We start from the raw sequence: 576,716 nt of genomic DNA, 5'->3' as shown, positions 1-576,716 counted from the left end.
AGGGGGCATTCTTTGCGTCTGGAGGAGAGAAGGTTTTTCCACCAACATAGAAGAGGATTCTTTACTGTTAGGGCAGTGAGAATCTGGAATTGCTTGCCTGAGGAGGTGGTGATGGCGAACTCAGTCGAGGGGTTCAAGAGAGGCCTGGATGTCTTCCTGGAGCAGAACAATATTGTATCATACAATTATTAGGTTCTGTAGAAGGACGTAGGACTGGGGATTTATTATGATGGAATATAGGCTGAACTGGATGGACAAATGTCTTTTTTCGGCCTTACTAACTATGTTACTATGTTACTATGTTACCAGGAATCAAATTGATAGCACAATCACAATCTCTATGCGGAGGTAGGGCATCGGACTTGGGCTCATCAAATACATCCCGGTAATCAGACAAGAACTCTGGAACCTCAGAAGGGGTGGATGACGAAATTGACAGAAATGGAACATCACCATGTACCCCCTGACAACCCCAGCTGGACACCGACATGGATTTCCAATCTAATACTGGATTATGGACTTGTAGCCATGGCAACCCCAACACGACCACATCATGCAGATTATGCAACACCAGAAAGCGAATAACCTCCTGATGTGCAGGAGCCATGCACATGGTCAGCTGGGTCCAGTACTGAGGCTTATTCTTGGCCAAAGGCGTAGCATCAATTCCTCTCAATGGAATAGGACACTGCAAGGGCTCCAAGAAAAACCCACAATGCTTAGCATACTCCAAGTCCATCAAATTCAGGGCAGCGCCTGAATCCACAAATGCCATGACAGAATACGATGACAAAGAGCAGATCAAGGTAACGGACAGAAGAAATTTTGACTGTACTGTACCAATGGTGGCAGACCTAGCGAACCGCTTAGTGCGCTTAGGACAATCAGAGATAGCATGAGTGGAATCACCACAGTAGAAACACAGCCCATTCAGACGTCTGTGTTCTTGCTGTTCAGCTCTGGTCAAAGTCCTATCGCACTGCATAGGCTCAGGTTTAAGCTCAGGTAATACCGCCAAATGGTGCACAGATTTACGCTCACGCAAGCGTCGACCAATCTGAATGGCCAAAGACATAGACTCATTCAAACCAGCAGGCATAGGAAATCCCACCATGACATCCTTAAGGGCTTCAGAGAGACCCTTTCTGAACATAGCTGCCAGCGCAGATTCATTCCATTGAGTGAGCACGGACCACTTTCTAAATTTCTGACAATATAACTCTATCTCATCCTGACCCTGACAAAGAGCCAGCAAATTTTTTTCTGCCTGATCCACAGAATTAGGCTCATCGTACAGCAATCCGAGCGCCAGAAAAAACGCATCGATATTACTTAATGCAGGATCCCCTGGCGCAAGAGAAAATTCCCAGTCCTGAGGGTCGCCACGCAAAAAAGAAATAATGATCAAAACCTGTTGAACTGGATCACCAGAGGAGCGAGGTTTCAAGGCCAGAAATAGTTTACAATTATTTTTGAAACTCAGAAACTTAGTTCTATCACCAAAAAACAAATCAGGAATAGGAATTCTTGGTTCTAACATAGATTTCTGATCAATAGTGTCTTGAATCTTTTGTACTCTTGCCGAGAGCTGATCCACACATGAAAACAGACTTCTAATGTCCATTGCTACACCTGTGTACTGAACCACCCAAATGTCTAGGGGAAAAAAAGGCAAAACACAGTGCAGAGAAAAAAAAATGGTCTCAGAACTTCTTTTTTCCCTCTATTGAGAATCATTAGTACTTTGGCTTCCTGTACTGTTATGATTAGGCAACTCAGTACCACAGTGAACATAGAGGTCAGAGCACATACAGTGATCTGACAATAATCCAAAAACATAGAACGAGCTCTGAGACGTGGGAACTCTGTTGACCGCAATCCCTAATCCTATCCAACAACACTAGAGGCAGCCGTGGATTGCGCCTAACGCTACCTATGCAACTCGGCACAGCCTGAGAAACTAGCTAGCCTGAAGATAGAAAATAAGCCTACCTTGCCTCAGAGAAATACCCCAAATGACTGTGAGTAAGATGAAAATACAAACGTAGAGATGAAATAGATTTAGCAAAGTGAGGCCCGACTTTCTGAACAGAGCGAGGATAGGAAAGGTAACTTTGCGGTCAACACAAAACCCTAAAAACCACGCAAAGGGGGCAAAAAGACCCTCCGTACCAAACTAACAGCACGGAGGTACACCCTCTGCGTCCCAGAGCTTCCAGCAAACAAATAGATAAGCTGGACAGAAGAAAAGCAAACAAAATAGCAAAGGAAAACTTAGCTATGCAGAGCAGCAGGCCACAGGAACGATCCTGGAGGAAAACAAGTCCAATACTGGAACATTGACAGGAAGCCAGGAACAAAGCACTAGGTGGAGTTAAGTAGAGCAGCACCTAACGACCTCACCACATCACCTGAGGGAGGAAACTCAGAAGTCGCAGTACCACTTCCCTCCACCAACGGAAGCTTACAGAGAGAATCAGCCGAAGTACCACTTGTGACCACAGGAGGGAGCTCTGCCACAGAACTCACAACAGATGTCATAATGGTTGCCATGGCAATGATGATGTCATAAAGGTTGCCTCGACCAATCAGCGACGGGCACAGTCTGCCGCGAATTCTGGAATCATCATTGTCCATATACTACGGGGACATGCATATTCTAGAATACCCGATGCGTTAGAATCGGGCCACAATCTAGTAGTAGTTATATTCTTGTACATAGGGGCAGTATTATAGTAGTTATATTTTTGTAGATAGGGGCAGTATTATAGTAGTTATATTCTTGTACATAGAAGCAGTATTATAGTAGTTATATTCTTGTACATAGGAGCAGTATTATAGTAAAGCAAAAAAGAGGGAAGAAGCCAGCACTGCTTATGGTCAGAACGCAATAACTGAAGTGCAATTGCACATAAATTCTAACTGTATTTCAAATATGAGACATTTAGCAAACAATTGATCAATTCTTTGAGCTACCCCGCCACTTCACGGCAATCTCATAATGGGGCAGTCCTAATCTTCGTATTTTATTTACGTTGTGCCATTATGGCCTCCTGAATGTATAAAGAGTATAAAAAAAAAAAAAAGGGACCACATTAAATGCAAACTGTACCTGGAGCATTTTCAGAATCACTCCCTTGGTGCCAGGAAAGGCAAGCGCAGGTAAAGGCCGATCAGGTCCAGTGCGGACATTTCAGATCTGGCTTCCACACTGCCAAACCCGCACCAAAGATGAAGGGTGAGACAGGCTGAGACACAGGTGCACAATTAACTTGAGCCTGAGGCGGGGCAGGGCTGCTGTGTGTGTGTGCACAGCAGCCTATCAATCACAGTGAACACAGAAAGAATGGCGCACATAACCCAGCGTGCGCGGCAACAGTGGTGGTCAGCCACATACCAATGCAAAGCAAAAAAGAGGGAAGAAGCCAGCACTGCTTATGGTCAGAACGCAATAACTGAAGTGCAATTGCACATAAATTCTAACTGTATTTCAAATATGAGACATTTAGCAAACAATTGATCAATTATTTGAGCTACCCCGCCACTTCACGGCAATCTCATAATGGGGCAGTCCTAATCTTCGTATTTTATTTACGTTGTGCCATTATGGCCTCCTGAATGTATAAAGAGTATAAAAAAAAAAAAGGGACCACATTAAATGCTAACTGTACCTGGAGCATTTTCAGAATCACTCCCTTGGTGCCAGGAAAGGCAAGCGCAGGTAAAGGCCGATCAGGTCCAGTGCGGACATTTCAGATCTGGCTTCCACACTGCCAAACCCGCACCAAAGATGAAGGGTGAGACAGGCTGAGACACAGGTGCACAATTAACTTGAGCCTGAGGCGGGGCAGGGCTGCTGTGTGTGTGTGCACAGCAGCCTATCAATCACAGTGAACACAGAAAGAATGGCGCACATAACCCAGCGTGCGCGGCAACAGTGGTGGTCAGCCACACAGCAGCCCTGCCCTGCCTCAGGCTCAAGTTAATTGTGCACCTGTGTCTCAGCCTGTCTCACCCTTCATCTTTGGTGCGGGTTTGGCAGTGTGGAAGCCAGATCTGAAATGTCCGCACTGGACCTGATCGGCCTTTACCTGCGCTTGCCTTTCCTGGCACCAAGGGAGTGACTCTGAAAATGCTCCAGGTACAGTTTGCATTTAATGTGGTCCTTTTTTTTCTTTTATACATTCAGGAGGCCATAATGGCACAACGTAAATAAAATACGTAGATTAGGACTACCCCATTGTGAGAATGCCGTGAAGGGGCGGGGTAGCTCAAAGAATTGATCAATTGTTTGCTAAATGTCTCATATTTGAAATACAGTTAGAATTTATGTGCAATTGCACTTCAGTTATTGCGTTCTGACCATGAGCAGTGCTGGCTTCTTCCCTTTTTTTTTGCTTTGCATCAGTATTATAGTAGTTATATTCTTGTAGATAGGGGCAGTATTATAGTAGTTATATTCTTGTACATAGGAGCAGAATTATAGTAGTTATATTCTTGTACATAGGAGCAGTATTATAGTAGTCATATTCTTGTACATAGGAGCAGTATTATAGTAATTATATTCTTGTACATAGGAGCAATATTATAGTAGTTATATTCTTGTACATAGGAGCAGTATTATAGTAGATATATTCTTGTACATAGGAGCAGTAATATAGTAGTTATATTCTTGTACATAGGGGCAGTATTATAGTAATTATATTCTTGTACATAGGAGCAGTATTATAGTAGTTATATTCTTGTACATAGGGGCAGTATTATAGTAGTTATATTCTTGTACATAGGGGCAGTATTATAGTAGTTATATTCTTGTACATAGGGGGCAGTATTATACTAGTTATATTCTTGCACATAGGAGCAGTATTATAGTAGTCATATTCTTGTACATAGGGGGCAGTATTATAGTAGTTATATTCTTGTACATAGGGGCAGTATTATAGTAGTTATATTCTTGTACATAGGGGGCAGTATTATACTAGTTATATTCTTGCACATAGGAGCAGTATTATAGTAGTCATATTCTTGTACATAGGGGGCAGTATTATAGTAGTTATATTCTTGTACATAGGGGCAGTATTATACTAGTTATATTCTTGCACATAGGAGCAGTATTATAGTAGTCATATTCTTGTACATAGGGGGCAGTATTATAGTAGTTATATTCTTGTACATAGGGGCAGTATTATAGTAGTTATATTCTTGTACATAGGAGCAGTACTATAGTAGTTATATTCTTGTACATAGGGGCAGTATTATAGTAGATATATTCTTGTACATAGGAGCAGTATTATAGTAGTTATATTCTTGTATATAGGGGCAGTATTATAGTAGTTATATTCTTGTTCATATATAGCATTATATCATTGTAGCTCTTTTTATACAGCCTTTACTTATGAAACACTCACATGTATTATACCTATATAATGAGGTCTATAAATGTGACAACTTGTGTATATATTGTAAAGTAACACCAAAAATGTAGCTGAAAATGTGCTTTATTTTATGTTTTGATAAAAAATTAAATATAAAAGATTTGTACAGTGATAAATTATACATTTACAAGACATATCCATTAAAGACATATGCAAAATGCAACACCCATAAAAGCAGTGTCTATTTTCCACAAAAGTTCACAAATTCATGTCTAACATGAGTATAATACTTGTACCTGGAAGTTTTGTCGATATATATCATAATCTATTTGATCGACAGGTATAGAATGGGCACATATCTTTATGAGATTAGTAAAAAAAAATAAATAAAATGAAATAGTCTGTCTTCTAGAAATATCAGAAATGGCCTCTGATCAAGACTGTTTCTTGAAAAAAAAAATCCTTTTTTTTTTACTAGCCTCATTGTCAAGGCATTATTCTATATTTCTTCCCCAAAACTGGCTTCTACGGCACAAGGACGTTGGCTTTTTCATTTCACACTGATAAGTTCCCACATCAAAAATACAACTCCTAGATAGAAATAGATTGGCGGTGCAACTTATCGCAACCATTGGGATTGAAAATAATTTTTTGTCTGCTAGATTTTCTTCAATAGTTTTCAACCCCGGAACTAGTTGAGGCAACTGATGACATTTTTTAACTTTCATTTAAAGTTGCTGGAGAACGTTCAAAGTTGACTTTTCTACCGATATAAATATGGCTTGTGGTACCTAACACGTTCAATAATTTTTAATTCCCCGATTGTTTTCTTAAACTGCATAAACTCCAAAAAGAAAAACTAATTAATTATCCTCTTCTGTCAATCTGTTGATTATTGGGGTGGGCTTGATGTCAACCAATATGGCCGCCAATAAAACACCCATTGGAATTGGCAACTAGCTTTCCTTGTTTTAAAACTACCATAAAGTTGGATGAAACTGCCAATATTCATAGAATCATAGAATGTTAGAGTTGGAAGGGACCTCCAGGGTGTCCAACCCCCCAAAATAGGTGGGATCTGCCCATAATCTAATGTGTATGGAGGACTCCTGACTTTCTTCCTACAGATGATATCTGGGAAGAAGAGAAACCATTGGAATTCCAATCTTTTTGTTCTTCCTGGAGATAAGGAGACTGGTAGAGTTTTTCTTAAAGAGGACACAGGAGCGCTTGATTGACCGATTCGGCCAACAGCCATTTAATGTTTATAGGGTCCTTTACAGAGTCATAATCCCGACCTCCTACCTTGCTTACTATATTTGCCATTGAGGACCCAAAAAAGTAGAGATTGAACTGTAATTTTTTGAACAACTTGACACAGGGAAGAGTCAAGAACTTCCATTATCGTGATCATGAAAACATCCATTTGGCTGGATTTCAAAAATACACCTATAGTGAGCAAGGTGACCAAGTCGTGAGATGCCAAATTTAGCAAAATTTGTCAAATTGGTCAAAAAATGGGAAACGTATTATGTTACATATAAGAATGTGATCTAAAAAGTTTTTCTGGGCACCAACAACATCTCTGCACATTGGCATCCTTTCCGCTGCCCCCATAACAACCATGGCTTCTACTACAAAGGTTAGCACACTACAACATATTGTCAACAGAGGGGTCTACATGCTTCAAGCCATCAGTAATAACCACTGTAGGGGTCAGCAAACTGCAATATCGGTTTCCCCCTCCATTAACTACTTAGGGCAAGATTTATTATTGCATTTGCATCTTTTGTTGTCTAGTTTTTGTTGTTTTTCACCTATTTTCCATTTTCGCCCTATTCTTCTTTTACTTTGCACCTTTTCTTTGTCTAGTTTATCTATTTTTCATTTGTGCCTCGTGCTTCTTTTAATTCGCATCTTTCTTTGCCTTGTTTTTCTTATTCCTCACCTCTTTTTTATGTGCACCTTATTCTTCTTATAATTCGCACCATTTTGTCTCTAGCTTTTCTTATTCTTTTTTTTTTCATTTGCGCTTTTTTTTTTTTAAATTTGCACCTTTTTTTTCTCTTGGAAAGAAAAACAGATCCTCCAGTTTATAAATGAAGCTAAAATAGTAGCGGTTCCTCCAGTAGCATAAGACCAACGCGTTTCGGCTAACACTCCTTACTCGTTTTTTTTTCTCTAGTGTTTGGTGTTTTTTGCCTTTTTTTCACCTATGCATTATTTTTCTTTTAATTTGCATCTTTTTTAAAGTCTGACTTATATATGATCACCTGTATTTTTGTTAATTTTTGCCACTGTGAGGAGGGTTTAGGGTTTCCAGATGCTTATTGGCTGATTCATCATTTACGACTTTTTAAAAAGTCGTAACAATTTTTCGCAAATCTTTTCCAGTCCCTCCATTCCTCACCTGAGTGATTTTATCTCTGTCTGAAATATTTGTGACATTTTAGCTGAACGTTTGACTTTAAGAAAAATAGTTGCGAAAGAAAGGATAAAGACAGAAATCAAGAGCAATTTTGATGTTCCACAAAAGTTATGAACCATGTGCTCTTCGTCGATGAATTTTGTGCAAAAAAGAGAATGAATGCCGCAAGACAAAAAAAGAAAAGTGGATTTTAAAAAAAATGCAAAGAATGAGTCCGGCCCATAGTGTATAGGTTAGCACCTTCTAATATGGTGGCTTGCCCCTCCATTGACAACATTGATACCTACCTACTGTAGAAACCAAAACATTGCATGCCAAAATAAAAGAAAACTCACAATGTTCAATATGAAGCAATAATATAAATAAAATGATTCCGAAAAAAATTCTGCAATATTCAGGTATCGAGGAAGTAGGAAAAGGCGGATCAGATCTAAAAAATTTTTTATATACTTAACGATGTAACCTGTAAATTAAGCTTTATGACAGACATCGTATCGCATAGCTATGAAAAGGGTGTCAACTTTTTGTAACAGGTGAAGTTAAAGTATGTGAGACATTGCATAGTCGTTCTTTGCCGAAGGTTCTCTAAGAGCACCTGTTCACAAAGTAGACGACATAATATGAGCCGACAACTGGTAAGCCTATTAAATCAATAGTAACTAGTGACATCAGCAAGGCATACCCTACGTAAAACTCTACATGTGCCTTAGGCCTCAATGACATCACTAGCTACTGGTGCCATCACTGGCTGCTACTATTTTTTTACCATTTTTTGCCTGACATCAATTCAGCAGCAGATCGGTAGAATACTATCTATGCAGGAGTTGTAATGTATTTTCCACATGCTAATACTTTTTTTTTTTTTCAATAGTTCACTATATAATTCACAAAGGCACCACGCATATACTAATCCTATATACAGTGAGCAAATAGTGCATTGTTTCTCATTCCTTTTTCAATCCATGAGCCTATTCGGTTTCTATATATTTCCACTTTTAGTGCATAATGAACTCAAAACACTAAAAAAAAATTCTTGGACTTTCTGTTAATACATCTATCGTTTAGACCCGTCAAGTACAATGCAAAAAGTATATGATGAAAAAACAAGAAGTACGACGAGTTTGGACCTGAACAAATCCATAATAAAAGTGCCTAAAGGTTTGAAGTCGGTGTCTAACTTTTTCATTTAATTTTCTGCTAAAGTCTACAAGCTGTTAACTTTTTGGAATATCCTCTATCGATATCTATGACCGGTTACATTTTTGGATTTTCTTCTATCGATGTCTATGACCGGTTAACTTTTTGGATTATCTTCTATTGATGTCAATGATTGGTTAACTTTTTGGATTATCTTCCATCGATGTCAATGATTGGTTAACTTTTTGCATTATCTTCTATCGATGTCTATGACTGGTTAAGTTATTGGATTAACTTCTTTCGATGTCAATGATTGGTTAACTTTTTGGATTATCTTCTATCAATGTCTATGACTGGTTAAGTTTTTGGATTAACTTCTTTCGATGTCTATGATTGGTTAACTTTTTGGATTAACTTCTATCGATGTATATGACCAATTAACTTTTTGGATTATCCTCTATCGATGTCTATGACCGGTTAACTTTTTGGATTTATCTTCTATTGATGTCCAATTGGTTAACTTTTTGGATTATCTACTATAGGATTGTTCTACCTTAAAATAGTTAAACTGGCTTCAAGAGATCTACAGCGGTTCGCCCATCCTTGCCCATAATGTATGACCAGCCAAGATTGAGTCTTCTCGTGTTTGAGAATTGGCTAGATTTGCCAATAACGCATGAAAAAATGAAAATATTTTAGTTAGTAAGGCACCACAAAAATCAAAGGCAAAATAGAGTTTCCAGTGTTCAGTGGCTTTGCTCTTTCTGTCAGGTGCATTAGAATATATTTTACCAGTGTTTTCTCAGTGGGGCAGTGGGGTAAAACACTGGCAAAGCATTGGGATGAAATGTGCCTTTCCCTGGGGTCTCCTTGATAGTCCCATCCCTTAACCTTAGTCTTGGAAGCAGCCTTCCAGTCGTGTACAAGTTATAAGACTTTACCACAATATAGCTATAAAATTTGATATTTTCTTTTGAAATATAAGAAAGCCATAAAATGGCCAATGAGTGACGAATTCATTGACGCTAGCAAGCAAGGCCTATCTAGCTCTCTGTTTCCTGAGGTCATTTGCTTTTTACCACTTGGGACAACCTTCAGTTCTGTAACTAAGCGCAGAAGTAATTCAGACTTTGCCAACTTTGGGGCAACCATTAGTTAGAGGAATTAATGTCCCATAATATTATTCTTGAAGGCTGTAAAACCTATGGATCCATAGGAGACTTCAGTTTACGGTGATAATCACCTTGAGCATTTAAGGAGACCTCAAGCTATACCACAGTCTCATTCCCTTTTCCCGGCTTAACCCACGCGTCTGCCCTTTTCTTCCTTTTTACTTTTCCTGAGTTTACTAATCTGTTAGAACACTTTTGCCACGTATGCAGAGTCTTGGCCGACCAGATCCACATTCCAGATGTAATTCCCACCAGCAGAGACATAAATATCTTGAGCATCTCCACTGCCATGTTGGAATCGTCAGCTGTGTACCGGAAAACCGACCAATTGGAGATTTCATAAAAATAACAAGCGATGACACATGTGGCTGGCACCGTGTACAAAACTGAAAAGACGCCAATTTTTACCATCAGCCTTTCCAATTTGTCAGTTTTTGTCCCATCTTTTTGAAGATTTGATCTAATCTTAAACAAGGCCACGAGGCCAGCAGCTATAAAGAGAGTCCCAATCACCAAATAGGTAAAAAGTGGGGCAACAACAAAGCCGGTAAGAGCATCAATGTTTTGATTGCCAACGTAACATAGCCCGGTCAACTCATCGGCATCTACGAGTCTCATGATCAATATAACGATGGTTTTCACAGCTGGAATAGCCCAGGCGGCAATGTGGAAATAGGAACTGTGCATTTCGATAGCTTCATGACCCCATTTGAGACCAGCAGCAAGAAACCAGGTCAATGTCAGAATAACCCACCAGATGGAGCTAGCCATCCCAAAAAAGTACATCAGCAAAAAAATAATGGCGCATCCTGTGTTCTTCAGCCCTTCCTGAATCAAGACAGGTTCTGCCGCCTCTTCAAAATCACAGGATATTCTTTCTCGACCCACTGTTAACCTCACAATGTAAGCAATGCTATAAATATTATAACACATGCTCAGGAAGATGATGGGTCTCTCGGGGTAGGAAAACCTGGATGAGTCAATCAAAAATGTAAGAACGGTAAAAGCAGTAGATATGAAGCACAAGCTGGCCCATACGGTCATCCATATATCGGTGAACTCCTTAGACAGGCGACTGTAGAGCCCGGCATCATAGCCGCACTTCAAGACGCAAGACATGCTCCTTTTCACCCATGTATACTGCTCTGCATTTTGTCCGAATGTGGTGCAGTCTTCTCCTGGCTGTAGGGACGTCTTGCTGTGCATCGGGACCTCTTCATCTCCAGAACCCTCCATGCACATATGATTGTGGTCATTCTGGGGGGGAAATTTGCTGCAATTTAAACCGTCTGGCCAAGTAAATCCAAATTCCTTAAGCACAGGCTCACACCTTTTTTTGACTGAAAGGCACATGCCGCCACAGGGACCAATCGGGATGTTAATCTTCTCAGTGCACATGGGGACATACACCGAACAGAGGAAAAACTGGAAGCAGAAAGAAAAAAAAAGTTAGCAATCAAAAACATTCTTAAAAAAGCTCTTAAAAATGTACACTATTTGGCACCATGTCTTTGGGACGGTGACACATTTCGTTTGGTAAACTAAAATACTATTCTCTAATTGTTTAGGAACACAGGGAAGAAAAATAAATCTCAGCCGCCCCTTTGGTTTAGAATTGTAATACAAGGACTAATGTAAACTAAATGCTTTACTAATCAAGTTAGAGGTAAACACTGCTAAGAGCTCCTCAGTCCTCTGTAACAATGATTTATTTTATATTCCTGCCTGACCTTTCAACTCAAACCATTTTCCTCCTGAACCATCCACAGGCCTGTGTTCTTGTGTAATCCCCGGTATCACAAACTGTTTGCTTTTGTTTGATTAAGTGCTGTGAATTATCATGTTCTTATCAACAATCTTCCCACCTGGGATCAGTAAGCAGTCTCCATCTGGTACCTTTTCAACTGTCTCGGTCCCATCAAGTCTCAATACTTGCTTTATTTCCCTTTCTTTAGTCAAATATCACAGCTGTCTCCCCAAGACTAGGGCTAGACAATTATGCAAGAAGCCTCTCCAGAAAGGAAGAGGACAGGAACTCTGGTGCTACCTATTGTAGGGAGCAATCCTAAAAGTCAATATCGACCATTTAAGGGGCATTACCACATAACTTAAGGTACCGTCACACTCAGCGACGCTGCAGCGATATAGACAACGAGCCGATCGCTGGAGCGTCGCTGTTTAGGTCGCTGTAGAGACGTCAAACACAGCAACTCCAGAACGATGCAGGAGCGATCCAGTGACGTAACGGCGACTCACTTATTGTTGTCGCTGGTTGTTAGCTCCATGTAAAACGTTGCTGGCATCGTTGCTTTTGATGTCAAACCTGACGACGAAATAAAGTTCTGGACTTCTAGCTCCGACCAGCGATGGCACAGCGGGATCCAGATCGCTGCTGCGTGTCAAACACCACAAGATCGCTATCCAGGACGCTGCAACGTCACGGATCGTTGTCGTTCTCGTTGCAAACTTGCTGAGTGTGAAGGTATTTTTAGGACTGAAAGCCAAACCAGAAGCTCTATGGAGCTAAAAGTCAATATCGACCTATCCAGCACTTCTGGTTTGGCTATACATCCTACGCCATGGCCCAATGTGACTTTTAGGAATTCTACCTCTAAGGGTATGTGTCTACGTTCAGGATTACATCCGGATTAGCTGCGGATTGAACACTGCGTACAGCCGCAGCTTTCAACCCGCAGCGTCCAGATGTTACAGCATAATGGAGCGGATTTTATGAAATCCCGTCTCCACTATGCGTGCGAACACGCATCCAGCGGCCCTGCGTTTACGGACATGCGGCGCGTTTTTTTAGAACGCAGCATGTCTGATTACCTTGCGGCCCTATGTATGGGGTGCGGAGATTCCAGATGTGTGCAATGAACACACACAGAAGGGGGCGGCGCTTTGGGCGGAGTGGGTTTTCTGCTCCGTCCAAAGCACCGTCATTACGGACCGTGGATACGCACCCTAATAGGTATCACAAGGGTTTCTCTCCCTCTCTAAAGACTCTACATGCATATCTTAGTTTCCAGGGAGCATTGCATGGTCTATAAAGCCCCTCATACACATTAGATAGTTTCCGTCCACACAATAGTTCAGCCCGATGATTCGGCTGGCTGCTATCTCATGACTCCACCATATAAACGCCTGCTTGGCCAAGCACTACTGTATTCTCTATGAGAGAGCCACTACCAGATATCTCTGGCAGCAGCTTTTCTCTTGAAAAACAAAAGGATCAGCAGTCTGAAATCATACATGCCGGAAACTTAGTTCCCGCGACAATCATTTGTTGAAGGCCACCATACACATTGGACTGTTAGGGTTTGGCCAACTTTAGGCAAATGTGTATGGGAAGGCTGTCAATTTGGCACTCTCCACAAGGAGAAACGTTACCCTAACCTCCCAATATCTTTCCACACGTAATCTCCGGTCCTCCCAAAACCTCCTTTCTCTTCTCCACACTCGTATGTTTATCACCAAATCGCCTCCAAGATTCTCCTGTGTATCCTGTGTGTCACAACACGTCCAATTATCCAGCACATTCAAAACTTTCAGATGGAAATTGAAAGCCCATCTATTCAAGAAAGCATGGCTATCTCACCACCATCGGAGCTGCCACAAACCCCCAACCTACTGTCTCCTTCCCCATTATCTTATAGACTGTAAACCTGGAAGAGCAATGCCCTCTCCCCTCTGTACCAGTCTGTCATTGTTAGTTTGTTCACTACAATCTATACTTGTATTTTTTTAAGCAAACCCTTTTGACATGTACAAAATCGTGGGACAATGGTGCTCTAAAAATAAATAATACCCCTTAGACGCCCTAGGACTAGACAATATGTTGGATGGGAGTTCAATTGTGGCATATTAAATTGGAGAACTGCTATGTACCAATAAAGTTGTGTGCTACATGGATAAAATTTAGCGACCAACTTCCTGATCACTTATTTTCTCACAACCCTTGTAAAAGAAAAACCTTAGCTTGAAATTGCCCCACTTTTTTGTTAGTTTTTGTAAATGAAACGTGTTAGTGGCCAACCAGGGGGTGTGAAGACTACAATGTTTTCACCAAAACTATTCATGTTGACTCAAGTTGTCCAACTATAATATGGCAATATACTTGGGAGTCACTGGGCAAAAGAACTGTGTGACTTGAAAAATAGGCAAAAATAGGGAACGCAAGTTACGTAGTAGAGTCCTTAAAGTGTCATTTACATGTCTGTTTTTAGCTATGTGGAAGTACTCTAAAGTTGACATCGAGAAACTATTAAAGCCATAAAGAAGTGGTCAAACTGATAAGGGGAGATTTGCATCATCATCACCGGTCTAAAGATTTGCTCAAAAATGTATTTGACCATTGTGTAGGTATCGAAAGAAAATTTTAAAAAATACCATTTTGAAATTAGAAATATATTTGCATAGATGTTCTTTATAGAAAAAATAACAAAAATAAAAATTATATCTACACAGATAAACTGTTTTAGACAAATTATTTTGAAAATAAAGAAAAATATCACAGCATTTCCTGGTCTTGGCCAAGATTTTTTTTGTAATCAGGATCTTTTTTCAGACATTTCTATCTTTGATCCTTTCAGCTGTGTCTCTGTTTTTAATGCACTTCTCTTCTTCAAGTCTCAATACTCACTTTCTTTCTTTCCCTTTTCTTTAGGTAATTATCACAGAGATCTCACTAATGGGGAATTCAATATGCCCGGGTTTTCTCTAACAGGCTCAAATTAGCAGGGATTCTAATCTGACTCCCACAAGAAGAAAAAAATGACAAGTAAATGGATCAGCCCTCACATTCCAGCCATGCAGCTTGTCACTCTCACAAAGACCTAAAATCCTTATATCAACAATGTGTGTGCAAAGTGTCAAAGAGAAGATCTGCTCGCAGGGAGCATTCCACCAACTCTGTGCCAACAAGCATCTCAAAAACCGCCAAAGACACTGGCTGTGGCAGCCAAAAAGAAAATATAAAGGGTTCTTCACAGCTCTCACAAAGTTTTATGCAGAATTATCAAACTTTCGAAAACTTTTTTTGATGGCGGAATCTTCAAATATTCTCTGTTCTTCTAAACTTTAAACCTAGAGTGTATCTTCCTACGAGTACCGTGTAGTCCTAATTTTTTAATTGACTTTTTCCTATGATTTTATCATTTTCATCCACTCCTGGAAAAAAAAATAGCTGCAAAAATTGTACCCAAATTACCCTATCTGAACTTGGCATCAATTCAGCACCGTACATATCTTAGGTGGCAACAACCAGTTTTCTTGCACACAGTCTCCAAGCTTCCTACCTATATTGTTGGCCTTGTTCACACCTGGAAGGTTTCTATTCCAAAAAGGTGAACTGGAATTAAGTTAGGGACATAGCTTTAGTGGGAACAGAAGTAGCCACCACACCTGGGACCTGCAGCTAGTTGGGGTTCTAAGGGTCCATTTGCCACTTGTGAAGACGTAAAGGCCATAAATGGCAGATAGGGGCATATAGGTTACTAATTAAGGATCTTAATGGTTGGTCAACACCTATGGACTCTCTAATGGATGACCTGATGAACCTCAATGGTGCTTGTCATCTACACACCACCAAATAAGAGATTTAATCTATAAATTATATTTAGACACTCAAGTGGACCACGCATATATTGATATTTTGTTTTTTTTTGGAGGGATTTTAAACTAAAGCGGAAATTTTAAAAGGAGCAATTTGGATAGCGTTTGCAGAAATAGTAAATTCCCCATCACTGTTGTCCTTTTTCTCTGAATCAAGGGGGCTCTTGTGATGCCCTAGATGCCCCTTTGGACACTTTTATAATTGAGTTTATGGAACGTGGAAGGACAAGTGTTTGGAGTTTTGAGCATCTTGAATTTGCTCATACTTATTACCCAAGTTGTTCCCTTCCGTAGGTATCATTTTGACCCTTCTAGGATTTTTATGGCCGTGCTTTAGGAAGACATAGGACATGTAATGATTCTCCATTCACCTTGTGGAACCATATTTAGCAATCACTAATGATGGTGGTGATAACAATGCCATTATCAAACACAGCTTGACCCTTTACCATTTTAATGGGCACCCAACAAGACCAAGGCCATCCCATGAGTCGAAGCAATAGTCATGTAAATTTAGCTGAAACTGGAAATTCATCGGCTACTTACACAAATCAATTCTCCCATTGCTTTTGTAGATTTACTGTAAACATCATCTAATAAAGAAATTCATGCAATCATTTACAGGCTATATATGAAGCTGGGTTGGTGTGTATCTCCATTACTAAGGTACAGTATGTTGATGCATTTTTACCAGGGTGTTGCCCTGGCTGTCATTCTCTCAGGTAGTGAGTAGAGGCAATTAAAAACTTGCATCACCCTTGAGGGAAGCATGATCCACCCATGATAAGATCAGCAATGTCTTCCTATTCATTTTTTTTATATAGAACCTTCCAACTTTTTGAAAAAAAAGTAAGCAAAAAGTTAACTTTTCAAACTTTATATGTTTTGGGAAAAAAAAAAAATAATCCAAAGCGTGGGTCTACGACATTAGGTCAAAGGCTATAAAAAGCAGTTAAATTCCAAGAAGGGAAGTTAATTATTAACAAAAAATACATTCTACCTTCACGAGCTAATGGTATTTTTGTAAAATGAGTCACAGAAAAAAAAAAGAAGAAAAAGCTTCCAAGAAAGTTGGGTTTTCTATAAGAGTAAGCAATCTGAAATCGTACTGACAAAGCAAAGACGAGACGAACTTGTATCATTTCATTCGAGTCCACGAGGTGAGATAATGTAGTAGATTTACTGGCAGTCCTATGTAAAACAGATAACAATGCAATGGGGTGAGGTGTGTAGAATGATAAACTTAGCTCTTCAAGTGGGCATGACAACAAACTTTTGCAATAAAAATGCAAAATACCGGGAAGGAGATATTTTTAGGTTTTTTACAAGACCAAGCTGTTGGCAACTTCTTAAGGTATGATGGGACTTCCAATTACTCATCAACTAGACAATTATATAGCGGGAATAAGTAGAAATCTAATGTTTTGGCAAATATGTTGGGTTCCAAAGTAGCTTGAAGGTCTACACCACCCATAGTTATGCCCTTGGATGAACCTACCCACCTGTAGCTGGCTGGAGCACCCATACTGGATGAGAGGGGTGAAGGTGGTCAGCTGAAGTTCTGCATCCGACTGCAATTCATGCCCAACCAGATTGGGCATTTTGGTAACATTGTAACCAAGGTTCTGACACATGGAAATCCTGATAGGGTCACATCGCCTTTCCTCTTCGTCACCAAAGGAGTAGACTTCTCCTGCCAAGCAGTAGAGGATAGGTAGATACAGTATAACTGACCAAAACTTGGATTTTACTCCCATCTTTTCCTTCGAATCTTAAGAAGTTAGATCCTCATATGAAGAAAGAGAAGACTCAGTCTGGTGGGTAAAAAAAAGTGAAGATCAATTGCAGAGGAAAGAAGAAAAAAAAAAGTTTGCTGTAACTTTTCCAAAACTTTTCTTTGTATTTTCCTTTTTAACAGTTTCCAAGGAATTGTTGAAATCCAGCAATGCGTTCGTGAGCTGCGGAAACGATATTGTAAAAAAAGAGAAAACGAAAAGTAAAGGAGGACAAAAATTTAGAAAAATAGCATTCCCAGAAAGATGTGTGGCCAGAGGCGGCTTCCTGCACTCAGTCCTTGGCTTGATCACTGGCTAATCTAACCAGCTCTGGGCTCTGCTCTGTGTTTCTAACTGTACTGGGAGGGGAGGAGGAGGCAAAAGAGAGGGAGGGATGATGATGATGAGGAGGCTACAACTTTCATGGAGGCTCAGTACAGGCAGGTTCTCATGTTTCCTCCACTCTATTCAGTTCACCCTGCACTGTTTTATTAACCCCGTCTATGCTGGGCTGACCCAAACTGCAGCAAATGGAGGAGGAAACCCTCCCAAGGCTTTTGTCTCCAGTCTGACCTCAAGGGTTAACGAGTCTTCCTCTGGTGTTTGGGGACTTTCTCTCTAGACATTTTCACACTGGTATCAGATAAACTATACAGACTATAATTTAGGGATTCCTAAGGATTTCTTTTTTTTGGTTCTCCCTGCACTCATGTTACACCACTATGTGAAAAACTCTGACAAAAGACCCTCAGTGTCAAAAGGTGGACAGGGACAACACCAATAAGTCACATGGATCTTCAGGGTTCTTGATGGTTTTTTTTAGGGATGTTGGATTCATTTTGAAGGGACGTAAGTATATAAATATTATGAAGTGTTCAAATTAAAGCTTGGACCGTATAAAAAAAAACCATATATTTGCATTGTGTTGAGGAGTTAAGGAGCAGATAAGTGCTGGTTCTGGTGGACCTCGAGGGGGGGGAATTAAGTGCCAACAAGCAACGTCTCCGCTCGATGCAGATGACCGGGCTTGTCGGTGGACTTCATTATCTTGCATTTTTTAGGATGCAACATGTGGGTCCCAAATGGCCCTGAATGGCATCACATACATGGCATTTATAGGAGGTGGTGGCAGCAAAGTGAGCTGCAGACATTACGTTCCATGCCTCATCAGGTGCCATATGTATAGATATTTCTACCCTAGAAGTAGATCTTTTAAGGGAGAAAGGTTACAACACCTGTCTTATTTTGTGTCATACTACACTACTCTACAAGATGGAGACATAATATGTCCATATACATGGAATTAATGGTGCTATATAAATAATAATAATATATAGGAGGCCTTAAAGGAGTTTTATGGTTTCATAATACTGCATGCCCCAAACTGTTAAAAAACCAAACTGTACACACCCTCCCCAGGTCCAGTGCTAAGTCTCCTCTGTTGGTCCCAGTGTCTGTTGTCGGCAGCACTCATGTCACGTTGACAGTGCAGTAAGCACGGTACCTCTGCCAAGTTGGCACAAGTTGCTCAGAATTTCTGAAGACAGTGACAGGAAACCGAGTGCAATGGCAGAAATCCAATCCTGGACCCGAGGAGGGTGAGTAAAGTAAATAATATTTCAAGGTTTCTTTAAAACAAACTGAATTCTGGGAGGAGAATTTTCTGAAACTAAAAATGCCCTTTAAGGCAAAAGGAACTCTCAACGTTGAGGAACGTTGTTCAATTTCAATGCTCGATCCTTTTGTTCTTCCAGGAGTCTGGAAGAGATTTAAGCTGGCCTTACACATTAGGCTTATGTCGGCTGAACCTACTGATATCAATGGGTTTGGATCACGATCTAATGTGAATAGGGGAACCTGTCAAATGAGGGGCGGGAGAGATGTTGATCGGACATGTCCGGTTTCGGACTGCCAATCGCATTGTTCCCTCTGACGTAAATCGCCAATCGACGTTTCTCATAGAGAATACAGGAGCAGTCGGCCGAGCGAGCGCTACTGTGTATGGGAGATCTATCGGCCAATGGCTATCTAATGTGTATGGCCAGGAAATCTGGCAGCTGATTTTTGTACCATAAACCAAACATGTCTGTAATTCACATTAACCCTACACCTTCTTTTTTTGTGATCCTTATTTCCATTCCAAAGCTTAAACAATTGTTATGGAAATGAGGCGCAAGTGCAGGGGACCCGTCCTCTTTCCATTTTCCCTGTCTGCCACCATCAGAAGCTCTCCGACTGACAGGTCACTTTTGTCTGAAAGACCTGTCTCACCCCTTCTGAAATCTCACCAGGATAACGCCCACTCTGAGAAAACAATTGAAGCCAGGAGTGACAGCACCTGCGCGATGTCTGAAATCTCCCCAGGATGACACCCCCTCTGAGAAGACAACCACTTCCGGGAATGACAGCGCCTGCATGATGTCTGAAATCTCACAAGGATGACGCCCCTTTGAGAAGATGACCAGTGCTGGGAATGACAGTGCCTGCGTGATGTCTGAAATCTCACCAGGATGACGGCTCCTTCGAGAAGAAGACCGATGATGGGAGTGACAGTGCGGCGCCCCAGGGTCCTGGTCATCACAGTGGTGCTTTCCTCTCGGGGAGAGTGATGCTACGTTTGGAGGCAATGAAGGATAACTGCATCCAGGTATCACAAACATGCAACACATTTCACTCTCCAGGCCACCAGGGGGAGCTTCTGCTCCTATTTATTAGGTCACTCCCCACATAGGCAAAACTGGTCGCCTGCAGGGAAAGTTAGTTAGTTGCTGGCTGAGCTCAGCTCAGTTAGTTGGTCCCTGGCAGGGGTGGGATCCTGTCAGAGAACGAAGGAGAAGGACACAGAGCTGTGCATGCCCTCAGAGCTGCAGCTCCTAGGAAGAGACACACAGAAGCCAGAACTGTATTGCAGCGAGCGTGAAAGAAGTCGTAGCAAAGGAGTGGATATCAGAAGGGGACCAGCCCTACACAGGCTGCCTCCTTCTGAGGCGCAGAAGCCCTGTAGCCAGAACACCGAGGGAGCAACGACCTTTATGCCTTGCTCCAGAGACCGGCAGGACAGCTAATTTCACGTTACCTGTCCTCCCTACACCCAGGAGGCATGATAGCAACCTTTGGAGGCTGGGGCGTGCGAGAGTCCCTATAAACAGCCTCAAGCCACCAGTCATACGGGTTTGTCCTATCCTATATGGAGGACAGAGAGAAAGACATTACATCTGTGAGGACCGTATGTGAAGCCTTAGGCAGTAAGGAACTACAACACTGCAGTGCAAGAGAAGGCTACTGATTTCCATCTGGACAAGGGGACTCTGGACTTGCCTCCAAACCGGCCGGACTCTGCCTGCCCTGTGATCTGGTGCCCTGGACTGTGGATGCTGAAGTCTTCAGTAAAGGTAAAGAGACTGCAACCTTGTGTCCTCGGTCTTCACTGCGCCTCTCAGCATCCACCATCCACACACTGGGAAGCCCTGGGGATATACTTCACCTGTGGGAAGGTATACCATCTAGCTGCCATAACATCACCCCAGCGGACCCCTTAAAGCAGCGTCGGTCACCCTGACCGAATACCACAGGTGGCGTCACGAACACAAACTTTATCCCTTTAAAGACCTTTCCCTTTTACACGGATGTCCCAGGGCCACGGATCGAGGCAGCCACCGTGACATCCCCCTGTGAACCGCAGGACAGGACCCGGTACCGAGTACCCCACGGCCCCATGGGGGCGATCCAACAGCACCTGAGTGATATCTGAAATCTCGCCAGGATGACGTCCCCTCTGAGAAGATGACCGGTTCCGGGAACGACAGCGCCTGCACGATGTCTAAAATCTCACCAGGATGACGCCCCCTCTGAGAAGACCATTGATGGGAGTGACAGCACCTGCGTGATGTCAGAAATCTCACCAGGATGACGCCCCCCCCCCCCCCCCCCGAGAAGACGACCGGTGTCGGGAATGACAGCACCTGCTCAATGGCTGAAATCTCACCAGGATGACGCCTCCTCTGAGAAGAAGACCAATAATGTGAGTGACAGCACCTGCGCGATGTCTGAAATATCACCAGGATGACACCACCTCTGAGACGATGACCAGTGGCGGGAATGACAGTGCCTGTGCAATGTCTGAAATCTCACCAGGATGACGCCCCCTCTGAGAAGCAGACCGATGATGGGAGTGACGAAACCTGCGTGATGTCTGAAATCTCACCAGGATGACGCCCCCTCCGAGAAGCAGACCGATGATGGGAGTGACGAAACCTGCGTGATGTCTGACATCTCGCCAGGATGATGCCCCCTCTGAGAAGACGACTGGTTCAGGGAATGACAGTGCCTTCACAATGTCTGAAATCTCGCCAGGAAGATGACCGATGATGGGAGTGACAGCACCTGTGCGAGTTTTCAGAAGGGGAGGCAGGTGACTCTGACAAGAGGAGGAGGAGGTTTCAGGTGGGGAAAGATGGAAAGGGGACAGAGAGCTGTAAGTACAGTGCCAAGTCCCTGCACTTGCTCCTCATTTCCATAACAATTGGATAAGGAATAACTTTGGAACGGAAATAAGGATCACAAAAAAGAAAGTGTAGATTTAATTTGAATTACAGCAATGGGATAAGTTTGTGGTATAAAAACCTGCTGACAAGTTCCCTTTTAAAAAAAACCCACATGTATGCTGATCCTAGCTGAGCATGCACATGTATCAGGAGGATCGAAAGGAATAGCTGTCGTTCAAATGAGCATTAGGTTGATGTTAGAGGTATATAAGCATTTTGGTTCTTCGGCAACTAAGCTGAACCACTCGAGGTCCAGGTATTACGGCTATAATACAAATACTAAGCTGGACCTATATTATGGCCATGCAAAAGTAACATTAATGTTTTCTATTGTTTTTCTGTATTTTTTTTTACAAATGCAGAGTTGGATACAAGAGAAATGAGAACTATTATCCCTTACTTTACACTTTTTCTCACTCCATGACCCACTCGTGGCTTTGCATCCAAACTGTAACAAAAACTGCATGTGTAAATCCGGCCTTAAAAGTGTTGTCTATTTAGGATTGTGAGTTCCCCGAAGTGAAGCTCCTGGTCGCCCTTCCACCACCTCCCCTCCCCTCCCGGTAATCGGCTGATTTTTGCCAGTAGAACCATATAGTAAATAAAGTATCACATATTGCCTACTGAGAAGAATACATTGTAAAAATCAGTTTGCAATGTGGGGACCATGTTAGACCTTACTTATTTTGTTTCCTGATTCAGGGTCCCTTTTCTTTTATCTTAATATGTCTTAAAGGCTACTTTTAAAATTGTCATTAATCTTTAGCTCTTTCGATAATTTCTAGCATCATCATTTTGCCTGATTTACTAGCTGATCGAGAAAAAATCGAGGGTAACATTGACACCATCAACAAATTCAAGTGCCTTATGCTGTAGATGTGTTTTCTATGACCAAAAAAAAAGTAAAAGATTACCCCGTTTTCTCAATGATTTTAGATACAACTAGTTTATAAGGAACACGAGTATCTTCCATTGCTTTCTATGATACCTGTCCATCTATGGGCAATTTTATATTTAAATAGAACCTGCTCGATTAATCCGCCTCTCTCCTCACTACTCCTTAGCTTCCTTCTCTAAAAATCCCTTCATTGGCTCCCAATTCCCCAACAAATCCTGTTCAGCTGCTAACATTGACCTACAAAGTCGTCCATGATCTGTCTCCTACGTATATCTCCGACCTAATCTTTTGATACAAGCAACTCCCGGTCCTCCCAAGACCTCCTTCTCTCCTCCACACTTGTACATTCCTCACTCAATCGCCTCCAAGACTTCTCCTGAGTATTCCCCATCCTCCAAATTTCTGTGCTCCAAAACGTCCGATTATCCACTACACTCAAAACCTTCAGACGGAACTTAAAAACGCAATTCTTCAAGAAAACTTAACAGTCTGCAATGACTTTGCTACAACTCACCACCACCAGAGCTGCCAACTCACCATCATCGAAGCTGCCACTGGAGACGCCACCTCACCACCACCGGAGCAGCCACCTCACTGCCACCAGAGCTGCCACCTCACCACCATCGGAACTGCCACTCCACCAACTTTGGAGCTGCCACCTAACCTCCACCGGAGTCATCAACTCAACACCACCAGAGTTGCCACCTCACCGCCACTGGAGCTGCCACCGCCTCACCTCTGGAGCTGCCTCATCACCACTGGAGCTGCCAACTCAAAACCACCAGAGCTGACACCTCACCGCCACTGGAGCTGCCACGGCACTGCCACTCGAGCTGCCTCCTCACCACCACCGGAGCTGCCACCTCACCACCATCGGAGCTGCCATCTCACCACCACTGGAGCTGCAACCGCACCGCAACTCGAGATGCTACCTCACCACAATCGGAGCTGCCACCTCACTTCAACCGGAGCTGCCACCTCACCTCCACCAGAGCTGCCACCGCACCACCACTGGAGCTGCCACTGCACCACCCCCGCAGCTGCCGCAACACCACAACATACTCTCTCTGCCCCATTATCTTGCAAACTGTAAGCCCGTAAGGGCAAGGTTCTCTCCCTTTTGTTCCAGTGTCATTGTTAGTCTATTTTTTGTCATTTATATTTGTATTTTGTTCGGAACCCCTTCTCATGTAGAGCACCATGGAATCAACCTCCTGGTATGGCTGTGTAGGTCATGGAACAACAATAAAAATGATACAATTTTTGTAGGAATCCGATGTGCCAGTGCTGAGAAATTGGTTTTTAAAACTACATGCAAATAAGCCCTCTGAGTAAATTGACACGCCTCAATGCACTTCCAGGCTAATTTGCATTTGTCTTTAAAGCTTGATTTCTCAGCACTGGTACATCAGATTACTGCAAGAAAGGTAACAATTTTATTGTTGTTCTGCGATCTTTACAGTCACACCACTAGTTTGATTAGTAAAACCGTCCTGATTAGTCCCCTTTAAGGGCAAAAAAAATAAACAGTTGAGCCAGTTTGTGCATTGGGAACAATGTCTTCTTGAAACAGGAAAGGTCCTTCCTCAAACTGTTGACATAAAGCTGGAAACGTCATTGTATGGTAGAGCATTATGATTTCCCTAAGGAGGAACTTAGGAACCCAAACCATAAAAAATAACCCCTAGAGCAATATTCCTTTTCCATCAAACCACTCATGTTGACGTTGCCTCCAGGGGTATTTTCGGGCTCGGTTGTGAATGGTACTCATCTCTGAGCCATCCTGTACCATACACGTTCTAGTTCATGTTTGTCTATAGAAATGTAATGGCTGTGTGCTTGATGTTATCTACTCTTTAGCACTTGGTGCCAGGAGAACAACAAGTAACCACGTGGACTAATAGCGAAACGTGTAATGAGTTCCCTATCCACCATGACCACCCTCAGCAGCAAGTTCAGAACGTAAAAACTCACGATTGGCCTCCAACATCTCACAGGGAAAATGCCCAATATAATGTCAAAAAACATAGATAAAGTACATAGCAATGGCGTATTAAGATGAAAATGCACACAGTGATGTTGCTATAGTGGGGTAGTACGCACAGTGAGGTCACAGTACTGGGATAACTCACACTGTGACTTCACAAAATAGCGGGAAGATGGGCTAATTGATAGTGCAAGGACAATAAGCAATGATGTCACAGTGCAGAGATATTAAACATAGCGATGTCCCAAGTACAGGGTTAATAATAAACAAAGTGATGTCACATGTGGTACAGAGATAATAGAGTGATGTCACAGTGCAGAGATAATACACACAGTGATGTCACAGTACAGAGGTAATACATAGAGTGATGTCACAGTGCAGAGATAATACATAGAGTGATGTCACAGTGCAGAGATAATACATAGAGTGATGTCACAGTGCAGAGATAATACATAGAGTGATGTCACAGTGCAGAGATAATACACACAGTGATGTCATAGTACAGAGGTAATACATAGAGTGATGTCACAGTGCAGAGATAATACATAGAGTGATGTCACAGTGCAGAGATAATACATAGAGTGATGTCACAGTACAGAGGTAATACATAGAGTGATGTCACAGTGCAGAGATAATACATAGAGTGATGTCACAGTACAGAGGTAATACACACAGTGATGTCACAGTACAGAGATAATACATAGAGTGATGTCACAGTGCAGAGATAATACATAGAGTGATGTCACAGTGCAGAGATAATACATAGAGTGATGTCACAGTACAGAGGTAATACATAGAGTGATGTCACAGTGCAGAGATAATACATAGAGTGATGTCACAGTACAGAGGTAATACATAGAGTGATGTCACAGTGCAGAGATAATACATAGAGTGATGTCACAGTACAGAGGTAATACATAGAGTGATGTTATAGTACAGAGATAATACATAGAGTGATGTCACAGTACAGAGGTAATACATAGAGTGATGTCACAGTACAGAGGTAATACATAGAGTGATGTCACAGTGCAGAGATAATACATAGAGTGATGTCACAGTGCAGAGATAATACATAGAGTGATGTTATAGTACAGAGATAATACATAGAGTGATGTCACAGTACAGAGGTAATACATAGAGTGATGTCACAGTACAGAGGTAATACATAGAGTGATGTCACAGTGCAGAGATAATACATAGAGTGATGTCACAGTGCAGAGATAATACATAGAGTGATGTTATAGTACAGAGATAATACATAGAGTGATGTCACAGTACAGAGGTAATACATAGAGTGATGTCACAGTACAGAGGTAATACATAGAGTGATGTCACAGTACAGAGGTAATACATAGAGTGATGTCACAGTACAGAGGTAATACATAGAGTGATGTCACAGTGCAGAGGTAATACATAGAGTGATGTCACAGTGCAGAGATAATACATAGAGTGATGTCACAGTGCAGAGGTAATACATAGAGTGATGTCATAGTACAGAGGTAATACATAGAGTGATGTCACAGTACAGAGGTAATACATAGAGTGATGTCACAGTACAGAGGTAATACATAGAGTGATGTCACAGTGCAGAGATAATACATAGAGTGATGTCACAGTGCAGAGGTAATACATAGAGTGATGTCACAGTACAGAGGTAATACATAGAGTGATGTCACAGTACAGAGGTAATACATAGAGTGATGTCACAGTACAGAGATAATACATAGAGTGATGTCATAGTACAGAGATAATAAATAGAGTGATGTCACAGTGCAGAGATAATACATAGAGTGATGTCACAGTACAGAGGTAATACATAGAGTGATGTCACAGTGCAGAGATAATACATAGAGTGATGTCACAGTACAGAGGTAATACACACAGTGATGTCACAGTACAGAGGTAATACATAGAGTGATGTCACAGTGCAGAGATAATACATAGAGTGATGTTATAGTACAGAGATAATACATAGAGTGATGTCACAGTGCAGAGATAATACATAGAGTGATGTCACAGTGCAGAGATAATACATAGAGTGATGTTATAGTACAGAGATAATACATAGAGTGATGTCACAGTACAGAGGTAATACATAGAGTGATGTCACAGTGCAGAGATAATACATAGAGTGATGTCACAGTGCAGAGATAATACATAGAGTGATGTTATAGTACAGAGATAATACATAGAGTGATGTCACAGTACAGAGGTAATACATAGAGTGATGTCACAGTACAGAGGTAATACATAGAGTGATGTCATAGTACAGAGATAATACATAGAGTGATGTTATAGTACAGAGATAATACAGAGTGATGTTATAGTACAGAGGTAATACATAGAGTGATGTCACAGTACAGAGGTAATACATAGAGTGATGTCATAGTACAGAGGTAATACATAGAGTGATGTCACAGTACAGAGGTAATACATAGAGTGATGTCACAGTGCAGAGATAATACATAGAGTGATGTCACAGTGCAGAGATAATACATAGAGTGATGTCACAGTACAGAGGTAATACATAGAGTGATGTCATAGTACAGAGGTAATACATAGAGTGATGTCAGAGTACAGAGATAATACATAGAGTGATGTCACAGTACAGAGGTAATACATAGAGTGATGTTATAGTACAGAGATAATACATAGAGTGATGTCAGAGTACAGAGATAATAGAGTGATGTCACAGTGCAGAGATAATAAATAGAATGATGTCACAGTGCAGAGATAATACATAGAGTGATGTCACAGTGCAGAGATAATACATAGAGTGATGTTATAGTACAGAGATAATACATAGAGTGATGTCACAGTACAGAGGTAATACATAGAGTGATGTCACAGTACAGAGGTAATACATAGAGTGATGTCACAGTACAGAGGTAATACATAGAGTGATGTCACAGTACAGAGGTAATACATAGAGTGATGTCACAGTGCAGAGATAATACATAGAGTGATGTTACAGTGCAGAGATAATACATAGAGTGATGTCACAGTGCAGAGATAATACATAGAGTGATGTCACAGTGCAGAGATAATACATAGAGTGATGTCACAGTACAGAGGTAATACATAGAGTGATGTCACAGTGCAGAGATAATGCATAGAGTGATGTCACAGTGCAGAGATAATACATAGAGTGATGTCACAGTGCAGAGATAATACATAGAGTGATGTCACAGTGCAGAGATAATACATAGAGTGATGTCACAGTGCAGAGATAATACATAGAGTGATGTCACAGTACAGAGGTAATACATAGAGTCATGTCACAGTGCAGAGATAATATATAGAGTGATGTCACAGTACAGAGGTAATACACACAGTCATGTCACAGTGCAGAGATAATACATAGAGTGATGTCACAGTACAGAGGTAATACACAGTGATGTCACAGTACAGAGATAATACATAGAGTGATGTCACAGTGCAGAGATAATATATAGAGTGATGTCACAGTACAGAGGTAATACACACAGTCATGTCACAGTGCAGAGATAATACATAGAGTGATGTCACAGTACAGAGGTAATACACACAGTCATGTCACAGTGCAGAGATAATACATAGAGTGATGTCACAGTACAAAGATAATACATAGAGTGATGTCAGAGTACAGAGATAATAGAGTGATGTCACAGTACAGGGATAATAAATAGAATGATGTAAAGGTACAGAGATAATAAATAGAGTGATCTCACAGTACAGGGATAATACACACAGTGATGTCACAGTACAGGTATAATACACACAGTGATGTCACAGTACAGGGATAATACACACAGTGATGTCACAGTACAGAGATAATAAACACAGTGATGTCACAGTACAGAGATAATAAACACAGTGATGTCACAGTACAGGGATAATAAACACAGTGATGTCACAGTACAGGGATAATAAACACAATGATGTCACAGTACAGAGATAATAAACACAGTGATGTCACAGTACAGAGATAATAAACACAGTGATGTCACAGTACAGAGATAATAAACACAGTGATGTCACAGTACAGAGATAATAAACACAGTGATGTCACAGTACAGGGATAATAAACACAGTGATGTCACAGTACAGGGATAATAAACACAGTGAAGTCACAGTACAGGGATAATACACACAGTGATGTCACAGTACAGGGATAATAAACACAATGATGTCACAGTACAGGGATAATAAACACAGTGATGTCACAGTACAGGGATAATACACACAGTGATGTCACAGTACAGAGATAATAAACACAGTGATGTCACAGTACAGAGATAATAAACACAGTGATGTCACAGTACAGAGATAATAAACACAGTGATGTCACAGTACAGAGATAATAAACACAGTGATGTCACAGTACAGAGATAATAAACACAGTGATATCACAGTACAGGGATAATAAACACAGTGATGTCACAGTACAGGGATAATAAACACAGTGATGTCACAGTACAGAGATAATGAACATAGTGATGTCACAGTACAGGGATAATACACACAGTGATGTCACAGTACAGAGATAATAAACACAGTGATGTCACAGTACAGGGATAATAAACACAGTGATGTCACAGTACAGAGATAATGAACATAGTGATGTCACAGTACAGGGATAATACACACAGTGATGTCACAGTACAGGGATAATAAACACAGTGACATCACAGTACAGGGATAATAAACACAGTGATGTCACAGTACAGGGATAATACACACAGTGATGTCACAGTACAGAGATAATACACACAGTGATGTCACAGTACAGAGATAATAAACACAGTGATGTCACAGTACAGGGATAATACACACAGTGATGTCACAGTACAGGGATAATACACACAGTGATGTCACAGTACAGGGATAATACACAGTGATGTCACAGTACAGGGATAATACACAGTGATGTCACAGTACAGGGATAATACACACAGTGATGTCACAGTACAGGGATAATAAACACAGTGATGTCACAGTGCAGGGAAAATACACACAGTGATGTCACAGTACAGGGATAATAAACACAGTGATGTCACAGTACAGGGATAATAAACACAGTGATGTCACAGTGCAGGGAAAATACACACAGTGATGTCACAATACAGGGATAATACACACAGTGATGTCACAGTACAGGGATAATACACACAGTGATGTCACAGTACAGATAATAAACACAGTGATGTCACAGTATAAGGATAATACACACAGGGATGTCTGGGTAATAAAAACAGTGATGTCATAGTAGAGGGATAAGAACTATAGTGATGTCACAGTAATGGAATAATAAGCATAGTTTCATCATTTTTAAAGTTGAAAACTCATGCCAAAACAATGCAATAGTGCATTACACTACGGAGAAAGGATACTGCAGTGTGCAGAGGTAACCACGGGGCCACATTCATAGTCATCAGTCACCGCACTTTACGTCTGAGTGGTAATGGCCCCATAAGGCCTCGGTCAGACGTCAGTGATTTTCTCATGCGATAAAATCGGTCCGACTTTCATAAGTGATTTCGATCAATGTTTCCTCAGAGTTTGGTCACAATTTTATCAGGTTTTTTACTGGTGAGGAGAACAAAAAGTTTTTCCACCGTCTCCATTCTGTCAGTCCGTGCAAAATGGACAGCAGACGGATGACAACCGAGTGCGGTCCGATTCTTTAACGGACCCATAGACTTTAATTTCCAAGTTTGATCCAATATAAATCGGATCAATATCGGACAGCTCTCCGCAATTGTGCACCGACCACTCGGTCTGCAAAACAATCACGGACATGTAAACAGCTCCATAGACTATTGCACACGTACCTGAAAACCTGACGTGTGAATGAGCCCTTATTTAGTGGTCTTCATCGCCGTAGCTGCTAGCTTTGTCCATACTTGGTAACTTAAAATTGGCTAACTTGCCTGATTACATCAGTGTTCACTTTTGACAAATTAATGTGTATTTTTAAATGTAAATTATATCTAAGTGCATTTTTTTATATTTTAAAAAATAAATGGGTCAAGTGAAAAATATTTAAGGCTTTGTTCTCGTAATGTTATGTTCTTTTCTTTAAGATGGAAAACTTTCGCCAAATGCATCTGCTAATAGTTCCAATGAATAAAAATTAAAAAGTTAATAATAAGTACCACGGAGTCCCTACTTCACAGGCAGAGGGAATCTCCGTCCTGAAGAGCTTGCAATCTAGTGTTCAAGGGTCTTGTTGTATCTTCTCGTTAGAGGGGCCCATTACTTGTCACCATGGCACCCACTGCCCACGGCATTTTCGCCTCATTTAGCTTCAACCGTGTGAACTTAGTGTTAAGGGAGGTCTGGTAACCCCCCACCAAAAAGGGTCAAAACAGGCTAATTACCAAACATCTGTAGCATCTTTTGTACATATCAAATGGGGGAGGAGATGCCAAGACACATTGGGGCAAGAGAATAAAAAGCGCATTGGAATAAAAGTTGTCCGAAAATTTCGCTGACATTGAAAACATCAAATAAATCCCCGAGCCTGAAAGAAATTTTCCCGCGGAACATGACTAAATCGTATGTTCCTTCTTAGTACTAAAAACAATTGAAACTAACAAGAAAAGCTTAGATTGAAAAGAAATATATATATTTTGAGGATTTTGATATCAACCAATCAGATCCAGACTTTAATTTTGGGGTACCGTACGTAAGAAAATTAGGAAAGAGGAAGGAAACAATGATCTTCTGTGACCGCGGTGTACTTCTTCTTCCCACATATTGGATAAATCTTCTCCAAGTCCTCTCTTTTCCCCCCTCTCAAGTGTTAAAACAAAAAATACTAAACGTACCAATAGCCCCAAGAACTGTACAGCGAAAGGGGCTGACGAAAATTTGTACAAAAAGGGACATTTCGAGGCAGTTCTTAGGGGATCTCGAATGCATTTGAGACAGCGTTTTTCTTTTGGAATAGTCCCACACATGTCAATAGGTTGAGTCTGGTATTGGAGCTCAACCATGGACAGGTGTGGCACTGTTTTTAGAAGAAAGCAGCCAAAGTCCTTTCTAGTCATCTCCAGTAATGACAAAATTGTATAGTATTAAGTAGCATTGAGTACAAAAGGTTCCTCAGAACAATCTGGTGTCCAAGATGATGCAACGTGGCAGCTGGACCAGAGCAGTGCTGAATTCCTCAGCCAGCACTCAAATGACGGTAACCTGGGCACTTCTGATTATTTGACCTCTGCAATGACATGATGTCACATAAGGCACCCAGAATGCCATGAAGCATCAGGGAAGACACCAGACCAGGGTCATGCACATTTTTTTGCTCAACTCTAGTTTTAAGAGTAGAGATGATGGAGAGGACCTCTATCAGCACAGTAAGAGGAGCATCCTAGAAATGTGAAAAATATGAAATACCAGGAGTATAATCATTGGCTGGACATACAAAATAGATGGGTAACTAACCGCTAAACCCACCGTCAGGACCTCCTCTTGTCAGGTGTCAAACTGTTGGACTTCAATTGACTAATCAACTTGATCTTGCAGAGATAATTCGTCAGTCACCAATTATTCTCCTTTTCCCGATGGAGAAATTTGAAAGGAGGTCTAATTAGGGAGCAAAAAAAAATCTTGGACTTCATATGGTGCCCATACAGAACTCATATGGTCGTAGAATGGTACGCAAAAGGAAAACCATAAGGAAGCACGTGGTCTTAAATACAGCCGTTTGGGAATCAAAACAGGGCCACTTGGTAGAGATTTCTCACACAGCTATTGGTGAAATTTTTTCTTCTTCGGGGATGGGGAGATTTTAATACTTCCATAGTATAGCCAATAGTTCTCCATTGCCATCTGTGACAAACAAGTCATGGTGCAAGTCACTACAATGACACCATATAAGAGATAATTGCCCCCTGCTGTTCTAACCAACCTGCCTGACATGCATTGTGAATGGGCACCATGGTGTGATCACTACTGATCCAGCTAGTGAGGGAATTATCTTCTCCATTGTGTGGGTTTCCCAGTTATGATGCAAATTTCACTGATTGTAATTGCAGAGCAATGGAACAAATTTGTACTAAATGTCTGATCCAAGGCCACTAATGTAAGATGTTAGAGAGCATCATGTGGGTCACCTTCTTGGAACTTTTGCTGTGGTCAGATATCGCGCAGAGATTGAGCACACATAATATTGAAAGGGGCCTTCAATTTCATTGACCTCGCCTGCCCATTAAATTCATTAAAAATGCTGGCATTACGTACTTCAGAAATACCATTCCAGTACCCGGCTGGAGAAGCATTTTTGTCGCAATGAATGGAGGTCCCACTTTGTTTATTTTCTATGGGGTCTATAATTAAGTAAGTGGACAACCCTTCTACGAATTACCACTTCCACTGATTTTGTGGCATCCGGTTGACCATCTTATGTGTATGGTGGTGTTTAAACTTTTTTCAGATGGGAAGAAGAAGGCTCAGACAGTTGCCAGATGGTTGAAGAAGGAACAGACTATTGGGTTTCAACATGCCCGAACCTTTTTCTGACAGGGGAAATAAGTCACTACCAGAGTTGTCTGACAGAAGTTAATTTCCATTTCAGATGACCAGAGGGAGATTGGGATGAATCACCATGGGCCAACAACTTTAGAAGTTTTATCTTCTTCTATGTTTCACCTGCTGAGAAACATAGACATTAGGTTGTCAATAAATGCCATCAAAACTGGCCTATCACACAACCTCATCAAAAATCTCATGTCTACTATGGTCAGCTCCATTACCTTGTAGGATGTCTGCTCCTCTTTACCCGGCCAGTTCATGTGACCTGTGAGAGTGAGGTCATGGAATTAAATGCCCCAGGAGGTCCATTGTGTACTGATAACATTTTGTGAAAATAGCTGAACTGATTAATGAATACTTTATCCCATTCATCATTGGCTTGAAGTGAAGCAGACTTTGGTGTTTGAGTAGATGACACATTATTTACACTCAGTAGACAAAAGCTGCCCATACACGTTAGATAGCTGTCGCCCAAGAGCTGTCCCTTAAGGTACCTTCACATTAAGCGACGCTGCAGCGATACCGACAACGATCCGGATCGCTGCAGCGTCGCTGTTTGGTCGCTGGAGGGCTGTCACACAGACCGCTCTCCAGCGACCAACGATGTCGGTAACCAGGGTAAACATCGGGTAACTAAGCGCAGGGCCGCGCTTAGTAACCCGATGTTTACCCTGGTTACCATCCTAAAAGTAAAAAAAAACAAACAGTACATACTTACCTACAGCCGTCTGTCCTCCAGCGCTGTGCTCTGCACTCCGCCTGTACTGTCTGTGTGAGCACAGCGGCCGGAAAGCAGAGCGGTGACGTCACCGCTCTGCTTTCCGGCTGACCGACGCTCACAGCCAGTACAGGAGGAGTGCAGAGCACAGCGCTGGAGGACAGACGGCTGTAGGTAAGTATGTAGTGTTTTTTTTTTTTTTACTTTTAGGATGGTAACCAGGGTAAACATCGGGTTACTAAGCGCGGCCCTGCGCTTAGTAACCCGATGTTTACCCTGGTTACCAGTGAAGACATCGCTGGATCGGTGTCACACACGCCGATCCAGCGATGTCAGCAGGAGTCCAGCGACGAAATAAAGTTCTGGACTTTATTCAGCGACCAACGATCTCCCAGTAGGGGCCTGATCGTTGGTCGCTGTCACACATAACGATTTCATTAACGATATCGTTGCTACGTCACAAAAAGCAACGATATCGTTAACAATATCGTTATGTGTGAAGGTACCTTTAGGTCCGGCCAAGTGTATATGAGTTTTCCTGTACCTAGAGGAGAATATATTCCATGTGAACTAGTGATTTGGCATGTTAAAATTCAACATACACAGACCTTCTTTCCCCTAACATCTAAAGGCCCCTTCACACTAAGCGACGCTGCAGCGATACCGACAACGATTCGGATCGCTGCAGCGTCGCTGTTTGGTCGCTGGAGAGCTGTCACACAGACCGCTCTCCAGCGACCAACGATGCCGGTAACCAGGGTAAACATCGGGTAACTAAGCGCAGGGCCGCGCTTAGTAACCCAATGTTTACCCTGGATACCATGCTAAAAGTAAAAAAAAACAAACACTAGATACTTACCTACCGCTGTCTGTCCCCGGCGCTGTGCTCTGCTTCTCTGCTCTCCTCCTGTACTGGCTGTGAGCCGGAAAGCAGAGTGGTGACGTCACCGCTCTGCTTTCCGGCTCACAGCCAGTACAGGAGGAGTGCAGAGCACAGCGCTGGAGGACAGACAGCGGTAGGTAAGTATCTAGTGTTTGTTTTTTTTTACTTTTAGCATGGTAACCAGGGTAAACATCGGGTTACTAAGCGCGGCCCTGCGCTTAGTTACCCGATGTTTACCCTGGTTACCAGTGAAGACATCGCTGGATCGGTGTCACACACGCCGATCCAGCGATGTCTCCAGGGAGTCCAGCGACCAAATAAAGTTCTGGACTTTGTTCAGCGACCAACGATCTCCCAGCAGGGGCCTGATCGTTGGTCGCTGTCACACAGAACGATTTCATTAACGATATCGTTGCTACGTCACAAATAGCAACGATATCGTTAACAATATCGTTATGTGTGAAGGTACCTTAAGGGGCTCCATAAACAATAGATAGCTGTTGGCCAAACGATGGATGATCGTTCGGTCGAAAGCTATCCGCTATAACAAGGAGTGGATATCTCAGCTGTGCTCCTGTGTTCTGCACAAGAAAGCCTCTGCCAGTGTCCTCTAGCGGTGGCTTATCTTGTTAAGAACAAAAAGGTTGGCAATCCAAAATTTAACACGCAGATCATTTTCTCCTCCAATAACTCTGTGGGAGAGTTGGGAGGTCCCTTACACATGAGATTGTTGGCAAAAGAAGCCAATATCAGCAGGTTTGGCCGACATTAGTCTAATGTTGTCCATTCTTGGGGTACAAGCCTGCAGTCACTCTATGTGACTGCAGACTTCTGAATTCTCACAGCGCCATGTGCCCGCTTTCAAGACTCTCCTGTGCCGGCAGCAAACAGGCACATGACCGCAAGTATAGTGTAACCACCGATCGACCAAACCGCTGCATGACCAGCTCTATCCTCGCCTACTATATTCTCACCCATCCCTTGTAGATTGTGAGCCTTCGCGGGCAGGGTCCTCTCTCCTCCTGTACCAGTTATGACTTGTATTGTTCAAGATTATTGTACTTGTTTTTATTATGTATACCCCTCTTTACATGTAAGCGCCATGGAACAAATGGCGCTATAACAATAAATAATAATAATAATAAGTATGATATTTGCATACATGTGGTCAGGTGCCAACTAGACTTGCGCGGCCTCTCTCAATACAAGTGAATTGAGAGAGGCCGGACACACTTAGTCAGAATGTATGCAAAATCACGTACGGTCACATGACCGACCACTTCTAGTGCCCGTGTGAAATGTCCGAGATAGTTAGTCGTGACTGAGCTGCTGTCTGCTTGCACTCTAGTAGTTCAACAGTCTTTTACTAAACAGTCCAAGTTCATCAGGTGGGTACAGCTGGGATGGGGCACAGCAATTTGCACTCCCTTCCTCCTCCAGGTATTCGTCTTATAACACACACTGACAGTGCGCTCTGTTGCCAGCTCATTACTGCTCATTTGAACCAGGGAGAGAGTGCACTGCCATTGTGCACATCAAGCAAGGAATAACCCAGCCCCTGAAACAAGTATCAGTGATGACTCCTCATTTCAAGGTGGGGCAGAGGCTGCAGCAATGACCACCGCCTCTGCCCCCTGATGGTGCTTCATTTGAGTATCCCAGCATACACTGGTATTCTTAAATGAAGCATCATCATAAAGGAACTAGGGATAACTGAAAGAAAAGCAGTGAGATAGTGTAGTTAGGGAAGATTATGGAATTTTTAATTCAAGTGTATTAGAAAATAGTTTAGATTATGGAATTGAATAGATAGGGATTTAGGATGAAAATTAACTTGGATTTCGGACCATCCCTTTACCTATATGGTGATTATGATTCATGTTACTATATTGTAACTTTAGATTACTTCTGGCATATCCCTTTGGAAAGTTACAGCAGGTGACTCCTGGTTTGATCCTACAATTTTCCATGGTGGTGGTTTAAAAAAATTGTGTGCAGATCTGCTGGATATTTTTTAAGAGAAATCAAATATGTGTATGAGAACATATTTTTTCACGCAATACAATCTCCATTTTGTTACATTACTTGACTCCTTACAATATGTATCTCAACTGTCACTGTTCATTTGATTTGTCTTTATTCTCACTTCCACTATTAAATATCATAACCTTTGCTCTAATTCAGCCGTTCGAAACAATTAATTAAAGCATTATACACGTAGATGTGCTGATGGAGAACCAAGACTAGCCAACTATTATTAAAAATATATTATAGGGAAGCTTCTTGGCATCAATGATAAATCAAATGCTTTTCCTGATAAGTTATGTAAAAATTCACTAAATATGTATATGACATGGAATATGAGCTAGAGGAACACAGACATTCTGCTGCGAGTTCATAAAAAATGACAATTACACTGAAAATGAACTCTTGTTTCGGAAGAAATTGTAATAGAATGTCTGTGTTCCTGCAGCTCCTCTCTTCTCCACAGTATCTGCTCTAGCTCCTCCCCTCTCCATAGTGTCCACTCTAACTCCTCCCCTCTCCATAGTGTCCACTATAGCCCCTCCCCTTTCCATAGTGTCCACTCTAGTTCCTCACCTCTCTACATAGTGTCCACTCTAGTTGCTCCCTGCTCCATAGTGTCCACTCTAGCTCCTTCCCTCTCCATAGTGTCAACTCTAGTTCCTCTCCTCTCCATAGAGTGTCAACTATAGCTCCTCTCCATAAAGTGTCCACTCTAGCTCCTCCTCTCTACATAGTGTCCACTCTAGTTCCTCACTATCCATAGTGTCCACTCTAGCTCCTCCCCTCCCCATAGTGTCAACCTTAGTTCCTCCCCTCTCCATAGAGTGTCAACTATAGCTCCTCTCCATAAAGTGTCCACTCTAGCTCCTCCTCTCTACATAGTGTCCACTCTAGTTCCTCCTCTCTCCATAGTGCCCACTTTAGCTCCTCACCTCTCCATAGTGTCCACTCTAGTTCTTCCCCTCTCCATAGTGTCAACTCTAGCTCCTCCCCTCTCTAGAGTGTTGATTCTAGTTCCTCCCCTCTCCATAGAGTGTCAACTATAGCTCCTCTCCATAAAGTGTCCACTCTAGCTCCTCCTGTCTACATAGTGTCCACTCTAGTTCCTCCTCTCTCCATAGTGCCCACTTTAGCTCCTCACCTCTCTAGAGTGTCCACTCTAGTTCTTCCCCTCTCCATAGTGTCAACTCTAGCTCCTCCCCTCTCTAGAGTGTCCACTCTAGTTCCTCCCCTCTCCATAGAGTGTCAACTATAGCTCCTCTCCATAAAGTGTCCACTCTAGCTCCTCCTGTCTACATAGTGTCCACTCTAGTTCCTCCTCTCTCCATAGTGCCCACTTTAGCTCCTCACCTCTCCATAGTGTCCACTCTAGTTCTTCCCCTCTCCATAGTGTCAACTCTAGCTCCTCCCCTCTCTAGAGTGTCCACTCTAGTTCCTCCCCTCTCCATAGAGTGTCAACTATAGCTCCTCTCCATAAAGTGTCCACTCTAGCTCCTCCTGTCTACATAGTGTCCACTCTAGTTCCTCCTCTCTCCATAGTGCCCACTTTAGCTCCTCTCCTCTCCATAGTGTCCACTCTAGTTCCTCCCCTCTCCATAGAGTGTCCACTTTAGCTTCTTCCCTCTTCTTACAGTGTCTGCCTCTAGCTCCTCCCTCCTCCTCCTCTCTCCATAGAATCTTATAAGCACCAACTCTCATCTCCTATTTTAGTAATGGGAAAAAGTAACTTCATGAATACAGAGTGTACAGAATTTAACCATGAATTGAAAGTGAAATATCAGCCCTGGGGAAGAAAAAAGTAGATTTCTCTCATAAGATATTTTACAAAATTGCTTATTTTCTTGCGTATTCTTGATTTATTAAATAAAACCTGAAACAACAATTATACTTTAAATGAAAGTCAACAAAACTCACTTAATTTGGTGGAATTGGCTGACCATCTGATATGTGGGGGGGGGCCTCCTGACTTTGATAACTCTGTGATCTTCCCGGATGATGCCAGGCAAGGTAAATATCGGGCAGGTGTAATTTCAACACCAGATTCATTTGTTTATAGGGGAGATAAGTTATCAGCAGCTTTCTCCTCTCTTCCTGCCTGATCCTTATCTCTGCCAATGATTTGGGGTGTATGTGGTCCTCCTGACTGTTTCTTGATGCCTGATATCAGGTGAGAGTAATGTTAGAGTTTGGGACAAAACACCTTTGGCGCCTATGGCCTTCTTTAGCCAATAGACAAGTCGCTATGTTGTTGCAACTATTCTAGTGTACAAACTTATTTTACTGACTGAGGTTATTAGGAGTGCTGGTCTGGAAAAGGGCACTGACTTACCGTAGGTCCCCATACACATCAGATGGCTGTTGGCTGAATGATGCTGTAGCTGACTGTCTCTATCATGCACCAGCGCAGCCATTTGGCCAAGCCCTCCTCTGTTGTCAGTGAAAAAGCTGCTGGAAGACATTTCTGGCAGCGGCTTATGTCTAGAAAACAAGTGATCGGCAGTCCATAATCGGATTGTCATCTCCCCTGACAATCAATTGGCCAGCATGCCCATATACAGTGCCTTGCGAAAGTATTCGGCTCCCTGGAACTTTTCAACCTTTTCCCACATATCATGTTTCAAACATAAAGATACCAAATGCAAATTTTTGGTGAAGAATCAACAACAAGCGGAGCACAATTGTGAAGTTAAAGGAAATTTATTGGTTATTTTAAATTTTTATGGAAATTCAAAAACTGAAAAGTGGGGCGTGAAATATTATTCGGTCCCTTTACTTTCAGTGCAGCAGAAGTTCATTGTGGATCTCTGAATGATCCAATGTTGTCCTAAATGTCTAATGATGATAAATAGAATCCACCTGTGTGTGATCAAGTCTCCGTATAAATGCACCTGCTCTGTGATAGTCTCAGGGTTCTGCTTGAAGCACAGAGAGCATCATGAAGACCAAGGAACACAACAGGCAGGTCCGTGATACTGTTGTGGAGAAGTTTAAAGCCGAATTTGGATACAAAATGATTTCCAAAACTTTAAACATCCCAAGGAGCACTGTGCAAGCGATCATATTGAAATGGAAGGAGTATCATACCACCGCAAATCTACCAAGACCCGGCCGTCCCTCTAAACTTTCATCTCAAACAAGGAGAAGACTGATCAGAGATGCAGCCAAGAGGCCCATGATCACTCTGGATGAACTGCAGAGATCTACAGCTGAGGTGGGACAGTCTGTCCATAGGACAACAATCAGTCATACACTGCACAAATCTGGCCTTTATGGAAAAGTGGCAATAAGAAAGACATTTGTCAAAGATATCCATAAAAAGTGTTGTTTAAAGTTTCCAACAAGCCACCTGGGAGACACAGAGCTGAAAACTGCTGTTCACAAACGATCTCCATCAAACCTCACTGAGCTCAAGCTGTTTGCCCAGGAAGAATGGGCGAGAATTTCAGTCTCTCGATGTACAAAACTGATAGAGACATACCCCAAGCGACTTGCAGCTGTAATCGCAGCAAAAGGTGGCGCAACAAAGTATTAAGATAAAGGGGCCGAATAATATTGCACGCCCCACTTTTCAGTTTTTGAATTTTCACAAAAATTTAAAATAAGCAATAAATTTCGTTCTACTTCACAATTGTGTTCCACTTGTTGTTGATTCTTCACCAAAAATTTACATTTGCTATCTTTATGTTTGAAGCATGATATGCGGGAAAAGGTTGAAAAGCTCAAGGGGGCCGAATACTTTCTCAAGGCACTGCACATAGAGTTGTACCCCAAACCCATCGATATCGGCGGGTGCTGCTGATAGTTGTCTAATGTGTATGGGGGCTTTAGGATATCTGTAATCCAAATCCAGTGGATGTTCAGATGTTCTCTATGGGAAGAGTAGAGTAAGGGCGTAAGGATGCCTTTACACTGGACAATTCATGGTCGATAAACAATTGCCGATCAATAACTTAGAAGCCAAATAGCACTCGTTTAATTGTCCATTTAGACAGTCCGATCGCATGTCCATGTGCACAGAATGACCAGTAATCAGCACATAGACCGTCACTGTTTTCGGCATCACAAGTCCTGGTTACAGTGAACGATGTGTTGCCAAGAACGTTATTTTTTAAGAAAGCATAAAAATCGTTTCACCCGACAAAAGAGCGATTTGCTAATTCGTCAAGTGATTGGCCATCCTGTTTAGACAAGCAGATAATCAGGAAACGAGCTTTCCTGGGGGAGCTCGTACCTAATAATTGGCCAGTAGAAATGCACCAGGAGGAAGTTCAGATCACTGTATTATATCACGCTGGGGAACTAATTGATTGAGAGCTCAGGCTGCCCAATCCTATATGAAATAGCTGGTCGTCCAGTCCTGCCAAAATGTAATATGATCAGGGGCCTTTTCCACTGGACATCTCACGTGTTGACATTCCAAACAAACTAAATAACAAAAGGTTTTTTTTAGCAAAATGGTAGAGAAACTTTTAAAGATCTGTTCTTACATGTACTCAGCTAAAGCTCTGTATTAATAGACATTATAAATAAGTTATCATAAGTTATCAGAAGTTGAAAGGAACCTCCAACAACCCAATCTTTGGATGTCCTTCAACCTTAAGCTCATCATACATATGAGATAGCTATCAGCCAAACATTCATTCAGCATACAGCTGACAGGGAGAGAGGAGACAAATCTTATCTTCCTTGAAAACAAGAGGAAGAACAGAAACCCGATGACATGATATTATCAAGATAATGGCAGAGAAGACCCTGGTGGACCTACCTAGGCTTGAACAAGATAGATCTTCCTACAGAGCGTTCATACATCACATCGCCATGACTTGAGATCGAGCCGAAGGCTGTCAAATAGTTGTTGAAATTCCAATTGCTGGTCCTTCTCTCTACTGATGTCACCTGGCAGGGGTGAGTCAGAAGGTCTGCATACATTTTGGATGGTGGTTATCTAGTCAGGCCAAAAGCCAAGGATTTGGACAACTTGTATTTAATGTGTATGGGGGCCTTTAGTGTCCGGAGAGACAAGGTTCTGATAGTCTGGATTTTTACATCCAATCCTTTTCTTGCACCTAAAATAAGTGGCATCAAATGTGTCTGGAAGTCACTTAAGTACATAACAAACCCATTAATGAGTCACATGATGTCGATATCAATTGGCTTAATAATTTTACAGCGAAAAAGGTACTTAATTTGTTTTGAAATGTTAATTGGAAAGAAGGCAGTGACTACAGAGTTGCATGTACAATGGTGAGTGTCCAGTCAAAATGTGAGCTGTAGCTGAGAGACAGACATGCCAGAATCTCTCTCCGAATGGAGAGTGCACATGTCAGCTAGGAAAGCTGAGCAGTCTGTGTGTTGGAGCTGCAGAATAATGTGTGGAGGCTCAGACTGTTCAGTGTGAACTGAGCGCGGAGTTGAATACAGCAGGAAACTGCTGGAGCTCAGGCAGAAGAGGATACTGAGACCGGTGGATCAGGCCTTCTCTGTGTATGACGTTTGCTACAGGAGAAAGGACTGTAATCTGTTCGGGTGAGTCCGCACTGACATATTTGTGCCTGCTGAATCAACTGTTTATTTGCTGTGATACCTTCGTGCTCAGAAGAGGCAGTTTTGGTTTTGTATACCATGGAGTTTTGTGAAAGCAAGAAAACTGCATCTGGTTGGACAAAACCACATTGCCTCTGTGAATGCTGCCTAATGCCTACCTGAGACTTTGGATCCCTACAATATATATATATTTAGAAATCTTGCAATTTTCTCACTTGCCACTGCAGCAATTTTAGACTCTAATTTTCTGTTGTTTCCAGAAATCCACACGTGTACATTTGCAGCAATGATCAGATTCTGACCCTATCATTTGTATTTAAGCATCTAATGAGCACGTGCAAAGTACATTATAAGGGAGGAGGAGGAGCAATGACATCACCTATTGTGAATGGTGGATCCTGTGTTATCTATTGTATATAGAGGTGTTATCAGTCATTGTACAGGAGGAGGAGGTGAGCTGTGATATCATCTATTGTGGATGGTGGATCCTGTGTTATCTACTGTATATAGAGGTGTTATCAGTCATTGTACAGGAGGAGGAGGTGAGCTGTGACATCACCTATTGTGAATGGTGGATCCTGTGTTATCTATTGTATATAGAGGTGTTATCAGTCATTGTACAGGAGGAGGAGGTGAGCTGTGATATCATCTATTGTGGATGGTGGATCCTGTGTTATCTACTGTATATAGAGGTGTTATCAGTCATTGTACAGGAGGAGGAGGTGAGCTGTGACATCACCTATTGTGAATGGTGGATCCTGTGTTATCTATTGTATATAGAGGTGTTATCAGTCATTGTACAGGAGGAGGAGGTGAGCTGTGATATCATCTATTGTGGATGGTGGATCCTGTGTTATCTACTGTATATAGAGGTGTTATCAGTCATTGTACAGGAGGAGGAGGTGAGCTGTGACATCACCTATTGTGGATGGTGGATCCTGTGTTATCTATTGTATATAGAGGTGTTATCAGTCATTGTACAGGAGGAGGAGGTGAGCTGTGACATCACCTATTGTGGATGGTGGATCCTGTGTTATCTATTGTATATAGAGGTGTTATCAGTCATTGTACAGGAGGAGGACGTGAGCTGTGACATCACCTATTGTGAATGGTGGATCCTGTGTTATCTACTGTATATAGAGGTGATATCAGTCATTGTACAGGAGGAGGAGGGGAGCTGTGACATCACCTATTGTGAATGGTGGATCCTGTGTTATCTACTGTATATAGAGGTGTTATCAGTCATTGTACAGGAGGAGGAGGTGAGCTGTGACATCCCCTATTGTGAATGTTGGATCCTGTGTTATCTATTCTATATAGAGGTGTTATCAGTCATTGTACAGGAGGAGGAGGTGAGCTGTGACATCACCTATTGTGAATGGTGGATCCTGTGTTATCTACTGTATATAGAGGTGATATCAGTCATTGTACAGGAGGAGGAGGAGAGCTGTGACATCACCTATTGTGAATGGTGGATCCTGTGTTATCTACTCTATATAGAGGTGTTATCAGTCATTGTACAGGAGGAGAAGGTGAGCTGTGACATCACCTATTGTGAATGGTGGATCCTGTGCTATCTACTGTATATAGAGGTGTCATCAGTCATTGTACAGGAGGAGGAGGTGAGCTGTGACATCACCTATTGTGAATGGTGGATCCTGTGTTATCTACTGTATATAGAGGTGTCATCAGTCATTGTACAGGAGGAGGAGGTGAGCTGTGACATCACCTATTGTGAATGGTGGATCCTGTGTTATCTATTGTATATAGAAGTGTTATCAGTCATTGTATAGGAGGAGGAGGTGAGCTGTGACATCACCTATTGTGAATGATGGATCTTGTGCTATCTACTGTATATAGAGGTGTTATCAGTCATTGTACAGGAGGAGGAGGAGGTGAGCTGTGATATCACCTATTGTGAATGGTGGATCCTGTGTTATCTACTGTATAGAGGTGTTATCAGTCATTGTACTGGAGGAGGAGGTGAGCTGTGACATCACCTATTGTGAATGGTGGATCCTGTGTTATTTACTGTATATAGAAGTGTTACCAGTCATTGTACAGAAGGAGAAGGAGGTGAGCTGTGACATCACCTATTGTGAATGGTGGATCCTGTGTTATCTACTGTATATAGAGTTATCAGTCATTGTACAGGGGGGGAGGAGGTGAGCTGTGATATCATCTATTGTGAATAGTGGATCCTGTGTTATCTACTATATATAGAGGTGTTATCAGTCATTGCACAGAAGGGGATGAGGTGAGTTGTGACATCACCTATTGTGAATGGTGGATCCTGTGTTATCTACTGTATATAGAGGTGTTATCAGTCATTATACAGGGGGGGATGAGGTGAGTTGTGACATCACCTATTGTGAATGGTGGATCCTGTGCTATCTACTGTATATAGAGGTGTTATCAGTCATTGTACAGGAGGGGGGAGGAGGTGAGCTGTGACATCATCTATTGTGGATGGTGGATCCTGTGTTATCTACTGTATATAGAAGTGTTACCAGTCATTGCACAGAAGGAGAAGGAGGTGAGCTGTGACATCATCTATTGTGAATGGTGGATCCTGTGTTATCTACTGTATATAGAGGTGTTATCAGTCATTGTACAGGAGGAGGAGGTGAGCTGTGACATCACCTATTGTGATTGGTGGATCCTGTGTTATCTACTGTATATAGAAGTGTTACCAGTCATTGCACAGAAGGAGAAGGAGGTGAGCTGTGACGTCATCTATTGTGAATGGTGGATCCTGTGTTATCTACTGTATATGGAGGTGTTATCAGTCATTGTACAGGAGGAGGAGGTGAGCTGTGACATCACCTATTGTGATTGGTGGATCCTGTGTTATCAACTGTGCATGAGGTGGTTATCCTAGTTTGCAATCCTGCCTCTGATGATAATGAGACTAGTGAAAACTCTTCCTGAAAGAAGTAAAATAATTATTTCTATTTTATCTTAATATAGATTATGATGAGAAACTTAATTGCCTTTTTTAAATATATTGAACACAAAAACCTATTTCAAACAGTAAGTCATTTTCTGATTACATTTCCAATTCACGCAGACCATACACATACAATACAAAGATGTTTCTACCCCCCACCACATGCAAGCTTGGATTTTGTACAGTAAGTGATATGTTTATTTCAATATGGAGATAAGTCATTGCTCAACATCACTAATATCACAGGGTGCTGCGCAAAAGATTAGGCATGTAGAACTTTAGCATGTCTGATCCAGCAATTGAAAACTATAAAGGATGCATAAGTGTGGTCAAACTGAATATCGGTTTGCTGAGAATAGAGAAGAGAAGGCGTCTGCCCACACTGTGTACGCACTGTCGCTGATTGTGTGTGGTCAGGCTCAGGCAGTGTCAGTGTGCATGAGTTCACGCAGTTGTCGCTCTTGGCGTTATAAATCAGAAGTCTCAAAAACATAAATTGAGGGGGGTAATGGTGCACCAAAATAGAACTTTCAAAACTTTTCAGAACATGCATATAAAAAAGTTTCGTCCCGACTTCCGAAGAATTCACAGGTCTTGTATTGGTCAGAAAAAAATAATCTAGCGCAATCGTTGAACTCCGTAGCTGACCTAGAATGAAAGGTTTCACTGATATGCTTGTTTTGGAAACAAGATACAAGTTAAAGTCAGGAGTTCCCTGGAGTGCCTGTCAATCAGGAGGTTTCTTGACCTCTTGCCCATCTGTCCTTATCAGGGAAACAGATAAGCACTAGGAGAACAATCACAGCCACACACAAAATGAGAGACAAACTTCTCAAAATCTCTAATAGAATCATCTACAAAAAAAAGATCTACAGACTTTCAGTCGTGCACATTATTGGCATTGTCAGATTAGTGATTTTTGGAAATTTTTTATCCAAGAATAGAGTTTTATATATATGAATATGTCTTAATTCTCCGGGCTCTGGAGCCGCACTTTTTAAAAATAAGATTATGGCGGCAGGGTGACAGCTTTTACACAAGACAGTGCACACCAAGGTGACCTTTAATACCCCTATTATCTTCAGTACACGATAATCTCTTTTTAGCAGCACAATCTTTTGCTAATAAAGAAAAGCAATAAGATTACCGAGCTAGGGTTACACAAAGACTTTTGTTGTAGGGCAGTGGTGATAGGGTTTGTTGCATAATGGTCGCAGACTGTAGGAATATATTGGTGAACATATTGATTCGAACAGTGCAACGTTCAAGAGGACCTTTTGTGTTGAACTGGACACGATGTAATAGTGGCTGCAGTGCGGAATAATTTTGCCTTTAAATTAGCATCCAGCATTAAATTAGCATTAGTATTTGGCACCAAACTAGTTAATTTTAGCTGGGTCTAAGTATGTGTTATTAGATACTTTTCACTGGGGAGGGTGTGTTTTTCTGCCTCCTGTATGATGCTGACCAATCATAAGCAAGCAGTATCATAGAAGTGCAGAAAATCATTCTGGTTTCAGGAAATCCACACGTACATTAGCAGCAATGAACAGACTCTGACTGTGAGGCCTGGGTCACACTTGCGAGTTTAATTCGAGAAACTCGCGTGAGTCTCTCGTATCCAGTCCCGGCACTGCCGCCGGCACTCGGGATCGGAGCGTGGGGCTGCATGTATTTCTATGCCGGTGGCAGTGGCGGGACTTGATGTGAGAGACTCACGTGAGATTCTCACATTGATCTCGCATGTGTGACCCCAGTCTGACACTGAGTCACTTCCCACGACAAGCCGTGAGTCAGAGAAGTAAAGGAGTCTGAGGTTAAAAGCGAGGAGGGTACGTCGTGAACAGAGGGAAGAAAGAAAGGCAGGTCACAGTCCGAGGTCAGAATTTCAAGGTCAGAATGCGTCAAGGCAAAAGGGGTAAAACAAACGGGTAGTCAAAATGAAAATCCAAGGTTCGGCAATAAAAGATCAGACTGTCTGAGATCAGCGCACAGAGAAAACACACCACTGAGCTAAAAGCTATGACTGGCAGAGGTTTTGGGCTGCCAGCTTAGCTACATAGCTGGGAAAACACTAAAACAGAGAACATTTGAAGCTCAGCACCACCCAGTCTGAGATTGGACGACTGAGCTGTCTATCAAAATACCAACAGCTCAGCATGCCCCTGTACTAGATTGGACAACTGAGCTAATAATCACCAAACTGACAGCTCAGCATGACCCTGGTTCCATAGGGCAGAAAAACTGTCTCTCACTGCGTCTAAGACAGTGTTTTTCAACTAGTGTGCCGCGACACATGGTCGGGTGTGCCGCGGGGAACGGGAGTCAGCTGTTCTCTGTGCCGACTGTCAAGCTGACAGCCGGCACAGAGAAGCTGCAGCGCGCCGGCTCCCGGAGATCAATTGTACTCGCAGACATCTACCAGCTGCGAGTACAATTGAGGCTCTGACCGCTGGGTCAGAGCGACGCCAGCAGCGTGATCAAGTCATGTGATCACGCTGCTGGCGTCACTATCCGGCGCGCAGGAGACAGAAGAGACCTGGTGGTAAGTGCTCCTGTGCTGTGGAGCTGAAGACACCGAAGATTCAGCGTGGGGTGGGTTTATGGGGAGTATGTGGGGGGATTTATTAAGTGTGTGGGGGGATTTATTCAGTGTGTGGGGGGATTTATTCAGTGTGTGGGGGGGATTTATTCAGTGTGTGTGGGGGGGATTTATTCAGTGTGTGGGGGGATTTATTCAGTGTGTGTGGGGGGGATTTATTCAGTGTGTGGGGGGATTTATTCAGTGTGTGTGGGGGGGATTTATTCAGTGTGTGGGGGGATTTATTCAGTGTGTGGGGGGGATTTATTCAGTGTGTGGGGGGGATTTATTCAGTGTGTGGGGGGATTTATTCAGTGTGTGTGGGGGGATTTATTCAGTGTGTGGGGGGATTTATTCAGTGTGTGGGGGGGATTTATTCAGTGTGTGGGGGGGATTTATTCAGTGTGTGGGGGGGATTTATTCAGTGTGTGGGGGGGATTTATTCAGTGTGTGTGGGGGATTTATTCTGTGGGGGGGATTTATTCAGTGTGTGGGGGGGATTTATTCAGTGAGTGGGGGGATTTATTCAGTGTGTGGGGGGGATTTATTCAGTGTGTGGGGGGGATTTATTCAGTGTGTACGTGGGGGGGGGCTGGAATTTATTTAGCATGTGTGGGGCAGGGTGCATTTATTCTGTGTGGAAGGGGATGGATTTATTCTATCGGAAGGGCAGTGGATATATTCTGTGGGGGTGAGTGGGGAGATGGGGGTGGACACAGTAGTGAGGGGAAAAATGTGTGCTGACAGTACTGGGAGCAACGGTGATGGGATGTGTGAGGACAGTATGGGGAGTCGGGGGAATGTGTGAGGGGGGAATGTGTGAGGAGGAAATATGGAGAGAGCAAAGGGATATGTTAGCAGGGGGGATGTACATGAGGAGGCTATTAGAAATGTGTGCAGACAGTATGGGGGGATGAAAGTGTGAGTGGACACATAATAGATACTGAGTAGTGTGAGGGTAACAGCCAGGAGGAGACAGTATGCCAAGTAGGAGGAGTGTAATGAAGGGGCACAGTAGAGAGACTGGGCTCTCTATGAGGGACACCGTATGAGAAGGCAGTGTGAAGTATAGAAAAGAGAGAGAGGGTAGTGTGGATGGCATGTACCATAAGAGGGACAGTGAGGGTCATATTATGTGCTGGGAATAAAGTGAGGGGCAATTATTTACTCAGGGGCTCAGCCTAGGGCAGATATTTTTATTCCGGAGCATTATAATAACACTGCTATCTTTAAGGGTGTTGTGTCGGGATGTGCTGCAGAAGACAGGAGAAGATGGAAGTCTGCAGAAACGAGCTCTGCCGGTGGATGAGAAGAGTCATCATGGCATCTGGACAAGGTGAAGATGAAAAGAAAGAGGCGACTCCACAAACAACGTCATCTATCAGGTACCTGGATGTAAATGTGTTTGTTTTGTGATACTAATTCTCATTTTTATTTGTTAGGAACATTAAAGGGGATGTCCAAGGTTGTGATGAGTCTGCAGTCATACTATGTGACTGCAGACTTCTGAATTCTCACAGTGCACACTGCTATCATAATTCTCTGATGTTGGTGATTTACATACATGTGGTCACGTGCTGACTAGACATGTGTGGCCTCATTCAATGAAAATGAATTGACTGAGGCCGGACACGTCTAGTTAGAATGTGGCCAGAAGTATCCAAATCACATACTTGTGCTGTCATGACCGTCCACTCTGGCCACCGGCAAGGGAGAATCCTGAAAGTGTGCAGTGCTTGCGCTGTGAGAATTCAGAAGCCTGCAGTCACATAGAATGACTGCAGACTTTCATCTCAAACCTGGACGCACCATTTTGTGCCATTTTGGTTGGTGGTGTGCCTCGGGATTTTTTAAGTATAAAAAGTGTGCCGCGGCTCAAAAATGGTTGAAAATCACTGGTCTAAGACACTCTGAGCGGAACATTCATGACACTGAGTGGAGGAATCATGACACTTTGCAAATCTTTTGTCTATTGAAGCATCTACTGAGCATGTGCAAAGGTCATTGTGAAGGAAGAAGCAGTTGAGCAGTGACAACGCCTAGTGTGATTGATGGATCCTGTGTATGGATGTGTTAAGGCCCCTTTCACACATCAGTTTTTTGCCATCAGTTGCAATCTGCCGAATTTTGAAAAACACGGATTCGGCGCATCAGTTTTTCACAATCTGTGACGGATCTGTCAAGCCAACGGATTGTGACTGATGTAAAAAAAACTGATGTGTGAAAGGGGCCTTATCCAGCATTGAAATCCTGCCTCTGATGATAAGAAGTCTGCTGAAAATTCTTCCTATAAAAGGAAAGGATGTATGAGTCTTAACCCTTTAAAGGGAACCTGCCACCCCCAAAATCGGAGATGAGCTAAGCCCATCGGCATCAGGGGCTTATCTACAGCATTCTGTAACGCATTCTGTAATGCTGTAGATAAGCCCCCGATGTATCCTGAAAGATGAGAAAAAGAGGTTAGATTATACTCACACAGGGGCGGTCCTGCTGCGGTCCGGTCCGAAAGGCGTCGCTGTCCGGGGCCTCCCATCTTCTGACGATCACGTCCTCTTGTCTTCCTGCTGCGGCTCTGGCGCAGGCGTACTTTGTCTGCCCTGTTGAGGGCAGAGCAAAGTACTGCAGTGCACAGGCGCTGGGCCTCTCTGACCTTTCCTGGCACCTGCGCACTGCAGTACTTTGCTCTGCCCTCAACAGGACAGACAAAGTACGCCTGGGCCGGAGCCGCAGCGTGAAGACAAGAAGAGGACGTCATCGTAAGAAGATGGGAGGCGCCGGACCAGACCGCGACACCCATCGGTCCGGGACCGCCCCTGGGTGAGTATAATCTAACCTATATTTCTCCTCTTTCAGGATACATCGGGGGCTTATCTACAGCATTACAGAATGCTGTAGATAAGCCCCTGATGCCGGTGGGCTTAGCTCACCTTAGATTTTGGGGATGACAGGTTCCTTTTAAGAACCGGGGAATTTTTAATTCTTGCGCTTTAAGGTACCGTCACACTAAGGCTACGTTCACATTTGCGTTGTGCGGGGCTGCGTCGGCGACGCAACGCACAACGCAAACAAAGACGCATGAAAAACGCATTGTTTTGTGACACATGCGTCCTTTTTTGGCATGATTTTGGACGCAAAAAAATGCAACTTGCTGAGTCCTCTGCGCCCTGACGCTTGCGCCAAAAAACACGCATGCGTCACAAAACGCAAGACAACGCATGTCCATGCGCCCCCATGTTAAATATAGGGGTGCATGACGCATGCGTCGCCGTGGCTGCGCCCGACGCAGCCCCGCAAAACGCTAATGTGAACGTACCCTAAGCGATGCTGCAGCGATACCGACAACGATGTCGATCGCTCCAGCGTTGCTGTTTGGTCGCTGGAGAGCTGTCACACAGACAGCTCTCCAGCGACCAACGATCCCGAAGTCCCCAGGTAACCAGGGTAAACATCGGGTTACTAAGCGCAGGGCCGCGCTTAGTAACCCGATGTTTACCCTGGTTACCGTTGTAAATGTAAAAAAACAAACACTACATACTTACATTCCCGGTGTCTGGTCAGGTCCCTCGCCTTCAGCTTCCAGCACTGACTGAGCGCCGGCCGTAAAGTACAGCGGTGACGTCACCGCTGTGCTGTGCTTTACGGCTGGCCGGCGCTCACCAGTCAGTGCGGGAAGCTGACTGCGAGGGGCATGACCAGACACCGGGAATGTAAGTATGTAGTGTTTGTTTTTTTACATTTACAACGGTAACCAGGGTAAACATCGGGTTACTAAGCGCGACCCTGCGCTTAGTAACCTGATGTTTACCCTGGTTACCAGTGAAGACATTGCTGGATCGGTGTCACACACGCCGATTCAGCGATGTCAGCGGGAGATCCAGCGACAAAATAAAGTTCTGGACTTTCCCCAGCGACCAACGATCTCCCAGCAGGGGCCTGATCGTTGGTCGCTGTCACACATAACGATTTCGTTAACGATATCGTTGCTACGTCACAAAAAGCAACGATATCGTTAACGATATCGTTATGTGTGATGGTACCTTTAGTTTTTTCATTGTTTTGTTTTCAAGAACCATAACTTTTTTTTTTGCTGCTGGCATAGCCATATGAGGGCTTATTTTTTGCAAGATAAGTTTTAGTTTTTTACAATGCAATGTACTGAAAAACAGCAGAAAAAAATTCCAAGTGTGTTGAAATGGTGAAAAAAATTCAATTCCCCTATTTTTTATTTTTACGGAGTTCATTGTTTGGTAGAAATGGCCTGGAACATGATTGTCAATATCGATCCGATGATGCCGATAGCATCTGCATTGGAATTTTATACTTAGGTAATGAAAAAAAAATTCTGAATATTTAACAAAAAATGTTTTTTTGCTCTGTATTATCAATTTCCAAGAAACGCAACATTTTTATTTTTCTGTTGATGGGTCTGAGTGAGGGCTTGTTTTTTGCGCATTGAGCTGATGTTTTTATTGATACCATGTTTTTGTACACACGATGCTTTGATTGCTTATTAATTATTACACCTTTCTAAGGGAGGTGAACTGAATTCTGGCATTGTGATTTTTTTTTTCTCTTTTCGTTGCTTTTTCTGGTTGGTTTAATTAATTTCAAATTTTAATAGATTTCATGCAGCAACACCATATGTCTATTTTTTTAACTTTCTTTTTTTAATGGGGGTGATTGGAACTCTTCTATTTAAAAAATAAGTAATACTTAAAAAAAAAGTTTCCATTATTTTTTACGTTACTTGTATGTCTACTTAGGCTACTTGAACCTGTGATCGTTCAAGTGAATTGCAGCATATACCGAAAATGTCGCTCTCGTATGGAGCTCAGTCTACAGCTGAGCTTCACAGGAGGACCAAGATGACTGCAATTGGGGTCATCAGCAGACCCCCGGCTGTTATAGTAACCCATCGGTCTGGAGGCCCACAATTCGATCTGCTCATCACTAGTGGACCACCTTCATAGTAACATAGTAACATAGTTAGTAAGGCCGAAAAAAGACATTTGTCCATCCAGTTCAGCCTATATTCCATCATAATAAATCCCCAGATCTACGTCCTTCTACAGAACCTAATTGTATGATACAATATTGTTCTGCTCCAGGAAGACATCCAGGCCTCTCTTGAACCCCTCGACTGAGTTCGCCATCACCACCTCCTCAGGCAAGCAATTCCAGATTCTCACTGCCCTAACAGTAAAGAATCCTCTTCTATGTTGGTGGAAAAACCTTCTCTCCTCCAGACGCAAAGAATGCCCCCTTGTGCCCGTCACCTTCCTTGGTATAAACAGAACCTCAGCGAGATATTTGTATTGTCCCCTTATATACTTATACATGGTTATTAGATCGCCCCTCAGTCGTCTTTTTTCTAGACTAAATTATCCTAATTTTGCTAATCTATCTGGGTATTGTAGTTCTCCCATCCCCTTTATTAATTTTGTTGCCCTCCTTTGTACTCTCTCTAGTTCCATTATATCCTTCCTGAGCACCGGTGCCCAAAACTGGACACAGTACTCCATGTGCGGTCTAACTAGGGATTTGTACAGAGGCAGTATAATGCTCTCATCATGTGTATCCAGACCTCTTTTAATGCACCCCATGATCCTGTTTGCCTTGGCAGCTGCTGCCTGGCACTGGCTGCTCCAGGTAAGTTTATCATTAACTAGGATCCCCAAGTCCTTCTCCCTGTCAGATTTACCCAGTGGTTTCCCGTTCAGTGTGTAATGGTGATATTGATTCCTTCTTCCCATGTGTATAACCTTACATTTATCATTGCTAAACCTCATCTGCCACCTTTCAGCCCAAGTTTCCAACTTATCCAGATCCATCTGTAGCAGAATACTATCTTCTCTTGTATTAACTGCTTTACATAGTTTTGTATCATCTGCAAATATCGATATTTTACTGTGTAAACCTTCTACCAAATCATTAATGAATATGTTGAAGAGAACAGGTCCCAATACTGACCCCTGCGGTACCCCACTGGTCACAGCGACCCAGTTAGAGACTATACCATTTATAACCACCCTCTGCTTTCTATCACTAAGCCAGTTACTAACCCATTTACACACATTTTCCCCCAGACCAAGCATTCTCATTTTGTGTATCAACCTCTTGTGCGGCACGGTATCAAACGCTTTGGAAAAATCGAGATATACCACGTCCAATGACTCACCGTGGTCCAGCCTATAGCTTACCTCTTCATAAAAACTGATTAGATTGGTTTGACAGGAGCGATTTCTCATAAACCCATGCTGATATGGAGTTAAACAGTTATTCTCATTGAGATAATCCAGAATAACATCCCTCAGAAACCCTTCAAATATTTTACCAACAATAGAGGTTAGACTTACTGGCCTATAATTTCCAGGGTCACTTTTAGAGCCCTTTTTGAATATTGGCACCACATTTGCTATGCGCCAATCCTGCGGAACAGACCCTGTCGCTATAGAGTCACTAAAAATAAGAAATAATGGTTTATCTATTACATTACTTAGGTCTCTTAGTACTCGTGGGTGTATGCCATCCGGACCCGGAGATTTATCTATTTTAATCTTATTTAGCCGGTTTCGCACCTCTTCTTGGGTTAGATTGGTGACCCTTAATATAGAGTTTTCATTGTTTCTTGGGATTTCACCTAGCATTTCATTTTCCACCGTGAATACCGTGGAGAAGAAGGTGTTTAATATGTTAGCTTTTTCCTCGTCATCTACAACCATTCTTCCCTCGCTATTTTTTAAGGGGCCTACATTTTCAGTTTTTATTCTTTTACTATTGATATAGTTGAAGAACAGTTTGGGATTAGTTTTACTCTCCTTAGCAATGTGCTTCTCTGTTTCCTTTTTGGCAGCTTTAATTAGTTTTTTAGATAAAGTATTTTTCTCCCTATAGTTTTTTAGAGCTTCAATGGTGCCATCCTGCTTTAGTAGTGCAAATGTTTTCTTTTTACTGTTAATTGCCTGTCTTACTTCTTTGTTTAGCCACATTGGGTTTTTCCTATTTCTAGTCCTTTTATTCCCACAAGGTATAAACCGCTTACACTGCCTATTTAGGATGTTCTTAAACATTTCCCATTTATTATCTGTATTCTTATTTCTGAGGATATTGTCCCAGTCTACCAGATTAAGGGCATCTCTAAGCTGGTCAAACTTTGCCTTCCTAAAGTTCAGTGTTTTTGTGACTCCCTGACAAGTGCCCCTAGTGAAAGACAGGTGAAACTGTACAATATTGTGGTCGCTATTTCCTAGATGCCCAACCACCTGCAGATTTGTTATTCTGTCAGGTCTATTAGATAGTATTAGGTTTAAAAGTGCTGCTCCTCTGGTTGGATTCTGCACCAATTGTGAAAGATAATTTTTCTTGGTTATTAGCAGAAACCTGTTGCCTTTATGGGTTTCACAGGTTTCTGTTTCCCAGTTAATATCCGGGTAGTTAATGTCCCCCATAACCAGGACCTCATTATGGGTTGCAGCTTCATCTATCTACTTTAGAAGTAGACTTTCCATGGTTTCTGTTATATTTGGGGGTTTGTAACAGACCCCAATGAGAATTTTGTTACCATTTTTCCCTCCATGAATTTCGACCCATATGGACTCGACATCCTCATTTCCTTCGCTAATATCCTCCCTTAAAGTGGACTTTAGACAAGACTTTACATAGAGACAAACCCCTCCTCCTCTCCGATTTTTACGATCCTTTCTAAACAGACTGTAACCCTCTAAGTTAACTGCCCAGTCATAGCTTTCATCTAACCATGTCTCGGTTATTCCCACTATGTCAAAGTTACCTGTAGATATTTCTGCTTCTAGTTCTTCCATCTTGTTTGTCAGGCTTCTGGCGTTTGCGAGCATGCAGTTTAGAGGATTTTGTTTTGTTCCAATCTCCTCGCTGTGGATTGTTTTAGAAATGTTCTTACCTCCCTTCTGAGTATGTTTTCCTGGGTCTTCTTTGTTCGCGTCTAATGTTTTTCTTCCCGTCCCCTCTTCTTCTAGTTTAACGCCCTCCTGATGAGTGTAGCGAGTCTTCTGGCGAATGTGTGTTCCCCAGGTTTGTTGAGGTGTAGTCCGTCTCTGGCGAGGAGTCCATCGTACAAATAATTCACACCGTGGTCCAGGAATCCGAATCCTTGTTGTCTGCACCATCGTCTTAGCCAGTTGTTTGCATCAAGGATCCTGTTCCATCTCCTGGTGCCATGCCCGTCTACTGGAAGGATAGAAGAAAAAACTACCTGTGCATCCAGTTCCTTTACTTTCTTCCCCAACTCTTCAAAGTCTTTGCAGATTGTCGGTAGGTCCTTCCTTGCAGTGTCATTGGTGCCAATATGTATCAGAAGAAATGGGTGGACGTCCTTGGAGCTGAAGAGCTTTGGTATCCTATCGGTCACATCCTTGATCATCGCACCTGGAAGGCAGCATACTTCTCTTGCAGTTATGTCCGGTCTGCAGATGGCTGCTTCTGTGCCTCTCAGTAGTGAGTCTCCCACCACCACCACTCTTCGTTGCTTCTTGGCTGTACTTTTTGCTGTCACTTGTTGCTGTGTGCCCTTTTCTTTTTTGCTTGCTGGTATTGCTTCATCCTTAGGTGTGCCATCTTCATCCTCTACAAAGATTTGATATCGGTTCTTCAGTTGTGTGGTTGGTGTTTTCTCCATGGTCTTCTTGCTTCTTTTGGTCACATGCTTCCACTCATCTGCTTTTGGAGGTTCTCTGACACTTTTTTCACCTTCTGTGACCAGTAGAGATGCTTCTGTTCTGTCTTGAAAGTCTTCATTCTCTTTGATGAGTTTCAAAGTTGCTATTCTTTCTTCCAGACCCCGCACCTTTTCTTCTAAAAGGGCCACTAGTCTACACTTCTGACAGGTGAAATTTGATTCTTCTTCTGGTCGATCTGTGAACATGTAGCACATGCTGCAGCTCACCATGTAGGTTGTCACATCTGCCATGTTGCTCCTAGATCCTGCTGAGTTGCTGTGTGTTATCCTTCTTGTGTAATCTACTCAGCCAACCTCTCTTGCAATAATGTCCTACAGGCAAAAATTTGCGCGCCTTACGGCGCGCGGTTTGGTGATGCTTTCCTAGCAGCTGGTCCCGGCTGTACCCAACGATCTTCTAGCTTAGGGAGACTCTTCGCTCTTCCCAGAAGGCACCTGGAATATGCAAATTAGCCTCTTCAAGCTTGAATCCCTGGTTTGGTGATGCTTTCCAAGCAGCTGGTCCCGGCTGTACCCAACGATCTTCTAGCTTAGGGAGACTCTTCGCTCTTCCCAGAAGGCACCTGGAATATGCAAATTAGCCTCTTCAAGCTTGAATCCCTGGTTTGGTGATGCTTTCCAAGCAGCTGGTCCCGGCTGTACCCAACGATCTTCTAGCTTAGGGAGACTCTTCGCTCTTCCCAGAAGGCACCTGGAATATGCAAATTAGCCTCTTCAAGCTTGAATCCCTGGTTTGGTGATGCTTACCAAGCAGCTGGTCCCGGCTGTACCCAACGATCTTCTAGCTTAGGGAGACTCTTCGCTCTTCCCAGAAGGCACCTGGAATATGCAAATTAGCCTCTTCAAGCTTGAATCCCTGGTTTGGTGATGCTTTCCAAGCAGCTGGTCCCGGCTTTACCCAACGATCTTCTAGCTTAGGGAGACTCTTCGCTCTTCCCAGAAGGCACCTGGAATATGCAAATTAGCCTCTTCAAGCTTGAATCCCTGGTTTGGTGATGCTTTCCAAGCAGCTGGTCCCGGCTGTACCCAACGATCTTCTAGCTTAGGGAGACTCTTCGCTCTTCCCAGAAGGCACCTGGAATATGCAAATTAGCCCCTTCAAGCTTGAATCCCTGGTTTGGTGATGCTTTCCAGCCGATGAGTCCCATTTTTTAACTTTAATAATGCAACTGTTCAGGTAAGCATAGGTCACTTTTGGACCCTTTGCCACCTGTCCTTCCTTGATGGCAGTACATTCTGTATGACCACCACGGAGCCCTAGGGACTTTAGTGCACCTCCATACAGGTTCTGCCATGTAAGCATGGGTCACTTTTGGACTTTTTGTCTGGACTCTTTGCTACTAGCGATGAGCGAATATACTCGTTGCTCGGGTGATCTCCGAGTATTTGTTAGTGTTCGGAGATTAAGTTTTCATCGCCTCAGCTGAATGATCTACAGCTACTAGACAGCTTGATTACATGTGGGGATTCCCTAGCAACCAGGTAACCCCCACATGTACTCAGCCTGGCGAATAGCTGTAAATCATTCAGCTGAGGTGATGAAAACTAAATCTCCGAGCACTAACAAATACTCGGAGATCACCCGAGCGTGCTCTGGAAAACCCGAGCAACGAGTATATTCGCCCATTACTATTTGCCACCTGTCCTTCCTTGACGGCAGTACTTTCCGTATGACCACAACGGAGGGCTATGGACTTTAGTGCACCTCCATACAGGTTCTGCCATGTAAGCATGGGTCACTTTTGGACTTTTTGTCTGGACCCTTTGCCACTTGTCCTTCCTTGACAGCAGTACTTTCCGTATGACCACCACGGAGCGCTATGGACTTTAGTGCACCTCCATACAGGTTCTGCCATGTAAGCATGGGTCACTTTTGGACTTTTTGTCTGGACCCTTTGCCACTTGTCCTTCCTTGACAGCAGTACTTTCTGTATGACCACAACGGAGCGCTATGGACTTTAGTGCACCTCCATACAGGTTCTGCCATGTAAGCAAGGGTCACTTTTTGATTTTTTGTCTGGACCCTTTGCCACTTGTCCTTCCTTGACAGCAGTACTTTCCGTATGACCACAACGGAGGGCTATGGACTTTAGTGCACCTCCATACAGGTTCTGCCATGTAAGCATGGGTCACTTTTGGACTTTTTGTCTGGACCCTTTGCCACTTGTCCTTCCTAGACAGCAGTACTTTCCGTATGACCACCACGGAGCGCTATGGACTTTAGTGCACCTCCATACAGGTTCTGCCATGTAACCATGGGTCACTTTTGGACTTTTTGTCTGGACCCTTTGCCACCTGTCCTTCCTAGACATCAGTACTTTCCGTATGACCACCACGGAGCCCTAGGGACTTTAGTGCACCTCCATACAGGTTCTGCCATGTAAGCATGGGTCACTTTTGGACTTTTTGTATGAACCCTTTGCCACCTGTACTTCCTAGACGTCAGTACTTTCCGTATGACCACCACGGAGCCCTAGGGACTTTAGTGCACCTCCATACAGGTTCTGCCATGTAAGCAAGGGTCTCTTTTTCATTTTTTTGTCTGGACCCTTTGTCACCTGTCCTTCCTTGACAGCAGTACTTTCTGTATGACCACCACGGAGCCCTAGGGACTTTAGTGCACCTCCACACAAGTTCTGCCATGTGCATAAAGCCTTACGACCCACTAAAAGAACATCCTAACCATTTCCTTAATGAACAGTCTCCAGACCACTGGCTGTGGACTCAATAAGCGTTTGGAGAGTGGTCCCAATTAAGAGCCATAAAGTCATTGAATGTGGACACCTTTGTACAACAAGAAGTTGTCCGCAGGTAATTTACACAGGGCTCCTAATTAGTAGCCCACTGTAATGGTCATATATTCTTATTTTATTAGCAGTGGGTTTGAGGCATGGGACTCTGACTTCTGTCTTTACTTCCATAGTTTTGTTAATCTGCTTCTTAAAGGTGATGGATGAGAATGCCCTTGAGACGTTTGGACAAAGCACATGGCGGCCTCTGTTATGTTGATGAAATATCTCTTTGAAATCGGAATCCGAGAAGGCCGAGCTCCTTTGTGAATGGATGAGCGCATTAAAGGTAAAACACAATCTAAGTAATACAGGGGTACGGACGGAGACTTTAATTTTAGATGAATGGGGTCGTTTTAAAAAGGTAAAGTAATCTGTATAATTAGGAGACAAAGCCCGAGCATCTGATATCATCGCACGGGATAATGACCTCTGACTAACAAGGTGGAGATCACAGTAAAATTTTCTGTAATGGATATTGATAGTAATCAGTCACCTGAGAGCTGTCAATCAAAAAAAGGTTAAAGATGGCCGCAGGTGGACAGATGAGTCACCACCTAGAAGATGTCTACCTGAAGAACCAGTCATGGCACGGATACAATGCGGTCTGATCTTGCCCCTCATTGTGAGAAATTTCAAGTTTGAAGGTCCTTGATTGCCAGAAGCAACGGTTAGGAACCCCCAAATGTCAGGATGGTGAAAACTCAAAGGTTTTTTTCTTATCATGGATGGGTAAAATTGCAAAGTGCTTGTAAAACGGAGGGATTTTTACGTTTCTTGTTTACTGCTCGTGGCCAAGGAGTGCAACGCTTACAAGCTCTCTTGTAAAGAGCTCGTAAAGGCTGCTCCAGCCAGCTTCAGTACCCCTGTGCTTCTCCAATTACTTGAAGGATCAAAGAGTGCAGTTTGATCTAGTGCTACAATTTGCCTCCGGCCCAACCTGTCAATCATCAGGAGCACTAGCCGTCAGCTCTGTCCGAATGCACCATAGAGCAAGCTGTCAGTCAGTGCCGGGCGTGCTTATGGCCGCCGCTATCACTGTGGTGACAGTAATCGCTCTGGCCACATCTGTGACACTGCGGCTAGAAAGCATTGCAAGGGCTCACTCAGATGTTCGTGGAAGGATAAGAAACCAATCCAGAAAAAAACTACCCAAGGTAGCACATCTTACTGCCTTACTAGCAAAGTATAGCAATGAGGACAAGATAACCGATGTCAGGAGCACGTGGCCGATTATATGCGGAATGATGGGATTTTCAGTCCATGTTGATGAGGACGCCTTACATGCCGCACACCAGCTGTGTCTGACGGATCCTATGGACTGTAATAGGGTCCGTCAGTTTTCCATCCATTTTTTTTGGCCAGATCTGCACCTGAGTCTCCAACCTGATCCTCGAGATTGGATTTCGTACATTACATGGAATTTAAAGGGGTATTACCATCTCCAAAATCCTATCCCAATATTTAGTAGTTATAATAATAATATTAGCAAATACCTCCAATTAAAAATGTAGTATAGTTTTTCTGATTTGCTGCATCTCTTTCCTCATGTGCAGGCGTTGCAGGACCTTAGGTATCCATGGTCACGACCACTAGCAACCAGCTAACTAACTGTCACTTCATCAGTGGTAAAACCACAGAACAAATAGTGTACAAGTCCGAAAAATCATATAGGAAATATATATCTTTATTTGAAAAAACGATAAACCAATGGACAGAGACAGCAAGGTAGGGGACGTAAACAAAACCTCATGACACCTAGGAGGTGGATAGTGGTCCCCAGGTAACAATATCACACACACCCCACAAACATATGGGATGTTGTGGCAGGCACACATAAATTATTGTTCAACACTGTCACAGGGTATAAATAATACAGTACTATGTGATAACAATCAATAATACCCGTAGGCAGATGCAGGTAAAGATAGTAAGGGTGTACAAACCACAGGAGTACAGGGGACCACGCCAGCTCCAACCCACCCCAATGCGCGTTTCGGTAAAGTCCTTCCTCAGGGGGCGTGCCAGGTACTGAGGCCGGTGGATTATACAGAGACCGAGCCCTAAAGCCGCACCAATGAGCGGACGCATCATCATAAACCGGCCGCACCTGTCTACACCTCTCACACACGGGCCCGTGTGTGTCAGCGCAGAATCGCGGACCGGAAGTAGAATGACGCGTACCGCGCATGACCGGAAATACACCGGCGGCCATTTTAATAGAGGGCAGGTAAGAACACCACAACAGTATGTAAAGGGAACACAGGGACGTAGTGCGAACTGCGCATACACTACAAGAAAACCAATGGCGCCCCATACATGGTATAACAATAATAACGACGAACTGTGCATTCACTGCAAGAAAACCCATGGCGCCACAGACCTAGTACAAATAATAACAAGAAATAACAATAGTAACATCTAGAGCCATGTGAAATATAAGGTGCATAGATACATGGGGCTCTGCAAGGAAGAGGCAAACAGTATCAAATATACAGTACATACGCAGGAGGCTCACATAGGCACACAACAAACTGTCATGGCATATAGGGAAATCACTGTACACACTATGGACATCAGTACAGAAACCAGGAAATAGACACATATACATACAAAAATTATAACAAAACAATATTAAATATACATAATGATAAACAAATACAAAGATGTATATATAATCCCGTCGACGATGTATAGTCCACAATATGAAGACAGCAAGCATACGTCCATATAGCCCAGACGCTACTAAGTCCCAGTGTCCCCACACACCGCGATGATGCATAAAAATAACGGCCACAATAACCATCAAATAACAAAAAATAGGTCAAAAACATATACTGCAAACAACATACATACATAAAACATTAATGACTATAACAATTTTATTACTTAAAATATATGACAAAAAGTCATATAATTGGCAGTAGTCGACCAAAGCAGCTAGATGAAAATCCAAAGTCCATCCAGCAACACGGAACATCCACCGCAGCCAAAATCCTGACAAACGGAAATCACTATAAATAAAATAAAGAGTTAAAATCAAATAAAAGGAACATGAGGTAGAAAAAAATCCAGTGTACTCAGCAGCCGGAATGACGGAGGAAAGGGACAAACGAAATACATTCATTCAAACCCGAAGGGTGGACCGTATTAAGCTGCCATATCCACCTCGTCTTGAGTCTACCCAGTCTCCTGGACAGATCACCACCCCTGATATTAATCTTCAAGGCATCGATCGCCCGCACCCTAAAAAGGGTGCCATCACAATTATGGAATTCCTTGAAGTGACGGGGTATAGTTTTGAGGGTGGATGCCTCCACATGGGTGGCCGCCGCCTGAATACCCAAGACATGCTCTCTGATGCGAACCTTGAGCTGGCGCGTGGTAAGCCCCACATAAATCAACCCGCAGGGACAGGTGGCATAGTAAACCACGTACCTAGTGGTACAGGTAATAAAAGATCGAATCTTATAGCTCTTGGTTGCATCAGAGTTGATAAAGGTATCACATCGATCGACATTGGGACAGGCAACGCACCCCCCACATGGAGAACAACCCACCCGCCTCGGGAATCCGTCCAGGAAAGTAGGTTTAGAATGATGAACATAATGACTCGAGACGAGGTGGTCCCTCAGATTTCTGGCGCATCGTAACGCCAAAGAGGGATGTATCGGAATGAATTTAGACATAACAGGATCCACCCTTAAAATAGGCCAGGCATTATCTAGAATGGAACGCACCCTGTCGGACTGAGAGCTAAAATTAGTTACAAACCGCAATACCTGCTTGTCACCATGTCCATCCCTAGTCCGAGTGCCGTATAATAGGTCATTGCGGGAAGCATGTTTTGCCCTAAAGTAGGCCCGCTTAATTGACCTACGGCTATAACCACGGGATCTGAACCGTTCCCTCAGCTCCTCCGCACGTTGCTCAAACACAATATCTGATGAACAGATTCTCCTAATGCGGAGGAACTGACCAATCGGGACAGATCTGATCATGTGCCGTGGATGGCCGGATGATGCATGCAGTAGGGCGTTCGTAGCTGTCTCCTTCCTAAAGATGTCCGTCTGTAACATCCCAGACGGATCTCTCCTGATGGAAACATCAAGAAAGTCTAAGGATATAGCATCAGATGTAAAAGTAAGATGGATATTATAGTCGTTGCTATTCAGAGTGTCGACCAACTGCGCAAGGTCAGATGGAGTGCCCTGCCAGATGAAGAAGATATCGTCTATGTAGCGTGTCCATAATGGGACACACTCCATAGACCCCAATTCATCAGACAGGAAGAGGTCCCTCTCCCACAGCCCCAGGAAGAGACCAGCATAGGCCGGCGCAAAGGCCGCCCCCATGGCGGTCCCCTGGAGCTGCAGGTAGAAGGACCCCTTAAACACAAAAAAATTGTGAGTGAGGGTGAACTCCAACAGCTCCAGCAGGAGGTCCCGTATACCAATCGGAAGTGTGGAATTACTAAGGAAGAATCGGACAGCTGCCAAGCCGTCAGTATGTCTAATATTGGTATCCAGTGGTAGTAACCATGGATACCTAAGGTCCTGCCATGACAGCATATGAAGAAAGAGACGACCAATAGCAAACAGCTAACTAACTGTCACTTCATCAGTGGTCGTAATTAGTGATGAACGAATATACTCGGTACTCGAGATTTCCCGAGCACGCTCGTGTGACCTCCGGGTATTTATTAGTGCTCGGAGATTTAGTTTTCCTCACCTCAGCTGAATGATTTACAGCTATTAGCCAGCTTGATTACATGTGAGGATTCCCTAGCAACCAGGCAACTTCTACATGTACTTATGCTGGCTAAGAGATGTAAATTATTCAGCTGCGGCGCTGAAAACTAACTCTTCGAGCACTAAAAAAATACTCGGAGGACACCCGAGCGTGCTCGGGAAATCTCGAGTACCGAGTGTATTCGCTCATCACTAGTCGTAACCATGGATTCCTAAGGTCCTGCAATGCCTGCACATGAGGAAGGAGACGACAAATAGCAAACAGGTAACTGTCACTTCATCAGTGGTCGTAACCATGGATACCTAAGGTCCTGCAATGCCTGCACATGAGGAAGGAGATGACCAATAGCAAACAGCTAACTGTCACTTCATCAGTGGTCGTAACCATGGATACCTAAAGTCCTGCAATGCCTGCACATGAGGAAGGAGACGACAAATAGCAAACAGCTAACTAACTGTCACTTCATCAGTGGTCGTAATTAGTGATGAACGAATATACTCGGTACTCGAGATTTCCCGAGCACGCTCGTGTGACCTCCGGGTATTTATTAGTGCTCGGAGATTTAGTTTTCCTCACCTCAGCTGAATGATTTACAGCTATTAGCCAGCTTGATTACATGTGAGGATTCCCTAGCAACCAGGCAACTTCTACATGTACTTATGCTGGCTAAGAGATGTAAATTATTCAGCTGCGGCGCTGAAAACTAACTCTTCGAGCACTAAAAAAATACTCGGAGGACACCCGAGCGTGCTCGGGAAATCTCGAGTACCGAGTGTATTCGCTCATCACTAGTCGTAACCATGGATTCCTAAGGTCCTGCAATGCCTGCACATGAGGAAGGAGACGACAAATAGCAAACAGGTAACTGTCACTTCATCAGTGGTCGTAACCATGGATACCTAAGGTCCTGCAATGCCTGCACATGAGGAAGGAGATGACCAATAGCAAACAGCTAACTGTCACTTCATCAGTGGTCGTAACCATGGATACCTAAAGTCCTGCAATGCCTGCACATGAGGAAGGAGACGACAAATAGCAAACAGCTAACTAACTGTCACTTCATCAGTGGTCGTAACCATGGATGCCTAAAGTCCTGCAATGCCTGCACATGAGGAAGGAGATGACCAATAGCAAACAGCTAACTGTCACTTCATCAGTGGTCGTAACCATGGATACCTAAAGTCCTGCAATGCCTGCACATGAGGAAGGAGACGACAAATAGCAAACAGCTAACTAACTGTCACTTCATCAGTGGTCGTAACCATGGATACCTAAAGTCCTGCAATGCCTGCACATGAGGAAGGAGACGACAAATAGCAAACAGCTAACTGTCACTTCATCAGTGGTCGTAACCATGGATGCCTAAGCTCTTGCAATGCCTGCACATGAGGAAGGAGACGACCAATAGCAAACAGCTAACTAACTGTCACTTCATCAGTGGTCGTAACCATGGATACCCAAGGTCCTGCAATGCCTGCACATGAGGAAGGAGATGACCAATAGCAAACAGCTAACTGTCACTTCATCAGTCGTCATAACCATGGATACCTAAAGTCCTGCAATGCCTGCACATGAGGAAGGAGACGACAAATAGCAAACAGCTAACTAACTGTCACTTCATCAGTGGTCGTAACCATGGATGCCTAAGCTCTTGCAATGCCTGCACATGAGGAAGGAGACGACCAATAGCAAACAGCTAACTAACTGTCGCTTCATCAGTGGTCGTAACCATGGATACCTAAGGTCCTGCAATGCCTGCACATGAGGAAGGAGACGACCAATAGCAAACAGCTAACTAACTGTCACTTCATCAGTGGTCGTAACCATGGATACCTAAAGTCCTGCAATGCCTGCACATGAGGAAGGAGACGACAAATAGCAAACAGCTAACTAACTGTCACTTCATCAGTGGTCGTAACTAGGGTTGAGCGACTTTTACTTTTTTAGGGTCGAGTCGGGTTTCGCGAAACCCGACTATCTCTAAAGTCAAGTCGAGTGAAATCGGCCGATTATGGCGAAAAGTCAGGGATCGACCGAAACACAAAACCCAATGCAAAGTCAATGGGAATTTTTTTTTGTTTGTTTTATTTTTTTTTTTTTTTTTCCCTCTACCTCTCTCTCTCCCTCTCCCTCTCTTTCTCTCTCTCCCCTCCGTCCCTGAACAGAAAAGCTGGTGTTACACATTGCAAATCGCTACTGCGCACAATCGACAAGTTGACGATAGGCGTCCACACCCCTAAGACCTATGTCATCACTCTGCGCACGCTCCTTCATTGGCTGAAAAAATGGCGCCAAGCGCGTCATACGAAACGCGACTTTGGCGCGAAAGTCGCGTACCGCATGGCCAACCCCACACAGGGATCGGGTCGGGTTTCATGAAACCCGACTTTGCCAAAAGTCGGCGACTTTTGAAAATGAACGATCCGTTTCGCTCAACCCTAGTCATAACCATGGATGCCTAAGCTCTTGCAATGCCTGCACATGAGGAAGGAGACGACCAATAGCAAACAGCTAACTAACTGTCGCTTCATCAGTGGTCGTAACCATGGATACCTAAGGTCCTGCAATGCCTGCACATGAAAAAATAACAGAATCAGAAGAACTATACTACATTTCTAATTGCAAGTATTTGCTAATATTATTATTATTACACCTACTACGATCTTGGAGATGGGAATACCTCTTTTAGGTTCCCTTTCCCAAAATTTTGACCCACAATCCTTGGTAACTTTTAATTCTTTTCATTACAGTTTTTGTTTAATTGCTTTTTTTTTGTAGAATTCCCAGTTTCATCCATCTCTCACGGATCCCCATAGACTTTTATGACCTAGACTGATCCACCAAATGGATGATAAAGGATCCTGCTCGGAGCCTCACGCGCCTGAGGCAAGGATCAGTTTTTATTATAGTTTTTTCTTTATAGGTCCGTGTGACGTCCAAAAAACAAACGGGCTGCACACATACGAGAAAAACACTCCTAGTTTCAACACTGATTTTTTTTTGCATTTTTTTTATCAGTGTCAGGTTTTTTTTTCGGATGAGAAAAAAATGGTTTCTACAATTTCTCCTACTTAGCAGCCCGTGAAAATCTTTTTTCACAGACAAAATTTTTTACATGGACCCACAGATTTGCATTGGACATGTCGCTGTGATTTTGTGTGGGATGCTCGTTCTGTGAAAACTTAACGACATGTGAACAGCCTCATTATTCTGCTATCATAGACTGAAAACGGATGTGCGAATGAGGCCCAAGAACAGGCGCAGACGAGCGTCAAAAACATCGGATTGCACTCCGACCAATGTTGTTCTATATGGCCTAGTGATGAGAGAACATGCTCTGATAATGCGTTCCCCAAGCATGCTCCTGTGCTAACCAATTGACTTCGGCGTACTCGAAAAATATGTTCTAGTCCCCGCGGCTGCGTGTCTTGTGGCTGTTTGACAGTCGCAGCACATGCAGGGATTGCCTAACAGGTATTTCCTGTCGAAAAGCCGCAAGACATGAAGCCGCTGGGACTCGAACATATTTCTCGAGCACGCCGAAGACATTGGGTTAGCAGCCAAGCATGCTCGGATAACACTTTTAGTGCATTTGCTCATCACTAATGAGATCATACACATGTCCAATATATTCCTCAGACAGAGCCAGTCTGGGGTAAAAATAGCAGCATTCCCCAGCCCTCGGAAGTCAATGAGTCCGTTGAAAACATTGGACTGCACTCGGATAACATCTGAGTGCAGTGCGATTTCAGACTGGAGAAGATGGAGACTGCGGCGTGCTCGAATATTAAGTTCGAGTCCTCGCGGCTGCATGTCCGCACATGCAGGGATTGCCACTAATTGAGGCATATGTTTTTCCCATATTTTTTTGCATGGATTTTCAGATTTTTTTCAAAATTATCTCATTTAATCATTGTCCAAATTTGGTGCTATTTTCAGGCTGAAAAGCCTGGGTTTTTCTCACCAAATACATGAACAAATTATAGGTGTCTTAAAAAATAGGAATTTTTTTCAGAATATTTGATGTGGTTTTTGGAGCAGATCACGCTGTAAAAAAATATATATATTGTGTGTGTATATATATACATACAGTACAGACCAAAAGTTTGGACACACCTTCTCATTTAAAGATTTTTCTGTATTTTCATGACTATGAAAATTATAAATTCACCCCGAAGGCATCAAAACTATGAATTAACACATGTGGAATTATCTACTTAACAAAAAAGTGTGAAACAACTGAAAATATGTTTTATATTCTAGGTTCTTCAAAGTAGCCACCTTTTGTTTTGATGACTGCTTTGCACACTCTTGGCATTCTCTTGATGAGCTTCAAGAGGTAGTCACCGGGAATGGTTTTCACTTCACAGGTGAGCCCTGTCAGGTTTAATTAGTGGGATTTCTTGCCTTATAAATGGGGTTGGGACCATCAGTTGTGTTGTGCAGAAGTCTGGTGGATACACAGCTGATAGTCCTACTGAATAGACTGTTAGAATTTGTATTATGGCAAGAAAAAAGCAACTAAGTAAAGAAAAACGACTGGCCATCATTACTTTAAGAAATGAAGGTCAGTCATTCTGAAAAATTGGGAAAACAAAAAACAAAAAAACTGGCTCACATGAGGACCGCCCTAGGAAAGGAAGACCAAGAGTCACCTCTGCTTCTGAGGATAAGTTTATCTGAGTCACCAGCCTCAGAAATCGCAGGTTAACAGCAGCTCAGATTAGAGACCAGGTCAATGCCACACAGAGTTCTAGCAGCAGACGCATCTCTACAACAACTGTTAAGAGAAGACTTTGTGCAGCAGGCCTTCATGGTAAAATAGCTGCTAGGAAACCACTGCTAAGGACAGGCAACAAGCAGAAGAGACTTGTTTGGGCTAAAGAGCACAAGGAATGGACATTAGACCAGCGGAAATCTGTGCTTTGGTCTCAGGAGTCCAAATTTGAGATCTTTGGTTCCAACCACCGTGTCTTTGTGCGACGCAGAAAAGGTGAACGGATGGACTCTACTTGCCTGGTTCCCACCGTGAAGCATAGAGAAGGAGGTGTGATGGCATGGGGGTGCTTTGCTGGTGACACTGTTGGGGATTTATTCAAAATTGAAGGCATACTGAACCAGCATGGCTACCACAGCATCTTGCAGCGGCATGCTATTCCATCAGGATTACGTTTAGTTGGACCATCATTTATTTCTCAACAGGACAATGACCCCAAACACACCTCCAGGCTGTGTAAGGGCTATTTGACCAAGAAGGAGAGTGATGGGGTGCTACCAGGGCCGGCTCCAGGATTTCATGGGCCCTGGGCGAAAGAGTCCCGATGGGCCCCTTTAACACATATCACAATTCATAATGTAAGGATATGGCAGAGAAATATAGGTATAGTACAATGCCAAAGATTTCACTTACTTCTTACATTACATGAGTGATATCTATTGTGCATTGTACATTAGCTCTGAAACCGGACAGTACAGTCCTCTATACAGAATAATGAGCCCCATATATTGCTCCAAACAGAATAATGAGCCCAATATTATGCTCTATACAGAATAATGAGCCTCATATAATGCTCCATACAGTATAATGGGCACCACAGATTGCTTCATACAGAATGAGCCGCATATATTGCTCCATACGGAATTGACCCATATAATGCTCCATACAGTATAGTGAGCCACATATAATTCTCCATACAGTATATGATGGGCCCCCTCTATTGCTCCATATATAATGGGCCTCATATAATGTTCCATACAGTATATGATCGGCCCCATACAGTATACTGAGTCCCATATATTGCTCCATACAGAATGGGCCCCATATAATACTCCTTACAGAATGGGTCCCATATAATGCTCCAAAAATAATTGGCCCTATAAGATGCTCCATGTATAATGGGCCAATGTAAAATGCTCCATATATAATTAGTCCCATAAGATGCTTCATATATTATTGGCCCATATACTGCTCCATATGTAATTGGCCCCATATACTGCTCCATATTGAATTGGCCACATGTAATGCTCCCTATGGAATTGGCTTCATAAGATACTCCATATAGAATTAGCCCCATATATTGCTCCAAATATAAAAAAAAAAAATGAAATACTCACCTCTCGTTGCTTGACGCTGCTCTGCTCTGGACTCCTCAGCGTCGGCGTCTTCCTGCTCTCTGTGCTGCGACTGCTCAGGCAGGGGGCGCGCACTGGTGACGTCATTGCGCCCTCTGACCTGAACGTCTCAGTCAGAGGATGGAAGACGCTGCAGCGCTGGAACCGGGAGAGGTAAGTATCGCAAGTGCCGGGGCCTGGAGCAGGAGGGGGTCCACTCGCAGGGGCCGGCACTATAGCGCGCCAGTGTCCCCGATGGCGAATGGGCCCCCTGCCTGCTCAGGGCTCAGGCACTTGTCCGGGTACGCCGGGTGCTGACGCCGGCCCTGGGTGCTACGCCAGATGACCTGGCCTCCACAGTCACCAGACCGGAACCCAATCGAGATGGTTTGGGGTGAGCTTGACCGCAGAGTGAAGGCAAAAGGGCCAACAAGTGCTAGGCATCTCTGGGAACTCCTTCAAGATTGTTGGAAGACCATTTCCGGTGACTACCTCTTGAAGCTCATCAAGAGAATGCCAAGAGTGTGCAAAGCAGTCATCAAAGCAAAAGGTGGCTACTTTGAAGAACCTAGAATATAAGACATAATTTCAGTTGTTTCACACTTTTTTGTGACGTATATAATTCCATATGTGTTAATTCATAGTTTTGATGCCTTCAATGTGAATGTACAATTTTCATAGTCATGAAAATACAGAAAAATCTTTAAATGAGAAGGTGTGTCCAAACTTTTGGTCTGTACTGTATATATATATATACAGTGGGGCAAAAAAGTATTTAGTCAGTCAGCAATAGTGCAAGTTCCACCACTTAAAAAGATGAGAGGCGTCTGTAATTTACATCATAGGTAGACCTCAACTATGGGAGACAAACTGAGAAAAAAAAATCCAGAAAATCACATTGTCTGTTTTTTAACAATTTATTTGCATATTATGGTGGAAAATAAGTATTTGGTCAGAAACAAAATTTCATCTCAATACTTTGTAATATATCCTTTGTTGGCAATGACAGAGGTCAAACGTTTTCTGTAAGTCTTCACAAGGTTGCCACACACTGTTGTTGGTATGTTGGCCCATTCCTCCATGCAGATCTCCTCTAGAGCAGTGATGTTTTTGGCTTTTCGCTTGGCAACACGGACTTTCAACTCCCTCCAAAGGTTTTCTATAGGGTTGAGATCTGGAGACTGGCTAGGCCACTCCAGGACCTTGAAATGCTTCTAACGAAGCCACTCCTTCGTTGCCCTGGCGGTGTGCTTTGGATCATTGTCATGTTGAAAGACCCAGCCACGTTTCATCTTCAATGCCCTTGCTGATGGAAGGAGGTTTGCACTCAAAATCTCACGATACATGGCCCCATTCATTCTTTCATGTACCCGGATCAGTTGTCCTGGCCCCTTTGCAGAGAAACAGCCCCAAAGCATGATGTTTCCACCACCATGCTTTACAGTAGGTATGGTGTTTGATGGATGCAACTCAGTATTCTTCTTCCTCCAAACACGACAAGTTGTGTTTCTACCAAACAGTTCCAGTTTGGTTTCATCAGACCATAGGACATTCTCCCAAAACTCCTCTGGATCATCCAAATGCTCTCTAGCAAACTTCAGACGGGCCCGGACATGTACTGGCTTAAGCAGTGGGACACGTCTGGCACTGCAGGATCTGAGTCCATGGTGGCGTAGTGTGTTACTTATGGTAGGCCTTGTTACATTGGTCCCAGCTCTCTGCAGTTCATTCACTAGGTCCCCCCGCGTGGTTCTGGGATTTTTGCTCACCAATCTTGTGATCATTCTGACCCCACGGGGTGGGATTTTGCGTGGAGCCCCAGATCGAGGGAGATTATCAGTGGTCTTGTATGTCTTCCATTTTCTAATTATTGCTCCCACTGTTGATTTCTTCACTCCAAGCTGGTTGGCTATTGCAGATTCAGTCTTCCCAGCCTGGTGCAGGGCTACAATTTTGTTTCTGGTGTCCTTTGACAGCTCTTTGGTCTTCACCATAGTGGAGTTTGGAGTCAGACTGTTTGAGGGTGTGCACAGGTGTCTTTTTATACTGATAACAAGTTTAAACAAGTACCATTACTACAGGTAATGAGTGGAGGAAAGAGGAGACTCTTAAAGAAGAAGTTACAGGTCTGTGAGAGCCAGAAATCTTGATTGTTTGTTTCTGACCAAATACTTATTTTCCACCATAATATGCAAATAAATTGTTAAAAAAACAGACAATGTGATTGTCTGGATTTTTTTTTCTCAGTTTGTCTCCCATAGTTGAGGTCTACCTATGATGTAAATTACAGACGCCTCTCATCTTTTTAAGTGGTGGAACTTGCACTATTGCTGACTGACTAAATACTTTTTTGCCCCACTGTATATATATATATGTATATATATACATATATATATATATATATATACTAGATGGTGGCCCGATTCTAATGCATCGGGTATTCTAGAATATGTATAGTAGTATATAGCACAGCCCACGCAGTATATACTGTAACACAGCCCACGCAGTATATAACACAGCCCACGCAGTATATAACACAGCCCACGCAGTATATAACACAGACAACGCAGTATATAACACAGCCCATGCAGTATATAACACAGCCCACGCAGTATATAACACAGCCACGTAGTATATAGCACAGCACACGTAGTATATAGCACAGCCACGTAGTATATAGCACAGCCACGTAGTATATAACACAGCCTACGCAGTATATAACACAGCCCACGCAGTATATAACACAGCCCACGCAGTATATAACACAGCCTACGCAGTATATAACACAGCCCACGCAGTATATAACACAGCTCACGCAGTATATGACACAGCCCACGTAGCATATAACACAGCCCACGTAGTATATAATACAGCCCACGTATTATATAGCACAATAATAATAATCTTTATTTTTTTATATAGCGCTAACATATTCCGCAGCGCTTTACAATTTGCACACATTATCATCACTGTCCCCGATGGGGCTCACAATCTAAATTCCCTATCAGTATGTCTTTGGAACCATGTAGTATATAACACAGCCCACGTAGTATATAACACAGCCCACGTAGTATATAACACAGCCCACGTAGTATGTAACACAGCCCACGCAGGATATAACACAGGGCACCCAGTATATAGCATAGCCCATGCAGTATACAGCACAGGCCACATAGTATACAGCACAACCCACGTAGTGTATAACACAGGTCACGTAGCATATAGCACAGCCCACATAGTATATAACACAGCCCACATAGTATATAGCACAGGCCATGTAGTATATAACACAGCCCACATAGTATATAACAGCCCACATAGTATATAGCACTGGCCACGTAGTATATAGCACTGCCATGTAGTATATAACACAGCCCACATAGTATATAGCACAGCTCATGGAGTATATAGCACAGCCCACGCAGTATATACCACAGGCCATGCAGTATATAGCACAGCCCACGTAGTAGATAACACAGCCCACGTAGTAGATAACACAGCCCACGTAGATAACACAGCCCACGTAGTATATAGCACAGCCCACATAGTATATAGCACAGCCCACGTAGTATATAGCACAGCCCACGTAGTATATAGCACAGGCCACATAGTATATAGCACTGCCACGTAGTATATAACAGCCCACGTAGTATATAACAGCCCACGTAGTATATAGCACAGCCCACGTAGTAGATAACACAGCCCACGTAGTAGATAACACAGCCCACAAAGTATATAGCACAAAGACGTATATAACACTGGAGGGGAGTGTGGAAGGGGGCGGTGGCGGCAGCTTTCTGGAGACCGTCCTCGGCCGTCCGTCCATGAGAGGAGCAGATTTACGGGCGGTGGTGAGAGCGGAGGAGGTGCCATCTTCGGCAGTGCAGGAACAGCACACGGCATAACAGTAACAGGACACGTGTGTAGATGACGGAGAAGCTGAGGGCCCGGCCGGGAGTGTGGCTCACACGGAGCGCCCTGCGGGACTTCACAGTGTCGGCACATGGGCTGGCTCCAAAGAGCTGTTCACGTGCGGGGTGATAGTCCTCCCTTCCTGTAGTGCGGCACGGAGGCCGCTGCTGGTGGAGGACATCGTGGCTGCTCCTGGGAGTGTGCAGAGCCCTGGGCACAGGTCAGATGATGGCGGCTGAGGTGATCTCCCAGTTATATTTCCGTGGCCCGCATTGTGAGCGCTCGCTGCTTCCTCCCCATTATAACCTCGTGCACCGTGTGCGGGTCATGTGTCAGCAGTGACGCACGCAGGGGGCACTGACTGGAGGGGAGTAGGGAGGGGGCATTGTGCCTGCCGGCCACGACCAATCAGCGACCCGGGATTTCCGTTACAGAGAGACAGACGGAAGTACCCCTTAGAAGATTATATAGATATATATATATCTATATATCTTTATATCTCAATATTGTTTTCAACAACATTGGTGATTTGGGACTGAAACCTGAGCATAAATAGCGGAGTTTGTGATAAAATTGGTTTTGTGACGTCACCCGCCAACATTTTAGCCTCTTTTTCCTCCTCCAGCATCTTTAGGCCTAACCCCCCGGCCGCTCTTTGTGTTCTCCTGGGTAAATCTGATGTATATAACAAATACGACTTAAGGCTTAGAGGGAACCTGCAAGGAATTCCTTTCCGAAGACGACAACACTTACTTAGCTGGGGCACTGCCAAATCATACCAGTGATCTCAGCTGGAAAAGATGGTAATTACACTGACCTGAGCCCAGTGCATACTAAGGGGTTTAGCAGAGTACAAGAGACGCACATGTATAATGGCTTTTTCTGAATAGATCAAAGCACGGAAAATGCAGCAATAGCCGGAGCCCAGAGCTTCCTAATTAAAGGAAATTTTATCTGCTTAATTGTTCACCACTGGAATATTCAACGCACACTTGAATGTCATCATGGGCTTAAATCTGCATATTAAAAGAGCTATTCTACTACTTAGCTGAACAGTTAAATGAAATAATTGGAATTTGTCTAAAACGGATTCCAATTCAGGCGACATGGAACAAAAGTGCTTTATGGTTCACTTTGCTGGGTGGCTGGCGCTACACTTTCCCAAGTCGCTTCCTTTACGACACTTTAGGCCAATATTATTGTATCGTTTATTAGGGTTTCTTAAATAGATTTCTGACCATGTGGCTCATGTGTAAAGTATGCCAAAAAATAGGGGCGTAACGGCTGGGGTCGTGCGGTGAGCGGTCCACTGATGACAGGAGAAACGTCAACTGGATGTGCGTCCTCTGACACACATCCAGTTGAAGTGTATTGCGGAGCAGTGACCCGTTGGCTCCATGTGAGGCAACATAAGCTGCTGTCCAATCAGAGGCCAGCAGCTGACGCCGGTGTGCACATGACTGGGGGAGATTGGCAGTGACATCATACACTCCCGTTGTTTGCACGCTGAAGTCAGCCAGGATGGGGCCCAAGATAAGGGACATATACCAGTATAAGGGACATATTACCAGGATAAGAAACATTACCAGGATAGGGCCTAGGATAAGGGACATATACCAGGATTGGGGATATACAACCCCTGGCGAAAATTATGGAATCACCAGCCTTTGAGGATGTTCATTCAGTTGTTTAATTTTGTAGAAAAAAAGCAGATCACAGACATGGCACAAAACTACAGTCATTTCAAATGGCAACTTTCTGGCTTTAAGAAACACTAAAAGAAATCAAGAACAAAAAATGTGGTAGTCAGTAATGGTTACTTTTTTTAACCAAGCAGAGGGAAAAAATTATGGAGTCACTCAATTATGAGGGAAAAAATTATGGAATCATAAAAGCAAACAAACAAAAAAACACTCCAAAACATCACTGCGAAAGGAGAAGGCTCCCCACTTAAGCTTTCTTTGTGTTTCCGGACCAGATGGACAAAGCGAGGGTTGTGGAATGGTGGCACTGGCCACCCCATCGCCAAAGCTTGGAGAGAGAGCTTCTTGCTTTTATCCACTTGGGTTACCATCACATTACAACGGAGAGCTCCGTCCAGTCCTTCAGGAGGAAAACCAGCGTTTCGAAGGGCAGAGCAGAAACTGATGGCTGCACAGTACCCCAGGCCAAATGAATGAAGTAAAACAACAGCAACCCTAAAAGGGCTTGTTATGAGGACGCATAGTGACCACCACCAAAGTTTTCCTAGGAGAAGCCACTTCAGGAAAAAGCTCTCAATCTTTTTTTCCTGAAGCAACTCTGCTGGTATGCTACACCACTGGCATCAATTTTCGATTATTAAAGCTATATCTAGGGGGCAGCTTTTCCTATGAAGAATGACCAAGTCACTTCTTTTGACCGCTTTACGGTTTCTGAACCCTAAAAAGTTTAAAAAAAAGTAGCAAAAGACTGTCGATTTTACTCTGCTGTGCACACTTTTATCTTTCAGTGGTTTCACAGTGCTTTTTTCAGGTGGAATCATCCTGAAAAAGATGTGAAAATGTTCTCAATGTACGGCCGGCACGCTCAGCGTAGGGAAATACGGTCCGTATTTTACAGGTGTAATACCAGAAATGATCCCAAAACAATAAATCGTATGTCATCCGTAGGCAGGGTGTGGCAGCGTATTTTATGCACGTCATCCTCCGTATGTAATCCGTATGGCATCCGTACAGCGAGATTTTCTCGCTGGCTTGCAAAATGGACATAGAATGGATCCATGGGCTCAAATATTCGTGAAACCATATATACAGTATATATATATATATATATATCAGTGAGACACATATATATATATATTTATATTTCATACAGCGATAGATAGCAGATTAGCCGGTAATTCAATTGTTGGCTTTTGCGACCTCCTTCCCAAACCCGACAGGATATGAGACATGATTACATACAGTAAACCATTTCATATCCCTTATTTTTTTGCATATTCCTCACTACTAATGTTAGTAGTGTGTGTGTGCAAAATTTGGGGGCTCTAGCTATTAAAATAAAAGGTTAAATCGTGGAAAAAATTGGCGTCGGCTCCCGCGCAATTTTCTCTGCCAGAGTAGTAAAGCCAGTGACTGAGGGCAGATAATAATAGCCGAGAGAGGGACCATGGTTATTGGCCCCCCCTGGCTAAAAACATCTGCCCCCAGCCACCCCAGAAAAGGCATATCTGGAAGATGCGCCTATTCTGGCACTTGGCCACTCTCTTCCCATTCCCGTGTAGCGGTGGGATATGGGGTAATGAAGGGTTAATGCCACCTTGCTATTGTAATGTGACATTAAGCCAAATTAATAATGGAGAGGCGTCAATTATGACACCTATCCATTATTAATCCAATAGTAGGAAATGGTTAATAATACACACACACATTAGGAAAAAAGTATTTTAATGAAATAAATACAAATGGTGTTGTAACAGTTTATTATATGTATATATATCCCTATACTATGTGTAGACATTTATTTTAGCTATTCTATTCTAACCTGTCAGTGTGATTTTACTGTACACCGCACTGAATTGCCGGCTTTTCTCTAGAACACCGGTGCGTATTTCTTGCAAGTGACACTGTTGGTCCGTGTGTAATCCGTATTTTTCTCGCCCCCATAGACTTTCATTGGCAGATTTTTTGCGCAATACACTGACAAACGCAGCATGCGGAACAAGGCGAAGAGGAAGACGAGCAATGCGATGGCTTGTTACTATCAAGAAAATAGTGGAGAAGACCCTGGTGGACCTATCTAGGCTCGAACAAAATCGATCTTCCAACAGATCGTTCATCCATCATGTCGCCATGGCCCAAGTTCAAGCTGAAAGCCATTAAATAATAATAATAAATATTAAAATAAGTAAAATCAAAAAGTTTAAACTACCACATGTGCAAAACTACTAAACGGCTTCCTGTTATTTGGGCATGTTAAAGAGGCCCTGTCACGAGGTGAAAAGTGGGCGTTTTTCTTATTTTATTCCCGAGGCTCTCGTGAGTTATCAATTTTTTTTAATCTTTTTAAAATCCGACATAGAGTTCCAGAGATATGGACCTTTTTTCATTGAGTCCTAATCTTGATGGTCTTTATCAAGGGGTGTGTGACTCAGAGGATCCTCGGGGGCGTGTCTATAGGCTGATTTACGCTATTGCTCTGTTGTAAGCCACGCCTCCTTGGTACAGAAATTAAAAATTAGCTCGAAAATTATAGGACTATATCTCTGGAAGCCTATGGTGGATTCTAAAAACAAAAACCTTAGGGGAACAGTAGGTAAAAAAAAGAGAACAAAAACAATTTATGCGGATCTCTGATGCTATCAATTATGATAATTAAATCAAGGTGTTTTTTTTTTACAGAACAACAACCCCTCTCCTGTCTATGGGCTGTGACTAGGACTGAGTTGCATTACTTGGACAAGAGTGGTGTTAGTTTTGGAAACCTTTTCGAATCTCAATAAACGTCTTTCCTTAATTGCCTTGTATTAGATGTGTATATTACACGTTCGCGTCTGAAAAGCATCACAAGCCCGAGGAGGATGTGGAGGTTCCAGTCACTTTAACACCCAGGAGCTGTCGCCTCTAAACATATTGGAGTCTGGCCTGGAGATGTTTCATACCCAACTTTTTGTTCAACTCTATTAAACTCAGCGTTCCTCTAAATCAAGGGCAGGAATCACAGTAATCTGCAGCAGCGGGTCGGGAGAAGCAAATTCATGCTCATAAAAAAAAAAAAGCTTTGGGTTTTCACATCTGTGAACGTTTTTTTTGAAGTCGCATTAGTGCAAATGTGAAACAGCGTGCCCTTAATTGAGGATATATGTCATTTACCCGCAACAATGTTCTATAAACAGACAAACTGCGGCAAAGAAAGCCCAGCTGGAGTCATAGTCTGAGGCCGAGGGATCCATCATAATCCTTCCTTATAATTACATATCTATTGCACGTTGTAGAAACGACCTGTCACCGGGTCAAAAGTGTCCAGTTTCTGCTCTTATTTTCTTCCCGCTGTTCCTCTGATTAGTCCATGTTTGTTTGTTTTTAAATGCGCCGTATGGTTCCAGAGCTATGGGCCTTTTCATATATTTTTTGTTAATGGCCTTCCCCTAGGGGGCGTGGCAATAATGCAGAGGAGCTAAAGACACGCCCCCGAGGATCCGATAAGACATGCCCTCCTTAATAAAGACCATAAAAATTCTCACTAAGTAAAAAAACGGCTAATATCTCTGAAACCATATGGTTGATTTAATAATGGCGTACTCAGGGGAGCAGTAGGAATGAAATAAGAACAAACACTGGAAACTTTTCTTTTTATAAAGAAGTCGGCCCCAGTGATCAGCACTCGTTTGACATCTGTAATCCCAGGTGATCGTCTCTGAAGATGGAGCCTTTAACTATACAACATTCCTGCAGGGGCCACTAGAGGACAAAGGTAGTATTACATTCCAGCTATTGAGATAATTAGTGGGTAATAGATAGAAAGGCTGGGGTCTTACTTTATGAGTAGTGGAGAGGGGTTTCGAGTGTTTGGCCCCTAATATCATCTACATGTGTCCTATATATTGAAAAAGGGCTGACGAAGGCCACTTTAACTCATCTGACCTGGATTGGCTATGGGTCTCCTCATCAGCCCCATATATCCACATGAGACTGTTGAGTATGGGTCAGGAGACCAGTGATCACGAATGTAGGATTTATGAAAAAGGTCATCTTTGTGGTCCATGGAACCCATCACAGTTGTAATTCTTTCCACACAACCTTAAAGGGATTGTCTAAGATAAGAAAAACGAGATTGCCTTCTTCCAAGGACAGCGCCACCCCAGACCGCAAGTTAGTACGTGGAATTACACCTCGGTCTCGGTCACTTCAATGGAGCAGAGCTGCAATAACGAGACACAACTCTATGATTGGAATGTGGGTGAAGAAAAGGTTTCCACAAGTTCTATAAGTAACTCTTTACTTGCCAGAAATGTAAAGGACACAGAGCATTGGGGAATGATGACACGTGTGGGCTGTGGTTGTGGTAGAAAGCAGAAATACATGTGGTTTTGCTCGGCTTTTTTTCTTAATAAGGTCAATAGGAAAAGTTCCTAGCAGTACTTCTCTATAAAAACGATGGCATGTCTTGTTTTTTTTTTTTTCTGGATGTTGCTGGAGGAAAACCACATTTTTTTTACCATGCCCCATTTTTCACACTTCTTTAACCCTTTCACTATGTATGGCATAATAGTACAACATGTGTCGGCTCCCTGTCTATCTTGTGGGCTCAAGAGCTGAACCCATGATATTGTCGGCAGATATTGGCTGTTATTTATTTATTTTACTTTGTTATTTAGCGCCATTAATTTTCACACAACTTTACAGACATCATCTCTGTCCCCATTGGGGCTCACAATCTACAGTACATTACCTATCAGTATGTCTATGGAGTGTGGGACAAGACCGGAGAACCCGGAGGAAACCCAGGAAACAAAACCCCAAGATCTATTGCGGAACTGCACTTTTTCAGGATCAGTAATGTAATGTATGTACACAGTGACTGCACCAGCAGAATAGTGAGTGCAGCTCTGGAATATAATACAAGATGTAACTCAGGATCAGTAATGTAATGTATGTACACAGTGACTGCACCAGCAGAATAGTGAGTGCAGCTCTGGGGTATAAAACAGGATGTAACTCAGGATCAGTAATGTAATGTATGTACACAGTGACTGCACCAGCAGAATACTGAGTGCAGCTCTGGGGTATAATACAGGGTGTAACTCAGGATCAGAAATGTAATGTATGTACACAGTGACTGCACCAGCAGAATAGTGAGTGCAGCTCTAGAGTATAATACAGGAGGTAACTCAGGATCAGTAATGTAATGTATGTACACAGTGACTGCACCAGCAGAATAGTGAGTGCAGCTCTAGAGTATAATACAGGAGGTAACTCAGGATCAATAATGTAATGTATATACACAGTGACTGCACCAGCAGAATAGTGAGTGCAGCTCTGGGGTATAATACAGGATGTAACTCAGGATCAGTAATGTAATGTATGTACACAGTGACTGCACCAGCAGAATAATGAGTGCAGCACTGGGGTATAATACAGGAGGTAACTCAGGGTCAGTAATGTAATGTATGTACACAGTGACGGCACCAGCAGAATAGTGAGTGCAGCTCTGGAGTATAATTCAGGATGTAACTCAGGATCAGTAATGTAATGTATGTACACAGTGACTGCACCAGCAGAATAGTGAGTGCAGCTCTGGGGTATAATACAGGATGTAACTCAGGATCAGTAATGTAATGTATGTACACAGTGACTGCACCAGCAGAATAGTGAGTGCAGCTCTAGAGTATAATACAGGAGGTAACTCAGGATCAATAATGTAATGTATGTACACAGTGACTGCACCAGCAGAATAGTGAGTGCAGCTCTGGGGTATAATACAGGATGTAACTCAGGATCAGTAATGTAATGTATGTACACAGTGACTGCACCAGCAGAATAATGAGTGCAGCTCTGGGGTATAATACAGGATGTAACTCAGGATCAGTAATGTAATGTATGTACACAGTGACGGCACCAGCAGAATAGTAAGTGCAGCTCTGGAGTGTCATACAGGAAGAGGCGGAGCCTGCTTGCTGTGTGCTTCGTGTGCTGCCTAGAGAGAGCTCCTGGGAAGGGAGGTAAAGTTTTTCATCCAGGACTTTTTGTCTGCCCCCTTTCCAGGAAAGAAGGCTCATTTTGGGTCTGGCCTCCGGGGCTTGGCCCCCACCTCCCGGTCCAAGTTGGGGGGTGGGAGGACTCCAACTCCTGCTGGGGTCACAAGATCTGGCCAAGGATCAGGCAAGGGATCCAGCATGAAGACCTGTAGGACCCCTGAGGCCGCGGCGGCTCCTTCCCCCGGAGGTAGGCCTAGTACGAGTAGGGGTGCTGCAGCGGTGCCTCTTGGTTGGGGCACCAAGGCGGCTACAGAATCCTCCGTGGACTATGGTTCCCGCATCCATGCGCACCTCTGCGAGTATGAAGACGCCTCAAGGAAGCTAAAATCCCTCTGGGGAGTTGAGGGTAGCTAAGGAGAGGTCTGACAGGGCCTCCGGCAATAAGAAGGCCGAGCTATCTGCCGCGGTCAAGATCAAAAAATCCATACAAGACCTGGAAAACCGGAGATGTGAGATCCTGGATGGCAGCGGGCACTTCCGTGAAAAGCTGGAGAACGATGACCAGTTCAGAGCCATGACCGGTAGGGCTCTGGAGGGGTCACGGAGCTCCGGCCAGGTGGTGGAGGAGGTGGTGGAGGAGGATGATGAGGAAGGAGAATGCGAGGTCGCACCCTAACCACCGCCTGGTTGCCTGGTAAGAGATCTTCAGTCGTCGCATAGCAGGATAGCCCCCGAGCAAGTGGCTCTCCCATCAGATTCTGGCCCTTCAGAGGACAGCGGGAGCGAGGGGGAGGATGAGGATGGTGGTAGTAGCAGTGAGGGGGGCTGCCTTGTCATGCAGCAGAGCCGGCAGATCGAGTCCCCGGTCCGTTTTAACCAGCTGAGGTTCGGGGATGAGATCTGCGAGGACGAGGCAACCAGGAGGGGGATGAAGAGAAAGGCTAAGAGGAATAAGAAGAAAACATCTACTGTGCAGAAATTTGTGTATGTCCCCCTCTCTGGGGCCCCCCGGTCCAGCTGTGCGGCACCCGCTACCCACCCCGGCTCGGGCTCTGTTGTGGGTCCGCAGCGAGGGAGCGGGGAGATTACAGGCCATGACACGCAGGGCGCTGCCTCTGTTTGTGGTATCAGAGGGGGTAGTGATGTGTCTGATATGGAGCATGATGTGGAGGGTGGCCCAGTGGTGGGCAGGAGAGTGACAGCCGGGACCGCATCTCCGGCGGTGAGCGCTGGGGTGTCCGGGTCCCCCACTTACAGATCCGTGAAAACTGGATCGCTTCTGGAGACCCAGGCATCTAGTAAAGGGGGAGGGGCCTGTGGCTCCGGCAGAACAGGCTCATCAAAAGAAAATGGTGGAGGCTCCCCTGGCGGGGTCTGCGGTGAAGTCGGGTCTCCTGCATTGGGGGCACCGCCGCTGGTGGATGCTGAGGGGGAGTGGCCTAGCCTGGGGCTGGCTTCTGGAGTTGCTTTGGCCAGGCTGTTTGTGGCCCAGGGTGTGGTTTTGGGGGGTGCTGTGCCTCAGGGAACTGGTACTGCCGGGGGGATTCCTGGGGGTGGATCCAGCTCTGGGTCGGCTCATGGGGTCCCGTTTCGGCCGGTCTCAGGGGGCTTGGCCTCCTCAGCACCTGCTGCTCATGTATGTGGAGCTTTGGATAGCTGTGCTGTGCGGCTGGAGGCTGGGGGCATGGCTTCCCAAGCAATAGAAAAAAAATGGTCTTCGCTACTGTCAGCAATGGAGCAGGGACTGCAGCAGACAGGGCGCCTGCCTGGCGGGGTCCCGAGTCTGGGGGCTTACCTGCGGTGGGGGCTACGGTGACGAGGCAGGATGGAGCTGGAGGCGGGCCTGCACCTGGCTTCCTACCTGCCAGTGAGGGAGGAAGCTCTGTGCCTGCTGTGGTGGCAAGTCAGACAGTTCTACTTAAACCCTATGGCAGGTTTTACATCATTGCTGGCAGTTTTCTAGCAGAGCTCAACTCCCCTGCACAGCATACAGCTTAACTCTGCACTGCCTAGTATTAAAAGCTGTGTTAACCCCTTCCCGACCTTTGACGCATACGCTGCGTCATGAAAGTCGGTGCCATTCCGACCCATGACGCAGCATATGCGTCATGGAAAGATCGCGTCCCTGCAGGCCGGGTGAAAGGGTTAACTCCCATTTCACCCGATCTGCAGGGACAGGGGGAGTGGTAGTTTAGCCCAGGGGGGGTGGCTTCACCCCCTCGTGGCTACGATCGCTCTGATTGGCTGTTGAAAGTGAAACTGCCAATCAGAGCGATTTGTAATATTTCACCTAAAAAACTGGTGAAATATTACAATCCAGCCATGGCCGATGCTGCAATATCATCGGCCATGGCTGGAAACACTTATGTGCACCCACCCCACCCCTCCGATCGCCCCCCCAGCCCCCCGATCTGTGGTCCGCTCCCCTCCGTCCTGTGCTCCGCTCCCCCGTCCTCCTGTCCGCTTCCCCGTGCACCAATCACACCCCCTGTGCTGCAATCAAACCCCCCCGCACTCCGATCCCCCCCCGCACACAGCGACCCCCCCCCCGTGCTCCGATCCACCCCCCCCCCGCACAGCGATCCCTCACCCCGTGCTCCAATCCTTCCCCGTGCTCCAATCCTCCCTCCCGTGTTCCGATCCACCCCCCCCCATGATCCGATCCACCCCCCCGTGCTCCGACGCCCCCCCCGTGCCCTGATCTCCCCCCCCTTATACTTACCTGGCCGCCCGAGGTCCGTCCGTCTTCTTTCCTGGGCGCCGCCATCTTCCAAAATGGCGGGCGCATGTGCAGTGCGCCCGCCGAATCTGCCGGCCGGCAGATTCGTTCCAGAGTGAATTTTGATCACTGAGATATATCCTATCTCAGTGATCAAAATAAAAAAAATAGTAAATGACCCCCCCCCTTTGTCACCCCCATAGATAGGGACAATAAAAAAAATAAAGAATTTTTTTTTTTTTCACTAAGGTTGGGGTAAGAACTAGGGTTAGGGTTAGGGGTAGGGTTAGGGGTAGGGGTAGGGGTAGGGTTAGGGGTAGGGTTAGGGTTAGGGTTAGGGGTAGGGGTAGGGTTAGGGCTAGGGTTAGGGGTAGGGGTAGGGTTAGGGCTAGGGTTAGGGTTAGGGTTAGGGGTAGGGTTAGGGTTTCGGTATGTGCACACGTATTCTGGTCCTATGCGGATTTTTCCGCAGCGGATTTGAAAAATCCACAGTGCTAAACCGCTGCCGATTTATCGTGGATTTACCGCGGTTTTTCTGCGCATTTCACTGCGGTTTTACAACTGCGATTTTCTATTGGAGCAGTTCTAAAACCGCTGCGGAATCCGCAGAAAGAAGTGACATGCTGCGGAATGTAAACCGCTGCGTTTCCGTGCAGTTTTTCCGCAGCATGTGTACAGCGATTTTTGGTTCCCGTAGGTTTACATTGAACTGTACACTCATGGGAAACTGCTGCGGATCCGCAGCGTTTTCCGCAGCGTGTGCACATACCTTTAGAATTAGGCTATGTGCACACGGTGCGGATTGGCCGCTGCGGATTCGCAGCAGTGTTCCATCGGGTTTACAGTACCATGTAAACATATGGAAAACCAAATCCGCTGTGCCCATGGTGCAGAAAATACCGCGCGGGAACGCTGCGTTGTATTTTCCGCAGCATGCCAATTCTTTGTGCGGATTCCGCAGCGTTTTACACCTGTTCCTCAATAGGAATCCACAGGTGAAATCCGCACAAAAAACACTGGAAATCCACGGTAAATCCACAGGTAAAACGCAGTGCCTTTTACCCGCGGATTTTTCAAAAATGATGCTGAAAAATCTCATACGAATCCGCAACGTTGGCACATAGCCTTAGAGTTGGGTTGGAATTAGGGTTGTGGTTAGGGTTAGGGGTGTGTTGGGGTTAGGGTTGTGGTTAGGGGTGTGTTGGGGTTAGGGTTGTGATTAGGGTTACGGCTACAGTTGGGATAAGGGTTAGGGGTGTGTTGGAGGTAGAATTGAGGGGTTTCCACTGTTTAGGCACTTCAGGGGGTCTCCAAACGCAACATGGCGCCACCATTGATTCCAGCCAATCTTGTATTCAAAAATTCAAATGGTGCTCCCTCACTTCCGAACCCCGACGTGTGCCCAAACAGTGGTTTACCCCCACATATGGGGTACCAGCATACTCAGGACAAACTGCGCAACAATTACTGGGGTCCAATTTCTCCTGTTACCCTTGAGAAAATAAAAAATTGCTTGCTAAAACATCATTTTTGAGGAAAGAAAAATGATTTTTTATTTTCACGGCTCTGCGTTGTAAACGTCTGTGAAGCACTTGGGGGTTCAAAGTGCTCACCACATATCTAGATAAGTTCCTTGGGGGGTCTAGTTTCCAAAATGGGGTCACTTGTGGGGGGTTTCTACTGTTTAGGCACACCAGGGGCTCTGCAAACGCAACGTGACGCCCGCAGACCATTCCATCAAAGTCTGCATTTCAAAAGTCACTACTTCCCTTCTGAGCCCCCACGTGTGCCCAAACAGTGGTTTACCCCCACACATGGGGCATCAGCGTACTCAGGAGAAACTGGACAACAACTTTTGTGGTCCAATTTCTCCTGTAACCCTTGGGAAAATAAAAAATTCTGGGCTAAAAAATTATTTTTGAGGAAAGAAAACGTATTTATTATTTTCACGGCTCTGCGTTATAAACTTCTGTAAAGCACTTGGGGGTTGAAAGTGCTCACCACACATCTAGATAAGTTCCTTTGGGGGTCTAGTTTCCAAAATGGGGTCACTTGTGGGGGGTTTCTACTGTTTAGGCACACCAGGGGCTCTGCAAACGCAATGTGACGCCCGCAGACCATTCCATCAAAGTCTGCATTTCAAAAGTCACTACTTCCCTTCTGAGCCCCCACGTGTGCCCAAACAGTGGTTTACCCCCACACATGGGGTATCAGCGTACTCAGGAGAAACTGGACAACAACTTTTGTGGTCCAATTTCTCCTGTAACCCTTGGGAAAATAAAAAATTCTGGGCTAAAAAATTATTTTTGAGGAAAGAAAACGTATTTATTATTTTCACTGCTCTGTGTTATGAACTTCTGTGAAGCACTTGGGGGTTCAAAGTGCTCACCTCACATCTAGATAAGTTCCTTTCGGGGTCTAGTTTCCAAAATGGGGTCACTTGTGGGGGGTTTCTACTGTTTAGCCACATCAGGGGCTCTGCAAACGCAACGTGACGCCCGCAGAGCATTCCATCAAAGTCTGCATTTCAAAACGTCACTACTTCACTTCCGAGCCCCAGCATGTGCCTAAACAGTGGTTTACCCCCACATATGGGGTATCAGCGTACTCAGGAGAAACTGGACAACAACTTTTGGGGTCAAATTTCTCCTGTTACCCTTGGGAAAATAAAAAATTGCGGGCTAAAATTCATTTTTGAGAAAATAATTTTTTTTTTTTATTTTCATGGCTCTGCGTTATAAACTTCTGTGAAGCACTTGAGGGTTCAAAGTGCTCACTACACATCTAGATTAGTTCCTTTGGGGGTCTAGTTTCCAAAATGGGGTAATTTGTGGGGGATCTCCAATGTTTAGGCACACAGGGGCTCTCCAAACGCGACATGGTGTCCGCTAATGATTGGAGATAATTTTCCATTTAAAAAGCCAAATGGCGTGCCTTCCCTTCTGAGCCCTGCCGTGCGCCCAAACAGTGGTTTACCCCCACATATGGGGTATCTGCATACTCAGGACAAACTGGACAACAACATTTGTGGTCCAATTTCTCCTATTACCATTGGCAAAATAGGAAATTCCAGGCTAAAAAATCATTTTTGAGAAAAGAAAAATTATTTTTTATTTTCATGGCCCTGCATTATAAACTTCTGTGAAGCACCTGGGGGTTTAAAGTGCTCAGTATGCATCTAGATAAGTTCCTTGGGGGGTCTAGTTTCCAAAATGGGGTCATTTGTGGGGGAGCTCCATTGCATAGGCACACAGGGGCTCTCCAAATGCGACATGGTGTCCGCTAACAATTGGAGCTAATTTTCCATTCAAAAAGTTAAAAGGCGCGCCTTCCCTTCCGAGCCCTGCCGTGTGCCCAAACAGTGGTTTACCCCCACATATGAGGTATCGGCGTACTCGGGAGAAATTGCTCAACAAATTTTAGGATCCATTTTATCCTATTGCCCATGTGAAAATGAAAAAATTGAGGCGAAAATAAATTTTTTGTGAAAAAAAAGTACTTTTTCATTTTTACGGATCAATTTGTGAAGCACCTGAGGGTTTAAAGTGCTCACTAGGCATCTAGATAAGTTCCTTGGGGGGTCCAGTTTCCAAAATGGGGTCACTTGTGGGGGAGCTCCAATGTTTAAGCACACAGGGTCTCTCCAAACGCGACATGGTGTCCGCTATCGATGGAGATAATTTTTCATTCAAAAAGTCAAATGGCGCTCCTTCCCTTCCGAGCCTTACCATGTGCCCAAACAGTGGTTTACCCTCACATGTGAAGTATCGGTGTACTCAGGAGAAATTGCCAAACAAATTTTAGGATCCATTTTATCCTGTTGTCCATGTGAAAATGAAAAAATTGAGGCTAAAAGAATTTTTTTGTGAAAAAAAAGTACTTTTTCATTTTTACGGATCAATTTGTGAAGCACCTGGGGGTTTAAAGGGCTCACTATGCATCTAGATAAGTTCCTTGGGGCGTCTAGTTTCCAAAATGGGGTCACTTGTGGGGGAGCTCCAATTTTTAGGCACACGGGGGCTCTCCAAATGTGACATGGTGTCCGCTAAAGAGTGCAGCCAATTTTTCATTCAAAAAGTCAAATGGCGCTCCTTCCCTTCCAAGCCCTGCCGTGCGCCCAAACAGTGGTTTACCCCCACATATGAGGTATCAGCGTACTCAGGACAAATTGGACAACAACGTACGTGGTTCAGTTTCTCCTTTTACCATTGGGAAAATAAAAAAATTGTTGCTGAAAAATCATTTTTGTGACTAAAAAGTTAAATGTTCATTTTTTCCTTCCATGTTGCTTCTGCTGCTGTGAAGCACCTGAAGGGTTAATAAACTTCTTGAATGTGGTTTTGTGCACCTTGAGGGGTGCAGTTTTTAGAATGGTGTCACTTTTGGGTATTTTCAGCCATATAGACCCCTCAAACTGACTTCAAATGTGAGGTGGTCCCTAAAAAAAATGGTTTTGTAAATTTCGTTGTAAAAATGAGAAATCGCTGGTCAAATTTTAACCCTTATAACTTCCTAGCAAAAAAAAATTTTGTTTCCAAAATTGTGCTGATGTAAAGTAGACGTGTGGGAAATGTTATTTATTAACTATTTTGTGTCACATAACTCTCTGGTTTAACAGAATAAAAATTCAAAATGTGAAAATTGCGAAATTTTCAAAATTTTCGCCAAATTTCCGTTTTTATCACAAATAAACACAGAATTTATTGACCTAAATTTACCACTAACATGAAGCCCAATATGTCACGAAAAAACAATCTCAGAACCGCTAGGATCCATTGAAGCGTTCCTGAGTTATTACCTCATGAAGGGACACTGGTCAGAATTGCAAAAAACGGCAAGGTCTTTAAGGTCAAAATAGGCTGGGTCATGAAGGGGTTAAGGAGGAGCACAGGAGAATTAAGCTCCGCTAGAAACCTGCTAAGGATTATGTAAAACCACATAGACAGCTACACTGAAGGTAGAAGATAAAATTGGCCAGGAAGGGTACTGTACAGAACCAAAAAGTTCATGGGAGGGTCCACGGTCTATGTCAGCGATGGAGGCAGAAAAGAGTCGTGCCGCCAAGAAGTCGGGCTGAGAGACACTGCACTGTGCAGTGGAACTACAACAGGACGGATGCAATAATAGCTGGAATGCAAATACAGCCCAGAGGGGCATCCTTGGGGGTGATATATGCCGAAACGGGCAGATTTAAAAATGAGTTATATTGGCGCAAATAGATAAATGTGTACATTATTATAAGACTGCATTGTGATTTGGGAATAACTTTTTACCTTAGCATTTAAGAAGCAAATTCACAATAAAAAAAAAATCAGAGTGATGTTGTACAGAGCCTTTAAGTCTGCAAAGTGACTCCTGAATACGGCAGCATCATCTATAGAAAGCTTCACGAAATCACGACCGGTATCCGCTTTCGTAAACAAGAAGAAACATTCCAGGTCTGTACCAGAAGGAGCTGAAGGGTGGAGGAGATTCAAGGACGTTTCCTGAAATAGTTGTACAATTAAGACATGAGAACGTAATCCAACAATGCGGCTGATTGTATCTGAAATTTTACAAGGCATGGGTCTATAAATGTTTCATCCTGCACTCCCACAAAGCACGGCTTACTCACTGAGGGACACAGTACATGAAGTATACAGGAGGCTAATGCGCTTCCTGTGCCGCACAATACAGTGCTAAAGGCTCAAATCTCAAATTAAAAAGTTATTTCTCATAAAGCACTGTGCAAAGGAGTTTATTTTTTATCAAGTGACAAAACGCAAAGTGAATGAACAAAAGAGAAACCTAAATTAGATCAGTATTTGGTGACTGCCCGTCGCCTTCATCACTTCTAGATACTTGCATAGTTTTTGAAGGAACTCGGCAGGAAGTTGTTCATAACATCTTGAAGACCTGACCCCAGATCTTCTGTGTATGAGGCTTGTGCGGATCCTTCTGTCTCTTCATCTGATCCCAGACAGACTGGATGATGTGAGATCCGTAATCTGTGGGTCTGTATCATCACTTCTAGGACTCGTTGTTCTTCTTTACCCTGAGGATTTTTCTTAATGACTTTAGCTGTACGTTTAGGGACGTTGTGGTGCTGCAGAATAACTTTGGAGCATCTCTGATAGTATTGCATGATGGATAGGTTTGGTTCTGTTGGCAGAACTGAGCTTAGTTCTGTTAATCTATCTTAGTACTGAGCTTAGTTCTGTTAGCACATCTTAATTAAAAGCTTGTTTCCGTTAGCACATCTTGACACTAAATGTAGAGGGTACGGAAAGTATTCAGACCCCTTTAAATTTTTCACTCTTTGTTTCATTGCAGCCATTTGGTAAATTCAAAAAAGTTAATTTTTTTCTCCTTAATAAACTCTGCACCCCATCTTCACTGAAAAAAAAAGAAATGCAGAAATTTTTGCAAAGCTAATAAAAAAGAAAAACTGAAATATCCCTTAGTCGTAAGTATTTAGACCCTTTGCTCAAACCCTCATATTTAAGTCACATGCTGTCCATTTCCTTGTGATCCTCCTTGAGATGGTTCTACTCCTTCATTGGAGTCCAGCTGTGTGTAATTAAACTGATAGGACTTGATTTGGGAAGGCGCACACCTGTCTATATAAGACCTCACAGCTCACAGTGCATGTCAGACCAAATGAGAATCATGAGGTCAAAGGACCTGGCCAAGGAGCTCAGAGACAGAATTGGCCAAGGTTACAACAGAATTTCTGCAGTACTCAAGGTTCCTAAGAGCACAGTGGCCTCCATAATCCTTAAATGGAAGAAGTTTGAGACCACCAGAAGTCTTCCTAGACCTGGCCATCCAGCCAAACTGAGCAATCGTGGGAGATGAGCCTTGGTGAGAGAGGTAAAGAAAAAAACCAAGATCACTGTGGCTGAGCTCCAGAGATGCAGTAGGGAGATGGGAGAAAGTTCCACAAAGTCAGCTATCACTGCAGCCCTCCTCCAGTCGGGGCTTTATGGCAGAGTGGCCCGACGGAAGCCTCTCCTCAGTGCAAGACATGAAAGCCGCATACAGTTTGCTAAAAAACACATGAAGGACTCCCAGACTATGAGAAATAAGATTCTCTGGTCTGATGAGATGAAGATAGACCTTTTTGGTGATAATTCTAAGCGGTATGTGTGAAGAAAACCAGGCACTGCTCATCACCTGCCCAATACAATCCCAACAGTGAAACATGGTGGTGGCAGCATCATGCTATGGGGGTGTTTTTCAGCTGCAGGGACAGGACAACTGGTTGTCATTGAAGGAAACATGAATGCGGCCAAGTACAGAGATATCCTGGATGAAAACCTCTTCCAGAGTGCTTGGGACCTCAGACTTGGCAGAAGGTTCACCTTCCAACAAGACAATGACCCTAAGCACACAGCTAAAATAACAAAGGAGTGGCATCAGAATAACTCTGTGACCATTCTTGACTGGCCCAGCCAGAGCCCTGACCAAAACCCAATTGAGCCTCTCTGGAGAGACCTGAAAATGGCGTCCACCAACGTTCACCATCCAATCTGACGGAACTGGAGAGGATCTGCAAGGAAGAATGGCCGAGAATCCCCAAATCCAGGGGTGAAAAACTTGTTGCATTATTCCCAAGAAGACTCATGGCTGTACGAGCTCAAAAGGTGCTTCTACTCAATACTGAGCAAAGGGTCTGAATATTTATGACCATGTAATATTTCAGTTTGTCTTTTTTAATACATTTGCAAAAATTTCTACATTTCTGTTTTTTTCAGTTAAGATGGGTTGCAGAGTGTACATTAATGGGAAAAAAATGATTTTGTTTTAATTTACCAAATGGCTGCAATGACACACAGAGTGAAAAATTTAAAGGGGTCTGAATAATTTCCGTACCCACTGTAGTTCTGTTGGTGTACTTACACACTGAGCTATTTTCTGTTAAAGAATCTAGTATGTTACTTGGTTATGCTAGTACATCTTCGTACTAAGCCTAGTTCTGTAGGTGCATTTTAGTTTTGAACTTGGATCTGTTAGTCTATCTTAGCACTGAGCTTGTTCTATAAGTGCATCTTAGTACAGAGTTTTGTTCTGTTAGCGAATCTTGGTTCTGAGCTTGGTTTAGTTGATACATCTTAGTTTTTAGCTTGGTTAGCACACCAGCTTAGTTCATTTAGTGAATTTGAGTTCTGGGCTTGGTTTTGTTAGCGCATCTTAGTTCTGGGCTTGCATTTGTTAGCGCATCTTAGTTCTGGGCTTGGTTTTGATAGCGCATCTTAGTTCTGGGCTTGCATTTGTTAGCGCATCTTAGTTCTGGGCTTGGTTTTGTTAGCGCATCTTAGTTCTGGGCTTGCATTTGTTAGCGCATCTTAGTTCTGGGCTTGGATTTGTAGAGCATCTTAGTTCTGGGCTTGGTTTTGTAGAGCATCTTAGTTCTGGGCTTGGTTTTGTTAGCGCATCTTAGTTCGGGGCTTGCATTTGTTAGCGCATCTTAGTTCTGGGCTTGGTTTTTTAGTGCATCATAGTTCTGGGCTTGGTTTTGTTAGTGCATCATCGCTCGGGGCTTGCATTTGTTAGCGCATCTTAGTTCTGGGCTTGCATTTATTAGCGCATCTTAGTTCTGGGCTTGGTTTTGTTAGCGCATGTTAGTTCTGGGCTTGGATGTTAGATCATCTTAGTTCTGGGCTTGGTTTTGTTAGCCCATCTTAGTTCTGGGCTTGGATTTGTTAGCGCATCATCGCTCTGGGCTTGCATTTGTTAGCGCATCTTAATTCTGGGCTTGGATTTGTTAGAGCATCTTAGTTCTGGGTTTGGATTTGTAGAGCATCTTAGTTCTGGGATTGGATTTGTTTGTGCATCTTAGTTCTGGGCTTGGATTTGTTAGAGCATCTTAGTTCTGGGCTTGGATTTGTTAGAGCATCTTAGTTCTGGGCTTGGATTTGTTAGAGCATCTTAGTTCTGGGCTTGAGTTTGTTCACGCATCTTAGTTCTGGGCTTGGATTTGTTAGAGCATCTTAGTCCTGGGCTTGTAGAGCATCTTAGTTCTGGGCTTGGATTTGTAGAGCATCTTAGTTCTGGGCTTGGATTTGTTTGTGCATCTTAGTTCTGGGCTTGGATTTGTTAGAGCATCTTAATTCTGGGCTTGGATTTGTTAGAGCATCTTAGTTCTGGGCTTGGAATTGTTTGCGCATCTTAGTTCTGGGCTTAGATTTGTTAGAGCATGTTAGTTCTGGGTTTGGATTTGTAGAGTTCTGGGCTTGGATTTGTTTGCGCATCTTAGTTCTGGGCTTGTTTTATCTTGGTTCCAAAATGGCCCTCATATAAACTACAAACACTCACATTACTATGCCAGTGAGGAAAATTGTGTTTCAGATATTTCCAAGCCTTGAAGGCCAAAGTTAACCTTTCAACATCTTGCTGCATATGGCCGAAACTCTGCCCATTGTAGTGCCCCATAGTTTTAAAATCGTGCAGTCATTGAGCAAGGTGATTGCGCAGGCCTCATTTAGTCATCTGTTTTTCATATGCATACTCTATCCTTGCTTTTTTAGATAGAACATGTAATGAGTGCCGGCGCCCCTGCATATTCCTCCTCCAAGCTTGGATGTCAACATGTACTCACCTCTCTGTTCCGGTCCCCACTGCATCTGCTTCCGCCCAGGACCTGCGCACAGCATGCAGGTCTCCTGGGAAAATGCTTAGGGTGAGCGCGATCTCTGCTTCTTAAAGGGACCTAGCGCACACTTCTGAAAATGTCCACAGCCAATGGCTGAGACATCAGCTATTTACGGCACCCTCCACAATACAGAGGTGTATTATTATTATTATACATTTTTATAGCGCCATTTATTCCATGGCGCTTTACATGTGAATACGGGGCAAATATAGACAAATACATTAAACATGAGCAGATAATAAGGCACACGAGTACATAAGGAGGGAGGACCCTGCCCGCGAGGGCTCACAGTCTGCAGGGGGTGGGTGAGGATACACTAGGAGAGGGAAGAGCTGGCTGTGCGGCTGTTCAGTAGGTTGAGGATCGCTGCAGGCTGTAGGCTTGTCGGAAGAGGTGAGTTTTCAGGTTCTTTTTGAAGGTTTCTATGGTAGGCGCGAGTCTGATGTGTTGGGGTAGAGAGTTCCAGAGTATGGGGGAAGCACGGGAGAAGTCTTGGATGCGGTTATGGGAAGAAGAGATGAGAGGGGAGTAGAGAAGGTGTATTAGCGACTTTAGTCATTGGCATGTTACACATCCATCTTATCTGTAAGGTCGCTGTACCCGTGCTTCCTGTTCCTGTGCACCCGTTCTGTACCTGATCCTGTCATCTTGTATCCGAGTCTGTCCTCTGTTCCTGGACCTATCTTCTTCGTGCCTGATCCTACATTCATTCTGTCTACCAGCCGTGCAGTCCTATTCTGGGCCCATTCCGTTAAACCCATCCGCACCTTCTCCTGTAATCAGCTCCTGGCCGTTCCTGCCCTTTAGGGTCAGCAACCGCTAGTTCAGGGTCTGTCCTGGAGTAGCACCCGGCATCTAACTATACCATTCGGCGCTCTAGTGAAGAACTAGGTGGTCGCTTAGTTATGCCCGTCCAGGCTCTTCCTGAACCATTGCTAGTGGTCCCACAACCACGTACGTATCAGAACACATACCTATTATAATCTATGGGGGCCATGTTCTCATGAGGACCAAGCGTCAGCAAAAAGATATATGTATTTTTGATTTGAGTCACCAATCTAAATTGCCACTTTAAATTAATAAGACTGTGGGAAAAAAATTAACAGCACAAGGAAGTCATCCATATGTCATCAAAGTGCTTTCGATTTTTTGAAGCTTGTAAATCCTATTTTTTTGATTGAGAAAAATGTAAAAATGGACACAGATCAAAAATGGATGAAAACCTGATCCATTTCTCTGATGATAAAAAGGTCAGTTTTTTTTCTTTTATGCAAAAAACAAAACAAGAAAACAAAACAAAAAAGACATCTAAATAAGAATTAAAGGTAATCTGTCAATAGGATGAGCCCTCCTATATCTGGGCATGTAGAGCATAGGATGTAGTATACATTTATATATTGATATCTGTGATCCGATGTTTTATTCCTAATATGTAAATGAGCTGTTAAGATCTATGGGCCGGACATAGATCTCCCCGAGATTCTGCCTTTGTGCTTATTGTAAATGAAAGGGCGAGTTACCCGTGCGAGACCTGTAGATCAGGAAAGCGGACTGTCGCGCATCGGGGGTGAGAATGCAAGACTTCATAAACTTGTTTTTCCAGCACAGCCCAGAGATCAATCGGATTGAGAGCTGGAAAACTTAGAGAAAAGTCATCAACTTGTTCTCTTTGTCATGTTTCTCAAACCATTTCCAACCTTGTGCAGGGGCATAATCCTGCTTAAAGAATACACTGCCATAAGGGTACGTGCCCAGAATTTTCTGACTTCGGAGTGGATCCGTCCGCTTAAAAAAAAAAATGCCAGAAAAATCAATTCAAAGACGCTTGAAAGACTTTTCCTTTTTTCCTGCTATTCATATGACCAGTCTCTTGAGCTTTTTCCCATTTCTGGCTTTTAAAAACACATGGTGGTAAATAAGAAAGTGCATGGCATGTTCTTTGAAGTGGACAGAGATGAAATTTCCTTGAAACTAGGTACTGAAATGAAAAACACCCCCAAAAAGTCCCCAACGAGGGGGCATTTCCTGAAGCAGTTTCTAGTAGAAAAATCGTCATTTTTGACAATCTTAAAAAACCCCTCATGTGCACATACCCTTAGGGAATATGGAGGTGGAACTGATGGTATTTCACAGTCATCTACATTATTCATCAGGCCAGGTCTGTACTTCCAGTGCTCCAAGGTCCACTTCTGATGCTCACATGGCCATTGTAGATACTTATAGTGGTGGATAGGTGTCAACATGGACACTCTGACCAGTCTGTGGATACCAGCTACATACGCAGCAAGCCGTGATGATCTGTGTATTTTCTATCATAGCTACATGGCTGAGTTCTGACACCTTCCTACTATCATAACTGCGATGAACTACGAGTTCAGACATCTTTCCATTGTAGCTCCAATGCTCGTCTTCATCCTGTAGCTGCTGACACACTTTGGCCACATGATCCTGGACATTATCCTGCTCTAGGTGGAACCAAGGGCCAATTGCACCAGCCCAAGGTCTGACAATGGCCCCAAGCATTTTATTCTGGTAACAGCAGTCAGAGGACCCCTATCCCTCACGTGGTTTGTGTAACCCTCCAAAGACCCCCCCAGACCATCACTACACTAGTCATGCCAAATAATGGTACAGGCAGCGTCTCCAGAATTGTTCTCGTCTGTCACATGTGCACCTGCTCTCATCGGTGAAGAGAATGGGACACAATAGTGGACCTGACAATTCTGGTGTTTTCTGTTGAATGCCAATTGATCTACACTATGCTGGGCTCTGAGCACAGGTCCCATTACAGGACATTGGACCATCATGGAGTCTACTTCTGACAGTTGGTCAGTAACATGCACAATGGTCACCGATGGAGGTCTTTTTTTTAGGGTGCTTGAAGTGCTCCTTCTGTTCCTCAACACCCAAAGCTGCAGACACCGGTCCTGCTGTTGAGTTGATGCCATTCTATGGCCCTGTCCTCTCCTCATGTAACGGTCGTGTCCTGGTATCTGCTCCATGATGTTGAGACTATGCTGAAAAACACAATAAACCTTCTTGCAGCAGCACCTAGAGATGTGCGCTACCTGAATGTGGTACAGGCACCACCTCGTGCTACCTGTAATGATAAGGACTTGAGCAAAATGCAAAACTAGAGAAGAATAAATCAGGAAGGATAAGGAGACAGGAATTGTTGATGGCCGCCTATTGCACCATTCCCTTTTTAGGAGTTCTTTCACAGTTCCTCTCCTGTGATCCTGCTGCCACTTTAACCTCTGCTCCTATCTGCGCAGGATGGTATCCCTGAAGTGTACATGACAGAGTTCAAATGCTCCCTTCATTAACAGTGTATAATTAGTGATGAGCGAATATACTCATTACTCGAGATTTCCCGAGCACGCTCGGGTGTCCTACGAGTATTTTTTTAGTGCTCGGAAATTTAATTTTCATCTCCTCAGTTGAATGATTTACAGCTTTTAGCCAGCATAAGTACATGTGGGGGTTGCCTGGTTGCTAGGGAATCCCCACATGTAATCAAGCTGGCTAGTAGCTGTAAATCATCCAGCTGCGGCGAATAAAAGTAAATCTTCGAGCACTATAAAATACTCGGAGGACACCCGAGGGTGCTTGGGAAATCTCGAGTAACGAGTATATTTGCTCATCACTATGTATCATGAATTCAGCTCCTTTTTACTAAGGTGCATAAAGCCAATCTTATCAATCACACTTAATGGAACAACCATTAACCATTACAGCAGAAATCAGATTGAATCGGTGGCTTTGTTTGCTCTGGAGCACCGCCATTTCTCCAGTATTATGTTCTCAGGCTTCTGTTATGTAAAGAGGATAAGGAATATGTAGAGAGCGAGAGATACACAAATAGTTTAATGATTGACTTAACGAGGACTGACTTATTGCTGTTTATATTGGTCTCGCTATACTGGAATTCTTGCCACTGGAATCTCCGGGAAAAAAAGATAAATAGTCTTCATTAACATGTTTAGTCTGGAGAGCCAGTTTAGAAAAATGAGATTAAGAAAAATGCAAAAAGACTTTGCAAGAAGACAAGCAAATGGCCGGGGAACATTTATCCGTAGGACTTCTTTAATATCACAAAAAATAAAACATATACAGTGCATTCTTTATATTATGTGGTTAAACTTCTTACCAAAACCCACCCTAAACTGTAGTGAAAAATTGGTCTTCTAGAGGGATGTTCACCTGGAAGACTAACATAATATTTCTACATTTATTTATGTCCAGCCGTTACACCAATGCCTCCACTTTGTGCCAGCAATTACACTGGTTGCCTATCCATTACAGAATTCAATATACACTTATCTTTCTTACCCACAAATCTTTCCACAGTTCTGAACTGCCCTACATCTATCTCCTCATTCATCTCTATGACCCTACCTATGAGACTAAAGGTACCGTCACACTAAGCGACGCTGCAGCGATACCGACAATGATGTCGATCGCTGCAGTATCGCTGTTTGGTCGCTGGAGAGCTGTCACACAGACAGCTCTCCAGCGACCAATGATCCTGAAGTCCCCGGGTAACCAGGGTAAACATCGGGTTACTAAGCGCAGGGCCGCGCTTAGTAACCCGATGTTTACCCTGGTTACCGTTGTAAATGTAGAAAAACAAACACTACATACTTACATTCCGGTGTCTGGTCATGTCCCTCGCCTTCAGCTTCCCGTACTGACTGAGCGCCGGTCGTAAAGTACAGCGGTGACGTCACCGCTCTGCTGTGCTTTACGGCTGGCCGGCGCTCACCAGTCAGTGCGGGAAGCTGACGGCGAGGGACATGACCAGACACCGGGAATGTAAGTATGTAGTGTTTGTTTTTTTACATTTACAACGGTAACCAGGGTAAACATCGGGTTACTAAGCGTGGCCGTGTGCTTAGTAACCCGATGTTTACCCTGGTTACCAGTGAAGACATCGCTGAATCGGCGTCACACACGCCGATTCAGCGATGTCAGCGGGAGATCCAGCAACAAAATAAAGTGCTGGACTTTCCCCAGCGACCAACGATCTCCCAGCAGGGGCCTGATCGTTGGTCGCTGTCACACAGAACGATTTCGTTAACGATATCGTTGCTACGTCACAAAAAGCAACGATATCGTTATGTGTGACGGTAACTTAACAACCACTATAATCCTCACACACCTATCCCAAGACTTCTCTCCAATCACACCAGTTTTCTGGAATGGAATACCCCAGACCATTCAGTTACTTTCCAGTACCCACAGGTTTAAGCGTCCTCTAAAAACACATTTCTTTAGACTGGCCCATTACCTCACCTCACTAATATAACCGTTCACAGTTCTCCCTTCCTAACTTTTCCTCAGAATCTGGTCCCTTCTATAATCGGTTCCTACATTTTCAAAAAATATGCTTTACACTTTTCCTCTTGGTAGAGATCAGAGTAACAATTCGAAGGATATATATAGAATCATGTAAACCCGAAAGAAATCTTTAATGTTATCAAGTTTAAAATGCCACCAACCTGTGGCTGCACCAAGAAAAAATCAAAAAACAAAAACACACAAAAAAAACACCGTGGAAAAACTGGGATAGGGGTGAAGGCAATCCCTACAAGGTACCTAGATTGCACCTGCCTGCCAGCGGGGGTTGGCACCCTATGGGAAACGTTGTGGCGCCCCCGCTCCACGTCGGCTAGCCCTAGGGTCCCTGATAAACCCTAATAGTCCCCAAGGGGTCCCTCTACCCACACAATGGTGTACTGAAGGTACCCCTCAACGTTAAACAAATATCAACTCAATCTAGGGAAGCCTAAAACCCCACACCTGTGTATTAAAAACAATGTGAGAACATGCAGAGGGCTTTTTTACGGCTGCCTATTTGCCATTGTCACGTATAGTGACGTTCCTTAAACAGGGCCCCTGTTTAAAACTGAGGTAACTTTCACCGCAATCCTTATATATCTTGCACCATCGAGACACATGAGCTTTAAATCGGGCCTCCTGATGAGCCAGCGAGGCGAAACGCGTTGAGGCTACTAAGGAACAGTGGGCAGACGGCGCACCACTTAATGATGAGTATCGACCTCTATATATATGCCTGTATCTGTGAATAATGTCCTGATGGGCGTAGGGGTATAAGGCACAGATCAATTACCTGCATCATTGATGGTAGGGTGTCAGTTGGCAGGCATATGCCTCCCACGTTGGTCGATAGAAGCATATGCAGTATTATCTGCTTAAGTGAGGTATTGCCCTAAAGGTCACGTACTATACGTGACAATGGCAAATAGGCAGCCGTAAAAAAAGCCCTCTGCATGTTCTCACATTGTTTTTAATACACAGGTGTGGGGTTTTAGGCTTCCCTAGATTGAGTTGATATTTGATTAGCGTTGGGGGGTACCTTCAGTACACCATTGTGTGGGTAGAGGGACCCCTTGGGGACTATTAGGGTTTATCAGGGACCCTAGGGCTAGCCGACGTGGAGCGGGGGCGCCACAACGTTTCCCATAGGGTGCCAACCCCCGCTGGCAGGCAGGTGCAATCTAGGTACCATGTAGGGATTGCCTTCACCCCCATCCCAGTTTTTCCACGGTGTATTTTTGTGTGTTTTTGTTTTTTGATTTTTTTCTTGGTGCAGCCACAGGTTGGTGGCATTTTAAACTTGATAACATTAAAGATTTCTTTCGGGTTTACATGATTCTATACTTAATAAGAGCCCCTTTTTTATATTATATTTTGAGAGATAACAATTCGAAGGACCCTGGTATTCCATGCCCACTTTATTGGAGCCCTGATGACCGACTCCTACGTACCGGCATCCATGGCTCGTCTTTTGATTAGCTAGCCTGGCCATGTCATCATTGAGTCATGATGCACACACGGCATCGTGCCAGGCCTGCAAATCAGAAGAGGAGCCGGTAGGTAGGTGGCGGTTCATGGAGGTCCTATCCTGCTGCAAGGAATCACTGACACCACTGTACCAGGGTCCTGCAAATTTATTAGCTCATCTCTATTAATGGAAAACAGTTATGTAGGTGAAAAAATTATTGATTTTATTAACACTTCCCACACATCATGCTTCAAGTTTGTTTACATACATTTTCATCCGCAAAAATCCATGTTAAAAAAAGGAAAAATGGATTATTTTTTGGGCACAATTTGGCTATTTGGGGCACTTTTTCTGCTTCTAATTCATTCAGTGGTAAAAAATTGGAGATTTTTTTCAGTGCAAGAATGCATGAAAGGGAACCTGCCAGGTCGGAAAATGCTATTAACCTTCAACTAGCACTAAGAAGGTGCCAGGCTGCTGTACTGAATGTGTGGCACCGGGAAAAAAAATGAACTTTATTTCTCCCTGGAGCCACCAGCTTTCAGTCATGGAGGTGTGCCCGGAGAAATTAGTCACTGCTCACAGTCCTGAAAGTGGTGGCTGTAAGGATGCCCCGGAACTGACTGACAGCCGGCTTTGCAGTGCATCAGTACAGAGCTGGCTCCCGGCAGAGATAAAGTTCATTTTCTCCCACGTGTCGCGCTTTCAGTTCTGCGGCCGGGCACTTTTGTAATGGTATTATCCTGCAGATTAACCCCATATCAGCAGGAAAATAGCATTATCAGACAGGACGGGTTTCCTTTAAGAATTTACTTAGAAATTATGCATGATCAAATCCAAAGGTCCCCATACACGTTAGATAGCTGTCGTCCAATCGACTGTTTCTCGAACAGCGATCTCTCACAAAAGCATCAGGAGGCCCCTGTGTACATTAGGCAGTCAGCTGATCCTGTGACTATCGCTGTGTTAAGCTGACTTTATTCTTACACGGGGACCTTTATTTTTACATTGGGACCTTTATTCTTACAGGGGGACCTTTAATTCTTACATTGGAAACTTTATTCTTACATTGGAAACTTTATTCTTACATTGGGACCTTTATTCTTACACATGGGCCTTTATTCTTACACAGGGACCTTTATTCTTACACAGGGAACTTTATTCTTACACAGGGACCTTTATTCTTACACAGGGACCTTTATTCTTACACAGGGACCTTTATTCTTACACAGGGAACTTTATTCTTACACAGGGAACTTTATTCTTACACAGGGACCTTTATTCTTACACAGGGAACTTTATTCTTACACAGGGACCTTTATTCTTACACAGGGAACTTTATTCTTAGGCCGGCGTCACACTCAGCATAAGACAATACGGTCCGTATATTACAGCCGTAATACGCTGAAAAGTCCCCAAAATAGTGGTCCGTAGCTCCTCCGTAGGCAGGGTGTATCAGCGTATTTTGCGCATGGCATCCTCCGTATGTAATCTGTATGGCATCCGTACTGCGTGTTTTTCTCGCAGGCTTGCAAAACCGACATACGGCTATACAAGGGATCCATGTGTAAAAAAAAACATATATACTGTCTATATATATATATATATATATATATATGTCAGTAGACACATATATGTATATATATTATTACTTCATACAGCGCTAGATAGCTTTAAAGCCGGTAATTCAATTACCGGCTTTTGCTCTCTCCTTCCTAAACCCGACTTGATATGAGACCTGGTTTACATACAGTAAACCATCTCATATCACCATTTTTTTTGCATATTCCACACTACTAATGTTAGTAGTGTGTATATGCAAAATTTGGCCGTTCTAGCTATTAAAGGGTTAAATGGCGGAAAAAATTGTCGTGGGCTCCCGCGCAATTTTCTCCGCCAGAGTAGTAAAGTCAGTGACTGAGGGCAGATATTAATAGCCTGGAGAAGGTCCACGGTTATTGGCCCCCCCTGGCTAAAAACATCTGCCCCCAGCCACCCCAGAAAAGGCACATCTGGAAGATGCGCCTATTCTGGCACTTGGCCACTCTCTTCCCAATCCCGTGTAGCGGTGGGATATGGGGTAATGAAGGGTTAATGCCACCTTGCTATTGTAAGGTGACATTAAGCCAAATTAACCCCTCTGTGACCTTAGACGTACTATCCCGTCGAGGTGCCCTGGGCTTATCTGACCCTGGACGGGATAGTACGTCATAGCGATCGGCAGCGCTCACGGGGGGAGCGCCGCCGATCGCGGCCGGGTGTCAGCTGCTTATCGCAGCTGACATCCGGCACTATGTGCCAGGAGCGGTCACGGACCGCCCCCGGCACATTAACCCCTGGCACACCGCGATCAAAGATGATCGCGATGTGCCGGCGGTGCAGGGAAGCACCGCGCAGGGAGGGGGCTCCCTGCGGGCTTCCCTGAGCCCCCCGCAGCAACGCGATGTGATCGCGTTGCTGCGAGGGTCTCCTCACCTCCCTCCCTGCTCGAGCCCCGGATCCAAGATGGCCGCGGATCCGGGTCCTGCAGGGAGGGAGGTGTCTTCACAGAAGCCTGCTCAGAGCAGGCACTGTGAAGCAGCCTGCACTCCTATCAGATCAGTGATCTGACAGAGTGCTGTGCAAACTGTCAGATCACTGATCTGTGATGTCCCCCCCTGGGACAAAGTAAAAAAGTAAAAAAAAAAATTTCCAAATGTGTAAAAAAAATAAAAAAAAATATTCCAAAATAATGAAAAAAAAAAAAAAAATATTATTCCCATAAATACATTTCTTCATCTAAATAAAAAAAACAAAACAATAAAAGTACACATATTTAGTATCGCCGCGTCCGTAACGACCCGACCTATAAAACTGTCCCACTAGTTAACCCCTTCAGTAAACACCGTAAGAAAAAAAAAAAAAAAACGAGGCAAAAAACAACGCTTTATTATCATACCGCCGAACAAAAAGTGGAATAGCACGCGATCAAAAGGACAGATATAAATAACCATGGTACCGCTGAAAGCGTCATATTGTCCCGCAAAAAAAGAGCCGCCATACAGCATCATCAGCAAAAAAATAAAAAAGTTATAGTCCTGAGAATAAAGCGATGCAAAAATAATTATTTTTTCTGTAAAATAGTTTTTATCGTATAAAAGCACCAAACCATAAAAAAATGATATAAATGAGGTATCGCTGTAATCGTACTGACCCGAAGAATAAAACTGCTTTATCAATTTTACCAAACGCGGAACGGTATAAACGCCTCCCCCAATAGAAATTCATGAATAGCTGGCTTTTGGTCATTCTTCCTCACAAAAATCGGAATAAAAAGCGATAAAAAAATGTCACGTGCCCAAAAATGTTTTCAATAAAAACGTCAACTCGTCCCGCAAAAAACAAGACCTCACATGACTCTGTGGACCAAAATATGGAAAAATTATAGCTCTCAAAATGTGGTATTGCAAAAAATATTTTTTGCAATAAAAAGGGTCTTTCAGTGTGTGACGGCTGCCAATCATAAAAATCCGCTAAAAAACCCGCTATAAAAGTAAATCAAACCCCCCTTCATCACCCCCTTAGTTAGGGAAAAATAAAAAAAAATGTATTTATTTCCATTTTCCCATTAGGGCTAGGGTTAGGGCTAGGATTAGGGTTAGGGCTAGGGTTAGGGCTAGGGTTAGGGCTAGGGTTAGGGCTAGGGTTAGGGTTAGGGCTAGGGTTAGGGCTAGGGCTAGGGTTAGGGTTAGGGTTGGGGCTACAGTTAGGGTTGGGGCTAAAGTTAGGGTTAGGGTTTAGATTACATTTACAGTTGGGAATAGGGTTGGGATTAGGGTTAGTGGTGTGTCAGGGTTAGAAGTGTGGTTAGGGTTACCGTTGGAATTAGGGTTAGGGGTGTGTTTAGATTAGGGTTTCAGTTATAATTGGGGGGTTTCCACTGTTTCGGCACATCAGGGGCTCTCCAAACACGACATGGCGTCCGATCTCAATTCCAGCCAATTCTGCGTTGAAAAAGTAAAACAGTGCTCCTTCCCTTCCGAGCTCTCCTGTGTGCCCAAACAGGGGTTTACCCCAACATATGGGGTATCAGCGTACTCAGGACAAATTGGACAACAACATTTAGGGTCCAATTTCTCCTGCTAACCTTGGAAAAATACAAAACTGGGGGCTAAAATATAATTTTTGTGGAAAAAAAATATTTTTTATTTGCATGGCTCTGCGTTATAAACTGTAGTGAAATACTTGGGGGTTCAAAGCTCTCACAACACATCAAGATGAGTTCCTTAGGGGGTCTACTTTCCAAAATGGTGTCACTTGTGGGGGGTTTCTACTGTTTAGGTACATTAGGGGCTCTGCAAACGCAATGTGACGCCTGCAGACCATTCCATCTAAGTCTGCATTCCAAATGATGCTCCTTCCCTTCCGAGCCCTCCCATGCGCCCAAACGGTGGTTCCCCCCCACATATCGGGTATCAGCGTACTCAGGACAAATTGGACAACAACATTTAGGGTCCAATTTCTCCTGCTAACCTTGGAAAAATACAAAACTGGGGGCTAAAATATAATTTTTGTGGGAAAACAAAAATATTTTTTATTTGCATGGCTCTGCGTTATAAACTGTAGTGAAATACTTGGGGGTTCAAAGCTCTCACAACACATCAAGATGAGTTCCTTAGGGGGTCTACTTTCCAAAATGGTGTCACTTGTGGGGGGTTTCTACTGTTTAGGTACATTAGGGGCTCTGCAAACGCAATGTGACGCCTGCAGACCATTCCATCTAAGTCTGCATTCCAAATGGCGCTCCTTCCCTTCCGAACCCTCCCATGCGCCCAAACGGTGGTTCCCCCCCACATATGGGGTATCAGCGTACTCAGGACAAATTGGACAACAACTTTTGGGGTCCAATTTCTCCTGTTACCCTAGGGAAAATACAAAACTGGGGGCTAAAAAATAATTTTTGTGGGAAAAAAATTTTGTTTTATTTTTATGGCTCTGCATTATAAACTTCTGTGAAGCCCTTGGTGGGTCAAAGTGCTCACCACACATCCAGATAAGTTCCTTAGGGGGTCTACTTTCCAAAATGGTGTCACTTGTGGGGGGTTTCAATGTTTAGGCACATCAGTGGCTCTCCAAACGCAACATGGCGTCCCATCTCAATTCCTGTCAATTTTGCATTGAAAAGTCAAACGGCGCTCCTTCCCTTCCGAGCTCTCCCATGCGCCCAAACAGTGGTTTACTGCCACATATGGGGTATCAGCGTACTCGGGACAAATTGGACAACAACTTTTGAGGTCCAATTTCTTCTCTTACCCTTGGAAAAATAAAAAATTGGGGGCAAAAATATTATTTTTGTGAAAAAATATGATTTTTTATTTTTACGGTTCTGCATTATAAACTTCTGTGAAGCACTTGGTGGGTCAAAGTGCTCACCACACCTCTAGATAAGTTCCTTAGGGGGTCTACTTTCCAAAATGGTGTCACTTGTGGGGGGTTTCAATGTTTAGGCACATCAGTGGCTCTCCAAACGCAACATGGCGTCCCATCTCAATTCCTGTCAATTTTGCATTGAAAAGTCAAATAGCGCTCCTTCCCTTCCGAGCTCTCCCATGCGCCCAAACAGTGGTTTACTGCCACATATGGGGTATCAGCGTACTCAGGACAAATTGGACAACAACTTTTTGGGTCCAATTTCTCCTGTTACCCTTGGTAAAATAAAACAAATTGGAGCTGAAGTAAATTTTTTGTGTAAAAAAGTTAAATGTTCATTTTTATTTAAACATTCCAAAAATTCCTATTAAACACCTGAAGGGTTAATAAACTTCTTGAATGTGTTTTTGAGCACCTTGAGGGGTGCAGTTTTTAGAATGGTGTCACACTTGGGCATTTTCTATCATATAGACCCCTCAAAATGACTTCAAATGAGACGTGGTCCCTAAAAAAAAATGGTGTTGTAAAAATGAGAAATTGCTGGTCAACTTTTAACCCTTATAACTCCCTAACAAAAAAAAAAATTGGTTCCAAAATTATGCTGATGTAAAGGAGACATGTGGGAAATGTTACTTATTAAGTATTTTGTGTGACATATCTCTGTGATTTAATTGCATAAAAATTCAAAGTTTGAAAATTGCGAAATTTTCAAAATTTTCGCCAAATTTCCGTTTTTTTCACAAATAAACGCAGGTACTATCAAAGAAATTTTACCACTATCATGAAGTACAATATGTCACGAGAAAACAATGTCAGAATCACCAGGATCCGTTGAAGCGTTTCGGAGTTATAACCTCATAAAGGGACAGTGGTCAGAATTGTAAAAATTGGCCTGGTCATTAACGTGCAAACCACCCTTGGGGGTAAAGGGGTTAATAATGGAGAGGCGTCAATTATGACACCTATCCAATATTAATCCATTACTAGTAAAGGGTTAAAAAAAAAACACAAACACATTATTAAAAATTATTTTAATGAAATAAAAACAAAGGTTGTTGTAATAATTTATTCTACGCTCAATCCATCTGAAGACCCTCGCTCTGTAACAAACAAAAAATAATAAACCAACAATATACATACCTTCCGAAGATCTATAACGTCCCACGATGTAAATCCATCTGAAGGGGTTAAAATATTTTGCAGCCAGGAGCTGTTAATGCAGCGGTGCTCGTGGCTGCAAAACCCCGGGGAATGAAGGTAAAGTAGGTCAATGACCTATATTTACCTTCATTCGCGGTGATGCGCCCCCTGCTGGTTGTCCTCATATGAACTCGAGCCTGGGAGCTTTCTAGGAAAGTTCCCACGCTCGAGGAACAACCAGCAGAGGGCGCCTCACCGCAAATGAAGGTAAATATAGGTCATTGACCTACTTTACCTTCATTCCCCGGGTTTTGCAGCCACGAGCACCGCTGCATTAACAGAGCTCCTGGCTGCAAAATATTTTAACCCCTTCAGATGGATTTACATCGTGGGACCTTTCAGATCTTCGGAAGGTATGTATACTGTTGGTTTATTATTTTGTTTGAAGAGCAAGGGTCTTCAGATGGATTGAGCGTTGAATAAATTATTACAACAACCTTTGTTTTTATTTCATTAAAATAATTTTTAATAATGTGTTTGTTTTTTTAACCCTTTACTAGTATTGGATTAATAATGGATAGGTGTCATAATTGACGCCTCTCCATTATTAATTTGGCTTAATGTCACCTTACAATAGCAAGGTGGCATTAACCCTTCATTACCCCATATCCCACCGCTGCACGGGAATGGGAAGAGAGTGGCCAAGTGCCAGAATGGGCGCATCTTCCAGATCCTCTTCATTCCTTCAACAGAGTGGAATAATCCACCAATATATTCCTTCTCAACCGAGACATATAGAGACTAGTGATGAGCGCTCGTGCTCAGATAAGGTGTTATCTGAGCATGCTCGGGTGCTAACCGAATGACTTTGGCGCACTCGAAAAATTTGTTCGAGCGCCTGCAGCTGCATGTCTCGCGGTTGTTTGTTTGGCAATCCCTGCATGCGTTGCGGGGACTCAAACATATTATTCGAGCACGCCGAAGACACTCGGTCAGCACCTGAGCATTCTCACATAACACCTTATCTGAGCACTTTAGCTCATCACTAATAGAGACGTCATTAGCGCTTGTGGACGATCAGATCTGGTGCCCGGAAGATTCCTGACATTCTTTCCTATTACAGTGTGTTTACACAATCCTCCCTTTTCCTTACGGTGTAATATTCCGGAGGTGACTGTATCAGGGACTACAGAAAACAGGGCTTTCCCGTGATGCAAGAAAATGAGAATGGCCTCTAATATCAGCTGCCGCTACTTTATCGATAGCTGTTCTGTGCTAGGATCCGAATACAATGATCCCCATCCTTAAAAAAGCAGCACCTGATAATCTGGCACGTGTCGAATTCAGATATTTCTGCATTGAAAAGTCCTGGATGAACGATGCCTTCTAGAAATAAAGCCTCAGTGATCACAGCCAGAAGATAAGACAGATTTAAGTCACTTCAGCAGTTGATGCAGCAGGCTCAGGAACTGCGGGTGTTTATGCAGCAGGCTCGGGAACTGCGGGTGTTTATGCAGCAGGCTCGGGAACTGCGGGTGCCGGCTGTGCTTGTACTGCCAGCGGCAACCTCTAACAGCAGAAACAGGAGTTTGGTCCGGTCACTGCTGTCAATCTCTGATGGCGGCATTTGAAATGGTTTGAAACGGCCACGAGCGATGGTTTACCATATCTAACTGGAGACCTTTGAAGACCATCTTGGTGGTCCTTTGAAGCTTTTTCGGTGGCCACACTTCCCCAAAGAATGCAATACAAAGCAAAATGTCATATTTAGACCAAAATTATATTAAAAAAAAAAAAATACTCTCATCCGGTTCCATCGAAGGAAAAATAAATTAAAAATAAGTTAAAGGTTTTTGTTATAAAACAATTTATTTTTCAAAAATAACTTAAAAAAATAAAAAAATTGTACAAATATAATGGCAGGATGGTGGTTAATTTTTACCACTTGGAATCTTTTTTTCGCGTTTTTTGGTACATTTTATGCTAAAGTGAGTGGTGTCGTTCAAAATTACATCGCTGCCAGCCGGGCAGTGATCTCTACCTCTTCATGACTGATTTGTCCAAAGGTGAGAATACTGATGCCAACTCTGATTGGACGCCGGTGTCACAGCACCGCATCACAGGCCCAGGGAGAGAGTGCCGACACCGCGGGAATGGGCTGGCACAGGAGGGGAGTATAGGCTTTTTTATTTTATGGGACCAAGCATGCAGAATGACAAGGAGTGGGAATCTTCTTTACAGTGATGCAATTAAAATCATTGTTAAATATATTCCATTTTCTGTATATGGTTCATCCGGTGGACAATCTGCTGAGCCGCTGAGAACAACATCTATACCAGGACAAGAAACAATAGTCTGGAGATGTGTGCACAGATGTCTACTGTATATAGAGGTGCTATCAGTCATTGTACAGGAGGAGGAGGTGAGCTGTGACATCACCTATTGTGAATGGTGGATCCTGTGTTATCTACTGTATATACAGGTGTTATTAGTGATTTATTGGGGGTGGTGTTATGATCTGGTGGCCTAGGAGCAGCATGAGATGGACTCTGGAGAAGGTGGTCCCTGTACTGACCGCAAACCCTGAACCTAGCAGCGCAACTAGAAGTAGCCGTGGGGGGTACCCAACACTCCCTAGACCCCTCGACACAGCCTAAGATCTAACTACTCCTAAAGACAGAAACAGGAAACCTATCTTGCCTCAGAGAAAATCCCCAAAGAATAGATAGCCCCCCACAAATATTGACTGTGAGAGGAGAGGGAAATAACATACGCAGATATGAAATCAGATTTTAGCATAGGAGGCCATACTAGCTAAAAAGAAAGAATAGAACAGAGTACTATGCGGTCAGTATAAAAACACTAGAAAATATCCACCACAGAAAATACAAATCACCACATCTGACTAAAGACATGGGGGGTATATCTGCATCTCCAGAGACACAGCTTGGCTGCAAAAAATCCTTCACAGACAAAGCTGGACAAGACAAAAACATAAATATGCACAGAACTATAAAGGTCCACTGCAGGTGGACAGCAAAAACAAAGCCAGGACTTATCTTTGTAGAAAAGCACAGCAAACTGGAGAGACCAGAAGGGATGTGAATCCTCCAAAAACAATGGCCAGCTGGCAGGGACTAAAGGGTCCTGCAAAGCTATATACCCCAGTCAGTTTTGCAATTAGTAGATACACCTGTCCAATCCTGCAGTCCAGACACAACTGCATTACCCTCTACAACCACCGGAGGGAGCCCAAAAGCTGAATTCACAACAGGGTGGCTGCACTCATTTCAATATTTGCAGATGACACTAAACTCTGCAGGGTAATCAAAACAGAGACAATTTTATATTACAGGATGATTTATGTAAACTAGAAGCTTGGGCTGATAAATGGCAAATGAGCTTTAATGGGGATAAATGTAAGGTCATGCACTTGGGTAGAAGTAATAAGATATATAACCATGTGCTTAATTCTAAATCTCTGGGAAAAACCGTCAATGAAAAAGACCTGGGTGTATGGGTGGATGACAAACTCATATTCAGTGGCCAGTGTCAGGCAGCTGCTACAAAGGCAAATAAAATAATGGGATGCATTAAAAGAGGCATAGATGCTCATGAGGAGAACATAATGTTACCTCTATACAAGTCACTAGTTCGACCACACTTAGAATACTGTGCACAGTTCTGGTCTCCGGTGTATAAGAAAGACATAGCTGAACTGGAGCGGGTGCAGAGAAGAGCGACCGAGGTTATTAGAGGACTGGGGGGTCTGCAATACCAAGATGGGTTATTACACTTGGGGCTATTTAGTTTGGAAAAACGAAGACTAAGGGGTGATCTTATGTTAATGTATAAATATATGAGGGGACAGTACAAAAACCTTTCTGATGATCTTTTTAATCATAGACCTGAGACAGGGACAAGGGGGCATCCTCTACGTCTGGAGGAAAAAAGGTTTAAGCATAATAACAGACGCGGATTCTTTACTGTAAGAGCAGTGAGACTATGGAACTCTCTGCCGTATGATGTTGTAATGAGTGATTCATTACTTAAATTTAAGAGGGGACTGGATACATTTCTGGAAAAGTATAATGTTACAGGGTATATACACTAGATTACTCGATAGGGCGTTGATCCAGGGAACTAGTCTGATTGCCGTATGTGGAGTCGGGAAGGAATTTCCCCCCTTCCCCAGCTTACTATTTGCCACATGGGTTTTTTTGCCTTCCTCTGGATCAACATGTTAGGTTATGGGTTGAACTAGATGGTCTTCCTTCAACCTTAATAACTATGTTACTATGTTATTGTACAGGAGGAGGAGGAGGAGAGCTGTGATATCACCTATTGTGAATGGTGGATCCTGTGTTATCTGTTGTATATAGAGGTGTTATCAGTCATTATACAGGAGGAGGTGAGCTGTGACATCATCTATTGTGAATGGTTGATCCTGTGTTACCTACTGTATATAGATGTGTTATCAGTCATTGTACAGGAGGAGGAGGTGAGCTGTGATATCACCTATTGTGAATGGTGGATCCTGTGTTATCTACTGTATATAGAGGTGTTATCAGTAATTGTACAGGAGGAGGAGGTGAGCTGTGACATCACCTATTGTGAATGGTGGATCCTGTGTTACCTACTGTATATAGAGGTGTTATTAGTGATTTATTGGGGGTGGCTGCACTCATTATTGTGGGGGTGTCTGCACTGATTATTGGGGGGTGACTGCACTGAGTATTGGGGGTGGTGGCTGCACTGATTATTGGGGGTGGCTGCACTGATTATTCGGGGGTCGCTGCACTCATTGCGGGTGGTGGCTGCACTGATTATTGGGGGGGGGGTGGCTGCACTGATTATTGGAGGGTGGCAACACTGATTATTGAGGGGGTGGCTGCCCTGATTATTGGGGGGGTGGCTGCCCTGATTATTGGGGGGGTGGCTGCCCTGATTATTGGGGGGGGTGGCTGCACTGATTATTGGGGGGGGTGGCTGCCCTGATTATTGGGGGGGTGGCTGCCCTGATTATTGGGGGGGTGGCTGCCCTGATTATTGGGGGGGTGGCTGCCCTGATTATTGGGGGGGTGGCTGCCCTGATTATTGGGGGTGGCTGGCAGTGATTATTGGGGGGGTTGCTGCACTGAGTATTGGGGGTGGCTGCACTCATTATTGGGGGTGGCAGGCAGTGATTATTGGGGGGTGGCTGCTCTGATTATTGGGAGGTGGATGCACTGAGTATTGGGGGGTGGCTGCACTGAGTATTGGGGGGTGGCTGCACTGATTACTGAGGGTGGCAACACTGATTATTGGGGGGGTGGCTGAACTGATTATTGGGGGTAGCTGCACTGATTATTGGGGGTGGCAGGCAGTGATTATTGGGGGGTGGCTGCGCTGATTGTTGGGGGGTGGCTGCACTCATTATTGGGGGTGGCTGCACTCATTATTGGGGGTGGCTGCACTCATTATTGGGGGTGGCTGCACTCATTATTGGGGGTGGCTGCACTCATTATTGGGGGTGGCTGCACTCATTATTGGGGGTGGCTGCACTCATTATTGGGGGTGGCTGCACTCATTATTGGGGGTGGCTGCACTCATTATTGGGGGTGGCTGCACTCATTATTGGGGGTGGCTGCACTCATTATTGGGGGTGGCTGCACTCATTATTGGGGGTGGCTGCACTCATTATTGGGGGTGGCTGCACTCATTATTGGGGGTGGCTGCACTCATTATTGGGGGTGGCTGCACTCATTATTGGGGGTGGCTGCACTCATTATTGGGGGTGGCTGCACTCATTATTGGGGGTGGCTGCACTCATTATTGGGGGTGGCTGCACTCATTATTGGGGGTGGCTGCACTCATTATTGGGGGTGGCTGCACTCATTATTGGGGGTGGCTGCACTCATTATTGGGGGTGGCTGCACTCATTATTGGGGGTGGCTGCACTCATTATTGGGGGTGGCTGCACTCATTATTGGGGGTGGCTGCACTCATTATTGGGGGTGGCTGCACTCATTATTGGGGGTGGCTGCACTCATTATTGGGGGTGGCTGCACTCATTATTGGGGGTGGCTGCACTCATTACTGGGGGGGGCTGCACTCATTACTGGGGGGGGGCTGCACTCATTACTGGGGGGGCTGCACTCATTACTGGGGGGCTGCACTGAGCACTCATTACTGGGGGGGCTGCACTCATTGCTGGGGGGCTGCACTCATTATTGGGGGTGGCTGCACTCATTATTAGGGGGTTGCACTCATTACTGGGGGGTGGCTGCACTCATTATTGGGGGGGGGCTGCACTCATTACTGGGGGGGCTGCACTCATTACTGGGGGGCTGCACTGAGCACTCATTACTGGGGGGGCTGCACTCATTACTGGGGGGCTGCACTGAGCACTCATTACTGGGGGTGGCTGCACTCATTACTGGGGGGCTGCACTCATTATTGGGGGTGGCTGCACTCATTATTGGGGGGTTGCACTCATTACTGGGGGGTGGCTGCACTCATTATTGGGGGTGGCTGCACTCATTATTGGGGGTGGCTGCACTCATTATTGGGGGTGGCTGCACTCATTATTGGGGGTGGCTGCACTCATTATTGGGGGTGGCTGCACTCATTATTGGGGGTGGCTGCACTCATTATTGGGGGTGGCTGCACTCATTATTGGGGGTGGCTGCACTCATTATTGGGGGTGGCTGCACTCATTATTGGGGGTGGCTGCACTCATTATTGGGGGTGGCTGCACTCATTATTGGGGGTGGCTGCACTCATTATTGGGGGTGGCTGCACTCATTATTGGGGGTGGCTGCACTCATTATTGGGGGGGCTGCACTCATTACTGGGGGGCTGCACTGAGCACTCATTACTGGGGGGGCTGCACTCATTACTGGGGTGGCTGCACTCATTACTGGGGGGCTGCACTCATTATTGGGGGTGGCTGCACTCATTATTGGGGGGTTGCACTCATTACTGGGGGGTGGCTGCACTCATTATTGGGGGTGGCTGCACTCATTATTGGGGGTGGCTGCACTCATTATTGGGGGTGGCTGCACTCATTATTGGGGGTGGCTGCACTCATTATTGGGGGTGGCTGCACTCATTATTGGGGGTGGCTGCACTCATTATTGGGGGTGGCTGCACTCATTATTGGGGGTGGCTGCACTCATTATTGGGGGTGGCTGCACTCATTATTGGGGGTGGCTGCACTCATTATTGGGGGTGGCTGCACTCATTATTGGGGGTGGCTGCACTCATTATTGGGGGTGGCTGCACTCATTATTGGGGGTGGCTGCACTCATTATTGGGGGTGGCTGCACTCATTATTGGGGGTGGCTGCACTCATTATTGGGGGTGGCTGCACTCATTATTGGGGGTGGCTGCACTCATTATTGGGGGTGGCTGCACTCATTATTGGGGGTGGCTGCACTCATTATTGGGGGTGGCTGCACTCATTATTGGGGGTGGCTGCACTCATTATTGGGGGGGGCTGCAGTCATTACTGGGGGGGGCTGCACTCATTACTGGGGGGGGGCTGCACTCATTACTGGGGGGGCTGCACTCATTACTGGGGGGCTGCACTGAGCACTCATTACTGGGGGGGCTGCACTCATTACTGGGGGGGCTGCACTCATTACTGGGGGGCTGCACTGAGCACTCATTACTGGGGGTGGCTGCACTCATTACTGGGGGGCTGCACTCATTATTGGGGGTGGCTGCACTCATTATTGGGGGGTTGCACTCATTACTGGGGGGTGGATGCACTCATTACTGGGGGGTGGCTGCACTCATTACGGGGGTGGCTGCACTCATTACTGGGGGTGGCTGCACTCATTACTGGGGGTGGCTGCACTCATTACTGGGGGTGGCTGCACTCATTACTGGGGGGGGCTGCACTCATTATTGGGGGGGCTGCACTCATTATTGGGGGGGCTGCACTCATTACTGGGGGGGGCTGCACTCATTACTGGGGGGGGCTGCACTGAGCACTCATTACTGGGGGGGCTGCACTGAGCACTCATTACTGGGGGGGCTGCACTCATTACTGGGGGGCTGCACTGAGCACTCATTACTGGGGGTGGCTGCACTCATTACTGGGGGGCTGCACTCATTATTGGGGGTGGCTGCACTCATTATTGGGGGGCTGCACTCATTACTGGGTGGGGGGCTGCACTCATTATTGGGGGTGGCTGCACTCATTATTGGGGGGGCTGCACTCATTATTGGGGGTAGCTGCACTGATTATTGGGGGGGCTGCACTGATTACTGGGGGGTGGCTGCACTCATTATTGGGGGGGCTGCACTCATTACTGGGGGGCTGCACTGAGCACTCATTATTGGGGGTGGCTGCACTCATTATTAGGGGGGGGCTGCACTGAGCACTCATTATTGGGGGTGGCTGCACTGATTATTGGGGGTGGCTGCACTGATTATTAGGGGGGGCTGCACTCATTATTGGGGGTGGCTGCACTCATTATTGGGGGTGGCTGCACTCATTACTGGGGGGGCTGCACTCATTACTGGGGGTAGCTGCACTGATTATTGGGTGGGGCTGCACTGATTATTGGGGTGGCTGCACTCATTACTGGGGGGTGGCTGCACTCATTATTGGGGGGGGCTGCACTCATTACTGGGGGTGGCTGCACTCATTACTGGGGGGCTGCACTCATTACTGGGGGTGGCTGCACTCATTATTGGGGGGCTGCACTCATTACTGGGTGGGGGGCTGCACTCATTATTGGGGGTAGCTGCACTGATTATTGGGGGGGGCTGCACTGATTATTGGGGTGGCTGCACTCATTACTGGGGGGCTGCACTGAGCACTCATTATTGGGGGTGGCTGCACTCATTATTAGGGGGGGCTGCACTGAGCACTCATTATTGGGGGTGGCTGCACTGATTATTGGGGGTGGCTGCACTCATTAGGGGGGCTGCACTGATTACTGGGGGGTGGCTGCACTCATTATTGGGGGGCTGCACTCATTACTGGGTGGGGGGCTGCACTCATTATTGGGGTAGCTGCACTCATTATTGGGGGGGCTGCACTGAGCACTCATTATTGGGGGTGGCTGCACTCATTATTGGGGGGGGCTGCACTCATTACTGGGGGGCTGCACTGAGCACTCATTATTAGGGGGGGCTGCACTGATTACTGGGTGGGGGGCTGCACTGAGCACTCATTATTGGGGGGGGGCTGCACTGATTACTGGGGGGGGGCTGCACTCATTACTGGGGGGCTGCACTGAGCACTCATTATTGGGGGGGCTGCACTGATTACTGGGTGGGGGGCTGCACTCATTATTGGGGGGTGGCTGCACTCATTACTGGGGGGCTGCACTGAGCACTCATTATTGGGGGGGGCTGCACTGATTACTGGGTGGGGGGCTGCACTCATTACTGGGGGGCTGCACTGAGCACTCATTATTGGGGGGCTGCACTCATTACTGGGTGGGGGGCTGCACTCATTACTGGGGGGCTGCACTGAGCACTCATTATTGGGGGGCTGCACTCATTACTGGGTGGGGGGCTGCACTCATTACTGGGGGGCTGCACTGAGCACTCATTATTGGGGTGGCTGCACTCATTACTGGGTGGGGGGCTGCACTGAGCACTCATTATTGGGGGTGGCTGCACTTATTATTGGGGGGCTGCACTGATTACTGGGTGGGGGGCTGCACTGAGCACTCATTATTGGGGGTGGCTGCACTGATTACTGGGGGGGGGGCTGCACTCATTACTGAGGGGCTGCACTGAGCACTCATTATTAGGGGTGGCTGCACTGATTACTGGGGGGTGGCTGCACTCATTACTGGGGGGGCTGCACCCATTATTAGGGGGGGGGCTGCACTGATTACTGGGTGAGGGGCTGCACTCATTACTGGGGGGGCTGCACTCATTATTAGGGGGGGGCTGCACTGATTACTGGGCCGCAGTCCCCTCTCCAGGAGCCGCGCGCAGTGTGCAGTCTCCGGCTCTTGTGTGCTCCTCACAGCCTCGTGCACCTCCGCGCGCCCCCGGCGTCCTTGTCCCGCAGGGCTTTGCACGGCAGTAACCTCGGCGGCGGCGGCGGCGGCGGCGGCGGGGGAGACCTTTCCTCTCCTTCCAGCGGGGACTAGGACGACGACGCCGCCTCCCCTCCTCCACACTCCTCCTTCTCCACCACCAGGGAAACATGGCGGCGCACAGCAAGTCCATCCCGCACAGCTGCTATGAGATCGGGCACACCTGGAACCCGTCCTGCCTCGTCTCCTACCTGCAGATCACACAGGGCGCCATGGAGGAGTCCCTGAAGATCTACGCGCCCCTGTATCTGGTGAGAGCTGGGAGGGGATGCAGCTGACAGCCAGGAGGAGGAGGAGGGAGCCGGGTGTAAGGAAGCCGAGGAGGGCCAAACGCGGCGGCTGCAGCTCCAGCGGTCACTTACTGTGCACTGGGCCTCGTATGTCAAAAACTGCTACATAGCGGTAATAGCATCCAATCATCTGCATGCTTTCATATTCACACTGCCAATCAGAACGTTCCTTTCACTATTTTTCCTGCCTTGGGAAAAAAATAAAAGCTGCATGTTGATTGGTTGCTAAGGAAGGTCTGTTTGTAATGACATGGCAACTATTACACTGAGAAACTATAAGTCCCAGAATGCTCTGGTTCAAATGAAGACGCATCACTGCATAGACATTTAGCAACCTGTCCATACCTCACCTATAGTAAATGTAAGCAACAACCCTAATGGTTGCCATGGAGAACCCACTATAGAATGCATTGGTTGTCCATAGCATCCAATAGGATTGTAGTTTACATTTATCATAGGGCCTCAGAAAAATGGGAGCTGGAATCTGATTGGTTGCTGTGGGCAAGTGCTGCGTTACTGTCAGCGCTTTTGGTCAGGCGTAATTAGTACATATACCCTAACGTCATGTTCAGACATATGTCACAGTCATATACGGTAGATACTGCAGTGCCCGGACTGACTGCCGGCCTCCTGACCTGACGTTAGAGCCTAAAGCGCGGCTAGTTCAGGTTAATAGACCCATAGTCAGTCCAAATATGGCCGTCTGGTCCCACCCTAAGGCCATGTTCACACATTCAGTATTTGGTCAGTATTTTATGGAAGAGCGCACGTTCGCTCTGCCAGCACCATTATGTCTATGGCCCCGTTGGTGCATACGTCTGAATCCCATTTTGCCCCGTACGCCCTGACGGGGCCACTGAACGGGTGCCAGAATGCAATGTGACGGTATACTTATCCTCTCACTGTTCCACTCCCGGTTATTGCTTACAAATACTGAAGTAAGGCTACTTTCACACTAGCGTCGGAATCTCCCCGTCACAATGCGTCGGGCAGAAATTCCGACGCTAGCGTTTAACGCACTGCACAACGGAGGCAGCGGATGCATTTCTCCGGCGCATCCGCTGCCCCATGGGGAGGTGGGGGCGGAGTTCCGGCCACGCATGCGCGGCCGGAAAAAGCGGTCCGTCAGGAGCAAAAAACGTTACATGTAGCGTTTTTTGCTCCCGACAGTCCGCCAAAGCACGACGCATCCGTCGTACGACGGATGCGGCGTGTGGCAATCCGTCGCAATGCGTCGTTAATACAAGTCTATGGAGAAAAAACACATCCTGCAAGCACTTTTGCAGGATACGTTTTTTCTGCAAAACGACGCATTGTGACGGATTGCAGTTAACGCTAGTGTGAAAGTAGCCTAAAATGCTGACCAAACACTGCACGTGTGAACGTGGCCTAAGGCTGAGACGACACAAAGCAAGCGAGGCCGCCGTATGACCCGCAACGTACCGCGCTCAGGACAGGCAAATTGCAATGAGTTCAGCATTTTTGGGATTCTCTGTGAATAGTGGGACGCGCAACCACATTGAGTTGTTGGGATACTGGGCCACCGGGCCAGCACGCACAGACAAGTGCTACCGGGTCTCGGGTCGTCCGTGAGGGGGCCCACTTTTGCCCGGTTTTAATTCACGATATCCGCTGTACATATATGGTGCTGGCTCAGGGGCCGACCCCCACGCCATACAGCGCAGATCCCGGCTGTGCTGCACAGCTGGCACCTTAGTCTGATATTGAGGCCGGAGGTCGTTCTGATTGCAGCAGTTTAACTTCTCACATGCCGCTGTCAATTCGTGACTATGGCGTTAAAGAGGTTGGAAATAGTGGAAAAGGGCAGTCGGGGGGACGTCTGAAGACCCCTTGTCTGTGATGCTTGTACCCAGTGCAGTATTGTATTATTGCTGTATTTGGCGGACCATGCGATCTGTTTAGAAAACTGAGTAGCAATGAAGTTATGGGTGCTGCGATCAGTGCGATCATCTTCCTGCATTTTATTTTATGTATTTATGGTGAATATGATCACGGTTATCCCTTAATTGTATAAATATTCTAATATTCACATATGGGAATCTCTGGTGACTCTGTACATTGATCTCCCATGGGTTACGTTTATTGCTGGGTTGTCAATGTTTCCAGTTGACTGGTCACAGTCCACAGGTCACAGATAACGACGGAAGAAAGGTATTGGTTTACCCCGGTCAAGGTTTCGAAAGTTCACTGTCTAGTTAAATCAGTCGAGTTCACATAGGTTTATAAATGCTCGTTCCCCTTATTAATTTCCACAAAGAGTTTGTCTATTCTTGTACATTTATGGCACATCCATGTGGGACCCCCATATACTGTATACATATGGCATATATATATAATGTATGACAAACATATACATTATATGGGGAAAAATATGTGACTCCTCCACATTCCCCCTACAGAACCTTTTCTGACCTCTCATTCTATATCCATAAACATTAATATGGGACTCGGCCCCTCTGCAGATATAACGGCTCCAGCTCTTCTGGGAAGGATTTTTTCAAGATTTTGGAGGCGTTTGTGGTAATTTTCCCCCCCTTGATCCAGAAGAGCATTTGCCAGATCAGATTCTGATGTTGGGGAGAATCTCCATTCTAGGTCATCTCAAAGGTTTTGTATGGGGTTGGGGTCCAGGCTCTGTGCGTCCGCTCATGTCGTTCCACCAAACTCCCCGATCCTTGTCTGTATGGACCTAGTGCTCTGGGCACAGTCATGGGGAACAGAAAAGAGTCTTCCCCAAACTGTTCCCACATAGCTGAAGCTACAATTGTCCACAATGTCTTGTGCTGAAGATTAAGATTTCCCTTCACTGGAACTAAGGGGCCGAGGCCGACACCTGATAACAGCTCATAGTATTATCCTCCTCCACCATCTGTACAGTGGCACAATGCAGTCAGGGGGTAATGTCCTCCAGGAATCACCAAACCCAGACTCCTCCATCAGACACAGAGAAGTGTGATCCGTCACCAATAGTGATGAGCGAGTTTACTCTTTGCTCGGGTTTTCCCGAGCACGAGCGGGTGGTCTCCGAGCATTTTTGACTACTCTGAGATCAAGTTTTCATCGCCTCAGCAGCATGGTTTACAGCTATTAGCCAGCCTGAGTACATGTGGGGATTACCTAGCAACTAGGCAACCCCCACATGTACTCAGCCTGGCTAATAGCTGTAAATCATTCAGCTGCCGTGATGAAAACTAAATCTCCAAACACAAACAAATACTCAGAGGTCACCCGAGTGTGCTCGGGAAAACCCGAGTAACGAGTACACTCGCTCATCACTAGTCACCAACCATTCTGTGACATGTTAGTAAAGTGAGAATGAGGGGCCGTAGGTTATACACTGGGCAGGGCAAGGGGCCGGAGGTTATACACTGGGGAGAGCGAGAGGCCGGAGGTTATACACTAGACAGGGCAAGGGGCCGGAGGTTATACACTGGGGAGGGCGAGAGGCCAAAGGTTATACACTGGACAGGGCAAGGGGCCGTAGGTTATACACTGGGGAGGGCGTTAATATTTGGTGGTGGGCTTCTGTGACCACTTATGACCTGTTATGTCAAACACGTATGGGAGGTGACCCCCTCCAGTGAAGTCTATTGGAGTTATGGAGACAGTGACTCTCTTAGACATCCATGGTGATAGTCACATGAATGCCTTTCCACTTCTTCTGGGCTGGATCAGGCTCACTGCCATCAGGGGTTCATTGTACTGTATTATGAGAAGTCTGAGTCCCAAAGAACGTTGTACTGTATATATAACACACAACAATAGTGGCGAGAGGACACCTGGTAGGCCAAAAACCAGGATTACCATTTTGTCATCGAAGGTGAATTGAGGGACTAATTCTTCCAATCCACCTGTGGCTTTAAAAGAGTTGTCAGGAGAAGAAAATGTATCACGTATCTGATGCGTTACTGATTGGTGGGGGTCCGACTGCTGGCATTCACACCAATCGGAAAAACAGGGAATTTTTATCCACAACGGAACACGTTTATCCCCGTTTGAAAATGGAGCAACAGGTCAGATGCTCAACCGCCACCCCATTTATTCTCTATGGGACTGTCATAAAGAGCCTAGTGCAACACTTTGGCCCCATAGGGAATTAATAGGGCAGTAGAGACACTCCATTCTAATGGTTTAAAAGTGCCTCTTTCTGCCAATTGTTGCTGGTCCCAGTTATCGACCCTCACCAATCAATAAGTTATTTCCTAACTCGCGGATAGGTGATGGTTTGTTTTCACTGGAAAACCTTTTTAATGACATAATTAGAAATGGTGGCCTGAGACCGGAGGTTGAGTGTGTAATAGGGCTCTTGGCATGAGCTATCTCTAAAATCCAACCTTGTTGGGAAGGAAAGCATGGATCAGTCACTGCCCTGGTCTGGTTGAAGCAGAGGTTTGAACTAAACGCCGAACCAGTGTTGTTGGAATCCTTTTGGTCATTGCTAGTTGCCTGCCTTGTAGTTTGCTAACATACTTATTACTTTTCGAGCAAGTATGGGATTGACAAGGCTACGATTAGGTCGGTTCATGACTGGCTCAGTTATCGTACTCAAAGAGTGATAATAAATGGTTGCACATCCAACTGGAAGAGCTTTTCAAGTGGGGACTACAAGGCTCTGTCCTGACCCCAGTGTTGTTCAACATTTTTATAAATCTTTTATAAAATCACAAATCTATCAGGTCTACATGGTCCAGCCTGCTATCCTCACGGAAGGCGGAAATAGAAATGATGGGCACCGTTGGATATAGATGTCGGGGTGGTCAAGGATCCTGATCGAGAATCACTTCTGTGACATCCAAGGTATTGCCTACATGGGACTACCATAACGATTTACTGTGTGCTCGTTCTACAGTCTTCTAAGACATCATTTAGGAGCGATGGCTGCCTATCAGATGATTTCGGCACTGTGATAAGCCCACGTTGGGTTATCCAGCGCCATGTGCTCAGCACTGATTTTTTTATTTGTTTTTGCAACTCATAGATAAAATTGGTAAAAATCCTACCCATTTTACTTTTTCGCACCCCCAGGTTCGAACAGAACTATTTCAGCCTATGCTCTTGGTGTGACGATAACCGTAAAACTGATCTGCCACCAGTAGAGTCGGTGTCAAATGATTTGCAGGATCCCCTGCTTTTGCCACGTTTGTAACCTGTGGATGCTAGACAGGATCCCTAAAAAAACTCAAAACACGCATCTTACCTCCTGACATCCCGGGCTGTTCTTTTGATTAGCCAGGCCTGGTACGACGTCTCTTGTTGGCCGCGACCATGATATGGCGCCAGGCTGACAAATCGGAAGAGGAGCCGGGTGAGAGGCGATTCAAAGGGCTTCCAATCCAGTGGCCACAAATTACTGACGTGGTCCTGCAAATGGATTTGCACTAAGTTTAGACTCACACGGAAAAAAAAATTGTGTACATTATGGAACAAGTATGGATTTTTCAGAAATGGCGTCCCAATATTCAATTAAAAATGACAATGACACGATTTCCTATTTTGAAAACATTCATTTTACAAACACAACACAAAAAAATTGGACCTAATTATAAAAATGATAAAATCTTAGTTGCTAGAAGCTAAAGATTAGGCATCCCAAAAAAAGGACATTGCTAGATAATGGGTTAAACAGATTTTAGACCTCAAGACTGGTATATTTACTTTTCTGATCTATGTAGCAAAATATTGTAAAAATTTAAAATAAAAAAAAAAATTAATATATGTTAGTTTTTTTTTAAGGTAATTTCTTCAGGCTAGATCCAAAATTTGGGCAAACTTGCCAGGCTTTACGAGACGAGTGTGTAATAAGCTTACTGTCAGGATTCAATTGTATTTCCAAGATTGGACAGTCGCTACATGAACGTAAGTATGACGTGTGCCGACTACCTTCTCTTCCATGGAACACTGGAATGTTGACAGAAGACGGAAAATAAACCAGTGTCCACGTGGAAAATTTGCGGTCACGAAATGATTGCTCAAACCGGCACGCAGAGCCAATTCCTAACAGTGTATATAGAAAACCTGGGAAACCCCTTTAAATGCTTGTGTATGGGGCTAGAAATAATTTTGGGTTTGATTAGAAATTGGCACTGTTTCGCTGAAAATTGCGGTCTGCAGAATGAGTTATCGAAGAGTCCGTCAGTGGTTTCTTAGGTTGGGCTATTAGTAGTCAATTTTTGAAGCCCATTTAAAGGTCAAATAAGCTTGGTCCTTTAAAGAGTGAACATTTTTTGGTATTTGCATTTTAACTTTTATTTCCTGTCCTGTATTTTTGGAAATTGCTTTATAGAAAAAAAAAAACCCACAAGACATTTTATAACCCGGCTTTATTGCTTTCCGTGGGTTTTGGATTTAACGAGGGTGCTCGTCTCGTACGTCGATGGGTGTGTAATCCTAGCACTTCTCGGTCACACAGATCATCATGATGGGCTCTAGTAATGGAGATTTGATACTTTAGCTGGAGCAGACAGGGTCGTAGAAGCCAGGAACAACAGGATGGTGGTCACCACCACCCAATTAATGGTCCTTACTTCGAAAAATTGGACTCATTTATTGAGAACCCAATTATTAGTTATCCGTAGGATCCGGTAGAGGCAAATATACCTTCTGCCAGAGGGAATTATATGTTGTGAACTGTAATTTTCTATGAAGCTGTACTATTTTATTTTATTTTTTTTTTTAGAAAAGATCAGCACTAGGTAGAAAAGGATTGTTCTGTGTTATGAGAACTTTTTGCAAACTACAGAGAAAAAAATCCTTTTTTTTACTTACACACGTTTTTTCACTCCTTCGTCGCCAAATTTACTGTTATAAAGTGGTTGAATCACTATTTTTTTTTAAAATAAATCTAGGCCTTAAATTGATAGAACATGAAATATATTTTTATTATTAACATTTCTAAACTTTTCTAAATTCCTATTCTGATATCGCGGGTCTGGAGCCCAATCCTGAAGGTGAGCATGTTCTGTCTCCGTTCCATTTGTTGACTTTGTTCCAGTCAACTGCTTCACCTAGCAGTCCCATAGACAATGAATTGAGCCAAGTCTACCTCTATAGGATAAAGGATAACTTTATGCTATAGACAATGAATTGTGCAAAGTCTACCTCTATAGGATAAAGGATAACTTTATGCTATAGACAATGAATTGAGCCAATTCTACCTCTATAGGATAAAGGATAACTTTATGCTATAGACAATGAATTGAGCAAAGTCTACCTCTATAGGATAAAGGATAACTTTATGCTATAGACAATGAATTGAGCAAAGTCTACCTCTATAGGATAAAGGATAACTTTATGCTATAGACAATGAATTGAGCAAAGTCTACCTCTATAGGATAAAGGATAACTTTATGCTATAGACAATGAATTGAGCAAAGTCTACCTCTATAGCATAAAGGATAACTTTATGCTATAGACAATGAATTGAGCAAAGTCTACCTCTATAGGATAAAGGATAACTTTATGCTATAGACAATGAATTGTGCAAAGTCTACCCCTATAGGATAAATGATAACTTTATGCTATAGACAATGAATTGTGCAAAGTCTACCCCTATAGGATAAAGGATAACTTTATGCTATAGACAATGAATTGAGCAAAGTCTACCTCTATAGGATAAAGGATAACTTTATGCTATAGACAATGAATTGAGCAAAGTCTACCTCTATAGGATAAAGGATAACTTTATGCTATAGACAATGAATTGAGCAAAGTCTACCTCTATAGGATAAAGGATAACTTTGATTTTTTTTTTTTTTTTTTTGGGGGGGGGAGAATAACCCTTTAATTAACTTACCCAATAAAAAGTCTCATTGTCTGTCTTTATGAGCTCATCGCTCCCCTACTTGTGCTTCGTGTTTACCAGTGATTGTGCCTGGATGGTTTACATTTTGGGCCAGCGGCATAGTTATACCGCTGGTCTGAGAGGTTCGCTCTCTGATGTTGCTGGCAGAGGTAACTTTGCCTCTGCAGCATCGGAGGAGCATAGGGGGACTGAAGTTACTTGGATTTTTACTATTGGAAAGATCTCGTAAGCGCTGCACTCTTTGCCCAGGAGACCAGCGATGTGCCATAACATGGGCATAACGGGGTAAATTTGAAACTAAAAATCCCCCCCCCCCATTCTTGAGAACGGACTTTGAAACTGGAGTCAAAACATTTCTACCCTTTCCAACTCCAACCTTAGCTAGCTCCAACTCCACAGCCCTGGTTTATTGAGACCCGCCTAGGTCAAAATGTTCCTCTAAATTTATGCTGAAATGGATAACATCCCCATTTAGAATCTGCGAAAGCCAATCTAATGGATATATTTATAAAAAAATATTGTTTCCCAAGAAAAGTTTCCTTGGATGAATCATAAATACTTGATTGGTGGAGGTCTGACCCCTACAGGGGTGAATCCAGGGTCATAAGAAGGGGTCGGTACGAAACAAAAGTCACCCTGCTGCTGGTATTGTATCTGTGTTGACTCATTTCTCCCTTATAACCGGTCCTGCTCGGCCATCTTGATTCCATTTTCATCCATTTCAGTCATATTTTGCTTTTTTTTTGTTGTTGTTGTTTTCCAAGTCTATGGGTGCGTAATCCTAGCGCTGGGCTTCTTGGTCACACAGATCATCAACACATCCCTATTGCCTCTCCCCTCTCCCCATCTGCTTCTCACCTTTTGGCTCTAACCTCCTCTTTCGGCCTCTCGCAGCATACTAACTCGCCAACACATGAAGATGGAAACTCCCTTGACTTGGTCTTCTCCCGGCTTTGCTCAGTGGATGATTTCACAAACTCCCCTCTCCCACTCTCTGACCACCACCTTCTTTCATTCTCTATCAAGAACTGCCATCCCGCTCAGGTCACCCCCACTTTCCACACTTATAGAAACATACAGGCCATTAACACCCAGGAACTTATGAAGAACTTGCAGTCCTCATTGGCCCCAATCTCCTCCATCTCATGTCCTGATTCTGCTCTGAAGCATTACAATGAAACCCTGCAAAGTGCCCTGGATGAAGCTGCTCCTCCTATACATAAAACAACTCGGCACAGACGGCAACAACCGTGGCACACGCTGCAAACACGTTTCCTGCAGCGGTGCTCCAGGTGCGCAGAACGTCTGTGGAGAAAATCTAATCTACCCGAAGATTTCATCCATTATAAGTTCATGCTAAAGACATACAATTCTGCCCTTCACCTCTCCAAACAAACCTACTTCAACACCCTCATCACCTCCCTGTCCAATAACCCTAAACGTCTCTTTGACACGTTCCAGTCCCTACTCAACCCAAGAGCGCAGGCCCCAACCACGGATCTCCGTGCTGACAATCTGGCCAATTACTTCAAAGAAAAAATTGACCATATTCGACAGGAAATCATCTCCCAATCTCTTCATACCATGCACTGTCCTCCCTCCCCCACTGCATCTAGTTCACTCTCTGACTTTGAACCAGTTACAGAAGAAGAAGTAAGCAGGCTCCTTGCATCTTCTCGCCCGACCACTTGCACCAGTGACCCCATTCCGTCACATTTCCTCCAGTCCCTTTCCCCGGCTGTCACCTCTCACCTAACAAAAATATTCAACCTTTCCCTCACTTCCGGTATTTTTCCCTCCTCATTTAAGCATGCCATCATACATCCATTACTTAAAAAACCATCCCTCGACCAAAACTGTGCCGCTAATTATAGACCTGTCTCTAATCTTCCCTTCATCTCTAAACTCCTCGAACGCCTGGTCCACTCCCGTCTTACCCGCTATCTCTCAGATAACTCTCTTCTCGACCCTCTTCAATCTGGCTTCCGCTCTTTACACTCTACTGAAACTGCCCTCACTAAAGTCTCTAATGACCTACTAACAGCTAAATCTAATGGTCACTACTCCATGCTAATTCTCTTGGATCTCTCTGCAGCATTCGATACTGTGGATCATCAGCTCCTCCTCACTATGCTCCACTCCATCGGCCTCAAGGACACCGTTCTCTCTTGGTTCTCCTCCTATCTCTCTGACCGATCCTTCACTGTATGTTTTGCTGGTTCCTCCTCCTCTCACCTTCCCCTTACTGTTGGGGTTCCTCAAGGATCAGTCCTAGGCCCCCTCCTCTTCTCTTTGTATACTGCCCCTATTGGACAAACAATCAGTAGATTTGGCTTCCAGTACCATCTCTATGCTGACGACACCCAACTATACACTTCTTCTCCTGATCTCACGCCTGCCTTATTAGAAAACACCAGTGATTGTCTTACCGCTGTCTCTAGCATCATGTCCTCCCTCTATCTGAAACTAAACCTGTCAAAAACTGAACTCCTCGTGTTTTCTCCCTCTACTAACCTACCTTTGCCTGACATTGCCATCTCCGTGTGCGGTTCCACCATTACTCCAAAGCAACATGCCCGCTGCCTTGGGGTCATCCTTGATTCTGACCTTTCATTCACCCCCCACATCCGATCACTGGCTCGCTCTTCTTACCTGCATCTCAAAAACATTTCTAGAATTCGCCCTTTTCTTACTTTCGACTCTGCAAAAACTCTTACTGTTTCACTTATTCATTCTCGTCTGGACTATTGTAACTCTCTACTAATCGGCCTCCCTCTTACCAAACTCTCCCCGCTCCAATCTGTCCTGAATGCTGCTGCCAGGATCATATTCCTCACCAACCGTTACACCGATGCCTCTACCTTGTGCCAGTCATTACACTGGTTACCCATCCACTCAAGAATCCAGTACAAAACTACTACCCTCATCCACAAAGCACTCCATGGCTCAGCACCACCCTACATCTCCTCTCTGGTCTCAGTCTACCACCCTACCCGTGCCCTCCGCTCCGCTGATGACCTCAGGTTAGCATCCTCAATAATCAGAACCTCCCACTCCCGTCTCCAAGACTTTACACGTGCTGCGCCGATTCTTTGGAATGCACTACCTAGGATAATACGATTAATCCCCAATCCCCACAGTTTTAAGCGTGCCCTAAAAACTCATTTGTTCAGACTGGCCTACCGCCTCAATGCATTAACCTAACGATCCCTGTGTGGCCTATATTAAAAAAAAAAAAAAAAAATTAATTAACTGGTTCATGCAGCTTTACATGAACACCCAAGCCTTACACTATGGCTGGTCCGAATAACTATAGCAATTGTTACCATCCACCTCTCGTGTCTCCCCTTTTCCTCATAGTTTGTAAGCTTACGAGCAGGGCCCTCACTCCTCTTGATATCTGTTTTGAACTGTATTTCTGTTATGCTGTAATGTCTATTGTATGTACAAGTCCCCTCTATAATTTGTAAAGCGCTGCGGAATATGTTGGCGCTATATAAATAAAAATTATTATTATTATTATTAACACTGGCCTTAGTAATGGAGATTTGATATTTTAGCCAGAGCAGAACGGGTTGTGGAAGCCAGGAACAACAGGATGGTGGTCATCACCACCCAATTAATGGTCCTTACTTCCAAAATTGGACTCGTTCATTTAGAACCCAACCATAAGTTATCGATATGATCTGGTGGATGGAAATAAACATCTGCCAGAGGGAAATGTGTCTCCTGGACTGAAATTGAGCTCCATGAAGCTTTACTGGAAGTTGGATTTTTTTTGTTGTTGAGGGGAATGGAATTGTTCTGCAGTTTGAGAACTTTTTTTTTGCAAAATTCACTAAAAAAAAAAACTATTTAAAACAAAAAACAAAATCTGTCAGTGATTGTGCCACCAAGTTCTATTTATGCATATTCTTATATGTTCAAATTTACATTAAATATACATTAACGGGGTCCTCTAGTAGATTTTTATGCTATGTTTGAAAATTTTTTAATTTTATTTTTTGTGGCCACTGATTTGAAAAAAGTGGTTTTGAGAAAAACGCACTGATTACACAGACGCGATTACTTGTGAATCGATCAATCAGATATTCGAGAGCCATAGAGCGATCCTCCCTCATGCTCATACAATTCCTGCAGAGCTGCTCTCTCTTTTATGTGATGAGATCTGTCTTCACGAGCGGAGTCAGACGAACGCCACTCCGAGGGACGCCCCGAGTGTGCGCATGCATCCCCGCTCGCTGCCCAATAGTCGTTTCCATCACATCCATTACTTTAAGAATTGCTCTAAATCTCTCGTTAAAGATAATTCTTGCCGAAAACGTAGCTATGTTCACAATCTTTGCACCCGAATGAAGATGTTTCAAGCAAAAGTCCAAATGAGTGAGTTGAGCAAATCGTTGTTACTTTGCGATTCTGTTCCAGAAAATCGTCATCCTATTAGATCTCTGCTCATTGTGAGCCGATTACTAAAGGTCATAATACTAAGAACAGTTTTTTAAAATGCCGCCCAAAAATGACCAGCTATTAGGTTAGTTAATGCAAAAGCTAAGAAAGCATACTCGCAAAGCCGATGGAATGCTCCATAGTGCGCTCTGCCTTCTGAGCACCGAGCGCGTGCCGGAGATCACTCCATAGTGCGCTGTGCGGGCTGAGCACTGAGCGCACGCCAGAGATCACTCCATAGTGCTCTTTGCCTTCCTTCCGAGCACCGAGCTGGCGCCAGAGACCACTCCATAGTGCGCTGTGTGGACCGAGCACTGAGCGCGCGCCGAAGATCACTGCATAGTGCGCTGTGTTGTCTGAGCAATTAGCAGGCTCCGAAGATCACTGCATAGTGTGCTGTGCGGTCTGAGCAATTAGCAGGCTCCGAAGATCACTGCATAGTGCGCTGTGTGGTCTGAGCAATGAGCGGACGCTGGAGATCATTCCATAGTGCGCTGTGCGGTCTGAGCACCAAGCGCGCCGGAGATCACTCCATAGTGCGCTGTGCGGTCCAAGCACGATGCGCGCACCGGAGATCACTCCATAGTGCACTGTGCAGTCTGAGCGCACGCCAGAGATCACTCCATAGTGCTCTTTGCCTTCCTTCCGAGCATCGAGCTGGCACCAGAGACCACTCCATAGTGCGCTGCAATGAGCGGACGCTGGTGATCACTCCATAGTGCGCTGTGTGGTCCAAGCACGAAGTGCGCGCCGGAGAGCACTCCCTATAAGGTGCTATAACATTTTTAATATTGTGAATTGAGCTAAAATCGTTTTGCAGGTATATTCTCCACACTAAATGAAAAATCTGAAAAGAAAAAAAACGATTTTTCCGCTAGATTAGAAGACCCTCTTAATAAAAAGTTTTCTTGTATTGTGACACACCAATGCATTTTTTTTCATAACTTCCCTCTAACCTTCTATACCCATTTTTTCTCTTTTTCTCCTTTATGATAAACATGCCCTCCCAGAAACCATACCTTTTTTTTCCCACATGGGTTTGGAGACCAGTTGTAACTAATTTCTCACGTTTCTAAAATATTTATGGGTTTGGTGGATTTATTGAACGTCCTCGGCTCCTACGTCAATGGGTGTGTAATCCTAGTGCCGAGCTTTTTGGTCACACACATCATCAACACTGGCCCTAGTGATGGAGATTTGATACTTCATCCAGGACAGAACTCGTAGTGGAAGCCAGGAACAACAGGATTTTAGTCATCACCACCCAATTAATGGTCCTTACTTCCAAAATTGGTCTCATTTATTGAGAAGCCAATCATTAGTTATCGATATGATCCCTTCGATATGAATTCACATCTGCCAGAGGGAAATGTATCTTCTGAACCATAATTGATTCTTAGAAACCTCTTAAAGGTTTTTTTGGGGGACTTATTTTTTTTAATTGCGCTTGATCCAAATTTTCTAATATGGTTTCTCCTCCAATTCAGTCCAGTTTTGAAGCTGGCGACATGACCACCTCACTATTTTTGCGGTCCAAGGTGGAATAAATGTCATACTATTCGCATGTGATTGTTTTTTTGCTCGGGTGGCAGCCTTCCCCGATGAACCCGTCATCAGAGTAAATAGTATGATCCCACTCTGTTGGCAGAACAGAACTCGTGATCGTAACTTCGCCCGGAGGGAATGTGCATGATGCTCATGTGGCGGGCAATACTGTTATCACCAGCTTGTGGGCAGGATGGGAGCTCAGCTAGGTGTTACAGCAAAAGTAGATTTTTGGTTTCTGCTCTATTTAGAAAGCACACACTCCCCAAATTGGAAGCATTGTACCTCGGAAGCAATGGGGGAAAAAATAAAGGAAAACGCTAAAAACTTTTGAAAATTTACTTAATTTTGGTATTTTATAAAGGCGTATTCCAGATATGAAAAATGATAACAGATTTTCATCCATCCCCTGGATAGGCGATATCTGGTAGACCGATGACAAATTGATTCACGAAACTGGTCCATTGGGTAGGTCAATAGTTTCTGGTGGCTGGATTGGAAGCTCGCAAATTTTTTCCGTCTGGTATCTCCAGAACAGATTTTGATTAGAGAGTTTGGCGTGACGTCATCATTGAATTGAGGCATGATCATCTAATCAAAAGTCGAGGATGCCGGAAGACATTTGCAAGCCTCGTGTCCAGAGACTACTCACCTGGCAGACGGACTTTAGTCCAGTAAATTGATCTGCCCATCTTTAGTTTTTATACAACCTAGGGAACTGCCACTGATCACCAGAACATTGGGTCTGATATCTGGATCGGTGGTCAAGCATGCCCTCTACCATTATTTGTGGTGTCAGTGGTACTGCTGAAGAGAGCCAAGTATAGTGTGGTACTACTAAACTTCATGATTGACCACCACTCCATCAGACAGGGAATTCAGTACTCCCAGTTCTGGTGATGGTCCCAATGGTCGTAACCCAATTGTTCTTCTCCGTACCAGATAATAATTTTTCAAAATCGGAATACTGAAGGCTGCAGCTAATCAGCGGTTGCTGATTGTCTGCAGCGGTCTTGTGACTTAACCATGTCAACTGACTGGGAGACACAGCACCGATATCGGGGGATCGACACCAGTCCTGGAGGTAAGTACAGTACATACTTTGGATTTTTTTATTTAATGTTGGACACATTAGAAGTTTAGGTGTTGTCCAGTAATACTCCTATAAATTATTAACAATTTTGTAGCATCAATTACAGCTTGAGGACAAGGATGGCGCTCTTTCTGGAATCTTTTTTTTTTTTTTTTTTTCTACTAATGGTGGACATCCCAGATAAATTATCCAGTGAAGTTACCTAAAAAAAGAGCATCTTCCATTAGGCTGTAGGCTTTTATGGGGGATCGGTTGACCTTACTCTGGGGGACCAGTTGACCTTACTCTGGGGGACCGGTAGACCTTACCCTGGGGGACTGGTTGACTTTACCCTGGGGGGCCGGTTGACCTTACCTTGGTGGACCGGTTGACCTTACCCTGGTGGACCGGTTGAACTTACCCTGGGGGACAGGTTGACTTTTACCCTGGGGGACCGGTTGACCTTACGCTGGTGGACCGGTAGACCTTACCCTGGGAGACCGGTTGACCTTACCCTGGTGGACCGGTTGACCTTACCCTGGTGGACTGGTTGACCTTACCCTGGTGGACCGGTAGACCTTACCCTGGTGGACCGGTAGACCTTACCCTGGTGGACCGGTAGACCTTACCCTGGTGGACCGGTTGACCTTACCCTGGTGGACCGGTTGACCTTACCCTGGTGGACCGGTTGACCTTACCCTGGTGGACCGGTTGACCTTACCCTGGTGGACCGGTTGACCTTACCCTGGTGGACCGGTTGACCTTACCCTGGTGGACCGGTTGACCTTACGCTGGTGGACCGGTAGACCTTACCCTGGGGGACCGGTTGACCTTACCCTGGTGGACCGGTTGACCTTACCCTGGTGGACCGGTTGACCTTACCCTGGTGGACCGGTTGACCTTACCCTGGTGGACCGGTAGACCTTACCCTGGTGGACCGGTAGACCATACCCTGGTGGACCGGTAGACCTTACCCTGGTGGACCGGTAGACCTTACCCTGGGGGACCGGTTGACTTTACCCTGGGGGACCGGTTGACCTTACCCTGGTGGACCGGTTGAACTTACCTTGGGGGACAGGTTGACCTTACCCTGGGGGATCAGTTAACTTTGACCTGGGGGACCGGTTGACCTTACCCTGGGGGACAGGGTTGACCTTACCCTGGGGGACCTCTCTGTGTGCATATTTTACTCCTGATGCCACAGCTGTCACATTGGTATTTATACAGTTTATACAGTTGTGGGTGTAAAATGCCCATTAAGCTAGGCTAGATGTTGACCTTGACCTATATGCATTCTGATACAAACTAATGAGGTCCTTTCTCTTTTGGCCAAATTGTAGAGAGCAGTAATGTATACCCATGTATAAAGGAGTCTTGTACAGTCATGGCTGAAAATGGTGGCACCCTTGAAATTATCCCAGAAAATGATTGCAGTTACACATATTTTATTATAACCAGGTTTATTTCCTCTGTGTGTATTGGAACAACACAAAAAAAAACAGAGAAAAAAAGTCAAATTGGATATAATTTAACACAAACCCCCAAAGTGGTCCATATAAGATTACTGGCCCCCTCAACTTAATATTTGGTTGCACACCCTTTGAAATCAATAACTGCAATCAATCGCTTCCTATAACCATCCACAAGCTTCTTACACCTCTCAGCTGGAGTTTGGAGGACTCTTCTTCTTTTGTAAACTGCTCCAGGTCTCTCATATGTGAAGTCGTCTTCTCCCAACAGCAATTTTCAGATCTCTCCACAGGTGATCAATGGGATTTAGATCTGGATCAGACAGTTGCCTCAGCCGATGTGTCTCCAGCATTCACCAGCGCCTCTCCATGTTTATTATCAGATTGTGCGAGAGGGTATGCGAGAATAACCCATTTTAATATAGGCCATCATTTGGGCGATCAACACTGATCAGGATAATGAATGTGCATTAATACCGGAGAAGAAGGATGAAATAGTGGACAGACATTGAGGGATTCTGGTTAGTAGGGAGGTGATATCTGGTCCAGAGATGTAGATCTGTGTGTCATCAGCAGAGAGATGATACTGAAAACCGTGAGATTCTATGAGCTGTCCCAGGCCAAAAGTGTAAATGGAGAAGAGCAGGGGCCCTAGGACTGAACCTTGCTGGACTCCGACAGATATGGGGCGAGGTGAGGAGGTGGTGTGTGAGTGGGAGACGCTGAATGTTCGGTCAGTTAGGTATGACGAGATCCAGGATAGGACCAAGTCTGTGATGCCAAGGGGTGAGAGGGTCCGCAGCAACAGGGAATGGTCTACTGTGTCAAAGGCAGAGGACAGGTCCAGGAGGAGGAGGACAGAGTAGTGTCGCTTGCTCTTGGCGGTTAATAGGTCATTGGTGACCTTAGTTAGAGCAGTTTCAGTGGAATGGTGTGACCGGAAGCCAGATTGTAAGCGGTCGAAGAAGGAGCAGGAAGATAGATGGCAGGACAGTTCAAGATGGACATGTTGTAGTTTTGAGGCATAGGGGAGAAGTGATATAGGGCGATAGCTAGATACAGAGGATGGGTCAAGAGAGGGCTTTTTGAGGATGGGTGTGATTGAGGCATGTTTAAAGCTTGAGGGGAAAGCACCAGTTGTTAGTGATAGCTTGAAGAGATGGGCTAGGGTTGGGATGAAGATTGTGGTGAGGTTTGGGATGAAGTGGGATGGGATCGGGTCAAGTCCCCAGGTGGTGAGATGCCATCTTGAGAGTAGAGTGGAGAGTCGATCTTCTGTAATGGTGGAGAAGTTGGTTTTGGAAGAGGAGGGCTGGGTAGTTAGGAGGAAGGGCTTTGGGGGTTGTTGACCAAAACTGTCTCTGATGTTCTCAAACTTCTGCTTGAAAAATGAGGCAAAGTGTTCAGCTGAGATGAGTGGGGACGGAGGAGAGAATTGAAGGTGCTGAGTAACTGTTTAGGGTATCACAGCTCACCTCCTCTTCTTGTACAATGATTGATAACACCTCTATACAGTAGATAACACAGGATCCACCATTCACAATAGATGATATCACAGCTCACCTCCTCCTCCTGTACAATGACTGATAACACCTCTATATACAGTAAATAACACAGGATCCACCATTCACAATAGATGATATCACAGCTCACCACCTCCTCCTGTACAATGACTGATAACACCTCTATATACAGTAGATAACACAGGATCCACCATTCACAGTAGGTGATATCACAGCTCACCTCCTCCTGTACAATGACTGATAACACCTCTATATACAGTAGATAACACAGGATCCACCATTCACAATATGATATCACAGCTCACCTCCTCCTTCCTTCACAATGACGTTTGCACATGCACACTAGATGCTTCAAATCAATAGATAGATTCTGAATCTGATTATTGCTGCTAATGTACCTCTGCATTTCCTGAATCAGGAAGTTAGAGTCTAAAGCCCCAGTGGCCGGTGTGAGTACTGCAAGATTTCTATTTTTTTTTTATTTTTTTAATAAAGACTGTGATGTTTAAAAAAAAAAAAAAAATCCAAAAATTGAAAAAAATACATTTAACACAAAAACCTGATTTAAACAATAAATTTGGCAACACATTCATAGCTAAAAAACGGGTCTACTGAACTAAAGGGTCCATGATTGTCCTGGTGCAATGTTTTCCATTGGCTTTGGGGTGGGCAGGGGTCTATCATGACTCCGACACATACTGATCCCGTTGGAGATGTCCCACCCTTTGGGCATCTTTCTCATGGTGGGCAGACAAGGTTGTGGGAGAAGAAGTGAGATACAATTGTAGCTCCTGGGAGAATATTAACATTTCGTCTTGTTCATAACCTCTTTCCCTGAAGGCCTCGGTATAGCAGAACCTTTCCTGTACATGTGTAATTGATTTGCTCTGGTTATAACCCCCCTTATATCGTTTGCATTAATCTCTGGCATCTTAAGAAATAAGAAGTCTGGAAGCCGAAGCCTCTGCGAGAGGCAGAACGCTCTTCTACCATATGAGTCACTTTAGAACCCAACCTTCCTGATTGGTCTTTAGAAGTTTTGTATGGTCTCCTTAAAGTCACGGTAATGAGCTAGGAATGTCCTAGGCGGCTCCTTAGCTGCCAAAAGTTGGCAAAAGTTATCAACACTGCAAGAAAAAAAATAAGGCAGAATCCTATATCTCGAAATCTACTGGAGAAACTTCTTTAACTTTTTCTAGAAATGAGCGCAGATTGCCAAGATTTTTTTGCATCCTTTTAAGATGTAATCCAGTGAAAGACTGGATTTCCAAAGCGAATTCTTTGCTTGAACTTAAATGTCTAAAGCTGTCATAGTAGACAAAATAACAACTAATGCATTGTGCTTATACAAGGACTTTAAATTCCAGCGGGCTTTAACGTTCTGCTTCCAAGGATTGTGTTCTTGACAGAAGATTTCGGTGGGCTCAGCAGCGCTTTTGTTTCATCGGTATTTTTCACTGTCTCCCCGAGACGGGGTACAAATTTCAAGCACTTGAGAAAGTCTTGTTCTGGTGTGTGTACAGTATAGCACTGCAGGGTATGTAACATGGGAAAAAAATAAATATCAAAACTCGAGAAAGTCTTGTTCCTTTATATATACAGTATAGCACTGCAGGGTATGTAAAAAAAAAAAAAAGAACAACAAAAAACTAAATATCAAAACTCGAGAAAGTCTTGTTCCTTTATGTGTACAGTATAGCACTGCGAGGAATGTAACATAGGAAAAAAAAACCACGGTAAATATCAAAACTCGAGAAAGTCTTGTTCTGCTGTGTGTACGGTAGAGCACTGCTGGGTATGCAGCATAGGAAAAAAAAACTAAATATCAAAACTGGAGAAAGTCTTGTTCCTTTATGTATAGAGTATAGCACTGCAGGGTATGTAAAAAACAAAACAAAACAAAAAACCCTAAATATCAAAACTCGACAAAGTCTTGTTTTGGTGTGTGTACGGTGTAGCTCTGCAGGGTATGCAAAATAGGGAAAAAACTATCAAAACTGGAGAAAGTCTTGTTCCTTTATGTATAGAGTATAGCACTGCAGGGTATGTAAAAAAAAAAAAGTAGAAAAAACCTACATGTTATAACTTTAGAAAGTCTTGTTCCTTTATGTATACAGTGTAGCACTGCAGGGTAGGTAAAAAAAGAATTTTTAAAAAGTAGAAAACAACGTAATATTAAAACTTGAGAAAATCCATCCAGTTCATGGATGATAAATACTTCAGGCTAGAATACTGTTTTAAGAATTAATAATATAATTGTGAATGAATATTAAATTTGAATGTTGCGGTGACCCCCCCCACCCCCCCCTGTACGTTGTTGCGCCATCCGTTGTCTGAGGGACGACTAGAGAAAGTGATATAGTTGGCTATCTTCAGCAGTCCTTTAAATACTAATTGGAACAAAGGTGGTCATGTGCGGCTACCATACCATTCTGATGGGACAATTAAAAACCTCATAATTTCAATCGGTGGGTATCGGCCACGCTCTGATGGTCTTAGGTGAGAAAGGGGGGCCTTAAACTGTCCCAGGAACTGGGACACTAACTATCACTTTCCCAGGGGTACTCTTGGTGGTAGAGAGGCCTGAGTCTCCTACCTTACTGTGCTCCTGTTAAACCCTGATCTGTCCCCTCCCTCAACTCATGAGGCCTGGGACTGAAATGTAATGTAAACAAGATACAAAGACAAAACAGGGATAACAAAAAGCAACAAACATACAAACACTCACCAAAGGTAGAGAGGTATATAGTGAAGGATAGGAATGTTCCAACCAAATGGGATCAGGACAATGAGGAAAGCATACACCCCAAAACAGCACGCAACAATCTCCTGTAGCAACAACAATCTCCAATTCAGCATAGCATCTCCAAAGGAGTGAGGAAGCAAAACTTTCACTGGCAAGACAGAGAAGGTTTGGCCAGGTTTCAGAGCGAGGTAATGATCAGATCAGTAGCAGCTGAAATGGTGTTGCAAGTTTCTGACCAGCATAGAAATGGTCGTTAACCTCTTCAGCATCAAAGGAAACCAAATCCATTTAACATGGGACATAAACACACAGGCTAAATAGAAGCTCTGCGATTCCCAATACGTAGTGATCTTCTAACCCCAGATCTCCCAGGAGGATCTCACCCACTCGTGACATTATCTCAGCAGTCAGACCTTCCCCTGATTAGGAAGTTATCACTTATACTGTGGAGGAGTTGGTCACCTGAAATGATAGGAATGACCCTTTATAGGGTCGGACATTGCCTTATGGGGTAGCCACCCTCACCAAGTAGGATATTAAAAGCCAGCTTCCTTCCTCCGTATCCTTTTCCCAGGGAACATTGCTTAATCGTTAAGTCTCCTTTTGCCATTTGACTGTCTCCACAAATAAAAACTTCAATCTGTGATAGGTTTTCCTTTCCCAATATCACTTTTGTCAATTTGTAGAATAATTTCTATATGTAATAACATTTTTAAAATTGCAGAACTCATGTTGCGGGTAGCTCAGTTTTTACTAAATCTTACTTGTCTAATCATGGCGGCCGACAATGGGGTATGACGCCTATCTTCATTGTAGATTTAGTTTAAAAGGGGTTGTCTTGTGAAAGCAAGTTATCGCCTATGTGCGGGATAGGTGATAACTTTTTGATCGATGGAAGTCATAGTAACATAGTAACATAGTAACATAGTTAGTAAGGCCGAAAAAAGACATTTGTCCATCCAGTTCAGCCTATATTCCATCATAATAAATACCCAGATCTACGTCCTTCTACAGAACCTAATAATTGTATGATACAATATTGTTCTGCTCCAGGAAGACATCCAGGCCTCTCTTGAACCCCCCGACTGAGTTCGCCATCACCACCTCCTCAGGCAAGCAATTCCAGATTCTCACTGCCCTAACAGTAAAGAATCCTCTTCTATGTTGGTGGAAAAACCTTCTCTCCTCCAGACGCAAAGAATGCCCCCTTGTGCCCGTCACCTTCCTTGGTATAAACAGATCCTCAGCGAGATATTTGTATTGTCCCCTTATATACTTATACATGGTTATTAGATCGCCCCTCAGTCGTCTTTTTTCTAGACTAAATAATCCTAATTTCGCTAATCTATCTGGGTATTGTAGTTCTCCCATCCCCTTTATTAATTTTGTTGCCCTCCTTTGTACTCTCTCTAGTTCCATTATATCCTTCCTGAGCACCGGTGCCCAAAACTGGACACAGTACTCCATGTGCGGTCTAACTAGGGATTTGTACAGAGGCAGTATAATGCTCTCATCATGTGTATCCAGACCTCTTTTAATGCACCCCATGATCCTGTTTGCCTTGGCAGCTGCTGCCTGGCACTGGCTGCTCCAGGTAAGTTTATCATTAACTAGGATCCCCAAGTCCTTCTCCCTGTCAGATTTACCCAGTGGTTTCCCGTTCAGTGTGTAATGGTGATATTGATTCCCTCTTCCCATGTGTATAACCTTACATTTATCATTGTTAAACCTCATCTGCCACCTTTCAGCCCAAGTTTCCAACTTATCCAGATCCATCTGTAGCAGAATACTATCTTCTCTTGTATTAACTGCTTTACATAGTTTTGTATCATCTGCAAATATCGATATTTTACTGTGTAAACCTTCTACCAGATCATTAATGAATATGTTGAAGAGAACAGGTCCCAATACTGACCCCTGCGGTATCCCACTGGTCACAGCGACCCAGTTAGAGACTATACCATTTATAACCACCCTCTGCTTTCTATCACTAAGCCAGTTACTAACCCATTTACACACATTTTCCCCCAGACCAAGCATTCTCATTTTGTGTACCAACCTCTTGTGCGGCACGGTATCAAACGCTTTGGAAAAATCGAAATATACCACGTCCAATGACTCACCGTGGTCCAGTCTATAGCTTACCTCTTCATAAAAACTGATTAGATTGGTTTGACAGGAGCGATTTCTCATAAACCCATGCTGATATGGAGTTAAACAGTTATTCTCATTGAGATAATCCAGAATAACATCCCTCAGAAACCCTTCAAATATTTTACCAACAATAGAGGTTAGACTTACTGGCCTATAATTTCCAGGTTCACTTTTAGAGCCCTTTTTGAATATTGGCACCACATTTGCTATGCGCCAGTCCTGCGGAACAGACCCTGTCACTATAGAGTCACTAAAAATAAGAAATAATGGTTTATCTATTACATTACTTAGTTCTCTTAGTACTCGTGGGTGTATGCCATCCGGACCCGGAGATTTATCTATTTTAATCTTATTTAGCCGGTTTCGCACCTCTTCTTGGGTTAGATTGGTGACCCTTAATATAGGGTTTTCATTGTTTCTTGGGATTTCACCTAGCATTTCATTTTCCACCGTGAATACCGTGGAGAAGAAGGTGTTTAATATGTTAGCTTTTTCCTCGTCATCTACAACCATTCTTTCCTCACTATTTTTTAAGGGGCCTACATTTTCAGTTTTTATTCTTTTACTATTGATATAGTTGAAGAACAGTTTGGGATTAGTTTTACTCTCCTTAGCAATGTGCTTCTCTGTTTCCTTTTTGGCAGCTTTAATTAGTTTTTTAGATAAAGTATTTTTCTCCCTATAGTTTTTTAGAGCTTCAATGGTGCCATCCTGCTTTAGTAGTGCAAATGCTTTCTTTTTACTGTTAATTGCCTGTCTTACTTCTTTGTTTAGCCACATTGGGTTTTTCCTATTTCTAGTCCTTTTATTCCCACAAGGTATAAACCGCTTACACTGCCTATTTAGGATGTTCTTAAACATTTCCCATTTATTATCTGTATTCTTATTTCTGAGGATATTGTCCCAGTCTACCAGATTAAGGGCATCTCTAAGCTGGTCAAACTTTGCCTTCCTAAAGTTCAATGTTTTTGTGACTCCCTGACAAGTCCCCCTAGTGAAAGACAGGTGAAACTGCACAATATTGTGGTCGCTATTTCCTAGATGCCCAACCACCTGCAGATTTGTTATTCTGTCAGGTCTATTAGATAGTATTAGGTCTAAAAGTGCTGCTCCTCTGGTTGGATTCTGCACCAATTGTGAAAGATAATTTTTCTTGGTTATTAGCAGAAACCTGTTGCCTTTATGGGTTTCACAGGTTTCTGTTTCCCAGTTCTGTTGGGAACACCATCAAGTCTGTCCACTGCGAGAGAGGGGAACCTTTATCCGGCAAAAGACAGGCGAAATGTGGGGACATCCGGCGCTAATACAAGTCTATGAGAAGAAAACGGATCCGGCGGCATCATTCGTCGGATCCGTTTTTTCATTATTTGCCGGATTGCGCCTGATGGCAAAAACCTGATGTTTGAAAGCAGCCTTAGGGTGGAACTGCAGTTCTCATTCTCTTACACCACTTTAATCATTTGCTATGGGGCTGGGCTCGGCTTTTTCCAGCAACCCCATAAAAAATGATTTCTGCGGCAATCGAGAATGGGCATTGCCGTTCCATTCCGACAGATATAAAAGTACCCATTCTACCGATTTATATTTGTCCCTGTGGTCGGACCCTCCCTGGTCAGCAAGTTATCACCTACTACATGGTGGCCCGATTCTAACGCATCTGGTATTCTAGAATATGCATGTCCACGTGGTATATTGCCTAGCGCCGTAGTATATTGCCCAGCGATGTAGTATATTGCCCAGCGATGTAGTATATTGCCCAGCGACGTAGTATATTGCCTAGCGACGTAGTATATTGCCCAGTGACGTAGTATATTGCCCAGCCACGTAGAATATTGCCCAGCTACGTAGTATATTGTCCAGCCACGTAGTATATTGCCCAGCCACATAGTATATAGCACAGCCCACGTAGTATGGTATATTGCCCAGTCACGTAGTATATTGGCCAGCCACATAGTATATAGCAGAGCCACGTAGTATATTGCCCAGTCACGTAGTATATTGCCCAGCAGTGAGCCACATAGTATAGAGAGTTAAAAAACAAAACAAACATATACTCACCTATAGCCCATTGAAGTCCTGCTATACTCACCATCCGCCACCTTTCCTGCTCCTCGCCACGCTCCTGGGATCGCTCCATTGCAAGCGGCAGCTTGCGGTCCCAGGGCTGGTGTGAGCAGGACCTATGATGACGTTGCGGTCACATGACCGTGACGTCACGGCAGGTCCTTGTCGTACACCAGCCCTGGGACCGGAAGCTGCCGCTTGCACTGGAGGGGTCCCAGGAGCGTGGCGAGGAGCGAGAAAGGCGGTGGAGGGTGAGTATAGCAGGTTTTTTGTTTTTTTATTATTTTTAACATGACATATTTTTACTATTGATGCTGCATAGGCAGCATCAATAGTAAATAGTTGGGGACACACAGGGTTAATAGCAGCTGTAACGGAGTGCGTTACACCGCATGCCGTTACCGCTGCCATTAACCCTGTGTGAGCGGAGGGGATTACGGAGCGGGCGCCGGGCAGTGAGTGCAGGGGAGTAGGGTTGGAACTAATCGGACTGTGGCTGTCGCTGATTGGTCTCGGCAGCCATGACAGGCAGCTGCCGAGACCACTCAGCGAATGAATAACCGTGACAGAAGGACAGACAGACGAAAGTGACCCTTAGACAATTATGTATATAGATACTGCGGTTAGGTGACAACTTGTTTTTGCCGTACAACCTCCTGTTACTACAGGCCATGTACTGGCAAACTACCTGCCTGTTGTATCCGGCACCATTCTCTGCTGGCACAGAGTGGTCTCTTACCCCTCCTGCCGCCGATACAGCACCTTCTGCTGATGTCCCCTCAACACAACATTGGCTTCTCTTCCACTATGCTCTGCTGACTGGGTGTAGCAAAAGACTCGGCACTCAACTTACCGTATATACTCGAGTATTGGCTGAGATTTTCAGCTCAATTATTTGGGCTGAAAGTGCCCCTCTCGGCTTATATTTGAGTCATGGTCGGCGGCTGGGTCAGCGGGTGAGGGGGAGAGATGACTGTAGCATACTCACCTGCTCCTGGTGCTGTCCCTGCACGTCCCATGGTCTCCAGCGCCCGCCGCTTCTTCCTATGTTCAGTGGTTACATGGTACCGCTCATTAAAGTAATGAATATGGACACGACTCCACTCCCATAGGGGTGGAGCCGCATATTCATTACTGTAATGAGCGGTACCAGTGACCGCTAAACAGAGGAAGAAGCGGCGGGCGCTGGAGACCATCTGTCCGGCAGAAGCTGCCAGGGACCGTGCCGGGAGCAGGTGAGTATTTCATATTCACCTGTCCGTGTTCCACCCGCCGGGCGCCGCTCCGTCTTCCCGTCCTCTTGCTGTGACTGTTCAGGTCAGAGGGCGCGATGATGTATTAGTGTGCGCGCCGCCCTCTGCCTGAACAGTCAGCATCTTATGGGGCCATCATTAGCCTTTTACGTAGCATTATATGGGGCATATTTTAATATGGAGCATCTTATGGGGCCCATCATGAACTGTATGTAGCATTATATGGGGCTCCTGATTCAATATGGATATTCAAAAACACTTAACCTACTGATGTCTCAATTAATTTTACTTTTATTGGTATCTATTTTTATTTTTGACATTTACCAGTAGCTGCTGCATTTCCCACCCTAGGCTTATACTCGAGTCATTAAGTTTTCCCATTTTTTTTTTTTGTGGCAAAATTAGGGGTCTCGGCTTATACTTGGGTCGGCTTTGTACTCCAGTATATACGGTAACTTCATCAGATAAGTGGTTTAATTGTATCCACGCTAGTAACAGAAAAACGTTTCGGTCCTATAACCGGACCTTCCTCAGTCACAGTGGTTTATTGCGAGTGAAAGCGGGTGGGCCCACACGGTTGTGGGTTCTAATTTTGAGTCATAGTAATAGGTGGACACAGCCCGTGTCTCAGGAGTATAGCCAGATCAGGCGGTTTTCCTTTGGAGATCTAGAGACTGTGTATCTGGTCTGTGGAGGACTCGGAATCCATCGCAAGTCCGGGCGGCGGAGGACTGCCAACGTCATGCTGATTGACAGCCGGCTCCCCATTGCCGAACTGCAGACAGCCTGCTTTCAATCAGCATGATGGCAGTCAAGAGACAGCAGAGTAGAAGAAGGGCTGAATTGGTGGCAGGAGCGGTCAGTGACAGCTCTGAGCTGGCGCCAGGTAGATCAGGCAGACAATTGTCTTTGTTAGCAACTACCTGCCTGTTGGTTATTAAGTCTTTAAGAACATAATAAAGTTCTCCAATATTCCAGACTCTGTATTATTACATAGCTAGCCCTAATGCCAAGACCTATTTAGAAGTTTAACTGCCACGGTCTTTAACTGATTTAGTTGGCACAGAACTTATAACAAGTATTTTGCAAAAACAATTCCAGAAGGACATTTTTTTTCTTTTCCTAAAAAATAATAAAACAACATCAGATAATAAACAACACAAGCACCTTTATAACTGGCAGAACATTCCAGAATCATCTCATATTTGAGAAACCTTTTTTTCATTTTGACTTTGGCAGCTCTTTCCGTAATTTTCAGCCAAGTCAGACCCCTGTCCAAAACCGGTCGGTTCTTACTTTGCATTGTAAAAGTTTCCTTGTTTTTTTTTTTTTTTTTAAGAAAAGGGAAAAAAATAAAATGCATTGTGTAATTTATTTTAGAAGAATTCTATTGGTCCCCTCCCGAATTACTTCCAGCAAGTATTTTATGGAAGGGTATTTAAGGGGAACAAATTTAACCTTGGTTTTATTATAAGAAGTTTTAGGTATGCAAGAGGAAAATTGTAGTTCTTCTATAAATGTATGTTTTTTTTTGTTGTTTTTTTAAAATGTATTTTCTTACTTTTCCCGGAATGACCATATGGGGGATCCTCACTTTAGCTTCCGTCCTGTGTTGTTTGTATAGATAGTGGTATGGTATGTTATGGTAGATGATGAGCGCCGATCGCCCATATACAACTCAATCAGCGCACAACAATAACTGACGGGGACAGGATGATCGTTCTGTCTCATAACAGCATCATGATGTCGGCAGCACGTTCCTTGTTGTTTATATGAAGTCATGTGCTGCCGATAATGCCATTCCCCCCCCCAGAATAATAATTCGTTAGTTGGGTGATCGCCGGCTAATTAGGAACAAGGACTCTTAAGAATGCTCGTTCTTTGACTCTCTGTTCATCTGAGTGTGCCACCCCTTTAGTCTAATTTAACGATCCTATAATCGCGAATATGCAATGAGCATTAATTAGAAGGCTTGTACGTCGATTATCAGCTCATGTAAACATGCCGACAGTCACTCAACGAACGGGCAAAATTCTTTTTGGTTTGGTTATTGCATCGTTCATATCCCACCATAAAATCATCATTCTCAGCAGCACATCCCTCTTCATTTTGTGAGCAAAGAATGCTATCAATATCGGCAGGTGATGTGCTGCTGTTAATAATAGTATTCTGTGCTCATAAAGCAATCACAGTAACAATCGTTCTGAGCGCGTAGAATTCACCCTTTTTATATTTTTGAAGGTAGACTTAAAGGGGTTTTCCCCACGAACAAAAGTTCATTTTATTCAATAGATCTTGCAATAATAATAATTTCCTCAATTGGACGTGTTTAAATAAAATGTTCCTGTGCCGAGATAATCTTAGAAATGTGCCCCTGCTGTGTACTGTGTAATGGCTGTGTCTGACCTGGCAGGAACATGGTCTGATCATACCACAGCTGCTGGGCAGGGGGGGGGACACACAAGAGGATACAGATATTACAGCATGGGGATCACAGCTGACTCTTTCTTTGAAGTAAAACATTGTTTAAAAATAGGCAGGGAAATGTTTTACCTCTCAAAAAAGCATTAGCTGCGATCCCATGCTGTAATATCTGTAAATTCTTTTGCTTCCCCCCCGTCCCCCAGGAGATTTGGTTTGATCAGACCATGTTCCTGCATGCATGGTCAGACACAGCCATTACAAAGGACACAGCCGGGCCACATTTATAAGATTATCTGAGCACAGGAACATTTTATTTAGACACATCCAATTGTGGAAATTATTATTATTCCAAGATTTATTGATTAAAATTAACTTTTGTTTTGGAGAAATAAAACCTTTAAGTCCATTGAATTCAACCTAACCAGAGGAAGGCGATAACCCCATGGAGCAGACATTAATAGCGCCATATTAGGGGGAAAAATCCTTCCCGACTCCTCATACGGCAATCAGACTAGTTCCTTAGATCAACGCCCCATCATAGAATCAGTCGGTGTTCCTCAAGGCTCTGTTCTAGGACCCCTACTCTTCTCCATCTACACTTTCGGCCTGGGACAGCTCATAGAATCCCACGGTATGCAGTACCATCTCTACGCTGATGACACACAGATCTACCTCTCCGGACCTGACCTCTCCTCCTTGCTTACCAAGATCCCGCACTGTCTGTCTGCCATTTCAGCCTTCTTTTCTGCTCGCTTTCTACAACTGAACATGGACAAAACAGAATTCATCATCTTTCCCCCATCTCACTCTACCCCTCCACCAGACCTATCCATCAATGTCAATGGCTGCTCACTCTCCCCAGTCCCACACGCCCGGTGCCTCGGGGTGATCCTCGACTCTGCCCTATCTTTCAAGCCACATATCCAAGCCCTTGCCTCCTCCTGTCGTCTCAAACTCAAAAATATTTCCCGGATCCGTGCTTTCCTTGACCGCAACACTGCAAAAACGCTAGTGCATGCCCTTATCATCTCCCGCCTCGACTACTGCAACCTCCTACTCTCTGGACTCCCCTCTAGCACTCTAGCACCACTCCAATCCATCCTACACTCTGCTGCCCGACTAATCCACCTGTCTCCCCGTTATTCCCCAGCCTCTCCCCTGTGTCAAGCCCTTCACTGGCTTCCTATCGCCCAGAGACTCCAGTTCAAAACCCTCACACTGACATACAAAGCCATCCACAACCTGTCTCCTCCATACATCTGTGACATGGTCTCCCGGTACCTACCTACACGCAACCTCCGATCCTCCCAAGACCTCCTTCTCTACTCCCCTCTCATCTCTTCTTCCCATAACCGCATCCAAGACTTCTCCCGTGCTTCCCCCATACTCTGGAACTCTCTACCCCAACACATTAGACTCGCGCCTACCATAGAAACCTTCAAAAAGAACCTGAAGACTCATCTCTTCCGACAAGCCTACAGCCTGCAGTGATCCTCAACCTGCTGAACAGCCGCACAGCCAGCTCTTCCCTCTCCTAGTGTATCCTCACCCACCTCCTGCAGACTGTGAGCCCTCGCGGGCAGGGTCCTCCCTCCTTATGTACTCGTGTGCCTTGTTATCTGCTCATGTTTAATGTATTTGTCTATATTTGCCCCGTATTCACATGTAAAGTGCCATGGAATATATGGCGCTATAAAAATGTATAATAATAATAATAATAGAATCTATTGCCCATAGCCTGTAATATTTCATTTTTCAAGAAAGTTATCCAGACCCTCTTTGAACTTTATTTTGAACCAAATATTACAAAATCATGTGGCAGAGAGTTCCATAGTCTCACTGCTCTAACAGTAAAGAATCAGGTCAGGCTGTTTAGCAACCATGGATCGGCTTGTAGGTAGTGGTCATTTAACAGTCACGTTCGAGGCTGGTGTAAATAGGCTCTTAATATCTCACCTCTTCTAGTCCTCTAGAAAGTACAATAGATCTGTTATTAACTCCCCTTTTTTTTTATTGAGAATGAAATGGCTCTCTTGACTCTGTCCTGGTCTATACGACAAAGCAAGATGAGTGAGCTACAGAAATTTGTGACTGCACTAGTGACAAATATGAAAATTGCAATATATATATATATATATATATATATATATATATATTTTTTTTTTAGGGTATTCAACCTTCGATAGGATGCTACACCTTCGTGGGCACCCCTTTGTTGAAATGGAAACGGCAGTGGTGACAAGGCACAGGCTCCTCGCTGCTGTATCATGCCCACTCTGCCGTGACGCACCTCTTGTCTTGCACACCCGCCGCTGATGATACAGGCTGTCAATCAGGACACAGTGGGCGGCTAACAGGGGGGTGTTTGCGGGATCTTATCTTATTTTTTCCTTTATAATTCCTTTTTTTATATCCATTTGATGATCAGTGTTTGGTGATCAGTTGGCACTGATCGGCAATGCCAATAGCAGGTCTGTGGGGTTGGTAGACCAACCCTCCGACTCCGACTCCTCAATTTCCATGACTCCGACTCCACCAAAATGGGCTCCGAGTCCACAGCCCTGGCCGATAGTTATGTTATTAATATATTACCGCCCTCTTTATCCCTCATCATTTACGCGGGCGCGCATTTCCTATCAAAATAACTTTCGTAGCCAATTTCTTTAGAAACTAATTTGCCGGTATCTAAAGTCTCTCCATCATGGAACTGCCGGGGTATTAGTTACTATGAAAACAACTTGTCATCTTTTTCTCACATTCCTCTTGAGCCATTGCAGTCGCCGCTGTGGAAAACGTTATTTTTTTTTAGTTTCTTTTGGATTTAGTAAGCTCCATTCCTCGGATTCACTTGGGAGTGGATGGAACTTTCCTATGGAGTGTGTGTGAAGGTCACCGCGTTCACAAAAATTAATTTATGTGCCATTGCTGTTGTGACTATTTCTTGAGTAATCGGCCTGTTATGTGCCCTTGTTAGTCACCGGACAGGCAGGAGAGCGGGAGGCACTTTCCTATTAAAGAGATGGAATAAAAAGAAAACACGTCTACGTTACGTCCCTCTTCCTCCTTCCTAATTACATGGGTGGAGGATCTTTTTCCACCATCTTAAAAAAAAAAAAATAAATAAAAAATATCTAAAAATTTATTTGAAGGGGTAGTCCAAAATTCTAATTTATTTTCATCCTAAATCCATATCTATTTAATGCCATAATACTATTCTTTTTTCTGACATAATTTAATTAAAAATGCCCTAATGCCTTGTTATTTTTTTTTCTACAACTTCCTTTTTGATGACGTTTTATTTGAGAAAACCAGTGCATGCTGGGATACTGAAAAGACATGTCATCAGGGGGCAGAGGCTGTGGTCACTGCTCCCTCCCTGAAACAAAGAGCCATCAGTGACCTTCGTTTCAGGATCTGGGCTATTCCCAATGCAGTGTGCACAATGACAGTGCGCTCTCTAGTCGGCTCTTATCAGTATTAATGAGCCAGCAACAGAGCACACTGTCAGAGTATGTTGTAAGAATGCCCAGCATGCAGTGACCAGCTCCGACCTCACAATTGACATAATTTGCAGGGACGGCATTGGTGTCTGAAATCAAGTTATTCGCCTGACAACGCATACTGACAGTGCGCTCTGTTGCCAGTTTGTTACTACTGATTTGAGCCAGTGAGAGAGAGCGTGCTGTCATTGTGCACATTGCACAGTAACTAGCCCAGCTCCTGAAACGAAGGTCACTGACAATGGGAGGGGGCAGGGGTTGCAGCAGTAACCAAAGCCTCTGTACCCGGATGATGCTTCCTTCTAGTATTGCAGCATGCACTGAGATTCTCAAAACAAAGAGTTATAAAAAAGGAAGTTGTAAAAAAAAACAAAAAACAGCAGTTATATAGTGTAGTTTGGGAATGATGGGAAATGTTTAATTAAAGTGTATTGGAAAATAGATTAGATTATTGCATTAAATAGATAGAGAACAGGATGAAAATTAATTTGTATATCTGATCACCACTTTAATCTTTTTTTTATTCTTATTTAGTCTCTTAAATCTGAGAATTGTATAAAAAACAAATCTTCTCTGTTTCAGGAGCTCAGCTATGAACCCCGTTGTTCTTCTTACTATTCTGGGTGTGGTTTTAAGACATCTGGCTGCAGCAGGAGCCTCCCCCCTCTGTCCTGTGACTTGAATGTCATGTGACAAAATGGCTTTTTTTTTTCTGAAGTGGTCATCTCAAATATGCTCAATGGCTGGCCGTTGCAAAGAATGACCTATGTTGTTAGTCTGGTATTTGTAGCTTGCAGCCTGGGAGAAAAGGTTAAAGGGGTTGTACAATACCTAGACAAACCCGGTGCCAACATTGCTAAGATAGGCCAACAAAATCAGCTCGGTAGGAGTCCAACGTGATCATGATGGGTAGGTCCCGCAGCCTTAGAGGTCCACAGGGTATGAAGAACAACAGAGCTCTGTACATTCTGTAGCGGTCGTTCTCGAGTACAGAAGCTCAGCTCCTATTGACTTCAGTGGGAGCTGAGCCAAGAACGGCTACTACACAGTGTAAAAAGTTGTGGTGTTTTGGCTTCTTAAAATATGGACCTGCATCGAGCTTGCTGGGTCAGACCTATCCTAAGGAATGGTCATCAGTTTCATAGTTCTGGACAATCCCTGTAACACACCACTATATAGTACAGTAGTTTGTAGGGTGGAGAAGATACCCGGCTGTGACGGTTGACGTGTCGGAGTTCCTGTATCGATGAGAAAAACAGGTGGTTTGCTACCATTACTTTGCTCCATGATTTTTATCTAGCAGTTGCCATTCAGAATGTCACTAACGCGACAGCTAACAAAACATATTAAATGTCCCAAAATTAACGAGGTATGAAGTTGTAGAAGCTGAAGAAAGTGTGGCATTCGTCAGGCATGAGCTGGTGAGTTATGGAAACCCTATCACGAGTGGCCATTCATATTTCTTGTTACTCACCTCGAATAGAGCCCTCTCCTCTCCACCACATGTGATGGCCAAGTCAGCTTGTCCTTGGAATCGTGACAAGAAGATGGGAAGGTGGAGGCTCTTTTTTTATTTTGATGGGATCATCCACCATTCTACCTTTCCATATGAAACCTAGAAGAACCCTGGAGGAAGACGCGGAAGTAACCAAAAATATGGATTTTTCCATGAGACTTCCCTGCCAAACGGCACCAGAGGCCACTTTGCTTCTTGGCTTCTCCATTCCTCCATTACTGAGAAATCAGCGTTTCGATTCATATCCATATAAAGCTGAAGAGCTATGGTAGATCTAAAGCCTCTGTCACTCAAGCTCTATTCCCCAAAAGGGTCTGTCCCGTCATCTGTAGCTGGGTTATAGGATTTGTTGACTGACTTTTCTCCGGTTGAAGGCAATAATGGACTCTCAGTTCAGTGGTTCTCGGCCGCTTACGCTTCTGCGTGAAAGTTTCTGATAAGTGGAACCAAACCCTAAAGCAGTAGATTACAAAGGTCATAGGATGAGTAAATAAACTAAACCTGATAAGTAAATTACATGGAGATATATGGAGGCAAGTTGGATTGTAAAACTGGGAATTCGAAAAGTATCCGACAGATTAGAAGAATCAGCTGCGGAATGTGAGTAGTTAGAGATTAATGGGAAAAAAAACGTATATGGGGCCACTTATCTCTAGGAAAACAAAGAATTCAGCAAATTTGGTGGACTCTTGTGTGTGATGGTAGACTTTAAGGGCATCTACACTGTCGTAGTTAAAGGGGTTAGGCTAGTTTCACACTAGCGTTTATCTGAGCTGCGGAGGGATGCGGACTTCCTCCGTGAAGCCCCGCCCACTGCCGCGCCTCTTCGTTCAGCTCCGCCTATGGCTGCATGCGGTGTGCGCATCCTATCTTTAACATTGGGTACGCAGGCCATGCTGCTGTATGCGGATGCCGCCGCATGCATCGTTTTGATGAACTGTGCCGAACGCAACATGTTGTTTTCGTGCAGATGCCGCAGCGTCAAAACGATGCATGTGGTGGCATCCGCATACAGCGGCATGGCCTGCGTACCCACTGTTAAAGATAGGGTGCGCAATCCGCATGCAGCCAAAGGCGGAGCTGAACGAAGAGGCGTGGCAGTGGGCGGGGCTTCACGGAGGAAGTTCACATCCCTCCACAGCCCGTATAAATGCTAGTGGGAAACTAGCCTTATCCGGTCTAAAATGAAAACTCTGCAGCCACTCTGTTGAGTCTCCCCAATGCAGTCAACGTGCGCTGCGGAGATTCACCAGTTTCTGAGCCGAGAATGGTGGTTCTCTATACACTGTATTGAGTGGGGTCATGCCCACTAGATAGAGGGCAGTAGATGGTCACTCCCACTGGTTGGCCACGCCCACTGGACAACGGCACCCACTGGATGACCACGACTACTAGACAGTTGTGGCCACGCCCACTAAATGGCCACACCTACTAGCCGGTTGTGCCCACTGGATGGCCACGCCCTCTAGACGGCCGCACCCTTGCTCCATACACTTGGAGTGAGGTTGCACCCACTAGTCGAGTTCTTGCTGGGAGTATGCATATCTCATACATCACTGCTGTTCCTGGCTCAGAATTCTCACAGCGCATACTCTTGGGGGGATTCAAATGACTGAAAACCCATAATCTGCTCAACCAAGTAGTGAATTTATATGGGGAGTGGGGAGAGAAGAGCGCCAGCTGGCTACATTAATGCAGCTTATATAGAATGTGCAATCAGATAATGTCTTACGGTTTGGTTCAGGATTTTATTTTGAATGCATTTTTTTTTTTAACCCCTTACGCCCCGAGGGTGGTTTGCACGTTAATGACCGGGCCAATTTTTACAATTCTGACCACTGTCCCTTTATGAGGTTATAACTCTGGAACGCTTCAACGGATCTTGGCGATTCTGACATTGTTTTCTCGTGACATATTGTACTTCATTTTAGTAGTAACATTTATTCGATATAACTTGCGTTTATTTGTGAAAAAAACGGAAATTTGGCGAAAATTTTGAAAATTTCGCAATTTTCCAACTTTAAATTTTTATGCCCTTAAATCACAGAGATATGTCACGCAAAATACTTAATAAGTAACATTTCCCACATGTCTCCTTTACATCAGCACAATTTTGGAACCAAAATTTTTTTTTGTTAGGGAGTTATAAGGGTTCAAAGTTGACCAGCAATTTCTCATTTTTACAACACCATTTTTTTTTAGGGACCACATCTCATTTGATGTCATTTTGAGGGGTCTATATGATAGAAAATACCCAAGTGTGACACCATTCTAAAAACTGCACCCCTCAAGGTGCTCAAAACCACATTCAAGAAGTTTATTAACCCTTCAGGGGTTTCACAGGAATTTTTGGAATGTTTAAATAAAAATGAATATTTAACTTTTTTTCACACAAAATTTATTTCAGCTCCAATTTGTTTTATTTTACCAAGGGTAACAGGATAAAATGGATGCCAAACATTGTTGTACAATCTGTACTGAGTACGCTGATACCCCATATGTGGGGGTAAACCACTGTTTGGGCGCATGGCAGAGCTCGGAAGGGAAGGAGCGCCATTTGACTTTTAAATGCAAAATTGACAGGAATTGAGATGGGACACCATGTTGCGTTTGGAGAGCCACTGATGTGCCTAAACATTGAAACCCCCCACAAGTGACACCATTTTGGAAAGTAGACACCCTAAGGAACTTATCTAGATGTGTGGTGACCACTTTGACCCACCAATTGCTTCACAGAAGTTTATAGTGCAGAGCCGTAAAAATAAAAAATCATATTTTTTCACAAAAATGATCTTTTCGCCCCCAATTTTTTATTTTCCCAAGAGTAAGAGAAGAAATTGAACCTCAAAAATTGTTGGCTAATTTGTCCTGAGTACGCTGATACCCCGTATATGGGTGTAAACCATTGTTTGGGCGTATGGCAGAGCTCGGAAGGGAAGGAGCGCCATTTTACTTTTCAATGCAAAATTGACTGGAATTGAGATGGGATGCCATGTTGCGTTTGGAGAGCCCCTGATGTGCCTAAACATTGAAATCCCCACAAGTGACACCATTTTGGAAAGTAGACCCCTTAAGGAACTTATCTAGATGTGTGGTGAGCACTTTGACCCAACAAGTGCTTCACAGAAGTTTATAATGCAGAGCCGTAAAAATAAAAAATCTTATTTTTTCACAAAAATGATCTTTTCGCCCCCAATTTTTTATTTTCCCAAGGGTAAGAGAAGAAATTAGACCACAAAAGTTGTTGTGCAATTTGTCCTGAGTGCGACGATACCCCATATGTGGGGGTAAACCACTTTTTGGGTGCATAGCAGAGCTCGGAAGGGAAGGAGCGCCATTTGACTTTTCAATGCAAAATTGACTGGAATTAAGATGGGACGCCATGTTGGTTTGGAGAGCCCCTGATGTGCCTAAACATTAAAAACCCCCACAAGTGACACCATTTTGGAAACTAGACCCTCTAAGGAACTTATCTAGATGTGTTTTGAGAGCTTTGAACCCCCAAGTGTTTCACTACAGTTTATAACGCAGAGCCGTTAAAATAAATTTATTTTTTTTTCGCAAAAATTTTTTAGCCCCCAGTTTTGTATTTTCACAAGGGTAACATAATAAATTGGACCCCAAAAGTTGTTGTCCAATTTGTCCTGAGTACGCTGATACCCCATATGTGGGGGGGAACCACTGTTTGGGCGCATGGCAGAGCTCGGAAGGGAAGGAGCGCCATTTGGAATGCAGACTTAGATGGATTGGTCTGCAGGAGTCACGTTGCATTTGCAGAGCCCCTGATGTACCCAAACAGTACAAACCCCCCACAAGTGACCCCATATTAGAAACTAGACCTCCCATGGAACTTATCTAGATGTGTTGTGAGAACTTTGAACCCCTAAGTGTTTCACTACAGTTTATAACGCAGACCCGTGAAAATAAAAATTCTTTTTTTTTTCACAAAAATGATTTTTTAGCCCCCAGCTTTGTATTTTTACAAGGGTAACAGAATAAATTGGACCCCAAAAGTTGTTGTTCAATTTGTCCTGAGTACGCTGATACCCCATATGTGGGGGGGAACCACTGTTTGGGCTCATGGCAGAGCTCGGAAGGGAAGGAGCGCCATTTGGAATGCAGACTTAGATGGATTGGTCTGCAGGCGTCACGTTGCATTTGCAGAGCCCCTGATGTACCCAAACAGTAGAAACCACCCACAAGTGACCCCATATTGGAAACTAGACCTCCCATGAAACTTATCTAGATGTGTTGTGAAAACTTTGAACCCCCAAGTGTTTCACTACAGTTTACAACGCAGAGCCGTGAAAATAAAAATCCTTTTTTTTCCCACAAAAATGATTTTTAGCCCCCCAAATTTTTATTTTCCCAAGGATAACAAGAGAACTTGGACCCAAAAAGTTGTTGTCCAATTTGTCTCGAGTACGCTGATACCCCATATGTTGGGGTAAACCCCTGTTTGGGCGCACGGGAGAGCTCGGAAGTGAAGGAGCACTGTTTTACTTTTTCAATGCAGAATTGGCTGGAATTGAGATCGGACGCCATGTCGCGTTTGGAGAGCCCCTGATGTGTCTAAACAGTGGAAACCCCCCAATTATAACTGAAACCCTAATCCAAACGCACCACTAACCCTAATCCCAACTGTAACCCTAACCACACACCTAACCCAGACACACCCCTAATTCTAATCCCAACCCTAATCCCAACCGTAAATGTAATCCAAACCCTAACCCTAGCCCCAACCCTAGCCCTAACCCTAACCCTAACCGGAAAATGGAAATAAATAAATTTTTTTTAATTTTATTATTTTTCCCTAAGGCTAGGTTCACATTGCGTTAGGGAAATCCGTTTAGCACTAGCGGATTGCGCTAACACAATGTCTTTTTAGGTGTCGTGTTTAGTGGTCGCGTTAACGTCTCCGCTCTGGAAGATCGGGGATCGGACCTCGGGCGCGCCGCGGACGCTGCAATCAGCGTCTGAGGCGCGCCACAAAAGAATGGCACCTTGCTAGCGCGAGCCGAAAATGGCACGCTCTAGCGATGCGCTACACCTGAAAATCACATTGCTGTCAATGGTTGTGCTAACGGACCCGTTGCACGGCGTTAATTGTGACATTTTCGCCGTGCAACGCTGTCCGTTAGCGTTAACCCATTAACGCAATGTGAACCTAGCCTAACTAAGGGGGTGATGAAGGGGGGTTTGATTTACTTTTATAGCGAGTTTTTTAGCGGATTTTTATGATTGGCAGCCGTCACACACTAAAAGACGCTTTTTATAGCAAAAAAGTTTTTGCGTCTCCACATTTTGAGAGCTATAATTTTTCCATATTTTGGTCCACAGAGTCATGTGAGGTCTTGTTTTTTGCGGGACGAGTTGACGTTTTTATCGGTTACATTTTCGGACACGTGACAGTTTTTGATCGCTTTTTATTCCGATTTTTTTGTGAGGCAGAATGACCAAAAACCAGCTATTCATGAATTTCTTTTGGGGGAGGCGTTTATACCGTTCCGCGTTTGGTAAAATTGATGAAGCAGTTTTATTCTTCGGGTCAGTACGATTACAGCGACACCTCATTTATATCATTTTTTTTATGTTTTGGCGCTTTTATACGATAAAAGCTATTTTATAGAAAAAATAATTATTTTGGCATCGCTTTATTCAGAGGACTATAACTTTTTTATTTTTTTGGTTATGATGCTATATGGCGGCTCGTTTTTTGCGGGACAAGATGACGTTTTCAGAGGTAACATGGTTATTTATATCCGTCTTTTTGATCGCGTGTTATTCCACTCTTTGTTCAGCGTTATGATAATAAAGCGTTGTTTTTTGGCTCGTTTTTTTTTTTTTTTTCTTACGGTGTTCACTGAAGGGGTTAACTAGTGGGCCAGTTTTATAGGTCGGGTCGTTACGGACGCGGCGATACTAAATATGTGTACTTTTATTGTTTTTTTGTTTTTTTTTTATGTAAAGAAATGTATTTATGGGAATAATATTTTTTTTTTCTGCTTTATTTAGGAATTTTTTTTTTATTTTTTTTTTTACAAGTGTGGAAATTTTTTTTTTTACTTTTTCACTTTGTCCCAGGGGGGGACATCACAGATCACCGATCTGACAGTGTGCACAGCACTCTATCAGATCGGTGATCTGACATACAGCCGGGCAGGATTAGAGCTGCAGCTGCAGCCTGATCCTGACCCGGAAGTGCTCCCTGCAGGACCCGGATGCAGCCCGGCGGCCATTTTGGATCCGGGGACTGCAGGGAGAAGACGCTCGGTACACGGTGAGCACATCACCGTGTACCGATCGTCTCAGGGAAGCCCGCAGGGAGCCCCCTCCCTGCGCGATGCTTCCCTGCACCGCCGGCACACCGCGATCATCTTTGATCGCGGTGTGCCGGGGGTTAATGTGCCGGGAGCGGTCCGTGACCGCTCCTGGCACATAGTGCCGGATGTCAGCTGCGATAGGCAGCTGACACCCGGCCGCGATCGGCCGCGCTCCCCCCGTGAGCGCGGCCGATCGCATATGACGTACTATCCCGTCCATGGGAATTAAGTCCCAGGTCACCTGGACGGGATAGTACGTCATATGGGATTAAGGGGTTAAATACAATTTTTTTTGTTTTATTTTTTATATTCATATATTACCACAAAAATGAATTTTGCAATTTGCATAGTGACCTCTAGAACTAATAGTAGAATCTTGCTTCCTGTTCTCATGGACATTTGTTGTAATATACATTGTGAAGGAAGGAGGAGGAGGTGAGCTGTGACATCACCTATTGTGAATGGTGGATCCTGTGATAACACCTCTATATACAGTAGATAACACAGGATCCACCATTCACAATAGGTGATGTCACAGCTCACCTCCTCCTCCTGTACAATGACTGATAACACCTCTATATACAGTAGATAACAGTCATTGTACAGGAGGAGGAGGTGAGCTGTGACATCACCTATTATGAATGGTGGATCCAGTGTTATCTACTGTATATAGAGGTGTTATCAGTCATTGTACAGGAGGAGGAGGTGAGCTGTGACATAACCTATTATGAATGGTGGATCCTGTGTTCTCTACTGTATATAGAGATGTTATCAGTCATTGTACAGGAGGAGGAGGTGAGCTGTGACATCATCTATTGTGAATGGCGGATCCTGTGTTATCTACTGTATATAGAGGTGTTATCAGTCATTGTACAGGAGTAGGAGGTGAGCTGTGACATCACCTATTGTGAATGGTGGATCCTGCATTATCTACGGTATATAGAAGTGTTATCAGTCATTGTACAGGAGGAGGAGGTGAGCTGTGACATCACCTGTTGTGACTGGTGGATCTTGTGCTATCTACTGTATATAGAGGTGTTGTCAGTCATTGTACAGGAGGAGGAGGTGAGCTGTGACATCACCTATTGTGAATGGTGGATCCTGCATTATCTACGGTATATAGAAGTGTTATCAGTCATTGTAGAGGGGGGAGGAGGAGGTGAGCTGTGACATCACCTGTTGTGACTGGTGGATCTTGTGCTATCTACTGTATATAGAGGTGTTGTCAGTCATTGTACAGGAGGAGGCGGTGAGCTGTGATATCAGGGGCTTATCTACAGCATTCTGTAATGCATTCTGTAATGCTGTAGACAAGCCCCCTATGTAACCTGAAAGATAAGAAAAACAAGTTAGTTTAAACTCACCCAGGGGTGGTCCCGATGCGGTCTGGTCCGATGGGCGTCGTGGTCCGATCATGCGCCTCCCATCTTCATACGATGACGTCCTCTTCTTTGCTTCCTGTCGCGGCTCTTGTGCAGGCGTACTTTGTCTGCTCTGTTGAGGGCAGAGCAAAGTACTGCAGTGCGTACGCGCCAGGAAAGGTCAGACAGGCCCAGCGCCTGCGCACTGAAGTACTTTGCCCTCAACAGGGCAGACAAAGTACGCGTGCACAGGAGCCGCGACAGGAAGCAAGGAGGAGGACGTCATTGCATGAAGATGGGAGGCCCCAGACCGGACCGCGACGCCCATCGGACCGGACCACCCCTGGGTGAGTATAATCTAACTTGCTTTTCTCATCTTTAAAGGGAACCTGTCACCCCCCCCAGGCGTTTTTAACTAAAAGAGCCACTTTGAAGTCATCAAGCAGCAGTCGCCCGTGTGTTCTGCTGCGGCAGTCTGCACTGCAAGTTCGAAGGGCAGCGCAAACTGCGCATGCACGAAATAAACTTACCGTGCAGGCGCCGGAGCCGCAGCAGAACACACAGGTGACTGCTGCTTGTTGACTTCCTCAAAGTGGTCGCTGTTGCGGCTGCTGCTCCGACCGCAGAAGGTCGTCTGGGAAGCGAGGGATGCACCGCGGTGGTCACTGACAAGGCTGTAAATCCGGGAGCCCCACTGAGACGTTAATGAAGGCAGAGGAGGCGGAGCCCGGAGCGCAGAGTATTGAGTGACAGCAGGGAGGCGTTTGTGTTCGGGGGATAAGACATGCCCCCAGGACTAATTCGAGGTATCGGGGACAAATTATGAAAATTATTATTTTAACATTGAAAGGGACCACAACTAAAAGAGCCACCTTGACAGAATGCAGCATTAGTGCTGCACAAGGTGGCTCTTTTAGTTAAAAAAGCCTGGGGGTGACAGGTTCCCTTTAAGGTAAAATACCCTAAGTAATATAGGTCATTTTCTGAAACTGTTTCTATTAAACTATTTAAATCAGATTGCATGATGCTAAGTTTGCTGTGTTATAGATATAGGTATACTAATAGATCACAGACTGCACATTAGTCAACAGTGTGATGCAGCAGCAAAAAAGGCAAATGCAATTCTGGGATGTATTAAAAGAAGCTTACAGTCTAGATCACATGAAGTCATTATTGCGCTCTACTCCTCTTTGGTCAGACCTCATCTGGAATACTGTGTCCAGTTTTGGGCACCACATTTGAAAAAACATCAACAAACTGGAGCACGTTCAGAGAAGAGCAACCAGAATGGTGACCAGTCTGCATACCATGTCCTTCGAGGAACGTTTACAGAATTTCGGAATGTTTAGCTTGCAAAAAAGGAGACTGAGAGGAGACTTAATAGCTGTCTACCAATATCTCAAGGGCTGTCACATTGTAGAAGGATCATCTTTATTGTCATTTGCACAAGGAAAGACTAGAAGCAATGGGATGAAACTGAATGGGAGGAGACACAGATTAGAAATTAGAAAAAACTTTTTGATAGGGTGATCAATGAGTGGAACAGGCTGCCACGAGAGGTGGTGAGTTCTCCTTCAATAGAATTCTTCAAACAGAGGCTGGACAGACATCTGGGCTGATTTAGTGAATCCTGCTTTTAGCAGGTGGATGGACCAGATGACCCAGGAGGTTCCTTCCAACTCTACCATTCTATGATTCTATGATAGTTCTGGTGATTTTTTTTTTCATGGCGGATACTTTTCTTTTTCTCACCAACTTTTCGTAGTCTTATATTAGACTGGTTTTTTTTTGTGCTTCTTTCTCTAAGGACACAATGAGACGGGCGTATAAATCGGTGCGAGGTCAGAATGCAGCACATGGGCTGGCCGTGGCTCTCCGACCCGAGCGTGACAACTGTGTAGAAGTAGATGAAGCAGCCATGCTCGGGTCAGGAGAGCCGCCGGCCAGTCCATGCGCTGCGTTCTGGCCTCGTACTGTCTGACTGCTTCCTAAGCCACGACCTTTTGTGAAAGTGCTTTAAAACTCTGTAGTAAGGCAAAAAATCATCTATTACATATAAACACGCCTGGTTGACATCATGGACGCCACGTTTGGTTCCAAAATGAGCCAGAATTTTGGGACATTCATTTTTGTAAATCTTACATTTTTGTCTTTTTATTTCGGCTCTTCCCTGTATCTTTCAGACTGATTTTTGCAAACCGCACGTGCATTGTGCACTGTCTATATTTTATCTCTGGAAGTGTCTTTGTGGGGTTGGACATCTGGCAGAAGTTGACATTTGCTCTCCGCTGAGTGGTGTTGATGAGCATTAGCCACATTCTTCAGTATCTGGGATATTTTATGGGACAAGCCTCATTTCATTGTAGGTATGGAGGGCTTCACTGTACAACCACAAGCTCAACCTAAAGAGAAGCAATTTTAAGAGTAACCTCCATTTTTAACTTTTATTTCATGAACTAATAGCACACGTGACCATAATAATCAGAAAAATCTGATGCGTTCTCCTTCTCTACTGATAGTTCACTCTCACTTCTCAGGTAAATCTATTCAGTGAAGACAGAATGTTCCATCACTGAGAAGATGACAGTTGGTGCTTTTACAATTCTATGGAGAGGGAGGAGCTAGAGGAACACACAGACATTCTAGGGAGGAGCTAGAGGAACACACAAACATTCTAGGGAGGAGCTAGAGGAACACACAGACATTCTAGGGAGGAGCTAGAGGAACACACAGACATTCTAGGGAGGAGCTAGAGGAACACAGACATTCTAGGGAGGAGCTAGAGGATCACACAGACTTTCTAGGCAGAAGCTAGAGGAACACACAGACAATCTAGGCAGGAGCTAGAAAAACACAGAAATTCTAGGGAGGAGCTAGAGGAACACACAGACATTCTAGGGAGGAGCTAGAGGAACACAGACATTCTAGGGAGGAGCTAGAGGAACACAGACATTCTAGGGAGGAGCTAGAGGAACACACAGACATTCTAGGGAGGAGCTAGAGGAACACACAAACATTCTAGGGAGGAGCTAGAGGAACACACGGACATTCTAGGGAGGAGCTAGAGGAACACAGACATTCTAGGGAGGAGCTAGAGGATCACACAGACATTCTAGGCAGAAGCTAGAGGAACACACAGACAATCTAGGTAGGAGCTAGAAAAACACAGAAATTCTAGGGAGGAGCTAGAGGAACACACAGACATTCTAGGGAGGAGCTAGAGGAACACACAGACATTCTAGGGAGGAGCTAGAGGAACACACAGACATTCTAGGGAGGAGCTAGAGGAACACAGACATTCTAGGGAGGAGCTAGAGGAACACAGACATTCTAGGGAGGAGCTAGAGGAACACAGACATTCTAGGGAGGAGCTAGAGGAACACAGATATTCTAGGGAGGAGCTAGAGGAACACACGGACATTGTAGGGAGGAGCTAGAGGAACACACGGACATTGTAGGGAGTAGCTAGAGGAACACACGGACATTCTAGGGAGTAGCTAGAGGAACACACAGACATTGTAGGGAGTAGCTAGAGGAACATACGGACATTCTAGGGAGGAGCTAGAGGGACACACAGACATTCTAGGGAGTAGCTAGAGGAACACACAGACATTGTAGGGAGTAGCTAGAGGAACACAGACATTCTAGAGAGGAGCTAGAGGAACACACAGACATTCTAGGGAGGAGCTAGAGGAACACACAGAAATTCTAGGGAGGAACTAGAGGAACACACACAGACATTCTAGGGAGGAGCTAGAGGAACACACAGACATTCTAGGGAGGAGCTAGAGGAACACACAGACATTCTAGGGAGGAGCTAGAGGAACACAGACATTCTAGGGAGGAGCTAGAGGAACACAGACATTCTAGGGAGGAGCTAGAGGAACACAGACATTCTAGGGAGGAGCTAGAGGAACACAGATATTCTAGAGAGGAGCTAGAGGAAGACAGATATTCTAGGGAGGAGCTAGAGGAACACACAGACATTCTAGGGAGGAGCTAGAGGAACACAGACATTCTAGGGAGGAGCTAGAGGAACACACGGACATTCTAGGGAGGAGCTAGAGGAACACACGGACATTGTAGGGAGGAGCTAGAGGAACACACGGACATTGTAGGGAGTAGCTAGAGGAACACACGGACATTCTAGGGAGTAGCTAGAGGAACACACAGACATTGTAGGGAGTAGCTAGAGGAACATACGGACATTCTAGGGAGGAGCTAGAGGGACACACAGACATTCTAGGGAGTAGCTAGAGGAACACACAGACATTGTAGGGAGTAGCTAGAGGAACACAGACATTCTAGAGAGGAGCTAGAGGAACACACAGACATTCTAGGGAGGAGCTAGAGGAACACACAGAAATTCTAGGGAGGAACTAGAGGAACACACACAGACATTCTAGGGAGGAGCTAGAGGAACACACAGACATTCTAGGGAGGAGCTAGAGGAACACAAAGACATTCTAGGTAGGAGCTAGAGGAACACACAGATATTCTAGGGAGGAGCTAGAGGAACACACAGACATTCTAGAGATGAGCTAGAGGAACACACGGACATTCTAGGGAGGAGCTAGAGGAACACACAGACATTCTAGGGAGGAGCTAGAGGAACACACAGAAATTCTAGGGAGGAACTAGAGGAACACACACAGACATTCTAGGGAGGAGCTAGAGGAACACACAGACATTCTAGGGAGGAGCTAGAGGAACACACAGACATTCTAGGTAGGAGCTAGAGGAACACACAGATATTCTAGGGAGGAGCTAGAGGAACACAGACATTCTAGGGAGGAGCTAGAGGAACACACAGACATTCTAGGGAGGAGCTAGAGGAGCACACAGACATTCTAGGGAGGAGCTAGAGGAACACACAGACATTCTAGGGAGGAACTAGCGGAACACACAGACATTCTAGGGAGGAACTAGAGGAACACACAGATATTCTAGGGAGGATGTAGAGGAGCACACTGGCATTCTAAGGAGGAGCTGGAAGATCACACAAACATTCTAGGGAGGAGCTAGAAGATCATACACATCCTAAGGAGGAGCTAGAGGAACACAGACATTTTAGGGAAGAGCTAAAAGAACATACATTCTAGTGAGGAGCTAGAGGAACACACAGACATTCTAGGGAGGAGCTAGAAGATCATACACATCCTAAGGAGGAGCTAGAGGAACACAGACATTTTAGGGAAGAGCTAAAGAACATACATTCTAGTGAGGAGCTAGAGGAACACACAGACATTCTAGGGAGGAGCTAGAGGAACACACACACATTCTAGGGAGGAGCTAGAGAAACACACATTCTAAGGAGGAGCTAGAGGAACACAGACATTTTAAGGAAGAGCTAAAATAACACACAGACTTTCTAGGGAAGAGGTAAAAGAACACACATTCTAACGAGGAGCTAGAGGAAAACACAGACATTCTAGGGAAGAGCTAGAGGAACACACAGACATTCTAGGGAGGAGCTAGAGGAACACAGACATTCTAGGGAGGAGCTAGAGGAACACACATTCTAAGGAGGAGCTAGAGGAACACACAGACATTCTAGGTAGGAACTAGAGGAACACCTAGAAATTCTAGAGAAGAGCTAGAAGAACACAGACATTCTAGGGAGGAGTTAGAGAAACAGATATTCTAGGGAGGAGCTAGAGAAACAGACATTCTAGGGAGGAGTTAGAGGTACACAGTGTTGTGAGTTCTGTTCTGGAGCTCCCTCCTGTGGTTGCTAATGGTATTTTTGCGAGTTCTGCCCTTGGGCTCCCTCTGGTGGTTTCGAGTGGAACTGCTGCTCCGTTAGGTAGCTGTAGCAGCTGCCTTCACTAATCGCCTTGCCTGTGTTTGTTATTTAAACCTGCTCTGGGCTTTAGTCCTTGCCTGCTGTCAATGTTCTTGGTTGGATTTGATTCTTCCCTTGGATTTCTCATATGGCCAGTCCTTGTCTGCAAAAGATAAGTTTTGCTAGTTTTGTTTGTCCATTTGTTTGGACTCTATTGCTTTGCATTTTGTCTCTTTTTGTCCAGCTTGTCACTATGTCTTATTCAGGCTAGCTGGAAGCTCTGGGAAGCAGATTTGCCCCTCCACACCGTTAGTCGGTGTGGAGTTCATTTTTGTAAACTCTGCGTGGATTTTGTAGTTTTTAATACTGACCGCACAGTATCCTTTGCTCTCTGTCTATCTAGTTTAGTTTTGGCCTCCCTTTGCTGAATTCTAATTTCATTTCTGAGTTCGTCATTTCCCTCTCCTTTCACAGTCAATATTTGTGGGGGGCTGTCTTTCCTTTTGGGGGTTTTCTCTGAGGCAAGATAGCTTTCTATTTCCTTCTTTAGGGGTAGCTATTTCTTAGGCTGTGAAGAGGTGTCTAGGGAGTGTCAGGAACATCCCACGGCTATTTCTAGTTGTGTTGTTAGGATTAGGGACTGCGGTCAGTAGAGATACCACCTTCTCAGAGCTCGTTCCATGTTGCGTTTTAGCCACCAGGTCATTTCAGTGTGGCCTCTTAACCACCAGGTCATAACACACAGACATTCTAGGCAGGAGCTAGAGGAACACACAGACATTCTAGGGAGGAACTAGAGGAACACACGGACATTCTAGGGAGGAACTAGAGGAACACACGGACATTCTAGGGAGGAACTAGAGGAACACACAGACATTCTACTGCAAGTTCTCCTAAAACAGTTACAGTTCTCCATAGAACTTTGAGTACCAACTGTCATCTCCTGTCTCAGTAATGGGAAAATCTGGATTAACTGAAGACAGATTGTACCATTGATTTGAGAATGTTGTGACTGAAATATCATTCCAGGAGGTGAAAGAAGCAGATTTCTCTAAGATACTGTATATAATGAAATTTCTTATTTTCACATTTACTCTTTATTTATGGAAAAAAAAATTATAGTTACTCTTTGAAGGAATTTTTTCATCTTGTAAAGCTTTGGAATATTGCTAGGATATGATCAGTTGGATTCAGACCTCTGAGGCCTCCATTTATTGTGAGAGTGAAAGGTTTGCATTATAGATATAGAACTGCAGCCCTATCACTTTCAGAAACGGGGTGGGTACCAGAGGTCCTCCCCAGCCTTCTTCTCAAGAAACTTAAAGCGATGATGTGTCCTAATATAGGAAAAGCCTTTAAAAGGTTTTCCCATTTTCATAAATGGCTATTATCAGATAGTTCTCGTAAATACAATCAATTTTGCAATTTGCTGCTGCTTAACATTTTTAGGCTGTGTGCACACGATGCAGATTTGGTGCAGAATTTTCTGCATAAAATCTGCACTAAATCTGCATCTCCTGGCAGAATCCGCAGGTGCGTTTTTTGTGCGTTTTTTGTGCGTTTTTGGTGCGTTTTTTATGCGTTTTTATGCGTTTTTTTATGCGTTTTTTGTGCAGATTTTACCAATGGATTTCTATTATGGAGGGGTGCAGAAACGCTGCAGAACTGCACAAAAGAAGTGACATGTACTTCTTTGAAATCTGCAGCGTTTCTGCGCAGATTTTTCTGCACCATGTGCACAGCTTTTTTTTTCACATTGATTTACATTGTACTGTAAATCACAGTGCAGTTCTGCAGCGTTTCTGCTGCAGAAAAATCTGCTGCAGTTCTGCACTAAATCTGCATCGTGCGCACATACCCTTAGCCTTTCTTGAGATAGTCACACTTTTCTTTTGTTTACAGCTCGTTACCTTGTACTTAGGTCTCCAAGGCAACAAGCTGCAAACAAACAAAAAAAGCGTTATCTCCAAAACTGCTGCAAATTTTAATAAGCAATAAATTGCAGGAGTGTTTGTATGTATAAGCTCTATCCAACATTATCTATCTAGGAAAATGAGATAACACTTTAAAAAGAATCTATCACTTGCTAAAAAAAAATTAAATACCTTGTAAAAATCCCTCAGCACTCCTGATTCTGACTCTTCTTTCCATTTTGGACTGCGTCGCTCCATTGCAGAGATATGCGCCTGGAGAGCAGCATGTGAAATCTCTGCATGTAGTTCAACAGGGTGTTTCTTCAGAGTCTTCTCTGTGGGCGTGCACTTACACCCTTCCCTCCCACCCGCTGCCAATCACAGCTCCGTAGCATCTGAGACTGATCAATTAGCTGCCGAGCTGTGGTTGACAGCTTTTGGGAGGGAAGGGTGAAGGCTCACACCCCCAGAGAAGACTGTGAAGAAATGCCCAGTTGGACTACATGCAGAGATTTCACATCCTGTGCTCCAGAAGAAACAAAAGTGAATATTTCTGCAATGGAGCGATGCAGCACAAAGCGGAAAAAAGAATCCAAACCAGGGGAGCTCAGGGATTTTTACAATATATGCAACTCTATTTTTTTAAGCAAGTAGCAAATCTTTAAGTAAAGTCATTGATTGTCTGCCTTGGCTAAACTGGTTTCAAAATGTACGGTAATTCCCCAAAAGATTGATCCTGTTTTTTTTTTTTTAAATAGCCAAACAGTCAATACTTTTCCCCTTTGCTCCTGCACCGCCCCGACACATGACCACCGTAGTCATTGACTTGGCTCAGTGATAGACAGAACTTGACTACTGAGTCTAGTGATTGGCTGCAGCGGTCATGCTGCACTGGGGACATCACTACAGTCATATCAATAACAATGGTCATGGGGTAAATAATGATCCATTTTTTTAACTTCAAAAGGGGCATTTTATTTCTAATCCAGAAAAGCCTTTTCGGGTGGTTGTTATGGATTTTTTATGGGGATTTTTCTGGCTGAAAAAAATCCTCATCTAAAGGCCTCTTATAAAAAGACACACTTTTTTTTTGGGCGCTGTTTTGATATTTTTTTTAATGTGAATTTTAACATTTTATTATGTTATGTTCTGGATGTGATTTCTTAATTTTTATATTCATTTTTTTTCTTTTCTATGTGAAGGTAGCTGCCATCCTCCGACGGAGAAAATTAGATTACTACCTGTACAGACTGCTGCCCGAGCTCCTGAGGTCGACGTCCTTCTTAACTGCAAATGGAAGCCTGTATATTGCCTTTTTCTGTATTCTAAGGTCAGTACTTATTGCTCGTTCTCGGACGCGGCCGTCCATATTCATCCGCTGTGGAGCTAAGATTTTGTCACAGACTCACCAAAGTCTAGTGCGTCCGATCGGCTCCCTCTCTCCCATCCCTGCCCGCTATAAGTCAGCAGGACCACCGAGATCCGGCAATGTACTGTGCTTTCCTTTATTATTGAAAAATATTTGAAAAATATTTTGCCGCACTTATCTCTGCCGGTCCGCTCTTCCGTCTGACGCCATGTTTCTCATCGCCACCATCTTGGTCCTCCTGTGATGTCCAGTCTGTGGCTTTATTATTATTATTATTATTTATTATCAGGAAATCGCCGTTTTCTCCATACGCAGCAACACCGTGGCATTGCAGTATATACAGCAAGCAGTCAAATGATCCAAGGTTCAAGTCCCACGAAGGGAATAAAAGATAAAACAAAAATGTTTTTGTACAAATATTTATTTATATTGTATTTTATTATTGTTCTTAATATAAATATATATATATATTTAGTCATATTATATATAATTATATATAATATATTTGTTGTGTTTATGCAGTTTGTACGGAAAGTATTCAGACCCCTTTAAATTTTTCACTCTTTGTTTCATTGCAGCCATTGGGTAAATTCAAAAAAGTTAATTTTTTCTCATTAATGTACACTCTGCACCCCATCTTGACTGAAAAAAACCCAGAAATGTAGAAAGTTTTGCAAATTTATTAAAAAAGAAAAACTGAAATATCACATGGTCATAAGGATTCAGACCCTTTGCTCAGACCCTCATATGTAAGTCACATGCTGTCCATTTCCTTGTGATCCTCCTTGAGATGGTTCTACTCCTTCATTGGAGTCCAGCTGTGTGTAATTAAACTGATAGGACTTGATTTGGAGCGGCGCACACCTGTCTATATAAGACCTCACAGCTCACAGTGCATGTCAGACCAAATGAGAATCATGAGGTCAAAGGAACTGGCCAAGGAGCTCAGAGACAGAATTGTGGCAAGGCACAGATCTGGCCAAGGCTACAACAGAATTTCTGCAGTACTCAAGGTTCCTAAAGGCCCCTTCACATTAAGCGACGCTGCAGCGATACCGACAACGATCCGGATCGCTGCAGCGTCGCTGTGTGGTCGCTGGAGAGCTGTCCCACAGACAGCTCTCCAGCAACCAACGATCCCGAAGTCCCCGGGTAACCAGGGTAAACATCGGGTTACTAAGCGCAGGGCCGCGCTTAGTAACCCGATGTTTACCCTGGTTACCAGCGTAAAAGTAAAAAAAAACAAACACTACATACTTACCTACCGCTGTCTGTCCCCGGCGCTCAGCTTCTCTGCACTCCTCCTGTACTGGCTGTGAGCACAGCGGCCGGAAAGCAGAGCGGTGACGTCACCGCTCTGCTTTCCGGCTGACCGACGCTCACAGCCAGTGCAGGAGGAGTGCAGAGAAGCTGAGCGCCGGGGACAGACAGCGGTAGGTAAGTATGTACTGTTTGTTTTTTTTTACTTTTACGCTGGTAACCAGGGTAAACATCGGGTTACTAAGCGCGGCCCTGCGCTTAGTTACCCGATGTTTACCCTGGTTACCAGTGAAGACATCGCTGGATCGGTGTCACACACGCCGATCCAGCGATGTCCACGGGAGATCCAGCGACGAAATCAAGTTCTGGACTTTGTTCAGCGACCAACGATCTCCCAGCAGGGGCCTGATCGTTGGTCGCTGTCACACAGAACGATTTCCTTAACGATATCGTTGCTACGTCACAAAAAGCAACGATATCGTTAACGATATCGTTATGTGTGAAGGTACCTTAAGAGCACAGTGGCCTCCATAATCCTTAAATGGAAGAAGTTTGGGACCACCAGAAGTTTTGCTAGACCTGGCAATCCAGCCAAACTGAGCAATCGTGGGAGAAGAGTCTTGGTGAGAGAAGTAAAGAAGAACCCCAAGATCACTGTGGCTGAGCTCCAGAGATGCAGTAGGGAGATGGGAGAAAGTTCCACAAAGTCAACTATCACTGCAGCCCTCCACCAGTCGGGCCTTTATGGCAGAGTGGCCTGACGGAAGCCTCTCCTCAGTGCAAGACATATGAAAGCCCGCATAGAGTTTGCTAAAAAACACATGAAGGACTCCCAGACTATGAGAAATAAGATTCTCTGGTCTGATGAGATGAAGATAGACCTTTGGTGATAATTCTAAGCGATATGTGTGGAGAAAACCGGCACTGCTCATCACCTGCCCAATACAATCCCCACAGTGAAACATGGTGGTGTCAGCATCATGCTATGGGGGTGTTTTTCAGCTGCAGGGACAGGACGACTGGTTGTCATTGAAGGAAACATGAATGCGGCCAAGTACAGCGATACCCTGGATTTAAACCTCTTCTAGAGTGCTCTGGACCTCAGACTTAGCCGATGGTTCACCTTCCAACAAGACAATGACCCTAAGCACACAGCTAAAATAACAAAGGAGCGGCTTCAGAACATCTCTGTGACCATTTTTGACCGGCCCAGCCAGAGCCCTGACCTAAACACAATGGAGCATAACTGGAGAGACCTGAAAATGGCGTCCACCAACGTTCACCATCCACCTGACGGAACTGGAGAGGATCTGCAGGGAAGAATGGCCGAGGAGCCCCAAATCCAGGGGTGAAAAACTTGTTGCATCATTCCCAAGAAGACTCATGGCTGTACGAGCTCCAAAGGTGCTTCTACTCCATACTGAGCAAAGGGGCTGAAGACTTATGGCCATGGGATATTTCAGTTTTTCTTTTTAAATAAATTTGCAAAAATTACTACATTTCTGGGTTTTTTGTTCAGTGAAGATGGGGTGCGGAGTGTACATTTATGAGGAAAAAATTAGAAAAAATGAACTTTTTTAATTTACCAAATGGCTGCAATGAAGCAGTGTGAAAAATTTAAAGGGGTCTGAATACTTTCCATACACACTGAATATATAATTATATATAATATATATACACACAGCTCTGGCAAAAAGTAAGAGACCACTGCAAAATTTTTGGTTTGTCTGATTTTTCTCTTTATAGGTATATTTCTGAGTAAAATGTAAATTGTTCTTTTATTCTATGAACTACTGACAACATGTCTCCGAAGTTCCAAGCAATAAATTTTGTATTTATTTTGAGAAATGGTCAAAATAACAAAAATTACATTGCTTTCAGACCTCAAATAATGCAAAAAAAACCCAAGAAGTTCATAATCGATAAGAAACAACAATAGTAATGTTTTAACTCGGGAAGAGTTCAGAAATCAATATTTTGTGGAATAACCATGATTTTTATTCACAGCTTTCCTGCGTCTTGTCATGTTTTCCACCAGTCTTTCACACTACTTTTGGGTGACCTTATGACACTCCTGGTACAATAATGTAAGCAGTTTTTCTTTGTTTGATGGCTTGTGACTGTCCATCTTCCACTTGATTATATTCCAGAGGTTTTCAATGGGGTTCAGGTCTGGAGATTGGGCTGGCCATGACAGGGATTTGATGTGGTGGTCCTTGATCCATACCTTGATTCACCTAGCTGTGTGGAATGGCGCATTGTCCTGCTGGAAAAACCAGTCCTCAGAGTTGGGGAACATTGTCCGAGCAGAAGGAATCAACTGTTTTTCCAGTATAACCTTGTATGCGGCTTGATTTATACGTTCTTCGCAAATATTAACCTGCCCAATTCCAGCCTTGCTGAAGCAGCCTTCTCTTAATTTTTGCCAGAGCTGTATATATGTGTATCTATCACTACTATTTTAATTATAAAAATATTACATGTACTAGATGGTAGCCCGATTCTAACGCATCGGGTATTCTAGAATATGTATATAGCAGCCTGATAGTATATAGCAGAGGGCCACATAGTATATTGCAAATACTACGTGGCCTGTGCTATATACTATGTGGCTGCTATATACATACATACATATTGTAGAATACCCCATGCGTTAATACAGGCCACGCAGTATATAACACAGCCCAAACAGGACATACACAGCTCACATACCACATAACACAACCCACGCAGTATATAGCAGCCACGCAGTATATAACACAGGCGACATAGTATATAACACAGGCCACGCAGTATATAACACAGGGCACGTAGTATATAGCACAGCCCACGTAGTATAGAACACAGGACATGTACTATATAACACAGCCCACGCAGTATATAGCAGCCACGCAGTATATAACACAGGCGACGCAGTATATAGCACAGCCCACGGAGCATATAACACTGCCCATGTAGCATATAGCAGCCATGCGGTATATAACGCTGCCCACACAGTATTTAGCAATGTGAGCACCATATCCCTGTTAAAAAAAAAATAATTAAATAAAAAATAGTTATGTACTCACCCCCTGGGATCCAGCGACACTCTGGCGATGCACGCGCGGCTGCCGCCATCTTCCGTTCCCAGGATGCATTGCAAAATTACTCAGATGACATAGTGGTCTCGCGAGACTGCTAAGTCTTCTGGGTAATTTCACAATGCATCTCTGGTAACGGAAGATGGCGGCTGGCACGAGCGCATCGTCGGACGACGGAAGGTGAGAATTGCAGGTTTTTTGTGTTTTTTTATTATTTTTAACATTACATCTTTTTACTATTGATGCTGCATAGGCAGCATCAATAGTAAAAAAGTTGGGGACACACAGGGTTAATAGCAACGGTAACGGAGTGCGGTACCCGCGGCCCTTTACCGCTGGCATTAACCCTGTGTGAGCGGTGACTGGAGGGGATTACGGAGCAGGCGCCGGGCACTGACTGCGGGGGAGTAGGGAGGGACTAATCGGACTGTGCCCGTCGCTGATTGGTCGCGGCAGCCATGACAGGCAGCTGGTGAGACCAATCAGCGACGCGGGATTTCCGTTACGGAAGTTGCCGACAGAAAGACGGAAGTACCCCTTAGACAATTCTATATATATATATATATATATATATATATATATATATATATATATATATATATATATATATATATATATATATATATATATATATATATACATATATATGTATATATATATATACTAGATTGTGGCCCGATTCTAACGCATCGGGTATTCTAGAATATGCATGTCCCCGTAGTATATGGACAATGATGATTCCAGAATTCGCGGCACACTGTGCCCGTCCCTGATTGGTCGAGGCAACCTTTATGACATCATCGTCGCCATGGCAACCATTATGACATCTATGTCGATACTGTGCCCGTCGCTGAATCAGAAACGTGAGATGTCTACGTCCTTTATGACATCATCGTCGCTGTGCCCGTTGCTGATTGGTCGAGGCCTCGCGGCCTCGACCAATCAGAGACGCGGGATTTCTACGTCGATGCTGTGCCGGTCTCTGATTGGTCGAGGCCTGGCGGCCTCGACCAATCAGAGAGCCGGGATTTCCAGGACAGACAGACAGACAGACAGACAGACAGACAGACGGAAAAACCCTTAGGCAATTATATATATATATATATTTATGGACTTAGGTCTTTTTTCAACCCATGTAGCTATGTAAAAAGGGGAGGGGTGATGTACATACATGTATATGGTATCGTTATGTCCAAACTATTACAATTTAAAATGATCCCATATGGTAAAAGAGAAAAACGAAAAGTTGAAATGTCTGAATTGCTGTTCTTGGTCTCCGCATGTCGTATGTACACCAATATGGTACCAATAAAAATGTTTGTTTGTCTCCCAAAAAGAAACAAGCCCCCACCCAGTTCTATCGATGAAAAATAAAAATGTTACGAGTCTCAGAAAATAGGGACACAAAGCAAAATTAAAAAAACAAAAAAACAAAACCCCTTAAAAATACACTGGCAGGATTGCCTTCTTTTTTCATTTCACACTTGGAATTTTTTTTCCTCCATTATCCAGTACATAATACGATAAAATTAATGGTGTCATTAAAAACTAAAACTCTTCCAGCATAAATCAAGCCCTCACACAGAATATCTCTGTATACTGCATTGATTTTCCATGGTATGCACTGACTTTACCCAGCTCTCCCTGGCTCCAGAATATCTCTGTATACTGCATTGATTTTCCATGGTATGCACTGACTTTACCCAGCTCTCCCTGGCTTCTGAATGTCTCTGTATATTGCACTGGCTTTTCTATGCTTCCCCTGGATCTGAGTGTCTTGGTGCAGCACATATAATCCTTTTAGTATGCTTTCTCACCTATGAGCTTGTTTCCATGACCTCTTTCATGTATCTCATTGTGTGATCCTGGCATCTCTTTGAGTGGTCAGTCTTACCCCTCCCTCACTTTATGACCTTTGCTTAACTCTCTACATCTGGTCTCCCATACCCAGCCACCCCCTCATTCACACCTGATTGCCCTTAACTGGGGATATATTCACATGCAGGAGTCTGCTATAGACTCAGTCTGCTGCAAATCATCTTTTAACTTCCATCTTTTCAATTACATCTTTTTAATTATGATTCTGAATTAGACTGAATTGGACTGGAATTGACTGGAAGGTAACAGAACACCAACCACTACAATGTTTCGGTTTCTTTTCTCTTTCACCCCCATACTACTTTCCTTCTTACAATCTCCTGCAATCCCTCCACCTAGTAAGGAACTAGTCATTTCTTCCTCCATACTCCCCAGCCATCTCACCTTCTCCTCAGAACTGTTCCTCCACATACAATCCTTTTTATCCAGACACACACGGCCACATCATGTCCTATCCTGCTCCCACCTTCTAATGATCTGTCTGTTACTCCTCATTGCTGGTGACATATCCCCAAATCCCGGCCCTCCCCAATTCATCCCCACACTCGTTTCTAACCCCCTGCCACGATCCTCCGCACGTTTTCCCAACCACGACAACCTCATACCCATTCATCCAGCCCCCACTCCCCAGCTCCCCCTACTTGGAGCACTATGGAACGCACGCTCCATCTGCAACAAACTGCCATTTATCCATGACCTCTTCATCACCAACAAACTCTCCTTCCTCGGCCTCACTGAAACCTGGCTCACCCCCTCTGACTCGGCCTCTCCAGCTGCGCTCTCCTATGGCGGATTCCACCTCTCTCACACCCCTCGCCCCAGCAACAAACACGGTGGAGGAGTTGGCTTGCTCCTGTCCGACACCTGCTCCTTTACTCCAACCCCGCTACCACCCTCCGCTACTCTTCCCTCGTTTGAGGTGCACTCTGTCCGCATCTATACCCCCTCCAACCTCCAGCTGGCTGTCATCTACCGCCCCCCAGAACTAGCCATCTCCACCTTTCTCGACCACTTCACCACCTGGCTACTTCATTTCCTCTCTGTTGACATCCCCACTATCATCATGGGTGATTTCAATGTCCCCATTGACACTTTCACCTCAGCTACCTCTAAACTTTTATCACTGACTGCCTCCTTTGGCCTCACTCAATGGTCCTCTGAGGCCACTCACAAAGATGGCCACACGCTGGACCTCATCTTCACCCGCCTCTGCTCCCTTACTAACCTCACTAACACACCCCTCCCCCTGTCTGACCACAACCTACTGACATTCTCGTCCCTCTCCTCTCCTAGTGTGCAATCCCCACTCCACAAACTCACTCACCCTCGCCGAAATCTCAAACATCTCAACTTACAATCACTCTCTGAGTCCCTTCTCCCTCTCACAGACATAGCTTCCCTTCATGACACAGATGCTGCTGCCACTTTTTATAACACCACAATAACAACAACACTCGATTCGGCCGCCCCACTCATGCATAGTAAAACTCGTACAATTAACAGGCAGCCCTGGCTGACCAGCCTGACCAAAGAATTGAGACGGGCTTCCAGGATTGCTGAGCGGAGATGGAAGCGATCCCACTCTGCCGACCACTTCACTGCATACAAGCAGTCCCTCGCCAGCTTCAAGTCTGCGCTCACTGCCGCAAAACAAACTTACTTCTCATCCCTCATATCCTCCCTGTCCCACAACCCTAAACAGCTTTTCAACACTTTCAATTCTCTACTCCGTCCCCCCGCACCTCCTCCTTCCCCCCTCATTTCTGCTGATGACTTCGCCTCTTTCTTTAAACAGAAGATCGATACGATCAGAGAAAGCTTTGGCCCACAGCGCCCACTGCCCCTCTTAGCTGCTCAACCCTGCTCCTCCAAAACCAGCTTCTCCACCATGACAGAAGATCAGCTCTCCACCCTCCTGTCAAGATCACACCTCACCACCTGCACGCTTGACCCGCTCCCATCCCACCTCATCCCTAACCTTTCCACGGTCTTCATCCCAACCCTAACGCACCTCTTCAACCTCTCACTCACAACAGGTGTCTTTCCCTCATCCTTCAAGCATGCCAAGATCACACCCATCCTCAAAAAGCCCTCCCTCGACCCATCCTCTGTGTCTAGCTATCGCCCGATATCTCTTCTCCCTTATGCCTCCAAATTGCTGGAGCAACACGTCCATCTTGAACTGTCCTCCCACTTCTCCTCCTGCTCCCTCTTTGATCGGTTACAATCAGGCTTCCGTTCCCATCACTCAACTGAAACTGCCCTAACTAAAGTCACCAATGACCTACTAACTGCCAGGAGCAAGCGACACTACTCTGTCCTCCTTCTCCTGGACTTGTCTTCTGCCTTTGACACTGTAGACCACTCCCTTTTGCTACAAATCCTCTCATCCCTTGGCATCACAGACTTGGCCCTTTCCTGGATCTCGTCATATCTGACAGACCGAACATTCAGTGTCTCCCTCCCCCACACCACCTCCTCACTTCGCCCCTTGTCAGTCGGTGTTCCTCAAGGCTCTGTTCTAGGACCCCTACTCTTCTCCATCTACACTTTCGGCCTGGGACAGCTCATAGAATCCCACGGTATGCAGTACCATCTCTACGCTGACGACACGCAGATCTACCTCTCCGGACCTGACCTCTCCTCCTTGCTTACCAAAATCCCGCACTGTCTGTCTGCCATTTCAGCCTTCTTTTCTGCTCGCTTTCTACAACTGAACATGGACAAAACAGAATTCATCATCTTTCCCCCATCTCACTCTACCCCTCCACCAGACCTATCCATCAATGTCAATGGCTGCTCACTATCCCCAGTCCCACACGCCCGGTGCCTCGGGGTGATCCTCGACTCTGCCCTCTCTTTCAAGCCACATATCCAAGCCCTTGCCTCCTCCTGTCGTCTCAAACTCAAAAATATTTCCCGGATCCGTGCTTTCCTTGACCGCAACACTGCAAAAACGCTAGTGCATGCCCTTATCATCTCCCGCCTCGACTACTGCAACCTCCTACTCTCTGGACTCCCCTCTAGCACTCTGGCACCACTCCAATCCATCCTACACTCTGCTGCCCGACTAATCCACCTGTCCCCCCGCTATTCCCCAGCCTCTCCCCTGTGTCAAGCCCTTCACTGGCTTCCTATCGCCCAGAGACTCCAGTTCAAAACCCTCACACTGACATACAAAGCCATCCACAACCTGTCTCCTCCATACATCTGTGACATGGTCTCCCGGTACCTACCTACACGTGACCTCCGGTCCTCCCAAGACCTCCTTCTCTACTCCCCTCTCATCTCTTCTTCCCATAACCGCATCCAAGACTTCTCCCGTGCTTCCCCCATACTCTGGAACTCTCTACCCCAACACATCAGACTTGCGCCTACCATAGAAACCTTCAAAAAGAACCTGAAGACTCATCTCTTCCGACAAGCCTACAGCCTGCAGTGATCCTCAACCTACTGAACAGCCGCACAGCCAGCTCTTCCCTCTCCTAGTGTATCCTCACCCACCCCCTGCAGACTGTGAGCCCTCGCGGGCAGGGTCCTCCCTCCTTATGTACTCGTGTGCCTTGTTATCTGCTCATGTTTAATGTATTTGTCTATATTTGCCCCGTATTCACATGTAAAGCGCCATGGAATAAATGGCGCTATAAAAATGTATAATAATAATAATAATAATAATGTAGACTGGGCAGATTGAGACCGGGCACCGCACTGGCACTGAGCACTCGGCCCTTCTTTAGTTACACGCTCTTAATAATTATAATAATAATAGTAAATAATAATCTTTATTTATATAGTGCCAACATATTCCGCAGCGCTTTACAGTTTAACAGTTTCAAACACAACAGACATAAGAAACAATACTAACAATACAATAATTAAAGCGAAATAAGCCGCCCCTGCTCGTGAGAGCTTACAATCTACAATGAGGTGGGGAGATACAAAGCACAGGTGTGTATTTACAATGATGTATTTACAATGATGATCCAGCCATCTTCGGGGGTGGAGGATAGATGGAGATAGTGAATGGGCAACACCCACACAAACAAAATAACTGATTAGTGAACGTGATAGGCCGCTCTGAACAAATGTGTTTTGAGCGAGTGCCTAAAACTATGCAAATTGTGGATGGTCCTAATATCTTTGGGGTAGAGCATTCCAGAGGATTGGCGCAGCACGGGAGAAGTCTTGGAGTCGGGAGTGGGAGGTACGGATTAGTGCAGAGGTTAGCCGAAAGTCATTTGCAGAGCGCAGTGGTCTGTTAGGCTGATAGACAGAAATGAGGGAGGAGATGTAAGGGGGTGCCGCACTGTGGAGAGCTTTGTGGGTGAGAACAAGTACTTTGAATTGTATCCTGTAATGAATGGGCAGCCAGTGTAACGACTGGCGAAGAGCGGACGCGTCCGAGTAACGATTAGCCAGATGGATGACCCTGGCTGCTGCATTAAGGATGGACTGGAGAGGGGAAAGTCGCGTGAGGGGGAGGCCAATTAATAGAGCATTGCAGTAGTCCAGGTGGGAGTGGATCAGGGCGACAGTGAGGGTTTTAGCTGTCTCCATGGTGAGAAAAGGGCGGATTCTAGAGATGTTCTTTAGGTGTAAGCGGCACGAGCGGGCAAGAGATTGTATATGGGAGGTGAAGGAGAGATCGGAGTCAAACATAACACCCAGACAGCGCGCCTGCTGCCGGGGTGTTATTATGGTGCCACCCACAGAGAGGGAAATGTCAGATTTAGGGAGGTTAGTAGATGGTGGGAGCAGAAGAAGTTCAGTTTTGGAGAGGTTGAGTTTCAGATAGAGAGCGGACATGATGTTGGAGACTGCGGACAGCCAGTCAGTGGCGTTCTGTAGTACAGTGGGGGTAAGGTCAGGGGATGACGTATATAGTTGTGTGTCATCGGCATAAAGATGGTACTGAAAGCCAAATCTGCTGGTGGTCTGTCCAATTGAAGCCGTGTAGAGAGAGAGGAGAAGGGGGCCAAGGACTGAGCCTTGAGGTACCTCAACAGTGAGAGGAAGAGGAGATGAAGTGGAGCCAGAGAACAGAACACTGAAGGAGCGGTCAGAAAGGTAGGAGGAGAATCAGGAGAGAGCAGTGTCCTTAATGCCAAGTGACTGGAGCCTAGAGAGCAGGAGAGGGTGGTCAACAGTGTTGAAAGCTGCAAAGAGGTCGAGGAGAAAGAGCAGAGAGTGGTCACCGTTACATTTTGCCGTCAGAAGGTCATTGGTCACTTTGATGAGTGCAGTTTCTGTCGAATGTAGGGGGCGGAAACCGGACTGTGAAGGGTCTAGGAGGAAATGAGTGGAGAGGTAACGGGTAAAGCTGTAGTAGACTAGGCGCTCCTTGAGTTTAGAGATGAAGCTCTTCTTTTTTTGTGTTATTTTACCCCCTAAATATCACAAGAATCATTATGTTTTTTTACATGCAAGAAAGCAGCAAGTTTTTGTTTTCTTCCTTTCTGGAAATAAACCACATTATGTAACTGCAATTGTGTCCACCGGCGTTAGTGGGCGCCCTGCGATCCTCCAGGGCCACAGATAACCCTTTTAACCCTTCCTTACTTACTGTGTATCTGTAATTAATACGATTTTTTTTTTTTTTAGGCAACTAAATTAAACATAAAGAAATGTAATTAAAATCACCGTGTCTGGGGTCTTCCCCCGAGGGGCTCATTCATACAGATGCCGTATCTGGTCCTGGCACTGTGTAATGCAAGCGTGGGCTGCGCTGGTGGATATACAGGTCCTTCTCAAAAAATTAGCATATAGTGTTAAATTTCATTATTTACCATAATGTAATGATTACAATTAAACTTTCATATATTATAGATTCATTATCCACCAACTGAAATTTGTCAGGTCTTTTATTGTTTTAATACTGATGATTTTGGCATACAACTCCTGATAACCCAAAAAACCTGTCTCAATAAATTAGCATATTTCACCCATCCAATCAAATAAAAGTGTTTTTTAATAACAAACAAAAAAAACATCAAATAATAATGTTCAGTTATGCACTCAATACTTGGTCGGGAATCCTTTGGCAGAAATGACTGCTTCAATGCGGCGTGGCATGGAGGCAATCAGCCTGTGACACTGCTGAGATGTTATGGAGGCCCAGGATGCTTCAATAGCGGCCTTAAGGTCATCCAGAGTGTTGGGTCTTGCGTCTCTCAACTTTCTCTTCACAATATCCCACAGATTCTCTATGGGGTTCAGGTCAGGAGAGTTGGCAGGCCAATTGAGCACAGTAATACCATGGTCAGTAAACCATTTACCAGTGGTTTTGGCACTGTGAGCAGGTGCCAGGTCGTGCTGAAAAATGAAATCTTCATCTCCATAAAGCATTTCAGCCGATGGAAGCATGAAGTGCTCCAAAATCTCCTGATAGCTAGCTGCATTGACCCTGCCCTTGATGAAACACAGTGGACCAACACCAGCAGCTGACATGGCACCCCACACCATCACTGACTGTGGGTACTTGACACTGGACTTCAGGCATTTTGGCATTTCCTTCTCCCCAGTCTTCCTCCAGACTCTGGCACCTTGATTTCCGAATGACATGCAAAATTTGCTTTCATCAGAAAAAAGTACTTGGGACCACTTAGCAACAGTCCAGTGCTGCTTCTCTGTAGCCCAGGTCAGGCGCCTCTGCCGCTGTTTATGGTTCAAAAGTGGCTTTACCTGGGGAATGCGGCACCTGTAGCCCATTTCCTGCACACGCCTGTGCACGGTGGCTCTGGATGTTTCCACACCAGACTCAGTCCACTGCTTCCTCAGGTTCCCCAAGGTCTGGAATCGGTCCTTCTCCACAATCTTCCTCATGGTCCGGTCTCCTCTTCTCGTTGTACAGCGTTTTCTGCCACATTGTTTCCTTCCAACAGACTTATCATTGAGGTGCCTTGATACAGCACTCTGGGAACAGCCTATTTGTTGAGAAATTTCTTTCTGGGTCTTACCCTCTTGCTTGAGGGTGTCAATGATGGCCTTCTTGACATCTGTCAGGTCGCTAGTCTTACCCATGATGGGGGTTTTGAGTAATGAACCAGGCAGGGAGTTTATAAAAGCCTCAGGTATCTTTTGCATGTGTTTAGAGTTAATTAGTTGATTCAGAAGATTAGGGTAATAGGTCGTTTAGAGAACCTTTTCTTGATATGCTAATTTATTGAGACAGGTTTTTTGGGTTATCAGGAGTTGTATGCCAAAATCATCAGTATTAAAACAATAAAAGACCTGACAAATTTCAGTTGGTGGATAATGAATCTATAATATATGAAAGTTTAATTGTAATCATTACATTATGGTAAATAATGAAATTTAACACTATATGCTAATTTTTTGAGAAGGACCTGTAGATGTCTGACCTGCGGAGGTTTTCTTTTCCAGAGTTTGCTAGTAATAACTATAAAAAAATGCAATTTAAACAAGGTAATAGGCAATTTCCCATCGGCCTCCTGAAATCCCGCTCTGAAGGACGGGTTTGGTTACACCTGGAATCAATTATCCCAAAATTCAAATGAGGGGATTTAAATTGGAGACGTGACTGACCTCCGGTTTTCCGGCAAACCTTCTGGATATTTATACGGTACACTCCAGGTTTAGGGCTTATCTCAATAGAGATCACTTATTTAATAATTCAGCTGCCAGGGCAATCAACCTCTTGCACCTGAGACCTCCAATTCCATCCCCCAGCAGATGATTCTGGTGGGTGAAGCTTTAACCAGTCGGGCAAAAGACTAGCCATCCGTGTAATACAAGGCACTGTATGGAGTGGTTCGCCATTCTGCCTCCAGTAAGGCATGGTGGACTCCCCTCTTGTCCAAATTTCCTAATGTGGCATAGGAAAAGAGGTTGGAGAAAAGACCGGGCAAGAGCGATTAATGCCAAAAGCCATTGGCCTTCCTAGTGATGGAGTCAACTGGAGCATGTGCCTTTGGTGCGGAGTACCAGGTGGACTGCCATCTAGCTACCTAGGAAACTCTACCTAAACCCAAAGGGAAAGCCTGGCATTCACATTTTGAAGACTGGTTTGGAGGACTGTCCTCCAGCCCTAATTTTATTGTCAGTTGTGCAAAGTTTACAAACATGGCGGCTATCTGTTCTCATGGCCATGTGACAATACTCTCGGGATGCCTATGGCTTACCATACAAGACGGGTTTACTGAAGACTTCCTCCATGTGTGCCATCTATGAAACCCAATTATACAACTGGCTGCAATAATACAGTATTGCAGAGTATCGTAGAGGTGATAAGAGGTTCAAGTCCACTAAGGGCACTAATTAAAAAATATTAAAAAAAAACATGAAAAATTAAAAGAAAAACAAAACATGAAACTAATAAAATGTCATAATAATTATATGACATGTGGTATCACCATTACTGCACTACCTCGAAGAACAAAATTACCAGATCACTTTAACCATAAAGTCAACATTGTAAGAGTTTTAATTTTTTTTCCTTCCCACTTGTATTTTTTTGTCTGTGTCTTTTTTTTTTTTTTACAGTATATAAGCCTGGTGCTTTCCTGCCCAGGTATGGGAGCTCACTACACATGGTAGTACAAGAGCATCACACAACATTAGCGGTATAATGATCTTTGTATAACTATAACTGTGGGGTGTCTATTATGTCTACAGGAAAGAAGGTTTCATCGTCCTCATTCTAAAAGGATTCTTTAGGCTATGTGCACACGTTGCTGATTTTGATGCGTTTCCGTAGCGTTTTTGGATGCGCGGAATTACATCAAATCCGCATTGTAGTGCACCACCAATGTTAGTCAATGGGAAATTGAGAATTGTTGTGCACATGCTGCGGAAAAAAACGTGGGGATTTGCAGTGTCAATTTTTTTGAGGATCTGCAGCATTTCTGCACCCATTGACTTCCATTATGTCATGCCAATCTGCAGCAAAACCGCAGGTTTAAAAAAGATCTGCGGATTTGCTGCGGAGTTGCCTGCGAGAAACACTGCAGATCGGGAGGAGGAAGAGTGTGTGGGCGGAGACTGTGTGTGTGCGGAGAAGATATGCATGTCTGTGTGCGGGTGTTTGTGTGTGTCTGCGAGGGTGTGCGGGGCTGTGTGTGTGTGTGTGTGCGTGCGTGCGTGCGGGGCTGTGTGTGTGTGTGCGTGTGCGGGGCTGTGTGTAGGCAGGCATTATCCAATGGGACTACTAGTCCCATCCGGCTATGCCTGCTATAGTGATAGCTAGCCGGATGATGGGACAGTAGAAGTCCCATCATCCGGCTACTGTGTTCGAGTGTATAAAAAAAAAAAACACATACACACACATAGACATACATATACATACAGTACATACAACACACAGTACATACTCACCAATCACCTAATCCCCGAAGCCCTCGATCACCTGTAAAAAAAAAAAAAAAAAATAATAAACCAGAGAGTATACTCCCTGTTCTGATGTAATCCATTTAATAACGAGTGTCCCACGACGATCTCCCGTGGAGAGCTGTCACATCGTCAGAACTATAAAGATGGCAAAACTGTGTTGTTTTATTTCATTAAAATACTTTATTCTGGCTGTATCTTTATTTAACCCTTTCAGAAATATAGGATTAGTAATGGATAGGTATCTTATTGACGCCTCTCCATTACTAAGCCGGCTTGATGTCACCTTACAATTCAAAGGTGGCATCAACCCCCAACTATTACCCCATATGCCACGGCTACATGACAGTGGGAAGAGAGAGGCAAAGTGTTGGAATTAGCACATCTGCTGGTGTTTGTAGCCGGGGGGGCTAATATCCATGTCCTAGTCTATGAATATCAGCCCACAGCTGTCTGCGTAGCCTTTTCTGGCTGAAAATTATAGGGGGACCCCACGTCGTTTTGTTTTGGGGGGTCCCCCTATTTTAATAGCCAGTATATGCATCTGCGGGCTGATATTCATAGCCTGGGAAGTTCCATGGATATAAACCCCTTCCAAGGCTATGAACATCGGCCCCCAGTTGCTGACTTTCCCTCTCTGGCGCAGAAAATAGCGCAGGAGCGAATCCTGCATACAAATCTGCATGAAAAAAAACGCATGAAAATCCGTATCAAAAAGACGTGGATTTTTACCTGCGTTTTCTGCCAAGAGATGCAGAATCTGCGCAGAAAATTCCCCAGGCAAATCTGCGACGTGTGCACATACGCTTACTGTAAGAGCAGTGAGACTATCATACTCCTTGTTACATGGTGTTGTGGTGTCCAAATAATTGAAAAATCTGGATAATTGCCTTTTTTTGCTCATACCAATAACCGTGACAAGGGACGTATCTACTAGGTCTAGAGCAAAGAAGATTTGCCCTCGTAGGCAAGATTGTGAGACCTCGCCGGCAGGGTCCTCTCTCGTCCTGTTCCAGTTGTGACTTGTATTGTTTAAGATTATTGTACTTGTTTTTATTATGTATACCCCTCCTCACATGTAAAGCGCCATGGAAGAAATGGCGCTATAATAATAAATAATAATAATCGTTCTAAAAGGATTCTTTACTCTAAGAGCAATGAGACTATCCTACTCCTTGCCACATGGTGTTGTGATGTTCACATAATTGAAAGATCTGTATTTTGGACTTTCTATACTTATACCTACAACCGTGACAACGGAGAAAAAGGTTTCACCATCGCCCCAGACAGGATTCTTCACTGTAAGAGCAGCGGGTCTCTCTGCCATATGGTGTTGGGATGCTTAAATCGCTGAAAGAGTTCTGTAGGGGTCCGGATGTTTTTCTTGAAAGTGATATTGATTGCTATGTTTGGCGTCTGTAGGGAAGTATCCCACTGAATATACAGTAATTGGTAACTACATCTTAGGGCTTTTGAGCCATTGTCTATTTTCAGTCTTACGCTAGGTGTTCAGGGACAGATGTCTGCCCATAATCATGGCTGATTGATATTGATTGTGCCGATCATTACAAGGACTTTGACACAAGGCGATACAAACCGTACGAAGATGAATGATTGGTAAAATGATCCTTTGGTCCCTATACAGTTTCCTTGTTGGGGCAGCTCATCTGGTTACATTGGGAGATGTGCTGCCAATAACAAAGACTTTTAAGTTCTCACAGTCCACTTAGCGCAAGAAATGGCGTTTTGCTCATCCGTTGGTTGATCTGTTCCGTTTTTACAGGCCATTGATCATGATCTACTGGAGTCCTTCTGTGCATGTTGTGTTTTTTGCAACGTGAGTTCGTGCACTCACTTCCGAGTGGACTCCATTCCGAATCTTGCCATGGGGCTTCACAATTACTTCGCTTCCTTCACTGTATCTGTGCACGCAGCAATTTCATCCTGCTACATACTCACCAATACATGTAATCCTGTACATATGTCCAAATAACAAATTAAACCATAAATGTAGCTAATTGCAACCATCTTTGTGTAACTTAGCAGTAGCAGAGGAGGAGATCATTCCGTGAAGAGTCAGCGTGTGTGCCGGTCAGAGCTCCGATACTCAACTGGATTGTTTCCCAATCCAGCTACAAATAAACAGATCTGAGTACTATACAGAACAGGCTCCCGGAGCCATAACAATCAATTAACGGACTCCAAAGTATATCTCACGCAGAGCGAGGATTAGGATGAAGAAGCTCTTACTGACACACAAGGCTTACTGAATATGTTACTAGCTATTTCAGCTTCTACAGAGTCTCCATCATGGTACTAAAGTGAGAGCTAACCTATAGGGACGGAGTAATGAATAGATACGTAGGTAAGGCCACATTCAAATTTATATTTGACCTTATGGTTTAAAGGAAATCTCAGGTGAGCCTAAGGTTCAGAGGACATTCTTGCTGTCCTTGGTGGTTTGGTGGAATCTCTGGTGGATCTTAAGACATCTTAAGACATCTTAAGACATCTTATCTGGATCTTAAGACATTTGCTGATCTATTCTTTCAGAGGACATCTCTAGTGACCTTATGGTTTGGAGGACATCACTGGTGACTAGGTGGTTTAGTTATAGAACATTTCTGGTGATCCGGTGATTTGAAAGACCTCTCTGGTGACCCAACGGTTTGGAGGATTATCTGACGACCTGGTGGTTTGGAGGATATTTCTTTGGACTTGATGGTTTGGAGTATATCTCTGGTGACCCAGTGGTTTGGAGAATATCCCTTGTGACCCGGTTCGGTGGTTTGGAGGATATACCTGGTGGATCGAGATCTGTGGGTCACCACATCCTTGGTGACACATTGGTTCAGGGAACATCCTGGTGCCCTGACACTTTGGAGGATATACCTGATGATTATTTATAGGACACTCCATGTGACCTGGTGGTGTGAAAGACATCCCTAGTGATCCAATGGTGCGGAAGACATCCCTGGTGACCCAGTGGTTTGGAAGAATCCCTGATGACCTGGTGTTTTGAAAAGCATCCCTGGTGACCCATTCTTTTTGGAGGCCAACTACTATGAACCATTGGTTCAGGGTAAATCTCTAGTGACCCAGTGGTTTGAAGGAAATTCTTGATGACTTTGTGTTTTTAGAATATTACCGGTGACCCAATGGTTTGAAGAGCGTCCCTGGTGACCCAGTAGTTCAGGGAACATCCCTAGTGACCCATTGATTCAGGGTAAATCCTTGGTGACCCATTGGTTCAGAGGACATCCCTGGTCACCCATTGGTTCAGGAGATATTCCGGGTGACCAAAAGGTTTGGAGGACATCCCTGGTGACCCAGTAGCTTGGAGAACATCCCATTTGACCTAAAAGTTTGGAGAACATCCCATTTGACCTAAAAGTTTGGAGAACATCCCAAGGGACCCAAAGGTTTAGAGAACATCCCAGGTGACCCAAAGGTTTGGAGAACATCCCAAGTGACCCAAAGGTTTGGAGAACATCGCAGGTGACCCAAAGGTTAGGAGAGCATGCTTGGTGACCCAATTATTAATAGGATATCCCTTATTGACCCAATTGTAATAACAAATAGTTGTGCAGGAATCAATCAACAAAAATTCATTCATTTGTCGCTGTTTTATGATCTGATCGCTAGTCGACATTACATCTCCTGCCCTTGCACACTGACCAATAAGCACGTTTGCTGTGTTACTTTTAGCTTTTTTATTAATTTCTAGGTTTAACGCCCTTTTGCAGATGAATGTGTAGCCTCTGGGATGTGCTACTCCTTTAATATAATGGCTTCACCCATCAAGATCAAGTAATAAAAGTTAGATAAATCTTCCAGAAGTAGAAATCTTCCCGACCTGTGCCTTGTGCTGAAGCAGATGGTCAGGACGCGTCATTTTTTTCCTAGTTACACAATGTAGAGCATGTTGATAAAACTGTAATTCAATGTTCTTCGATTCACCAATAACCTCCCATGTTCACAATCGGAAAACGTCGTCCTTTGATCGATCGGCATTTCTCAAATAATATAATAACCAATATCAGGATGGCCTGGAAACGGGGGAGCGATGGCGGAGCCTCGGGAAAATGGCTTCAAAATTCCTAGTAAAGTCTGCGGCTCAGCACGTAATGAAGAGCAGCTGCCAAGGATTATGGCTTCTGCGTGCACGGAGACCTGTGGCGTGCCGGCACCTCTTTACTCAGACTGTTGGACTTCTCCCCGATCAAGGGGAACTCGCTATAGACCCTTCATAACCAACACTGCTTTCCTATACTACGGTTATCCTTTCTTTGCTCATTTTATCATTTTATTAAATCTGATAATAACACCATTGTAACACAAGTTCAGTTACTCCTTCGAGTTTGTGTAACCCCTTCATTTTTTATTTTTTTCCTTTTCTTCTTCCAAGGACCACAACTTATTTTTTAATTTTTTTTTGTGTTTTTTTTTTTTTTACAGGATGAGTTGTATGGTAGTTTTGAATGACACCATTAATTTTACCATATAATGTCCTGGAAAACAGTAAAAAAAATTCCAAGTGGAGTGAAATGATGGGGGTAAAAAACACAATTCTGATATTTTTTTGGTTCTGTTTTTACAGCTTTCATTATGCTGTAAAAATGACCTGGGAACATGATTTTTCAGGTCAGGGCTTTTTACTTGTGTAGTTTGTTTTTTTTTCTTTTTTTTTAAATTTTGGTGGCAAAAAAAAAAAAATTAAAATAAAAACTTGTCGCACCATTTTTTAAATTTTTTTTTGTCACTGGAGATGTGTGAGGGCTTGTTTTTTTTAACGTGGTGACCTGATGTTTGTATTGATACAATTTTGGAGTACTTATAATGTTTTGACCACTTTGGAGGGGGACAGTGAATGCAACAACCAAAAACAGCAATTCTGGTGTTTAATTTTATTTTTTTGTTTTACGGTCGTTTCCATTTGGGTTATTATGATTTGATGTATCACTTTGGCGATACCAAATCTGATTTATTTTTATAATTTTATTTTTGATAAAGGTAAAAGGAACGTAATTTTAAATTTTTATTTTTTTTATATATATATTGTATATTTTTTTAATTTTCTTTTTAGTTATCTTTTTTTTAATTCCATATAGGACTTGAACCTGCAATTGACTGATCGCTTGTTCTGTTTACTGCAATATATGTTTTATATGAAGCTCCACCTGTTGCTGGGCCTCACAGGACTTTTGAAATGTTAGCCATGGGGGTATTCAGCAGTCCCTCGGCAGTCAAGGAAAGCCATCAACAACCTACGATCGTTTGCCGTATATGGTCATGGTGCGTGCTCAGATCCTGAGCCTGGTCCATTTACCCGATACATGACATAATTGAATGTTGTGTAGCGGGAAGGGGTTAAGGTCAAGTCTTTCTGAAATTACGCTATGAGCAGTTCCTTAATGGGAGCCTACAAACTATGCATGTATCCTTTTAGGAGAACTATCCCCTGTCAAAATTGCTCATTAGCTCTTTTAACAGCTGCCTCCATATTTCAGAAGTGGATTGCTCAGTGCACCCTTGGTGTGGCTAAGAGGCTAACTGATTTTGCATGTCCCCACCTCGCTCAGTGGTGATTGACAGCACCGCCTTGCCTGAAGTGAGCACTGTCTGCAGACAAAGCTCGAGTGAGTGCTGTCAATCATCAACGAGGGAGGCGGGGACGTTGCACTGAGTCTCTTATCCACACCGAGGGTGCACCGAGCATCTTCATTAGAATATTTGATTAAACTTCAGATTTGCAGAACGGAGACAGCGATTAGAACACTAAAGGTGTGATTTTTTTTTTTTTTTCTTTTTTTTTTATATAGCGGCAATATCCCCTTCAAGGCTGAGTGCTTAGGTTATACCATCAGTTTAGGTTGACAGACTATCTTTAAAAGAAATAAAACCTGGAAATGAATGGCCTTCTATTAGAGACAGTGCGGCAGGGATTCTGCTGTAGTAAGTTGTCTTACAGCCAGAGATAACATTCATCTCAATTTAGCCCTAATGAAGAGGGAAAATACCTGATTTCCAGGGAGAAATATAAAATTTATTTGTGGATTTTCCACATTAAATATTCTTAAAAGTTTTTATCAGAGCTTTTTAAGACTAGTTATTTTAATTAATACAAGATATATTTCTATTTGATATATTATGTTTGCTTATGCATATTGTATATTCAGAGAGGAAGAGGACTAGAACTCTATTGCCGCCTATAGGATGTAGCAATCCTAGAAGTCAATATCGACTCTCCAAGGAGCCTTTTCACATGACTTAGGATAAAAGTCAAAAGCTGAATCTTAATTTGCAGACACTGTGTTTCGGGGTACTGCCCCTTGTCAGTGCAAAGTGTGAGATCTGATTTGGCTGGGTGAGAGGCGTCTGACTGGGATCCAAGGGGTACCGTTTCTATTTGCGGAGAGTGACATTTCAAGCCTGACATGCTGAAGTGAGGAGACGCCTCTCACCCAGCCAAACCTGATCTCACACTATGCACTGGTGAGGGGCAGTTCCCCCGAAACACAGTGTCTGCAAATTGAAATTCTGGTTTTGACGTTTATCCTAAAGGTACCGTCACATTTAGCGACGCTGCAGCGATCTAGACAACGATCCCGATCACTGCAGCGTCGCTGTGTGGTCGCTGGAGAGCTGTCACACAGACAGCTCTCCAGCGACCAACTATGCCGAAGTCCCCGGGTAACCAGGGTAAACATCGGGTTACTAAGCGCAGGGCCGCGCTTAGTAACCCGATGTTTACCCTGGTTACCAGTGCTAATGTAAAAAAAAAAAAAACACTACATACTTACATTCCGGTGTCTGTCTCCCTGGCCGTAAAGCACAGCGGTGACGTCACCGCTGTAATCTGCTTTACGGCTGGCCGGCGCTGACAGGGCAGGGAAGGAGAACGCCGAGGGACTCGACAGACACCGGAATGTAAGTATGAAGTGTTTTTTTTTGTTTTTTTTTACATTTACACTGGTAACCAGGGTAAACATCGGGTTACTAAGCGTGGCCCTGCGCTTAGTAACCTGATGTTTACCCTGGTTACCAGTGAAGACATCGCTGAATCGGCGTCACACATGCCGATTCAGCAATGTCTGCGGGAGATCCAGCGACGAAATAAAGTTCTGGACTTTCTTCAGCGACCAACGATGGCACAGCAGGATCCAGATCGCTGCTGCGTGTCAAACACAATGATATCGCTATCCAGGACGCTGCAACGTCACGGATCGCTAGCGATATCGTTGTGAAGTTGGTCAGTGTGAAGGTACCTTAAGTCATGTGACAAGGCTCGTTAGAGAGCTAATATTGACTTTTAATATTGCTACTTCCTATAGGAGGTTCTAGTCCTCTTCCTCTTTGAATAGACAATGTGCATATATCCCAGAGAAGCATTGCAGCTTAAGTCTCCTCACCTCAGCATGTCAGGCTTGACATGTCAGTCTCTGTAAGGACAAATGTTACCCCTTGGATCCCAGGTTTGCTTATATAACACCTACATATTCCTATTATCCTACTTGGGTCTCACAATCTAAATTTCCTGTCAAGTATGTCTTTGGCGTGTGGGATGAAACTCAGGCAAACACCATAAGAACATACAAACTTCACGTTGATGTGGGATTTGAACCCAGGACTCCAGCGTTGCAGAGCAACAGTGCTAACTACTGAGTCACTGTACATGTAGTATTGATGCTTAGAGAGCAGATTGGGAGGGGAATGATTCTGATAAGGACTTTATATCGGGGGATTGCCTACAAATGGAGAGACTTGTGGGAAGTACTAGCTGTACCTACATCATTTACATGGAGAGAATGGAATGTAATGTAGTACTCTCTGTGTCTTCATCGTTTACAAGGAAAGAAGAGGATGCAATACTATCCGTGTTTTCATCATTTGCAAGGAGAAAAGGGGATGCAGTACTATCTGTCTCTTTTTCTCTCCGTATAATCCTAAAAAGGCCAGTGTTATACCTTCCTACATCATTTACATTTAGTGAAGGGAGTGTAGTACTAGCTGTACCTGTATAATTTACAAAGCAGGAAGCGGATGTGGTAATATCTGTGCCTTCATTATTTACAAGGAGAGAAGGGTATGGCTTTTCATGGTTTAGACAGAGAGAATAAGAGACTGTACTATCCATACCGACATCCTTTACATGGAGAGAAGGGAAGGTTCTACTCTTTGTACCTGCATAATTTACAAAGAGAAGGGGATCCAGTACTATCTGTGCTTTCATCATTTACAAGGGGAAGCAGTACTCTCTGTACACTGAGAGCAGGGAGACAGTTGTAATCATACTTACGTCATTTACATGGATTAAAGGGGATAAAGTATCATCTGTAACCTCATAGTTCAGAAAGAAGGATGAGGGAACAGTACTATCTGTACCCTCATCATTTAAAAGTAGCTGAGAGGGTATCACAATCTGTAACAAGGAGAGAAGAGGTGTCAGTACTATCTGTACCTATATTATTTAGAAGATGAAGAAAGGAGATTTTTAATTATGTCACTTACAGGGAGAGGAAAACAGTACTGTCTGTACCTTCATCATTTACATCAGGGACTGGAAGATAGTAGTACTATCAGCACCTAAATAATTTACAAGTGTAGTTGGGGGAAGTACTATCTGTGCCGTAATGATTTACAGGAAGAGAGAGGAAATCGGTGCTATCAATGTGCACATTATTTACAACAAAAGACAGAGAGGCGGTACTATCCTTATCTGCATAATTTAAGGAAGAGACATGGAGACAGTACTATCTGTGCCTCCTTATTTTTTTAGGGAGAGAGAATGAGACAAATTTTCCTGTTCTATATTTTAATGTCCCATTTAGAGACCGTCTTCACAGAGTCACATACTGATATATTACAGCACAACATGAAGTATTATTACACTTGTCTTATGATTCAGCGTACCTATACATTGTGTTGTAATTACTGTTTTTATCTCTGCTCATTATTTACCCTTTGTAATCAAGAAACGCTGGCCCTTTAATAAACTTCCACCATTTCCTTCACAATGAAACGTTTTCCATACTGAAGAAAGGATGGAGAACATAAAATGCACAGTGATTTGTACTGGGTCCAAGCCATAAGGAACCATGTTTACAGAGGTCGCTTCATACAAAGAGCCATTGTTTCGGGAGAAATGACCTGCATCCCTGTCCGACCCATGAAAACCAGTGTTCCATATGGTTTTTAACCAATTCATTGCCCCGTGTTCAGCCTCTGTATTCTAATGACATCTACCAGCTATGCAATGAAGATGAGTGTTTTAATTTATTGCATTAATTTTAATTCTCTATTACAGGAGGATTCTGGGGAAATTTTACTTCTGGACGCCAGGATTTGGTGCTGCTTTGCCCGCGTCATACGTCGCTATCCTTATCGAAAGAAAAAGCAGGTATTGAAGTAAATTACATTTAAAGTAATGCAATTTTACTTTAGGTAATTACATACATGGCAAAAGTACATCTCTGTCTGCATAATTCCGCATGGAAACAAGGACGCAGTACTATCTTTGACTACGCGTTGTCTAATTAAATGTGTCGACATTATTTACAGAAAAAGACAGGATAGCGGTACTAACTGCGTCTACATCATTTACAAGTAAATATAGAAGCAGTGTTATTTCTATATAAGTTACTTGCGTATGAAAAAAGAATGCATCTTTTACAGAGTAAGACAAGGAGGTAGTACTATTCATGCCTATATAATTTACAGAGAGAGAGTCAGGGAAGTACGGTAATATTATTTACAGAGAAAAAAAAAAGTGGCAGTAGTCTGTGTCTCTGCATAATTTATGTATAAAAACAGGGATTGCCCACATCATTTTCAAACAAAGACAGGAGGTAGTACTATCTGTGCCTATATAATTTATAAAGTGATTTAAGAAAATAGTACTATCTATACCTACATTATTTACAGAGAAAAAAAAAGTGGCAGTAGTCTGTGTGTCTGTGTAATTTATATATAAAAACAGGGATTGCCCACATCATTTACAAAGAAAAACAGGGAGGTATATAATTTGCAAAGAGAGTCCGGGAAGTAGTACTATCTGTGCCTACTTTATTTACAGAGAAAAGCACAGCCGTAGTAGTTTATAGGTTAGTTTAATTTACGTATAAAAACCGGGATTGCCCACATCATTTAGAGAGACGGGGAGGTAGTACTATTGGTGTCTACATCATTTACTGAATGAGACTGGAAAACAGTACTATCTGTGCTTACTTCATTTCCAGGGAAAACCAAAGGAGACAGTATTCTCTTTTTTTTCTGCATAATTTCTGTACGGAAACAGGGATTGCCTACATTATTTACAGAGAGAGGGAATAAGTACTATCTGTGCCTACATCATTTATGGGGAAAAACAAGGAGACCGTACCCTATAGCTGCATAATTTATGTATGGGAACAGGGATTTCCTACATCAGAGAATCAGGACTATCTGTGACTATATCATTTAAAGGGGAAGGTCGGATGGCAGAAATATTTGTGTCTACATAATTTAAATAGAGAAATAAGAAGGCAGTACTCACTCTTTGTGTACATAGTTTACAAAGACACAAAGCTACATCTTTTACAGATATAGACAGGGAGAAGGTATTTTGTATGTCATTGTCAGTTATAGTGAAAGATAGGAAGGCGGTATTATCTTTACTTATATATTTTTTAAGAAAAGACTAGGAGGCAGTACTATCTGTCTCTACGTCATCCACAAGGGAAGTAATGCGGACAGTACAATCTTGCCTTTTAGATTTATAAGGATAGATAGCGAGGACGTACCATCTTTTCTACACCATTCACAAAGCATAGAGATGGAGAAAACGCTATCTGTGCCTATGTAATATTCAAGGATAGACAGTGAGGCAGGAATATCGGGGCCAATATTATTTGAAGTGAAGTAGGGAAAGGCAGCACTATCTGTGCCCTTAATAATTATTTAAATATGCAATTGGAAATTAAAAATAAAAGCTTCTTTAAAAAGGTTTAACTTGGGGATCACTGCAGGACATAACGTAGATTGCTAGGGAAGATTTCGGCACAGCTCCAGCATCCACTCCTGCCTCGGCCGCTCGTGATAGAATGTGAGGAGGTAACAGGTGCTTCTTGTAATGTGGGAGCGGTTTCTCAAATCTCCCAGAGCAGCTCACTCAGCATTTTCCCACTCTTCCCAAGCGTGGGGTGCCTCTTTCATTAAGAATTTGGATCACTGTGAATACTTGGGAAAGACATCTGTCTCCCGTTACCACGTCCCGGTGGCATCTGCCTCTGGTCCACCAGCTGTAGCAGATAGCGAGCTGCTTAGTATATGTGCCTCGGCATGTGTTAATTTGTCCTCATAAATTGTCGTTATCTGCCTTTGACTTACTGGTTTGCAGCTGTCAATCATGGAAAGCCAGTGTAACAAAGCCAAAATTGTTTACTCCGGTATTACCAGACCCTGTTCAAATCTGGACTATAAGATTGGTCACAAAATTTACCCGTGAAAGTAAGGTATCTTTGAGAAGGCATCACGAAAAAGTTACGTTTTAGACTCAAAATTTCTAGACCAGTGGATAATGGGTTTTGGAAATTTGGTAAATCCTGCAAATTTCCAGTAGTGCTCGGGATTCCTCCTTAGCTAGAACATCATGGACACTGGTCGTTGACCTAGATGTTACTTTTGGGTGGGTTTTGGCCGCTTATCCTCCTTTTTGATGAAAAGATTTGGCTTAGAGGAAAAATAACGGCTCTCCCTTTCCATATTGATCCAGATAGTAAAGAAACCCGAGACCACTGATGTTCTTGGATGAATGTTTGAAGAAAACAGGGGTCCAGGTTCCAAACCCAAGGTATAAGGATAAAACAATGTCTTAATTTAGAGTCCAGTAAAAATACATACACATTGCACAAAACAGGGCTTCGACGCGTTTCAGGTGCTCAACATGTTCCTAATATATACCGGGATTAAGAATGTTTTTAGCGTTCGAAACACATTGGTTTTATGGAGGTCTCTCCTATCCCCCTACTATTTTTTTGCAATGTGTATATATTTTTGAAAGGACTATAAATAAAGACATGGTTTTATCCTTTCCTTGATTTTGGAAGCTGGACCCATGTTTTTTTTATCAAATCCAAAATTGCTAATCCAATTTTTTTTTTCCCCAAATCTTCTGAATCATGGTCAAACATCAAATACACAGTGTTAATCTATTGTATGTGGCCACCTTTAGACCCAAAGCTTTTAGTTGAATGTCTTATCAAAGTTTAGCAAAACTTTTGAGAAGAATTCAAGTATATGACCCTTTAAACTTTTTGGGTCAAACTTCGAAGTGCCAAAATATTGTCTACAGCAGAAGAAGTGAGTCCCTACCCTTATAATGGTTCTGATGGGTAAAGTTGACCATACACATTGGATAATTGTCATCCGCCATCTAACTTGTATGACAGAGTCCTGTCTTTCCAAAGAGTGTGTATGTTGGGAGAACGAAGGATCATACAAGTATGTTAGCATTCAGCTTGTCTGATCATTTCGTTTTTTATCTAAGATAAACCATTGTCAGAGATATTTTGCAGTGGGTTACTCAACTTTATTGAGTCATGGTGAGGACCAGGAGTAATCCATCTTGATCAGTTATAACTGTTCTGCCAGCAGCGATCTGACATTTATGACCAACTCTAGGGCTGTACGTCAGCCATCTTGGCACTGCCATTAAGACTTGCATGAGGGAGGAACGTTTTATATCAAAATTTTACCAGTGGTTAGGGATTGCCTAGTAATTGACTTTACATTGCCAATCAAAGGGTCAAAAGAAGTAAGTTCTAGTCTTTTTCTTGGTTCTTAACCTGGCAAATCCCATTATGTAGCTGTCAGATTAACCATTGTTTCTCCAAATTTCCTGATAGACATGCAGTCAGGATGGCCGACCATGCATGATTATTTAAAAGAAAATAGAGGGGTAAGTCACTGCCAGACACCTTTTGGCAGCAGCTTATCAATCATTAGTGTAATCCAACATGCCAAACCCTTACTTGCTCTAACAAATAATTTGGAGTACGTTCAGACTTACAGATGGACCCATTGTTAACCTATGTGCTAATCTACATGTGCTATATTTTACACAGACCTTGGGTCCATGTATAAAAGAAATCACAGTATGTTCTCGTCTGGTCCGATTTATAGACTAGAGCAGTGTTCCCCAACTCTAGTCCTCAAGAGCCACCAACAGGTCATGTTTTCAGGATTTCCTTAGTATCTCACAGGTGATGAAATTCCTGCCTGTGAAGGTGATGCAATTATCACCTGGGCCATACTAAGGAAATCTTGAAAACATGACCTGTTGGTGGCTCTTGAGGACCGGAGTTGGGGAACACTGGACTAGAGCATGTAAATAGCAGGCAGCTTCCATATCTATCCCGTATGTGGTTGGATACATGGAGCCAGTCATGGAAGCAATTTCTGAACATGACTGGTCTGATAAATTTAGCTGACCGTGTGAATATAGGCGAAAACTGGTGGCCTTCATACATCGTTGGCCAAACCCAATAAAATCAAATATGGACAGCTATAGCAAAAGCTCCATAGAAATGTACCATCTAAGCGTTCTTTGCTCTTCTGAAAGGCTACGATGATTCCGAGAAGAGAAATAGGACATATGCATTGTGTACTTGGACTGGCACCTCCTTGCTGTTTGGACTCCCCTTGTCATGGTGACACTGTGGTTTCTCTCACTGATTTGGCCACTTAAACTTAGACTCCGTGTAATAAAACCTTGGAATCCGTGCATAACACATGATTGCAGATGTTCCACCGCCCGGAGTGCATAGGAATTCATTTTAATAACGGTTTGCAGTATTTCATATGTCTAGTATAACATAGCGAGATGACCTGTTTATTATTTTTATTACATACTGCATTAATCTCTGCCATTTCCCCTCCTTTGATCATAACTTATTTTATCTCTTTCCATCGGTCTTTGCTCCCTTTCTTCTCGTGGAGCCGTGCACTCATTTACTTTACAGGCTTTTTATGATCATCTCTGTCTTCTTCTTCCCGACGTTTTGTTTTTTCTCAGACTTATCCTTCGCCTTCCCCTGTATCTTCTCCTCTCGGTGATGTCTCCTTTGTTCACCCTGATTTGTCCTCCAGCTGTTTCGATTCCTTCACGATATTCCACAGAACATCTGTATCCTGTTCTTCCCACCTGTCTCTACTCTAAATCTCCGTAATACCTTTTTACATGAACTGAAATTAGCTCAAGTTTCGTTGTTGCCTACCTGCGCATTTCCCATACATGCTCTCTCTCCCCCTTAACCCTCGTGGTTGGACCAGACAGTTGGACTTTTTTTTTTTTTTACTTTTTTTTTAAACATTCGAAAAAGGTGTTGGGTCTGTTAAATCGAGCTCTGTTCTGGACTATTTTAGTGCAGACTTGACGGCAGCAATTTTTTTTCCTGCACCTTTTCCTGTGCCAGATATGACCTAGACACTAGGAAATGTGAGACTCTGCCTCTTAGTCGGCAATGTAGAATAATAAATACTGATAATTGTGTCTGCCTCCGCTGCTTTGTGTGTGAGCAAAAATTTTAGTTCTCAAAAAGACTTTGTAAAAACACCAAAGACTTTCTTAGATGATCAGCCTTTAGTTGGGTTAGGCATTAAATCTGTTCCAAGCTGGTCATACCTTCGTTTGGTCGACAGCTATTTCTCCCAACTCCCCAATGCCCATGAATGTTTGGCTTTGCTTAGCATTTGTGTTTTCAAAGGGCATGGGGGAAAAAAAGAGAAGTGTCTCATGGTGTCCTTGAAAATAAAAGGATGACATCAACTACCTAATACTTATCTCCCTTGAAATCATCTGTTGAGCAAGCCAGTAAGCCACCATACGTATGAGATCTCAGCCAGTCTTTCCGATACCATTGGGTTTCACTGACTTTTATCTAATGTGTATAGGGACCTTTAGGGTTCAAATAAGGTGCACATAAGGGTAAGGGGAGCCCAAAGCAAGAAAAAGGGTGCCCCTACTCCAGCTAATGGAGGAGTGAACGCTTAGAAATGTAGGTAGCGGGGGAAAAAACCTCCAAGCGTAAGATCGATTTCTTCAGCAGATTGCTCGTAGATACCTCCTCATTGACTAGCAGAAAGTTCTAAATATAGTCAACCTGGCAATGAACTGATCATCACTGGAGTTAAATATACACTTGGACTCCATCTTGCTCTGACATTATGCACAATCAATGTTAGATTCAGATGATTGGACAACTATGACCCCAACCAATGCCACAGAGAAGGAACCACTCTTTGCAGCTGCTCTGTATTCTAGTTCTGGAGTAGTGGACCAGCCCTCAATAAAGTATTTTACTAGGACACATGGAAATGGATTATCCTGATGCAAAAACTCCTTTCAATTATAACATCTTACAGATCTGATTGCAGCTTGTGATCTCAGCCATTGGGAGTATAAGCGTGTTCGGAATACCTGCCGTGGACGCAATCATCCTCCTCCGGTAACCAGACTGCTCCACCGGTCTGTTCTCGCTGGGGGCACTTGAGTGGTGCGGCTACACACGGTGGTGCCTCGTGTGTGGAAGTGGTGAGCGATGTGGGAACACGGGACACCGTACTTCCCACTTGTTTCGCGGCCTGGAAGACATGGGATGCTGTGTCTCCTGGTTGCCAAGCAATGCTGGACGCTATATTGACTGGTGTTAGCCAATGGTGGGAATGTGTGCACCCTACTGTACAGGTGAGCAGGGAGTGGCTCCATGGACATGACTGGGAGGAATGCATCACCTGATTGTGATCCTTAGATTTGGGATGCCTATTTAAGGCCTGTTTCTGATACAGTCCAGTGCTTTTTATTCAGTTCCCTTGCGTTGTGCTATGGTGAGTGCTCCCTGGTTGGGTTCTAGTTGCTTCTGAGCAGTTGCTAATGGTCTTTTACTGCTTCTTCTTTATTAGCTATTGTCTCGGGGTTTCCCTTTGGTTTTCATTTGGGTTTTATGCTGCTCAATTTGGATTTACTCTTGCTACCTGACTCTACATCGTCCAAATCACCCGACGCCAGCTGTCCTACAACAGCATTCTGTGAAGGGCTCTGTGAAGCCCCCTTTCTCTTTGGGAGTGGGTAAAGAATATTTCTTCCCTTAAGGATTTGCCTAGCAGTGATCCTCTAGTTTAGCCTGGGATAACTCCAACTTGTGGTCCCGATCAGAAATTTAGAAAAACAAGGTTGTTAGTTGACTATCGAATGGCTAAAGGTGCCCCTGAACATTAGATCTATGGTATGTTGAATGAATGCATCACCAGCTGACCATGGTGGTGTCACGATTCTGAAGCAGATAAAGTCCTATCATTTTAAAAACATAGTAACATACTTACAAAGGTTGAAGGAAGACTAAGTCCATCTAGTTCAACCCATAGCCTAACCTAACATGCCCTAACATGTTGATTCAGAGGAAGGCAAAAAAAAACCCATGTGGCAAAGAGTAAGCTCCACACTGGGGAAAAAAAAATTCCTTCCCGACTCCACATACGGCAATCAGACTAGTTCCCTGGATTTTGTCCTATCTTTTTTTTTTCCGTAAAAGATGAGACCGCACCAGACATGTTGGGCAGTGGATTATTCCATTCTCTCATTTTAAAATATCTGTGCAAGCCATGTTTGTCAAGGAGTCAGTAATGATCTAAGCTGTATGGCTACCAACGATGGGAAATTCAATTTGTACTACCTTGGTCCAATGTCTGATGTTTCGGAGCTTAGCTATTAACCAATAGGGACATTCAGGATGCCGGGTTGAGGATTCAGAGTTCAGAGGTGAATATTAGCAGCCTTGGTGGACCGGACTGGATGCCAGATCAGCGCAGTGGGTCTCAAATTGCTCATCTTTAATGGCCATCTCATCTTTTGCCCTTTTTTATAAAAATTTTTGTTTCATTGAAGTGACTTGCCCAGTTGACCCTAAGTGTTGGATCACGTCGATCTTGGCAATCGGAGAATTATTCTATTTCCTACTGCTTGCATTGAGTGGCACCGCTGGTTCATGCTAGGGGCATGTTACTGGAATTGTTTGCCTTTCTGTAAATATCCTTTTATTTCAGCATCATTGAACATAGGGACTTCCAAACATCGGTACTGTGCATGAATACACCGCATTGACGTCTCTCGAGTGTGGTTCTCCATGACCTTCGATACGTCTATGTACCGGTGTAGCTCAATCACAGTATTTGACTAAGATAAGCTATTACAATTTTTTTTATCACTGTGATTGTTACTATGTTTCTGACCCTTTTATCCTTTACTTAGTATGAAAGTATTTGCATTTGTGCCTCTTATATTTACCCAACCACTTTACTGTGAAGGCCAAGTTAGATATGCCTTTTACAAACTAAGTGATAGTGTTACAATGCTTTTACTACTGATTGATATATTTATTATTAATCTTACAAAAAAACAAAACGGAAATCCATCTTGATGAAACTCCCGGATGTGATTCCTAATCTTCATGTACAAGTAAAGTGAGGAAACCTCGTCCAGACATGACCACTTGCTTGTTGCATTACTCTGTTTTTTTGAGCTTCCAACACTTATTGGAAGTATGAAGTAAAGAAAGTTGGACTTCAGAGAACATTTTCAACAGATCTCATAGCCCTGTTCTGTAGAACCTAGATCAGAATCCAACTCGTTGTGCGGCCAGAAAAAAATGTGCCGGCAAAGACTGTTTTTGTTGATGGTGGCCCTTGCCAGCTCGCATCGAAAATTTATCACCTTGTGTTTTTGCACACAAAACATCATAAACTTTTGATTAATTTCAGAAACGTTTGTTTTTAGTTTCAAGCTAATTCAGATTTGGCAAGAAGAGTTTAAGCTGACTCTCATGTTTCTATATAATGTGATAAAAGCAAGAGCTTGCTTCAGACTGGATCTAATTATGGTCCTAATGTGGATCGCGTTCATCTTTTCTTCAGAAATTGCAAACCATTTAACATCAATAAGAGTAGCCAATGTTTAGCTGACGAAATCCACAACATATGGTCATCTTTAATGGCGTTTCTTCAAGAAGTTGATCTTTGAAAAGAATATCAAAAAGTTCTTTACAAAGTCTGAAAGTAAAATTTATTACTGAATATGTACAATACAAGTGATTCGATCTTTTGATGACATTTCTTCGTCTACGAATATTGGTTCTCTGCGGGGACCTCGAGTGCTTTATTTCAGTGGATCGGTGTTCGAGCATGCGTTCTCCAACAGTCCATTGGCCATTCTCAAACAGTGATCCATTCAAAGTGGGATTTGAGACCCTTGGTGTAGAGGTAGATCTCAGTAGTGGATCATCTTTTTAGGAAGGCCATCAGAAATAAATTATTTTTTTCAGGTTACTAAATTCCTCCATAAATATTAACGTCAGCCAACTCTATTGATTTCGGTAAGCCCGTCTGACTATCTAATATCTACGAAGGTCTCCTGAATTTTCCTCCACAGATGATGATAGAGGGGGAGTAGGATTGGTCATTTTGAATTTCAGTGTCTGATAGTTTTCTTCTTGTGGGAGATTAGTCACCATCAGAGGTACACCGAGCCTTTAAGTGATAGCAGAGGTGTACATACCCCTCTACATGCTACGCTTGTTGAATCTTTACTTTGAGAAGGTCACTCCTTAAGAAGACCATTTTTACAGGACGCTAAGATCCTATTCTTTAATATGACAAAAATTAGTCTTAAAGTTTTTTTTTTTTTTTTATATTTAAAGTTACCACCAATCTACAGAATAAGTTGTCAGAATCACATTCTTTCTCTATGTAACTACCAGAGGTAGGTGTGTACAGCACTTGGCTATCTCCAGCAGTGCCATAGTGAATAGATGGAGCGGTGGTGCGCATGCGCAGACACTAATCGATTCCCATTTTTGGGATTGGTGGGGTCTGATTGCTTTGGATGCGTGATAACTTTAAATTTTTGGAATATTCTTTAAGAATATTTGCTAAAGTCTATTTGTCATTGACAATTGATGAACCAATTGTTTTTATTCTTCGACACTGAATGGTGGAAAAGACCATTGGATCCCTCATCTGCCATTATGTTCACCATTATTTGTATCCTGAAGATGCAGATACCTGTGAAATCAAGATGTTGGACGGTCGTGGGGAGGGTGGCCATGGCATGGGGCCCACAGGCCAATTTTGCTGGCACAGTTCGTGGGCCAGTTATGAACAACCAGAGAGGGCGGATGTAGCCCACAGGCCATAGTTTGCCCAGGCCTATATTAGATTATTAAAAAATCCTGTTAATTTATTGTGTATGGATGTGTATATATATTAATGTACCTTACAATGAACAGCTTGCGTTTGGCTGGGTTTACACTTCTCAATTGTGCCTATTAAACTTCTGCTGATTGACTACATGCAAGGCTGATCGTCGTTCATTTAAAGGGAATCCGTCCAGAGGTTTTTGTCCAATTGAATCTAATAGCAGCATGATATAGTGGCAGAGTGCCGGATATGAAGACCGTTGAGGCATCATCGACTTTAATTTCTTCCATTGTTCATCTTCTGTTGTGTAAAACTTGGACTTTATAGAACTAATCTTACATAGATGACAAAAAAACTTTCTGACCAGCGGGACCATGTGTCCTATTCCGAAAACTGCTGTTTTTGCCCGACTTTTCAACTTACAGCAGTAGTACGTAAGTATAAGCAATTTAGAAGCCTGAGAATGATAGCGTGAGCGATTCTCATATCCAGTTTCCAGTAAGGCTGGTCAATCACCATGGCAAGGTTTACAGTAAATATTCAAGAAGACCGGGGTGTAAAGTGCCAACAAATGCTCTCGTTAATGCAGATTGCAAGTGACAGCAGAGTGTCTTGCTTCGTCTTAAGAATGTCCTACAAGACCACAGCTGTCATTGAAGTGATACCGGGATTAATGAGGAACTTCATTGGACTGTAAGGGATATGGGCAAGAGGTCAGAAGTATGGCTACCAAGTCTGTTAAAAGATACCCTGGGAGAGAAGAAGGAACCAACTCCAAGCTGGTCAGCAAATCTCTCGGAATTTCCTTGGCCTTCTTAAGGGTTTGCGTCTTCCATTGTGGAAGAGTCAATGCTATCGATAAACTGAAACTGAGTATTTGTTTTTTGTTTTTTTTGCTTTTTTAAGTCTAGATCAACAACCATTACTGACAAGGGGTAAATTGTACAAATCCCAGCTCCCGAGCCTCGCTCTATTTACTTTTAGTATAATCTCTTTTATGATAAGGGCGATTGTATTTCTGCAAAACTGTGACTACCGTCTGGTGGTTTTATCAGACGTCCTGGTTGTTCTCACTTTGCTTGTTTATTTTTCCTAGAGCGCAAACTCCAGAGGAACCCGAAGCTGCAATTGTGTCAGAAATCAATGTAAAGTTTCACTGAACGTGTCAGGTTAGGAAGGGATCAAAGGAACCTGATGTACAAGACAAGCTGTTATGTTAAACATACAATATATATATATATATATATATATATATATATATATATATATATATATATATATATACATACATACATATATATATATATATATATATATATATATATATATATATATATATATACATACACATATATATATATATATATATATATACATACACATATATATATATATATATATATATACATACATACATGCGCATATATATATATATATATATATATATATTTATATATATTATATATTCTATATATTTTGGACTTTTTTTTTTTTATTCTTCCATATCATTTTCTATAGTTAGAAAAACTGCAATTTATCCATTTTCACTCTGACCGAGCCTTGTATTGGGCTGACACTTCCTTGATCTGTTGAGATCACTTCTCAGTAGTATTTTCGAGAATGTGCTGGGATAACGTGTTATCATGCTCGGGCGCTAACCAAGTGTCTTCGGTGTTCTCGAAAAATATGCTCGAGTCCCCATAGCTGCATGTCTCGTGGATGTTCGACAGCATGGATTGCCCAACAAACAGGTAATCCTTGCATGTGTTGAGCTGTCGAACAGCTGTGAGACATGCAGCCGCGGGGACTCGACCATATTATTTGAACACGCTGAAGTCCCTCTGATAGCACCCGAGCATGCTCTGATAATACCTTATGCCAACACGTTCGATCGTCATTACTTCTCAGCAGTCATTTTATCAAAGGCAGGATTGCAGTGACCGGTAAGTCCTCCATATAGAGGATTCATAGTTCACCGTGGGTGATCGCCGCAAACCATGGTGGTGGTTTACGGCCACAGGTCGATCTATGTAAACGACCCCTTTGATAAAGAAGAGGTCACTGGACATTTAGGGGATTAAGACTATGTTCACACTCAACTTTCTTGCAGATTTTTTTTTTTCTGCTGCCAAAACCTACTCTCTGTTGATTGTAAAACTGTGAATACAAAACTCAGGTTTTTCTGCTTCTTCGCTGCTTTTTTCTGTGCGGTTTTCTGAGTTTTTTCGTGCAGATTGCATGTGTGCTTTGTCTATTATTATTATTATTATTATTATTATAGTGCCATTTATTCCATAGCACTTTACATGTGAGAAGGGGTATACATAATAAAAAACAAATACAGTAATCTTACACAATACAAGTCACTACTGGTCCAGGAGGAGAGGACCCTGCCCGCGAGGGCTCACAATCTACAAGAGGCGGGTGAGGATACAGTAGGTGAGGGCAGAGCTGGTCGTGCAGCAGTTTGGTCGATCGGTGGTTACTGCAGGTTGTAGGCTTGTTGGAAGAGGTGGGTCTTCAGGCTCTTTTTGAAGGTTTCGATGGTAGGCGAGAGTCTGATGTGTTGTGGTAGAGAGTTCCAGAGTAGGGGTGATGCGCGAGAGAAATCTTGTATGCAATTGTGGGAAGAGGAGATAAGAGGGGAGTAAAGAAGGAGATCTTGTGAGGATCGGAGGTTGCGTGTAGGTGAGTACCGGGAGATGAGGTCACATGTATGGAGGAGACAGGTTGTGGATGGCTTTGTATGTCATGGTTAGGGTTTTGAACTGGAGTCTCTGGATAATGAGGAGCCAGTGAAGGGATTGACAGAGGGGAGAGTCCGGGGAATAGCGGGGAGACAGGTGGTTTAGTCGGACAGCAGAGTTTACAATAGATTGGAGGGGTGCGAGAGTGTTAGAGGGGAGGCCACAGAGCAGGAGGTTGCAGTAGTCAAGGCGGGAGATGATGAGGGCATGGACGAGGGTTTTTGCAGATTCTTGGTTGAGGAATGTACGGATATTTTTGAGTTGAAGTTGGCAGGAAGTGGAAAGGGCTTGGATATGTGGTTTGAAGGAGAGATCAGTGTCAAGTAATGATGAGCGAATATACTCGTTCCTCGAGATTTCCCAAGCATGCTCGGGTGTCCTCCGAGTATTTTTTACTGCTCGGAAATTTAGTTTTCCTCACTGCAGCTGAATGATTGTTTTTCAGCTATTGGCCAGCTTGATTACATGTGTGGATTCCCCAGCAACCAGGCAACCCCCACATGTACTCAGCCTGGCTAATAGCTGTAAATTATTCAGCTGAGGAGCGGAAAACTTAATCTCCGAGTACTAAAAAATACTCGGAGGACACCCAAGCGTGCTCGGGAAATCTCGAGTAACGAGTATATTCGCTCATCATTAGTGTCAAGGATTACAGCGAGGCAGCGAGCTTGTAGGACTGGGGAGAGTGGGCAGCTGTTTACTGTAATGGATAGGTTCGTTGGGGGATCGCGTGAGATGGGGAAAAATGATGAATTCTGTTTCGTCCATATTGAGTTTTAGAAATCTAGCGGAGAAGAAAGATGAAATGGCAGACAGATATTGTGGGATTCTGGTTCGTAGGGTGGTGATATCTGGTCCAGAGATGTAGATCTGTGTGGCATCAGCATAGAGATGATACTGAAAGCTGTGAGATTCTATGAGCTGTCCCAGGCTGAAGGTGTAAATGGAGAAGACCAGGGGCCCTAGGACTGAACCTTGCGGGACTCCAACAGATAGGGGGCGAGGTGAGGAGGTGGTATGTGAGTGGGAGACGCTGAATGTCCGGTCTGTTAGGTATGACGAGATCCAGGATAGGGCCAAGTCTGTGATGCCAAGGGATGAGAGGGTCTGTAATAATAGGGAATGGTCCACTGTGTCAAAGGCAGAGGACGTGTCCAGGAGGAGGAGGACAGAGTAGTGTCGCTTGGCCTTGGCGGTCAATAGGTCATTGGTGACTTTAGTTAGGGCAGTTTCAGTGGAGTGGTGTGACCGGAAGCCAGATTGTAAGCGGTCAAAGAGGGAGCAAGAAGAGGTGGGAGGAGAGTTCAAGATGGACGTGTTGTGCTTGTAGTTTTGAGGCATAGGGGAAAAGTGATACGGGGCGATAGCTAGATACAGAGGATGGGTCAAGAGAGGGCTTTTGGAGGATAGGTGTGAATGAGGCATGTTTAAAGCTTGAGGGGAAGACACCAGTTGTTAGTGATAGGTTGAAGAAATGAGTTAGGGTTGGGATGAAGACTGTGGTGAGGTTTGGGATGAAGTGGGATGGGATTGGGTCAAGTGCACAGGTGGTGAGATGCGATCTTGAGAGTAGAGTGGAGAGTCGATCTTCTGTAATGGTGGAGAAGTTGGTTTTGGAGGTGGAGGGCTGAGCAGTTAGGAGAAAGGACTCTGGGGTTTGTTGCTCAAAACTGTCTCTGATGTTATCAATCTTCTGCTTGAAAATTGAGGCAAAGTCTTCAGCTGAGATGAGTGGAGAGGGAGGGGGTGCTGGGGGACGGAGGAGAGAATTGAAAGTGTTGAATAGCTGTTTAGGATTGTAAGACAGGGAGAATATGAGAGATGAGAAGTAGGTTAGTTTTGCTGCAGCGAGTGAGGCCTTGAAAGTAGTGAGGGACTGTTTGAATGCGATGAAGTGCTCATTGGAGTGGGATCTTTCCCATCTCCGCTCAGCAACCCTGGAAGAAGCTCACTTCAGTTCTTTGGTCAGGCAGGTGTGCCAGGGCTGTCTGTTGATTTTGCGAGCTTTGGTATGTGTGAGAGGGGCAACCGATTCCAGAGCTACAGCTATTGCGGTGATCTAAAAAGCAGCAGTGACATCCACATTTTGTAGCGAACTTATGCCTGTAAGAGGGTGATGGGATTCAGACAGTAAGTGCAGATTGAGGTGTTTGAGATTTCTGTGAGGGTGTGCAAGTTTGTGGGGTGGGGATTGTGTGCAAGCAGTGGAGAGGGAATAGAATGTGAGTAGGTTGTGGTCCAAAAGAGGGAGAGGCGAGTTAGAGAGGTTAGATAGGGAGCAGAGGCGGATGACGATGAGGTCCATTGTGTGGCCATCTTTGTGAGTGGTTACAGAAGACCATTGAGCGAGGCCGAATGAGGAAGTGAGAGATAGAAGCTTAGTGGCAGCTGAGATGGAATGGGAATTTTGAAGTCGCCCATGATTATAGTGGGGATGTCCGCGGAAAGGAAATAGTACATGTATAGTACATGTTTAAACAAACTTTGTTTTATTCACCAAATCCACAGCAAAAAAAATACTGCAAAAGCGAGCAAAACCTGTTTCCTGCGTTATTGCCCATTGTCTTTGCGTTCTTCAGTCAGGAGCACTGGCCTGGACAGTGGTCTGCGGTGGCACCAACCAATCTGCACATATCTAATGTTCAACATGTATTTTTTTTTACTATAAAAGGAGTACCTGAGTCATCATATATTCTGAAATACAGCTTTATTAATGCAAAAATAGATTTTTTATATGTGTGTATATATATATATATATATATATATATATATATATATATATATATATATATATATATATATATATATATATATATATATATATATATATATACATACACACGTATATATACCGATATACCGGTAATACACCAAAAAATTTTAAAAAGTTTTTGTATATATGGGTACACAAGAGTTATGATCCAAAAAGTTGACAATAAAGCAGTGGCCGGAAACTATGGCCAGGATTACATAACAATAAAACAAAAAAACGGTATATTACAATCTTAGCCTAATTTGTGTAACTGGCAACATGATATGATAGTAAATCAAATCAAACGGTCTCCCAATCCAAATTGAGAAGAATTGAGTGAGTTAATCTAGATCCAACCATGCTGCCATGAAGTCTTATATACTCCAGTAGTGGTATTATTCCTGTATTCGCTATGCAATAAAGTCAAAGTAAAACAATCAAAGGGTTAAACACCCATTTTGTGATAACTCCTGCCCAGGCTGTGGCCACGTACCTCGACGCGCGTTTCGCGTGCGTTGATGTCGCTTTTTCAGGGAGCAACAGGGGACCACAGTCTGGCATCTGATTTTTACTGATACATTACAATTCTGTAGCATTGGAATAAGAACGGCCTTGTACATTTTTAATTGCTGCAAACACAAACAAACAGCTGATTACATATGGATGACTATTGGAAAAAAAAAGGCCAGAGTTTACTGGATGAAATTCTAAGCGATTTTTTTTTTAAATATACTTTTATGAACCTACACTTATGTGGGTCTTAATCTCAGGACTATACTGCTTTTGCGACATGGATTTTTATAGTGAGTACAGCAGCCTCATCAGGTCTGTGAGATCTGTTTAATAATGTATGGTGAAATCTGATGACAGATACTGTTTACGGATGGAGAACTGAGTATGAATTGTCAGAGTGTGGCCAAGAGTAAAAGTATAATAAATATAAATATATATAAGTCCGGGTATTATAGAGAGATTCCGGAAGCCATTCTGTACCGCACCTGTTGTTATACGGAGGATCCGGGGATAATGTGCATTTCATTCATTCAGTTCTGATTGCAAATCTATTCCCTTACAAATGGCCCAATTGGTAAATCCATCAGGTGCGTCTGGGAGTTCTGAAGTAAGGAAAAGAAAGAACCGGCAGTCGGCTTAAGACGTCTTGAAGCTCATATTAATACTTGTCAAAAAGGGCTTACTGTCTAATATGTTTGTGCCCGGAGCACAGGAAGGGGAGATTTTGAGAGATCACAAGCTTAACGACCTGTAATTGGGTAATAGTTAGGTTAGCTTCCTTACTTCATGATTCAAGATGTGTGGAGCTCTGTGTTTTTCTTCCATGAATGCCATATTTTTTATAAACAACATATGAGTAAGAATTGGTCGCTTTTGGATTCTTAGCCCTCTCTCGCCCCTATTCCTAATGGGATTGATACTAATTCTTCCCTTCATTGCAAAATCAACCTAAAAAGGGAAATCCAAAGACCCATAAAAGGACTATCATCTACTTTATAGTAGTTTATTATTTACCGGCTTTCGGCTCGATCTAAAGCCATGGCAGCTTGATGGATCTTGTAGGAAGATCGATCTTGTGTAAGCCTAGATAGGGCCACCAGGGTCTTCTCCGCTGTTATTTTGGTAGTATGAAGCCATTGGGTTCCTGGTCTTCCCAATGGTCCTGGTGTTCCTCTTCGCCTTGTTCCTTCTATTCTTCCGACCATGATGTCCTTCTCTTCGTATGATGTATCCAAAGTAGACATGTCGTAGCTTGGTGATACTTGACGGTGATCCTTACCGGTTTGGAGATTGGCTGAAATCTCTTGGCTCTTTCTTCCATCTAAGATGGAACCTGAAAGCTGCAGCCAATCACTCGTCATCTCTGGCAGCTAAGCATTGTACATTTTTTTTCATATTGGGACCTACATAAGCCCATTTTTAACTAATAAGTAGTGGACAAATCCTTTAAGGAGATAGAACATTAATATTTGTTCAGTGGGATTTAATTTACCCTATGATCCCTGTTGATCAGCAGAACGAAAAGTGGGCGATACACATTACTAGAATGTTAGAGTTGGACGGGACCTCCTGGGTCATCGCGTCCAACCCTCTGCTCAATGCAGAAGTCACTAAACCATCTCAGACAGATATCTGTCCCGCCTCTGTTTGAAGACTTCCATGGAAGGAGAACTCACCACCTCTCATGGCAGCCTGTTCCACTCATTTATCACCCTCACTATCAAAAAGTTTTTTCTAGACATTTTTTAGTTTTTTCAAGCATTTGATAGCTGTTAGCCACTATATTTCCGGGCCACCCCATCCCTCCCTCTTCACGTTTTCTCAGGAAAAGAGGAGTAGGGCTAAAAAAAAAATATCACCGATGTACCTGAAGCTCCTATTCGACGACTTATCTGGTCCTACTTGTCTCTACTCATTGGTACCCGAAATAACCAAAAATGGCTACTCATTTAATCACTGACTGAAGCTGTTGCCCGCCTTAGCCACTGATTAGCTGTGCAGACTTTTTCAGCCGCTACCATTAGGGCACCGGGACAGGACCAAGAAGTAGAAACCAGCAAGACCAGGTAAGAACTAAAATCGGAGCTTCTTAAGAAAAAGGGTCTGAGTATTACTTTCATTTTTTTTTTTCATTAGTTTGTACTCTTTCAAAAATATTTTTATCTGCTGGACAACCCCTTTAAGGGCAGCTACATTGTTCTGTTATTTGTTGGACAGGCGCAGTGCCGGGCATGTCAGTCTGGCTAAGTACCATTCACTTGAATGGGACTCTGCTGTGTCGCAAGTCGCTTCACTCTGTCGATCCTTAGGATTCGGCATCATTGTCTGATTTCCGCCAAACCTTTTTAATAGAAGGAATAACCCTGTTTCTGACTTGGCAGGAGAGATTTAAAGTTCTCTAACCCCCGGCCCCAGTATACAACATATATAACATTTAGTATCCTCTTATCCAGCAGAGGAAGCATTGCGCTCCACATTGGCCAGGTATAAAAGCAGAGTAATGACACCGTGCAGAGATAATGTACAGTGTTCGTAGTCACAGTGTCATAATATAATGTCCTCTCACAAGTCAGGATACAAAGTACAGTGGCGTCGACAGGACATAAATCATAAAGACGGAGTTACTATACTATATAATTGTCTAAGGGTCACTTCCGTCTTTCTGTCTGTCCTTCTGTCTGTCTGTCACGGATATTCATTGGTTGCGGCCTCTGTCTGTCATGGAATCCAAGTCGCTGATTGGTTGCGGCAAAACGCCCACGACCATTGCCACGACCAATCAGTGACGGGCGCAGTCCGGCGGCAACTTGGCCGCTCCTTCCTCCCCGCAGTCAGTGCCCGCTCCATATACGTTATATACTCACCGTCCGTCGGCCCCTCGGATCCACAACAGGCCTTTCCCGCTCGCGACGCTCCGGTAACCGGTCCATGCTGTGATTTCGTGAGATGATGACGTAGTGGTCTCGCGAGACCGCTACGTCATCATCTCGTGAGACCGCAATGCACTCTAGAGCCCGGAGCGTCGGGAGGAGCATCGGTAACCACTTCGCTTGGATCCGGAAGGTGAGTATATAACTATTTTTTAACAGGGATATGGTGCCCACATTGCTATATACTACGTGGGCTGTGCAACGTGGCTGGGCAATATACTACGTGGGCTCTGCAATATACTACGTGACTGTGCAATATACTACGTGACTGGGCAATATACTACGTGGCTGGACAATATACTACGTGGCTGGACAATATATTACGTGACTGGGCAATGTGGCTGGGCAATATACTACGTGGCTGGACAATATACTACGTGACTGGGCAATGTGGCTGGGCAATATACTACGTGACTGGGCAATATACTACGTGGCTGGGCAATATACTACGTGGCTGGGCAATATACTACGTGGCTGGGCAATATACTTCGTGGCTGGGCAATATACTTCGTGGCTGGGCAATATACTACGTGGCTGGGCAATATACTACGTGGGCTGTGCAATATACTACGTGGGCTGGGCAATATACTACGTGGCTGGGCAATATACTACGTGGCTGGGCAATATACTACGTGGCTAATATACTACGTCGCTGGGCAATATACTACGTGGCTGGGCAATATACTACGTAGCTGGGCAATATAGTACGTGACTGGGCAATATACTACATGGCTAATATACTACGTGGCTGGGCAATATAAAACGTGGCTGGGCAATATACTACGTGACTGGGCAATATACTACGTGACTGGGCAATATACTACGTGACTGGGCAATATACTACGTGGCTGGGCAATATACTACGTGGCTGGGCAATATACTACTTGGTTGGGCAATATACTATGTGGCTGGGCAATATACTACGTGGCTGTGCTATATACTACGTGGACATACATATTCTAGAATACCCGATGCGTTAGAATCGGGCCACCATCTAGTACATTTACAATGTCAATTCTTATAGATTATGACCATGGTGATGTCACTGTGTATGAATAAAAAAACAGTGATGTCACAGTACAGGTATAATACACACAGTGATGTCACAGTACAGAGATAATACACACAGTGATGTCACAGTACAGGGATAATACACACAGTGATGTCACAACACACAGGGATAATACACACAGTGATGTCACAGTACAGGGATAATATACACAGTGATGTCACAGTACAGGGATAATGCACACAGTGATGTCACAGTACAGGGATAATGCACACAGTGATGTCACAGTACAGAGATAATACACACAGTGATGTCACAGTACAGGGATAATGCACACAGTGATGTCACAGTACAGGGATAATGCACACAGTGATGTCACAGTACAGAGATAATACACACAGTGATGTCACAGTACAGGGATAATACACACAGTGATGTCACAGTACAGGGATAATACACACAGTGATGTCACAGTACAGGGATAATACACAGTGATGTCACAGTACAGGGATAATACACACAGTGATGTCACAGTACAGGGATAATACACACAGTGATGTCACAGTACAAGGATAATACACACAGTGATGTCACAGTACAGGGATAATACACACAGTGATGTCACAGTACCGGGATAACACACACCGTGATGTCACAGTACAGAGATAATACACACAGTGATGTGTGTATTATCCCTGTACTGTGACAGGGATAATGCACACAGTGATGTCACAGTACAGGTATAATAAGCCTAATGCAGACTGTGATGTCACAGTACAGGGATAATACACAGTGATGTGACAGTACAGAGATAATACACACAGTGATGTCACAGTACAGGGATAATACACACAGTGATGTCACAGTACCGGGATAACACACACAGTGATGTCACAGTACAGAGATAATACACACAGTGATGTCACAGTACAGGGATAATGCACACAGTGATGTCACAGTACAGGTATAATAAGCCTAATGCAGGCTGTGATGTGACAGTACAGGGATAATACACAGTAATGTGACAGTACAGAGATAATACACACACTGATGTCACAGTACAGGGATAATACACACAGTGATGTCACAGTACCGGGATAACACACACAGTGATGTCACAGTACAGAGATAAGACACACAGTGATGTCACAGTACAGGAATAATACACACAGTGATGTCACAGTACCGGGATAACACACACAGTGATGTCACAGTACAGGGATAATACACAGTGATGTCACAGTACAGGGATAATACACACAGTGATGTCACAGTACAGGGATAATACACACAGTGATGTCACAGTACAGGGATAATACACACAGTGATGTCACAGTACAGGGATAATACACAGTGATGTCACAGTACAGGTATAATACACACAGTGATGTCACAGTACAAGGATAATACACACAGTGATGTCACAGTACAGGGATAATACACACAGTGATGTCACAGTACAAGGATAACACACACCGTGATGTCACAGTACAGAGATAATACACACAGTGATGTGTGTATTATACCTGTACTGTGACAGGGATAATGCACACAGTGATGTCACAGTACAGGTATAATAAGCCTAATGCAGACTGTGATGTCACAGTACAGGGATAATACACAGTGATGTGACAGTACAGAGATAATACACACAGTGATGTCACAGTACAGGGATAATACACACAGTGATGTCACAGTACGGGGATAATACACACAGTGATGTCACAGTACAGAGATAATACACACAGTGATGTCACAGTACAGGGATAATACACAGTGATGTCACAGTACAGGGATAATACACAGTGATGTCACAGTACAGGGATAATACACACAGCGATGTCACAGTACAGGGATAATACACAGTGATGTCACAGTACAGGGATAATACACAGTGATGTCACAGTACAGGGATAATACACAGTGATGTCACAGTACAGGGATAATACACAGTGATGTCACAGTACATTGATAATACACACAGCGATGTCACAGTACAGAGATAATACACACAGTGATGTCACAGTACAGGGATAATACACAGTGATGTCACAGTACAGGGATAATACACAGTGATGTCACAGTACAGGGATAATACACACAGCGATGTCACAGTACAGGGATAATGCACACAGTGATGTCACAGTACAGGGATAATACACAGTGATGTGACAGTACAGGGATAATGCACACAGTGATGTCACAGTACAGGGATAATACACAGTGATGTCACAGTACAGAGATAATAAACACAGTGATGTCACAGTACAGGGATAATGCACACAGTGATGTCACAGTACAGGGATAATACACAGTGATGTCACAGTACAGGGATAATACACAGTGATGTCACAGTACAGGGATAATACACACAGTGATGTCACAGTACAGGGATAATACACAGTGATGTCACAGTACAGGGATAATGCACACAGTGATGTCACAGTACAGGGATAACACACAGTGATGTGACAGTACAGGGATAATGCACACAGTGATGTCACAGTACAGGGATAATGCACACAGTGATGTCACAGTACAGGGATAATACACAGTGATGTGACAGTACAGGGATAATGCACACAGTGATGTCACAGTACAGGGATAATGCACACAGTGATGTCACAGTACAGGGATAATGCACACAGTGATGACACAGTACAGGGATAATGCACACAGTGATGTCACAGTACAGGGATAATACACAGTGATGTGACAGTACAGGGATAATGCACACAGTGATGTCACAGTACAGGGATAATGCACACAGTGATGTCACAGTACAGGGATAATGCACACAGTGATGTCACAGTACAGGGATAATGCACACAGTGATGTGACAGTACAGCGTGTGCCCCTTCATGTAGCAGGACATTGGTACCCTCGGTCGTCCTCTGCCTGCACCCCTGCACTTCTTACACTGATCCCCCTTATGACATGACTATGCCCATTGTTGCTGTACCCACATAGGTCGGCACTAGAAGTTGTATTTGGAAAGCAACAATCACAAGAAAACTCTCTAAAAAAATATCCTGCCCGACATAGGAAAACGTTCTGCAACTTTCTCTATTTTAAGGCCGTATTTGCTGTCGGTGGATGTGTTTTGACTTCCTTTGCTTGGTCCTGCCCATGTCTGAGGGTTTGTCACAATGTGTCCAGGCTAGATAATCCTGCATGAGTCCTTGTGATTAGGAAAGTGGCGTTCTTCTGGAAGACTCCATGCACCTGGTGCATCTGGTACTTGTGATGGATAATAGTGTGGGGACAGGACACCTGTGCCTGATGGTCACCAAGCACGCCGTCCCCTGACACTGTGCGTGATTATTGCGGACACCTGTGAGCTGTCATACCGCCGATGGCTGCAGACACCGCAGATAGAGAAGATTAGTAACAGGTTCTGCAGGAAACATGAGACGCCGTCACTATACGTCTCCGATCCCCAGTGTGATGTACAAGTGTCTGCTCAGGATGGTTGGAACTTCCCCCAATGTTCTTGGTGTCCGTCCTCTGTACCAAAACCAATGTACAGGGAATATACATTTTATTCACTTTCATGGCACCAACATACGACATTGTAAAGAGATCGTCATCACTGGCAATATACCCCAGGACGGGCGTCTGTTCTGTAGGCAGGGGATGCTGAGATGTCTGTACAATAAAGGGGGCAGTTACCTAATCTTACCACTTATCCACAAACATTACATTACTTATCTTATACTGATCTTCAGCTTTATATGTATATATTATACCCCAGAGCTGCACTCACTATTCTGCTGGTGCAGTCACTATGTACATACATTACATTACTGATCCTGTATTATACCCCAGAGCTGCACTCACTATTCTGCTGACGCAGTCATTGTGTACATACATTACATTACTGATCCTGAGTTACATCTTGTATTATACCCCAGAGCTGCACTCACTATTCTGCTGGTGCAGTCACTGTGTACATACATTACATTACTGATCCTGAGTTACATCTTGTATTATACCCCAGAGCTGCACTCACTATTCTGCTGGTGCAGTCACTCTGTACATACATTACATTACTGATCCTGAGTTACATCTTGTATTATACCCCAGAGCTGCACTCACTATTCTGCTGGTGCAGTCACTGTGTACATACATTACATTACTGATCCTGAGTTACATCCTGTATTATACCCCAGAGCTGCACTCACTATTCTGCTGGTGCAGTCACTGTGTACATACATTACATTACTGATCCTGAGTTACCTCCTGTATTATACTCCAGAACTGCACTCACTATTCTGCTGGTGCAGTCACTGTGTACATACATTAGATTACTGACCCTGAGTTACATCCTGTATTATACCCCAGAGCTGCACTCACTATTCTGCTGGTGCAGTTACTGTGCCCATACATTACATTACTGATCCTGAGTTACATCCTGTATTATACCCCAGAGCTGCACTCACTATTCTGCTGGTGCAGTCACTGTGTACATACATTACATTACTGATCCTGAGTTACATCCTGTATTATACCCCAGAGCTGCACTCACTATTCTGCTGGTGCAGTCACTGTGTACATACATTAGATTACTGACCCTGAGTTACATCCTGTATTATACCCCAGAGCTGCACTCACTATTCTGCTGGTGCAGTTACTGTGCCCATACATTACATTACTGATCCTGAGTTACATCCTGTATTATACCCCAGAGCTGCACTCACTATTCTGCTGGTGCAGTCACTGTGTACATACATTAGATTACTGACCCTGAGTTACATCCTGTATTATACCCCAGAGCTGCACTCACTATTCTGCTGGTGCAGTTACTGTGCCCATACATTACATTACTGATCCTGAGTTACCTCCTGTATTATACTCCAGAGCTGCACTAACTATTCTGCTGGTGCAGTCACTGTGTACATACATTACATTACTGATCCTGAGTTACATCCTGTATTATACTCCAGAGCTGCACTCACTATTCTGCTGGTGCAGTCACTGTGTACATACATTACATTACTGATCCTGAGTTACATCTTGTATTATACCCCAGAGCTGCACTCACTATTCTGTGGTGCAGTCACTGTGTACATACATTACATTACTGATCCTGAGTTACATCTTGTATTATACCCCAGAGCTGCACTCACTATTCTGCTGGTGCAGTCACTGTGTACATACATTACATTACTGATCCTGAGTTACATCCTGTATTATACCCCAAAGCTGCACTCACTATTCTGCTGGTGCAGTCACTGTGTACATACATTACATTACTGATCCTGAGTTACCTCATGTATTATACTCCAGAACTGCATTCACTATTCTGCTGGTGCAGTCACTGTGTACATACATTACATTACTGATCCTGAGTTACATCCTGTATTATACTCCAGAGCTGCACTCACTATTCTGCTGGTGCAGTCACTGTGTACATTACATTACATTACTGATCCTGAGTTACACCCTGTATTATACTCTAGAGCTGCACTCACTATTCTGCTGGTGCAGTCACTGTGTACATACATTACATTACTGACCCTGAGTTACATCCTGTATTATACCCCAGAGCTGCACTCACTATTCTGCTGGTGCAGTCACTGTGTCCATACATTACATTACTGATCCTGAGTTACATCCTGTATTATACCCCAGAGCTGCACTCACTATTCTGCTGGTGCAGTCACTGTGTACATACATTACATTACTGATCCTGAGTTACCTCCTGTATTATACTCCAGAGCTGCACTCACTATTCTGCTGGTGCAGTCACTGTGTACATACATTACATTACTGATCCTGAGTTACATCCTGTATTATACTCCAGAGCTGCACTCACTATTCTGCTGGTGCAGTCACTGTGTACATACATTACATTACTGATCCTGAGTTACATCCTGTATTATACCCCAGAGCTGCACTCCCTATTCTGCTAGTGCAGTCACTGTGTACATACATTACATTACTGATCCTGAGTTACATCCCGTATTACACCCCAGAGCTGCACTCACTATTCTGCTGGTGCAGTCACTGTGTACATACATTACATTACTGATCCTGAGTTACCTCCTGTATTATACTCCAGAGCTGCACTCACTATTCTGCTGGTGCAGTCACTGTGTACATACATTACTGGTCCTGGGTAACATCCTGTATTATACCTCGGAGCTGCATTCACTATTCTGCTGGTGCAGTCACTGTGTACATACATTACATTACTGATCCTGAGTTACATCCTGTATTATGCTCCAGAGCTGCACTCACTATTCTGCTGGTGCAGTCACTGTGTACATACATTACATTACTGATCCTGAGTTACATCTTGTATTATACCCCAGAGCTGCACTCACTATTCTGCTGGTGCAGTCACTGTGTACATACATTACATTATTGATCCTGAGTTACATCTTGTATTATACCCCAGAGCTGCACTCACTATTCTGCTGGTGCAGTCACTGTGTACATACATTACATTACTGATCCTGAGTTACCTCCTGTATTATACTCCAGAGCTGCACTCACTATTCTGCTGGTGCAGTCACTGTGTATATACATTACATTACTGATCCTGAGTTACATCCTGTATTTTACCCCAGAGCTTCACTCACTATTCTGCTGGTGCAGTCACTGTGTACATACATTACATTACTGATCCTGAGTTACATCTTGTATTATACCCCAGAGCTGCACTCACTATTCTGCTGGTGCAGTCACTGTGTACATACATTACATTACTGATCCTGAGTTACCTCCTGTATTATACTCCAGAGCTGCACTCACTATTCTGCTGGTGCAGTCACTGTGTATATACATTACATTACTGATCCTGAGTTACATCCTGTATTATACCCCAGAGCTGCGCTCACTATTCTGCTGGTGCAGTCACTGTGTTCATACATTACATTACTGATCCTGAGTTACATCCTGTATTATACCCCAGAGCTGCGCTCACTATTCTGCTGGTGCAGTCACTGTGTTCATACAGTACATTACTGATCCTGAGTTACATCCTGTATTATACTCCGGAGCTGCACTCACTATTCTGCTTGTGCAGTCACTGTGTACATACATTACATTACTGATCCTGAGTTACATCTTGTATTATACCCCAGAGCTGCACTCACTATTCTGCTGGTGCAGTCACTGTGTACATACATTACATTACTGATCCTGAGTTACATCCTGTATTACACCCCAGAGCTGCACTCCCTATTCTGCTGGTGCAGTCACTGTGTACATACATTACATTACTGATCCTGAGTTACATCCTGTATTATACCCCAGAGCTGCGCTCACTATTCTGCTGGTGCAGTCACTGTGTTCATACATTACATTACTGATCCTGAGTTACATCCTGTAATATACTCCAGAGCTGCACTCACTATTCTGCTGGTGCAGTCACTGTGTTCATACATTACATTACTGATCCTGAGTTACATCCTGTATTATACTCCAGAGCTGCGCTCACTATTCTGCTGGTGCAGTCACTGTGTACATACATTACATTACTGATCCTGAGTTACATCCTGTATTATACCCCAGAGCTGCACTCCCTATTCTGCTGGTGCAGTCACTGTGTACATACATTACATTACTGATCCTGAGTTACATCCTGTATTATACCCCAGAGCTGCACTCCCTATTCTGCTGGTGCAGTCACTGTGTACATACATTACATTACTGATCCTGAGTTACATCCTGTACTATGCTCCAGAGCTGCACTCACTATTCTGCTGGTGCAGTCACTGTGCCCATACATTACATTACTGATCCTGAGTTACATCCTGTATTATACCCCAGAGCTGCACTCCCTATTCTGCTGGTGCAGTCACTGTGTACATACATTACATTACTGATCCTGAGTTACATCCTGTATTATACCCCAGAGCTTCACTCCCTATTCTGCTGGTGCAGTCACTGTGTACATACATTACATTACTGATCCTGAGTTACATCCTGTACTATGCTCCAGAGCTGCACTCACTATTCTGCTGGTGCAGTCACTGTGCCCATACATTACATTACTGATCCTGAGTTACATCCTGTATTATACCCCAGAGCTGCACTCCCTATTCTGCTGGTGCAGTCACTGTGTACACACATTACATTACTGATCCTGAGTTACCTCCTGTATTATACTCCAGAGCTGCACTCACTATTCTGCTGGTGCAGTCACTGTGTACACACATTACATTACTGATCCTGAGTTACATCCTGTATTATACTCCAGAGCTGCACTCACTATTCTGCTGGTGCAGTCACTGTGTACATACATTACTGGTCCTGAGTAACATCCTGTATTATACCTCGGAGCTGCACTCACTATTCTGCTGGTGCAGTCACTGTGTACATATATTACATTACTGATCCTGAGTTACATCCTGTATTATATCCCAGAGCTGCACTCACTATTCTGCTGGTGCAGTCACTGTGTACACACATTACATTACTGATCCTGAGTTACATCCTGTATTATACTCCAGAGCTGCACTCACTATTCTGCTGGTGCAGTCACTGTGCCCATACATTACATTACTGATCCTGAGTTACATCCTGTATTATACCCCAGAGCTGCACTCCCTATTCTGCTGGTGCAGTCACTGTGTACACACATTACATTACTGATCCTGAGTTACCTCCTGTATTATACTCCAGAGCTGCACTCACTATTCTGCTGGTGCAGTCACTGTGTACACACATTACATTACTGATCCTGAGTTACATCCTGTATTATACTCCAGAGCTGCACTCACTATTCTGCTGGTGCAGTCACTGTGTACATACATTACATTACTGATCCTGAGTTACATCCTGTATTATATCCCAGAGCTGCACTCACTATTCTGCTGGTGCAGTCACTGTGTACACACATTACATTACTGATCCTGAGTTACATCCTGTATTATACTCCAGAGCTGCACTCACTATTGTGCTGGTGCAGTCACTGTGTACATACATTACTGATCCTGAGTTACATCCTGTATTATATCCCAGAGCTGCACTCACTATTCTGCTGGTGCAGTCACTGTGTACATACATTACATTACTGATCCTGAGTTACATCCTGTATTATACTCCAGAACTGCACTCACTATTCTGCTGGTGCAGTCACTGTGTACATACATTACATTACTGATCCTGAGTTACATCCTGTATTATACCCCAGAGCTGCACTCACTATTCTGCTGGTGCAGTCACTGTGTACATACATTACATTACTGATCCTGAGTTACATCCTATATTATATCCCAGAGCTGCACTCACTATTCTGCTGGTGCGGTCACTGTGTACATACATTACATTACTGATCCTGAGTTACATTCTGTATTATCCTCTAGAGCTGCACTCACTATTCTGCTGGTGCAGTCACTGTGTACATACATTACATTACTGATCCTGAGTTACCTCCTGTATTATGCTCCAGAGCTGCACTCACTATTCTGCTGGTGCAGTCACTGCTTTCTATGGATGAAAAACCTCTGAAAGAATCAATATTCTGCAGATTTATAAAACGCTGCTGTTTTTAAATTCGGTCAATAAAAAAGGAAACAATCCTCTGCATGAAGATTTCTCGAATTTCATAGCTTTTACAATTTGCATTAAAAACCCCTGTAAAAACGTAACATGTGAACATGTTTTTTTCTCCCCATGTCTGAGACTCTTTTAGAAAGTATAAACTTGTTCCTTTTCCCTGTGTTTTCCTGCTGTTCGGCCACTGAGATGAAGTCTTACATTCCTTTACATCATCCATGTCATTCTCTTAAAGAAGAATTATTAAAAAATTTAAAACAAAAATATCCCTACGTGTTGGAACTTCGACCTCTGATTTTTTTTTTTTTTTTTGTATCCAGTTGATTGTTTGGATTTGCGACGTTCACATTGCGATTCACTGGTGATTTGTTGCATTGTGAAATGGGAGCAGAGTTGATCTATATCCAAGACACAGGAAACCAGAGCCCCTCGGAGTGTGCGCAGAGGTCCTGCGGTCAGGTTACATCTGTCCCGGGCAGGAGCCAGTCTCCACAAGTCGGGAGACCACAGTAACCCAACTGATTGGATGTGTCACGTTATTTCCCCCCGGTCTCGGCTTTCAAAGGAAATTTGTCAGTCTGTTTCCGAGATCATATTTTACTCTTCATGGAAGGAGCAGCGTTTGAGACTTACAGGGGGTCTGTCGCCCCTAAAATCAATATTGATATTGGAGACTCGGTCCTTATAATAATTCATACCAGCATTGCATCGGTCACTGGTTCAGGGCCTGAGATTGTAGGAAGGAGCTTTGATGGACCCTTGGGGTTGCCAAGAGTTCAGTGCACGGATAAGCCCCCTCATTTTACGTTTTGAGGGTCTTTGCGGTCTTTTGATTGATGATGGTCAGTTAACAGAGTGAGCACTGTCCGAACTCCGTCCATGTGTGTGCGCATGCGCCCTGACACGGCCTGCGCTCAACCGCACAGTGTTCATGCCGGAGAGCACACCGTGTGGGCGAGCCCGCTCTCCTCCTCGACTCCTCTCTGTGGACACTGTTCACTACATTTGCGTGTGTCAGTGTAGTGAGTGACGTTTGCAGAGAGGAGCCAAGGAGAAAAACAAGCTCATCCACACTGTGTAAGCCAGAACGGACACTGTGTGTGTGGCTGTTCTCAGGCAACGTCAATGTACCCGTTGTATCCGGCATCAGCTCCGAACAGTCACTGACCGCTCCTGCCGGCCATTCAGCTTCTCCACGTCTACAGGGCAGCTCCTTCTCTTCTGCTCTGCTCTGTTGATGGGGCGTGACTGCCAATGTCATGCTGATTGACAGCTACCTCCCTGCAATGAGTCGACGGTCAAGCTAAACTGAACGTGCCTGCTCTCGTCAGATTGCAGCTGTCAGGTGGTTTAATGCTGTGCCAGTACCGGCATGGGTGACTGTCTGGGAATTCCCAATTTCTCCCCACAGTTAGACAGTGGGCATCCGGCTGTCAATCAGCATGACATCTGCAGTTACGCCCCATCAACAGAGCGGAGTAGAAGAGAAGCCGCCGCTCTGTTGACGTGATGTCAGCGTTAGCCGTGGAATTGCTGGCAGGAGCGGTCTGTGACTGCTTTGTGCCGGCAGAGATCGACATCGGGCACAACAGCCAGCAAGTTTCCAAACTTTAAACATTAAACACAGAATATTTATCAAAAATATGCATATCCCAGCACATCCTCTGTACATTTTTTTTTCCTTTCCTTTGATCCTATTTTTCTTTCTCATTGCACTTAATTCTGAGAAATATTTTCATCCTTTTTCTTCCTGTCCTGTGTGTGGCTGTAAGACAACTGACTGCAGCAGGAGCCTCCCCCCTCTGTGTCTTTTTTGGAAACTTTGGACCTGATGTTACAATTGTATCCAGTCCTCTGTGAGCCATAGGACTGGTGCACACGAACCCGAAGTGGCAGCGCTTTGGACGCAGCGCATGTTTGCTTCAACCAAAGCGCTGCCGTCTATTGAACGCAGGCGATTCCACATGTGATTACTGAACCGTGCCGATTCACTGCGTCCAATACATTGTATTGATGTAATTTCTCTGGCGGAGGCTCGACTCTCCGCAACAGAAATTGACCTGCTGTGGTGTTGAAAGACGCGCTGCATGTCCGTCTCCTCGGGTGACCCGCGGGCGTTTGTGCACGTATAGTGGACGTTGGATTTCTTGAAATCCCATCCATTATGCTGTAACATCTGGACGCTGCGGGTTGTAAGCCGCACAAGTACACAGCGTCCCAACCTCAGCAACTCCGGATCGTGGGCACATACTTAGTTTGCCATATGTCTGACCTACTTTTAGACCTGCACAGGTTTTCAGCCTTAAGGCTACGTTCACACTAGCGTTGCGCCGCCCTGCGTCGGCGACGCAACGCGTGACGCACGGAAAAACGCGCAAAAACGAGCGCGTTTTGCGACGCGTGCGTCGTTTTTTGACCAAAATCGGACGCACAGAAAATGCAACTTGTTGCATTTTCTTGCGTCCGACGCTAGCGTCGGAAACGACGCAAGTGTCGAAAAACGCCACACAAAAAATGCACGCGTCCCCTATGTTAAACATAGGGGCGCGTCGCCGCTGCGTCACCGTTGCGTCGCCGGCGCAACAGCGACGCACATTGGCGGAACGCCAATGTGAACGTAGACTAAGACATGAACAAAATTGTTCCCTTCCACTGACTGCAAGCTCATATATCGGAAATAATCTGGAAGTAAAACTTTTCAAATTTTATTAGAAAGTGACAGAACTTTTATTAATGATTTTAATTATGACTTTACGCTTCATTTAGAACAGAAACCCTCATGTGCAGACTTATGGGTGAAGGTTCTCGTGTTTCTGCGGATTTTACCACAGTTGGCTTAGGACAGATCGGTTCTGCAGTTGTTTGGACGTGGTTTCCTTTACTTATATGAAATGTACAATCCCTTGAGTATTCAGTGGTTTTCTTGCCTGATGTACTTACTCTGGGAACTCTGGCAGAGAGTTTTATTTTTATTTATATTTTTATATTAAAGTAAGGTTCATTCAAGGATTGTTTCTATCTCTTCCTTTACCCAAAATTGGATTGCTTTTTTACACCTTCAAAACATTTTTTGTTTAATTGCTCCACTGTGTTTAATCAACATGTTGTGTACAATTACTATATTCACGCGTTTCCATGGTAACAGACAACAAACACAACTTGTAGTCTGATCCTGTAGTGGTATTACAGAAGTGTTCCTGCCACTAGATTTAACTGTGCATGCTTGTATACTTTAATAAATGTATCTTAAATCTCTAGACATTGGTGTACTAATTGTTAAAATACTAATCAGAATGGCTGTATAATCCTGATAGGATGAATCCAGCTCATGCGTACAAGGGTGGTCATTTTCTTCCCAACCCAGCCTGAGTGACTGCTTCAGTTTGTATTGAGAGTTGAGGGATTTTAGCAACAGCAGGGAGGAGGGAGACTGGGGAGCTGTCAATGACAGAGATTCTAAAGCAGCAAAGAGGACAGGAAAATGAGGAGTTTTCAATCAGGCCAGGTGGGCAGAAATTTAGAAGCAGGGAGGGAGGATATTGAAGAGCTATCAATCAGATTAGATAGGCAGAGATTCAGCTGCCAGGAGGGGGGACACTGAGGATCTGTCAATCAGATTAGATAGGCAGAGATTCAGCTGCCAGGCATGTGGAGCTTTAAATCAGATTAGATAGGCAGAGATTCAGCTGCTAGGAGAGGGAACACTGAGGATCTGTCAATCAGATTAGATAGGCAGAGATTCAGCTGCCAGGAGGGGGGACACTGAGGATCTGTCAATCAGATTAGATAGGCAGAGATTCAGCTGCCAGGAGGGGGGACACTGAGGATCTGTCAATCAGATTAGATAGGCAGAGATTCAGCTGCCAGGAGGGGGGACAATGTGGAGCTTTAAATCAGATTAGATAGGCAGAGATTCAGCTGCTAGGAGGGGGGAACACTGAGGAGCTATCAATCAGATTAGATAGGCAGAGATTCAGCTGCCAGGAGGGGGGACACTGAGGATCTGTCAATCAGATTAGATAGGCAGAGATTCAGCTGCCAGGAGGGGGGGACAATGTGGAGCTTTAAATCAGATTAGATAGGCAGAGATTCAGCTGCCAGGAGGGGTGACACTGAGGAGCTGTCAATCAGATTAGATAGGCAGAGATTCAGCTGCCAGGAGGGGGGACACTGAGGAGCTGTTAACCAGATTAAATGGGCAGATATTCAGTGGCAAGGAATGGGGACATTGAGAAGCTGTCAATCAGATTAGATATGCAGAGATACAGAGGGGAGGGAGAACACTGAGGAGTTGTCAATCAGATTAGATATGCAGAGATTCAGAGATGGGAGGGAGATCACTGAGGAGCATTGAGAAGCTGTCAGTCAGATTAGATGGGCAGATATTCAGTGGCAAGGAATGGGAACATTGAGAAGCTGTCAATCAGATTAGACATGCAGAGATTCAGAGGCCAGAAAGGAGAACACTGCCGAGCTGTCAATCAGATTAGATGGGCAGAGATTCAGTGGCAGGGAGTGGGGACTTTGAGAAGCTGTCAGTCAGATTAGATGGGCAGATATTCAGTGGCAGGGGGTGGGGACATTGAGAAGCTGTCAATCAGATTAGATATGCAGAGATTTAGAGGCAGGGGGTGGGGACATTGAGAGGCTGTCAGTCAGATTAGATATTCAGAGATTCAGAGGCCCGGAGGGAGAACACTGAGGAGCTGTCTGTCAGATTAGATGGACAGATATTCAGTGGCAGGGGGTGGAGACATTGAGAAGCTGTCAGTCAAATTAGATGGGCAGATATTTAGTGGCAGGGGGTGGGAACATTGAGAAGCTGTCAATCAGATTAGATATGCAGAGATTCAGAGGCCGGGAGGGAGAACACTGAGGAGCTGTCAGTCAGATTAGATGGGCAGATATTCAGTGGCAGGGGGTGGAGACATTGAGAAGCTGTCAGTCAAATTAGATGGGCAGATATTCAGTGGCAGGGGGTGGAGACATTGAGAAGCTGTCAGTCAAATTAGATGGGCAGATATTCAGTGGCAGGGGGTGGGGACATTGAGAAGCTGTCAATCAGATTAGATAGGCAGAGATTCAGACTAGCACACGAGCTGTCAATAAAACTACTGGCGACAACTCTCTGCAGCAGGAGCTTCTCCCCTCTGTCTTGTCTGCAGTAGGACAAAAAATCATTAAGTTCTACACCTTGGGTAAAAGACTTGGAGTCAGTTCACACTAGTGAAAAAAGGACCTAATAATCTGAAGATTAACCCAGTCTGTTCTCTACAGGATTAGTATCAGCCTGTTGGTTTCCGGATCAAGCAAAAAAGATGTCAGACTAATAAACAGCTCGGATGACTAGATTTCTTGTTTATTGTAATATTTTTTTTTTTAGATCCAGTGTTCCTTTTAGGACGCTGCCAGTTTCTTATTTTGTTGGTTCCTTGTAATACTGGCGCTACTTGACGAGTTTAACCTACCCCTGCTGTCTATAGGGACGTCCCGCCGAGCCTCTGTATACATCCAGTAAGACATAACATTGAAATACAAACAACCCCCGCGGTGAACGGCCTCTTCATTATCCTTGTCTTCCTAGGAAAGCTAATCTACCCCTACTGCTTGGAGATGAACTTTTGCACCAATGTCTCCTAGCTGGAAACCCACTGTCAGAAGGAAATCGGTGGGTGGGAAAGATTTAGACATCTCCTTCACGGCCTTTGTTCTGTCAGTCACATTCACAGATTCCTATCTTGCCTCTTTGCAATTTTTTTTGTATTTATTTTTACTGCTTGCTCATTTTTGGTGGGACGATCCATTGGTTATTATGACACATCTTGAGTTTTGCTGGTGACTGGTGTGTTGTAATAGAAGACGTCTTCCTGTTTTTCTTGCCTCCTGTATGTTTTGAATGGTGGGAAATACAATATTCAGTAACCACATAATATTGGCCAGTAATGAATTCAGAAAAAAGTATTCGGCTCTGTTTTTATACTCTGGTTTCTCTGGGGATTTTGCTGGTTTAGAACTTTGTCCCATTCTGTCAAGTTGTTAAAAGTTCTATTTGACCGTTTTTTTGGCTAGAAAATCTTTTCAGTCTTAGAGTCAGATCACTACATGACTTGAAATCTCTGCCATTTACAAATCTGTGAAAGCTGGCGATGACCTCTGAGAGCTGCCGGGTAAATTGTTTGGGCAGTCAATGAAAGATAGAGCTAGACTTCTCCTTCCTTCACTTGATGTTCTCGCTGTGTCCTTACACCTTCATATCAAAGCCACCAGTAACTCTTTCAGCATTGTGTGCTACAGTCACTCTCTGACGAATCAGGTACCTTCACTTAGTACCACTTAGTTCACTTTTGGTGTAGTGGCATGTAAAAGTTTGGGCACCCCTGGTCAAAATTGCTATTGTTGTGAACAGTTAAGCAAGTTGAAGATGGAATGATCTCTAAAAGGCCTAAAGGTTAAGATGACACATTTCCTTTGTATCTAAGACAAAAATATATACTAGATGGTGGCCTGATTCTAATGCATCGGGTATTCTAGAATATGTATGTAGTATATAGCACAGCCCATGTAGTATATAACACAGCCCACGCAGCATATAACACAGCCCATGCAGTATATAACACAGCCCATGCAGCATATAACACAGCCCACGCAGTATATAACACTGCCCACGTAGTATATAACACAGCCCACGTAGTATATAACACAGCCCACGTAGTATATAACACAGCCCACGTAGTATATAACACAGCCCACGTAGTATATTGCACAGCCACACAGTATATAACACACCTCACGTAGTTTATAGCACAGCGACGTAGTATATAACACAGGCCACGTAGTATATAATAGTCCACGCAGTATATAACACAGCACACATAGTATATTGCACAGTCATGCAGTATATAACACAGGCCACGTAGTATATAACACGGCCAACGCAGTATACAACACAGCCCACGCAGTATATAACACAGCCACGTAGTATCTAACACACCCCACGCAGTATATAACACAGCCGACACAGTATATAACACAGCCCACGCAGTATATAAAACAGCCCACGTAGTATATAGCAGCCACGCAGTATATAACACAGGCCACGTAGTATATAGCACAGCCCACGTAGTATATAGCACAGCCCATGTAGTATATAACAATGCCCAGGTAGTATATAGCACAGCCCACGTAGTATATAGCAGCCACGCAGTATATAACACAGGCCACGTAGTATATAGCACAGCCCATGTAGTATACAGCAGCCATGTAGTATATAACAGCCCATGCAGTATATAACACCAGCCACGTAGTATATAGCACAGCCTACATAGTATATAGCAGTGTGGGCACCATATTCCTGCTAAAAAAAACAATTAAAATAAAAAATAGTTATACCTTCCGTCGGCCCCCGGATTCAGCCCAGGCCTTTAGCAATGCTCCTTGCAACGCTCCGTTCTCAGTAATGCCTTTCTTTCGGAAATAACCCGTGATCATGGAGCGGTCTCGCGAGACCGCTGCGTCATCATCTCGCAAGGCCGCTACGTGATCTCGAGTCATTGCCGCAATGCATTCTTGGGACCGGAGCATCGTGAGGCCGGCCGCAACTAATCAGCGACCCGGGATTTCCGTTACGGAAGTTAAAGACAAACAGACGGAAGTATCCCTTAGGCAATTATATATATAGATTGGTATTTCAATCTTTTACACTTTCGAAATTACAAAAAGGAGAATTGGCCAATACAAAAGATTAGGCACCCTGTATGTTTAGTACCTTGTAGCACCCACTTTTGAAAGTATCACAGCTTGACAAATACATTTTGTAGCCAGACGAGTCATTCAATTTTTACTTGGAGAATTCTTCCAGTCCTGTGAGATTCCTGGGTCGTCTTGCATGCAGTACAATTTTGAGGTCTAATCACAAATTTTCAATGATGTTCAGACCAAGGGACTGTGAGGGTCATTGTAAAACCTTCAGCTTGCGCCTTTTGAGGTCGTCTACTGTGGATTTTGACGTGTGTTTAGGATCATTATCCATTTGTAGAAGCCATCCAATTTTAAAATTTGGCTTTTTTTTTTTTTTACAGATGGTGTTATATTTTCATCAAGAGCTATATTTCAACATCATTGGTCCACATGACTTGTTTCCAAAATGCATCAGACTTGTTTAGATGTTCTTTTGCATACTTCTGACACTGAATTTTATGGTGAGGAAGCAGGAGAGGTTTTCTTCTGATGACTCTTCCATGAAGGCCATATTTCTGCAGGCGTCTCTGAACAGTAGAACACTGTACCACAACTTCAGTCTGCTAAATCTTTCTGAAGGGCTTTTATAGTCAAGCAGGGGTTCTGATTTGCCTCTCTAGCAATCCTACGAGCGGCTCTCACTGATATTTTTACAATTTAATGGATTGCCAATAAATTGTTTAGCTTTCTACAAATTCTTGAGTTCCAACTTTCTAGACTTGCATAACCCTCACAGGCTAATAAAGGTCTGAAACCTTGCTCGAAGTTATCTGAGCACACAAAACTCCAAGGCTGCCGAAACTTTTGCTTTGTTTCATTTTCCTTTTTGTAATTTTTAAAATGTCAAAGATGAAAATATACTGTACACTACCGTTCAAAAGTTTAGGGTCACTTAGAAATGTCCTTCTTTTTTAAAGAAAAAAAAACAGTTATTTCAAATGAAGCTAACATTAAATGATTCAGAAATACACTTTATACATTGTTAATGTGGTAAATGACTATTCTAGCTGCAAATGTCTGGTTTGTAATGCAATATCTTCATAGGTGTATAGAGGCCCATTTCCAACAACCATCACTCCAGTGTTCTTATGGTACTTTGTGTTTGCTAACTGTGTAAGAAGGCTAATGGATGGTTAGAATACCCTTGAAAACCCTTGTGCAAGTATGTTAGCACAGCTGAAAACAATTTGCCTGATTAGAGAGCCTATAAACCTGACCTTTCTTTGAGCTAGTTGAGAATCTGGAGCATTACATTTGTTGGTTCCATTAAACTCTCAAAATGGCCAGAAAAAAAGAACTTTCATGTGAAACTCAACAGTCTATTCTTGTTCTTAGAAATGAAGGCTATTCCATGCGAGAAATTGCCAAGAAACTGAATATTTCCTACAACAGTGTGTACTACTCCCTTCAGCGGAGAGCACAAACAGGCTCTAACCAGAGTAGACAGAGAAGTGGGAGGCCGCGCTGCACAACTGAGCAACAAGACAAGTACATTAGAGTCTGTAGTTTGTGAAATAGACGTCTCACAGGTCCTCAACTGGCAGCTTCATTAAATAGTACACGCAAAACGCCAGTGTCAATGTCTACAGTGAAGAGGAGACTCTGTGATGCTGGCCTTCAGGGTAGAGTGGCAAAGAAAAAGCCATATCTGAGACTGGCTAATAAAAGGAAAAGATTAATATGGGCAAAAGAACACAGACATTGGACAGAGGAAGAATGGAAAAAAAGAGTTATGGACAGACGAATCCAAGTTTGAGGTGTTTCGATCACACAGAAGAACATTTGTAAGATGCAGAACAACTGAAAAGATCGTGCTAGAAGAGTGCCTGACGCCATCTGTCAAGCATGGTGGAGGTCATGTGATGGTCTGGGGTTGCTTTGGTGCTGGTAAAGTGGAAGATTTGTACACGGTAAAAGGGATTTTGAATAAGGAAGGCTATTGTCACACTCGTTCCCTAGACTGGTTGGTGCGGGCGTGTGGGGGTGTGGCCCCACCGGACCACAGACCAGACTTCCCTGGAAGGGTTGTAACTAAGTAGCTTCCTTGGTCTTTGCTGGAACCTCTGATTGTGAGGTCAGGCTTGTGCGGCAGGTACCACTCCAGTACCTTGTGCTGATCCCACCGGGGAACGGAACATAGACAGGCAAGCGGGCACGGCTGGCACTCTGGCAGACAGGCGGGCACGGCTGGGACAAAGGCAGGCAGATGGGTACAACAGAGATATAGGCTGTCGGGCACGGCTGGCTCTCTGGTAGGCAGGCAGGTACGGCTGGCTCTCTGGCAGGACAGGCGGACAAGGCTGGTACACTGGAAGAATCGGTAGGGACCGGTCTGCAGGCAGGTATGTAAAACAGGTAAGAACCTGTTCAGCCAGGAGGACTTAAGAATAGGTAGAGAAAGACTACGAGAGGGGATGCAGAGCGAAAGCACAGAAGCTAGAGCCAAGAACAGAGATGCAGAAGGCGGAGCCAGGAGGAGGAGCCAAGTGCAGAAACGCAGGAGGCAGAGTCAAGAGCTGGAGGCAGAACCAAGAGCAGGAGGCGGAGCCACGTGCAGAAACAGGAGGCGGAGCCAAGAGGAGGCAGTGCCACGTGCAGAAAGGCAGGAGGCGGAGCCACGTGTAGACACGCAGGAGGCAGAGCCAAGAACAGGAGGCGGAGCCAAGTGCAGAAACGCAGGAGGCCGAGCCAAGAGCAAGAGACGTAGAACCGCAAGGAGCGGAGCCAGGTAGAACCGCAAGGAGCGGAGCCGCAGAGCAAAGCTACAGAGTGCAGAGCTAGGTCAGAGTGCACAGCAAAGCTACAGAGAGCAGAGCTGAGAGCAAAGCCACAGAGTGCAGAGCTGAGAGCAGAGTGAAGTCAGAGTGCAGAGCCCAGAGCACAACCACAGAGAGCAGAGCAAGGTCACAGAATGCAGAGCAAGGAGCAAAGCAAGGTCACAGAGAGCAGAGCCAAAAGCAGAGCAAAGCAAGACACAGAGTACGCACAGCAGGGAAAGGAACCCAAGGCAGGGATATAAACAGACACAGGAACAGGACTAGGCTAAAACAAAGTCAGGAACAGGACAAGTCACAGAGACATGGATACAAGCCAGGGTACGAGGCCCCACTGGATGGCAAACACAGGACACAGACCAGTGTACAACGCCCCCCTGGGTGGCGGACATTAGAGTAACAGAGACAAGGCCTGGCACCTCAGCAGCTAAGAACTGACTGAGGGAGTAAGTTGCACAGGCCCCCACCAATGGGTGGGGATGTTTTAAATACAGGAAGCCTCATGGCGATTGGCCGGGGACACCTTAGCAAGGTGAACACAGTCTCAATAAGACACAGGAGTTGCTGGCGCCGTCCTATGCACACAGACAGAGCATGCACAGAGCAAGCAGCAGACATGAGGCACACAGCATGGAGCTGGCAGCAGCGAGAAGTCACAACAAGGCCCGGAGAAGTAATGGAGTTTGAGTGTAATGCAGGTGGGGGATGGGAGGCCATGCAATGATGCCAGCAGGGTTGTTACAGCTATCACTCCATTTTGCAACGCCATGCCATACCCTGTGGACAGCGCTTGATTGGAGCCAATTTCATCCTACAACAGGACAATGACCCAAAGCACAGAACTATTTAGGGAAGAAGCAGGCAGCTGGTATCTATCTGTAATGGAGCGGCCAGCGCAGTCACCAGATCTCAGCCCCATAGAGCTGTTGTGGGAGCAGCTTGACCGTATGGTGCAAAAATGTCCATCAAGCCAAACCAACTTGTGAGAGGGACGTCTGGAAGCATGGGGTGAGAGTTCTCCAGATTACCACAGCAAATTAACTGCTAGAATGCCAAAGGTCTGCAATGCTGGAATTGCTGCAGAGGGAGCATTCTGTGACAAAAGTAAAGTTTGAAGGAGAAAATTATTATTTCAAATAAAAATCTTTTTTTCGAACCTTGTCAATGTCTGGACTAGATTTTACATTCATTTGCCAACTCATTTGATTAATAAAAGTATGAGTTTTCATGGAAAGCACAAAATTGTCTGGTTGACCCTAAACATTTGAACGGTAGTGTATGTGTATATATATTTGCAGAAAATACAAAGGAAATGTGTCCTCTTTAACTTTAGTCCGTTTAACGATCATCTCATCTTCAACTTACTTAGCTGTTTACAATAACAGTAATTTTTATCAGGGGTGCTCAAACTTTTGCATGCCACTACATGTGCTAATCACTGCATATTGATAACACTCCTCAAAACATTGTCATATACCATGAACATCCCACAAGACCTGCTGTATACCGGGAGCACCCCACAAGACCCGCCATATTCCGATAACACCATTCAAGACCTGCTATATCCCAGGAATACTTCACAAGACCTGCCATATACTGCGAACACCCCACAGGATCTGCTTTATGCTGGGAACACACCACAAGACCTGCCATATACCATGAACACCGTATAAAACCTGTCCCATGAGACCTGCCGTATACCGGGAGTGTCCCACAAGACCTGCCGTTTACTAGGAACTCCCCACAGGACCTGCCTTATACTGGGAACTCCCCACAAGACCTGCTGTGTACCGGGAGTACCCCACAAGACCTGCCGTGTACCTGGAGTACCCCACAAGATCTGCCGTATACTGGGAGCACCACGCAAGACCTGCTGTATACCGGGAACACCCCACTAGACCTGCCGTATTCCGGGAACACCTCACAAGATCTGTGGTATAGCGGGAACACCCCACAAGACCTGCCGTATACCAGGAGCACCCCACAAGACCTGCCGTATACCAGGAGCACCCACAAAACCTGCCATATACCAGGAGTACCCCACAAGACCTGCCATATACTGGGAACACCCCACAAGACCTGCTGTATACCAGGAGCACCCCACAAGACCTGCCGTATACCAGGAGTGCCCCACAAGATCTACCATATATCTGGAGTACCTCACAAGACCTGCCATACACTGGGAACACCCCACAAGACCTGCCGTATACTGGGAACACCCCACAAGGCCTGCCATATACTGGGAACACCCCACAAGACCTGCCGTATACCGGGAACACCTCACAAGATCTGCCGTATACCGGGAACACCCAACAAGACCTGCCGTATACCAGGAACACCCCACAATACTGCCATATACTGGGAACACCCCACAAGACCTGCTGTATACCAGGAGCACCCCACAAGACCTGCCGTATACCAGGAGTGCCTCACAAGATCAACCGTATATCTGGAGTACCTCACAAGACCTGCCATACACCGGGAACCCCCCACAACACCTGCCATATACCAGGAACACCCCACAAGATCTACCATATACTGGGAACACCCCACAAGACCTGCCGTATACCGGGAACACCCCACAAGATCTGCTGTATACTGGGAACACCCCACAAGGCTTGCCATATACCAGGAACACCCCACAAGATCTACCGTATACCAGGAACACCCACAAGACCTGCCATACACCGGGAACACCCCACAAAACCTGCCGTATACTGGGAACATCCCACAAGGCCTGCCATATACCAGGAACACCCCACAAGATCTACCGTATACCGGGAACACCCACAAGACCTGCCATACACCGGGAACACTGCACAAAACCTGCCGTATACTGGGAACATCCCACAAGGCCTGCCATATACCAGGAACACCCCACAAGATCTACCGTATACCGGGAACACCCACAAGACCTATTTTCATAAATGTAAAGCTTTTAGGCTGGCTTCTTGTATGATTTTTACAAGAAGAGCATTCTGAAAATAAAATGATCCCAACTCGTCCCACTACTTGGGTTCCTAGCGACCAGCTCCGATCTACAGGGACACCTGACGGCAAGTATTTAATTCCCTTCCAGCGCAACCACAGGGGAAATTGGTCAACTTGCTAAGTTGTTTAAGAAGTGCTCAAAATCTCGCTTATGCACAAGATTTTATTCCTTCCTGGGAGAGAAAACGGCGGAAAGCATACGTGACTTTATTGCGCATGCTCAGCTAGGAAGGAAGTCTCCCGCATTTGTGAGATTACAAGAACTGAAATTAGTTGGAAAGTAAAGAGGTTGTCAATCACGCCCATGGGGGTTACTTTCTCTGTGTACTCTAGGCCCGACAGAGTCTGTAGTCTGTGTGACTCTGTACTGAAGGAGCCATACAGCTCATTAGTCCTTGGTCTAAGATCTACGCTAGACTCCGTAGACTCTACGCTAACATTCATGTGGATAAGACTTGTTGCTGCGTGCGGAGCACCTACATGTCTGAGGAATAATGACCCTATGAATCATTCCGGTCTTATGTCCTGTTTACTTAAACCCTATGCACAGGATATATAATTATACAGCTGTAATTACGTTGCTTTTTCGTGACTCTTGTTTGGAGTTCACTAAGGTTTGTAGGATTCAGAATCGTATTTGCTGCATAGATCCATTAGCATCGGCCATATTGTGGTAGCGCTCCCGCCAACCGAGGTTGCCCTATACACCATACATAAAGATTTTCCAAAATTTTCTAATTTGCCTATATCTATTTCTCCCCTTTTGCAATATGCCCTTTAACATTAGGGAAATCACCTCCAATCTATTGGGATTAGCTAACTATATCCTGTGGATGAGGTTCTCTTGACTTCACCCAAGAGCAAAGTGGGGTTAAAAAAAAGGATCCAGCATGCTCTCTCCAGCGTTGAAACCACTTGCACGCTCCGCCAAGCTGAGGGTGCATGTGTAGAAATGAGTCAGAAGAATAGCTGTCGAGCAAATGAACTTTCGTCCAGCACTTTGAAGGTATATGAGCACCTTTAGTGAAATTTTTAGCTGCTTGACAGATTAAGCAGCAAAATTCTTCCTTAATTCTAAAACAAGTCTGAAAGAGAATATGCCGTCAGACAGCGTGACAGCGCGGCAAACTCTGCCTCTGATTGGCAATAAGATTGCCACCAGCGGTCAGAGAGCTGTGGTTCCCATGCTGTCAGATGACCGCATGAGCCAACAGCTGTGACCAGCGGTAAATTTTTTTTACCTTCAGTCACAGAGGTGTCGGATGATGAGAGAGTACTACTCCCATCAGCCTACGCCTGCTGCCGCGAAAAACAGCGAGGGCAGGCGCCACTGAGGTAAGTATTCATCAGCCGGCCCCAGTACAATAAATAAATAAAAATTATGTGGGGTCTTGCAGGCTGCAACCATCAGCTGTCAGCTTTATCATGGCTGGTTATCAAGAATAGAGGGATCCCCATGCCATGTTTTTAAATGATTTAAATAAATAATTAAAAAAAACGGCATGGGGATCCCCATTTCTGACAACCAGCCAAGCTAAAGCAGACATCTGGTGGCTAATATTCTCAGTCTGGTAAGAGACCATGGATACTGCCCCCCCCCCCAGGCCTAAAAATAGCAGCCCACAACCACCCCAGTAAAGGCCCATCTATTCTGGTGCTTTTTCCCATCTATTCCCACTATGCCTGTGGCATTGGCAAGTGGGGTTCATATTTGTGGGGTTGTTGTCACCTTTGTATTTTCAGGTGACATCAAGCCCAGCAGTTAGTATATATTACTATAAGATACCTCTCCATTACTAAGCCCAAAGTCATATTATCAATAAAAAAACACCCAGAATAAAGTCCTTTATTTGGAATAAAAATTCACGAGGTTTTACAAATGTATTTAGAAAAAAACCAAACACAGTTATATTCACCTTACGCGCATTCCATTGAATCCCTGGTCCCATGTGAGAAAAAAAAAAAACAAAACAGAAAATAATAAACAGCAAAAATACTCATGTAATGCCCATTACATTGAAGCCCTGGTCTACTGTAAAAGAAACAAAAATTAAAAATAACAATATCCCTCACCTGTCCAACATACTGTCCCACGCCGTAATCCATATCTTTGTTTTTCAACCTGGACTGTGCCAAGATGCGGGCCATCCAGGCTGAAAATCATGGAAGAGTAAGCTGCTGCGAGCGCAGCATCAGTGACTAGCTGTGGGGTCATCTAGGTCAGGGGTGTCAAACTGCATTCCTCGAGGGCTGCAAACAGGTCATGTTTTCAGGATTTCCTTATACTGCACAGGTGATAATTTAATCACCAACTCATTATTTGTGTAGGTGATTAAATTATCACCTGTGCAGTACAAGGAAATCCTGAAAACATGACCTGTTTGCAGCCCTCGAGGAATGCAGTTTGACACCCCTGATCTAGGTTACTGCAGGTGACTAAGGCTGCGTTCCCATCTCATTTCAGTGTGAGCTGGGCCGATGAACTGCGGTGACCTCAGTGAGATCACTTCTAGCACCGTGAGAAAAAGTCTCATGGTGTAGCGCCGAGCTGAGTGAGTTCAGCGCAATTCACCATGAGAAATTTCTCACTCTGTCATGCAAATGACAGCATGGGAAACACCCGATGTTTGGGGTGCCATACCAGAAGAGTAAAATGGTCTTCCTGGAGAAGTCCGTGTTCGGGATACGTTCCCGAACAGCAGGTGTTGGGTACGGACTCGAACTTTACTGTTAAGGTTCGCCCATCACTAATGTTATCATCATTATACTCAGGTGTTTCCTTAAGCTATACCTGTTTACTCCCACACTTGAAAGGCGTACTGATGAGGAATTTCGATTGTAAGCCCCAGTGAAGATAGTGATGATGATTCCTGTAAATCACCTAAAAATAAGAGCAAGTATATCAGAGCTAACAGTGCTTTTAAAAGAGGAGAGCTCATAGAAGGGTTTGTAATGTGACACAGCTAAACTCAGCTACATTTTCTAATCATGCAGGAGGTTAGACCAGGCGTTGTACCAGGGCTGTATCATTTACATCTCACACACTGAGAAACCTAAGCAATTGCAGGGGGGGTGGGGGAGGGCATATTCTTTCTCTGCTGCTTCTGATTGGGAAAATCATTCAAGAAGAAGTACACGCCAACCCCAGTGAAAAATATCTGATAACACCACTTGAACTTACCAAAAATTAACTAATTAAATGCCAAATACTTTGCTGACATCTGAACAACAAAGAGACAAAATTGTATGGTAGTAGTAATGGTGGAATGATCATTGTCCAAAATTCTCATTACATGGGTGCAGGAGTTAACCGAAGGGGGGAACAAAAAAAAAAAAGACCTTTGAAAATTCAAGACTGAATGGAAAAGCTCTTCTCTGGAAAAAAAAGTTATGTTTGGTTGGCTGACATAAATGGAATGGTCTAAGAAGAGTCTCTTCTGATAAGGATTTCCTGGGGTGTGGACATTGCTAAAAACAACAGCCACCCTGTGCAAACAGGGGACAAGAAAAGGTGCATCACACAAAAGATCCCATTAATCCTGTTCTTGCATTGTGTTCACATTGATGGAAAAGCTACAAAAATGTGGTGTAGTATAAACCTTTCCCCGGTGACGGGAGTGAACTTACACCAAGGGCTCTAAAGCAATTCACTTTCTTACTTGAAAACCTCTGATCTTCAAAGGTGGTTTTGATGTTATTAAAATATTTTTTTTTAACCTAAAATAAGGCTATTAGCATAAAAAAAAATAACATTAAAAAAACTTCAACCAATGCTGAAAAATTGAGGGAATTTAGATTGTGAACCCCGATGGAGAAAGTGATGATGATTTCTGTAAAGTGCTGTGGAATATGATGGTGCTACATAAGTATAATAAAAGTGGAGAATTCCCTTAAGGTGGCCATTACCCCCGCAAAAACTGACTATTTAACCATGGGCTCCAAGTGTGGCACAGGGGCTAGGCAGCTGATAATGCTTTACCTGTCAAGTTCCAATTCACAGTTCCTCCAAGAACAAAAATGTTGCTTCTCACATAGATATGTGGCTCAGTGGTCTACCGGACCACCCGCTATCGGGAAGGAGGCAATGGGGAGTATGTATTATTATAATTGAGAACGCTTGGTATTGGTTGTGGTGAAGGGGGCAAATATTTTTTTCCCCCGCTTACGATCATTCAGAAAAATCAGGAACCCAAGTGTTTGTGTGTTGGGGGTTAGAAGGTCCATCCTGAAACCTCTCCCTTGGGCACCAATTAGGGTGGCAAAGTTTCTCAATGTTGCCTTGCATCAGTGAGGTCTTGGGTTTGAGTCTGACCAAGAACAACATCTGCTAGGACTTTGGATGGTCTCCCTGTGTCTGCATGGATTTCCTCCAGGTATTCTCCTCCCCACACATGTATTTTGTGTGTTTATCTAAAATACAAAAAGTAGATTGTGAGTCCCTGGATACCACCTACAAATACAACATGTGAACCGTTAAAGTAGTTTCCATGGCTATGGAGTCCTTAAGATAAGTCATCAGTTTTAAATTGCTGCAGGGGGAGGGTGTTCAGCAACCGGCACCACCATCATCACTACCGAGTAAGACATCATTCACATTTCCGTCTTTTCTCTCCCGTCGAAATCCGTCGTGTTTTAAAAAAGCAGGATCCTGCAAATTTTTCTGCAGGATCCTGTTTTTTACCATAGACTTGTATTAGCGACGGATTGTGATGGATGGCCATCCGTTTCATCCGTCGTGCACTGGATCCGTTGGAAATTCGCTGTCCGTCGGGCGGAGAAAACTTCAGAGGAACGTTTTTTCTGCATGTCAGAAAATCGCTCAGCGTAGGATCCTGCGCTGTCCGTCATTGGCTTTAATGGAAGCCTATGGACGCAGGATCCGTCGCTGACCGTCACACATAGGAATCCAGTGACATATCCCGTTTTTCCACTTTGAGCATGCCCGGAAGGATTTTCAAGTCCGGGAAAAAGAGTCTCTCTCTCTCTCTCTCTCTCTCTCTCTCTCTCTCTCTCTCTCTCCTCTCTCTCCCAGAATCTTATACCTGAAAATCCAGGCAGGAACTCCATAGACGGATCTGTCAGCTACTTTCACAACATCCGTCGATACGTCGCTTCACTGCATTGTGACGCTCCCGCAGTGACGGAAGTGTGAAAGAGGCCTTACTGTCACTAGGTTCCACATACACAGTGTACCAAGTTTGGAAACTCTGTCCTGGTCCTGCGCCTGCCAGAAGTACACAGTTTATGGAGCTTGAACAGCACAGCTTTGTACACTCTGTCCTAGTCCTACGAATGCCAGAAGTACACAGTGTAGGGAGCTGGAACAGCAGAACTTTGTACACTCTGTCCTGGTCCTACGACTGCCAGAAGTACACAGTGTATGGAGCTGGAACAGCAGAGATTTGTGCACTGTCCTGGTCCTACGACTACCAGAAATATGCAGTGTATGGAGCTGGAACAGCAGAGCTTTGTACACTCTGTCCTAGTCCGGCGCCTGCCAGAAGTACACAATATATGGAGCTGGAACAGCAGAGCTTTGTACACTCTGTCCTGGTCCTGTGACTGCCAGAAGTACACAGTGTATGGAGCTGGAACAGCAGTGCTTTGTACACTCTGTCCTGGTCCTGTGACTGCCAGAAGTGCAGAGTTTATGGAGCTGGAACAGCAGAGCTTTGTACACTCTGTCCTGGTCCTGTGACTGCCAGAAGTACACAGTGTATGGAGCTGGAACAGCAGTGCTTTGTACACTCTGTCCTAGTCCTGCGCCTGCCAGAAGTGCAGAGTTTATGGAGCTGGAACAGCAGAGCTTTGTACACTCTGTCCTGGTCCTGCGCCTGCCAGAAGAACACAGTATATGGAGCTGGAACAGCAGAGCTTTGTACACTCTGTCCTGGTCCTTCGCCTGCCAGAAGTACGCAGTATATGGAGCTGGAACAGCAGAGCTTTGTACACTCTGTCCTGGTTCTACGACTGACAACAGTACACAGTTTATGGAGGTGGAACAGTCGAGCTTTGTGCACTCTGTCCTGGTCCTGTGACTGCCAGAAGTACACAGTGTATGGAGCTGGAACAGCAGAGCTTTGTGCACTCTGTCCTGGTCCTACGACTGCCAACAGTACACAGTGTATAGAGCTAGTACTTCACAGCTCTATACACCATGTAGTGGCCTTGTAGTGATCTCAGTTGCTGTACCTGAGAATGGCCATTACGCAGTGTGCAGAGCTGGAACAGCAGCGCCTCCTACATTGTTTCCTGGTCCCGTTTCTGCCGGAAGTAAACCGTGTCTCTATACACCATGTAGTGGCCATTCTCGGGTACTGCAACTGAGCTCCTATTGATGTGAATGTGATCTGAGCTGCTCCAGCTCCACACACTATGCACTTCCGGCAGCCACAGACCCTGGTGACTGCTAATCAGTGGGGATACCGGTGGTCGGACCTCTGCCGATCTGTTATAGATGTCCTATCCTAATGATATATCTTTCTCCTGGACGTTCGCTTCGTCTTCTAGCATCAAACATTGGTAGGGAGTTAGAAAGCTCCAAAATTAAATTGTACAAAAATCACAAATTTTAGAAAACAAAAAGAAAAAAAACGTTGTGCTTTCGAGTTACACGTTTCTATTTTTTCTTCGCCAGTAAGCCGTAATTAGCCGTCCGGACGGCAGGGGTTGATGTGAATAGTGGTTTCTCAGTGATTTTAAGCCTGCTGTTACATGCTACAGAACAAAAAGTCAGGCAGGAAGAGTTTGTTTTGTCATGCCGTGTCACTCGAGAAAAACAGCCCACTTCATGGGATTTACCCAGTGACAATGTTTTTATAAGGCCTTCAGCTCGAACCGGTTCAAGACAAAACAACAGTAACCTGATTGCAGACATTTCTGTACAGTTTGTATAATCCGAACACTCGGGGGCCCACGGACGGGCCCCGTGTCATGGATACTGACACCTGTTTACAAATGCCGTATTGGCATCGACGCTAATTTACACAGGGCCCGAAATAATCCTCCTGTACACAAGACGTCGGGGATGGAGAAAAGTGACTCCGCCACGCCGTAATGTACACAGAGGAAGCCCTATGTAAACCCATGTTCTAGAAAGGGAAATGTCGTATCTGGGCCAAGTGATGTGTTTGGTAAATGGGTAAACTCTGACTGATATTCAGTGTCAATATAGACTTCCTAAGAGATCGGTGTTCAATAAAGACGTCCATGCTGGAATCACGATAACTCCATTGTGTATAAATCCAGGAAACGGGACCAGATGTGGAAGAGCGGAGTGTGTCAGGAGGTATTACTGGAGATGTGGCAGGGTGAAGTTCTCCTCTGTCACAGGAGTTATGTTCATAGGGGCAGTATGATACTAGTTATATTCTTGTACATGGGGCAGTATTATACTAGTTATATTCTTGTACATAGGGGCAGTATTATAGTAGTTATATTCTTGTACATAGGAGCAGTATTATAGTATTTATATTCTTGTACATAGGAGCAGTATTATAGTAGTTATATTCTTGTATATAGGGGCAGTATTATAGTAGTTATATTCTTGTACATAGGAGCAGTATTATTGTAGTTATATTCTTGTACATAGGAGGCAGTATTATAGTAGTTATATTCTTGTACATGGGGCAGTATTATACTAGTTATATTCTTGTACATAGGGGCAGTATTATAGTAGTTATATTCTTGTACATAGGCAGTATAATAGTAGTTATATTCTTGTACATAGGAGCAGTATTATTGTAGTTATATTCTTGTACATAGGAGCAGTATTATAGTAGTTATATTCTTGTACATGGGGCAGTATTATACTAGTTATATTCTTGTACATAGGGGCAGTATTATAGTAGTTATATTCTTGTACATAGGAGCAGTATTATAGTATTTATATTCTTGTACATAGGAGCAGTATTATAGTAGTTATATTCTTGTATATAGGGGCAGTATTATAGTAGTTATATTCTTGTACATAGGAGCAGTATTATTGTAGTTATATTCTTGTACATAGGAGCAGTATTATAGTAGTTATATTCTTGTACATAGGCAGTATAATAGTAGTTATATTCTTGTACATAGGGGCAGTATTATCTATAATTTAACGCTGGGAGCGTCACTCTGTCCGAAGCCTTTATAGACTGCGCCAGCGCACGCGCTGGCGCAGTCTGGGCCTCACAGAGTGACGCTCCCAGGAGATCGTGGTATGCGTAAACACTGAACGCACACCGCGATCTCCACCGGAGAGTCAGGGACCGCCAGGAGGGTAAGTATATTCACCTGTCCCCCGTTCCAGCACTGCGTGCGGCTCCGTCTCCCGGGTCCTCTGCTGTGACGTTCCCAATTCATAGGGCGCGATGACGCGCTTAATGCGCGCCGGCGCCGCCCTCTGACTGAACAGTCACAGCCAGAGGAACCGGAAGATGGCGGAGCGCAGCGCTGGAACGGGACAGACAGGTGAGTATACCAAGTGCTGGGGGCCTGAGCTAGCGGTGACTCTGGCACCTGACCCCCACAGCGCGCCGGTGTCCCCGCCTGCTCAGGCCCCCCAGCACTCGGCGCCCAGCGACGATAGGTGAGTATGGTATTTTTTTTTTTTATATATGGCAGCATACGGGGCATATATAATGGAGCATCTTATGGGGGGCATATAATACAATGGTGGCGCAGGATGGGAGCAGCACATGACAGAACGGGGGCGCAGGATGGCAGCAGCACACGACAGAACGGGCGCAGGATGGCAGCAGCACATGACAGAACGGGCGCAGGATGGTAGCAGCACATGACAGAACGGGGGCACAGGATGGGAGCAGCACATGACAGAACGGGCGCAGGATGGCAGCAGCACATGACAGAACGGGCACAGGATGGTAGCAGCACATGACAGAACGGGGGCACAGGATGGCAGCAGCACATGACAGAATGGGGGCGCAAGATGGGAGCAGCACATGACAGAACGGTGGCGCAGGATGGGAGCAGCACATGACAGAACGGTGGCGCAGGATGGCAGCAGCACATGACAGAACGGGCGCAGGATGGGAGCAGCACATGACAGAACGGTGGCGCAGGATGGCAGCAGCACATGACAGAACGGGCGCAGGATGGGAGCAGCACATGACAGAATGGGGGTGCAAGATGGGAGCAGCACATGACAGAACGGGCGCAGGATGGGAGCAGCACATGACAGAATGGGGGCGCAAGATGGGAGCAGCACATGACAGAATGGGCGCAGAATGGCAGCAGCACATGACAGAATGGGGGCGCAAGATGGGAGCAGCACATGACAGAACGGGCGCAGGATGGGAGCAGCACATGACAGAGCGGGGGCGCCGGATGGCAGCAGCACATGACAGAACAGGGGCGCAGGATGGTAGCAGCACATGACAGAACGGGGGCGCAGGATGGGAGCAGCACATGACAGAACGGGCGCAGGATGGCAGCAGCACATGACAGAACGGGCACAGGATGGTAGCAGCACATGACAGAACGGGGGCACAGGATGGCAGCAGCACATGACAGAATGGGGGAGCAAGATGGGAGCAGCACATGACAGAACGGGCGCAGGATGGGAGCAGTACATGACAGAACGGTGGCGCAGGATGGCAGCAGCACATGACAGAACGGGCGCAGGATGGGAGCAGCACATGACAGAATGGGGGTGCAAGATGGGAGCAGCACATGACAGAACGGGCGCAGGATGGGAGCAGCACATGACAGAATGGGGGCGCAAGATGGGAGCAGCACATGACAGAACGGGCGCAGGATGGGAGCAGCACATGACAGAACGGGGGCGCAGGATGGCAGCAGCACATGACAGAACAGGGGCGCAGGATGGGAGCAACACATGAAAGAATGGGGGCACAGGATGGGAGCAGCACATGACAGAACGGGGGCGCAGGATGGGAACAGCACATGACAGAACGGGCGCACGATGGCAGCAGCACATGACAAAACGGCGCAGGATGGGAGCAGCACATGACAGAACAGGGGCGCAGGATGGCAGCAGCACATGACAGAATGGGCGCAGGATGGGAGCAGCACATGACAGAACGGGGGCGCAGGATGGGAGCAGCACATGACAGAACGGGGGCGCAGGATGGCAGCAGCACATGACAGAACGGGCGCAGGATGGGAGCAGCACATGACAGAACAGGGCAGCAGGATGGGAGCAGCACATGAAAGAACGGGGGCACAGGATGGGAGCAGCACATGACAGGATGGGAGCAGCAAATGACAGAATGGAGGCGCAGGATGGGTGCAGAACATGTCAGAATGGAGGTGCAGGATGGGTGCAGCACATGTCACAATGGGGGCGCAGGATGGGAGCAGCACATGACAGAGTGGGGGCGCAAGATGGGTGCAGAACATGTCAGAATGGAGGCGCAGGATGGGTGCAGAACATGTCACAATGGGGGCGCAGGATGGGAGCAGCACATGACAGAATGGGGGCGCAAGATGGGTGCAGAACATGTCAGAATGGAGGCGCAGGATGGGTGCAGAACATGTCAGAATGGGGGCGCAGGATGGGAGCAGCACATGTCACAATGGGGGCGCAGGATGGAAGCAGCACATGACAGAATGGGGGCGCAGGATGGGTGCAACACATGACAGAATGGGGGCGCAAGATGGGTGCAACACATGGCAGGATGGGGCGCAGGATGGGTGCAGCACATGACAGGATGGGGACGCAGGATGGAGCAGCACATGTCAGAATGGTGGTGCAGGATGGGAGCAGCACATGTCAGAATGGGGGTGCAGGATGGGTGCAGCACATGTCAGGATGGGGACGCAGGATGGAGCAGCTCATGACAGGATGGGGACGCAGGATGGAGCAGCACATACCAGGATGGAGACCATATACCAATATAGATGCTAGCCACCCGGGCGTAGAACGGGTTCAATAGCTAGTAGTAGTTATATTCTTGTACATAGGGGCAGTATTATAGTAGTTGTATTCTTGTACATAGGGGCAGTTTTATAGTAGTTATATTCTTGTACATAGGGGCAGTATTATAGTAGTTATATTCTTGTACATAGGGGGCAGTTTTATTGTAGTTATATTCTTGTACATAGGAGCAGTATTATAGTAGTTATATTCTTGTACATAGGAGCAGTATTATAGTCGTTATATTCTTGTACATAGGGAGCAGTATTATAGTAGTTATATTCTTATACATAGGAGCAGTATTATAGTAGTTATATTCTTGTACATAGGGGGCAGTATTATAGTAGTTATATTCCTGTACATAGGGGCAGTATTATAGTAGTTATATTCTTGTACATAGGGGCAGTATTATACTAGTTATATTCTTGTACATAGGAGCAGTATTATAGTAGTTATATTCTTGTGCATAGGAGGCAGTATTATAGTAGTTATATTCTTGTACATAGGATCAGTATTATACTAGTTATATTCTTGTATATAGGAGCAGTATTATAGTAGTTATATTCTTGTGCATAGGGGGCAGTATTATACTAGTTATATTCTTGTATATAGGAGCAGTATTATAGTAGCTATATTCTTGTACATAGGTGGCAGTATTATAGTAGCTCACAATATTTATTTTCTTTAAAGGGAATCTGTCACCCCATTTTTCACCTATAAGCTAAAGGTACTGTCACACTAAGCGACGCTGCAGCGATACCGACAACGATGTCGATCGCTGCAGCATCGCTGTTTGGTCGCTGGAGAGCTGTCACACAGACAGCTCTCCAGCGACCAACGATCCCGAAGTCCCCGGGTAACCAGGGTAAACATCCGGTTACTAAGCGCAGGGCCGCACTTAGTAACCCGATGTTTACCCTGGTTACCGTTGTAAATGTTAAAAAACAAACACTACATACTTACATTCCTGGTGTCTGGTCAGGTCCCTCGCCTTCAGCTTCCCGCACTGACTGAGCACCGGCCGTAAAGTACAGCGGTGACGTCACCGCTGTGCTTTGCTTTACGGCTGGCCGGCGCTCACAGTCAGTGCGGGAAGCTGACGGCGAGGGACCTGACCAGACACCGGGAATGTAAGTATGTAGTGTTTGTTTTTTTACATTTACAACGGTAACCAGGGTAAACATCGGGTTACTAAGTGCGGCCCTGCGCTTAGTAACCCGATGTTTACCCTGGTTACCAGTGAAGACATCGCTGAATCGGCGTCACACACGCCGATTCAGCGATGTCAGCGGGAGATCCAGCGACAAAATAAAGTGCTGGACTTTCCCCAGCGACCAACGATCTTCCAGCAGGGGCCTGATCGTTGGTCGCTGTCACACATAAAGATATCGTTAGCGGGGTCGTTGCTACGTCACAAAAAACGTGACGTTGCAACGATATCCTTAACGATATCGTTATGTGTGAAGGTACCTTTATCTACAGCATTACAGAATGCTGTAGATCAGGGGTGTCAAACTGCATTCCTCGAGGGCCGCAAACCATGCATGTTTTCAAGATTTCCTTAGCATTGCACAAGGTGCTGCAATCATTATGTCTGTAGGTGATTAAATTATCACCTGTACAGTACAAGGAAATCCTGAAAACATGACCTGTTTGCAGCCCTCTAGGAATGCAGTTTGACACCCCTGCTGTAGATAAGCCCCTGATGGCGGTGGCCTTAGCTTATAGGTAAAAAATGGGGTTACAGATTCCCTTTAATGAATTGATCTCTTGTTGTTTTCTTGGTAAATAACTTGTTTTACCCATCACTAAAAATAGGCAAAGATAAATTAAAGTTATATAAAGGTCAGGCTCCTAATAGAAGGCTGTCTAAATGTAGCAGTTGCTTTCAGGCCTTTGTAGCTGAGTAGGAGAAGGCCCTTTTGGCATGTATGAAGAAAACAGTTTAAATCTGGTAATGGCTTATGATTTATTAGAGCAGGTAGAGCGTAACCATATTTTATTTTTGTTTGCATAAATCAGTGGTACCCTTGAAAATAAGAAGCTCTGTAATACATCTTTTTAGAGAAATCCCCTTTTTTATCCTCCTGGTCTGATCTTTCATTTTCAAAATTCTAAATTCACAAATATAATTTGTCTTTGTAAATACAGAATTTCCCATTACTGAGATAGGTGACAGTTGGTGCTCATACTTTTCTGTGGAGTACTGTAATTTAATGTCTGTTTGTTCTTCTAGCCCCTCCCTAGAATTTGTGTGTTCCTCTAGCTCCTCCCTAGAATGTCTGTGTGTTCCTCTAGCTCCTCCCTAGAATTTGTGTGTTCCTCTAGCTTTTCCCTAGAATGTCTGTGTGTTCCTCTAGCTCCTCCCTAGAATGTCTGTGTGTTCCTCTAGCTCCTCCCTAGAATGTCTGTGTGTTCCTCTAGCTCCTCCCTAGAATGTCTGTGTGCTCCTCTAGCTCCTCCCTAGAATGTCTGTGTGTTCCTCTAGCTCCTCCCTAGAATGTTTGTGTTCCTCTAGCTCCTCCCTAGAATGTCTGTGTGCTCCTCTAGCTCCTCCCTAGAATGTCCGTGTGTTCCTCTAGCTCCTCCCTAGAATGTCCGTGTGTTCCTCTAGCTCCTCCCTAGAATGTCTGTGTGTTCCTCTAACTCCTCTCTAGAATGTCTGTGTGTTCCTCTAGCTCCTCCCTAGAATGTCTGTGTGTTCCTCTAGCTCCTCCCTAGAATGTCTGTGTGTTCCTCTAGCTCCTCCCTAGGATGTCTGTATCTGCCTCTAGCTCCTCCCTAGGATGTCTGTGTGTTCCTCTAGCTCATCTCTAGAATGTCCGTGTGTTCCTCTATCTCCTCCCTAGAATGTCCGTGCGTTCCTCTAGCTCCTCCCTAGAATGTCCGTGCGTTCCTCTAGCTCCTCCCTAGAATGTCCGTGCGTTCCTCTAGCTCCTCCCTAGAATGTCTGTCTGCCTCTAGCTCCTCTCTAGAATGTTTGTGTTCCTCTAGCTCCTCCCTAGAATGTCTGTGTGTTCCTCTAGCTCCTCCCTAGAATGTCTGTGCGTTCCTCTAGCTCCTCTCTAGAATGTTTGTGTTCCTCTAGCTCCTCTCTAGAATGTTTGTGTTCCTCTAGCTCCTCCCTAGAATGTCTGTGTGTTCCTCTAGCTCTTCCCTAGAATGTCTGTGCGTTCCTCTAGCTCCTCCCTAGAATGTCTGTGTGTTCCTCTAGCTCCTCCCTAGAATGTCTGTGTGTTCCTCTAGCTCTTCCCTAGAATGTCTGTGCGTTCCTCTAGCTCCTCCCTACAATGTCTGTGTGTTCCTCTAGCTCCTCCCTAGAATGTCCGTGTGTTCCTCTAGCTACTTCCTAGAATGTCTGTGTTCCTCTAGCTCCTCCCTAGAATGTCTGTGTGTTCCTTTAGCTCCTCCCCTCTCCATAGAATTTTAAAAGCACCAACTGTCTTCTGTATAATGGAAACATTTTTTTTTTTTACTGAATACAGATTTTTGTTATGAAGTGACAATGAATGTTGGGCTCGTTCCACCGTGAATCCTGTGATTTTTGTTTACTGTGTCAGTGGAACTTGATTGCTGTTCCACTTTTAATCAGTGTGTTCCAGTTTTGATAAGTTTTGACGCTGATTGTGGCTTTTCCAAACAAGCATAGTGAATCTCCTAAATTCACCCACACTTTGTAAGCCCGGTAATATCCGTTTGTTAGCTGACTCAGGACGCCTTTTGCTTTATGCCTGTTTTTTTGGATCTCTTGTGTCACAAGGTAAAAGAAATACAAGAACATTTTTCACATCTACCTTTTCCTTTGTGTTGGCCTCTGACTTGCAGCTGTATCCTCTCTGACGGCCAAGTCTCTGCGTTTCTGCTGAAATATCTGCCGGGAAATAAACAGTAATAGGAAAAAAATGAAGCGCCTGAAACCAAACTTCACTTAACCCTTTTTGTTCAATGCAAACTTTTAGAATATTGTAAAAAAAAAAAAAAACGTGAGGTTTTTTGCTGTTAGATTTTTCACTTCCAGAAATATTTTTTAAATTTAAAGGGTTTATCTGGTATCGAAAATTCATTAAAAAACAAACAAACAACTAACAGAGCCTTAGTCACCCTCCCCGTAGTGTGAATCGGTGACTAGTAACAATATGGCAATATTGCTCATAACAAATTTTCACATTGGGATAGGATTATATGACTGTTTATTGATAGCATTTAAAGGGAATTGGTTAGTAAGATCAATCCCCCCCAAACCTACATATATGGACATGCAGGTGTTTGAAAGCTATTCATTCAACACCTTTATATTTTTTATCTGTTGCTGCATTCCCAAGAAATCTGTATTTTTAAATCGTATGGAAATTAAGCATTAAATTCTCTGGGCGTGACCGAGCATTTCCAGACCCTCTGCCTCCTGAGGTTGTTTGATAGTTTACGCTCTGTGTGACATCAGACACCAAACAAGAAAATCTGACTAAAGAGGTTGGTGCTGAGTGGGAGAAAAACTTTGGGAAGCAGAAGTTCCGGAAGTGTTCTGTCACGCCCAAAGCACGTAAAATCTTATTTGCATATGAATGAAGATGCTAATTTATTGGGAATGCAGCAACAGATAGGAAATATAAAAGTGTTGATGAATTTAACTTTCAAAGACCTACATTTAATTGTATGCAGTTTGGGAAGAGTTTTGGGACGTCTTCTTAAAATCTCATTTGCATATGAATGAAGATTCTAATTTCTCGGGAATGCAGCAACAGATAGAAGATATAAAAGTATTGATGAATTTAGTTTTCAAAGACCTACATACAATTGAATGCAGTTTGGTAGTGAAGGGCTGATCTTGCCAACAGATTACAAACACAGGAAGTACTGGTACATCACACGTTGGCTGTCTGACTTTGATGTGGGCTCAATTACTGACCCCTCATCTTTGCCGACAGTAGATGGCTTTGTCATTCAGCCATCATGTGCATCCAACAGCCGCCGATGCAGCGGAACTGTTTATGTGTGCATTTACAGCACACTTTCTGAGGGGGAATGTGCTGTTCTAAAGCGATGGCTTGTCATGATATCCAGGGGTCTGCTTAAGACCCCCGTGCCTGTCATGAGTGGCTGGCATTCATTGGAGACCCTGCTTATTGCTATAGCTAAAGTACTAAAGTATAATCAGATGGTAGCAGACAAGCGCTCCATTCAAGGGGGGCTTTACACGATCAGTAGGGGATTCCTGCTGATAAAATCTGATAAATAAATGGTGTCAAATTCCATTTTCTTCCCTACATATCTATAGGCCTCACTCAGCTGTCTAATAGTAAGACTTTCTTTAATGCCCATAGCAACCAATCAGAACTGAGCTTTCAATTCTTAAACTGCTGTAGTAAAATGAAAGCTGTGTTCTGATTGGTCGCTATGGACAATTTTGAGAAGTGAGGCCTACAGAGTCTAGTGAAGCCTGAATGGCAGCTGTACATCTACAACAGCCTTTACTTTTGTGTGAATTGCCAGAGCAAGATTTTTTTATTTTTTATTTTTTTACAGACAGAGGCCTCATTTATGAAAACTGTTTGTCGACAATTCCGAGCTCAGCTTTAATTTCTAAGGGTATGTGTCCACGTTCAGGATTGCATCAGGATTTGGTCAGGATTTTTCATCAGTATTTGTAAGCCAAAACCAGGAGTGGAACAATCAGAGGAAAAGTATAATAGAAACATATGCACCACTTCTGTATTTATCACCCACTCCTGGTTTTGGCTTACAAATACTGATGGAAAATCCTGACCAAATCCTGATGCAATCCTGAACGTGGACACATACCCTTAAGCTCCTGTAAAAATGTATAAACTGAGCTCAGGTTGGTTGCTAGAAGCAACAAAGACCGGTTTACTAAATGGGGACCACAATAACCCTTTTTCTTGGTGGGAATGGGCTCTACATTGGATAGAGGGGCTGCCGGAGACTTTGATTGTGGGATATCGGAAATTGGAAACGTACAAGGGTTATTCCCAACTGGACAAGTTATCACTTCTCCACATCTTTCTGATCGCCGAGGTCCGGCTTTGGGGACCCCCAATGATCCTGAGAATGGGGCTGTGAAAAGTCCCGTTAAAATGGATCAATGACATTGCAAGTGCGACCCTGAATTAATGAGGGTCTCAGCGATCAGACCTTCAATATTCAGCACTTGTCCTGTGGAGCAGAGTTTTCTACCCATGGGCGGACCCTTTCTTTTTTCTTTTTTTCTTAAATGCATGTGTTTGGGGCTAAAAATCGTTTTTGTGATTTGGTTTAATTGGAAATTTTGCACCATTTGCTGTCTATAGCCTTTATGTTGCACTGTTTATTGCTGGCTGCAGAATGAGTCAACTGTGAGTTTATCAGTGAGCTCCAGGCAGTTTGGAGCTCTTTTCAGTCTTTTGACCTCCTGAGCTGATTTCTGACCACAGACCATGTCAAAGTAGAAAGTGTAGGGAAACAAAGAGCCTGGAAAAGCCAAACGGTGCCAATGAAACCCAATTGGAAAAATGATTTCTACCTCCAAATATATGCAACGAAGTAAGAAAAATATAGTGTCAAAAGGTGGACAACCCCTTTAAGGTTAATTGATTTGCTTTTAGCTAGTAAATTAGTGGACGCTACAGTGAATACCCACCAGATTATGCAGTTGTTTGTAAAATTTGATAAATTTTTGCAAATTGTGATAAAATATACCATATATATATATATATATATATATATATATATATATATATATATATATATATATATATATATATATATATATATATATATATATATATATATAATTTTTTTTTTTTTTTTTTTGGGGGGGGGGGGTTTACAATAAATTTTGTCATAATTTCAAAAATTCATTTTCAAAACCTTAACTTTGCGATTCTGTTTTAGGAGAGGATTACTGACAATTTACATGGCCAATCAGGTAAGAAAAGAACTTGTTTTTAACGTTTTTCTTTTTCCATAATGTTTCTTTGGTGTGCAGAATAGTATATGTCTCTTACGTGACGCTTCTGTATAGGATAGTGAGACCGAGCATAGACTGCAAACAGTGTTAAATGTTGTAGACATGCGCCATTTTTTATTATTATTATTATTATTATTATTATTTATTGTTATAGCTCCATTTATTCCATGGCGCTTTACATGTGAGGAGGGGTATACATAATAAAAACAAGTACAATAATCTTGAACAATACAAGTCATGACTGGTACAGGAGGAATGAGGACCCTGCCCGCGAAGGCTCACAATCTACAAGGGATGGGTGAGGATACAGTAGGTGAGGGTAGAGCTGGTCATGCAGCAGTTTGGTCGATTGGTGGTTACTGTAGGTTGTAGGCTTGTCGGAAGAGGTAGGTCTTCAGATTCTTTTTGAAGGTTTCGATGGTAGGCGAGAGTCTGATGTGTTGTGGTAGAGAGTTCCACAGTATGGGGGAGGCGCGAGAGAAATCTTGTATACGATTGTGGGAAGAGGAGATAAGAGGGGAGTAGAGAAGGAGATCTTGTGAGGATCGGAGGTTGCGTGCAGGTAAGTACCGGGAGACGAGGTCACAGATGTATGGAGGAGACAGGTTGTGGATGGCTTTGTACGTCATGGTTAGGCTTTTGTACTGGAGTCTCTGGGTAATGGGGAGCCAGTGAAGGGATTGACAGAGGGGAGAGGCCGGGGAATAGCGGGGGGACAGGTGGATTAGTCGGGCAGCAGAGTTTAGAATAGATTGGAGGGGTGAAAGAGTGTTAGAGGGGAGGCCACAGAGCAGGAGGTTGCAGTAGTCAAGGCGAGAGATGATGAGGGCATGGACTAGGGTTTTTGCAGATTCATGGTTGAGGAATGAACTGATTCTTGAAATATTTTGAGTTGAAGTCGGCAGGAAGTGGAAAGGGTTTGGATATGTGGTTTGAAGGAGAGATCAGTGTCAAGGATTACCCCGAGGCAGTGAGCTTGTGGGACTGGGGAGAGTGGGCAGCCACTTACTGTAATGGATAGGTTCGTTGGGGGGTCACGTGAGATGGGGGAAAGACAATGAATTCTGTTTTGTCCATGTTAAGTTTCAGAAATCTAGCGGAGAAGAAGGATGAAATAGTGGACAGACATTGAGGGATTCTGGTTAGTAGGGTGGTGATGTCTGGTCCAGAGATGTAGATCTGTGTGTCGTCAGCATAGAGGTGATACTGAAAGCCATGAGATTCTATGAGCTGTCCCAGGCCAAAGGTGTAAATGGAGAAGAGCAGGGGCCCTAGGACTGAACCTTGTGGGACTCCGACAGATAGGGGGCGAGGTGAGGAGGTGGTGTGTGAGTGGGAGACGCTGAATGTCTGGTCTGTTAGGTATGAATATATATAGGTATATATATATATAGATATATATATTTTTGTGTGTTCAATTATTTTTTGAGGTCATGCGGTTTATTTCCTTCATCATGTGAAAAGATTAAGAGCCTGATTCGATTAGTATTTTCGTTTTTTTTGTGGCATTTGTTGACTTTTGTGCAAAGTTCTACATGGTTCATGAATTTTGGGCAAAATTGAAACCACTCTTTATTGTCTTTTACCAAAATTTGCAATTCACACTAAAATGTCTTGACTTTACAAAGTGGCAATTGATAAATCGACGACAAACATCTGAAAAGCACGAGTAGATTGACAATTTTTTTTTTTTTTTTTTAAATAACTGGAAAGGAGGATCCTAGAACTACAGGGCTAAAAACTGTCTTCCATTTCCCTGCAGCGCCCCCTAAAAGAAAAATCATTACTAAATGTATACTTTCGATAGTCAGGAACAGTGCTGGTGTTACAGGACGTTCTAGTCTTTGGCCGCTGCTCTCTGCTATGTTCGGCTCGTCTCTCAGGAATATTTCATGCACGACAATATAACAGATGTTTCTTTCCAATGAAAAATAGAAAAGTAAAAATGAAGGCGTCCATAAAAAAAGTCCATTCAGCAGAAATATATTTTTCCTTTCTTTTTGTCTCTTACCTCTTTCTATGTCACCGTTCTACTCTCCTGTCTTCTATCGCTTATTTTTTACTATCCTCTCTCTTCTTCTTTCATCATTTTCCCTATATTTCTATATCTCTTTTTATCTCTCTCCCTCAATCTTAGACCATTTTACTGATCCTTTCTTCTTTCTATTCCTCAGCTTACATTCCTTACTGCCCATCTGTCTATTCCTCTCTTCCCGTCTCTCGAAATCTCTCTTACTGCCTCTTCTTACTTCCTCTCATCCTTTATCTCTGTCTTTCTCTTTGTTCATCTCTCACCCCTCTCTCTGTTTCTCTACTTCTTTCTTACTGTCCCTTCTTACTTCCTCTCATCCTTTATCTCTACCTTTCTCTATTTTCATCTCTCACCCCTCTCTGTGTCTCTACTTCTCTTACTGCCCCTTCTTACTTCCTCTCAACCCCTATCTCTGCCTTTCTGTCTTTTCATCTCTCACCCCTCTCTGTTTCTCTACTTCTTTCTTACTGCCCCTTCTTAATTCCTCTCAAACCCTATCTCTCTTTCTCTCTTTTCATCTCTCACCCCTCTCTGTGTTTCTCTACTTCTCTCTTAAGGTACCGTCACACTAGACGATATCGCTAGCGATCCGTGACGTTGCAGCGTCCTGGCTAGCGATATCGTCCAGTGTGACAGGCAGCAGCGATCAGGCCCCTGCTGTGCTGTCGCTGGTCGGGGAAGAAAGTCCAGAACTTTATTTGGTCGCTGGACTCCCCGCAGACATCGCTGAATCGGCGTGTGTGACACCGATTCAGCGATGTCTTCACTGGTAACCAGGGTAAACATCGGGTAACTAAGCGCAGGGCCGCGCTTAGTAACCCGATGTTTACCCTGGTTACCATCCTAAAAGTAAAAAAAACAAACACTACATACTTACCTACAGCCGTATGTCCTCCAGCGCTGTGCTCTGCTCTCCTCCTGTACTGGCTGTGAGCGTCGGTCAGCCGGAAAGCAGAGCGGTGACGTCACCGCTCTGCTTTCCGGCCGCTGTGCTCACACAGACAGTACAGGAGGAGTTCAGAGCACAGCGCTGGAGGACAGACAGCGGTAGGTAAGTATGTAGTGTTTGTTTTTTTTACTTTTAGGATGGTAACCAGGATAAACATCGGGTTACTAAGCGCGGCCCTGCGCTTAGTAACCCGATGTTTACCCTGGTTACCGGCATCGTTGGTCGCTGGAGAGCGGTCTGTGTGACAGCTCTCCAGCGACCAAACAGCGACGCTGCAGCGATCCGGATCGTTGTCGGTATCGCTGCAGTGTCGCTAAGTGTGACGGTACCTTTACTTCCTCTCATACTTTATCTCTATCTTTATCTCTTTTCATCTCTCACCCCTCTCTGTGTCTCTACTTCTCTTACTGTCCCTTCTTACTTCCTCTCATCCTTTATCTGTCTTTCTCTCTGTTAATCTCTCACCCCTCTCTGTTTCTCTACTTCTTTCTTACTGCCCCTTCTTACTTCCTCTCAAACCCTATCTCTGTCTTTCTCTCTTTTCACCTCTCACCCCTCTCTCTGTTTCTCTACTTCTCTCTTACTTCCTCTCATACTTTATCTCTATCTTTATCTCTTTTCATCTCTCACCCCTCTCTGTTTCTCTACTTCTTTCTTACTGCCCCTTCTTACTTCCTCTCAACCCCTATCTCTGCCTTTCTCTCTTTTCATCTCTCATCCCTCTCTCTGTCTCTCTACTTCTTTCTTACTGTCCCTTCTTACTTCCTCTCAACCCCTATCTGTTTTTCTCTTTTCATCTCTCAACCCTCTCTCTTTTTCTCTACTTCTCTCTTATTGCCCCTTCTTACTTCCTCTCAACCCCTATCTCTGTCTTTCGCTCTTTTCATCTCTCCCGCCGCCTCTGTCTCTATCTGTCTTACTGCCCCTCTCTACTTTGTTCTGTCTACATCCCTCCTAAGGCGACTATATGAGCATGTAGATCATACTAATCTGAGTAAAATGATACTTTGATATCTGCGATTCCATATTTTATTCCAGAGAAATCTGTTTTTGTTAATATGTACAGTTGCATGTAAAAGTTTGGGCACCTCTGGTCAAAATTACTGTTATTGTGAACAGCTAAGCAAGTTGAAGATGAAATGATTTATATATAGTTTCATGTTTTACATTTTGAAAATTACAAGGAGGAGGAAATCTGTTTTTGTTAATATGTACAGTTGCATGTAATATGTAATATGTACAGTTGCATGTAAAAGTTTGGGCACCTCTGGTCAAAATTACTGTTATTGTGAACAGCTAAGCAAGTTGAAGATGAAATGATTTATATATAGTTTCATGTTTTACATTTTGAAAATTACAAGGAGGAGGCTAATTTGCATATTCCAGGTGCCTTCTGGGAGAAGCGAAGTCTCCCTAAGCTAGAAGATCGTTGGGTACAGCCGGGACCAGCTGCTTCGAAAGCATCACCAAACCGCGCGCCGTAAGGCGCGCGAATTTTTGCCTGTAGGACATTATTGCAAGAGAGCTTGGCTGAGTAGATTACACAAGAAGGAAAACACACAGCAAGTCAGCAGGATCTAGGAGCAACATGGCAGATGTGACAACCTACATGGTGAGCTGCAGCATGTGCTACATGTTCACAGATCGACCAGAAGAAGAATCCAATTTCACCTGTCAGAAGTGTAGACTAGTGGCCCTTTTAGAAGAAAAGGTGCGGGGTCTGGAAGAAAGAATAGCAACTTTGAAACTCATCAAAGAGAATGAAGACTTTCTAGACAGAACAGAAGCATCTCTACTGGTCACAGAAGGTGCAAAAAGTGTCAGAGAACCTCCAAAAGCAGATGAGTGGAAGCATGTGACCAAAAGAAGCAAGAAGACCATGGAGAAATCACCAACCACACAACTGAAGAACCGATATCAAATCTTTGTAGAGGATGAAGATGGCACACCTAAGAATGAAGCAATACCAGCAAGCAAAAAAGAAAAGGGCAGCACAGCAACAAGTGACAGCAAAAAGTACAGCCAAGAAGCAACGAAGAGTGGTGGTGGTGGGAGACTCACTACTGAGAGGCACCGAAGCAGCCATCTGCAGACCGGACATAACTGCAAGAGAAGTATGCTGCCTTCCAGGTGCGATGATCAAGGATGTGACCGATAGGATACCAAAGCTCTTCAGCTCCAAGGACGTCCACCCATTTCTTCTGATACATGTTGGCACCAATGACACGGCAAGGAAGGACCTACCGACAATCTGCAAGGACTTTGAAGAGTTGGGGAAGAAAGTAAAGGAACTGGATGCACAGGTAGTTTTTTCTTCTATCCTTCCAGTAGATGGGCATGGCACCAGGAGATGGAACAGGATCCTTGATGCAAACAACTGGCTAAGACGATGGTGCAGACAACAAGGATTTGGATTCCTGGACCACGGTGTGAATTACTGGTATGATGGACTCCTCGCCAGAGACGGACTACACCTCAACAAACCTGGGAAACACACATTCGCCAGAAGACTCGCTACACTCATCAGGAGGGCGTTAAACTAGAAGAAGAGGGGACGGGAAGAAAAACATTAGACTCGAACAAAGACGACCCAGGAAAACATACTCAGAAGGGAGGTAAGAACATTTCTAAAACAATCCACAGTGAGGAGATTGGAACAAAACAAAATCCTCTAAACTGCATGCTCGCAAAAGCCAGAAGCCTGACAAACAAGATGGAAGAACTAGAAGCAGAAATATCTACAGGTAACTTTGACATAGTGGGAATAACCGAGACATGGTTAGATGAAAGCTATGACTGGGCAGTTAACTTACAGGGTTACAGTCTGTTTAGAAAGGATCGTAAAAATCGGAGAGGAGGAGGGCTTTGTCTCTATGTAAAGTCTTGTCTAAAGTCCACTTTAAGGGAGGATATTAGCGAAGGGAATGAGGATGTCGAGTCCATATGGGTTGAAATTCATGGAGGGAAAAATGGTAACAAAATTCTCATTGGGGTCTGTTACAAACCCCCAAATATAACAGAAAGCATGGAAAGTCTACTTCTAAAGCAGATAGATGAAGCTGCAACCCATAATGAGGTCCTGGTTATGGGGGACTTTAACTACCCGGATATTAACTGGGAAACAGAAACCTGTGAAACCCATAAAGGCAACAGGTTTCTGCTAATAACCAAGAAAAATTATCTTTCACAATTGGTGCAGAATCCAACCAGAGGAGCAGCACTTTTAGACCTAATACTATCTAATAGACCTGACAGAATAACAAATCTGCAGGTGGTTGGGCATTTAGGAAATAGCGACCACAATATTGTGCAGTTTCACCTGTCTTTCACTAGGGGGACTTGTCAGGGAGTCACAAAAACATTGAACTTTAGGAAGGCAAAGTTTGAACAGCTTAGAGATGCCCTTAATCTGGTAGACTGGGACAATATCCTCAGAAATGAGAATACAGATAATAAATGGGAAATGTTTAAGAACATCCTAAATAGGCAGTGTAAGCGGTTTATACCTTGTGGGAATAAAAGGACTAGAAATAGGAAAAACCCAATGTGGCTAAACAAAGAAGTAAGACAGGCAATTAACAGTAAAAAGAAAGCATTTTCACTACTAAAGCAGGATGGCACCATTGAAGCTCTAAAAAACTATAGGGAGAAAAATACTTTATCTAAAAAACTAATTAAAGCTGCCAAAAAGGAAACAGAGAAGCACATTGCTAAGGAGAGTAAAACTAATCCCAAACTGTTCTTCAACTATATCAATAGTAAAAGAATAAAAACTGAAAATGTAGGCCCCTTAAAAAATAGTGAGGAAAGAATGGTTGTAGATGACGAGGAAAAAGCTAACATATTAAACACCTTCTTCTCCACGGTATTCACGGTGGAAAATGAAATGCTAGGTGAAATCCCAAGAAACAATGAAAACCCTATATTAAGGGTCACCAATCTAACCCAAGAAGAGGTGCGAAACCGGCTAAATAAGATTAAAATAGATAAATCTCCGGGTCCGGATGGCATACACCCACGAGTACTAAGAGAACTAAGTAATGTAATAGATAAACCATTATTTCTTATTTTTAGTGACTCTATAGCGACAGGGTCTGTTCCGCAGGACTGGCGCATAGCAAATGTGGTGCCAATATTCAAAAAGGGCTCTAAAAGTGAACCTGGAAATTATAGGCCAGTAAGTCTAACCTCTATTGTTGGTAAAATATTTGAAGGGTTTCTGAGGGATGTTATTCTGGATTATCTCAATGAGAATAACTGTTTAACTCCATATCAGCATGGGTTTATGAGAAATCGCTCCTGTCAAACCAATCTAATCAGTTTTTATGAAGAGGTAAGCTATAGGCTGGACCACGGTGAGTCATTGGACGTGGTATATCTCGATTTTTCCAAAGCGTTTGATACCGTGCCGCACAAGAGGTTGGTACACAAAATGAGAATGCTTGGTCTGGGGGAACATGTGTGTAAATGGGTTAGTAACTGGCTTAGTGATAGAAAGCAGAGGGTGGTTATAAATGGTATAGTCTCTAACTGGGTCGCTGTGACCAGTGGGGTACCGCAGGGGTCAGTATTGGGACCTGTTCTCTTCAACATATTCATTAATGATCTGGTAGAAGGTTTACACAGTAAAATATCGATATTTGCAGATGATACAAAACTATGTAAAGCAGTTAATACAAGAGAAGATAGTATTCTGCTACAGATGGATCTGGATAAGTTGGAAACTTGGGCTGAAAGGTGGCAGATGAGGTTTAACAATGATAAATGTAAGGTTGTACACATGGGAAGAGGGAATCAATATCACCATTACACACTGAACGGGAAACCACTGAGTAAATCTGACAGGGAGAAGGACTTGGGGATCCTAGTTAATGATAAACTTACCTGGAGCAGCCAGTGCCAGGCAGCAGCTGCCAAGGCAAACAGGATCATGGGGTGCATTAAAAGAGGTCTGGATACACATGATGAGAGCATTATACTGCCTCTGTACAAATCCCTAGTTAGACCGCACATGGAGTACTGTGTCCAGTTTTGGGCACCGGTGCTCAGGAAGGATATAATGGAACTAGAGAGAGTACAAAGGAGGGCAACAAAATTAATAAAGGGGATGGGAGAACTACAATACCCAGATAGATTAGCGAAATTAGGATTATTTAGTCTAGAAAAAAGACGACTGAGGGGCGATCTAATAACCATGTATAAGTATATAAGGGGACAATACAAATATCTCGCTGAGGATCTGTTTATACCAAGGAAGGTGACGGGCACAAGGGGGCATTCTTTGCGTCTGGAGGAGAGAAGGTTTTTCCACCAACATAGAAGAGGATTCTTTACTGTTAGGGCAGTGAGAATCTGGAATTGCTTGCCTGAGGAGGTGGTGATGGCGAACTCAGTCGAGGGGTTCAAGAGAGGCCTGGATGTCTTCCTGGAGCAGAACAATATTGTTTCATACAATTATTAGGTTCTATAGAAGGACGTAGATCTGGGGATTTATTATGATGGAATATAGGCTGAACTGGATAGACAAATGTCTTTTTTCGGCCTTACTAACTATGTTACTATGTTATGTTATGTTACAAAAAGGAAAATGGGCCAATGCAAAAGTTTGGGCACCCCTGGAGATTTGTGTGCTCAGATAACTTTGACCAAGGTTTCAGACCTTAATTAGCCTGTTAGGGTTATGACTTGTTCACTATCATTGTTAGGAGAGGAGAGGTGATGCAAACTTCCCAGCTGCTCGTAGGATTGCCAGAGAGGCAAATCAGAACCCCCCACTTGACTGCTAAACCCCTTCAGAAAGATGTAGCAGACTCTGGAGTTGTGGTACATTGTTCTACTGTTCAGAGACACCTGCACAAATATGACATTCATGGAAGAGTCATCAGAAGAAAACCTCTCCTGCATCCTCACCATAAAATTCAGCGTCATAAGTATGCAAAAGAACATCTAAGCAAGCCTGATGCATTCTGGAAAGAAGTACTGTGGACCGATGAGGTTAAAATAGAACACTTTGGCCACAATGATGAAAGGTATGTGTGGAGAAAAAAAGGCACAGAATCAGGAAAATATCTCACCTACCATTAAGCATGGGGGATGATTAATTATGCTTTGGGGTTGTGTGGCAGCCAATGGCACGGGGAACATTTGACGGGTTGAGGGAAGAATGGATTCGATGAAATTTCAACAAATTCTTGATGCAAACATAACACCATCTGTAAAAAAGCTGAAGTCGTATTCTGGGTTCCTACATTCAATGTTTCTACTGACTGCACATATGTTGTATCAAATTGCGCATCTCTTCTCGTCCATCCATTCTGCACGGGATTTGCTTCCACCTCATAACCTGGGCTGTTTTGGAAAGATGGATCTGCTGCCAATCACTAATTTGTGGCTACGTTATTGATACTGTGCACCCAATCCCACCCGCCCCACTCCCACTGTAGTTCGCGTGAGGTCAAAAGATCCAGAAAATATGTAATTGGCAGGAAACGAGAGCGGCAGCCGAGTACTGAGCGCGGCATTCAATCTTGTCATGACCGATGTGTAACAATGGTGTCCAAATGTGACATGAAGACGCCTTTCTCTCCGCCATCTGCATCTGTTTCCTGCTTTACAAGTCTCTTATCAGCCGCGGAGGCTCCTCTTCCTGAGGGTAAAAAGAGGAAAGTTCTCTAGGATTATTCTCCTGTGTCCTGTATGTGCTCATGGCCGAGGGTCCTGCACTCAACGGAAGGGGAAAAGGGGGAAATGGGACATACATAACGCTGGGTGACCTTTGTGTATACCAGAAGTCATCACAATACCTCAGCTGCTGCAGAACCTCATAATACACCTCAGCTGCTGCTGAACCTCATAATACTTCTCAGCTGCTGCAGAACCTCATAATACACCTCAGCTGCTGCTGAACCTCATAATACACCTCAGCTGCTGCTGAACCTCATAATACACCTCAGCTGCTGCAGAACCTCATAATACTTCTCAGCTGCTGCAGGACCTTATATTACACCTCAGCTGCTGCAGAACCTCATAATACTCCTCAGCTGCTGCAGAACCTCATAATACTCCTCAGCTGCTCCAGAACATAATAATACACCTCAGCTGCTGCAGAACCTTATAATACACCTCAGCTGCTGCAGAACCTCATAATACTCCTCAGCTGCTGCAGAACCTCATAATACACCTCGGCTGCTGCAGAACCTCATAATACACCTCAGCTGCTGCAGAACCTCATAATACACCTCAGCTGCTGCAGAACCTCATATGACGCCTCAGCTGCTGCAGAACCTCATAATACTCCTCAGCTGCTGCAGAACCTCATAATAATCCTCAGCTACTGCAGAACATCATAATACTTCTCAGCTGCTCCAGAACATAATAATACACCTCAGCTGCTGCAGAACCTTATAATACACCTCAGCTGCTGCAGAACCTCATAATACACCTCAGCTGCTGCAGAACCTCATAATACACCTCGGCTGCTGCAGAACCTCATAATACACCTCGGCTGCTGCAGAACCTCATAATAATCCTCAGTTACTGCAGAACATCATAATACTTCACAGCTGCTCCAGAACATAATAATACACCTCAGCTGCTGCAGAACCTTATAATACACCTCAGCTGCTGCAGAACCTTATAATACACCTCAGCTTCTGCAGAACCTCATAATACACCTCAGCTGCTGCAGAACCTCATAATACACCTCAGCTGCTGCAGAACCTCATAATACACCTCCGCTGCTGCAGAACCTCATAATACACTTCGGCTGTTGCAGAACCTCATAGTACACACGTCAGCTGCTGCAGAACCTCATATTAAATACCTCAGCTTTTGCAGAACCTCATAGACATGCTGCCATATATCTTATATAAGGGCACTGTTGCATGCGTGTTGTGATGCTTCCTCCTGGTCAGACATAGCCATTCATTATCCAGAGGAGCTTACAATCGATTTTCGAGTCCTTTTTTCCTTGTGTTCTTCCCTCTCTTCGCACTCACGATGGAGATGAATTTGGAGCGTGAGCCCACAGGTCAATGCCATTACTGCAGCCATAAATCACAGAAATGACGCATTTTCCAATAGGAGACCATGTGAGTCTGGACGTTGTTAAGGTCCCTCTCCTTGTAACCAGTACAACAATGAATGGGGTCCCAGTGGCTGCATTTTGTGGTTTGACATGGCTAATTGGTGTTGGCATGCCAGCCCCAGGAAGCCTCATCCATCAATCCGGAGCAGGAAGCCGGGCAGGAGTCGGGGGAAACATTCGGGACTTTGTTTCTTGTTGCATCTTCCACTGCTATAAGGGCTCTTTGGGTTTACATGACCCATTCTGTGCAGTAACCAGAGACAACAACTCCTAATTTTTGTTAAATTCTTAAGGTGTGTATACTTACGCAGCCATTTTTTTTTTTGCTCCATTTAAAATTAAACCAAAAACTTAAAAAAAAAATATTGTACCGTTTTGCGTACACAGGTCCTATGCAGACCTATGTTAGTAGCCCCTCCCCTTTTAAAGGACCCAATACACACTAAATATCTATCTCAACTCTTCTCTGACATATAATGGCGGGGAAGAGAAGGAACGGGCATTTGGAATTTCAACGCCGTTTCCTTTTCTTTTCAGGGGAGATAGCCACTGCTAGACACCCCTGCCAGCAGATTTTCCCCATCGAAAACATATAAACGCTCAGTTGAGGTGAGTGTATGAGGTAGTCGGGAGAGATTGCTGTCTGCAGCACGAGACTTCATCTAACAGCCATCTGATATGTATTTTTGGCTTAAAGGGGATCTCCAGTCAAAAAATAAATTCAGCAGTGGGCAGCCCAGGGGATCAGACCAATAAAAAATAATTCCTACTCGCCCTGGTGCTTCGCCCCAGAGCTTCAGCGGTCTCTCCTGGGCTAGGAGAGTGGTGACATCACCAATAGCCAGGGACCTCTGCAGCTGTTGATTGGCCGCAGGGTCAGAAGCAGCCAATTAGCAGCCTTAGATCAAGCCACTGGTGGTCGGTGACATCACTACTCCGGGGCCAACAGAGACCAACGGAGCAGCAGCACTGGAGCTGGCAGTTGAGCACGGGGGTAAAGATGCATTTTTTTTATTGTTTTACACCCCTGGCTGACCACTGGTGAATTTATCTTTCAATCAGAAAACCCCTTTAAGGGTTCCCTGCATAGAGGTAATCCGACCAGCTGACTGTGAGGGAACTGCAGCTGGCCCTAGTCACTTGGAATTGAGACATGCTTCGTGAAAAAACAGTGAAGGTCCCGTTCAGCGCTGCCACCCATTCATTCTCAGATAGGTTGAACCACCATAAAGTGATCATCTCTACGGACACCCCAGTTATTTTCTCAGTAGCCCTCATAGGGGCCATTTGGACCTTTTAGACAACTCAGATACCAGCACCGTAGCCTAAAGGTCCTGAGTCGTAATACAAAATAAGCCCACCAGCTACCATGAGCCATTTAAATGTCTTCTTATCTGGAGGGGCCTCTGAGCACCTTCAGACACTTGGTTCCTAGTATGGCCACTCATCTGTAAACCCCTTTTAGTCATGAAAATTCTCTGACATGTTCTGGAGGCTCCTGAAAACTAGGGGAGGTGTCCTGGACTCCCAGAAAAGTTTGCAAATCTGCCAGGCACTGCTGGAACCTAATAGAAACCTACACTTTCATAATGTTTCCTGGGTGTTGGGTTAAATTGCTTCAGACTAAGCCCCGGCCTTCAAACCCTCAGACTAAGCCCCGGCCTTCAAACCCACACCCAGGGGGTGCAAACTAGCGTTGCCTGGAAATGGTGCATACTTTACCTTCCACACTCGGGAACCTTTCGCAAAGCTGTTTAGAAGCTGACAAATATGCCAGAAACCAATATATCCTCTTACATCCTAATCGTTACTCCCAAATATTTTTCAGGAAACCCCAGAGGGCCACGTCAATCTGTGATACGTTGACTATTTTTAGGGTCTATATTTTCTTTGAGAGGGTAGAGTTTCCACCAATAATGCTTTTTCCAGTTTTTTTTTTTGTAACAGTTATATATGTTAAACTATTTGCCCGTCAGAAAAAAATCTTTTAATGGCCAGCTTGGGATAAAATGTGGATAACGGTATTTGGCTTGGCCGATGGTCGCCATGGTTGATGTCCAGCCGAAAGGAAAACATGTCAATAAAAAGTCCTCTGGGGCCCACACTGAACCCTACAAGCTCTAAAGCAAATTTAACTTGGGACGTTTCTGTCTTCCATCACAATGACCTGTTTGCTCGTAAAACCAGCTTTGTCTGGCACTCCCCCCAACTACAGATGACCTCTGGAGGTGGCATCTCACCCGGCTTTCTCCTCTCCAAGACTTTGCTCACAGACGCCTTGTTTTTACAGTCCTAAAACACACATTAATATTTTACAGCCTACAAACGAGCCTCCGTTAACGTTAATATTTTCAGGGGAAAGTTCCTTCAGCACAGAGCAGCGATTCATAGAACGTGAATTATCGTCCGAGGCGGGAGACCCTTGTCCCATTCCTCAGCCTCTGTTTGTATGACACGGGGACAAAGGAAAGCCGCTCTCTATACATTTAGTGTGCAGCGGCCCTCAATACAAGATCATTAGGATTCCATATGTGGACAAAGCCACCATTGTCTGCTGCTAAGAATGGGAACGTTATGAGCCTTTTGATTGATCCTCCATTGGATTGTAACAAACCTTCCATTATTTCGACACTGACCACTTTTGAAGCTTGATCCCTCTGATTGATTGGGTGGGTGGTCTTCCCCTGGGGGACAGCAGGTACTAAGGCTACGATTGCTTGACTCATTTAATATCCATTAGCCAAGTGATTAGAAAGTGGAGATAGCTGACTCGACAGTGAAATGTGTCTACTACATTTCCAGAAGGTGATGGTTATTAGAATAATTTTTTTTTATTTAAAGGGCTTCTTCCAAAAATACAACTTACCACCTATCCACAAGGAAGGGGATGTATGATCACCGATACTCCCATGGACCACAAGAACCAGTCCCCTATTTGAATGGAACGGTACTGAGCATGAGTGACCACCATTCCAATTTATGGGTTACAGAAGTGTTGGTCACACATGCTCACTCCCTTTACGCAGAGACTTTGGACGAACACTTGTTCGCTATTTCCTTGCACAGCAATTGGCCGAAAGACTATGAAGGGTCTGAAGAACTGAATCAGGGGTTCATCCCGCTCAATGGAAACAGTGGCAGTGTTTCTCAGCTGGGAGCACGACTAAATATATAAGGATTTGCAGTTTTTAAACCCTGGTCTCAATGCTAGAGCACTCAAAATCAGTCACGGAGGCTAATGGACATGACAATTATGGTTCTCCGCGTATAATAAGTTGCCACTTTCTTGCTTCTACACAGAATTGAAAAAAATGTCCGACTCTATTTTCTACCCAGAAGATCTCTTAATTCAATAGTATTTTGAGACCAAGGGTGAAGATCTTCTAAAAAGGTTGTAACAGAACAGTGGTCTTTCTCTTCAAAGACATCACATTGTTTTTTTTGGGGAGGTAAGTGGTCATCCTACCCCCACGCTGAGTTCCATCAGGTAGAGCTTTGATGGCTAGAACCTTTTCTTTGAGGGCTTCTTTTAGATTTGTCTGTAAGGCTACGTTCACACTAGCGTTGTGCGCCGCTGCGTCGGCTACGCGACGCACAACGCACCGAAAAACGCTGCGTTTTTCGACGCGTGCGTCGTTTTTTGACGAAAATCGGACGCAAGAAAAATGCAACTTGTTGCGTTTTCTTGGTCCGATGCTAGCGTCAAAAAAGACGCACGTGTCGGAAAACGCAACAAGCAAAAACGCATGCGTCCCCCATGTTAAACATAGGGGCGCATGACGCGTGCGTCGCCGCTGCGTCGCCCGACGCTAGCGCGACGCACACTAGCCGAACGCTAGTGTGAACGTAGCCTTAGCAGCTATTGTACATCTATAGGAGGAAAAGGAAGGAGCTTCGGGGATCAAATTTATTGCAAATATATTTGGGTTAGGCAGGGTTTTTTTTCGCTAAGTTTTCGAAGTAGAAACAGAGCAGAGATGGCAAGAGTGCACTGTCAGCGTGCATTAAAAAAGAGAGAACACTAAAGCAGGGAGAACAGAGACCAGCTTCTGAAACGGACATCACTGATGACATCCCGTTTCAGAGCGTTGACATCATTTTCGTTGGTTGTGCTGATCTCAGTTCTCCCTGCTTGCCGCATTCTCTCCTTCTCAATTGCATGCTCCTCACTACTGTAGAGACGGCAATGGAGTGCACCGTCAGTGGCCATTCAAGTGAATATAGAGCAGGGAGCGCACATGGAGCATGCGTCAGATGCCCAGCCCCTGAAACACATGTCACTGATGACCCTTTCTTTCAGGGTGGGGACAGCACGATGGCAATGACCACAGCCCCAGCCCCCTGATCACATCTCATTTGAGTATCCTAGACTGCACTGAAGATTCTCAAATGAAATGTCATTGGAAAAAGCATGTTTTCTTTGTTTTTTCTTGTGTTTTTTTTCTTGCATTTTTGCTGCGTTTTTTCACCACCTGTTCTTTTCAATGGGTGAAAAACACTGAAAGAATGCTGAAAGAAGTGACATGCTCCATTGTGCAAAAAACATGCAAAAAACAAAATCCTGATAACAAAAAAAACAAGCTGTGTGCATGATATTTCTGAAATCTCATAGACTTTGCTGGTACTGTAAAATGCAGCTGAAAATTTGCATAAAAAACACTGCAAAAACGCCTAGTGCAAGAGTTGGAAGGAACCTCCGGGGTCATCGTGTCCAACCCCCTGCTCAATGTAGAATTCACTAAACCTTCTCAGACAGATGTCTGTCCAGCCTCTGTTTGAAGACTTCCATTGAAGGAGAACTCAACACCTCTTGTGGCAGCCTGTTCCACTCATTGATCACCCTCACTGCTGGCTTTAGATGCTGCTGATTGACATTGTGCTGTTATTTAATTCATCACTTACAAAAGTGCCCTCAAAGGTTGTCTGTAAGATATATACACTGCTCAAAAAAAATAAAGGGAAATCTCAAATAACACATCCTAGATCTGAATGAATTAAATATTCTCATTGAATACTTTGTTCTGTGCAAAGTTGAATGTGCTGACAACAAAATCACAAAAATCATCAATGGAAATCAAATTTATTAACCAATGGAGGCCTGGATTTGGAACGCTACTCAAAATCAAAGTAGAAAATCAAATTACAGGCTGATTCAACTTTAGTGGAAATGCCTCAAAACAAGGAAAAGATGCTCAGTAGTGTGTGTGGCCTCCACGTGCCTGTATGACCTCCCTACAATGGCTGGGCATGCTCCTTATGAGACGGCGGGATCTCCTCCCAGACCTGGACTAAAGCATCCACCAACTCCTGGACAGTCTGTGGTGCAACGTGATGTTGGTGGATGGTGCGAGACATGATGTCTCAGATGTGTTCAATTAGATTCAGGTCTGGGGAATGGGCGGGCCAGTCCATAGCTTCAATGCCTTCATATTGCAGGAACTGCTGACACACTCCAGCCACATGAGGTTTGGCATTGTCCTGCATTAGGAGGAACCCTGGACCAACTGCTTCAGCATATGGGGTCTGAGGATCTCATCTCGGTACCTAATGGCAGTCAGGCTACCTCTGGCAAGCACATGGAGGGCTGTGCGGCCCTCCAAAGAAATGCCACCCCACACCATTACTGACCCACTGCCAAACCGGTCATGCTGAAGGATGTTGCAGGCAGCAGATCACTCTCCACGGCGACTCCAAACTCTGTCACATCTGTCACGTGCTCAGTGTGAACCTGCTTTCATCTGTGAAGAGCACAGGGCACCAGTGGCGAATTTGCCAATCATGATGTTCTGTGGCAAATGCCAAGCGTCCTGCACAGTGTTAGGCTGTAAGCACAACCCCCATCTGTGGTCGTCGGACCCTCAGACCATCCTCATGGAGTCTGTTTCTAACTGTTTGTGCAGAGAAATGCATATTTGTGGCCTGCTGGGGGTCATTTTGCAGGGATCTGGCAGTGCTCCTCCTGTTCCTCCTTGCACACAGGCTGAGGTAGGAGTCCTGCTGCTGGGTTGTTGCCCTCCTACGGCCCCCTCCACTTCTCCTGGTGTACTGGCCTGTCTACTGGTGGCGCCTTCAGCCTCTGGACACTACGCTGACAGACACAGCAAACCGTCTTGCCACAGCTTGCATTGATGTGCCATCCTGGATGAGCTGCACTACCTGAGCCACTTGTGTGGGTTGCAGAGTCCGTCTCATGCTACCACGAGTGTGAAAGCACAACCAACATTTAAAAGTGACCAAACCATCAGCCAGAAAGCATTGGTACTGAGATGTGGTCTGTGGTCCCCACTCCTTTATTGAGGGTGTCTTGATAATTGCCAATAATTTCCATCTGGTCTATTCCATTTGCACAACAGCATGTGAAATTGATTGTCAATCAGTGTTGCTTCCTAAGTGGACAGTTTGATTTCACAGAGGTTTGATTTACTTGGATTTATATTCTGTTGTTTAAGTGTTCCCTTTAGTTTTTGAGCAGTGTGTATGTATATATATATATATATATATATATATATATATATATATATATATATATATATATATATATATATATATATATATATATATATATATATATATATATTATTTTTTTTTTTTTTTTTTTTTTCTATTTTCTCTTGTGTGTGCTGGTTTAATTGTCCATGCTAGCCTTGACAACTGTAATCAATTTTTTTTTGTGCACAGCTCTTTTTCAAATTTTATCATCTTGAGTGAAACCAATATCAAATATATGAGCAACTGAGCACTATCTCTTGGGATTTAGTCTGAACCAGCCACTCAAAGTACAGATAGGACCCTGATTTATTTTCTCCATGCAGTTTAGAGTCACATTCGAGTGGGACCTTAAAGAGAAAAGCAAAATGTTGAAGCTTCCCCCTTCCGCCCTCAGCCACTAAGTGTCCATGTTATTCTAACCACCGACTATAAAATCTCCAACTTCATTTTTATTAGTAGAAATTCCTACAATGAAATGACTCCTTGAACTCAATTATGCAATTGGATCTCTTTGTCAGGTCCCTAAGCTGAGCAGGACAGCAATGATCAGAGTGATGGGAGGACAAGACTCGAGAAAGAATCTAGGTGTTTCGAAAGAAATGAAAATGTCAAAGAAAGCTATAGCATGTACAAAATATTTTCTTCTTTGAAATGGTAGAGACATTTGCTTAAAAAAACTTGACATCAAAACCAATGATACCAACCAGGGTAGGACTGGGGGTTTCAAGGGCCAACTAGTAGCATTGGCTTTGAGGGGGCCGACTGTTCAGCTTACAGCAAATATTATATTACCTTCATTCACAAATTTACCTCTGCTTCTAAATAATATCAAACTGGGTAGTTTTTTGGGTGAATGATGAGATTCTGCTTTTGTCTGTACATAGTGAATGAAATGTATTCGGCCAACTACTGTTGGGGGGGTAAGTGGCATACTCCTGCAAAGGGGCCCACCAGAGGATTCACCTGTTTCCCCCGGTGGGCCAGTCTGAGTCTGATGCTAATGGATTTTGAGGGGTAAGTGGCTTACTCCTGCAAAGGGGCCCACCAGAGGATTCACCTGTTTCCCCCGGTGGGCCAGTCTGAGTCTGATGCTAATGGATTTGGAGGGGTAAGTGGCTTACTCCTGCAAAGGGGTCCACCAGGAGATTCAGCTGTTCCCCCAGTGGGCGAGTCTGAGTCTGATGCTAATGGATTTGGGGGGCAAGTGGCTTACTCCTGCCAAGTGGCCCACCAAGGGATTCACCTGTTCCCCCGGTGGGCCAGTCTGAGTCTATGTGCACACGTTCAGGTTTTTTCGCTTTTTTTTTCGCGCTAAAAACGCTATAAAAACTCATTAAAAATGCATGCATTATACATTCTATCATTTAGAATGCATTCTGCATGTTTTGTACACATGGATGCGTTTTTTTCCGTGAAAAAAACGCATCGCGGTAAAAAAAAATGAGCATGTTCATTATTTTTGCGGATTTTCTGCGTTTTTCCTGCAATTCTGTGCATTTGGGAAAAAACGCACAAAAAATGCACCAAAAACGCGGCAAAATCGCGGTAAAAACGCATGCGGATTTCTGGCAGAAATGTCCGTTTTTTGTCAGGAAAATTTCTGCAAGAAATCCTGACGTGTGCACATACCCTGATGCTAATGGATTTGGGGGGCAAGTGGCTTACTCCTGCCAAGTGGCCCACCTGGGGATTCACCTGTTCCCCCGATGGGCCAGTCTGAGTCTGATGTTAATGGATTTGGGGGGGTAAGTGGCTTACTCCTGCACAGGGGCCCACCAGGGGATTTACCTGTTCCCCCCCCGGTAGGCCAGTCTAAGCCTGATTCTAATGGATTTGGTGGTCGCTGACAGATGATGTCTCTCATAGACAGCGCAGGAGACTGTTGAAGAGTGAGGCAACATAGCTGCCAGGCAAATGATCAGCCGACATCTAGAATTATAATAATAATTGTATTTATGTAGCGCCAACATATTCCTCAGCATTTTACAACTAAAACTGTACAAACTATCTAATGTGTATGGGGCTTTAGACCACATTGCTGAACCAAACCCCAGAATTTTATGACATATCAGTAGGGTACATAGTAACATAGTAACATAGTTAGTAAGGCCGAAAAAAGACATTTGTCCATCCAGTTCAGCCTATATTCCATCATAATAAATCCCCAGATCTACGTCCTTCTACAGAACCTAATTGTATGATACAATATTGTTCTGCTCCAGGAAGACATCCAGGCCTCTCTTGAACCCCTCGACTGAGTTCGCCATCACCACCTCCTCAGACAAGCAATTCCAGATTCTCACTGCCCTAACAGTAAAGAATCCTCTTCTATGTTGGTGGAAAAACCTTCTCTCCTCCAGACGCAAAGAATGCCCCCTTGTGCCCGTCACCTTCCTTGGTATAAACAGATCCTCAGCGAGATATTTGTATTGTCCCCTTATATACTTATACATGGTTATTAGATCGCCCCTCAGTCGTCTTTTTTCTAGACTAAATAATCCTAATTTCGCTAATCTATCTGGGTATTGTAGTTCTCCCATCCCCTTTATTAATTTTGTTGCCCTCCTTTGTACTCTCTCTAGTTCCATTATATCCTTCCTGAGCACTGGTGCCCAAAACTGGACACAGTACTCCATGTGCGGTCTAACTAGGGATTTGTACAGAGGCATACATCATAACACTTTCTTCCGTTAGAGTCTCACGTTTCGGACCCCGACTGATTTCACTTCTCTCGTTAGTAACAACTCTGTTTTGGATAACAAAAACATGAAAAAAAAAAATTGTTACCCCTTTCCCTCCCCCAATATGATTTGTTTTATCTTCAATCATTGAACTACCTCTCCAAAGCTGGGTGGTCTTACTTCTTGATCGACTAATTTAGGCAAGTGTATGTTGTTTGTTTTCCATGTACAAATAGGTTTTTTGTTTTTTTTTGATCAATGGCTTTTAATTCTTAACTTTTTTTTTATATCCGAACAGTTGTTCCTTTCTTTAAAAATGGAGAGGATGGGGCGTCAGAGATCACAAGTGCTTGAGGAGACTATTCTTGACTGAGGCATAAATGTTCAAGTTCTAAAGCAAAATTTTTTACAGCCCCTATCCCCCACCATGTACGGTATATCCTACTGGTCCCATCATTCATGGCTTATAGACCCTGTTTAGGCACCATCACCAAAAAAAAAAAAAAGCATATCGATATGGCAGTCAATTCCAAATTTGGGTCTTGTAGATGTTTTTTTTAAACAAAAATTCTGTCGTGTTTGAGAAAAAAAAAACTCAGATAATCGCCTTGAGGCATTTAAGAAATTGTGCCAAACATCCTCCCCAAAACCTGGCTCTGGAAGATGTTTCTCTCCCTATAGATGCACTTGTTGCTTCATTTCACAGGAGTAATGTTTCCCCTTATCCTCCAGGATAGTTTCCAGATGATTAAGTACTTGAAAATCCCTGTACCTTTCTGCTTAATGAGAAGCAGGCAACAGTCTATTTGTCAGGCCCTAATGATAGATGATGATTTTTCTTTTACTTTTACTTTTTTTTTTGTTTGTGCCTCATTTTTCTGACTGAGAAAACAATGGGAATAACAGACGTTGTTTTGTTAGGTGCTTTACCGTCTGGGAGACTCTCTTGTACAAATAGGTGTTTTCTTTACTCGAATCGGTTGATTTATTTTCTTTCATTAACAATGATAAAGAACATTTCCTCCCAAATTTATACAAACAATGGAAGAACTTGGAAATTCCAACCCCAATGTCCATGTTCCAAAAAAAGTTATCTGAGTCTCCTACAGAGGAGATAAATCCTTCGGCGAAAACAAGTGGTTCTTGGTCATGTAATCGTTTTCAAGGCCCAGAATTTTTCTCTTTTTGTCGTTTTCTTTAAAAATCTATATACAGTATTTGAAGATCTAACCACTTGTGAAGTTTGACGTTATGGAGCCAAAACCTGAGGTTGCAATACTGAGAATATCTGGTTATAACATTTTCCCCGTCTAATTTCCGTTCAGCGCGGCGTTGGATTGAAATCATTATCCACATCGACGTTCACGTACGTTTTCCAACCGTCCAAACTAGATGTAGATATTGTATCTGGTGGTTATACATTGACCAAATTGCCTAAGACCAAACAGATTTTCCTTATAATCTAGATCTGACAACTGACATTATTTTGATTTCTCCAGTTCTGATTCTTAATTTATATCAATGTGTTAAATCTTTTTTATGCAATTTGAAAAATTTGTGGTCAGCGAAAATTTGGGCAATCTACTTTCTACAGTAGAAACAGTTGTGTAGACCATCACTGTAGATATTTTATAAATTGTTATTTTTACCCATGTTATGTATAAAGCTGAATACATTGGGCCAAAGTTAATTGAACCTTCGAATGTAATGTGGCCAATTCATCAATCTTTTACGACAGAATTCCAACATAAACATCTTTGAAGAGTCGCAAATTTTTGCCACAATTTAAGGCTGTGCTAAGGTGTATCTACTTTTGGCTTTTTCACACTGTTTTCACCCAGGTTCGACAAAGTAGGTGGAGCTGGGGCATGGCGACCACACAGCATTTTCACCCAGGTCCGACAAAGTAGGTGGAGCTGGGGCATGGCGACCTCACAGCGTTTTCACCCAGGTCCGACAAAGTAGGTGGAGCTGGGGCATGGCGACATCACAGCGTTTTCACCCAGGTCCGACAAAGTAGGTGGAGCTGGGGCATGGCGACCTCACAGCATTTTCACCCAGGTCCGACAAAGTAGGTGGAGCTGGGGCATGGCGACCTCACAGCATTTTCACCCAGGTCCGACAAAGTAGGTGCAGCCAGGGCATGGTGACCACACACCGTTTTCACCCAGGTCCGACAAAGTAGGTGGATATGGGGCATGGTGACCACACACCGTTTTCACCCAGGTCCGACAAAGTAGGTGGAGCTGGGGCATGGCGACCACACAGCATTTTCACCCAGGTCCGACAAAGTAGGTGGAGGTGGGGCATGGCGACCTCACAGCATTTTCACCCAGGTCCGACAAAGTAGGTGGAGCTGGGGCATGGCGACCTCACAGCATTTTCACCCAGGTCTGACAAAATAGTTGGAGCTGGGGCATGGTGACCACACAGTGTTTTCACCCAGGTCCGACAAAGTTGGTGGAGCTGAGGCATGGTGACCACACAGTGTTTTCACCCAGGTCCGACAAAATAGGTGGAGCTGGGGCTTAAAGATTGCCGGTCTTGACCAATTAGGGACCAAGTGTTCACAGAGACATGTTTATTTTTGATCCGAGTCATGGATGAAACTCGCCCTTTCAAATCATTAGGTCCATTAAAAAAACGGACCTTACACAGATGCCATCCGTGTGTCATCTAAGTGCCATCGTTTTTACTGTTTAATGGGTAGTTGAAGCTTCGAACTTTTAATTTATTCATATTTTTTTGTACTTACGAGATACACTAATGCCACATTAATAGTAAAAACAAACCCACTTACCAAAACTGGATGAAAATTGGATAAAAGTGAAAAAAAAAACAATCACCATCTCGGATACGTTTCCCAGTTGGGATTTTGGAGCAGAAAGTGTTGTTAGGCTGTAGTGATGAGCGAGCGTGCTCGCATAATGTATTATCTGAGCATGCTCGTATCATAGTCGAGTATTTTTGGCGTGCTCTGAAAAATGCTCGAGTCGCTGCGGCTCAACGTCCCGCAACTGTTGGACAGCCACAACACATGCAGGGATTTCTTGTTTGATAGGCAATTCCTGCATGTGTTGTCTGTTGAACAGCCGCGAGACATGCAGCCGTGGAGACTCGACCATATTTTTCGAGCACGCCGAAAATACTCGATTAGGACACGAGCACGCTCAGATAACGCTTTATACCAGCACGCTCGCTTATCACTATTAGGCAGTGATCGACTAAAAAAATAAAGAAGTGGGCTAGTCCAGCTCGATACAAATCATCGATCCACCATGATTAAGGATGCATCTAGAGTTTGCAACGCGTTGATAATCGGTTTCCTTTCACCACTCTTCTATGAATTTTCAATGTTTGAAATAAAGTGCTAAATTATTGGGATCGCGATGGACAAACCCACTGATTTTTTTTTTTTTTTATCATGAAAATTGCATCCAGTACCAAAAATAATATACCGGTATATATTTTTTTCTCCCTCCCCAAAACAAACAGACTTCTGAATGAGTCTTTGCTCTTTTTGTTCTACGTGTCAACCATTTGCCTGGGCACAAATAATAAAAAAAACAAAAAACATTTTGAAATGAAAGGAATGTGATCTCTCCGATAAGAGACATTTATTATAACTATTCTAGAGATTGACTTTATTTTATATGATATGCCTTTTTATGGCATTTTGTATAAAGACTTTGACACGTAATAACCTTTTTATATTTCTGCTTAGAATTCGATCTATCGCTGATGGTGTAATAATTAGACACAAATTTTCAAGCTGGGAACTCGGTTGTCCTTTGGACACCGTATTAGATTCATCGCCCAGGAGTAAATAATGAACGGAAATTGCTTTAAAATACTGGCAATTATACTGACATCCTAGAAAATGTAGAATTTATCCCCCGTTAATTGTGTGTGTGTCAATTAATGTGATTTAAAGGCTGTTGCTTAGTTATTTGGCGACACGTTTTATGGCATTCTTAGTCTATTGTCTGAAAGTTTTCATGCAAACACTTCCCTCGTGAGTATTTCTTTTTTACTAACATGGACATTTGATCATATTCAATACTCGTATTTTCATTTGCTCACTATTTTATTTGTACTTGACCTTTATACCTGGGGCAGTACGGTGGCTCAGTGGTTAGCACTGATGTTTTGCAGCGCTGGGCTCCTGGGATCACCAAGGACAACATCTGCAAGGAGTTTGTATGTTCTCCCGGTGTTAAGGCCCCGTCACACATAGCGACGCTTGAGCGATTCCGACAACGATACGACCTGTCAGGGATCGCTCAAGCGTCGCTATGTGGTCGCTGGTGAGATGTCAAACAGTGCGATCTCACCAACGACGCAGCAGCGATGCGGCGACCTGTAGCGACCTGTACAACGATGCTATTTCATGACGATTCAATGTGACGTCCTGTCAGCGAGGTCGTTGGTAAGGTGTCAAACACAGCGATGTGTGCTACCCAGCGGGACCTCAACGATCAAAAAATGGCCCAGGCCATTCCGACACGACCAGCGATCTCACAGCAGGGGCCTGGTCGCTGCTACGTGTCACACATAGCGAGATCGCTACTGAGATCGCTGTTGCGTCACAAAACTTGTGACTCAGCAGTGATCTCGCTAGCGATCTCGCTGTGTGTGACGGGGGCTTTAGGGTGGGTTTCCTCCCACATTCCAAAGACTGATAGGGAATATAGATTGTGAGCCCCAATGTGGACAGCAATGATAATAATAATAATCTTTGTTTTTATATAGTTCTAACATATTCCGCAGCGCTTTACAGTTTGCAGACATTATCATCGCTGTTCCCGATGGGGCTCACAATCTAAATTCCCTATCTGTATGCCTTTGGAATGTGGGAGAAAACCAGAGAACCCGGAGGAAACCCATGCAAACACAGGGAGAACATACAAACTCCTTTCAGATGTTGTCCTTGGTGGGATTTGAACCCAGGACTCCAGTGCTGCAAGGCTGCAGTGCTAACCACCGCGCCACCGTGCTCACGGTTAGCACCATGATAATGAATGTAAAGCGCCGCGGAGCATGATGACGCTATATAAGGAAGGCATAATAAGTAGCAAAAATGATCGGGGTGAAATAAGAATTTGGTGAAGATGCGAGATCATATGCACACAGTGAAATAATTGCATGTAAGGTGTACAAAGTAAGATGTAATCTGCTCCATTGACAGCCAAATGAAGAGGACCACCTCTGCCATTTTCCAAAAATAGGATTGGGTGTTTCTTATGCAATCCCCACATGTGTTGCACGTGAGACATGCAGATGCGAAGTACTTGAGCATATTATTCGAGCATGCCAAAGTCACCTTATTAGAGCATGTTCACTTATCACTAATATTGACTGATTGGTTTGTCTACTCATCAGAATGACAACTATCCTTATGTTTGGCTCCGGCAGTGACCTTATTCCTCATCTGCTCCATCGATGGCTGCAATCTTACAGTTACCATGATTTCTGACCATGTGTTCATTTGCTGTTTCTGTTATCGACCTGCCACCAATCAGAAATTGTCCAAAATAATAAAGTTAAAAAGTGCCTGCTTCTGTCATCTCCCAATTGGGCTTGAGCACTGCCCAGTTAACTGCTTTGTCTATATCTCGGAATGATGACTGTGTAACCTCTGGCCACATCACTGATCTCGTAGGTCTCTGATCTTGCGTATATCTTCTGGTTCCTGAAGTGCAGATGCCACAGCCAAGGCACTATCCCGCCTGAGATATAAAGTAAGAAGAAGAAAAGGACAGAAGGCTACCTTGGCCATCTTTCGAAGAGTTTGATGAAACTTGAGCACGACCCAGTTGACTGCTTTGTCTATATCTCGGAATGACAACTGTGTGACCTCTGGCCACATCACTGATCTCATAGGCTGTCATCTGATCATTGGCATGTTCAATGATCTTCTGATTATCTACTGGTTCCTGAAATGCAGTTGCCACCAATAAGACACTATCATGGGGAAAAAAGAAGAGCACTAGGGCAGAGGACCACCATGACCATTTTTCAAAGACTTTGACTGGCTGATTTGTCTGTCCCTAAGGTTGATGAGTGTTTGACCCTTAGCCATGTCTGTGACCACTTTCTTCATCTCCTGGTTTGCCGTCAAAACCCTTGACTAGGGTTCACATCAACCTCAAGGCTACCTTCCGTTTGATGTTGCGTTTACCTGTTTGTTCCAATCAGAGATTATTGTGGGCAGTGTAGTAAGAAGGTATCTTCTCCATTGTCAGCAATGGACAGATAACCAGTTTTGTCGTCCTCCCAGGAGGAGAGGGCACTTGAGCTTGGTTTCTGCCCACTTGTCCAACAACTTTGTTTATCCCTTTGTGATGAATATAAAAATGAATTTTTAGTCAGCTACTCGATTGGTTAAGTACACCATGGCTCGTATGGAGTTATATCTTTACTATGTATTGTATGTGTCATTTTCTTATAATATTATACTATTTATGTAGATTTAAGCCTCATTCTGTGCACTGCTCACAGTTCGCTGATTTTCTCTTTTGCCTTCTTGACCCTTCAGCTGAATCCATCCCTGGATTAGATTAGTCTTGTGTCTGTTAGTAATTTCACAGCCAAGAATGAGTTACAATGCTCCTATTTAAAGGAGCAATAAAACAGTGCTCACGCTCATTACTCAATTACCCTGAAATGCTAATCAAATAGGATATCTGACTACATTCGGATTACATCTAATTTTTTCGCAGCCTTAGGTTCCTAATTTATAATTGCAGATTTTACATCTAGAACGTGATCCTCTGCCAACGACTCCAAGAACAGCTGTTACTTTCATTGCAGACAATGCACCAGTTATTTTTTTTCCTCTCTCTTCTCCAGTGATATTCGCAATTGTGGTGAAAGAGTTTTCATAGCGACCTAGACATTAGACATCTAGGTCATAATGTCTGTATACGATATAAAGTTATGGGGCTGACTCGTAAAGAAAATCAGCGTCAGAGAGATATTGTCTTTCCTGCCAAATCCTCCAACTATTTTGTAATCAGCACAAAATGCAAGGGGCAGAAGTGTCAATCCACAGCTGACATTATCACTCTGCAATCTTGGGCAGATGCCAGGGTTTGGGAAGCCCATGGTGATCTGGATTAACCTGCCCAATGTTTTCGAGCAAAGAGTAGGATCACCTGAAATCTCATGTACGCCTGTGACCAACCCTACCATTAGTGTTTCCCCCAAAATAAAACCTACCGCGAAAAAAAACTCCTAGCATGATTTTATAGGATTTTTGGAGTATGCTTGAAAAATTAAGCCCTACTCCAAAAATAAGCCTTCGCTACAGTCAGGGACAGCATTAGATGAGGGGGGAAAAAGTTGGGCAATTTCCCAGGGTCCCCACTGTCTTAGGTGCCCCCAGCTTGTTTATTCCGAGGTTAAGACTGTCTAAGGCTACGTTCACATTTACGTTGTTGGGCGCAGCGTCGGCGACGTGATGCAATGCAACCAACAACGCAAATACACAACACAGCGTTTTGCGACGCATGCGTTGTCATAAGACCCTACAGATCAAGAATCTCGGCGCAGGGAAAACGCTACAAGTACTGTCCTCTGCGCCCTGTCTTGTGTGTCTATATGACGCATGCGTCGTAAAACGCAGTACAACGCATACCGGCGCATGTCAGTGCGCCCCCCATGTTAAAGATAGGGGCGCATGACGCATGCGTCGGTATGCGCCGACGACGCTGCGCCCCAAGGCGCAAATGTGAACGTAGCCTAAGAACCTTTGGTGACATCACGGTCATGTGCCCATTCTCTCACCAAAGGTTCTTTAACTGCATAAGTCTAGAAGAACTGAAGAGAAGACAGACTGGTATATACTGTATATGCTGTGTGTATTTACATGTTGTGTGTGTATACTTGTGTATGTGCAGTGGGTGTATATGCATGTGTGTATGTATACAGTGGGGCAAAAAAGTATTTAGTCAGTCAGCAATAGTGCAAGTTCCACCACTTAAAAAGATGAGAGGCGTCTGTAATTTACATCATAGGTAGACCTCAACTATGGGAGACAAACTGAGAAAAAAAAATCCAGAAAATCACATTGTCTGTTTTTTTAACATTTTATTTGCATATTATGGTGGAAAATAAGTATTTGGTCAGAAACAAAATTTCATCTCGATACTTTGTAATATATCCTTTGTTGGCAATGACAGAGGTCAAACGTTTTCTGTAAGTCTTCACAAGGTTGCCACACACTGTTGTTGGTATGTTGGCCCATTCCTCCATGCAGATCTCCTCTAGAGCAGTGATGTTTTTGGCTTTTCGCTTGGCAACACGGACTTTCAACTCCCTCCAAAGGTTTTCTATAGGGTTGAGATCTGGAGACTGGCTAGGCCACTCCAGGACCTTGAAATGCTTCTTACGAAGCCACTCCTTCGTTGCCCTGGCGGTGTGCTTTGGATCATTGTCATGTTGAAAGACCCAGCCACGTTTCATCTTCAATGCCCTTGCTGATGGAAGGAGGTTTGCACTCAAAATCTCACGATACATGGCCCCATTCATTCTTTCATGTACCCGGATCAGTCATCCTGGCCCCTTTGCAGAGAAACAGCCCCAAAGCATGATGTTTCCACCACCATGCTTTATAGTAGGTATGATGTTTGATGGATGCAACTCAGTATTCTTTTTCCTCCAAACACGACAAGTTGTGTTTCTACCAAACAGTTCCAGTTTGGTTTCATCAGACCATAGGACATTCTCCCAAAACTCCTCTGGATCATCCAAATGCTCTCTAGCAAACTTCAGACGGGCCCGGACATGTACTGGCTTAAGCAGTGGGACACGTCTGGCACTGCAGGATCTGAGTCCATGGTGGCGTAGTGTGTTACTTATGGTAGGCCTTATTACATTGGTCCCAGCTCTCTGCAGTTCATTCACTAGGTCCCCCCGCGTGGTTCTGGGATTTTTGCTCACCGTTCTTGTGATCATTCTGACCCCACGGGGTGGGATTTTGCGTGGAGCCCCAGATCGAGGGAGATTATCAGTGGTCTTGTATTTCTTCCATTTTCTAATTATTGCTCCCACTGTTGATTTCTTCACTCCAAGCTGGTTGGCTATTGCAGATTCAGTCTTCCCAGCCTGGTGCAGGGCTACAATTTAGTTTCTGGTGTCCTTTGACAGCTCTTTGGTCTTCACCATAGTGGAGTTTGGAGTCAGACTGTTTGAGGGTGTGCACAGGTGTCTTTTTATCCTGATAACAAGTTTAAACAGGTGCCATTACTACAGGTAATGAGTGGAGGAAAGAGGAGACTCTTAAAGAAGAAGTTACAGGTCTGTGAGAGCCAGAAATCTTGATTGTTTGTTTCTGACCAAATACTTATTTTCCACCATAATATGCAAATAAAATGTTAAAAAAAACAGACAATGTGATTTTCTGGATTTTTTTTTCTCAGTTTGTCTCCCATAATTGAGGTCTACCTATGATGTAAATTACAGACGCCTCTCATCTTTTTAAGTGGTGGAACTTGCACTGTTGCTGACTGACTAAATACTTTTTTGCCCCACTGTATATACATGTGTATGTTCATTGTCTATTAGTGAGTGTATTTTATACATGTGTATGTGCAGTGTGTGTGTGTATAAATGTGGTCCCAGCTCTCTTCAGGTCATTGACCAGGTACTCCCATGTAGTTTTTGGCTGATTCCTGACCTTTCTTAGGGTACCGTCACACAGTGGCACTTTTGTCGCTACGACGGTACGATTCGTGACGTTCCAGCGATATCGTTACGATATCGCTGTGTCTGACACGCAGCAGTGATCAGGGACCCTGCTGAGAATCGTACGTCGTAGCAGATCGTTTGGAACATTGTTTCGTCGCTGGATCGGTGTGTGTGACACCGATCTAGCGATGCGTTCGCTTGTAACCAGGGTAAACATCGGGTTACTAAGCGCAGGACCGCGCTTACTAACCCGATGCTTACCCTGGTTACCAGCGTAAATGTAAAAAAAAAAAAAAAACAGTACATACTTACATTCCGGTGTCCGTCAGGTCCCTTGCCGTCTGCTTCGTGCACTCACTGACTGCCGGCCGTAAAGTGAAAGCAGAGCACAGCGGTGACATCACCACTGTGCTGTGCTTTCACTTTACGGCCGGCAGTCAGTGAGTGCGGGAAGCAGACGGCAAGGGACAGACACCGGAATGTAAGTATGTACTGTTTTTATTTTTTTTACGCTGGTAACCAGGGTAAACATCGGGTTACTAAGCGCGGTCCTGTGCTTAGTAACCCGATGTTTACCCTGGTTACCCGGGGACCTCGGCATCGTTGGTCGCTGGAGAGCTGTCTGTGTGACAGCTCTCCAGCGACCACACTACGACTTACCAACGATCACGGCCAGGTCGTATCGCTCTTCGTGATCGTTGGTAAATCGTATAGTGTGACGGTACCCTTAGAATCATCCTTAACCCACGAGGCAAGAACTTGCATGAAGCCCCAGACCGAGGAAGACTGACAGTAATCTGGTGTTTCTTCCATTTTCTAATAATTGTGCCAACAGTTGTTGTCTTCACACCAAGCTGCTTGCCTATTGTCCGCTAATGATTGGAGCTAATTTTTCATTCAAAAGTGAAATGGCGCTCCTTCCCTTCCGAGCCTTGCCGTGTGCACAAACAGTGGTTTGTGACCACATATGAGGTATCGGTGTACTCAGGAGAAATTGCCCAACACATTTTAGGATCCATTTTATCCTGTTACCCATGTGAAAATGAAAAAATTGAGGCTAAAATATTTTTTTTGTGAAAAAAAAAGTACTTTTTCATTTTTACGGATCGATTTGTGAAGCACCTGGGGGTTCAAAGTGCTCACTATGCATCTAGATAAGATCCTTGGGGGGTCTAGTTTCCAAAATGGGGTCACTTGTGGGGGAGCTCCAATATTTAGGCACACGGGCTCTCCAAACGTGACATGGTGTCCGCTAAAGAGTGGAGCCAATTTTTCATTGAAAAAGTCAAATGGCGCTACTTCCCTTCCGAGCCCTGTCGTGCGCCCAAACAGTGGTTCCCCCCCCCCCACATATTGTTTATCGCCGTACTCCGTACAAATTGGACAACAACTTACGTGGTTCAGTTTCTCCTTTTACCATTGGGAAAATAAAAAAATTGTTGCTAAAACATCATTTTTGTGACTAAAAAGTTAAATGTTCATTTTTTCCTTCCATGTTGCTTCTGCTGCTGTGAAGCACCTGAAGGGTTAATAAACTTTTTGAATGTGGTTTTGAGCACCTTGAGGGGTGCAGTTTTTAGAATGGTGTCACTTTGGGGTATTTTCAGCCATATAGACCCCTCAAACTGACTTAAAATGTGAGGTGGTCCCTAAAAAAATGGTTTTTTAAATTTCGTTGTAAAAATGAAAAATCGCTGGTCAAATTTTAACCCTTATAACTTCCTAGCAAAAAAAAGTTTGTTTCCAAAATTGTGCTGCTGTAAAGTAGACATGTGGGTAATGTTATTTATTAACTATTTTGTGTCACATAACTCTCTCGTTTAACAGAATAAAAATTCAAAATTTGAAAATTGCAAAATTTTCAAAATTTTAGCCAAATTTCCATTTTTTTCACAAAGAAACGCAAGAATTATTGACCTAAATTTACCACTAACATGAAGCCCAATATGTCACGAAAAAAACAGTCTCAGAACCGCTAGGATTCGTTGAAGCGTTCCTGAGTTATCTCATAAAGGGACACTGGTCAGAATTGCAAAAAACGGCAAGGTCTTTAAGGTCAAAATAGGCTGCGTCATAAAGGGGTTAATTATAGAGCCCCAGACCAAGGAAGATTGACAGTCATCTTGTGCTTCTTCCATTTTCTAATAATTGCCTTCTCACCAAGCTCCTTGCCTATTGTCCTGTAGCCCATCCCAGCCTTGTGCAGGTTTACAATTTTCTCCCTGGTGTCCATAGACAGCTCTTTGGTTTTGGCCATGGTGGACAGGGTGGAGTGTGGTTGAGTGTGTCCACAGGTGTCTTTTATACAGGTAATGAGTTCAAACAGGTGCAATTAAAACAGGTGCAGAGTAGGAGACTTCTTAGAGGAAAACTAAAAGGTCTGTGAGAGCCAACATTTTTGTTGGTTGGTAGGTGTTCAGATACTTATTTCATGCAATAAAATGCAATTTAATAATTTAAAACTCATACAATTTGATTTTCTGGATTTTATTTTTAGATTCTGTCTCTCACAGGTGAAGTGTATCTACTATAAAAATTACAGATCTCTCCATTCTTTGTAGGTGGGAAAATTGCAAAATCACCAGAGTATAAAAAACTTATTTTTCGCAATGTACATGTGTATGTTTAGTGTGTATATATACATGTGTATGTGCAGTGTGTGTGCAGGTATATCTATGTGTATGTGCAGTGTGTATATATACATGTGTGTGTATATGCTTGTGTGAGTGTGTATATATACATGTGTATGTGCGGTGTGTGTGTATACGTATCTATATACTGTACATGTCTATGTGCAGTGTGTGTGCATGTATATCTGTGTATGTGCAGTGTGTATATATGCTTGTGTGAGTGTGTATATATACATTATATACATGTGTATGTGCGGTGTGTGTATATGTATCTATATACATGTCTATGTGCAGTGTGTGTGATATCACGATTATATTTTAATAAATGTTGATTTTCTTTGTTCAAGAATAAATGTGGATTTTTGTTTATAGAAAAAAAATGACATCCCCTGAAAAAAAACCCTAATCCATCTTACGGACCAAAAAATAATATATGACCTTTTCTTATTTTTGTGGAATCAAAGTAGCACTTTGTCAGACGACTGCTCCTGTCACTACAAGAATATAGAGATTTACGGTAATTGCCCCTGCCTGTTACCAGGTAGCCATCTAAATGACTTTGGGTTCTGACTTGCTATCGACCTGCTTTCATTTAGGAATATAACGGACACCCCAATGAGTATGTACAATGTGAAATGGCAGTATATCATTCCAAAGCCCGCCTGAAATTCCATTCATGCACATGGTCTTCCATTTCCGGCGCATGCGCAGTGAAGCCTGCATTGCCGACCAGCTGGGATCCTCTGTAGACACATCTCTGAATTCCAGTGCATGCGCAGTGCAACGATGAAGCCAGGACGAGTACACCATGCTTGAAAATGTGTGGACTATTAGACCAGTATATCCATATGTGATTATTAGTAACCAGGCTGTGTATGCCAATGAAAGCTGTAGAGCAAAAATGTTCTATGGTGAACGGAAGTCCATGACCTAGGCTCAGCTTAGAAGTCGAGTGATCACATACTTTAGGGTCAGACTTCGAGTTTGCGATTGGTCCCTTAGAGACACAGCGAGCAGCTCTAGAAAACCTCTCGGTGGGAGTCCAGAAGGTGGGAAGGTCCCAAGAGTCATCAAACGGATGGGAGGAGAAAACGAACACAAAGTCCTTCCATCTCAAGGGTCAAAACCCAGCACCATAATGAGGAGCCCATTTCGAACATTATCTTTCGAGATTCAATATTTCCAATATATAGAAGGTGGACTGACAGGCTACATCGACATAACTGAAAAAATGTACTGGGGGTGCCCATGATATAGCTTGCCGAAGCTGTCCACCATCTTGAAAACCTCCTACTTGCGTGAAACTTTAGTCCTACAGATACGGCAAAGTCTTGTGACTTACGGCTGAGTTGGAAGCTTTTGGGATATGTTGAGGTTTGGCAGCATAATTTACCATATGTCACATCCATTTTCTGTAAAAAGATTTCTACATGAAAATTTTTTACAAAAAAAACCAACACATTATTTTCTTGAAATATTTGCCTTTTTTTTTTTCCTTACCCAAAACTATTTGCTGCCACTGCAACTATATTGCACAGTCATCAACATATGGAACGTGGGAACGAGCATTTCCACCGAACGCACTATTATGTGATAGAGGAAGAACCAACCGCAGATCATCTCATTGGTATTTAGTGGGAGCTTCTGGAACGAAACTTATGACCTGATCCTTGTGTCTTTAATAAGGTTAAAAACTGGGGGAAACAGGCTCTAACACAGCTTGTAAATGTCATCGTGATGAAAGGCAGATCCGAGAAAGAAAAGGTGCAAAGATAGCTCTGTGCCGCTATCCCATAATCTCCTTCATATTCGGCATGCTTTACCTATTCTTTTAGAACTTGCTGATCGTTTAAAGGAGTATTCCCATCTCCAAGACCCTATACAAATATGTAGTAAGTGTAACAATATTAATAGTATTAGCAAATGCCTCCAATTAGAAATGTAGTATAGTTCTTCTGATTCGCTATGTCACTAACCCCAGGTGCCAGGCATTGAAGTAGCTTAGGTATCCATGGTTACATCCACTCATATAGTGACAGTTAGTTGTTAGTGGTTGTAACCATGGATCTCTAAGCTACTGCAATGCTCTGCACATGGGGTATGTGACATAGGGAATCAGAAGAACTATATTACGTCTTTAATTGGAGGTATTTGCTAATATTATTATTATTACACCTACTAAATATTGGGATAAGTACATACATTAAAGCATACATTAAAAGGTTAGCAAATGCCTCCAGGTTAGCAGATAACTCCAAAATACTGGAGGACACAGCTGCTTCTAAAAGGTTAATCTGAAAAAGAAGGAATTGTGTTGTGAATTCAGCTTTTGGGCTCCCTCCGGTGGTTGTAGAGGGTAATGCAGTTGTGCCTGGATTGCAGGAGTGGACATGTGTATCTACTAATTGCAGGACTGATTGGGGTATATAGCTTTGCAGGATCCGTTAGTCAGTGCCAGTTGTCCATTGTTCTTGAAGGATTCACTTCCCTGCTGGTCTCTCAAGTTTGCTGTGTTTTTGTACAAAGATAAGTCCTGGCTTTGTTTTTGCTGTCCACCTGCGGTGGACCTTATAGTTTTGTGCATTTTCATGTTTTTGTCTTGTCCAGCTAGGTCTGTGAAGGATTTTTTGCAGCCTAGCTATTTCTCTGGAGATGCAGATATACCCCCATGTCTTTTTTCAGATGTGGTGATCCGTATTTTCTGCGGTGGATATTTTCTAGTGTTTTTATACTGACCGCATAGTACTCTGTTCTATTCTTTCTTTTTAGCTAGTATGGCCTCCTATGCTAAAATCTGATTTCATATCTGCGTATGTTTTTCCCTTCTCCTCTCACAGTCAATATTTGTGGGGGGCTATCTATCCTTTGGGGATTTTCTCTGAGGCAAGATAGGTTTCCTGTTTCTGTCTTTAGGGGTAGTTAGTTTCTTAGGCTGTGTCGAGTGGTCTAGAGAGAGTTAGGTACCCCCCACGGCTACTTCTATTTGCGCTGCTAGGTTCAGGGTTTGCGGTCAGTACAGGGACCACCTTCTCCAGAGTACGTCTCATGCTGCTCCAAGGCCACCAGAACATAACAGAATTGACTACATTTTGTAACACAGACAGCCACAACACACTCAGGAGAAGGCCATAGCAGGCTTTACCTCAATTATTTCCTACATCCAGCATGAAACTCTAAGTCAGGGGTCCCCAACTCCAGGCCTCGAGGGCCGGCAACAGTGCAGGTTTTCAGGATTTCTTTAGTATTGCATCGGTGGTAATGTGATCATCTGCACAGGTGATGATTCCAACCCCTGTGCAATACTAAGGAAATCCTGAAAACCTGCACTGTTGGCGGCCCTCGAGGCCTGGAGTTGGGGACCACTGCTCTAAGTTAACAGTACAGATGTCCCGTGTTCACCCCCAACATGATGGTATCTCCCAGCTTAGAAACCAGAAATCTCACAGGTGAATAGTGAGACAGCGAAGAACCCAAAATCGGTCTCTCTTAAAGGGATGGAACTATTTTACCTAAATTAGGATTTTTTTAAAAGTTTTCCTAATTCTATATACATACAGTTGATCAATATTTTTCATTTTGGTCCCTTTTTACTTACCGTACTTTGCGGTTTATAAGACACACCCCAAATTTGGAGGAGAAAAATATGCTAAAAAAAAGTTTTTTTAATAAAATCTTGGTGCTTCTTACAATCCATGCGTCTTATTGCTTACCGGGGATGGTGGCTTCAGTGTAGCGGGGTCCCAGGGTTGCCGCTGGCGGAGGCAAGAGTGGGGCTATGCTGCGGAGCCCAGACTAGGAGGAAGGGGTGTTCGGCTGTGCGATGCTGCGGCTGTTCGGTGGTGCTGGGGCTCCGCAGACATTTTGTGAAAGCCCGGAGCCCTCGTACTTCCATGGTTTACTTTGCGGTGGACTCCGCACCACCGAACATCCGCAGTTTCGCATCTCCAAACACCCCTTTATACCAGCCTACAGCCTGCAGCAACGCGCCTCTCTTGACTCCTCTAGCAATGACCCTGGGACCCCACTTTACCGCGGCCGGTAAGGCTAGGTTCACATTGCGTTAATGGGTTAACGCTAATGGACTGCGTTGCACGGCGAAAATGTCACAATTAACGCCGTGCAACGGGTCCGTTAGCGCACCCATTGACAGCAATGTGATTTGTGCCTGTAGCGCAGGGGTCCCCAACTCCAGTCCTCAAGGACCACCAACATGTCATGTTTTCAGGATTTCCTTAGTCTTGCCCAGGTAATAATTGCATCACCTGTGCAATGCAAAGGAAATCCTGAAAACATGACCTGTTGGTGGGCCTTGAGGACTGGAGTTGGGGACCTCTGCTGTAGCGCATCGCTAGCGCATGCCATTTTCGGCACGTGCTAGCAATGCGCCGTTCCTTTGTGACGGACCTTGGACGCTGCTTGCAGCATCCGAGGTTCGTCCCTCGCTAGCGCAGATCAGGGATCTGCGCTAGCGGGGATGGCGAACGCGGACCCAAAATAAACATTGCGTTAGCGCAATCCGCTAGCGCTATGCGCTTAACGGATTTCCCTAACGCAATGTGAACCTAGCCTAAGGTATATTCGAATTATAAGACGCACCCCCATTTTTCCCCAACATTTTTGGGGAAAAAAGTGTGTCTTATAATCTGGATCTTGAAGATAGGAACACCCCTTTAATAAAGTAAAAAGGGACTAAATGAAAAATATTGATCAAATATTTACCGTATATATTATTAGGAAAACTTTAAAAAATCCTAATTTAGGGAAAATGGCTCCAGTCTTTTAAGAAAGATAGACTGATTTGGGGCTCTCTGCTGTCTCTGAGCTGGGAGATACCACCGTGTGAGGGTAGACTGGATGTGTGCAGCATGTAAACACGGGAGATCTGTGCTGTTAACTTAGAGCTTCATGCTGGATGTAGGTAATCGTAATATTAAGGTCCTGACATTGCTTTCTTCTGAGTGTTTTGTCGGTTTCTGTGTTAGGAAATGTAGTTAGAGACTCTTTACAGGCAGCTGATTCCTTCTTTTGCAGATTAACCTTTTAGAAGCAGCTGTGTCCTCTTGCTGTATTTTGGATACATTAAGCACAGAGTTATTTTATTGCATCGCTGATAAATAAAAATATCCTGTATGTAGTAAAGTTCAGGCTTCAAGTTGGAATAAAGGTAAATTTTTGCCTGATCTGCATCTTCTCAATGAATTGTAAATGTATTAGTTTAGCACTTTTGCACTTCTCTTTAGGTATGAAAAGTGTTATAATTCCATCTACCATAATTTTCTGTGTTTTACTCATAACTGAAAATTCCCCTTTAGGCTATGTGCACATGTTCAGGATTTTTATTCGTATTTTCAGCCGTTTTCCATGGAAAAAACGCTAAAAAAAACGCATACATAAGCATCCCATCATTTTTAATGCATTCTGCAATTTTTGTGCACATGCTGCATTTTTTTCCACGAAAAAAATGCATCGCTGTAAAAAACGCAGCATGTTTATTAATTTTGCGGATTTTTCGTGTTCTTGCCGCTATTTATTGCATTGGGAAGCTCCGGGAAAAAACGCGAAAAATCCACACACACATACAAAAAAAAAAACGAGGAAAAAATGCGATAAAAACGCAAAAAAAACACTTGCGGATTTCCTGCAGAGAAAGTCCGTTTTTGTTTAGGAAAATTCTGCACACTTTCCTGAACGTGTGCACATAGTCTTAAAGTCCTTATACTGCAAGCAAGATATTGCTTGTTCCTTATAAATACTGATGCATCATGTTTTAACATTACTTTAGCCATCACCCATACAATGTGGAGCTTTCCTGGATGTCGTACAAAACAAAGTGGAAAAACTAACACAATTTTTGCCCTAGGCACAATAGTATGGTCCTAAAACAGATAATTACGAAATTGCATTTGAAGATCACAACAACATCTCAAGACGTAAGACCACACTCGCTGCTGCCTTTTGAAGACCAAAAGAAGAGGAAAACAATTTGTTATCATTTGCCTTGAAGTTGGAAAAAACAAAAGTCCAGAATCCTTATGTTAAACCATTGAGCCTATTATTCTTCCTGTTCAGGTTGATCAGTCACCACGATATATGTGGCCTCACGGTGCCTGGAGCAAAGGACGCTTTAATTACATTCATCTGATGGTCTTCGTTTTCCATGGAATGACTTCTTCCATTGGGGAGAATATAATCCATTTTCTACTTCTTCTGTTTAGGTTGATGTCATCTTCGGAGTTCTTTGAAGTAGAAGCAATGATTGACATTCTGTTTGTAACTCGTGATACCCTTTTGGGATAGACTTCAATTCTCTTGGATTTTTTTCACGGATGTTTTGAACCAATTTCACAGAAATTTGGTTTGTAAATATTATTTTTATGCATAAACAGGATGTAGGGTGGAAGAACAATCAATGTCAGGATATATAAGCTACAGGACCAAAAAAAAAAGTGATGTGTACATGTTTACATACAAATAGCCCCAGTATGGTTCATATACCGAGGAGGCAATAGTAGTGGAGACTCATCTAACTGAGCCTTTTAGTTTGCTCGGTAAAGGATGTTGTCCTGAGGAACTTCTCTCATGGTGTAGTTTTAGGATTACCAGCCTGAACAAATAAATTGAAGTAAACAAATTTAGGATAGCCCTACATTTTTAACCTGATCATTCTGTACAGTGCCACAGACCTAGACCCCCCAATACAATGAACTTGAAGAGCAATCAATTGAGTCCTCAGACTTCAGACCTCCAAGTGAATTCAAATGCAGCTTTCGCAGCCAAAATTTATACAGATCGTCAACTTCTTACCCAAATTTTCATTTAGGAAAGTGTTTCTTGAGACTTGAATGGCAGGATTTGACCAGTGATGGTGATGCCAGGAAAACAAAAAGGTCAATTGGGGGGGAAGGAGTGTTTGCAGATAGTCAGAACTTGAACTTTCAGAGCAAGAGGATCAATCAATCCCCACCGGAGTTGGTGCAAATCAACGCACATCCCATTTTATCAGCTACAACAGTGTCTCCACCACAGAAGCGGAAGAACCCCCTCTTACCTTGCCTTCTCCTTGACTTTTCTTTTGATTAGCCGGCCTGGCACAATGTCACATGTTTGTCACGGTACCACATTGTCTTCGAGTCAGACTGGCTATTGAAAAGAAGCGGTGGCGATGACAACAGGTAAGTGGCGGTTCTCTGTCTCCTGTGCTGCATCATGGCTGATGGAACAGGATATGTGAATAACTTTGCACCGTCACTACCTTCTCTCTCTTTACCTTGCCTACGTAGCCCTCATCTATTTACACTGTGTGTACAGTATGTTGAATTGGGCAACTGGACGTTGGATACGTAAAAAAAAAAAATACAAGATGGCAGAAAAAACATCCTGGTTTTGCAAACTTTAACTTTATAGATGTTAGTAACCATAATTACCTATCAGGCCTACCTGAACCTGAGAAGAACTTTTACATATCCACCAGACAATGCTATGACTATAGCTACGATATATTTTGGAAAACATTCTGTAACGTTGGAAATACACACATGATAGCTGTTGGACGAACGCTCATTTGGCCGACAGATATCCCTCCCGACTTCCCCATTCACGTAAACTTTCACTTGAACGAGCGGACATTTTAGTTCACAGTGCGTGATCCTTCCTTTCCCTGACATACATTGTTTGTGGAGAGTTTGGAATCTCCCGTACACATTAGATTGTCAACCAAATTGATAACTTTTAGTTCTGCCAATTTGGATCTAATGTGTGTAGGCATCTTAAAGAATTATCCAGGACTTTTATTATTTTTGTGCATTGAGCTAAGAACTTACAAGCAGGTAGTTGCTAACTACTAGCTTGTTTTGTACTCTGCCAACTCACCCGGTCATCCTAGTCCTTCAGTTCACCACTCATCAACAGAGCAGCTCTTCCTCTTCTGGTCTGCACTGTCAATGGGGCATCACTGCCGACGTAATTCTGATTGACCGCCGGCTTTCCACAGTTAGCCAGCCGGGAGCCGGCTGTCAATCATCATGACTTTGACAGTGGCAACCGTCAATAGAGCAGAAGAGAAAATGCTGCTCTGTTGACGTTACGTCAGCAGAAAGCACAGAATCACCTGCTGGAGCAATCTGTGATCGCTCTGAGCCCGCAGAGATCAGACAAGTGGTTAGCAACTACCTGCCTGTAAGTTCTTAGCCCCAAAGTGACAAATAAGCAAATAACCTCTTTAAGGCTGTTGCCAAAAAAAAAACAGTCTCCCCAGTCATCAAAGATCTGTATCTGGTGTTATCTGGTTCAATACACTTTTGTCCATGAAATATTAAGGAGAATATGGAAATCTCTTGTCCAAGCCTTGAAAGTCCCATAAATCGAGGTTAGCGTCTTGTTACTGGTTAAACTTGTAAAACCTTTATTGAATTTTTAAGAATTATTCCTTTTTTTTCCCCAACAGTCATTTGTTCTTCGTCCTGCTTGGCGTCTATTCGCAGTGACATCATCGGGTATGTCAACACTTCAGGAAACGGAGTAGATGTCTTTGGATGTTTCTGAGCAGCACATTCTGCTGTGCACACACTGACATCACCCACTTTTATACTGTTACTCGGGTCATCGCGAATGTGGCCAGATATTTTTTCGTTTTTATAACCTCATGTGAAAAATTTGGAAAATTTTGCTTGTTCTTTCCATTCAGTATTTTACGTGCCTAAAATGTGGATAAAAGTGAGGTCATTGTAAATTCGATTCACAGTAAGACATTTTCCAGACATATAGGGGAACTTCCACGTTATAGTGGATGATGATGTGACAAGAAAACAGTGCACACCATTATGGCTTCAGAGCGCTGCTCTGACTTATTTTCTTAAGGATTATTCCACTATTGAACAACATTTCCACACATTTTATAATCTAAGTGTTTCCATTTTGTAGTTCAACCTCTTCTTGTACTACAGCATACGTTTACGGTACGGGAAGGAATGCCATACATTTACGGCTGTGCCATAGATTCTACATGCTTGTCCGCCACTCAGTTCAGTTTCCTAGCTGTGGTCTTACGGCTCTTGCGAAAAAAGGACCTAACCCCAAAAATCGATTTCCACTGAAGGCTCCAGCTGTTAAACGCAATCCACTTAGCATTTATCATGTATTAAGAGAATTTTTGATATATACCTCATGTTGGAATAGCTATTTAACAGCTTCAGAACCGCTCGGAAACTTTAAACATCCAGTTGACGTCGCTTCTACTTTGTAGCAAAGTTCTAAAACATCGTTGCATAGTAGTGAAGCTATACACGATTGTGTAGCTATGGGAGCGAAGACTGCCCATTGAGAAGGCAATGGTGTTTTTTTACCATTTGTGCCTTCTTAATCGCTGTATACATAGCGTTAAACAAGTGCTGTGTATGCAGTAATACTAAATGTTGATGGCGCTTCCTCCTCCTCCCACAGTGGTCATGTAATAGCTGCTGGGTCATAGGAGATAGGACAACAGACAGAGAAGCTGAGCATGAATCACCAGTGAAATGCAGATCCAGGTATGAGGGAAATGTAGATGTATAGACAATCCAAAATTTGCAGCAGGCAAGTGGTTAATAGAGGAGATTTAACAGCAAACCGGTTCTAGCTTGTGGACATGTGGTTGCACTCAGGTAACAGATGAATAGGCAAACTGGTAACTTGCTTGCAGAATTAGAGATGGGTTACCTTGATTGCAGAAACTCAAGTGTGAACAGCGTGTGGAGAACAGTAACAAGAAGTTGGTAATCTGGAAATTTGATTGCAGAATGGAATGAGAGGAGTGGTTTACAGCTGGATAAACTGGACTGAGGTTGAAAAATGCACTGAGAATTGAATGCGGTTGAGGAGTAGCCAAAGATAATTAGACAGTTGGTGGAAGGTGAGCTTGGCAGCAAATGAAGCAGATCCTGACAAAGGATAACTAAGAGCAATGTTTTTTCAATACTGAGACAAGCACATTGCTGCATAAGATGTCCATAAAAGTCCTTGGGTGATGATGTCAGAAATGTTTGCTCGGTTGCCACAATAACCTAGCATTGACACCACATAGAGGGATGACCATAGGGGAAGGGAGCAAATTTCTATTACCTGTAATATTGAGTTTACAAACTCCGCTTTGACACCATTCAGATAAATTATACTCAGCATTTCTGAGACCCTATCGGTTGGATAACTTTTAATTTTGGGAAAATCCCTAAGGGATACGACCTACTGGGAAGGCTAATGCAAAAAGCTTGTTGATGAAATCGGCAGGAGTACACAGGCCCCCCCATCAACCAATTTGCACTCCTAAAAAAATCAATTGTAAGACAACCCTTTAAGACCCCCATACACCTGAATCTTGACAGCCCCTTATACATGATCAATCAAGTTTGTGTTCAAGTGTTTTCTATGGGAAGAGCGGAGTACCAAAAGAACCAAAAGAATCGGTTTTGAATTGATGATGCTCATCTCCCCCAACGTCATCTGTTAGGAGATCGTCAGTAGGCTCCCATATACTTTAGATGGTTGACCAATATTGGTGGATTGGCCAACTATAATCTGATGTGTATAGGGGGTATTTAATAAAATAGCTCACCGAAGGGTGACCTCTCTAGAATTTTTTTTATATACCGTCCTCACATTATATGTGCTCATATACCTAATTAAAATATAATTAATTTCAAGTAATTTGATTATTCCCCAATTCTTGACTAGAGGACTCTGGAAACACCGAGCAGCTGTCTAAACGTTCCTCGGCCACTATTTACATACCCATCGGGGATTAAGAAAATTCATATTTTTTACACTTTACATTCTCGTTTGGCTCCATCTAATCTGGGAGTTCTGCATGATTCATTTTTCTACTTCTATCCTATAGGCGCCAGGATAATTTATCATGAGCGCAATTCATGGCCTGATCTAGGAGACAGCAGTTCTCACAGTTTGTTGACTTAAGGTATATTTACGTCAATTAAAATGAAATATGGCCCCTTCCGAGGGAACATTCCTAAAATCCAAGCCGGTAGTTAAATAAGAAATAGGAATACCTGATGTTTTAGGACCATTCACGGGGAATTAACTCTTCATCTCTCCTTCCTTTCACAGCCATTCTTTGTAGAGTCCAGACCGAATTAAAGCTAATTATATTACGTTGATTGGTGCCTTTAGGACAGGAGTATCGGATGGCCAAGCTAGCATTAGCAAAGGCAACTTCATTTCAGTCCTGTGTATTTTTGAAAGGGGCCAAACAGATCAAGTAGAGCGGATCACCAGTTCTTTTTCGGTGAAAACCGCACGGACTTTGCAAGCCATTTCAAGGGAGAGAGAGGCTGTTATTGATTCCTCTGGTTCTTCCCCATGTGTTTCCAATTCATATTTTAATCAGAATATGGAAGTGATTAGCCTGACATCTGAAACTGAAGTAGCGATAAAAAAAATTATCACAAACAAGACAGACGCAAATGATCGTGTTTATAGCTGGGTGGCCCCTCTGAAACGACCCTAGAATGTAATGCGTTCCAGAAACGGTAATGTAAATGTATCCCTATGACTGAGAACATCATTAATCCTTATTTTATGGTGATGTGGCTGTCTTGCTGAATATTAGGATCCTCTGGTGGAGTCAATGTTGAGGATTAATTAACACCTTATTTTTCGGAGACTTTGAGTCGTTATCTAAAGGCCCATATTTTTCGCCTCTGTAAGCAGGCACCGATCCACTACATACAAGTCAATCTTGGCTCCCTTAATGACCTGTTCCCACTGACTTTTATAAAGGTGTTCCTGATTATTAGGATCTTCTGGTAGAGTCAATTTTTAGAATTAATTTACACCTTATTTCTTGGACACTTCATGTATTAACTAAAGGCCCATTGACTTGGGCTCCATAAACGAGCACTGATCTACTACATACAAGTCAATCTCCGCTCCCTTATTGACCCGTTCTCACAGACTTCTTTGGAGGTGTTCCAGATTATTAGGATCCTCTGGCGCAGTCAATGTTGAGGATTAACACCTTATTTTTCGGACACTTCATATCTTCGCTAAAGGCCAATTTACTCAAGCTACATAAACGAGCAACGATCTACTACATACAAGTCAATCTCAGCTCCCTTAATGACCCATTCCCTAGGGCGTTTGGGAACAAAGCGATCATTAATTTGACCGTTCTGTCCTCTTGCATCATACATGTTACAAACATCCCATCACTTGTTCACACTGGGCAATGTGTTACTGCAAAAATGTATGATTTTTGTACTGTCATAAAGAATCCAATCAGCAAATGTGTTAGGCTCACCTGGTGAGATGGATCCTAAGACTCAGGTCCGGGTGGGCACCCTTATCTCGAGCATTAATGCAGCAATCAGGAAGGCAGATTGAAAGCAACGACTTGGCACACTCAGGAATCTCAGGAGCAGTGGGATGGATAAAGCGGAACCCAGCAGGGATGAGTGCAAGCACAAACACAAAAAGCACAGATTGTGGAGCACTCCAAATATGGAACAAGAGTCTCTATCCCAAGACAAAGGTGTGTATCAACGGGTCTTAAATCGGTGTAGGGAAATTATGTCATTGATCCACAACAAGAATCTTGCAAAATCCGACGTGGAGCACAACAGAGGGCAGCAGATCTGGGGGAAGGAATCAAAGCCCTGGTAACCTGGGACAGGTGTGTAACACAATGAACAATCAAACATTCTAATGAATCACTAATTCACTGATTTATGGCCCTTTACCTGCCTTGTTTTTCACAAGGTCATGGCTAAAATCTTCTCACCCAAATGATACTTGTATGTGGTCTTACGAAACGTTCTTATATAAAAACAGATTTGTGGATTAAAAAACATGACTGCTGCTAGAAAAAGTGCCACACCCGTTGACAGATTGTGTCTATTTAAGCAGGTCAACATTGAAGTGACTGCAATTCCACATACAGCCTGAGTAAAGATGTGGCACTGTCTTTGGAATAAAGCAGACATGCTTCTTCCAATCCTGGAACACTATCCATTAAGATAAATGTGATATATTTAAGCTGATGGCGTCCAGTGCGCAGTGCGAATGCATTCTGGTGAATGGGGCTGACTGCCGTTCCCGACACAGCATTGTGGTTCCTATGTTTTTATTATAGATGACATCTCAAAGCTCAGACCCTTAAAGGAGATGATATATCCTATATACTAGGATAGGAATACCCCTTTACACTGCATACATACTTGAGTTTTTTTTTGACTGACCGTTTGTTTGGTGAACTACTATTCTTTCTCATTCTCACTATATGCATGCATGCTCTGCGGAGCATGCATGTTCATTTTTTAATGGTAATAGATTAAAATGTTGCTGCCAGACTCCACTGGTGTCGGGAATCTCCTGCAGAAACAATTGAGTGGGTGAGCAAGTTGAATTCCAACATACTGAGTTCTTCATTCCCATGACGTGTACCGTTGTAAGAGTCTTAAAAACCCATATACATAGGCATACAATATCTGGCCATTCCCACCCAAATTGATGGGTTCTGCCATCTTTAGATATGTTGCGCTTTCTGTCGTTCCTCACTACAGCATGTGCTGGTGATAAGCAGCAAAGTTAACGCACCTGCAGATTAAATGGTTCCTGTACTTTCGGAGATCTTGGTCTGGGATGATAAATAATGTGATAGACAATCTCCATATCAGTTTATTTTTAAATTGTTGGTCAAACTGATGCATCTGTTTTGAAAATCCATTTACGTCTGTATAATCCTTGCAAATTGCCTCTTCAGAGAAAAAGAGGACTTGAACTCTATAGCGCCAACTGTTGGAAGTAGCGATCCTACAAGTCACAATTAACCCTGTAACGAGTCTTGCAATAGGACTTAGGATAAAAGCCAAATCAGTATCTCAATTCGCAGACACAGTGTTTCGGGCTGTTGACTCTCGTCAGTGCGAAGCATGAGAGCTGATTTGGCTAGGTGAGAGGCTCCTTATATTTCAATGACCATTTTATAAGTCAAGATAAAGACTGAGAGATCTCATGATTCCAAGTGTATTCAGTCTCTGCCCACCCATCCAGATTGACCGCTGCAGCTTGCACTGAGCAATGTGAGATCTCAGCAGTAGGTTGGAGAGACATTGAGGAGCTGTCATTCCTGGGTGTAGAATCAGCATCAAAAGGGAGAAGAGACACTGGGGTACTGTCATTCAGTCCAGGTGGGAAGAAATTGAGCAGTAGCAGAGAAGGGACACTTAGGAGTTGTCAGTGAGGCTAGGTTGGTTGAGATTCAGCTGCAGGAGACTCTGAGGAGCTGTCAGTCAGGTTAGGTGGGTGGAGATTCAGCTGTAGGAGGGCCTCTGAGGAGCTGTCAGTCAGGCTAGGTGGGTGGAGATTCAGCTGTAGGAGGTACACCAAGGAACTGCCAGTCAGGCTAGGTCGGTGGATACTCAGCTGTAGGAGGGGCTCTGAGGAGCTGCCAGTCAGGCTAGGTGGGTGGAGATTCAGCTGTAGGAGGGGCTCTGAGGAGCTGTTAGTCAGGCTAGGTGGGTGGAGATTCAGCTGTAGGAGGGGCTCTAAGGAGCTGTCAGGCTAGGTCGGTGGAAACTCAGCTGTAGGAGGGGCTCTGATGAGCTGTCAGGCTAGGTCGGTGGATACTCAGCTGTAGGAAGGGCTCTGATTAGCTGTCAGGCTAGGTGGATGGAGATGCAGCAGAAGGAGGGGATCTGAGGAGCTGTCAGTCAGGCTAGGTGGATGGAGATGCAGCAGAAGGAGGGGATCTGAGGAGCGGTCAGGCTAAGTGGGTTCAGATTCAGCAGCAGGAGGGGATCTGAAGAGCTGTCAGTCAGGCTATGTGGGTGGAGATTCAGCAGTAGGAGGGGATCTGAGGAGCTGTCAGTCAGGGTAGGTGGGTGGAGATTCAGCAGCAGGAGGGGATCTGAAGAGCTGTCAGTCAGGCTAGGTGGGTGGAAATTCAGCAGCAGGAGGGGATGAGGAGCTGTCAGTCAGGTTAGGTGGGTGGAGATTCAGCAGCAGGAGGAGATCTGAGGAGCTGTCACTCAGGCTAGGTGGGTGGAAATTCAGCAGCAGGAGGGGATATGAGGAGCTGTCAGTCAGGCTCGGTGGGTGGAGATTCAGCTGTAAGAGGGGATCTGAGGAGCTGTCAGTCAGGGTAGGTGGGTGGAGATTCAGCAGCAGGAGGGGATCTGAAGAGCTGTCAGTCAAGCTAGGTGGGTGGAAATTCAGCAGCAGGAGGGGATCTGAAGAGCTGTCAGTCAGGTTAGGTGGGTGGAGATTCAGCAGCAGGAGGGGATCTGAGGAGCTGTCAGTCAGGTTAGGTGGGTGGAGATTCAGCTGTAGGAGGAGATCTGAGGAGCTGTCACTCAGGGTAGGTGGGTGGAGATTCAGCAGCAGGAGGGGATCTGAAGAGCTGTCAGTCAGGCTAGGTGGGTGGAAATTCAGCAGCAGGAGGGGATATGAGGAGCTGTCAGTCAGGCTCGGTGGGTGGAGATTCAGCTGTAAGAGGGGATCTGAGGAGCTGTCAGTCAGGGTAAGGGGGTGGAGATTCAGCAGCAGGAGGGGATCTGAAGAGCTGTCAGTCAAGCTAAGTGGGTGGAGATTCAGCAGTAGGAGGGGCTCTGAGGAACTGTCAGTCAGGCTAGGTGGGTGCAGATTGGGTTAAATTTTAACAAAGGATTATACAGTCATTTTGAAATGGATGTTTAAAGTAATTACACCAGCCTTATAAAGTCTAATAGATCCAATTAATAATGTATGCTATTTGTATAGTGAAATCTGTTGATCAATTGTTTTTTTTTAGCAACTATTCCCCAATAGTGTAATGTCTGTACATTTACTAAATGCAGCTATTATTGATATCCTAAATCCTGCAGGTCTTAGTCTACATTTGACATGCATTGAGATTTTCACATTTCATTTGACTACTATTAGGTGTAGTACTAAAAATAGTAAATTTATTGCTTTTCATCGTGAGACTACATGGCCTGCTCTATACTCTAAACCTATTTTTGGGACCATAAAACACGTTCGCACAATCCACAATTCAGCATCTCAAAATAAACCCCCCTTGTACACAGATGGCATATTACAGAGCCTTATAAAATGTCTCCGCGTTCGCATTCTGCTTGGAATTTCTTTACACACGTCCAAAGTATACCGTTCGCCTAATGCTTTGTTGGGTGTCCTTGCTTTACCCTTCTTGTGGTTTTATACCATACTTATGGCATTTACTGCACTCATTGCTGTTCATTTTTTTTAAATTCTCCACCTAAACATAGACTGGGAGGTCTAGAGATTAAGCTATTCTCTACCAATAGGAAAGGGAATACAGTAAGTTATTGATTTCTGGGGGTCTAACCACTGGGACCTCTTGCAATTCTAAAATCAGGGCTTAGATACTTATGTACAGAGCTTTTCAGAGTCCTGTCTTGAATTGAGTTGACGTGCGCCTCGTAAACCTCCCCTCTGTTCATTGTCTATGGGAATGCTGGAGAAAGCAGAGTACAGCACTCCAATATTTTGGGCAGTCCCATAGACGATGAATGAAGCAGATGTCTGGAGGCACCATTCGAGATGGGGAACCCTCATCATTTGTTCTAAAACGCTAATCTTAGTGGGTCTCAGCAGCCGGACCCTTCATAAGTCAGATCTCCTATAGAAGGGGTACAGCTTAAAAAGGACCAGTCACAATGAGGCAACTTTTGCTCTTATTTTCTTACACCTGCTCCTGAGTGTTTTGTGTTTTTTTTTTTTTTTTTTTCACCCTATGGGCCTTTATATTTAGCGATAATGTCTATGGTTTTTACTAAGTGGGCATGGCTCATGGACTACTAATGCAGAGCAACCTAAAGACACGCCTCAGAGGATCCTGTGAACCACGCCCTATTGTGAAGACCATAAAAATTAGCACTTAGTAAAAAAGGACCATATCTGGAACTGTATGTCGTATTTTAAAAAAAGTAAAATAAAAGCATAATACTCTGGAGCAGCAGGAATAAAATAAAGGACATAAAGGCAAAAACTGGTGACTTTTGAGCTGTGACTCATCATCTTTAATATTTCAGGAGTAATCTTTAAATGTTATGATTCCCAATGTGTCTCAAAGATAAGTCCAACACTGGACATTGTTGGACCTCTTAGATTGCTTCCTTTGTACATACACCATCTTTATGGCACACAATGACCCATCTTTCATTTTCTTGACGATATATGAAATATTCTGAAGGCGCATTGATAGATTCTGCCTATTCTTGAGCACCGATCCATTAATACATAAAAGCATCACGCTGTCGGCAGCATATCCCCAGTTTACGCAGGAGATGTGCTCCCGACAAAAATAACAATTAGTCCACGTTCACTATTTTATATCATTATCTGTAGCCAAAACAAGAGGAGAAGTATAATAGAAACACGTCACCACTCCTGTATTTGTCACCCACTCCTGGTTTTGGCTTCCAAATACTGATGTGAAATACTGACCAAATACCGATAGTGTGATCGTAGCCTTATAATTAATTGCCCTCATGGATGATCCAATGAGTTGAAGAATGAGTGTTTTGAATGTTCATTAATTGATCGGCCCCATGGGGCCCTATGAATGCTCGCTTGCCGATTATCGGCTGGCGTCAATAGACCTTGACTTGCCTTTTGCTCTTTGAGTCAAAGAAGGTCACTAAAATCATTGTCTACCCATTCTTGGCCATCGAAAAGTTGGGCATAGACGTAAATGCCCTACTGTCAACCCTTCCAATAGCATGTATAGACATGGCTCCATTTTTGGGTCATAATTACACTCTACATCTTCTGTCATGTTGAGGTCTTGCTACATTGGTTTTGGTCTTTCTGGTAGTTAGTCATTGAGAGTACCACTTTTCTTGCCACCCATCTTACTGTTTGGAGATTACATTTACTTGTTCATTGTGTGTAGAGCCTAAAACGTGATCTGAGGATGTATCTGACATCGTCTCAAAATTCCAATACAAATCAATTTTGCAAACAGCCTAGACGAAGGATTTTTGTGCACATGGTTGTATTATGGATCAGTGTTTTGTAAAGTTGTAATAGAACTGATAGGAAAAAAATGTGCAGAAGTATTCTGCACTGGGAGCATGTGTATAGGAACACTTGGAGGCTGAACAACCTGCTAACAGAACGTACCGCCTGGGTACACGGACATGGGGATCCTGCGCACTGATCCGGTGCATTGCTGTACAGCCTCCACTCGATTGGGCATAAGCCCCATTGCCACATGGCATGATCGATTTTGCTCAATCCTCTGAAAATACATTTTCATACCTAAACTCTGCAAATCATCCTGTATTTGTATAGTAAATGCTTGAATAAAGTTCAGCCTATCTACTGAATATTTGCATTGAATTCCAAAGCTTGGAGGCCTTTCTGTGTATCCTAGCATTCCCTCAATTGCCTACTCCAGTTATTTGAGGTTATGTGGGTTTAAGCTGAAAAATAAGAGGTCTCTGTCAGTCATTACTAATGGAACAGTTCTCAGCCGGAATCAATGATGGGATGTTTATTGCCCGCTATCTGTGGAATCTAACCCAGATGTCCTCAAACCTATGCATTTCTTTAAAGAAACAGCAGTGATTACAATGACCATAGTGCTGGAAATACTTTAGGGTAACTGCTATTATAGGGGCTATAATACTGCTCCTATGTACAAGAATTTAACTAGTATAATACTGCTCCATATACAAGAATATAACTACTATAATACTGCCCCCTATGTACAAGAATATAACTACTATAATACTGCCCCCTATGTACATTATGTAACTACTATAATACTGCCACTATGTACAAGAATATAACTACTATAATACTGCCCCTATATATAAGAATATAACTACTATAATACTGCTCCTATGTACAAGAATATAACTACTATAATACTGCCCCTATATACAAGAATATAACGACTATAAAACTGCCCCCTATATACCAGAATATAGCTACTATAATACTGCCCCTATGTACAATAATATAACTACTATAATACTGCTCCCTATGTACAAGAATATAACTACTATAATACTGCCCCTATGTACAAGAATATAACTACTATAATACTGCCCCCTATATACCAGAATATAGCTACTATAATACTGCCCCTATGTACAAGAATATAACTACTATAATACTGCTCCCTATGTACAAGAATATAACTACTATAATACTGACCTATGTACAAGAATAAAACTACTATAATACTGCTCCCTATGTACAAGAATATAACTACCATAATACTGCCCCTATGTACAAGAATATAACTACTATAATACTGCTCCTATGTACAAGAATTTAACTACTGTAATACTGCCCCCTATGTACAAGAATTTAACTACTATAATACTGCTCCTATGTACAAGAATATAACTACTATAATACTGCCCAATGTACAAGAATATAACTGCTATAATACTGCTCCTATGTACAAGAATATAACTACTATAATACTGCCTTCTATATACAAGAATATAACTACTATAATACTGCTCCTATGTACAAGAATATAACTACTATAATACTGCTCTTATGTACAAAAATATAACTACTATAATACTGCCCCTATGTACAAGAATATAACTACTATGATACTGCCCCTATGTACAAGAATATAACTACTATAATACTGCCCAATGTACAAGAATATAACTGCTATAATACTGCTCCTATGTACAAGAATATAACTACTATAATACTGCCCAATGTACAAGAATATAACTACTATAATACTGCCCCTATATGCAAGAATATAACTACTATGATACTGCCCCTATGTACAAGAATATAACTACTATAATACTGCCCAATGTACAAGAATATAACTACTATAATACTGCCCCTATATGCAAGAATATAACTACTATGATACTGCCCCTATGTACAAGAATATAACTACTATAATACTGCCCAATGTACAAGAATATAACTGCTATAATACTGCTCCTATGTACAAGAATATAACTACTATAATACTGCCTCTATGTTCAAGAATATAACTGCTATAATAATGCTCCTATGTACAAGAATATAACTACTATAATACTGCCCCTATGTACAAGAATATAACTACTATAATACTGCCCCTATATATAAGAATCTAACTACTATAATACTGCTCCTATGTACAAGAATATAACTACTATAATACTGCCTCTATGTTCAAGAATATAACTACTATAATACTGCTCCTATGTACAAGAATATAACTACTATAATACTGCCCCTATGTACAAGAATATAACTACTATAATACTGCCCCTATATATAAGAATATAACTACTATAATACTGCTCCTATGTACAAAACAAAATTAATAAATGGGATGGGAGAACTACAATACCCAGATAGATTAGCGAAATTAGGATTATTTAGTCTAGAAAAAAGACGACTGAGGGGCGATCTAATAACCATGTATAAGTATATAAGGGGACAATACAAATATCTCGCTGAGGATCTGTTTATACCAAGGAAGGTGACGGGCACAAGGGGGCATTCTTTGCGTCTGGAGGAGAGAAGGTTTTTCCACCAACATAGAAGAGGATTCTTTACTGTTAGGGCAGTGAGAATCTGGAATTGCTTGCCTGAGGAGGTGGTGATGGCGAACTCAGTCGAGGGGTTCAAGAGAGGCCTGGATGTCTTCCTGGAGCAGAACAATATTGTATCATACAATTATTAGGTTCTGTAGAAGGACGTAGATCTGGGGATTTATTATGATGGAATATAGGCTGAACTGGATGGACAAATGTCTTTTTTCGGCCTTACTAACTATGTTACTATGTTACTATAATACTGCTCCTATGTACAAGAATATAACTACTATAATACTGCTCTTATGTACAAGAATATAACTACTATAATACTGCCCCTATGTACAAGTATATAACTACTATAATACTGCCCCTATATGCAAGAATATAACTACTATGATACTGCCCCTATGTACAAGAATATAACTACTATAATACTGCCCAATGTACAAGAATATAACTGCTATAATACTGCTCCTATGTACAAGAATATAACTACTATAATACTGCCTCTATTTTCAAGAATATAACTGCTATAATACTGCTCCTATGTACAAGAATATAACTACTATAATACTGCCCTCTATGTACAAGAATATAACTACTATAATACTGCCCCTATGTACAAGAATATAACTACTATAGTACTGCCCCTATGTACAAGAATATAACTACTATAATACTGCCCCTATGTACAAGAATATAACTACTATAATACTGCCCTCTATGTACAAGAATATAACTGCTATAATACTGCCCCTATGTACAAGAATATAACTACTATAATACTGCCCTCTATGTACAAGAATATAACTACTATAATACTGCCCCTATGTACAAGAATATAACTACTATAATACTGCCCTCTATGTACAAGAATATAACTACTATAATACTGCCCCTATGTACAAGAATATAACTACTATAGTACTGCCCCTATGTACAAGAATATAACTACTATAATACTGCCCCTATGTACAAGAATATAACTACTATAATACTGCCCTCTATGTACAAGAATATAACTGCTATAATACTGCCCCTATGTACAAGAATATAACTACTATAATACTGCCCTCTATGTACAAGAATATAACTACTATAATACTGCCCCTATGTACAAGAATATAACTACTATAATACTGCCCTCTATGTACAAGAATATAACTACTATAATACTGCCCCTATGTACAAGAATATAACTACTATAGTACTGCCCCTATGTACAAGAATATAACTACTATAATACTGCCCCTATGTACAAGAATATAACTACTATAATACTGCCCTCTATGTACAAGAATATAACTACTATAATACTGCCCCTATGTACAAGAATATAACTACTATAGTACTGCCCCTATGTACAAGAATATAACTACTATAATACTGCCCCTATGTTCAAGAATATAACTACTATAATACTGCTCCTATGTACAAGAATATAACTACTATAATACTGCCCCTATGTACAAGAATATAACTACTATAATACTGCCCCTATGTACAAGAATATAACTACTATAGTACTGCCCCTATGTACAAGAATATAACTACTATAATACTGCCCCTATGTACAAGAATATAACTACTATAATACTGCCCCTATGTACAAGAATATAACTACTATAGTACTGCCCCTATGTACAAGAATATAACTACTATAATACTGCCCCTATGTACAAGAATATAACTACTATAATACTGCCCTCTATGTACAAGAATATAACTGCTATAATACTGCCCCTATGTACAAGAATATAACTACTATAATACTGCCCTCTATGTACAAGAATATAACTACTATAATACTGCCCCTATGTACAAGAATATAACTACTATAATACTGCCCTCTATGTACAAGAATATAACTACTATAATACTGCCCCTATGTACAAGAATATAACTACTATAGTACTGCCCCTATGTACAAGAATATAACTACTATAATACTGCCCCTATGTACAAGAATATAACTACTATAATACTGCCCTCTATGTACAAGAATATAACTACTATAATACTGCCCCTATGTACAAGAATATAACTACTATAGTACTGCCCCTATGTACAAGAATATAACTACTATAATACTGCCCCTATGTACAAGAATATAACTACTATAATACTGCTCCTATGTACAATAATATAACTACTATAATACTGCTCCTATGTACAAGAATATAACTACTATAATACTGCCCCTATGTACAAGAATATAACTACTATAATACTGCTCCTATGTACAATAATATAACTACTATAATACTGCCCCCTATGTACATTATGTAGCTACTATAATACTGCCACTATGTACAAGAATATAACTACTATAATACTGCCCCTATATATAAGAATATAACTACTATAATACTGCTCCTATGTACAAGAATATAACTACTATAATACTGCCCCTATGTACAATAATATAACTACTATAATACTGCTCCCTATGTACAAGAATGTAACTACTATAATACTGCCCCTATGTACAAGAATATAACTACTATAATACTGCTCCTATCTACAATAATATAACTACTATAATACTGCTCCTATGTACAATAATATAACTACTATAATACTGCTCCTATGTACAAGAATATAACTACTATAATACTGCTCTCATGTACAAGAATATAACTACCATAATACTGCTCCTATGTACAAGAATATAACTACTATAATACTGCTCCTATGTACAAGAATATAACTACTATAATACTGCCCCTATGTACAAGAATATAACTACTATAATACTGCTCCTATCTACAAGAATATAACTACTATAATACTGCTCCTATCTACAATAATATAACTACTATAATACTGCTCCTATGTACAAGAATATAACTACTATAATACTGCTCCTATGTACAAGAATATAACTACTATAATACTGCTCCTATGTACAAGAATGTAACTACTATAATACTGCCCCTATGTACAAGAATATAACTACTATAATACTGCTCCTATCTACAATAATATAACTACTATAATACTGCTCCTATGTACAATAATATAACTACTATAATACTGCTCCTATGTACAAGAATATAACTACTATAATACTGCTCTCATGTACAAGAATATAACTACCATAATACTGCTCCTATGTACAAGAATATAACTACTATAATACTGCTCCTATGTACAAGAATATAACTGCAATAATTTGGCCCCTCTCGAAAATTCTGTTTTCATTGCATGTTATTTTACCATGTTATTCTATTCTTGCTTTCAGGGCCTATACAATAACGCTGTGTTAATATAAGTGGAGAAACTGCAGGCCGTCATTAGTATTAGGGACACAGTTAATTATCGTGGATTTTATAACAGTCTAAAGCTAATAAATTTTCTAACCTAGTGATTGCTGGATTCACCGTGGTCTGTCTTTTGTTGCATTAATTGGAGGAAGCTGGTATTTATTTTCTACTTAATAATGCAGAATACAATGTGGGACATTCTGCACTTAGATCTGGTGTTGTTAAAACAGTTTATTATGTGAGCACAATGTTTGGCTTTGTGAGACTACAGGCATCATGTTGATTTTCTTTAACCCTGAAATGCAGTGTACATGGGTATATGTATGTATATACAGTCATGGCCAAAAGTATTGACACCCCTGCAATTCTGTCAGATAATACTCAGTTTCTTCCTGAAAATGATTGCAAACACAAATTATTTGGTATTATCTTCATTTTATTTGTCTTAAATGAAAAAACACAAAAGAGAATGAAGCAAAAAGCAAAACATTGATCATTTCACACAAAACTTCAAAAATGGGCCAGACAAAAGTATTGGCACCCTCAGCCTAATACTTGGTTGCACAACCTTTAGCCAAAATAACTGCGACCAACCGCTTCCGGTAACCATCAATGAGTTTCTTACAATGCTCTGCTGGAATTTTAGACCATTCTTCTTTGGCAAACTGCTCCAGGTCCCTGATATTTGAAGGGTGCCTTCTCCAAACTGCCATTTTTAGATCTCTCCACAGGTGTTCTATGGGATTCAGCTCTGGACTCATTGCTGGCCACCTTAGAAGTCTCCAGTGCTTTCTCTCAAACCATTTTCTAGTGCTTTTTGAAGTGTGTTTTGGGTCATTGTCCTGCTGGAAGACCCATGACCCCTGAGGGAGACCCAGCTTTCTCACACTGGGCCCTACATTTTATGCTGCAAAATTTGTTGGTAGTCTTCAGACTTCATAATGCCATGCACACGGTCAAGCAGTCCAGTGCCAGAGGCAGCAAAGCAACCCCAAAACATCAGGGAACCTCCGCCATGTTTGACTGTAGGGACCGTGTTCTTTTCTTTGAATGCCTCTTTTTTTTCTCCTGTAAACTCTATGTTGATGCCTTTGCCCAAAAAGCTCTACTTTTGTCTCATCTGACCAGAGAACATTCTTCCAAAACATTTTAGGCTTTTTCAGGTAAGTTTTGGCAAACTCCAGCCCGGCTTTTTTATGTCTCGGGGTAAGAAGTGGGGTCTTCCTGGGTCTCCTACCATACAGTCCCTTTTCATTCAGATGCCGACGGATAGTACGGGTTGACACTGTTGTACCCTCGGACTGCAGGGCAGCTTGAACCTGTTTGGATGTTAAGGTACCTTCACACTGAGCGACGCTGCAGCGATACCGACAACAATGTCGATCGCTGCAGCGTCGCTGTTTGGTCGCTGGAGAGCTGTCACACAGACCACTCTCCAGTGACCAACGATCCCGAGGTCCCCGGTAACCAGGGTAAACATCGGGTTACTAAGCGCAGGGCCGCGCTTAGTAACCCGATGTTTACCATGGTTACCAGCGTAAACGTTAAAATAACAAACACTACATACTTACCTTCAGCTGTCTGTCCTCCGGCGCTGTGCTTTCCTCTGCACTGTCAGCGCCGGTCAGCCGGAAAGCAGAGCGGTGACGTCACCACTCTGCTTTCTGGCTGGCCGGCGCTGACACAGGATGCAGGAGGAGTGCAGGAAAGCACAGCGCCGGGGACAGACAGCTGAAGGTAAGTATGTAGTGTTTGTTTTTTTAACGTTTACGCTGGTAACCAGGGTAAACATTGGGTTACTAAGCGCGGCCTTGCGCTTAGTAACCCGATGTTTACCCTGGTTACCAGTGAAGAAATCGCTGGATCGGTGTCACACACGCCGATCCAGCGATGTCAGCGGGAGATCCAGCAAGAAAATAAAGTGCTGGACTTTCCTCAGCGACCAACGATCTCCCAGCAGGGGCCTGATCGTTGGTCGCTGTCACACATAACGATTTCCTTAACGATATCGTTGCTACGTGACAAAACGCAACGATATCATTAACGATATCGTTATGTGTGACGGTACCTTTAGTCTAGGTTCTTTATCCAACATCCGCACAATCTTGCGTTGAAATCTCTTGTCTATTTTTCTTTTCGGTCCACATCTAGGGAGGTTAGCCACAGTGCCATGGGCTTTACACTTCTTGATGACACTGCGCACGGTAGACACAGGAACATTCAGGTCTTTGGAGATGGACTTGTAGCCTTGAGATTGCTCATACTTCCTCACAAATTGGTTTCTCAAGTCCTCAGACAGTTCTTTGGTCTTCTTTCTTTTCTCCATGCTCAATGTGGTCACACAAGGACACAGGACAGAGGTTGAGTCAACTTTAATCCATGTCAACTGGCTGCAAGTGTGATTTAGTTATTGCCAACACCTGTTAGGTGCCACAGGTAAGTTACAGGTGCTGTTAATTACACAAATTAGAGAAGCATCACATGATTTATCGATCAGTGCCAATACTTTTGTCCACCCCCTTTTTTATGTTTGGTGTGGAATTATATCCAATTTGGCTTTAGGACAATTCTTTTTGTGTTTTTTCATTTAAGACAAATTAAATGAAGATAATAATACCAAAGAATTTGTGTTTGCAATCATTTTCAGGAAGAAACTGAGTATTATCTGACAGAATTGCAGGGGCGTTAATACTTTTGGCCATGACTGTATATGTATATATATATATATATATATTATAGTACAGACCAAAGGTAGTTTGGACACACCTTCTCCTTTAAAGATTCTTCTCATTCACACTGAAGGCATCAAAGCTATGAATTAACACATGTGGAATTATGTACTTAACAAAAAACAACTGAAATTATGTCTTATATTCTAGGTTCTTCAATGTAGCCACCTTTTTGTTTTGATGACTGCTTTGCACACTCTTGGCATTCTCTTGATGAGCTTCAAGAGGTAGTCACCGGGAATGGTTTTCACTTCACAGGTGTGCCCTGTCAGGTTTAATAGGTGGGATATTTATTGCCTTATAAATGGGGTTGGGACCATCAGTTGTGTTGTGCAGAAGTCTGGTGGATGCACAGCTGATAGTCCTACTGAATAGACTGTTAGAATTTGTATTATGACAAGAAAAAAGCAGCTAAGTAAAGAAAAACGAGTGGCCATCATTACTTTAAGAAATGAAGGTCAGTCAGTCCGAAAAATTGGGAAAACTTTGAAAGTGTCCCCAAGTGCAGTGGCCAAAACCATCAAGCGCTACCAAGAAACTGTCTCACATGAGGACCGCCCCAGGATAGGAAGACAAAGAGTCACCTCTGCTTCTGAGGATAAGTTTATCTTAGTCACCAGCCTCAGAAATCGCAGGTTAACAGCAGCTCAGATTAGAGACCAGGTCAATGCCTCACAGAGTTCTAGCAGCAGACACATCGCTACAACTGTTAAGAGGAGACTTTTTGCAGCAGGCCTTCATGGTAAAATAGCTGCTAGGAAACCACTGCTAAGGACAGGCAACAAGCAGAAGAGACTTGTTTGGGATAAAGAACACAAGGAATGGACATTAGACCAGTGGAAATCTGTGCTTTGGTCTGATGAGTCCAAATTTGAGATCTTTGATTCCAACCACCGTGTCTTTGTGCGACGCAGAAAAGGTGAACGAATGGACTCTACATGCATGGTTCCCACCACGAAGCATGGAGGAGGAGGTGTGATGGTGTGGGGGTGCTTTGCTGGTGACACTGTTGGGGATTTATTCCAAATTGAAGGCATAATGAACCATCATGGCTACCACAGCATCTTGCAGCGGCATGCTATTCCATCTGGATTACGTTTAGTTGGACCATCATTTATTGTTCAACAGGACAATGACCCCAAACACAGCTCCAGGCTGTGTAAGGGCTATTTGACCAAGAAGGAGAGTGATGGGGTGCTACGCCAGATGACCTGGCCTCCACAGTCATCAGACCTGAACCCAATCGAGATGGTTTGGGGTGAGCTGGACCGCAGAGTGAAGGCAAAAAGGCCAACAAGTGCTAAGCATCTCTGGGAACTCCTTCAAGATTGTTGGAAGACCATTCCCGGTGACTACCTCTTGAAGCTCATCAAGAGAATTCCAAGAGTGTGCAAAGCAGTCATCAAAGCAAAAGGTGACTACTTTGAAGAACCTAGAATATAAGACATATTTCCAGTTGTTTCACACTTTTTTGTTAAGTATATAATTCCTAGTTTTGATGCCTTCAGTGTGAATGTACAATTTTCATAGTCATGAAAATACAGAAAAATCTTTAAATGAGAAGGTGTGTCCAAACTCTTGGTCTGTACTGTATGTATATGTGTATATATATAATATATATATATATATATGTATGTATATATATATATGTATATATATATGTATATATATATATATATATATATATATATATATATATATATATATATATATATATATATATTTATCACCAAAGACACCTCTGTCACAAAAGAAATCACTATTCATATAAATAATTTATGGCTGTCACAGATTTTTTTTGTTTTACATACTGTGCTTAAAAGGCATCTCAGTATGATCTACCCTTCTAAGCCGTCTATATAGGCATATAGGTCATAGAAAGTTGAATAAAATGATGCCTTGTTATCTCCGATATTTTATTCCAGAAAAATCCACTTTTTTCCTAATATGTAAGTGAGCTGTTAAGATCTATGAAGCGGACATAGATCTCTTTGAGAATCTGCCTTCAGAGATTATTATAAATGAAAGTAGGAGTTACAGTATGAGATGTAGATCAGGAGAGCAGACTGTCAGTCATTACATGTCTCACACTGGTAACTCCCCCTTTCATTTATAATAAGCTCTGGAGGCAGATTCTCAGGGAGATCTATGTCTGGCCCATAGATCTTAACAGCTCATTTACATATTAAGAAAAATGTGGATTTCTCTGGAACAAGACTTCGGATCGCAGATATCAAGGTATTGTATTTTCAACTTTCTATGACCTGCATGTCCACATAGACGACTTTAGAGTATTGATTCTACTGACAGATTCCCCTTAAAGGGATTCTGTCACTAGGTGTACGGTAACCAAACTAAGGACAGTATAAAATATGAGCAGAGACCTTGTTTCCAGCTGTGTCTCTCACTGACTTCATGCTCTAGTTTTGATAAATCAGTGTTTCAACTTCTGCAGCTCTGCTAGTCCTCTCAATGATGATTAATTGTCAGCGATTGGCAGAATGCTGACAATCAGTGTTTGGTCCAGGATAGCCAAAGCTCATGAACATGTGTTTATTAAATTTGTTTTCTCAAACTTTTTTGTTGTTGTTGTGAGCAATATTTTTCTTTTTTACAATAAAGTGAAATACTTGTCAGAGCACTTAATGATCTGATGTCTGAGGCTCGATAGTGATCCCAATACTCCAACTTCCGCGTGACTGCAACATCATCTTTTTTGGTTACATGGTCATCCCCTTCTCTCAATGTCCAAAGTGTCCTCAATCAACTCGCTAAGGCTAGTTTCACATTTGCGTTACAATCCGCAGCGTTTAATCTGCAACCGCAAATGAAGGAAAAACCGCATGCAAACGCGTACAAACTCAGCGTTTTTTAGACGCATAAGGTAACACATGCGGTTAATAAAACGCGGCGTTTTCACACTTTTTCATGCGTTTTGTAGGTGTTTGCGTTTTCTGTGCACATGGTGGAAAATTTAACAGGAGAAAAATCTAGATAAACCGACACCGCCAATGGGACTACAGAGGGCGTGTAATATGGGATCTCTATGTATAGACCCTAGGACTGCTGAAATCTTAAGTGTGCTACTGTATCCTGCGTCATGATGGATCTTCGCATGGAGAGCTTTTATTTCAACCTGGATTTAAGGGGAACCTGTCACCCCGTTTTTTCAAGAAGAGCTAAAAATAGCGTTAAATAGGAGCAGAGCTGGGCTTTACATTAGAGTTCGCATCTCGGCTGCAGGAAAATGGCCGTCGCGATCTCCATCTGCGCACGCACGACATCCCGCAGCCATTTTCCTGAAGCCCCGGGAAGCCTAGAAGAACCATCTGCGCACGCGCGGCCTCACAAAGATGGCCGCGCCCACCGATAAACGGCTGAATAGCGCAGATCGCGCTATTTTCCTTGAAGCTGTGCAGTGGATTTGCCACTTGGACATGCGCACACCACTACGCCACCAACGGAGATCTGGGGGAGAAACAGCGCTGTCACCACGCCCATATGACCTGACCTGCGTGAGTGACAGCCCAAAATGGCGACTTTACAAAGGTACTTCGGCAGCATAGGTGGGGAATAAAGGTTCCAAAATACACTAATGTAAAGCACAGCTCTGCCCCTATTTAATGCTATTTTTAGCTCTTCTTGAAAAAACGGGGTGACAGGTTCCCTTTAAGCATCAAGCTGTTTCTTGCCTGTGCGTTTGCTTGGGAGCAACAAAGAAATAGAGAACGACAGAGAAGGACATGGCGTAGGCGTTTTTGGAGACACCCCATTATTGAACTCCGGGAGAACCGTGGAGCCTATCACACGCTATATGGCGAGCTTAAAGGGAACCTGTCACCCCGAAAATCGCGGGTGAGGTAAGCCCACCGGCATCAGGGGCTTATCTGCAGCATTCTGTAATGCTGTAGATAAGCCCCCGATGTTACCTGAAAAAGGAGAAAAAGACGTTATATTATACTCACCCAGGGGCGGTCCCGCTGCTGGTCAGGTCGGATGGGCGTCTCCGGTCCGCTGCGGCGCCTCCCATCTTCATTACAAGACGTCCTCTTCTGATCTTCAGCCACGGCTCCGGCGCAGGCGTACTTTGCTCTGCCCTGTTGAGGGCAGACAAAGTACTGCAGTGCGCAGGCTTCGGGCCTCTGACCTTTCCGGCGCCTGCGCACTGCAGTACTATCCTTTGCCCTCAAGAGGGCCGAGCAAAGTACGCCTGCGCCGGAGCCGTGGCTGAAGATCAGAAAAGGACGTCTTGTAATGAAGATGGGAGGCGCCGGAGCGGACCGGAGACGCCCATCCGACCTGACCAGCAGCGGGACCGCCCCTTGGTGAGTATAATATAACGTCTTTTTCTCCTCTTTCAGGTAACATTACAGAATGCTGCAGATAAGCCCCTGATGCCGGTGGGCTTACCTCACCCGTGATTTTCGGGGGTGACAGGTTCCCTTTAACGCCAACTCGGACAAATTCCCGGAATATACCAGGATGTCTCAAGACTCTTTTCAGGATTTGCTTGGTTGTGTCCAAGGAGCCATCCAGAGACAGGACACCCAGCTCCGTAGAGCGATTCCAGCAGAGGAACATCTCCTGGTTACATTAAGGTACGTAATAATTCTAAACAAATGCCAGTCATAATTATTGTTGGTCTGCCATGTATTATTTGTATTGTCCTTTATGTCTTTACCTAAACACCACCATAAATGGAATTGATTGCAATTTTATTTTTTTATTATATTTCAGATTTCTGACAGCCGGAAAGAGCTTATCATCCCTCCACTTTCAGTACCGGCTTGGAATTTCCACCCTGTCTGAAATAGTTGCGGACACCTGTCGGGCTTTGTGGAATGTTCTCAGGGATAAGTTTATAGCCCTACCCACTGCGGACATGTGGATGGAAATTGCAGAAAATTCTGGAGTGTGTGTGATTTCCCCAACTGTTTGGGAGCTGTAAATGGAAAGCACATACACATTATCAAACCCGCCAGAACTGGATCAGAGTACTTCAACTACAAAAAATATTTTTCAGTTGTGCTCAGGGCAATAGCAGATGCAGACTGTCGCTTCATCACCGTGGACATTGGAGCATTTGGCGTTTCAATGACTCAAAGACTTTCAAGAACTCGGATATGGGCAGACGTGTATATGGCAAAAATTTTAATTTTCCATTGCCACAACCTCTCCCCAACACTCAAGGCCCATTGTTATGGTTGGGGAGGAGGCCTTTCAGATGTGTGAAAACCTACTGAAGCCATATTCCAGTCGGGACTTGAACCACACTAAAAGGATTTATAACTACAGACTGACCAGGGCCTAAAGAACAGAGTGTACCTTTGGGATGCTAGTCTCAAAGTGGCGCATTCTTGCGACAGCCATTAATGTAAAAATGGAGACAGTCGATGAGGTTGTCAAAGCCTGTGTGGTTCTCCACAATTACATAATGGCTAAGGAGCATCCCAACATTGAACTGGATGAACCAGTTGCAAACCCATTGCCAGATTACTAGCATCACCCGCAGCGGTCAACTGTTGAAGTTGGCCACATGCGGGACCAATTTGCTGCCTATTTTGATTCTGATATTGGACGTGTGGCATGGCAAGACAATATTGTGTAAAATGTCCTGTTGGGTTTGGGTCTGTACCAGTTATGTTTTAAATGTTAATAATATTTTTTTGTTAATAAAATTCGTGTTTTGCTCTCTTGACCTAGTCTCCAATGTATTTCCTCTAAAATCCACTTATGTTGTTAGTGGTAAGGTAGTTGACGTCATTACGTCCTGATTCTGTTCTGCAGTATATATTGGACGCAGACTGAAGAGACGATGGAGGTATTATACAAAGCAGATCTACACTCATCAAGTCAGGTGTCATAAATAATGAATTCATAATGCACAAATAACAGCCTCATGAATTCACTATTTCTGACACATGTCCAGATGAGTATAGATATGCCTTGTATGACCTCCATCGTCTCTTCGGTTTGTGTGAAATAGATTACGTACACTGAAGAAAAAATGGAGGTTATACAAGGCAGTTCTCTACTCACCAGGTCAGGTGTCATAAATAATGAGTTCAAGACGCAGAGTTTTGTGCATCATGAACTCACTATTTATGACACATGACCTGTTGAGTATAGTTCTGCTTTGTATTACCGCCATTTTCTCTTCAGTCTGCGACACAGATTAAGCAGACTGAAGAGATAATGGAGAAAATACAAATAACATTTATTTTTTGCCACCTCATAGCTCTATACCAAACACACAAAGCTGCAGTCTTCTACTTAATAACTACTGGAGCTATGAGTTGGCAAAAAAAATATTGTGTGCGGCGCAGTGTTTTATTAGGTACACGGTGTGTGTTGCCGGCGGCGAAATACACAAATAACCAAACATTATTGGAGGCAAAAAACATTATTATTTATTTTTTAACCAAAAAAATAATTAACTGCGCCTGCTTGGGGTAGAGTGATGGAACTGGGGGGTGTGTAGCTGTGAGGCCTGGCTAAGTGTGGACAACGCAGGGGTGGCAGGAGAAGGGGCAATCAAAGTAGTGGGATCTGGGAGTTTGGGGATGGGGCTTGACGCATGAGAGGGCTGAAACACACTGGAAGGGTGAGACAAACCTGGCATTACAGACACATTGGGAGGTGAGGGGGGAGGATAGGGGAGGATCAGGGTACGGCTGCTGCATTGTGCTCGTAGAGTAGGCAGCCATGCCAGAGTCCTGCTGCTGCATGGTGGTGGAGAAGGCCATGCCTGGGTCCTGCTGCATCGTGGTGGTAGTGAAGTAGAAGGCCATGCCAGGGTCCTGCTGCATCGTGGTGGTGGTGGAGTGGAAGGCCATGCCAGGGTCCTGCTGCTGCATGGTGGTGGGGAAGACCATGCTTGGGTCCTGCTGCATCGTGGTGGTGGTGGAGCGGAAGGCCATGCCAGGGTCCTGCTGCATCGTGGTGGTGGTGGTGGAGCGGAAGGCCATGCCTGGGTCCTGCTGCTGCATGGTGGAGGCAGTGGAGGAGGTCCAAGCAGGAGCAGCAGTTGTCATGTGGTGGCGGTGGGCTGTCCAATAGCACTCATCATGGTGGTGGTGCTGTAGTGGTGTCCATCAGTGCTTGGAATGGAGGTGGCCATGCAGTGGTATGCAGCAGAGCTTGGCATTGAGGTCAAGCGTAACAGTGTTGGCACAGGTGGATATGCCACTACTGTCTGCTAGAAATACCGACTCTGCTGCATAGCCTGCTCGTAAGCAGCATTGCAGGCCTGCATGACACTAAGCTGGAAATCAGGAGTAAGGTGTTCCGACATGCCTTGTTCAATTTGATTACAACAAATGATGTGCTGGCCTCTGGAGGTTGGCTTTCACTTGGTCAAGGCTTTTGGTGACCTCCTGGATACGTGTATTCATATGGTTTATGGCACTATCCAGTCAGTCACCCATCGCCTTAAGTCCATCATGAAAGACCGAGCTCAAGTGCAAAAATTCGGGCATGAGTGACCTGTCTGAGGCCCTCTGCCGCTGCCGGGAAGAGCCCAAAAAAAAGAGGCAGAGGACTGGGACAGGGGAACACCTGATGGGACCAGCTTCTTGGCCTCCAGTCTTTGTGGCAGGCCCACTTGCTGCAGCGCTGCTGGAAGGCTGGGACAGGTCCGTGGCTGTTTGATGAACAACTGCTCCAGAACTAGGGTCAAGAGTGCTGCTCCATGTGCTGTGAAAAAAGAAGAAAAAAAAACATTGTTACCAAACATTTACAACAAGCGCCAACTCCTGTGGAATAGAAAAATTAGGCAATCCAACACAACCCATTACACCACAAAAAATACTTACGTTCTCTGGGCAAGGACCGGTCTCAAAAATGCAAGGATGCGGTGATACTTGTATTTGCGGATCCTTGCTCCCGAACCACTAGGAACCCGGCTCTCTTGACGAAGGTCCTTGTTGAAGCGATCCTTCATCGAACGTCAGCGTGTTTTGACTTTGAGCACTGTTGAAAAATATAAATAATGGTTAGACAATGGACTTCTGACCGTGATCAGACAACTGTGTGTGATGAGAAAAACTCCTAAGATTTCCTTTCATCACACACAGTTGTGTGATCAAGGCCAAGGTCACTGCTGCAGCACACCGCATTGCAATGCTTACAAAATGCATTTCGGACATTGGCTTTGATATACTCACATTGTTCAGAGTCTTGTTTCCTCCAAGGTGCTTTCCTCTGTCTGGTCTAGTTCCCAGTCTTTTGAGTAGTGACCTGCCAATGCCCACTCCTTCCTTTTATCAGTTTGTATGTGGGGAGAGGCTAATCAGTGTCTAGACATGTTTTCCTGTGGTGCAACGCATGCGTTCACAAATGCAAGCAAACGCATGTGCTTGTGAACGCATGAGTTCACATAGACCGTAATGCGTTTTTTTGCCGCATTCCTTCCGCTAACAACCGCATACGTTTCTAGGCGGCAAATTGACGCCTCTAAAATTACTACATGTAGCGTTTACCGCGCCAAACCGCAGACGACAAAACGACGCATGCATCGTCAAACGCGTCAAGACGCAACCAATCGCTGACACCTGCGTCCCTAATGTTAAAGATAGGAATACACGACGCATGTGGAAAATTGCGGCACAAACGCTACGGACACAACCGGAAATGTGAAACCAGCCTTACACGTGGCTGTGCTATCTACTGTTGCTACTGCGTTTGCGCCATGCGCCATGGTAGCATTGGTACATGTTCCATGACGACTCACTGGAACCAATCCTGTGGTCATAGGCAACACATCAACAATCACATCCCGTATATGTGGAGGCCAAACAAAGAGGTTTGGTAGATTCAGATGACAAGAAATGTAAGGGGTGGGGTGATTTTTTTAAAGCTTGTTAAGTAAGCAATTTGATGTGTTTCACCCATGTTTGAGGGAGATCCCTGCAATGGTCAAAACGTTGGATCAGTTGTGTGGCACGTGGGAAACAACTTGCCTACACTGAAGCCGTGACATTTTTTATTTTTAATTTGAGGTATAAAATCTGAATTATTCTTTTACATCGTATATTTTACATTCACGGTTCTCTAGTCTTTTTGTATGTGCCGCTGGTATCATGTTGTTTTATTTTGGTCTCGCGTATCATTTTGTTCTGAGACCCGGTGATGGTTAGCGGTCCTTTGCTTTGGGAATCGGTAACTGCTCCTCAAGCTTTCTCAGACCCTTCTTCAGGCCTTTTAGTATTACGTATTAGCATCCGGACAAAATGTTTTTTGACATGTTGCCGTGGAGCAGAAATACATACCACATTTACGTAGTGATATTTATCAGTCCATTCTTTACCAGCGTTCTTGGACTTCATGTTTTTGTGTTGGATTCCTTCCTGCTACTTGTCTGTCTTCGGGGGGGGGGGGGGAGAGGGTGGACCCTTCGCTGGCGTCTTACTTATTCACTGTAAGGGTTCATTCCCTTTACTGTCTTAACTTCCGCAAGACTGTCAGAGTCATTTATCAGCCAAAGCTTCAGCAGTGCTAAATCACTCAGGGGCATCTTGTAAGTAATTAATGTGAATGTTCAGGAAATCTGAGCTGCCGGCCTTGTGGTGTACAGTAACAACTCCGCTGAATGAAGTTGTACAAACCAGCCATGAATCATCCCATTGTCTTTAGCCAGGAATTATACATATTTATATATATCTGTAGACAGAGTTAAACTTGCCTGATTCTGTTTATTAAAGGGAGTCTGTAAGTAGGATCAACTCTCCTAAGCCGTCCATATGGGCATATAGGTCATAGGAAGCCGAGTAAAACGATATTTTGATATCTGCTAACCGATTTCTTATTCCTGAAAAATCCACATTTTTCTTCATATGTAAATGAGCTGTTAAGACCTATGGGCCGGACATAGATCTCACTGAGAATCTGCCTCCAGAGATTATTGTAAATGAAAGGAGGGAGTTCCCAGTGTGAGACATGTAGATCAGGAGAGCAGATTGTCAGTCGTTACATGTCTCACACTGGTAATGCCTCCTTTCGTTTACAATAATCTCTGGATGTAGATTCTCAAAGAGATTTATGTCCGGCCCATTCAAGGAGGGGACACGAGTACAATTGTGAAACAAATTTGGCAACTTTTTGATAAAGTCGCAAATGATAAATCACGGAAAGACATCTGGGAACACTAAAGCTCCGCTCCCAGTAGCCCCCTCAAAAAAAAAAAAAAAAAAAAGGCAAACAGGAAAAACTATAATCTGAAAGTGACTTCAATTGGAAAGATGAATTTGGTGCAAATATAAAGAAAAAGCGCAAACCACCAAAAAAACAGGCATAAGTAGAATATTGTATTACACCCTGTACAGTTAGGGCCAGAAATATTTGGACAGTGACACAATTTTCGCGAGTTGGGCTCTGCATGCCACCACATTGGATTTGAAATGAAACCTCTACAACAGAATTCAAGTGCAGATTGTAACGTTTAATTTGAAGGGTTGAACAAAAATATCTGATAGAAAATGTAGGAATTGTACACATTTCTTTACAAACACTCCACATTTTAGGAGGTCAAAAGTAATTGGACAAATAAACATAACCCAAACAAAATATTTTTATTTTCAATATTTTGTTGCAAATCCTTTGGAGGCAATCACTGCCTTAAGTCTGGAACCCATGGACATCACCAAACGCTGGGTTTCCTCCTTCTTAATGCTTTGCCAGGCCTTTACAGTGGCAGCCTTCAGGTCTTGCTTGTTTGTGGGTCTTTCCGTCTTAAGTCTGGATTTGAGCAAGTGAAATGCATGCTCAATTGGGTTTAGATCTGGAGATTGACTTGGCCATTGCAGAATGTTCCACTTTTTGGCACTCATGAACTCCTGGGTAGCTTTGGCTGTATGCTTGGGGTCATTGTCCATCTGTACTATGAAGCGCCGTCCAATCAACTTTGCAGCATTTGGCTGAATCTGGGCTGAAAGTATATCCCGGTACACTTCAGAATTCATCCGGCTACTCTTGTCTGCTCTTATGTCATCAATAAACACAAGTGACCCAGTGCCATTGAAAGCCATGCATGCCCATGCCATCACGTTGCCTCCACCATGTTTTACAGAGGATGTGGTGTGCCTTGGATCATGTGCCGTTCCCTTTCTTCTCCAAACTTTTTTCTTCCCATCATTCTGGTACAGGTTGATCTTTGTCTCATCTGTCCATAGAATACTTTTCCAGAACTGAGCTGGCTTCTTGAGGTGTTTTTCTGCAAATTTAACTCTGGCCTGTCTATTTTTGGTATTGATGAATGGTTTGCATCTAGATGTGAACCCTTTGTATTTACTGTCATGGAGTCTTCTCTTTACTGTTGACTTAGAGACAGATACACCTACTTCACTGAGAGTGTTCTGGACTTCAGTTGATGTTGTGAACGGGTTCTTCTTCACCAAATTAAGTATGCGGCGATCATCCACCACTGTTGTCATCCGTGGACGTCCAGGCCTTTTTGAGTTCCCAAGCTCACCAGTCAATTCCTTTTTTCTCAGAATGTACCCAACTGTTGATTTTGCTACTCCAAGCATGTCTGCTATCTCTCTGATGCATTTTTTCTTTTTTTTCAGCCTCAGGATGTTCTGCTTCACCTCAATTGAGAGTTCCTTTGACCGCATGTTGTCTGCTCACAGCAACAGCTTCCAAATGCAAAACCACACACCTGGAATCCACCCCTGACCTTTTAACTACTTCATTGATTACAGGTTAACGAGGGAGACGCCTTCAGAGTTAATTGCAGCCCTTAGAGTCCATTGTCCAATTACTTTTGGTCCCTTGAAAAAGAGGACGCTATGCATTACAGAGCTATGATTCCTAAACCCTTTCTCCGATTTGGATGTGGACACTATCATATTGCAGCTGGGAGTGTGCACTTTCAGCCCATATTATATATATAATTGTATTTCTGAACATGTTTTTGTAAACAGCTAAAATAACAAAACTTGTGTCACTGTCCAAATATTTCTGGCCCTAACTGTATATATGAAGCCAGTAGCTGAAAACCTTAAAGATTCTACCAACTACAGGATCCAAAGTGAACCTCCACCCAAAAAGGAAAACCTTCACGATGCTTATCGAGCCCCATTTATTATTCAATGATCAGCCCTTTGCTATAAAAAAAAAACCTTCTTAATCCAGAAGGAGCAAATGTTTATTGTGTTAGAGATAATGATGCAAACGAAGGCAAAATTTGACATAATTTCACACAAAACCCCCAAAATTGGCTTGACAAAATTGTTGGCACTTTTCCAAAAGTGGGTAAACCACATTGATTCAAGCATGTGATGCTCAGTCAGACTCGCCTGTGGCAAGTAACATGTGTGGGCAATATGAAAATCACAATTGAAAACAGATAAAAAGGAGAGAAGTTGGCTTAGTCTTTTCATTTTGTGTCAGTGTGTACCACACTAAGCACGGAGAACAAAAAGGGTGCCATGGGTTGTAAACGTCTTACCGGGCAGCACGGTGGCTCAGTTGTTAGCACTGGAGCCTGGCAGCGCTGGAATCCTGGGTTCAAATCCCACCAAGGACAACATCTGCAAGGAGTTTGTATATTCTCCCGTGTTTGCGTGGGTTTCCTCCGTGTTCTCCGATTTCGTCCCACATTCCAAAGACATACTGATAGGGAATCTAGATTGTGGGCCCCGTGTTAGCGTGGGTATCCTTGAAATTGTTCCAGAAAATGAAGTATTTCTTCCAGAAAATGTTAACAATTACACATGTTTTGTTATGAAGAACAGAAAAAGGAGAAGAGAACGGTCTGAGGACTTGAGAGCCTAAATTGTTGAAAAATATCAACAATCTTGCCGGGAGTATGTATAACTCATAACATATCCTCCGATCCCAACTTAGAAACCTGCGAACCCCCGCAGCACACAGTGTGTCAGAGTGACTGTAGACTTATCAGTTTTGACCGGACAACCCCTTTAAAGAGTTAAATAAGAATAGTTAAAAGTTGTAAACTTTTGCCTATGCATGTGAACCTGGAAATTATAGGCCAGTAAGTCTAACCTCTATTGTTGGTAAAATATTTGAAGGGTTTCTGAGGGATGTTATTCTGGATTATCTCAATGAGAATAACTGTTTAACTCCATATCAGCATGGGTTTATGAGAAATCGCTCCTGTCAAACCAATCTAATCAGTTTTTATGAAGAGGTAAGCTATAGACTGGACCACGGTGAGTCATTGGACGTGGTATATCTCGATTTTTCCAAAGCGTTTGATACCGTGCCGCACAAGAGGTTGGTACACAAAATGAGAATGCTTGGTCTGGGGAAAAATGTGTGTAAATGGGTTAGTAACTGGCTTAGTGATAGAAAGCAGAGGGTGGTTATAAATGGTATAGTCTCTAACTGGGTCGCTGTGACCAGTGGGGTACCGCAGGGGTCAGTATTGGGACCTGTTCTCTTCAACATATTCATTAATGATCTGGTAGAAGGTTTACACAGTAAAATATCGATATTTGCAGATGATACAAAACTATGTAAAGCAGTTAATACAAGAGAAGATAGTATTCTGCTACAGATGGATCTGGATAAGTTGGAAACTTGGGCTGAAAGGTGGCAGATGAGGTTTAACAATGATAAATGTAAGGTTATACACATGGGAAGAGGGAATCAATATCACCATTACACACTGAACGGGAAACCACTGGGTAAATCTGACAGGGAGAAGGACTTGGGGATCCTAGTTAATGATAAACTTACCTGGAGCAGCCAGTGCCAGGCAGCAGCTGCCAAGGCAAACAGGATCATGGGGTGCATTAAAAGAGGTCTGGATACACATGATGAGAGCATTATACTGCCTCTGTACAAATCCCTAGTTAGACCGCACATGGAGTACTGTGTCCAGTTTTGGGCACCGGTGCTCAGGAAGGATATAATGGAACTAGAGAGAGTACAAAGGAGGGCAACAAAATTAATAAAGGGGATGGGAGAACTACAATACCCAGATAGATTAGCGAAATTAGGATTATTTAGTCTAGAAAAAAGACGACTGAGGGGCGATCTAATAACCATGTATAAGTATATAAGGGGACAATACAAATATCTCGCTGAGGATCTGTTTATACCAAGGAAGGTGACGGGCACAAGGGGGCATTCTTTGCGTCTGGAGGAGAGAAGGTTTTTCCACCAACATAGAAGAGGATTCTTTACTGTTAGGGCAGTGAGAATCTGGAATTGCTTGCCTGAGGAGGTGGTGATGGCGAACTCAGTCGAGGGGTTCAAGAGAGGCCTGGATGTCTTCCTGGAGCAGAACAATATTGTATCATACAATTATTAGGTTCTGTAGAAGGACGTAGATCTGGGTATTTATTATGATGGAATATAGGCTGAACTGGATGGACAAATGTCTTTTTTCGGCCTTACTAACTATGTTACTATGTTATGTTACATGTCAGGTGCCAAAATTTGAGACTTTTTTTTTTTCTTCCAAAAGTGACATAAAGCTGTTAATAAATTCACCTCCAAAGGTTTAATGGTTAGTATTTTGGAAGGGACACATTTTTGGACACTGTTCCATCTAGTGTTCATTTCCATGTAAGTCCCAGTGAGGGACTGAAGGCTCGGAGGGACCTCTCGCCTCTAAGCTCTTCCATGTACCTTCACTATCTTTCCAAGAACTTTTTTTCTTCAGCTTAGGAAGTGAAACCATCTGTGTTGGATTCACAAATAAATGATCATCTACGGGCCCAACTATTTTTTTTTTTATGTTCTAGAGACCTGTATTTAGCTTTATTTAGACCCGCACAATGTGTTCCAAGTACGCTACACTGTAAATACTGCAGTATATGGCTCGTTGAAGGACATTTGGGAATACTCTCTTGGCTCATGTATTTTCTCATCTAAAATGACTTAAGAAAATATCCACAAACTTGGTTTACTTCATGGGCATGTTCGAGATATGGGGTTACAGCGTTCGTTGTGCCTGAATTAAAATGGCCTCTACTCTAGTGATTATTCAATCCTACGTCACTAAGTCATAGTTAGCTGTGCCCAATCTTGAGGGTTCGTCAACATTTTTTTGTGGACAGTCCTTGATACTACTTTTGAAACTTGTCATTAAATCTTTGGGTCATCAATTTGTAATGGAGCCAGTATTAACAAAAAAAAAAATTTGGATTTTTTACAAATGGCGCAAAAATGGATGCACACATGGATTTCCATTTTGATAGTTTTTTTTTCTTAGAGGTATTTCCAAGCTCGTCTAGTATTCTGGGCATCCACAATGCTTAAAACATTGATCCGTTAATCATTGACGTAACGGATGACTATCCGTTTCCCATAGACCTCAGTTTTAACAAAATGTCGGATTCAGTAGTTATCCATTTTTTTGGCTGGACAAAAAAATGTCCAAACTAAATTTTATGCTAAATAAATCTCCCACAGATTGCCGCTGGATTTCAGTGAACCAGAAGATATTTTAGGAATTTTCTGTCCCCATTTGAACGAGTGAATCCTGTGCCGCAATATCTTATTTCCTTTTTTGTCATTCCAAAATGGATGAAAAAAATGGGAATTGTCATTGGAAATGTGACAAGAGCCGCCTATTAGATGGATGACCTTTGGGTTTCCTGAAAATATTTTTTGGTTGATAACATTGCAAAATATATATGTTGTTCATATACAATAATAAATAATAATAATAATAATAATACATGCACATATAATTTCCGTCAAATTGGAAAATTTGACAATGTCCAGCCACCCACAATCCACAATGCACAAGAACATCTGATTATGACCGACCCTCAATAAAAAAAAAAATCCAACTTTTTTGACAGATTCTTGTTTGCAGGCTAGAATGCGGACTTAGCAGGGTTGGACTGGCCCACCGGATGACCAGAGAATCTTCTGGCGGACCCGTCCAGTCAGGACATGCCCAGCCACCACACTGCTCATTTGTCAAAGCGCTGCTCCTTCATATTGATCGCACATGCCTGCTTCTGTATCTGGCTCACGTGCACCGCTCCTCATAGAGTGGTGTGCGCTTAATTCTATAACCGCCTGCTCTGCTCACAGGCACATGGCCTGCCGACTTCAATACTGATTGTTATCGGCCTAGTTCTTCAACATTATCATTATTGTCTTTCAGAAAGTTAAGTTCTCCATTTTTTTTCACAGCTGCCTCCTGGAATTGCTAGTTTCCTTTTACATGCCAAACACATATGGATAGGTTAGCTTTAAAATTGTGACCCTACAATTTGGACAGGGACCAATGTGAATGAGTACAATCCATGGTTTCTAGTGATGCGCGAGTGCCCTCGTTGCTCGGGTTTTCCCGAGCACGCTCGGGTGACCTCCAAGTATTTATGACTGCTCGAAGATTTAATTTTCATCTGGCAGTTGAATGATTTACAGCTGCTAGCCAGCCTGAGTACATGTGGGGGTTGCCTGGTTGCTAGGGAATCCCCACATGTAATCAAGTTGGCTAATAGCTGTAAATCATTCAGCTGCTGCGATGAAAACTAAATCTCCGAGCAGTCATAAATACTCGGAGACCACCGAGCGTGCTTGGGAAAACCCGAGCAACGACTACACTCGCCCATCACTAATGGTTACCAAAGAAATAATCCCCATGGCATCCATCATTGCTTTAGAAACTACAAGTTAGGTAGCCATTTAGCTGATCTGACCTCTATAGGCTGTTGTCTAAGGCTCCTTTCACACTAGCGTCGTTTTCAATACGTCGCAATGCGTCGTTTAGGGGAAAAAACGCATCCTGCAAAGTTGTCTGCAGGATACGTTTTTTCCCCATAGACTAACATTAGCGACGCATTGACACACGTCGCAACCGTCGTGCGACGGTTGCGCCGTGTTTTGGCGGACCGCCGGCAGCATAAAACGTTACATGTAACTTTTTTGCTGCCGACGGTCCGCCATTTCCGACCGCGCATGCGCTGCTGGAACTCCGCCCCCACCTCCCCGCACCTCACAATGGGGCAGCGGATGCGCTGGAAAAATGCATCTGCTGCCCCCGTTGTGCGGCGCATTCTCTGCTAGCGTCGGTACGTCGGCCCGACGCACTGCGACGGGCCAAGTACGACGCTAGTGTGAAAGTAGCCTAAGGGGTACCATTTCTCCTCGTGGAGAGTGACATGCCTGATATTGTAGGGAGACTTATAGGCCATGCATTATGCCTCTGGGAAATTAAATATGCTAATTGCTTCTTTAGAGAGGAAGAAGACTTGGACTCTAGCACCACCTATTGCATGTAGCAATCCTAAAATTCAATATGAACCCTTGAACGAGCCTTGCTACATAACTTAGGATAAAAGCCAAACCAGAATCCCAATTTGCAGACATGTGTTTCGGGATGCTGCCCCTCATCAGTGCATAGCATCAGATCTGATTAAGCTGTATGAGAGTCACTCTCTATAAACATTCATGCTTGACCATGTGTGTATGTTTTTTTCAATGTTATAGGCTTGTGTTTTTTGCCTTATTTGGCTCACACTTTTTTCAAAGTTTTTACGACTTTGGACTTAAAGGTACATCCAAGGTAGCCTCTGGGACTTTGATGTGGGCTCCGGCGCTGAGCTTGCTTTTTTCCTGACCCATGACAGTTGATTTGATCTGCAGTCATGTGACTCTAACATCCAAAGGTGGAATTGCAATTCTCCCGCTGCTAACATGTTAAATGCCGCTGTCAATCTCTGAAAGCGGTATTTAACTCGAGCACGCGGGAAGTGAGTAATAAAATTCGCCACTATCACGTGAGTACGGGTGTCATGACAGCTGGGGGTCTGTAGAAGACCCCCGTGTCCATCAGTGTAAATCTCCTATGAAAGCCGGCTTGTGACCGACGTTCATAGGAGATGGTGATTGACCGATTGCTGCTTCAAGTCTCCTAGTGGGAATACTAAAGCAAGTAAAAAGTAAAAAAAAAGTTTAAAAAAAATATAAAAGTTCAAATCATCCCCTTTTGTTTGCCCCATTCAAATTAACCCCTTAGCGACCGCCGATACGCCTTTTAACGGCGGCCGCTAAGGGTACTTAAACCACAGCGCCGTTAATTAACGGCGCTGTGGAAAAAGTCCATAGCGCCCCCCAGAGGCCGATTTTCTCTGGGGTCTCGGCTGCCGAGGGTAGCCGAGACCCCAGAGAACATGATTCGGTGGGTTTTTAACCCACCCCGCATTTGCGATCGCCGGTAATTAACCGTTTACCGGCGATCGCAAAAAAAAAAAAAAAAAAAAAGCGATCGCTTTTTAATTTCTCTGTCCTCCGATGTGATCGCACATCGGAGGACAGAGAAAAGGGGTCCCAGGTGGCCCCCCAATACTCACCTAGCTCCCCCGATGCTCCTCGTGTCTCCCGGTGGGCGCCGCCATCTTCAAAATGGCGGGCGCATGCGCAGTGCGCCCGCCGGCCGGCACCGGGAGAATCTTTGGGGTCTCGGCTGCCGGGGGTAGCCGAGACCCCAAAGAGCACGATCGGGGTCGGTATTACCGACCCCTGTTTTGCGATCGCCGGTAATTAACTGTTTACCGGCGACCGCAAAAAAAAAAAAAAGTAAAGTGTAATTCTCTGTCCTCTGATGTGATCGCACATCAGAGGACAGAGAAATAGGGGGATTCGGGGACCCTAGCATACTCACCTAGGTCCCTGGATCCTCTTGCTGCTCCTCCTGGCCGCCGGCAGCAGAACATGGCGGACGCATGCCCAGTGCGCCCGCCATCTGTCTCCATCTGCCGGCCGGCAGGAGAACAGCAGTTGGGGCTAAAATTAGGGGTAGGGTTAGGGGTAGGGTTAGGGTTAGGGGTAGGGGTAGGGTTAGGTTAGGGGTAGGGTTAGGGGTAGGGTTAGGTTAGGGTTAGGTTAGGGGTAGGGTTAGGGGTAGGGTTAGGTTAGGGTTAGGGGTAGGGTTAGGTTAGGGGTAGGGCTAGGGTTGGGGCTAAATTTAGGGTTAGGGTTGGGGCTAAATTTAGGGTTAGGGTTGGGGCTAAACTTAGGGTTAGGCTTCTTTCACACTTACATCGGTACGGGGCCGTCGCAATGCGTCGGCCCGACATACCGACGCACGTTGTGAAAATTGTGCACAACGTGGGCAGCAGCTGTAGTTTTTCAACACATCCGCTGCCCAATCTATGTCCTGGGGAGGAGGGGGCGGAGTTACGGCCACGCATGCGCGGTCAGAAATGGCGGATGCGACGTACAAAAAAACGTTTCATTGAACGTTTTTTTGTGCCGACGCTCCGCCAAAACACAACTGATCCAGTGCACGACGGACGCGACGTGTGGCCATCCGTCACGATCCGTCGGCAATACAAGTCTATGGGCAAAAAACGCATCCTGCGGGCACATTTGCAGGATCAGTTTCTTGTCCAAAACGACGGATTGCGACGGAATGCCAAACGACGCAAGTGTGAAAGTAGCCCTAGGGCTAGGGTTAGGGTTGGGGCTAAAGTTAGGGTTAGAGCTGGGATTAGGGTTAGGGTTTGGATTAGGGTTCGTATTAGGGTTAGGGTTGGCATTAGGGTTACGCTTGGGATTAGGGTTAGGTTTGGGATTAGGGTTAAGGTTAGGGTTGTGATTAGGGGTGTATTGGGATTAGGGTTAGGTTTGAGGTTAGGGTTGAGATTAGGATTAGGGGTGTGTTGGATTTAGGGTTTTGATTAGGGTTATGGTTAGGGTTGACATTAGGGTTGTTTTGGGGTAAGGGTTGTGATTATGGTTAGGGTTAGTGATTAGGATTATGGATGAGGTTGGGATTAGGGTTAGGGGTGTGTTGGGGTTAGGGTTGGAGCTAGAATTGGGGGGTTTCCACTGTTTAGGTACATCAGGGGGTCTCCAAACACGACAGCCAATTTTGCGCTCAAAAAGTCAAATGGTGCTCCCTCCCTTCTGAGCTCTGCCGTGCGCCCAAACAGTGGGTTACCCCCACATATGGGGCATCAGCGTACTCGGGATAAATTGGACAACAACTTCTGGGGTCCAATTTCTCTTGTTACCCTTGTGAAAATAAAAACTTGGGGGCTACAAAATCTTTTTTGTGAAAAAAAAATATTTTTTATTTTCACGACTCTGCATTCTAAACTTCTGTGAAGCACTTGGGCATTCAAAGTTCTCACCACACATCTAGATAAGTTCCTTGGGGGGTCTTGTTTCCAAAATGGGGTCACTTGTGGGGGGTTACTACAGTTTAGGTACATCAGGGGCTCTCCAAACGCGACATGGCGTCCGATCTCAATTCCAGCCAATTCTACATTGAAAAAGTAAAACGGCACTCTTTCTCTTCCAAGCTCTGCGGTGCGCCCAAACAGTGGTTTACCCCCACATATTGGGTATCGACGTACTCAGGAGAAATTGCACAACAACTTTTTTGGTCTAATTTCTCCTGTTACCCTTGTGAAAATAAAAATTTGTGGGCAAAAAGATCATTTTTGTAGAAAAAATGCAATTTTTTTTTTCACGGCTCTACGTTATAAACTTCTGTGAAGCACATGGGGGTTCAAAGTGCTCGCCACACATCTAGATAAGTTCCTTAAGGGGTCTAGTTTCCAAAATGGGGTCACTTGTGGGGGGTTTCCACTGTTTAGGCACATCAGGGGCTCTCCAAACGCGACATGGCGTCCAATCTCAATTCCAGCCAATTCTACATTGAAAAAGTAAAACGGCACTCCTTCTCTTCCAAGCTCTGCGGTGCGCCCTAACAGTTGTTTACCCCCACATATTGGGTATCCGCGTACTCAGGAGAAATTGCACAACAACTTTTGTGGTCTAATTTCTCCTGTTACCCTTGTGAAAATAAGAATTTGTGGGCAAAAAGATCATTTTTGTGTAAACAAAAGCGATTTTTTATTTTCACGGCTCTACGTTATAAACTTCTGTGAAGCACTTTGGGGTTCAAAGTGCTCACCACACATCTAGATAAGTTCCTTAAGGGGTCTAGTTTCCAAAATGGTGTCACTTGAGGGGTTTCCACTGTTTAGGCACATCAGGGGCTCTCTAAATGTGACATGGTGTCCGATCTCAATTCCAGCCAATTCTGCATTAAAAAAGTCAAACGGCGCTCCTTCACTTCTAAGTTCTGCGGTGCGCCCTAACAGTGGTTTACCCCCACATATGGGGTATTGGCGTATTCAGGAGAAATTGCATAACAAAATTTATGGTTACATTTCTGTTTTTACACTTGTGAAAATAAAAAAAATGGTTCTGAATTAAGATGTTTGCAAAAAAAAGTTAAATGTTCATTTTTTCCTTCCACATTGTTTCAGTTCCTGTGAAGCACGTAAAGGGTTAATAAACTTCTTGAATGTGGTTTTGAGAACCTTGAGGGGTGTAGTTTTTAGAATGGTGTCACACTTCATTATTTTCTATCATATAGACCCCTCAAAATGACTTCAAATGTGATGTGGTCCCTAAAAAAAAATGGTGTTGTAAAAATGAGAATTTGCTGGTCAACTTTTAACCCTTATAACTCCCTAACAAAAAAAAAATTTGTTTCCAAAATTGTGCTGATGTAAAGTAGACATGTGGGAAATGTTATTTATTAACTATTTTTTATGACATATCTCTCTGATTTAAGGGCATAAAAATACAAAGTTTGAAAATTGCAAAATTTTAAAAATTTTCGCCATATTTCCGTTTTTTTCATAAATAATCGCAAGTAATATCGAAGAAATGTTACCACTAACATGAAGTACAATATGTCACGAAAAAACAATCTCAGAATCAGCGGGATCCGTTGAAGCGTTCCAGAGTTATAACCTCATAAAGTGACAGTGGTCAGAATTGCAAAAATTGGCCTGGTCATTAAGTACCAAATTGGCTCTGTCACTAAGGGGTTAAAACCATAAAAGAATAAAAATACAAATATTTGGTATTGCTGCTCCTTTCAGATTGTCTGATCTATCAAAATATAAAAAGAATTAATCCGATCACTAAACGACGTAGCGAGAAAAAAAATATGCCAGAATTATAGTATAAAATGCAATAACGGGTGATCAAAAGATCGTATCGAACACAAAATGCTATCAATAAAAATGTCAGCTGTGCTTGCAAAAAATAATGCCTCACCCAACCCCAGATCGTGGAAAATTGAGACTCTACCGGTCTCGGAAAATGTCTCTATTTTTTTCTTGCAAATTTCGGAACTTTATTCACCAGTTAAATAAAAACAGAACCTAGAGATGTTTGGTATCTACGAACTCCTAATGACCTGGAGAATCATATCGACCGGTCAGTTTTGGCATTTAGTGAACACGGTAAATAAAAAAAACAAGCAAAAAAAAAAAAAACAGTTATGGATTTGCACTTGTTAAAATTTCACCGCACTTGGAATTTTGTGTAGCTCTACTTTCCCCCAGAATTTGTCACTGGAGCCTTTAGAGTGTCCTCATACCTATAAGACTGTTGACTAATCCTTCCAAAATCAGATATTTTTTTATAATTAGCGGAGCTGAAATGAGACTCATTATGGGTGTTGAATCACACGGAGCCGCTAACTACTTGGAGTATGAATGTTGGGCAGAATAATGGCCTTCTGCTTCATTTGTTTCCTATGTAAGGAAGTGGAACACAATATATAAATGACTTGGCACCTTGAAAGCCAAAGGCCAAATTTGCCTTTTTTTCCCAGAGGATTTCTGCAGACGAGGTAACCTTAGCTGCTGGGACGTATGCTATGTGTCACAGTTCAGAGAGAGACTTTTACACTCTCTGTGAACTGTGTAAACAGCCGGCTCCTGCTATTTTTTAAACTTTTTTTTATAGTTTTCAATTAAAGTTGTTTGTCTTCTACATGAGCTATTGTGGTATTTTACATGTTGTGCCTGATTTGTGGTTCCCAGTAAATGGGCCGCTCTACTTTGTCCTCCAGTGCCATTGCAAAATAATGATTTGTTGTAGGGTCTGGTTTTTATTTCATACTTAGATTATAATTCATTTACCATGAAGATGTATTAGAGTTTCAGCAAATAAAACACATTCATTGTATAATGAAAAGTTATGCAGCGTTCTTATATACTTTATGTATCAATCGCTCGTGGTTTTCAAGATCTCTGTTTACTGTCATTGCTTGGAATCTTTCATTACTTCCAGAAGATGAAAAACTGTCTTGTATCTAAATAATATCTGTACAGGACTATAACTACTACAGTATTAACCTATGTACAAAAATATAACTGCTATAATACTGCCCCCATGTACAAGAATAGAACTACTATAATACTGCTCCTTATATACAAGAATATAACTACTATAATACTGCCCCTATGTACAAGAATATAACTACTATAATACTGCTCCTATGTACAAGAATATAGCTACTATAATACTGCTCCTATGTACAAGAATAGAACTATTATAATACTGCCCCTATGTACAAGAATATAACTACTATAATACTGCTCCTATGTACAGTGCCTACAAGTAGTATTCAACCCCCTGCATATTTAGCAGGTTTACACATTTGGAATTAACTTGGCATTGTGACATTTGGACTGTAGATCAGCCTGGAAGTGTGAAATGCACTGCAGCAAAAAAGAATGTTATTTCTTTGTTTATTTTTATTTTTTTAAATTGTGAAAAGTCTTTTCAGAGGGTCATTTATTATTCAACCCCTCAACCCACCAGAATTCTGTTTGGTTCCCCTAAAGTATTAAGAAGTGGTTCAGGCACAAAGAACAAGGAGCTTCACATGTTTGGATTAATTATCTCTTTTTCCAGCCTTTTCTGACTATTTAAGACCCTCCCCAAACTTGTGAACAGCACTCATACATGGTCAACATGGGAAAGACAAAGGAGCATTCCAAGGCCATCAGAGACAAGATCGTGGAGGGTCACAAGGCTGGCAAGGGGTACAAAACCCTTTCCAAGGAGTTGGGCCTACCTGTCTCCACTGTTGGGAGCATCATCCGGAAGTGGAAGGCTTATGGAACTACTGTTAGCCTTCCACGGCCTGGACAGCGTTTGAAAGTTTCCTCCCGTGCCGAGGCCAGGCTTGTCCGAAGAGTCAAGGCTAACCCAAGGACAACAAGGAAGGAGCTCCGGGAAGATCTCATGGCAGTGGGGACATTGGTTTCAGTCAATACCATAAGTAACGTACTCCACCGCAATGGTCTCCGTTCCAGACGAGCCCGTAAGGTACCTTTACTTTCAAAGCGTCATGTCAAGGCTCGTCTACAGTTTGCTCATGATCACTTGGAGGACTCTGAGACTGACTGGTTCAAGGTTCTCTGGTCTGATGAGACCAAGATCGAGATCTTTGGTGCCAACCACACACGTGACGTTTGGAGACTGGATGGCACTGCATACGACCCCAAGAATACCATCCCTACAGTCAAGCATGGTGGTGGCAGCATCATGCTGTGGGGCTGTTTCTCAGGCAAGGGGCCTGGCCATCTGGTCCGCATCCATGGGAAGATGGATAGCACGGCCTACCTGGAGATTTTGGCCAAGAACCTCCGCTCCTCCATCAAGGATCTTAAGATGGGTCGTCATTTCATCTTCCAACAAGACAACGACCCAAAGCACACAGCCCAGAAAACCAAGGCCTGGTTCAAGAGGCAAAAAATCAAGGTGTTGCAGTGACCTAGTCAGTCTCCTGACCTTAACCCAATTGAAAACTTGTGGAAGGAGCTCAAGATTAAAGTCCACATGAGACACCCAAAGAACCTAGATAACTTGGAGAAGATCTGCATGGAGGAGTGGGCCAAGATAACACCAGAGACCTGTGCCGGCCTGATCAGGTCTTATAAAAGACGATTATTAGCTGTAATTGCAAACAAAGGTTATTCCACAAAATATTAAACCTAGGGGTTGAATAATAATTGACCCACACTTTTATGTTTAAAATTTATAAAAATTTAACTGAGCAACAAAACTTTTTAGTTTGTAAGATTTATGCATCTGTTAATAAATCCTGCTCTTGTTTGAAGTTTGAAGGCTCTAACTTATTTGCATCTTATTAAACCTGCTAAATCTGCAGGGGGTTGAATACTACTTGTAGGCATTGTACAAGAATATAACTACTATAATACTGCCCCTATGTACAAGAATATAACTACTATAATACTGCCCCCTATGTACAAGAATATAACTACTATAATACTGCCCCCTGTGTACAAGAATATATCTACTATAATACTGCTCCTATGTACAAGAATATAACTACTATAATACTGCTCGTATGTACAAGAATATAACTACTATAATACTGCCCCTATGTACAAGAATATAACTACTATAATACTGCCCCCTATGTACAAGAATATAACTACTATAATACTGCCCCCTGTGTACAAGAATATAACTACTATAATACTGCTCCTATGTACAAGAATATAACTACTATAATACTGCTCCTATATACAAGAATATAACTACTATAATACTGCCCCTATATACAAGAATATAACTACTATAATACTGCCCCTATGTACAATAATATAACTACTATAATACTGCTCCTATGTGCAAGAATATAACTACTATAATACTGCCCCTATATACAAGAATATAACTACTATAATACTGCCCCTATGTACAAGAATATAACTACTATAACTCAGCCTTTTGATTTGTACTAGAAATATTTAATAATTTCTGACTAATTAAGAAATCTATATATTGCTACAATAATCCACTCTTCCTGGTGACTCTCATGCCTTTTTGTTGTAGTCCTCTCCGTTAACGCTAGCATTTTGGTTCATGCTTTGATTCTTATTGACTTACCTAGTGACCTGATGAGAGCAGAGGCAACAACTGAGAGACCTGACACTTCTGTGACACTTCAGCTACATAATTTAGATGTACAATTCTTTCCTCTAATTTGATGGAAACAGTGATGAAGTAGTAAAGTTGTCTTCTTCGCAGGGTTTGGTAAATCCTACAAACCCCGCTGGCCCTAATCCTCCTTGTAGATTTCATGTAGATCAAAAGGTTGAACAATTCTCTCCAGTGCACTATTCTCCCTGAGACAATGTCAGGATTATTCTTGCTGAGATGTGGAGAAGGGTCTTATCGAGATGAGAAACTTCTAATATACTAGAAGGAAGCTCCCTCATCTCTCGAAAAGAAACCAACGCTACACAATAAGGCGAGAGGGTCGTGAATTGGATGTAATCCTCCAAGGTCTCTGATCTGATTGTAGCACGTGGGAAAGGCTGCCCGGTTTAGATTAGACTTGTGTGAAGTTTCCCTTAGGGGATATATGGTTAGAGAGAAACTCATCGAGTCCTCATCATGTCATATGAATTCTCTTCATACCTAAATTGACAACCCATGAAGATAATGACCTTATGGATTGTCTAATGGTTTGGTTTAATCTAATGGGAACCCACCAGGAAGAATTAAAGGTGTGGTAGTGTTCAGATTCTTCGATATCTCGTAGGGTCTGGCCATGTGAACCCTACAAGATCAAGGGGCACACAATGGTATACGGTAATACTCCTGCTCAAGATCTCTGCTTTTTAAAGATTACCCCTATACCAAAATCAAAAATGTGACTCTAGTCTCATGATTGATTCCCGCCGCTGTAGATCTTTTCTCAAAAAGGGTAGCTAGACTTTGAGCTGCATCCTTATCTTTTGACTTCTAATATGGCAATACTTGAGTATCATAAGAAGTTTGCTCAAGTGAACACCAAAAGTAATAATAAAAAAAATAGAGTCCATCTAAGAGGGTCCATTTTTTTGGTGTTGGAGGCATTTATGGTAGGTATACCCTTGGCTTGATATAACAAGAAACTTAGCCAATTTATTTCACCGTTTTGTTCATACTCCTAATGACCTATTGATGCAAATAACCTGATGAAGGGTCTCTTGACGCAACACATTATGTTTTAGGAATAAGAATGATAAACGTTGTGTTTTATGTGGCCTGGAATATTTAAATAAATCTAAGGTAGAAGGAAACTTTTAAGACTCAGGTCTTTAGTTCTATTTTTCTCTACATACAGTATGTGAAATAAATATTGAACACGTCGCCAATTTTTTAAGTACGGTACATTTTTTTCTAAGGTGCTTTTGATATGAAGTTCTCACCAGATCTTGGTAACAACCTATCCAGTCCACACAGTCCAAGAAATCAAACTATAGATGTCATAAATTACCGTATGCGTAATAACAAGAAATAACAGGGAAAAGGTATTGAACACGGATACTTAAATGTATTTACCGTATATACTCGAGTACCTAATTTTACTACAAAAACTGGGAAAACTTCTTGACTCGAGTATAAGCCGGGTATGCATTGTCCCCTCATCTCTATCCTGATATGCATGGCTCCTCATCCCTATTCTTGTAGGCTTGGTTCCTCATCCCCATCCTTGTATGCATGGCTCCTCATCCCCATCCTTGTATGCATGGCTCCTCATCCCTATCCTTGTCTGCATGACTCCTCATCCCCATCCTTGTATGCATTTCTCCTAATCCCAATCCTTGTATGCATGGATCCTTATCAAACACTGCTCATTGGAACCTTCAGTAATTTAGAAATTCTGTTAATGCATTCAGTATGTTTTGCAACAATAAGGTTGCAAAGGTTTTGAGACCGCTCAATGGATTTACCTATCATGAGATATTTCTTGTGTGCCCCCTTGATAATGAGACACCTTTTTAGAACCCAACATTTGAACCAGCTGATATTATTTTTCTCCAAGTGGCAGGATTGCTTTCTAATTACTGATAGATTTCAGCTGATGTCTTAACTTTCCATGGCTTTTTTCACCTCTCTTCATGTTTTCAATTCTTTTTCCCTGTGTCTATTGTCATTATTACACATATCTTAATGTATAGACATCTGTGGTTTGACTTCTTTGCCTGTGTGGCTTGGATGGGTTGTTATCGACATATGGTGAGAATTTCATGTCAAGAGCACCTTTAGAAATATATTTACTCAGAAAATTGCTGAAGTGTTCAAGGGGCTGTCAGCTCACCTAGATCATTCACCCATGTCTCATACGTTTCTAAGGTGATGTGCTGCTTGAATTTGTACCACGTATCGATTGGCCCATCTTATGTCTTTGTCATCAAAGACCCAATGGTTGCATTTCGAGAAAATAAAGATCTAAAAGGATGGTGTTATCATGTCTGGTTCCAGTGCACAATGTGTCCCTCAGCCAATTCTTCTCTTCTACTGTAACGGTACTAAATAAAAATCGAAAATTTATTTCGACACACGTTTTAAGTGCATAAAATGGTCTAGAGTACGGCAACTCCAAAAGTAATAGATCTAGGTCCCTCACTAAAAAAGGCTTTCCAAAGATTACAAGTTATTCTCTATCTTTAACTTAAAGGATAACTTGGAGATCGCTTGAGGGTACGACTGCCGTGAGGCCAAGCAATATTTTGAATATGGCTACAAAACTATGATAATATGATCCTTCTCTTCAATGGAGTTGGAAGTATGTGTTCTCAGGTTCTGCTCCATTCATCGCCTTCGGATTCCCGGAGAAAGGAGAGTGCAGTGCTCGGCTATGTCTTCCAATCCCATAAACAGCGAGCGGAGCATGAGCATGAACCTTCACTCCATTCACGGCAACTCAAGGTCCCTGTTTTTGAGATCACTGGGGTTCGTCTCTGTGGTTAGAAACCCGCAATTAGCAAGCTATGGAAAATCCCTTTATGCCTGGTATCTATTAGCTTGAGTGTTGAGAGCCTACAAAGAAGGTCTGTCACTTTGAAGGACCTGACCTCTCCTGCATTACACAGTTATCCTGTTGATTTCGTTGAGCGCAATGTAGATCTTAACTTCTCCTGTGATGGCGCTATAGATAAATTTAGCATTGCCTGCCTGATTAGGTTAGAGCTAATTGTTGGGATTGTGTTAATTTTGCCTGAACCCTTCCAACATAGAGGATCCAAAGCGTACAACCCTTATTTGTTTTTCTTGATCGTAGGAGTGAGAAAAGTGAATGAGTCTAATTATGAAATGCGGCGGACACCTCCACGAACCCTGAGAATGGTGGCGTGCTTGCTACATTTTAATAAATTCTTGATAATTAGTTGCATATGCCCAGCTTGTTCTGATTGTGTTCCTATTATGACACTCCCTGGAAACTTGTATTTAATTGTGGCTACTGAGTGGTGTTATGTAGACCGGTAGCACATCATAAATCTGAGGCTCCTAGAACAATACGGGGAAAAATCCAGCATCTCCACTATTTACTCAAAATGTGTGACCGGTAGCGAGTGAGGACATCTGTATTATATAAAATCCTCCATGTTTCCAGAAATGTTTTATTTCTATGGACTGACCTTAGTGTTACAGCATTGCCAAAACATTTTACATACAGATAATGTATGTCAAACATGCTGCATATTACGAGAGGGGAAGGAAGTTGGGTGGAGGGAAAATTCCTTATTATTCATTATTTACATAGATAAGAAATTGTTCTCATCCATAGTCATCTCTTTCCATTATACTTATTCCAGGGATAGACCTATCAACTGGATAAAGAGGAATTTTTAGACTGGTTGGGGGTTCCACTGGAGTCCCCAACCATTGCCGGAGCGATGGACTTGTGTTCCCCGTTCTCTCCTGGCTGCAAAAACCACAGGGTGGGAAGTTGAGTAGAGCAGGTGGTTGGGCGTGCATTTTTAACTTTATGCCATTGATAAACTTTTAAGCGTTTTTGGTACCATAGACCCAGAATGGAACGACAGGAATGATGTATCATCATCCGATCCATTCAACTTCTCCTGGTGGCAAAACTGGAGGAGGTTGGGAGAAATAGGTCCCTCTTTCTGGCCATAAGTGGGAGTCCTGATCGGCCAATTATCACCTTTTCACCGGATGGGTTTTATCTCATCTTGTCCCCTAGATTTAATGGGGTTGAAACATTCGTCAGGGTCTGAGGTGGGGCCGATGTAGTGACACATTCTAGTTTTATTTTTGAGAATGTCTATAATGCATCTTTATCTCTTTACTATTGAGTTAGGCTTGTGGATTACATTGCACCAAATTTCTACATATCTAACTTCCAGGAATACATTGTGTGTATATATATATATATATATATATATATATATATATATATATATATATATATATATATACACACACTGTATATGCACATGCATACCTTTTATCTTCATTTACTGGTAGTATTCTGCCATCCGTTGGCTGCCCCTTGTACTGTCTTCTTATCGTCTTTATTTTGTGTCTCTCATTGGCCTCCACCATGCTTTCATTGTTTCTTGATTTTAATTATTGACTTTTAATTTGTATTTTTATTGTATAGTTGTGCCACCCCAATAAATTAATTATTGTTATTTATATACATTTGTTTAATTTCTGATTATTCTGGAGTAACACTTTGTAGCAGCTATCTGCTCTTGCACATGGGCATGAAGGCCGTACGGCGGCGCCATATGTCTCCTTATTTCCGTTCCAAACAGTTGCTACCCACTGACATCCAAACCTCGTTGGGCTTTAAATTCTCAAAGTTTTTCTTCCTAGAATTTAGGCTTCCATGGCAGAATAACTAGCGCTGAGATCATATAACAGTCTAGGTGCCAGGCACCTCTTTTGGATGTTAATAGGGCCTAATAGGGTTTATAGAAAGTCCATAATGATTCAGCTCCACTTATCTCTTCCCTCATCTCGGACTACCCCCTCATGCTCTCTATTCTGCAAATGACTTGAGACTTTAAAGACTTAAGCCCCCGTCACACATAGCGAGATCGCTAGCGAGATCGCTGCTGAGTCACAAGTTTTGTGACGCAACAGCGACCTCAGTAGCGATCTCGCTATGTGTGACACGTAGCAGCGACCAGGTTCCTGCTGTGAGATCGCTGGTCGTGTCGGAATGGCCTGGACCGTTTTTTGATCGTTGAGGTCCCGCTGGGTAGCACACATCGCTGTGTTTGACACCTTACCAATGACCTCGTTGACAGGACGTCCCATTGAATCGTCATGAAATAGCATCGTTGTACAGGTCGCTACAGGTCGCCGCATCGCTGCTGCGTCGTTGGGGAGATCTCACTGTTTGACATCTCACCAGCGACCACATAGCGACGCAGCAACGATCCCTGACAGGTCGTATCGTTGTCGGGATCGCTTAAGCGTCGCTATGTGTGACGGGGCCTTTACAGTACCTCTTGCATAATTAGAACACCCTATTCCCATCTTTTAGACTTTTCTCGTGCTTCACCAGTTCTCCGGAATGCGCTACCCTAGACATTCAAATTCCCAACCTATACAGTTTAGGCGCACCTTAAAAATAAATGTTTTAGGCAATTTTATTACATTCCCTAACCGGACTTCTTTTTTCTTAGTCAATTATTTGGGGCCTAAGGGTTTCATGTTATATGTCCACAAGGTAACATGCCATGACTGTCTAATTTCCCAGGCATTTGTTAATGTTTTTGTGAATTGAATGCCCTACGACAGTATTTTATATAAGTGTAGATCTTGGCATATGATATATTTATCACTTATGATTTATTTGACACTTACAGGGACTCAAGGGATTCAAGCTTCAGGAGGCTAATTTGCATATTCCAGGTGCCTTCTGGGAGAAGCGAAGTCTCCCTAAGCTAGAAGATCGTTGGGTACAGCCGGGACCAGCTGCTTCGAAAGCATCACCAAACCAGGGATTCAAGCTTCAGGAGGCTAATTTGCATATTCCAGGTGCCTTCTGGGAGAAGCGAAGTCTCCCTAAGCTAGAAGATCGTTGGGTACAGCCGGGACCAGCTGCTTCGAAAGCATCACCAAACCAGGGATTCAAGCTTCAGGAGGCTAATTTGCATATTCCAGGTGCCTTCTGGGAGAAGCGAAGTCTCCCTAAGCTAGAAGATCGTTGGGTACAGCCGGGACCAGCTGCTTCGAAAGCATCACCAAACCAGGGATTCAAGCTTCAGGAGGCTAATTTGCATATTCCAGGTGCCTTCTGGGAGAAGCGAAGTCTCCCTAAGCTAGAAGATCGTTGGGTACAGCCGGGACCAGCTGCTTCGAAAGCATCACCAAACCAGGGATTCAAGCTTCAGGAGGCTAATTTGCATATTCCAGGTGCCTTCTGGGAGAAGCGAAGTCTCCCTAAGCTAGAAGATCGTTGGGTACAGCCGGGACCAGCTGCTTCGAAAGCATCACCAAACCGCGCGCCTTAAGGCGCGCGAATTTTTGCCTGTAGGACATTATTGCAAGAGAGCTTGGCTGAGTAGATTACACAAGAAGGAAAACACACAGCAAGTCAGCAGGATCTAGGAGCAACATGGCAGATGTGACAACCTACATGGTGAGCTGCAGCATGTGCTACATGTTCACAGATCGACCAGAAGAAGAATCCAATTTCACCTGTCAGAAGTGTAGACTAGTGGCCCTTTTAGAAGAAAAGGTGCGGGGTCTGGAAGAAAGAATAGCAACTTTGAAACTCATCAAAGAGAATGAAGACTTTCTAGACAGAACAGAAGCATCTCTACTGGTCACAGAAGGTGAAAAAAGTGTCAGAGAACCTCCAAAAGCAGATGAGTGGAAGCATGTGACCAAAAGAAGCAAGAAGACCATGGAGAAATCACCAACCACACAACTGAAGAACCGATATCAAATCTTTGTAGAGGATGAAGATGGCACACCTAAGAATGAAGCAATACCAGCAAGCAAAAAAGAAAAGGGCACACAGCAACAAGTGACAGCAAAAAGTACAGCCAAGAAGCAACGAAGAGTGGTGGTGGTGGGAGACTCACTACTGAGAGGCACAGAAGCAGCCATCTGCAGACCGGACATAACTGCAAGAGAAGTATGCTGCCTTCCAGGTGCGATGATCAAGGATGTGACCGATAGGATACCAAAGCTCTTCAGCTCCAAGGACGTCCACCCATTTCTTCTGATACATGTTGGCACCAATGACACGGCAAGGAAGGACCTACCGACAATCTGCAAGGACTTTGAAGAGTTGGGGAAGAAAGTAAAGGAACTGGATGCACAGGTAGTTTTTTCTTCTATCCTTCCAGTAGACGGGCATGGTACCAGGAGATGGAACAGGATCCTTGATGCAAACAACTGGCTAAGACGATGGTGCAGACAACAAGGATTCGGATTCCTGGACCACGGTGTGAATTACTGGTATGATGGACTCCTCGCCAGAGACGGACTACACCTCAACAAACCTGGGAAACACACATTCGCCAGAAGACTCGCTACACTCATCAGGAGGGCGTTAAACTAGAAGAAGAGGGGACGGGAAGAAAAACATTAGACTCGAACAAAGACGACCCAGGAAAACATACTCTGAAGGGAGGTAAGAACATTTCTAAAACAATCCACAGTGAGGAGATTGGAACAAAACAAAATCCTCTAAACTGCATGCTCGCAAACGCCAGAAGCCTGACAAACAAGATGGAAGAACTAGAAGCAGAAATATCTACAGGTAACTTTGACATAGTGGGAATAACCGAGACATGGTTAGATGAAAGCTATGACTGGGCAGTCAACTTACAGGGTTACAGTCTGTTTAGAAAGGATCGTAAAAATCGGAGAGGAGGAGGGGTTTGTCTCTATGTAAAGTCTTGTCTAAAGTCCACTTTAAGGGAGGATATTAGCGAAGGGAATGAGGATGTCGAGTCCATATGGGTTGAAATTCATGGAGGGAAAAATGGTAACAAAATTCTCATTGGGGTCTGTTACAAACCCCCAAATATAACAGAAAGCATGGAAAGTCTACTTCTAAAGCAGATAGATGAAGCTGCAACCCATAATGAGGTCCTGGTTATGGGGGACTTTAACTACCCGGATATTAACTGGGAAACAGAAACCTGTGAAACCCATAAAGGCAACAGGTTTCTGCTAATAACCAAGAAAAATTATCTTTCACAATTGGTGCAGAATCCAACCAGAGGAGCAGCACTTTTAGACCTAATACTATCTAATAGACCTGACAGAATAACAAATCTGCAGGTGGTCGGGCATTTAGGAAATAGCGACCACAATATTGTGCAGTTTCACCTGTCTTTCACTAGGGGGACTTGTCAGGGAGTCACAAAAACATTGAACTTTAGGAAGGCAAAGTTTGAACAGCTTAGAGATGCCCTTAATCTGGTAGACTGGGACAATATCCTCAGAAATAAGAATACAGATAATAAATGGGAAATGTTTAAGAACATCCTAAATAGGCAGTGTAAGCGGTTTATACCTTGTGGGAATAAAAGGACTAGAAATAGGAAAAACCCAATGTGGCTAAACAAAGAAGTAAGACAGGCAATTAACAGTAAAAAGAAAGCATTTGCACTACTAAAGCAGGATGGCACCATTGAAGCTCTAAAAAACTATAGGGAGAAAAATACTTTATCTAAAAAACTAATTAAAGCTGCCAAAAAGGAAACAGAGAAGCACATTGCTAAGGAGAGTAAAACTAATCCCAAACTGTTCTTCAACTATATCAATAGTAAAAGAATAAAAACTGAAAATGTAGGCCCCTTAAAAAATAGTGAGGAAAGAATGGTTGTAGATGACGAGGAAAAAGCTAACATATTAAACACCTTCTTCTCCACGGTATTCACGGTGGAAAATGAAATGCTAGGTGAAATCCCAAGAAACAATGAAAACCCTATATTAAGGGTCACCAATCTAACCCAAGAAGAGGTGCGAAACCGGCTAAATAAGATTAAAATAGATAAATCTCCGGGGCCGGATGGCATACACCCACGAGTACTAAGAGAACTAAGTAATGTAATAGATAAACCATTATTTCTTATTTTTAGTGACTCTATAGCGACAGGGTCTGTTCCGCAGGATTGGCGCATAGCAAATGTGGTGCCAATATTCAAAAAGGGCTCTAAAAGTGAACCTGGAAATTATAGGCCAGTAAGTCTAACCTCTATTGTTGGTAAAATATTTGAAGGGTTTCTGAGGGATGTTATTCTGGATTATCTCAATGAGAATAACTGTTTAACTCCATATCAGCATGGGTTTATGAGAAATCGCTCCTGTCAAACCAATCTAATTAGTTTTTATGAAGAGGTAAGCTATAGGCTGGACCACGGTGAGTCATTGGACGTGGTATATCTCGATTTTTCCAAAGCGTTTGATACCGTGCCGCACAAGAGGTTGGCACACAAAATGAGAATGCTTGGTCTGGGGGAGAATGTGTGTAAATGGGTTAGTAACTGGCTTAGTGATAGAAAGCAGAGGGTGGTTATAAATGGTATAGTCTCTAACTGGGTCGCTGTGACCAGTGGGGTACCGCAGGGGTCAGTATTGGGACCTGTTCTCTTCAACATATTCATTAATGATCTGGTAAAAGGTTTACACAGTAAAATATCGATATTTGCAGATGATACAAAACTATGTAAAGCAGTTAATACAAGAGAAGATAGTATTCTGCTACAGATGGATCTGGATAAGTTGGAAACTTGGGCTGAAAGGTGGCAGATGAGGTTTAACAATGATAAATGTAAGGTTATACACATGGGAAGAGGGAATCAATATCACCATTACACACTGAACGGGAAACCACTGGGTAAATCTGACAGGGAGAAGGACTTGGGGATCCTAGTTAATGATAAACTTACCTGGAGCAGCCAGTGCCAGGCAGCAGCTGCCAAGGCAAACAGGATCATGGGGTGCATTAAAAGAGGTCTGGATACACATGATGAGAGCATTAAACTGCCTCTGTACAAATCCCTAGTTAGACCGCACATGGAGTACTGTGTCCAGTTTTGGGCACCGGTGCTCAGGAAGGATATAATGGAACTAGAGAGAGTACAAAGGAGGGCAACAAAATTAATAAAGGGGATGGGAGAACTACAATACCCAGATAGATTAGCGAAATTAGGATTATTTAGTCTAGAAAAAAGACGACTGAGGGGCGATCTAATAACCATGTATAAGTATATAAGGGGACAATACAAATATCTCGCTGAGGATCTGTTTATACCAAGGAAGGTGACGGGCACAAGGGGGCATTCTTTGCGTCTGGAGGAGAGAAGGTTTTTCCACCAACATAGAAGAGGATTCTTTACTGTTAGGGCAGTGAGAATCTGGAATTGCTTGCCTGAGGAGGTGGTGATGGCGAACTCAGTCGAGGGGTTCAAGAGAGGCCTGGATGTCTTCCTGGAGCAGAACAATATTGTATCATACAATTATTAGGTTCTGTAGAAGGACGTAGATCTGGGTATTTATTATGATGGAATATAGGCTGAACTGGATGGACAAATGTCTTTTTTCGGCCTTACTAACTATGTTACTATGTTACTATGTTACATGTATATTTCTGCCTCACAAGCTGCACGATGTATACGTCCATTCAGAAAGGCTTGACCTGAAAATAATTTGCTTTGTACCCCATGGTGTAGTACATGGAAATACAGCTGCCTCGTCCCCGTACTTTTTGTTTGCATACCATAAAAGCAATCATTTGGAAGCTTTAAGATTGTCAATTAGCGAGTAGCTCCAGGTGGCCCGCCGTAGCCATGTTCTCCCTCCCCGCCATTGTCAAGCTGGTCTTGTAGTGTTAATCTTCTTAGTGGCACTCCACACATGTAGAGTGGAGGTCCCATCGAGAAATACATAGGGTTTAGATTTACAAGCTCTCGAAAACTTGCTTTATGTCATGAATGGCTTTGACATCTGGCGGTAACTGTGGTGCTGCGAAGAAGGGAATTAAGAGATCTCCGGGCTAGTCAAGGTGAAAAGAAGGTTATACACCCCAGTGGGTTTCTATAGGCACAAAGAAAGCCGAGCTGTATTGACACAGTACTCGGTTAGACTGAAACATCCTTAAAATGTTCAGAGGGAAGAGCCGAAGAAAGACATGCTCCCCTTCATTCTGCTCTTGGAGGCCATGTAATAGAATCACATCTTAACATGGTGGCCGATGGAAAGACGAACAGGTCAACGCTCTTACCACCACATTGTAGTCCGCGATGGTACAAATAACCAAATTCTACTCAAATGACCCGCTTATCCAGACCATTTACCCTAGACAATCAAGAGGAATGCGTCACTCCTTCTGGAATGTTTTAGTGCTGACAAAAGTCTTAGATGAGTCCTGCAGTCTTCCCCATGCATCATGTTTTGTGGTCTTTCCAGCAAGAAACTTTATTATAGGTTTCAGCCCAGCTCCAAACAAGACTTGCATTGTGTATACACAATCAGGAATAATGAAGACGTTGGACTTACCTTTAAAGAACAAGTGTACCTCTTATATGACATTATGTACATTAATATTAAGTAAAAATGTCATTTTTTAAAACATTTTTCTTATCTTCTATCTAACCTATTTGTTACGTGTACTATGCGCCAGAGCTGCACTCACTATTCTGCTGGTGCAGTCACTGTGTACATACATTACATTACTGATCTTGAGTTAGATCCTGTATTATACCCAAGAGCTGCACTCACTATTCTGCTTGTGCAGTCACTGCGTACATACATTACATTACTGATCCTGAGTTACATCCTTTATTATACTCCAGAGCTGCACTCACTATTCTGCTTGTGCAGTCACTGCGTACATACATTACATTACTGATCCTGAGTTACATCCTTTATTATACTCCAGAGCTGCACTCACTATTCTGCTGGTGCAGTCACTGTGTACATACATTACATTACTGATCCTGAGTTACATCCTGTATTATACCCCAGAGCTGCAGTCACTATTCTGCTGGTGCAGTCACTGTGTACATACATTACATTACTGATCCTGAGTTACATCCTGCATTATACCCCAGAGCTGCACTCACTATTCTGCTGGTGCAGTCACTGAGTACATACATTACATTACTGATCCTGAGTTACATCCTGTATTATACCCCAGAGCTGTACTCACTATTCTGCTGGTGCAGTCACTGTGTTCATACATTACATTACTGATCCTGAGTTACATCCTGTATTATACCCCAGAGCTGCACTCACCATTCTGCTGGTGCAGTCACTGCGTACATACATTACATTACTGATCCTGAGTTACATCCTGTATTATACTCCAGAGCTGCACTCATTATTCTGCTGGTGCAGTCACTGTGTACATACATTACATTACTGATCCTGAGTTACATCCTGTATTATACCCCAGAGCTGCACTCATTATTCTGCTGGTGCAGTCACTGTGTACATACATTACATTACTGATCCTGAGTTACATCCTGTATTATACCCCAGAGCTGCACTCATTATTCTGCTGGTGCAGTCACTGTGTACATACATTACATCAGTGGCGTAACTACAAAGTGAGGGGCCCCGATGCAAACTATCAAATGCCCCCCCCCCCGCGCCAAAATATTTCCCACCGAAATTCACATTTTCCCTATGCATTTCGCACACTATAGTTGAGTTGCAATGTTGTATAGTCTGATCTAATACTGCCCTGTAATCGCTGAGAAAAATGATTTTATAACTAACATGTCCCTATATTAATTAGGGCGATGTCTTCGGAAGTGCAGACTCTGGGCGTTCGTGTCCTCCCTCGCTCTAATTCCAAGCGCACTCCCAGCGTTTGAAATCTGTGTGCTGTTTCTTCCTGGTATGACGCTGCAGTGCGTCATTTCAGGACCTGTGCAGTGTGGGGGTGTATTGGGTGTACTGGTTGGCTCCGGAGCATGCGCACTGCACATTGTGACGCTGGTGAGTACACGCAATACTCCCCCACAGTGCACATGCTGGGCTCTGCCCACAGCCGTGTACCATTCTTCCCGACTCGGAAATTTACAGCCCGTACACACACGGCTTCGCTCCGAGAACCCCGTACACACACGCAGCTCTGCTCCTTACACCTTGTACACACGCCGCTCTGCTTCTTACACCTTTTACACACGCCGCTCTGCTCCTTACACCTTGTACACACGCAGCTCTGCTCCTTACACCTTGCACACGCAGCTCTGCTCCTTACACCTTGTACACACGCCGCTCTGCTTCTTACACCTTTTACACACGCCGCTCTGCTCCTTACACCTTGTACACACGCGGCTCTGCTCCATACACCTTGTACACATGCGGCTCTGCTCCTTACACCTTACACACGCAGCTCTGCTCCTTACACCTTGCACACGCAGCTCTGCTCCTTACACCTTGTACACACGCCGCTCTGCTTCTTACACCTTTTACACACGCCGCTCTGCTTCTTACACCTTTTACACACGCCGCTCTGCTCCTTACACCTTGTACACACGCTGCTCTGCTCCTTACACCTTGTACACACGCTGCTCTGCTTCTTACACCTTTTACACACGCCGCTCTGCTCCTTACACCTTGTACACACGCTGCTCTGCTCCTTACACCTTGTACACACGCAGCTCTGCTTCTTACACCTTTTACACACGCCGCTCTGCGCCTTACACCTTGTACACACGCAGCTCTGCTCCTTACACCTTGCACACGCAGCTCTGCTCCTTACACCTTGTACACACGCAGCTCTGCTTCTTACACCTTTTACACACGCCGCTCTGCGCCTTACACCTTGTACACACGCAGCTCTGCTCCTTACACCTTGCACACGCAGCTCTGCTCCTTACACCTTGTACACACGCCGCTCTGCTTCTTACACCTTTTACACACGCCGCTCTGCTCCTTACACCTTGTACACACGCGGCTCTGCTCCATACACCTTGTACACATGCGGCTCTGCTCCTTACACCTTACACACGCAGCTCTGCTCCTTACACCTTGCACACGCAGCTCTGCTCCTTACACCTTGTACACACGCCGCTCTGCTTCTTACACCTTTTACACACGCCGCTCTGCTCCTTACACCTTGTACACACGCGGCTCTGCTCCATACACCTTGTACACATGCGGCTCTGCTCCTTACACCTTACACACGCAGCTCTGCTCCTTACACCTTGCACACGCAGCTCTGCTCCTTACACCTTGTACACACGCCGCTCTGCTTCTTACACCTTTTACACACGCCGCTCTGCTCCTTACACCTTGTACACACGCTGCTCTGCTCCATACACCTTGTACACATGCGGCTCTGCTCCTTACACCTTACACACGCAGCTCTGCTCCTTACACCTTGTACACACGCCGCTCTGCTTCTTACACCTTTTACACACGCCGCTCTGCTCCTTACACCTTGTACACACGCGGCTCCGCTCCTTACACCCGCGGATCTGCTCCGTACGCCTCACACACAGCTCCGCTTCGTACACTCCGTACACACGCGGCTCCGCTCCATACACCTCATAAACACTCAGCACCACTCCATACACCCCATACATACACAACTCCGCTCACCTCTTTCACCCTCGGCTCAGCTTTGTACACCTCGTACACACCTGACTCCGCTCCGTACACCTCGTACACATTGCTCCACTACACACATACACGGCTCCGCTCTGTACACCTTGTACACACACGGCTCTGTTACATCCACACTGTAAACCCCTCCTGACCCCACACATAAACATCCCCTCATTCAGCACCATGACAATCAAGCACAGCAGAGTCCTGCATACACTGAGGCCACTGATCATGTGACCCCTGACTCCTCCCCTCCTGTGTCCTCAGCACAGGTCTTGTGCGCACATAACGTGTGTGTGTGTGTGTAAGCAGCACATCAGCACTTTACAGCCGCTTCATTCACCAGCTGCTGCCTTCCATCTCTGTCAAGCTTCAGTGACACGCCCAGCCCTTCTGCTAGGTCACATGTCCTTCATGGACACGCCCACTCGCTGCACACTGCTGGAAGTCTGGGGAAGCTGGCCGTTGTGGGCGTGGCCAGCAGGGTGCGTGACTTGTCTGCTTGTTTGCTGGACTGGGCGGGCCCCTAAACACTCCAGGCCCAGTCGCATTACATTACTGATCCGGAGTTACATCTTGTATTATACTCCAGAGCTGCACTCACTATTCTGCTGGTGCAGTCACTGTGTACATACATTACATTACTGATCCTGAATAACATCCTGTATTATACCCCAGAGCTGCACTCACTATTCTGCTGGTGCAGTCACTGTGTACATACATTACATTACTGATCCTGAGTTACATCCTGTATTATACCCCAGAGCTGCACTCACTATTCTGCTGGTGCCGTCACTGTGTACGTACATTACATTACTGATCCTGAGTTACATCCTGTATTATACCCCAGAGCTGCACTCACTATTCTGCTGGTGCAGTCACTGTGTACATACATTACATTACTGATCCTGAGTTACATCCTGTATTATACTCCAGAGCTGCACTCACTATTCTGCTGGTGCAGTCACTGTGTATATACATTACATTACACAGTGACTCCACCAGTAGAATAGTGAGTGCAGCTCTGGAATATAATACAGGATTTTATTTTCTGAGCCTTATATATTGGTTAATTCTATAGACAAGAATGGTGTTCATGGCTAGACATCCCCTTTTTATTACAATGTTAAATATAAAACTGTGTTTGTTGTATGATTATTCATTTATTCATATATTATTTGATGATTTATTGTTACTCATTGCTATTTTTATGCTGTTCCAACAGGCCTCGGAGACGCTGTTCCGCATGGGTGTGACCAGAGGTTACGTGAAGCCTATCAGACACGGGGAGGTAAGTGATCTCCTGATGATACATTTATCACTCATTTACATTCGGTCACAAGACGAGGTGATGTAGAAACCAAGCGAAATGTTTCCAGTCTGGTTACGTTTGGAGAAGACGAGCCGCGTCAGTGTCAGATGCAATCCACGACTTCTAGACTGCGAGTGATAATCCGTCAGAAGGTAGAAGGCTTCTCCAAGGAAGCTCTTCTAACATTATTCCTCCAGTAGTCAGTGCCTTGCGTTACGGGAATAGCCGGTAATAAGCCTGGGCAGGACTGTGACTTTTGTCTTTAGATCTGTGACATAAGAAGGTTAAGTTTCTTGAGTTGTCAGGTGAAATTTTCATTAAAGTTGACAAATGAAAGGTTTATTCCCCAAAAACTTCCCAGCAAATTCAGGGCTCAATAGCCCAAAAATGGAGATCTTGAGACCCACTCTGAATTGGAGGGGATGTGCGATTTTTGAGGCGTCTTCTCCATTCATTATCAAAGAGACCGCCAGAGAGCGCACAGTACAGCCCTTACGTCTTGTTCTGCCACTCCCATGGACAATGAATGGGGGGTTGAACATTTGCCCCACCGCTCCATTCAGGATGGGGTTATAGAGCCCCCCAATCTCGGGATCGCAGGACAGAGAATAACCGTTTAATGTTGTCATTTTAGGGCATTAAACCTTAAAAGGGTGTTTCAGGATTTTGCCGTAGAGACCTGCCGGTGGCATAGACCATCTGCCATTGAAGACGTTGGAGTACTTGTGTACTGTATGCGGGATGGAGTTTTGTGAGAACTAACCGTTGGCTGAAATAAACTTTTTGGCCACCTTTCGAAAGTTTAGCTCCTCTGTCTTCATAAATTTTGGCTTTGTGACAAATTAACTCAGTAATTGTATTTTTGGAAATTTTTGTGGCTAACGTAATAAAGGGATTCTTGGTGAATTCCCTTCCACCCACTCCGTCCTAACCGCTGACAATACGATGCCCATGCTCAGCAGCATGCGTGCCGCCACCTAAGCCGTTGTGATGGCCGCCTCTGTGGTCCCGCAAGGTGCATACATTTTCTCCCGACTTTGATGCTACATACCCTACAGAATATTTATGAGCGTCCAGTCGTCCCCGCCACGCTGGCGGTGAGATCTTATCTCGCTGGTTGCACATGGATTACACTCCTGCGGCAGTGGTTCTGACATAGGAGCACGTACGGGCGGTGCCAAGAATCAATTATATCAGCCAGGTTGGCAAAGCCTCTCGTATAGCTTCCTCTCTAACCACAAAGGGAGGATTATGCGAAGCATCATGAAAACGGAATTGTTTGATGGTAACTGCAGGATTCACATGAAAGGAACAGTGTTTAGTGATACAAGTACAATGCCACTTGAGATCCGGACCTAATTATTGAAATGATACAGCCTCTAATAACAGCATGTGACCGGGCAGGAATTCTGTAGACTGAGGATGCTCCGCTGCTCTTGTATTCAGGATAGAAAGTAAACCAGTTACGATGTCTCTGGACAGATTTTATTAGACCATTTAAGTTAAAGCATACGTGTCGTTTTAGAATAAGTTCCAGAGGCATCTGCAGCAGCATGGAAGATATCATACAGCAGTACTGAGCAGTGTAGCTGTAAATCCAGCTCTAGGGTGAGATAAACACTTACTAGAAAGTAGCAACAAGCACTTATCATTGTCAGATGAAACAAAGCAAAAGGGCAAGATCAGCAACCCGATGGCTTGATATTATTAAGATAACGATGGAGAAGACCCTGTTGGACCTATCTAGGCTCAAGATCATTCTTCCTACAGATCGTTCATCCATGAAGTCTCCATGGCTCGAGATCGAGACAAAGGTAGTGGGGAAAAAAAGCAGCACTTGTGCATCTTCTCCCTCTTCCTCTCCCTCTCTTATCCATAGACTTCAATAGGCAGCTGTACTTTGATCTCTCAGTTTACTGACATTCATGTTTGTCTTTAGCAGGAGGGATTTTTAGCAGATTTTTCAATCCTGTGTCTTATGTACTGACGTTTTTTGGACACCCCTAGTTACCCCTTGAGTATAGCGGGCTGGTACAGCCAGTCTCTGTAAGGCAAACATATGCATGGGCCACACATAGCTTGATGCTTTATATGGTTATTCGCACCTCGGCAAGTCAACAGCTAGGCAACCGGATAGGTAATATATTGCTGATGTCTCACTGTTAGGATCCCCACTGATCCCAAAAACAAGGTTCTAAAATGCCTCAATTACATGGCATTGGCAGGGCATTTGCACCACTGCTGTCTTCATTGTCTATGGGAGTGCTGCAGGGCCACAATCCCATAGACAGTGAATGACAGTATTGGGCATATGTGGTCATTGCTCCAATTAAATGGGGCATCTCAGAGCCCAATTATTGCGAATGCTGGGGTATGTAGTGGTCACCCCCATAGTGATCAGTACAGTATCACCTATCCTGTGGATATCATGATATGGGTGCGATATGTTACCCCACAAAGCTGGTTAGATGGGGTGAGGAGGAGTATGATATAGGGAAGTGTTTTGACACCAGTTTGTTTGCGCTTCATAGTTTCATCGTTTTAAAGTAGAAAAAGGGCACAAATTCGATCTATACCCTAGGCCTACCATGTCAAACAAGAGGAAGGCAAAAGCCTCATGAAACAGATGCTAATTGCCCCGTATTAAGAAAAAAATTCCATAGGTCACTCGGACTAGTTCCCTTGATCAAGGTCCCTTCTTCAAAATGTAATATTTATATCCTGTAATTTTAATTTTTTCCCAAGAAAGACATCCAGACCCTCCTTGAACTTTTTTTTAGTGAATTGTCCATTACATGTTTTAGCAGTGATAAAATCCAGTCTCACTGCTCACACAGTAAAGAATCCATAGTCTCACTGCTCATACAGTAAAGAATCCATAGTCTCACTGCTCGTACAGTAAAGAATCCATAGTCTCACTGCTCATACAGTAAAGAATTCATAGTCTCACTGCTCGTACAGTAAAGAATCCATAGTCTCACTGTTCGTACATTGAAGAATCCAAAGTCTCACTCCTCGTACATTGAAGAATCCATAGTCTCACTGCTGTACAGTAAAGAATCCATAGTCTCACTGCTGTACTGTAAAGAATCCATAGTCTCAATGCTCATATGGTAAATAATCCATAGTTTCACTGCTGTACAGTAAAGAATCCATAGTCTCACTGCTCATACAATAAAGAATTCATAGTCTCACAGCTCATACAGTAAAGAATCCATAGTCTCACTGCTCGTACAATAAAGAATTCATAGTCTCACTGCTCATACAGTAAAGAATCCATAGTCTCACTGCTCATACAAAAAAGAATTCATAGTCTCACTGCTCATACAGTATAGAATATATAGTCTCACTGCTCATACAATAAAGGATTTATAGTCTCACTGCTCATACAGTAAAGAATCCATAGTCTCACTGCTCGTGCAATAAAGAATTCATAGTCTCACTGCTTGTACAGTAAAGAATCCATAGTCTCACTGCTCATACAATAAAGAATCCATAGTCTCACTGCTCATACAATAAAGAATTCATAGTCTCACTGCTCATACAGTAAAGAATCCATAGTCTCACTGCTCGTACAGTAAAGAATCCAGAGTCTCACTGCTCGTGCAATAAAGAATCCAGAGTCTCACTGCTCATACAGTAAAGAATATATAGTCTCCCAGCTCATATATTGAAGAATCCACAGTCTCACTGCTCGTACAATAAAGAATCTATAGTATTACAGCTCATACAGTAAAGAATCCATAATGTCACTGATCATACAGTAAAGAATCCATAGTTTCACAGTTACCACAGTGAATTTCTCCACAGTACCCTCTACACGCATGGTATGGTGACCCCAACACCGTACGACACCCCAATTGTGATCCCCACACTGCCTTCCATATAGTGTAATGAGTCCCACCTAGTCCTCCATACAGTATAATGACCCCACATAGTCATCCATATAGAATAATGGCCCTCACATAGTTCTCCATGTAGTATAATGGGCCGCACATAGTCCTCCCTAAAGTATAATAGCTCCGCATAGTCCTCCCTAAAGTATAATAGCTCCGCATAGTCCTCCATACAGTATAATAGCCTACCAGGGTAGACCTACAAGAAGTGATCGGTGCAACCCAGTGTGATCCAACTTAGAAAAGCTGTGACAGATGCAGCACTGAATATAGGGGCAAAAGACGGGTGTAGCTTTGGGTGCTGCCCAATCTTAGCAGACCAGCTTGAGTATCAGATGGTCCCTGTCAAGAACCGCTCCGAGTTGGAGGTGCAAATAAGTTTGTTCTGCAGCCATGAATAGTTCTATACCAGGCGTGTGGTGTAACCCCGCCGTGGTGTCGGAGAGCCCCCTTACATGGAGACTTCTACAGCTTTCTACTATAATTTCAGAGAATGGTAACGCCTGGACCTGTCCATGACTAGTCCTGCTCTCAGCTGTCACTCACTGACAACAAGCCAAACTCTTGCAGAATGTTGAAGAATTTAATCTTAACATATATTACAGAGCGGTATACGGTCACCTATGCTGTAATTATGGGGCTGTAAGAAAGGCGCTGCGTGTAGAATTTCTGACCTCTGGGTTGACTGTGAGCTTGGTGTATGCAGCACAGGCAGTGGCGGTGTCCGTGCATCTATTGGTTCCCGCAATCATGTGATTGCCACGAGACTGGTCATGTGATCAAGCAGTTGGATCTTAGTCAACGCATTTGTCATGTTATTTAAAGAACAAGGAAGAAAATGTACCGCTCGGCTGCTGCAGCACCTCTTTTCACACAGTGTTTCTGTACCAGCGCCAGCATATACCACCTTCCTAGTTGCTGCAGAACCTCTTCTTATAGACATAGGGTTAATCCTTACACTATATGGCAGCTACTGCAGAACCTTATTACTAGTACAGGGCCAGCTAATTCCCCCTAGCTGCTGCAGAACTTCTTCTTATAGACATAGAGGTAGCTGCGGCTCATTTAGTAATGCTAGTACCAGTAAATACCCCCTAGCTGCTGCAGAACCTCTTATATAATGCATGCCAGCTGTTGCAGAACCTCTTATAGTAGTGCTAGTACCAGCATATACCCCCTAGCTGCTGCAGAACCTCTTATGCAGTGCATTACAAATGCTGCAGAACCTCTTTTAATAGTGCTAGTACCAGCATATATCGCTTAGCTGCTGAAGAACCTTTTCTCATGCAGTGCATGCTAGCTGCTGCAGAATCACTTTTCATGGTACTGTGCCAGCAAATACCCCCTAGCTGCTGCAGAACCTCATCTATAGACCTATGATCAGTCTATACAGTATATGCTAGCTGCTGCAGAACCTCTTTTAGTAGTACTAGGACCAGCATATACCCCCTAGCTGCTGCAGAACTTCTTCTCAAACAGTGTTCCAGTTGCTGTAGATTCTTTTCGTAGTACTAGGACCAGCATATACCCCCTAGCTGCTGCAGAACCTCTTACGCAGTTCATGCCAGCTCTTGCAGAATATCTTTTTGTAATAGCAGGGCAAGCATATACCTACAGCTGCTGCAGAACATATTCTTATAAACACAGGGTCAGCACATACAGTACAACATGTGCCAGTTGCTGCAGAACCTCTTCCTAAAGAGCGATGGTGCTATATGCACCATAGCACCTGCGAACCTCTTCTTAAAGCGCCAGGACCACTATATCCATCTTGGCAGCTGCACAACCTCTTTTTAAGGATCAGGTCCAGAGAAGCTAAACCTGGACACGGGGAGAAGGAAGGCGAGCGACAGATGAAGCTACCGGCGACTAATGAGTCTAGGATGGAGCTCATGCAAAGTGGATTTGGGGGTCTTCCCGTCTTAGCTGCGGGTAGGATTTTACGGCCCCCTCGATTCCAGATGTTTGGATGTGAACCTGTAGCTCCGATTCTGAATAATCCTCCGGTTCTGTTTGCAAAACCGTCAGTAAAATCTTGTCGATTGTTGTGGATTACATAATCCTAATAATCCATGGAAGGAGGTGACGGGCGACCCCCGAGTTATCCGCAGCGCGCCTGTTTACGGGTCACGTCTCGTTATACATTATTTTGTTTCTGCCCTTCACCCAGTGTGAATCCCGGCTTTTCTGTGTTAAATTTGGCCTTAGGCCGTGGAGCGTAGATGGATTTTCTGTGAGAATAACCAGAAGGGCCGGAAGGCTTGGAGGCCTGAGAGACCGCAATGTTTTTTTTGGAGGGGAAAGTTCTCTAGTGAAAGGTTACCCCGCTGTAGGAAAGCAGAGACGTAATCCCTCCAGGATAGCATTTTATTATTAATCAGCCCGGGCGTACAGGTCACAGGTATTTGCCTGCAGATGTGTGTTTTCCCTCCGTCTGACTTCATGCAATATATTCTCTGGCCCGCGCTGCCACATTTCATTGGGTTGTTCTGTTCCTAAGACTGTAAAATGAAAACCTTGTGAATTGTCCATATACTTGTTTTCAGCGCTTGCAACTAAAACTCCCAGCATGCCTTGATAGCCCAATAACAACATGCACTTTACTTTGGTATATTACTGAACATTATACAGCAGTTGGAAGATTATTAGTCGTCTCATAATTCGTTTTTACAGGCATTAGATATGTTAAAGTGGACCTGTCAATCATCATTAATTTGGCTTTATTTTTACCTGGGGTAAATGCTGCTGTTCTCCTGAATCTGACTTTGTTTTTTCCTTTTTTCCTGCGCCTCGCCATGCCCGAAATATTCCCCTTCTTCCTTGCATATATGAAGATCTTTTTGTAGATCTGAAGCCTCTGTCACTTCCGCTCTTTTCCCTGCCTCCTGCTTGACTGACTGCTCCTTTGCCTGAAGTCACACAATCACACAAAATAGAAGCTGTCAGTCAAGCAGGAGGCGGCGGCACTGGGCGGGGAATAGAGCTGGAGCGACAGAGGCTTCATATCTACCATAGTCATTTGCATACTAAATGAAAAGCTAATTTCAGTAACGAAGGAACAGACCTGTCATGTAAAGGTTTTGCTGGGCTCTGAAATAGCTACATGCGCATATAAATAGTTTAGGGTTTGGTGGAGGGGGTGAAATCCTGCTGACAGATTCACTTTAAAGCCAAGCGGACATGGTCCTCAACTTCTGTGTGAATGTCTTTTTGAGGACTGCGCCCAGTTGTCTCACAAGTCTATAGGGAAAAGGGGGTATAAACATATATAGATAAACACTTTAGCAAAAAATGTGTATGAGACTGAAATCAAAATGAAAGGGTTCTTAGACTTCAGCAAAATTGTATTCAGTGGCTGCAGTTGAAACCAGGGAGGCCCAAGTTTGAGCAGAAAGGAACCAAAGAGGTCCAAGATTTTAGCAGAAAAGAACCTAAGAGGTCCAAGATTTTAGTAGAAAGGAACCAAAGCTGACCAAGATTTTAGCATCAATGAACTAAAGCTGACCAAGATTTTAGCAGCAAGGAACCAAAGAGGTCCAAAATTTTACCAGAAAGGAAACAAATTGGTCAAAGATTTTAGCTGAAAGGAACCAAAAGGTCCAAGATTTTAGCAGAAAGGAACCAATGAGGTCCAAGATTTTAGCAAAAAGGAACCAATGAGGTCCAAGATTTTAGCAGAAAAGAGGCAAAGGAGGTCCAAGATTTTAGTAGAAAAACACCAAAGAGGTCCAAGATTTTAGCAGTAAATAACAAAAAAGTCCAAGATTTTAACAGAAAGGAACCTAAGAAGTCCAAAATTTTAGCAGAAAGGAAACAAATAGGTCCAAGATTTTAGCAGAAAGGGAACAAAGAGGTCCAAAATTTTAGCAGGAAGGGACCAAAGAGGTCTAAGATTTTAGCAGAAAGGAACCAAATGGTCCAAGATTTTAGCAGAAAGGAACCAATGAGGTCCAAGATTTTAGCAGAAAGGAACCCAAGAGGTCCAAGATTTTAGCAATAAGAGACCAAAGAGGTCCAAGACTTTAGCAGTAAGTAACCAAAAGGTCAATGATTTTGACAGAAAGGAACCTAAGAAGTCCAAGATTTTAGCATAAAAAAACCAAAGAGGTCCAAGATTTTAGCATCAATGAACCAAAACTGACCAAGATTTTAGTAGCAAGGAGCCAAAGAGGTCCAAAATTTTAGCAGAAAGGAAACAAATTGGTTAAAGATTTTAGCAAAAAGGAACCGAAGAGGTCCAAGATTTTAGCAGAGAGGGACCAAAGAGGTCCAAGATTTTAGCAGAAAGAGACCAAAGAGGTCCAACACTTTAGCAGTAAGTAACCAAAAGGTCAATGATTTTAACAGAAAGGAACCTAAGGAGTCCAAGTTTTTAACATAAAGGAACTAAAGAGGTCCAAGATTTTAGCAGAAAGGAACCAATGAGGTCCAAGATTTTAGCAGAAAGGAACTAATGAGGTCCAAGATTTTAGCAGAAAGGGACCAAAGAGGTCCAAGATTTTAGCAGAAAGGAACCAAACGGTCCAAGATTTTAGCAGAAAGGAACCAACGAAGTCCAAGATTTTAGCAGAAAGGAACCAACGAGGTCCAAGATTTTAGCAGAAAGGAACCGATGAGGGCCAAGGTTTTAGCAGAAATGAACCAATGAGGTCCAAGATTTTAGCAGAAGGGAACCAATGAGGTCCAAGATTTTAGCAGACAGGAACCAATCAGGGCCAAGGTTTTAGCAGAAAGGAACCAAAGAGGTCCAAGATTTTAGCAGAAAGAGACCAAAGAGGTCCAAGATTTTAGCAGAAAGGAACCAATGAGGTCCAAGATTTTAGCAGAAAGAGACCAAACAGGTCCAAGATTTTAGTAGTAAGCAACCAAAAGGTCCAATATTTTAGCAGAAAGAAACCTAATAGATCCAAGAAATCGTGTCTTCATCAAGTGCTGAGAGAGAAGCTGTAGCCTAATGTTAGTGATACTTCATACACTGCCCATAGCCAATCACAGAGCAATGACGCTTTGTTATTAAAGTAACCATACTGTGGGAGAATTTCTAGAGTTATCCCACCTTCCAAGAATATTTTACGAAAAAAAAAGACACTGTAAATACATTATCTTTTACGGATTCTCAGTTACATCTTGTATTATACCCCAGAGCTGCACTCACTATTCTGCTGATGGAGTCACTCTGTACATACATTACATTCCTGATCCTGTTCTGATCCGAGTTACATCCTGTATTATACCCAGAGCTGCACTCACTATTCTGCTGGAGTAGTCACTGTGTACATGTTAAATATGCTTATTTTGGACATTTATTTAATCAGGACTATTCACCAGGTGCATACTCTTAAAGAAAAAATGTAATGATATTCTCATACAAAATGTAGTGGTTTATTGAATTGTCGACAGAAAAACCACATTGGAGCAAACATAAAAATAGATGAAATGGTTACGAACAGATTGTCCATTTGTAAATATCAGCGCTTGTTACTCATCTTTCCCAAAGTTCTGAATGGTAAAAACCGTCTGTCTGTGTGAAATCTGAAGTCATCATGGCTACCAGTTGGTTGTTCCTTCCTAGTGTGACTTGTCTGACGTCCATGGAGAATGATGGTGAAGGCAGGAGGTGACAGCTCCCACGTGACAAAGGCCCCCTCCACCTCCTAAGAGACGTTATTTATATGTCCCACAGACCACGTGTTCAATGTATATGGTGTTGACTTATACGCTGAGCGATATATATATATACAGAAATAGCTTTTTGTAATGTCAGCAAGAAGCAATGTGCTCAGTACAGAATAAAAATAATTCAATTAATAATTGTTATTTAACAGTACATACATTACATTCCTGATCCTGTACTGTTTCTGAGTTACATACTGTATTATAATCCAGAGCTGCACTCACTATTCTGCTCGGGCAGTCACCGTGTACATACATTAAATTCCTGATCCTGTACTGATCCCTAGTTACATCCTGTATTAAACCCCAGAGCTGCACTCACTATTCTGCTGGAGCAGTCACTGTGTACATATATTACATTCCTGATCCTGTACTGATCCCGAGTTACATCCTGTATTATACCCGAGAGCTGCACTCACTATACTGCTGGGGCAGTCACTGTGTACATACATTACATTCCTAATCCTGTACTGATCCTGAGTTACATCCTGTATTATACCCCAGAGCTGCACTCACTATTCTGCTGGTGCCGTCACTGTGAACATACATTACTGATCCTGAGTTACATCCTGTATTATACTCCAGAGCTGCACTCACTATTCTGCTGATACAGTCACTGTGTACATACATTACATTACTGATCCTGAGTTACATCCTGTATTATACTCCAGAGCTGCACTCACTATTCTGCTGGTGCAGTAACTTTGAACATACTGTACATTACATTACTGATCCTGAGTTACATCCTGTATTATACCCCAGAGCTGCACTCACTATTCTGCTGGTGCAGTCACTGTGTACATACATTACATTACTGATCCTGAGTTACATCCTGTATTATACTCCAGAGCTGCACTCACTATTCTGCTGGTGCAGTCACTGTGAACATACATTACATTACTGATCCTGAGTTACATCCTGTATTGTACCCCAGAGCTGCATTCACTATTCTGCTGGTGCAGTCACTGTGTACATACATTACATTACTGATCCTGAGTTACATCCTGTATTATACTCCAGAGCTGCACTCACTATTCTGCTGGTGCCATCACTGTGAACATACATTACATTACTGATCCTGAGTTACATCCTGTATTATACCCCAGAGCTGCACTCACTATTCTGCTGGTGCAGTCACTGTGTACATACATTACATTACTGATCCTGCACTGATCCTGTATTATACTCCAGAGCTGCACTCACTATTCTGCTGGTGCAATCACTGTGTACATACATTACATTACTGATCCTGAGTTACCTCCTGTATTATAGCCCAGAGCTGCATTCACTATTCTGCTGGTGCAGTCACTGTGTACATATATTACATTACTGATCCTGAGTTACATCCTGTATTATACTCCAGAGCTGCACTCACTATTCTGCTGGTTCAGTCACTGTGTATATACATTACATTACTGATCCGGAGTTCCATCCTATATGATACCCCAGAGCTGCACTCACTATTCTGCTGGTGCAGTCACTGTGTACATACATTACATTACTGATCCTGAGTTACAGTTAGGGCCAGAAATATTTGGACAGTGACACAAGTTTTGTTATTTTAGCTGTTTACAAAAACATGTTCAGAAATACAATTATATATATAACTAGATGGCAGCCCGATTCTAAAGAATCGGGAGTCTAGAATCCATATATACTTTATTTATTCAAATGTAAGAATAATACAATTAATAAATAATAGTAAGAAAGAACAAAAATAATAGGCAGTATATGGAGAAAACACCAAACAAAAGTTCAAAATTGGTGTGAAAATGTCACTGAACCACTTCACAACTAAATATATATAGTTTTGGTAAATGGTATTATCATTTTTTTGACGAAATTCGGCAGGAGCTTGAAGAGCAACGTCACTGGGCCCGCCTCCACGCAGTAGAAACTTGCTGTGAGGTAAAAATTCAAAAATCACACCAAAATGGCGGGCGGAGTGTGTCACAGTACGGCACGTTTCTGATTGGTCTTTCGCAGCAGGCGGCAACCAATCAGACACTGGACACTGTTGACGTCACTTATCTCCGGACATTATCTCCGCACATTAGCTCCGGACATTAGCTCCGGACATTAGCTCCGGACATTAGCTCCGGACATTAGCTCCGGACATTAGCTCCGGACATTAGCTCCGGACAAAGCCACGGAAGTTGGCACAAATTGCAGGAAGTAGTATTCTAGGCAATTATATATTAGATATGGGCTGAAAGTGCACACTCCCAGCTGCAATATGATAGTTTCCACATCCAAATCGGGGAAAGGGTTTAGGAATCATAGCTCTGTAATGCATAGCGTCCTCTTTTTCAAGGGACCAAAAGTAATTGGACAATGGACTCTAAGGGCTGCAATTAACTCTGAAGGCGTCTCCCTCGTTAACCTGTAATCAATGAAGTAGTTAAAAGGTCAGGGGTGGATTCCAGGTGTGTGGTTTTGCATTTGGAAGCTGTTGCTGTGAGCAGACAACATGCGGTCAAAGGAACTCTCAATTGAGGTGAAGCAGAACATCCTGAGGCTGAAAAAAAAGAAAAAATCCATCAGAGAGATAGCAGACATGCTTGGAGTAGCAAAATCAACAGTTGGGTACATTCTGAGAAAAAAGGAATTGACTGGTGAGCTTGGGAACTCAAAAAGGCCTGGGCGTCCACGGATGACAACAGTGGTGGATGATCGCCGCATACTTAATTTGGTGAAGAAGAACCCGTGCACAACATCAACTGAAGTCCAGAACACTCTCAGTGAAGTAGGTGTATCTGTCTCTAAGTCAACAGTAAAGAGAAGACTCCATGACAGTAAATACAAAGGGTTCACATCTAGATGCAAACCATTCATCAATACCAAAAATAGACAGGCCAGAGTTAAATTTGCAGAAAAGCACCTCAAGAAGCCAGCTCAGTTCTGGAAAAGTATTCTATGGACAGATGAGACAAAGATCAACCTGTACCAGAATGATGGGAAGAAAAAAGTTTGGAGAAGAAAGGGAACGGCACATGATCCAAGGCACACCACATCCTCTGTAAAACATGGTGGAGGCAACGTGATGGCATGGGCATGCATGGCTTTCAATGGCACTGGGTCACTTGTGTTTATTGATGACATAAGAGCAGACAAGAGTAGCCGGATGAATTCTGAAGTGTACCGGGATATACTTTCAGCCCAGATTCAGCCAAATGCTGCAAAGTTGATTGGACGGCGCTTCATAGTACAGATGGACCATGACCCCAAGCATACAGCCAAAGCTACCCAGGAGTTCATGAGTGCCAAAAAGTGGCACATTCTGCAATGGCCAAGTCAATCTCCAGATCTAAACCCAATTGAGCATGCATGTCACTTGCTCAAATCCAGACTTAAGACGGAAAGACCCACAAACAAGCAAGACCTGAAGGCTGCGGCTGTAAAGGCCTGGCAAAGCATTAAGAAGGAGGAAACCCAGCGTTTGGTGATGTCCATGGGTTCCAGACTTAAGGCAGTGATTGCCTCCAAAGGATTTGCAACAAAATAATGAAAATAAAAATATTTTGTTTGGGTTATGTTTATTTGTCCAATTACTTTTGACCTCCTAAAATGTGGAGTGTTTGTAAAGAAATGTGTACAATTCCTACATTTTCTATCAGATATTTTTGTTCAACCCTTCAAATTAAACGTTACAATCTGCACTTGAATTCTGTTGTAGAGGTTTCATTTCAAATCCAATGTGGTGGCATGCAGAGCCCAACTCGCGAAAATTGTGTCACTGTCCAAATATTTCTGGCCCTAACTGTACATCCTGTATTATACCCCAGAGCTGCACTCACTATTCTGCTGGTGCAGTCACTGTGTACATACATTACATTGCTGATCCTGAGTTACATCCTGTATTATACCCCAGAGCTGCATTCACTATTCTGCTGGTGCAGTCACTGTGTACATACATTACATTACTGATCCTGAGTTACATCCTGTATTATACCCCAGAGCTGCACTCACTATTCTGCTGGTGCAATCACTGTGTACATACATTACATTACTGATCCTGAGTTACATCCCGTATTATACCCCAGAGCTGCCTTCACTATTCTGCTGGTGCAGTCACTGTGTACATACATTACATTGCTGATCCTGAGTTACATCCTGTATTATACCCCAGAGCTGCATTCACTATTCTGCTGGTGCAGTCACTGTGTACATACATTACATTACTGATCCTGAGTTACATCCTGTATTATACCCCAGAGCTGCACTCACTATTCTGCTGGTGCAATCACTGTGTACATACATTACTGATCCTGAGTTACATCCCGTATTATACCCCAGAGCTGCACTCACTATTCTGCTGGTGCAGTCACTGTGTACATACATTACATTACTGATCTTGAGTTACATCCTGTACTATACCCCAGAGCTGCACTCACTATTCTGCTGGTGCAGTCACTGTGAACATACTGTACATTGCATTACTGATCCTGAGTTACATCCTGTATTATACCTCAAAGCTGCACTCACTATTCTACTGGTGCAGTCACTGTGTACATACATTACATTACTGATCCTGAGTTACATCCTGTATTATACTCCAGAGCTGCACTCACTATTCTGCTGGTGCAGTCACTGTGAACATACATTACATTACTGATCCTGAGTTACATCCTGTATTATACCCCAGAGCTGCACTTACTATTCTGCTGGTGCAGTCACTGTGTACATACATTACATTACTGATCCTGAGTTACATCCTGTATTATACCCCAGAGCTGCACTCACTATTCTGCTGGTGCAGTCACTGTGTACATACAATACATTACTGATCCTGAGTTACATCCTGTATTATACCCCAGAGCTGCACTCACTATTCTGCTGGTGCAGTCACTGTGAACATACATTACATTACTGATCCTGAGTTACATCCTGTATTATACCCCAGAGCTGCACTCACTATTCTGCTTGTGCAGTCACTGTGTACATACATTACATTACTGATCCTGAATTACATCCTGTATTATACCCCAGAGCTGCACTCACTATTCTGCTGGTGCAGTCACTGTGAACATACATTACTGATCCTGAGTTACATCCTATATTATACCCCAGAGCTGCACTCACTATTCTGCTGGTGCAGTCACTGTGAACATACATTACATTACTGATCCTGAGTTACATCCTGTATTATACCCCAGAGCTGCACTCACTATTCTGCTGGTGCAGTCACTGTGTGTTGTGAATTCTGTTGTTAAGCTCCCTCCTGTGGTCATGAATGGTACTTCGGCTGGTTCTGTCCATGGGCTTCCTCTGGTGGTTGTGAGTGGAGCTGCGGCTTCTGAGGTTCCTTCCACAGGTGACGAGGTTAATTCGTTAGCTGGCTGCTCTATTTAACTCCACCTAGATCATTGCTCCATGCCACCTGTCAATGTTCCAGTATTGGTCTGGTTCGCTCCTGGATCGTTCTTGTGACCTGTCTTCCCAGCAGAAGCTAAGTTCCTGCTTGTTTTTCTCTGTTTGCTATTTCTTCTGTCCAGCTTGCTATTTTGATTTTTGTCTTGCTTGCTGGAAGCTCTGGGACGCAGAGGGAGCGCCTCCGCACCGTGAGTCGGTGCGGAGGGTCTTTTTTCGCCCTCTGCGTGGTCTTTTTGTAGTTTTTTGTGCTGACCGCAAAGTTACCTTTCCTATCCTCTGTCTGTTCAGTAAGTCGGGCCTCACTTTGCTAAATCTATTTCATCTCTGTGTTTGTAATTTTCATCTTAACTCACAGTCATTATATGTGGGGGGCTGCCTGTTCCTTTGGGGAATTTCTCTGAGGCAAGGTAGGCTTTATTTTTCTATCTTTAGGGCTAGCTAGTTCCTTAGGCTGTGACGAGGTGCCTAGGGAGCGTCAGGAGCGCTCCACGGCTATTTCTAGTGTGTGTGATAGGTTTAGGGATTGCGGTCAGCAGAGTTCCCACGTCTCAGAGCTTGTCCTGTATTATTAGTAACTATCAGGTCATTCCGTGTGCTCTTAACCACCAGGTCCATTATTGTCCTCACCACCAGGTCATAACAGTACAGGTGGCCAAAAGTATTAATGCATCTCAATAGAGGGATAAGAGAAGTTCTGAGACCATTTTTTTTTCTTTGCAGTGTGTTTTGTCTCTCTTTTCCCCTTTACCTCTGGGTGGTTCAGGATACAGGTGTAGATCAAGGTCTGTCCTCTTGTATGGATAATCTGACTGCAAGGGTACAAAACATTCAAGATTTTGTGGTTCAGAATCCGATGTCAGATCTATCCCAAAAAAACAAATCAGGAATAGAAATCCTAGGCTCTAAGTTTCTGAATTTCAAAAATAATTGTAAATTGTTTCTTGCTTTGAAACCTCGCTCCTCAGGTGACCCTGTTCAACAAGTGAAAATCATTATTTCTTTGTTACGTGGCGACCCTCAAGACAGGGCATTTTCCCTTGCGCCAGGAGATCCGGCATTGCGTGATGTTGATGCGTTTTTTTCTGGTGCTTGGATTGCTTTATGATGAACCAAATTCAGTGGATCAGGCAGAGAAAATCTTGCTGGCTCTGTGTCAGGGTCAGGATGAGGTAGAGATATATTGTCAGAAGTTTAGGAAGTGGTCTGTACTCACTCAGTGGAATGACTGCGCTGGCAGCAATTTTCAGAAAGGGTCTCTCTGAAGCCCTTAAGGATGTCATGGTGGGATTTCCCATGCCTGCTGGTCTGAATGAGTCTATGTCTTTGGCCATTCAGATCGATTGACGCTTGCGTGAGCGTAAAGCTGTGCACCGTTTGGCGGTATTATCTGAGCATAGACCTGAGCCTATGCAATGTGATAGAACTTTGACCAGAGCTGAACGGCAAGAACACAGACGTCGGAATGGGCTGTGTTTTTACTGTGGTGATTCCACTCATGCTATCTCCGATTGTCCTAAGCGCACTAAGCGTTTCGCTAGGTCTGCCACCATTGGTACGGTACAGTCGAAATTTCTATTGTTCGTTACTCTGATTTGCTCTTTGTCATCCTATTCTGTTATGGCATTTGTGGATTCAGGCGCTGCCCTGAATTTGATGGACTTGGAGTTTGCTAGGCGCTGTGGTTTTTTCTTGGAGCCCTTGCAGTATCCTATTCCATTGAGAGGAATTGATGCTACGCCTTTGGCCAAGAATAAGCCCCAGTACTGGACCCAATTGACCATGTGCATGGCTCCTGCACATCAGGAGGATATTCGCTTTTTGGTGTTGCATAATCTGCATGATGTGGTCGTTTTGGGGTTGCCATGGCTACAGGTCCATAATCCAGTATTGGATTGGAAATCTATGTCTGTGTCCAGCTGGGGTTGTCAGGGGGTACATGGTGATGTTCCATTTTTGTCTATTTCGTCATCCACCCCTTCTGAAGTCCCGGAGTTTTTGTCGGATTACCGGGATGTATTTGATGAGCCCAAATCCAGTGCCCTACCTCCTCATAGGGATTGCGATTGTGCTATCAATTTGATTCCTGGTAGTAAGTTTCCTAAGGGCCGACTGTTCAATTTATCTGTGCCAGAACACGCCGCTATGCGGAGTTATATAAAGGAATCCTTGGAGAAGGGTCATATTCGCCCGTCGTCGTCACCATTGGGAGCAGGGCACTTTTTTGTGGCCAAGAAGGATGGTTCTTTGAGACCTTGTATTGATTACCGCCTTCTTAATAAGATCACGGTCAAATTTCAGTACCCTTTGCCGCTGCTGTCTGATTTATTTGCTCGGATTAAGGGGGCTAGTTGGTTCACCAAGATAGATCTTCGTGGTGCGTATAATCTTGTGCGTATTTAACAGGGCGATGAATGGAAAACAGCATTTAATACGCCCGAGGGCCATTTTGAGTACCTGGTTATGCCATTCGGGCTTTCCAATGCTCCATCAGTATTTCAGTCCTTTATGCATGACATCTTCCGAGAGTACCTGGATACATTCCTGATTGTATATTTGGATGACATTTTGGTCTTCTCGGATGATTGGGAGTCTCACGTGAAGCCGGTCAGAATGGTGTTCCAGGTCCTTCGTGCTAATTCTTTGTTTGTGAAGGGGTCTAAGTGTCTCTTTGGAGTTCAGAAGGTTTCATTTTTGGGTTTCATTTTTTCCCCTTCTACTATCGAGATGGACCCTGTTAAAGTCCAGGCCATTTATGATTGGACTCAGCCGACATCTGTGAAGAGTCTGCAAAAGTTCCTGGGCTTTGCTAATTTTTATCGTCTCTTCATCAGTAATTTTTCTAGTGTTGCTAAACCGTTGACTGATTTGACCAAGAAGGGTGCTGATGTGGTCAATTGGTCTTCTGCGGCTGTGGAAGCTTTTCAGGAATTGAAGCGTCGTTTTTCTTCTGCCCCTGTGTTGTGCCAGCCAGATGTTTCGCTCCCGTTTCAGGTCGAGGTTGATGCTTCTGAGATTGGAGCAGGAGCTGTTTTCTCGCAAAGAAGTTCTGATGGCTCGGTGATGAAACCATGTGCCTTCTTTTCTAGAAAGTTTTCGCCTGTTGAGCGCAATTATGATGTTGGCAATCGAGAGTTGTTGGCCATGAAGTGGGCATTCGAGGAGTGGCGTCATTGGCTTGAAGGAGCCAAGCATCGCGTGGTGGTCTTGACGGATCACAAGAATTTGACTTATCTCGAGTCTGCCAAACGGTTGAATCCTAGACAGGCTCTTTGGTCGCTATTTTTCTCCCATTTTGATTTTGTGGTTTCGTACCTTCCGGGCTCTAAGAATGTGAAGGCTGATGCCCTGTCAAGGAGTTTTGTGCCCGACTCTCCGGGTGTTTCTGAGCCGGCGGGTATTCTCACAGAGGGGGTAATTTTGTCTACCATTTCCCCTGATTTGCAGCAGGTGCTGCAAAAATTTCAGGCTGATAGACCTGACCGTTGCCCAGCGGAGAAACTGTTTGTCCCTGATAAATGGACTAGTAGAGTTATCTCTGAGGTTCATTGTTCGGTGTTGGCTGGTCATCCTGGAATCTTTGGTACCAGAGATTTGGTGGCTAGATCCTTTTGGTGGCCGTCTTTGTCGCGGGATGTGCGTTCTTTTGTGCAGTCCTGTGGGACTTGTGCTCGGGCTAAGCCCTGCTGTTCTCGTGCCAGTGGGTTGCTTTTGCCCTTGCCGGTCCCGAAGAGGCCCTGGACGCATATTTCTATGGATTTTATTTCGGATCTCCCTGTCTCTCAAAAGATGTCGGTCATTTGGGTGGTTTGTGATCGCTTCTCTAAGATGGTCCATTTGGTACCCTTGTCTAAATTGCCTTCCTCCTCTGATTTGGTGCCGTTGTTTTTCCAGCATGTGGTTCATTTACATGGCATTCCGGAGAACATCGTTTCGGACAGAGGTTCCCAGTTTGTTTCGAGGTTTTGGCGATCCTTTTGTGCTAGGATGGGCATTGATTTGTCTTTTTCCTCGGCTTTCCATCCTCAGACTAATGGCCAAACCGAACGTACTAATCAGACTTTGGAAACATATCTGAGATGCTTTGTTTCTGCTGATCAGGATGATTGGGTGTCCTTTTTGCCTTTGGCTGAGTTTGCCCTTAATAATCGGGCCAGCTCGGCTACTTTGGTTTCGCCGTTTTTCTGCAATTCTGGTTTCCATCCTCGTTTCTCTTCAGGGCAGGTTGAGTCTTCGGACTGTCCTGGTGTGGATACTGTGTTGGATAGGTTGCAGCAGATTTGGACTCATGTGGTGGACAATTTGACATTGTCCCAGGAGAAGGCTCAACGTTTCGCTAACCGCCAGCGCTGTGTGGGTCCCCGACTTCGTGTTGGGGATTTGGTTTGGTTGTCGTCTCGTTATGTTCCTATGAAGGTTTGCTCTCCTAAGTTTACGCCTCGTTTCATTGGTCCGTATAAGATTTCTGAGGTTCTCAATCCTGTGTCATTTCGTTTGACCCTTCCAGTTTCTTTTGCCATCCATAATGTATTCCATAGGTCGTTGTTGCGGAGATACGTGGCGCCTGTGGTTCCATCCTTTGATCCTCCTGCCCCGGTGTTGGTTGAGGGGGAGTTGGAGTATGTGGTGGAGAAGATTTTGGATTCTCGTATTTCGAGACGGAAACTCCAGTACCTGGTCAAGTGGAAGGGTTATGGTCAGGAAGATAATTCCTGGGTCTTTGCCTCTGATGTTCATGCTGCCGATCTGGTTCGTGCCTTTCATTTGGCTCGTCCTGGTCGGCCTGGGGGCTCTGGTGAGGGTTCGGTGACCCCTCCTCAAGGGGGGGGTACTGTTGTGAATTCTGTTGTTAAGCTCCCTCCTGTGGTCATGAATGGTACTTCGGCTGGTTCTGTCCATGGGCTTCCTCTGGTGGTTGTGAGTGGAGCTGCGGCTTCTGAGGTTCCTTCCACAGGTGACGAGGTTAATTCGTTAGCTGACTGCTCTATTTAACTCCACCTAGATCATTGCTCCATGCCACCTGTCAATGTTCCAGTATTGGTCTAGTTCGCTCCTGGATCGTTCTTGTGACCTGTCTTCCCAGCAGAAGCTAAGTTCCTGCTTGTTTTTCTCTGTTTGCTATTTTTTCTGTCCAGCTTGCTATTTTGATTTTTGTCTTGCTTGCTGGAAGCTCTGGGACGCAGAGGGAGCGCCTCCGCACCGTGAGTCGGTGCGGAGGGTCTTTTTGCGCCCTCTGCGTGGTCTTTTTGTAGTTTTTTGTGCTGACCGCAAAGTTACCTTTCCTATCCTCTGTCTGTTCAGTAAGTCGGGCCTCACTTTGCTAAATCTATTTCATCTCTGTGTTTGTAATTTTCATCTTAACTCACAGTCATTATATGTGGGGGGCTGCCTGTTCCTTTGGGGAATTTCTCTGAGGCAAGGTAGGCTTTATTTTTCTATCTTTAGGGCTAGCTAGTTCCTTAGGCTGTGACGAGGCGCCTAGGGAGCGTCAGGAGCGCTCCACGGCTATTTCTAGTGTGTGTGATAGGTTTAGGGATTGCGGTCAGCAGAGTTCCCACGTCTCAGAGCTTGTCCTGTATTATTAGTAACTATCAGGTCATTCCGTGTGCTCTTAACCACCAGGTCCATTATTGTCCTCACCACCAGGTCATAACAACTGTGTACATACATTACATTACTGATCCTGAATTACATCCTGTATTATACCCCAGAGCTGCACTCACTATTCTGCTGGTGCAGTCACTGTGAACATACATTACATTACTGATCCTGAGTTACATCCTGTATTATACTCCAGAGCTGTACTCACTATTCTGCTGGTGCTTTTACTGTGTACATACATTACTGATCCTGAGTTACATCCTGTATTATACCCCAGAGCTGCACTCACTATTCTGCTGGTGCAGTCACTGTGTACATACATTGCATTACTGATCCTGAGTTACATCCTGTATTATACCCCAGAGCTGCACTCACTATTCTGCTGGTGCAGTCACTGTGAACATACATTACATTACTGATCCTGAGTTACATCCTGCATTATACCCCAGAGCTGCACTCACTATTCTGCTTGTGCAGTCACTGTGTACATACATTACATTACTGATCCTGAATTACATCCTGTATTATACCCCAGTGCTGCACTCACTATTCTGCTGGTGCAGTCACTGTGAACATACATTACTGATCCTGAATTACATCCTGTATTATACCCCAGAGCTGCACTCACTATTCTGCTGGTGCAGTCACTGTGAACATACATTATATTACTGATCCTGAGTTACATCCTGTATTATACTCCAGAGCTGCACTCACTATACTGCTGGTGCAATCACTGTGAACATACATTACATTACTGATCCTGAGTTACATCCTGTATTATACTCCAGAGCTGCACTCACTATTCTGCTGGTGCAGTCACTGTGTACATACATTACATTACTGATCCTGAGTTACATCCTGTATTATACTCCAGAGCTGTACTCACTATTCTGCTGGTGCTTTTACTCTGTACATACATTACTGATCCTGAGTTACATCCTGTAAGTTGTGCCGGTGGAGGAGACTTATCCCTTCTGTTCAGTGTTATGTGTCAGATCTTGCAGGCACTGAATGCCTTGGCTCATGTGAGCAGTTCTTAAACTATTTCAGATATGCTTATTAGTTCCTGTAATCAGCATAAAGACCTTTTCAAGTGCAGACCTTGAAATTAGGCACATAAAACACAAGTAATGTCAGTGAAATAACACAACTCCCCGAGAACCGGCTGGAACGAGATTTCTCTACAACGAATATGAATGCCCTCGCTCATTTATCACAATTCTGCCCCCAATTTGCCGCATTCCTAGATCACCACACATCCTCCAACTTTAATTGAGGCATAATTAACTTAAAAATATTTATTCAGCTTGAAGTGGAACCAGTATAGAGTTTAGTGTTGGGCCATGTTACATCATTTTTACTTTACATCGATGGGGCACTGTTTTACCTTGTGACACCTGCCAAGCTGCTCTAGGAAACGTATACGCCCTGCAATGATCCTTGGGAAAAAATGTATGCAAATTAGCTCTACTCCTGGAAGAAGAAAGCTTTCCGTCTTTTGCAGGTATCTACCCTATAACTAGTCTTGCAAAACTAAAGCCCTTTCCAAGAGGAAAAGACAACCATCTGTAGACAGCTGTTTCAAAGTTCCTGCTCCTCACTAATGCAGAGCAAGATAGTGTCTTGATGAATGTGTAGACCATACGGTTTTACCTTTTGGAAAAATTTCAGTAAAAGTAAAGTTTAAGTAAAAGATGAATAAACTGCCTCTCCTAAAAGTCATTAAGAAAGAAATCTGTTTCATACTTATTGCCCCTCATTAGTGCAGGGCATGGTACTACATTGATGGTGTTTTATAGGATATTGTTTCTCCTTATGAATACCTTCAAATACAGGAAGACTTAGGCCAGACATGGCTTCTTGGAAAAAAAGATATGCAAAATACCATAGGTATCGTCCAAGAGGAGCAAAGTGGTTCTCCGAAGCTACTTATTAGAGATGGCTAACCTATAAGTCCATATCTTCCCGGAATCTGATGACATCATTAGCTTTCTTCCGCTTGGAGCAGAATTAATATGCACACCACTTTCCATCTGTGTCTTATTGGAGACTCTGTAGACCAGAGAACGTGCTCTAGATCGGCCCCCTTGTAAAATTTAAAGGGGTAGTTTTCTATTCGAAAAATGTCAAGTATTGGAACGAAGCTGGTAAATTGCGGTGCTGGTGCTGTAATTCCAATAAAATCCAGAGACAGTGAGTAGTTACCTTTCAACCTTTTATTCTTTGGATAAGACCATTTTGTGCTTGTATTATCCCTCTACCTTTCTTCTGTTAAAAAATGATGGACTTAAAATAAGCATGACCGCCCTTGTTTTATAATCTATCTCTTGTTGGAGGATGAGATCCTATTGTATGAAATGGGACTATAAAAAATAGTTCTTCATTTTGACATTAATCATTAGTCAAGTTGTTGTGCTTTTCGTAGATATTCCCTCTGGCAATAAACAGCTTGAACTACATATATCAGCTGTACACTGTGTGTGAACCTCTAAGTCAAGCCGGTTTCACCTGTCTGACATTCACGATCTGAGTATGGACCTCCGTGTCCGAGCCAGTAGAAAGTCCCCTGACATGAGCTGGTAGAGAGTCTCCTGACTTGAGCCTTTAAAGAGTCTTCTGGCCTGAACCCGGGGAGAGTCTCCTGGCCTGAGCCCGGGGAGAGTCTCCTGACCTGAGCCTTTAAAGAGTCTCCTGGCCTGAGCCCGGAGAGATTCTCCTGACCTGAGCCTTTAAAGAGTCTCCTGACCTGAGCCTTTAAAGAGTCTCCTGGCCTGAGCCCGGGGATAGTCTCTTGACCTGATCCGGGGAAGAGTCTCCTGACCTGAGCCAGGGGAGAGTCTCCTGACCTGAGCCAGGGGAGAGTCTCCTGACCTGAGCCTTTAAAGATTCTCCTGGCCTGAGCCCAGAGAGAGTCTCCTGACCTGAGCCTTTAAAGAGTCTCCTGACCTGAGCCTTTAAAGAGTCTCCTGGCCTGAGCCCGGGGATAGTCTCCTGACCTGAGCCAGGGGAGAGTCTCCTGACCTGAGCCAGGGGAGAGTCTCCTGACCTGAGCCAGGGGAGAGTCTCCTGACCTGATCCGGGGAAGAGTCTCCTGTTCTGAGCCAGGGGAGAGTCTCCTGACTTGAGCCAGGGGAGAGTCTCCTGACCTAAGCCGGGGGGAGAGTCTCCTGACCTGAGCCGGGGGGAGAGTCTCCTGACCTGAGCCGGGGGAGAGTCTCCAGACCTGAGCCAGGGGAGAGTCTCCTGACCTGAGCCAGGGGAGAGTCTCCTGACCTGAGCCAGGGGAGAGTCTCCTGACCTGAGCCTTTAAAGAGTCTCCTGACCTGAGCCTTTAAAGAGTCTCCTGACCTGAGCCAGGGGAGAGTCTCCTGGCATGAGACTTTAAATAGTCTCTTGGCCAGAGCCGAGGGAGAGTCTTCTGACCTGAGCCTTTAAAGAGTCTCCTGGCCTGAGTTGGGGGAGATTCTTCTGACCCGAGTCGGTAGAGACTTTCCAGCCCTGAGTCGATTACCTTAGCCAGTAATCTGATAATAAGTGTTTATTTCCCCTATAGCTTCACCATTGGTGAAATGAAGTATTACACATTAACCCTGCTGTTGTCTTCGGTCAAAAATGACCGAACTTGAACTTGAATATTCTTTAAAATATTCAAGATGCGGCTCTGAAACCCGTGGCCGACCGACTCATCCTCATTTAAGTCAATCAACCACAAGTTTCAGAACCGCATCTTGAACACCCCAAAAAATACCACAGTTCAAAATAGGTCTCCCCAGATCAAAGACAACAGCAGGGTTAACCATTGAAATCTTGGCTGCTGCTGGTCTTCCAGAGAAAAACGCTCTTTGTAGCCTTTGTAGCTGTTCTGGCAAATAGATGAGGATCATCGCAAGCCCAACTGACCTTCTGTATAGCCCATATTTCCCTAATAGGATATTTAAAACATGGATTTCCATACCAGATCCACCCTTTTAAATGAGATCAAATTTATGTTTATGTTTAATTTAAAAGTAATAATTTTTGGACGCCGTGCAAATTCTAATATATTTTCTCATTATGCTAAAATGTACAGTGCTCGCTGTATAAATATTCTGACGTCTGTTCCCATATTTGTGTGGGAAATTGTCCCCACCAATTTCTAATGTTATTTTTGGCCAATGTCGTTTCTGTGACATCTGCTCTGGCATATGGGTTTTTTGGATTGCCTTCAAAAGTTCTGTACCGTTCATTCATAGTATGGACGAATTAAATAGGCATTTATTAAATTCGGGATTATTCGATAATACTAATGATTGGGGTAAATGGAAATAAAATGCGTAAGAGAGAAGAAAGGCTATTTTTTGAGGATCTGGTAGATAGATCTCAGTTTAAGGGTGCAGTCAGACGAACGTATTTCTCGCGTGAAGTAACAGCTGCATAGAAATACAGGTCATCACGCTCAAGTCAGGAGAGCCGATGGCCAGTCCGAGGATTGCGATGCGGTCCCTGTCCGAGTTATAGGGCGAGTCCAAAGGCAAGGTGGATTTGCTGTGCAGTTTTTCTACAGCAAATCAGAAGAAATTTGCGAATTTAAAAAAAAAGGAAATTAAAATCTTTAGTTAGAATTCACACTTCATTACCTCCATAATTTGCTAGTAAAATTTGTCCTTTTTCATAACCGATAACGGACAAAATCCTCAATAAATTTGTGCTCAGAATTCACATACTTTAAATTAAAAAATTTGACCTGCACGTCGGTTTCCACACAGAGAAAGTCCACAGCTTTATCTTACAGAGTTCTTTACCCCAGGCTGAGGGCCTCTCAGACGAAAGCTTGCCTGCCATAAGATAGTTGGAAGCATGCATGGTATTTCTTTGGAGGCAGTATCCATTTTAAGACTCCTTTGACACCACCTAACTTGAGGAACGCAATGTCGGGTTGTGTTCATATGCAACCTGCCTGTTTACAGCTTCTTTCCTGGGAGGCGCGGAGAGCTGTTGAGTTGTCAACATACCCGTGTGGTCAGCCATCAATCATGCATATGTTCAGACAGTGATTAAAATGTTTCGAGGCTAGGTAGAAGACCTGCCTGAAATAGAACAACCTCCATGGTCTCGAATTTTCCAACCATGAAATGGTAGAATTATTTATTTCTATGAATGTGGGATGTGAGATTAGAGTTCAGTAACCCTATCATCCTAAAAATGTGAATGCTAATTTCTCCAATTATGGCCAGACTGATCGATCACAAAATATGGAGTGTCCCAAATTTTTCCCATCGTAAATGATCGGTAGAAGAAGGAAGGGCATGACGAAAGTCAACGTTCCCAGTACTTTGTTCTTACAGTAGATATGCCACCAGAGGATGTGTCCATCAGCATCTTCTCGGTTTTAACATGATCATGTTTGCCTGGATGCATACTGGAGGTTTAACCCTTGAGATCGGGTTGGTATTAGTGCATGATGACATAGGTAAACATGGGGGAAATTTAACATAGATGCATCATTGATTTTAAAGGTACCCTCCATAAATTTCCCAAAACTTTTATAGCAAGCAAACCATTAACCACTCACCACCATGGAAGGTATTGTGGTCTTTAATTTTCTGGACAATGTAAATATTCCTAAAAATGTATTCAGTATATAACCCCCATAAAGAATATATAGTGCTGTTCTCATTGTTTGCAGATAATAACACAATTGGTAAGAATGGCTGGTTATGAGAGTCAGCAGTCTATAGAGAGTTGCCTGGGACATCCGATGCTTCGCTCTATCCATCTCCTGGTTACAATGACAATGATGGCTTTATTACTGAGGGTTCAAAAGTTCTGCTCTCACAGATCGCCATCACATCTCTGATTTCCTTTTTCTTTTTTGTACAAAAACGTGAACTTTCCTCATCACTGTAATGATACTGAAAATGACCGTGTTGTGGAAATGTTAAACTATCGCGCTAAGGATTTATAATAGTAGACACAAGTAATTACCCCATCCGAAAATATGTATATAGAGAAGAATTACAGCTTATTGCAAAAAAATACACATGCTCATTAAATAAATGGCTAACCGGTTGTTGTTTTTTTTGCCATACAAGACCATTCAACATCTACATGGACATGTTTTTGGGTCTGTTTTGAAGTCCTTAGAAGTTCAATGCCACAGTGCCTCATGTGTATTCCATGTGTCATTGTATGTTGTCTTTTATGGCACCATATTATGGGATTATTCTCCCATAAAACAAGGCTTCTTGGTGCGAAGAGTCCCTCAAACAATACCTGTAATTTACACTAATTTTGGCATGTCGGAGATTTTATTCGAAAAAAAATGCTGCTGGAGAAAAGAGCGCAATAGGGTCTTATCCGAGATACAATTGATTAGATAGATCAGATTCTACTCACCAATTTGAGCCAAAGGAAAGGCTCATAGATATATCCTGCTGCAGCAGATCCACCGGTCCACGTGTGACCAACACAACAGAGGTAAAAAAAGGGGGGTAAAATGTGGATTTAAACTGCGCTGCTGAATGATTCAAGGTCCAAATGTGTAGCCATTAGATCATGGATTTATTAAACGCGTTTCAAAGTACAAGACTTCTTCATCAGGACACCACAATATCGAGATTTTATTCGGAAAGAGTCCAGTTGCCAAGACCTCCATCGATTACTAAAACAAAGGGACAGAAGCCCTTAGCTTGAGCACTGTTCCTCTTTGGCTTTGATTGACTTTGGCTTGCCCAGTTTTTCTGTTGTTACTCGAACATGGGGTGTATGGATCTATAGAAAGGATTGAGTCATTACACACTGCATGCTTCTTTTGGGGCTTATGGACATCCTACCGGGCTGTCTTCTACTTTGGCCAGCCTTCTGTGGACTATTTAGCCATCCATTTTTTATCCATCCGAGATAAATGGTTCTAGTTTCTTCTGTGATTTTATTTACAGTTTGATCAGAGTTTCATCAGTGTTAGTTATCCGAGCTTCATCCGAGTTTGTTCTGAGTTTCAATAGTTTTTCTCCGATGAGGTGTAAAAAAGAAAATGTTTCTCCACCTTCTTCTGTCTAGCAGTCTGTGAAAAATGGACAGCCCTTGGACAGCTGTCAGATTTTTTTCAGACTCAAAGACTTGCGTTGGCAACACTCGGATCAATATCAGACATGGCCCCACAATTTTGCATGGACCACTGGGTCCGTAAAATAAAATCATAAGTGTGAACAGTCCCACAGACAGGTACGAGATTGATCCGTGAGAACCAAGGATAGAAATCATACCGAAAAAAAAGACATGTGAATGAGCCTCTAGAGTCAAAATGCAACATCGATGACTTAGAGCGGTTCCCAGTTTAGCAGAAAAGATCCATCCATGCATTATATGGTCAGCCATTTACTTGAATAACTGTATGTTGGAAATTCTTAGACATAAAGTCCGTAGATAAGTCTTATTGACCAGAGACCGTGATTTATTCAGACATGCAACGGAGCAGATCTTGACTATACTACAATGTTAGACCAGATGCAACTTTTCAATGGTGAATACATCTGATTAATGAAACTCATGGTATTGGATGATCTCAAGGTAGATTTATTTTTAAAAAAGGGGTCATATTCATCTTAAAAACAATTAGGTCAGGTCCTGACACATAGTGTTAAGTCTCAATCATTCTTACTAGTTGTAGTGTGAGGTGCATTCATAACTATTTAATTGGTGAGACAGAGGAAGACTTTTTGTAACCTCATCAAGATAATTTTACAAAATTGTTCCGTAGCTCATCATGTCTTTCCATTCCATCTCTCATTGAGAGGATTGATTTCCCTCTTAATTCATAGATATTTTTTAAAATTTGCTTTTGCTCCACTTTCCATTCGAGGATATGAAAACACCTGCCGAAGGAGCGTCCAGTCTTTACTCCGAGTGGAGACGATATCTTTTAGCTTTCCTTGTGCAGTCTGTTTGTTTCTGTTGGAATTACAACACAGTGTTTCTTTTTCCCATTTGAGTTTATCTGTACTGAAATATTTTCCAAATATTGTCTTGGAAGTATTCACCACCACTCCCGTCTAGAATTCCCTGGCCCCGCTCCCAGGACATACACTAAAACAAGAATATAAGATTCTGAGTTCCGAATAAAACCAAATTGTAAAGTTGGCTCCATGTCCATCGTGTTGATTGCATCACCTGACCGGACCGTTAAATTGAACCTTTCTCCCCCAATATGGCTAGATATTGTTATTAGACTTGGCATGACTGTGTTAGAAACTGAAGGTTTTGTTTTTTTGAAGTTCAGATGAGCAACAAAATGACCCAAACACGAGATGTGAGATGATATCATTTCATCCAGATGTGAGATGTTCATCTATTGATAGAGAACGTTTCTCTTCTGGTTGCCAATAAAGCACTTCAGTCTCTTTTATTCCCATCGCAAACTTTTCACGGTAATTACATGTCGTTTTGGAAACATCCTTCTAGTTGGCCGCCCTTTCCCAGAGCCGTAGCAGCCTCTTGACATCTTTGACTTTCTCTAGAAAACATTTCTACGTCTTGCTGGACAACTTGGTGGCTTAGCCATTAGATCTGCTGTCATGGAGACTTATACTGTGGATTGAAAGCAGATCCGTCACCAGATTTCACAATACAAACTGTATACTTTGGAAAATAAGTCTCCTATATCTGATGAGGCTGATATATTTACTTAAAAAAAACCAAAACGTGTCAGAATGAACGGTTGTGTGACCCTCGAATGAAGATGAGCATTTTATGAGTTTAGCTGGAATTTGACTCTTATAAACATATTTTATTCACAAGAGAAAGTTAGAACACAGATCAGAATGTGTTGAACATTAGACATTTTTCCATTTTATTTGAAAAAAACTAACTCCGTTAGGAAACGATGGCAGTGACAAATTAGTATGTGGTTTACAAATTGTCTTGCTGAAATGGGCAAGGCCTTCTATGAAATAGACATTGTCTGGTTGGGACTGTGTGTGTTCACAGACAATGATTTCTGGAAGTATTCGTGAGCCCATGCAGTGAATCATGCCTGTTTTCAATGTAACTAGGCCTAACGGCCGGTTGATCACGAGCATCCAATTTTTGTCTCTTGGGCACATGGATTTATTCAAAATCTTTATACGACATTATGTACTGTAGACAGTGGGATATTCAAAGTCTTTGCAGTTTTATGTTGAGGAACACTTTTCTGAAATTCTTCCACAATTTTTAGATACAGTTGGTGGACCTCCGACCATCTTCACTTCTGGGAGACTCTGCCTCTCTAACACGCTTTTTTTTTTTTTTTTACACAGTTATGTGAATGAGTTGCAAAATTGCCCCTCCAGCTATTTTTCCATTACTGCCATTTACTTTTACAGCCTTTTTGCTAACCCTGTCACGACTTTTTTTTTTTTTAGATGCGTCGCTTCCATCAGTTTTTATATGAGTTACATTTTTTAAAATATCCAACGTTCAGCGTGAGATCTGTGCTCTATGTTCTGTTGTGAAAAAAAAATATGGCTGTAAGAGATTTCCAAATGTATTCTTGTTTTCTTCAAGTGTTACACAGCGTCCAAACCTTTCGGGGGAAAATTGGGGTTGTAATATAAGCAGCTCGTATTGTGAAATCTGGTGACCGATCCACTGAAAAGCCATTAATGACAACATCTGGATGATGTTTGTATCTCCTCCGACTCTGCCTGTAGAAGTATTACAGGTCTTTTGTTTCCCTAAACATATACTTATGATAATCTATGAAATTGATGGTTTTTGTACTGACTCTTAGATGATTTTACAGTAACTAAAGTACGGTATGTGGTTTTCTTCAAGTTGTACATAGTGATTATGGTGTTGTATGATTATGTTCTCTTAATCGGGTAGATTACAAGTAACTGCAAAATATGGATTTGTTTTGTTTTTAAGTCGTTTATTTTTCTTTACGGCTTATCTAGATCTTGGTGTTACTTGTGATGATTCACCCTACCGTTTTTCTTTTTTTTTTTGGTACTTTGTCTTGAAACGTCCTCCTCATGTCCAGTGCTGGTGAGAAGAAGCAGCTTCTACTACTAATTTTTATTATCTGGCTGTACAGTAGCAGTAAATACTGTGCTATGGTGTTCGTGTCCAAGAAGGTCCAGAGGGTGGGACTAAGCTACTGAGCATGTGTGACCACCAGCAGTGGACATTATGAGATGGAATAAAATTTACTCAAGAGGACACTATAACGTGTGTAACAAAAAAAAAGTTATCATACTTTGCACTGATGAGTGGGCAATACCCCGGAACACTGTCTCTGAAAATTGAGATTATGATTTGGCTTTTATCCCAAGTCATATTGCAAGGCTTGTTAAAAGGTCCATAGTAACTTGTAGCATTGCAGCTTCCAACAGGTGGTGGTATAGATTTCAAGTCCTCTTCGTCTCTGAAGAGGCAGTTTGCACATTTAATTTCCCAGAAGAGCACTGGATGTTGAATAGGCCTCCTTACCTTGGCTTGCCAGATCCGGTATGTTACACTCCACAAGGAGGTAGACAAAAAATACCTGCACTCCAGCACACTTTATAACCATGGGGCTAGGGTATTTAGAGGAAAACTCCGGAAAAATAAGAATTCCGGAAAAAATAACATGGGGCAGGTGGATATATGTGATAAGCAACTGGGAAGGAAAAATTGAATGAAACAATGAATAACTGAATGGACCACGTACCTAATGATAGCTGTAAACCTGGTAGAGCCCCCAATTTAAGAGAAAATTGCATCTATAATAGAAGCAATATAGACATACTTAAATAAAAGGAAAACTGGTATAACTAGTAGTGACCCCCAGAGAGGCTAAGTACATACCTAAAACAACTGGCCTAAAAAGAATGCGGGCCGCTAAGCACAGTGGAATCTGCCTGAGATACTAGCACAAAAAAATGCTGTACAAAGAGAGAGCCACGTGCTGTGTATGTAACGGAGGACTTACCCACTCCGTTTTCTTCCCAGTTGCTTATCACATATATCCACCTGCCCCATGTTATTTTTTCCGGAATTCTTATTTTTCCGGAGTTTTCCTCTAAATACCCTAGCCACCATATCCATACGTGTCTATGCATATGTATATATATCCTATAAACAGAGGTTTATGATATTCTGTATGTACTCCATTGCAGTTGTTTATTAACATCCATATACATGACTGTATGATTCCGTGATGTATATACTTTTGTTCTTTTGTATTTTGTTTTTTGTTATTCTTTATATTCTGTTATATTTTATTTCATGTTAATTCTTCTGTATATATTCCCTTATAGTACACTGATGAAGGTCCTATATTGACCGAAACGTTTGATTACTGTATGTAAATAAACCCCCGTTTGCATCACAATATTTTGGAGTGTGCTAGTCACTTGCACTATATCTGCTGCCATATGTGTCCCTATTACTGCACCTGATACCCCAATACTGAGCCGCTGCTGCCGTATGTGTCCCTATTACTACACCTGATACCCCAATACTGAGCCGCTGCTGCCGTATGTGTCCCTATTACTGCATCTGATACCCCAATACTGAGCCGCTGCTGCCGTATGTGTCCCTATTACTACACCTGATACCCCAATACTGAGCCGCTTCTGCCGTATGTGTCCCTATTACTGCACCTAATACCCCAATACTGAGCCGCTGCTGCCGTATGTGTCCCTATTACTACACCTGATACCCCAATACTGAGCCGCTTTTGCCGTATGTGTCCCTATTACTGCACCTGATACCCCAATACTGAGCCGCTGCTGCCGTATGTGTCCCCAATACTGAGCCGCTGCTGCCGTATGTGTCCCTATTACTGCCCCTGATACCCCAATACTGAGCCGCTGCTGCCGTATGTGATCCTATTACTGCATCTGATACCCCAATACTGAGCCGCTGCTGCCGTATGTGTGTCTATTACTACACCTGATACCCCAATACTGAGCCGCTGCTGCCGTATGTGTCCCTATTACTGCATCTGATACCCCAATACTGAGCCGCTGCTGCCGTATGTGTGTCTATTACTACACCTGATACCCCAATACTGAGCCGCTGCTGCCGTATGTGTCCCTATTACTGCCCCTGATACCCCAATACTGAGCCGCTGCTGCCGTATGTGTCCCTATTTCTGCCCCTGATACCCCAATACTGAGCCGCTGCTGCGTATAAGACAATACCCCTATAGGCAGACCCTGTAAGTATAAGACAGTACCCCATAGGCAGACCCTGTAGTATAAGACAGTACCCCCATAGGCAGACCCTGTAGTATAAGACAATACCGCCATAGGCTGACCCTGCAAGTATAAGACAGTACCCCATAGGCAGACCCTGTAGTATAAGACTGTACCCCATAGGCAGACCATGTAAGTATAAGACAGTACCCCCCATAGGCAGACCCTGTAAGTATAAGACAATACCCCATAGGCAGACCCTGTAGTATAAGACAGTACCCCCATAGGCAGACCCTGCAAGTATAAGACAGTACCCCATAGGCAGACCCTGTAGTATAAGACAGTACCCCATAGGCAGACCCTGTAAGTATAAGACAGTACACCATAGGCAGACCCTGTAGTAAAAGACAGTACCCCATAGGCAGACCCTGTAAGTGGAGCGCCCCCTGACACAGGGCCACAGGTTACTCGGTATCGGTCCTCTCTGTCTTGGTGCCGGGGTTGTCACGGTGGCTCGACCCGGTCCGTGACCCTGCTAAGGGGCGTCCAATAAAAGGGGTGATGGTAGTTTGTCAAGGGTTCGTGACGCCACCTGTGGTATTCGGTCAGAGTGACCGATGCTGCTTAGGGGTCCGCTGGGGTGATGGAATGGCAGCTAGATGGTATACCTTCCCGCAGGTGAAGTATATCCCCAGGGCTTCCCAGTAGTGTAGGTGGCGATGATGTGAGGCGCAGTTAATAACGAGGACACAGGGCTGCAGTCTCTTTACCTTTTTACTGAAGGCTTCGGGATCCGCAATCCAGAGCACTGCTAACAGGGCTGGCTGAGTCCGGCCAGTCCGAAGGCACATCCAGAGTTCCCTTTGCAGGTGGAAATCGGTGCCTACCAACTAGCGCCTGTGTGTTGTAGTCCTTCCCTGCTGAGCATTCAGGATAGTCCTCACAACTTTCGTATTCCTTCTTTCTCTTCTCTGTCCCCCAAGTTTATCTGGCTAGGATGCACCCGTATGACGGGTAGGCTCGGAGCTATTCTGGGACCCTAGAGACGCACCTCTCCAACTTTTCCCCCTATGTCTGCTTAGGTGATGTAAGGTAGACAGCCAACCTATAATCAACTGTCCTGCCGCTGTTTGAAGTAATGCTTGAAGTCTGTTACTTCCTCGGCGTTCCGGCCACCGGCTACGCGCCTCAGTAGGATGTTGCCGATCTCAGGGAACGACTCCTGCTGGTTTATCTCCTTGTGCTGTGATCTCGTTTCTCACTTCTCCACAATATCCTTCGCTTTGTGTCCTTCCTTAGGATGCCGCCGCAAGGTAGTGCAGGCGCAGCTCCGTACCTTCTGTCCTTTCTGCTAGGTACCTGCCAGGAACCCACCCCTGACAGGTCCTCCCTGGAGCTCTCCCAGGCTGCATTCTGTCCTAACTTCCTATCCAACCCCCAGTTTTACCAGAGTGTGAGGAGTGGCCTAATACATAGTGCCTTTTGCTCCCCCTGGTGGCCGGAGTGTGAAGTGTAATGTGTGACTGTGATACCTGGTCAGGAGAACTCCTTTAGTGCAATCAGACATAACATCACTCCCCCTAGTGACAGAGCGACATTACTGCAACGACCAGGACTCTGGGGCGCTGCATAAGTATAAGACAGTACCCCATAGGCAGACCCTGTAGTATAAGACAGTACCCCATAGGCAGACCATGTAAGTATAAGACAGTACCCCCATAGGCAGACCCTGTAGTATAAGACAGTACCCCATAGGCAGACCATGTAAGTATAAGACAGTACCCCAATAGGCAGACCCTGTAGTATAAGACAGTACCCCCATAGGCAGACCCTGTAGTATAAGACAGTACCCCATAGGCAGACCATGTAAGTATAAGACAGTACCCCCATAGGCAGACCCTGTAGTATAAGACAGTACCCCATAGGCAGACTATGTAAGTATAAGACAGTACCCCATAGGCAGACCATGTAAGTATAAGACAGCACCCCAATAGGCAGACCCTGTAGTATAAGACAGTACCCCATAGGCAGACCATGTAAGTATAAGACAGTACCCCCCATAGGCAGACCCTGTAAGTATAAGACAATACCCCCATAGGCAGACCCTGTAGTAGTATAAGACAGTACCCCATAGGCAGACCCTGTAGTATAAGACAGTACCCCCATAGGCAGACCCTGTAGTATAAGACAGTACCCCATATGCAGACCATGTAAGTATAAGACAGTACTCCAATAGGCAGACCCTGTAGTATAAGACAGTACCCCATAGGCAGACCCTGTAGTATAAGACAGTACCCCCATAGGCAGACCCTATAGTATAAGACAGTACCCCATAGGCAGACCATGTAAGTATAAGACAATACCCCCATAGGCAGACCCTGTAGTATAAGACAGTACCCCATAGGCAGACCCTGTAGTATAAGACAGTAGCCCATAGGCAGACCCTGTAGTATAAGACAGTACCCCGATAGGCAGACCCTGTAATAAAAGACAGTACCCCCATAGGCAGACCCTGTAATAAGACAGTACCCCCATAGGCAGACCATGTAAGTATAAGACAATACCCCAATAGGCAGACCCTGTAGTATAAGACAGTACCCCCCATAGGCAGACCCTATATTATAAGACAGTACCCCATAGGCAGACCATGTAAGTATAAGACAATACCCCCATAGGCAGACCCTGTAGTATAAGACAGTACCCCATAGGCAGACCCTGTAGTATAAGACAGTACCCCATAGGCAGACCCTGTAGTATAAGACAGTACCCCATAGGCAGAACCTGTAGTATAAGACAGTACCCCCATAGGCAGACCCTGTAATATAAGACAGTACCCCCCATAGGCAGACCCTGTAGTATAAGACAGTACCCCCATAGGCAGACCCTGTAATATAAGACAGTACCCCCATAGGCAGACCCTGCAGTATAAGGCAGCCCCCATAAAAAGAAACAATAAATAAATACTCACCTCTCTTCCTTCTGGACAGCGCTGCTCCGAGCTGCGCCGGGTGGTTACAGTAGCATAGCTCCAGGTTGGCCCCCTCTGAGCTCCGGGCCCGGGGCAACCGCACCCTCTGCTCCCTACGCTACTGAGCTGTTGTATTGGCTTCTTATATGCTTTTTTTTTTTTAAATTATTTTTACATTTCTTATTTCCACTATAAGGCTAGGATCACACGACGGTATAAAAAATTGGTCGGATTTTCATCCCAAAAAAATACTTTTTTTTTCTCACTTGTCATCCGTATGCAATCCATTTTTTTTTTTTTTGACCATTCACAGTTTCTTCTGTTACAGAACTGCAATGTATCTGTAAATATCAGATGCTAGACTGTGGTTCCTTATGGCATCCAATTCGCATCCATAGACTTGAATGGGAGAGAGTCATCCGGTTTTCGGAGGAAAATGGTGCATGCTGCGAACACTTTAATGGTTCAAATCTGCAAGGAAGAAATAAGCAGCGCGTGTATGAGATTTCAGAAACTTTATTCACTTTGCTAGTATTATGAAACGCAAGTGGATGGGACGTGTTTAGATTTTGGGAGGTCCTGGTCCTGGGTGGCTCCATACATCCTTCTCCATGTTGGTGCCAGCCTGGCCTTTACACATGACCGATATTCCACGTTTCCACCCCTCCTGGATTATCACCTTCCCCTTTAGCCTTGTCGCACATTTTCGAGCACGTAACACATTATTTCCTGCAGCTATCTCTTCTTTCCTCCACATCACCCGATACTTCCTTCGTGTTCCATTGTTCTGGGTGTAATCTGGTTGACACAAAGGTCGTTGCCTTTAGCTTTACACGTTTTCCTTATTTTTTCCCACAGTCTCTCATTCCACGTTATCTAATACACTGCTTCTTTTTAACTTTTTGTACTAATGATACTGCATAACTGCAATAAGTGCGACAGCGCGAGCTTCAGGTAAAGTCCTGGACTACGGGAAATCCAAGGCGCGGGCAACACATTCAAAGCCTAAAGATTGAGTTGTGACTTCAGTAAAATAGGTTCCCAGGACACTGACGGCCATTCCTTGGTGTACGTCATCTACGTTTAATTGTGGGGTCAAAGCTTTTCCGAACACTTTCCAATTAGGGCAATAAATGGGTTTGTCACTACTGTAAGTGTCATATTCACTGCTTATCAGATCCTCATAATCAAACTTTACTGGCCTCCTGCTAACAGGTTCTCTTAAAAACGATGAATCACTTTATTACATTACTGATCCTGTACTGATCCTAAGTTACATCCTGTATTATACTCCAGAGCTGCACTCACTATTCTGCTGGTGCAGTCACTGTGTACATACATTACATTACTGATCCTGTACTGATCCTGTATTATACTCCAGAGCTGCACTCACTATTCTGCTGGTGCAGTCACTGTGTACATACATTACATTACTGATCCTGTACTGATCCTGTATTATACTCCAGAGCTGCACTCACTATTCTGCTGGTGCAGTCACTGTGTACATACATTACATTACTGATCCTGTACTGATCCTGTATTATACTCCAGAGCTGCACTCACTATTCTGCTGGTGCAGTCACTGTGTACATACATTACATTACTGATCCTGAGTTACATCTTGTATTATACCCCAGAGCTGCACTCACTGTTCTGCTGGTGCAGTCACTGTGTATATACATTACAGTACTGATCCTGTACTGATCCTGAGTTACATCCTGTATTATACTCCAGAGCTGCACTCACTATTCTGCTGGTGCAGTCACTGTGTACATACATTACATTACTGATCCTGTACTGATCCTGTATTATACCCCAGAGCTGCACTCGCTATTCTGCTGGTGCAGTCACTGTGTACATACATTACATTACTGATCCTGAGTTACATCCTGTATTATACTCCAGAGCTGCACTCACTATTCTGCTGGTGCAGTCACTGTGTACATACATTACATTACTGATCCTGTACTGATCCTGTATTATACCCCAGAGCTGCACTCGCTATTCTGCTGGTGCAGTCACAGTGTACATACATTACATTACTGATCCTGGGTTACATCCTGTATTATACTCCAGTGCTGCACTCACTATTCTGCTAATGCAGTCACTGTGTACATACATTACATTACTGATCCTGAGTTACATCCTGTATTATACCCCAGAGCTGCACTCGCTATTCTGCTGGTGCAGTCACTGTGTACATACATTACATTACTGATCCTGAGTTACATCCTGTATTATACTCCAGAGCTGCGCTCACTATTCTGCTGCTGCAGTCACTGTGTACATACATTACATTACTGATCCTGTACTGACCCTGTATTATACTCCAGAGCTGCACTCTCTATTCTGCTGGTGCAATCACTGTGTACATACATTACATTACTGATCCTGAGTTACATCCTGTGTTATAACCCAGAGCTGCACTCACTGTTCTGCTGGAGCAGTCACTGTGTACATACATTACATTACTGATCCTGAGTTACATCCTGTATTATACTCCAGAGCTGCACTCACTATTCTGCTGGTGCAGTCACTGTGTACATACATTACATTACTGATCCTGAGTTACATCCTGTATTATACTCCAGAGCTGCACTCACTATTCTGCTGGTGCAGTCACTGTGTACATACATTACTGATCCTGAGTTACATCTTGTATTATACTCCAGAGCTGCACTGACTATTCTGCTGGTGCAGTCACTGTGTACATACCTTACTGATCCTGAGTTACATCCTGTATTATACCCCAGAGCTGCACTCACTATTCTGCTGGTGCAGTCACTGTGTACATACATTACATTACTGATCCTGAGTTACATCCTGTTTTATACAGCTCTGGGGTATAATACAGGATGTAACTCAGGATCAGTGCAGGATCAGTAATGTAATGTATGTACACAGTGACTGCACCAGCAGAATAGTGAGTGCAGCTCTGAGGTACAATACAGGATGTAATTCTGCCTTAACATACTTTCCAACTGTCCCCATTTGTAGTCTTGTCTACCATTTGACTTAGCCAAAAAATGGGCTTGTCTCGAGAAAAATGTATTTCTCTTTTACAGGATAGTTGACAATTTCACTGTTCTTCGGGTTCCAACACTGGAACTCGCACCAATCAGTAGAATGGGGAATTTGACTGGGCCTTTTTATGTTCATTGCACAGTGGATGCTTCACCACCACTCTAATCATTCTCTATGGGGCAGCTGGAAAAAGTTGGACACAGCGCTTGGCAGCCCTTTATGCAATTAATTGCACATGGGCTCCATTCTAATGGAGATAAGTTTCCTCTCCTGCCTATTGGTGCCGATCCCTGTGGTGGGACCCAGACCACGCAGTGGGTAGATGATAAATTCCTTTTACCGGACAACCACTTCAAATGTCCTAAGTTTTGTGTTGTAAATGATTCCTGTAGCTGCATAGAGGGAAACTCTGTAGACACGTGTACTGAATACAGATACAACCGGACATACCAGATGTGTGCACACCCCAAAATTATGTGGACCACGTACTTCCTCTCGATGCCTCAATGCTCTCACCTCACATCTGAGCTGTACTGAAGCTGCCGGTTATTGTACACTGCTCACAAAAAGTTAAGGATATTTGGCTTTCGGGTGAAATTTCAGGATGAACCTACAGTAAAACTCCCTCTAACCTTTTCAGGGGAACTTAATGTGACCTTCTCTAAACTTCTGAATGAACACGTCCAATTGTTCAACGTTTCAGTACTTTTTGCACAACATGCTCTTCTTTATCAATGAACTTAATGGCGAAATCCGCAACAGGTGTTTGATCCATGAATCGGCCAATACATTTCAGGGTTTGATCAGAATTGGCTCTAAACAGTCCTCCTCATTATGCCGGTCACATTTTGACATCATCAGACCAAGACTACACCTAACAATCGATCAATAGTACCTCGCCATTGTGAAGCTTCAAGCATGATGTTCTCAGATGGAAGTGGCCACTGAGCTTAGATTGTCAGAGTCTCATCAACAGGTTGTAACAGAGATACAGAGAGGCTGAAAGAATCACAAAAAGGCAGAGAAGTGGACGTCCTTTGGTCACATCCCACACTGATGACCACTTCATTGTGAACAATGTCCTTCTGGAATGGTTGATGAACGTCACACAACTCCAGGCACAACTCCAAGTGTCACGTCAGACCATTCAAAACCTTTTACATCAGCATGGTCTGGGTGCTTGATGACCTGCAAGGATACCTGACCACACTACCAAGCACAGTCGTCATCGTCTTGCTGGACAAGGGACCAGTGGACCTTCACTGATGAAAGTGGATTCACACTGAGCAGAAATGATGGCCAGCAATGATGTTGAAAATGTCAAGGAGAGCGCTATGCGTCAGCCATTCTTGTCACCACACCAGCCTTTGGAGGGAGTGGTGTTACAGTAGGGGCAAGTGTGTCTAGTCAGTACAGGAGTGACCTTCTACATGAAATAAATTCAGTCGAACCCCTGCTAATGAATAACATCATTAATCTAGTCATTCTGCATGAACAACACAGGTCTAATTACATCTTAATGTGGATATTGCGGATTAATAGAATTGTCCTGGGTAGTGCATACCAAAGAATTGGCTCAGCTCGCAAGAAGTCTTGGAGACAGGAGTGGGAGGTTCGGATTGTTGAGGATGATAGTCGTGGGTCATTAGCAGAATGGAGGGTACGCGTAGGGTGGTAGACTGAGATGAGGGAGGAGATGTAGGATGGTGCTGAACTGTGGAGCGCTTTGTGGATGTAGTGACTGGCACAGAGTGGAGACATCAGTGGAACGGTTGGTGAGGAATATGATCCTGCTGCATTCAGGACGGATTGGAGAGGGGAGAGTTTTGGAAGAGGGATACCAATTAGTAGAGAGTTACAATTAGAGTTGAGTGAATATGTTTGTAATCGGTCGCCGAATCTGAATCTGTCATATTGGTACCCTATCCGTACCGAATTTATGTTTGACAATCGATTCTGAACATATTCGGTGATTTTTACTCCCATTGACTCCAATGACATTCGGCTGTGTGTGGCAAATATTTGCCGCCGAACAGAACCGAATTTTGAAAAAGGTCAAAGGTAAGAAAAGGTCAAAATCTAGATGTCTTTGAGGTGTAGGAGCCAGCAAAAGATACAGTGAAGAAGAGGTCAGAGAAGTAGGAGGAGAACTAGGAGAGAACGGTGTCCTTGAGGCCAATGGAGCGGAGCATAGTGAGGATGAGCTGATGATCCACAATGTCAAATGCTGCAGAGAGATCCAGGAGAATTAGCAGGGAGCAGTGACCATTGGATTTAGCGGTTATTAGATCATTAGATACTTTAGTGAAGGCAGTTTCAGTAAAGTGTAAAAAGCGGAAACCAGATTGTAGAGGGTCAAGAACAGCGTGATCTGAGAGATAGCGGATTAAGCAGGAGTGGACTAAGCGTTCCAGGAGTTTAGAGATGAAGGGAAGACTAGATCTATAGTGAGCAGCCCAGTTCTGGTAAAGGGATGGGTTTTTAAGTAATGGATGTATGCTGGCATGTTTAAATGAGGGGGGGAAGATACCAGATGAGAGAGAGAGTTTAAATATTTAATTCAGTTTAGTTAGGTGATTGGTGACAGCTGGGGAAATGGACTGGAGGAGATGTGAGGGAATAGGGCCGCTGTTGCGGGTAGTATGGCAAGAAGATGCAAGGGTCCTGTTCATTGGCTGAGAACTGGCAATTCAAAAATTTAGTCACCCATCGTAAGGTATTAAAGGGGCCATACTGCAATAAACAAAGCACACTCATTTCTTGTTCTGTTCGTGGCTTGCGGCTTGTAATGCATCTCATTTCTATTAATGAGAATGAAGCCGAGTTGCAGTGCCAAACAAGACCTGTGGACATAGGGGGGTGCTGTTTTGACAGAAATAACATTGCACACATAATTGATTGAATGTCTCTTTGATTATCATCCTCCGATAAAGGAAACACTTTAGAAGTTGCTCTGTCGTTTCTTAGTTTAGGATGTTTGAATGGTGCAATGCTGTAAGCTATCTTCCTCCATTGGCTTGTAAACTTGGTCCGCTGGAAGGGAACTTTAGTATTTTACAGGAAAGCTTTGGGAGAATTCACAGGAACCAGATCCGAAATATAATTATGCACCAGCTCTGGAGTTATGAGCAGTTTCCTGCCTGCGGATGAGAGATGCAGAGTTTAACTTTAATTACGTTGCTGAAATATTTCATGGTGACTGCTCTGCAATCCGAGCTCCGGAGAGGCATCTCCTGCATCACCATGTGGAGCTATATTTGTAGCGCTGGTATTTTTTATTTACTGTCAAAACCCCAACCCGGTATATGTCTGTACCATGTAATAAGGGTTATCAAGGTCTGTAGAAACTGCTGCATCAATGATGTATGCTAAAATACACACATACTATAGAGCACACCTGATAACTTTTGGGGACTCTCTAGCAGGAGCTTTGTTGATTTTTGACACTTGAAGGACGCCTCTGTTGATTTTTCTTAGAATCGGGCCCTATCTTTAGGACAACACATCTCTTCTGCACCTCCTCAACAGCCCCGATTTTACCTTTGGATGTTTAGTGCCCGTTTAATGACTGAGCATCCCAGGGTCTTGCCCAGGAAACTTTCCAGAAACCTCAGCTCCATTCACTACAATGGAGACAAATTGACACCAATCAAGTTTTATTTGCAGTTTTTCTACTATTCAAACAAGGAATAAAAAAGCCAGCGAAAAGTCATGCTCCTTTTCTTCGAAGGTTGGGAAGTGAAGAGATGCAGAAAAGCATCGGGTCTTCAGGGGAGGGCTTTACATCATATATATATATTTTTTATTTTTGTCCTTGGTGTATATTCCTAGCTTCTTTTTCTTTGCTACTGGATCGATGCATTAAAATAAAATTGCTAACTTTCAGAACTCCCTCCCTGGGAGCTCCAAGCTCCCCCCAATTTTTATTTGCATAATTACTCCTCCCTTTTATCAGGCCATGCCCCATCCACAGCACGTTACTGCCCCCTGAATGTCGATCTCTATGTACAATGGAAGCGACAATAGGCACGGTGATGGAGCACTGCCTGGTAGATGCTTTGTGAGGCTTGACAACTCTTTCCAGACTCCAGAAAGTCTCCCCTTTTTATTCTTGAGCCTCTTAAAAGTTTTTAGTTCCTATTTTGGGGGCATGGCTCTGTATAAAATGTTACTAAGAGCTCCACCTTTTCTCTAAAACTGAAAGTGCGCATAAGTTTCCGTAAATGTAGACCATTCCTATATTCTAGTATATTTGAGGGTTGTCCAATTTTTGGGGGGGAAAAATCTAACGTCCCTAATCCTTTCTGAATCTGGTAACAATACCTTTGCCTCCTCCGTAGAAAAGACAGTGACCTAAAGTGAGCATGCTTGTTTATAAAGGAGTCTTTAGTAATAGTTGTGGGTGCAATGAGTTCTGTCCATTGGTGGTGTCCAAGATTGCAGATCCCACCGCTGTGATCTTTGCAGCGAACAGCTCTCTGCTGCCCCCTATCGTTTGGACAATTATGCGATTGACCAACGATTAACGGATGAGGCCACAGGCTGTTTCCACTAATAGGCAGCTTGTCGGGAAACTAACAGTGATCGTATGGTATATACACCTCCAATCCCAAATTGTGGAGTATGTGTATATATACCCCCGATGCGGTCACGATAACCCAAGACTGCTTGCTGCCTCCACCAGTCGTTTTTTATACTGGCAGACTGGAGACCTGGTTCTGGTAGCATATGGCTTCGCGGTTCGGGTTACGGAACAATAGGAACAGAACTATTAAATTTTATGTTTGATTCAAAATGATAGGCAGTGTTTATACAAAATATGCAAAATATTTTACAAAGGGGACAAAGCAATACAGTGTGTATAGTTACATAAAATAAAGCAGGATTAACAAAAGAACTTGCTACACTGATCACATATATAATTATCCTAGCGAAGAAGAGCACTTCGATTGGAGACGTTCAGTGAACGGGATTCGTGCAAACACTGATGTATCTCTCTACAGTAACACAGATCATAATTTGCCTTGACCTTTTATCTGCACCTGAGTTAAACACTCCTGTGTGATGACCTCACGTGGGTCCATTTGTGAGATGTCCTCAGCACTTCAGGATTTTATGAAATTCCCAACTTATGCAATTTCTTCACTCCTGATGATCGCATAAGTTCAAGATCACAGCCATATTTTTTATCGGGATTTTACTATTACCCAGAGAGCAAACATGACATGGCTGTGGTCAGCAATCTGCCCAGTATTGATTTGTGGCTTATAGGCAGGAGTTACCGTTATGAAAAAAACATGCATCTTCTTCCCCGAATCAACCTGAAGCTAAAAAGTTACCGTAAGCCCCAATATTCAGAATTTTCTTTCGAAGACTCCAAGTATGAGGGGAACAATAGCTTCTTCCGCATCTTGATCTATGTGTAAACACATGTACCTTTGGTATCTAAAGGTACCGTCACACTAGACGATATCGCTAGCGATCCGTGACGTTGCAGCGTCCTCGCTAGCGATATCGTCCAGTGTGACAGGCAGCAGCGATCAGGCCCCTGCTGTGATGTCGCTGGTCGGGGAAGAAAGTCCAGAACTTTGTTTCGTCGCTGGACTCCCCGCAGACATCGCTGAATCGGTGTGTGTGACACCGATTCAGCGATGTCTTCACTGGTAACCAGGGTAAACATCGGGTAACTAAGCGCAGGGCCGCGCTTAGTAACCCGATGTTTACCCTGGTTACCATCGTAAAAAAACAAACAGTACATACTTACATTCAGCTGTCTGTCCCTTGCCGTCTATTTCCTGCACTGACTGCTGGCCGCAAAGTGAAAGTGAAAGCACAGCACAGCGGTGAGTCACACAGCGGTGACTCACCGCTGTGGCTGTGCTCTGCTTTCACTTTGCGGCCAGCAGTCAGTGCAGCAAACAGACGGCAAGGGACAGACAGCTGAATGTAAGTATGTACTGTTTGTTTTTTTACGATGGTAACCAGGGTAAACATCGGGTTACTAAGCGCGGCCCTGCGCTTAGTAACCCGATGTTTACCCTGGTTACCGGGGACCTCGGGATCGTTGGTCGCTGGAGAGCTGTCTGTGTGACAGCTCTCCAGCGACCAAACAGCGACGCTGCAGCGATCCGGATCGTTGTCGGTATCGCTGCAGCGTCGCTAAGTGCGACGGTACCTTAACCCTCTGAAAAGACTTTTCTTGCCTTGATTACCTGTCCAATCTATAAAACTTTGTCCACGCACAAAGGTCCTCGTTGGCACTGCAGGGGTTCTTTACTTCTAAAGCTGCCTACATTTTAATTAGTATTGTCACTATCCTGCTATGCTTAATTTTCTGCTTCCTTATGCCCATTGTACCAGTCTAGTCTAGGAGACTCAGACTGTCAGATATTTTGCCTACTGCAATTCCGTGTGAGAGGATGAGGAGGGTGGGGGATGAATGCCCCCTTCACTGGTGGCTTCAGAGATTTTAATATTTTCTGTGACTGGTGGATTTGGGATAGTGAACCAGAGTGACTAGAGGGCCTATCTTTGTATGTTTATCTACTATATAATTGTCTAAGGGTCACTTCCGTCTTACTGTCTGTCTGTCTGTCTGTCACGAATATTCATTGGTCGCGACCTCTGTCTGTCATGGAATCCAAGTCGCTGATTGGTCGTGGCAAAACGCCCATGACCATTGCCACGACCAATCAGCGACGGCCACAGTCCGGCGGCAATATGGCCGCTCTTACCTCCCCGCAGTCAGTGCCTGCTCCATACTCCCCTCCAATCCTCCAGTCAGCCCTCACACAGGGTTAATGCCAGCATTACCAGAGCACGGTGTAACGCACTCTGGTTACGCAGCTTTTAACCCTATGTGACCAACTTTTTACTATTGATGCTGTGTATGCAGCATCAATAGTAAAAAGATCTAATGTTACAAATAAGAATAATAAAAAAAGGTTATTCTCACCCTCCGACGTGGCGCTGTCCTCGGCAGTGCAAGCGGCAGGTTCCGATGCTAAGGATGCTATGCGAGAAGGACCTGCCGTGACGTCACGGTCATGTGACCATGATGTCATCACTAGGGTTGAGCGACTTTTCTTTTCAAAAGTCGGGTCGAGTGAAATCGGCCGATCCTATAGAAAAGTCGGGGTCGGCCGAAACACGAAGCCCAATGCAGTGCATTGGGTTTCTAATGGTTCCCAGGGTCTGAAGGAGAGGAAGCTCTCCTTCAGGCCCGGGGATCCATATTTAAGTGTAAAATAAAGAATCAAAATAAAAAATATTGATATACATACCCTCGAACGCGCCCTGGTTCTCACCGGCAACCTTCCTTCCTAAGAATGAGCGCCTGAAGGACCTTGGATGACGTCGCGGCTTGTGATTGGTCGTGTGAGCGGTCACATGGGCGTCACGCAACCAATCACAAGCCGCGACGTCATCTAAGGTCCTTCAGGCGCTAATTCTTAGGAAGGAAAGCTGCGGGTTAGAACCAGGGCGCGTCCGAGGGTGAGTATATACCTATTAGGAATATACACACCCTCGGACGTGCCCTCGGACGCTTCCTTCCTAAGAATTAGCGCCTGAAGGACCTTAGATGACGTCGCGGCTTGTGATTGGTCGCGTGACCGCCCATATGACCGCTCACGTGACCAATCACAAGCCGCGACGTCACCGAAGGCCCTTCAGGCGCTCATTCTTAGGAAGGAAGGCTGCCGGTTAGTACCAGGGCGCGTCCGAGGGTGAGTATATCAATGTTTTATTTTGATTCTTTAGTTTACACTTAAATATGAATACCGATTCCCGATATCGCAAACATATCGGCACTCGGTATCGGAATTCCGATACCAGATTCCGAAGATCGCCGACCTCATGGCCGACCCCACACAGGGGTCGGGTCGGGTTTCATGAAACCCGACTTTGCCAAAAGTCGGCGACTTCTGAATCTGGCCGACCCATTTCGCTCAACCCTAGTCATCACAGGTCCTGCGCTCATACCAACCCTGGGACCGGAAGCTGCCGCTTGCTCTACACACAGGCGACAGGACTACGACAGAACTACAAGGGGCCCTCGGAGGGTGAGTATATGTTTATTTTTTAACCTGTTACATATATGGCTGGGCAATATACTACGTAGCTGGCAATATACTACGTGACTGGCCAATATACTATGTGTCTGTGCTGTATACTACGTGGCTCTGTGCTGTATACTATGTCGCTGTGCAATATACTACGTGGCTGGGCAATATACTACGTCACTGGGCAATATACTACGTGACTGGGCAATATACTACGTGACTGGCCAATATACTACGTGACTGGGCAATACACTACGTGTCTGGGTAATATACTACGTGTCTGGGTAATATACTACGTGTCTGGGTAATATACTACGTGTCTGGGTAATATACTACGTGTCTGGGTAATATACTACGTGGCTGGGCAATATACTACGTGGCTGGGCAATATACTACGTCACTGGGCAATATACTACGTAGCTGGGCAATATACTACGTGACTGGGCAATATACTACGTGACTGGGCAATATACTACGTGACTGGGCAATATACTACGTGGCTGGGCAATATACTACGTGGCTGGGCAATATACTACGTCGCTGGGCAATATACTACGTGGCTGGGCAATATACTACGTGGCTGGGCAATATACTATGTGGCTGGCCAATATACTACGTGGACATGCATATTCTACAATACCCAATGCGTTAGAATCGGGCCACTATCTAGTATTTATATATCATTTTTAATAGACTCTTGCAGTCCAGGAATTTTGGCCATCTTGTCCGCATAAATGTACAAATGACTCAACTCCAAAATGCATTTCTATGGGAGTGAGTGGTTTGGCATCTTCAATGACGGGAGAGCTACAGTACCTTTCCATATACAGGGGCAAATTTGGATTGAGTCTTAGGGCTTTAAATAGGTGATAAACATTGATTCCTGGAGGTCCCAACCACAATAACTGAGATTACACTAATCTATTCTGAGAACTGAATGGAGCATGGTTGGTTGGCAGTGATCGTATTAATATACGAGACTGGTGGAGATACGTGAGCTCGATCTCCATGGCCATGAATTAACCCAGAATGGTCATAAGCGACCAGAACGCCTTGTTGAATCCCTACTTCTGTGAGGTAGAACAATAGATTGGGACCCCTGTTCTCATGATTATGGGGGCTCTGGTATTGGATCGCCCCATTGACCAGACATCACTTCTCCAGTTCTGCAATATTTAGAGTTTTTATTTACCCTCGTAGTGGATCTTTTTAGCTACTCTTGAGGGAAATTTCGATCCTGGCATTGAGTCCACGATTTCTGATATATGAAGGCTTTTTTTGAACATCGCTGTAAAACAAAATGAAAGACCATCCTTCGAAAATAATAAAAACATAGTCCTTCAACATCATAATAAAATGTGTAACTTAACAGGTGCATCTATGCTGAAGGTTATTGCATGCCTCTATGATGATGGATATATCAAAGCAGAAGATGCTACGATGCTGCTGCAAGTGATGTGGTCGAGAAATTGAGTAGAAACCTTTAATCTTTCCTAGTACAATTCCCAGGGTCGATATTTACTACACAGAGATACCTAATGAGGCCGCTCGAATCCAGAACAAATGGCCTCTTACAGTGACATGTTAGCACTCTAACCGTTTGATGTTCTACGTGTGGGTTTCACTCCAGTTAGTTTACAAGCAGAAAGCACAAAGCTATACACTAATGCTCGTGGGTAGCAGCGCTCGAAAGTTTGTGTACCCATTCTAATTTTTGAAATTTCCGCATCGTTCTGAAATGTTACAAAGTCAGATTTTTGAAAACGTCGAATAAGAAAATTCCCAAAACACACGCAAAGATTTAAGGTAGCCAAACAGCTGGCTTCCAGCTTTTCTTCCAGGTTCTACCATAGTCATGCATGTTTATCCAGATCAGTTTGGGGACCACTTGGCAGAAACTTTTCTTCCTCTAAAAGTGGCCATGCACCATCATTCCTTTTCTACTAATGTAGTAGTCAAATTTTTAGGTACTATGGTCTGAGTTCAGACCGTGATGCAAGGATTGGCCTCAGGTTCTCCTGACCCGAACTCTTCAACCTTATATACTTCTGTCAAGTCCTACGGCAAGTCCATAAGTCCATGCTTCACCGTCCATACTCAGGCTATAATCCTCAGACAACTGAGCTTGACCTAAGGGTACCGATCGTGAGCCATTCTACTATATTAGTATCTTAAGGGAAAGGACAAACACATTGTCCCGTTTAGGCCACCATGTCCAGAGACCTAAAGGGCCCGATTCATCATTTACATATTTTTTTAAGTCACTTCTCTTTTTTTGACTCATGGTTTTCATTGACTTTTTTGGCTCTAAATTCATCAAAATGGCACCCGCAATTCATGAATTTTGCACAATTTTTTAATGTTTCTTTTTACAGGGAAAAGTCAACCGTTTTCACCAAATGTCTAAAAAAAAAAAAAAAAAAAAAAAAAGCAAAACACCTGGCAAACATAAAATCACTACTACCCATAAAGGCAACAGGTTTCTGCTAATAACCAAGAAAAATTATCTTTCACAATTGGTGCAGAATCCAACCAGAGGAGCAGCACTTTTAGACCTAATACTATCTAATAGACCTGACAGAATAACAAATCTGCAGGTGGTTGGGCATCTAGGAAATAGCGACCACAATATTGTGCAGTTTCACCTGTCTTTCACTAGGGGGACTTGTCAGGGAGTCACAAAAACACTGAACTTTAGGAAGGCAAAGTTTGACCAGCTTAGAGATGCCCTTAATCTGGTAGACTGGGACAATATCCTCAGAAATAAGAATACAGATAATAAATGGGAAATGTTTAAGAACATCCTAAATAGGCAGTGTAAGCGGTTTATACCTTGTGGGAATAAAAGGACTAGAAATAGGAAAAACCCAATGTGGCTAAACAAAGAAGTAAGACAGGCAATTAACAGTAAAAAGAAAGCATTTGCACTACTAAAGCAGGATGGCACCATTGAAGCTCTAAAAAACTATAGGGAGAAAAATACTTTATCTAAAAAACTAATTAAAGCTGCCAAAAAGGAAACAGAGAAGCACATTGCTAAGGAGAGTAAAACTAATCCCAAACTGTTCTTCAACTATATCAATAGTAAAAGAATAAAAACTGAAAATGTAGGCCCCTTAAAAAATAGTGAGGAAAGAATGGTTGTAGATGACGAGGAAAAAGCTAACATATTAAACACCTTCTTCTCCACGGTATTCACGGTGGAAAATGAAATGCTAGGTGAAATCCCAAGAAACAATGAAAACCCTATATTAAGGGTCACCAATCTAACCCAAGAAGAGGTGCGAAACCGGCTAAATAAGATTAAAATAGATAAATCTCCGGGTCCGGATGGCATACACCCACGAGTACTAAGAGAACTAAGTAATGTAATAGATAAACCATTATTTCTTATTTTTAGGGACTCTATAGCGACAGGGTCTGTTCCGCAGGATTGGCGCATAGCAAATGTGGTGCCAATATTCAAAAAGGGCTCTAAAAGTGAACCTGGAAATTATAGGCCAGTAAGTCTAACCTCTATTGTTGGTAAAATATTTGAAGGGTTTCTGAGGGATGTTATTCTGGATTATCTCAATGAGAATAACTGTTTAACTCCATATCAGCATGGGTTTATGAGAAATCGCTCCTGTCAAACCAATCTAATCAGTTTTTATGAAGAGGTAAGCTATAGGCTGGACCACGGTGAGTCATTGGACGTGGTATATCTCGATTTTTCGAAAGCGTTTGATACCGTGCCGCACAAGAGGTTGGTACACAAAATGAGAATGCTTGGTCTGGGGTAAAATGTGTGTAAATGGGTTAGTAACTGGCTTAGTGATAGAAAGCAGAGGGTGGTTATAAATGGTATAGTCTCTAACTGGGTCGCTGTGACCAGTGGGGTACCGCAGGGGTCAGTATTGGGACCTGTTCTCTTCAACATATTCATTAATGATCTGGTAGAAGGTTTACACAGTAAAATATCGATATTTGCAGATGATACAAAACTATGTAAAGCAGTTAATACAAGAGAAGATAGTATTCTGCTACAGATGGATCTGGATAAGTTGGAAACTTGGGCTGAAAGGTGGCAGATGAGGTTTAACAATGATAAATGTAAGGTTATACACATGGGAAGAAGGAATCAATGTCACCATTACACACTGAACGGGAAACCACTGGGTAAATCTGACAGGGAGAAGGACTTGGGGATCCTAGTTAATGATAAACTTACCTGGAGCAGCCAGTGCCAGGCAGCAGCTGCCAAGGCAAACAGGATCATGGGGTGCATTAAAAGAGGTCTGAATACACATGATGAGAGCATTATACTGCCTCTGTACAAATCCCTAGTTAGACCGCACATGGAGTACTGTGTCCAGTTTTGGGCACCGGTGCTCAGGAAGGATATAATGGAACTAGAGAGAGTACAAAGGAGGGCAACAAAATTAATAAAGGGGATGGGAGAACTACAATACCCAGATAGGTTAGCGAAATTAGGATTATTTAGTCTAGAAAAAAGACGACTGAGGGGCGATCTAATAACCATGTATAAGTATATAAGGGGACAATACAAATATCTCGCTGAGGATCTGTTTATACCAAGGAAGGTGACGGGCACAAGGGGGCATTCTTTGCGTCTGGAGGAGAGAAGGTTTTTCCACCAACATAGAAGAGGATTCTTTACTGTTAGGGCAGTGAGAATCTGGAATTGGTTGCCTGAGGAGGTGGTGATGGCGAACTCAGTCGAGGGGTTCAAGAGAGGCCTGGATGTCTTCCTGGAGCAGAACAATATTGTATCATACAATTAGGTTCTGTAGAAGGACGTAGATCTGGGGATTTATTATGATGGAATATAGGCTGAACTGGATGGACAAATGTCTTTTTTCGGCCTTACTAACTATGTTACTATGTTACTATGTTACTATGTTACTGAAGTGGATAGTGGGGGTGGGGTGGGATTCACGTAGAGTTGCACCAAATTTTACGACTTTATAAAAAGGATAATTCTGTCTAAAACAACTAGAAAATCAGAAAACGAAACCACAAACGACATCTTGAAAAAAGGCGCAAATCATTTCATGAATGTCGCAAATAAAAAAAAGTCACCAATTGAGAGATATTCATGCCGAAAAAAATGGTGGCAATGCAATGAAGAATTGGACCCCAAGAGTATTGAAAAAGAAGGTAGACTGTAGTTCCTTCTTAAGATGTAGTTTTTTTTTGCACCTTCGGACCCAGGTGTTGTGTCCTTACAGATGCCCTCGGTAATCTCTGCAGATTACATAATCAACCGCAAACCCATTTGATTAATTGAAGGCTGGGATTGTAATTTCATCCTCTGCCTTTTGTTAAATCCAGGTGCGTTAAGTGTCGAGGTCCTCTCACCGTGTTTCTTTCTTCTATGGTTAATTGACTGAAAGTAGAGTTTCAATAAACAACTGCACACCACAAACAATTTCCTTTAGTAAATGCTCGGCAGACTTGACCGTCCCTTGCCGATTGTAGTTTAGGTTCTTGGATCTCGTCGTCGCTCGGGCTTGTGTGCCACCTGGAGATTTTTTGTTTTGCTTATTGTCTGCCAAATTAACCATGCTCCTGTATGCTAAGTAATGAATCAGACTACGTGAGATCTCAATGTCCACTATCAAGTGTCGCAATTATGACTTCCGAGCAGATGTTTTGACAACGTAGGTACTACAATGTGTGGTCAAAAATGAAATTCATTAACTTTTTATGATGTCATAAAATGTATTCCTAAGCAAAATTGAGAACCATGATTTTAACCTAAAACGACCTTCCAAAATCTCAACCGTAATGTAGACATCTTCAAGGTTCTTAGATATGGTTATAGCCAAATGTTGGTGCCCATAAAGATTTCATACGACTGGTCTGAACCCTCTGTGTTTCATATGATAGGTCAACTATCTACTATATAAAGGGGTTGGCTTTCAACATGCCCAATCCTTTTTTTTATTGACACATTACCTGCCACCAGTAGTGTCTGACAGAAGTTTTTTTTATCGCTTTCTTTTATTGGAAACGCTTATACAACTGGTTGGGAGTTGGACAGTCGGAATAGTAGGCTGGTGCTCTTAGCCAAGTTTATAAAATATCGGTCCACGTGTTGCAATACAGTATATTATAATAAAAGAAAATAAGATATACTCATCCATTTCAAGCCTACAGTCTCAGCACTAAATCCCTGATTCTCTATACCTCATGTTACCTCTGCAGCCAATCACTGGTCTCAGCCGTATGTAGCACAAGACTGTTAAGGCCAGTGCTTGTCTGCACCGATACCATGGAGTTTATAGGCTCTGATGTCTACATCAATGTAAAAAGAACATCAGTGAGGGTGATCAATGAGTGGAACAGGCGCCCACGAGAGGTGGTGAGTTCTCCTTAAATGGAAGACTTCAAACAGAGGCTGGACAGACCTCTGTCTGAGATGATTTAGTGAATCCTGCATTGAGCGGGGGGTTAGACACGATGACCCTGGAGGTCCCTTCCATCACTAACACTATGATTCTAAAATCGGGATTTAGCACCTTTTGTACCGTATACTTTTATTTTTTATTTTAACGGTCATCGTCTTTGTCTCGAGCCACAGTGACTTGACGGATGAACCATCTGTAGGTAGATCGATCTTGTGAAAGCCTACGTAGGTTCACTAGGGTCTTCCCTGCTGTTATCTTTATAGTATCAAGCCATCGTGTTACTGGTCTTCCTCTTCGTCTTGCACATATTTACCGTATATACTTGTGTATAAGCCGAGATTTTCAGCACATTTTTTTTGTGCTGAAAACACCCTCCTCGGCTTATACAGCAGTCATTGTCCAGAAAGCCGGTGGGGGAGAGAGAGCAGCGGCAGGAGCCGGCTAACAGAAGACATCATACTCACCCTCCTCGCGCCGTCGCTGCATCTCCGTCCCTGCATCTCTGTCCCGGCGCCAGCAGCTCCTCCTGTGCTGAGCGGTCACGTGGTACCGCTCATTAAGGTAATGAATATGTGCGCATCTCCACTTCCATAGGCGTGAAACGCATATTTATTACCTTAATGAGCGGTACCAAGTGACCGCTCAGTACAGGAGAGTTGCCGCACTGGGACAACGGAGATGCAGCGACGACGCGAGGAGGGTGAGTAGGACGGGGGTGTGTGAGCCATGTATACAACGATGGGACAGGGTGGGAGGGGAGCAATGCGGGACTGGGGGAGCCACACATACCAGGACAGGACGGGGAGAACCACATACCAGGACAGCGACGGGGGAGCCACGCATAGCAGGACAGGGATGAGGGGACAATATATAACCGGCTTATACTTGAGTCAATAAGCTTACCCAGTTTTCCGTGGCAAAATTTGGTTCCTTGGCTTATGCTCGGGTCACCTCATACTCGAATATATATATATATATATATATATATATATATATATATATATATATATATATATATATATATGTATGTATGTGTGTATATACAGTGGGGCAAAAAAGTATTTAGTCAGTCAGCAATAGTGCAAGTTCCACCACTTAAAAAGATGAGAGGCGTCTGTAATTTACATCATAGGTAGACCTCAACTATGGGAGACAAACTGAGAAAAAAAAATCCAGAAAATCACATTGTCTGTTTTTTTAACATTTTATTTGCATATTATGGTGGAAAATAAGTATTTGGTCAGAAACAAAATTTCATCTCAATACTTTGTAATATATCCTTTGTTGGCAATGACAGAGGTCAAACGTTTTCTGTAAGTCTTCACAAGGTTGCCACACACTGTTGTTGGTATGTTGGCCCATTCCTCCATGCAGATCTCCTCTAGAGCATTGATGTTTTTGGCTTTTCGCTTGGCAACACGGACTTTCAACTCCCTCCAAAGGTTTTCTATAGGGTTGAGATCTGGAGACTGGCTAGGCCACTCCAGGACCTTGAAATGCTTCTTACGAAGCCACTCCTTCGTTGCCCTGGCGGTGTGCTTTGGATCATTGTCATGTTGAAAGACCCAGCCACGTTTCATCTTCAATGCCCTTGCTGATGGAAGGAGGTTTGCACTCAAAATCTCACGATACATGGCCCCATTCATTCTTTCATGTACCCGGATCAGTCGTCCTGGCCCCTTTGCAGAGAAACAGCCCCAAAGCATGAGGTTTCCACCACCATGCTTTACAGTAGGTATGGTGTTTGATGGATGCAACTCAGTATTCTTTTTCCTCCAAACACGACAAGTTGTGTTTCTACCAAACAGTTCCAGTTTGGTTTCATCAGACCATAGGACATTCTCCCAAAACTCCTCTGGATCATCCAAATGCTCTCTAGCAAACTTCAGACGGGCCCGGACATGTACTGGCTTAAGCAGTGGGACACGTCTGGCAGTGCAGGATCTGAGTCCATGGTGGCGTAGTGTGTTACTTATGGTAGGCCTTGTTACATTGGTCCCAGCTCTCTGCAGTTTATTCACTAGGTCCCCCCGCGTGGTTCTGGGATTTTTGTTCACCGTTCTTGTGATCATTCTGACCCTACGGGGTGGGATTTTGCGTGGAGCCCCAGATCGAGGGAGATTATCAGTGGTCTTGTATGTCTTCCATTTTCTAATTATTGCTCCCACTGTTGATTTCTTCACTCCAAGCTGGTTGGCTATTGCAGATTCAGTCTTCCCAGCCTGGTGCAGGGCTACAATTTTGTTTCTGGTGTCCTTTGACAGCTCTTTGGTCTTCACCATAGTGAAGTTTGGAGTCAGACTGTTTGAGGGTGTGCACAGGTGTCTTTTTATACTGATAACAAGTTTAAACAGGTGCCATTACTACAGGTAATGAGTGGAGGAAAGAGGAGACTCTTAAAGAAGAAGTTACAGGTCTGTGAGAGCCAGAAATCTTGATTGTTTGTTTCTGACCAAATACTTATTTTCCACCATAATATGCAAAAAAAATGATAAAAAAACAGACAATGTGATTTTCTGGATTTTTTTTTCTCAGTTTGTCTCCCATAGTTGAGGTCTACCTATGATGTAAATTACAGACGCCTCTCATCTTTTTAAGTGGTGGAACTTGCACTATTACTGACTGACTAAATACTTTTTTGCCCCGCTGTATATATATATATATATATATATATATATATATATATATATATATATATATATATAACATTTTAGGGGTGGGGAGATTGTTGGCCTAGGAATCATATATTTTGATGGCAAGCTTTGAATACTTTGTAAGACACGTTGATGTCATTGTCGGAGAGAGTCCTCTTAGGCAAACCGTTTAGATGCTGCAGGCACTTTTGAACGCAGCATCTAAGGGATTAAGCAGCCATAATTGGAGGTTTTTGTATAACATAATTCCCTCTCAGGTGTGAGCACATTTTCTCATTTTCTGGAGCAATTCTAGCAGTGTTTAAGCAGCAATAGTGAAGAACCCTTTACAATGTAAGGAGTTTTCTCAGAGGTGGACATGCCGACCCACTAAGCCCATATCATGTATTTGCTGAGTGTTGCACACTTGCTAGACATAATTCATGAGACGCTTCTCTATACATTGTAAGACTATACACCTCGCTTCCCGGCTGATACATTTTGTTGACATTTAATAGCCATAATAAGCTAATTACCGGGAATTCATGTTACTCAGGAGAGTTAATTTTACCCTGCGATGACAGGACGTGTCACTTCTATATTACCAGGTTCCTCTGAAATACGAGAATGATTTCAGTCTGGTACTTTGTCTCGTCCATCACTAAAATATAAAAGACTTCATGGCTTTTGGTCTGGTGGAGATGGAGACTGCTGGGCTCGTTCTTTGTATTTTTTTTTTAGCAGGAACTTTTCTCTTTTGTTTTATATAAAAGGGGTTTCTCCACTTTCACTGTTCAGCGGCCCAAATGCTTAGACTGCTTGAAAACATTAAAGTCAGCATTATGTACTGACTGCGGCTCTAGAATCGCTTCTCAGCTGCTTTCCACCAGTTTATGTTGACATGTTTATGACCACTGCAGCCAATCACTGGGCTCAGAGGTCATGCGACGTAGGTGGACTGCATGCTCTGCGGTCATGACGTTCTCACTGCTCCCATTAAAGTGTTCTCTGCCATCTTCATAAATGGGTATTTTCAGATAGAGCTTGTAGATACAAGCAATTTTACAATTTACTGCTTAATAAAATTTTCAACCGTTTTTGAGATATGAACACTTTTCTTTTGTGTACACCTCGTTGCCTCGGAGACCGGCCACCTGTGCTAGATGGCAGAACATGCGCCCTACCTTACAAGCTCTTACTATTGAGCTTGTAAACATTTTTTTTTAAGCTAACCACGATCTGTAAAGTCCGATGTTACCCCCTAATCGAAAACAGCTTGTGTGTAGTGGTTAAAAACTAGACAGCAGCGGTGGTCGGTCTCCTAGGCAACGAGCTGTAAACAAAAGAAACATGTTAATATCTCAAGAGCGGTTGCAAATTTTAATAAGCAGTAAATTGCAAAAGTGCTTAGTTTTTCAAGTACCATCCGACAATGTCCATCTACAGTATGAAGATGATGAGTATCCCTTTACTTTTAATATGTGCTGAGCTTCCGTGCCCGAGAATGACCATGGCTCAGTGTACAGAGCTATCGTGCACACATGACTTGCACCCTTCTTCTCTGGTTGGATCCACTAAGTTATATACATTAAGCGATGGGGTGTTGGACATCCTAGTGAGCAGTAGAGACATAACAGGACGCTTAGGATTGTAGGTTTGTTTGGACTTCTGCTCCAGAGTAGTCATCTTTAACCTGCGACTGTCGAGCTGTTGTAAGAGACTACAACTCCCAGTCTCACCCTTCATGTATGGGATCATTAGAGATTGAACCAGACCTGCCTTATCATTGGCGGAGGATCCCCTCCATTGGAATGAATGAGTAATATACATATCTATTTTCGAGACATATAGCCGCGGGGACTCATACTTAGTATTCAAGTCCACAGAAGACACTCGGTTAGCACACGAGCATGGCGAATAACACCTTATACAAGCACAATAGCAATAGTTTTTTATGGATGAAGTCATTATCAACATAGAAGCTCTCGGAATAACAATAAAAAACTTTCAATAAACTGGTATTTGGTATAATTTAACCCCATTTCTCAGGATATCTTCAAAGTCAATGGTTATAAGGTGTTCGTTTAGGGTCCTGGCAGTGAAACAGTTAAGCCATTCTTTTGCGAATTCTAATTATTGGCCTCGAGAACAAAGCCCCATAAATTAGGCCAACATAGATGTTATACCACGTTTGCTATCAGTCTTGTGACTCGCCACTGAAAGGTCCTATTAACATTTCCATTTGGCGCCTCGCCAAGAATGAATCTCGAAACGATTGATAATGAAACCTTTTAGCCATTTCATGTCTGCCAACAAAACTTTTATGTAGCGTCTACATTTCGAGCACGGTGGTGAAAAAGGTAAATTTACCGAGCGCTCTGTTCTCAGAGTCAGTTAGGGGAGAGATAAAGGACTGGGGATTTTTTTTTGCTAAACTTTCCAGGAGAAGGATAAATGGAAAACCTTAAACTAAACTGTAGAGGACCATGGAATTACACACAGGTCTCTCTCCCACTTATAACTTTTCTCCGACACATGATGTTGAGCATGTTGATCTTCAGCATGTTCAATCCTCTTTCTTTCACAGGCACATTATTTTCTTACTGAGCATGCAGCTGTGTGGGGGCTGAAAATGTATTTATTTTAGCTGAACTAAAATTTGGGCAACAGCTATTGAAGGTTTGTGAGCATCTTGAATGTCCAGGGGCCCAGATCATTCTCCATCTTCAGATATTTGTCATTAACGCTATTGCTTCCAATCCTGTTTTGCCAGCGTCAGTGCTCACGCACACGATGAAGTGTGTACACTGGTGTTATACACCTGTCCCAGATATTCCATGCTCCGTTTCCTTCCACGGGGCAACCGCCATCTGCTGTGCTCCACGTCAGGTTTTGCAAGTAGCAATAAAGCATGTACACTGATGTTACACATCTGTACCGGGTAGCCCAGGCTCCATTTCCTTCCCCTGGTTCTGCTGCCCTCTGCTATGCTGCACGTCAGTTTTGCAAGTCGCAATAAAGCATGTACACTGGTATTAAACACCTGTTCTGGGTATCCTGGGCTCCGTTTCCTTCCCCTGGGTCTGCTGCCCTCTGCCGTGCTGCACATCGGTTTTGCAAGTAGTAATAAAGCATATACACTGGTGTAACGCACCTGTTCTGGCTATCCTGGGCTCGGTTACATTGCCCTGGGTCCATTGATCTATGCTGTGCTTCGTGTGGGGTTTTGCAAGTTTCCCGGCGTAGATCCATGACATCATCTCCTTTGAACTATTTAAGGCCTATTGACACACACAACTGTTTCTTGGGATTGAGACTCCACACCCGGATATTTGGTGTGCTCCACCTTCTGTGAGTACTGTTCTTTACTTGCTGGGATCCACTTCATCCGCCTTGCCGCTCCTAAGGCTCCGGTGTGCCAAGTCCTTGCTTTCCACATGCCTTCCTGCATGCTACATCAACGCCTGGGGTCCATATGCCCACGGGACCTGGGGTTTAGAGGATCCACCTATCCATGGAGTCTTTATTGATCTGCATATGAAATTCCTTGTGCTGCTTTATGGTACCTCTGTTAATGAACCTTTAACCATAAAAATAAGAAGAACCCAACTGTACTGTACAGTATGAACCCATAGCAGGTTACGGGCTTCATAATATGGATCTTTAGGATCCGTAATACGGTCTTATGTGTCTGACCGTAGAGAGCAAATAACCCACTCCTTGCCCTCACTCCTCTTTTGTTTTGGATTTCCCTCCCTCGGAGCCTCATGCACTGTCCGACGTCAGCGGCTCTCCACATTAGTGCATGTTTAGCAAACATGTCATGATAAAAATGGTCATTAAAGGTCCTCATATCAACAAAACCCGGCTGGAATGTAATAACATACTAGATGCTATCGGAATCTTAATAACTCCTTCTGCCCTGTGTGGGAAAAGCAGATGATAGCGGGGAGGTATTCGACATAACATGGAACACTAATAATAGGAACTTTCTGCTGACTCTACATATAATGATCCTCAACATTGGTGGTTTTCGAAAACGATAATCTTCTTCTTTTACAATAACTATAATCTCTTCTACTAACAGAATTTTGGGCTCTTCTGCCAAGACTTGGTCAACCCTGAAGTGCAACCTTCATTTCCAATATTTCCTTAGTGATAGTGTTGAGTGTACACACTGGTAGACGTTGGTGTACATGAACCAACTCAGCTTGGATAAGAGGACTTGGTCTAATTATTCGCTATAAAGCACGTCCAACATGGGTGGGGGGCATTTAGTATGGACACATGACTTTACTAGCTCCTATTTACAAGCCTTAACCGTATGGACTCCACTGAAGGGCACTTTTTAGGGAGTTGTTCAGTTTTGGACAATGGCTTTCTTGCCCCAACTGATCGTAGACAGACTTCACAGTCACTGCCAATCAGCCTCTGATGTTGATGTGTAGATGCTCCCTGCTTCAACGTGAAGCTTCATATGCTGTCCAATAATTCAGTGGATGCCAAGATACCTCTGAAACAAACCAAGCGTGATGGTGCTCCTGGCCGTAAATCGAAGAGGTGTTTCCATAAGTAACAAGGAAATGTCTAAAGGTAGTAATATTAACCAATATCATGACTATAGTAGGATGTCTAAATGTAGTAAGAATTAAGTAGTTGCATTTATTTTCTGTGTCAACTCAAATGCAAAGCTCTCCGGAAATAAGTCATCAATGTTTCTTTAATGTGGTGGATTCCTATGGTCGGGGCCATGCCAATTAGTCCATTTTATTGAGAAACTATGACTAATTAAACCTTATATATAGAAAAGGGCAAGTATTTCGCTCCGTGTCTGGTCATTGTAAAGGATTACATGCGACAGTGGGGCTCCACTTCACCAGTAATCATCTACACAGCAGGATGTGTCTTTGTTGGCCTGGAGTTTCTTGTAGGTCTTGTTCCACTAGAGAGTCTACACTGGTATTTAGACCTGACCACGATGACCTTTACTTTGATTTAGAAGTGTTTTGGAAATAACCCAGGAGACGCTTCCTTAGCATTGAACTTTAAGCATTGAGAAAAAAAAAGGGCAGTTGAAAACCATATTGCTGAGAGCAAAGGTCTCCAAGGTCTTGACCTTGAATGGTTGCAAAACAAGTGTGCTGGACTTCACTAGGTGCTGTATATGGATAACCAAGTCTGTCAAATAATTATATCCTATAGATCCTGACCCACCGATAAAAACTGAAGGCTGGAAAAATTCCAGTACAAATAGCAAAATTGAAAAACATTTGGTAGAATTATTTTTATGTTCTTTTTTTATGATGGCACCATCCAAGTGTTGCTTCTGTAAGTCTCAGTGTCGCTTTTGTTTAATATGACAATGTCTTTCAGGTCCAGATCTTAATTGTTCATCTAATAATTGACTTCTATAGCAACAATATAATATCTCATTAAAGTAAAAATGTTCGTTCGTCGGATCATCATTTTTCGGCAACACATCATCCGGTTCAAACAGGACATGTGCTGCCGAGAAGATGACAGTCTATGCGCACGGAATGATGATGTTCGCAATTGTTCTTTGTGCCGTAAAAGCGCAGGTGTCCTCTCTAAACGGGCTATTAAATGACCGCCAATCGGCCCACGTGTAGCCATCAGCTAGTGTAAAAACATCTCGATACTCCTTTCTCCCAATTCATAACACATAAATGCGCGTTCCCCATACACATGCATCATGCATCCCACCTCCCCCTTAGTGACTTTCACTCACTATCCAAATGTGCCAGTTCAGACACCTCTTCATGTGGTCTAAGTCTTTTCCTTCCTAAACTCTTGAGTGGTCACCACCATCTATTGTTATTGTGCAACCATACAAAATTTTGGGAGAACGTATGGTCACCAAAGATATTCACCACCTCAGTTATAGACCGAAGACCTTTTCTCCGTTACTTTTGTTTTGCTCTGCCATAATAGCAGAACAACAAAAATCATGGCAGTACCAAATGTGTCCTATGATGGATATTAACGGCACCCAACTCACTTTAATAGGATCCGTTGGGTTTCTGCCATGTTGTCCATCAATTTTGGTGATTGTTCGTAGCGCATTCTGTAATTGATGTGAAAACAGCTGTAAAAGTATTTCTACAGATTAGCTAATCTGTTCAAGGGACTCTGGTCCTGCAGCCAGGTCAGTAGTCCATGGCCACTGGATGGGCCACCTACCTGACGGCATCCGAGGCTCCTTTGATTTTGATTAGACCATAGACTTTAATTGGAGCAGCTGGACACATGCTTGAAGTGCGTCATTCAAGCCGGGCACTCTTAAGTCTCTTTCTCGCGATCAATTGGGGGGTCCAAGCTATCAGACATTCAGAAATCAGTAAGTTATCATCTATTCTGTGGATAGGTGATTAGTTGCAATCCTGCATGAGAGGTAGTCCGACTCGATTCACAGGACCTGGATGAGTGGCCACTGCAGTAATCTGTGGGCACCAGATAAGAGCCATGCCTGGCATTCCCAGGTCCTCTTTTTATTAGTCGGCCTGACCCAGCATCCTCATAGCGATGTGACATTGTGCCAGGCTGGGTAATTGAGAAAAGAGTCGCGGAGGTCGGGAGGTAGAAGGTGGTTCTCAAGGCTCCCATCTGTTGGCCATGAAATACAGAAATTGTCGATGAACAGGGTCCTGCTAATCGATTTGCACAATTGATTACCACTCACAAGTGAAGACAAAAAAAAAAAGAAACATCTGGAAATAATAACCCACCATCTCGGACCTCCCTAGTTTTGATTTGACGTGCCAACTAAACAGCATGGCCATATTTCCGATGAGCTTTACGCACACTATAAAAAAGGAACTAGGAAATCTTCAGATAAGTCCTTAATTCCTCTGGTTTGTACCTTGGAGACGTAAACTTCCTCCTCCAATTATGGTATGATTAAGATTTAATAAACCTAATGAATTGGATCTTAGAGCATCGGCCTCACTTCACGGCGATCTCTCGAGGGCTCGTAACTGCTGATCTGGAAAGAATGGGCCTTGGAATTACCATGATCGTCTTCCGTTGACAGGTGTGATACATCGGAGGTTGATTCTGCACGACATATGCCACTTTCAGTCATTTTAAACCCGAATCCCCATAATCTCTTGTTCAATATCACACTTTAATCTGCTTTTTTCATCCTACTACCTGTCTACAGGATGCTTAAGCTGTTTGGCACGGTTACAAGTAGAGTTGCCTACAGCTGCCTGGGCAAAGGTGTGGTGCCGTCGGCACACCGCCCAGCTATTAGCTGACAAATTGTTTTATTCTTCTCCCTTCTTTTTTTTTTTACTTGAACAGATCGGTCTGTAATCCGGGGGAGGATCTGTAGATAGTCGTGTTTATACACAATGGCAGGAGAGAACAGCCACTGGCTTTAGAGCCTTTTGACTGGGAGGTAAATAGGATAAAGCCTTCTATTGATGAGCGATAAAACCCGGCAGATAGGGTGTCTGTTCTGCTAATTGAGCACATGGTGGTAGACATCAACAAGGTTAGGTGCCACCTGTTCTGACCACACGTTGGACATTGTGGCATCCAACGCAAGATATTCCTTATTTATACTGCGCCCATACAAGATGTATGGAGCCATATACGGCACTGATCTATGGGTCCATACCAGTGGCGGAGACAGACCGAAGAGGGCCCCTGTGCAAGAACATATGGGCCCTTTTTTGTGTCTGAGACAGAAGCTGCTTGCTGCTTTGGAGCTGGTCATGGCCCCCTCTCCTCTTGGACCCATATTTGGCTGCCCAGGTTGCACCAATAGTATGTCTGTAACAAGCTGGCACGGGGTGGTAGTCATGGGTGAGTCCACTAAGGCACAGTCAGTGAGCACCCCGGCCCCTTGCACATAGAAAGACAGATAAAGCCCCAGTCCTGTAGCACAGTCAGTTACCTCTATCACAGGATTGCTCTCAGATGCACAAAAGGTCACAATTCTGTCCAACGTTAGAAACTTTAATGAACATGAGGTAACATGAGGAAAATAAAGTAATGCTTCCTGCGCTATCCCTGCAACTCCATGAGCCGGTCCAGCATCACCAGCTCCTATCCGGGTCCTTCTGGGGGTGGTCCCACAACACTAGGGCCGTCCACACTGCCTGGCAGTCCTTGGCAGCTTGTATCCCCCAGACTGGGGTACTTTCTTTTTTGGGCTATGATAGGCGTCCTGCCTTGGGCAAGCTTGCCCAGGCTCTGCCGCAAAAACAGGAAATCCTTCTCCTGTAAGCCTGGTGGACTTGCCCCCTTTTTAACTCCTTCTGTCCCTAAGCCAACTATGTACAAATGCAGTTACATAGCATATACAGCACATTACACATTAATACACAGCATAACAATGTACAGCATCAGGGAACCATGGGGGTGTCACATGGGCTCGGTGTGTAGGAGAGAGGAGGCAGTCAAGGGTCCCCGCCACCTCCTTACATGTCCTCCCCTGTTCCCATTTCTAAAAAAATAAGCATCGGCTGAAATGTCAACTTGGTAGATCTTATCACATATTTGAGCACGGGAGTAGCTTTTTTTCAGGGTTTTCTGTAATAATAGAAGATCCCCAAATATATTCAGAATTTTGACTCTCTGAATTAAAATTTTACATGTCGCAAATATATTTTATATCCTAGGGAAAACTCAAGTGCGTACTATAATGCAAGCCCTGGGAATGGGAGCAATAGTCCAGGTTGGCTCCATCTCCTTTTCCACTGGACTTTAAGATGGGCTTGTTTAAAAAAAAAAAAAAAACAATCCTAAAAAAACACCAAAATAATTATAGCTTAATTGTATTTTTAGGTCACCTGATATGAATTTGATGAGTTTGAGCCTGAACCAAGTTTCAGCTTTTTTCTCTTGTGGGAGTTTCCCTACCAGTAATATAGGCTGCATGTGAGTTTTTTGTGTATTCAGGGGTGGCTCTGTCTTCATTAGCTGAAATATCAGCACAGCTTCTATCCTTCACATTTCCTCTTAATGTTCTTTCCTCCTTCTCTATAGCTTGTTTTCTTGTCCTTCCCAAGACTGTAGATGCTTTGTCCCCTCTCCATACTGCAGATCTCTGTGCAACCCTCCCTGCTGCTATCTCTAACACTAGGGACAGTGAGAGAGACAGAGGTCAGAATCTAATATTGTTAGACCATGTCGTAAAAGTTATGTGGATGGGTATCCAATTAGTGGGACTTCTACAGGTCGGGCTTGATCCCCCATTTGTGGTCTGTTCTGTTTTGTACCCGTCCCCTTTTCTGACTAACGGTACTCTTCGTAGAATAAAAATCTGTAAATTTTTATTCATTTATTTTTTTTAAATATAATGCAGGTTTATGATGTTCCTCTGTTATTACTCCTGGAAACGTCGGTTTACTGTGACCCCCATGTGAAAGGGGAGTCTGCTTACACACTTTAAAACTGTCCGATCTTTGCTGACAGCGTCCCGACATTTCCAGGAGGTTTAACAGAGGAACAGTCAAAAATTAAAGTTTTGAGAAAAGACATCAGGATGGCGAACAGATCTTCCTTTATCAAGTCTATTTGCTGAGTTGCATTATGCAAAAGTTTACATACCCTTTAATTTATTTTTTCCCTCCCGTATAATTTCTATTTTAAGCGTTTTTCGCCTCCCAGATATTTTCACGGCTTGTACGCAGTTCTTGTAATTGACAGTACAGCACTTTTAGCAATTTCTTGGGGGGGCAGATCCAGTTCTAAGATTTCTTGAGAGGGTACAAATATTAATAGCATCTTGTAAATCTTTCCCTCTTGTATCTCTTACCACTTCAAGGGTATCCGGTAGATCAGAGAGACGGATGGCGTTACAATCCCTGCCACACGCTTCGCGTTTTCACAAGGAAGTGTTAAGGGGCCGACAACCAGGTTCCTAACTCTGTAAATAAAGCGCCATCACTTTCTTATCATCCTTTGCCATTTGTAAGATCTCTTCTTGCAAACTGTGAATTGAAACTTTTCACAGCCAAAGACAGATACGGTAAATTGTACGATGAGCGTGCTGCTGATCTGGAATGTCTCACCTGGTGAAGTGGATCGTCGAAGCAGGATAGACAGATTGACGCTGGTGTAACAAGGCGGTCCAGTAGGAACGGAAGCTGAGCGTAGGGAGACCGATGTAGCAGAGTCAATCAAATGGTACAGCAGAGAACGTTCAGCGATGTGACAGAGGTAAGTAGATCAGGAGCCTTACTGAAGCAATGGAGTAGAGTAGAGTAGGTCAGGAGACTCACTAAGGCTACTTTCACACTAGCGTTGGACTCGGCCCGTCGCAGTGCGTCGGGCCGAGGTTCCGACGCTAGCAGTGAATGCGCCGCACAACGGAGGCAGCGGATGCATTTTTCCTGCGCATCCGCTGCCCCATTGTAAGGTGCGGGGAGCTGGGGGCGGAACGGAAAACGCGGTCGGAAAAAGCGGTCCGTCGACAGCAAAAAACGTTACATGTAAGGCTACTTTCACACTAGCGTTTTTTTGCAATACGTCGCAATGCGTCGTTTATGGGAAAAAAACGCATCCTGCAAAGTTGTTTGCAGGATGCGTTTTTGCCCCATAGATTAACGTCGACGGTTGCGCCGTGTTGTGGCGAACCCCCGGGAGCAAAAAACGTTAAATGTAAAGTTTTTTTGCTGCCGACGGACCGCTTTTTCCGACCGCGTTTTCCGTTCCACCGGAACTCCGCCCCCGCCTCCCCGCACCTTACAATGGGGCAGCGGATGCGCAGGAAAAATGCATCCGCTGCCTCCGTTGTGCGGCGCATTCACTGCTAGCGTCGGAACCTCTGACGCTAGTGTGAAAGTAGCCCAACGTTTTTTGCTCCCGGCGGTCCACCGCAACACGGCGCAACCGTCTCACGACGGTTGCGACGTGTGTCAATGCGTCACCATGAGTCGTTAATGTTAATCTATGGGGCTAAAACGCATCCTGCAAAGTTGTTTGCAGGATGCGTTTTTTCCCATAAACGACGCATTGCGACGTATTGCAAAAAACGCTAGTGTGAAAGTAGCCTAAAGGTACCGTCACATTAAGCGACGCTGCAGCGATCTAGACAACGATCCCGATCGCTGCAGCGTCGCTGTGCGACCAACTATGCGAAGTCCACTGGTAACCAGGGTAAACATCGGGTTACTAAGCGCAGGGCCTGGTTACCAGTGCTGATGTAAAAAAAAAAAAAAACACTACATACTTACATTCCGGTGTCTGTCCCCCGTCGCTGTGCTTTCCTGCACTGACTGTGAGCGCCGGCTGTAAAGCAGAGCGCTGACGTCACCGCTGTGCTCTGCTTTACGGCCGGCCGGCGCTGACTGTGCAGGGAAGCAGAACGCCGAGGGACGCGACAGACACCGGAATGTAAGTATGTAGTGTTTGGTTTTTTTTACATTTACACTGGTAACCAGGGTAAACATCGGGTTACTAAGCGCGGCCCTGCACTTAGTAACCCGATGTTTACCATGGTTACCTGTGAAGACATCGCTGAATCGGCGTCACACACACTGATTCAGCGATGTCTGCGGGAGATCCAGCGACGAAAAAAAAGTTCTGGACTTTCTGGACTTTCTGCTCCGACCAACGATGTCACAGCAGGATCCAGATCGCTGCTGCGTGTCAAACACAATGATATCGCTAGCCAGGACGCTGCAACGTCACGGATCGCTAGCGATATCGTTGTGAAGTTGGTCAGTGTGAAGGTACCTTAAGAGTCATGTAGAAGAGCCCCGCTGCACAGCTGTGCTCGGTATGTCTGTAGACTCGCTTGTTGTGATGTAGCATAGTCCAGAGGTACAGTAATATTTATTATGTCTGTAGACTCGCTTATAGTGATGGGCTGCTGGGCTTTGCTACAACAGTGTTTGGTATGTCTAGAGGCTCTTTTGTAGTGATGTAGCACAGCCCAGCAGCCTAATAATGCTCAGTATGTCCGTAGACTCACTTGTTGTGATGTAGCAGAGCCCTGCCATTCAATAATACTTATTCTGTCCGTAGACTCACTTATACTGATGCAGCAGAGCCCAGCAGCATAACAGTGCTCGGTATGTTTATAGACTCCTTTGTGGTGATGTATCGCAGCCCATCAGCCTATTAATGCTCAGTATGTCCATAGACTTACTTGCTGTGATGTAGCAAAGCCCAGCGGCACAATAATACTTATGTCTGTAGACTCACTTATAGTGATGTAGCAGAGCCCAGCAGCACAGCAGTGCCCAGTATGTCCATAGATTGCCTTGCAGTGATGTGACATAGCCCAGAGACACCGTAATGTTCAGTATGTTCGTACACTCACTTGTAGTGTATAGAAATGATCAAACCCCGTTGTGTATAGAAATGATCAAACCCCGTTGTGTATCGTCATGGAATCAAAACCTTTAACATGATACACAACTGAATATCAAAAAAAAGATTAAAATGTTATTGATTAAATGACAAAATAGCAGAAATCTACACAATGAAGCAAACTCAACAAGATAAAAATGATAAAATGCACAGAAGTTGGGTTTTCACATGATGAATAATATAACAGACAAGTCGTTGTATGTTAAAATGATCCACTAAACATAAAGGTCAGGTAAGTATAAGGCTGTGTGTACACGTTGCTGATTTTTCGCGTTTTTTTCGCATTTTTTCCGCTATAAAAACGCTATAAAACCGCAAAAAAAAAACAGCCTACATTAAGCATCCCATCATTTTGAATGAATTCCGCAATTTTTGTGCACATGATGCGTTTTTTTCTGTTTTACTGTACCTCTTGGGAAATGTCCGGAAAAATCCGCACCAAAAACGCGGTAAAAACACGTAAAAAACGCATACAGATTTCTTCCATATTTCTTGCAGAAAATTTCAGGTTTTTCTCAGGAAATTTCTGCAAGAAATCCTGAACGTGTGCACATAGCCTAACAATACTAGGGTATAAAAAATGAAAGATAATAATAATTTAGCCTGCAGTGTTTGAGACGTGCACAAGGTATATCAAATCTCCATTATTTCAGTTAATTTTTTCCAGTCCTGTTTTTATTATTACGGTAAGTACGGTAAGTTGTTAGGGCAGTTGTCAATTTTCAGGCATTTGGCACTTTATTATCTCCTTTTGTTACCTCTTTTAGTCATATAATATAATCGTAATTGTCAGTATTATTATTTTGTGCAGTATTTTTCACATGTATGTCAGTAGTGGTGAAGGTCCTAAGTAGTGGTATGGACGCTGACTACCTGAATACTCAGGTGGCATCCAGCTGCCTGCAATGGCTTATTAGGAAAAGGAGCGTGACGTCAGTGGGGTGCACCAGGTTACCATAATATTCCCAGAAGAACGGGAGTATCCGGCTGCACCAGGTGGAATACTGAGAGCCTGGCGCCAGAAGAGGGGAGTAACAAGGAGCGGGCAGAGTTGTCACATTCAGGGTGGATTCTGGGTTCTGAACATACCCTAAAGCTAGGTGCACACACAGAGGATTTGCAGCAGAGTTTTCTGCCACAAAAACCAGAGCGTTGGCAGGAAAAGTGCTGTGTAAAATACCCATGTTACTGACACGTTTTTGCACACAGTTTTACTTACCATATGTTTTTTGTTTTTTTTATTCATTTGAATGTGTGAAAAATGCTGCAAAAAACTAAGAAAGAATGGACAGGCTGCAGTATTAAAGTTCAAGCATGCAAGAAAAAATAAGCAACGTGTGCACAAGACTTCAGAAATCACATTCACAGATTACGGTGTCACAGAGTCACTCTTGCCCTATCTAACCTATGTAAAACAGTGAGTGCAGCTCTGGAGTATAATACAGGATGTAAGGCAGGATCAGTAATGTAATGTATGTACACAGTGACTACACCAGCAGAATAGTGAGTGCAGCTCTGGAGTATAATACAGGATGTAACTCAGGATCAGTAATGTAATGTATGTACACAGTGACTACACCAGCAGAATAGTGAGTGCAGCTCTGGAGTATAATACAGGAGGTAACTCAGGATCAGTAATGTAATGTATGTACACAGTGACTGCAGCAGCAGAATAGTGAGTGCAGCTCTGGAGTATAATACAGGATGTAAGGCAGGATCAGTAATGTAATGTACTGTATGTACACATTGATTGCACCAGCAGAATAGTGAGTGCAGCTCTGGAGTATAATACAGGTTGTACCTCAGAATCAGTAATGTATGTACACAGTGACTGCACCAGCAGAATAGTGAGTGCAGCTCTGGAGTATAATACAGGATGTAAGGCCGGATCAGTAATGTAATGTACTGTATGTACACATTGATTGCACCAGCAGAATAGTGAGTGCAGCTCTGGAGTATAATACAGGTTGTACCTCAGAATCAGTAATGTATGTACACAGTGACTGCACCAGCAGAATAGTGAGTGCAGCTCTGGAGTATAATACAGGATGTAAGGCAGGATCAGTAATGTAATGTATGTACACATTGATTGCACCAGCAGAATAGTGAGTGCAGCTCTGGAGTATAATACAGGTTGTACCTCAGAATCAGTAATGTATGTACACAGTGACTGCACCAGCAGAATAGTGAGTGCAGCTCTGGGGTATAATACAGGATGTAACTCAGGATCAGTAATGTAATGTATGTACACAGTGACTACACCAGCAGAATAGTGAGTGCAGCTCTGGAGTATAATACAGGAGGTAACTCAGGATCAGTAATGTAATGTATGTACACAGTGACTACACCAGCAGAATAGTGAGTGCAGCTCTGGAGTATAATACAGGATGTAAGGCAGGATCAGTAATGTAATGTAATGTATGTACACAGTGACTGCACCAGCAGAATAGCGAGTGCAGCTCTGGGGTATAATTCAGGATGTAACTCAGGATCAGTAATGTAATGTATGTACACAGTGACTACACCAGCAGAATAGTGAGTGCAGCTCTGGAGTATAATACAGGAGGTAACTCAGGATCAGTAATGTAATGTATGTACACAGTGACTGCACCAGCAGAATAGTAAGTGCAGCTCTGGGGTATAATACAGGATGTAACTCAGGATCAGTAATGTAATGTATGTACACAGTGACTGCACCAGCAGAATAGCGAGTGCAGCTCTGGGGTATAATTCAGGATGTAACTCAGGATCAGTAATGTAATGTATGTACACAGTGACTACACCAGCAGAATAGTGAGTGCAGCTCTGGAGTATAATACAGGAGGTAACTCAGGATCAGTAATGTAATGTATGTACACAGTGACTGTACCAGCAGAATAGTGAGAGCAGCTCTGGAGTATTATACAGGATGTAACTCAGGATCAGTAATGTATGTACACAGTGACTGCACCAGTAGAATAGTGAGTGCAGCTCTGGAGTATAATACAGGTTGTACCTCAGAATCAGTAATGTATGTACACAGTGACTGCAGCAGCAAAATAGTGAGTGCAGCTCTGGAGTATAATACAGGATATAACTCAGGATCAGTAATGTAATGTATGTACTCAGTGACTGCACCAGCAGAATAGTGAGTGCAGCTCTGGAGTATAATACAGGATGTAACTCAGCATCAGTAATGTAATGTATGTACACAGTGACTGCACCAGCAGAATAGTGAGTGCAGCTCTGGAGTATAATACAGGATGTAAGGCAGGATCAGTAATGTAATGTACTGTATGTACACATTGATTGCACCAGCAGAATAGTGAGTGCAGCTCTGGAGTATAATACAGGATGTAACTCAGGATCAGTAATGTAATGTATGTACACAGTGACTGTACCAGCAGAATAGTGAGTGCAGCTCTGGAGTATAATACAGGATGTAACTCAGGATCAGTAATGTAATGTATGTACACAGTGACTGCACCAGTAGAATAGTGAGTGCAGCTCTGGAGTATAATACAGGTTGTACCTCAGAATCAGTAATGTATGTACACAGTGACTGCACCAGCAGAATAGTGAGTTCAGCTCTGGGGTATAATACAGGATGTGATTCAGGATCAGTAATGTATGTACACAGTAAATCCACCAGCAGAATAGTGAGTGCAGCTCTGGAGTATAATACAGGATGTGACTTGGGATCAATACAGGATCAGTAATGAAATGTATGTACTCAGTGACTGCACCAGCAGAATAGTGAGTGCCGCTCTGGAGTATAATGCAGGATATAACTAAGGATCAGTAATGTAATGTATGTACACAGTGACTGCACCAGCAGAATAGTGAGTGCCGCTCTGGAGTATAATACAGGATGTAACTCAGGATCAGTAATGTAATGTATGTACACAGTGACTGCACCAGCAGAATAGTGAGTGCAGCTCTGTGGTGTAATACAGGATGTAACTCAGGATCAGTAATGTAATGTATGTACACAGTGACTGCAGCAGCAAAATAGTGAGTGCAGCTCTGGAGTATAATACAGGATGTAACTCAGGATCAGTAACGTTATGTATGTACACAGTGACTGCACCAGTAGAATAGTGAGTGCAGCTCTGGGGTGTAATACAGGATGTAACTCAGGATCAGTAATGTAATGTATGTACACAGTGACTGCACCAGCAAAATAGTGAGTGCAGCTCTGGAGTATAATACAGGATATAACTCAGGATCAGTAATGTAATGTATGTACACAGTGACTGCACCAGCAGAATAGTGAGTGCAGCTCTGGAGTATAATACAGGATGTAACTCAGGATCAGTAATGTAATGTATGTACACAGTGACTGCACCAGCAGAATAGTGAGTGCAGCTCTGGGGTATAATACAGGAGGTATCTCAGTTCAAGAGAAATGATGTTGAAATCTGTGCCATTTCTCCTGCCTGTACAGGTGAGAATTCTATGTATTATTATGTAGAATGTAGTGACTTTATTGCTCCTGCATTGTGCATGTCATTGTGTTTGCTGTGATTATTTATTGCTTTGTCTTTGTTACTTTTTGTAGGTCCTTCTGTTTTGCATCACAGCCGCTCTCTACATGTTCTTTTTCCGGTAAGTACTTACCTTGTTTAATCATTTTATAGACACAGTAGCCATAGTCTGTAACACTTGGCTCTGTTCCTCGGAGCCGCCGGATTTCAGTCATAGAGGCGTGCCCGGAGCGGCTGTATGCACACCCCGTCACTTTGATTGACAACTGGCTCTGTAGCGCCATTGTGTGTTTTGAGCTGTCAATTAAAGTGCCAGGACTTTCCATCATTCACTCCTGGCTATATACTGAGCTGTGACTAAATCCCCCTCAGGGCATTTATGACTGAAAGCCGGCAGCTCCCAGGAGAAATTAAGTTGATTTCCTCCCAGTAACCGCGCTGTCAGTAAGCCGGGCAGTCAGCATTGTAATGCTATCCTGCAGATTAACCCTATAACTGCAAGTTAAAAGGAATTTAGGGACAGGACAGGTTCCTAGTTATGTGTCACCATGAGTGCCATAGTGCGGCATACACACTGCTGCTATTAGCCACACATAAAGTTAGTAATAACTGTTACTATTACCTATTTAAAGAGAATGTATTACTAGATATATGTTACCAATTTTGATAAGGTTTTATTGTATATTTTTTCATGCAATTACCCTTGGCAGGGTTATAATGGCAGATATAACTAATACAGGATCCACCATCCATAATAAGTGATATCACAGCTCACCCCCTCCTCCTCCTGTACAATGACTGATAACACCTCTATATACAGTAGATAACACAGGACCCCCATTCACAATAGATGATGTCACAGCTCACCTCCTCCTCCTGTACAATGACTGATAACACCTCTATATACAGTAGATAACACAGGATCCACCATTCACAATAGGTGATATCACAGCTCCCCTCCTCCTCCTGTACAATGACTGATAACACCTCTATATACAGTAGATAACACAGGATCCACCATTCACAATAGGTGATGTCACAGCTCACCTCCTCCTGAACAATGATTGATAACACCTCTATATATAGTAGATAACACAGGATCCACCATTCACAATAGGTGATGTCACAGCTCACCTCCTCCTCCTCCTGTACAATGACTGATAACACCTCTATATACAGTAGATAACACAGGATCCACTATTCACAATAGATGATGTCACAGCTCACCTCCTCCTCCTCCTGTACAATGACTGATAACACCTCTATATACAGTAGATAACACAGGATCCACCATTCACAATAGGTGATGTCACAGCTCACCTCCTCCTCCTGTACAATGACTAATAACACCTCTATATACAGTAGATAACACAGGATCCACTATTCACAATAGATGATGTCACAGCTCACCACCTCCTCCTCCTGTACAATGACTGATAACTCCTCTATATACAGTAAATAACACAGGATCCACCAATCATAGTATGATGTCACAGCTCACCTCCTCCTCCTGTACAATGACTGATAACTCCTCTATATACAGTAGATAACACAGGATCCACCAATCATAGTATGATGTCACAGCTCACCTCCTCCTCCTGTACAATGACTGATAACACCTCTATATACAGTAGATAACACAGGATCCACCATTCACAATAGGTGATGTCACAGCTCACCTCCTCCTCCTGTACAATGACTAATAACACCTCTATATACAGTAGATAACACAGGATCCACTATTCACAATAGATGATGTCACAGCTCACCACCTCCTCCTCCTGTACAATGACTGATAACTCCTCTATATACAGTAGATAACACAGGATCCACCAATCATAGTATGATGTCACAGCTCACCTCCTCCTCCTGTACAATGACTGATAACTCCTCTATATACAGTAGATAACACAGGATCCACCAATCATAGTATGATGTCACAGCTCACCTCCTCCTCCTGTACAATGACTGATAACACCTCTATATACAGTAGATAACACAGGATCCACCATTCACAATAGGTGATGTCACAGCTCACCTCCTCCTCCTGTACAATGACTAATAACACCTCTATATACAGTAGATAACACAGGATCCACTATTCACAATAGATGATGTCACAGCTCACCACCTCCTCCTCCTGTACAATGACTGATAACTCCTCTATATACAGTAGATAACACAGGATCCACCAATCATAGTATGATGTCACAGCTCACCTCCTCCTCCTGTACAATGACTGATAGCACCTCTATTTACAGTAGATAACACAGGATCCACCATTCACAATAGGTGATGTCACAGCTCACCTCCTCCTCCTCCTGTACAATGACTGATAACACCTCTATATACAGTAGATAACACAGGATCCACCAATCATAGTATGATGTCACAGCTCACCTCCTCCTCCTGTACAATGACTGATAGCACCTCTATATACAGTAGATAACACAGGATCCACCATTCACAATAGGTGATGTCACAGCTCACCTCCTCCTCCTCCTGTACAATGACTGATAACTCCTCTATATACAGTAGATAACACAGGATCCACCAATCATAGTATGATGTCACAGCTCACCTCCTCCTCCTGTACAATGACTGATAGCACCTCTATATACAGTAGATAACACAGGATCCACCATTCACAATAGGTGATGTCACAGCTCACCTCCTCCTCCTCCTGTACAATGACTGATAACTCCTCTATATACAGTAGATAACACAGGATCCACCAATCATAGTATGATATCACAGCTCACCTTTTCCCCTTCCCATACAGATTTCAGTACATGCCCACAGTATATTGTTTTGTATGATCTACATGGCTGCAGTAAATCATAGGCCTAAATGCTGTTGAAAAGCTCAGACAAGGTGGCCGCCCCTTATCATGTACAGAAAATAAAAATTGAAAAAAAATCTACAATCGTAGGAACAAAACGAAACAAAACCCCAAACATGTGAAGGAAGCTTTACCGTATATATCACTATCTGGTTTTAATTGCAGCAGTAAGAAATCAAGGCGATACATGATAATAATGTCTTTATGGGGGTATCCAACCTCTGGATCCTGCGCTGATCAGCCCAATGGGGCACTTTATAATGTGGCGGCAGTGCGCATGCTGCATCACATGACCGCTGCAGCCAGTCACTCCAGGAAGAAAAGAAGCTTAGCTCCTGGCCAGATGGAAGAGAGCTGGGAACCACAGCCATAATCGACCCTGAGAAGTGAAACACGTCAGCTTCGATCTGTTTGTCCCTGGTTAATAGACAACAGGGATAAACCCAAATAGATCAATGACGCCACTGATGGGCAATAGTCAGGAAGCACAAATATTAGGAGGCGACATTGACTTCATTTCTTAAATTTTCTGTTGACACGAGTTTGGTCTTATCTTAATCACTCCTAATTCCTTGAGAAAAAAACCTGTCAAATCTGTGTTCAGTGACGGCAGATTCTCCCATTACTGAGAGAGGAGAAGACAGTTGGTGCCTATAAGGTTCTATGGAGAAGGCAGGAGCCAGAGGCCGACACAGATATTGTACCGCAAGTTCTCCAACATTGAAGGAGAACTTGCAGCAGAATATCTGTATCGGCCTCGAGCTCCTGCCTTCTTCATAGAACCTTATAAGCACCAGCTGTCTTCTCCTATCTAAATAATGGGAGAATCTTTTTTTCACTGAACACAGATTTTTTTTTTGATCCTCATATTGAGAGTGAACGCTCCGTCCAGTAGGAGAACCAAGCTGATTTCTGTGAGAAGTTATATTACAAAGTTTCTGATTTTCACGTGTACTAATGATTTATGGACTAAAAATTAAACGGATGGTTCCTTTTTTAATATTGTACAATTTATTTTAGCGTTGTAGTTGGTAGATTTTTTTTTTTTATGGTCTATACTAGACCTGGACCCTCATAATGTACAACGAACGATGATTTCCTGCAAAGAGAGACAGTTGTTTTTTCGAGAGGTGAAGTGTTGACATGACCCTCATGGTGGTAAATGTGAGATCCTGAAGGCGGAAGATGACTGTTGTGTGAGTACAGTACGGGACAGGAATTACAAGTTGGCCATTCTTGGCCTCTCCTCCGGTGTCACGTCACCTGGGGAAGCAGCAGGAACATCTATACCTGGAAGTCATAGGAGATGCCTTCAAAGTCTAAAATTTCAGGCGCCTCGCTCTTAAAAACTCCATCCCCAGAGGAAGACGCGGTGAATCCTCCTCCTTTTGTGTGGTTTCCTCCTGTCAATCAAAAAAATCCCTCTTTGTTCCATGCAGGCATTGAAGTGACTATTTATCATAGGCCTGTCATCCTAGAAAGACGAAGAATGGAGAGGAAATCGGCCTCTTGTTCCCAGGCCTGGGAGAATACGTAGCGATATGGCTGTGTCTCCCAGCTGGCCGGCGAAGCTTTCTATGGCCGCTGGTAACAAAGCCATGTATTACATGATCGCCTCCGAGCTCTTCCACTTTACGGCTGATATTACAGCCCGCTCGCTGGGAACGCTATCGAGCTTCCCAGATACGATTTCTGCTATTGATCCTCCAAACAAAGGGCTGGAGATGACGGCAAAAGTGGTAATTTCCTCCAGTTCTGCGGTATTTATCCTTCCGTGTAAAAAGTTTGTTGATTTAGTTCATGATTTTATTCTTCCTTTTGGCAGTAGGATCTTAAAGGAGAACTCCATGGCCAAAAAAAAAATGACAGTGTATATATTAATATAAATAATAATCTTGATTTTTTTTTGGTGGATACCATCAGTAAGTGCACATTTTACTATATTAGTGGAAAGAGTGGATGGTCTCTAGAAAGAAGGAATCAAATGCACGTGCTCAAAATATTAATCATTGCGTTAATCTAACCAGAGGGTTAAATAGAACCTGTCGTTAGATTCAAGCTGCCCGGACTAGAATAATAATAATAATAATAATAATCTTTATTTTTATATAGCGCTAACATATTCCGCAGCGCTTTACAATTTTGCACACATTATCTTCACTGTCCCCGAAGGGGCTCACAATCTAGAATCCCTATCAGTATGTCTTTGGAATGTGGGAGGAAACCGGAGTGCCCGGAGGAAACCCACGCAAACACGGAGAGAACATACAAACTCTTTGCAGATGTTGTCCTGGGTGGGATTAGAACCCAGGACCCCAGCACTGCAAGGCTGCAGTGCTAACCACTGTGCCACCGTGCTGCCCCGAATCAGAGCCTGGATGCACACAATTCGTTAAAATAGCTTGAAAAGCTGGCGGGGTACTCTAGGAAGAGACGTGACTAGTCTGATGGTGTCCTTGGTCGGCCTCGCCCAGCACCACTCTAGTTGATTGACAGCTCGCTCCCTAAGTACAATTGTCATCACAGTTTAGCATGTTAAAGTAAAGGCATGGCCATAATGGCGCTGGTATACAGGTTCAATAGTGAGGAACTCCGCTTCCTGGTCTTTAATTCACATTTGAAATTTGGGTGTAACACCCTTTTGGTGCATAGGGCCAGGACAGTGGGTAGGGACTTTGGCTGTGCCCGGCCTCTCCGCCTGCTTCTGGTGTCTGTATCTGTCTCTTTATTTAAAGTTTGCAAAGTGGCGCATGTGCAGATTCATCTTTCAACGGTCTTCAGTAAAGTAACACCGTTGGTGGCCCAAAGCCCATATTCATCTCCCGGTGATCTTCAGTTAAAATGGCGCATTCGCAGATTCGTCGCCCGGATGATATTTAATATGACCCTGATGGCTGCAAATGCGCAAATTCATCTTCCAGCAGTCTTCACTAAAATGGCACCTGTGGCTGCTCACATGCAGATTCATCTCCCTGTGACCTTTAATTAAAATGGTGTTGTTTGTGGCACATGCACAGATTCATCTCTCGGTGTTCTTTAGTAAAATGGCAGATGAATCTAGACATGCGCCACCACCGGTGCCAATTCACTGTCCACTACAAAGAGGGATATCTGCGCATGCACTATCACCGGTGCCAGTTTACTGTCGACTACCAAGAGATGAATCTGCGCATGTGCCAACTCTGGTGCTAATTCACTGAGGACTCCCAAGAGATGAATATGCGCATGCGCCACCTCTGGTGCTAATTCACTGAGGACTGCCAAGGGATGAATCTGCGCAAGCGCCACCTGCGGGCCAATTCACTGAGGAGTGCCAAGAGGTGAATCTGTGCAAGCGCCACCTCCGGTATCAATTCACTGAAGACTACCAATAGATGAATGTGTGCATGCGCCACCTCCAGTGTCAATTCACTGAGGACTGCCAGGAGATGAATCTGCGCGTGCACCACCTCCGGTGTCAATTCACTGAAGAGTACCAAGAGATGAATCTGCGCATGTACCACCTCTGGTGTCAATTCACTGAGAACTTCCAAGAGATGAATATGCGTATGCGCCACCTCCGGTGCCAATTCACTGAGGACTACCTAGAGATGAATCTGTGCATGCGCCACCTCCACTGCCAATTCACTGAGGACTACCAAGAGATGAATCTGCACATGCGCCACCTCCACTGCCAATTCACTGAGGACTACCAAGAGATGAATCTGCACATGCGTCACCTCCGGTGTCAATTCACTGAAGAATACCATGAGATGAATCTGCGCAAGCGCCACCTCCAGGTCATTTCACTGAGGACTACCAAGAGATAAATCTGCGCAAGCGCCACCTCCGGGCCAATTCACTGAGGACTACCTAGAGATGAATGTGCGCAAGCGCCACCTCCGGTGTCAAATCACTGAGGACTACCAAGAGATGAATCTGCACAAGCGCCACCTTCGGTGTCAATTCACTGAGGACTACCAAGAGATGAATGTGCGCACGCGCCACCTGGGAACTGGAGTGAAATGGGAAATATTTGTCTGTAACAGAAGGCATTTTGTTCACTGAAGTGCTGCACCAGCACAATAATAAGGGTCTGCAGGAACATTAAAGCCCCGTGGAGGGTTTATGAAAGTTGAACTAGGAAGAGTTGTCGATTTGGTCTGGACGAATGGTGTCCTCAGTGCCGAGATATACAAGCAGATCCGTATCCATAATGTAATACCATCTGGGAGGCATCTGATTGGCTCCAAATTTATTCTTCAGCCGGACAGCGATCCCAAATATCTAATGTAATTAAGAACGAGGAGTCTGGAAGTGATGATCCGCACAAGCCTCATAGACAGAAGATCTGGGGTCAGGTCTCCAAGATGTTTGGAACAACAACTTGCCAAGTTCCTTCAAAAACTGCGCAGAAGTGCCTGAGAAGAAGTGATGAACAACGAGCGGTCACCAAAGATTGATGGGATTTAGATTTCTCTTTTTTTCATTCACTTTGTATTTTGGTAATTGGTAAAAAATAAACTGTTGGCACTGCTATTTTTGGAGGCATTTTTACTCTGCAGCTTTTTCTTCACACCTGCCTGATGCTTTTGCACAATGCTGTAAACACACAATGAAGATGCCCATACACATGATATTAAAGTGACCAGGCTGACGCTCAATTCAGATGATGAAGAGCTATGATTGGCTAAAGCGAAGTCAGCCATGTTTTAATTTGTCATCCAATAGGTTTTAAGCCGCAATTTGATCTTTTTTTTTTTTTTGAAGAATATAATCCAGTTTGTTCATCAGTCACAGTTCATAATTGTCATTTGCATAATGGATCATTCGTCTGATCGTTCACATTACATTTTATAAAATTAATATACGATGGTTGAATGTGTAGTTAAAAGGTAAAAAATAATGACTAATAAAATAATAAAATATGTTATTAATGTTATTGGTATTATTATTATTGATATTTATTTTATTGTTGATATTATTGTTTATATTATTTATATTATTTGTATTATTATTATGATGATGAAATAATAACATAACACAATATGTGTTCTGGTACTATACTTTAATATCATTGTTGTATTTGTATTTTTTCTTGCACGTTTTTGGCTGCTACAGAGCAGGGAGGGGAGGCAGATGATAGAAGAGATGCAGGGCTGTGATTTGGTGTGAATGTTTGGCGCTGTGCTGTATAATCTTCCCTGCTTGGATTTTCACAGTCGTTTCTTTGTTTTCAGAATACATTTTTTTTTTTTCAATTTTAACCAGACCCAGGAGAGCGGCTGCCACTAATCTGGGGGATTTCGCATGTTTCCATCTGCTCTGCGCTGCGCACTGGACGGTGTCTGGTGACATTGTACAGGTCGCCTCGGTTTACTGTATGTTGTAAAGTGTAATTGTTTCTTGGTTACGTCTTGTATTGCTGAGCTCCATACAAAACGCTGCATATTAATGGTAATTATTTGTATGGTGTTTATCATCTCTCACATCAGTCCCTGGTATAATGTCTCGCCTAGTGAGATGGTTCCTCAAGCCCTTGGACCGGATGAGCAGTTGTACTGCAGCAAGGATAGATCATTTTGGTCTCATTGGAACAACGGAGGTTGTAGGGACTGACCAACAACTGAAGGACTGTGTAGTAGAACACTAGAAGGTCGTGATACCAACACAGCTGAGTAGACTTAACCAGGCAAAGAAGAGTATGTTACGATGTCCTATGTTAAATGGATAGGTGGTATAACAGAGTCCAGTGAAGCAGCAGTGTTGGGAGTGCCCGATGGCTCAGTGGAGAGATGAACAGCAGAGTGTTGTATCAGTTTTGGAAGGGCCTGATGGCTCAATGGAGAGAAGAACAGCAGAGTGTTGGGAGTGCCTGATGGCTCAATGGAGAGATGAACAGCAGAGTGTTGTATCAGTGTTGGGAGTGCCTGATGGCTCAATGGAGAGAAGAACAGCAGAGTGTTGTAGCAGTGTTGATAGTGCCTGATGGCTCAATGGAGAGATGAATAGCAGAGTGTTGTGTAGCAGTGTTGGAAGGGCCTGATGGCTCAATGGAGAGATGAACAGCAGAGTATTGTAGCAGTTTTGGAAGGGCCTGATGGCTCAATGGAGAGAAGAACAGCAGAGTGTTGTAGCAGTGTTGGGAGTGCCCGATGGCTCAATGGAAAGATGAACAGCAGAGTGTTGTATCAGTGTTGGGAGTGCCTGATGGCTCAATGGAGAGAAGAACAGCAGAGGTTTGTAGCAGTGTTGATAGTGCCTGATGGCTCAATGGAGAGATGAATAGCAGAGTGTTGTGTAGCAGTGTTGGAAGGGCCTGATGGCTCAATGGAGAGATGAACAGCAGAGTATTGTAGCAGTTTTGGAAGGGCCTGATGGCTCAATGGAGAGAAGAACAGCAGATTGTTGTAGCAGTGTTGGTAGGGCCCGATGGCTCAATGGAAAGATGAACAGCAGAGTGTTGTATCAGTGTTGGGAGTGCCTGATGGCTCAATGGAGAGAAGAACAGCAGAGTGTTGTAGCAGTGTTGGGAGTGCCTGATGGCTCAATGGAGAGATGAACAGCAGAGTGTTGTAGCAGTGTTGGAAGGGCCTGATGGCTCAATGGAGAGAAGAACAGCAGAGTGTTGTAGCAGTGTTGGTAGGGCCTGATGGCTCAGTGGAGAGATGAACAGCAGAGTATTGTAGCAGTTTTGGAAGGGCCTGATGGCTCAATGGAGAGATGAACAGCAGAGTGTTGTAGCAGTGTTGATAGTGCCTGATGGCTCAATGGAGAGATGAACAGCAGAGTGTTGTATCAGTGTTGGGAGTGCCTGATGGCTCAATGGAGAGAAGAACAGCAGAGTGTTGTATCAGTGTTGGGAGTGCCTGATGGCTCAATGGAGAGAAGAACAGCAGAGTGTTGTATCAGTGTTGGGAGTGCCTGATGGCTCAATGGAGAGAAGAACAGCAGAGTGTTGTAGCAGTGTTGGGAGTGCCTGATGGCTCAATGGAGAGAAGAACAGCAGAGTGTTGTAGCAGTGTTGGTAGGGCCTGATGGCTCAGTGGAGAGATGAACAGCAGAGTGTTGTAGCAGTGTTGGGAGTGCCTGATGGCTCAGTGGAGAGATGAACAGCAGAGTGTTGTAGCAGTGTTGGGAGTGTCTGATGGCTCAATGGAGAGATGAACAGCAGAGTGTTGTATCAGTGTTGGAAGGGCCTGATGGCTCAATGGAGAGATGAACAGCAGAGTGTTGTAGCAGTGTTGGAAGGGCCTGATGGCTCAGTGGAGAGATGAACAGCAGAGTGTTGTAGCAGTGTTGGGAGTGCCTGATGGCTCAATGGAGAGAAGAACAGCAGAGTGTTGGGAGTGCCTGATGGCTCAATGGAGAGATGAACAGCAGAGTGTTGTAGCAGTGTTGGGAGTGTCTGATGGCTCAATGGAGAGATGAACAGCAGAGTGTTGTATCAGTGTTGGAAGGGCCTGATGGCTCAGTGGAGAGATGAACAGCAGAGTGTTGTAGCAGTGTTGGGAGTGCCTGATGGCTCAATGGAGAGAAGAACAGCAGAGTGTTGGGAGTGCCTGATGGCTCAATGGAGAGATGAACAGCAGAGTGTTGTATCAGTGTTGGAAGGGCCTGATGGCTCAATGGAGAGATGAACAGCAGAGTGTTGTAGCAGTGTTGGAAGGGCCTGATGGCTCAGTGGAGAGCTGAACAGCAGAGTGTTGTAGCAGTGTTGGAAGGGCTGGATGGCTCAGTGGGGAGATGAGCAGCAGAGTGTTGTAGCAGTGTTGGAAGGGCCTGATGGCTCAATGGAGAGATGAACAGCAGAGTGTTGTAGCAGTGTTGGGATTGCCTGATGGCTCAGTGGAGAGATGAACAGCAGAGTGTTGTAGCAGTGTTGGGAGTGTCTGATGGCTCAATGGAGAGATGAACAGCAGAGTGTTGGGAGTGCCTGATGGCTCAATGGAGAGATGAACAGCAGAGTGTTGTAGCAGTGTTGATAGTGCCTGATGGCTCAATGGAGAGATGAACAGCAGAGTCTTGTATCAGTGTTGGGAGTGCCTGATGGCTCAATGGAGAGAAGAACAGCAGAGTGTTGTAGCAGTGTTGGAAGGGCCTGATGGCTCAGTGGAGAGATGAACAGCAGAGTGTTGTAGCAGTGTTGGGAGTGTCTGATGGCTCAATGGAGAGATGAACAGCAGAGTGTTGTAGCAGTGTTGGGAGTTTCTGATGGCTCAATGGAGAGATGAACAGCAGAGTGTTGTATCAGTGTTGGAAGGGCCTGATGGCTCAATGGAGAGATGAACAGCAGAGTGTTGTAGCAGTGTTGCGAGTGCCTGATGGCTCAATGGAGAGAAGAACAGCAGAGTGTTGGGAGTGCCTGATGGCTCAATGGAGAGATGAACAGCAGAGTGTTGTAGCAGTGTTGGGAGTGTCTGATGGCTCAATGGAGAGATGAACAGCAGAGTGTTGTATCAGTGTTGGAAGGGCCTGATGGCTCAGTGGAGAGATGAACAGCAGAGTGTTGTAGCAGTGTTGGGAGTGCCTGATGGCTCAATGGAGAGATGAACAGCAGAGTGTTGTAGCAGTGTTGGGAGTGCCTGATGGCTCAATGGAGAGAAGAACAGCAGAGTGTTGGGAGTGCCTGATGGCTCAATGGAGAGATGAACAGCAGAGTGTTGTAGCAGTGTTGGAAGGGCCTGATGGCTCAATGGAGAGATGAACAGTAGAGTGTTGAATCAGTGTTGGGAGTGTCTGATGGCTCAATGGAGAGATGAACAGCAGAGTGTTGTAGCAGTGTTGGAAGGGCCTGATGGCTCAGTGGAGAGATGAACAGCAGAGTGTTGTAGCAGTGTTGGAAGGGCCTGATGGCTCAGTGGAGAGATGAACAGCAGAGTGTTGTAGCAGTGTTGGGAGTGCCTGATGGCTCAATGGAGAGAAGAACAGCAGAGTGTTGGGAGTGCCTGATGGCTCAATGGAGAGATGAACAGCAGAGTGTTGGGAGTGCCTGATGGCTCAATGGAGAGATGAACAGCAGAGTGTTGTAGCAGTGTTGGAAGGGCCTGATGGCTCAGTGGAGAGATGAACAGCAGAGTGTTGTATCAGTGTTGGAAGGGCCTGATGGCTCAATGGAGAGATGAACAGCAGAGTGTTGTAGCAGTGTTGGAAGGGCCTGATGGCTCAGTGGAGAGATGAACAGCAGAGTGTTGTAGCAGTGTTGGGAGTGTCTGATGGCTCAATGGAGAGATGAACAGCAGAGTGTTGTATTAGTGTTGGAAGGGCCTGATGGCTCAATGGAGAGATGAACAGCAGAGTGTTGTAGCAGTGTTGGAAGGGCCTGATGGCTCAGTGGAGAGATGAATAGCAGAGTGTTGTAGCAGTGTTGGGAGTGTCTGATGGCTCAATGGAGAGATGAACAGCAGAGTGTTGTAGCAGTGTTGGAAGGGCCTGATGGCTCAATGGAGAGACGAACAGTAGAGTGTTGTAGCAGTGTTGGAAGGGCCTGATGGCTCAATGGAGAGACGAACAGCAGAGTGTTGTAGCAGTGTTGGGAGTGTCTGATGGCTCAATGGAGAATTGAACAGCAGAGTGTTGTAGCAATGTTGGAAGGGCCTGATGGCTCAATGGAGAGATGAACAGCAGAGTGTTGTAGCAGTGTTGGAAGGGCCTGATGGCTCAATGGAGAGACGAACAGCAGAGTGTTGTAGCAGTGTTGGAAGGGCCTGATAGCTCAATGGAGAGACGAACAGCAGAGTGTTGTAGCAGTGTTGGGAGTGTCTGATGGCTCAATGGAGAATTGAACAGCAGAGTGTTGTAGCAATGTTGGAAGGGCCTGATGGCTCAATGGGGGGACGAACAGTAGAGTGTTGTAACAGTGTTGGAAGGGCCTGAAGGCTCAATGGAGAGACGAACAGCAGAGTGTTGTAGCAGTGTTGGGAGTGTCTGATGGCTCAGTGGAGAGATGAACAGCAGAGTGTTGTAGCAGTGTTGGTAGGGCCTGATGGCTCAGTGGAGAGTTGAACAGCAGAGTGTTGTAACAGTGTTGGAAGGGCCTGAAGGCTCAATGGAGAGATGAACAGCAGAGTGTTGTAGCAGTGTTGGGAGTGTCTGATGGCTCAATGGAGAATTGAACAGCAGAGTGTTGTAGCAGTGTTGGACGGGCCTGATGGCTCAATGGAGAGATGAACAGCAGAGTGTTGTAGCAGTGTTGGGAGTGTCTGATGGCTCAATGGAGAGATGAACAGCAGAGTGTTGTAGCAGTGTTGGGAGTGTCTGATGGCTCAATGGAGAGATGAACAGCAGAGTGTTGTAGCAGTGTTGGAAGGGCCTGATGGCTCAATGGAGAATTGAACAGCAGAGTGTTGTAGCAATGTTGGAAGAGCCTGATGGCTCAATGGAGAGATGAACAGCAGAGTGTTGTATCAGTGTTGGGAGTGTCTGATGGCTCAATGGAGAATTGAACAGCAGAGTGTTGTAGCAGTGTTGGAAGGGCCTGATGGCTCAATGGAGAGATGAACAGCAGAGTGTTGTAGCAGTGTTGGGAGTGTCTGATGGCTCAATGGAGGATTGAACAGCAGAGTGTTGTAGCAGTGTTGGAAGGGCCTGATGGCTCAATGGAGAGATGAACAGCAGAGTGTTGTAGCAGTGTTGGAAGGGCCGGATGGCTCAGTGGAGAGATGAACAGCAGAGTGTTGTAGCAGTGTTGGAAGGGCCTGATGGCTCAATGGAGAGATGAACAGCAGAGTGTTGTAGCAGTGTTGGGAGTGCCCGATGGCTCAGTGGAAAGATGAACAGCAGAGTGTTGTAGCAGTGTTAGAAGGGCCTGATGGCTCATTGGGGAGATGAACAGCAGAGTGTTGTAGCAGTGTTGGGAGTGCCTGATGGCTCAATGGAGAGATGAACAGCAGAGTGTTGTAGCAGTGTTGGGAGTGCCTGATGGCTCAATGGAGAGATGAACAGCAGAGTGTTGTAGCAATGTTGGAAGGGCCTGATGGCTCAATGGAAAGATGAACAGCAGAGTGTTGTAGCAGTGTTGGGAGTGCCTGATGGCTCAATGGAGAGATGAACAGCAGAGTGTTGTAGCAGTGTTGGTAGGGCCTGATGGCTCAATGGAGAGATGAACAGCAGAGTGTTGTAGCAATGTTGGAAGTGCCTGATGGCTCAATGGAGAGATGAACAGCAGAGTGTTGTAGCAGTGTTGGTAGGGCCTGATGGCTCAATGGAGAGATGAACAGCAGAGTGTTGTAGCAGTGTTGGTAGGGCCTCATGGCACAATGGAGAGATGAACAGCAGAGTGTTGTAGCAGTGTTGGAAGGGCCGGATGGCTCAGTGGGGAGATGAGCAGCAGAGTGTTGTAGCAGTGTTGGAAGGGCCTGATGGCTCAATGGGGGGACGAACAGTAGAGTGTTGTAACAGTGTTGGAAGGGCCTGAAGGCTCAATGGAGAGACGAACAGCAGAGTGTTGTAGCAGTGTTGGGAGTGTCTGATGGCTCAATGGAGAGATGAACAGCAGAGTTTTGTAGCAATGTTGGAAGGGCTTGATGGCTCAATGGAAAAATGAACAGCAGAGTGTTGTAGGAGTGTTGGGAGTGCCTGATGGCTCAATGGAGAGATGAACAGCAGAGTGTTGTAGCAGTGTTGATAGGGCCTGATGGCTCAATGGAGAGATGAACAGCAGAGTGTTGTAGCAGTGTTGGTAGGGCCTGATGGCTCAATGGAGAGATGAACAGCAGAGTGTTGTATCAGTGTTGGAAGGGCCGGAAGGCTCAGTGGAGAGATGAACAGCAGAGTGTTGTAGCAGTGTTGGGAGTGTCTGATGGCTCAGTGGAGAGACGAACAGCAGAGTGTTGTAACAGTGTTGGAAGGGCCTGAAGGCTCAATGGAGAGATGAACAGCAGAGTGTTGTAGCAGTGTTGGGAGTGTCTGATGGCTCAATGGAGAATTGAACAGCAGAGTGTTGTAGCAGTGTTGGAAGGGCCTGATGGCTCAGTGGAGAGATGAACAGCAGAGTGTTGTAGCAGTGTTGGGAGTGCCTGATGGCTCAATGGAGAGAAAAACAGCAGAGTGTTGGGAGTGCCTGATGGCTCAATGGAGAGATGAACAGCAGAGTGTTGGAAGTGCCTGATGGCTCAATGGAGAGATGAACAGCAGAGTGTTGTAGCAGTGTTGGAAGGGCCTGATGGCTCAGTGGAGAGATGAACAGCAGAGTGTTGTATCAGTGTTGGAAGGGCCTGATGGCTCAATGGAGAGATGAACAGCAGAGTGTTGTAGCAGTGTTGGAAGGGCCTGATGGCTCAGTGGAGAGATGAACAGCAGAGTGTTGTAGCAGTGTTGGGAGTGTCTGATGGCTCAATGGAGAGATGAACAGCAGAGTGTTGTATCAGTGTTGGAAGGGCCTGATGGCTCAATGGAGAGATGAACAGCAGAGTGTTGTAGCAGTGTTGGAAGGGCCTGATGGCTCAGTGGAGAGATGAACAGCAGAGTGTTGTAGCAGTGTTGGGAGTGTCTGATGGCTCAATGGAGAGATGAACAGCAGAGTGTTGTAGCAGTGTTGGAAGGGCCTCATGGCTCAATGGAGAGACGAACAGCAGAGTGTTGTAGCAGTGTTGGAAGGGCCTGATGGCTCAATGGAGAGACGAACAGCAGAGTGTTGTAGCAGTGTTGGGAGTGTCTGATGGCTCAATGGAGAATTGAACAGCAGAGTGTTGTAGCAATGTTGGAAGGGCCTGATGGCTCAATGGAGAGATGAACAGCAGAGTGTTGTAGCAGTGTTGGGAGTGTCTGATGGCTCAGTGGAGAGATGAACAGCAGAGTGTTGTAGCAGTGTTGGGAGTGTCTGATGGCTCAATGGAGAGATGAACAGCAGAGTGTTGTAGCAGTGTTGGAAGGGCCTGATGGCTCAATGGAGAGATGAACAGCAGAGTGTTGTAGCAGTGTTGGGAGTGCCTGATGGCTCAGTGGAGAGATGAACAGCAGAGTGTTGTAGCAGTGTTGGGACTGTCTGATGGCTCAATGGAGAGATGAACAGCAGAGTGTTGTATCAGTGTTGGAAGGGCCTGATGGCTCAATGGAGAGATGAACAGCAGAGTGTTGTAGCAGTGTTGGAAGGGCCTGATGGCTCAATGGAGAGATGAACAGCAGAGTGTTGTAGCAGTGTTGGGAGTGTCTGATGGCTCAATGGAGAGATGAACAGCAGAGTGTTGTAGCAGTGTTGGAAGGGCCTGATGGCTCAATGGAGAGACGAACAGCAGAGTGTTGTAGCAGTGTTGGAAGGGCCTGATGGCTCAATGGAGAGACGAACAGCAGAGTGTTGTAGCAGTGTTGGGAGTGTCTGATGGCTCAATGGAGAATTGAACAGCAGAGTGTTGTAGCAATGTTGGAAGGGCCTGATGGCTCAATGGAGAGATGAACAGCAGAGTGTTGTAGCAGTGTTGGAAGGGCCTGATGGCTCAATGGAGAATTGAACAGCAGAGTGTTGTATCAGTGTTGGGAGTGTCTGATGGCTCAATGGAGAATTGAACAGCAGAGTGTTGTAGCAATGTTGGAAGGGCCTGATGGCTCAATGGAGAGATGAACAGCAGAGTGTTGTAGCAGTGTTGGAAGGGCCTGATGGCTCAATGGAGAGATGAACAGCAGAGTGTTGTAACAGTGTTGGAAGGGCCTGATGGCTCAATGGAGAGATGAACAGCAGAGTGTTGTATCAGTGTTGAGAGTGTCTGATGGCTCAATGGAGAATTGAACAGCAGAGTGTTGTATCAGTGTTGGAAGGGCCTGATGGCTCAATGGAGAGATGAACAGCAGAGTGTTGTAGCAGTGTTGGGAGTGTCTGATGGCTCAATGGAGAATTGAACAGCAGAGTGTTGTAGCAGTGTTGGAAGGGCCTGATGGCTCAATGGAGAGATGAACAGCAGAGTGTTGTTGCAGTATTGGAAGGGCCTGATGGCTCAATGGAGAGATGAACAGCAGAGTGTTGTAGCAGTGTTGGGAGTGCCCGATGGCTCAGTGGAGAGATGAACAGCAGAGTGTTGTAGCAGTGTTGGAAGGGCCTGATGGCTCATTGGGGAGATGAACAGCAGAGTGTTGTAGCAGTGTTGGGAGTGCCTGATGGCTCAATGGAGAGATGAACAGCAGAGTGTTGTAGCAGTGTTGGGAGTGCCTGATGGCTCAATGGAGAGATGAACAGCAGAGTGTTGTAGCAATGTTGGAAGGGCCTGATGGCTCAATGGAAAGATGAACAGCAGAGTGTTGTAGCAATGTTGGAAGTGCCTGATGGCTCAATGGAGAGATGAACAGCAGAGTGTTGTAGCAGTGTTGGTAGGGCCTGATGGCTCAATGGAGAGATGAACAGCAGAGTGTTGTAGCAGTGTTGGTAGGGCCTGATGGCTCAATGGAGAGATGAACAGCAGAGTGTTGTAGCAGTGTTGGAAGGGCCGGATGGATCAGTGGGGAGATGAACAGCAGAGTGTTGTAGCAGTGTTGGTAGGGCCTGATGGCTCAATGGAGAGATGAACAGCAGAGTGTTGTAGCAGTGTTGGTAGGGCCTGATGGCACAATGGAGAGATGAACAGCAGAGTGTTGTAGCAGTGTTGGAAGGGCCGGATGGCTCAGTGGGGAGATGAGCAGCAGAGTGTTGTAGCAGTGTTGGAAGGGCTTGATGGCTCAATGGGGGGACGAACAGTAGAGTGTTGTAACAGTGTTGGAAGGGCCTGAAGGCTCAATGGAGAGACGAACAGCAGAGTGTTGTAGCAGTGTTGGGAGTGTCTGATGGCTCAATGGAGAGACGAACAGCAGAGTGTTGTAGCAATGTTGGAAGGGCCTGATGGCTCAATGGAAAGATGAACAGCAGAGTGTTGTAGCAGTGTTGGGAGTGCCTGATGGCTCAATGGAGAGATGAACAGCAGAGTGTTGTAGCAGTGTTGGTTGGGCCTGATGGCTCAATGGAGAGATGAACAGCAGAGTGTTGTAGCAGTGTTGGAAGGGCCTGATGGCTCAATGGAGAGATGAACAGCAGAGTGTTGTAGCAGTGTTGGTAGTGCCTGATGGCTCAATGGAGAGATGAACAGCAGAGTGTTGTAGCAGTGTTGGTACGGCCTGATGGCTCAATGGAGAGATGAACAGCAGAGTGTTGTAGCAGTGTTGGAAGGGCCGGATGGCTCAGTGGAGAGATGAACAGCAGAGTGTTGTAGCAGTGTTGGAAGGGCCTGATGGCTCAATGGAGAGATGAACAGCAGAGTGTTGTAGCAGTGTTGGGAGTGCCCGATGGCTCAGTGGAGAGATAAACAGCAGAGTGTTGTAGCAGTGTTGGAAGGGCCTGATGGCTCATTGGGGAGATGAACAGCAGAGTGTTGTAGCAGTGTTGGGAGTGCCTGATGGCTCAATGGAGAGATGAACAGCAGAGTGTTGTAGCAGTGTTGGGAGTGCCTGATGGCTCAATGGAGAGATGAACAGCAGAGTGTTGTAGCAATGTTGGAAGGGCCTGATGGCTCAATGGAAAGATGAACAGCAGAGTGTTGTAGCAGTGTTGGGAGTGCCTGATGGCTCAATGGAGAGATGAACAGCAGAGTGTTGTAGCAGTGTTGGTAGGGCCTGATGGCTCAATGGAGAGATGAACAGCAGAGTGTTGTAGCAATGTTGGAAGTGCCTGATGGCTCAATGGAGAGATGAACAGCAGAGTGTTGTAGCAGTGTTGGTAGGGCCTGATGGCTCAATGGAGAGATGAACAGCAGAGTGTTGTAGCAGTGTTGGTAGGGCCTGATGGCACAATGGAGAGATGAACAGCAGAGTGTTGTAGCAGTGTTGGAAGGGCCGGATGGCTCAGTGGGGAGTTGAGCAGCAGAGTGTTGTAACAGTGTTGGAAGGGCCTGAAGGCTCAATGGAGAGACGAACAGCAGAGTGTTGTAGCAGTGTTTGGAGTGTCTGATGGCTCAGTGGAGAGATGAACAGCAGAGTGTTGTAGCAGTGTTGGTAGTGCCTGATGGCTCAGTGGAGAGTTGAACAGCAGAGTGTTGTAGCAGTGTTGGGAGTGTCTGATGGCTCAATGGAGAGATGAACAGCAGAGTGTTGTAGCAGTGTTGGAAGGGCCGGATGGCTCAGTGGAGAGATGAGCAGCAGAGTGTTGTAGCAGTGTTGGAAGGGCCTGATGGCTCAATGGAGAGATGAACAGCAGAGTGTTGTAGCAGTGTTTGGAGTGTCTGATGGCTCAGTGGAGAGATGAACAGCAGAGTGTTGTAGCAGTGTTGGAAGGGCCTGATGGCTCAATGGAGAGATGAACAGCAGAGTGTTGTAGCAGTGTTGGGAGTGCCTGATGGCTCAATGTAGAGTTGAACAGCAGAGTGTTGTAGCAATGTTGGAAGGGCCTGATGGCTCAATGGAAAGATGAACAGCAGAGTGTTGTAGCAGTGTTGGAAGGGCCGGATGGCTCAGTGGGGAGATGAGCAGCAGAGTGTTGTAGCAGTGTTGGAAGGGCCTGATGGCTCAATGGAGAGATGAACAGCAGAGTGTTGTAACAGTGTTGGAAGGGCCTGATGGCTCAATGGAGAGATGAACAGCAGAGTGTTGTAGCAGTGTTGGGAGTGCCTGATGGCCCAATGGAGAGATGAGCAGCAGAGTGTTGTAGCAGTGTTGGAAGGGCCTGATGGCTCAATAGAGAGATGAACAGCAGAGCCCAGCGATGTAGCAGAATTAAGCGTGTCAGGACTCTCAGTGGCAATGTAGCAGAGTCCTGTGAGAAAGCAGAGTAGACTAGGACTGGAGACTCACTATAGTGATGTAGCAGACTTGAGTGATGTAGTAGAGCTGTATATGTCTGATGACTCACAGTGACTCAATGTAGGAGAGTAGCAGCAATGTAGAGAGAGTGTGACCTCAGAGGAGCGCGGTATAATCCAGGAGGGGAGCCTGTCTGTAGAGTCGGGTGCTGAGTGACACCTGTGCCCCTGATAATTTTCTTCTCTCCTCTCACACATAAACAATAAAGCAAATTTCTGTTTCATACCAGAAACAGCGCCGCGCATACAGATGTGGTAGTGCCTAGTACTGCAGCTTATTGCTGTCTCCTAGTTTGGCATATGAGTATATAATATTAGAAGGCCCCTCAGGCCCAATTAAATGGATATTACTTTGAATTAAAGAATTGATCACTGCATAAATCACTAAGTTTTTGAGTATGGAGGAGTCACTAACTTATCATTAACAGCCCCACCAGACAAGAACTTTGTTTGAAACCTAAACTAATAAAGGGTTGTTTTTGGGGGGGACTGGTAGTAGTGGTAGAAGGATGTTTCTGTCAAATCTCTGCTGGGCTGAGATTCATTAAATTGTATGGCAGGAAGTGCAGAGCAGAAAAGCTGCGCCCTGCGGGCTGGGCCGAGATCAGGAGGTGTCCAGAACCTGACCCAGACTGTCATCGGCCGCGCTGCTGACAGTGACTGATAAAGGCAGCGGCGGTGATGGCCGGTGTATTCTGTGCCGTAAATCAAGACTCATTATTCTTATGTTACAGATGAAATTACATTTCACATACTTTACATTTTTCTCACAAACTTCTGAGATCTAGTGGCCTGACGTGCCCCCTGCTCCGATCACTCCGACATCACAAGCTGTGAGTCTGTGACACAAGAAGATAGAAAGCAAAGAATATCCATATATTCAGATAGATACATACACATATAAATGGTAGATAATAGCTAGATAATAGATAATATTTAGTAGATAGATGGATGATAGATAATAGATAATAGATAGATGACAGATAATAGGTAGATAGATGATGGATAGATAATAGATAGATAAAAGATAGATGATAGATAATAGATACATAATAGATAGAAACTAGATAATAGAAAAATAATAGATAGATGGCAGATAACAGATATATAGATAGATAAATAATACATAGATGATAGATAGCGAGATAGATACAGTTGTGTTTTCTCTTTTTATATCAGAATGACAACCCAAAACATGGAAATGACCCCGATCAAAAGTTCACATACCCCATTTCTTAATACCGTGTATTGCCCCCTCTAACATCAATGACAGATGGAAGTCTTTTGTGGTAGTTGTGGATGAGGTTCTTTATTTTCTCCGATGGTAAAGCTGTCCACTCTTCTTGGCAAAAGGCCTCCAGTTCTTATAAATTCCTGGGCTGTCTAGCATGAACTGCGTGCTTGAGATCTCCCCAGAGTGGCTCAATGATATTGAGGTCAGGAGACTGAGATGGCCACGACAGAACCTTCACTTTGTTCTGCTGTAGCCAATGACAGGGTCAACTTGGCCTTGTGTTTTGGATCTTTGTCATGTTGGAACGTCCAAGTACGTCCCATGGGCAGCTTTCAGGCTGATGATTGCAAATTTGCCTCCAGTATTTGCTGACAACGTGCTGCATTCATCTTTCCTTCAACTTTGACCAAGTTCCCTGTGCCTTTGTAGCTCACACATCCCCAAAACATCAGCGATCCACCTCCATGCTTTACAGTAGGAATGGTGTTCCTTTCATCATAGGCCTTGTTGACTTCTCTCCAAATGTAACGTTTATGGTTGTGGCCAAAAAGTTTAATTTTTGTCTCATCACTCCAAATTACCTTGTTCCAGAAGTTTTGAGGCTTGTATCTGTGCTATTTTGCGTATTGTAGGTGAGATACAGTACTTTGTGGCATTTGCACAGTAATGACTTTCTTTTGACAACTCGACCACGCAGCCCATTTTTCTTCAAGTGCCTCCTTATTGTGCATCTTGAAACAGACACACCGCTAGTTTTCTGAGAGTCCTGTATTGCAGCTGATGTTATTTGTGGGTTTTTCTTTGCATTCCAAACAATTTTCCTGGCTGTTGTGGACGATATTTTTGTTTGTCTACCCGACTGTGGTTTTGTTTTTACCAAGCCCCTGATTTTCCAATTGTTAATTACAGTTTGAACCCTGCTGACTGGTATTATCAATTCCTTGGATATCTTTTTTTTATCCCTTTTTATGTTTTATACAGTTCAACTACCTTTTCCCATAGATCAGTTGACAATTCTTTTGCTTTCCCCATGACTCACAATCCAGAAATGTCAGTGGCTGGATGAAAGATGCAAGAGTCTGTCTGGATCCCAGAAACTCACTCAGCTTTTATGCACACACACTGATTACAAGCAAACAGGTCACAGGTGAGGTTGTTACCTTTAGTAGCAATTCAAACCCATTTGTGTCAACTCCTGTGCATGTTATCAGGCCAAAATTACCAGGGTATGTGAACTTTTAATCAGGGTCATTTGGATGTTTTGGGTTGTCATTATGATATGTTTCCACCTGTTCATATGTGCCAATAAAGACACCAGTTTTTTGCATGGAATTGAGTACAGCCCAGTTCCCACTTTTCTTGCTTTTTTACATAAGATTCATGGATAGATACAAGGAAACTTAAAATATGACCCAGCATCTCCTAACAAAATATTATACTGTATGGAGCACTATATGGGGCCTATTATACTTTATGAAGCACTATGTGGGATCGATTATAGTGTATGGAGCACTATATGGGGCCTATTATACTTTATGAAGGACTATGTGGGTTCATTCTGTATGGAACGCTGTGTGGTGCTCATTATTCTGTATGGAGGACTATGTAAGGCCATTCTACTGTATGGAGGACTATGTGGTGCCCTATTCTTTATGAAGCACTATGTGGGCCCTATTATTCTGTATGGAACACCATATGAGGCCATTATACTGTATGGAGCACTATGTGGGCCCCATTATACTGTATGGAGGACTACGTGAGGCTATTATACTGTATGGAGCACTATGTGGGCCCCATTATACTGTATGGAGGACTATGTGAAGCCATTATACTGTATGGAGCACTATGTGGGCCCCATTATTCTGTATGGAGCACTATGTGGCCCCCATTATACTGTATGGAGGACTACGTGAGGCTATTATACTGTATAGAGCACTATGTGGGGCCCATTATACTGTATGGAGGACTATGTGAAGCCATTATACTGTATGGAGCACTATGTGGAGTCGTTATACTGTATGGAGGACTATGTGAGGCCATTATACTGTATGGAGCATTATGTGGGGTCATTATATGCTTTACAGGTATATGTGTGCTGCCATTATACACTATGGAGGGCTGTGTTGAGGTAAGCTGTGACATCATACTGTGTTGGGGTCACCATATTTTGTTAGGGGTTTTGAAGGGGGGTACAGTAGGGTGATCATACTGTGCATGTGGAGGGTACTGTGGAGTAATTCACTGTTGGGGTATCATACTGTGTTTGGGGGGCACTTATGTTGGCATCATACTTTATGGAAGCAATGAAAGGGGGGGAATCTAGGGGCTTTAATAGGACAAAAATGATTTTGTAAGGGCTGCAAAGTTATCAGATACACTGTTCCGTGTCTCCTCTGAATGTTGTTTTTTTAATCCTTTATTTTTTTTTGGGGGGGGGGTGGGGGAATTAGAATGTCTGCTATGGGACCCCATGATTTTTATGTATGTGCCTGGTGATACTATTGTGGACAGAAGTGGACAGGACGAGGTCACACCATTACATCAATGCTCCCATAGAAGAGGACAGAGTGGGGTCACACATTACATACATTAGATACTGCGTATCTAATCCCATCCAGTGTGATACAGCCCTTACGCCTTTTATCTAATCCCTGCCTGTGTTACTCTAAGGCCATGTGCACACGGTGCGTTTTTGATGCGTTTTTGCTGCATTGTTTCCGTGCGGAATTGACCCAAAAACGCTATGGAATTTTTATGCCAGCGAAGTGAATGAGAATCCTGAAGTGTTTTTGGTTCCAGGATTTGCAGCGAGTTTAATTCTGTCGATTCTTTGTTCGTTTTTGACCCTTTGAATGCACAGAAAAAAAAAATGCATCAAAATGGTAGCGTGCGGGTTAGCTCCTCTGACTTTCCTGAAAGCCTGTAGAGCTGTGGTCATGGTGGAGGAGCTCTCGTGTCCTCTTGTAATGTCTTCCTTCTTCTTCTCCTAATATCGATCGTTCTCTCGTACAAGCCCTGTGTATCAGCGGCGTTCCTCCCATTGCCATTCCTTACAGACCCTTCCTATTACAAGATCTGCTATTATGAAATGCTAGAACATAAAAGAAATATGTGAAAACATTCGGCTCCAAGATTTTGGGATATTTCCAGATCCGTCTGAGGCGCGATCAGCGCTGTGATTTCATTTCACTTTTAATCGCTTGTGTGTTTTTGATCCCCGAGTAAGAAAGAACAGACACGGTGTAATAATGTCAGAGCTGTGGGTGCAGCTGGCGGAGACCGGCTCCCCGCGAGGAGCAGAAACATGGGCAGAGCCGGCTGCTTAATGGAGAACTGCTCCCAATCCATGGCGCGGCGTGATCCTGATGGGCACAGCAAGGTCTCCTCCGATTATACACCTTTAGGACACACGTGGAGCCCACCCCTGCGCAACACGCCGGTCATCGCACCTTCATCTGCACCCCCTCTATAAGTAGGAGCGATCGCTCGCAGGGATGAGCTAATTCTCCGCAGCTGTCGTAACTCGCACCTGCAGTACAATCACATCACAGCAGCCGTCTCCTCCTGCGTAAATGGCACCAGGCATTTTCTCAACTTTTTTTTAATCGGGTTGTGGTTGTAATTTTCATTCTTAGTTTTATAGCTTACAACTTGTTGCCAACAGTGGAGAACAGGTGCAGAGAACCTGATTTTCTCTTGCGCTTGTTTTTAATCCTCCTTATATTCCTTTTTCCTGTCTTCCGGGAAGTTTTTCTTCTGACTCATCGCTGGAACCTTCACTGGCCTTGAGAAGGGCTCCAAGATGCCTCTTCATAAACCAGCTGCGGCTGCGCAGAAACGGACAGTATGAGCCCCCACATAGCCCCTATATACAGTATGAGCCCCCACACAGCCCCTATATACAATATGAGTCCCCACACATCCCCTATATACAGTATGAGCTCCCACATAGCCCCTATGTACAGTATGAGCCCCCACATAGCCCCTATATACAGTATAAGCCCCCACACAGCCCCTATATACAGTATGAGCCCTCACATAGCCCCTATGTACAGTATGAGTTCCCACACAGCCCCTATATACAGTATGAGCCCCCACGCAGTATATAACACATAGCCCCTATGTACAGTATGAGTCCCCACACAGCCCCTATATACAGTATGAGCCCCCACATAGCCCCTATGTACAGTATGAGCCCCACATAGCCCCTATATACAGTATGAGCCCCCACACAGCCCCTATGTACAGTATGAGCCCCCACATAGCCCCTATGTACAGTATAAGTCCCCACACAGCCCCTATATACAGTATGAGCCCCCACATAGCCCCTATGTACAGTATGAGTCCCCACACAGCCCATATATACAGTACTAGATTGTGGCCCGATTCTAACGCATCGGTTATTCTAGAATATGCATGTCCCCGTAGTATATGGACAATGATGATTCCAGAATTCGCGGCACTGTGCCCGTCGCTGATTGGTCGAGGCAACCTTTATGACATCATCGTCGCCATGGCAACCATTATGACATCTACGTCGATACTGTGCCCGTCGCTGAATCAGAAACGTGAGATGTCTACGTCCTTTATGACATCATCGTCGCTGTGCCCGTTGCTGATTGGTCGAGGCCTGGCGGCCTCGACCAATCAGACGCGGGATTTCTACGTCCTTTATGACATCATCGCCGCTGTGCCCGTTGCTGATTGGTCCAATCAGAGACGCGGGATTTCTACGTCGATGCTGTGCCGGTCTCTGATTGGTCGAGGCCTGGCGGCCTCGACCAATCAGAGAGCCGGGATTTCCAGGACAGACAGACAGACGGAAAAACCCTTAGGCAATTATATATATAGATGAGCCCCCCCACAGCCCCTATGTACAGTATGAGCCACCACATAGCCCCTATATACACTATGAGCCCCCACATAGCCCCTATATACAGTGAGCCCCCACAAAGCCCCTATATACAGTATGAGCCCCAACATAGCCTCCTATATACATTATGTTCACGCACACAGCATCTATTTTATACAGCATGAGCCACCATACAGCCCCCCATATACAGCATTAGGGCACACATAGCCCACTATATAAACTTTGAGCCCCCTTGCAGCTCCCTATATACAATATGAACCCCCACACATAGCCCCTGTATACACCGTATGATTCCACACACAGCACCCCTTTATACCGTATGAGCCCCCGAATACCATACGAGTTCACACACAGACCCATTTTATAAACTTGCGGCCCCCTCACAACACCTCTATATATAGTATGATCCCTCCAAAATCCCCTTCTGTACAGTATGAACCCCCACACAGCCTTCATATATAGAGCATGAACCCCACACAACCTTCCTGTATACAGCATGAGCCCCCACACATAGCCCCCTATTTATAGTATGATCTCATACACAGCACCCCTATATACAGTATGAGCCCTCACATAGCCCCCAAGTATACCATATGTTCCACACACACAGCCACTTATATATGGTATGATCCAATAAACAGCACCGTCTCTATACAGTAGGAGCCTTCTATATATAGTATGAGCCCACACTGTGTACAGTATGAGCCTCCGATATACTGAGCCCCCACACAGACCCTGTATACAGTATGAGCCTCCGATATACTGAGCCCCCACACAGACCCTGTATACAGTATGAGCCTCCGATATACTCTGAGCCCCCTCACAGACCCTGTATACAGTATGAACCTCCTATATACTCTGAGCCCCCACACAGACCCTGTATTCAGTATGAACTCCCCTATAAACAGGATCACAGTATAAGACCACACACAGGCCCTTATATACAGCATTAGATGGTGGCCCGATTCTAACGCATCGGGTATTCTAGAATATGTATGTATGTATGTATATAGCAGCAACATAGTACATAGCAGAGGCCACGTAGTATATAGCAAATACTACGTGGCCTGTGCTATATACTATGTGGCTGCTATATACATACATACATATTGTAGAATACCCGATGCGTTAATACATGCCACGCAGTATATAATAGTGGCCACGCAGTATATAACACAGCCCAAACAGTGTATAACAGCCCACATACTATATAACACAACCCACGCAGTATATAGCAGCCACGCAGTATATAGCACAGGCGACGTAGTATATAACACAGGGCACGTAGTATATAGCACAGCCCACGCAGTATATCACACAGCCCACGGAGTATATAACACAGCCCACGTACTATATAACACAGCCCACGTACTATATAACACAGCCCACGCAGTATATAACACAGGCGACGCAGTATATAACACAGGCGACGCAGTATATAACACAGCCCACGTAACATATAACACAGGGCACGTAGTATATAGCACAGCCCACGGAGTATATCACACAGCCCATGGAGTATATAACACTGCCCATGTAGTATATAATATAACAAGCCCAAACTGAAACAAATAATGCGAGACCTCTCTACCATGCTCACAACCATAGTAGGGGAGCCCAATTCAGAGAAGTCTTACTCATAATTGCATATAGGACACTCCCAATACTGCATAATATAGAAAAAACGGAGTAAATGTCCATAAAAATATCAAGTTTATTGAAAATACAAAAACAAAAAATCAAGTATCAAAATAACACAATAAATACTAGTACACAAGGGTATTGTAAACAAAAGAAATGGCTATGGTAGCACAGATAAAAAAACAGCGTGGAGAAAAACTGATGCCAATTAATATTTTCATAAATTGCATAGTGCAACAGTTAAACAGAGGGGGAAAGGAGACAGGGTGAATCAGATCTAAAGAGATTAGTCAAGTCCGTGTGGACGGGTCCCTGAGCCCTGTACACAAGCTCTAACCAGCTGGGACTACAGCGTGGTGTTCTCCAGTGTGCCATCTCTGCGGGGTAAGGATTCAGGGTTTCTATGTGATCGTCCATTATACTGCTAGTGGCTAGAGCTACCATAGCCATTTCTTTTGTTTACAATACCCTTGTGTACTAGTATTTGTGTTTTTTTGATACTTGATTTTTTTGTTTTTGTATTTTCAATAAACTTGATATTTTTATGGACATTTACTCCGTTTTTTCTATATAATCCATGTAGTATATAGCAGCCACGCGGTATATAACACTGCCCACGCAGTATACAGCGGTGTGGGCACATATCCCTGTTAAAAAAAATTATTAAAATAAAAAATTGTTATATACTCACCCCCTAGGATCCAGGAAACTCTGGCGATGCGCGCGCGGCTGCCGCCATCTTCCGTTCCCACGATGCATTGCGAATTACCCAGGTGACTTTGCGGTCTCGCGAGACCGCTAAGTCTTCTGGGTAATTTCGCAATGCATTTCTGGAAACGGAAGATGGCGGCCGGCACGAGCACATCGTCGGACGACGGAAGGTGAGAATAGTAGGTTTTTTGTTTTTTTTTATCTTTAGCATTACATCTTTTTACTGTTGATGCTGCATAGGCAGCATCAATAGTAAAAAAGTTGGGGACACACAGGGTTAATAGCAGCGGTAACGGAGTGCGGTACCCGTGGCCCTTTACCGCTGGCATTAACCCTGTGTGAGCGGTGACTGGAGGGGATTACGGAGCGGGCGCCGGGCACTGACTACAGGGGAGTAGGGAGGGACTAATTGGACTGTGCCCGTCACTGATTGGTCGCAGCAGCCATGACAGGCAGCTGGCGAAACCAATCAGCGACGCGGGATTTCCATTACGGAAGTTGCCGACAGAAAGACGGAAGTACCCCTTAGACAATTATATGTATAGATGAGCCCCCCTTTATTAAGTATGAACTAACAGTATGAGCCTTAACACATTCACACATATGTGACGCCATGGGTCAGACTGGAACAACCAGAGGGCCGGGTGTGACCTGTGGGCCTGGAGCAAGGCCGGACTGGCCACCTGGCAATTCTGGCGAATGCCAAATGGGCTGGTCCAGTCGTGAGCCGCATTGTCTGCTATGCTGTTAACAGTATTGGCGTCTTCAGGGTGCACTGATCTTCTGTGCTTGGTTTGAACAGCCATTTTCTGCTGACTGACTCCCTTTAATTCTCCCAACCTGGAGTATATTCAGAAGTTACATCACGCTAGAGCAGACTTCCTTACAAAGGTCTATTTCTGACAACCATATAGCGGCAGTATATTCACACGATCCTGAGAAAACTGCTCTAAAACGCCTTTTTGTAATGGAGCAGTGGCCACATATACAGGGGCTGCCATTTTCACACAAATTAGAGTCTAAAAGCAACACATATGCCTTAATTTGGATCACGAGACTCACTGTGACGACCGGGAACTGCTCTGTAGTCACCTTTCATTAAAGTTTTCTTAATAAATGAGAACTTCTACCTGCATGCTGCCACCACTAGAGGGAGCTGATTGCACATTATTGTATACTGTGAGGATTGAACTGTATAAATCAGTATGCAGTGAGCTCCCCCTAGTGGTGGCCCCAGGAACCATTTCAATTGCGTTCCAGACAAAAATAAAAACACACAACGAAGTTTATTGGGTATTTGTGTAATGCGCTGGCCGCCCTCATTATTTCTTCCTTTTACAACAAGTCGGAAAATGCATTTCATATTCTCCATGTAATATTTTCGATCCCGGAAAGCATCTTTCATCCCTTAAGGACCACAGTCACTTTTTTTCCTCTCCGCCTTCTTATGGCTTACGGTGATTTTTATCGGACCCGTCTTTCATCCCGCGGAGGCTGCGCACACTTCCTGTGTCACCTTTCACACATTCCTCCCGGTCCATCCGTGGTTGATCTCGGGTCAATCTTTCGGAGGAAGCCGCAATTTTATTTTTATTTTTCCACCTCGGATTGGATTGACAGCACTTGTCATTCTTCACGGAGTCTGCATTTCGTGATCATCCTACCTTGAAATGTTTTGGTTTCTGTAGGTTTTTTGTGTTGACACAAGTTAATCCAGGTAGCGTGTGAATTTTCGGCTGCTTGCCTTAACAGGAATCTGCTACATACCTCATCTGCGAATCTTTCACGCGCGCCTCGGAGAGCACAATGCAATAAAAACATTGGCCGGCCATATTTTTTTTTTTTTTTTTTTTTTTAGAGGGCATGTGAAATGTGCGACCGGTGCTGTGTCAGGGCCGAGATCTTACTTACAGACCTTGTGTGACGAGTGGTGCCAACATATTAACAGCTGAGAAGCTTCTGAGAATGTCCATGTGTCAGGAATTAATTAAGGAGCAAATTCTGGGACAATTAATATTACCAGCAGCGGAGCCATAAATATTCCATGGTGGACGCGGTATAACAACTGCATTCTCCTCCTTCTCGATATCGTACCCTAATATACCGTAAACACACCACTGTGCGAGGAGCTCCGTCTTCAGCTTGTTAATGAAACATTCGGATAAAGTATAGGCATCTGTCCAGACTCTGATTCTGCCTCTGATACTTTGGTTGTCAACCAAGATAATATTTAGTCTTTACAATTGCTGACTGCTTTACTTCTTTCATCTGTATACAAGAATGTGCATTAATACCGCCTCCTACCAAGAATAAAACTACTATTAATGCTGAGAAAAAGATAAGGATAATGTCAGCTCATCCGTCTGGAGGGCCGATTCACGTGTCTGAAACGCGTTTGTTTTTAATTTTTATTATTTTTCTGAGGTGTTCGGGTGCAGGATCATTAGACTTTCTTGGATTTATGTGGTTTATGTACCAATAAATTATATCTTTTTATGGAAGGTCCTCATGCTGGAATTCATCTGTTTTTGTACTATGATACTGCTCCTATGTACAAGAATATAACTACTGTAATACTGCCCCTATGTACAATAATATAACTACTATAATACTGCCCCTATGTACAAGAACATAACTACTCTAATACTGCCCCTATGTACAAGAATATAACTACTATAATACTGCCCCTATGTACAAGAATATAACTACTATAATACTGCTGCTATGTACAAGAATATAACTACTATAATACTGCCGCTATGTACAAGAATATAATTACTATAATCCTGCCCCTATGTACAAGAATATAACTACTATAATACTGCCGCTATGTACAAGAATATAACTACTATAATACTGCTGCTATGTACAAGAATATAACTACTATAATACTGCCGCTTTGTACAAAAATATAACTACTGTAATACTGCTCCTATGTACAAAAATATAACTACTATAATACTGCCCCTATGGACAAGAATATAACTACTTGAATACTGCCTCTATGTACAGGGATATAACTACTGTAATACTGCCCCTATGTACACGAATATAACTACTGTAATACTGCCCCTATGTACAAGAATATAACTACTGTAATACTACCTCTATGTACAAGAATATAACTACTATATTACTGCCCCTATGTACAAGAATAGAACTACTGTAATACTGCCGCTATGTACAAGAATATAATTACTATAATCCTGCCCCTATGTACAAGAATATAACTACTATAATACTGCCCCCTATGTACAAGAAGAGAACTACTATAATACTGCCTATATGTACAAGAATATAACTATTATAATACTGCTCATATGTACAAGAATATAACTACTATAATCCTGCCCCTATGTACAAGAATATAACTACTATAATACTGCCGCTATGTACAAGAATATAACTACTATAATACTGCTCATATGTACAAGAATATAATTACTGTAATCCTGCCCCTGTGTACAAGAATATAACTACTATAATACTGCCCCTATGTACAAGAATATAACTACTATAATACTGCCGCTATGTACAAGAATATAACTACTATAATACTGCCGCTTTGTACAAAAATATAACTACTGTAATACTGCCCCTATGTACAAAAATATAACTACTATAATACTGCCCCTATGTACAAGAATATAACTACTATAATACTGCCGCTTTTTACAAGAATAAAACTACTATAATACTGCCCCTATGTACAAGAATATAACTACTGTAATACTACCTCTATGTACAAGAATATAACTACTATAATACTGCCTCTATGTACAGGGATATAACTACTATAATACTGCCCCTATGTACAAGAAGTACAAGAATATAACTACTATAATACTGCCCCTATGTACAGTGATATAACTACTATTATACTACCCCTATGTACAAGAATAAAATTACTATAATTCTGCCCCTATGTACAAGACTATAACTACTATAATACTGCTCCTATGTACAAGAATATAACTACTATAATACTGCCCCTATGTACAAAAATATAACTACTATAATACTGCCCCTATGTACAAGAATATAACTACTATAATACTGCCCCTATGTACAAAAATATAACTACTATAATACTACCCCTATGTACAAGAATAAAATTACTATAATTCTGCCCCTATGTACAAGACTATAACTACTATAATACTGCTCCTATGTACAAGAATATAACTACTATAATACTGCCCCTATGTACAAAAATATAACTACTATAATACTGCCCCTATGTACAAGAATATAACTACTATAATACTGCTCCTATGTACAAGAATATAACTACTACTAGATTGTGGCCCGATTCTAACGCATTGGGTTTTCTAGAATATGCATGTCCCCGTAGTATATGGACAATGATGATTCCAGAATTCACGGCACACTGTGCCCGTCGCTGATTGGTCGAGGCAACCTTTATGACATCATCGTCGCCATGGCAACCATTATGACATCTACGTCGATACTGTGCCCGTCGCTGAATCAGAAACGTGAGATGTCTACGTCCTTTATGACATCATCGTCGCTGTGCCTGTTGCTGATTGGTCGAGGCCGCCAGGCCTCTGTCTGTCTGTCTTTCTGTCTGTCTTTCTGTCTGTCTGTCTGTCCTGGAAATCCCGGGTCTCTGATTGGTCGAGGCCATCGACGTAGAAATCCCACGTCTCTGGCCTGGCGGCCTCGACCAATCAGCAACAGGCACAGCGACGATGATGTCATAAAGGACGTAGACATCTCACGTTTCTGATTCAGCGATGGGCACAGTATCGACGTGGATGTCATAATGGTTGCCATGGCGATGGTGTCATAATAGGTTGCCATGGCGACGATGTCATAATGGTTGCATTTGATGATTGTGTCATAGAGGTTGCCATGGCGATGATGATGTCATAATGGTTGTCATGGCGATGATAATCTCACAATGGTTGCCATGGTGCTGATGATGTCATAACGGTTGCCATGGTGATGATGATGTCATAATGGTTGCCATGGTGACGATGGCCTCGACCAATCAGAGAGCCGGGATTTCCAGGACAGACAGAAAGACAGACAGACAGACAGAAAGACAGACAGACGGAAAAACCCTTAGACAATTATATATATAGATAATACAGCTCCTATGTACAAGAATATAGCTACTATAATACTGCTCGTATGTAGAAGAATATAGCTACTATAATACTGCCCCCTATATACAAGAATATAGCTACGATAATACTGCCCCTATGTACAAGAATATAACTACTATAATACTGACCCTATGTACAAGAATATAACTACTATAATACTGCTTTTATGTACAAGAATATACGTAACTACTATAATACTGCCCCTATGTACAAGAATATAACTACTATAATACTGCCCCCTATTTACAAGAATATAACTGCTATAATACTTCCCCTATGTACAAGAATATAGCTACTATAATACTGCCCCTATGTGCAAGAATATAACTTCTATAATACTGCCCCTATGTACAAGAATATAGCTACTATAATACTGCCCCTATGTGCAAGAATATAACTACTATAATACTGCCCCTATGTACAAGAATATAGCTACTATAATACTGCCCCTATGTGCAAGAATATAACTACTATAATACTGCCCCTATGTACAAGAATATAACTACTATACTACTGCCCCCTATTTACAAGAATATAATTACTGTAATCCTGCCCCTATGTACAAGAATATAACTACTATAATACTGCCCCTATGTACCAGAATATAACTACTATAATACTGCCCCTATGTACCAGAATATAACTACTATAATACTCCTTCTATGTACAAGAATATAACTACTGTAATACTGCCCCTATGTACAATAATATAGCTACTATAATACTGCCCCTATGTGCAAGAATATGACTACTATAATACTACCCCTATGTACAAGAATAAAATTACTATAATTCTGCCCCTATGTACAAGACTATAACTACTATAATACTGCCCCTATGTACAAAAATATAACTACTATAATACTGCCCCTATGTACAAGAATATAACTACTATAATACTGCTCGTATGTAGAAGAATATAGCTACTATAATACTGCCCCCTATATACAAGAATATAGCTACGAAAAAACTGCCCCTATGTACAAGAATATAACTACTATAATACTGCCCCTATGTACAAGAATATAACTACTATAATACTGATCCTATGTACAAGAATATAACTACTATAATACTGCCCCTATGTACAAGAAAATAAATACTATAATACTGCTCATATGTACAAGAATATAATTACTGTAATCCTGCCCCTATGTACAAGAATATAACTACTATAATACTGCCCCTATGTACCAGAATATAACTACTATAATACTGCCCCTATGTACCAGAATATAACTACTATAATACTCCTTCTATGTACAAGAATATAACTACTGTAATACTGCTTTTATGTACAATAATATACGTAACTACTATAATACTGCCCCTATGTACAAGAATATAACTACTATAATACTGACCCCTATTTACAAGAATATAACTACTATAATACTGCCCCTATGTACAGGAATATAGCTACTATAATACTGCCCCTATGTGCAAGAATATAACTATTATAATACTGCCCCTATGTACAAGAATATAACTACTATACTACTGCCCCCTATTTACAAGAATATAACTACTATAATACTGCCCCTATGTACAAGAATATAACTACTATACTACTGCCCCCTATTTACAAGAATATAACTACTATAATACTGCCCCTATGTACAAGAATATAACTACTATAATACTGCCCCTATGTACAAAAATATAACTACTATAATACTGCCCCTATGTACAAGAATATAACTACTATAATACTGCCCCTATGTACAAAAATATAACTACTATAATACTACCCCTATGTACAAGAATAAAATTACTATAATTCTGCCCCTATGTACAAGACTATAACTACTATAATACTGCTCCTATGTACAAGAATATAACTACTATAATACTGCCCCTATGTACAAAAATATAACTACTATAATACTGCCCCTATGTACAAGAATATAACTACTATAATACTGCTCCTATGTACAAGAATATAACTACTACTAGATTGTGGCCCGATTCTAACGCATTGGGTTTTCTAGAATATGCATGTCCCCGTAGTATATGGACAATGATGATTCCAGAATTCACGGCACACTGTGCCCGTCGCTGATTGGTCGAGGCAACCTTTATGACATCATCGTCGCCATGGCAACCATTATGACATCTACGTCGATACTGTGCCCGTCGCTGAATCAGAAACGTGAGATGTCTACGTCCTTTATGACATCATCGTCGCTGTGCCTGTTGCTGATTGGTCGAGGCCGCCAGGCCTCTGTCTGTCTGTCTTTCTGTCTGTCTTTCTGTCTGTCTGTCTGTCCTGGAAATCCCGGGTCTCTGATTGGTCGAGGCCATCGACGTAGAAATCCCACGTCTCTGGCCTGGCGGCCTCGACCAATCAGCAACAGGCACAGCGACGATGATGTCATAAAGGACGTAGACATCTCACGTTTCTGATTCAGCGATGGGCACAGTATCGACGTGGATGTCATAATGGTTGCCATGGCGATGGTGTCATAATAGGTTGCCATGGCGACGATGTCATAATGGTTGCATTTGATGATTGTGTCATAGAGGTTGCCATGGCGATGATGATGTCATAATGGTTGTCATGGCGATGATAATCTCACAATGGTTGCCATGGTGCTGATGATGTCATAACGGTTGCCATGGTGATGATGATGTCATAATGGTTGCCATGGTGACGATGGCCTCGACCAATCAGAGAGCCGGGATTTCCAGGACAGACAGAAAGACAGACAGACAGACAGAAAGACAGACAGACGGAAAAACCCTTAGACAATTATATATATAGATAATACAGCTCCTATGTACAAGAATATAGCTACTATAATACTGCTCGTATGTAGAAGAATATAGCTACTATAATACTGCCCCCTATATACAAGAATATAGCTACGATAATACTGCCCCTATGTACAAGAATATAACTACTATAATACTGACCCTATGTACAAGAATATAACTACTATAATACTGCTTTTATGTACAAGAATATACGTAACTACTATAATACTGCCCCTATGTACAAGAATATAACTACTATAATACTGCCCCCTATTTACAAGAATATAACTGCTATAATACTTCCCCTATGTACAAGAATATAGCTACTATAATACTGCCCCTATGTGCAAGAATATAACTTCTATAATACTGCCCCTATGTACAAGAATATAGCTACTATAATACTGCCCCTATGTGCAAGAATATAACTACTATAATACTGCCCCTATGTACAAGAATATAGCTACTATAATACTGCCCCTATGTGCAAGAATATAACTACTATAATACTGCCCCTATGTACAAGAATATAACTACTATACTACTGCCCCCTATTTACAAGAATATAATTACTGTAATCCTGCCCCTATGTACAAGAATATAACTACTATAATACTGCCCCTATGTACCAGAATATAACTACTATAATACTGCCCCTATGTACCAGAATATAACTACTATAATACTCCTTCTATGTACAAGAATATAACTACTGTAATACTGCCCCTATGTACAATAATATAGCTACTATAATACTGCCCCTATGTGCAAGAATATGACTACTATAATACTACCCCTATGTACAAGAATAAAATTACTATAATTCTGCCCCTATGTACAAGACTATAACTACTATAATACTGCCCCTATGTACAAAAATATAACTACTATAATACTGCCCCTATGTACAAGAATATAACTACTATAATACTGCTCGTATGTAGAAGAATATAGCTACTATAATACTGCCCCCTATATACAAGAATATAGCTACGAAAAAACTGCCCCTATGTACAAGAATATAACTACTATAATACTGCCCCTATGTACAAGAATATAACTACTATAATACTGATCCTATGTACAAGAATATAACTACTATAATACTGCCCCTATGTACAAGAAAATAAATACTATAATACTGCTCATATGTACAAGAATATAATTACTGTAATCCTGCCCCTATGTACAAGAATATAACTACTATAATACTGCCCCTATGTACCAGAATATAACTACTATAATACTGCCCCTATGTACCAGAATATAACTACTATAATACTCCTTCTATGTACAAGAATATAACTACTGTAATACTGCTTTTATGTACAATAATATACGTAACTACTATAATACTGCCCCTATGTACAAGAATATAACTACTATAATACTGACCCCTATTTACAAGAATATAACTACTATAATACTGCCCCTATGTACAGGAATATAGCTACTATAATACTGCCCCTATGTGCAAGAATATAACTACTATAATACTGCCCCTATGTACAAGAATATAACTACTATACTACTGCCCCCTATTTACAAGAATATAACTACTATAATACTGCCCCTATGTACAAGAATATAACTACTATAATACTGCCCCTATGTACAAGAATATAACTACTATAATACTGCCCCTATGTACAAGAATATAACTACTATACTACTGCCCTCTATATACAATAATATAACTACTGTAATACTGCCCGTATGTACAAAAACATAACTACTATAATACTGCCCCTATGTACAAGAATATAACTACTATAATACTGCTCCTATGTACAAGAATATAACTACTATAATACTGCTCCTATATACAAGAATATAGCTACTATAATACTGCTCGTATGTAGAAGAATATAGCTACTATAATACTGCCCCCTATATACAAGAATATAGCTACGATAATACTGCCCCTATGTACAAGAATATAACTACTATAATACTGCTCATATGTACAAGAATATAACTACTATAATACTGCTCATATGTACAAGAATATAATTACTGTAATCCTGCCCCTATGTACAAGAAAATAACTACTATAATACTGCCCCTATGCACAAGAAAATAACTACTATAATACTGCTCCTATGTGCAAGAATATAACTACTATAATACTGCTCCTATGTACAAATATAAAGCTACGATAATACTGCCCCATGTACAAGAATATAACTACTATAATACTGCCCCTATGCACAAGAATATAATTACTATAATACTGCCCCTATGTACAAGAATATAACTACTATAATACTGCCCCTATGTACAAGAATATAACTACTATAATACTGCTCCTATGTACAAGAATATAACTACTATAATACTGCCTCTATGTACAAGAATATAACTACTATAATACTGCCCCTATGTACAAGAATATAACTACTATAATACTGCTCCTATGTACAAGAATATAACTACTATAATACTGCCCCTATGTACAAGAATATAACTACTATAATACTGCTCCTATGTACAAGAATATAACTACTATAATACTGCCCCTATGTACAAGAATATAACTACTATAATACTGCTCCTATGTACAAAAATATAGCTACGATAATACTGCCCCATGTACAAGAATATAACTACTATAATACTGCCCCTATGCACAAGAATATAATTACTATAATACTGCCCCTATGTACAAGAATATAACTACTATAATACTGCCCCTATGTACAAGAATATAACTACTATAATACTGCTCATATGTACAAGAATATAACTACTATAATACTGCTCATATGTACAAGAATATAATTACTGTAATCCTGCCCCTATGTACAAGAATATAACTACTATAATACTGCCCCTATGTACAAGAAAATAACTACTATAATACTGCTCCTATGTGCAAGAATATAACTACTATAATACTGCTCCTATGTACAAAAATATAGCTACGATAATACTGCCCCATGTACAAGAATATAACTACTATAATACTGCCCCTATGCACAAGAATATAATTACTATAATACTGCCCCTATGTACAAGAATATAACTACTATAATACTGCCCCTATGTACAAGAATATAACTACTATAATACTGCCCCTATGTACAAAAATATAACTACTATAATACTGCCCCTATGTACAAGAATATAACTACTATAATACTGCCCCTATTTACAAGAATATAACTACTATAATACTGCTCATATGTACAAGAATATAACTACTATAACACTGCTCCTATGTACAAGAATATAACTACTATAATACTGCTCCTATATACAAGAATATAACTACTATAATACTGCTCATATGTACAAGAATATAACTACTATAACACTGCCCCTATTTACAAGAATATAACTACTATAATACTGCTCATATGTACAAGAATATAACTACTATAACACTGCCCCCTATTTACATATTTCCTTATCTCGTAAAGAGCATTTTGTCACATTTTTTCCCTTTAAATTATATTTTAGAAAGTATTTTTCTAATGTATAACATGTGGGAGTCATCAAAACGATTGAGTGCTCTGGAGTTCAGAATATCAGGTGGATGATGAAATATCACTGGCTTCTTCCTGGATATTTTTCCTTTTCTATGTTTGGTGGAAATGTTTCATTTGTAAACTAATCTACCAGGTTACTCCAGTTCTGTAGCTGGGAAGATGACCCCTGCTTACTTGGGCCACCTGCTACTTTACGCCATTGTGTTGACTTTGTTAAAATTTCAAAATTCCTTTTTTTTGCAGAAAAGTATGAGGCTATGTGCACACGTATTCTTGTCCACTGCGGGTTTTTCCGCAGCGGATTTGATAAATCTGCAGGGCAAAAATGCTGCGTTTTTGCTGCAGATTTATCTCTTACTAGCTGAAGAGCCCGGCGTTGCCTGGGCATAGTAAATATCTGTGGTTAGTTATAGCACGTCACTTCTCTTATTTTCCCATCACGCCTCTCATTTTCCCAATCACATCTTTAATTTTCCCCCTCACATCTCTCATTTTCTCCCTCACACCTCTCATTTTCTCCCTCACTCCTCTCATTCCCCCCTAACACGTCATTTCGACCTCACATCTGTCATTTTCCGATCACTACACTATTTTCCCTCACTCCTCTCATTTTGCACTCACACCTTTTCATTTTCACCTCACACCTCTCATTTTCACCTCAGTATATACATGTTTGTCATCTCCCTTATATATAGTATACACCTGTATGTCATCTCCTGTATATAGTATATACCTGTATGTCATCTCCCCTGTATATAGTATATACCTGCTGTGTGTCATCTCCCCTGTATATAGTATATACCTGTATGTCATCTCCTCCTATATATAGTATATACCTGTATGTCATCTCCTCCTATATATAGTATATACCTGTATGTCATCTCCTTCTATATATAGTATATACCTGTATGTCATCTCCTCATGTATATAGTATATACCTGTGTGTCATCTCCCCTGCATATAGTATATATCTGTGTGTCATCTCCTCCTGTATATAGTATATACTTGTAGGTAATCTGCTCCTGTATATACCTGTGTGTCATCTCCTCCTGTATATAGTATATACCTGTATGTCATCTCCTCCTGTATATAGTATGTACCTGTATGTCATCTCCTCCTCTATATAGTATATACCTGTGTGTCATCTCTCCTGTATATAGTATATATCTGTGTGTCATCTCCCCTGTATATAGTATATACCTGTGTGATCTCCTGTATTAGACCTCGTTAACACGTTATTTGCTCAGTATTTTTACCTCAGTATTTGTAAGATAAATTGGCAGCCTGATAAATCCCCAGCCAACAGGAAGCCCTCCCCCTGGCAGTATATATTAGCTCACACATACACATAATAGACAGGTCATGTGACTGACAGCTGCCGTATTTCCTATATGGTACATTTGTTGCTCTTGTAGTTTGTCTGCTTATTAATCAGATTTTTATTTTTGAAGGCTAATACCAGACTTGTGTGTGTTTTAGGGCGAGTTTCGTTTGTCAAGTTGTGCGTGTTGAGTTGCGTGTGGCGACATGCATGTAGCGACTTTTGTGAGCTGAGTTTTGTGTGGCAACATGCGTGTAGCAACTTTTTGTGTGTCGAGTTGCATCTGACAGGTTAGTGTAGCAAGTTGTGTGCAGCAAGTTTTGCGCATGGCGAGTTTTGCGCGTGGTGAGTTTTATATCTGGTGCCTTTTGAGTATGTGCAAGTTTTGTGTGAGGCAACTTTTGCATGTGTTGCAAATTTTGTGCATGTGGCAATTTTTCCGCGTGTGCAAGTTTTGCATGTGGTGAGTTTTCCATGAGGTGAGTTTTGCACTTGTGGCGAGTTTTGCGTGAGCCTAGTTTTTGCATGTGGCGAGTTTTGCGCGTGGCGAGTTTTGAGCGGCGACTTTTGTGTTTCGACTTTTATGTGGCGAGGTTGGTGTATGTGTGGTGAAATGTGTGCTGAGGGTGGTCTATGTGTTCAAGCACGTGGTAGTGTGTGGCGCATTTTGTGTGTGTGTTCATATCCCCGTGTGTGGTGAGTATCTCATGTCAGGGCCCCACCTTAGCAACTGATCGGTATATACTCTTTTGCGCCATCACTCTCATTCTTTAAGTCCCCCTTGTTCACATCTGGCAGCTGTCAATTTGCCTCCAACACTTTTCCTTTCACTTTTCCCCATTATGTAGATAGGGGAAAAATAGTTTGGTGAATTGGAAAGCGCGGGGTTAAAATTTCACCTCACAACATAGCCTATGACGCTCTCAGGGACCAGACGTGTGACTGTGCAAAATTTTGTTTCTGTAGCTGCGACGCCTCCAACACTTTTCCTTTCACTTTTTTCCCCATTATGTAGATAGGGGCAAAATTGTTTGGTGAATTGGAACGCGCGGGGTTAAAAGCCCGGCGTTGCCTGAGCATAGTAAATATCTGTGGTTAGTTATAGCACCTCTCTTCTCTTATTTTCCCAATCACATCTCTCATTTTCCCCCTCACTCCTCTTATTTTCCCCCTCACTCCTCTCATTCACCCCTAACACTTGTCATTTCGACCTCACATCTGTCATTTTCCGATTACTCCACTATTTTCCCTCACTCCTCTCATTTTGCACTCACACCTTTTCATTTTCACCTCACACCTCTCATTTTCACCTCAGTATATACATGTTTGTCATCTCCCTTATATATAGTATACACCTGTATGTCATCTCCTGTATATAGTATATACCTGTATGTCATCTCCCCTGTACATAGTATATACCTGCTGTTTGTCATCTCCTCCTGCATATAGTATATACCTGTATGTCATCTTCTATATATAGCATATACCTGTAGGTCATCTCCTCCTGTATATAGTATACACCTGTATGTCATCTCCTCCTGTATATAGTATGTACCTGTATGTCATCTCCTCCTGTATATAGTATATACCTGTAGGTCATCTGCTCCTGTATATAGTATATACCTGTATGTCATCTCCCCTGTATTTAGTATATACCTGTGTGTCATCTCCTCCTGTATTAGACCTCGTTCACACGTTATTTGCTCAGTATTTTTACCTCAGTATTTGTAAGCTAAATTGGCAGCCTGATAAATCCCCAGCCAACAGGAAGCCCTCCCCCTGGCAGTATATATTAGCTCACACATACACATAATAGACAGGTCATGTGACTGACAGCTGCCATATTTCCTATATGATACATTTGTTGCTCTTGTAGTTTGTCTGTTTATTAATCAGATTTTTATTTTTGAAAGATAATACCAGACTTGTGTGTGTTTTAGGGCGAGTTTCATTTGTCAAGTTGTGCGTGTTGAGTTGCGTGTGGCGACATGCATGTAGCGACTTTTGTGAGATGAGTTTTGTGTGGCAACATGCGTGTAGCAACTTTTTGTGTGTTGAGTTGCATGTGACAGGTTAGTGTAGCAAGTTGTGTGCAGCAAGTTTTGCACATGGCAAGTTTTGCGCGTGGTGAGTTTTATGTGTGGTGCCTTTTGAGTATGTGCAAGTTTTGTGTGAGGCAACTTTTGCATGTGTTGCAACTTTTGTGCATGTGGCAATTTTTCCACGTGTGCAAGTTTTGCGTGTGGCGAGTTTTCCATGAGGTGAGTTTTGCACTTGTGGCGAGTTTTGCGTGAGCCTAGTTTTTGCATGTGGCGAGTTTTGCGCGTGGCGAGTTTTGAGCGGCGACTTTAGTGTTTCGACTTTTATGTGGCGAGGTTGGTGTATGTGTGGTGAAATGTGTGCTGAGGGTGGTATATGTGTTCAAGCACGTGGTAGTGTGTGGCGCATTTTGTGTGTGTGTTCATATCCCCGTGTGTGGTGAGTATCTCATGTCGGGGCCCCACCTTAGCAACTGTACGGTATATACTCCTTTGCGCCATCGCTCTCATTCTTTAAGTCCCCCTTGTTCACATCTGGCAGCTGTCAATTTGCCTCCAACACTTTTCCTTTCACTTTTTCCCCATTATGTAGATAGGGGAAAAAATTGTTTGGTGAATTGAAAAGCGCGGGGTTAAAATTTCACCTCACAACGTAGCCTATGACGCTCTCGGGGTCCAGACGTGTGACTGTGCAAAATTTTGTGGCTGTAGCTGCGACGGTGCAGATGCCAATCCCGGACATACACACACACACACACACACACTTTCAGCTTTATATAGTAGATTTACCGCAGATTTACAGCGGTTTTCACTGTGGTGTTACAACTGCGGGTTTCCATAGGGGCAGCTGTAAAACCGCTGTGGAATCCGCAGAAAGAAGTGACATGCTGCGGAATGTAAACAGCTGCGTTTCTGCCCGTTTTTTTCCGCAGCTTGTGCACACTGTTTTTTGTTTCCCATAGGTTTATATTGTAATGTAAACTCATGGGAAACTGCTGCGGACCCGCAGCTGCGGATACGCAGCGTATTCCGCATCGTGTGCACATAGCCTTAGAGTTCTTATCCATTACTATAGCCTCCTATCTATATATATATATAATTGTCTAAGGGGTACTTCCGTCTTTCTGTCCTCAACTTCTGTAACGGAAATCCAGCGTCGCTGATTGGTCTCGGCAGCTGCCTGTCATGGCTGCCGCGACCAATCAGCGACGGGCACAGTCCGATTAGTCTCTCCACTACAGTCACAGTGCCCGCCGCCTGCTCCATACTCCCCGCAATCAGTGTCCCCGGTGCTCCGCTCCATACTCCTCGCTCCCCGCAGTCAGTGTCCCCGGCGCTCCGCTCCATACTCCCCGCAGTCAGTGTCCCCGGCGCTCCGCTCCATACTCCCCACTCCCCGCAGTCAGTGTCCCCGGCGCTCCGCTCCATACTCCCCGCTCCCCGCAGTCAATGTCCCCGGCGCTCCGCTCCATACTCCCCGCTGTCAGTGTCCCCGGCGCCCTGCTTCATACTCCCCGCTGCGCAGTCAGTGTCCCCTGCGCTCCGCTACATACTCCTCGCTCCCCGCAGTCAGTGTCCCCGGCGCTCCGCTCCATACTCCCCGCTCCCCGCAGTCAGTGTCCCCGGCGCTCCGCTCCATACTCCCCGCTCCCCGCAGTCAATGTCCCCGGCGCTCCGCTCCATACTCCCCGCTCCACGTAGTCAATGTCCCCGGCGCTCCGCTCCATACTCCCCGCTGCGCAGTCAGTGTCCCCGGCGCCCGCAACATACTCCCCGCTCCATACTCCCCGCAGTCAGTGCCCGCTCCATACTCCCCTCCTGTCACTGCTCACACAGGGTTAATGCCAGCGGTAACGGACCGCGTTATGCCACAGGTATTAACCCTGTGTGACCAAGTTTTTACTATTGATGCTGAATAGGCATCATCAATAGTAAAAAGATGTAATGTTAAAAATAATTTTAAAAAAAGCCTGCTATACTCACCCTCCGTTGTCCGCTGAGCTGCTCGCGCCGGCCGCCATCTTCCGTTCCCAGAGATGCATTGCGAACTTACCCAGAAGACTTCGCGGTCTCGTGAGACCGCTAAGTCATCTGGGTAATTTCGCAATGCATCTTGAACGGAAGATGGCGGCCGCATCACACAGCTTAGCTGGATCCCAGGGGTGAGTATATAACGAATTTTTATTTTGATTACTTTTTTTTTTTAACAGGGATATGGTGCACACACTGCTAAACACTGCGTGGTCTGTGTTATATACCTAAGTGTCTGGGCAATATACAACGTGACTGGGCAATATACTACGTGACTGGGCAATATACTACGTGACTGGGCAATATACAACGTGACTGGGCAATATACAACGTGACTGGGCAATATACAACGTGACTGGGCAATATACTACGTGACAGGGCAATATACTACGTGACTGGGCAATATACTACGTGACTGGGCAATATACTACGTGACTGGGCAATATACTACGTGACTGGGCAATATACTACGTGACTGGGCAATATACTACGTGACTGGGCAATATACTACGTGACTGGGCAATATACTACGTGACTGGGCAATATACTACGTGACTGGGCAATATACTACGTTACTGGGCAATATACTACGTTGCTGGGCAATATACTACGTTGCTGGGCAATATACTACGTGACTGGGCAATATACTACGTGGCTGGGCAATATACTACATGACTGGGCAATATACTACGTGACTGGGCAATATACTACGTGACTGGGCAATATACTACGTGACTGGGCAATATACTACGTGACTGGGCAATATACAACGTGACTGGACAATATACTACGTGACTGGGCAATATACAACGTGACTGGGCAATATACAACGTGGCTGGGCAATATACTATGTGACTGGGCAATATACTACGTGGCTGGGCAATATACTACGTGACTGGGCAATATACTACGTGGCTGGGCAATATACTACGTGGCTGGGCAATATACTACGTGACTGGGCAATATACTACGTGGCTGGGCAATATACTACGTGATTGGGCAATATACTACGTGACTGGGCAATATACTACGTGACTGGGCAATATACAACGTGACTGGGCAATATACTACGTGACTGGGCAATATACTACGTAACTGGGAAATATACTACGTGGCTGGGCAATATACTACGTGGCTGGGCAATATACTACGTGGCTGGGCAATATACTACGTGGCTGGGCAATATACTACGTAACTGGGCAATATACTACGTGGCTGGGCAATATACTACGTGATTGGGCAATATACTACGTGACTGGGCAATATACTACGTGACTGGGCAATATACAACGTGACTGGGCAATATACTATGTGACTGGGCAATATACTACGTAACTGGGAAATATACTATGTAGGCTGTGCAATATACTACGTGGACATGCATATTCTAGAATACCCGATGCGTTAGAATCGGGCCACCATCTAGTGGAAACATAAATAGGGGTGGAATCCTAGCATAGACAGGAGAGGTGGGGAATAAAGGAGACGCTTTTAGGATTATTTACAGTGGTTTTCCAGAGCAAGCTGCTGTGTGCGCACCAGGAATAACATTGTTTCTGAACATTATATGACTTATATACTGGATTTTTCATCTGTTTCCCCTCTACAAGCTCTATCTAACCTTCTGTTGTCTCTGAGCTAGTGGATGCAGAAGCTAGTTAGTGGTAAAATTTCTTCAATATGACTTGCGATTATTTAAGAAAAAAATGGAAATTTGGCAAACATTTTGAACATTTTGCAATTTTCAAACTTTTAATTTTTGTGCCCTTAAATCGAGGAGTCATGTGAACAAAATACTTAATAAATAACATTTCCCACACGTCTATTTTACATCAGCAGAATTTTGGAAACATTTTTTTTTTTTTGTTAGGATGTTATAAGGGTTAAAAGTTGACCTGCGATTTCTCATCTGATGTACCTAAACAGTAGAAACCCCCCAATCTTAACTCCAATCCCAACACACCCCTAATCCCAACCCCAACCCCAACACCACAACCCTAACTCTAATGGGAAAAAAATACATTTTTTTTATTTTATTATTTTTTCCTACCTAGGGGGGGGGGGGGGGGGGGTGATAAAGGGGTTTGATTTACTATTGTTTTTTTTTTTATCACTGTGATAGGGTCTATCACAGTGATCAAAGTGAACCAATAGGAAAAATCTATTGTTGCCATGTACCGACCGGCAGATATGGGGGGGCACATCGCGCATGCACCCACCATTTTCTTCCCGGAAGAAGATGCCGGGGGACAGAGCCGGAGGGTTCACGGACATCTGGGATACCAGGGGGTCTCAGGGGGCCCCATTTCTCTGTAACGCCCAAGAGACCGGGGTACCCAGCACCGGACCAATGGGGTCTGTCTCTTGAGGGGGGTGTCACGGGTGGCTTGACCCGGTGCTGTGGCCTCAGGCAATGCACAGTGTAAAGGGTATCGTGAGGGAACAGGCACTTACTTGATCAGCAGCAGGTTCTCCCAGCGGTGACGATCCCAATCCTGGATAGATGGCTATTGTCCAAATGAAAGACTGAGGCACTGAAACGTTTAACCAGTTTACTTTAACAAAAAAGGATTTACAACCAGTCCTGTCACCGGAGTCTGTATGGGAACTCTGAGTTACTTTGACCCTGCCGGGGTCTTCGCCTCTTATTGTACGCAATATCTGTGTGGCCCTGCTGCTGTATGTGAACTGGCTGCCGGCCCAATCTGTCCCCTCCAGGTCCTGGTTCGACGGGCAACCCGAGTCCTTTTATCGGCTTACCCCCTCTGGGAGTACCGCTGAACTCTGTGTCTGTTGCTGCGTCCGGCCCTAGTGAAGCTGATATCACCTCACATTTTTCCGGTTGCTGTATTATATGTAATGAATACAGCCACGGATCCGGTATCCGTCTTTGCGCCTGTTCTGGGTAGTGATTAATGCTACCCGGTTCTCACAATGTCCTTTTTCTCTATCCCTCTTCTCCTCAGGCCGGTGATTTGGGCCTGGTAACAGTCACAGGGCTGTTAGAGATTCAACTGTATGACCTCTCACTTTCAGCTCCTTAGCCCAACTGCCAGTTCTTCTCTCAGACCAGAATGGATCAAGGGGAGTCTCTGGAGCTCCCCCCTTCTGGCCGGAGGTGGTAGTGCAGTCTTGCTATTTTAGTATTTGCATTTACTGTCAGTAACTATTTTTGTGGCAAATACCCCTAGGGGTGCCACATTCCCCCTTAGTTAAGAACAGTACTCCGGGACTGTGGGACAATAACATTTTGAAATAACAATTAATATGTACAGAGTCTTAAAAATGAAAAGTTACAAAAACCACTCAAGGAAACAAAAATATAGTTCTGTAAAAAGTCACTTCAAATAGTGTCCATTAATACAGTTCTATCCTTGAAGGTATTAGGAAAGGCACTGTACTTAGTGTCCAGGAATTTAGTTCCATTTTTCCAACGGAGTTATCAATATAAAGTCTAAAGAAAGTTCAAAAAGAGCAAAAAGCAAAGTTCAAAAAGCAGTCTTTCCGGAGCTTTGATTTAGTGCCTCCGGGCTGATAAAAAGTTCAAGAATATGCAAGAAGTTCATACAGACAAGTCTCTGTAGGCACTGGGCTTAAACGTTGCAGACTGATAACAATGACTATACTACATTTTCTGTTTAACTATTGACGGCATAACATATATACAATTCACATTATGAGCTTTATAGTTGGTAATCTGCATACCTGGCCGGTAATTGACCCTGGGTACTACGCTGTGATCTACATAATAGCGGTGTCTCTTCATGTGGTGTACTACTGTCTACTGCGGATGTAGTATCTGCCCGCTCTGCTAAAGATAATTCCACGACTATGGAGTTGGCAAGTCCACCGTGAATGGGATTACTCTGACCAGGAATCTGTTCTTCCTGGCCTGGAACCTCCTGTAGTACGGGGCCAGCCTCTTCCTGTCTTGGGACTTCTGGTATTGGGTTCGGTGTTGGGTAAAAGGCCACCATGGGAACCACTACTGCACCATGGTATGTTAGTAGGGTTTTGGGAAAGTCTCCTATACAGGTGTGATACACTTCCTCTTCTTTTTCCTTTACTGGTTGAACCTGTATGGGTTGAATAACTTCTGGTTCTGGCTGGACAACGTCTGGCTCTTTCAATGCTTCCGGACATAATTTAAGATTGTCTCTTGACACTAGAACAGATGTTAAGCCTCCGTTTTTGCTAATGAGACACATTTTAGGATTATCCACTCTTGTTGGTAAAACTGTGTAGGGTACGGCTTCCCACTGATTGTCCAGTTTATTGGTTCGACGATTTCTCTTGAGCACTTGGTCACCCGGTCTTAATGGGGTCGCTAGAGCATTCTGGTTGAAAGTTCGCTCTTGTCTTTCTCTAGTTTGCTGAAGGCTTCTTTCCACACTCTCTTGCACTTGGCGATACTGCTTTTGCCGTATGATATCCCAATTGGAGTCTTGGACTTCTGCGTCTGGTTTCAGAATTCCCATTTCTAGATCGATTGGTAATTGGCCGGGTCTTGCACGCATAAGGTAAGCTGGGGTGCAATTGGTGGAACTCACCGGGACATGATTATACAGATCCACCAAGTCAGGCAATTTCTCTGGCCATTGAGTCCTTTCTGCCTCAGGTAAAGTCTTTAGTAGTTCTATTACAATATGGTTCATCTTCTCGCATAAGCCGTTTGTTTGTGGATGATAGGCCGTCGTCCGGATCTTTTTGCAACCATACATATTACAGAATTCTCTGAAGATCTCTGATTCAAAGGCTGTACCTTGGTCGGTGAGAACCTGTTCCGGATATCCATGGGGTCTACAAAAGTACGTTTGGAATGCTTTGGCTGCTGTTTTTGCTGTCAGATCTTTTACGGGTACTACTACCAAGAAGCGTGAATAATGGTCCACGATGGTCAAGGCATAGACATAGCCAGACCGGCTTGGTGTCAACTTCACGTGGTCAATGGCTACAAGTTCAAGTGGTTGTTTGGTGATTATGGGCTGCAGTGGTGCTCTTTGCTTCTTTTGATCGTTTCTTCTGAGGTTGCATGGGCCACAATTTCTGCACCACTGTTCGATTGATTTTCTCATCCCGACCCAATAAAATCTTTCTCTTAGAAGTACTTCTAACTTTTTCCAACCGAAGTGACCAGCACCATTATGGTAAGCTTCGAGGACCATCTTAACATCTTGTTTAGGCACGATAATCTGCCAAACCAATTCATGTGTTTTCGGATTGGTGTACCTTCTACAGGAAATTGTGTGTAAATGGGTTAGTAACTGGCTTAGTGATAGAAAGCAGAGGGTGGTTATAAATGGTATAGTCTCTAACTGGGTCGCTGTGACCAGTGAGGTACCGCAGGGGTCAGTATTGGGACCTGTTCTCTTCAACATATTCATTAATGATCTGGTAGAAGGTTTACACAGTAAAATATCGATATTTGCAGATGATACAAAACTATGTAAAGCAGTTAATACAAGAGAAGATAGTATTCTGCTACAGATGGATCTGGATAAGTTGGAAACTTGGGCTGAAAGGTGGCAGATGAGGTTTAACAATGATAAATGTAAGGTTATACACATGGGAAGAAGGAATCAATGTCACCATTACACACTGAATGGGAAACCACTGGGTAAATCTGACAGGGAGAAGGACTTGGGGATCCTAGTTAATGATAAACTTACCTGGAGCAGCCAGTGCCAGGCAGCAGCTGCCAAGGCAAACAGGATCATGGGGTGCATTAAAAGAGGTCTGGATACACATGATGAGAGCATTATACTGCCTCTGTACAAATCCCTAGTTAGACCGCACATGGAGTACTGTGTCCAGTTTTGGGCACCGGTGCTCAGGAAGGATATAATGGAACTAGAGAGAGTACAAAGGAGGGCAACAAAATTAATAAAGGGGATGGGAGAACTACAATACCCAGATAGATTAGCGAAATTAGGATTATTTAGTCTAGAAAAAAGACGACTGAGGGGCGATCTAATAACCATGTATAAGTATATAAGGGGACAATACAAATATCTCGCTGAGGATCTGTTTATACCAAGGAAGGTGACGGGCACAAGGGGGCATTCTTTGCGTCTGGAGGAGAGAAGGTTTTTCCACCAACATAGAAGAGGATTCTTTACTGTTAGGGCAGTGAGAATCTGGAATTGCTTGCCTGAGGAGGTGGTGATGGCGAACTCAGTCGAGGGGTTCAAGAGAGGCCTGGATGTCTTCCTGGAGCAGAACAATATTGTATCATACAATTAGGTTCTGTAGAAGGACGTAGATCTGGGGATTTATTATGATGGAATATAGGCTGAACTGGATGGACAAATGTCTTTTTTCGGCCTTACTAACTATGTTACTATGTTACTATGTTACAGAGCTTCCCTTGATACAGGAACATTTTGCCTCTCTCTTTCCAGAGTTGATGCGTCTCTTCTGGGGCATCCCCATCGGGATATGCACTTTGCTCAGTTAACAGTTCCTTCACCAACTTCACAGCCGGATTGCTGTCTTGGGTGTCAGCCCATCTATGGTGTGCTAACGGATTTAAATTCACCTCTTGTTGTTTCTGATAGGTACTTGACTGATGATGTTTTGCCTTGGGATGATGGAAGGCTGGTAGTTCAATTTCTTCAAGCTCCCCCATTTCTTCTTCTACATCTCTCAAGTGTGGCATCCAGGATAGGGCATCGGCATTTCCATTCTTGCGACCTGCTCGATACTTGATCTTGAAGTTGTAATTCGATAACCGGGCTATCCATCGCTGTTCTAACGCACCTAATTTGGCTGTGTCCAGGTGGGTCAACGGATTGTTGTCAGTATAGACAATAAATTCTGCAGCGGCCAGATAGTGTTTGAAACGTTCAGTCACAGCCCAAACTACTGCCAGTAGTTCCAATTTGAAGGAGCTGTAATTTTCTGAATTTCTTTCAGTAGGCCGGAGCTTTCTACTTGCAAAGGCGATGACTTTCTCCCGACCTTCTTGCTTTTGTGACAGCACCGCTCCTAGTCCCACATTACTGGCATCGGTGTAGAGGATGAAAGGTTGATGGTAATCTGGGTATGCCAGAACCTCTTCTCCGGTTAGTGCCTTCTTTAGTTGTTCAAAGGAGTCTTCCCTTTTGTCGTTCCACTGAAAAGGAGGGTTTCGGTTTGAAGGTTTCTTCGTCTGCCCTACCAAGGTGTCTTGCAAGGGTGCTGCCAACTTGGTAAATCCTTTTATAAATCTGCGTTAGTAACCCACCAATCCCAGGAATTGTCTCACTTCTTTTGCGCTGGTAGGTCTTGGCCAATCCCTTATGGCGCTTATTTTCTCGGGATCTGGTGCTACTCCCTCCGAACTCACGATGTGTCCCAGGTACTGTACCTTTGGCTTGAGAAGGTGACATTTGGATGGCTTGACTTTCATGCCATACCTGGATAAGGCTTCGAACACTTCTGCCAGGTCTATTAAGTGTTGTTCGTAAGTCTTTGAGTAGACGATCACATCATCTAGGTACAGGAGGACGGTCTCGAAGTTCTTGTGTCCGAGGCAGCATTCCATCAGCCGCTGGAAGGTACCGGATGCGTTGCAGAGTCCGAACGGCATGCGATTAAATTCACATAGACCCATTGGTGTGGTGAATGCCGTCTTTTCCTTATCTCGCTCAGCCACAGGGACTTGCCAATACCCGCTTGTTAAGTCTAAGGTGGAAAAATAATTAGCAGATTTCAAAGCAGTTAAGGACTCTTCTATCCTAGGCAAGGGGTAGGCGTCTTTATGGGTGATGTTATTAATCTTCCGGTAGTCTACGCACATTCTCATGGTTCCGTCCTTTTTTTTGACAATCACTAGAGGGGCCGCCCAGGGGCTACAGCTGTCTCTTATTACCCCGGCCTGTTTCATCTCCCTCAGCATATCTTTTGCACATTGATAGTGAGCGGGCGGTATGGGTCTATATCTTTCTTTTATTGGGGGATGGTCACTGGTGGGGATTGTGTGTTCTACCCCTTCTATCCGTCCGAAGTCCAATGGGTGTTTACTGAAGACTTGTTCATATTCCGTCACTAGCCTATACACCCCTTGTTTTTGATGGGTAGGTGTTGAATTTATGCCCACGTGTAGCTGTTGGCACCAATCCTCCATTTCTCCATCTGAGTCATTGCCTTCCACCTGACAGGTTGGTTCTAAGGGCTCAATGGTTGTGATGGCATTGTTGTCAACAGTATATAGCTTTGCCACTGTAGCATACCTTGGCAAAGTGACCTCTTCCTCTCCACAGTTCAAAAGTCGTACCGGCACTCGTCCCCGGTGTACCTCGACTATCCCTCGTGCTGTGAGTATAGTGGGCCTGCTGTCGGTGTACACTGGTTCTATTAAGGCTTGATAATCTCGTCCCTTAGTACCAATGGCTGCTCTACACCATACCAGCATTTCTGTTTTTGGTGGGATTACAATAGACGTTGGATCACTTACCCTCACACTGCCGATTTCTCCACCTGCAACTTCTACCTGTTGCCTTAACATCAATACTTTTATTTCCCTCCGGAGAACTCTCTGCTGGCAGGATTGGGCAGTTTCAGCAATTTGCTGTAAGACAGAAATGACTTCGGAAAAGCAGTTCTCTAACACATTCATTCCTATCAATACAGTTGGTTCACAGTTCCGCCGGTCAACATCAACAACAATTATACCCTGTTTCTTCAATTCTACTTTACCAATCTTTATGGTCATCTCCCTGAATCCTAGTTTCGGTACCAACTTACCATTACTGGCCCATATATCTAGTTCAACATCAGAGGGCCCTTTATCAATATCTGCATCAGCCCAGTACCTCTTATAAAGGATATACGGTATAGATGAAATCTGGGAACCTGTGTCCAGCAAAGCGTTGAGGGGCATTCCGTCCAGCACGATAGGGATAATGGGTCGTCCTCCGATGTACCTGTCATGCCAGGGTGTTGGGCCTTGAAAGTTCATTCCTGCGAAGCGGCCCGCATTCCCAGGGGATTCCCGTTTAAATCACAATCTCGTGCAAAGTGGCCTGGCTGCTGGCAACGGCGGCAAATGGGCTGTCCATCAGGTTGGTAGCGGTCGCGGGGTCGTCCTCTCCATGTCGGGTATCTCCGGGGTCTCATCCATGGAACACCTTCTCTACGGTTTGACAACTCCATCTTGGGTCCTCTCATCTCCTGCATGGTTTTAGCCATTGAAGCAACAACATCAGTTAAAGAGTCAAGCTTTTGTTGAAGAGCCTCATTAGTACTGGGCCCCAGGGGCTTAGCAATGGCCCCAGACATAGCTGATGTCACTGGCACTCCCTGTTGTTGAGGTGCCTCTGCCATGGGTTGCGCAGGATCCTGATCCCGAGGTGCCTCTGCCAGCTGGAGACGTATAGCGCTCTCCTTTAATTGGGCAAATGTCAATTCAGGGTTCTTAAAAACAAGCATGCTCACATGCCCCCGGTGAGAAGGGGTGTAGAGTCCCTCAATAAATTGATCTCTTAGCAGTTTATCCGCTCCGGTGTTAAAAATGGGTTCAGCCAGTGTAAGTGATTTAAGGGCTTCCTGCAGGTTTAAGGCAAAGTCTCTCACGCCCTCATTAGCTTTTTGTTTGCAACTAAAGAATCGTATTTTAACTTTGCTGCCGGCAGTGGTTTCAAATGTAGCTTTTAATCCAGCAAATATGCGTTCAACAGTGCCTTTTAGATCAGCTGCCCATGCTGTGACTTCTCGCTTAGCATGGCCACTTAACTGCATCATCAGGAGACTAACACGCTGAACTTCACCCACAGGGAACATGTCAAAATGGGCCAGCATCTTTTCTCTGAAATCATCAAGGGTATTAGGCTCACCTTCATACATTGGAAGCCATGGGCCACCCGGGGTATATGGCATCAGCACCGGCATGATGGGCGCCACTCCTTGCACCGCTGCGCTGCCGGACTCTCTATTGACACTCTGTCTTTCAGCTGCATTAGCGTTGCCGGGTGCTGCGGCGTCTCCGTGCTGCGACATACTGTGCCCCCTTAGTTAATCCGGACCCTTCCGGTCCTCCGCTTCCGTCGGGATAGTGTAGATTCGTTCCGCTGTGCTGCAGGATCGATTTTCCCCTTGCTCTGATGTCAGAGCGCTCAGCTTGGTGCCGCCCACAATGACACGCCCCCTGCTGCTCCCACCCACCGCGCTCTGTAATGGCGGATTCTGAAGTTTTTCAGTTAGACTGGGGCTCAGGTGATGGCGTAGCTCAATTAACAGTCTCGTGCCTAACGGTTATGAAGTGATTACCTCAGGGGATGGCGGCCATCTTTACTCCATTATAACCAATGGGGAAAAGTCACTTTCAATAGTTTTCAATGGGGAATGGATTTTTCTTTAATAAAGTCAATTTTCAAGATTTTTCATCCAAGTTTTCACAGTTTTGGGCTCCAATCACGGCACACAATACCCGGTATACGGGCTGGCTAGATCCTGTTCGTGACGCCAATTGTAACGCCCAAGAGACCGGGGTACCCAGCACCGGACCAATGGGGTCTGTCTCTTGAGGGGGGTGTCACGGGTGGCTTGACCCGGTGCTGTGGCCTCAGGCAATGCACAGTGTAAAGGGTATTGTGAGGGAACAGGCACTTACTTGATCAGCAGCAGGTTCTCCCAGCGGTGATGATCCCAATCCTGGATAGATGGCTATTGTCCAAATGAAAGACTGAGGCACTGAAACGTTTAACCAGTTTACTTTAACAAAAAAGGATTTACAACCAGTCCTGTCACCGGAGTCTGTATGGGAACTCTGAGTTACTTTGACCCTGCCGGGGTCTTCGCCTCTTATTGTACGCAATATCTGTGTGGCCCTGCTGCTGTATGTGAACTGGCTGCCGGCCCAATCTGTCCCCTCCGGGTCCTGGTTCGACGGGCAACCCGAGTCCTTTTATCGGCTTACCCCCTCCAGGAGTACCGCTGAACTCTGTGTCTGTTGCTGCGTCCGACCCTAGTGAAGCTGATATCACCTCACATTTTTCCGGTTGCTGTATTATATGTAATGAATACAGCCACGGATCCGGTATCCGTCTTTGCGCCTGTTCTGGGTAGTGATTAATGCTACCCGGTTCTCACAATGTCCTTTTTCTCTATCCCTCTTCTCCTCAGGCCGGTGATTTAGGCCTGGTAACAGTCACAGGGCTGTTAGAAATTCAGCTGTATGACCTCTCACTTTCAGCTCCTTAGCCCAACTGCCAGTTCTTCTCTCAGACCAGAATGGATCAAGGGGAGTCTCTGGAGCTCCCCCTTCTGGCCGGAGGTGGTAGTGCAGTCTTGCTATTTTAGTATTTGCATTTACTGTCAGTAACTATTTTTGTGGCAAATACCCCTAGGGGTGCCACATTTCTCTCCTCTGGTATGCTAGATTATATCAGAAGAAAGAGAAATAAATGGGAAATCTGACTTTTTATGTGCGGTCGCCGTTATTCGGTGAATAGCGGCCATTGCAACACTGGGGATGGTCAAAACCAACCTGAATCATGTTCTCTGGGGTCTCAGCTACGCCCAGTTCCCGAGACCCTGAAGATTTTCCAACACTAGGGGGCACTATAGCCTTATTTCTCAGCGCCATTAAGAAGCATCGCTGAGGAAAAAGTACCCTTAACTGCCGCCGTTAAAAGGCATATCGGCGGTCATTAAGAGGTTAATTCCACAGCGCTTTACAGACATTATCACCACTGTCCCCATTGGTTAAGTAAATAAGGCAGCACACTGCAGCGCTAAAACATGTAAACTTGAAAAAACGAAATTTGAACTGCATTACTGCACTAGAAATATGAAAAATGAGAGCTTTTAGCGCATAAAAATGGCCAATTTTATGTGTACCTGGTAGCCCCTTTACGGCATCTCTCTTATACCAGGTCCTAAACTTGCCTTACCTCGCTGAGAATAAACGTCTCCATCTGAATGGGTACATGTGAAACCTCTTCCTAGACTAAAATTCTCTCTCTCTATGGAGGGGTATTGGACCTGCTATGTTTGGATGTGCCGGTCAGGTTTTTGAAATGTATTCTTTAGCCTTCTGATCATGCACTCCGCCTCCTAGCTTCAGGTGTTTTAATTACAGCAGGTCCAATACCCCTGCCGTAAAGGGGCTACCAGGTACACATAAAATTGGCCATTTTTATGCGCTAAAAGCTCTCATTTTTCATATTTCTAGTGCAGTAATGCAGTTCAAATTTCGTGTTTTCAAGTTTACATGTTTTAGCGCTGCAGTGTGCTGCCTTATTTACTTAACTATGTACGAGTTGGCGACTCTGGGTTCAGCACCTGTTCACGCTCAGTCTATGTTTGGATGTGCCAGTCAGGTTTTTGAAAAAAATAAACACTGTCCCCATTGGGACTTACAATCTACATTCCCTATCACTATGTCTTTGGAATGTGGGAGGAAACCGGAGAACCCGGAGGAAACCCAGGAAGCATGGGGTGAACATACAAACTCCTTGCAGATGTTGTAGCAACAGTTTTGAGTTGTGTGGTTGTAATTTCAGCTCTGGGGGATATAAACCGCTATTGACAGTTCATCTTGTCTTAGGCAGAACAGATTTATAGCTGTAATTCAGAGTGAATGAAGAATTCAGGAGGTGGAGGGGAGAAGTGGCTCATAAGAGGGGAAAGAATCAGATTTCTCATGTAATATGTTATAAAGCTTCTTATGTTGTTGTACAATGGAGCTCCAAATACTTCACATCTAGTAAAATTAAATTCTGTCTGCCTGTATCCACAGCAAGAGGAAACCAAATTTTATATAGCACTAGCATATTCCATAGCGTTTTACAGTTTGTACACATTATCATCACTGTCCCCGATGGGGCCCACAATCTAACTTCCCTATCAGTATGTCTTTGGAGTGCTGGAGGAAACCGGAGAACATATAAACTCCTTTCAGATGTTGTCCTTGGTGGGATTTGAACCCAGGACTGCATTGTTGCAAGGCTGCTGGGCTAACCACTGAGCCACCGTGCCAGTATTCTCATTTTGATGTAAAGTGCCTCTTCAAAGTGGAAGATTTGAACTCTAGTGTCGCCTCTTGGAAGTAGCAATAAAAAAAAAATCAATATCAACCCTTTAATAATGATCCATTTGCAACATGACTTAGGATAAAAGCCGTGCAAACTAGACATACTATTTGCAGACACGTGTTTCGGGGTGTTTGCCCCTCATCAGTGCAAAGCAAAGGGTTTTATTTGGCTGAATGAGAGGCCTCTGATGGACCTAGTAATGTTCTACCACTCTCATCCTGAGCTTTTCCTCGTGTTTAGGGCTTTTTTTAGACGTTCGTGATAATCAGTTTTCTGTGCACCAACTGGCCACACGTCTCCTGACCAGAGCAGGACAGGTTTTTAGAAATGTATGAAGCTGTCACGCTCGGGTCAGAAGATGTGCGGTTGCATATATCGGACTGATTATCATGGACATCTAAAAGAACCCATTGTCAAAACATTTGACTGTCATAACCTGTGATTGGCTGCAGACACCTTCCTCCTACCGTCCCGCCCCCGAGGATCCTAGGAAAATCAGCGCAAGAGCTGCAGAAGATCAGTAAAGCAAATATATGACAACCTCGCCCCTCCAAATTTTTCCATGGTAATCTGTAGTGAAATACATCCTGCTACGATTCATTTTAATTCCATGTTGAAGTCTATGAGGACAATTTATTAAAATCTCATCCACGCTCCTGATGAGATTTTACCAGATTTGCACCAAAAATCCTCTCCAATTTTGTCTCTCGAGAACCTGCCGTAATAGAGCCTGAAATTGTGTCAGTGAATGGATATAAGACTTTGGAACTAGCATTCCTACAAGACATGGTGACGCCGATGTGTCGCACCTCTTGGTGGGTTCTAGCTGTATTCCAGTCCATTAGTTCAGATTTTGCCTTTAGGATTCTCAATAATGAAGTTACGGGTCTCATATTGACGGTCGGGGCACGTAATTCACTTATTCCTCCCAGCGCGTTTGACATCTGTTCGTCCCATTTCCTGAATGCCATTTGCTCTCGACTCGAGGACGGGGTCGGCAAGTTTGGCTGGATGTGGCCCAGGGTAAAAGGCGACCATTCATAGGATGAATTGTGACTTAGAAGACTCGGCCGTCCCGCTATGAATCGTGTCCTTGTTCTTACATTCTAGGGTTAAGAGACAGATGTTCACATCCGCGTTTCAGTACGGCCTCCACAACAATGCAGAAATATCACGTTGTCATTTTTCACTAGTAATTAACATTTAACCGACCAAAATAAAACATTGTCAGAATTCATTATCCAGATAATGTCATTCACATCCAATATCCTGCTCGTTACATTGTAGAACCCAGATCGAGGAAACGGAAGATTCCACCTTCACGAAATCAAAAATTCTAAAAAAAATTTTTATTAAAAGCTTAAAACACCAAATAATAAAATAAAACATCACGCCAACATTATTTTGTAATAATATTTCTTTGCCTAAAGATACATATTCAAATGAAATCTCCAACCTTATTGGGAAAACCCGGCCATTTTGTTATTTCTTGTGTTCAACGGCAGTTGTCCTCTCTTACTGAATAAGGTCATCCTCGACATCAGTATTCTGCTGCTTCGTCCTATAAAGCAACCTAGAAGCATTAATGATCATTAACAATAATGTTAGAACATTTTTGTTTCAGTTAATCATCATTGAAGCATTTTACAGCCACAAGGTCTCACTGGCTCTTTACTCCCAGTATTGGACACTATGTTGATTTTAGTGTAAAACAGAAGGATTTTTGGCTTTGTGACCAATATCCCAGAGCTGCACTCACTATTCTGCTGGTGCAGTCACTGTGTACATACATTACATTACTGATCCTGAGTTACATTCTGTATTATACTCCAGAGCTGTACTCACTATTCTGCTGGTGCAGTCACTGTGTACATACATTACTGATACTGCGTTCCATCCTGTATTATACCCCAGAGCTGCACTCACTATTCTGCTGGTGCAGTCACTATGTACATACATTACATTACTGATCCTGAGTTACATCCTGTATTATATCCCAGAGCTGCACTCACTATTCTGCTGGTGCAGTCACTGTGTACATACATTACATTACTGATCCTGAGTTACATTCTGTATTATACTCCAGAGCTGTACTCACTATTCTGCTGGTGCAGTCACTGTGTACATACATTACTGATACTGCGTTCCATCCTGTATTATACCCCAGAGCTGCACTCACTATTCTGCTGGTGCAGTCACTATGTACATACATTACATTACTGATCCTGAGTTACATCCTGTATTATACTCCAGAGCTGTACTCACTATTCTGCTGGTGCAGTCACTGTGTACATACATTACTGATCCTGAGTTACATCCTGTGTTATACCCCAGAGCTGCACTCACTATTCTGCTGGTGCAGTCACTGTGTACATACATTACTGATCCTGAGTTACATCCTGTATTATACCCCAGAGCTGCACTCACTATTCTGCTGGTGCAGTCACTATGTACATACATTACATTACTGATCCTGAGTTACATTCTGTATTATACCCCAGAGCTGCACTCACTATTCTGCTGGTGCAGTCACTGTGTACATACATTACATTACTGATCCTGAGTTACATCCTGTATTATACTCCAGAGCTGTACTCACTATTCTGCTGGTGCAGTCACTGTGTACATACATTACTGATCCTGAGTTACATCCTGTATTATACCCCAGAGCTGCACTCACTATTCTGCTGGTGCAGTCACTATGTACATACATTACATTACTGATCCTGAGTTACATCCTGTATTATACCCCAGAGCTGCACTCACGATTCTTCTTATTTTTTACCCCTTTGAAGCTACGTCTGTTTACAGTAGGGTTCAGTGATGATGAATTCTTCTACATGTAGACACAACCGTTGGTTGATCTTCTCACTCTTGTCCAGAGCTGTAGATCACATGAAGCTTCTGATATTTGTTATACACAAGAGACTGAACCTATCTGTAAATTGTTGCTGTTACAAGGCAGAGGAGCAGTAATGGAGCTGCTGATAAAGGCCTCCCTCCTGCTATCTTATTTATGGCTTTCACTGCCAGGGCTAATAGTCCTTGGCTTAAAAAGTGTTATCAATGTCAAGAGGCCCTCAGTGTGTCTGGATAACGTCGATGAGGCCTCCTGACATCTCGCATATTACACTTTCAGGCTCTGCAGTACATTTCACTACTTTCCAATGTGATGAAGCTAAGGAGCCATGAGATAAAGTATCCATAAGTTTCCGAGCACATCCATGCCATGCGCAAATCCAGCGGTTAATCCGGTTGCTTATGGTCTGACTCTTTCAAGTGCTCTGCTTCCATGAAAAGTGCATGTAGTAATCTGCGGAGGAGTGTGCATGTCACAGACAGCTAAGCCGCTGATTTATAGGATGTGAACGAGACATGAACCATTAGCAGCCAACTATCACTTGTGTCAAAACACTCCGATATTGACAACTACCATGCCAGCGTTAACTTCACACATTGGTGGTACATGATCTTAGAAGGCGCAAAGGTTATATTTAGATGGGACTGCCAGGAACTTGCATGGATGACGTCTGTCTGGATTACTGATCTGCTTTATAAAGGTGAGACGGTATTGAAATCTGAGAGAGTGAAGAATTTGGAAGGCCAATTAGACCCCTCCAACGTCCAGTTTGGTTCTTTTTATGGTCCACAACTAGGTTTTTCTCCACCGGGACAATTCAGATTCCACTGGTCCCATTGTTTGGTGTCTTCTCCTTGGTACCAGGACATAGCTCACGTACCCCTCAGCATCACATCCAGACTAGACCATTTCCACGTAGTAGAACCTCCATGGACATCAAAAATGTGGGATTTATCCTTCCCTGGTTTAGCTAGATCTCTGGGCGGGAACTTTTCTCTTTCTTACCACAATCTTATTTATCTGAAGCCCTTTAAATATTGTTTTCTAAAGTTTATCCACTCTTATTCCTGGAACATCAAAGGGGTAGAAACCATGGAGATGAAGAATGGCCTCATCTCCATACATTATGGTCCATCGACTAGCGGGAAATAGAAGAAGTGGTCCAAGGGTCAGTAATCCTCATCTTCCATTACATTAAAACAGAGAAGGGAACCAGGGTTTGGTCTTGGGGTGAGGTTGCATAAATCTATACCAAGAACCGATGCCTTGTTTTTGTATTTGTTGCTATGTGGACCTTTCCTTTGTGTTTCCACTACTTAGATCTTCCAGGTCTGAATTTGTAGACCTGGGAGTCAATTGAACCACATCTGGGCCCAATGTAACTATTTTTTGGGGGGTCGAAAGCTAGGCTTGCTTTCAACGGTTGCAAACATTTTGCTGCTCAGCCTTGTATCAGAGGTTATTTCTGGCATCACTTTGGTACCCAGCACCTAACAGCCTGTGCCATATTTTGGTTATGCCTATCCCAGAAAAAGGAACTTCCGGGAACATCAAAAAGTTTAGATCGAGTCACAAATTTTTTGTTTTTGGTTACATTGAGATTCGTCCCGCATTGGTGGAATTTTGAAAAAACATGGCTCTCAGGTGTGATAAACAATGGCCATAATATATTTGTGGTAATATACAGACAAAGGAGGAGACGTTTCGGTCTACAGTTTGACCTACATCAGTCGGTTGAATAGAGGAATGCTGCTTGACCAGGCACAACGTGGCAGTGAGCGGTATCCACCACCGTGAAAGAGGAACGCTACTTATTGTCTGGATATTGCCACAAATAAAATGTCACCGTTGTTTATCACACCCGAGTGCCAAGTTTTTTTTTGTTTCTCTTGATGGGACTGGATCCTACCACCCACCAGAAGTGCCGTGCCTACCTTCTAAGGCTGGACATTTTCTTACCACTATCAGAACTGTGACAATGTTGAGATCTGATTCCTGGAATATATTTTACTCACTTATATAGCGCCATTAATTCCGCAGCGCTTTACAGACGTTATCATCAATGTCCCCATCACAATCTAGAATCCCTATCACTATGCTTTTGAGTGTGGGAGGAAACCGGAGAACCCGGAGAAAACCCAGGAAACACAAGGAGAACATCCTTGCAGATGTTGTCTTTGGTGGGATCTGAACCCAGGACTCCAGTGCTGCAAGGCTGCAGTCAGTGCTAACCACTGAGCCAGCGTGCTGCCTGTGGACTCAAACATTAGTGCCCATCAGTGGTACTGTAATCTCATAGAAATGGGAGAAACCATGCAGTACCATGCGATATGATCCAGTGCCTTCTATAAGCTGTTTGGTGCGGAGTCAGAAGTCGATCTAGGGCTAAGTTCACACTGAGCGTTTTTGCTGCATTTTTTGTTTTTCTGCAGCAAAACCTGATCTCTTGGCAGGAAAGAAGCTGCAGGAAAAAAAAAGCACTTTTGCCGTTTTTGATGATTTTTTAATGGCGGTTTTGACATGCTGATTTGTCTCTTTTGCATGCTGATAAAGTTTAGTATTGAAAAGAAAAATCCTATTCCTGAGAATAAGGTTTTGGCACAAAAAAAACACACTGCAAAAAATGATACCTGCATTTTTGTTGCTTTTTTTCAGCGTTTTTTTCACCACTCAAGTCAATGGGTAAAAAAACGCTGAAAGAAGTGACATGCCAAGCACAACATACCGATGACAAAGAAACCAATGTGTGTGCGTGAGATTTCTGAAATCTCGCAGACATAGCTGGTATTCTAAAACGCAGCTGAAAATTAGCATAAAAAAAACTACAAAAACGCCCAGTGTGAACTTAGCCTTAAAAACTGATGACCTCTCCTGATGGATCTGAGCTGCAGTACCGGACATAATTGGACTTACCACTTGCCATAAATATGTTTGTTTTTTTTTTACCCGGTGTAAATGCCGCCGTTCTCATGAATCCGGCGCTATTTTACTTTTGTTCCTGCGCCGCTCCGTTCCTGAGATATGGCCTCCTCTTCCCTTTACGGAAATGTAGCCTTCTTAGCCAAGTGGGTGTAGCCCTCAACATTGATCCGTGGCCGTCTTCTTTAAGAACACTCCCACTTGACTAGCTTCATGTACAAGGAAGAGGAGGCCGTATCTCAGGAACGGAGCGGCGCAGGAACAAAAGAAAAACCGCGCCGGATTCAGGAGAACAGCGGCATTTACACCAGGTAAAAAATATATATTTATGGCAAGTGACAAATCCCTTTAACTCTTGATTTAATTCAGTAGATTTACCCCCAGTTCACGGAGTATTCACAGCTTTGCTACATCTGTGATCACTTTATTATTGGTATGAACAGAGCCCGCAGGTACGTTCTGCGCCGCGCAGGTACGCCGTACATTCCCTGACCGGTCTGCCTATTAAACAGTTTATTATTACATTACAGCCTCTATTAAGCGCTTTTATTTCCTCACGGTTTTCCTGTCTGCTGAATTACCTCATTATTGAGAACACACTGTGACTCTCATCTGGCAGCGCGTTTCGCACTCTAGATACTAATTAAGCCTTTAGGAGCGTCGCTCTGCCAGGACCGGAGTAATGATTTCTGTAGCTGCCGTACAGGCAGAAAACCATTGTTTGGATGTCACATACAGAGTGATCGCCCTGCGGACGCGTTAGCATTTCCAGGCTGGCCGCGCTTTGAGCTTGTCAGGGTTTCGCACTTTGGCACGTGGTAGAATGAAGAATGATCGTTTCCATATTGAGTGCGTTTATCAGCTCGGAGGAGCAGAAATCCTGGCCCTGTGCAAACTATCGTATGCCTCCATCGCTGGCCGAAGAGAAGATGAAGCCTGTGCCCCCACAGAAAGATTATTGTGCACGAGTATTCATAAGAATTCTAATTTCACGTTAATCTTTCTGTTTAAACAGGCTGCCGATCACCCAGTTTACTAGCAAAACGCTCGTTCGTTGGGTGAAACTATTTTTTCCTGCATCACTAAAAACAATCATTCGTTGCAGCACATCATCCTGTATAAACAAGACTCGTGCTGCCGATCACCCAGTTTACTAGCAAAACGCTAGACCCCCAGTGGTCTCTTGTGTATTGCCCCCCTAGGGTTTCTGGTGTAATGCCCCCATGATCTTTGTTGTAATGCCCCCCATGGTCTCTGGTGTAATGCCCCCATGGTCCCTGGTGTAATGCCCCCATGGTCTTTGGTGTAATGCCCCCCATGGTCTCTGTTGTAATGCCCCCATGGTCTCTGTTGTAATGCCCCCATGGTCTTCGGTGTAATGCCCCCCATGGTCTCTGTTGTAATGCCTCCATGGTCTCTAGTGTACTGCCCCCCATGATCTCTGGTGTAATGCCCCCTAGGATCTCTGGTGTACTGCCCCCTAGGGTCTCTGGTGTAATGCCCCCATGGTCTCTAGTGCACTGCCCCCCATGGTCTCTGATGTACTGCCCCCAAGGTCTCTAGTGTACTCCCCCAGTGGTCTCCGGTGTAATGCTCCCATGGTCCCTAGTGTACTGTACCCCAATGGTCTCTGATGTACTGCACCCCACTAGGTCTCTGGTGCAATGCCCCCTTGGTCTCTGGTGTACTGCCCCCAAGGGTCTCTGGTGTAATGCCCCCATGGTCTCTAGTGCACTGCCCCCCATGGTCTCTGGTGTACTGCCCCCAAGGTCTCTAGTGTACTCCCCCAGTGGTCTCCGGTGTAATGCTCCCATGGTCCCTAGTGTACAGTACCCCAATGGTCTCTGATGTACTGCACCCCATGGGGTCTCTGGTGTAATGCCCCCCAGGGTCTCTGGTGTAATGCCGCCATGGTCTCTGATGTACTGTGTTATGGACCTGGTGGTTAGGAGCACCCGGAATGACCTGATGGTTAAACTCACACAGGACAAGCTCTGGGAAGTGGGAGCTCTGCTGACCGCAACTCCTAATCCTATCACACACACTAGAAATAGCCGTGGAGCGTACCTAACTCTGCCTAGACGCCTCTTCACAGCCTAAGAGCTAACTAGCCCTAGAGATAGAAAATAAAGCCTACCTTGCCTCAGAGAAATTCCCCAAAGGAAAAGGCAGCCCCCCACATATATTGACTGTGAGTTAAGATGAAAGTCACAAACACAGAAATGAAACAGGTTTCAGCAAAGGAGGCCAGACTAACTAAACAGACTGAGGATGGGAAAGGTAACTTTGCGGTCAGCACAAAAACTACAAAAAGACCACGCAGAGTGTGCAAAAAGACCTCCGCACCGACTCACGGTGCGGAGGTGCCACTCTGCATCCCAGAGCTTCCAGCTAGCAAGGCAAAATCATGATAGCAAGCTGGACAAGAAAACAATGAACAAATAATTAACTAGCAGGGACTTAGCTTCTGCTGGAGTAGACAGGTTACCAGAAAGATCCAAGAGCGAACTGAACCAGTACAAGAACATTGACAGCTGGCATGGAGTAACGATCTGAGTGGAGTTAAATAGAGCAGCCAGCCAAAGAATAAACTAAGTCACCTGTGGAAGGAACCTCAGAAGCAGCAGCTCCACTCACAGCCACCAGAGGGAGTCCATGGACAGAACTCGCCGAAGTACCATTCATGACCACAGGAGGGAGTTCGATAACAGAATTCACAACAGTACTGCTCCCTCTATGGTCTCTGGTGTAATGTCCCCATGGTCTCTGGTGTAATGCCCCATGGTCTCTGGTGTAAAGCTCCCATGGTCTCTGGTGTAATGCCCTTATGGTCGCTAGTGTACTGCCCCCCTAGGGTCTCTGGTGTAATGCCCCCTTGGTCTCTGGTGTAATGCCCCCTTGGTCTCTGGTGTAATGCCCCCTATGGTCTCTGGTGTACTGCCCCCAGTGGTCTCTGGTGTACTGACCCCATGGTCTCTGGTGTAATGCCCCCCAGTGGTCTCCGGTGTACTGGCCCCCTGGTCTTTGGTGTAATGCCTCCCAGTGGTCTCCAGTGTATTGGCCCCCTGGTCTTTGGTGTAATGCCCAAGTGGTCTCTGGTGTACTGCCCCCCTATGGTCTCTGGTGTACTGCCCCCAGTGGTCTCTGGTGTACTAACCCCCTGGTCTCTGGTGTAATGCCTCCCAGTGGTCTCCAGTGTACAGGCCCCCTGGTCTTTGGTGTAATGCCCAAGTGGTCTCTGGTATACTGCCCCCCTATGGTTTCTGGTGTACTGGCCCCATGGTCTCTGGTGTACTGCCCCCTATGGTCTCTGGTGTACTGGCCCCATGGTCTCTGGTGTACTGCCCCCAGTGGTCTCTGGTGTACTGACCCCATGATCTCTGGTGTAATGCCTCCCAGTGGTCTCCGGTGTACTAGCCCCCTGGTCTTTGGTGTAATGCCCAAGTGGTCTCTGGTGTACTGCCCCCCTATGGTTTCTGGTGTACTGGCCCCATGGTCTCTGGTGTACTGGCCCCATGATCTCTGATGTACTGCCCCCAGTGGTCTCTGGTGTACTGACCCCATGGTCTCTGGTCTACTGGCCCCATGGTCTCTGGTGTAATGCCCCCCAGTGGTCTCTGGTGTACCGTCCCCCTCAGGGTCTATAGTGTACTGCCCCCAGTGGTCTCTGGTGTACTGACTTCCAGTGGTCTCTGGTGTACTGCCCCCCAGTGGTCTCTGGTGTACTGGCCCATGGTTTCTGGTGTACTGCCCCCCAGTGGTCTCTAGAGTAATGCCCCCTGTGGTGCAGTGCTGGGCAGCTCCGTGGGGGAGGGGCTGTTGAGTGATTAACAGCTTTACTCCGGTTGATCACTGAACAGAATTTCCTTTAAACTGGGTGAAGGCGACTACCGGAGACTTTTGGGAGAAAGTGACGAGAGTTTGTGGCACCTGAGAGAAACAATCCCACCGGGCCGTGAGCTCACGCCTTCTAGATTACTCAGACGTCGGCAATAAAACAAACCATTGTGTAACAAGGATACATGGACGTAGATTCAGCGACTCGCAGCTTGAAGCCATTACATGGTAAACACGCGGCACAGGAATTTATTGCACGTATGGAATTGGTTAATGCAACGAAAAAATCCACAATCCCAACATGTGTTCCCAACAGTTCGGGAAACGGCCGCGCTCCGGGACAAGTGATTGTTATACGAGGAGACCGCGAGGCTGAACATGGAAATCTCCGGGGTGGAAGTGTCGCGTTTCCGTTCCCTCCCGCCGCCATGAATTTGTACTCCGCTTTACTGTTCGCCCGTGAATGTCCCACCTCGGTGCGGACAACACCGCCGGCAAGAAGGAGTCCTGATGATGACTCACAATCGGGACCATGAAGGAGGATCAGGTAGCGGGCCTCGATGCCCAGGCTTGTAAATTCAGAATTTTCTAGAATAATCTCCTGACTATCCCTATAAAAAAAAACAGAACCTTGTAAATTAAGGATGTATCCACAAGCAGCTTGCACTTTAATTTTATTCCAATGGTTCCAGTGTGTTAAAAATGACAAAATGTAGCATTGTGTCAATGAAAAACCATCAGTTGTTTAGTGTATCCAGCTCCTGTGCAGACCTATGTGTCTCCATGGTTACAGACTACAAACAAGTTCTTTGTTGTCTCCATGGTTACAGACTACAAACAAGCTCTGTGTAGTCTGATCCGGAAACCATACTCCGTTCTCCTTCCTCTCTACTTCTTGATAGCATACAATATACATATATTGCTAATGTCGAGGGGAGACGTGCTAGAGAACCTTTTCTTCCAGAGGAGACGTCATGTGACCGCTGCAGACAGTCAAATCTGTTATGTTTTAGCCAGGCTGGGTCGTATGGTAAAAAAAAAGTATCGGACGACCCCCAAATTCTACTGTTATACCTGGTCTTACAATCTAATCTTACCTATTTTAAATATTAAATAATGCCTCCTGATATCAAGGTCAGATCCAATATTGGGGCAACCCCTTCTTAAAGGGGTTGCCCAGCCTTAGCCTACAAGTCTGCAATCATCCTTGTGAATCCTCACAGCACGCACACTCATTTGCATAGTTCCGGTCACATTCCGACTAGACGTGTCCGGCCTTGCTCGATTCACTTGTATTCAGCACGTCTAGTCGGAATGTGACCTCATGTATGCAAATCACATACTTGCAGTCAGGTGCCCAGAAATTAACTGTGTAATGCTTTTTTTCTCCTGTGGTGGCGCCGCAGGGATATTAAACACACGTTGCTGGGCCTCACCCCGGATTACCACGGTACAAGCCGCCCTCTCGGTGCCATCCCATGGCGCACACACGTGGCACAAGAATGGAGTTTAACCCTTTTATTTAACTCAATATGCGTCACTCCTAGAGCGACCTGCGCATGTGATAATAGAGAGAAGAGCGGCCCGCTATTGTCTACGTTATCGGCCAATGGCACAAGGCGAAAAGTCGCTCAGAAAAAGCGGAAACGAGAAGTCTGACTACACACATTTCCAGGGTCAGAGCCTCGCAACTTTTCCGAAATCGGATACCGTAAAAATAAGAGCGAGACTAGTGTTAACGACACTTGTGGGCAGGTTACGAAACCCGAGCCCTGTGTGACTGCGCGCAGACCCAGCGTGACCTCCTCTCCAGACAGGCACGAGCAAAGTATTAAAGAAAAAAAAAAAAGGTGTTCACATTTTACTTTTTTTCAGCTCCAGTTTCTTGTAAAATGTACAGAACAGCGAGGGTTAATGTTGGCAGCTCAGTGCATGGTGTCTAGCGACATCTAGTGGTAGAATTGAGGTACTGTAGCAAGAATAGATTTCTGTAGTCTTCTTCACCAATAGTTTCACGCTGAGGATATATTCTACATAGCGTTGTAGCAGAGCAGAAGTTTTTTTTTGTACTCTATCGTGTATTTATTTGAACATGATACAAAAACACTTTAATGGCTCATACTCATCTGCAATCCGATTAAAAGTACCTGGTCAGCTGCGGTTTTTTTTTCTCAGATGAAATCGTACTGAGAAAAAAAATCGTAGCATGCTGCGATTGTCCTCATATCTCGGATGAGACTCGCCAATGCAAGTCAATGGGGGTGATAAAAAAAAACCTCGGAAATTATATGTATATATATATATATATATATATGTGTGTGTGTGTATATATATATATATATATATATATATATATACATAGGATGCATGGATATAAAGATGTCAAAGATATAATTAGTACATCGCATGTGCAGCTTACTGTACATGTATTTTTTCACACTAAATTGTTTTATGAAAATCATGGTGTGTGATTCTGTGACATTTTATTAACCAGCATAGGGAAAGCCAAGAGCTGGGGCAGGTGTTTATAGCCTGGGAAGGCGGTAATACCCATGGGGCTTCTGAGGCTATTAATATCAGCTCACAACTATATATTTAGCCTTTTCTTGTTATTAAAATGGGGGACCCCTCAAAAAATGATGTATGGTCCCCCTATAATTAATAACCAGCAAAGGTTAGTCTGACAGCTGTGGGCTGGTATTAACAGCCTAAGAAGTTACCATGGATATTGCCCCCCCAGACTAAAACCATCCGCTCTCAGCTGCCCCAGTAAAAGCGCATGCATTAGAAGCCCCAATTCTTAGCCTCACTATTCCAGCTTGCCCTGGTGTGATGGCAAGTGGGGTAATAGGTGAGGTGGTTAATGTCACCTTTGTATTGTCAGGTGACATCAAGCCTAGAGAGTGTGGTAGAAAAAGGTGCACAAGCAACCGGGATAACCTTAGTTTTGAAAGGATTGTTAAGAAAAAGCCGTTTAAAACTTTGGTGGAGATTCACAAGGAGTGGACTGCTGCTGGAGTCACTGCTTCAGGTGCCACCAAACACAGACTTATCCAGGACATGGGCTACAAGTGTCACATTCCTTGTGTCCGGCCACTCATGACCAATAGACAACGTCAGAAGCGTCTTACCTGGGCCAAGGAGAAAAAGAACTGGACTGTTGCTCAGTGGTCCAAGGTGTTTTCAGATGAAAGTAAATTTTGCATTTAATTTGGAAATCCAGGTCCCAGAGTCTGGAGGAAGAGTGGAGAGGCCACAATCCAAGCTGCTGGAGGTCTGGTGTGAAGTCTCCACCATCAGTGATGGTTTGGGGAGCCATGTCATCTGCTGGTGTAGATCCACTGTGTTTTATCAAGACCAAAGTCAGCGCAGCCGTCTACCAGGAAATTTTAGAGCACTTCATGCTTCCCTCTGCGGATGAGCTATTTGGAGATGGAAATGTCATTCTCTAGCAGGACTTGGCCCCTGTCCACACGGCCAAAAGTACCAATACCTGGTGCACAAACAACAGTATCACTGTGCTTGATTGGCAGCAAACTCTCCTGACCTTAACCCCATAGAGAATCTACGGAGTATTATCAAGAGGAAGATGAGAAACATCAGACCCAACAATGCAGACGAGCTGAAGGCTGCTATCAAAGCAACCTGGGCTTCCATAACCCCTCAGCAGCGCCATAAGCTGATCGCCTCCATGCCACGCTGCATTGATGCAAAAGGAGCCCCGACCAAGTATTGAGAGCATTTACTGAACATACATTTCAGTAAGACAACATTTTGGATTTTAAAATCATTTTCAATCTGGTGTTATAAAGTATTCTAATTTACTGAGATAATGACTTTTGGGTTTTCATTGGCTGTAAGCCATAATCATCAACATTAACAGAAATAAACACATGAAATAGACTCTATATAATATAAGAGTTTAACTTTTTGCATTGAAAAACTGAAATAAATTAACTTTTTGATGATATTCTAATTTTGAGGGAAGCACCTTTATATTATATACAGGGACCCAATGCAGAATCTTTTAGAACACACTAGGTGGCGCTAGAGGACATTTTTCTTCCCTAATGTGCATACTTTTCCCAGAAAGCATTGCAGACCATCTGCGTTCTCTCCCGGGAGACATTGTGTCGGTGGTGTAAGGCTTGTACTGCTCCATGTCATGGTGAATGGGCTCCACGTACATGGATCGGCGGGTGAGAAATGTTTTCTATACGATGTCACCTTGGGATATCAGTAATGGGATTCTTACTCACACGTCCTATATACAGTAAAGCAGCGGAAATGTTAGTGCAATGTGCTCCACCCTGCAGTAACATGAGACCGAGCATTCATCCTTCACACCTGCCTGTGTAATCCCTGGGGGGCCGTGAATCATGGAAATGTGGGGCACAGGGCGATGCAGAAAGCTGGAGCCCTATGGGTCACGTCTGCAGGGTCGCTCCTGACTGTGGTTTTATGTCACAGCTGGTTACTGACACTTACACATCATGTGCTGGGCCCCATCCACTCACTATAGAGTGCGAGACCGGAAGCTCACTGGGTATGGAACACACATGGCAAACTGTGGCATGAGGGCCAATGCTGGCCCGTAGAGGTGACTATATGTGGCCTGCAATGCTGGGCCGGTCCTCCAAGTATATTTGACCCATGACGTCAGGAGGGTCGCCCACCCAGCATCGCACTTTCATCAGCCAATACAGTTGTATGTAATGGAGGAGGGCGCTTCAGCGCAGCGGGAACGATAATGTAATGATGACCTACCTGCTGTACCGCGAGGTGCAGAGGATCTTGGCACACCTTAAGAAACTGGAGCACCAGGGGAACAAGCAGAGGTGATTTTTTTTTTTTTTTTAATTGTGGGCCAATTATAATGTATGGAGGACTATGTGGGGACCATTATACTGTTTGGAGGACTGTAAGGCCTATTATGTTATAAGGAGCATTAGATGGCCCCATTATACTGTATAGAGCACTATGTGGGCCCATTATAATGTATGTAGCACTATGTAGGGCCATTATACTGTATGAAGGACTATGTGGGCCCATTATGCTGTATGGAGCACTATGAGGACCCGCTATAATGTATGGAGGACTGTGGGATCATTATACTGTGTGGAGGACTCTGAGGCCTCTTATACTGTATGGAGCACTATGTGGGCCTATTATACTGTATGGGGCACTATGTGGGCCTCATTATACTGATTATATTGTATGAAGAACTATATGAGACCATTTTACTGTATGGAGCACTATGTGGGGCCTTTTATACAGTATGGAGCACTATGTGAGACCATTATTCTGTATGGAGCACTATGTGGGGCCCTTTATACTGTATGAAGCCTATGTGAGTCCATTATACTGTATGAGACACTATGTGGGGCCCTTTAAACAGTATGGAGCACTATGTGAGACCGTTATACTGTATGGGGTACTATGTGGGCCCCATTATACTGTATGGGGCACTATGTGAGACTATTATACTGTATGAAGCACGATGTGGGACCATTATACTGTATGGAGCACTATGTGGGCCCCATTATACTATATGGAGGACTATGTGAGACTATTATACTGTATGGAGCACTATGTGGGCCCCATTATACTATATGGAGGACTATGTGAGACTATTATACTGTATGAAGCACGATGTGGGACCATTATACTGTATGGAGCACTATGTGAGACTATTATACTGTATGGAGCGCAATGTGGGCCCCATTATACTGTATGGAGCACTATGTGAGACTATTATACTGTATGAAGCACGATGTGGGACCATTATACTGTATGGAGCACTATGTGTGACCCGTTATACAGTATGAAACACTATGTGAGACCATTATACTGAATGGAGCACTATGTAGGGCCCTTTATACTGTATGCAGCACTATGGGGCCATTATACAGCATGGATCACATTTTGTGCCAATTGTACTGTATGGAGCACTATGTGGGCCCATTATACTGTATGGGGCGCTATGTGGGGCCCATTATACTGTATGGAGGACTATGTGAGACCATTATACTGTATGATGCACCATGTGGGACCATTATACTGTATGGAGCACTATGTGGGGCCCTTTATACAGTATGGAAGACTATGTGAGACCATTATACTGTATGGAGCACTATGTGGGGCCCATGATACTGCATGGGCACTATGTGGGGCCCTTTATACAGTATGGAGCACTATGTGGGGCCCTTTATACAGTATGGAGCACTATGTGAGACCATTATACTGTATGGAGCACTATGTGGGGCCCATGATACTGCATGGGCACTATGTGGGGCCCTTTATACAGTATGGAGCACTATGTGGGGCCCTTTATACAGTATAGAGCACTATGTGAGACCATTATACTGTATGGAGCACTATGTGGAGCCCTTTATACTGTATGGATCACTTTTTGTGCCCATTATACTTTATGGAGCACTATGTGGGGCCCTTTATGCTGTGTGGAGCACTATGTGGGACTAATTATAGAGTATGGAGCACTATGTGAGACCGTTATACTGTATGGAGCACTATGTGAGGCCATTGTACTGTATGGAAAACTATGTGGTTCCATTATACTATATGGAGTGCTATGTGGTGCCCATTACACCTGTATGGAGCACTATGGAGGCCATTATATGGTATAGATCACTTTTTGTTCCCATTATACTGTATGGAGCACTATGTGAGACCATTATATTATATGGAGGACTATGTGTGGTTAATATACTGTATGGAGCACTTGAGCCCATTATACTGTATGGAGCATTATGTGGGACCATTATATTGTATGGAGGACTATGTGTGGTTAATATACTGTATGGAGCACTGTGAGGCCATTATACTGTATGGAGCATTATGTGGGACCATTATATTGTATGGAGGACTATGTGTGTTTAATATACTGTATGGAGCACTGTGAGGCCATTATACTGTATGGAGCACTATGTGAGACCATTATATTGTATGGAGGACTATGTGTGGTTAATATACTGTATGGAGCACTGTGAGGCCATTATACTGTATGGAGCATCATGTGTGGTTAATATACTGTATGAAGCACTATGTGAGGCCATTATACTGTATGGAGCACTGTGTGAGACCATTATACTGTATGGAGCACTATGTGTGGTTAATATACTGTATGAAGCACTATGTGAGGCCATTATTCTGTATGGAGCACTGTGTGAGACCATTATACTGTATGGAGCACTATGTGTGGTTAATATACTGTATGAAGCACTATGTGAGGCCATTATACTGTATGGAGCACTGTGAGGCCATTATATTGTATGGAGGACTATGTGTGGTTAATATACTGTATGGAGCACTGTGAGGCCATTATACTGTATGGAGCATCATGTGTGGTTAATATACTGTATGAAGCACTATGTGAGGCCATTATACTGTATGGAGCACTGTGTGAGACCATTATACTGTATGGAGCACTATGTGTGGTTAATATACTGTATGAAGCACTATGTGAGGCCATTATACTGTATGGAGTACTGTGTGAGACCATTATACTGTATGGAGCATTATGTGGGACCAATTATACTGTATGGAGCACTATGTGAGGTCATTATACTGTATGGAGCACTATGTGAGACCATTATACCGTATGGAGCACTATGTGTGGTTAATATACTGTATGGAGCACTGTGAGGCCATTATACTGTAGGGAGCACTGTGAGGCCATTATATTATATGGAGCACTATGTGAGGTCATTATACTGTATGGGGCACTCTCTGTAGCCCATTATACTGTATGGAGCACTATGTGTGGTTAATATACTGTATGGAGCACTGTGAGGCCATTATACTGTATGGAGCACTATGTGGAGTCATTATACTGTATGGAGCACTATGTGAGGTCATTATACTGTGTGGGGCACTCTCTGTAGCCCATTATACTGTATGGAGCACTATGTGTGGTTAATATACTGTATGGAGCACTGTGAGGCCATTATACTGTATGGAGCACTATGTGGAGTCATTATACTGTATGGAGCACTATGTGAGGTCATTATACTGTGTGGGGCACTCTCTGTAGCCCATTATACTGTATGGAGCACTATGTGTGGTTAATATACTGTATGGAGCACTGTGAGGCCATTATACTGTATGGAGCACTATGTGGAGTCATTATACTGTATGGAGCACTATGTGAGGTCATTATACTGTATGGAGCACTATGTGGAGTCATTATACTGTATGGAGCACTATGTGGAGTCAGTATACTGTATGGAGCACTATGTGAGGTCATTATACTGTGTGGGGCACTCTCTGTAGCCCATTATACTGTATGGAGTACTTTTATGGCCTCTGCAGATATAATGGCTCCCATTCTTCTGAGAATGATTTCTACAAGATTTTGGAGAAGTCTGTGGGAATTTTTATCTCTTCATCCAGAAGAGCATTTCTGAGGTCAGACCCTGATATCTCAAGGAGGCCGGGATCACAGAGGTGTTAAATGGGGCTGAGGTCCGGAATCTGTGCAGCCGGTCACCAAACTCCATGTCTGTATGGACCTTCATGGAGAACAGAAAAGGGCCTTCCCCAAACTGTTCCCAGAAAGCCGTAAGCTGCAGTGTCTGTGATGAAGATTCAAATTTCCCTTTCCCTGGAACTAAGAGGTCGAGGCCGACCTCTGCTAACAAACCCATACAATTATCCGCCACAACCATCTGTACAGCGGGCACAATGCAGTCAGGGGGTAACGTTCTCCTGGCATTCACCAAACCCAGACTACTCTGTCAGGCGCAGATAGAGAAGTGTGATCCGTCACTGCACAGAACACGTCTCCTCCAGAGTCCAGTGCTGACGGCTTTACACCACTCCATCCGACGCTCGGCATTGTGCTTGGTGATGTACGGCTGCATGCAGCTGCTTGGCCACGAAGCTTTTGGCACTGGCGTAGTGTTTGTATGGATACCAGAGGAGGTCTGGACTCTACAGTTATGGAGTCAGCAGAGCGATGATGACTTTTCTGCTCTCTGCTCATCATCACTTGCCCCCCTCTCTGTAGCGTTATGGGGTCTCCATTTTGTGGCTGAGTTCCTCCCACTTCTCCATAATATCACTCACAGGTGATGGGAGAAGATCCAGAAGGAAGAAATGTGATGGATGGAGTTATTACCCCGCTGGCTCCTATTACTGGACCGCACTGGTATCAGTGAGCTCTGCACCGCCAGCCGCTCTGTCATGTTTGTAAACGCAGATGGCATGGCGGGGGGTGGGCAGATGTTATACACCAGGGGCAATCTGGCCGGATGTTATACACTGGGGGAAGGGGACAGATGTTATACACTGGGGGGAAATGGAGCCAGATGTTATACACTGGGAGTAATGGGGCCAGATGGTATACACTGGGAGTAATGGGGCCAGATGGTATACACTGGGAGTAATGGGGCCAGATGGTATACACTGGGAGTAATGGGGCCAGATGGTATACACTGGGAGTAATGGGGCCAGATGGTATACACTGGGAGTAATGGGGCCAGATGTGAAACACTGGGGGGAAGGGGCCAGATGTTATACACTGAGGGGAAGGGGACAGATATTATACACTGGGGGGAAATGGAGCCGGATGTTATACACTGGGAGTAATGGGGCCAGATGGTATACACTGGGAGTAATGGGGCCAGATGGTATACACTGGGAGTAATGGGGCCAGATGTGAAACACTGGGGGGAAGGGGCCAGATGTTATACACTGAGGGGAAGGGGACAGATATTATACACTGGGGGGAAATGGAGCCGGATGTTATACACTGGGAGTAATGGGGCCAGATGGTATACACTGGGAGTAATGGGGCCAGATGTTATACACTGGGGGAAGGGGACAGATGTTACACACTGAGGGGAAGGGGACAGATATTATACACTGGGAGTAATGGGGCCAGATGTTACACACTGGGGGGAAGGGGCCAGATGGTATACACTGGGAGTAATGGGGCCAGATGGTATACACTGGGGGGAAGGGGGGATGGGCTGGATATTATACACTGGGAGTAATGGGGCCAGATATATACACTGGGGGGAAATGGAGCCGGATGTTATACACTGGGAGTAATGGGGCCAGATGGTATACACGGGGGGAAAATGGAGCCGGATGTTATACACTGGGAGTAATAGGGCCAGATGGTATACACTGGGAGTAATGGGGCCAGATGGTATACACTGGGAGTAATGGGGCCAGATGGTATACACTGGGAGTAATGGGGCCAGATGGTATACACTGGGAGTAATGGGGCCAGATGGTATACACTGGGGGTAATGGGGCCAGATGTTATACACTGGGAGTAATGGGGCCAGATGTGAAACACTGGGGGGAAGGGGACAGATGTTATACACTGGGGGAAGGGGACAGATGTTATACACTGGGGGGAAATGGAGCCAGATGTTATACACTGGGAGTAATGGGGCCAGATGGTATACACTGGGGGGGGATGGGCTGGATATTATACACTGGGAGTAATGGGGCCAGATATATACACTGGGGGGAAATGGAGCCGGATGTTATACACTGGGAGTAATGGGGCCAGATGGTATACCCTGGGAGTAATGGGGCCAGATGGTATACACTGGGAGTAATGGGGCCAGATGGTATACACTGGGGGTAATGGGGCCAGATGTTATACACTGGGAGTAATGGGGCCAGATGTGAAACACTGGGGGGAAGGGGCCAGATGGTATACACTGGGAGTAATGGGGCCAGATGTAATACACTGGGGGGAAATGGAGCCAGATGTTATACACTGGGAGTAATGGGGCCAGATGGTATACACTGGGAGTAATGGGGCCAGATGGTATACACTGGGAGTAATGGGGCCAGATGTTATACACTGGGGGAAGGGGACAGATGTTACACACTGAGGGGAAGGGGACAGATATTATACACTGGGAGTAATGGGGCCAGATGTTACACACTGGGGGGAAGGGGCCAGATGGTATACACTGGGAGTAATGGGGCCAGATGGTATACACTGGGAGTAATGGGGCCAGATGGTATACACTGGGGGGGGGGGGGGGATGGGCTGGATATTATACACTGGGAATAATGGGGCCAGATATATACACTGGGGGGAAATGGAGCCGGATGTTATGCACTGGGAGTAATGGGGCCAGATGGTATACACTGGGAGGAGTAATGGGGCCAGATGTTATACACGGGGGGGAAATGGAGCCGGATGTTATACACTGGGAGTAATGGGGACAGATGGTATACACTGGGAGTAATGGGGCCAGATGTTATACACTGGGGAGTAATGGGGCCAGATGTTATACACGGGGGGGAAATGGAGCCGGATGTTATACACTGGGAGTAATGGGGACAGATGGTATACACTGGGAGTAATGGGGCCAGATGGTATACACTGGGAGTAATGGGGCCAGATGTTATACACTGGGGGAAGGGGACAGATGTTACACACTGAGGGGAAGGGGACAGATATTATACACTGGGAGTAATGGGGCCAGATATATACACTGGGGGGAAATGGAGCCGGATGTTATACACTGGGAGTAATGGGGCCAGATGGTATACCCTGGAAGTAATGGGGCCAGATGTTATACACGGGGGGAAAATGGAGCCGGATGTTATACACTGGGAGTAATAGGGCCAGATGGTATACATTGGGAGTAATGGGGCCAGATGGTATACACTGGGAGTAATGGGTCCAGATGGTATACACTGGGAGTAATGGGGCCAGATGGTATACACTGGGAGTAATGGGGCCAGATGGTATACACTGGGGGTAATGGGGCCAGATGTTATACACTGGGAGTAATGGGGCCAGATGTGAAACACTGGGGGGAAGGGGCCAGATGTTATACACTGGGAGTAATGGGGCCAGATGTGAAACACTGGGGGGAAGGGGACAGATGTTATACACTGGGGGAAGGGGACAGATGTTATACACTGGGGGGAAATGGAGCCAGATGTTATACACTGGGAGTAATGGGGCCAGATGGTATACACTGGGGGGGGATGGGCTGGATATTATACACTGGGAGTAATGGGGCCAGATATATACACTGGGGGGAAATGGAGCCGGATGTTATACACTGGGAGTAATGGGGCCAGATGGTATACCCTGGGAGTAATGGGGCCAGATGGTATACACTGGGGGTAATGGGGCCAGATGTTATACACTGGGAGTAATGGGGCCAGATGTGAAACACTGGGGGGAAGGGGCCAGATGTTATACACTGGGAGTAATGGGGCCAGATGTAATACACTGGGGGGAAATGGAGCCAGATGTTATACACTGGGAGTAATGGGGCCAGATGGTATACACTGGGAGTAATGGGGCCAGATGGTATACACTGGGAGTAATGGGGCCAGATGTGAAACACTGGGGGGAAGGGGCCAGATATTATACACTGGGAGTACTGGGGCCAGATGTAATACACTGGGGGGAAATGGAGCCGGATGTTATACACTGGGAGTAATGGGGCCAGATGGTATACACTGGGAGTAATGGGGCCAGATGTTATACACTGGGGGAAGGGGACAGATGTTACACACTGAGGGGAAGGGGACAGATATTATACACTGGGAGTAATGGGGCCAGATGTTACACACTGGGGGGAAGGGGCCAGATGGTATACACTGGGAGTAATGGGGCCAGATGGTATACACTGGGAGTAATGGGGCCAGATGGTATACACTGGGGGGGGGGGGATGGGCTGGATATTATACACTGGGAGTAATGGGGCCAGATATATACACTGGGGGGAAATGGAGCCGGATGTTATACACTGGGAGTAATGGGGCCAGATGGTATACACTGGGAGTAATGGGGCCAGATGTTATACACGGGGGGTAAATGGAGCCGGATGTTATACACTGGGAGTAATAGGGCCAGATGGTATACATTGGGAGTAATGGGGCCAGATGGTATACACTGGGAGTAATGGGGCCAGATGGTATACACTGGGAGTAACGGGGCCAGATGGTATACACTGGGGGTAATGGGGCCAGATGGTATACACTGGGGGTAATGGGGCCAGATGTTATACACTGGGGGGAAATGGAGTCAGATGGTATACACTGGGAGTAATGGGGCCAGATGGTATACACTGGGAGTAATGGGGACAGATGGTATACACTGGGAGTAATGGGGCCAGATGTTATACACTGGGGGGAAATGGAGTCAGATGGTATACACTGGGAGTAATGGGGCCAGATGGTATACACTGGGAGTAATGGGGACAGATGGTATACACTGGAAGTAATGGGGCCAGATGTTATACACTGGGAGTAATGGGGCCAGATGGTATACACTGGGAGTAATGGGGCCAGATGGTATACACTGGGAGTAATGGGGCAGATAGTATACACTGGGGGCGATGGGCTGGATATTATACACTGGGGGAAGGTGTCAGATCTTTTACACTGGGGGCAATGGGGCCAGATGGTATACACTGGGAGTAATGGGGCCAGATGGTATACACTGGGAGTAATGGGGCCAGATGTGAAACACTGGGGGGAAGGGGCCAGATGTTATACACTGGGAGTACTTGTCATATCTGACAGACCGAACATTCAGTGTCTCCCTCCCCCACACCACCTCCTCACTTCGCCCCTTGTCAGTCGGTGTTCCTCAAGGCTCTGTTCTAGGACCCCTACTCTTCTCCATCTACACTTTCGGCCTGGGACAGCTCATAGAATCCCACGGTATGCAGTACCATCTCTACGCCGACGACACGCAGATCTACCTCTCCGGACCGGACCTCTCCTCCTTGCTTACCAAAATCCCGCACTGTCTTTCTGCCATTTCAGCCTTCTTTTCTGCTCGCTTTCTACAACTGAACATGGACAAAACAGAATTCATCATCTTTCCCCCATCTCACTCTACCCCTCCACCACATCTATCCATCAATGTCAATGGCTGCTCACTATCCCCAGTCCCACACGCCCGGTGCCTCGGGGTGATCCTCGACTCTGCCCTCTCTTTCAAGCCACATATCCAAGCCCTTGCCTCCTCCTGTCGTCTCAAACTCAAAAATATTTCCCGGATCCGTGCTTTCCTTGACCGCAACACTGCAAAAACGCTAGTGCATGCCCTTATCATCTCCCGCCTCGACTACTGCAACCTCCTACTCTCTGGGCTCCCCTCTAGCACTCTGGCACCACTCCAATCCATCCTACACTCTGCTGCCCGACTAATCCACCTGTCCCCCCGCTATTCCCCAGCCTCTCCCCTGTGTCAAGCCCTTCACTGGCTTCCTATCGCCCAGAGACTCCAGTTCAAAACCCTCACACTGACATACAAAGCCATCCACAACCTGTCTCCTCCATACATCTGTGACATGGTCTCCCGGTACCTACCTACACGCGACCTCCGATCCTCGCAAGACCTCCTTCTCTACTCCCCTCTCATCTCTTCTTCCCATAACCGCATCCAAGACTTCTCCCGTGCTTCCCCCATACTCTGGAACTCTCTACCCCAACACATCAGACTTGCGCCTACCATAGAAACCTTCAAAAAGAACCTGAAGACTCATCTCTTCCGACAAGCCTACAGCCTGCAGTGATCCTCAACGTACTGAACAGCCGCACAGCCAGCTCTTCCCTCTCCTAGTGTATCCTCACCCACCTCCTGCAGACTGTGAGCCCTCGCGGGCAGGGACCTCCCTCCTTATGTACTCGTGTGCCTTATCTGCTCATGTTTAATGTAATTGTCTATATTTGCCCCGTATTCAAATGTAAAGCGCCATGGAATAAATGGCGCTATAAAAATGTATAATAATAATAATAATAATAAAGTACTGGGGCCAGATGTAATACACTGGGGGGAAATGGAGCCGGATGTTATACACTGGGAGTAATGGGGCCAGATGGTATACACTGGGGGAAGGGGACAGATATTATACACTGGGAGTAATAGGGCCAGATGGTATACACTGGGAGTAATGGGGCCAGATGGTATACACTGGGAGTAATAGGGCCAGATGCTATACATTGGGAGTAATGGGGCCAGATGGTATACACTGGGATTAATGGGGCCAGATGGTATACACTGGGGGTAATGGGGCCAGATGTTATACACTGGGGGAAGGGGGCAGATATTATACACTGGGAGTAATGGGGCCAGATGGTATACACTGGGGGTAATGGGGCCAGATGTTATACACTGGGGGAAGGGGACAGATATTATACACTGGGGAGTAATGGGGCCAGATGGTATACACTGGGGGGGGGGGGGATGGCCTGGATATTATACACTGGGAGTAATGGGGCCAGATATATACACTGGGGGGAAATGGAGCCGGATGTTATACATTGGGAGTAATGGGGCCAGATGGTATACACTGGGAGTAATGGGGCCAGATGGTATACACTGGGGGTAATGGGGCCAGATGTTATACACTGGGGGTAATGGGGCCAGATGTTATACACTGGGGGGAAATGGAGTCAGATGGTATACACTGGGAGTAATGGGGCCAGATGGTATACACTGGGAGTAATGGGGCCAGATGGTATACACTGGGAGTAATGGGGCCAGATGGTATACACTGGGGGTAATGGGGCCAGATGTTATACACTGGGGGGAAATGGAGTCAGATGGTATACACTGGGAGTAATGGGGCCAGATGGTATACACTGGGAGTAATGGGGCCAGATGGTATACACTGGGAGTAATGGGGCCAGATGGTATACACTGGGAGTAATGGGGACAGATGTTACACACTGGGAGTAATGGGGCCAGATGGTATACACTGGGGGGAAATGGAGTCAGATGGTATACACTGGGAGTAATGGGGCCAGATGGTATACACTGGGAGTAATGGGGCCAGATGGTATACACTGGGAGTAATGGGGCCAGATGGTATACACTGGGAGTAATGGGGCCAGATGGTATACACTGGGAGTAATGGGGCCAGATGTTATACACTGGGAGTAATGGGGCCAGATGTTATACACTGGGGGGAAATGGAGTCAGATGGTATACACTGGGAGTAATGGGGCCAGATGGTATACACTGGGAGTAATGGGGCCAGATGGTATACACTGGGAGTAATGGGGCCAGATGTTATACACTGGGGGAAGGGGACAGATATTATACACTGGGAGTAATGGGGCCAGATGGTATACACTGGGAGTAATGGGGCCAGATGGTATACACTGGGGGGGGGGGGGATGGGCTGGATATTATACACTGGGAGTAATGGGGCCAGATATATACACTGGGGGGAAATGGAGCCGGATGTTATACACTGGGAGTAATAGGGCCAGATGGTATACATTGGGAGTAATGGGGCCAGATGGTATACACTGGGAGTAATGGGGCCAGATGGTATACACTGGGGGTAATGGGGCCAGATGTTATACACTGGGGGGAAATGGAGTCAGATGGTATACACTGGGAGTAATGGGGCCAGATGGTATACACTGGGAGTAATGGGGCCAGATGGTATACACTGGGAGTAATGGGGCCAGATGGTATACACTGGGAGTAATGGGGCCAGATGGTATACACTGGGAGTAATGGGGACAGATGTTACACACTGGGAGTAATGGGGCCAGATGGTATACACTGGGAGTAATGGGGACAGATGTTACACACTGGGGGGAAATGGAGTCAGATGGTATACACTGGGAGTAATGGGGCCAGATGGTATACACTGGGAGTAATGGGGCCAGATGGTATACTCTGGGAGTAATGGGGCCAGATAGTATACACTGGGGGGCGATGGGCTGGATATTATACACTGGGGGAAGGTGTCAGATCTTTTACACTGGGGGCAATGGGGCCAGATGGTATACACTGGGAGTAATGGGGACAGATGTTACACACTGGGAGTAATGGGGCCAGATGGTATACACTGGGGGGAAATGGAGTCAGATGGTATACACTGGGAGTAATGGGGCCAGATGGTATACACTGGGAGTAATGGGGACAGATGTTACACACTGGGAGTAATGGGGCCAGATGGTATACACTGGGGGGAAATGGAGTCAGATGGTATACACTGGGAGTAATGGGGCCAGATGGTATACACTGGGAGTAATGGGGCCAGATGGTATACACTGGGAGTAATGGGGCCAGATGGTATACACTGGGGGTAATGGGGCCAGATGTTATACACTGGGGGGAAATGGAGTCAGATGGTATACACTGGGAGTAATGGGGCCAGATGGTATACACTGGGAGTAATGGGGCCAGATAGTATACACTGGGGGGCGATGGGCTGAATATTATACACTGGGGGAAGGTGTCAGATCTTTTACACTGGGGGCAATGGGGCCAGATGTTATATACCAGGAGCATTGGGGCCGAATGAGAAACCTGAATTCAATGGTAAAACCAGCATCCCAGAGGAGCTGTGAGAAGTTTAATAACTGCCTGCCATGGTAACTTTGTCCACCCAGAGGTCAGCATTAGTATAAATGCATCATACAACGTACCTGTAGGTGACCGGCGACCGCTAGTGATGGATAATTTCCCCTCACCTGCACTTTTACTAGTTTAGTCGTCCTGTAAAATCCTTTATATACAGTAGAAGTGGACATGTCTCGTACGGTGCAGCATTATATACTATGGGGCAACAATTTGAATTCACCCTTTAAATATTTTTTTCTGACATATAATATGAAGTATAATGTAACCTCATTGGGCAACTTTATTATAGTTTTCTGTATATAACTTTGTCTGATTGTATACATGCCCTGAAGCTTTTACTGAAATATTCTGTTTACTATTGCAGGTGCAAAGATGGACTCCAAGGATTCGCCTTCTCAGCACTGAAGTAAGTACACCTCATGAATGTATGCTAATGTCACCGTTGATAATCTGTGGATTTGCTTGTCCCATCTGCTTCCACATATTATATGCACTTGACTCTATTATACAATATAATATATATATCAAATATATTACTAGCTGATTGTTGGGGGTCCCGCCATGGGGATACCCACTGATCTTGAGAATGGGGTCCCGCCATGGCCTGTATCAACAGAACGTCAGTCAAGCAACCACATTACCGTTCCACTCATTGTCTATTTATTGGATAGGTGACAACTTGCTAACTTGGTAAGTGGCTCCATTCGTCAACTGCTCAAATATTTCCAGCTGCCTCTTAACAAGATTACTTTTTGACCATAATTTTATCGAAATGCCGCTTAATCAATGTTTGAAAACCAAAGATGAACAAATAGATTCTAAAAGATTGAAATTTGATTAGAATTTCCGAAAATTTTGGGATTCAGACGCATTCAAATTTTGGGCAATTTGCTTGGTACAGTTTCAGCAAAATGTTCACCAGTTGACATTTTGCTGGATTCTTTGGGGGCCGGAAAGGGGTTAAATCAAACAATATACTCTTATACTCCCCTCTTTTTGGCCTTCGCCATAGCTGTCCCACCACTGTTGCTCTCCGACCCCTGTCCTCTAATTACCAACTCTTCCTTCTTCTTCTCCCTCGTGTGCTGACTAGGTCCCACAATATTACAGGTGGCATAGTTCACATCTTTGCCGGAATAGGTTTTTGGAGAGCCTAGGTGACTTTGAGTTGATTATCTTCCTGAATTAATCCAATCCAACTCAAATCAAATCTTCTTTACATGAATTGAACGAATCTTCCTGAAATTAATGCAATTTCATAATCCAGCCACATCTCCTGCGGCATGGTAATTGGGCCAGTTGGGTTAGACAGATCGATGGGTCAGGAATTATAGGGTTTAAGTGAAACTGCTTTTCAGAATCTTTTGAAACATCAAAGACATGTCTGAAATTTTTATCAGTGGAAGTCAGTGTGCTGAGATCCCCATCAATCGCTGAAATGTAGAGACAGATCCACCCGGGAGAGTGCTGAGGTCCTCCAAGGCTGAAGACAGACTTACTAGAAAGTCCTTCTCCCTCGAAGAAGAATAGCGATCTGCTGAGTGTTTTTGTCCCCTTATTTTAGTTAACAGTGGGCATGTCAAAAGTTTTCTGAAAGTGCGGTTACCATAGAAGTTTTGGGAGTCTTGGATACGCCTATCATGATTGGAAATTAAAGAGTGGCCATTGCCGTTTGTCTGGAGTTGTGGAAGCATCTTCTTCATTTACTTCAATGGTGTTTTTACAATAATGAAAATTTAGGTTCAAGCTTAGGGACATTTCCTAGCTCCTAAGGTGCCCATGTACATTGGATTAACGTTGCTGAAAATGGATGATTTCAACCCTTGTGAATGTTTTTTGAGTGCAATTTAAGAACAAAATGTCAGTTTAGCCGACCGTGACACAACATCAATGTGTGGAAAGAAGCTGACCATGTGTATGGCCATCTTGAGTCTTGCATCATTTCTTTTTCGGATGGCAAATTTGCACCTCATGTACCCAAAACCATCCCATCTTCTGTTCCAGAAAACCTAATATATCCTATTAATTTTTGAAGAACCCAAGTTGATCCTAACAGTAGAATTATAACCAAGTTGGAGAAAATTCTCTGACTACACCTTTTATTATGGGCTCACTTTCCGTAGAGGAAGCACATTTGGCTTCTATAGGGTCCTTGGAAAGGAGAGTCCAACCCATGTGTGTCAGGAATCTTAGGAGGACTCTTCTCTCCATACGAATTTTCATTTGCAAACACAAGGTTAGTGAATCAACCCAAAGTTCATTGGAGGAGTATGGGGGAGGGTCACTATGATCGTCTGTTCTAGGTGAAAAAAAAATTGGGGGCTTATGGACCAGTGAAGTAGATAAGAATTGTACAAAGGCCTTTTATCGCAATGTAAGGTAAAATGTGTTTTGAGAGCAGCCCTTTTTGGGAACATAGTGGCCAACTCCACTTTTTGGTTTCTTTGGCAGCGTAAACTTCTTTCCTCTGATTTTGCCTAAAATACCTTCATCTACAATAACCATTGGAAACAACAGTGCACAATGTAGAAACCCTACCAAAAGTTACAGTCCTCTACTTATCCTCTTGATGCTCATTCCTGGTCTAGGAGACCACATCTCCGTCAAGTCAGTTACAACTACGCCACATTCTACGGCTGTATTATGCCCTTTCATTATTTTATTCGGTTTACTGTAGACATTCCCAACAACTTCTTAAGCTTTGTTACTTTACTTTGGACCCATAGTTTCAATCACTTTAAGTTTAGCAAAGACGTTTTACAAGAAACAACATCACATTAATGTCTAGATGTTTCCAAGGAGTCCTAGGGTTTCTGGCACGGGAATGAGATTATTTCTCTAAATCAAATCCTTAGTGGATAGTTTCCATGAAATATTTGTACTGATTTTTGGCCTAGTCCTGCACTTAAACTCAAAGAAGTTCTCTGTCGTAAAAAAATGTAAATTTTTCTGTAGACTCTCAGTGAATCATTCTGCTTCGAGATCAATATGTCTAGTTTTGACTCTGCTGGTAAATCTTAGTCATAGATGAAAGTCTTCCAAAGGGTTGTCGGGACTGTGTATGCTACAGTTTTACAGAACATCTCAGGGCATTAATATTGTTAGTTTCTTTACTAGATGGACATGTGCTTTCAGATTCGCCCCATTGACATATTTCTGGGACCAGTCCATCATGACAAGACACATGAGTTCTGCTATAAGTATCGAAGACTAAAGAAATGACCACTTTAACAATAAATAGCTTCTCGTAAATTGGACCTCACCCACCATTCCCTTTGTGACAGCTGAGCTTCTCCCTCCCCACCCAGTACCACCAATATTATCACCAGGAAGATCCACAGAGCTTCTAATAATGGAGGCATTTATGGTGTGATGTAAGAACTCTTTGTTCTATGTTATACTGAAAACCGCTCTTAGTGACATTGGCTGAATGTTTGGGATCGATGTCCTACTTCAGAATAAATTTTGGGGCAAGCACATGCCTCCCTGATGGTATTATATGATGGATAAGTATCTGCCTGTATTTCTCTTCATTAATTCTGACCAAATCCTTAACTCAATTCTCTGAAATTGCAAGACCCTCCACCATGCTTCACTGTTGCTGGAAGATTCTCATTATTGTGCCGCTCTCCAATCCTTTGGGGAACAAACTGCCTTATGTTACAGCCAAATATTTCACATTCTGACCCATCAGTCCAGGATCACCTGCTGCCATTTTTCTGCACCCCAATTCCTATGTTTATGTTATGCTGGCTTCGCTGCGTGGTCCCTCCTCCTGACAAGGACGCCTACATACTCACCGCCCTGGCCCCTCGGCAGTGTCTCCGTTCCCTGCTGCGGCTTCTTGCTCCTCTGGGCCTGTGCATGTTGTTTTAGTCTCCATGTGGCGCGCACCCCCGATACTTAAATGCCGGGGCCCTGGGGAGAGAGGAGGGCCCACTCACGCTGTCATAGATACAGCTGGGAGAGCAGAGCAGGAGATAACATGCTCTCTCCGCCCACAAAGTCACTGCTGGCTGCGTTCTCTTAACCCCTATGTGCCAGCTCTGACACAAGCATCTTCTCACTCAGTCAGTGCAGCCAGGCAGGCACACATAAGGGTTAAGAGAAGGCAGCCAGTGTGACATTGTTTGTGGGCGGAGAGAGCACATTCTCCTGCTCTGATCTCTGCCCCTGGCTGACTGCAGTGCTGCTGAACTTATCAGGCAGATTCCGGAGGAGCTCCTAGTCCTACCAGTGCCTGAGTGAGTGGCGCTGCTATATAGTACGTGGGCTGCGCTGCTATATACTACGTGGGCTGCGCTGCTATATACTACGTGGGCTGCCTGTGCTATATACTACGTGGGCTGCGCTGCTATATACGGTACTACATGGGCTGCGCTACTATATACTACGTGGGCTGCGCTGCTATATACTACGTGTGCTGCGCTGCTATATACTACATGGGCTGCGCTGCTATATACTACGTGGGCTGCGCTGCTATATACTACATGGGCTGCGCTGCTATATACTATGTGGGCTGTGCTATATACTACATGGGCTGCTAGATGCTACGTGGGCTGCTATATACTACATGGGCTGCTATATACTACGTGGGCAGTGTTATATACTACATGGCTGTGTTTATATGCGATCATGAATCGGGGTATGTGTTAAAGGGGGGCCCACTGAGACTCTTTCGCCCGGGGCCCTCAAAAACCTGGAGCCGGCCCTGCTTAAAGAGGCAGCACCAGCACTTCGGAAATGCCCCTAAGCCGATAGCTGGGAGGCATCAGGTATATAAGGCACGCTCCCCGGTAGGGAGGTGCCTGAGCAACCACCTTGATTCAGTTAGTGTTGTGCAACTAGTCAGTTGCCAGGTCCCCTGTGTTATCTAAACTTGTGCCTGTTTCTGTAACCTGTGTAGTCTAATCCTGAACCTGATGCCACTCCGGCAGTACCTGAACTTGAAGCCAGTGCTGTCTTCCTGACTAGTATTCCAATATCTGAGTCTTGTCCTGCCAGTTTCTCCGAGTTTGTGTCTGTAACTGTGATCCTGACTCATGGGGTCAATACCAGGGACTTCTCAGGAGTAGTACCTGGTGGCTACCTGCAGCACAAGCTTAACTCCGCCATCAGAAGCTCTAGCAAAAACAATGTAGCCGCTTAGGCTACTTTCACATTTACGTCTTTTGCAGACCGTCAGAATGTGTCGTTCTGTGGAAAAAAGGCATCTTGCAAAGTTGCCCGCAGGATGCTTTTTTTTCACATAGACTTGTATTACCGACGCATCGCGACGTATGGACACACGTTCCATACGTCGTGCACTGGATGCGTCGGTATTTGGCGGGCCGTCGTATCAAAAAAAGTTCAAGGGAACGTTTTTTCGTACGTCCTCTCCTGCATTTTTTAATGCGCATGCCCGGCCGGAACTCCACCCCCTCCTCCCTGGGACTTTACAATCACTCAAAATTTCATAAGCTTCCGTCGGTACGTCCCGCCGACGCCTGGTGACGGCCGAGTACCGACGGAAGTGTGAAAGAAGCCTTGGCCACTCCACTCCTGGGTAAGCTTGGCCCATGGCACAGTGGGTCCACGATCCACGTGCGTCACAGTTTATATGCATTGTTGAGTCGCTTCGCTTATCCTCATTTCCATTTGGAAGGCATGGCTTTGACTGCAATTCTTTCAAGAATACCACTTCTGGCCAGACTTTGCTGGGTTCCAGTGGTTGCTGCCATTTCTAAGCTGATGTACTGCTGGACATATTTCCAAGGGAAGAAAGCTTGATGTGTCTTTTATCTGCTGCACAGTTTCTTTGGCCAATCGCTACATCTATGGTCCTCAATGTTGCCCATTTTTTTATATTTCTTCTAAAGAGCTTGAATAGCACATCTTGAAAACCCAGTCTGATTTTAAATCTTTGCTTTAGCGACATCTTGCTGATGCAGTATAACTACCTTGTGTCTTGTTGCTGTTCTCAGTCTTACCATGGTGTATGACCTGTAACCTGCAACCATCTTCCAGAACCTCACCTTTGTACTAGAGTTTGGCTGTTACTCACCCATTTTTTATGCCTCCTTTTATTTGCCAGTGTGAATGCACTCTATTAGTACTCCATAGGATTGGCCACAGAGCAACCAGCATCTGCAGTGTCTCCAGAAAAGCTACCGTGCCCACAAGATTGGACATAGTGCTCCTGCCTAAGAGCACCACAGAGCCTTTAGTACAACTGCAGTGCCCACAGCCTTTATGTCACTTTCCTTTTCCATGTTTCTGCCACTTGTATGACAAATCAAGCCACGTCGTCAGCCTGACGAATGCACTGAAATACCGTATACTATACTTTCTGTCCATGACTAGAAGAACATGGCAGTTTTCCACCAGGAACGCGCCCCACCTGTACTGTGTGTTGAATCTCAGCCCTAGTCACATCATTGAAGCTGAACTTTAATGTCTGATACAACTCATGGGGTGGCACTGTTTTTGGAAGCCATCTTTTTCTAATCTTCTACAAACCCAGAACTATATAAATAAGCTTGGCTCCATGGAGGTGGATCAAAGAGCCATAACGACCAATCCAGGAAGAAAAAAACCACAAGAACCAGTTTTCTCTACACATGATGAATTTTCAATTTTTACACATCACGTTTGTGATTTCTAGGTTGTTTTTGATCACATACCTTTGTTGTCTTCATACCACCATTACATTAATATTTAACCCCCTTGGAACAATTTTACAATTTTGCAAACGTGTGTTTTTGCTAGCTAGCAGTTAGAGCCCAGCATTATATATTTACTGTCCAGCACCTTGGACACAGCAGATGTGACCGCGCCGGGAGGGAGACTAGCAGACTAGAACCCAGATCCCATACTTTTAATCCTAGTAGTGCCGCAATTAGTTTCCAGTGCAGGTAGTTTTAAGTGGGAGAGCTCTGGGTCTATCAAAGGGCAGACCTAATTAAATCTATATGAAGGGAGATATATAGTTCGGGCCAGAAATATTTGGACAGTGACTGAATCTTCGTGATTTCAGCTCTGCAGGCCACTATTTTTTGTTTAAAATGAAAAAAACTGAGATGCCATTGAAGTGGAGACTTTCAGGTTGAACAAAAATATCCTGGGAAAAATATCAAATTCAATTTATATAAATTAAATGTTCATTTTTAATACTTTATAGATGATCCTTTGCAGGCAATGATGGCCTGAAGTCTGGAGGCCATGGACGTCACCATCGCTGGTCCCCTCTTGTGTGATCCTTTGCCGTCTTTACTGCAGTTGACTTCAGTTGTTGCTTATTTGAGGGTCTTCCTGCCTTAAGTTTTGTCTTCAGCCTGTGAAATGCTCTTGATGGGGCTGAGATCTGGTGATGACTCGGCCCTTGCAGAATATTCCACTTCTTTGCTTTCGCAGTACTTTTTGGGTCATTGTCCATCTGTCTGTTGTGAATTCTGTTATCGAACTCCCTCCTGTGGTCATGAATGGTACTTCGGCGAGTTCTGTCCATGGAATCCCTCTGGTGGCTGTGAGTGGAGCTGCTGCTTCTGAGGTTCCTTCCACAGGTGACGTAGTTTATTATTTGGCTGGCTGTTCTATTTAACTCCACTCAGATCGTTGCTCCATGCCAGCTGTCAATGTTCTTGTACTGGTTCAGTTCGCTCTTGGATCTTTCTGGTGACCTGTCTACTCCAGCAGAAGCTAAGTCCCTGCTAGTTATTTACTTGTTCATTGTTTCCTTGTCCAGCTGGCTATCATGATCTTGCCCTGCTAGCTGGAAGCTCTGGGATGCAGAGTGGCACCTCCGCACCGTGAGTCGGTGCGGAGGTCTTTTTGCACACTCTGCGTGGTCTTTTTGTAGGGTTTTGTGCTGACCGCAAAGATACCTTTCCTATCCTCAGTCTGTTTACTAAGTCTGGCCTCCCTTTGCTAAAACCTGTTTCATTTCTGTGTTTGTGACTTTCATCTTAACTCACAGTCAATATATGTGGGGGGCTGCCTTTTCCTTTGGGGAATTTCTCTGAGGCAAGGTAGGCTTTATTTTCTATCTTTAGGGCTAGTTAGCTCTTAGGCTGTGAAGAGGCGTCTAGGTCGTGTTAGGTACGCTCCACGGCTATTTCTAGTTGTGTGATAGGATTAGGGGTTGCGGTCAGCAGAGCTCCCATTTCCCAGAGCTTGTCATGTGTGAGTTTAACCATCAGGTCGTTCCGGGTGCTCCTAACCACCAGGTCCATAACAGTACAGCTGGCCCAAAGTATTAATGCATCTCAATAGAGGGATAAGAGAAGTTCTGAGACCATTTTTTTTCTCTGCAGTGTTTTTTGTCTGTCTTTTCCCCTAAACCTCTGGGTGGTTCAGGACACAGGTGTAGATATGGACATTCAAGGTCTGTCCTCTTGTGTGGATCGCCTCACTGCAAGGGTACAAAACATTCAAGATTTTGTGGTTCAGAATCCGATGTTAGAGCCTAGAATTCCAATTCCTGATTTGTTTTCTGGGGATAGATCTAAGTTCCTGAATTTCAAAAATAATTGTAAACTGTTTCTAGCTTTGAAACCCCGCTCCTCTGGTGACCCCGTTCAACAAGTAAAAATCATTATTTCTTTGTTGCGTGGTGACCCTCAAGACTGGGCATTTTCCCTTGCGCCAGGAGATCCTGCATTGCGTGATGTAGATGCGTTTTTTCTGGCGCTTGGATTGCTTTATGATGAACCAAATTCAGTGGATCAGGCAGAGAAAATCTTGCTGGCTTTGTGTCAGGGTCAGGATGAAGCGGAGGTGTACTGTCAGAAGTTTAGAAAGTGGTCTGTGCTTACTCAGTGGAATGAGTGTGCCCTGGCGGCAATTTTCAGAAAGGGTCTTTCTGAAGCCCTTAAGGATGTCATGGTGGGATTTCCCACGCCTGCTGGTCTGAATGAGTCTATGTCCTTGGCCATTCAGATCGATCGGCGCTTGCGTGAGCGCAAAGCTGTGCACCATTTGGCGGTATTCTCTGAGCATAGGCCTGAGCCTATGCAGTGTGATAGGACTTTGACTAGAGCTGAACGGCAAGAACACAGACGTCGGAATGGGCTGTGTTTTTACTGTGGTGAATCCACTCATGCTATCTCCGATTGTCCTCCTAAGCGCACTAAGCGGTTCGCTAGGTCTGCCACCAATGGTACGGTACAGTCTAAATTTCTTTTGTCCGTTACTCTGATTTGCTCTCTGTCTTCCTATTCTGTTATGGCATTTGTGGATTCAGGCGCTGCCCTGAATTTGATGGACTTGGAGTTTGCCAGGCGCTGTGATTTTTTCTTGGAGCCCTTGCAGTATCCTATTCCATTGAGAGGAATTGATGCTACGCCTTTGGCCAAGAATAAGCCTCAGTACTGGACTCAATTGACCATGTGCATGGCTCCTGCACATCAGGAGGATATTCGCGTTTTGGTGTTGCATAATCTGCATGATGTGGTCGTTTTGGGGTTGCCATGGCTACAGGTCCATAATCCAGTGTTTGATTTGAAATCTATGTCTGTGTCCGGCTGGGGTTGTCAGGGGGTACATGGTGATGTTCCATTGCTGTCAATTTCGCCTTCCACTCCTTCTGAAGTCCCTGAGTTTTTGTCAGATTACCAGGATGTATTTGAAGAGCCCAAATCCGGTGCCTTACCTCCTCATAGGGATTGCGATTGTGCTATTAATTTGATTCCTGGTAGTAAGTTTCCTAAGGGCAGACTGTTTAATTTATCTGTGCCAGAGCACGCCGCTATGCGGAGTTATATAAAGGAATCCTTGGAGAAAGGTCATATTCGCCCGTCGTCATCACCGTTGGGAGCAGGGTTCTTTTTTGTGGCCAAGAAGGATGGCTCTTTGAGACCTTGTATTGATTACCGCCTTCTTAATAAGGTCACAGTCAAATTTCAGTACCCTTTGCCACTGGTGTCTGATTTGTTTGCTCGGATTAAGGGGGCTAGTTGGTTCACCAAGATAGATCTTCGAGGGGCGTATAATCTTGTGCGTATTAAACAGGGCGATGAATGGAAAACAGCATTTAATACGCCCGAGGGCCATTTTGAGTACCTGGTTATGCCATTCGGGCTTTCTAATGCTCCATCTGTGTTTCAGTCCTTTATGCATGACATCTTCCGAGAGTACCTGGATAGATTCATGATTGTATATTTGGATGATATTTTGGTCTTTTCGGATGATTGGGAGTCTCATGTGAAGCAAGTCAGAATGGTGTTCCAGGTCCTTCGTGCGAATTCCTTGTTTGTGAAGGGGTCAAAGTGTCTCTTTGGAGTTCAGAAGGTTTCATTTTTGGGTTTCATTTTTTCCCCTTCTACTATCGAGATGGACCCTGTTAAAGTTCAGGCCATTTATAATTGGACTCAGCCGACATCTGTGAAGAGCCTGCAGAAGTTCCTGGGCTTTGCTAATTTTTATCGTCGCTTCATCGCTAATTTTTCTAGTGTTGCTAAACCGTTGACTGATTTGACCAAGAAAGGTGCTGATGTGGTCAATTGGTCCTCTGCGGCTGTAGAGGCTTTTCAGGAGTTGAAGCGTCGTTTTTTTTCTGCCCCTGTGTTGTGCCAGCCAGATGTTTCGCTCCCGTTTCAGGTCGAGGTTGATGCTTCTGAGATTGGAGCAGGGGCTGTTTTGTCGCAAAGAAGTTCTGATGGCTCGGTGATGAAACCATGTGCCTTCTTTTCTAGAAAATTCTCACCTGCTGAGCGCAATTATGATGTTGGCAATCGAGAGTTGTTGGCCATGAAGTGGGCATTCGAGGAGTGGCGACATTGGCTTGAAGGAGCCAAGCATCACGTGGTGGTCTTGACGGATCACAAGAATTTGACTTATCTCGAGTCTGCCAAACAGTTGAATCCTAGACAGGCTCGATGGCCGCTGTTTTTCTCCCGTTTTGATTTTGTGGTTTCGTACCTTCCGGGCTCTAAGAATGTGAAGGCTGATGCCCTGTCAAGGAGTTTTGTGCCTGACTCTCCGGGTGTTCCTGAGCCGGCGGGTATTCTCAAAGAGGGGGTAATTTTGTCTGCCATCTCCCCTGATTTGCGGCGCGTGCTGCAGAAGTTTCAGGATGATAGACCTGACCGTTGTCCAGCGGAGAAACTATTTGTGCCTGATAGATGGACTAGTAGAGTTATCTCTGGGGTTCATTGTTCAGTGTTGGCGGGTCATCGTGGAATCTTTGGTACCAGAGATTTGGTGGCTAGATCCTTTTGGTGGCCTTCTTTGTCATGGGATGTGCGTTCTTTTGTGCAGTCCTGTGGGACTTGTGCTCGGGCTAAGCCCTGCTGTTCTCGTGCCAGTGGGTTGCTTTTGCCCTTGCCGGTCCCAAAGAGGCCCTGGACGCATATTTCCATGGATTTTATTTCAGATCTCCCTGTCTCTCAAAGGATGTCGGTCATTTGGGTGGTTTGTGATCACTTCTCTAAGATGGTCCATTTGGTACCCTTGTCTAAATTGCCATCCTCCTCTGATTTGGTGCCATTGTTTTTCCAGCATGTGGTTCGTTTGCATGGCATTCCAGAGAACATCGTCTCGGACAGAGGTTCCCAGTTTGTTTCGAGGTTTTGGCGGTCCTTTTGTGCTAAGATGGGCATTGATTTGTCTTTTTCTTCGGCTTTCCATCCTCAGACAAATGGCCAAACCGAACGAACTAATCAGACTTTGGAAACATATCTGAGATGCTTTGTTTCTGCTGATCAGGATGATTGGGTGTCCTTCTTGCCTTTGGCTGAGTTCGACCTTAATAATCGGGCCAGCTCGGCTACTTTGGTTTCGCCTTTTTTCTGTAATTCTGGTTTCCACCCTCGTTTCTCTTCAGGGCAGGTTGAGCCTTCGGACTGTCCTGGTGTGGATACGGTGGTGGACAGGTTGCAGCAGATTTGGACTCATGTGGTGGACAATTTGACATTGTCCCAGGAGAAGGCTCAACGTTTCGCTAACCGCCGGCGCTGTGTTGGTCCCAGACTTCGTGTTGGGGATTTGGTTTGGTTGTCATCTCATCATGTTCCTATGAAGGTTTCCTCTCCTAAGTTTAAGCCTCGTTTCATTGGTCCGTACAAGATTTCTGAAGTTCTCAATCCTGTGTCATTTCGTTTGGCCCTTCCAACTTCTTTTGCTATCCATAATGTGTTCCATAGGTCGTTATTGCGGAGATACGTGGCGCCTATGGTTCACTCCGTTGATCCTCCTGCCCCGGTGTTGGTCGAGGGGGAGTTGGAGTATGTGGTGGAGAAGATTTTGGATTCTCGTATTTCGAGACGGAAACTCCAGTACCTGGTCAAGTGGAAGGGTTATGGTCAGGAAGATAATTCCTGGGTTTTTGCCTCTGATGTTCATGCTGCCGATCTAGTTCGTGCCTTTCATTTGGCTCGTCCTGATCCGCCTGGGGGCTCTGGTGAGGGTTCGGTGACCCCTCCTCAAGGGGGAGGGGGTACTGTTGTGAATTCTGTTATCGAACTCCCTCCTGTGGTCATGAATGGTACTTCGGCGAGTTCTGTCCATGGACTCCCTCTGGTGGCTGTGAGTGGAGCTGCTGCTTCTGAGGTTCCTTCCACAGATGACGTAGTTTATTCTTTGGCTGGCTGTTCTATTTAACTCCACTCAGATCATTGCTCCATGCCAGCTGTCAATGTTCTTGTACTGGTTCAGTTCGCTTTTGGATCTTTCTGGTGACCTGTCTACTCCAGCAGAAGCTAAGTCCCTGCTAGTTATTTACTTGTTCATTGTTTCCTTGTCCAGCTGGCTATCATGATCTTTCCCCGCTAGCTGGAAGCTCTGGGATGCAGAGTGGCACCTCCGCACCGTGAGTCGGTGCGGAGGTCTTTTTGCACACTCTGCGTGGTCTTTTTGTAGGGTTTTGTGCTGACCGCAAAGATACCTTTCCTATCCTCAGTCTGTTTAGTAAGTCTGGCCTCCCTTTGCTAAAACCTGTTTCATTTCTGTGTTTGTGACTTTCATCTTAACTCACAGTCAATATATGTTCGGGGGCTGCCTTTTCCTTTGGGGAATTTCTCTGAGACAAGGTAGGCTTTATTTTCTATCTTTAGGGCTAGTTAGCTCTTGGGCTGTGAAGAGGCGTCTAGGCAGAGTTAGGTACGCTCCACGGCTATTTCTAGTTGTGTGATAGGATTAGGGGTTGCGGTCAGCAGAGCTCCCATTTCCCAGAGCTTGTCTGTGTGAGTTTAACCATCAGGTCGTTCCGGGTGCTCCTAGCCACCAGGTCCATAACATCTGTCCTGTGAAGCTCCGTCCAATCAACCTCGCTGTATTTGGTTGAATCTGAGCAGAAAGTATCACCTTGTACACTTCAGAATTCATTCGGCTGCATCTGTCTTCAGTCACATCATCAATAAACACGAGTGACCTGGTGCCATTGCCACACTCCCTCCACCATGTTTTTACAGAGTTGGATCATGAGCTGTTCCAAACCTTCTCCATGCTTTCTTCTTCACTCTCATTCTGGTACAGGTTGATCTTAATTTTGCTTTTCCAGAACTTGTCAGCTTCTCTAGATGTTTTTGACAAAGTCTAATTTGGCCTATTTTTAAGGCTGATTAATGGTTTGCACCTTGTGGTGAACCCTCTGTATTTGCTCTCATGAACTCTTCTCTTTATGGTAGACTTAGATACCGAAACACCTACGTTCTAGAGTGTTCTTCATGTGGGTGGATGTTGTGAAGGGGTTTTTCTTCACCATGGAAAGGATTCTGTGATCATCCACCACTCTTACCTTCTGTGAATGTCCAAGACTTTTTGAGATTTGTTTTTTGTAGACTATACCAAACTGTTGATTTGGCCACTCCTACCATTTTTGTTATCTCTGATGTATTTCTTTGTTTTTTCAGCCCAGTGATGGTCTGTTTCTCTTCCACTGAGAGCTCTTTTGACCGCATATTGTGGGTTCACAGCAACAGCTTCCAAATGCAAATGCCACACCTGGAATCAGCTCCAGACCTTTTACCTGCTTAATTGATGATGTTATTAATGAGGGAATATCCCATGCAGCTCATTAAATAGCTTTTGAGATAATTATTCAATCAATTTTTATCCCTTTAAAAAGAGACAGCCACATATTAAATAGTTGCAATTCCTAAACCCTTACTTCAAAAAGTGACTAAATTTCCTTGTTTTGTAAATAATTTTGTCAGGCACGGAAAATTATGAATCCTTGCTAATCAATTTATTAGAGGATTTGTCCTCATTACTGTAAAAAAAATTGCCAGTGAGTGTCTTCCAATTACCTGTTTATCCATAGTATTTTCCCTGCCTTCATTTATATTAATATCAGGACATTCTCATGTGGAGTACAGATAATGGCAGTGATGGGTACAGATGATGGCAGTGATGGGTACAGATGATGGCAGTGATGGGTACAGATGATGGCAGTGATGGGTACAGATGATGGCAGTGATGGGTACAGATGATGGCAGTGATGGGTACAGATGATGGCAGTGATGGGTACAGATGATGGCAGTGATGGGTACAGATGATGGCAGTGATGGGTACAGATGATGGCAATAATGGGTACAGACGATGGCAATGATGGGTACAGACGATGGCAGTGATGCGTACAGATGATGGCAGTGATGGGTACAGATGATGGCAGTGATGCGTACAGATGATGGCAGTGATGGGTACAGATGATGGCAATGATGGGTACAGATGATGGCAGTGATGGGTACAGATGGCAGTGATGGGTACAGATGATGGCAGTGATGGGTACAGATGATGGCAGTGATGGGTACAGATGATGGCAGTGATGGGTACAGATGATGGCAGTGATGGGTACAGATGATGGCAATGATGGGTACAGATGATGGCAGTGATGGGTACAGATGATGGCAGTGATGGGTACAGATGATGGCAATGATGGGTACAGATGATGGCAGTGATGGGTACAGATGATGGCAGTGATGGGTACAGATGATGGCAGTGATGGGTACAGATGATGGCAATGATGGGTACAGATGATGGCAGTGATGGGTACAGATGATGGCAGTGATGGGTACAGATGATGGCAGTGATGGGTCAGCAGCACTTGTCTCCTCCTTTAAGTGTTCTGATAAGCACAATACTCAGAGGAGGAGACAGCTGCTGATCTATCACACCCATCATCTGTACTCCAAATGAGTACGGTCTGATTTTACTGATGATTACACCACTTATATACAATTTTTGTACTGAAATGAAGATAAGTCCACTAATAGAATAATTTGCAAAGTTTTATACACTTTTGTGCTGGACAAAAAAAAAAAAGATAATCAAATTATCCTAAAACGCTGGAAAGTAAAAAAAAAAAAAAAGTAAAATATCCTGCCTTCTCAATGCCTACAGGAACTATTAAAACCTGCTAGGCCACATTGTAGGGGTGCAGGCATTTTATGGCAATATTTCTTTTCTTATCAGATTCATTGTGGGAAAAGAAGAGATTCCAGCTCATATATTGCTGCCTGAAACCTTGTATGCCAAAACCGGAAAGAAAACCAAGGAACAGGAGGAAACCTCTCGGAGGATTAATATATTCTCTCTGACAAGGAAACTTATGGACTCTATGTACGTACGAGCCCTGGTGGAAAAGAGGCATCATTATTTTTATTTTTTTTTGTAAAATATCTTCTGTTACCTTGGCCATGAGTTGAGTCTTGGAGAAATGGAAAAACCACAGAGCGGCCAAAATTCTCTCCGTAAATCATGTAAATGTATCAGAGTCAGGAGTAATATGTCAGGAATCCACTTTCTTCCCGGGATGAGGGTGCGTGTTACTAAACACATTCAAAAGATTGAGAATTTCACCTTAAGAGGTTCAAGATGTTTCTGATTATGGTTAATCTTAGATTGTTACAAAAGTCTGCAGACTTACCGAGCAATGACTGCGAGTCAAGTAAGTATAAGGTACATGGTAATGAAGCCCAAAAAGGCAAAATGGAGGGAGGATGGAGCAGGAAAGTAATGGGGTTGGTTCTACAAGCCAAGATGTCACCCAGGGAAAGTCACACTATAATGCAGCTTACATATAGAATGACTGAGATGAAAACTATACTTATCCTATACTGATATTGGTTTGCAACATAAATTATACCCCAGAGTTGCACTCACTATTCTGCTGGTGCAGTCACTGTGTACATACATTACATTACTGATCCTGAGTTATATCTTGTAGTATACTCCAGAGCTGCACTCACTATTCTGCTGGTGCAGTCACTGTGTACATACATTACATTACTGATCCTGAGTTACATCCTGTATTATACTCCAGAGCTGCACTCACTATTCTGCTGGTGCAGTCACTGTGTACATACATTACATTACTGATCCTGAGTTACATCCTGTATTATACCCCAGAGCTGCACTCACTATTCTGCTGGTGCAGTCACTGTGTACATACATTACATTACTGATCCTGAGTTATATCTTGTAGTATACCCCAGCGCTGCACTCACTATTCTGCTGGTGCAGTCACTGTGTACATACATTACATTACTAATCCTGAGTTACATCCTGTATTATACCCCAGAGCTGCGCTCACTATTCTGCTGGTGCAGTCACTGTGTACATACATTACATTACTGATCCTGAGTTACATCCTGTATTATACCCCAGAGCTGCACTCACTATTCTGCTGGTGCAGTCACTGTGTACATACATTACATTACTGATCCTGAGTTATATCTTGTAGTATACCCCAGCGCTGCACTCACTATTCTGCTGGTGCAGTCACTGTGTACATACATTACATTACTAATCCTGAGTTACATCCTGTATTATACCCCAGAGCTGCGCTCACTATTCTGCTGGTGCAGTCACTGTGTACATACATTACATTACTGATCCTGAGTTACATCCTGTATTATACCCCAGAGCTGCACTCACTATTCTGCTGGTGCAGTCACTGTGTACATACATTACATTACTGATCCTGTGTTACATCCTGTAATATATTCCAGAGCTGCACTCGCTATTCTGCTGGTGCAGTCACTGTGTACATACATTACATTACTGATCCTGAGTTACATCCTGTATTATACCCAGAGCTGCACTCACTATTCTGCTGGTGCAGTCACTGTGTACATACATTACATTACTGATCCTGAGTTACATCCTGCATTATACCCCAGAGCTGCGCTCACTATTCTGCTGGTGCAGTCACTGTGTATTACATTACATTACTGATTCTGAGTTACATCCTGTATTATACTCCAGAGCTGCACTCACTATTCTGCTGGTGCAGTCACTGTGTACATACATTACATTACTGATCCTGAGTTACATCCTGTATTATACCCCAGAGCTGCACTCACTGTACTGCTGGTGCAGTCACTGTGTACAGACATTACATTACTGATCCTGAGTTACAGCCTGCATTATACCCCAGAGCTGCGCTCACTATTCTGCTGGTGCAGTCACTGTGTACATACATTACATTACTGATCCGGAGTTACCTCCTGTATTATACCCCAGAGCTGCACTCACTATTCTGCTGGTGCAGTCACTGTGTACATACATTACATTACTGATCCTGAGTTACATCCTGTATTATACCCCAGAGCTGCACTCACTATTCTGCTGGTGCAGTCACTGTGAACATACATTACATTACTGATCGTGAGTTACATCCTGTATTATACTCCAGAGCTGCACTCACTATTCTGCTGGTGCAGTCACTGTGTACATACATTACTGATCCTGAGTTACATCCTGTATTATACTCCAGAGCTGCACTCACTATTCTGCTGGTGCAGTCACTGTGAACGTACATTACATTACTGATCCTGAGTTACATCCTGTATTATACTCCAGAGCTGCGCTCACTATTCTGCTGGTGCAGTCACTGTGTACAGACATTACATTACTGATCCTGAGTTACAGCCTGCATTATACCCCAGAGCTGCGCTCACTATTCTGCTGGTGCAGTCACTGTGTACATACATTACATTACTGATCCTGAGTTACCTCCTGTATTATACCCCAGAGCTGCACTCACTATTCTGCTGGTGCAGTCACTGTGTACATACATTACATTACTGATCCTGAGTTACCTCCTGTATTATACCCCAGAGCTGCACTCACTATTCTGCTGGTGCAGTCACTGTGTACATACATTACATTACTGATCCTGAGTTACATCCTGTATTATACTCCAGAGCGGCACTCACTATTCTGCTGGTGCAGTCACTGTGTACATACATTACATTACTGATCCTGAGTTACATCCTGTATTATACTCCAGAGCTGCACTCACTATTCTGCTGGTGCAGTCACTGTGTACATACATTACATTACTGATCCTGAGTTACATCCTGTATTATACCCCAGAGCTGCACTCACTATTCTGCTGGTGCAGTCACTGTGTACATACATTACATTACTGATCCTGAGTTATATCTTGTATTATTCTCCAGAGCTGCACTCACTATTCTGCTGGTGCAGTCACTGTGTACATACATTACATTACTGATCCTGAGTTACATCCTGTATTATACCCCGGAGCTGCACTCACTATTCTGCTGGTGCAGTCACTGTGTACATACATTACATTACTGATCCTGAGTTACATCCTGTATTATACCCCGGAGCTGCACTCACTATTCTGCTGGTGCAGTCACTGTGTACATACATTACATTACTGATCCTGAGTTACATCCTGTATTATACCCCAGAGCTGCACTCACTATTCTGCTGGTGCAGTCACTGTGAACATACATTTCACTTTGTGACAATTAGAGAAAAACATATTTTAAAGAATTGGGCATTAATTAATTAAAAGGGTGAAAGGAGATATGGACATCATAATAAGTTAGCAAATAACAATATTCCTAGTGGGCCAGTGGTTTACTTATGTTAGATATCTAGTGGTTTATCAAATAAAAAATATCCCTGCTGGTCCAGTGGTTAATTATACAATCTATTCATCCAGGAAATACCAATTTCCCTGGTGTTCCAGTGGTTATATTAAGCAAAACACCTAGTGGTCTCGAAAAGAACAATATCCCTAGTGTCCAGTAATTAAGTACAGTATGTATCGTAACTAATGGACTAGTAACTAATATCCCTGGTGATCTAGCAGCTAAGCATGCAATATATCTAATAGTGTAGCAAGTATTAATATTACTGGTGCTCTATTGGTTATATATCTAATATATCTCGTGGTCCAGCAACTTACAATATCCCTGGCGGTCCAGTGGTTAATTATATAATCTACTGGTGTAAGAAATTGCAGTATCCCTGGTTCTCTATTGGTTATGTATGCAATATATCTAGTGGTCTAGAAAATAATATCCTCTCTGGTGGTCCAGCGGATAATTATATAACTATTGGTCTAGAAAATAATATCCCTGGTGGACCAGTGTCTAATATACTATTTGTCTAGGAAATAATATCTCTGGTGGGCCAGTGGCTAATTATATAATCTATTGGTCTAAGAAATAGCAATATCCCTGGTTCTCTATTGGTTATGTATATAATATATCTAGTGGTCTAGAAAATAATAACATCTCTGGTGGTCCACTGGCTAATTATTTAACTATTGGTCTAGGAAATAATTATATCCATGGTGGGCCAGTGGTTAATTATACAATCTATTGGTCTAGGAAATAGCAACATGTCTGGTGGTCCAGAGGTTAATTATATAATCTGTTGATCTAGGAAATCATATCCCTGGTGGGCCAGTGGTTAATTATGTAACTATTGGTCTAGGAAATAATATCCCTGGTTGTCCACTGGTTAATCATATAAGTATTATCCCTGCTATTAACTATAATTCATAACATTATCCCAGGTGGTCCTGCAGTTAATTATATAACTATTTTTTTCTAGGAAATAACATTATCCCTGGTGGTCCACTTGTTAATTATATAAGTATTATTCCTATTATTAACTATAATTAATAACATTATCCCTGGTGGTCCAGTGGTTAATTATATAACTATTGGTCTAGGAAATAATAATAATATCCCTGGTTGCCCACTAGTTTATTCTATAATCTATTGGTCTAGAAAATAACAATATCCCTGGTGGTCCAGTGGATAATTATATAATCTATTAGTCTAAAAAATAACAATATCCCTGGTTGTCCACAGGTTAATTATAAAAGTATTATCCCTGTTATTAACTATAATTATTAACATTATCCCTGGTGGTCCTGTGGTTAATTATATAACTATTGATCTAAGAAATAACAATATCCCTGGTTGTCCACAGGTTAATTATATAAGTATTATCCCTGTTATTTACTATAACTATTAACATTATCCCTGGTGGTCCTGTGGTTAATTATAGAACTATTGGTCTAAGAAATAACAATATCCAGGTGGTCCAGTGGTTAATTATATAACTATTGGTCTAGGAAATAACCAGTGGGCCCTTGGTTACAATAAGTAAATGACCCAGTGGTCTAGAACCCGCTCTGTCCAGCCCAGTTTTATACTGGGGCCGTTTGTTACGGACCTTGTCCCCGTTCCCCGCAGTGCCGGCCCCTTTGCGCTCGCTGAATGTTTACCAGTAGGATACACACATACATGTCTAGTTACTCCCGGTGATTTGTGGCTTTCTGTTTAGATGCAAGCACGGGCCCCGGCACAGATGCTGCAAGCACTACGAAGACAACTGTATCTCTTACTGCATTAAGGTAAGCGCTGATTGCTGCCAGATGTGGCGGAACGCGGCCAGCATGGCCGACACACGGATCTTTTGAAGACTCTCGTTGATAAACTCCACTACATCTACACGAGCCAACGTTTTATGTCATCCCTCCGATCCCCAGCCAAGAAATTCAGCATTATCTCCTTTAATTGAGGTTAGACGATTAATCAGTCCCGTTAGTCAGTAACGACCTGACCCAGACTGGTGAACCCACTCACTGCTGTCTGCGGTTCACATTCACCTTAAAGGGGCGGTCCAGACGTAGAAAAACATGGCTCCTTTATGTCACAGTCGACTCCGCACCTTTTTCCACTCTGTTAAAGCGATTTATACTTGGCTGCATTACCACACACAACCTGTAGTCAGGAGTGGCGCTGTTTTGTTTCTTTTTTTTTTGTTGTTGGAAGAAAGCCATGTTTTCCGATCTCCAATTTTTGTTAAAGGTTACTTCCAAATGTTCTGCCTACTTCTCATATATCTCTGAACTCAGTTGTCAAGATATTTGCTTGCTATCAGTGAAGCAATGAAAACACCCTTGTTTTTGACTGCTAGCAGGCAGCTCCCCTGATGGCTAGTACGGCTCACAGCTGAGAATGGGATACATCTACATAATTACGGTAACCACCCGGACTCCAGACTGATACATTGTAGCAAAGCAGTACAGCTGTTGCTGATGTTTCGCTCACTGTGCTTCGTCTAGAGTACTGTCCACAATCTAGCTAATCATGGGATTAGCTACATTGTATCCCATCTGGATAATCACAGTAACCACCCGGACTCCAGAATGATACATTGTAGCAAATCGGCACTGCTGCCGCTGATGTTTCGCTCACTGAGCTTGGTCTAGAGTGCTGTCCACAATCGATCCACTTCTGAGATGAGTGTATGATTAGCTATATTGTATCCCATCTGGATAATTACAGTAACCACCTGGGTTCCAGAATGATTCATTGTTACAAAGCAGCAGATTGATGTGTGCTGCTGATGTTTCGCTCTCTGAGCTTTGTCTAGAGTACGCCTCACAATTGTTTCCATTTCTGAGATGAAAGTAGCGTTAGCTAGATTGTATCCCAATTGTTTCCAATCTGGACAATTACAGTAACCACCTGGGTTCCTGAATGATATATTGTAGCAAAGTAGCACAGCTGCTGCTGATGTTTCGCTCACTGAGCTTGGTCTAGAGTGCTGTCCACAATCGAATCCACTTCTGAGATGAGTAGGATTAGCTAGATTGTATCCCAATTGTATCCGATCTGGACAATTACAGTAACCACCTGGGTTCCTGAATGATTCATTGTTACAAAGCAGCAGATTGATGTGTGCTGCTGATGTTTCGCTCACTGAGCTTTGTCTAGAGTACGCCTCACAATTGTTTCCATTTCTGAGATGAAAGTAGCGTTAGCTAGATTGTATCCCAATTGTATCCACTCTGGACAATTACAGTAACCACCTGGGTTCCTGAATGATACATTGTAGCAAAGTAGCACAGCTGCCGCTGATGTTTCACTCACTGAGCTTGGTCTAGAGTGCTGTCCACAATCGATCCACTTCTGAGATGAGAGTATGATTAGCTAGATTGTATCCCATCTGGATAATTACAGTAACCACCTGGGTTCCAGAATGATTCATTGTTACAAAGCAGCAGATTGATGTGTGCTGCTGATGTTTCGCTCTCTGAGCTTTGTCTAGAGTACGCCTCACAATTGTTTCCATTTCTGAGATGAAAGTAGCGTTAGCTAGATTGTATCCCAATTGTTTCCAATCTGGACAATTACAGTAACCACCTGGGTTCCTGAATGATACATTGTAGCAAAGTAGCACAGCTGCTGCTGATGTTTCGCTCACTGAGCTTTGTCTAGAGTGCTGTCCACAATCGTACCCACTTCTGAGATGAGTGTAGGATGAGCTAGATTGTATCCCAATTGTATCCCATCTAGATAATTAATTACAGTAACCACCCGGACTCCAGACTGATACAATGTTACAAAGCAGCAGATTGATGTGTGCTGCTGATGTTTCGCTCACTGAGCTTTGTCTAGAGTACTCCTCACAATAGTTTCCATTTCTGAGATGAAAGTAGCGTTAGCTAGATTGTATCCCAATTGTATCCAATCTGGACAATTACAGTAACCACCTGGGTTCCTGAATGATACATTGTAGCAAAGCAGCACAGCTGTTGCTGATGTTTCGCTCACTGAGCTTGGTCTAGAGTGCTGTCCACAATCGTACCCACTTCTGAGATGAGTGTAGGATGAGCTAGATTGTATCCCAATTGTATCCCATCTAGATAATTAATTACAGTAACCACCCAGACTCCAGACTGATACAATGTTACAAAGCAGCAGATTGATGTGTGCTGCTGATGTTTCGCTCACTGAGCTTTGTCTAGAGTACTCCTCACAATTGTTTTCACTTGTGAGATGAGAGTAGATACAGGTTTGCTGTCACTGAATGTAAGCACTGAATGTGTTTTAATTCACTGACAGCAACGAAGTATCTGTAAAATTTCAAGAAATCGAAACCCAAAGCCTCCGATTCATCAAGACTGTCATTTTTCACCCAATTTCACTTTATGTTAAAATTTTGCAACTTGTCAAAGTTTTTTTTACTCCAGCTTTAGGCAATCGGGACCAAATTCCCCTCTTCATTATTTCCATTTTATTAAACTTTTGGAAGAGCATCCAATGATGGAAGAGCCTTAAACATCTGGATAATAAAAACCGCCAACACATTGTTAAGGCGCAGTCAGACAGCCGTATCAATCGGTATTTTCCGAGTATTTTACACATACAAATAGTGTAGGTAATTGGGGATTCTTGGTGCAAGCTTTGTCTCTGATGCAGTAGCGCCATCTGGTGTCAAGAAAGTGTAAACCACAGTTATTCGCTAACTGCAATTTGGGAATGGATGTCCTAATGTTTAAGATAACATTTTCTCACACAAATAACCTAAAATGAGAGAAATCCCAACAAGTGGTCTTCACATTTAAGTGCAAAAAGGATTTAAAAAAAAACATGTATTACACTCATTATCAATCTCAGAAGATGTGATTGTTCTATGCAGATATTTCTGAGATTTGTTATCAAAAGATTAATAAATACAAGACAAAAACCTTATGAGTTTGAACTAAGTAGTAATTATGCATCTGAAATATAAAGCGGAATTCATACAACTACTGCCCCTGTGTACAAGAATATAACTACTATAATACTGCCCATATGTACAAGAATATAACTACTATACTACTGCTCCTATGTACAAGAATATAACTACTATAATACTGCTCCCTATGTACAAGAATATAACTACTATAATACTGCCCCTATGTGCAAGAATATAACTACTATAATACTGTTCCTATGTACAAGAATATAACTACTATAATACTGCTCCTATGTAAAAGAATATAACTACTATAATACTGCTTCCTATGTACAAGAATATAACTACTGTAATACTGCCCCTATGTACAAGAATATAGCTACTATAATACTGCTCCTATATACAAGAATACAACTACTATAATACTGCTCCTATGTACAAGAATATAACTACTATAATACTGCCCCTATGTACAAGAATATAGCTACTATAATACTGCTCCTATATACAAGAATACAACTACTATAATACTGCCTCTATGTACAAGAATATAACTACTATAATACTGCTCCTATGTACAAGAATATAACTACTATAATACTGCTCCTATATACAAGAATACAACTACTATAATACTGCCTCTATGTACAAGAATATAACTACTATAATACTGCTCCTATATACAAGAATATAACTACTATAATACTGCTCCTATGTGCAAGAATATAACTACTATAATACTGCTCCTATATACAAGAATATAACTACTATAATACTGCTCCTATGTGCAAGAATATAACTACTATAATACTGCCTCCTATGTACAAGAATGTAAGTACTATAATGCTGCTCCTATGTAGAAGAATATATATCTACTATGATACTGGTCCTATGTACAAGAATATAACTACTATAATACTGCTCCTATGTGCAAGAATATAACTACTATAATACTGCCTCCTATGTACAAGAATATAAGTACTATAATGCTGCTCCTATGTAGAAGAATATATATCTACTATGATACTGGTCCTATGTACAAGAATATGACTACTATAATACTGCTCCTATATACAAGAATATAACTACTATAATACTGCCTCTATGTACAAGAATATAACTACTATAATACTGCTCCTATGTAGAAGAATATATACTATAATACTGCCCCTATGTACAAGAATATAACTACTATAATACTGCTCCTATGTACAAGAATATAACTACTATAATACTGCTCCTATATACAAGAATACAACTACTATAATACTGCCTCTATGTACAAGAATATAACTACTATAATACTGCTCCTATGTGCAAGAATACAACTACTATAATACTGCCTCTATGTACAAGAATATAACTACTATAATACTGCTCCTATGTGCAAGAATATAACTACTATAATACTGCTCCTATATACAAGAATATAACTACTATAATACTGCTCCTATGTGCAAGAATATAACTACTATAATACTGCCTCCTATGTACAAGAATATAAGTACTATAATGCTGCTCCTATGTAGAAGAATATAACTACTATAATACTGCTCCTATGTACAAGAATATAACTACTATAATGCTGCTCCTATGTACAAGAATATAACTACTATAATACTGCCCCTATGTACAAGAATATAACTACTATAATACTGCCCCCTATGTACAAGAATATAACTACTATAATACTGCTCCTATGTACAAGAATATAACTACTATAATGCTGCTCCTATGTACAAGAATATATCTACTATGATACTGGTCCTATGTACAAGAATATGACTACTATAATACTGCTCCTATATACAAGAATATAACTACTATAATACTGCTCCTATGTACAAGATATATAACTACTATAATGCTGCTCCTATGTACAAGAATATGACTACTATAATACTGCTCCTATATACAAGAATATAACTACTATAATACTGCTCCTATGTACAAGATATATAACTACTATAATGCTGCTCCTATGTACAAGAATATAACTACTATAATACTGCTCCTATATACAAGAGAATAAGTACGTCTAACAGGTTTTCCTCCAGGATTACCCTGTATTTACCTACATCACTTTCCCATTACATCTGACCATCTTCTCAATCCCTGTTGAAGAAAAGCCTCCCCACAGCATGATGCTGCCACCACCATGCATGATTGCGGGGATGGTGTTTTCATGGTGATATGCAGTCTTAGTTTTCCCCCTCATTTAGCATTTTCCATTTAAGTTCAAAATGTTCAGCTTTGGTCTCACCTGATCAGACCACCTTTTTCCACATGCTCGCTGTGTACCCTACGTGCCTTATTGCAAACTGCAAATGTCACTTCTTGTGGCTTGCTTTCAAAAATGGCTTTCTTCTTGGCACTGTTCCTTAAATGTTTGCGGAATATACAACTAATAGTTGTCCTGTGGACAGATTTTCCCAACTGAGCTGTGGATCTCTGCGACTCCTCTACAGGGACCATAGTCCTTTAGCTTCTTCACTAATTAGTGCTCTTTTTGCTTGGGATGTCAGGCTTGGGGGACAGCCATGTCTTGGTAGGTTTGCAGTTGTGCATACTCCTTCCATTTTTGGATGATGGATTGAACAGTGCTTTGTAATATGTTCAGAGCTTAAGCTATTTTTTTTTTACAACCTAACCCTAATTTACTCCACAACTTTATCCCTGACCTGTCTGGTGTGCTCCTTGGTCTCCATGATGCCATTTTATCGCTAACGTTCTCACACAAACCTCTGAGGCCTTCACAAATAAAATAATTGGAAAACCATGTATCATTTCCTTTACACTTCACAAATACTCGATGCTTTATGTATATCACATAAAATCCCAATAAAATACAATTAAGTTTGTGGGTGAAGCGTGCAAAAATGTATTTTTGTCCATTTATAAAGTAATGTTCCTTGTTTTCTCCAGGGATTTATACGAATGTTCAGCGTTGGGTACTTGATCCAATGCTGCCTCCGCATCCCGTCCACTTTCAGACAAGTGTTTACAAAGCCGTCCCGGCTGATCTCGCTCTTTTACAACAAAGAAAACTTCCAGCTGGGGGCTTTCCTGGGGTCTTTTGTCAGTATTTATAAGGTGAGGCCACTCCAGAAATGGTTGTATGTGCAGCTACATTTATTTTTCTTGGAGAGACTCCAAGAGACTGTGCATCTAAGCTGTGGCCACTGGTATAGCTGGGTCATAGAAGAACAGATGCCACCATAACCGAGGACAATACAATACAGGCGGTGAAAATTCGCTAAACCATAACCATTCTGTCTGTCCACACAGGGTACAAGCTGTTTACTGCGATGGGTGCGTAATCTGGATGACGAGCTTCATGCACTTATAGCTGGTAAGGCTTTTGAGATTGAAGGTTGGAGATGTGATCCCGTCAGTAAACTGCATTTGTCTCTATTCGGGGAAAAAAGGGTTTTAGTCTCTTAATTGTCCTGCCAGAAAGTCCTACAAGAACAATCAGCCGACCGTTGACAACATTGGCGTAACTAGAGGACGATAGGCTCCAATATATTTAGATATGGGCCTTCACCTCCATGTTGGTCAGATGTATAGACCCTATAAAGACATATGTGTTCACCCTTCAAGTAATAATGTCTCCATCTTGGCCCCTTTGTGTAATAATGTCTCCTGTTCTGGCCCCTTTCTGTTATAATGTCCCCCATCATGGTCATTCCTGTTATAATATCCCCCATCCTGGGCCCCTTTCTGTAATAAGGCTCCCTGTTTTGGCCCCCATCCTGTAATAATGACTCTTTACTGTAATAATGTTCCTCATCCTGGCTCTGTCCTGTAACCGTGTCTTCCATCCTGGTATAATGTCCCCATCATATAACAATGTCCCCCATCCTGTGCTCCTTCCTGGTATAATGTCCCCCACCCTGGGCTCCTTTCTGGTGTAATGTACCCATCCTGGGCCCCTTCCTGGTATTTTGTCCCCCATCCTGGGCCCCTTCCTGGTATAATGTCCACCACCCTGGGCTCCTTTCTGCTATAATGTACCCATCCTGGGCCCCTTCCTGGTATAATGTCACCCGCCCTGGGCTCCTTTCTGGTATAATGTCTCCCATCATGGTCATTCCTGTTATAATGTCCCCCACCCTGGGCTCCTTGGTGGTATAATGTCCCCATCCTGGGCCCCTTCCTGGTATAATGTCCCCCTCCCTGGGCCCCTTCCTGGTATAATGTCCCCACCCTGAGCCCCTTCCTGGTATAATGTCCACATCCTGGCGTACGTGGCGGTGTGAAAAAAATTGTGACTTTTTGAAAAGTTGCAAATGACGAATCAGCCAAAAACATCTGGAAAACCTAAACCCTGGCTAAACTTAAAAAAAAAAAATAACATAACGAAAAAATTAAATAGTAATTGTGAAAAAAAGGGAATTAAAAGATGAATACGGCACAAACAAAAACAAAAGTAGACAAAAGAAAGTACCGTAATTCTAAGTTGTCGCCGCCAGTATGGGAACTCGAGGTCTTATAGTTATGAAAAACCCAATGACTGAATGACCATACACAGACCCCCATCAGACCCTCAGTATAGAGCTGGAGAGTACAGACTTTTGGGGTGAATGAGCCAGAGGTTGTGCGCCCCTGTATTGACGACCCTTATCAAGAGCATCATGTCCCTTCGGCAGAGTTGGGCACCCATCCAATTGCACCAGTGACAGGGGTCGTGTAGCTGAAGCTATCTTCATTGAGTGTATAGTGACCCAATGGCCATAACTCGCAATGTCCTACTATGTGTTTTAGGTTTCCTTGCTGGAATCTCCATGATGTTTTACAAAAGCACCACAATTTCCATGTATCTGGCATCCAAACTGGTGGAGGTGAGTGCGTCATTGGCTTGGGATGAGTTCAGTACGGGCGACGGCTCTGTGCAGAGTCTTTAAACTGGTTTAGTAACAAAGAAAGGTTGTCCACGGCTTAGATATTGGTGGCCCATCTTTAAAATCATCTCCGTTGTTGCACTTAGTGATAATGGGACATACATCTATATATGTCTATATACAGTCACTGGCCTGAGATCTGATTTGACTGTTGGAGAGATCTCTGACTTAGGTTCTAAGGAATAACGTCTCTCCTTATGGAGAGTGACATGCCTGACATGCAGTCTCCTTTCTTTGGCATTTCAGGAATGTCACTCTCCTCAAGGAGAGATGTTACCCCTTAGGCCGGTGTCACACTTGCGTGTGCAATGCGAGAAACTCGCATTTCAATACCCGGCACTGCCGCCGGCGGTTCGGATCGGAACGTTCAGCTGCATAGAAATACATTAAGCCGCACCCTCCGGTCCCAAGTGCCGGTTAGTGATACGAGAGACTCGCACGAGTTTCTCGCATTGCACACGCAAATGTGACACTGGCCTTAAACGATCAGTCAGCCAAATCAGATCTCTTGCTTTGCACTGAGGAGGGGCAACACCCAAAAACACGTGTCTGCAAAAAGAGATTCTGGTTTGGCTTTAATCCTAAATCGTATATTAAGGCTCGTTAAAGGGTTGATATTGACTTTTAGGATTGCTACTTGAAATAGGTGGCTCTAGAGTTCAGGTTCTCTTCCTCTCTGAAGGGGCAATTTGCATATTTAATTTCCCAGAGGAGCATTGCATGGCCCATAAGTCTCCTTACAGTGGCATGCCAGGCGTGTCACTCTCCACAGGGCAAACGTTAGCTCTTCGATATAGAGACAGCACGCGCCCAGCTATAGGCACATCCATACTAGCCTTTAATTTTATAGCCACTTGTATGTAGACATTGTAGGTTGCTGCAGTAGTAAATACTGGATTGGCTGTAGCACCCTACAATGGAGTCAGGTCACCGTCAGGCATCATGCACATAGTAGAGTTAATAGTTTGGAGCTTTATGACGGTGTGAAGAGACCATATGGTGCTGTATTCTATCTATATCAGTTGGCACTCCATGTGACGCCATATGATACCCCTATACAACACCATAAACTCCCCTATCCATCTAGAGGAGCATACCCCCACAATACAGCATGTGATGGAACATGATTCTAAAACAAAATTTCTTTATCCATCCTTGTGAAACCAGAGGCATGCGGCAGCGGGACAGAAGGGTCCTATACACTTTTTGGATGCCATATATTTTTTGTTACAATCGATCTCGTCTATTCGGAGACTCATTCTACCCTTGTTATTGCAGACAATGTATTTCAAAGGGATTGAAGCCGGAAGATTTCCCTATTTCCCTCATGCAGATAGTGTCATCTACGCAGTGTCTACAGCGATCTGTTTCCATGCAGTAAGTAGCATAGTTTAAAGTGGTCTCCCAATTTACAAAACCCATAATCCTGTACCCTGTTAGTGAATTTTGAGCTAATGGACGGGGGTCCTAGGTTAAGGATCTGCTCCTCTGGGAGGAGAATTTACTGAGGAGGACCAGAGTTGAATCCAGTGTGTAATACTTATTTTCCCCTGTGGTGTCGCTGTTGTAAAATTGAACACTTCCTGCTAGATTTTGTCACAGATGATCGCTGGGAGTTCTAGCGGGAGGACGCTTTGTTATAATCTGATACAAGTAGGAATTGTCCAAAATGGAGACCTCCGTTATCGTTTCTGCCTACAATCAATTAAAGCAGGCAATCTGGTGCCACCACCTTTTTATTAAAAAGCAAAATAGAACAGTTTGAGTGCATCAAAAAAAAAAACTTAAGAATTAGTCCTAATGAGAAATCTGTAATTTTCTGTCTTAGGTCTGCATAGAGGCTGATCTGTTCCCTTGGTTACAGACTACAAAGTCTGTAGTCTGATCCCGCCATCATGTTGCCATCCGTCTTCTACTTCTCGTAAGCATATATTCGATAGGTTCGTGATCAGTAGAGGATAGGGGACTGGCGGTAAAGGAGTATGACTGCAGGATCAGACTTCACTGGTTTTGTTTGTAGTCTGTTATCATGGAGACACATAGCATTGTTTAGGAACTGTAAACATAGAATGCTAGGAAACGTTTTTATTGAAAAATATTTTACATTTTTGATGGATTGATAGTTCAAGGTATTGATATGGGTTTTATTAGAGAGTCGGCAGCAAGCAAGTCCAGTTTTGATTGATTAGACTCAGTCTTGTTTTTCTTTAATATGCCGAAGTGATCTGTGATCGATGCGCTTTTTTAAAAATTATTTTTATACGTCCCTTAGGCGGTCCTGGAAGTTCAGAATTTAAGGCCGTCTTACTGGAAATTTCTCTTGAGACTTACAAAGGGCCGGTAAGAAATCCCATTCCATTAAGCTTTACTTTATGTGAAAGATGTGACCGAGGGTTGTCCAATTTGGTTAGCCCCCTTCCACACCCAAATTTTGTAGCAGATTCTGACTTAACATCATGAGGAGGATCCCTACCCCCTGCTTGTCTCCCATGGTGGGAACAGCCGATCACCAGAGGTTGGATAAGCCAGATCCATGATGATCAGTCGATCGCCAGGGCGGTTTCATTACAACCATGGGTTGTTCTAACAATACAGCTAATTTATTGATGGATGATCTACTTTCTCATGTATCAAGTGTTTCATAAAATTGCATTCCTATGAAATTGCATTGAAAGACCAATTTTGGACACCCATGAAAATTTTCCCAACCACACCTATCCTTACTTTTTAACGTTCCTTTTACTATGAAGGAAATTTACAATTCGAGAGGGTTTTGACCCATCTGTCTGACACATCTATATACCAAATAAGGCAAAAGTACACCAAAACGTGTGTCTTCTTTACATTTTTGAGTTAGGCGGCCATTATTTTCCATAGAGTTCCATGTTTAACAATAAACAACGTACACATTGATGGGTTTGTAAAAATATAGCAGCACCAACTTGGAGAACCGCCTTTCCTGCCAACTACAGCCAAAAAAGATCAAAAACAGCAACAACACCACCAAGATAAAACCAAGCAATAATAATCTCTGTCTGCTTCTCCACTGTTAGGTTCGCGTTTATGAACAGGAAAGCCTTGGATGCCTTTGGTTCTGAAGCTTCTAAGAACTTCAACAACTTTATACCTAAACTGGACCCAAGATTCACCATCGTGAAACCAGAGTTACCGATACATTTCTCCTGAAGTTTCGCGCCCTTCTCCCGTGACAAAATGTGAAGTTTCAAATTCAGAACAAATTTCTGGAAAAAAAAAAAAAGAAAAGTAGATTATCGAATGATCCTAGTAGAGATTCAAACCAGACGTGGAGGTGTCTCCAATATCCTGGCAAAATATTAAAAAAAAAGTAATTTATACTGGGCTAAAATTATTATATCTTATTATTGATTGTATCTCAGATGAACTAACACCAATTAAACGTCTTAATTTTCCTCTGCATAAGATATTTAGCAGACTTCTCGATGAGGTGTAGGTATCTGGAGGCTTTGAGGTCACCTACCCCCCCGTGTTGTGGACCAATACGGACATTTGATACTGAGTAGTACTTTGTTTTCTCTGTAGTCCATGTTTTGGAGCATGGTGGTTGCTTTATCTAACCTTTAGTGCGAATTTCGAAAATCTCCTTTTCAAAAAGTTCCTGTATTATTGAGAATGTTTTTGAGTTCTTTTTCAAGAGATTCTGTAAATTGGAAAAGTTCTACTTGGAGGTGAAATGTTTCAGATGTCATGATCTCTCTCTCTTGCTCTTCGTGATGATGTGGGTGGACAAATTAAAAGAAGATTGTAACCATTGGGGATATTTAGCTTTTAGACCGGAGTAGCCAAGTAGGCGTTTCAGTTGTCAAGATCTTTGTTGATATGTTTTTTTTTAATGAATGTAATAATTCCTTTCTCATTGTCAAGAATCTCCAATCAATCCATTTATACTTTTTGTAAACAGATCCGAGAAAGTAATGTAGTTTGCTGCCTTGCTTTTTGGTCAAGTTGGCCTTGTAAAACATCTTTCTGGTCACCATGTTCGACACATATTAAAGGAAGAAGGGAAGGTTCAAAAAATGTTCCACACATATTAAAGGCAGAAGGGAAGGCTCAAAAAATAAATTGTCACTGAGGTCCTCCCTTTTTTTTTCCAAGTGTTCATAAGCTTCGATGAGCTTAACAGGATGTATCTCAAGATTGGGTTTCACCCATGCAGAGCTGTAAATATAGGAGGCTGCACATGCAGGGCTCCCTCTACCTTATCTTCTATTGGAGATCTAGAAATTGTTGGGATTACATGTTCATCCACCCTTCCATTCCTGGACTTTGCTCCATTCTCGAGATAGAGGTAAAAAAAATAGGACCTGCGTCTACCAAATGTTTATGGTATATTCCATCAAATAAATTAAAAAATGTTTGAATAGCCATTTAAGGAATAGTCCTGCCCCTGCTTAAGCCAAATTTCTTAAACTCTTACACTTCTGTTTTTTACTGTTGATTTTTTTTTTACCTTGAAACCATTTTGGCACTCACCACCCCCAGAATATAAAACCAGTCCAGTCTCTGTGAGAAACGCAAAGACAGAACAATACTCGTAAGTTGGTCGTTAAATGTTGTCGACTACCTTGGCTTCCCGTCTTGACCCCGATCATGTATCCGTACAGTTCGATGCATTTTTTTTTTTATCAATTTACTCCAGAAAGTGACTGTTGTAAGGGAGCACTTTAGTCCCTTCAGTGCAGTGCTCAAAACAGTGCCATCTTTGTCTCTACAGCTGTAGTGGTCATAAGAGAAGTGGCTGTCAAATAATTCAGCTACTGGATCCAAGGAAGAGGCCGAGAATAGTGCGGTACCAACCCACGGATGAACGTGACAAATAATCGAGATACCCCGAATAGTGAGATTAAGGATTTTATTGATAGTGGACAACTTGTTTCGTAAATGTACCATATTCTTAAGCAGGACATAGATACAATACGTTCCTGACCTTTTTAAAATGCTTCAAATTTGGTGTGCTCCCCAAACAAGCTTTCCAGAAGATGACTACATCAGTAGCGCCGTCCTTCGAGGCAGTGTACACATCAAATACTAAAGGTACCTTCACACTAAGCGAGGTCGCTAGCGAGATCGCTGCTGAGTCACAAGTTTTGTGACGCAACAGCGACCTCAGTAGCGATCTCCCTATGTTTGACACGTAGCAGCGACCAGGCCCCTGCTGTGAGATCGCTGGTCGTGTCGGAATGGCCTGGACCTTTTTTTGATCGTTGAGGTCCCGCTGGGTAGCACACATCGCTGTGTTTGACACCTTACCAACGACCTCGTTGACGACTCAGACACCGACAAATAGGCGTGCATTTGCGTTGCCTTTTCCGCACCCCTCCGCTCCGATTGGTGGTCGCTACTGCGTTCTGATTGGCGGTCATGCCTTCAACAGAAGGCGACATAGTAGCGCTTCCATCCTTTGTTCCTGACCACGTGGTGGTTTGCAGATCGTTGTAGAGTTCTCTGGCCTGCGACTCCTCTTCGATTTATCTATTCTTCAACGGTTCTTCTGACACCTTTTGTGCACAGTAAGTATCGTTTGGGGTCTCAAATGCGTTCCCACCGAAGGGCTATTGTGTCGCCTCATAAGGCAAGGCCGCCACCAATCAGAACGCAGTAGCGACTACCAATCGGAACTGAATGGGCGCGGAAAAGGCAATGCAAATGCACGCCTGTGTGACTACAACGTCACACAGGACGTCCTTCATCGAGGTCTGAATCGTCATAATAGCTGCCATGTGACAGGGTCTCAACGACCAACAACATCGTTGTACAGGTCGCTACAGGTCGCCGCATCGCTGCTGCATCGTTGGGAAGATCTCACTGTTTGACATCTCACCAGCGACCACATAGCGACGCAGCAACGATCCCTGACAGGTCGTATCGTTGTCGGGATCGCTTTAGCGTCGCTAAGTGTGACGGGGCCTTAAGAGTTTTAAGGAGTGGTTTGTCCTGATAAAAGAAGTTTTGTACTTTGAAATGCGTTGACTGATAAAACCACCTGAAATTGGATTATCCTTTTTTTTTTTTTTTTTTTTTTTTAAAGGCAGCTCAGAATAACCCATTTGCTTCTCTAGCTCTACTAATGAAAGCAGTACACTTTTGAAACGCCTTGGAATTAAATCAGTGAAGTTACGGGTATGCTAATTACTTGTCACATTTGTCCGTGGGTTGGCACCCTTTATACTCAAATGTTTTTCTTGGATCCATTTGCTATCACGAGCGGAGGATATTCCGTCACGTTTTGTAAAAATTCTGGAAAGTTTACCTCTTATCACAGTGGCTTTTGAATTTTCCCTTTCAATCTTCATCAGTAAAAATTTGGGCCAGATTCACCGTGCTCAAATCTGTAGGAAGTCACTCGACTTCATTTCTTTTTTTAAATAGCAGATTTTTATCAGAGTTGGTAGTAAGTTGTCCAAAGACAACTCTTGTTACTTCTTCCATGTTTTGTGGACAGACAGAAGTGACAACTTATGTGGGAACTTTTTGTTTCTGTGTTAGCCCCTCACTATTTTCATTATGGACTTTATTTCCCTTCTGGGTTCTTCTTTTTAATGTTTTTTAAGTATTATGCACCATTTTCCACCATGAGATCTTCTCCACGTGTACCTCCTGAGGCGCGGATCACAGAGGTGTGATGTGTATGTAAGAAATTTGATCATTATACATTGGCCCTTTTTTTTCATTACAGGGAAAGTGTCTTCAGAAAATGACTTGTTGTTTATATCAATCTTTTATGTCAGTCATATTTTTGAAAAATTTTGGTAGATTTTCATTTTTCTCTGCGTCATTAGTTAATAGAAACCCCCCCTGAAATTTTGCAGTCCTCACTGAGGAATCTGAGCAAAATATTAAGCAGTCACTTCCTGTGCTGTAGAGATCACTTATCAGCAGTCCCTTCCTGTGCTGTAGAGATCACTTGTCAGCATTCATTTCCTGTGCTCTAGAGATCACTCCTCAGCAGTCACTTCCTGTGCTGTAGAGATCACTTCTCAGCCGTCACTTGCTGTGCTGTAGAGATCACTTCTCAGCAGTCACTTACTGTGATATAGAGATCACTCCTCAGCAGTCACTTCCTGAGCTGTAGAGATCACTCCTCAACAGTCATTTTCTGTGCTGTAGAGATCACTTCTCAGCAGTCACTTCCTGTGCTGTAGAGATCACTTCTCAGCCGTCACTTCCTGTGCTGTAGAGATCACTTCTCAGCCGTCACTTCCTGTGCTGTAGAGATCACTTCTCAGCCGTCACTTCCTGTGCTGTAGAGATCACTTCCCAGCAGTCACTTACTGTGCTGTAGAGATCACTTCTCAGCAGTCACTTACTGTGATATAGAGATCACTCCTCAGCAGTCACTTCCTGAGCTGTAGAGATCACTCCTCAACAGTCATTTTCTGTGCTGCAGAGATCACTTCTCAGCAGTCACTTCCTGTGCTGTAGAGATCACTTCTCATCAATCACTAGCTGTTCTACAGAGATTACTTTTCAAAGGGATTGTGGGTCACAAGGACCCAGAAAGAACGATCAACATGTCCAAATAGCAAAATGTATAAAAATAAACAACTTTATTGAAATCACATATATAAAACATATACAAATATACATATAATGCTGAGAACAGAATGGATGAGTGGTGCCACCTGGTGTACAAAGACACCACATAGGCATAAAAACATATTAGGGGCGCATGGAGCCGGGAACATCCATACCCATACTGGTAAATAGGTGGACCAATCAGGGGTAAAAACTACCTCATACAAATATACATACAGGGAACCGTCCTTAATCTAGTATGATGAGATATATATAACTCCCATATGATCCACCATAACAGATGACAAAAATACACATATCACAAAAGGACCAATGGTCCACAGTGTCAGATCTAAGAAATATACCAATTACCTCTAAGTAGAGCACCGGGTACGATGTTCACAGGGTCCGTGCACCCTCCCCAACGCACGTTTCGGATATCACACCTTCCTTAGGGGGTGTATGTTTTTATGCCTATGTGGTGTCTTTGTACACCAGGTGGCACCACTCATCCATTCTGTTCTCAGCATTATATGTATATTTGTATATGTTTTATATATGTGATTTCAATAAAGTTGTTTATTTTTATACATTTTGCTATTTGGACATGTTGATCGTTCTTTCTGGGTCCTTGTGACCCACAATCCCTTTGCTATATTTTTCAGCGATTTATCCTGAACTGTAGCTATTTTTCCATTACATGGCTACATTTTTGCCGGGTGTGGCAATTACATTTAGAGTATTTGTAGCTATGTTATATTTAGTTGTGCTTTTGTTTATTTAGAGATTACTTTTCAGCAGTCACTACCTGTTTGGTAGAGATCACTCCTCAACAGTCATTTGCTGTGCTGTAGAGATCACTTCTCAGCAGTCACTTCCTGTTGTGTAGAGATCTCTTCCTATTCTATAGAGATCACTTTTTTGCAGTCACTTAATATTTTGTAGAGATCACGCCTCAGCAGTCACTTCCTGTTCTGTAGATATCACTCTTCAGCAGTCACTTCCTGCGTGGTAGAAATCAGTTTTCAGCAGTCACTTCCTGTGCTGTAGAGATCACTACTCAGTAGTCACTTCCTGTGCTGTAGAGATCACTTGTCAGCAGTCACTTCCTGTGCTGTAGAGATCACTACTCAACAGTCACTTCCTGTGCTGTAGAGATCACTTGTCAGTAGTCACTTCCTGTGCTGTAGAGATCAATCACTTCTTAGCAGTCACTTACTATTTTGTAGAGATCACTCCTCTGCAGTCACTTCCTGTTCTGTAGATATCACTCTTCAGCAGTCACTTCCTGTGTGGTAGAAATCAGTTTTCAGCAGTCACTTCATTCTCTATAGCGATCACTCCTCAGCATTCACTTCCTGTTCTGTAGTGATCACTCTTCAGCAGTCACTTCCTGTGCTGTACAGCTCACGTCTCAGCAGTCGCTTCCTGTGCTGTAGAGATCTCGTCTCAGTAGTCACTTCCTGTTCTGCAGAGATCACTCCTCAGCCGTCACTTCCTGTGCTGTAGAGATCACTTCTCAGCAGTCACGTACTGTGCTCTAGAAATCACTCCTCAGTAGTCACTTCCTGTTCTGTGGAGGTCACTTCTCAGTAGTCATTTCCTGTGGTGTAGAGATCACTTCTTGGCAGTCACTACTTGACCTTTAGAGGTTACTTCTCAGCAGTCGCTTCCTGTGCTCTAGAGATCACTCCTCAGCCGTCACTTCCTGTGCTGTAGAGATCACTTAACAACAGTCACTTCCTGTGCTGCAGAGATCACTCCTAAGCCGTCACTTCCTGTGCTGTAGAGATCACTTCTCAACAGTCACTTCCTGTGCTGCAGAGATCACTCCTAAGCCGTCACTTCCTGTGCTGTAGAGATCACTTCTCAACAGTCACTTCCTGTGCTGCAGAGATCACTCCTCAGCTGTCACTTCCTGTGCTGTAGAGATCACTTAACAACAGTCACTTCCTGTGCTGCAGAGATCACTCCTAAGCCGTCACTTCCTGTGCTGTAGAGATCACTTCTCAACAGTCACTTCCTGTGCTGCAGAGATCACTTCTCAGCAGTCATCTCATTATCATAACAGGCAGGATTATAATGACAAAAAATCTCTACATAAATAAAGTTGGATTCACCATTCCTAACAAGTGATGTTTGTGCCCGCCTACTCACCCTCCCTGCACAATGCCCTCTGCACAGGTCACAGAGCATGCACACCTTGCTTTCCAATAGAAGTCAATGTACTTTTCTGATCTCTTGTTACCTATGATCCATGTGGCTACTGTAAAGAGTATATTTAAATGCTGGTAAACAGCGGCTAGAGTAAGTTGGTTGTCATCATAATCATGTTCAGCATAGAAATAAAAAAATACAACCATAAATTAAAAACACATTCCCTTTAAATGGGTTTACAGGATTAAAAAATTATAACTGCTATCAGCAGTTAATGAGAAGTGAATGAGATTAAGCTGCCACCTAAGGACCAGTGTAGAGATGATTCTGGAAGTAAGCAGCCATGTTTTTCTAATCCTGGACAACCCCTTTAACATATAACATTCTAGCTGAATAACTTATGCACCAGAGGAATTAATATATATATATATATTTTTAGAGGTTGTATTAATAATAATAATTAGTATTTTCTGTGAGTTGTTCCTGATTTTTACTTATCTGTGTTTCGCAGTTTTTGCTGTTTCTGGGGTTTCCTGTCACATGCACACACTCTCTCTATATGTTGTTAGTTTACAGATTTTCTCATTGTCTCTTATACTGTTTTATTTTCAGAACAGGAAATGAGACCAGCGTGTTTTTTTACGATGAATTTTTGTTTTTTCATGGTACAGATTTTTTTTTTAAGTGTATGCCTGCCATTTTACAGTTTAGATATAGGGTTAAAGCGTGTGGCCTTCCATGAAATATTTATAACCAATGTACAGGATAGATGATAAGTTATGGATGGCTGGGGTCCAACCTACTGATCCTGAGATTTCCCAGAATTCTCACTGCCGATCATTCTTATCTATGGGACTGACGGCGCACTAGCTAGCTCCGTTAGTCCCATAGACATCAAATACAGCAGAGCTGGGCGTGCGGGAGCATCTCCCCTTTCAGCGTGGAGGACTGACCGCAGCGATCAGCAATGTATCACCATGTAGTTTTGGTGGGCCAACACCATTAAAGCATATTAACAGGTTGCCCTGAGGGTAAATGGATCTAACTTAAGGGATAAAGTGATTAAAACAAATAAGGATTCAAATAACTCAGGTTGTGTTGCTGTGTAGCATTTCTTTGTGACTCCTCTATGGGATATCACTCTCCTAAAACTAATTTATCTCCTACCCAGATTAATGGCTGCAGTCCACTAGCCGGGATAGCTTTTCTCAGGATAAATATAGATGTCAACTGCAAGACTGCTAGAGCTGATTAACATGTTTCGCCATGACTGGCTTCATCAGGGGACTTGGGCTAAATTGTTTATACCACATGAGTTATTTTAATCCTTGTTTGACCATATAAATTAATTACAATAAAAGTAAAGTTTTAATCACATTATCCCTTAAACTTGGGTCCATTTACCCCCATGCTAATCAGTTAGTATGATTTCTCATCCCTAAAGGGTTTTGTTAGACACTCAGTTTTATAGAACACTTTTATAGGACACCCATCATATGCCCCCAGGAACCCACATCACAGAGTTTCTGACAAGCAACAATTTTTGCTCCGTTGTACTCAAGCTCTTAAGGGGAACCTGTCACCTGAATTTGGCGGGACCGGTTTTCGGTCATAGGGGCGGAGTTTTCGGGTGTTTGATTCACCCTTTCCTTACCCGCTGTCTGCATGCTGGCTGCAATATTGAATTGAAGTTCATTCTATGTCCTCCGCAGTACACGCCTGCGCAAGGCAAGATTGTCCATATGACCAAAAACCGGTCCCGCCAAATACAGGTGACAGGTTCCCTTTAATGAACTATATTAATTTCAATGGTCACGTGTAATACTACTTTTCTCCACTTGTGACCACTGTAGGGAAACTTAGCAGTTTTCCTAGGGAAATCCCCTCTGTACAAGGAGCTAGACCCAACGTTGCACATGCATTACATTAATTACATGGCACCGAGCCTGTATTAGGCTTCAGCATGCCGTGTAGCTTATCAATCCACCCTTGGTTTGGCGAAAAGTCCAGGCGAAACGCATAAAACTGATGCTGTTCAGTTTTTACATTCAAACCCAACTTTATTCTCCAGAGCTGAATTCATATTTCTGCTGTTATTGGAAACCGTTGACAGTTTGTTGGCGGACCCGTCCTAGTAACGCCGTGCTCTCTACCTCCGTGCATTCTGGGATAGTTATTTTATTCTTATGACTTTATAGTAGTAGAGCTACAACACATGTAAATCAGGATGCAGATGGAGCACAATGCAGGGAGAAGGAACAGAAGGTGCCTCGGAAGGTGGCAGAATCGTGAGCGCAGCTCTGAATGGGAATAGAACTAAGTTTCAGCAGTAGATAAGAAAAAAGAAACTTTCGCAGAGTTGTAAAAATTGTTTATTTCTGGGCAAAAAAAACTGTAAAATGGTGTTAAACATGACGCAACACTTCGGGCCAAGACTCCACGGCGACTTTAGGAAACCACGTAATTTGCGCCCAAAATGTGCGATTTTAATCCCAAAAGACGACCGGAGCCCTGACCTTAGTCATACAATGACCGCTGTTTTCATCCAGTATTTTTTTTTTTATTAATCACGTGCGTACAATTCTGTGGCCAAGACGATACAATGTGGAAAATACAGAGAGCAAATTCTTACTAGAAAAAATAAAAAAATACGTATTGGAAATTTCAATAAATGACCCAATTACAAATATCTTTGATACAAATGTGTGCCGTGTGTGCTTTTATTTAAGCGCGTTTATTAGTGGCATCGGAAATCCTTTGTCCACCCCCCCTACCACCATGCTTTACGCTGCAGCGCTGCTTGTTCAGAAAGATTGCAGAGGCACAACATCAGCAGGTGGTCAGTGAAGGAACCCTTGTGAGACGTGGAGGACATGAGGCTTCCCGCTAATGTTTACGCCAGTAATCTAGGACTTTGCCTGTACAGTGTTGCCATTTCAGTCCTACATAACTCCAGTTGTCCACTAGATTGCGCTAGTCACATTGTTATCGCGTTGCATTATTTATAGCATTCTCCGCTATCCGGGGATATAAAGTAAATTAACATGACATGGCCGAACAGGCTGTAGGGCTGGAAAACACAAACATAGAAAACTTGGTAATGGGAGAGAATCAAGACGTCCCCAATTTTTATCCGATATATCTGTTTTGCAGAAAACAGGTCATCAATAATGAGCTGATCCTTGGAGAAAAAGGCACATATAATGCAAATCCTTTACAGAAGGAAAAAAAAGCAGGTTACAGTATCAGTCATAAGGTTTTAACCAGAGCTGTGCAATCGGTAAGCCGAGGATCCGACGCCTCTATTTTTCAACACAGCAGCTCCAACTTCTAACTTATTCATAAATGAACGTCGAAAAGGCAAAAAATGGCAAAACTGCAGACGTGAGATAGTGAAAAAAGCGTCGGTCTTTATACACCCATGTATGTTTCCACGACATGTACACTTACCGGAGTCACACTAAACGTATGAAAAATCAGTCCGAGTCTCGCTGCCGAGAGTCACACGAGTGTCATGAGAGCACAATCTGATTTTTCACATCTGCCATCCGACTTACATCCGACTGCAATGCGATTCTAACATGAGCTGTTACATACAGCAATTCTGTCCTTTACACATCGTTTTCAAAGGAAATATTAGTCAAAGCACACACACACACACATATATATATATATATATATATATATATATATATACATGTCTGACAGCCATTCTATTCCAGGGTCAGTGTAATTCCAACAAGAGTACACCTCATTCTACCTAATGTGCTTCTGATTAGGTGATAACCTGAACCAAACTTATTTAACGAAGGAAAGTATAAAAACCCTGCTGTGGTGTTCACAATCCTCTTGCAATAGGACAAGCTGGATGGCAAAACAAGTGCTAGTAATATCCCAAAAGTAATAGGAATGAAAAAATAACGTTTAACCATGTCAGAGGAGTTGAAAAGAAAAGTCTTGAGTGAGGAAAAGAAGGGCTCAATTCTGGCTTTACTAGAAGAGAGACACGTGAGCGACATGTTGCCTCCATCCTTAAAATGTTTAAGACGGCAGTCCATTACAACAAGGTCAACAGCAGATGTTGGGGACAACAAAGCTACAGATCGGCAGAGGGCGAAAACGACTCTCCACTGACCGGGATGACCGTCATTTTATTCGAATGTAACTCAACAACTGCAGGATGACATCAAGTGACCTACAAAAGGAATGGCAAAAGGCAGCTGAGGTGAAGTGCGCGGCAAGAACAGTCGTAGCAGGCTCCTAGAGGTAGGACTAATGTCATGTAAAGCTAGAAAAAAGCCTTTCATCAATGAGAAGCAAAGGAGAGCCAGGCTGAAGTTTGCCAAAGACCATAAGGATTGGACCATAGAGGACTAACATAGTAACATAGTAACATAGTTACTATGTTAGTCCTCTATGGTCCAATCCTTATGGTCTTTGGCAAACTTGACCATAGAGGACTAGAGTAAGGTAATTTTCTCTGATGAGTCTAATTTTCTGCTTTGCCCAGCACCTGGTCGTCTAATGGTTAAATGGAGACCTGGAGAGGCGTACAAGCCACAGTGTCTTGTATCCACTGTGAAATTTGGTGGCGGATCGGTGATGTTCTGGGGATGCTTCAGAATGGCTGAAATTGGGCAGATTAATTTTGTGAAGGACGTATGAATCAAGCCACAAACAAGGTTATCCTGGAAAAACAGTTGATTCCTTCTGCTCAGACAATGTTCCCCAACTCTCAGGACTGTTTTTTCCAGCAGGACAATGCGCCATGCCACACAGTGAGGCCAATCAAGGTGTGGATGAAGGAAGGACCACCACATCAAATCCCTGTCATGGGCAGCCCAATCTCCAGACCTGAACCCCATTGAAAACCTCTGGAATGTAATCAAGAGGAAGATGGATAGTCACAAGCCATCAAACCAAGAAGAACTGCTTACATTGTTGTACCAGGAGTGGCATAAGGTCCCCCTGCTGTGATTAAAAATCATGATTATTCCACAAAATATTGATTTCTGAACTCTTCCGGAGTTAAAACATTAGTATTGTTTCTAAATGATTCTGAACTTGTTTTCTTAGCATTATTTGAGGTCTGCAAGCAATGCATTTTTTGTTTTGACCATTTCTCATTTTCTGAAAATAAATACATAATTTAGTGCTTGGCACTTCAGAGACATGTTGTCAGTAGTTTATAGAATAAAAGAACAATTTACATTTTAGTCAAAAATATACCTATAAAGAGAAAAATCAGACAGACTGAAAATTTTGCAGTGGTCTCTTAATTTTTGCCAGAGCTGTACATATAGATGTCAGTGACACACACGCATATACATATATGTATTTATATTACACAGATAGAAGAAAAGCCGGCAATTCATCTGCCGTGTTCTGTAAAATCACTGCAGGAGCCGACAGGATAGAAGAGATGGATTAAATACAGTATATAAACATAGAATAGATAGTTCTACAAATATCAGACATATACAATTAGTACAGTATGTGTAGCTTACTGTACATTTATTTAATTAATAAAATACAATTTTTCTGAAAAAAGTGGCGTCGGCTCCCCCTGTAATTTTTGTAACCAGCAGAGGGAAAGCCAATTCCTGTGGGCCGATGTTTATAGCCTGGGAAGGGGGTAATACCCATGGAGCTTCCCAGTCTATTAATATTAACTCACAGCTCAAGGCTATACTTAGCCTTTACTGGCTGTTAAAATGGAGCCCTAAAAAATGACATAGGGTCCCACTATAATTAATAACCAGCAAAGGCTATGCTAATAAATGTCTCCCATTTTCTTTGTGTATTTTTATGTCTCAGGATATCGTCCCAGTTAATTGCACCAAGATCCTCTCTCATCCGTTGGAAATTTGCCCTCCTGAAGTTTAGTGTCCTTGTAAGCCCTCTACTACAAATCTTATTAAAGGATACATGAAAACTTATTATTTTGTGATCACTATTCCCCAAGTGACCCCCCACCCTTATATTTGATATGCGGTCGGGCCTGTTGGTTTATATTAGGTCTAGCAGTGCCCCCCTTCTTGTTGGGTCCTGAACCAGCTGTGAAAGGTAATTGTCTCTCATAGTTGTCAAAAACCGATTACCTTTGCTGGAACTGCAGGTTTCTGTTCCCCAATCTATTTCAGGGACCTGTGCACAGTATATACCGTATGGGAATAAATATACCAGAAATAGGAGGAAGCCAATATGGCTAAATAGAGCTGTAAGGGGCGCAATAAGTGACAAAAAGAAAGCATTTAGAGAATTAAAGGAAGTAGGTAGTGATGAGGCATTAAATAAATACAGAAAATTAAATAAATTCTGTAAAAAGCAATTCAAGGCTGCAAAGATTGAGACAGAGAGACTCATTGCCAGAGAGAGTAAAAATAATCCCAAAATATTCTTTAACTACGTAAATAGTAAGAAACTAAAAAATGATCGTGTTGGCCCCCTTAAAAATAGTCTGGGTGAAATGGTGGATGAGGATGAGGACAAAGCCAATATGCTAAATGACTTTAATTCATCAGTATTTACACAAGAAATCCCATGGCAGACAAAATGACTAGTGATAAAAATTCCCAATTAAATGTCACCTGCTTAACCCAGCAGGAAGTGCGGCGGCGTCTAAAAATCACTAAAATTGACAAATCTCCAGGCCCGGATGGGATACACCCTCGAGTACTGCAGGAATTAAGTTCAGTCATTGATAGACCATTATTTTTAATCTTTAAAGACTCCATAATAACAGGGTCTGTACCACAGGACTGGCGTATAGCAAATGTGGTGCCAATATTCAAAAAGGGGACAAAAACTGAACTCGGAAATTATAGGCCAGTAAGCTTAACCTCTACTGTGGGTAAAATCCTGGAGGGCATTCTAAGGGATGCTATACTGGAGTATCTGAAGAGGAATAACCTCATGACCCAGTATCAGCACGGGTTTACTAGGGACCGTTCATGTCAGACTAATCGGATCAGTTTCTATGAAGAGGTAAGTTCCAGATTGGACCAAGGCAACCCAGTGGATGTAGGGTATATGGACTTTTCAAAAGCTTTTGATACGGTGCCACACAAACGGTTGATACATAAAACGAGAATAATGGGGATAGGGGAAAATATATGTAAGTGGGTTAAGAGCTGGTTCAGGGATAGGAAACAAAGGGTGGTTATTAATGGAGCACACTGACTGGGTCGCGGTTAGCAGTGGGGTACCACAGGGGTCAGTATTGGGCCCTTTTCTTTTTAACATATTTATTAATGATCTTGTAGGGGACATACAGAGCAAAATTTCAATATTTGCAGATGACACTAAACTCTGCAGGGTAATCAATACAGAGGAGGACAATTTTATATTACAGGATGATTTATGTAAACTAGAAGCTTGGGCTGATAAATGGCAAATGAGCTTTAATGGGGATAAATGTAAGGTCATGCACTTGGGTAGAAGTAATAAGATGTATAATTATGTGCTTAATTCTAAAACTCTGGGCAAAACCGTCAATGAAAAAGACCTGGGAGTATGCGTGGAGGACAAACTCACATTTAGTGGCCAGTGTCAGGCAGCTGCTACAAAGGCAAATAAAATAATGGGATGCATTAAAAGAGGCATAGATGCTCATGAGGAGAACATAATGTTACCTCTATACAAGTCACTTGTTCGACCACACTTAGAATACTGTGCACAGTTCTGGTCTCCGGTGTATAAGAAAGACATAGCTGAACTGGAGCGGGTGCAGAGAAGAGCGACCAAGGTTATTAGAGGACTGGGGGGTCTGCAATACCAAGATAGGTTATTACACTTGGGGCTATTTAGTTTGGAAAAACAAAGGCTAAGGGGTGATCTTATGTTAATGTATAAATATATGAGGGGACAGTACAAAGACCTTTCTGATGATCTTTTTAATCATAGACCTGAGACAGGGACAAGGGAGCATCCTCTACGTTTGGAGGAAAAAAGGTTTAAGCATAATAACAGACGCGGATTCTTTACTGTAAGAGCAGTGAGACTATGGAACTCTGTGCCATATGATGTTGTAATGAGTGATTCATTACTTAAATTTAAGAGGGGACTGGATACCTTTCTGGAAAAGTATAATGTTACAGGGTATATACACTAGATTCCTTGATAGGGCGTTGATCCAGGGAACTAGTCTGATTGCCGTATGTGGAGTCGGGAAGGAATTTTTTTCCCCAGTGTGGAGCTTACTATTTGCCACGTGGGTTTTTTTATGCCTTCCTCTGGATCAACATGTTAGGGCATGTTAGGTTAGGCTATGGGTTGAACTAGATGGACTAAAAGTCTTCCTTCAACCTTAATAACTATGTTACTATCACAGGCACTGCAGGAGGCTTGCTGGCGCCTGCTCTGAGCAGGCACTTACATGCCGCCTCCCTGCAGGACCCGGAAGGAGCCCTGCAGCCATTTTGGATCTGGGGCCTGCAGGGAGGAGACGCTCGGAGCAACGCGATCACATCGCGTTGCTCCGAGGGTCTCGGAAGCACGCAGGGAGCCCCCCCTGTTTGATTGCAGTGTTCTGTGGGTTAATGTGCCAGGAGCAGTCCGTGACCGCTCCTGGCACATAGTGCCGGATGTCAGCTGTGATAGTTAGCTGACACGTGGCCCCGATCGGCTGCGCTCCCCCCGTGATCATGGCTGATCGGTGATGACATACTATCCTGTCGGTGGTCATACGGGCCCATACCACCTCGACGGGATAGTACGTCAGATGTCAGAAAGGAGTTAATGGCCTAGGAAGGGGCCATGGATAGTGACCCCCAAGCTAAAAACAGCTCTCAGCCGCCCCAGGAAAGACACATTAGATGTGCCAATTCTGGCACTTAGCCTCGCTCTTCCCACTTGCCCTGTTGCAGTGGCAAGTGGGGTGATAGTTGGGGTGGTCGATGTCACCTTTGTATTGCCAGGTGACATCAAGCCCCAATGTTAGTAATGGAGAGGCGTTCAAAACAGCTGACATGTGCCGGAAAAGATGTGGGCTAAGCGTCGAAGCCCACACCATAGTGAGGGAGTCTGACATCGGCGTACTATTACGATGGCAGAAAGTGGTTAATATATCAGTTCACACATGGGCAATGACAGATAATGATTTTATCTATTGCACCTTTTTGTTCAATTTGTATCTGGAGTCATTCTTGAATCTGTGTCAGAATGTTCATCAACTGGTTGACTGAAGCCCCTGGCCATTAATTTACCTTCTAAGAAAGTTGGGTCATTAAAGTTCTCAGAAAGAAAATGTGCACCATACACATTAGATAAATATTCATTTTGGGTGTTTTGGGCACTTCACAAGTGTCAGGGAAAAGAAGTTAATAGCATGTTGGCTATGCTCCTGAGAGTATCTGTCAAACGTTGGAGACCCTTTTTTTTATCTCCGTTTATACAAGATTTGCTAATTTACATGTACTAGACCCTGTATAGACCCCTGGATCCTAAGTCATATTGCAAGGCTTGTTAAAGGGTCGATACTGACATGTAGGATTGCTGCTTCCTATAGGTGGCACTTGAGTTCAAGTCCTCTTTCTCTCTGAAGAGACAATATACATATTTAATTTCCCAGAGGAGCATGCAAGGTGTTTGTATCATTCTGGCGTGCCAGACCTGGCATGTCACTCTCCACAAGGAGAAACCATGCCCCCTAGATCCATGCGATTCATTTATGAGCCGTCCACATATGGTTAGCGGTTCTATTAGAAAAGCTAAATTTCATCTTACAAAATTTAACTACCGTATATACTCGAGTATAAGCTGACCCCCCCCTAATTTTGCCACAAAAAACTGGGAAAACTTAATGTCTCCAGTATAAGCCTCTGGTGGGAAATGCAGCAACTACTGGTAAATTTTAAAAATAAAAATAGATACCAATAAAAGTAAAATTAATTGAGACATCAGTAGGTTGTGTTTTTGAATATCTATATTGAATCAGGAGCCCCATATAATGCTCCATATAAAATACCCACCATATAATGCTCCATAAAGTTTATGATGGGCCCCACAAGATGCTCCATACAAAAATATGCCCCGTATAATGTTCCATAAAGTTTATGATGGGCCCCATAAGATGCTCCATACAAAATGTGCCCCATATAATGCTTCATAAAGGTTGATTATGGCCCCATAAGATGCTCCATAGAAACATTTGCCCCATATATAATGTTGCATAAAGGTTGATTATGGCCCCTTAAGATGCTCCATAGAAAATGTGCCCCATATAATGCTGCTACGATTAAAACAAAAAATGACATGCTCACCTCTTGTCCTGAGCAGGTGCGATCCCTGCTTTTCCAATGCGATGGTCTCTGATGCTGGCAGCTTGTTCCTGTGTTCAGCGGTCTCATGGTACCGCTCATTAAAGGGACACTGTCACCTGAATTTGGAGGGAACAATCTTCAGCCATGGAGGCGGGGTTTTTGGGTTTTTGATTCACCCTTTCCTTACCCGTGGCTGCATGCTGGCTGCAATATTGGATTGAAGTTCATTTTCTGTCCTCCATAGTACATGCCTGCACAGTGCAATCTTGCCTTGCGCAGGCGTGTACTATGGAGGACAGAGAATGAACTTCAATCCAATATTGCAGCCAGCATGCAGCCAGTGGATAAGGAATGGGTGAATCAAACACACAAAAAACCCGCCTCCATGGCTGAAGATTGTTCCCTCCAAATTGAGGTGACAGTGTCCCTTTAAAGTAATGAATATGCGCTCCACCCCTATGAGAGTGGAGTCGCGTCCATATTCATTACTGTAATGAGTGGTACCACGTGACCGCTGAACACAGGAAGAGCTGTGGGCGCCGGAGATGCGCCGGGAGCAGGTTAGTATGATGTGACTCCTGTCGCTCCCCCTCCCCGCCGACCCCCTGGGACATTGACTCGAGTGTAAGCCGAGAGGGGCACTTTCAGCCTAAAAAAATGGGCTGAAAATCTCAGCTTATACGCGAGTATATACGGTATATAATTTGTATTATTGGTCAAAAAAAGTGAAATTGCCTTTCATTACAACCTGAAGCATCATGGCAGCTGTGCGTAAGCAGCTGACGTCAATCCTCTTCAATTAAAACACTGAGTCATTTTTGAAAATGGGTTATTACAAGGGGCACAAAATTACTAAAAGAACATAGCTGTAAGATTGATGTGTTCTATTTTCACGTAGCTTCAGACAGCATAGTAGATCTGAGTTGGTTGGCCCTCTTGCACGTCTTATGGGGGAGTCAGGTCAAGAGAGTATGAGGTTTTGATGAAAAGGAGCGGAACTTTAACCAGATGGGCTGCTACACACACTGCAATCACACAAGCTGCCAGGCAGGCAAGAAGAAAAAACGCCACATGTCACTACAAGGACCTTTTGAAGTGCTGCCCGCTCTGACACATCAACCCCACTGCGCTCATCACAGCTAGACCCTCCTGCAATTCTACCCGCTCTGTGCACGAATGTGCTGTCGGAGGAGGCTTTATTGCAGGAGAGTCTAGCGTTGATGTGCAGGGGAAGCCCTATTCAAAAATTTGCTATGAGACATGAGCTCTTCAAATTATGTCAATGATAAGGAAATAAGCAGCAGACAACTTATACAAGATATTAAGATATTAGATTAAATACAGACAATCCCCAGGTTAAAACAACATGATCCATATCACTATTTGCAAGAATCAATATTGGCTTAAAGTGCAGACTATTAGCTTTTGGAGAAAGGGTTTAGGGATTTCTGCTCTTTTAATATGTGGCTGTTTCTTTTTAAAGGAATCAAAGGTAATTGGACAATTATCTCAAAAGCTCTTTAATGGGCTGCATGGACTATTCTATTCCCTCGTTAAACTATCATCAATTAAGCAGGTAAAAAGGTCTGGAGCTGATTCCATGTGTGGCATTTGTATTTTAAAGCTGTTGCTGTGAACCCACAAGATGCTGTGAAAAAAAGCTCTCAATCGAAGAGAAACAGAAGGTTGAAATAAAGAAGAAATCCATCAGAGAGATAGTAGGAATGTTAGGTGTGATAAAATCAACAGTTTAGTATATTCTACAAAGAAAAGAGCACACTGGTAAGTTTGGGAACTCAAAAAGGCATAGATGTTCATGGAAGACCACAGTGGTGGATGATCGTAGAATCCTTTCCATGGTGAAAACAAACCCCTTCACAGCATCCACCCAAGTGAAGAGTATTCTCCCGGACGTAGGTGTTTCAGTATCGAAATATCTTGATCCACTACTGACGGTGTGTCTGTAAGCAGTAACTAACATCACAGATTTGTACAAAAATGCTAAATATAAAAAAAATCTAATACCATGTAGTAAGTAAATAGTAGTAGTACATGTAAATAACATGGAATACTTAGTTAATACTGTTTTGATCAAGAAAGTGTAAAAGCCATCCCACCACAACAAGGTGTACACAGTGTGAATGCACACCTATTCATTGCACTTACGAATGTACAATCCTGTTCCATTTTTTTATTTTGTTTAAGTTGTTTTGTTCTTTATACAAATGAGATAATTGTTCCCCCTTTTTGGGGGCTGTTACTTAAGTTAATATACCTTTCCAAGTGCAGGTGTCTTTACTGTCAGGACTCAGTCCTTCTCTGCCCCTTATCTATCTATGCTAACTCATAGAGTTAGGTACCGTCCTGATTGGGGAACACCTTGTCGTGGTGGAATGGCTTTGAATCTTTTTTTAAATCAAAACAATGTTAACTGCATACCCTGTTATTTTACTATTTATTTACTTATTACAGGGTATTTGTTCATTTTGTTTTAGAGCTTAGGCACTGTTTGTTAAATGTCCACAGTGTGAATGCACACCTATCCATTGCACTTACACCAACATATGCTCTGGCAAAATTTTTGGGGTTTTCTAGAAAAATGGTTGTAATTCTATAAAATGTCCCAAGATATTTTTGTTCAACCCCTTTAAGTAAACCTGACAATCTACACTTCAATTGCATTTCAGTTATTTCATTTAAAATTTTAAAAACATTGGCCCAAATCACAAAGATTGTTACATGACAAATATTTTTGGAGCTAACTGTCTATAATTACAAACAGAAGATGCCCAGGTTTTACCAGATGTACATATAATTATATACAGGAGATGCCCCGGTTATATCAGATGTACATATGTAATTATATACAGGAGATGCCCAGGTTATACCAGATGTGCAATTATAATTACATACAGGAGATGCCCAAGTTATACCAGCTGTACATATTGTAGGAGTTGTGCTCACTGAGGTGTGACAGGAGGAAATCAGGAGGCATGTTTCTTTAAAAGTTTATTTGGGTTTATTGCTTCATAAACCCAGAAGCACCAACAAAAGGAAAAAAGCCTTCAAAGCAGGCAAAACAAGCCATCAAGGTCCATAGCAGGGCTCCTTCTCCGCCAGGCCTGTGGGCACACAGTTTGGGTAATGTCCAGTACTTCAGGCTCGGTCTGGAGCCACACACACAGGTGGCCTCCTCCCTGCCAACACACAGACCATGTGCCGAACAACAGCCTCCATTACATAAGCTGTAACCACACCCAGAGGTGTGCTCTGTGGGTAGCCAGACCCGCCCATCTCTCAGCTACCCGCAATCTGGATCCAGGTGCACCAAACGACATCCTAGTGCTTACGTGCACTAAAGAAAATACGTCGGGTTGCATCACAGAGAGCAGCCATCTCTGTGACACGTACCTCCCATTTGCTATGCTGCCATTAGCCTCCTTACAATATATAATATACAGAAGATGCTCAGGTTATACCAGCTGTACATACACCGTGTTCCAAATTATTATGCAAATTGGATTTAAGTGTCATAAAGATTTAATTGTTTTGTTTTTCAAATAAACTCACATATAGTATTGTGTCTCAGGGCTCAACGGATCACTGAAATCAATCTTAAACACGTGATAATTAGTTTTCCAGGTGATTCTAATTAAAGTAAAACTACTTAAAAATGATCTTCCACATTATTAAGCAGACCACAGGTTTCAAGCAATATGGGAAATAAAAAGGATCTCTCTGCTGCTGGAAAGCGTTAAATAGTGCAATGCCTTGGTCAAGGGATGAAAACATTAGATATTTCATGAAAAATTAAGAGTGATCATCATACTGTGAAGAGATTTGTGACTGAAACAGAGCACAGAGTTCATGCAGATAAAGGCATAATGAGGAAGGTTTCTGCCAGACGAATCAATTGGATTAAGAGAGCAGCTGCTAAAATACCATTACAAAGCAGCAAACAGTTATTTGAAGCTGCTGGTGCCTCTGGAGTCCCTCGAACCTCAAGGTGTAGGATCCTTCAAAGGCTTGCTGTGGTGCATAAACCTACTATTCGGCCACCCTTGTTCACAAGCAGAAACGGTTGCAGTGGGCCCAGACATACATGAAGACTCATTTCCAAACAGTCTTGTTTACTGATGAGTGTCGAGCAACCCTGGATGGTCCACATGGATGGAGTAGTGGATGGTTGGTGGATGGCCACCATGTCCTAACAAGGCTGCGACGTCAGCAAGGAGGTGGAGGAGTGATGTTTTGAGCCGGAATCATGGGGAAACAGCTGGTAGGGCCCTTTAAGGTTCCTGAAGGTTTGAAAATGGCAAAGTATATAGAGCTTCTGACTGACAACTTTCTTCCATGGTCTAAAAAGCCGATGTATAATCCAACGGGTGATGACTTTTATTAGACTGACTGTCATTTGCACCGACCATAGAGGAAAGTCCGAGAAAAAATATAATTTGCATAATAATTTGGAACACGGTGTATATGCTGTATATTCTGACTGCATGCCCAGGACAGAAGGGTCTCATTTAGAAATGCCATCTCTATAGATACGACGCTTCCCCAGTTACACATCAGGGTGAGATATAGGCATTCTTCTGAGAATCTTCTGGAAGAGAAGGAAGCCGGGAGGCGATAGCTTTGTGCTCGACGGACAATGAGAGTCTTTCACTGGTGGAAATCCAGTGTTATTTCTACAATATTTCTTTTTTTTTTCATCTAATGATTTCTTTTTCAGAATAATCATTAATTAAAGCTTAGGAATTATCTCTGCTTGTTTATCCTTTATGTCTCTCTGTAACTGTTTAACTCTCAAAGTGCCACGAAGATGTAGTCTATAGAGTTCTACGTAAAGGAACACACAGGATAAACTGATAAATTGTGTTATTTCTAGTGCAGGGTCTGTGGGGTGGAATCTGACACTGAGTACAATGTACTCAGTGCAGGGTCTGAGGAGCAGAGAGTGACATTGTACTCAGTGCAGGGTCTGAGGAGCAGAGAGTGACATTGTACTCAGTGCAGGGTCTGAGGAGCAGAGAGTGACATTGTACTCAGTGCAGGGTTTGAGGAGCAGAGTGCGACATTGTACTCAGTGCAGGGTCTGAGGAGCAGAGTGCGACATTGTACTCAGTGCAGGGTCTGAGGAGCAGAGAGCGACATTGTACTCAGTGCAGGGTCTGAGGAGCAGAGAGCGACATTGTACTCAGTGCAGGGTCTGAGGAGCAGAGAGTGACATTGTACTCAGTGCAGGGTCTGAGGAGCAGAGAGCGACATTGTACTCAGTGCAGGGTCTGAGGAGCAGAGCGCGACATTGTACTCAGTGCAGGGTCTGAGGAGCAGAGCGCACCATTGTACTCAGTGCAGGGTCTGAGGAGCAGAGAGCGACATTGTACTCAGTGCAGGGTCTGAGGAGCAGAGAGCGACATTGTACTCAGTGCAGGGTCTGAGGAGCAGAGCGCACCATTGTACTCAGTGCAGGGTCTGAGGAGCAGAGAGCGACATTGTACTCAGTGCAGGGTCTGAGGAGCAGAGAGCGACATTGTACTCAGTGCAGGGTCTGAGGAGCAGAGTGCGACATTGTACTCAGTGCAAGGACTGAGGAGCAGAGTGCGACATTGTACTCAGTGCAGGGTCTGAGGAGCAGAGCGTGACATTGTACTTAGTGCAGGGTCTGAGGAGCAGAGTGCGACATTGTACTCAGTGCAAGGACTGAGGAGCAGAGTGCGACATTGTACTCAGTGCAGGGTCTGAGGAGCAGAGCGCGACATTGTACTCAGTGCAAGGACTGAGGAGCAGAGTGCGACATTGTACTCAGTGCAGGGTCTGAGGAGCAGAGCGCACCATTGTACTCAGTGCAGGGTCTGAGGAGCAGAGAGCGACATTGTACTCAGTGCAGGGTCTGAGGAGCAGAGAGCGACATTGTACTCAGTGCAGGGTCTGAGGAGCAGAGTGCGACATTGTACTCAGTGCAAGGACTGAGGAGCAGAGTGCGACATTGTACTCAGTGCAGGGTCTGAGGAGCAGAGCGTGACATTGTACTTAGTGCAGGGTCTGAGGAGCAGAGTGCGACATTGTACTCAGTGCAAGGACTGAGGAGCAGAGTGCGACATTGTACTCAGTGCAGGGTCTGAGGAGCAGAGCGCACCATTGTACTCAGTGCAGGGTCTGAGGAGCAGAGCGCACCATTGTACTCAGTGCAGGGTCTGAGGAGCAGAGTGCGACATTGTACTTAGTGCAAGGTCTGAGGAGCAGAGCGCGACATTGTACTCAGTGCAGGGTCTGAGGAGCAGAGAGCGACATTGTACTCAGTGCAGGGTCTGAGGAGCAGAGAGCGACATTGTACTCAGTGCAGGGTCTGAGGAGCAGAGAGCGACATTGTACTCAGTGCAGGGTCTGAGGAGCAGAGCGCGACATTGTACTCAGTGCAGGGTCTGAGGACCAGAGCGCGACATTGTACTCCGTGCAGGGTCTGAGGACCAGAGCGCGACATTGTACTCAGTTCAGGGTCTGAGGAGCAGAGCGCGACATTGTACTCAGTGCAAGGACTGAGGAGCAGAGTGCGACATTGTACTCAGTGCAGGGTCTGAGGAGCAGAGCGCACCATTGTACTCAGTGCAGGGTCTGAGGAGCAGAGAGCGACATTGTACTCAGTGCAGGGTCTGAGGAGCAGAGAGCGACATTGTACTCAGTGCAGGGTCTGAGGAGCAGAGTGCGACATTGTACTCAGTGCAAGGACTGAGGAGCAGAGTGCGACATTGTACTCAGTGCAGGGTCTGAGGAGCAGAGCGTGACATTGTACTTAGTGCAGGGTCTGAGGAGCAGAGTGCGACATTGTACTCAGTGCAAGGACTGAGGAGCAGAGTGCGACATTGTACTCAGTGCAGGGTCTGAGGAGCAGAGCGCACCATTGTACTCAGTGCAGGGTCTGAGGAGCAGAGCGCACCATTGTACTCAGTGCAGGGTCTGAGGAGCAGAGTGCGACATTGTACTTAGTGCAAGGTCTGAGGAGCAGAGCGCGACATTGTACTCAGTGCAGGGTCTGAGGAGCAGAGCGCGACATTGTACTCAGTGCAGGGTCTGAGGACCAGAGCGCGACATTGTACTCAGTGCAGGGTCTGAGGAGCAGAGCGCGACATTGTACTCAGTGCAGGGTCTGAGGAGCAGAGTGCGACATTGTACTCAGTGCAGGGTCTGAGGAGCAGAGCGCACCATTGTACTCAGTGCAGGGTCTGAGGAGCAGAGAGCGACATTGTACTCAGTGCAGGGTCTGAGGAGCAGAGTGCGACATTGTACTCAGTGCAAGGACTGAGGAGCAGAGTGCGACATTGTACTCAGTGCAGGGTCTGAGGAGCAGAGCGCACCATTGTACTCAGTGCAGGGTCTGAGGAGCAGAGCGCACCATTGTACTCAGTGCAGGGTCCGAGGAGCAGAGTGCGACATTGTACTCAGTGCAGGGTCTGAGGAGCAGAGTGCGACATTGTACTCAGTGCAGGGTCTGAGGAGCAGAGAGCGACATTGTACTCAGTGCAGGGTCTGAGGAGCAGAGAGCGACATTGTACTCAGTGCAGGGTCTGAGGAGCAGAGTGCGACATTGTACTTAGTGCAAGGTCTGAGGAGCAGAGCGCGACATTGTACTCAGTGCAGGGTCTGAGGAGCAGAGCGCAACACTGTACTCAGTGCAGGGTCTGAGGACCAAAGCGCGACATTGTACTCAGTGCAGGGTCTGAGGACCAGAGCGCGAGATTGTACTCAGTAAAGGGTCTGAGGAGCAGAGCGCGACAATGTAGTCAGTGCAGGGTCTGAGGACCAGAGCGCGACATTGTACTCAGTTCAGGGTCTGAGGAGCAGAGAGCGACATTGTACTCAGTGCAGGGTCTGAGGAGCGGAACCTGACATTTTACTCAGTGCAGGGTCTGAGGGGCAGAGCGCGACACTCATATACAGTTAAATAAATTAGGCAGCACACTTCAGATGAAGACGTTTATTCTCAGCGAGGAAAGGAAAGTGTAGGACCTGGTATAAGAAAGATGCTCTAATGTGGCTACCAGGTACACCTGAATTGGCCAATTTATGCGCTAAACTCTCATTTTTTCATATTTCTAGTGCACTAATGCAGTTTAATTTTCATGTTTGCATGTTTTAGCTCCGTAGTGTGCTGCCTTATTTATTTGACTGTATATGAGTTGGCTGACTCTAGGTTCAGCCCCTGTTCACACTTAGTCTATGTTTGGATGTGCAGGTCAGTTTTTTTAAAATTTGTATTCACTAGCCTTCTGACTCAGCACTCCGCCTCTTAGCCACAGGTGTTTTAATCGCAGCAGGTCCATTACCCCTCCACAGAGAGGTAGAAATTTAGTCTCAGAAGAGGTTTCACATGTACCCATTCAGATGAAGACGTTTATTCTCAGCGAGGAAAGGAAAGTGTAGGACCTGGTATAAGAGAGATGCCCTAATGTGGCTACCAGGTACACATGAATTGGCCAATTTATGCGCTAAACGCTCTCATTTTTTCATATTTCTAGTGCAGTAATGCAGTTCAATTTTCTTGTTTGCATGTTTTAGCGCCGCCGTGTGCTGCCTTATTTATTTGACTGTATACGAGTTGGTGACTCTAGGTTCAGCACCTGTTCACACTTAGTCTATGTTTGGATGTGACGGTCAGTTTTTTTTAATTAACAAGTTGTGTTTGGACATGTTTGTTTGTTTCCAAGGAACCTCAAGGTGGGAGTCTGGTTGGGAATCGACGTCTTAAGATGATTCAGATGACCCAGGAGGTCCCTTCCAACTCTAACATTCTATGATTCTGAGATCCGCCATTGAGACCTAATTCTCCTACATTGAGTTTATGAATATTTACATGTCATATGTTACACGTTAGATCAGAGATTAATTTATCGTCCTGTAATGTCAGGAGGGTCTCCCAGGGGAATGTCCTGATTACAATTCAAATGTTGACCTTTACAATGGAGACAAAGGCAACGAGAACCCAGAGAATAACAATACAGGCATGAAATATCCTTCAGGCCACTATGGTGTTAATTGTTCATATGACTTAACGAGGGTTGAACATAGAGAAGCTTCACTCGACAAGAGCGGGAACCGTGCGGCGCTCTGATACCAAGTTTATGTATCGTTTTATGGATGAGTATTTATGAATTTCAGCTTGTATGGCTTAATGGCTGACATTTCAAGCTACATAAAACACGTTTACTTTCTTCCAAGTCATCACATTTATCATTTTCAAAGTCAAGGAGTAAATGTTTTCCCTTTAGCAGAGTATTGACCTGTGTGAAGATGATCGAATAAGTGTCCTTAATGGCCAAAGACTTGTAGAGGATGTAGGTCGGGAAAGATGAAGACATTAAACCAGGAAAGGACATTTAGTCGGATCAATGTTATTTTACGAAGCCATCTAACAATTAGCAATAAAGTAGATGAGATAATGTATGTGGATCACTGTTACGTAATCAATGGGAATTATTTTTTTTTGTCTGGTTTGATATGGCCTGTTATTGAAGGCAAGAAAAACAAGTCTGCTTCTTTCCTAATGCCACACATGTTCATAAGCTATAGTCAGTATAGAAGGTCAGAGGGTCATAAAGATTGTGATCTGGAATCTTTAGAAAAAGTCATAACTGTTGGATATATAGACATGTAAATAAAAATACCGTAATATTTCCACAAACTGTGCTACTGCTACTATGCACCAGAATATACCAGCTCCAATGTACAAGAAAATAACTACTATTATACTGCCCCTATGTACAAGAATATAACTGCTATAATACTGCCAGTTATGGACAAGTATAAAACTACTATAATACTGCCCCCTATGGATAAGAATATAACTATGATAATGCCCCCTATGTACAAGAATATAACTACTATATTACTGCCCCCTATTGGACAAGTATATAACTACTATAATACTGCTCCTATGTACAATTAAATAGCTACTATAATTATGTCCCTATGTACAAGAATATAACTACTATAATACTGCCCCTATGTACAAAAATATAAGTACTATAATACTGCTCCTATGTACAAGACTATAACTAGAAATTAAAAACACCAAAGAAGGACAAATTCAAGAAAAAACACCAAAAACAGGCAAAGATGCTTACCTGTCTAAATAGGCCTCAATACAAATGCACAAGCAGGGTGCAGCGGACCCAAACAAAATAGCAAATGCACAGGTGCAATACCTAATGAAACAGCCAGCCTTCAATAAGGGTTTGGCCGTGTGGTACACCAATGCACTAAGATAAAATACTCTGTATGTGGCGTGTTCACACAAGGAATGCAAAGCATCTGGCTACAGCCTATTAATAACGCCCTATGGCGGGCTGCCCAGTGCTACAATGCATCCCGTGTGAACAGAGGCCACAGTGTACAGAACAATTTGGGCCCAGCTGCACCCTGCAAAAAATATACGTGCAAAACAGAACATATAACTATACAAGACTATAACTACCATAATACTGCCCCTATGTACAAGAATATAACTACTATAACACTGCTCCTATGTACAAAAAAACTACTATAATAATGCTCCTATGTACACGAATATAACTACTATAATACTGCTCCTATGTACAAGAATATAACTACTATAATACTGCACCTATGAACAAGAATATAACTACTATAATACTGCTCCTATGTACAAAAAAACTACTATAATAATGCTCCTATGTACAAGAATATAGCTACTATAATACTGCTCCTATGTACAAGAATATAACCACTATAATACTGCTCCTATATACAAGAATATAACTACTATAATGCTGCCTCCTATGTACAAAAATATAACTACAATAATACTACCCCTATGTACAAGAATATAACTACTATAATACTGCCTCCTATGTACAAAAATATAACTACAATAATACTTCCCCTATGTACAAGAATATAACTACTATAATACTGCCCCCTATGTACAGGAATATAACTACTATAATACTACCCCTATGTGCAAGAATATAACTACTATAATACTGCCCCCTATGTACAAGAATATAACTACTATAATACTGCCCCTATGTTCAAGAATATTACTACTATAATACTGCTACTTGGTACAAAAATATAACTACTATAATACTGCTCCTATGTGCAAGAATATAACTACTATGATACTGCCCTTATGTACAATAATATAACTACTATAATACTGCCCCTATGTACAACAATATAACTACTATAACACTGATCCTATGTGCAAATATATAACTACTATAATACTGCCCCTATGTACAAGAATATAATACTGCCCCTATGTACAACAATATAACTACTATAATGCTGATCCTATGTACAAGAATATAACTACTATAATGCTGATCCTATGTACAAGAATATAACTACTATAATACTGCCCCTATGTACAAGAATATAACTACTATAATACTTCCCCTATGTACAAGGATATAACTACTATAATACCACTCCTAGGTACAAGAATATAACTACTATAATACCGCTCCCAAGTACAAGAATATAACTACTATAATACTGCTCTCATGTAAAAGAATATAACTACTATAATACTGCTCCTAGGTTCAAGAATATAACTACTATAACACTGCCTCCTATGTGCAAGAATATAACTACTATAATACTGCCCCTATGTACAACAATATAACTACTATAGTGCTGATCCTATGTACAAGAACATAACTACTATAATATTGCCCCTGTGTACAAGAATATAACTACTATTATACCGCTCCTAGGTACAAGAATATAACTACTATAATACTGCTCCTATGTACAACAATATAAACAATATAACTACTATAATACTGATCCTATGCACGAGAATATAACTACTATAATAATGCCCATATGTACAAGAATATAACTACTACAAAACCGCTCCTAGGTACAAGAATTTAACTACTATAATACTGCCCCTATGTACAATAATATAACTACTATAATACCGCTCCTAGGTACAAGAATTTAACTACTATAATACTGCCCCTATGTACAAGAATATAACTACTATAATACTGCCTCCTATGTGCAAGAATATAACTACTATAATACTGCCCCTATGTACAAGAATATAACTAATATAATACCGCTCCTAGGTACAAGAATATAACTACTATAATACTGCTCCTATGTACAAGAATATAACTATTATAGTACCGCTCCTAGGTACAAGAATATAACTACTATAATACTGCTCCTATGTACAAGAATATAACTACTATAATACTGCCCCTATGTACAAGAATATAACTAATATAATACCGCTCCTAGGTACAAGAATATAACTACTATAATACTGATCCTATGTGCAAAAATATAACTACTATAATACTGCCCCTATGTACAAGAATATAACTACTATAATACCGCTCCTAGGTACAAGAATATAACTATTATAGTACCGCTCCTAGGTACAAGAATATAACTACTATAATACTGCTCCTATGTACAAGAATATAACTACTATAATACTGCCTCCTATGTGCAAAAATATAACTACTATAATACTGCTCCTATGTACAAGAATATAACTACTATAATACTGCCTCCTATGTACAACAATATAACTACTATAATACCGCTCCTAGGTACAAGAATATAACTACTATAATACTGCTCCTATGTACAACAATATAAAGAATATAACTACTATAATACTGATCCTATGTACAAGAATATAACTACTATAATACCGCTCCTAGGTACAAGAATATAACTACTATAATACCGCTCCTAGGTACAAGAATATAACTACTATAATAATGCCCCTATGTACAAGAATATAACTACTATAATACTGCCCCTATGTACAAGAATATAACTACTATAATACCGCTCGTAGCTACAAGAATATAACTACTATACTACTGCCCCTATGTACAAGAATATAACTACTATAACACCGCTCCTAGGTACAAGAATATAACTACTATAATACTGCTCCTATGTACAAGAATATAACTACTACTAGATGGTGGCCCGATTCTAACGCATCGGTATTCTATAATATGCATGTCCACGTAGTATATTGCCCAGCGACGTAGTATATTGCCCAGCCACGTAGTATATTGCCCAGCCAAGTAGTATATTGCCCAGCCACGTAGTATATTGCCCAGCCACGTAGTATATTGCCCAGACACATAGTATATTTCCCAGCCACGTAGTATATTGCCCAGTTACGTAGTATATTGCCCAGCCACGTAGTATATTGCCTGGTGACGTAGTATATTGCCCAGCCACGTAGTATATTGCCCAGCCACATAGTATATAGCAGAGCCACGTAGTATATTGCCCAGTCACGTAGTATATTGCACAGCGACGTAGTATATTGCCCAGCTACATAGTATATTGCACAGTCACGTAGTATATTGCCCAGCAACGGAGTATATTGTCCAGCCACGTAGTATATTGCCCAGGCACGTAGTATATTGCACAGCGACGGAGTATACAGCACAGAGCCACGTAGTATAGAGACTTTAAAAAAAAATAAACATATACTCACCTTCCGAAGGCCCGTTGAAGTCCTGCTATACTTACCATCCGTCGCCTTTCCCGCTCCTCGCGACGCTCCCGGGACCGCTCCATTGCAAGCGGCAGCTTCCGGTCCCAGGGCTGGTGTGAGCAGGACCTATGATGACGTCGCGGTCACATGACCATGACGTCACGGCAGGTCCTTGTCGCACACCAGCCCTGGAAACGGAAGCTGCCGCTTGCAATGGAGCGGTCCCGGGAGCGTCGCGAGGAGCGGGAAAGGCGGCGGAGGGTGAGTATAGCAGGTTTTTTTTTTTATTATTATTATTATTTGTAACATGACATACTTTTACTATTGATGCTGCATAGGCAGCATCAATAGTAAATAGTTGGGGACACACAGGGTTAATAGCAGCGGTAACGAATTGCGTTACACCACGGGCCGTTATCGCTGCCATTAACCCTGTGTGAGCGGTGAGTGGAGGGGATTATGGAGCGGGCGCTGGGCAGTGAGTGCAGGGGAGTAGGGGAGGGACTAATCGGACTGTGCCCGTCGCTGATTGGTCGCGGCAGCCATGACAGGCAGCTGCCGAGACCAATCAGCGAACGAATAACCGTGACAGAAGGACAGACAGACAGACAGAAGTGACCCTTAGACAATTATATAGTAGATAATACTGCTCCTAGGTACAAGAATATAACTACTATAATAATGCCCCTATGTACAATAATATAACTACTATAATACTGCTCCTATGTACAAGAATATAACTACTATAATACTGCTCCTATGTACAAGAATATAACTACTATAATACTGCTCCTATGTACAAGAATATAACTACTATAATACTGCTCCTATGTACAAGAATATAACTACTATAATACTGCCCCTATGTACAAGAATATAACTACTATAATACTGCCCCTATGTACAAGAATATAACTACTATAATACTGCCCCTATGTACAAGAATATAACTACTATAATACTGCTCCTATGTACAAGAATATAACTACTATAATACTGCTCCTATGTACAAGAATATAACTACTATAATACTGCCCCTATGTACAAGAATATAACTACTATAATACTGCCCCTATGTACAAGAATATAACTACTATAATACTGCTCCTATGTACAAGAATATAACTACTATAATACTGCTCCTATGTACAAGAATATAACTACTATAATACTGCCCCTATGTACAAGAATATAACTACTATAATACTGCCCCTATGTACAAGAATATAACTACTATAATACTGCCCCTATGTACAAGAATATAACTACTATAATACTGCTCCTATGTACAAGAATATAACTACTATAATACTGCCCCTATGTACAAGAATATATCTACTATAATACTGCTCCTATGTACAAGAATATAACTACTATAATACTGCTCCTATGTACAAGAATATAACTACTATAATACTGCCCCTATGTACAAGAATATAACTACTATAATACTGCCCCTATGTACAAGAATATAACTACTATAATACTGCTCCTATGTACAAGAATATAACTACTATAATACTGCCCCTATGTACAAGAATATAACTACTATAATATTGCTCCTATGTACAAGAATATAACTACTATAACACTGCTCCTATGTACAAGAATATAACTACTATAATACTGCCCCTATGTACAATAATATAACTACTATAATACTGCCCCTATGTACAAGAATATAACTACTATAATACTGCTCCTATGTACAAGAATATAACTACTATAATTCTGCTCCTATGTACAATAATATAACTACTATAATACTGCCCCTATATACAAGAATATAACTACTGTAATACTGCTCCTATGTACAATAATATAACTACTATAATACTGCCCCTATGTACAACAATATAACTACTATAACACTGATCCTATGTGCAAATATATAACTACTATAATACTGCCCCTATGTACAAGAATATAATACTGCCCCTATGTACAACAATATAACTACTATAATGCTGATCCTATGTACAAGAATATAACTACTATAATGCTGATCCTATGTACAAGAATATAACTACTATAATACTGCCGCTATGTACAAGAATATAACTACTATAATACTGCCCCTATGTACAAGAATATAACTACTATAATACCACTCCTAGGTACAAGAATATAACTACTATAATACCGCTCCCAAGTACAAGAATATAACTACTATAATACTGCTCTCATGTAAAAGAATATAACTACTATAATACTGCTCCTAGGTTCAAGAATATAACTACTATAACACTGCCTCCTATGTGCAAGAATATAACTACTATAATACTGCCCCTATGTACAACAATATAACTACTATAGTGCTGATCCTATGTACAAGAACATAACTACTATAATATTGCCCCTGTGTACAAGAATATAACTACTATTATACCGCTCCTAGGTACAAGAATATAACTACTATAATACTGCTCCTATGTACAACAATATAAACAATATAACTACTATAATACTGATCCTATGCACGAGAATATAACTACTATAATAATGCCCATATGTACAAGAATATAACTACTACAAAACCGCTCCTAGGTACAAGAATTTAACTACTATAATACTGCCCCTATGTACAAGAATATAACTACTATAATACTGCCTCCTATGTGCAAGAATATAACTACTATAATACTGCCCCTATGTACAAGAATATAACTAATAT

The 576,716-nt window shown here is 43.6% G+C and overlaps 2 protein-coding genes and 1 long non-coding RNA gene across 4 annotated transcripts; 2 read left to right on the top strand and 1 right to left on the bottom strand.

Moving 5' to 3' along the window:
- Positions 1 to 5,482: 5,482 nt before the first annotated feature.
- Positions 5,483 to 17,832, bottom strand: FZD4 (frizzled class receptor 4). Its single transcript, XM_069759274.1, has 2 exons — positions 17,228 to 17,832; positions 5,483 to 11,537 (listed from the first exon to the last, which is right to left on the bottom strand). Exons 1-2 carry the CDS (start codon positions 17,480 to 17,482, stop codon positions 10,209 to 10,211), a joined length of 1,584 nt encoding a protein of 527 aa, XP_069615375.1. The 5' UTR covers positions 17,483 to 17,832; the 3' UTR covers positions 5,483 to 10,208.
- On the top strand, positions 16,854 to 78,850 carry LOC138671258 (uncharacterized). Its single transcript, XR_011319446.1, has 3 exons — positions 16,854 to 16,885; positions 59,813 to 59,944; positions 78,080 to 78,850. It is a non-coding gene; the product is annotated as an uncharacterized lncRNA (long non-coding RNA).
- Positions 78,851 to 117,827: 38,977 nt separating this feature from the next.
- TMEM135 (transmembrane protein 135) lies at positions 117,828 to 543,929 on the top strand. Of its 2 annotated transcripts, XM_069759272.1 has the most exons (15): positions 117,828 to 118,121; positions 168,279 to 168,406; positions 193,316 to 193,408; positions 253,966 to 253,999; positions 354,469 to 354,534; positions 427,225 to 427,271; positions 512,302 to 512,343; positions 527,325 to 527,471; positions 532,473 to 532,542; positions 538,584 to 538,751; positions 538,947 to 539,010; positions 540,426 to 540,502; positions 541,841 to 541,939; positions 542,835 to 542,902; positions 543,616 to 543,929. In XM_069759272.1, the coding sequence occupies exons 1-15, from the start codon at positions 117,981 to 117,983 to the stop codon at positions 543,746 to 543,748; spliced, it is 1,377 nt and encodes a 458-aa protein (XP_069615373.1). In that variant the 5' UTR covers positions 117,828 to 117,980; the 3' UTR covers positions 543,749 to 543,929. The 2 variants fall into 2 exon arrangements, with proteins under 2 accessions (XP_069615373.1, XP_069615374.1); XM_069759273.1 differs by lacking the exon at positions 527,325 to 527,471 and having other exon boundaries at positions 117,922 to 118,121.
- The last annotated feature ends 32,787 nt before the right edge of the window (positions 543,930 to 576,716 follow it).

The sequence above is a fragment of the Ranitomeya imitator genome, chromosome 3, assembly GCF_032444005.1.
Source record: "Ranitomeya imitator isolate aRanImi1 chromosome 3, aRanImi1.pri, whole genome shotgun sequence".
Lineage (NCBI taxonomy): Eukaryota > Metazoa > Chordata > Amphibia > Anura > Dendrobatidae > Ranitomeya > Ranitomeya imitator.
The sequence above is the reverse complement of the archived record's forward strand: the minus strand, read 5'-3'. Positions and strand labels throughout refer to the sequence as shown.

Bases quoted from the DNA above. Each gene is read 5' to 3' on its own strand.
- FZD4 (XM_069759274.1), bottom strand. From the start codon at position 17,482: ATGGGAGTAAAATCCAAGTTTTGGTCAGTTATACTGTATCTACCTATC. The intron at 11,538-17,227 runs GTGGGTAGGTTC...TTCTGCTTCCAG, and splicing joins GGTGCTCCAGCCAGCTACAG to TTTTTCCTCTGTTCGGTGTA.
- TMEM135 (XM_069759272.1), top strand. From the start codon at position 117,981: ATGGCGGCGCACAGCAAGTCCATCCCGCACAGCTGCTATGAGATCGGG. The intron at 193,409-253,965 runs GTATTGAAGTAA...ATTCTGTTTTAG, and splicing joins CTTATCGAAAGAAAAAGCAG to GAGAGGATTACTGACAATTT. The intron at 541,940-542,834 runs GTAAGTAGCATA...TACGTCCCTTAG, and splicing joins CAGCGATCTGTTTCCATGCA to GCGGTCCTGGAAGTTCAGAA.